Genomic DNA, 564,443 nt, shown 5'->3' with positions numbered 1-564,443 from the left:
TCTCCTATCCTTCCTTCCTTCCTTCCTTCCTTCCTCCCTCCCTCCCTCCCTCCCTCCCTTCCTTCCTTCCTTCCTGCCTTCCTTCCTCCCTCCCTCCCTCCCTTCCTTCCTTCCTTCCTTCCTCCCTCCCTCCCTACCTCCCTCCCTTCGTTCCTTCCTTCCTCCCTCCCTCCCTCCCTCCCTTCCTTCCACCCTCCCTCCCTCCCTCCTTCCCTTCCTTCCTTCCTTCCTTCCTTCCTTCCTTCCTTCCTTCCTTCCTTCTTTCCTTCCTTCCTTCCTGTCTCCCTTCATTCCATCTATGTGTCTGTCAATCTATCTATAGAACGTTTCTACATTTGATATCTCATTTTCTCTCTACAACAACTTCCCCAGTACAGCAAGGCAGGAACAATGCAATTATGCCCATATCACAAAGGAAGTTGGGGTCTCCAGGCCACTGCTTGGGAGAATCATTAACTGTTGTTTTAAATATACCCCCCAGCAAGACACTGGAATGACCAAAGATCTTGTATGAAATTTAGACCACTTTTGTGACTTGATTGGGGGTTCCTTGTCAAACCCATGTTGTTGTCCTTTGACTTGACGCTCTGGGCAGGGTGATGAGGATTCCCTTCTTTTCTGGATATGCTGGGAACTGATTGCCTGTTCCCATAGAAGTGTTCCCAGGACCTCCCGTGGTAAATTCCTGCAGGCCAGAGTTTGAATTTTAAATCAGATTTTTAAAAAATGTAAAACCTGGTTATAGCTTTCTGAAACATTAATGCTTTAATGTTTTCTAAAGTAAATTGTGAACACTCTAGGCAACATATTTTAGATCAGATCATCCCCAAACTGCTTTTATTTAAAAAAAAATCTGTCCTTGATGGGATGACAAACAAATAAATAGTTCAGAGAGGTTAAGGGTATTGCTCAAGGTCACAGCTAGTAAATAGCAAAGCAAAAATTCAAACAAAGCTCTTTTATTTCTTTTCTTTCATATTCTGGTGGGTCTTAGTGTTCTGAATGGCAAATTTACCCAGTGGAAATGTGTATTTGATTTATAGTTTGAATTTTCAATGCTATAGACTTATGGCACCTGCAAGTAAAGTGTGGAAATGACAGCACCGTTCTAGAGTAGGCAAATTTTGTATTCGGTTCTAGGGTGGGCAAATTTCGAATTCAGTGTTCCCCTACATATGTGATATTCCTGTTCTTTGGAAAATCATGTAAATAATTCTGTGCATATCATGATGACTTGACATGAATTTAAAAGGCAAAAATTGGCTTCATGATAAGCAGCATGAATATGAGCAGAGAATCCAGAATAAGGGAGGTGAAGGTTCCCCTATGGCTGTGGCTCATCCTCAGACCACATCTAGAAATGGCTGCCATTTGGGGTCACTAGTCATCAGAAGGACACACATTGCTCTGCATACTCCTGAGAGCTATCAGAGGAGAGGGTCTGAGACCCAAGACAGTGAGTGATGGCTGTAGAAAATGGGATTGTTTAACCTGGACAAAAAAAGGCAGGTGCCAGCAGGAGCATGGAGCTTGAGCTTCAACAGCTTGATGGCCATTACCTGAGGAACAGATTAAAAATCTTGGTGTGTGTGATTTTTGAGGGCAAGGATATAAATGTACATTTTTTGGATCAATGTAAGAAATATATGTCCAGCAACTAGAGTTGATTCACAGTAGATTAGGCTGTTTTGTGAGGAAACAATCTTCCTGATACTGGAAGTATCTAAGCAGAGCCTGGAAATCACCCAGCATGGAACTTTCAGACCTGCTGAAGAACGAGACTCAATAATCTCTCCAAGGCTTAAAATGGAACCATCCCTTCTCAAGCACGAAAGAAGATGGGGTCCCAGAGTTCTATAGCTTATGGCCAAGACTCTGCAGCTCCAACCTCCCAGTGTCATTCCTCCAGCCCTCTTGTAGCACCATCTGGGCGATCCTTTCCTGCCTGAAACTCTGGTTAAGTGTAGTTAACACGGGAAGCCTGGGATGCCTGGTCATTCCTCTTCTGGACTCTCATTCCTACTGGCCATATGTATCCTCTGATCTGATCAAAATTCTTTCCCTCTGCAGCCGCTGAAATCATCCACTCTGCCCTCTGAACTTACTGTTGTCCATCAGATAAATCTCCTATACCCTCAGTGCTTCCTCTGAACATTCCCTTTACTACTTTCCCTTAAACACACACACACACACACACACACACAGAGTTTCCTCTGCAGCTCTCCCCGTGGTAGCTGTTTTCTCTTCTAGCCTCGTGCTATTAATCCAAGAGGAGGAAAGCGTGACATTCCTTGTGTGGCTGCTTCCAGTCTATTGTCACCTCATCTCCTTACCCTCCCGGCTAAATAAGTCTGTGAAGCACGTGTTAGCAGACCCTCCCTCCATCAAGCCTCCTTGTTGTAGTCATCTTCAGATGTCCTTATTCGTTGATGACTTTAATGCTTTGTTCTCTGTTGTAATTGTTGGTAATTTCACTGTCCTCATAGATGATCTTTCTAATATGTCAGGCCTGCTGCTCCCTTTTTCCTTCTCCTCTTATGGTCTTAATTTCCACTCTGCTTCAGTCAGTCACTCCAGTGAGACTTAGTCTAGCTCTTTACTGTGACAATAGCCCCCTCTCCATAGTCTCACCCTAAACATTCCACTCTCTAACCACCTCTTCCTTTCATTTGAACCCATTTTCTCTGCTGTTCCACACCCAGCCATCATTCCACTGACAAAGGTCTCCAAATCTGTTGAGCCTACACTTCTCTCCTTCCCAAGCTTATATTCCACAATCTATCATCATCGCACCCTCCATGCCCTGGGCCCCTTCCCCCTCGTGTAACTCTCAGGAGAAAATGCCAGCTGTGTTTAGATTCTATGTTTTCCTGTGTTCTCTGTACTTCCCCTACAACAGCTGTTCATGATAGAGAAAAAGTTTAAAGTCATTCTGATTGGCTGCCTCCTTTAAAATTAATGATCGCTAATACTAGATAAACTCTTGGCTACCTGGCAATGCCACTTATTTTCTTTGTCTAGTCACCATCTCATATTCCTAGATGACTGTTTTATATGCTTTCGTTGCCCACAAACTTCTGACACCTTCTTCTCATCTTTGCTCTCAGATGATGACTTTAATTTCTGTTTTATTCAAGGGATGAGACAAAAACTTCCACACACTCACCACCCTAGCTAATAACCTCTTACATCTGTGCCCATCATCTCCATGTCCCCTCCCATTGCTTTGGATGGATTGACTTTGTTCCTTTTTTTTTTTTTTTTGAGAGGGAGTCTCGCTGTGTCGCCCAGGCTGGGGTGCAGTGGCCGTATCTCAGCTCACGGCAAGCTCCGCCTCCCCGGGTTCACGCCATTCTCCTGCCTCAGCCTCCCGAGTAGCTGGGACTACAGGCGCCCACCACCTCGCCCAGCTAGTTTTTTTTGTGTGTTTTTTAGTAGAGACGGGGTTTCACCGGGTTAGCCAGGATGGTCTCGATCTCCTGACCTCGTGATTCGCCCGCCTTGGCCTCCCAAAGTGCTGGGATTACAGGCTTGAGCCACCGCGCCTGGCCGACTTTGTTCTTAAACACAGCGACCCTTCTACATATGCCTTAGTTCTATTTCCATTTCAAATAAAAAAGGGCATTTTCCAGCTATTTCCACCTTCTCTCTTGCATTAAATATCTACCCTCCCTTTAGATGATTTACACCAGCACACGCTTTAGTATCTCCCAACTTCAAAACAATTACCACTTCTCTTGACTTCCCTATCCAGTTACTGCTCACTTTCTTTGCCCTCTTTTATAGTACATTACTCGAAGAGTCGTCTATATTAATTGTAGCTCAATCTCTTTTTAACGTGCTCCAGTCAGCCACTATTCCAATAAAATAATTCTTGAGATGGTCATTCATTCTGTCTCATTATTGCTATTCCAATGGTCAGTTCTCAATTCCCATTTCACTTAAAAAATCAGTAATGTTTGACACAGTGATCACTATTTTTCATGTCACTGGAAGACTATCTTCATTTGGCTTCTAAGAAACCATCTACCTATCATGTCACTTTAATCTCTCTCTGTCCCTCTCCCTCTTCCTCTCCCTCTTGTTGCTTCTTACTGTCCGCAACTCTAAACACTGAACAGAACTCAGTTCTTAGACCCCATTTCTGTCTTTATGACCTGTTTCTTGTGTGACTTCATCCATCTCACCGCCTGCAATGCCAAACGCATGCTGATGACTTCCACATTTATGCTTCCAGCCGAGACTGAACATCATGTGCTTTTTTTTTTTTAATCTTATTGTATGGCATCTTCATTTGGATGTAATAAAAGGCTTCTAAAATTTTAATACGCTTGAAGACAATCTTCTGATCTATTCCCATACACATGCACATATTCATGCTCTTCATACATTCTTGCCCATCTGTTTTGACCACCTCTTGTTCACCCCATTGGTGAAGGAGTGATCCTCTGCCCTAAATAGTACATGAGGGCTGAACACATGACACTCAGCACTGGGCAGATGAGACTGGCAGCAGTTTATTAGCTGCAAATACTGACAGCCTGGGGAAGGCGTACACCACAACACCCATGCAGGGCTCTACTGGGGTTGCATTTAGGAGCAGAGTGGAATGAGTAAGCAGAAGTTGTGGGAGGCAGGCTTGCAGTGATCAGAGCGATTGAAAGGTGAGATGCACCTGGGCACAGTGGTTCATGCCTGTAATCCCAGCACTCTGGGAGGCTGAAGTGGGTGGATCATTTGAAGTCAGGAGTTCAAGACCAGCCTGGCCAACATGGTGAAACCCAGCCTCTACTAAAAAAAAAAAAAAAATTAGCAGGGTGTGGTGGTGCATGCCTGTAGTCCCAGCTCTAGGAAAGCTGTGGCAGGAGAATTGCTTGAACTTGGGAGGCAAAGGTTGCAGTGAGCCGAGATTGTGCCATTGAACTCCAGCCTGGGCAACAGAGCAAGACTCCATCTCGCAAAAGAAAACAAACCCAAACAACAACAACAACAACAACAACAAAACAGTGAGATGCTCCCTGGCTCCAGTGGGAGGATATAATAGGCTGGCAGGGAGATGAAGCCCATTAGTTTGAGAACCCAGTGGAGTGCAGCTGGTTCAGCTGATGGAGAACTAGACAGTGAGGAGCCTTTCCCTGTTAGTGGGGGCATATCTGGCAGAAGAGTGGAACTAACAGGGAGACCTTTGCAGTCCTGTAGGGGCTCAGAGATGTCAAAGCAACACATGGAGCACTTAGGTCTTACAGTACCGTCCACGTTGAACAGCTGCATCCTCCTAGTTGCTTAGCCTAAAGTCATGACATCATTCCTGACCTCTCTTGTCCTCTGGAATTCCACATCTAATTCCTCAGCGAGTTAGCTTAATTCCCATGACAAATCTCTGAGTTAGGTTTTACTATTATTGTGTCTTGTTTTACTATTATTGTGGAGTTTTTTTTTAAACTAATAAAGTAAAAGAGTAAACAAAGGCACAGAAAGGTTGGGTGGCTTACCCCAAATCCCACAGCTAGTGAATGAAAGAGCCCAGTTCCAGAGTCTGCCTTTTTATCCACAAGGGTGACTGTAAGTGCTGTCACTAAAGACTTCCAACTTTTCTCTTTTTTGAGCACAGGGTGTAATTTTATTTCCCTAAATTCCTGGAAGTTAGCCAATGCCATTGGATTCTCTTTGGTCAAAGAAATGTGAGCTGAAGTAAGTGGTGCTATTTCCTGGGCTGAAGTTTTCAGCATGTTTTAGTTGCCTCCCATTTGCCCCAGTGTTGAGGAGGGATTCCCAGGCTAGGGTTATGGGGATGGCCACACACATGACATGCAAACTGGATAAAGGAGATAAACAACATTTATTAGTCACATACACTAACAGCTCAGTGGTGAGGACACTGCACGCTATGCAGAGACATAAAGTGGTTACCCAGAGAACAAGCAGGGGCTGTCAGAGGCAGGCTTTGTAGTAACAGGCAGGGGAAATGCCCCCTGGTCCACAAGGAGATGCAATTGGCTTGTTTGAATAATTCTGCAGACTGGCAGGGAACTGAAACCCACTATTCAGGATAGGCAGGAACTGTGCCTGGTCTGCACAATAAGGACGCTGGGAGACCTTATTCAGGAGAGCAGAGTGGGGTGGGAAAATTGGAATGAGGCCATTCAAGGTCCTCTTTATCTCACCAGATGCCAAAGCAGCACATAGCATTAAGCCTTGATTTTAGCCCTAACACCTTGCAGAGCCAGTGTGGGGCTGCTTGTGCCCTTTCTACTCTTGTGATAATCATGGAAGTGCACAGGGAGACAGTCTATGGCCCTCCCTCTGGCTGACTATGGTCTGCAGAGTAGCCTCACAGATCTAAACCAAACCAGACTCATGCTGTGAGAGGCAACTACACTTCTGGTGTCGTGACAAACCTTCTTCTAACATGGCCCCTAAATTCCTGCCCCCCCCCCCCAATTACACACCTTCTCTTAGTTATTTAATGAAACCATGGTCTAAGTGCTGCTATGAAGGCATTTTGCAGTTGCAATTAAGGTCCCTAATCAGTTTGAGTTAATAAAAAAGGAGATTATCTTGGATGAGCCTCACCTAATCAAGCGAGCTCTTAAATGTGACCAGACATTTCCCAAAGACAAAGATTCAAAGTGTGGAAGGGGAGGGGGTCACATGGCAAGCACCTCAGAGCAGCCTCTGCAAGCAGAGAGTGGTTCTGGCTGACCACTATCAGGAAAATGAGTGCCTTAGTCCTACAACCACAAGGCAATGAATTCTGAATTCTTTCAACAACCTGAAGGAGCTTCTAAACAGGCTTTTCCCTAGAGGAGCCTACAGATGAGAATACAGACCCAGTTGACAACTCAATTTCAGCCTTGTGAATTTCTGAGCAGAGGACCCAGATGAAATGTTCTGGACTCCTGAATGAGATGACAAATTTGCATCTTTTTAAGATGCTAACTTTGTAGTTACACAGGTTAATTTCCTATGAAGAGGTTTTGCCAGTTAATTACATCAGCAAAATCTCTTCATAGCAACATATAAACCATGGTTTTATTAAGTAACTGGGAGGAAGTGTGTAGTCAGGGACTCTAGGGGCCACCTTGGAAAGGGGCTTGTTGCAGCACCAGAAGTGTAGTTGTCTCTCACAGCATGAGTCTGGCTTGGTATGGGTCTGAATCTGCTCTGCAAGCCATGGTCAGCTGAGGCCAGTCCGTAAACCTTGCCTCCCTATGTCCTTCCATGATCACATTACACATTACACGGTGATATGGATTGGTTCTGTGTCCCCACCCGAATCTCATCTCAAATTGTAATCCCCATATGTTGAGGGAGGGATCTGTAATCCCCACACATTGAGGGAGGGAAGTGATTGCATCATGGGGTCGGCTTCCCCCATGCAGTTCTCATGATAGTGAATGAGTTCTCACGAGGTGTGATGGTTTTATAAGTGTTTGGAAGCTCTCCCTTCGCTCTTCTCTCTCCTGCTGCCTTGTGAAGAAGGTGACTGCTTCTCCTTCCACCATGATTGTAAGTTTCCTGAGGCCTCCTCAGCCATGCAGAACTGTGAGTCAAATAAACTTCCTTTCTTTATAAATTACCCAGTCTTGGACATTTCTTTATAGTAGTGTCAAAATGGACTAATACACAGAGAAAATGGTAAACTACTATAGTTGTGTTAGTTGTGCTAAGCAGTGTTACCACAGCATAACCTATGCATTTGACTGGTGAAAACATTGTAGACAATCACCTTCTCTGAAGCATTTAAAATGCTTGTAGTTATACAATAATCCAATTATTTATTTTTCCAACTAGATGGTATGCTCCACAACTTGAACGTATTCACCTTTTTATTCACCTTTGCATCCTCAATCTGTTTTATTCACCTTTGCATCCTCAGTGTTTATCAATGAAGTTGTCAAATGATGGACATTCAATAATGGACATATGAAAGGAGATGAAAAAATCATATCCAGCAGTGACCCAAGCAAAGATTAATCAATGCATCCTGGGTAAAGGAAGCATTCAGGGCGAAGATCACATAAGAGGTGTGAAGAGGAGAGAGAAGGTAGACAAGATGGAGAGAGGATTCTGGGCAGAGGTGACGACACATATGGAGGGGGCTGTCAGTTGCCTGTCCCATGCGAGCCTTTGACAGAAGTTGAGTAGGGCTACAGTATGTGGAGTTGGTGAAATGCAAAATTAGTTAAAGCCAGAGGCTTAGATTGTGAAAATCTGCCTGTGCTCACTGAAAACATCAACATTTTAAAAATGTCTCACCTCGTCTCTCAATGACACACTCAGAATTCCAATCCAAATAGTGAAAGCTGTCAGAAGGTAGCAAACAGTAGCAAGCAAGTGTGAAATTACAGAGCTCTTTTCCCAATAAAAATACATAACTAGAGCTTGACAAATATTTTAGGCCAAGATTTTAAAAAATGTCTCAAAGCTGAAATCCTGGTAAGGACTATTTTGGTCTGACAATTGTCTGTGATGTGACACTCAAATCACTTGGGCTGCCAGGACACAAATATCTATTCCTTTGCAGTATGGTTGCTATTTCTCATTATCTGTTCAAGACTCCAGTCTAAAACATTAAGCCTAGTCACATGTTTTAAGAATGCACCCCCCCAAGACTTGTGGATTAAAGAAAAATGATAATTTTATTCCTCTATCCCCTACCATGTGTCAGGGGATTGCATGCATTGTCTTATGGCATCCGATTGTGCTTTGGTTTAAATGAGTCCCTCAAAGTTCATGTGTTGGACATTTAATCCCCAATACAACAGCACTGAAAGGTGGGATGTTTAAAACATGATTAGGTCATGTGGGCTCAGCTCTCAGAAATGCATTAATGTTGTTATCTTGGGAGTGGGTTCCTGAGAAAAATAGGAGTTTGGCCTCTTCCCTCCTCTATCCTTCTCATTCTCAAACTCTATCCTCCCAAGACGATGGAAACATAAGGCCCTCTCAAGATGTCAATACTTTGATATTGGACTTCTCAGCCTCCAGAACTGTGAGAAACAAATGTCTTTTCTTTATAAATGTGGTATTCTGTTATAGCAACACAAAACAGATTGAGACATATTGGATCCTGTTTTGTAGTTTGGAAAATGAGGGAGTGGGGAAAAATCCAACTTTCCCAAGGTGGTAGAGGGGCACACATTACACCAAGGTTTTGACTTAGGACTGATAAATTGCCAAATCCCTTTTCTTTCCACTGTAGCAAACTATTCCAGAATTGTCTCTATTTAAATAATAATTTTTGATGTATGAATCATGTTTATTTTCTCACACAATTTTTTGAAATATTTTGGAATAGGCAGAGCATTTTAAAGATGAAGAAATGGATTCTTGGGGATGTTAAACTCTCTATTCTCAGGCTTCAATCCTTCCTTCCTTCCTTCCTTCCTTCCTTCCTTCCTTCCTTCCTTCCTTCCTTCCTTCCTTCCTTCCTTTTCTTTCCTTCCACCCTCCCTCCCTCCCTCCCTTCCTTCCTTCCTCCCTCCCTCCCTCCCTCCCTCCCTCCCTCCCTCCCTTCCTTCCTTCCCTCCCACAGTCACTGATCATCTAAAATGGATTAGTCAATGTGCTAGACAATAAGCATTTGGAAATAAAGAATACAGTCTCTCAACTCAAGGAGCTCGGAATCAGTGGCAACGACTGATTTAGAAAATCAGATAGTTACAGTACAAAGTGGCAAATGTTGTGATAGAAGAATGTGAAATATTTAGTGGGACCACAGAAGTGGGAATAAACAACTGAGTCATGATATCAGTGAAGGTTTCAGAGGGTAGCAAGTAAATTACAATGGATGAATGGAGCTCTCCAAGTGGCTAAAACACATGAGGGGCTGTCCCAAGAAGAAGGAAAGGCATGCTCAGCATCAAAGACTCTTCATTCATTCACTGGTAATTTATTGACTACTTAGTATGTGTCAGATGCTGTGTGAGGTCCCAGGGCCAGTGGTATCCTAGAGGGATGCTATCTCCTGACCCTCAGGGAGTTGAACGTACAGTCACAAAAAGGAACTGTATTAGTTCAGGTTCTCCAAGAAACAAATGCCAGTGTGAGATTAAGTGTGCAAATATTTAGTTAGGGGAAAGGCCTCTGTGAACAAAAATAGAGAGGAAGCAGGGAGAGGCTAGAGAGCTGCAGACGATTATATAAGTCCAATCTTGAGTGACAGCAAAAGAAGAGAAGGCTGGGCAAAAGCTTCCTAGACTGCCACGTAGTCTAAATAGGGCTTGGCAAAACTGCTGGGGGTGGTCCTTGAGCCAAAGTCAGCTGTCTGAGGAGTCCTGTGTCTCCCAGGAGCAAGCTGGCTTTAGCTTCGCTTCTGTGCCCGGTTACTGGCCAGTGAGTAGTTGTCTGTTGGAGGCATGGCCTTGTTGCAAACACAATGATGGATATCAAAGCACAGGAGCTGGAGCCCTAGGTCTTGCAGGGGTTCCCTGTAGTTGGAGGATAGCAAGGTGCAATTCTTATGGCCACCACAGGGACATTAACCAAGGAACCACACAGAAGCTTGTGAGAGTCCATCCACATTAAGCACTGGGTACAGACAGAAGGTTCTATGAAAGCCTATGATGAGACCCAACCAGTGAGAAGGACAGAAAGGGCTCTCCAGGACATGACTGAGTTTAGGTAAGAAGGATTAGGCAAAGGGATGGGAATAGAATGAAGGAGGAGAATTTCAGCCAGAGAGGACTGATGCACAATGGACCCATAGAAGGAAGGATCTCATTGGAGGAACTTAAAATATGCCTGGTGGGAGCAGAGACAGCAAGGGGTGAGTGGGAGCTGAGGTTGGCAATGTAGACACTGGCCAGCCCTGCAGAGCCCTGCATGCTGAGGAAATATTTTTAGTTTCTCTTGTAAAGCAGTGAGAAAGCATTGGGAGGTTATACATGTAATCAAACATGCATTTGACAAAGAGCAAGGAAGCCAGTAGTGGCTCAGTCTGAGTCCTGAAAAGAAATTGTGTTCTTTTCTGTCAAGCTATGGAAGGAGAAGTGGGAAGATTTAGAAGTATCTATCTGCCTTCACTGCTACGAGAAGTCTCCATGTGATCTACAAGTAGTCATAATTAACTATCTCCCCACAAAATACATTCATATGAACAATACTTAATGACACATCAGTGAAAAGCAAGTAGGCAGCTGTCCCCCAGTCATCTGACTCTCCTCCAACGGGCAGTTGCTCTAACCTGGTTCACGTGCGTGCCTCCTTCAGAGCTGCTACACACATGAACAGCAGCACAGGATGATTTACCCTGGCTCTGGCACCTTACATTTTTCACTGAATGTGTCCTAGTGATGCTGGAAGTCAACATGGTGAGGATCACTTCCACCTGCACCTTGGACACCAGCCCTCCGTAATAAACCCTGGGGTGCCTTGAGAGCCCAGATTTATGTCTGTGTGTGGAACACTGAGCCAGGCTCTCTTAAAGCTCTGCCTGGCCCATTTCCTGGCCTTTTCCCCTCTACTTAGATTCTGTAGTTTACTGGAGGTCCCGTGGGAAACACCATTTCTCCTCAAATCAGCAAAGGTTGCAACATCAGCTTCCTCTCTCCAACCTGTCTTTGGTGATCTCAACCTTTATAGAAAATTAAGTCTTTGTATTCTTCCCAGAAATGGCAGAAAGATTCCCTCTGTGGCTTAGGGTAGGTGGAGGAAGCTAGGATGCGAATGAGGTGAAATATGAAGCAATTTCTTTCCCTTCCTCATTTCTTCCCTCCCTCCTTTCTTTCCTCTTTCCCTCCCTTTTTTCCCTCTTCCCAGGATGTTTCTTGAATACTTCAGACTTGAGTCTAGACACTAAAGAAAAAAGACTATAGTTGACACCATAGCAGACCCCACAAATCATGCTTCTGTCCACATGGAGTTTATATTACAGTTGTGGAGAAAGACAAAAAAAAAAAGTTTTCAGGAAATAAGTCTCCTGAAGAAAAATTAACTAGAGTAAGTGAATAGCATACACCACCAAGGGCTATTGTTTCAGGAAGACTGGTCAAAGAGGCATCTGTACTTTATGTTCATTGCAACACTGTTCACAATAGCTGAGATATGAAAGCAACCTAGGTGTCCAACATCAAGCGAATGGATAAACTATGATTTTAAATCTATATAGTAGTATTTCATGTCAGTTTTTAATATTTCCAAGTCAGGGGCCTTGGGTTATTGAAGGTTTGATCAGAGAAGTAGGACAACAAGAAGTGATGGATACTAAATAATTTGCTATGGGGTAAGACCTTTATACCATTATGGGGGCTGGTGGAGAAGCCTATGCAGTGCTGTTGTCTCAGTGACTGTCACTATAGCTCATTCAGGGCAATAGATACAATTGTATCCCATTTGAGGGATACAAAATATCATTTTGGCAATAGATACATTTCATCTCATTTTTTTGGTCTCAGTTGAAGACGAAAGCTAGACTCAAGGCAGAAAAGGACAAACTGGAATCCATAAGGCCATTCCTTCCAAGCTCAATGATTTGATGACTATACAGGAGAACTTTGCCAAGGGGCTGTGCACATACCTGGCCCAAGACTCGGGGAAGCCTAAGGAAATGATCTAGTGGGAGCTTCGGGAGTCATGGCCTGGGTTCTGCCTCCAGAAGATTTTTGAGGATGTGAGCAAGCTGTCACAGAGCCTGGTGCCCTGCGGTAACCTTCAGAGGAAAACAATGGGTGCTGCTTCTCGTCCTGTTTCCAAACCCCATGGAGACTTATTGTTGCAAGCCCTAGATGAGAACCAGGCAGAGAAGGGAATTCTGAAAAATGTGGCTCCTGTTTGCCGAGTTGACACAGTACAAGTCTCCACAGACTTGCATTTATGTCTGAAGTAGCTTCTTCAGAACCAAAGCCAAAGGATGGAGGTCTCCAAAGAGCCATTCATAAAATTGGCTAATTAAGGGGGTTTGTCACAGGGGGAGACTATTTTGTTTCCTAGTAGGAAGCTCTTTATGCACTGGGCTTGATGACATGGCTGATGTTCTTGGAGCAGGCAATGAAGCTTTGGGGGATGTATTAGTCCATTCTTACACTGCTATAAAGAACTACCTGAGACTGGGTAATTTATGAACATAATTTTACTCATAAAGATTTTAAAACATTTCTTGTTAAATGGATTCTTACATATTATTTTGTTGTCATTGTAGGTAGGGATTTTGTGCATAATGTTTCCCAATTATTTGTTGCTTCTATCTTTAAAGATGATTTATTCTTGAATATTGATTTTATACATCAACTTCTAATTGAATTATCATTTGCAGGTTTTTTGTTTATTCTCTTAGAATTTCCAGTTTTATAACCAACTCATCTATACATAGTAATAAATATACTTCTCTTTCAAATATTATACCCCTAATTTATACCCAAAATTGGGATTGCTGGATCACATGGTAATTTGATTTTTAGTTTTCTGAGGAACCCCCATACTGTTTTCTATACTCATTAATAAGCTTGATTTAATCATTCCACATTGTAAACATATATCAAAACATTACATTGTATCCCATAAACATACACAACTCTTATTTGTCCATCAAAAATAAGATATTAAAAAATTAGAAAAAAAGACGATAGTTGACACATGCCTAAATCCATGAGTCTTCAAAGAAGAGAAGTAGGTGAAATAAATACTATGCTTTATACATATGTATATACATAGTTCTGCTATAATGTTATACATGTGTTAATAAAAATCACTGTACTATTCACAATCATAGAACAAAAATCAGAGTCACAACACTAAAAAACTTTATCAGTGACACATTAGAAAAGAAACTTAATCGAAACTGTAGCACCATTTTATATGTACAAAATGGTTAAGAAGTAATACTGTAATAAATATGCTTTACATGTTTATTGTACTTGTTTACTGTGTATGGGTTACTGAGATGTGTAGAAGGAAGATGATCTGATAGGAGATGAGTGCCCCAGTTGGATGCCCCTATCCACAGGCTTCAGCGACGTCAAGGACCAGGAAGGAGGTCATTGTCATACTTCCTCCAGGTGAGAAGTAGCACTGGCTCATGACAGGCTTGTGGCTGTGGAGGAGGTGAGGAGTGAGGGAATTGTGGATGCATTTGATGGTAGAACTAATACGATTTGTTGATAAGTTGGACACGGAGTGTGGCAGAAAGGGCAGAGTTGTAGCTAATGTCAATGACAGGGAGGAGTAAAAAATTTCAAGATCTTTGCACGTGTTTAATCTCTAGCACAGCTCCCCGTGTTCATAAAGGGAGATGGGTTTAGCGTATAAACTCATATAGAGTAGGTCACATGGCAAAGATGCTGAGCAAGCAGGTCCTGGCATCAGGTAGATCTGGTCTTTAAATATTCTGGATCTGGGTGACCTTGGGCAACTTATTTCATCTCCTCAAGACTCTCAATTTCTTCAGATATAAAATAGGTCACAATAGTCTCTACCTCACAGAACTTTGACAAGGATCAAATTCAATAATGCCATAAATAAACAAAACTATGCCCTGCACATGGGGGGATACACCAAAAAAACAAAACAAAACAAAACAAAACAAAAAAACACATTATAATGATTAAGAATGAGAGAATTCGCATTTTGTTTGAATTACACCTTGGGACAGAGTCTGACTATCAAAAAAGGGAGAGAGATCGATCTGGCAAATGCTCAGGATTGGACAAATGATCAGGTAAATGGGTTGACTCTGTCCCTGGATAAGGCAATTTGTTTCTCTGGCATTGGTTGAATCATCTGTAAGTGCGTTATGAATCGCTATCTCATGTGGGTTTGGGTGACCATCAAGTAAATACAACCCCATTTAAAGTGCCCAGCACCATGCTTGGCATATAGCACTTAGTTGATGTTAGCTGACTCTTAAATTAAATGAGTACATTAGGCACAAGTCAGGGACCTTTTATGTGGTTTGATGAGAGGAACATCTTGAAACAGGATTTTAAAATCTGCACAATGTAGCCTTTTCCAAATGACCGTATTTATAATTGCTAATAACTCTGCCCTGGCATCCCCTAGAGCCATAGTCCTGTCAGGTTGAAAAAATAATAATATTTAAAAAGATTGGTCACCAGACCTTAATATATTTATTTTGCAAAGTCTTCAGGCTGCCTAGCAACCATTGAAGTTTCTATTCTTTCAAATTATTTTCCAAATGTCACCCAGTCAGTAAAACCCACGTTCCATCCTGCTCGAGGAAAAAAGAGTGTTTAGTGGTTCGTGATGCTGATATTACCACTCCACTTCCCACCCTTCATTAGGGAAACAAAATCCTGCCACAGGGAGCACTATTGATTAGCAAGTCTCCCTCTGAATTAGTATATTTCATCTCTGCCGTGTGTCCCGTTCATGCGTTGATTATTTATTCTGCTTCCTAGGGTGATCTCTGAATGGCACTAGAGAAAGTATTAATAAGTACCTCACATGTAAAGGTAGAAGAAAAAAACCCTCCATCCTATCTGTACCTCCTTCAAGGCACCACATGGAACTGAGGCAGAGTGGGTATTCCCAGAGCACCTACTCAGCTCACACAAACTGAGCCCCGGAGAGAGGAGGGCCCTTGTCTGGGTAAACTTACAGATCCAGTGCTAGAATTGAGGTAAGGATTCATGCCCTTTGACTTCAAATTTCCTAGTGTTCCTGTGATCTGTTCTGCCTTTTGGAATATGTATAGCATTTTGAGGAGCTCAGTCTTGAAGATATTTGGGCATGAAAACTCGGTGTGCACGTAAGCTTCCGATATGACCAGAGTATAAGCTTGTCAGGGTCGGAAAGCAGTCTTATTCATCCATCTTTATGTAACTCTGATATTGGATGGAGCATCCCTGCAGCTTTCTAGGTAAAATTATCTTGGCATCCCAAATTCCACAGCCTGTGGAAGTCCAAAAATCTCCCCCAGCTTTAGACAAATTTATAAAAAGTGTTAACTTTCTCCTCCTCCTCTTTCCATTGGGCTCTACTTCCTTGTATTCAGTCTTGTTATTCTACTGTATTAATTCAAATATGACTCATTCCTTAATCTGTTTTCCCAGATAAACAAAAATACACAAATTTCAACTGCAAAATACACTTCATAAGAAGAATTGGTTCTACTGAAGATCTGGGGTGGGAAGATTGATGGTGATAGCAGGAAGAACTCAGGTTGCTTGACACATCATAAACAAAATCACAGTAAATATTTGAGTTTAAAAACGTTATCTTTGAGCATTATCCCTGCAGAAATTCCACTTTAGTCTGTGCTTCTCCTAGTACAAATACTTTTGGGTACCACTGAAAGCCAGATATTAGAAGCTGAATATATAGAAAAAAATAGGCAGGATCCCCCTGTTCAATAAATTTAAAATATATTTTAGGGGGCAGATCTTAAGCATCACATAAATAGCAACACAACTGTAAATAGTTCATAAGTGCTGGGGAGAATTCCGAGAGTGAGAAAGAGTGCACAAAATCTCTTAAGGTCTAGGCTCAGATGTAACACAAACTTCTACCACATTCTATCTTATTGTAAGTTCAGCCCATGCTCAAGGGGTGGGAAATAAATGACACCTCTGTACAAGAGGGGCTAGCTGAGGGTCTGATTGAAAAGGGCATGGCTTTGGGAATGAGTGGAGAACTGGGTGAAAATCCTAGAGTAGCTTCTTCAGAACTAAAACCAAAGGATGGAGGTCTCCAAAGAGCCACTCGTAAAACTGGCTAATTAAAGGGGGTTCTGTCACAGGGGGAGACTATTTTGTTTCCTAGTTGGAAGCTCCTTATGGCACTGCGCTTGCTGACATGGCTGAGGTTCTTGGAGCAAGCAGTGAAGCTTTGGGGAATGTATTAGTCCATTCTCACACTGCTATAAAGAACTACCTAAGACTGGGTAATTTATAAAGAAAAGAGGTTTAATTGACTCACAGTTCCAAGGCTTAACAGGATGCACCAATGTGAGGCCTCAGGAAACTTACAATCATGGCAGACAGTGAAGGGGAAGTAAGGACCTTCTTCACATGATGGCAGGAGAGAGAGAGAGAGGCGAGTGCCATCCACCTTTAAATAACAAGCTCTCATGAGAACTCACTCAATATCATGAGAACAGCAAGGAGGCAATCTGCCCCCATGATTCATTCTCCTTTCACCAGCCTTTTCCCCTTACATGTGGGGATTACAATTCGAGATGAGATTTGGGTTGGGACACAGCCAAACTGTATCATTTTTGCCACTGGCCCCTCCCAAATACCATGTCCTTTTCAAATGTCAAAACACCATTATGCCTTCCCAGGAGTACCCCAAAATCTTAACTCATTCCAGCATTAACTCAAAAGTCCAAGTCCAAAGTCTCATCTGAGACAGGGGGAGTCTCTTCCACCTATGAGCCTGTAAAATAAAAAAACAGTTCGTCACTTACAAGATACAATGGGATGACAGGCTTTGGGTAAATGTTCCCATTCCAGCTGGGAGAAATTGGCCAAAACAAATGAGCTACAGGCCCCATGCAAGTCTGAAACCCAGCAGGTCAATCATTAAATCTTAAAGCTCCAAAATAATCTCCCTCGACTCCATGTCTCACATCCGGGGAACACCGATGCAAGGGGTCAGCTCCCAAGTACTTGGGCAGGTCTGCCTCTGTGGCTCTGCAAGGGACAACCCACATGACTGCTTTCACAGGCTGGCATTGAGTGCCTGCAGCTTTTCAGGGCTCACGGTACAATCTGTTAGTGGATCTACCATTCTGGGCTCTGGAGGACAGTGGCTGTCTTCTCACAGCTCCACTAGGCAGTGCCCCAGTGGGAATTCTGCATGGGGTCTCCAACCCCACATTTTCCCTCTTCACTGGCCTACTAGAGATTCTCCATGAGGGCTCTGCCCTTCCAGCAGACTTCTGCCAGGACATTCAGGCATTTCCATACATTCTCTGAAATCTAGATGGAGGTTCCCAAACTTCAACTCTTGCCTTCCGTGCATCTGCAGGCCCAACCATGTGGAATCCAGAAAGGCTTGGGGCTTGCACTGTCTGAAGCCCAAGCTGTACCTTGGCCCCTTTTATCCATGGCTGGAGCTGGAGTGGCTGGGACACAGGGTGTCATATCTTGAGTACAGAGCAATGGGGCTGGGATCATGAAACCATTTTTTCCCTCCTAGGCCTCTGGGCCTATGATGGAGAGGTTGTGTGAAAATCTCTGAAATGCCCTGGAAACATTTTCCCCATCGTCTTGGCTATTAACATTCAGCTCCTCATGACCTATGCAAATTTCTGCAGCTGGCTTGAATTCCTACCCAGAAAATAGATTTATCTTTTCTACCGTATGGTCAGGCCACAGATTTTCCAAACTTTATGCTCTGCTTCCCTTTTAAATGTTAAGTTCCAATTTCATGCCATCTCTTTGTGAACACATGTGACTGTATGCTGTTAGAAGCAGCTAAGCCACAATATGAATGCTTTGCTGCTTAGAAATGTCTTTCTACTAGATACCCTAGATAATATCTCTCAAGTTCAAAGTTCCACAGATTTCTAGGGCAGGGACAAAATGCTGCCAGTCTCTTTGCTAAAACACAGCAAGAGTGACCTTTATTGCCATTCCCAATAAGATCTTCATCTCCATCGGAGACCACCTCAGCCTGGACTTCGCTGTCCATATCACTATCAGCATTTTGGTCACAATTATTCAACAAGTCTCTAGGAAGTTCCAAACTTTTCCACATCTTCTGGTCTTCTTTTGAGCCCTCCAAAGTGTTCCAACCTCTGCCCGTTAACCAGTTCCAAAACTGCTTGCACATTTCCAGGTATCTTTATAGCAGTACCCTACTGCCTGATACCAATTTTTTATATTGGTTCATTCTCACACTTCTATAAAGAACTACCTGAGAGTAGGTAATTTATGAAGAAAATAGGTTTTTAATTCACTCACAGTTCTGCAGACCTAACAGGGAGCATGGCAAGGAGCCCTCTGGAAACTTACAATCATGGCAGAAGGTGAAGGAAAACCAAGGACCTTCTTCTCATGGTGGCAGGAGACAGAGAGAGAGAGAGACAAAGGGAGAAGTGCTGCCCACTTTCAAACAACCAGATCTCATGAAAACTCACTCACCATCATGAGAACAGCAAGCGAGAAGTCCACCTCCATGATTCAATTCCCTTCCACCAGGTGCCTCCTCTGACATGTGGGGATTACAACTTGAGATGAGATTTGGGTGGGGACACAGAGCCAAACCATATCAGGTGAGGTTGGTCTGGTAGCAAGTTCAGGCAGAAAAATGAAAGAGGACCACTCTCCTCATGTTTCCATTCCCAAGAGTTATAGAAATGGACCCTACCAATTCATAGGCCCCAGAGTTTGGGTACATGATGGTGTGAGATTGGAGGTTTCAGGCTGGCTGAGGACTCCCACACATGGGGCTAAGAGGTGCTTGCAGCAGTGGAAAGGAGTGCACCATGAGTCAGCCTTTAGAGGGCGAACAGGAAAAAATAGGCTGTTCGTGAGGGAGACCCATGCACAGCGGGAACTGTGAAGCCAATGCTTGCCTTCCTCAAGCCCATCAGCAACAATCTCATCACAGGCAATCACTTATGGAGCTCCCTGCTCTTTGCTGTTTTCCCCGAGATGAATGGGAAGGAGGTGAGAGAATATCACATTCTTTAGCCTCCCCATTGTGTTTGTAGAGCCACTAATGAAGCACCACTTGGCTTGCACAGATAGTAGGGTGGCAGGGTGGGGTGTAGGGAACCTTGAGTAGTATATGAAGTAGAAGTATGAAAATGAACAGATGAGGTGTAATAACTTAAACATGATGGCTTCAGTAAAAAAAAATGACTGAAAATATCATTGAACCTTATTCGGATGCTAAGAACAAAAAACAATGACCTGAAACACTGCTCAAGGGAAAGGAAGATTTTTAACTGGAGAAAAAGTAAAGCTATTTCATGTCTGTTTCCAGCATATTTAGGCTCCTTCCTAAAACTGCAACTTAATGATTATAATATTGATTATCATCATAATGATATGTCAAGAGGCTTTCCTGGGTAACATCAATCTCTTATTTTCCTCTTTTGAAATTATCTCCAAGTTTATTCTCTTTAAATATCTACAAGTATAGACTACAGGGAATGAATGAGGACTTTTGAAATGGAGTTACATTTTTTTCTCTTACACTTCTGCTGTGAGTTTTAAGTTACCACAAAGTAGTAGCCTTAAAATGTCTTATTTTCTGACGGTTTATCATTAATCATAATATCCATGAATGTCTTTCTGGAAAGAAGAGGAGGAAAGATATTTTCCCATCAGCAGAAGAAACTAATGGAAAAGTAGATGAATATCAAGGGAAAGATTAGTTCTGCTGGAAACAAAACAAAAAATCATTTAAAAGACAGACATGAATAAAAGGCAATGCAGGCTCTTGTGGAAAATTTAATCCACTTCTCACAAAGGAATCAAACTACAGAAGAGTGAGGACTGAGGGCATTCTTAATGAATTCATCACTTTTTGTTCATTAAAAATTTAAAGTTGATAAATACTAGATAGTTAAAGTAGTAAGTGGAATTCATTACATATAATAAACGGATACTTGAATCCTTGATGCATATTGAATCTGGCTGGTGCTGATTTTCTATAAATACTAACATTTAGTGATTGTCCCTGAGCTATTCATTAAATTTCAAATACCAATGAATAATGAATAGAAAATCCATTTGTTCATTAACTTAGAAAATAAAAAATATCTCTCCCTCCCTCTTATGTCTTTGATTAATTTGGCTTGGAAACAAGTTAGCAGGTCCATAAATATGACTTCAGGGTAGTATCTGGCTCAGGAACCACTGTTTTGTGGATTTGAGAAGGGATGTGAGCCTGTCTGTACTTAATCAGTTAGAACCTGGCCTGGCAAAGGTGGGCTACCTACGGTTTCTTTCAAATGAGTTTTGCTACAGTGAAGAGTTGAGGATCATCGCATAACACAATTCAGTATGTGCCTCTCTGGCACTGCTTTAGTAAAGGATGGTCATTTTTCCAGAAGCAATTTACTTCTTTAGTGGTGGAAATCTCCATATGGATTGGCAGTAGGAGCATATTTCAGATGCATCCACAGATCCAGATCGAATATAGGGCACCTCTGCAGACTCCCTTTATATTTGTCGTTGCAAAGATGCCCTCATCACTTTGGTCTGGTTTAGTTTTATTAAAAACTCTTCCATTGATGTGTCTATGTATTGATCCATCCCTCCATCTATAAATCCATTCGATAAAACAAATACTTGTGGAGCACCTGCTGTGTGCAGACACTCTTCTGAGTACTGTAGCAGAGCCACAGACAAAATAGGCAAAGTCTTTGACCAAAGAAACTTACATTCTAGTGGGGACAAGTGATCAGAGAAATAAACCAGACAATTTCATGTGGTGACAGGTGCAAAGGGGACTGGGATAACAGGGGTAGACTGTTCAGACTTCAGGGCATTGTGTGGAATAGCCAGAGCTCAGAAGTGGGGAACATCAGGCTGGTCCCTTCCTCCCTCTCCAGCCAAGCTGAAAAGAGGTAGCAAAAGAGATGGGGAGAGAACAAGAGAGAGAGGGAGAGGGTAAAACAGGAGTCATGGAGAAAGGTTAAAGAAAGCAAGGAGATGGGATGAGGGGAGAGAACAGAGATGGAAAGCATTTAACACATTGTCCTTTTTAATTATTACAAACCAGAGAAAAGAAAATTGAATATCTGAAAGAGAAATCAGTTTCTAAAGACAAGGTAAGTAGGAGGGAACCAGATGGGAACATGGTTTTCAAAGGGAAGAGAAAGGGAGAGAAGGAGAAGGTGAAAGAGAAGCGGGGTAGTGAGGACTGCACAAGAGGTTGAAGGGGAGCAGAAAAGGGGAGGAGAAAGGACGGGGAAGAGAGGAGACAGAGGGAGAGAGAGAGGAGAGAGGGAAAAAGAGAGGGAGATGGAGAGAGGAAGAGAGGGGAGGAGAGAGAGAAGAGTGAGGGGGGAAATGAGAGAGAGAGAACATGAGCGCAGTGGAAAAGGAAGAGTCAAGTGAGAGATTTTAGAGAAGAAATGATAAGGGAAAATCCCAGTGAGGAGGATTATTTGGGTGGGAGATGAGAGAGTAAGAGAGGAGCAAATTAAAGAGTGATGGAAAGAGAGACAGTTTATAAAAGTTAAGGAAGAAAGAAACACATAGAGGTAGCAAAGGAGACATTGGGATTTAGACAATGAGGCAAAGTAAGGGAGAGTGGGATAAAGAGAAAATGGAAATAAAAACAAGAGGGCTAGAGACTTAGAGCAAAACCAGGGGCGTGGGCAGCAGCACGTGGCCATTGTTAGAACTTCCTGGGGAAGGCCCGGTGGCTCATGCCTGTAATCCCAACACTCTGGGAGGCTGAGGCGGAAGATCTTGAGGTCAGGAGATCAAGACTATCCTGGCCAACGTGGTGAAACCCCGTCTCTACTAAAAAAAAAAATAGAAAAATTAGCCAGGCATAGCAGCATGCACCTTTAATCCCGGCTACTCCTTGGGAGGCTGAGGCAGAAGAATTGCTTGAACCTAGGAGGCAGAGGCTGCAGTGAGCCGAGATCGCACCACTGCACTCCAGCCTGGGCAGCAGAGTGAGACTCTGTCTCAAAAAAAGGAAAAAAAAAGAAAAAGAACTGGGGAAGGTAGAGAGCATAGGACCATAACCAGGGCCATCCCTGCTGTGCACTGTCCCCACCAACACTGTGCCCCCTTTCCTGCTCCTGTCATGTCCTCTCCTTCTCCCTAGATTATTTCTGAATGCCCTATCTCAGCCTTTCCTTTGTCCCCAAGCATGATCCTCCTGCCTTCCTGGGGCTCAAGGTTAGGCTAATTCTCCATGCACCCCAGGCCTCATTGAGGCTGCATGGCTGCTGTGAGGTGGAATTAGGCACCAATTGCAAAGAAAACAATCAGAAACTTAGAGCAACAGCCCCACTGGAGGCTTCCCTATGACGAAGTGGTATGGCTTGGATGCTTGTCCCCTGTAAATCTCATGTTGAAATGATCCCCAGTGTTGGAGGTGGGGCTTAGGGGGAGGTGTTTAGGTCATAGGGACGGATCTCTCATGAACAGCTTGGTGCTGTCCTCACAGTAATAAGTGGGTTTCCACTCCATTAGTTCACTCAGAACTGGTAGTTGAAAAGAGCCTGCCACTTCCTCCTCTCTCGATTCCTCTCTCACCGTGTAATGGACTTGCTTCTGTTTCACCTTCTGCTATGAGTAAAAGCTTCCTGAGGCCTCATCAGAAGCTGAGCAGATGCTGGCCCATGTTTGTACAGCCTGCAGAAATGAGAGCCAAATAAACCTCTTTTCTTTGTAAATTACCAAGTCTCAGGTACTATTTTGTAGCAATGCAAAACAGACTCATACATGGAATTAACCTTTCCTCCAGCCACAGCGACTCATGGTCCATGCTAGAGTATCCTTTCTCCAGCCCCAAGGCTCACCAGCTGTTTCTTCATTTGTGTGGTTATTGTCTTTCTCCACCTGCTAGGATTTCATTTTGTCTGTTGTTTGTTCACTTCTGTATCCCTAGCACCAAGACCACCACCTGGGGCAGGTCAGATGCTTAGTAACTATACGTAGGCTAAACAACAGGAAATTCTTTCCACTTCAGGTTGGATAAGATATAGAGTGACTTTCAGCTGGAATATCCTACCAGGCAGAATTCTAAAATGACCCTCCTCTGACTCTTTACCTTGTATAGTCCCTTCCCCCAAGTGTGAACAGGACTGCAACCTGATTCTAACCAAGGGAACTTTGCAAAGCTGACGAGGTACCATGCCTGTGACTATGTTCCCTTACTTGGCAAGGGCCGAAAGGTTTCATAGACATAATGAAGGTCCGTAATCAGTTGGCTTTAAGCTAATCCAAATGATGGTTGTCCTGGGTGCTCATGACCTAATCGAGTTATCCCTTTAAAAGAATGTCTGGAACTCAGTGACTTGTTCTCCTGCTGACCTTGAAGAAGCAGGCTTCCATCACTTATACAGCTTCAAGGAAATAATTTTTTTCCAACACACTGAGAGAGTTTGGAAGTGAATCTTTCCAGATGAGAAGGTAGCCCAGTCCAATCTTGTGGAGTTCTGAACTTATGCCCATACTCCTGACCCAAGCAATAGGTCAGGAGACAATAGATGTTATTTTAAGCCTCTAAGTTTGTGGTGATTTGTTACGAAGCAACAGAAAAGTGATAACACCATTCTATTCCATGCTGTCCATTGTGAATGGGAAAAGGAGAAACCTATTTCCCATTGCAGGTCAGAAGGTGGGGAGCCATGATTCCTAGATTCTTCAACAGAGGTTATGTCAAGCTGATGGCAGGTGTATGTTATACCTAGGAATATACAGAGTCTTCAAAATGTGACTTTATTCACCCCAAAGATACACATTTGTGGCCAATAATCAGTTAGAGGTGGACTGAAAAACACAGATTGTTGTTGATAATAGCTGATAGATCTTGGTTATGACATTTCGTTTTCCTGACTTTCCGTTTCCTCATCTGTTTTAAACAGCAAGAAAAGGAAAAATAAATGTGTTATTTTCTATGGCTGCCATAACAAAACTACCTCAAATGTAGTGGCTTAAAACAACACACATTCGTTATCTTTTCTGAAATTTAGAAATTGTGCATGTCTCTTGCTGGGCTGAAATTGAGATGTGGGAAGGGATGTGTGCTTTCTGGAGGAAAATCAGTTTCTTTACTTTTAAAAATCATTCTCCGGCTTTTAAAAGCTGCTACACTCCTTGGCTCATGGCCTCTTCCAATATCTTCAAAGCCAGCATCAGCAGGTGGAGCCCTTTTCACATCTCATCATTCTGACCTTGCTGCCATGTTATTGTCTCTTTCTTCGACTCTCTTTTCCTTTTCTAAGAACAATCATGCTATTGTAGGGCCCACCTGGATAATCTCCCTGTTTTAAAGTTGGCTGATGAACAACCTTCATTCCATCTACAACCTTAACTTCCCTTTGCTCTGTAATCTAGCACATTCACAGCTTCCAGGGATTAGGATGTAGCCTTCTTTGGGAGTGGTATGATTCCACTTACCACATCTTACAGAATCGCTATAAGAATCAAATGAGCCGTTGAAAGTCAAATGCCTTGTATAGTGTCTGGCACACATTAAGGGCTTAATAAATTGTAGCAGGCATTGCTGTTTGTGGTTTCCATATCTGATCCTCTTATTGAACTTGGGAAGTAGGCTGCCTAGGTGTTATCACCCCCATTTTATAGAAGAATATACTGAAGCTCAGAGAGGTGATAAATCTTGCCCAAGGTTACCAGCCTGTCAGCAAGTGGAAAGGTAGGCTTTTTCAGATCTGCCACAATAAATCTTGCCTTAGAATTCTGGGGCAGGATGAAAGGAAAGTCCTGAATGACAAAGCAGTTTCTGGCTTTTAAGAAATGACTTCAAAGCCCCCAGTCATGCCTCTCGGCTGGGCTGTGCCAAAGCTCTAATGGAAGGCATTAGTCAAATTGGAAACAGGCTGTTCTCATTAACCACAGAGAAAACCCTATTTCACGCCCAGATGGAAAGCATCCCGCTGCTATCATCAAGCCCTGCTTCTCTTGCCTGCAGTCTCTCTGGGATTTATTCCCCCACCCTTACCTCTGGGCATTCACCGTAGACCCCACTGAGGATGTACAGCCGGAGTTTGGGAGGCACTCGGGGAATCACATGGTACTGAGTGTCCGATCCTCCGGGCACCATCCTGTGCTAACAGCAAGTTCTTGGAAGGGTTTGGAGTGTGGGCGACATGCTCACAGCGGGGCTGCAGGAACTGGGGTTTGCTGACAGCAGGATAAGTGGAGGCACCCTATTACAATAGACACTGGGAAAGAGAAGAGAAGACAGAATCGTGAAGTTTTTCACCAAATACTTGAGTGCCATCTTGGGAGCTGAGCACTGGGGATGTGGAGATATTGAGACTGTCTTGGCCCTGAAGGAACTCACAGTCCAGTGTCCATCCAGGGCAGACAGATCTCTGTACCTAAGAAAGCCTGTGGAGGCCAGCCATCAGCTTTCCTCCTACAGGTTATGGGGTGGAGAGTGCAAGGAAGGCAAGAAAGCATGCTGGGTTTATATCCAAACAACAGGTTTCAGTATCATTCTGTCATTTGAATCTCTAAACTCTGCATGCCTGAAATGGCAATGACAGCAAGTCCCTGCAACCCTAGGTAAATGTGATGGCTGAGGAGAGGCTGTGTTCCATCTTTCCAGAACCTGTCATGATCCAGGAGTCCAGGAACCTTTTCCACTGAATTCTGTTATATTCCTAGTCCCTGGAGAAGTACCTTGCATGTTTCTCAAATGATGGAATAAAATGAACCCTGTGCAAACAGTAACATGCTCATCAAATGCAAAGAATTTCCTAAATTTTAAAAGAAAAACTATGCACAAAGTTGCCTAGGTCGTTCACTCTATCATTACTGAAAGCAATAAAATGTGGAAAAAACTTAATAATGATGATCAAATAAAAGCAGGCATATACACTTGAGATGTTTTGTAGGCAATAGCAATTATGTTAAAAAATCTAGCCAAACATGGAGAAAACATTTATCTTAAAAAGTAAAGTGAATAAAATGTAGAATGTTAAATCTTATATAACATATTATCACCGCTGGGTAAAAAAAATTCTACAGCGTTTCTTGTCAAAATTTATAAAGAGGAAAGTAAAAAGCTAAAGGAAAACATATTAAAATGTTAACAGAGTATGTTTCTGGCTGGTAAGTGAGTAATTTTATTTTCTTCTTCCTGCTTTGATATAATTTCCAGATCTCATTAAATGAATATATATTCCTTTTGGAATGGAACAAATAATGAACCCATTAAAATCATTGCAATGTTTCTTATTATGGTGTGTACAGTGAATATTTTCTTTATGCTCAGCTAACTAGGTGTTCTTATGCTCTGACTCACTGAAGATTGTACCTCCTTTACCAAGAAAATAAATTATAGACTCAACCACTCAACCCATTAGAATTTAGCATTCAAATCACTAGCATTTATTTGTCATTGAACAATAATAGCAGTTCTACATATTATCTCATTTGAGTCACAGTTTCCTGCGGGGTTAACCTTCTTTCAGTATCATAACTACCTTATTTTTGAGTTTTTCTCGTGTCCTTTCTGTACCAGGCATTGTTTATAAGGGATTATTTTTATTCTGATAACAAATATGTAAGTAGAAAACAGAACGGATGCTCACAGAAGTGACAGAGTCAAAATCATGAAGCTAACTGTAAGGCGCTGATAGGGTTTGGCTGTGTCCCCACCCAAATCTCCACTTGAATTGTATCTCCCAGAATTCCCACGTGTTGTGGGAGGACCCAGGGGGAGGCAATTGAATCATGGGGGCTGTTCTTTCCTATGCTATTCTCGTGATAGTGAATAAGTCTCACGAGATCTGATGGGTTTATCAGATGCTTCCTCCTCATTGTCTCTTTCCACTGCCGCATAAGAAGTGCCTTTCACTCTCTGCCATGATTGTGAGACCTTCCCCAGCCATGTGGAACTGTAAGTCCAGTTAAACCTCTTTCTTTTGTAAATTACCCAGTCTCGGGTATATCTTTATCAGCAGTGTGAAAACAGACTAATACAGGTGCAGAACTAGGATTTGGACACAAACATTTTGTCTTCATTCATTCATTCATTCATTCATCCATGATTCATCCGTAAAGAATGAATTTTCCCCTATTTTAAAGGGCTGAATGTGTATCATGCTGAGAACTGTGTGAATTATATGAAATACCCAAGGAGATGGGCTTGGTGAAATGTTACCTTCCATCACCGTGAGCCTCTCTTGCTGCTTAGGCTGATGAGCAGCTGCCTTCCAGGAGTATTAGAGCAGGGCTCTGCCAAGTATCATAGGAACCCCTGGCTTTAGAGCCTTTCACTGTTGCAAGATAAGTTAGTAAATATCAAGGTCATACACTGGCATGACTGAGCCTAGCGAGGAGGTCTATCACTGGAGTCACAGTCTTAGGGATCTGGGTCCTTAGGGAATCCTGGAGCTCCTTAGACCTGAGAACTAGACTCAATAAGACATTCCCACACTCTGGAACTGGGCCCACTCCCGTGCCTACCTTGTGCTAGGTGCTGAACTAGCTCCTCATATTCACCTTCCTGTTAAATTTCAACAGCCCGATGAGACAGGCATCATCCCCATTTTACAGATGAGAAAGATCTGAGAGACGTGACGTGACCTGTGCAGGTTCATGGGATCTCTAAGGGTCAGATCTGGGATCCAATCCCAAATCTGCTGGCTACAAAGCTGATGCTCTTTTTCTCATTCCATGTGACCTCCACCAGGCAGTGCCCCAGGGAGCATTGATCACTGGGTGGCCGAGAGGTTGCTGAGTATCTCTCCAGGCAGCTTAGGACAGCCCTAGCTTTGATTTCCCTTGTTTGAATTTCCTGAGGTTTAACCCTAATACGTAATTTTAAGAGCTACTGTTCTTCTTGCCTATTTTTGTTGGTGTGGCTTTCATTGCTGCTATTGTTTGTTTGCTTCTTGAGGGGATAAAACTGCAGGCCTTACATGGGAAGCTTTTTGGTTTAATGTTGGTTCTTTGTTGTTTGGGCATCTGCTTGCATCTGTCAAGAACCAAATCAGTTATACAACGTATCGCCATAGACCTCTGCACTCTTAACAGTCATCATTACCATAACTCCAGATAAAGACCTTAGAAGGTTGTAGACACTGAAAATAGGAGAATGCTTTATGTAGGATTAAAATAAAAGCAGTAATAAACTATACAAATAAATGGAGAAAAGTCTCATTTGTTCTAATTCTGCTGCTGCTTTTGAGCATTCATACATAAAATCTCTCCAAAAAAGCTTTTTTCAAAGATTATTTTTAATGCCTCTGCTTTGCTGGTATCCCAAGCATGGAGTGTCATTAATATTGAGTGACTAAACACGAATGAATTGAAAACTTCACAATATAATTTTCAATTAATTATTGTTTTGTTTGTCCCAGAATGTAGATCAATGCGCACAGGCACGTAAGTATCACACACACAAACACACACACACACACACACACACACAAATGCACACACAAGCCAGGGGTTTCCTCCAAGGCCTTACTAAAACTCAGAGTGCACGGTTGACTTTTCACCCCACTGCACTAAGGATCCTCTAGAAGAAGGAAATCAGGATAGATGACATATTCCTTGTAATCGTAACAGTGTCTGTTGATTGAACATATGCTATGTACCAGTCCTGGTACCAGGAACTTCTCATTTTCCAGCTCATATAATCTCCATTACTTGCATTAAGGGATGTGGTTATTAAGCTTTCTTGTAGGTGAGAAAATTGCAGCTCAGAGAGGCCAAGGGAACTTCTCACTCATGGGCAATTTCTTACCCAGCAGAGGTCCTGAGTGGGGCCTTTGGGACACCAGGCCCACCCACTTTCCCTTTAAGTTCAGTGAACTCCTTCCAGCTTCCTGGGATCACAGCTTCCTCTCCTAGGCTCTCATGCTTCATGTCTTTGGTGATTTCTTCTACAACACTAACTAGGGGCATCCCCCAGTGGCTTCCATCCCTTTCTTCCACAGAATATGGGGTTGGCTAATACACTTTTTCTATAAAGAGTCAGACACAAATAGTTAAGGATCTGTGGGCCACACAGCCACTGTGACACTACCCAACTCTGTCGCTGTAGCAGAGATGGCCAAAGTCAATCCGTAAATGAATGGGTGTGGTTGTGCTCCAAGAAAGCTTTCTTCATAGAAACAGGCGACCAGCCCACCATAGTTGGCTGACTTCTCTCTAGAGGGGATCATGCAATGAAGCTCCAATTGAGATGAGAGTGGGAGTCAGTGTCAGCTTCCTGCCATTTTCCTTAGAGAGGGCTGCCTCTTCTCCTTCCCTTCCTCCATTCTGTGGCCTAGAATCCAAATGCCACCGCATTGCACTGTGTGGATCACACCACACTTTTGGTTAAGCGTGAGTTGCCAGGTGCCTGGGTCCCTGAAATCTTTGTGAATCCAAGCTGGACTGTAAGTCCTGAAATGTTTCCCTCATGACTGAATAAAATTGAGAGAAATAACTTTGCCTTTTACCAGCCACTGCCATTTTGGGTTTTCCTTCACCTAGAGCTGAACTGTATCCTAATTAATATTTGGGTGAAGCCAGGTTCACAAGTCCCCAACTTACAATGGTTCAAAAGATTTTTCCCTTTTACAGTGGTGCATAGTGTTACACATTCAGTGTGTTCCTCAACTTACAATGGGGTTATACCCAATAGATCCATCATTAATTGAAAATATCCTAAGTTGAAAATATGCTTCTATAAGTTGGGTAGCATCTGCATGGGTTTTGTAGAATCCACCCTCTTCAGATCTTTTAAATACCTAGAGTGATGTTTCAGCCATCTCTGCCCTTCAAGCACCCTCTTCATGATTTCCTAAACTTCAGCTTAGCAATTGCATTTGCACATTCTCCCAGTGCCTTATAATATCCTGCCTTCCTTTCACTCTTGAACAAATATTTATAGAACATTGTACGCTGAGCACAGCTCAAGGCGTCAGGGACATAACTACAAATGAGAGAGGCACGGTACAGATTCTCATGGAGCTGCCTCCCGGCAGTCCCAGGAGTGACTTGTTTCATTTTCCTACTGCTCTTGGTCTTGTCATTTATTTATTGATCTCATTTTTTTCTGTTCATTTTTTTCCTGTTCCCCCTTTGTAAAGCCTTTGCCCTCTGACCTTGGTATGGCTCTAACTCACTGTTGTATCAAAGGTTCATCTGTTTGTCCTTCTTGACCTCACTCTTTCCATACCTGTGATCTTCACAAAACATAAACCAATGTCACTCAGTTGCTTAAGACCTTTCAAACACTTTCCATCACACTAAGAATAAAATTCCAAAATCCTACCACATGGCCTATAAATGTCATGCAGTGTCACAGTAGCATAGTGTCTGGTATAAAATAGGTGCCCATTAAATACTACCAAATGTTGACAAGGTAATGATGAGCTTGAAAAGGATTACCCAGATCTAATATCTGAGACTCTACTTTTTTCCTTTCCTTTTTCTTTTCCCTTCCCTTGCCTTCCCTTCCCTTCCCTTCCTTCCTTCCCCACTCTCAGTTTGTGTTTGTCTGTGAAGGAGAACATAATTTGATGGAAAAGGATGTTCCTTTCCCCTTCTCCTTCCCCTTCCCCTTCTCCTTCTCCTTCCTTCCTTCCTTCCTTCCTTCCTTCCTTCCTTCCTTCCTTCCTTCCTTCCTTCCTTCCTTCCTTCCTTCCTTCCTTCCTTCCTTCCTCACTCTCAGTTTGTATTTGTGTATGGAGGAGAACATAATTTGATGGAAGAGGACGTCTCTAGGCTGAGCCACTCACTTCTCAGCTGGTGGTAGAGGTAGTAGCAAGATTTTGAACCATGGGGTCAGTGATATATATTCTACTCTTCATGTCTGAGTGCTCCCGGGCTGGTCATTACATTCATAAGTCTTGCTCTCCTCATCTCTTAAATGGGTATGGCAATGTCTACTTCACATTGTTAGTGGAGTAGTTAAGAAGATTTTGGATATGTGGCACTGAGCATAGTTTCTAGTAAGAGTAGGCCCCTAACGTACACCCTTCTGTGCCTCTTCTGGCTCCAGTTTCTGTTCTTTATCAGCCATTCAAGGCTGAGATGCAGCTACTTAAGCTCTCTCCAGGATGTAGCTACTGAACAAGCTCCTCTCCAGCTTACCAAATCAATGGACTAGGATGACTTGGAAAGACCTCCCCCTTCCCATGGAGTATAGCGTGATACCAGATCAGCCTAAGGGAGAATGGGGTATGGGAAGTAGCACTTCAAAGACAGGGCTGCAAAAACCCCAGGAATCAAAACATGTGGTTCACCTTTTTGAGTTCCTTGAGTCAGGAACTGTTAGTTACCCATCTTTGTACCCCTGTTACCTGGCACAGTGATGATGTTGAAGCCACTATTCCCAGGCAAGGTCACATAGGTTGAAGGCTACGCAAGTCAACAATTGCCACTCATTATTACAGACCGTGGGAAAGGTGCCCTCCCAGCTGTGCAAGCCACAACCTCTGTGGCTGTCTGCTGCATCCTAGAATCAGTGGTAGCTATTGTTGTTATTCCAAAGTGCTGACACTGCCTTGGGCATGGGAGATGGGGGAGTTGAACTAGGACTTGGGTTTTGCTGAGATGTTAATGCTGATGGCATGACTCACTGTGGCCCTGGCCAGTTCTGTCAACTGCTCCCAATTTATTCAGATCTTAGCTCAGGGGGCCTTTTCCTGGCATCATCCAATGGAAAATCTCTCTTAGATGTTAATGACTTTCAGCCATGATAACTGGAGTGCATGAGCCCATGTATTCATCTCCTATTGCTGCTGTAGCATGCTACCATGATCTTAGTGGCTTAACACAAATTTATTCTCTAACAGTTCTGGAAGTCATAAGTCCAAAATGGGTCAGAAGGTCAATGTTCCTTTTGGAGGCTGTTGGGAAATGTCTGTTTCTTGCCTTTTCCAGCTTCTAAAGGTCACTTGCATTTTTTGATTCATGATCCTGCATTAATCCATCCTCTGCTTCTATCCTAACATCTGCTCTGATTCTCACTGTCTGACCACCCCTAGTAAGGACCTTTGTGATTACATGGAGCTCAGATATTCAGGATAATCTCTCCATCTCAAGATAATTTCACTGAATCATGTTGGCAATGCCTCTTTAGTCATGCAAGGTCACATAAACAGGTTCTGAAAATTCGTATGTGGATATGTTTGAGGTGGGGCGTTGTACATAGCCCAACTGCCCCTCACCCTCTCACTCAAATCAGAGGGTTCCACTTTGTTTCCCATATCCAATTTCCAATTTAGATTTTGTTCAAATAAACAATTATGCAAGAGGAAAAGCAAGCTTGTTTGAAATGTCAGGTGTCCGGGAGACCCACAGCTCTGAGATTACAAATCTCTTTGATTCAGAGACTCACGATGCTGTCTTTGCCAGGCCTCTCCTCCAGAAAATAAGAGTCTAGTTCAGTGTGTTTGGGATGGGGCATGGGGCATAGGGCATGCTCATTACATTTGTAAGAACCCTCAAGGGGATCTTAGCACAAAAGGAGTTTAGAAGATAACTCTCCTTGTACGGAGCATCCAGATGGTTCCTCTCTGAACCCCACCCTCTTGCACACCACCTCCTGGAAGAGGAAGGGGAAGGGGCAGGGGCGTGGGGATGCATTTCCTAGAACCCACTGGATGCAGAGCACCTTGTCATACATACATAAACAATTTCATCCTCTTCTTACAATAATCTGAAGTGTTAGCATTGTCACCTCCATTTGAAAGAAAAGGGATAGGAGGTATGTGGATCTGCCCCCAGGCCACACCAAGTAAAGGGTGAAGCTGCAACGAGACCTGTGTCTGTGCAACTTAAATCACACTCTCTTTCATTCTGCAGAAAACAGCAAAAATTTCAAGGGAATCTATTCCTGGGCAAACAGACATTAAACTGAGGTTCATATGTCATGTACAATAAAGTCTCTGACTAGATAACCTACTAGAGAAAATCTATGGAATAAATCATTGGGAAAATGAATTTGACTGATACAGACAGCCCATTTGTATAATGTCTGCTGAAACATGCATTATTTTCCACTCGATTATTGTTGTCTCTTTAGCCAAAATTTTCTGAATAATTGTGTCAATTTTCTACTTTACTCATTGTGTTTAAACATAGCATGGCTTGCAGTTGCTCTCAAAAGAAAATTGGACCACAAACAACCAAGCAGAGATTGGACCCCTCATTATCCAGAAAAATGGATGGGTTGGTAAGTGATGTAATTTCAGCCAAACCTGAGACCTTCATTTCATTCAGAGAGTGAAGCAGCTTAATTGAAAATCACTATTTGCAAATGGACAAAGAGGGAGTAATAGGTAGGAGCCCGGTTGGAAATAATCGCAGGGAGCTGAGTTTCTTAACCAGGTATTTTAAATTTATTTGTAATTTCTTTAAAAATTAAGGGAACAAATGGCAGAATAATGTACCTTTAAAGTGAATGGTTAAAACTATCTGCATGGATTTCAGAAGAAGCACTGGCATAATAAAACTGTCAATTCAAGCTCATCCTAACCAGCAGTATGTATAGAAAACAATTTTTCAATACTTACACATAAGCGAAGAATGACTGCATGTCCTTGCAATGCCAGGCTGGAACATTGCCTAACAGGCATGCCCAAGAAAATGTCATTCTCTAGAGGATGTTTTTTCTGGCTTACTATTCACTATTGAGGGCCCAGACTCTGGAGATGCATGTTAATTTTTAGGTTTTTGCCCAGTAATGTAAGTGATTTCTTTCTGGTAAGGAAGATAACTACAAAGCTTAAGGTTTTATTGACCTATAGCCCATTAACAAAACATTAAGTTTTGTCTTTAACTTAACAAATTTGCTTCATATAACATAAGTTTGTTCCCATAAATACACACACACAGAGAAGGTAATATTGTTAGATGGTATTACTTCCTCTGTGTATGATATATATATGTGTGTGTGTGTGTGTGTGTGTGTGTGTGTATACATATATATATAATTGTTTTTGTTTATTGATTTCACATTTAAACCAGCTTTAATACCTTGCCAGTTTCCACATGAATGAGCTAAATGCATCTTTGACACGTTTGTTTTTATATGTGTATGAGATCCATATTTCATATTTTTGAAAATAATATTTTGACAGATGGGAAACCTGTAAATTTATAGGGCTAGGTAGGTGAATCCATGCAGGAAGTAGGGTAATACAATAAAGGGTGGATTGGCCTTGGGAGGATGATGATGCAGAGTGTGTTTCTAGTGTAAAAGTCAACCACTTATCAACTCCAGCGAATAGTTGCCAAGGTGAATTGTCATTCAAGTATTAACAAATCTGATTTTTTTTCCAGAGAATACAAAAATCGAAATGTTTTACATAAAATTTCTTTTGCAGTACAAAACAGCCTGTCAGTTGGCAGAGTTCTTCCTGTAATTCATGTATTTATAACCTGTCATCTAGTTCTGCTATGTCAGCTAAATGCTTTTCCTTGCCTCTTCTCTACGTTCATTCTCAGAGTTTCGTAAGTTGGCCCATTTACTTCTGTGTCCACCACCACTGACTTGGTCTGCCCCATTGCCCAGAGTGACTTCATTTGCTTCCTAATGGGTATAGCCAGGGCTAGTCTTGGCCTTGAACTTAATAGCCAAACTGTTGTCTTCAAAAAACAGATCTAATCCTGGTCTTCCTTCTGAACTCAGTATTAAAACGCACAAGGCCATCCTATTGCTTTTAGGATAATGTACAAAGCCCTTGACCTGGAAGGGCCAGCCTGTTTCCAGCATTATTTCTGGCCAAGCCCCTGGATGGCTGTGCTCTAGAGATGCACTCACCTTCATTGTGTTCCTCAAGCTTGCCAAGATCCAACCTACCAGGAAGCATTGGCTCTTATTCCTCCCATTGTCTGCAATTCCCTATCCTACCTGCCAGCCCTTGCTGACTTAGCTCCTGCTCATTTTTTAAAAATCTCAATTTAATAATCAATTCTTTTACTATGTCTATTTTACCTGCTAAATGTCGCTATAAATATATGAGATCCCCATACTTATGATTTAGCCTTGATTAACATTTTATTTAAAATCAGAAACTACAGTTTTCATTGGAAGTGTATGAGAAAATTTAAAAGGATGAAAATGCAAAGCACTTAGCCTTTATTCTTTGTTCAGGAAGATAAGAGAGAGAGTCATAGAATTTTAGTCTGTATCTTGTCATCTTAAAGTTTAATTTATGTCTCTTTTCTAACAGGACAAATAACTTTCTGTTATATTCAAAGATATATTTTTAAAAATATCTTCAGACCTATTTGTTTATAACTCTTAGATTATTAAAATGTATTTGTTGTTGTGAATTATTTTTGTTTATTTAATATGGCTATATTTGTCAAAAAAGGTGAAATTTATTATCCATCCTTGCAATAATTAACCTGCTTACCCTGAACTCACTGTACTTATCATAAATTACTAATCATATATGAATTGCTGACTCTATTTTATTTTTTGAGATGGAGTCTCGCTCTGTTGCCCAGGCTGGAGTGTGATGGCACGATCTCGACTCACTACAACCTCCGCCTCTCTGGTTAAAGCGATTCTCCTGCCTTGGCCTCCCAAATAGCTGGAACTAAGGCACGCACCACCATGCAGAGCTAATTTTTGTATTTCTCGTAGAGACAGGTTTCAGCATGTTAGCCAGGCTGTCCCAAACTCCTGACCTCAAGTGATCCGCCGGCCTCGGACTCCCAAAATGCTGGGATTACAGGTGTGAGCCACCATGCCCAGTCTTGAATTGCTAACTTTAAATTAACATATGAACATTATTTGAAAGCTTTCTTTCTAGCATAAGTACTAGCTAGTAAAAAGTAAAGAAAGGTCACTAACAGATTAGCAATAGAATCTTATTATTCTACAGTGAATGATTATCTCTGTCATAACCTTTATTGTGCTTAGACTTCCCTGTGGTAACATTACAACTGATAGGAGAAACTTATCCAAAACTCGAAAAGCAGGCCAAGAGCAAGAAGCAAATCCTTCAGTGTCAGAATGGGGCATTTTTTTATAAGTCCACTCAGTCATTATTTAATCATCTGGGGGAATTGACCTCTGCTTCATTTTGAAATTTGGTATTTAAGGTATCAAACTCTGTGTGGCATTTCATGTCAACTTGTCGACCTTTGCTAGTAATGATGCAAATGACACTTGTCCTGTAGAAAAGATGACTCCAAATGTCATGGTTTTATTACATTATAGAATGCTAACCCATTTTTTTTTTGCTAATGCAGACAATTTATTTTCAGCAGGACTTCCTGGGGGCCATTTTGCCTACTACATTAGAAAAATCTGCTTGATGAACATGGCCAGATAGAGATAAACAGAACCAAATTGCGATTAAGTCCTCTCCGGGCTTCACCATGGGGCTTCCTAGTTACAGGAGCCAACACATTTCTATTGATTTGTGTTGTTACTTTGAAAAATATGGTTTTAAGTATTTTAAGTTAGGTACATGCAATGATGACTTTTTACTTTCACAGTGCATAGCAAATATGGCAGGAAATCTTATTGTTTGGCTTTTTAAGCAAGAGAAGTCATCAGCTACTTCTCGGCAAACATGAGAAAAATAACCTTGAATCACATCTTCATCAGTCTGTAAAGATGCACTTGACTATTCTCTTTCTTGCAAGTGGAGTAAGTGTCTTCTGTTGCAGGAGACATAATATGCAAAGCTGATCACTACAGAAGGGGTGTAATGATCTGTGGAAGCAGTCGAGGTAAACTGGAGGCGATCAATAGGAATGCAGGGAAGGGCCATGAAACTTCTGAAGTCAAGTTAATCTTGAAGAAATGAATAAAGCAGTCTTGCTCCTTGATCTTAAGTCAAGGGCTCACTAAGGAGGGCTGTGATGGATCGATTGTATCTTAGCCCTGATTTGTATATACCTCCCTGTTGCCCTTCCATTTGTAGTGCCCTTCTACATTGAATCTGAACTTGGGGCCATGTTTTTGCTTTGGTCAAAAGAATAGTAGCAAATGTGACATTAGCAGAGATTGAAAAGCCCATGCATATTGGGGCTTGCTTCTTATTGCTCCTGGAATTCTACTGCCATGTCAACAAGCTCAGGGTAACTTGCAAGAGGACACAGGACAGAGGCCCTGTTGCTTCCATTCCCCCCATTCCCCTATAATCATAGTTAAAATTAATATCAGAGCCCCCAGAAACAGAGCTTTGTAGCTGATCTGCAGCTGCTCACAGATACATAAGTGAACCCAGCTGAGGCAAGCAAAAGAACCACTCAGTTGAATCCAACTTCCCAATGCATAGACTTATAGAGGCTTTAAAGCCCTGAGTTTGAGGATGTTTTGTTATGAAGTACAACCTAACTAATACAAGAGCTGCTTGTGGCATGTGGGTGGCTGAGGCTAGAATACCACCATGTCAGAGTCACCCTGCCACAATACTGTGCCTTGAGGAACAGAATTGTGAGCAGTAACCATGGAATCTGGAGCACTAAGATGGCCCAGACAGGGTTCTTGTTCAGAAAGTATACCACAACAACAATAGGCAATATTTGTCCACAGCATGGTACAGCCACGATCTTCATCTGCTACATTCCCTAACAGCATGCAGTAGTTATAGGCTGATCTGATCCAAGTTTCTTCTCCACCTGACAGTTAAATTCAGGTTTTTAAATCCTTTGAGACCAAGTAAATACATGGATATCTAGAACATTCAACTTTGGGTGAGGCAGGTTCTAATTGTACATGCAAGTATCTGAGCAATAACTGAAAAATAGAAGAGATATAACCATATTTGGAGCATGTAAAACTAGCACCAAGTACTGTTATTTTATTGCATACTCTGGAAATGGAATCTTGAGTGAGATAAAAGGGGGGAAAAAGCAAAGACTAGTGGAGGCTTTTAACTATAAATGAGAAACAGTGGGGGATGAGGAATAAGACATTCAACATCAGGTGTATATCTAGCGGAGGGAAGAAGGCTACTTTACAAATAGCTTGAATCTGTAGAAACACAGAAAGAGACATGTATTAAGAAGGTGGTGGGGGTGCAATGGAAAGAATAGAGGGATTTAGATTCAAATCCAAGTTCTGCCGTTGCCAATGTATTAATATGTATATAGAAGAAAATTAATTGATCTGAGTCTCCAGTTAGTCATTTGTAAAATAGATTTTATGTATCTCAGCAGTGGGAATGTGACAGATTTGGAGAAAACACATATGGACATGTCACCTGTGGGGCATGGGGCAGAGCAGCTGCTCAGGAGATTTTGCTTGGAGCTGCTGCTGCTGGAAGGCAACTGCATCGGGTATTTTTGCAGCAGAGAAGGCGATGGCGGTCCACAGGGTTAGAGAAACTTTGCCTATACATAAGAGAAAAGTGAATTTAGGTTCATGGTCAGAACCAGATAACAAAACCTCAGCGGTCAACATGTACTCAAGAGATTTTAAAGGTAGAAGCCAATGACACAGGGAAAAGTAAGCCTAAAGAAATCTTGAAGCTCAGAGATGTGTGGTGGATAAGTTCTAGAGTGGTCTCCGTAATACCTGCCTTCTGGCCCTCTTGAGTGTTGTGGGCAAGACCTGGGACTTGCTTCTAACCCAAAGAATATAGCAAAAGTGATGGGAGTATATGTGATTCATGCATATGATTACATTACAGTATGTTGAAATGCCTGCTCATCTTGCAAGGAGACTGGCTCTCCCTTGCGAACTTTGAAGAACAAGTTCCCATGTTGTGAGCTCCCTCAGCAGAGGACCATGTGGCAAAGACCTAAGAGATGGAACTCAAGTTTTTCCCCAGGGCAGCCTCAGATGAGCTGTAACTTGATTACCACCTTGTGAGACCCTGGAGCAGAGGGATCTGCTAAACCATACTGGAGTTCCTGTCCCTGCAGAAACTGTGTGATAAACGTATGTTGCTTTATTCCTTTAAAGTTTTGGTAATATTATTATGCAACAATAGGTTGAAAATAAATATTTTTTTGTGTCTAAAAGTGGGGTCCTTTCACAACAAATGCCTAAAAGTGGGAGTATTATTAAAATCAGGTAGTGAGTGGAAGATGGAAGAATTTTGCAGATCATGATACAGAAAGCCATGGACAGCCTATTTTTAATCATGAACAAAATGTAATTGAGAAGCACTTTGCCAGAAAAGGAATCAGGGTGCACAGGTGGTGGCCTTTCCTCTAGACAGTAAAAATTATCATTCTTGATCTAACACTTGCACATTTTTTTTCATAATTTTAACTTGCATTTTGGACTCAGGGGGTACATATACATTTTTGTTACTTGGGTATATTACATGATGCTGAGGTTTCCGGTGTAAATGACCCCATCACCCAGATAGTGAGCATAACACTTGCATTTTTGATAGAAAAGTTCTTCTTACTGAAATACATGTACATAGGTTTCATTATAATTTTAAAATGAAAAAATAGAAATGTACATAAAAATAACAGACACTAAGGCACTCACCACTCAAGTCTAACAAAGGTGAATATTTTATTGTATTTGCTTCAGTTATTTTTTAAAAGAAATAGTCATTACAGCTAAATTAGCAAAAGCCTTAGCTCTCATACCTTCACTTCATCTACTTCCCTAAATGCAACCACTATTCTGAAATAGTTGTGTACCATTCCCATCTACAGTTTGAACTTTTGCTACATAGATATTTAGCTATAAGCAATATCTTGTATTAGTTGGTGAGTTTGAAAGTTTTACAAAAGTGGCATTATATTTTATAAATATCTTGTAATTTCTTCTTTTCCAACCAATAGCAGATAACGTAGGTCAGTCGGTTTAGCTACTTTAAAAATAATTTATATATAAACCACAGTTTATGTCTCCATTCCTTGATTTTTTTCCCCACATTAACGTCGTTCAAATCAATTTCCTTGTGCTCTTTTGCAAGGCTGGTAGGAGTGTTAAAAAGCACAGCTGTAGTGGATAGCCTTTGTCAATACTCAGGAAAGTCACATAGTCCCAAACAACTGGCAGTCTACTTGTAGGTGTCTAAACATGTCCGCAACGAGTTTTAATTTCACAAGTGATTGTTGCTTGATAGCATGTGTTGACTCATTCCCCAGAGAGATAACAACCCCAAGATTGTCTTTCTTCCTTCATTTTCTCAGTCCCCCTTTCCTCAGATTCCACCCTCCTGTCCTCCCTGTCCTTTATCCAATCTTCAGGGCTTAGTGGAAAATAAAGCACAGACACATGTGAAAGCTCATAAGCTTCCAAGCACCGCATTCACGGTTTACAGTGGAGCCAACTGAGAGTCAGAGGCAAAACTTGCCCCAATCACAAAGGCTGCAATGCATGTAAATTTTACACATAGATTTCACATCCACAAGTGCCTAACGGGAAACCCAAACTTAGTCCATCATCACTTTTCTGACTTTCAAAGGCTGGCTACTAAAGGGCTGGCTCACAGGAAATGCTCAACAAATCCTATTGGTATGTCATGTCTATATGTTGGCCTGACACATTATCTTCTGTTTTGTAGATTTTTCAATATGTATACATACATATCTACATTTATACATATGTATGTATAGATATCTATTTATATACATATATATCTTTTTATGAGCATATTTTTAATCAGTTTTAGACATAATTCTTTGCAGTAGGAGCTTGGCCCTTGTGAATTTCAAATCTTGTTTAAGAAAAAAAGACTGTAGCATTTTGTTGAGGAGATAACCAACAGTAAATGCTTTTCTCTTACAGATAAAGTGTTTTTGGCTTTCCAATACTTCACCTGATCTCAAGGAATTTAGCACTTTAATGTCAGACTCTCGTGAAATTGTTTATTATGTCCTTGTGGTGTGAAACTGTTAAATTGTTAGGACGAAGTGCCATCTCGAGTCTGTTGCTTTGAGACGGGCTACACGCCACTCCTTTCCACCACATATCCACAGTCACACCTCCCAAATTCTTGTAGACACCTACACACAATTCAGCTTTACCTTCTGAATCACTGGCACCACCAAATTAGTGTGCAGTAAAATTACTTACTACACATGGAATGCACGAACACACTTTCACATTCCACATTTAAGAAAGGCATCACTAATACGTTTCTATTTTTCAATGAACTTTCTATTTCTTAAAGTTAAAACAATTAAGTAGAACCTGTAGTAGCCTATTGCTGGTTTTGCCGTTATTTATAAATTAAATAAAATCTGTGACCTATAAAAGCCATGATTTTATCCTTTTAAAAATAATATCATTTTATAGTTTGGGAAGTCGTCCATTGAGATGCCCCTGGATTCACCTGACAGAGCCAGGTAAGCTGTGTTACCAGCAATGGACCGCTTAAACCCAGGTGCACCTTTTCTTGGCTTACAGAGGTGAATTCTAAGCCTAGTGAAATTTTGCTGACCCTTTGTTTTGTGATATTATTTTCTACTAATTTTGTGTTTTGTTTTTGGTTCATTGACAGCTGATAAATTTGCTTCCTATTGGTGACAGCAGTGACTGGGAATTTGGTTTTATAATCTGACCATTAGGTGGTTTCCTTAAATGGATTAGTGAAGTATAGAGCTCTATTCTCTGTTGGGTGGGAAATGACAGATAATACAGTTTTTAGTCTCTTTGTTTGTGTGTCTGTTTATTTAGGCTCAAATTTAATTAAGAATTCTGTGCCCATTGGGAAGAACTGCTGTTTGATATTTGGATCTGTGAGCTGTGTTTCAGTGTCTCTTGTGTCTCTTCATCTATGGCTAAAATGGAAGCTGAAAACCCAGCTCTCTCTATACGCCTGTAATTCAAAAAGGACTTTACTTCTCGTTATGTGCCTGGGTGATACTTTCCTAGTACTAATCAATTAGATTGTGAATTTTCTTAAATTAAAAGTACTCTGTTCTGATTGGTTTATAGAGATGAAAATTTGCTCATATAAAATGAGTATTCTTAAAATTCCCAGAAAGCATGAACATTGAACTTCAAACACTTTAAATGTGCAAGATCTAAAAAAAAAAAATCTTGCTGGAGCTAACTCCAGTTAACTGAAATGTTTCAAAATACAAGGTAACAATACAATTCACCATGAATTGCCTTTGACATTATGAGCTCAGTTTGAGTCTCAAATATTTGTCCAGGCAAGGGTACCTCCTTGTGATTTCGCCATCATCTAGAACCCATCAATTACCTCAAGGAATACCAACAATTCCTTAAAGTAAATTAAGAAAATTTTATTTGTATATTAAGTAACAGTAGTATTGGTTGTTTTATTATTATCCAATATCTGAATAAGATGCCACCTTCAAAATGTAACTCAAATAGAAATATCTTACCATATATACATATGAGATGAAGACGCCAGTAGTCAACTAAAAACTTCTTGATGACAAGATTGCTTTTTTTTTTTTTTTTTGAGACAGAGTCTCGCCCTGTCACCCAGGCTAGGGTGCAATGGCGCGATCTTGGCTCACTGCAACCTCTGCCTCCTGGGTTCAAACGATTCTCTTGGCTCAGCCTCCTGAGTAGCTGGGACTACTTTCTTCTAAATTGTATCTTTTCTTTATTCATCAGGCAGTATAGGAAACACTCAGTATTTGCAAAATTAATGGAAGATGTCTCCTAGTATGGGAGCTGTTTAATTGGTATTAACAAAGCTCTGAATCAAACTGGTTTAAGTGAAAAGGAACCTCTACTGGGTCCTGTAATGGATAAGTCCAGGAGACAGAGCTGACTTCAGACATAGTCTGATTCAAGGTCTCAGTTATGTCATTGGGTCTCTCTCTTCATTCTCAGGTACAATTTCTCTGAGTGGCTGCACAATGCCCCCAGCCCTGAGAACAAGACAAGTCCCAAGAAAACCTCGGGGGCTAAATGGGGCTATTAAGGATGGAGGAGGGCTGGCTTTCCATAGCAAGGAATCCTGAGTAGGTTTAATTAAAAGCCTGTATAGAGCACACCTTATTTTTTTTCTCCAAGTTATGGTTAAATGCCTTTCTTCTGTTAAGAATTTGCTCCTTCCTCTGGTGCCTATAAAATTGTATCCTTTTTTTTTCTCGCTGCTTGGGGATTATGAGATCATCTTTCTTTCTCCATGAATAGAAGATGAGAATAGCGTCAGAAGTGGGCAGCTAGCTTTTGGTGAGTATTATTTTTGCTTAAATGCTCACTTCATTTAAATTAATTTTAAAACAACCTGGTGGGAATGCACTCGTATGCCCATTTTCCAGATGAGGAAACAGGGTCGGTGAAAGATCAGACAGCTTGAAGATAGCAAAGACAGCGTTTGAAACCTAGTATAGAAGGCGGCCTTTTGGGGTCCCACTCATCTTTACAGCTGCTGGTCATAGTGCCACATCCCAGGAACATAGGCACATTCCAGGAAGTCAACAAATATTGAATGAATGGGAGGAAGGGAGGACAAGGAATCAGGATAAAAGTTAATTTTACTTTTCCAGAGTCTTTGTGCTTGTTTCCTTCTGTGTAACGAAGTCAAGTAATCACACGGTGCTTGTGTCCATTTCTTGGAACCCGCTGTTCTTCCCAGGTGCTCTCTCATGGCTACTCCTCGTGGCCCCGTAGCAGACACCCAGATTCTAGGGCAACCGCATATCGATGGTGCAAACTAGCCATGATGCGTTCTGCTTTTGGATCTGTGTGGTGCACCCATACCCTCAGAGACAGAGCGGACTGCAGGTGGTATGGGGGCCAATGCAATGCCGTGCTTCGGGGAGCATTCTGTAGGGAGATAGAGTGTTGTGGTTTTTGTTTTTGTGTGTGTGTGTGTGTGTGTGTGTGTGTTTGTTTTTGTTTTTGTTTTGAGACGGAGTCTCGCTCTGTCACCCAGGCTGGAGTGCAGTGGTGTGATCTCGTCTCACTGCAAACTCCGCCTCCCGGGCTCATACCATTCTCCTGCCTCAGCCTCCCTAGTAGATGGAACTACAGGTGCCTGCCACCACGCCCGGCTAATTTTGTTTTTGTATTTTTAGTAGAGATGGAGTTTCACTGTGTTAGCCAGGATGGTCTCGATCTCCTGACCTCAAGATCTGCCCACCTCAGCCCCCCGAAGTGCTGGGATTACAGGCGTGAGCCACTGCGCCCAGCCAGGAGATAGAGTTTTGTGTCCTTCTGGTGTAGATTTACCAGATAAAATAGAGAACACCCAGTTAAATTTGAATTTCAGGTAACTTTTCAGTATATTTCTCATGCATGGTTTGGAGCATATTTCTATTAAAAACTATCCTTTACCTGAAATTCAAATGTGATTGGCCATCTTTATTTTTATTTTCTGTAATTGGAAATCTTGTTCTGCTGAGAAGAATGGATGGTGGGCTTCTTTGGGGTCCCTCGGAATCCTATCCCCAGAGATCATTTGACTCCTTCCATTCCTTTAACTGCCATCGCCTACAGGGAGCCAATTTCAGAGCCTTTCAGAGCCTTGTAGGAATTACTCCTGAGACAGCTGAGGCCTTTCCCTGAGCCCTAGATCAGGGCCCTCCACCTCTTATGTCACAAAGTGAAACAGCTGGCTAAGGCCTCCTGCCTCCATAGTCTCTATTGCAATCCTTCTCCCACAAGGACAGAGCTTGCACAAATCTCAGAGTATCTTGCACTCATTTCTGCTCAGACATCCTGAAGGGCTCAGGGTTCTCTACCAATAGAGGTGCAGGTTGTTCTAGGTCATCTAGAACCTGCTTGCAACCCACCTTCACGCAAACACATGTGTGCTAAGCAGCCCACCTGGACAGCGCAGAGATCTTGCTCCATGCTCTCCGCCTCTGTCTGGAAAACTGTCTACCCCACTGTCTTCAACCCAAGGCTGTTCCATCCTCCCAGTCCTTTTAAATACCACGTGCTCTATGGAGCTTTTTCAGTCCCTGTCGCTCTGAAGCTGCTCCCACCCAGAGCCGTGTGAGTATTCTTCGTAATTCACGTGAAAGGAAGCAATAGAGGTGCAGGTTGTCCACCTTGCTAGCCTGGAAAGACATGCACCTCCCATGGGCATCTGGAAATTTCCAACTTGCTCTCTGCCTCAGTGATATCCCAAGGGCTGCAAGGGACAGGGCCAACAGCATGAGATACATAAATGACAGAAAGTGGGCATTTTAATCCAGATGATTCTTTTATTGCTTCTATCACCTGTTTTGAGTACAGTGATTCATCTGGCTGTGACTCAGTTTTTTGTTTCATGTGCAAAATGGAGCTAATGATACCTATTACATACTATTGTGCTGAAAATTAAGTCAGACTATATGTTTAAAGTAATTGTTCATAGTAGATCCTTAAAACTCTTTTCCTTTACTCATTTCTGCCTTTTTCCCAAAGGGTTTAAAGCTAGACTGTATGAGGACAATCTGCGCACTGGTCTCATAAATTTTCTGCTTCATAGTAGTGGAGATATCCCCTTGAAGATTATAAACTCTGTAACAATCTCTCCTTGCACACAACAGGTGCTTAATAAATAAAAATGGCCTTGGACGGGATATTATACTTTTAGATAAATAGCAGACCTCTTTTTTTTTTTTTTAAAGAAGCATTGGAACAATCAGTCACATGGTTTCAAATCTGTTCCACACACTCCATGGGAGATGTGATGATGTGTCAATTAAATGGTTGATTATGCAGTGAATATATAATTTTCATATTCATAAAGTAATCATCTATTATTAAGATTTCTTCTCTATTTAAATGAAAAGAATCCTTTATGTAGGAAGTCAGTAAATTGCTTTTACATTAGAAGAGATGGTATGCATTTTCTTTTAGACATCAAAATCCTAATTGGAGCCTTCACTGATTCCAAAAATGCATTTATATGAAAGCTATTGTTTGTGGAATGGTTTGGGTTTCTGCAAAATGAAGTGGGTGAGCATGAAACCTGCTTGGAGAATGAAAAGTGCAGGTCACACACTTGGGGAGTAGAAGCTTTGAATGGGTTTCCCATCTGTAAGTCTTTTTTTCTCAAAAGAATCATTAAAGGCATTCTAGGCTGAGGCCATTGTCCCCATTCACAGATGTTTTAACTGAGGACAGAGGTTGAGCTATTCTTTGGCAGTCAGGATGCCAGTGAGTAGTATTCAGTATCAGTGGGATCCTGGGGAGGGAGGTGGGGATGGGGGTTCTCATCAGGACCTGCCCTCCCAGGACTTGGGGTGCATGGTCTCTCTGAGTTTCATTTCCCTCCTTGGTATAAATGAGAGGTTTGAACATGGCTAGTGAAGCTCAGGGGCCCGAACCTTGTCAAGGGCATGGCACCATTAGTTATCACTGGCACAGCAAACTCCTACTTCTGACACTCTCATCTAGCAACCTTTCCACTGGGATTAATGGTTTCCTAAAAGTCAGCCCAGAGTCTGCCTCAGAAATCATTTAGGACTTTCCCATCGTGCCTGTGCCACAGTTCCCACATCCTGCTGCTCCCGGTCTGCTCTTGGCAGCTGCTGTCCAACCTGTGGGGATGGAGCAGAAGGCCCCTGTTTATTTTGTGTAGGGCCCTCAGGTCTCAATGCAAAGCAGAGCCAGCTGCAGAGGAAGGGTCCCTCCACAGGCCCAGCACCTCCCCTGCATATCTGCAGATCTCCAACCTGCTCTCTGCTTCAGTGATATCCCAAAGGTTGCAAGGGACACAGCCAACATCGTGAGATACATCAGTTTTCTTAGGATGAATGAATGGATGGATGGATGGATGATTGTTAAAATAAATGAAAGTCTAGAATACAAAAGTTTGAGTCATTTGAATCAAGGTGATGTATAAAAACACATTTATTTTTGCCTGGTGATATAAGGAATGATTTCTTATAGGATATTTAGAAAATGTAGAAAAAACCATCATAGAGAGAATTAAAATCACCTGTACTCACTGTGCCCAGAGCTTATGTTGGCTTTGTATACTTCCAGGGTGCTATGGTTTCTTCAATTAGGTTTGTACAAAAATGAGATCCCACCATGAAGTATTTCATAAATCTATTTTTTCTACTTAATAGAACATTTCTCTTTATTCTTTTTTTTTTTTTTTTAAATTTATTTATTATTATTATACTGTAAGTTGTAGGGTACATGTGCATAACATGCAGGTTTGTTACATATGTATACTTGTGCCTTGTTGGTGTGCTGCACCCATCAACTCGTCATTTACATCAGGTATAACTCCCAATGCAATCCCTCCCCCCGCCCCCCTCCCCATGATAGGCCCCGGTGTGTGATGTTCCCCTTCCCGAGTCCAAGTGATCTCATTGTTCAGTTCCCACCTATGAGTGAGAACATGCGGTGTTTGGTTTTCTGTTCTTGTGATAGTTTGCTAAGAATGATGGATTCCAGCTGCATCCATGTCCCTACAAAGGACACAAACTCATCCTTTTTTATGGCTGCATAGTATTCCATGGTGTATATATGCCACATTTTCTTAATCCAATCTGTCACTGATGGACATTTGGGTTGATTCCAAGTCTTTGCTATTGTGAATAGTGCTGCAATAAACATACGTGTGCATGTGTCTTTATAGCAGCATAATTTATAATCCTTTGGGTATATACCCAGTAATGGGATGGCTGGGTCATATGGTACATCTAGTTCTAGATCCTTGAGGAATCGCCATACTGTTTTCCATAATGGTTGAACTAGTTTACAATCCCACCAACAGTGTAAAAGTGTTCCTATTTCTCCACATCCTCTCCAGCACCTGTTGTTTCCTGACTTTTGAATGATCGCCATTCTAACTGGTGTGAGATGGTATCTCATTGTGGTTTTGATTTGCATTTCTCTGATGGCCAGTGATGATGAGCATTTTTTCATGTGTTTGTTGGCTGTATGAATGTCTTCTTTTGAGAAATGTCTATTCATATCCTTTGCCCACTTTTTGATGGGGTTGTTTGTTTTTTTCTTGTAAATTTGTTGGAGTTCTTTGTAGGTTCTGGATATTAGCCCTTTGTCAGATGAGTAGATTGCAAAAATTTTCTCCCATTCTGTAGGTTGCCTGTTCACTCTGATGGTAGTTTCTTTTGCTGTGCAGAAGCTCTTTAGTTTAATGAGATCCCATTTGTCAATTTTGGCTTTTGCTGCCGTTGCTTTTGGTGTTTTAGACATGAAGTCTTTGCCCATGCCTATGTCCTGAATGGTACTACCTAGGTTTTCCTCTAGGATTTTTATGGTATTAGGTCTAACATTTAAGTCTCTAATCCATCTTGAATTAATTTTCGTATAAGGAGTAAGGAAAGGATCCAGTTTCAGCTTTCTACTTATGGCTAGCCAATTTTCCCAGCACCATTTATTAAATAGGGAATCCTTTCCCCATTTCTTGTTTCTCTCAGGTTTGTCAAAGATCAGATGGCTGTAGATGTGTGGTATTATTTCTGAGGACTCTGTTCTGTTCCATTGGTCTATATCTCTGTTTTGGTACCAGTACCATGCTGTTTTGGTTACTGTAGCCTTGTAGTATAGTTTGAAGTCAGGTAGCGTGATGCCTCCAGCTTTGTTCTTTTGACTTAGGATTGTCTTGGAGATGCGGGCTCTTTTTTGGTTCCATATGAACTTTAAAGCAGTTTTTTCCAATTCTGTGAAGAAACTCATTGGTAGCTTGATGGGGATGGCATTGAATCTATAAATTACCTTGGGCAGTATGGCCATTTTCATGATATTGATTCTTCCTATCCATGAGCATGGTATGTTCTTCCATTTGTTTGTGTCCTCTTTTATTTCACTGAGCAGTGGTTTGTAGTTCTCCTTGAAGAGGTCCTTTACATCCCTTGTAAGTTGGATTCCTAGGTATTTTATTCTCTTTGAAGCAATTGTGAATGGAAGTTCATTCATGATTTGGCTCTCTGTTTGTCTGTTACTAGTGTATAAGAATGCTTGTGATTTTTGCACATTAATTTTGTATCCTGAGACTTTGCTGAAGTTGCTTATCAGCTTAAGGAGATTTTGGGCTGAGACAATGGGGTTTTCTAAATATACAATCATGTCATCTGCAAAGAGGGACAATTTGACTTCTTCTTTTCCTAACTGAATACCCTTGATTTCTTTCTCTTGCCTGATTGCCCTAGCCAGAACTTCCAACACTATGTTGAATAGGAGTGGTGAGAGAGGGCATCCCTGTCTTGTGCCAGTTTTCAAAGGGAATTTTTCCAGTTTTTGCCCATTCAGTATGATATTGGCTGTGGGTTTGTCATAAATAGCTCTTATTATTTTGAGGTACGTTCCATCAATACCGAATTTATTGAGCGTTTTTAGCATGAAGGGCTGTTGAATTTTGTCAAAAGCCTTTTCTGCATCTATTGAAATAATCATGTGGTTCTTGTCTTTGGTTCTGTTTATATGCTGGATTATGTTTATTGATTTGCGAATGTTGAACCAGCCTTGCATCCCAGGGATGAAGCCCACTTGATCATGGTGGATAAGCTTTTTGATGTGTTGCTGAATCCGGTTTGCCAGTATTTTATTGAGGATTTTTGCATCGATGTTCATCAGGGATATTGGTCTAAAATTCTCTTTTTTTGTTGTATCTCTGCCAGGCTTTGGTATCAGGATGATGTTGGCCTCATAAAATGAGTTAGGGAGGATTCCCTCTTTTTCTATTGATTGGAATAGTTTCAGAAGGAATGGTACCAACTCCTCCTTGTACCTCTGGTAGAATTCAGCTGTGAATCCATCTGGTCCTGGACTTTTTTTGGTTGGTAGGCTATTAATTGTTGCCTCAATTTCAGAGCCTGCTATTGGTCTATTCAGGGATTCAACTTCTTCCTGGTTTAGTCTTGGAAGAGTGTAAGTGTCCAGGAAATTATCCATTTCTTCTAGATTTTCCAGTTTATTTGCGTAGAGGTGTTTATAGTATTCTCTGATGGTAGTTTGTATTTCTGTGGGGTCGGTGGTGATATCCCCTTTATCATTTTTAATTGCGTCAATTTGATTCTTCTCTCTTTTCTTCTTTGTTAGTCTTGCTAGTGGTCTGTCAATTTTGTTGATCTTTTCAAAAAACCAACTCCTGGATTCATTGATTTTTTGGAGGGTTTTTTGTGTCTCTATCTCCTTCAGTTCTGCTCTGATCTTAGTTATTTCTAGCCTTCTGCTAGCTTTCGAATGTGTTTGCTCTTGCTTCTCTAGTTCTTTTAATTGCGATGTTAGAGTGTCAATTTTAGATCTTTCCTGCTTTCTCTTGTGGGCATTTAGTGCTATAAATTTCCCTCTACACACTGCTTTAAATGTGTCCCAGAGATTCTGGTATGTTGTATCTTTGTTCTCATTGGTTTCAAAGAACATCTTTATTTCTGCCTTCATTTCGTTATGTACCCAGTAGTCATTCAGGAGCAGGTTGTTCAGTTTCCATGTAGTTGAGCGGTTTTGATTGAGTTTCTTAGTCCTGAGTTCTAGTTTGATTGCACTGTGGTCTGAGAGACAGTTTGTTATAATTTCTGTTCTTGTACATTTGCTGAGGAGTGCTTTACTTCCAATTACGTGGTCAATTTTGGAATAAGTACGATGTGGTGCTGAGAAGAATGTATATTCTGTTGATTTGGGGTGGAGAGTTCTATAGATGTCTATTAGGTCTGCTTGCTGCAGAGATGAGTTCAATTCCTGGATATCCTTGTTAACTTTCTGTCTTGTTGATCTGTCTAATGTTGACAGTGGAGTGTTGAAGTCTCCCATTATTATTGTATGGGAGTCTAAGTCTCTTTGTAAGTCTCTAAGGACTTGCTTTATGAATCTGGGTGCTCCTGTATTGGGTGCATATATATTTAGGATAGTTAGCTCTTCCTGTTGAATTGATCCCTTTACCATTATGTAATGGCCTTCTTTGTCTCTTTTGATCTTTGATGGTTTAAAGTCTGTTTTATCAGAGACTAGGATTGCAACCCCTGCTTTTTTTTGTTCTCCATTTGCTTGGTAAATCTTCCTCCATCCCTTTATTTTGAGCCTATGTATGTCTCTGCGTGTGAGATGGGTCTCCTGAATACAGCAGACTGATGAGTCTTGACTCTTTATCCAGTTTGCCAGTCTGTGTCTCTTAATTGGAGCATTTAGTCCATTTACATTTAAGGTTAAGATTGTTATGTGTGAACTTGATCCTGCCATTATGATATTAACTGGTTATTTTGCTCATTAGTTGATGCAGTTTCTTCCTAGCCTCGATGGTCTTTACATTTTGGCATGTTTTTGAGATGGCTGGTACCGGTTGTTCCTTTCCATGTTGAGTGCTTCCTTCAGGGTCTCTTGTAAGGCAGGCCTAGTGGTGACAAAATCTCTAAGCATTTGCTTATCTGTAAAGGATTTTATTTCTCCTTCACTTATGAAACTTAGTTTGGCTGGATATGAAATTCTGGGTTTAAAATTCTTTTCTTTAAGAATGTTGAATATTGGCCCCCACTCTCTTCTGGCTTGGAGAGTTTCTGCCGAGAGATCTGCTGTGAGTCTGATGGGCTTCCCTTTGTGGGTAACCCGACCTTTCTCTCTGGCTGCCCTTAAGATTTTTTCCTTCATTTCAACTTTGGTGAATCTGGCAATTATGTGTCTTGGAGTTGCTCTTCTCGAGGAGTATCTTTGTGGCGTTCTCTGTATTTCCTGGATTTGAATGTTGGCCTGCCCTACTAGGTTGGGGAAGTTCTCCTGGATGATATCCTGAAGAGTGTTTTCCAACTTGGTTCCATTTTCCCCCTCACTTTCAGGCACCCCAATCAGACGGAGATTTGGTCTTTTTACATAATCCCATACTTCTTGCAGGCTTTGTTCATTTCTTTTTCTTCTTTTTTCTTTTGGTTTCTCTTCTCGCTTCATTTCATTCATTTGATCCTCAATTGCTGATACTCTTTCTTCCAGTTGATCGAGTCGGTTACTGAAGCTTGTGCATTTGTCACGTATTTCTCGTGTCATGGTTTTCATCTCTTTCATTTCGTTTATGACCTTCTCTGCATTAATTAGTCTAGCCGTCAATTCTTCCACTTTTTTTTCAAGATTTTTAGTTTCTTTGCGCTGGGTACGTAATTCCTCCTTTAGCTCTGAGAAATTTGATGGACTGAAGCCTTCTTCTCTCATCTCGTCAAAGTCATTCTCCGTCCAGCTTTGATCCGTTGCTGGAGATGAGCTGCGCTCCTTTGCCGGGGGAGATGCGCTCTTGTTTTTTGAATTTCCAGCTTTTCTGCCCTGCTTTTTCCCCATCTTTGTGGTTTTATCTGCCTCTGATCTTTGATGATGGTGATGTACTGATGGGGTTTTGGTGTAGGTGTCCTTCCTGTTTGATAGTTTTCCTTCTAACAGTCAGGACCCTCAGCTGTAGGTCTGTTGGAGATTGCTTGAGGTCCACTCCAGACCCTGTTTGCCTGGGTATCAGCAGCAGAGGCTGCAGAAGATAGAATATTTCTGAACAGCAAGTGTACCTGTCTGATTCTTGCTTTGGAAGCTTCCTCTCAGGGGTGTACTCCACCCTGTGAGGTGTGGGGTGTCAGACTGCCCCTAGTGGGGGATGTCTCCCAGTTAGGCTACTCAGGGGTCAGGGACCCGCTTGAGCAGGGAGTCTGTCCCTTCTCAGATCTCAACCTCCGTGTTGGGAGATCCACTGCTCTCTTCAAAGCTGTCAGACAGAGTCGTTTGCGTCTGCAGAGGTGTCTGCTGCTTTGTTATTGTTTTCTGTGCCCTGCCCCCAGAGGTGGAGTCTACAGAGACAGGCAGGTTTCCTTGAGCTGCTGTGAGCTCCACCCAGTTCGAGCTTCCCAGCAGCTTTGTTTACCTACTTAAGCCTCAGCAATGGCGGGCGCCCCTCCCCCAGCCTCGCTGCTGCCTTGCCGGTAGATCACAGACTGCTGTGATAGCAATGAGGGAGGCTCCGTGGGTGTGGGACCCTCCCGGCCAGGTGTGGGATATGATCTCCTGGTGTGCCTGTTTGCTCAAAGCGCAGTATTGGGGTGGGAGTTACCCGATTCTCCAGGTGTTGTGTGTCTCAGTTCCCCTGGCTAGGAAAAGGGATTCCCTTCCCCCTTGCGCTTCTCAGGTGAGGCAATGCCTCGCCCTGCTTCAGCTCTCGCTGGTCGGGCTGCAGCAGCTGACCAGTACCGATCGTCCGGCACTCCCCAGTGAGATGAACCCAGTACCTCAGTTGAAAATGCCGAAATCACCGGTCTTCTGTGTCGCTGGCGCTGGGAGTTGAAGACTGGAGCTGCTCCTATTCGGCCATCTTGCTCCGCCCACCTCTCTTTATTCTTAAGTACATTTAAAGCATCACTTTAATTGTTGAGTCGTAGCTTATTATCTATTATTCAAACAATCTCCTCTAATACTGTATATTAAAATGTTCTTCCCTGTTTATGTTACTGCAAAGAACATAGAAATGGACATCCTTGTACTGCACAAAAGGGTTATCCATGAGTTCACTGCCCTGTGTTTCACTCTGATTGAGAATTTGCAGTTAGAATCAGGAACATGAGACCTAACCAAGAGTCTTTCAGAGCCTCTGGGTTATCAGAACCAGGGGGCTTCTTGAAAAAATGACTTAAAGGTTGTTTAGTGAATTTAATCTTTCCTGACTTACCTTGAGGTCAGACAATTTGTCTAGAAGACACAACTAATGGTAACTAATTTGTGTCTGTGTGGATGCATATACATGTGGGATGATAGGAGATGTCAATTCTGACAAGTAAGCATGTATTTGCCAAACAGCAAGGGGGCAGGCATCCAGGGTGCAGGGAGCAGGCGTAGAACATGGCCAGGTATGGATGGCTTGAGAAACTGTGCTTTGCCCTATGTATGTAGAGAACAGACTGCATGGCATAGTGACATAACCTGAGTCAGATGTTTAGCTGCTTTGATTGTCATGCTAAGGAGTGTGAATCATATCATGCCCCAGAGCAATCACCTTCTTAATAATAATTAGCATTTATAATGCAGTTGCAGCATACAGAGTGCTTCTGTAATTCTCACGATTCTCCCAACCGTGCTGTGTGGAAGAACTTGCCAAGAGTTACGCAAACAATAAATAACCCAAATCCCCCCTTCTGAAATCTCTTTGGTGGGCAGGAGCTGAGTGAGACGCCCTCTGGTGAGCTTCCCTGCAGCACGTGTGTCCATGTCCTGGTGCCATTTCTGTTGGCTGTGACAATCCTGTGGGTTCATGGTCAGTGCCCCCACCCAGACAATGGGCTCTTCTGTGTTCTCAGAGCCTCCCACCATGCAGGGGACATGGCACACCCTCTAATACAGGAATAAACAAGTGCATGGACATGGCATTTCCTCCTGCATTCTAAAACACACCCACGCACACACACTCACTGAAATCAGTCTGTCAAATTTCTCTCCATCCATCATGCCCAGCCTCCCTCCCTGCAGCAGCAGAGACGTGAGTTGCCTTCTGAGGTGCAGGCTCTGCTGTAGTGTGAAGGCAGAAGGGACTGGCAGGGGGTGCATGTGCGCTAGATACGGGGGCCACACATTGCATCACAGATGGTCAGAACTGAGAGACTTTAACACATTTTTTGCCATCCTCTTGTTTGTTGGCATGCCAAGTGTTACAAAGTCCCTGGTCCTGAAAGAAAACCACAATAATGGACAGGAGCTCCACCTCCTCATGCTGACCCCATTCTCTGAGAATTGAAAGGGAGGCGTGTTACTCTGTCTTGGCCATTTACCTATAGATAAGAAGCGCAGGCACTCCATGAAAAGGAAGTATGGTTGGCCTTAGGATAAAGGGAGTGGGAAAAGGCCCTGGAGAATAGCAGAGGAGATCAAATGCATCCAAGCATTGTACATTATAGATACACAGAAACAAAAGTGTTTTTGAGTCTTTTGGGGTTTTCTGTACATGGAGGTGGGGCACAGATTGGGTCAAACTCAAGTCTGATCTCTTTGTCCCCAAGGAGAGGGGCTCTAACCACCAAATTATATGATGCTTTCCACTGAGCACTGCTCCATACCACAGAGAGACAGGGTTGATACCTATATTACCATCCCTGGCTGCATTTTGGTCAGATACTAATGTCTGACCAAAATCACGTGCTGGAGTAGTAGAGCAGGAATTCCTTCACTCAGGGCTCATGGGTCTGACCAATTTTGTAACAACATGAATGGACCTAAAGACATGATACTAAGTGAAATAAGCCAGTCACAGAAAGACAAATACTACATGTTTATACTTATAGGAGGTGTTTAAAATAGTCAAACTCATGGAAGCAGAGAGTAGAATTGTATTTCCCAGAGGCTAGAGGAAGGGGGTAATGAGGAGTTGTTTTTCAAGGGGTATAGAGTTTCTGTTATACAAGACAAATAAGTTCTATAACCACATAGTGCCTATAGTTAACCACATGATATTGTACCCTTCAGAATATGTTAAAAGATAGACATCATGTTAAGGGTTCTTACCCCCTCCCCCGCCAAAAAAAGTAGAGCACAGAACACAAGGAAATCTTTGGAGGAGATTGATACGTTTAGTATTTTGGTTGTGTTGATGGTATCATGGGTGTATGCATATGTTTAACCTCATAAAGATGGATATATTACATGTGTGCAATTTTTTGTGTATCAAGTAGACCTTGTATGATGGTTAATTTTAGGTGTCACTTGACTGGATTAAGGAAAACCTAAATAACTGGTTACACATTATTTCTGGGTGTGTCTGTGAGGGTGTTTCTGGAAGAGATTGGTATTTGAATCAGTGGTTTTGAGTAAAGAAGATCCATCCTGATCAATGTGGAAAGGCACCATCCTGTTGCCTGAGGGCCTGGATATAACAAAAAGGCAGAGGAAAGGCAAATTTGTTCTCACACCCTCTCTAGAGCTGGAGCACCCATATTCTCCTGCCTTTAGCCTTCAGAACTCCATGTTTTTAGGCCTTTCAACTTGAACTAAGCCTTACTACCAGCTCCCCTGGCTCTCTGGCTTGCAGATGGCATTTCAGGGAACTTCTCAGCCTCCATAATTGCATGAGCCAATTCCCTAATAAATTCTCTCCTATCTATCTATGTATCTATGTATCTATGTATCTATCTCTGTACCTATCTGTCTATCTATTATCTATCTATCTGTCATCTCCTATTGGTTCTATTTCTCTGGAGAATGGTAATACATCTTGATACAGCCTCTTCAAAAACCAGCTCTATGAAAAAAAATGTTACAGGGGTTGTCATTTTGCAGAAGGAGCCTGAGGGCACAGCAGGCTGGTGGAACTGTGTGATGTTCCCTGCAGAATATGTGGAAAAGGTTTAAGGGGCTTCTGCTCTGGATGTTACACAAACAATAGGCATTGACACGAAGATTTCATCAAACTCTAGCGACAAGGCACTGCAGTAACCATGCTGTGTCAGTAACAGCTGATATGTTTTAGCATCTTTTCTCTGCCAGAATCAGTGACAAGTGCTTCTTATGGGCTTAATTATGAGCCCCCAAAATTCACATGTAGAGGTTCTAACCTCAGAATGTGGCTGTCTTTGGAGATAAGGTCCTGTTTTTTTAGATAGATTCTTGCTGTGTCACCCAGGCTGTAGTACAGTGATGCTATTTCCACTCACTGCAACCTCTGCCTCCCAGGTTCAAGCGATTCTCCTGCCTCAGCCTCCCAAGTAACAGGTTACAGGTGCGTGTTACCATGCCCAGCTAATTTTTGTATTTTTAGTAGCAGTAAAGTTTCACCACATTGTCAAGGCTGGTCTTGAGCTCCTGACCTCAAGTGATCCACTCGCCTCAGCCTCCAAAGAGCTGTGATTATAGGCATGTGGTGGTTAATACTGAATGTTGAATTGATTGGATTGAAGGATGCAAAGTATTGATCTTGGGTGTGTCTGTGAGGGTGTTGCTGAAGGAGATTAACATTTGAGTCAGACCCACCCTGGTGGGAACTGTCTGGAGTAGACAGACCCACCCATCTGGTAGGAACCATCTAATCAGCGTCCAGTGAATATAAAGCAGGCAGAAAAATGTGAAAAGGCGAGACTGTCCTAGCCTCCCAGCCGACATCTTTCTCCCATGCTGGATGCTTCCTGCCCCTGAACATCAGACTCCAAGTTCTTCAGTTTTGGAACTCAGACTGGATTTCCTTGCTCCTCCGCTTGCAGATGGTCTATTGTGGGACTTTGTGATCATGTAAGTTAACACTTAATAAACTCCCCTATAAATAATATGTATATTATATGTTATATATATATATTATATGTTTTATATATACATATGAGCTGTGCCCCGTAGAGAACCCTAATACAAGGCATAAGCCACTGGGCCCAGCCAAAATTAAAAGTAAGTTTTTTTGTTTGTTTGTTTGTTTTGTTTTGTTTTTGAGATGGAGTCTTGCTCTGTAGCCCAGGCTGGAGTGCAATGGCATAATCTTGGCCCACTGCAACCCCCTTCCAGCTTCAAGCAATTCTTCTGCCTCAGTCTTTCAAGTAGCTGGGGCTACAGGCACCACACTCAGCTAATTTTTTTATATTTTTAGTAGGGATGGGGTTTCACTATGTTGGCCAGGCTGGTCTCAAACTCTTGACCAACAGGATCCGCCTGCCTCAGCCTCCCAAAATGCTGGGATTACAGGTGTGAGTCACCACACCTGGCCTAGGAGATAAGGTCTGTAAAGAGGGAACTGAGTAAAATGAGGCCATTAGGGCAGGCCCTGCTATGGCTTGAACGTTTGTGTACCCTACAAAATTCATGTTGAAACTTAGTCTCCATTGTGGTGGTATTAAGAGGTAAGGCCTTTGGGGTAGTGATTAAGCCATGAGGGCCCAGCCTTATGAGTGGATTAGTGTCTGATTAAAGACCTGGAGGAAACTAGCTTAGGCCCTTTTGCCTGTCAGCTTTCTGCCATGTGAAGACGCAGCAAGATGCCATCTTGAATTAGTGAGCCCTCTCTAGCCCCTACACCTGCTGGAGTCTTGATCTTGGACTTCCCAGCCCCCAGAACTATGAGGAAATATGTTTCTATTCTTTATAAATTACTTGCCCTGTGGAATTTTGTTGTAGCAACACAAATGAACTAAGACAGGCTCTAAGCCAACATGGCTGGTGTTCTTACGAGAGGAGGGAATTTAAATACAGACATGCACACGCAGAGGAAAGACCAGGTGTGTGAGGATCCTCATCAGGAATCAACCTTGCTGACACCTTGATCTCAAACTTTCAGCCTCCAGACCCATAAGAAATTAAATTTCTGTTGTTGAAGCTGGTCAGTCTGTGGTATTTGGTTATGGCAGCCCTAGCAAACTAATACAATACTTTACCCATATTTACCCCAAATTGTCCTCATAAGAGGAGGAAGTTTGCTGGGATGTAAAACACAGAGTTTTAGATTCTGGCTTGGTGTGAGAACTTGGAAATTCTATTGACTTCTCTTATCTCAGTTTTCACATCAGTTTAAATAACAATAATAACTATGATTATTATAAATGATGATTATCAAATGCTTATGTTTAAGGAGCATTTGTCATCATAACCCTGCACAGTAGGAATATTGCTGTAAATATTTTAAAACAAGGAGACTGAGGCATAGAGAGGTTCAGATCCTACTCAAGAACATGTGGCTAGTAAATGACTTTACCCGGTGACTTACTGCAAGGGGCTGGGCTAGCTGGTCAGTAAGATGCCCTCCTGCTGTCAAGTTTCTGAGTTCCAAAGTTGATGGGTACCCAACCCTGCCTCTGCTCACACTATTAATTTTTTCCAGTTCTCCCAGTCTCGTGTCACTGTTTTTGTCTTGCAGATCTTTCCAGATTTATGCACAAAGTCTTCCATGTTTTCTGAGTGCCGATGCCTGCAGCCTCAGCTGGATTCTGAGAGCCCTTTACAGGCCTTCCCTTAAAGCCCTACTGAGAGTCTGATTCCTGTCTAAATCCCTGTTTATTTCTCTGTGTGTCTGATGTCCTCCTACTGAGGACCCCTCGGAGACAGGGACCAGAGGCCAGGCATGTGTACAGAGTCGCATTCAGAGGCAGTGCTCAGAAAATATTTGGTTGGATAAAGGAGAATGTAAATGGAAGGGTGCTCTTTTTACAAGGATTAACCCAGCTATGGAACTCTTGAAGTATCTTCCTCTGTGCAGAATGAATGTGAATTCTAGAACATGGAAGGCCCAGGTTGGCATTCGAGCTGCATTTTCTTGGCCAAATTATTTCCCCTCTGAGCTTCTCTCTCAGTATTCGTGTTATTGATAATAACAACAGCAGACACATATTGAGTGCTTGCTATGGGTCAGTTATTCTTCTCAATACCTTATGTGTAATAATTTATATAATCCTCACTGTGGCCTTATTATTATTAGTCTTTCTAGTTTATAAATGTTTGTGTTTTATAAATTATTTTATAAAATAAAAGTTCAGGGATATAAACCTTTTACAAACACTTACGTGTTTTAGAGTAGTTTTAAGTTTAAGGTAAAATTGAGCAGAAGGTCCAGAGACATCTCATATAGTCTCCCCCTCCCTCTTCCATCGCCTTCCCCCATTATCAATGTCCTGTACCAGAGTGTTATTGTTACAGTAGATTAGTGATATGGTTTGGCTTTGTGTCCCCACCCAAATCGCATCTTGAATTGTCATCCCCAGGTGTTGAGGGAGGAACCTGTGGGAGTTGATTGGATCATGGGGCCAGTTTCCCCCATACTGTTCTTGTGATAGTAAGTGCATTCTCATGAGATCTGATGGTTTTATAAGTGTTTGGCAAGCTCCTCCTTCACTTGCTTCTCTCTCCTGCCGTCATATAAGATGTTCCTGTTTTGCCTTCCACAATGATTATAAGTTTCCTGAGACCTTTCCAGCAGTGTGGAATGGTGAGCCAATTTAATCTCCTTTGTTTATAAATTACCCAGTCTTGGGTAGTATCCTTATAGCAGTGTGAGAATGGGCTAATACAATGAGCCTAAACTGACACATTGTTATCATAACATACATTACTGTTCACTCTTGGTGTTGGATATTCCATAAGTTTGGACACATGAATGATGATTTAACACCATTATAGTACCATACAGAGTACTTTCACTGCCCTAAGATTCCTCTGTGCTCTGCCTATTCATCCCTTCATTCTCCCTAACCTCCCCCAACATGCACTTTTAAGCTCCAGTTGACCAGTTGGAACTGGCAGGTTCAGAAATTACTTCTGGGTACTCAGACTCCAAATCTGTTCTCCTCACTTTGTTCTAGTCCAAAAAAGTTGATAATCATGATGCAAGTTTAGTGAGAGAAGTAAATGAAAAAATAAAGCACTCTGAAAGAGCTCAGTAGATGGGTGGCTTCTTTTCTTAGCGTGCAACACAGACCCACCCTGAGGTGAACATCTCCACGCTGAAAACCTCAGTCTCTCAGCGCCTTTGAACTGAATCTGCTAGACTAACGCCCCTACCTTATCCTTACTCCTTTATCAGTCACTGGAGAATTCTACCCTTTGCCTAAAGAGGAGGGGGCCTTTAGGGCCTTGGCATTCTCTCCTCTGATCTGCGCCTGACTTCTGCAGGACCCACTGGTCGTCCCTGAACTGCCTCTTGAAGTAAAGGTGAACCAGGACATAGGGAGGGAGCCCCACTGAGTGCCAAATTTTCTGGAAGCCCTGAGCCAAAGTTATAAAATTTACCAGGTTTAGCCAACATTCCTGTATGAAGATCTACCCTTTACTTTTGGTTCTGGAAGTACTACAGTGATTCTTGTGAAAATATCACAGGATAGCAAGCCAGAAGTCCAGTATTTACTGTGACATGTCTTGGAGCAAGGGGCACTACTTCTCTGCCAATGAGGATAACACAAACAAAATCAGAGATTATGGATACAAAAGCATGCAGTAAATATTCCCTTTTTAAAAAGGTCTACAATTGCAAGGGATGTTTGTACATCACCAAATCTCTTGATCTCTCTGTGCTTAAGTATTGTGGCTTGTAAAATGAGGATAATAATATCTAACTGATGGGGTAGAAGTAGGGATCAAGAAAGATGCTAAATGTGGAATGCCTCATTCGGTTCTCTCAATATTGGCAACTAATAAATGGATTGTAGATGACATCAAGGATCAAGAATAGGAGGCTTACTTTCCCTTGGGAGGAAATAGGGTAGAGGAGGGGAGACTCTCACATCATTTATATACAAATATGCATGGGACCTGGGTCTAAACCCACAGGACCTGGGTCTAATGGCCCTATCCTCAGAACCTTAGTGGAAGAAATGTGGTGTCATGTAGGGCAGGCTCACTTTGCAGATGGCTTAGGAAGGAAATACACACAAGGATCTATTGTGTTGCTGCTGGGTCCACCTAAGCCAGGAAAGAGGATGCTGCCTTAGCCGGCAGGTGTGTGTTTTCACCTCTCAGTGATGCTTCCTGGGAACTGGAAGGTTCCCTTCCCAGCCACATTTCAGTGCTCTAGCATCCTCTCATGGGGAATGTTTTCCTCACCTTCTGTTATCTGCTTGGCACTCATTCATCTAGCATCTTTTTAGATTCTGTGGAAATATCACCTTCTCTATAGAGCCTTGCAGGCAAAGCCACCTCCTCACAAATGTCTCCAGTGTTCCTGCTACAGTGGACTGTTCTTAGCTTCTCTACAATTCACACTGCTCTACACCCCTAGGTTTCCTCTGTCTGTAATCCCACTCTGCTTCCTGGAAATGTTGATGCTTCAAGTCCCAGTTCAAATGTCATCTCCTCTGGGAATCCTCCCTTGACCTCTCAGTGCAGAGTTCCAACCCAGGATCCCAGGCGAGCTTGTCTTGGCTGCCATTGCACATTTTCTGTAGCATGATGACTGCTTGTTAGCCCATGCGAGGAGTGCTCATACAGGAGCTTGAGTTGTTTTGAGTGATGAGATGTCCCTTGAGAGCTCCTCAGGACAGGGCCCCACCTAAACTGAACCCTGACTCTCCCTTGGGGATTCCTTTTCTTCTCTGCCACGTCAAGTGAATGGAGTGCTCTCTTCTGTCCCCATACTCCAGTTCTCCATGGAGTTCCAGGTCCCTGTCCCTGGCCTTCAGCAGAGGCTCTTGGAGACTATGGCATCTGCTCCTCCACCTTTCACCTGCCCTCGCTCTGGCATTTGCTGGCTCAGGGGCTTGCTCTTCACCCGAAGTCCTGCTGTTTCTCTGGGAGATTTTAATGTCTCAGGAAGGAGTTACTAAACTTCATGGCCTCTCTAGCATGTGGAATACTGGTTAAATATCATGACTTTGGGATCAGAAAGATGTGGACTTAAATCCCATCTCAGAAATGTCCTAGCTGAACCTGGCATACCAACTTTCTGAGCATCAGCTCTCCATCTGGAAATTAGAGATAATATTAAAGCCTACCTCATTACCCTGTTGTGAGGGTTAAATTACATGATATATGTAAATTTCTTAACACTCTTTGGGGCAGATGATAAGGGCAAAATCAACCACTCACTGCAGATGCTTCTCTACAGCCCTGGCTCCAGTCTATCTTGCCACAGAATCTCCTTTCATTTCCCCTCCCACGATGTCCCTGGGTATTTACCCTAACCTTAACCCAATCCCAAACTCAGAGCACTCCACCTTGACAATCATATACATTGAGATCTGTTCTTTCTGATCATAGTAGCTGCCTTTTTAAAAAAAATTAATTGAATTTAATTTTAAGTTCCGGTATTTTAGCGTCCTCTTTCTCTTCCACTCCACCTCTTTTTACTTTAACATCACAGACACCTCCGTCCCCCACTTCCCTCATCCTCCTCAAGCCTATCACGATTCAGCTCTTCAGTCAGCATCCGGTAACTACCCTAATTCATACACTGAGCTCTCTCCACTCCAGTCCTGCTGTAGCTCCCCTGGAATCCAAGCCACAGGCCAGTGACCTGCCCCTATCTGTCGTATCAAGCCATCAGCCTGTCTCTGATCACCTGTTCTCCTACACCAATCCAGGTTTCCCATTTTCCTCAATCTCTGATTCCAAATCTTCCTCTCTAGCAGGCAAGCCTTCCTCAGGACCTCCCTATTCTTTCTTCCCTCCCTCTCTTTTTCTGAACTCTCACTTTTTCTGGTTCCTTCAGTTTATAAATTTGCTTCAATCCTGGAACGTCCCTCTTCCATCTCTGGAGCTTCGCCTAATAACTTTATTCTCCCATTTAGAAACTAAATCCACAATTAAATCTCTTCCTATAAAGAAAATTTTAGACCCACCCCCCAATTATTTTACAGTTACATACTGGAGAAGTAGATATTATTAATATTGTATAAAATATTTCAAAAAAGTGAAAAAGAGAGTGTTGGTATAACTTTGATTCTACAGCCAAGCAAGATTAGTAGAGTCAAGGAAAATTGTATTTAAATCTCATTCATAAACATAATATAACATTTCTAAATAAAACATTGGCAGTCTAAATGGAAGAGTGTTTGCAAAAGGATGATGAATTATGACCAATTGAGGTTTATTCCAGGAATGCAAATTTATATCAGTATGATAAAACATATTAATGTAATCTACTCTATTCACAGAAGTGAAAAGAAAAATAACCTCCTTATCTTAATAGATGTAGAAAAGAATGACAAAATTTCAATAATCATTTGATATTAAAAAGTTTAGTAATATAAGAATAAAAGAAAACTTTCTTAAATAATTTATGAGTATCTACAGATAAAATAATGGAATGATATATACAACATTGAATTATTTAAAAGCATTCTCTTTAAAATGAAGATCAGTGGGAGACTGCTCACTGTCATCTCCTGCATTCTATGTTCAGCCAGGGACCTATGACAGGAAAGACAAATAATTTGTATAAAATATGAAAAGAAAGAATCACAACTACCATTATTCCCAGCTAACACAACTGTCTACATAAGAAACCAAATGAATCTATAGACAAATTATTGGAATTAGTAACAGATTATAGGAATATGGGTGTCATGGTCTGAATGCCTTTGTCTTCCCTAAATTCATAATGGAAACCTAATCCCCAAGGGTACTATTAAGAGAAGGGCCTTTGGGAGGTGATTAGGAAATAAATGAAATTAGTGCCCTTATAAAAGAGGCTTAAGGGAGCTTGTTTCCCCTTCCTCTACGTTAGGATGCAGCGAGAAGAGGTTCCTTTATAAAGAAAGCAGGCCCCTGGCCCCCACCAGACACCACATCTGCCAGCACCTTGATGTTGAACTTCCAAGCCTCCAGATATAAATTTCTGTTGTTTATAAGCTACCAATTTCTGTTGATTATAAGCTACCAATTTTATGATATTTTGTTATATCAGTCCAAATGGACTAAGAAGTAAATTTTTTTTTTAAAAAAAACAGTGTAAGTTCTTAAGATACCTTTCTCTGGCAGATTTAGGGGAGAAAGATGACAGGTGTGGGGGCCAGGTGGGAGGTGGCTGTGCAGGTGGTGAAGTGAGCTGTTTGGCGAAGGTTTTGGAAGTGCCCCTGAAGGGCGTTACTGTTGCACGTTGTGAGGCAGGAGAAGGGTGCTCCTATACTTTGGCCTGAGCACTGGGTTGGGCGTTGAGACATTTGCTGAATCACAGAAGCTGTGAGTGAGAGGGATGTTGGGAAGTGGTCTGGTCAGGGACCAATAGCTATGCTTTAGAACGGTTACTTTGGGACACCTGACGACTCCTAACAGGACCTCCAGGGAGTTGGTTATACATATCTAGATATCAGGGAGAAGACCTAGCTAACCATGTAAATTTCCATTTTTTGCATAGAGATGGTGCAGTGGTCTGGATTGGGGTCCCCCCTCAAATTCTTATGTTGAATCCTAGTCCTCAGTGTGAGGAAATTTGGAGGTGAGGTCCCTGGAAAGTGATTTGTTCATGAGGATGGAGGCCTCATGAATGGCATTTAGTGCCCTGGTGAAAGAGCCTCCAGAGAGCAGCCTTGCCTCCCTCCTCCACATGAGATTCCAGTGAGAAGATGGCTCTCACCAGACACCAGATCTGCTCAGTTCTTGATCTTGAATTTCTCAGACTCTGGAACTAAAAGACATACATTTCTGTTGTTTATAAGCCCACCTAGTTTATGATATTTTTGTATAGCAGCCTAAACAAACTGAGTAGACAGTAAAAGCCAATGCTATAGTCAGTTGCATTTCTATCTACTGATGGATAAAAAATACCTTTAAAATAGCCAGGCCGGGGCTGAATGAGGTGGCTTACTCCTGTAATCCCAGCACTTTGGGAGGCTGACGCTGGCGGATCACGAGGTCGGGATATCAAAGCCATCCCGGTCAACATTGTGAAACCCTGTCTCTGCTAAAAATACAAAAATTAGCTGGGCGTGGTGGCGTGTGTCCATAATCCCAGCTACTTGGGAGGCTGGGGCAGGAGAATTGCTTGAACCAGGCAGTGGGAGGTTGCAGTGAGTCGAGATGGCGCCACTGCACTCCAGCCTGGCGAAAGAGTGAGACTCTGTCTCAAAAAATAAAAAAATAAAAAAATAAATAGCCAGGCCGGGCGAGGTGACTCATACCTTTAATCTAAGTGCTTTGAGAGGTCCAGGCAGGCAGACTGCTTGAGTACAGTAGTTGGAGACCAGCCTGCGCAACATGGCTGAATCCCATCTCTACTAAAAACACAAAAAAATTTGCTGGGCATGGTGGCACATGCCCATAGTCCCAGCAACTTGGGAGGCTGAAGTGGGAGAATCATCTGATTTCAGGAAACGGAGGCTGCAGTGAGCTGTGATCACGTCACTGCTCTCCAGCCTATACAAAGCAAGACCCTGTCTCATAAAATAGCCACAAAAAAAATCGTACCTAGGTGTAAATGGAATAAAATGTTTTCAAGTGGTCTAAGCAGAAAATTATAAACTTTATTTGCATTAGAATATTGAAAAACATGTATACTTATTTTTGTAAATATGTTAGTAACCGCCAAATTGCTCTATGTAATTATCAGAAATCTCAAAAAAGAATCCTAAATGGTGTTGTTATGAAACTTAGCAAAGCCTATTTTAAAGTTTAAAGGGAAAACTCATTTTTATCCTATTCCTTCCAGAATCCTGCAGTGGTGTGTTGTCAGGAATCACTGACATACCTGAATAAATTCTTCTTCCTGAAGAAGAGCCAGATGAGTGGCAATACTGTAGGAAATAACAAGATTCATTGCAAAACTATAGTATTATGAACAGTAGCATATTGTTTATAAGAACGGGAAGCAAACTACACTAATGGAGCAAAATTGAGAGCCCAGAGCCAGACCCACTACACTAATGGAGCAAACCAGAGAGCCCAGAGCCAGACCTTGCATGTATGCAAACCTTATCTGTCATAGAGTTGGTGTGGCCGATTACTCGGGGGAGCATGGCCTGGACAATGAATGGTGCTGAGTCATTGGATAGAAAAAGTAAAAATCAAAGTCCTATAATTAAAAAATAATATAGGGGAGGATCTTAATGGCTTTCATGATAAGGAAGTGTTCTTAAAAAGCACAAAAAGCAAAGATAATGAAAAATATAAAGATCAACATATTAACACAAAGTTCTGTTCATCTGAAGACATCATGGAAATGTGGATAAAAAAAAAACCACACATCGTGAGAAGGTATTTGAACACATAATACCTAAGAGATACTATGACTACATAAAAAACTCCTGCAAATTCATAAGAAAAAGACGAATGAACCAGTAATAAACATCAGCAAAACAGTAAGCATTTCAGAGTACAGGAAACATGAATGGCCAGTAAGCACCACAGGAGACCTGAATATCACTTATAATCAGAAAAATGCAAAGAAAAACCATTTCTGCACAAAAGGCCATTTCCAATTCATTAGACTGGCAAAATCAGAGTCTGACCTTATCAGCTATTGGGAAGACATGTAGCCATGGGAACTTGTGCCCCCTGCTGATGCAAGTTTAAAATGATACAATCCTTTCAGAAAATAATGTGGGACTATCTGTACATTGGAACATGTATGTACTCTATAATTCAGCAATTGTCCTCTTAAATGCGTAGAGAAAACAGCCATAAGTATACCAAGAGGAGAATGCATTGTCATAGCACCCTTATTGGAAATGTGCATGCTCAGACACACACACACACACACACACAGTCTCTCTCACACACACACACAAACTCACACACATTCACACACACTCAAACACACACACACACTCACACACATTCACACACACACTCACACACACTCTCAACACACACACACTCACACTCACACACTCACACTCACATACACACCCTCCATACTCAGAAGAAACTGAATATAGCTGTGGAATCTCATAAATTCTAGTTTATTCTCGTAATAGAATATTATGCAGCAATAGCAATGAGTGAATTTAGAGTTACTGCATCAACCTGAATGGCACCCAAAAAACATGTTCAGAAAAAAAAGACAAGCCTCAGAAGAATACATATAACTTACTTCCTTTGACTAAAATAAACAATCATTTTATGTGATATATATGTATGGTAAAATATAAAACAGGAAACTTAACACAAAATTGAGAAATGTCACCTGAAGGGGGAGAGAGATGGGAATGGGATCAGGAAAGGGCACACAGGACACTGCATAGGTACTCTGCTCTCGTCCTGAGACTAGATTGGGTGTACCAAGTTTTAATATTGTTATAATGAAGATGTATGTGCCATCTCTGTTTTCTCTGTCTCTCTCTCTCTCTCATATATATAGAGTTACATATATATGTAACTAGTTTATTTGTTTGATCCATTTCATTTACAAATTTTAATTTTGAAATTAAATTTAAAATGTTTATTTAAGAATACCTTAAAACAATAGATGTGTTTAATTACATTCAGTTAGGGGGAGACAGCATTTATATTGAATAAGAGTCATATGTTTGTGCTGAGTTTTGTATTGAACTTGTACTTTTTTCATCTAAGACAACAAATGTTTGCATGGAATGGAATGCAGGTCTGATGACACATTAAATGCAAAATTAGAAGGGAACTTAGTGCTTCTCTTATGAATACTGTCCCTTACATGGATGAGAAACTGAGAGAATCCAAATGATTTTTCCAAGGTCACTGAGCTGATTACTAGCAGTTCTCAGTGCTAGAGCCAGGCTCAGGGTTTCCTGTCTACAGTATTCTCAGGGGGTTGTTTCCTGGTCACTGAGTCTTTTATAGGTGAGCCACAAGGTGCTAGTGGCCGAGGAAGCAACACGAGACTGTAGGAGCCTGAAAGGAATGGGCCGAAGATGTACTGGATGCCTAATAGGTGCCAGACCCCATCCTGAGCCCCAGCTTACACACTGTGGTGCCATTGAATCCCCCAGTGCACCTAGCAAGGGCAGTGCACCTACTCTTTTACACAGAGGGAGAAACAGTCTCAGAGCAAACACACATAGCAACTTTGTGCTGAAGATAAATTGCTCCCCCTTTATAATTCACCAAGAGCAGGCCTTGGAACAGGGCCTGAAGTTTCTGCAGACAGGAATGATATTGAAGACTTAAACACTTTGATCAAGAGAAGAGAGAATGCCCTGGGCAACGCCCAAGGCTGTGTCCTTTATAAAAGGAAGAATTTGTTCCCAAAGTACTGTAGCCATTTAATATAATAATTCACCAACTTAAAAGAATGAATATGTACAAATATATTCATCATTTCAACTCAATAAAGAAGACATATATATTTATAACTTTAATATATACATATCTTCTTTATTAACTTGAAAAATAATATCATTGTTTGACTATTTACTAAGGACATTTGCTTTTAATGTCATTAGGCTCACTATCAACTCAATAGACATCCTCACCCCCTTTTCTTCAAAGTTGCTGACGTTCTCAAAGACACAAATGATTTATTTGTTACCAACTGACCTTTTTTCTTCAGTAATGAATCAAGCTCTTAGCAGTAAAGAAATGGGCATGATTAAGTGTGATAAGTAAACACAACTTCATGTACCCCCAATTCTATCAGTCATTCATTACTCGAACCTTTATTGCGGCTTCCCAGGGAGAAAATCCTGGAATTAGACTGCTAGGGTCAAATTCCAGCTCTGCCACTTTCTAACTTGGAGAAGTGCTATTAGCCAGCTATGCCTATTTCCTTATCTGTGAAAACACTGGATAATAATAAAGTCTTGGTGTTGTTTTCAAGGTGATTGTCTAGTGGTTTGGGAATCTGTGATTCTCTACCTAGATTACTCGGAATTGGCAATTATATGCTACATAAGCAGATGAGCCCTGACATCTCAGTGACGTGAAACTGAAATGAGAGCTAACTTCTTGCCCCATCATAACCCGATGCGGGTCAGGCAATTGTCACTAGGAGCCTCAGAGGTAACTTCAGGGGCCCGACCTATCTCTATTTTGAAATTTGCTGTTTTATTTTGTTGTTGTTGTTGTATATTGTGTATTGTATATTTCTTTTTTTGTTTTCATTTGTAGAGATAGAAGAGAGGGTGTGTGTGTGTGTGTGTGTGTGTGTGTGTGTGTGTGTGTGATGCCCACTATTTCCTCACACAAAAATGTTTGCTCATTGACCACTGACTAGTGGGGAGTCATGCAGTTCCCATCTGGCTACAAGGGGGGCTGGCAAATGCAGGTGGTCGCTCAGCTGAATTAGAGTAGCTGCCGTTACTGAGAACATGCCAGAGGTTAGACCTTTTTCATATAATGATTAATTCTCATGTAAAGCAGCAGAGGAGGAAGCTGAAGTTCAAGGAGATTTTGTATCATGCACGAGGTCACACAGGTAGAGAGGCTAAAGTTGGGGTCCCATTGGGTCCCTTTGATTCTGTTGCCCATGTGCTTTCCAGCAACTCTGCTGATCTTCAGGTTGCAGGAGTAGGGGGCTGTGGACAAGATTTCCTATATTTTAGAATACACAGCCAGAATATGTTAAGCTATTCATTTATATTGAACTTTGTCTTAAAAAGGAAAATGGTTTAATTTCATGGATGTTTAACATAAACATCGACAGCAGCACCATAACTCCGTCGCATTTCGGTGGGCACCTGAAATGTGCCCACTCTTGAGGAATGCTTGCTTTGGAAAACCACATGTGAGGGGAACTTGGCAGTGGTTTACCCCCTTCAATGCAATGGGGATATGCAGTTGGTTGTGCCTAATTAAATTAAAGATGATAAAAATGCTATAATTAAGCTAATCCCTGCAAAGTGGACAAATGGTTTAAAAAGACCCCTGCAAACAAATTGAATGAAACACACACACACACACACACACACACACACACACACACAGAGAGAGATTTAAAAAGAATGCACAATGCACATGGGCCGGGTGTGGTAGCCCATGCCTGTAATCTCAGCACTTTCAGAGGCCGAGGCAGGTGGATCACGAGGTCAGGAGTTCAAGACCAGCCTGGCCAACATGGTGAAATGCCGCTTCTACTAAAAATACGGAAGTTAGCCAGGTGTGGTGGCAGGCGCCTGTAATCCCAGCTACTCGGGAAGCTGAAGCAAGAGAATTGCTTGAAACAGGGAGGCAGAGGTTGCAGTGAGCCAAGATCGTGCCATTGCACTCCAGCCTGGCCGGCATGAGCAAGACTCCGTCTCAAAATAATAATAATATTAATAAAAAGGCCAAAGAAATAAAAGTAAAGAATGAACATGTAATGGAAACATAAGTGAACAGAAAGAAAAAGTCAAGCAAACACATCTACCAGGAAAGCCTTTGCCAGCCCAAACTACAATTGAAAACAGTGTTGATTCAATTACATCTAACAAATATTGGCCCCTTTTCTGGTTGGGGGGAGGTCTTGCTATATCACCCAGGCTGAAGTACAATGGTTCAATCATAGCTCATTGCAGGCCTCAAGCTCCTGTGCTCAAGAGATCCTCTCTCCTAAGCCTTCCAAGTCGCTGGGACCATCGTACCTAGCTAATTTGTTTTTTTTTGGTTTTCTGTAGAAACTAGGGTCTTGCTATATTGCCCAGGTTGGTTTCAAACTCCTGGCTTCAAGTGATCCTTGCTTCTCAGCCTCTTAAATTGCTTAGATAACAGGTGTGACCCATGGCACCCAGCCAATACTGGCCTATTTGAAAATATCAGTACATTTATTTAAGTTGGTTTTATATTCATTATCTTTTACAGTAAATGCTAATGCCTTAAATCCATTTTTCCGATTAGTGGTTCTCAATATTTCTCCCCAGAGACATTGCCAATGACTAGATACCATTTTGGTCATCACAGTTGAGGGTGAGGGAAGGTGCTACTGCTGGGCGGAGGTCAGGGAGTTTCTGAACATCCTGCAATGCATGGGGAAGCCCCCTCTGGAAGAGAATCACTGGGTCTCAACTGTCAATAATGCTGAGGTTGGGAAACACTGTGTTAGATAATGATAGTAAGACACCTGTAAAACATAAATGTAAACCACACGGGAAATGGAAGCCAAGCTCGAACAGAGGATGTAGGTGGTGATGTTTAGTTGGAGTAAACAGGGACTGGCTGTTGAAATCCTCCACCTTTGTCAGAGTTTCCTCATAACAGGCTTGTTGACCCTAAGAAAGATGAAACGAGTTCCACACAATGTGTTTAGAATAGTATCTGGTTCCTGGTAAGAATACTGCTCCCTAAGGGTTTGGCTGTGGTCATCGTTACATGTGCCGCCAAATAAAGCACTGATGGAAAGAAGTGATAAACATGGGAATACCTCTGGGCTGAACTGCTGAAGAAGTATTTTCATTCAAGACCTGCCCCAAACATTAACAAAGTTGGCCTTCTCTTAATTCCCCTTCCCACCCCGTTGTGCCAATCAAGCAGGTTCTTAGGTGAACCAATCCCTCATTTCATCAGTTAATAAAATTAAACGCAATAACTGAATGGCTATCATAAGTATATTGATGTTTAAAACAAACTTTTGATCTTTGGTTGGCTGGCAAGACAAGTCAAATACATGATATATTAGGCCATTTCACATTGCTGATAAAGACATATGTGAGACTGGGTAATATATAAAGAAAAAGAGGTTTAATGGACTCACAGTTCCACATGGTGGCTGGGGAGGCCTCACAATCATGGTGGAAGGTGAAAGGCATGTCTTACATGGCAGCAGGCCAGAGAGAATGAGACCCAAGTGAAAGGGGTAACCCCTTATAAATACGTTAGATCTCGTGAGACTTATTCACTATCATGAGAACACTATGGGGGAAAACCGCCCCCATGATTCAGTTATCTCCTACTAGGTCTCTCCCACAACATGTGGGAATTACAGGAGCCACAATTCAAGATAAGATTTGGGGACACAGCCAAACCATATCACATGAGAAGAAAATCAACCTCAAATCTATTTAAATACTTTTATTTTTTTTTTTGAGACAGAATCTCACTCTTGTTGCGCAGGCTGCAGTGCAATGGTGCAATCTCGGCTCACTGCAACCTCCACCTCCTGGGTTCAAGTGATTCTCCTACCTCAGCCCCCTGAGTAGCTGGGATTATAGGCATGCACTGCCATGCCTAGCTATTTTTTTTTTTTTTTTTTTTTTGCATTTTTAGTTGAGACGGGGGTTTCACCATGTTGGTCAGGCTGTTCTTGAACTTCTGACCTCAGATGATCCACCCACCTCAGCCTTCCAAAGTGTTGGGATTACAGGCACGAACCACCACGCCCGGCCTCAGATAATATTTTTGACATGTACTAAGAACATCTGTATATTCCAAACACTGTGCTATAGTTTGAGTAAAGAAAGATAAAAAGACACAGGCCCCTTTTATAATAACTTAATTCAAAGACTTCTCAGTCTAGTGTGGGAAATCTATTTTTATATTAAATAATTATATTACAGGCTCTGTGTGTGAGGTTCAGAGGCAGCTCCATGGAAGAAGGGATTAACCCTAAGGTAGGTCTGAGAAGCTTTCAGGAAGGAAGTAATGTGGTGACAGACGTTTGAAGGATGAGTAAGAATTCATGGATGTTCTAGACAGCGTGGGACTTTCTGGGAAGTTCAAACACTTGGGTGTTGCTGAACCAAATAGAGCAGGAGTCAGACCTTAGCTGCCCCTGAAGGCCAGACTCTGGGGCATGGAACTTATTCTGGAAGTCCAGAATCACTCCTAAAGGATCTTAAGAGGAAGAGGATGGGATCAAAGTTGCATTTTTTTTTTTTTTTTTTTGAGATGGAGTCTCGCTCTGTCGCCCAGGCTGGATTGCAGTGGCCGGATCTCAGCTCACTGCAAGCTCCGCCTCCCGGATTCATGCCATTCTCCTGCCTCAGCCTCCCGAGTAGCTGGGACTACAGGTGCCCACCACCACGCCCAGCTAATTTTTTGTATTTTTAGTAGAGATGGGGTTTCACCGTGTTAGCCAGGATGGTCTTGATTTCCTTGCCCGGCTAGTTTTTTTTTTTTGTATTTTTTAGTAGAGACTGGGTTTCACCGTGTTAGCCAGGATGGCCTCGATCTCCTGACCTCGAGATCTGCCCATCTTGGCCTCCCAAAGCGCTGGGATTACAGGCTTGAGCCACCGCGCCCGGCCCAAAGTTGCATTTTTAAAAGGTCCACAGGATGTATACAGAAGAGTATTAAAGGGGACAAAACTAGAATTGGAGAGGTCAGATAAGAAATTATTTCAGATAAGAAGCAGGATGGTCCTGGGTCAATGTGTGGCTAGATAAGAAAGTATAACTAATAAACATGGTACCCAGACACCTGTTTCTTCAACTCATTTCAGTATTGAAAAAGATCATAAAAACAGCTCACACCTACATAGCCCTTTCTGGGTCTGAGGCAGGGTTCTACGTTTCAATCCATTTGCATCCATATGTGTTAATCCATTTAATCTTCACAACAAAGCTATGAGGTCCATTTTATTATTATCCTTGTTTTAGAGAAACGGGAACTGAGATGTAATTAGGTCATGCTGCATCTTTAAGGACAACAGGAAGACAGCAGCAAAGCCAAGCTTCCAGGCCTAGCAAATTGTTTCCTCTGTGTCCTTCTATTTGCGGGAAGTGAAGGTTCTCCCTCTTGGGGTCTGTTCTTCCGGAATTGTCCTCAATCTGCCGGGGTTTGCACACAGTCCAGTCCCCAGGGAGGCTGCTCAGACTTTCTCTCTGATATGTAGAGCTGTGGAGTCTGATTAGCATTTTAGGACAGTTGCTTCTTGCTACCACAGGATGTCACCATTGAAAACCTGCCTTCTGCAGGAAGAAATGCTGGCCTACTTGGCTGTGATCCCTTGCTCACCCTGAAGGGGCTCAAGCCCCTGTGGTCCCTATGAGGGAGGACAACCTCACACCACACCCTTGAATCCCACTCAGCCAAAGCATCTCAGGGGAGCTCCCCAGACTGTACCTCTCAGCACTCAATTCTTTCCACTGGGCTCACCTTCCACCTGCACCAGAACCAGGGCCTGGATTTGGCTTGTATCCGTCTCAGAACCAATGTCCATCTGTCCTGTTCATAACTGCTCATCCCAAAACATCATCCCAAACCACCGTTTCTCTTGACAGACACATCATCACTCATGACCCCTTTTTGAAGAAGGTTTTAAAAAATCTCTCAGGGAGCCCCTGCTATAGATGACTCTGAGAGCTATTTACATGGTGGAATTGGCAGAAGTTGGCAATTAATTCGGTTGAGGGAGATGAGAGGAGTCCAGAGAATGGGAGAGAGGGAGAGACTAGGAAGCCTAGGACGATGTTAGGTTTCTGGTTTCTGTGATTTGACGGGCAGTGGGACATTTTCTTGGTGGGAGATAAAAGTGGAGGGCTATTGCTGCTTTTGAGTCAGTTCCACCAAGGCCCAACCTGGGCAGTAGCAGAGGCTTTCCCTTCCAGACCTCCCCCAGCCCCCAGCTGTTCAGGGCCTTACCTTGCACAAGGCCCATTCATTAAGAGGGTAGTGGGTAAGGGGATCTCGGAGCCAACAGTGCATCACTCCAGCTGATTGATTAATGTCATGCTGGGCAGTCCATGAGCAGAGTTTGAAGAATACTTTGCAATCATAATTCATAATACTCTTTTACCACATGGGGAACAAGGATTGGGGGCATCTCTTGGGACATATCTCACTGGCACATGTTGCATGTTGCCTTTGAGGTTATTTCAAGACTCACTGAGATTCTAGTCACAGATTATATATACAGATTATGTATATGTGCATATATATATACATACACGTACATATGTGTGTGTATATATATATGCACATACACACTCATATATGTGTGCAATTTCTTTTTGGCTTAAACATCAAAATGTTTTATAAAAGTGTATGTTGAGATCAAGTGCAGTGGCTCCCACCTCTAATCCCAGCACTCTGCAAGTCTGAGGCAGGAGGATCATTTGAGCCCAGGAGTTTGAGACTAGCCTGGGCACCATAGCCAGACCCCATCTCTACAAAAAATAAAAACCTTACCCAGGCATGGTAGGCCTACCTACTTGGAGGGGCTGAGGTGGGACGATCACTTGTGCCCAGGAGTTAAAGCCTGCAGTGAGTTAAGATTGTGCCACTGCACTCTAGCCTGGCTAACAAAGTAAGACCCTGTTTCAAAAAACAAACAAACAAAAAATAGTGTATGTCAAAATTCTCACTCTCACTCTAACCCCATCAACCTAGTTCTTCCACCCATCTTCACCCTCATAGCTAATAGAAACTTCTCCAAGTTTCTTACATATCCTTCTAGCATATTTTCATGCCAATGCAAGCAATACAAATATGTGTATCTGTCTCCTTGTTTCACAACAGTTGTCTTATTTTAATATGATCTTATTTTATCTATTCTGCACTTTGCTTTTTCACTTAATATATCATGGAGCTGTTTCATCCAGACAATTGAAACACATCCAATACAAGCAAATCCTATGCTCCTGGCATATCTCTACTGCTGGGGACTGGAAAATGCAGAGGAAAATATTGAGTGCTTGCATTGACTTTCAAAAATAAGGTTGCATAAAAATGCAATGTCAATAGCAAAATAAATGCCATATGATTATGATCACATATAAGAGACAAATATTGTAAAAGAAAAGCATCCATTCTCTCTATAGAGAAATACATATTTATTTGCCATTCACCAAACCTTTACTGAGGGTATGCATTGCCCTGGGCTTGCTGGGTGCTGTGGGGAGGACAAGCAGGGTGGATAGCTCAGAGCCTCCATCTGCCCAGGCCCACTATGTCAACAGCCTCCTTAGGACACCCCTTTCTGCGGCCTTAATCCCCACCCTAGCCAGCACCACACACACTTCAACTAAGGTGACCTTCCCATCATTTCTACCCAGCCTTTCTCCTGCTTAAACTGCTTCACTGTCCTCCTCCCCACCACCTTCCCCATTCCCCTCCCATCGTAAGGGTCACATTGTCAAATTCCAACCCCTTCACTTGGATCGCAAGGCCTTTGGTGTGCAGTGCCTGTCCTGTAAACCTCACCACTCGCCTGCCTCACCTCTCCTTGCCTGCTGCTGCTAGGTTCCAGCTGTTCTGTCCTGACTCCAGGCCTCTGTACGCTGCCCCTCTGTCCTGGAAAGAGCAGTCTTCTCCACCCTTCACCGCCCCACTCATTTGTTCTTATGCCTTTTTTTCAGGTATCTTTCCCCAATTACCTGCCCCAGACCCCAACCTGACTGGGTTAGAGGCTCCTCCTGCTGACTGCAATTGCCTGGTTCCATTCCCTGCTTCCTCCTGGGGTATGAGTTAGTGCAGCCCAGTCTAGTGGGTGACATAGTCATCCCCTAATGCCTGGTTCCATTCCCTGCCTCCTCCTGGGGTATGAGTTAGTGCAGCCCAGTCTAGTGGGTGACATAGTCATCCCCTAATGCCTGGTTCCATTCCCTGCCTCCTCCTGGGGTATGAGTTAGTGCAGCCCAGTCTAGTGGGGGACATAGTCATCCTCTAATGCCTGGTTCCATTCCCTGCCTCCTCCTGGGTGGAGTTAGTGCAGCTGAGTCTAGTGGACGGGTCACTGGGCTTCCGAGTCCCAGTCTTGGCTCCTTCTCTAAGGCTGTTTTGTCATCTGCCACAGGCATGCCACAAGAACTTGCCAACACAGTGGTGGTGATAATCAGAGTTCCCAATGCCCCTTAAGAATGCTCAGTAGACAGGAGTTGGCTTAACTCTCCCTGATCTTCCTCTCCCTTCTCCGTGGACAGAATCTCACACGCCTGTGAACCCCCACGTTCAGCATGAAGTGAGGAGCCCATCGGATGACGGGCCAGCTGGCTGGTTGAAGGCCACTGCTGACTTCGCATTGGAGGTATGGGTTGCTCAGCGCTTTTACCCTTTCTCAGGCATCTACTTGTTGCCTAGGCTTCCCTTCGAAGTTCAACAGCCCCCTCCCGGCCAGTTCTCCGCCGCGCCCCGCCCCCGAGGGTCTGCAGGGACCCTTTTCCTGCCGGAGGCCTGGGGTCTTGGCTCGGGAGGGCAGCCCCGCCGCGGGGACTGAGCATGCTCGCGCCGATCGGGCTGGGAGGGCCGCACGCGGGGCCGCAGCCTGCGCCCTGGGCACCCGGGCGGCCGGGCGGGAGGGGTTTGGCCGCTGGGCAGCCCGCCCCGGGCTCCCATCAGGGCCTCGCGGCGAAGAGGGACCGAGGTGGGAGCGCGTGAGCCGCGCTGCCAGCCAGTCGCGCAGCGTCTACCCCCGCGGTGCGCAGCGGCTGCGGAGCGGAGCCAGCAGGAGCAGCAGGGCGGGCTCTCCCGGCCGCGAGGGCGCGCGGCGCGGCGCGGAGGTCTGGCCGCGTCCAGGCGGAGGAAGTAGAGGAGCCAGGGCGCCGGAGGTGAGCGCAGCCCAGAGGCGCCAGCCCAGCGGCGCGGGCGCAGCTGCTCGGTCCTTGCTCTCTTGCAGCGCTGGCGGCTGCGTTCCCCCGACCGCGCTGACAGCCTAGCGTCCTGGCGCCCGCTCGCTGGGGCTGCCCGGAGGCCGCGGCCGGGCAGCTGTTGCACCGAGAGGGGGCAGCTGCGGAGTTCCATAACCATAGCAACCGCATCAGCACCGGCGGCGGCGGGCGAGGGCAGCATCCGCTCGCTCCTCCTCCAGGCAGCCTCGCCGCGGGGACCCGACACCAGCTAGCAGGTGCCGCGGACTTCCCAGTCCGCCCGCCGCCGCAAGTGTTGGCGGCCAGAGACGGCGAAAGAGGAGAGAGAGGGACCCAGGAGCGCGGCCCCCGGGGGGGAGAGAGGGGAGCCCTGCAGTGGAGACAGGTAGGTGAGAGCGCTCTGGGGTCGGCAGCTGCAAAACTCTCTCGTCGGTGGCAGTGACGCTTCTGCAAGCGTGGTTGCCAGTTGGATGGCTTTCTGTCACGGAACAGCGATTCCGCCGCAAAATGTGGTTTATCTCCCTCGATTTTCCCCAGTCTCTCTGCCCTCCAGGTTTCCTGCACAGCTGGGCAGGTCTTGAGGGGATAAGAAGGGCCAGGGCTGTGAGAGAAGCGGAGAGGCTGGGTTAATGAGGGGGTCCCCCCAGGAGTTCCAGATGGAGGCTGAGGGGGCGCGTGCAGACCTTGGCCATTGGGGTCCTTGGAGCCAGGGAAGCCGGGGGCCAGGCTCAGGAGAAGACCGCACTGGGATGGAGGGGACAGTGGCAGCGATTCTCTGCGATCCAGGCGAATGCACAGACCCATTCTTCCTGTGGCTTGGCTGGGGACAGGGGTGTGCGGGGACACTGCAGCTCAGCTATGACATGGAAAGGGACCAGCTCTTGATCTGTAGAGCCACCTTCAAACCCAATCACTGGAAGGGATGTTTAGACGAGGCAAGTAGTAACTGTTATTATTTTGGGACACAAGAGTATCACGTTATTGTCGTTGACTATTAGGGATAGGAGGGGAATAGAAATTTTGAGCTAGCAGACAAGACGGTGCTCTCCCCTTCTCCCCGCCTCATTTCTAGCTCCCCACCCCACTTTGCCAGCAAAACAAGAACCACATCGCGCATAGTGACCTTCCTTGCTGCTTGGCCACTGGCAAACTACCTCACTTTCAGACAGCTGGAGACACCCGCTTCAGTTGTCCATTTGAACCAGGGGGCATTGTTTTCCATCAGGTCATGATGCTCTTGATGTTAAGTGATGTGTCAAAGCCGAGAGGCACCTGGGCTGTCCACACAGTGTGATGGACTGTTAACTACATCTGCAGGCTGGAGAGAGGGCCAGAGCTTGGGTAGTGATTCCCAACTCAGATCAGCTGGGACCAGGGCCCCGGAAGAAGGAAGATAGCATGTGAATAATTAGGGTCTGAAAGTTCGTGCATGTGGGTAAGTAGGTCTCTGAGTAATAACCAGGATAGGCCGCCATTGACTTTGAAAAGGCTCTTGCTTTATATCGTGGCCTCGGGGGACAGTCTAAGTCCCAGTTAAATGGCTATGTTCTTTAATTGGACTTTTAATTTATGGTGTCATTATGTTACCCAAGGGGATGTGATTTGGCCAATGTCTCATCTGGAGATTTATGTCATAATATGGATGATATTATCAGAGCTTAGGCAGATGGTTAGGTGTAGAGGAAAGTGGACCAGATTTGAGGGTCAGAAAACATGGATTTGAACTCAGATTTCCTCATGCACCTGCTGTGTGACCTTGAGTTGTTCCACCTCACTGAGGCTTCTTTCTCTCATCTGGAGAATGGGACTACTAACAAGTCTTGCAGTTTATCAGGCTCAATCACAATCCAGTGGGATGTGGAGAGGATGTTTGGGAAGGGCTTTTAAAAACCTAATGTCTTGTGCAAGTAAAAGGGATTATTGTTTTCTAAAGAAACTCTCTTCCTCAGATTGGCAAATCATTAAACATCCATCAGCTATGAAAAGAGAGTGGAAATATTAGTCAGTGACTCACAGTGGAAACACTGTAGTCTGGTCCAAGATTCACTCAGGGCAACATAAAGAGGGCTTCTCAGGGGAAAATGCTGCATGCCATCCTCCTTGCCTGCAAGTGCTGAAGGTCAAGTGCTTTGCCATCAAATGCAACACTCATCTAGTTTGAAACAGTGAGGTCTGCTCACCACAGGGGTGGATTAATTTTTTTTTACAGTGTAAACAGAGATTTACACAGAGTAGGGACGCATTTAACTGTTCACCTCGGGTTGTGGGTTTCTTGTGGGCAGGATTACTTTCATCCAACTCTGCTCTGTAATGTCAGGTGTTTACCAAATGTTTGCTCAATTTGACTGAAATAGACTGAATGCTTCCAGCTTGATTTTATTGCTGAAGGAATTATAATTTCTGGAAGGAACCAGGACTATCTTGTACTGTTCTCTGCTCTTTTATGCCCCTGACGTTGCTCATGGTGGTCTCCCTGCCTAGAATAACCATTTCTCACTTCTTTCTTCCCTCAACAACCCGATTCAAATGCCCCTTCCTATAGGAAGCCTTCCCAGATTCTCTCATGTGCTCCCACAACACTCTGGACCTGCTTTGTGATGGACTGTGCTGTGTCATCGCTTGCACACATACCTGTCCTTTCTGTTGATTTGATGCTTCCCGATGACTGGTGCTTCTCCCTATCTGACTTTGGTTGTGGCTGCAGCACCTGGTGCAGCCATGGCCATGATGGATGGTTGTTGAATGAGTGAACGAGCCTTACTTACAACATGACCACCTGTGCAGACGTAGGCTGCAGAAAGGCCGTTCCTGGCTGCTTTCGCCATCTCGGTCTGTGTGGCAAGCCTGAAGGATGCTCCATGGCTTGTTGTGTATTATTTAGGGTCAACCACTGAGGCAAAGTGAAGGAGAACAGAAGCACATATTTTGCTTTAAAATGCTCATTTTTTTTTCAAGTGGGCACTTTAGGATAACTGAAATCTGGTGTTGAATGGCCTTCATGTAACATTTGCTGAAAACATCTGATGGAATATTTTAAACTTGAAATATCTTTCTCTTGCTTAAATTTCTTTCCTTGATTTCAGCTCCAGTATAGTAAAAAAGCACAAGCATTGGGATTTCAGCTCCAGTATAGTAAAAAAGCACAAGCATTGGATTAAGATAGCCTAGATTTAATCTCAGTTCTCAGGGTACCTGGAACTAGGGCACTTGATTGTCTTGTGCCTCAGTTTCCTCATTCGTAAAGTGTGGATGTGAATACCCATCTCACAGGGATGTCGAGTGCTTGGAGCAAATTAATACTGTGCCATAAAAGTAGTTCATAAACTGTAAAATATTAATACCCTAAGTAAATTCATTCTTTTCCTTAATTTTTGTCCTAGAAAATGAGCAAAATCCTTGTCTAATTTCACAGCATCACATGGGCTTCAAATGCTAGCTCCTTCACTCATTAGCTCTGTGTGACCTTCAGTAAATCATTTTGCTCCCCCAGCCATCTGCCTTACCTGCGTAGCATTGCAATGATAGCCACCTTTCAAGATAGGTAGGGAAATGCACAGAAAGAAAAATGCCATGCCAGGAACTCAATACGTAATATGTGTAATTTGCAAATGATTGATGTAATTGTCAATAATAGAGGGTTCCAGAATTTTTTGAAATGCCCCAAATGAGTCTCCTCCCTCTATTTCACCTACATTTCTACAAGAGAGGAAGAACTAAGAAGATGGCCATGGTCCCAACCACCCAGAACCTCTTTTGGTTAGACATAAGAGACACCAAGAGGGAGCAGAATGACCTAAAGATTTAGATTCAGGGACCGAGTCCTCACTCCAGATCTGACACTAACTGTTTGCAGGACTATTGATCTGGTCACCTTACCTTTCTTGACTCAGTGTTTCCGTCTGTAGAAAACCTGGGTGATGTCAATGGCCTTCTCTAGCTTTATTTCAGTGCTCGTATATACTAATCCGTGTTTCCTCTTACCAAGTTTACATCTGTAGCCCTCAGACCATTTTGTGGTTGTTGTTATTGTTGGGACTCACAGCTTATCCAAAACTCTACCTTTCAATGCATATACCCATAGCCCTACCACCAAATTTTTCTTCTTTTTGCATTTTCCTTAGTTTAGAAAGTTAAGACTGGGTGTGGTGGCTCATGCTTGTAATCCCAGCACTTTGGAAGGCTGAGGCAGATGGATCACAAGGTCAGGAGTTCAAGACCAGCCTGTCCAATATGAGGAAACCCCATCTCTACTAAAAAATACAAAAATTAGCCAAGCGTGGTGGCACACATCTGTAATCCCAGCTACTTAGGAGGCTGAGGCAGGAGAATTGCTTGAACCCAGGAGGCAGAGGTTGCAGTGAGCCAAGATTGCACTACTGCACTACAACCTGGGCAACAGAGTGAGACTCCAACTCAAAAAAAAGGAAAGAAAGAAAAAGGAAAAGAAAGAAAGTTAAAGTGCCTAAGATGACCCAGGGACTTAGGGAGTTGTTCAATACTCCTTGTCCCAGTCCAATTCTTATCCTACTCTAGGCAGGAGGTTCTGCTGCTCAGTCCAGTCTGGAAGATCTCCTTAATTTCAAATGCAAGAAATTGTGTGTGTAAAGTCTGATCTTACCTGAGAGATCTGGCAGAGGTTCATGGATATCGCTAATATCTGCTGAGCTACCCAGACAATGGGTGCTCAAACATGTCAAATGTTTCTGCTCAAACATGAATCATTACTAGGTGGCTGCACACCCATCTCAGGAGTGACTCGTGAGGGAGATCTTAGGAAAGTGGCACTGTAAGCCTAGGATCTGTGGCCCTCCCTCCACCTCTGGTGTGGATGGAGTGGTGCTGTGATGTGCCTGGTACAGGACATTTGCATAAGTAGCCTGCCCTGTGTCACTCATCATGCCAGACTGAGAATCAACTGTGGACAACACAAGGTCCTTGCCTTTCAAGAGCTTAATATGTAGTTGGGGGATCAGTCATGGAAATGGGCAAGAACAAACCAGACAATGCAGGGGGTCTGCAGGAGCAAAGAGAAGGAGCCTACGGCGTATTTCCTAGGTGGTGGCCGTCAAGGATGCCTTCTCAGAGAAGAGACTGTCTAAGCTGAGTCTGAAGGAATCTCCACATGCAGACCTGAGGGAAGGGCAATCAGAAAGGGAGAGCAACATGCAGAGACTTGGAGACAAGAAGTAGCAAGGAAGAGAAAGGAACGGCAGGGCTGGAACAAGAGGCCAAGGGGTGAGGTGGTGTCCATTGAGGCTTGAGAGACAGTAGGGTTACATGTTTGAGAGTTTTGCAAGCCAGTCTTTTCCTCTAATGGAAGGCCATAGGAAGTCACAGGAAAGTCTAGACCTGGGCAGGATGCTCTCCCCAGCTGTGATAGAGGCCAGGTTAGCGAGATCCAACAAAGATTTTATGGCCTCTTAGGAGGCTCTGCAGAGGTGCTTGACTTCAGGTAATGAGAGGTGGGAGAAAGAGAAGGACAGAGAAGAAATAGTGTGAGAAGGAATAGTAGAGAGGAACAGAAGGAGGGTGTCAGAGAAATGAACAGATTGCATCCTATCTCACAAAAATATCAGTGAGACATTCTAGGGACCTTTGACCATTGATAGGTCAAGAGGAAGGAGGGGTCATGGTTGATACTCAGGCTTTCTATCCATCCTCCCACCATGAGAGAAGAAGGCAAGGATTAATAAACCAGGCTGTGAATTGACATCCTGCCTCTATTCTGCTTCCCAGTGTCTACTCTGCACAAGGCAGCCAGAGAGATCTTTATAAAACTGAAATCAGATTAAACTCTTTGCTCAAAGCCCTTTAGTGGTTTTCTAACTCAGAGTAAAATCTGAAGTATTTCCCATGACCTGCAACCTACATGACCTTCAGCCCCTGTTCCAACCCTGCTCACCACCTCGTGACCTGGTCTCCTCCACAGCCACTCACCTCTACCCACCCTGGCCTCCTGGCTGATCTTCAGCAGCACGTGCTACTCCTTCCTCCTGGGACATTCTTCTCCCTGGTAACCACCGGTGTCCCTACTTTATTCTGGCTGCAACTCAAATGTCACCTTAGCATATCATTAACCCACCCTTACCACCTACTTCTACAATGACAGTCCTTATTTTGATGTTTCTTTCTTTATAGTACTCATCAATATATTACATAGTTCACTGTTGAACTCCCACCGGTAGAACAAATCCTCTCATATAATATGCACTCAGTAAATGTTTGCTGAATGAATGAATGAATGAACATAGGATTGCCTTGGTGCCAGAGTAGATGCTGATCCCAGCATTGACTGGGAATTAGAAAATGAGGAAACGATTGAGGGAGAAACAATGACATGTTCCAAATTGTGGGTTAGAATTAAATGATGATTTCCTACATAGCTCCAATATTCCAGGTATAACTAGACAGTTGGATAGCAAGACTACCAAGATCAAATTTCTTTTGAAACATTTCTTGGGACACAGAAAACTATAGATTTATTGTTAGAGGAGTCTCCAGCTAGACACTGGAGGGTGTGGGCCTGGTTGAGTTCTGCTGTTCACTTTCTCTGTCACTTTAGACATATTCTTTCCACCCCATTCTTTAAAGTCTTGCCCTATATTTAATTGATGATATAGCGTTTGTTGTTGGGCTTTGTGATATAGGAAATATTTTTCTTTTCTTTCCTTTCTTTTTTTCTTTTTTTTTTTCTAGACAGAGTTTTGCTCTTGTTACCCAGGCTGGGAGAACAGTGGCACAATCTCAGCTCACTGCAATCTCCACCTCCCGGGTTGAAGCGATTCTCCTGCCTCAGCCTCCCAAGTAGCTGGGATTACAGGCATGTGCCACCACGCCCAGCTAATTTTGTATTTTTAGTAGAGACAGAGTTTTACCACGTTGGTCAGGCTGGTCTTGAACTCTTGACCTCAAGTGATCCACCTGCTGCGGCCCCCCAGATTGGTGGGATTACAGGCATGATCCACCATGCCTGGCCTATTTTTCTTTCTCTTCTAGAGTTTTGTCTCTAATTTCATTATATTTAGCAGACGTTGAAGTGACGTCATATTCTCTAAGTCTTCAGTTACTTAGAATAACAGTAACTTACAGTCTTTAGTCTTTAGTTATTGGAGGGAAGATGGGCAGGGAGATTGAAGAGGTGAGTGTCATCCCAGGTAGCTGGAGGGAGGTAGTGGTGGGATGAACTCTTTGCATATGGATAATCTAGAGGTAGAGCGGTGTAGGCGCCCTTTGTGAGAGTGTCTTCCTGGCGCAGCTCTTTCGGTAGGAAGTTCCCGTGGTGGAAGTTCTCTTGCTGGGATGGCAGATGAGGCCCTTATCCACCTGTCTGTCTGTCTGAGCATGGCTGACTCTGCTCTCCCAACCAGGCACACCCTCTTCCATGTCTTCAGGGCTGGGCTCACTTACCTGATGGGCCCTGCAGGTCCCTGTGTTCCTCTCCAACACTCAGTGCAACCCTGTGGCTTGACCTGTCTGTAGCTTTCTTGTCTAGATCTTGAGTCCCTCCTAGACTCTGTATTTTTGAGATTAAGAACTGGGTTTTATCTTTTATGAGGAGTCTGGTATCTGAAATAAAATCGTATCAAAAATTGAATACAGGTACTCTAGGGTTAACTCTGATATGAATTAACTGTGTTCTTTAAGCAGGAACTTAACCTCCCTGGAGTTCTTTTCCCAATTGTGAAGTGAAGGCAGTCAACACAAATTTTATTTCCTAAGTGCCTGTTATGCCCCATACTCTGTTATAGCAGCTTGAAGGGGGCCAAGATAAAGAAGATAATGTTTATGTCCTTAAGAAGTTTATAACTTTTAAAGAAGACAAACAAGTAGAGAAGCAGTTATAATGTACAGTGACAGATGTACAGTTATAATGTACATCTCTGTGATAGAGATAAGACCTGATAACAGAGAAGGACACCTAAACCCACCTGGGAATGCCATGGGGGGCTTCCTGGAGGAAGAGGTATCAAATATGAGACATGAATGGAAAGTAGGAGTTACATAGATAAACGTGGGACAAGGAGTTGGGGGAGCTGTTTCACATAGAAGAAAGCCAGTGTGGAGAGCGGGGGTTGAGAGAGTATTGCAGGCAGTGGGATGTGTGGGCTCAGAGAGAGTGTGGGTGAAGAACTTGAGACAGGGGTGGGAAGCTGAAAGGCTGGAGAGGTGAGTAGAGGCTGGGTGTGTGGGCCCTTGCACACTTTGTGAATGGATTTATTCTTTATCTGGAAGCTAATGGGAAGGGTGGGAAGATCTTAAACTGGGAGATGAGGGATACAAGCATGCATTTTGGACTTGTCCATTCTGGCTGCAACATAAAGAATGCATTGGAGAAAAGTAAGTTAGACAGGAGGCATGGAAACTAGGTGGGAGTCTATTGCAGGAAATTAGGGTACCTAGACGTAAGGATGGCCTAAACCTAGGTTAGGGTAGTAGGGACGGAGACAGGAGGGCCAACTTGAGATTTATTCAGTCAGTAGAATCTTGACATACAGTGTCCAAGAGTAAAGAATACCTCTGCTCCAGGCTGATGCTCCATTTTCTGACCTAGTCTGATGGATTGGCTTTGCTGCTGTTCACTGGCCTGGGGACACAGGGGAAAGAACAGGTTTTCAGGAGGAAATGGTGAGTTCTGTTTCGAATGTGTGGAGTTTCAGGTCTCCAATGACATCCATATACATTTTAGGCAGTATCAATCAAACTCAGAAAAGAGTTTGGCTGAATACACAGACTTAGGGAATCCTCAGTACATAGATGCTAATTGAGAGCCTGGGAGTAGCAGTGATCGGCTAGGAGAAGTATAGGGGTGGAGGAAGCAAAGGTGTTCTTTTAGACCGACAAGGTCTACACTACTGCTCGTTCAAAAAATCAAACACCGGGTGCGATGGCTTATGCCTGTAATCCCAGCACTTTGGGAGATCGAGGCGGACGGATCACGAGGTCAGGAGCTCGAGACCATCCTGGCCAACATGGTGAAACCCCATCTCTACGAAAAATACAAAAATTAGCTGGGTGGTGGTGTGTGCCTGTAGTCCCAGCTACTTAGGAAGCTGAGGCAGGAGAATCGCTTGAACCTGGGAGGCAAAGGTTGCAGTGAGCTGAGACTGCGCCACTGCACTCCAGCCTGGCGACATAGTGAGACTCTGTCTCACAAACAACAAACAAACAAAATCAAACAACAACACACACACAAAAACAAACAACAGCACACACTATCTGGCTTCCTCTTGCCTTAAGGATTTTTCCTTTTGTGTCTACCCTGTTGGTTGGGACAGATCATCCCTTGATGTTCCTGTGGCTCACTCCCTTTCCTCATCTAAGTTCCCTCTTTGTAGTGATCTCTCTGGACAACCCTAGTTAAATAACCCTGTGTAGTCTCTAGCCACAGAGCTTGCTTTCTTTTTTTCTCAAAAGAATTCATTATTATATCATTATCTGAAATAGTAGAGATGCGTCGGTTTATTTGTTTTCTGTTATCTCCTCTGCAAGATGTGACCTCCCATGGTGCAAGGACTTTGCTGTACTCATAGCTGCACAAAACCCTTAGAATAGTTCCTGACACCCATTGAGCATGCAATAAATATTTGTCAAAAAATAGAAGAATACATGCAGAAATAATCAATAATAAAAATAATACTTTTTACATTTAAAAACTAATAACTACAGCCCTATTTAAGCACCATTTACAGTTCCCTATTTAAGCACCATTTACAGGTCAGAAGGTAGCCTTCCAGTTCAGGGGCACCTTGCAGCCTGGTTGCTTGCTGCTGGGCACCTGCCCCCCTAGGATGACCTCCCCTGTCCATCTCCTCAGATGACACTGACAGGTCTTTTCTTCATCTCAGCTCACTGCAACCTCTGCCTCCCGGGTTCAAGCGATTCTCCTGCCTCGGCCTCCCCAGTAGCTGGTATTCCAGGTGCCCACCACCTTGCCTGGCTAATTTTTTGTATTTTTGGCAGATAAGGGGTTTCGCCATGTTGGCCAGGTTGGTCTTGAACTCCTGACCTCAGGTGATCCGCCCACCTTGGCCTTCCAAAGTACTGGGATTACAGGCATGAGCCACTGCGCCTGGCCGACAAGTGACAAGTGTGTTTTAAATTTCAGTTGAAACAGAAAAGAAGTACCACCCCTGCCCACCCCACCCCCGCCCCCCACCGCACACACACTTAGGGCTAGGATGAAAGTAGCCTGAGGAATGCAGTGGACAACTCCCACCCACCATGCTGCTGTGAGTGCACGGGTGGGTGCTGGGCCATTTACTGGGAAACAGCTCTGCTTGAGACATTAGGCATCAGATGTAAGTACAGCACCCCACTGTTCTGCTTAATCCAGAGATAAAAGCAATGTTTTCTTAGACAATTGTTCTTAACCTTAATTATGTCCAGGATCACTTTGAGCATCTGATAAAATTTATAGCCACTCTTCTCAGAAAAAAAAAAAAGTAATCCTATGGGAGTTGGGGGAAAGTATGGATCTCCTGAAGTCCTCCGTGACCAGCTAAGAATGCCTTTTCTACAAGTGGGATGGGGCTGCTTTGCAGCCTACAGACATCCCTGCATGAACATCACAAAGTGAACGTATTCTCTGGTGAAAACTAAACGGCAGGTCTTCTGAGTATTAGTGAGACAGGGTCATGCAAATGAAAATCACAACCTTTAGAGTGAGGCAGACTTTGGTTTGAATCCAAGTTCTGATTAGAGTAATCAACTTGTAACATTTTGAGGGGGACTGTTCCAGTTTGAAAACTGAAAGTCTTGCATCCCAGGAACCTTCTTGGTCCTGGACAACATGGATGAGTTGGTCACCCTAGTTCTGACATTTGTTAGCCCAGGGACCCCAGGCAGTTACTAGGTCTTCGTGGAGAGGTCCTGCACCTTAGGTCAGGTTCCTAAGATGCAGAAACTGAAATGGAGATTCTTGTGCAAGTGATTGGCTGAGCAGGTACCTTCAGTTGAAATTTCAGAGAAAGAGGGAAGCAGGATTAGACAAGGGAGAGGCCAGCCATGGATATCTAGTCTCAGCCTGATGGCACAGGATGCCCTGGGACACACATGGCCCACACAGTCTTCCTCCTTGTGGCCCGGGCCCAGGCTATTGTTACTGCTGTAGACTCAGCTCTGGCAGCATATCCTCCCAAGTATTTCTGGGAAAAGCAGCTCCTGTCAGCTGTGGGCAATTCTCAGAAGAACAAAGCAACTGCAGGCTACTAGCAGCCAAAAAAATCATCTGGGTGATGGAGCACCAGCTCAGTAGAGGGGACCAGGTGGGTCAGCAGTAGCATCCACTACATTAATGGGTATTTCAATTACAGCCCTCCATGTCTTCCTTTAAGACACACACATTCCCCAAGGCTTATTCTTTGGGACCCATAACATTCAGCCCTACCACCCTCTGATCCTTTGAAAATGCCTGTGCCCTGAGGGAATGAGTCATAAAATACTATAAAAATGTCTCCCGAAACTCTGCCGTGCTTGGAACCCGAGGAGCCCTGCTGTGGATTTTCATCCCGACTTAGCCACTCCTCCTGCTCGTCTCTTAAAAGCATCTGCTGACCAGCAAAAGTGCAATGGGATGCCAGCTACACCAGTACCTTCCAGCCTGGTGGGGTTGCATTAGCTGTTCACACATTACTCTCCACTCACTGATAATTTTGGTACCTGAAGCTTGGTTTTCTTTACCACCCACTTCTGCAATTACCTAGGAGGCTTTCCAAGTTTAAGTAGATGACCCCTAGACCATCCTGAATCCCACCTTCTACTCAGATAGGTTTTCCTCTACTTCCCTTAGCCGCACACTCACTCACATATCATACTTGTTCTTCATTCCAGATGATCTGTCGAACATAGCCTCGTCTCTTAGCTTGCTTTTTGAGTTTTCCTGCTATTGCTGTTCTTTGATTGCCTGGATTCCTCTGGCCCAGTGATCTCTCCTATTTCCCTCAATATTTTAGCCCTCTTTTTTATAACTCCCCTCCTTACCCACATGGGTTTCATGGTATGGAATTTCAGCAGTACTTTTCCCAATAATCTCATTGTAACCTCAATTTCGCCCCAGGAGACTGTAAGACTTCACTTATGTTGCTTTAACTGCATTGACCTTAGTTCCTTTATCTCTAAAACAATGATAATACACAACCTATGAGGAATTTTTAATAAAATTTACATAAAAATAAAATTAAACAGCTTCTATTGTAATACTTGGCACATAGTAGATTAATCAATGTTTATTCTGACTAAAGGCTGATCTGTGTATGTATTTAATATCAACCAAGAGGATGGCGGGATTGTCATTCCACTCTGAAAACTGAGGAACCTCGATGCGATGCCTTAGGGGTCTTTGAGGCCATCAACCCATGACAACACTGAGCAATAGCTTATGTTCAGAGGCGTGACAATGAGTCACAAAAGAAAATCAAAATTACAGTCTGTAAACTCTGCTGAAATAAGAGTATAAGTTCTAAAATAGGTTACATCAGAAATTACTAAAATTAAATATAAAAGTATTTGGTGTTTAAAGAACTTGATATTAGTTATCTGGAAAATTAATTTCTGGGGCACACATCATCTTAGCTGAGGTGTTATTGCAGGGGAAGAGAAGGCAACTGAATTGGTGCCTTTGGTGAAACTTCGTTGATTTTAATCCAGAATATAAAATGCACTGAAGAATAAATTGCCTTTTTAGTTTGTTTAAAGGAAATGTATAAAGATAAGATTATCCTTGGAATCTTGTGCCCCAAGTAGAATTCATCAAGCTTGGTATTTTAACAGATTGGCTTGTGTTGGCCTTTTGGGAGAATAAAATGAATATTAATATAATTGCTTCTGAATAGCAGAATGAGATTCTTCTAGGTTTCTTTTTTTTTCTTCCTTTCCCCACCTTCTTTTCAAAAGCATGCAGATGTTGGAGGCAAAGAATGATAATAAAACCATCTTTCAGCGATGGATTAACATTGAATTAGGAAGTGGTGTGCATGAGAGGAAAAGGAAGCTCTTTCTTTTCTTTTTTAAACAAATTATTAGCTTTAATTAAATGTGAAATAAAACAAAAGCATACAATAAAGAGCCCTTTGGTGTAAAGAGCTGATACTACAATAAGACCAACTTGAATATTCACAACTTTTCTATAATAATTGATTGCAAGATAATCACAGTAAAATTTCAGCATACTTTAAGTACATTTAATTGTATAAAAGTAAATATATAATTCTGAAATTATTAACAAAATACTACCTAAGTATACTTTGTAAAAGTAAACTTATATTTTATGTAGTCTGACCATTTTTCCTTGGGAAGCTCTTTCTAAGCCCCTACAATGAGCTGTGGACTGTAGAAAGTACGTTCCCAGGTGAAGCTCTTACGTCATCTTCATGCGGGGCCATCATTAGCCCTAAAAAATAAAAGCCAAGAGGGTAAAATACTTGTTCACAGTCACACAGTCAGCCAGAACCTGACCCCCAAATTCGTTTGATCTCAAAACTTATTCCTTCCTGGCCGCACTGTAGATGTCCCTTGTGCAGGGTATTCAAAATTCAGCTATAAATCATCAAAGTAAAACAAACTATTTCCCTCTCAGCCAATAAAGAAACCCAAATAAAACCTCAAAAAACCCTATTTACTCCAGATTGCTTGCTTTTAGCCACTCAGCTGTGTGAACTTGAGAAAGGACTAGAGCTCCCGTTTAACTTAGAGGAAGGGATTTATTTGAGGATCCCTCATATCAGGTCTGGTTCCAACATTTTTTGATTCTAGAACACGCATGAAGGGTTGCAGGCACATCTACTTAAAAAAACTCATAGAATTAGAATCCTGCTTAGGCTAAAAAAAAAAAAAGAAAAAAAGAAAAAGAAATCCAGAGAAATCTGTGTCCTCCCTACTTACTCAGATGAGCAGTCAAAATATTAGGTGTTCATCCTTTCACTTTATACTTTATTGACTTTCTTGAACCAAACTAGAAGAAAGGAGCATTTACTAAAATTGTAGATCTGCCCTTTCTTGTTTGTATGGCTTCATGCAGTGTCCCCCTAGATATTTTTATTCAAAATTCAGTGATTAATGGATGTGTCGAAACTCCTGGGATGCAAATGTAATGTATAGTGTATATCTAGACTGAAAATCAATATGCTGCTTTAAGAGGCATCTCATTCTAAGTTAAAACTGAGGCTGGATTGACACCCAGTGTAATCCAGTTGAGGCTTGTGTAGGGTCACTGCAGGAATGAGCAGTGTGCCCTGAGCTGGAAGTTTTCTTTGCAAGTATTTTTGGGGTCCTGATCATGGCTTCCAGGGGTGCAGAGGGTGAGGTACCCCCAAAGAAGGAGCTGGTGCATCTATTTATAATTTAAGCACAATATTATATTATTGCCTCTCCTGTCTCTCCTCCTCTCTCTGTTACACAGGCATGCATAAACACACGTACAAACCCCATCTTCATCTGGGCAGCCTCCTCATGGATTCAGATTCACCTCAGTTGCCATCGTTTCTGAAAAGGCATTTCCCACGCCTCTGATGGTTGAATTCATTGTCTTTCTCTCCCACAGCAGCTCGGCTAAGACCCCAGCTTGGAGGCGTGACAGCCTGTGGGTTGTGTGGTAATACGTCGCTCAAAGCCTCGCTCCTCTCCTGGTTGGCTGTGTTACCCAGGACAGATTGCTCAGCCTCTCTGTACTTCCATTTCTTCACGTGGAAAATTGGGATAAAAAATAAAATGGTGCCTCCTTCACATTTTTGTTAGAATGAAAGAACAAACTCAAGAAGAAATGTGGTTAGAAATGTGATCCATAGCAAGACTCAAGAAATGTTAACTTTTGCGCTTTGAGCACTGATTTAAGTCCATCTCTGTTTCTTATTTGGGACAGCGAGTTTTTTTTTTTTCCTTCAAATTTTACATTCATTGTTACTGAAATATAGTCTGTTCTATTCATTAAAGCAAAAGTCACTGAGGCACCTAAGTCTAGGTACTATGTTGGCACAGGTTTTATAGGAAAATGCAGTTTATGGAGTCATTAAATGAATGCTTGGGTAGATGGATGGATGGGTGCATGGGTGGGTGGATGGACGCTAAAATAGTTTAACAACTTTTTCTTCTAAAAATGTGGGTATCTCAGAGTACTACTCCATGATGAAAATATAAAATGAAGAGACCCAGTGTGAGTGGATAGGAACGCTGGCTCTGAAGCCAGAAAACTGGGTTTAATCCTAACTGTGCTACTGGCATTGGTCAGGTTTGTTAACTAATCTGAGCATAAATCCTTTCATCAAACAATGCAAGAACAATATGTCTACCTAATGGAGTATTTTGAGGATTAAATGAGTTAATATACGAAAAACATTTAAACAGTGACTGGCATGCTATATATAAACACTAGGAAGTGTAAGCTACTATTACAGGTAGGACCTGGGATTGACTACAAAACTTGTAGGGCCAGCTGCAAAATGAGGAGGTGGAGCCCATTGTTAAAAATTAGTATTAATATCAAGATGGTAACAGCAGAGCAATTAATCGAAGGGAGGGGTCTTCTAAGCATGGTATGGGATCCTCTGTGACTACGTAGGGCATGCACTCATAAAGTCAACCCTGGTAGGATGCTCATTTCCCTAAATTACAGAGTCTGACAAAGATTACAGGCATCTTCTGAGCAGGCTCTTGATGGCCCCTGTGGCCACGTACTTCAACGCACTCTTCCCTATCCTTCCTCATCCCATACAGATATCCTACGGACCTTGTTGTTCCCCACATCTTTGGAAACCAGCAAGGTGTCACTCCTGCACAGACTATACTCATCCCCACTCTGCTGAAGTGGCACTTCCTTTCCATTCTCCCTCTACAGTCTGGGAATCTCTTTTGCATCTTTCAGCTGAAGCTTGGGCATGATGTGGAATGGACTCCTCTGCCTTATGTGCTGACCATGTAGCCCATACTAATGTCCGTCTTTGAACTGAACAATTTCACACCCTTCTTCTCCAGACGGTGAACTCCTCCAGGGGAGGCCTTTGACTTATTTATCTTGTACTCCCATCTAATGCCTGACTATTCCAAACATTTCTTCTAAAGTTAGGTCTGGCCTTGGCACTGTTAGATGCACAGACTCATGGTAAAATCTTGGTTTCTGGAGCTGGTTTTATAGAACAATTCCCTGAAGTGGCTGGGAGAGACCAGTTGAACAGACACTAGGTTGGATGTAACAGAGGCAGGAGCAAGTGGAAGGTAAAAATGATAGAGTGGAGGAGTTGTCATTCAACCGAGAATAAAGCAATAAAGCATGAGCAAAGACTGGCTGTGTTACAGTCGCATAACCAGGACAGGCAGTGTGGAAGCCAGCCTTGAAGGACTAACTCCCAGGACTGTGCTAAACACGCCCAGTTCAATCACTGTCCACCTAAGGGAATGGTGCAGCCATCGGCGCTTTCCCAAGAGCCTGCTTTGTGGGCATTAGCTTAGACCCACTTTCTGCCCTGCTATGCTCAGCTGTGATATGCAAACTAATTGACCTGAAGGATGCAAGCAGAGTATTTGAATTCAAAAAATCCTGTTCCAATTTCAACTGTGCCAGTCACTAGCTCTGTTTTGGAAAACATTTAACTTCTTCGAATCTGTTTTCTTATCTGTAAAATGGAGATAACAAGACTTCTTTTGTCCTAGGTGGCCTGGATGATTGAATGATGTAACCACTGCATACACAGACTTAACAAAGTGCCTGATACCGTGAGACATAATTGAGAAAGAATATTTATTTTATCAGTAAATGAAATTTAATCAAGTCTATAGCATGTGCCAAGAATCATCCTGTGTGCTGGGGATGCTGTTGAGAGCAAGGCAGGCATGGTCTCTGTCTCCTCAAACTTAAATTCTTTTAGCAGGGCGAGTAGGGAGAAGTCAGAGGTAACAGACAGTAGTTCCTTTTCCTTTTCCCTTGTAAACAATGTGTTCAAACACATGTTCATTCAACAGACATGGGTTTTCTCCTGTAATCTTAACAACAGTTTTATCAGATGAAGGCATTCTTACTGGTCTCTTCACAAATGAAGATTCTGAAGCTCAGAGAGTTGAGTGTCCTGCCAAGAGTCACACAGATGATCAGTCTCAGAACCCAAATTCCAACTTAGAGGCATCTGATTCCAAAGCTGTTTCAGAAGGCTAACTTGTTAAATAGAGACGGACTCACAGTCCTGCAGAGCAATCAGTGCAAACTAGGACAAGTTGACTTGCTTCTCAAAATGATGAGAGATGCAGAAATCATCCTAGTGTTGTTTCATGTTGGCTTTCTTCCATTAGGAAATATTCTTCTCTTTCCTTTGAGTTTGTTTCTTCCACTGAACCTCTCTCATTTTTTTCCTATTTTCTCATATATTCCTTATTTCTCTATTAGTAGAGATACTTATTTACATTTTAAAAATCCTATTTGAGTGTGGACAGCTTGAATATTGAGCCTATTTCATAATCTATCTTTCTCCACAGTGCTTCCACACCATAGCTGCACAATAAGTGTTTATATAATTCTGCAATTAGGATTTTATTGTACAACCTGATGACAACAGCCTACAGAAACAGAACAATCCCATCATGTCAAGGTACTGATGTTTTGGAACCAGATAGTTCAAAATAACTGACGTTGAGGTTTCCCCTGAGTTACTAGCACAGGCTGAGAGCTGGTCTCCCAGCTAGCCTCTCCTAAGCTGAGCACTAGTTATAAATGACTGCTCACTTCTCTCCAGCCCTTGTCCCAGGGAGTCCCCATGGAATTCACATGAGGAAATTAAATTGTTCAGAATGGTGGAGCCAGAGCTCAACTCCCAGAGGCTCATGGACATCCAGATCCGATGAATGACCGTGTTGTTTAGCTGTGTTTGTTACTGACCCAGTCCTGCCAGCACAGTTGGCACCACTGAGAACCTCCCCGCAAAGTGGCTGCCCCAGGGCTTCACTGTGCTCAGAAACAGACTGTCTCAATGAGGCATCGAGCCTGCCTGATGGGGTAAGCCTTGGGGGATAAACATCAGGAGGTATTTTTGTGGGAAAATTAGGTGCACAGGGATATCATTTGATTTTGTGTCCTTTTGTATTTAGATGTTAGAGTTCGGTGTAATTTAGAAGCAAGAACAAAAGACGTACATATTGTTTCATTTATTTATCTAAAAAATATTAATAAGCACCTACTATAGTCCGAGTCCAGTGCTGAGGATATAAGGTATAATCATCATCATCATCCCTAAAACTAATATTTGTTGAATTCATTTTAGCAGGCATTATGTTAAACACTTTGCATGTACTACCTACTTAATCCATAGGGTGCCCAACTCCAGGGTTGTATGATATTATGATATAATAAGAAATCTACATTTTTATTTTAGTCCTCAGTTATGGACACAGAGCTCCTAAAACCTTTATAATTTCCTAAGTGATAAGAGCAATAAAGATGAAAATAGCAATTTTTGTGATTCATAACAAGCCTCTATCAACATTGCCTGAGTTGATATCAATGGCATGACTTTTGGAAAGCCCCTAAATGGGGGTGTGGGGGGGGGGCTAGTTGCCAAGGGGATCAACCATGTGGTTAGTGGGTTGGAACTGCCAGATCCCCGACCTCCCAACCTCCAGGATGGGGTGAGGAGAGGGACTGGAGACTGAATTTATTACCAATGTCAATGTTCTAATCAATCATATCTATGTAGTGAAACTGCCATAAAAACCCACATGGACAGGGTTCAGAGGGCTCCCAGGTTGGTGAACACCTGGAGGTGCTGAGAGGGTGGTTGCCCGGAGAGGGCATGGAAGTTCCACATCCCTTTCCACACCTCACCTTATGTATCTCTTTTTTTCAGTGCTTTTTGAGTTGCATCCTTTGTTATAAATGGCTACATGTAAGTAGATGTTTTCCTGAGTTTTGCCAGCTGTTCTAGGAAATCATTAAACTAGATGAGGAGGTTGTGGGAACCTGTGACATAGAGCTGGTCAGTCAGAGGCACAGATGACAACCGGACTTTCCATTGGCATCTGAAGTTAGGGGTCTGAGCCCTTCACCTGCCAGGGTCTGCACTGACCCCAGGCAGTTAGTGTCAGAATTGCTCAGTGTGCAAAACCAACACGTCTGCCAGCAGAAATGTTTTCTCTGTGAGCGTATTGAAAAATGGTTTGTTTTTCCCTCCTTATGAGAAATGTCTTTTCATGTCTTCCTCAACACTCACCCAAGGGCAGGGCCCTTATTATTTGTAGTATTATATCCCTAGGGTCATCTTATGTGGCTAACCTAGTGCCATCCCGAGTTTATCCACAGAGTTAGAGAAGATCAGGGTCACCGCTTTGGTAGGTAGAGCCAGTGTATTTAGAAGCACCCTCCCACACTAGATTGAATGCCTGATAAGGCAGGATTGCTGCTCTCTCTCTGGTTTCAAGTTCTGGTGGAGAAGGGAGATGATAAAACAAATAATTTGAAAGTCATTTATTAATTGCTGCGACAAAAGCAACCATAGGGTGCTCTCTGGAAGTTCAGGGGAATGAGGGACTTGGGATCAAGGAAGGCTTTAAAGAGGAGGTAATATGCACCCCCATGTTGATAGGCCAGTTGGACACTTTCACGGGAAGCTCGTGGGGAAAAAGGCATTCCAAGGACAGAGAAGAACCTTTGCAATTGCAAAGACAAGGGCCTATAGTAAGGGCCAGGGTTTTCGGGGGCACTTGTTAACACATATTTAGAATGATTAGGGCTCAGAGAGCGTGTGGTGACTAGTGGCAGGAGGTAGGACTGATAAGGTATACAGACCCTGAGATGCAGGGAGTGTCAGGGGGATGGGCTGAGATTTCATCTTGTTTTGGGGGAAGAAATTATATATAGTTTTCTTCCAGTTAACACGGGGTTCCGCTGGAATAACAGAAACCTCATGACGAGGCTTATCCAAATAGGGTTTTATTTTTCTCGTGCAACAACAGATCTGGCTCATGCTGCTACTTGTGGGAAGTCATCAAGAACCCAGGCTTCCCAGGATCTCTTCTCTGACATCTTTACTGTATGTCTGTCTTTTTCTGGTTCATGACCATGAGATCTCTGCTCTATAATCAGACATGATGTCTGAAGTCCATATTCCTGATATATAGGAAGCAGGAAGGGTGAAGAGCAAAAGCATATGTCAGCAAAGTTTATCTCTTTGAATCAGGACAAAGTGTCTTTCTCCTAATTCCATTCACTAGACTTTCACTAACATCTTCTTAGCCTGAACTGACCCTCGTGGCCACCACTGACCAAAAGGGCATCTGAGGAAGTGCCTGTCTGAGTATAGGTGTCAGTTAATATCACCATTCTGTTTAGCGAGAAAAGGAGGATAGATTTTGGCTAAGAAACTAGCAGTGCCTGCTAGTGTGAGTGACAGGATCAGCTTACATTTACAAAACTGGCATTGTCAGCCATCAAGGTTACCATGACCTTGTAGCCATGGCGATCAAGCAGCTCATAATGAGGCAACAGATAAACAAACAGTTGATGAAAACGTAGGGTAAGAGGGATTTGTGGTGATTTGGGAGCCAAAGGAAGGAGCACTTCACCCAGTGTGGGGCATGGTTTGGGAAGGTATCCCCAGAGAAAGTGACTCTGTGGCTGAGCTTGAAGGAAGATAATTGGTAGGTGACAAAGAAGAGGTAAGGACGTGCAAGAAAGCTCAGGGAAAAGAGATTACATGATCCTGGCTGGCAACTGTAAATAGTTCTATTGGAGAAGGGTAGAGAGGGAGTGGGTTCTTCTTAGTCTCAACTAGACACATAGGACAACCATTGGTGACACTTGACATCTGCCTACTCAGGAACCACAGGTGTTCCTCTTTAGCAAAAGCCTTTGCAGCAGCCACATGGCAGACAGCTCAGATGCAAGGAAGAATGATGTACATTGGATGGTTCAGGTTCCATAGGGCTTAAAAGTCTCATGCCTTTCAGGAACCATTTATCTCTCATAAGAACTCCGTAGGCATTGCTTGTTGCTTCTTGGCTTCTCTCTCATGCTAACTATAGAAGTCTCCATAATCAGGAAAACCCCAAATAAGGAATCTTCATCATGTATCTGTAGTTATCCCAGTCCAGCTCCAGTCCTCTTAACAACAGGGGTCATTTTACAAGAAGCACTACTGTTTTGTTTAAGTGATATATCTGTTTCCAGGAAAACAGCTTAAAAACTTTATCCAGTGGTCAGATTCTTAATGCACAAGGGGAAAAAATGCTAACTGTTTGCCCAGAGCTCTTTAATGTATAGGCTATGAAAAGCATGAAAGGGTTTTCTGAAAGTAGATTATGCTGATTATATTTTTTATTTAAAAATTATTCCTGAGTTATGCAGGAGATTGATTCAATAGGTTCATGATGGTTCATATGGCTAGATGAAAGGCTATTTTGTGTTTACTTCCTTTTTTGTTTTTAATAGACTTAATTTTTTAGAGTAGCTTTCAGTTCACAGTAAAATTGAGCAAAAGGTAGAGAGATACCCCACATCTCCCATCCCCATACATGCACAGCCACTCATCAGCACCCACTTCACCGTGGTTCACTTCTTATAATTGATGAACCTACATTGACAAATCATTATCACCCCAAATCCATAGTTTACATCAGGGTTCACTTTGATGTTGCATATTCTCTTGGCTTTGATAAATGTTTAATGATACGTTTCCACCATTGTAGTATCATGCAGAATAGTTTTACTGCTCTAAAAATCTTGCCCTCTGCCTTTTCATTTTTCAATCCCCCCAGACTCTTGGCAACCACTGATCATTTTACTGTCTTCATGGTTTTGCTTTTTCCAAAATATCATATAGTTAGAATCCTACAGTATGCATCCTTTTCCTATTGGCTTATTTCATTTAGTAATATTCATGTAAGTTTCTTCCATATCTTTCCACGGCTCCTTAGCTTATTTCTTTTTAGTGCTGAATAACATTTCATCATCTAGATGTACCATAGTTTATTTAGCCACTCTCCCACTGAAGGACATATTGGTTACTTCCAAGTTTTGACAGTTATGAATAAAGCTACTATAAACATTCATATGCAGATTTTTGGTGGACATAAATTCTCAACTAATTGGGTAAATGCAAAGGGCATGATTGCTGGATTGTAAGGTAAGAGTATGTTTAGTTTTGTAAGAAACAACCAAATTCTTTTTTCCAAAGTGACTGTACCATTTTGCATTTCCACCAGCAATAAAAACATGTCTGTTGTTCCACATCCTCACCAGCATTTTGTGTGGCCAGTGTTTTGTTTCCAAGGTAAGAGAATACCTATACCATCAATGAGGTAAGAATTGGTGAGGTCCTGAACTAAGGCAGTGGCAGTGGATATTGAGTGACTAAATTCTAGAAATATTGCCAATTTAGAATTGACAGATTGTGGTGATAGATTGACCTTGGGTGTTGAATCTTGGTTGACTCTGAGGTTTTGGGTTTGATGACAAGATGATAGATGGTAGTGATACTACCTGAAGACATAGGAGAATAGAGGACCAAAACTGAAGTTTTGAGAGCTGGCAATATGGTACCTCATTATGAGCTATCTATAGTCTGTGGCTTTGGGCGATGTCTGGGTTGGAAGTAGAAATTCAGGGTTTATGGATGTGAAGATTGTAGCTGAATTCATGAGATTTGATGTGACTCCCCAGTTAGAGCATTTCCTGTAGAACGATAAAAGAAAGGGCAGGAGACAGAATTGTGGGTGGTGTGAAAACCAACTTGCAAGGGGTCGGGAGAAAGAAGAGCCTACAGAAACCAACAGTGTCTTGCACAAAGTTTGTTGCCTCAGTTAATAGATGTTGACTTGAACTACCCAGGTATTTCTGTCTCCCTGTTACCCTTAGCAAATATAAGCTATGGCTTTCAAACTGTATATTTTTCACTAATCTAGAAGCAAAAAAGAGCAAATGTTACAAAACTTGGTAACAGCACAAGGTTTTGTCCAAAAGTGAGTGATACTGAGAATGCATGTCACACAAACAGGTCTGGAAAAGCATTCTGTAAGAGGCTGATAATGAACCAGGTAGTTAAGGGTTAGTAGTATGTGAATTACTTTATTCATTTACTGCTGGCAAATACTTCCTGGTGCTTACTCTGGGATGGTTGCTGTTCAGCACATTGGGAATAGAGAGGGAAGAGTCCAGACCAAACCTTCATTTCCCCAGAGTCTCAGCCCTAGTGGAAGGAGTCAAACAGTGCATAAATATTTACAAAATATAATAGAAAGTAAAATGCATAATGCAGTAAAGTACAACAAGGGAAGAGGAGGCAGAGAATTTCTGCTTTACATAGAGTCGTTGGTTGAGCAAAGACCCAAATAAAGTTAGGATTTGAACTGTGTGACTGTGTGTAGGAAAGGCATTCCATTCAAAGGAAAGCAGGCCAGGGGATTCTCAGGATGACAACTTCAATTCTTCACAGTAAAATCATACCTATGTCCCCAACAAGCTTGCATCTTTCATAGCTGGAATAACACAGAAATAACACTGGCATGAGGGAGGAAGTTATGATTGATCTCTACTATGTGCTGGCGTCTATACTGAACACTTGACCTTTTCTCACTTGTTCCTTACAACCATGTATCGTAAGTCATGCTGTTGCTCTCATTTTGCAGGAGAGAAACTGAGGCTCAGAGAGAACATAATTTGCCCTAGGTTCCACTGTTAATGGCTGGTAGAGCTGGAATGTTTGTGGGGGTCTTTCTGGCCTCAACGCCCTTACTTTTCGTTCATCCATCTATGGCATCCTCCACAAATGACTCAGGTGACACTCCCAACTGTGTATTCCACAGGACAAATTTAAACTCGCTGCACTGCAAGGAAGGAACTAGGGCTATATTTGTTTTCTGTTGACTGGCTGACTCCACAATGGTTTTGCAAACCTCAGATAGAATCACTGAATCTATTTAAAGTTCTGCCTGAGACACGTTGATATAGTCAAATAAAAGATGGAATGCTGATCTTTATGTAGTGTGCATAACAAACAAATGTATCCCAAGGCACTCACTGTAGTGCCAAGGTCCCCAGGGATGGCTTCTGTTTAGTTTTATGCACACTTACACAATGCTTGGACTGAATTAAAACAATAAAATTACAATTGAAAAGTCTCTCTCTCTCCTATGAGTGGATAAAAAATTAAGCACTAGTATCAATAAGTCACGAACAATTCTGTTCTTATTTGTTTTCACTGTTGTATCTGAAAGCTGTTGGTGACTGGGTTGATCTCCTGATTGTTTACTAGCGAATTACCAGTGCATTATTCTCATTGGCAATCGATAGCTGTCTTTAGCATCTGGAGAGGCTTTAGGAAATTACTTTTCAGGGTGATGATATTAGGCTGACTCTGGTTGGAGCAATGGCTTTTACTGCTTAGGGTATTGTTTCTATTTCAAAAACTACCATCTTTTAGAAGTTAGGAAGGAAGTGGCTGTATAAGTTTAGAATTCTCTGAGATATGTATTTCCATGTTATAGGAAGATGGGATCTGTGTGGGAAGGAGCAGGATGAGAGATTGGAGAAGCAGCAGAAACTTTATCCTCTTATCTAGGAGGGTTGTGTAAAGCATTCTACGGATGCTGGGCTTGATTGTGTAGGCACCATGAATTCTTGAAGGATTTTTAAGCAAGGGAACGCCATGAGAAGACTTCAGATTTTTGTGAATTATTCTGGGGCAACGAGGGTGTGGCTGTCTGTTGGTTCAGGCTAGACGTTAGGTCAGCATGTTTTATTCTTAGTGCTCACTTTGACATTCTCCTACTAGATCGTGCTATCTCTCATTATTAATGTAAGGCCTTAAGTGATCATGAGCAAAGCAGATCACATGATCACAATCTAATGTGGAACAAAAGGTGAAAATGGTTTGAGTTGAGAAGAAATGATTCATCTCAGTTTATTCTTATTTTTCCAGAATGTAATAATTCATATTAATGACTGTGCTTCTGGCTAGAATTCCTGAAATCCACGTGCTCTCTCATGGATTCGCAGGACTTCTACATGACCTCCAGATAAAATGTGCTCTATTTGTGATAAAACATGCATCCTTGGTCTTGAGGGCAGACATCAGGCGGTGTCAATCAATGCATCTGCATTAACAGACCAACCAGCAGAGACAAACCATGATACCTGCATCTGGTAGTGCTCAGTCTTGAGTCCTTCTAAACATGGGACTCCCCTCGCTGAGGCTGTCAGGCTGCCAGTGGAAATAACATGCACATTGTGGAATGGTGCCAATTGAAATCCATAGTCTCTAAAACTTAGCTCAGTTCTTAACATTGCTGGATAACCCTTTAACACCTCCTTCCTCTGCTCTTATTTCTCCTTCTGCTCTTTCTCTACTGGAATTTGAGTTGTTAAAAATCTTCCAAATTATACCCTCCTTGCATTGTCTACCTCCCACCACGTGTCCTCGGACCTAGCAGGAGACCCACTTCACCTTCTGCACTAGGAAAACAAAATGAAACCAGAACAGCGCGGGGACCATCCCTATGTAATCTCCCTGTACTCCTGCATACCACTTCATTTGTATGTAGCTGCTTCTGGAAAGAATGGGCCTCTTTCTAAGGCCAGATCCTCCCTACTTCCTCCTATTCTGGATCTCAGCCTCCTTCTCTTCTTCAAGGAACTTGTTCCCTGTGATATTCCTTCTTCCTTCAGAATGGTCAACCTCTTCCTCTTTTCCTGCCCTGGTTCATTATCTCATTAACATATACATATGATAGAAATTTCTCTGTCTTATCAAACCACATGGCCATCCCTACATTCCTCCCCAACACACACTGTTTCTCTTCCTGTCTCTGTCCTCTCACTCGGTCCTGCACACCCAGTCTTGACAAGGTTGTCTCAACTTGTTGTCCCCATTTTCTCATTTCTTCTTTTCCCACTGAACATGCCCTTGTGCAAATCACCAAACAGTCTTCTAATTGCCCATTTCACTGGAAACATTTCACTCTTTAGATCTTTGGAAGGATGCCTCTTTGCATGGTGACCAAGTTGACCATGTCTTCCTTCTGTGAATCACTTCTCTTCACTATTTTTTCCTTGATTTCGTTCTTTCCTCAATTTCCTTCTACCTGTCATATAATACTTGTTTTCCTTGTAGTGTACGTTATCTCTAATTCTTTGCTTACTTCTTAAATGCTAAGTTCCTCTCTGGTATATACTTTGATCCTTTGATGTTTTTATGGTAAATGCATATCCCAGGTGTTCTTATCTACTTCAGAGGTTTAAATTACCATAGGTTTCTGACTTTTAAGTTGTGCTTGATCCGCTTCTATAAATCCATGCATCCTGCTGGATTTCTCTAGGAGTGTGTTTCAAAGCACCTTAAACTCAACAAGTTCCAAACTTACTTCTACAATCTGTGCTTCTTTGAGGTTCTCGTCTCAGTGGGTAAATGGTACTTTTGTCCATCTGTTTCCCTAAGCTAGAAGCAAAAGTCATTGTTTCCATATATGCCTATGTCACCATCCCATCACCTGTCCATCTCTGTCCTTCTAATCTTCCTCCATCTTCGTCCTTCCCTCGATGACCCTGGTGAGGCCACCATCATCTCTCAGCTCTATTGCAGTCATATTCTCCCAATGATTTCTCCATGTATACCAGCCACACTCTGCCCCAAATCTGTGGTGCATTTGATATTCTCAGAATGGAGACGAGATCCTGCTCCTCTCACCTTTCCGTAGGAACCCTACAAGGCTTTGCAGTTTCATGAAGACTAACAGCATACATTTCAGCGTTGTCTGTGTGCACGATAACTTGTTTACCTCTCAGCTCCATACAGTGCTTTTCCAAAACAGTGGCTTCCAGAGCGAGAGGCATGTATTTCAGTGAATGCTTAAGAGAGTTCATTGGAGCACAGAGAGAAAATGCTAGAACTTTCCTTTATATTGGTTTTGTAATTATAAAATAAGTGAGAAATTGGGCTTTTAAATATTCATATTCTGCATGATTTCAGTACCCTTGCCTGTCTACTTGTCAGACATCACAGGTAGTGTGACCAGTGTCCTGAGGGAGGGGGACTCCTCACAAAGCAAGTTGGAGTGATGTCCTCACTTGTCCTTTCAAATCCAGCTTTATTGTGACAATACATTGTCTCTAGTACCCAACTGTGTAGATATGTGGATTATAGTATTTAGTTTTAATTAAACAGACTTCACAAAGTGAACAAGTGACTCTGAAAGATTCCCTCAAGGAAACGGCAGATTGAAGACAATGCTGATAATTACACAATGAATAGAAATCAAGTAAAAGCTTTTTTCCAGACATATCACAAGTTAAAAAACAAATTCGATCTAATTATATTTGATAATACATTATAAAAATATCCGCAAGACCATTTGAACCAGGGCTTTACACTGATTCATAGCCACAGTGAGCTCCTGCCTTTAAATATACTGAGACTTAAGATATTAGTTAATGTATAAATATAAAATGTACAGAGAATATAATATCTGTGTCTATGTATATGGGTGTGTATGGTTTTTATACCCCCCGGTCACATTGCCTTTCCTGGTACATTTGTTCCTGCTCTTGTTCCTGGGCTTGTGATGTGTGTTCTAAAATGTTTAGGAGACATTTCTCTAAAGCTTGGTGTTTTCTCCTGTCTTAGGGCTCCCGCCTGAGAGTCAATGCTTCTTTCCACTCATGTCTTTTATATTTCAGTTCAGGTATTATATCTTTCAAAGCAGTTTTCCTTAAGTCTTGCGTTTATTTCTATAATTATTTTGTTTCCTCATTCACTAGCCTGCATACTCCATGTTGAGGAGAATGTGCCTGCTTTTGCTAATCTCTGGAATCCAGCCCTTAGCCCACTGGCTAACCACATCCAAGGTGTTGAGTTAATAACGAATGACTGAATGGATCAGTGCATACATGTCAGCCGCTGTGCTAGTTGCACTGCATTTATTTTTATATTTTCCCAATTAATGCTGCTAGTTTCAGAATGTGCTGAGAGCTCTGTGTTGGGGACTGTAAATGTAAGCCTGTTAAAAAGCCAAAAATAAAATCTCCACCCCTTCTTCTCCCCAAAATATTAATCCTTAGTTAGGTAGCATTAGCATGACAATTCAGAGAGGTCGTATCTGCTTTCTAATCTTGTGTTTGTCCTACTATGCCACCTGCCTCAAGACATACAGTTACATAATTAATTGAGGAATCTCTAATATTTCTTGGCAGTGGTCTCTGTATTCATCTCTTGGTATCAGTATAAGCCCATTGTCCAGTTGTAACAGGTGAGCTTAATGCTTTCTTTTTCCCTGATTTTTTTCTTCCTACTTTGCTTCCCTAGTTCCTAAGATGTTACGTATATATCCTGCTCCTTTCTCAGGGTCCTCAATCAACATTGGCTTTATATTAAATTAGTTGTCACCCGAGACACCTAGGTCTGTTCAGAGATGTGCCTACTCACTAGTTGCCTTGTAAAAAATTATTTGTCTTCTGTTTCCTAGGTCTAATCAATCATTCTAGTTCCTTTATAACCTTTCATCATTGAGTTCCTTAATCCCAGGAACTTGATTACCTTTCATGTTTTCTTCTTCTTTTCCTGTAACTTTCTTTCTCTCTTTCTTTCTTTCCTTTCTGAAACTTTAAAAATTGAATATTTAAAAATTTTAAGCATTTTTTCCATTACTTTCAAAGGGAAAAACCACAATCCTTCCTTCCTTCCTTCCTTCCTTCCTTCCTTCCTTCCTTCCTTCCTTCCTTCCTTNTCCTTCCTTCCTTCCTTCCTTCCTTCCTTCCTTCCTTCCTTCCTTCCTTCCTTCCTTTCCTTCCTTCCTTCCTTCCTCACTCACACGCTCTCTCTCTCTCTCCCTCTCTTTCTTTTCTTTTCTTTTTTCTCTCTCTCTCTCTTTCTAGACAGAGTCTTGTTCTGTCACCCAGGTTGGAGTGCACTGGCTGTATCTTGGCTCACTGCAACCTCTGCCTCCTGGTTTAAGCAATTCTCCTGCCTCAGCCTTCCAAGTAGGTGGAATTACAGGCATGTGCCACCATGCCTGGCTAATTTTTGTATTTCTAGTAGAAACGGGATTTCACCTTATTGGCCAGGCTGGTCTCGAACTCTTGGCCTCAGGTGATCTGCCCGCCTTGGCCTCTCAATGTGCTGGGATTGCAGGCGTGAGCCACCGTGTCCGGCCTCCAATTTTTAATTAATATATTTATTAGATTGGTACAAAAGTAATTGTGGTTTTTCCCTTTGAAAGTAATGGAAAACATGCTTACAATTTTTAAATTTTCAGTTGTGATGTTTAAGAGGAGGCTCTCTGGTTAGAGCTGGCTGAATCAAAAGCAAGTTTTGACAGATACAAGAGAAAGGTGCCTGGTATTTAATGGGGAAATGTAAATATTGCATGTAAATTGCAACACCCTATTCAAAAAGAAAAAGGAAGAGTGGTGGGTGACAAATAAAGAAAGTTTATCACGTGGGCTCATAATGAAATTGATTGGCTTGTGATTGGGAGACACATGTTGAAAGTTTCATGTCAGTAAAATATGCAGGCTTTCTTCTGTCCATAGATAGTCATGAAGAGCTAACAGCTGACTCAGAAAACGCAATAAAATTATTCCTGTCATTTGATCTCCTGACACCCATGTAAATAAAACAGTGTTAGAGGAATGGAAATGTTCCATTACTAGGTAAGGAAAGCAAAAAGGGCTTTCAAATATGAATTGCCTTGGAGTTTTGACACATGTCAGGCTCTGTAAATTCCATAGGGATGTTGTTTCATAGAAATTTATGATGAAAGTTTCAATCATCCAGAAATGTTGAAGAAAGGCATGATGAATACCCATAGTTCCTAGTCCCAGGTTTAACAATTGTTAACATTTTGTAATATTTTCTTTATCAGCACATGAATGCGTATTTTGCATAAAATATGCATATGCATATTTTTCTAGATCATTTGAAAGTAAATTGCAGACTTTAAGACAGTATACTCTAAATACTTTGCCAGGCTTCTCCTAGGAATAAGACATTTTTCAGTGGAACTCCAATGACATCATTATACTGAAGTAAATAAATGATATTTCATAATACTATTTAATGTATACCCTACATTCATATTTTCCCAATTTTTCAAGAAATTTGCTTATAAATATTTTTGAAGTAGAATCCAATCTAAGTACATGAATTTCTTTTGATGTTATATCTTTATTCTCTTTAAATCTACAACAGTCCTCCAAATTTCCCTTCTCAACACCGCACCGATAACGTTGACTATTTCAGAGTGTGAGCCAGTTTGCTTATACAAATTTCCACATGTTGGAGTTGTCTGTTTTCTCAAAGTGTCATTTACCGTGGTTCTCTGTACCCTGTATTTCAGAAGCACTAGAAGTGAGGTCTGAGGCAATACTGTCCAATAGAACTTTCTGTGGTGATAAAACATATCCTATACGTTGTTTATTATGGTGGCCAGTTGCCACATACGGTTACGGAACACTTGAAATGTGGCTAGTAAAATAAAGGAAATGAATTTTTAACATTTCATTTAATTAATTTTAATGTAAGTAACCCCATGTGGCTAGTGACTACCATATTTGACAACACAGGCCTAGGGCCTTGAATAAGTCAAATAGTCCAGCAACTATGCCTCCGAGATGTTTGAAATTTGGTTTCCAATTTTAAAGGTTCTAGTTCTGTTCATTCTCTGGTGAACCCTACAGTTAGACTGAGTGGCAACTGGTATAAGATAGCATGCAGTGAATCACATACTATGTTCTCCAATTTCTTCTGCACATTTATAGCACAGGCCAGATGGGATCTTCCAATCATATTTCGGGAAGACAATGATTACCTAGAACTTAAAGTGACCGATGACTGATTTGGAGTGTGTTTTTTTGAGTGAGGGGATGAATTATGGGAAAACAACTAGATAGGATGTTTTATCACCATCTTTAGTTCTGGGGTCTGCTTGGGATCCCACCTTGTCACACCTCCTTAATCCATATTTCTACATGTTCATAGTCAGCATTTCACTAATGACACAACTGCCTGGTCCTGAATCATCAAAGTAAAGTTTCTATAAATTTGCTGCAGTATACCTATTCAGGAAAGGAAATAACAAACTTTTAACTGCTGAGGTTGACGTAAAACTTTTAGCTCATCTCCTGAACTAGACATGAAGTAAATTAAACAGAACATCCCAGCCCTCCATATAGTTAACCAAGAGCTTTAAAAATAGAGTAGTTTTTGATACATCACTCATTGCATTGGCATAGATTATTAATTTGTCCTTACTTCTCATCTTGTAAGACACAATGTCATTCTTATTTAAATTCAGTTGTTCAGTCATTAATTTCTCCAGCTAACATTAGTGAACACATTCTAGTGCGAGGCCCCCGCTCTTCCCCGAAAGCATCATCAGGGAACATGGTGCTGGCATCCTCCACTCTGAATCTCAGACTCTGGATGCAGCTGCCCACCTGGTCACATTGCCTTTCCTGGTGCATTTGTTCCTGCTCTTGTCTACTCACAGGCATCATCTCTTGGGTTTTCCAGTTTCGTCTCCAGGTTTGCTTTGCTCTCAGCCTGCCACTGACCTACTTCTCTCTCCTGACCGAGATTCTGACCCACTCTCTTTAACTGGGTCACAGTGCAGCTCTCTTGCTTACTTTGATCTGTTTTAGTTTCAGTGCCAGACAAGAGGAGTCAAGAGCAGGGTCCAGTCTGTCTTCTTGACTCAGAGGGCCTTTACCCTCCAATGCAGGCCCCTTCCAGGTCCTCTGCATATAAGCAAGACCTGGAGCTCTTGTTGGAAGAGGGAAGAACATACTGTCCAGGCTAAAGCCATAGATCAGATTTAAAAAATCAGGTGAGGCCAGGCACAGTGGCTGACACCTGTAATCCCAGCATATTGGGAGGCCGAGGCAGGCAGATCACCTGATTTCAGGAGTTTGAGACCAGCCTGGCCAATACAGTGAAACCCTGTCTCTACTAAAAACAAACAAACAAACAAACAAACAAAAAAACAATTATCTGAGTGTGATGGCACATGCCTGTAATCCCAGCTACCTGGGAGACTGAGGCAGGAGAATCGCTTGAACCTGGGAGGCGGAGGTTGCAGTGAGCCAAGATCGTACCACTGCATACTCCAGCCTGGGCAACGGAGAGAAACTCCATCTAAAAAAAAAAAAAAAATCGGGTGAAACTTGCACCAGGATGTACAGCGACAAGTCAGCGGCCAGGTGAACATGAGATGAGGGCTGAGCAGGAGGCTGGGTACAAGTCACACTCAGCTGAGAGGGCAGAGGCTTTTTGCTGTTTGCAGGGCTGGGCTCTGGGAGCTCTGCTGGCTGTATGCAGTTGCATTATGCAAAGAGTGGGTTGGGCAAAGGCACAAGCCTCAAATGATGACACCAAGAGAGGCTAAAGAATGGACATTGCATTTCTGGGGGATTAGAAAGCACACATGGGCACGAGAGAGGATTTTAGAGAGGAAGATCCATCAGTGAAAAAGACAAAGCATTTGGATTTGATCAGCCCTGAGTTTGCTTGTGGTACCACCCCTTACTTACCGTGTAATCTTAGGACAAAGTGACCTTGAAGCCTGAGATGCTCCATCTGTAAATTGGGGATATGATGGACTCCTTGCAGCGCCTGCGAGATCTGAGTGTAGGGCCAGGTGCAGAGTGGGCACTTCAAAAACATCTACTAGAAAAGGATCATGACGGGCAATTGGCAGATGATCTTTGGGTCTAAACACCTGATACGTGCAACGTCAATGAATGCCGCTCCCTTCCTTTCCCTCTACTTCAGAACTACCTCAATCAGGTCTCAGCATTGACTTGGATACTACAAGAGCCCGGCTCGGTTTGCGTATCCCTTTGTCTTCCCGTTTTTGACTTGACAGTTTGTCTCCTGAAACAGCAGCCTCCAATTTTCTTAATTGCAAAATTGCCCTCAAGCCTGTGATTCCAGCTTGTGGCTGTTTCTTCACTAATTGTTTTTTAAGTAATGAGTAAAGCTGTAGTTCTTCTCAACTTCCGAATGTATTCTTCTGCATTCGCAAAAGTCTTAAAATATGGCCGGGTACATTCAAAGTGCCAAGGTACAGAAAGACAGTGTCTGTGGTGCTGAGGGCCACACTCCAGGGCCAGCGTAGGGGACAGGGCAGCCGGGGCACTTACTGCGGCAGTACAGAATGATTGGATGCCTTTCCTGTGAGGATATGTGCTGACTTGTTTTTCTCTTCTGATGTTCTGGGCAGTGGGCCCACTGTCATCCAGCCGCAGGATCTCTGTTGGGATGATGGAAGAATATCCTGAAATCCTTCCATTCTGGTTTTTTCCATTTCGGAATTTCACTGTCGCTTTGGCAAACCTCCTGTCTTCCTCCCTCCTTTCTTAGAATATTCACTTTGTCCAGAATTCTGTGGCTAATGCTTCATGTGTTCAGAAGACACCCAAGAGGACCCTGTCTATGGATATCACTGAGGCCAGAGGGCTCAGCAATGCAAATTAAACCTCTGTTCTAAGGGGTGGGTATTGTTTTGCTCTCTTTGCATCCTGCGCCATGTGTTGGGGGAAGGTTTTTGAGAGGCCTGGAGGTCTGAAGTCCTGGATCTGAAAGGAGGCTATTTGGTAAGCCCCACCCTAGGAACAAAGCATACAGACCAAAGAGAGGTCCACTTGCGTCTCAGGAGGGAGTGAAGAATCTATCCTGAGCATCAGGTCCAAGCCAGGTATCCACTGGGCTGATATTTGCTCAGTGACATCTCAGCCATCTCCCCATTCACCGTGATAGGCTGCAACCTTCTTAAAGTCAAGGATGGTATGCCCCTTACTCCTGTCTTCACTTCCATTGTCTAGCAGTGCCTGACGCATGGCTCCGACAGCCAAATACTACCTGATGAAGGAATGAGTGAATACAGACATTGGCGTGCTCGGCCTCAGTCTCCTTTTCTGTGAAAATAAATGCAAGGTACTGATATCTCATGCATTGTAGACAAATCAAATGAGATCATACAAGTCAAAAATGCAGCATACTTTCTATTTTAAGCTCCTTATACATGTTGGTTATTTTAATAATGATCATTACTACCCATCGAAGGGTTTCTTGACTAATGGGCCTTTCTTTATATCTTAAAATCTCATTCTACTTGACCCTTCTCCTCAGGGTTGCTCAAGGGTCAAGTTCCAGCCTCCTCCTTCTGAAACTTCCTTCCCTTCTGCAGCGTCTTAGATCACATCTTACTACTGCTTCTCTCTACTAACTCCCTCCCTGAAAGAGGTGCCCATGCCAGCTACTTCCTCTTTCTCAATGCACTCCTCCTGAGTTGCCACTTGGTTACAGGACCTTTGGTATTTGTGGAGTGCTGTATGTTCACCCCAGAAATTATGCCATGGTGTCTTCAAAACACTCAGACAAGCCATTTACCCAGAGGAGCTGAAGCACAGGTGCCGCAGCCTGGAGGTCATGGAACTGGGATTCCAGGCTCTTCCTGCTTCACCATGGCTATGAAACTTCTTACAGTGGACTTTGCTCTATCTGGAGGCCCCAACACCCACGCCCTTTCTTGATATAATCCTCTCTCACCCTTCTTGAGTTCCTTGGTTCAGTGGTCTCTCCCTTTTCTAACTCCTGGCTGGCCCTGTCTTTCCTACTGTCACTGCTCTAAGCGTATGTGTTCTACTTTGAATTATAATCATTTGGTACTTGCACTTTTCATCCCCATTAGCTTTGGAAGAATCTGAAGATACTTACTATCTCTTTTCTATCTCTCTTTCTTTCAACCCGATTAGCAACAGCACCCGATGAAGCAAGGACTCCATATGTGCTTTTCACCAAAAACTTAGGAATAGAAACTTCCTTTTAGAACTGAGATCTTCAGTTTTATTTATTAACACAGATGTGCCGGTTGCCTGGGATCACAAACATTTTGAGTGCTATGATGTTCTTTTGGGAATAATTTATTATTACTTCTTGGTCTTTCAGTTATTATGAAAATGTAATGTAAATAGCCTGCTGTTAGTTAATTTTTGGATGAGAATACAGAGGAAATTGTAGATACTGACCACTCAGAAACATCAGAGAAGCCGTGGTTGAAAGTCAGCCAGGTTGGGCTGAGCAGTGACTTTCCCCAGATCTGGACCTAGCTTCAGATTTTCTCTGGACCTCCCTCCTCTCATTTCCACATCTTGACCTACCTTGTTTCTTTGCACCTCACACTGGTGCTCGCCAGATGGGTAATTCCCAGCATTTTCTTTTTTATATTAAAAGGCACCGACTCCCTTTTTTTTCAAATGATGTTGAACAGAAAACTCCTATATAGAAAATGGACACAGAGAAGAGCTACTCGGGTTAAATTATGAGTTGGGGTCCTGAGCCTGGCTCAGTTGTCCTGGCATTTACCCTACTCTCCTCTCCCCAGTGACTCCAGGAAGCATTCTAGGACCTGCACACCCTCTGGTGAGAGTTGGAAACCCACAGCTCTGGAGTTCTTTCTTGACTCTCTTTAAACATACGCACTCAGCAGTAAAACTGCCTCCCTTGGAGTTGACTTCATTCATAGCAGGACGTTGGAACCTTTATCGAACCCTTGTGAATCCTTGAAAGAACTTCGATGTGACTTGCTCTACCAAATAGGAAAGTATTCTGCACAGTTATGAAAACAAAAATAAATGCCAAGAGCAATGGAACAATGTGTTGTCCCCAGATGGCCTTGGTATATGACAAAGAAGAAATCAGTAGAAAGAAAACAAAGTATCCCACATATATATACATATAAACATATATGTGGAATACTTTTAACGTATATTATTACATGTTACATATATATGCAATACTTTGTTTTCTTTCTTTTTCTTCTCATTTCTACTTTGTTTCTGGAAGTATTTACATTGATGGATTTATCATCATTATCATCATCATTATTATCATCCTCTATCAAGCCAACCTTGGATAATTGATTCAGCTGGTCATAGAGTTGACTCAGGCTTCTGAGAGAAGGCTGACAGCTCATATGTGTCATTCGGGCAGGATGACAGCCACATGAATCATGCTGCTCTGGGTGGGCGGTTATTAGCAACCTTCTCCTACCCTCGTGGGTTGAACGATACAGAGAGAAGATCATCATTTTTGAGTATGTGCTGGTTTTAAAAAATCAAGGGGCAGTGGCAACGTGGCTATGTCTTGTAGAGGAAGGCAGGCCTGGGTTTAAATCCCAATAGTCATGGTTGACTGTGAGGTCCTAGGATGATTTATATAGACAACTGAAGTCTGAGCTTCATGTTTTATCAAAGAGAGTGATCCTACTCATTTCATAGTGTTCTCTTCAGGGTTAAATGCAATATGTATAAGGAACCTTGCACAGGTCCTAAATAACTAGCCCTATGGAATTACAGTATTGGCCTAACATTTCGTTTGCATACCTTGACATGGACTTGAAAACCAAGAGAAGTTAAATGTCAATCCTGAGGTCACATTTAAATATATTTGTGGTAATTTATTGTATGTGTTCTCTGCTTTCATCATGTCACTGGGCTTCTCAAATCCTCTGGGAAAGATTTTTTTGTAATCTCTTCATTACAGAAAGTCGTAACATCTTAGAACTGAAACAGACCTTTGCTGACATCTGGCTTTTTTCCCTTACTTTACAAATGAGAATTGGTGAGTTGTTTCCTTGATGACCAGGATGCGTCCCTAGCACCTGGTCCACTTTCTGGCTCAGGTGTGTGCTTGACACCCCTGCAGATCTCAGCTGCCTTGCAGTGTGAGCCAGGACTGCTGTCAGCTTTACATAAGAGGATACGTGGCGAATAGTAGCTTCAACTCCTGTTAACTAGCCTGGAGGTGACCTGTGACAGGATGTTAAAAAAAAAAAAAAAGAAACTTATAACAAAGGATTGACTCCCTGTTTTTTAAATGAGCATCTGATCCTTATCTCACCAGTTCCCTTTGCTGTGGATTGGAAGAGAAAATAGGAAAACCAAGCTCTCTGAATACAGGAACTTTGGCTGTACGATGCCAGGGCCCCCTCTGCAGGAGTCTGAGCCCTACCTCAGTCCAGATCCGAATCACGGTCTGTAAAGAGCTGAGGTTCAGGCTAGAGTTATTCTTTGCCATCCTTAGCTATTGCCTTGTTGTCACATTGTTGTAGTAGAATAACCACAGCTCCCAACATCACATCTGTGTTCAGGGCAGAAGAAAAGAGGAGTACAGCACCAGCCATTTTTCTTCCTCATTTGTTCTTTTTTAATAGAAAAAAAAATCCTTCCAGAAGCCTCCCAGAATATTTATTCTTTTATTTCTTAGTCAAAACAGGGTTACCTAGAGGACCATCCTAGAAGAAATGCTGGAGAATGAATAACTGTCTTCTTTTCCACAATCTTAATAGTCTGAAGCAGGCACAAATGTATACTCCAAGGCATGGGGACGCCTGAGAATGAAAAGCTCTTGGGTTAGACAGTCCCTGCCATGTTTGGGTGAAGCCCCTGTTGGTGTGAATTGGCTCTGGGACCTTTGCCATGTCCCTTTATCTCCACTTCCAGGGTGTGTGTGTTTCACCCTCCAGGCTGTTGTTTTGCATTTGGAGGAAGGCGTTAGCTTCTGGAGCTGTGGGTGTCTCAGGCACTGCAGTATAGCACTGGGTTGTTGAACTCGTAGGCTTTGAAGCCAGACAGTCTATGGAATCTTCCATTCCCAGCTCCACTGCTTACGAGCCATGTGCCTCTGAGCAAATTATGTCCCTTACCTGTGCCTCAGTGTTCTCATCTGCAAAACGTAGGTATTGTGTCTGCCTTCTAGTAATAAATGTGATAATGAATGGAATGGATAATGAATAGAAACTGCTTAGCATGATGTATCACCCAAAGTAAGGGCTTAAACTATTGGTACAACAACAACAAAAAAAACTGTAGTTAATCCTTACAGGATGCTTCCTACAGGCTGGCCTCATTCACAGTGCTTTGCATATATTAAATCAGTTCATCCGTATCGCAAATTGGGGAGGAAAGTTCTATGGTTCTATTCATTTTACAGCTGATGGAGCAGAGTACAAGGATGTATGAAGTAACTCCCTTAGGCCACCTGGGATTTAAACTGATGCTTTCTGGACCCAGGGTCCATGGCCAATCTCTATTTTAAAGTGACTCACAGACTTTCAAAGGGGGCTTGCTTCTTAGCTCTCCAGTTCCCTTTGCTGTAGATTGGAAGAGCAAACAGGAAAACTCTCTGAGTATAGAAGCTTTGGTTGCACAATGCCAGGGCCCCCTCTGCAGTAGTCTGAGCCCTACTTCAGTCCAGATCGGAGTCAGGGTCTGTAAAGAGCTGAGGTTCAGGGTGGAGTTATGCTTGAAGAGGATGAGACAGAGAAAAACTGGCCATTCACCATCATCATCCCACCAGTTTGAGTATTGAATCAATACAGCCTGTGTTTCTCATGATCGGCTGGTCCTTGAGACTGTTGATAAGGCATTAGAGAGCTTCATGGTTGTTGATAATCTGAGGAAAGCCCTCGCTAGTGACAGACTGTCACGGACATGGAGGATTTTTTGAAGTGCCTTTTCAATTTTATGAGTTCAGGATCCTGCAGCCCTGGAGATTTATAATTGTCCCTGCCACTGCTGTTTTGTGCCTTCTTCTAGTTTCTGCCTTGTTTATCTGGTTTTCTTCCCTCATAGTATTTTGGCAATTGTGAAAAGTGGTTCTGGAAAAATATCAACAAATCCTCTTACTGCCCGATAACTGACACTTTTGGAGACTACTGATGTTTATGGCAACATAGCCTGAGTCCTTTAATGTCCTTCTTTGATTGTTCTACCAGCTACGATTCCTGCAAATCCCTGTCATTCTTCATCACAAAATTATAGAGGAACTGTGATCATAAATTTCCCCAGTTCCTTTTGCTCTGAGCTGATTTGGGGATGGGGAGTGGGAGTGCTGCGTGGATTCAGACGCCCAGCCTCTGCTGTATTCCCTGGGCTTGCCTGTGTAGGGAATTTCACACACATGCACTGTGTGGCCACCAGTACATGCTGGCAATTTCGCAAGTCAGAAATCCCACACTTCACTTTGCCTCTGCTTAAATTAGCCATGTGCTGCTGGAAAATTATCATTTGCTACTCCCTCTGAATTCAGCGTAACTTCTACAACAGCAGAGAACTAAATGAGCTCCTAAATCAGGGGTCAGAGTACATTTTCTGTAAAAGGCTAGATAGATGGTACATATATTAGGTCTTCCAGGCCATATGGTCCCCGACTCAACTACTGAACTACTCAGTTCTGCTTTTATAGTGAGAAAGCAGCCACAGACAATACATAAATAAATGGCTGTGTTCCAATAAAGCTTTATTTACAGAAACAGACCGTGGGCCAGAGTGGTAGTAGATTTGGTACCAGGAAGGTAGCATGGAATTCTCTGGACACATGTACTAACTCTTTTGATCTAATGGCCATCCGTGTCAAATCCAGGAAATATTTTCAGATTCTTTCTACTCTGTTCCTTCCTTCCCAAAGCAACCTTGACCATCTTATTTCAGGCCTTAACCGTCTTAGCAAGTTTACCTGGATTATCCAAGTTTTCCACCTTGCCTCAGATCTCCATCTTCTGATGTGTCATTTTGATTCCTGACAGACTGAATTTATTTGTGAATTTTTTCACTTAATAAATATTGAATTCCTCATGTGACAGGTTGCCATTGTGTTAACTCTTAAGGCTTTAAAGGTAAACGGAAAAAAGACAAGGTTCCCACCTTCACAGAACTTATAATTTAGTATGGGAATATGTAAGTATGCTACTATGTGCTCATAAGAATATATGCTTTGTTTATTTATTTATTTGAGATGGAGTCTCGTTCTGTCACCTAGTCTGGAGGGTAGTGGCATGATCTCAGCTCACTGCAACCTCTTCCTCCCAAGTTCAAGTGGTTCTCGTGTCTCAGTCTCTCACGTAGCTAGATTACAGGCGTGTGCCACGTCCAGCTAATTTTTTTTTTTTTTTTTTTTTTTGAGATGCAGTCTAGCTCTGTTGCCTAGGCTGGAGTGTAGTGGCGCAATCTCAGTTCCCTGCAACCTTTGCCTCCCAGGGTCAAGTGATTCTCCTGCCTTAGCCTCTCAAGTAGCTGGGATTACAGGTGCCCATCAGGGTGCCTGTCTAATTTTTTGTGTGTGTTTTTAGTAGAGATGGGATTTTGCCATGTTGGCCAGGCTGGTTTTGAACTCCTGACCTCCTCCAATCAGCCTGCCTCAGCATCCAAAAGTGTTGGGATTACAGGCATGAGCCACTATGCCTGTGCAAGAATGTATACTTTATATATGAAATAGATGATTGTTGTAAATCCTATAAAGAATAAAGGATGATAAAAATCCTTGTAAAGTGAAACATGAATGTCAGTTTCCTGCTGCAAAGCCTTCAGTGGCTCCCCTGTACCTGGTGGAGAGTCACCAGCTCAGTGTAAACAAGGATCACCACTGGGACTTGGTGGTGCCATGCTCATCATCTACATTCTGTCTTGTGAAATTGGCTAAGTCTCAGGAAGGGCTTGGGATCTGAAATTTTAGCAACCATCTGGGGTGATACTGAGGCAGTTGTATGAGTATCACACCTTGAGAAACTCCAGCCTAGACACTGTGACAATATGGCCCTGCAATGGCTCACAGTACTTTCCATGGCCTACACCATCTCTAGCCATCTCTGCCACAGCTCTCATACCTGCTCAGTGTTGGAGATGCCTGTTGCCACGCCCCGTTTCCCACACCTCCACACCCTTCCCTCCCTCTGTGTGTCTGCACACACTTACATCCCATGCCCTCTTCCTTTTCTTCTGGCTCCCGCTCGTCTTCTTAGGTCTAGTGTGGAGAGTTGCTGGCCATCCCTTCTCTTTTCTAGAGGCATTTCACCTATTCTTTTATCACCTATGTTTTTAATTCCACATGTAAGGCTTTGTTGTTGTTGTTGTTGTTCCTTTTATTTTTCTTTCACATGTTCTTTGTTGTCCCAGTTTTGTTCTCCCCAAAGCTTCCCAGGATGATTTTCCTCGTCCTTCCCCTGTTTTATCTTTCCATGTCCACGGTGAGAGAAATGGGGTATGACTCCGGGAAGGGAGCGTGGTTTCTGTCTCCACCATCCGCTTTTCCCTTCGTCTTACTAAGTGCTGATGTATGTAGAGCATACCAGCGAGGCCTTTGCTTTCCCTTACAACACGAATGTCCTTTTCATCTTCTCTTTGATAGAGAAAAAAGTGCTTCTAAAGAGGATCAAGGGAATATGGTGGAAATCACCATTTGGTATATATTTTAGTAATGATGAGTCCTAGGAAAGCTTTAAAATGATCTTGTTTTTTTCCAGCTGGAGGCATAATCATTACGTAGGAATTGATAGAGCTGCCTATAGAAGAGTCAGATAAATCCACCACCCACCAGCCTCGTGACCTGGTGGGCAGGGATTTCCCACTTAGGCATTAGATAATGCCTTCTCCCTAGGCTGGCAGCATGGATTACATTGAAGGAGCAAAACACAGAAGCTAAGACCCTAACTTTGTAGTCTCCCGATGAAAACACTTCCTCTCCACTCCCTTCACCCTCCTTAGAAATGGACTTGTTTTGGCAAATTGCAAATCTGCAGTTCAAAGATACACATAATTCACACATACAAAGATACAAAGATCAAAGATACAAAGGATTAGGAAGATTACCTGACTTTGTAAATTGCAATGAGCTCTTAGTTCATTTTGATGACTTCAATGTCGGTGAAGCCAAAATACTTCGGCTATATACCCAATGATATTTGTGAGGATTTAAAGTATAAATCTGGGGATTTTCACAGTTTTGTTGTGTTTGGGTGATCGTGTCGTTCAAACCATAACATAAGGGAGACCTGTTGAATGCTTGTGGGCTGCCAGTGATATGTTGGTGACTTGTTCACTCAGTCTTTCAACACATGTACTGACCACCTACTATGTGCTGACATTACATTCAGTCCTCACGTACACTTCTGAGTAGATAATTTATTTTTCCCATTTATAGAGACAGAAATTGAGGCTCTGAAAAGTCATACACAAAGGCAGACAGCTTGTAGGTCTGGATCTGGCATATGGAGGGTGTAGATCTGATTTCAGAGCCTGTACACATAACTACCATTCCTGGCCTTCCAAACCAATCCAGTAGGACTCAGCCACTGCAATAGCTGTCTATAGCATGAATTATGTGTGAAGTCAGGTACTTAGAAACCGTACCAACATAGCGGTGATGGACCCCTTGCTGATTCCCGTCTCTTCCCATCCTATTATTCACCCATCCATCTATTCATCCATCTGCCCACATACCCACCTACCCATCCATTCACAAGGAGAATAATGCTAGACAAGAAAGAACAGGGCCAGAATGTAGAAGCAGTTGATCTCTCAGGCCTAGATATTTATTTCTTCCTCACTTGTCTCTTCTGTACAATGGGGGTTATTATGGTAATAATAAAAACCTACATCTTAGGTTTGTTTTAAGGATCAGATTAGGTAATACATGGAAAGTTCTCAGAACGATGTCTGGCACTTTATAATTATTAGGACATTGTTATCGTTTATTATTATGTCATCTATATTATGCTTCATTTTGCATTGTTGGCTAGAATCTTAAGAGATGCTGTCAGACCAAGTACTTGGAATGTGAAGAATATGAAACCCTGGTTCATCTGGACTTTAGTGACTTTGAAATCTATGACAATTGTGCAGCCCAAGGTCCCACTGCAGTTTACATTTCTCCTATCTGTGATGAAAGAGAATTTGCTGAGTAAACAGGCAGAGCTAGTGTAACTGCTTGGAGACATATTTAACCTCCAGAGTACTTTGAAAGGTCCTAAATGCCAGCAACACTATATTTGTTGGATTTGAAGCCATCTTACTTTTACATTAAAATAGATCCCCCAAGGACTTCCTCTTTCTGAAGGTCACAAAATTACACTCAGTTCCCACATTTACACTCTGATTGGCTTGAACACATCTTTCAACCAATTTCAGCTAAGTTCCCTAATTTATAATTCAGTGCTCATCTGTTATCTTACGATTTAAGTGAGAACATTGACTCAATATGTTTATTGAATGTCTACTACATGCCATGCCCTGGGCTGAGGGATAGTGACACGAAGGTGAGAAACTGTGGACAGAGTTCTTGTTCTCGTGGAGTCTGCAGCATTGTGGGCAACATAGGCTGTGCATGAGACAAGGAACAGATGCCTGGTGCACAGTAGGTCCGTAGTAGTTAATTGTTTCCATCCCTTCTGATTCTAAATTTAGTGGAGCTCTCTGTGTGTGAAGCCACAATAGCATGAAAGTGAGACTTCTCCAGATGGACGGAAACAAATCTATGTTTACAGAATCCTGCCCCGCTCGTCGACTTTTAAATTAAGACCTGAGTGATGGGGGAAGAAAGAGTGCAGAGTGAGGCTTTAGTACTAGCCCTGGTTCTGCAGTTATTTACTCCGCAGTATCAAGACAATATTAGAATATGTTTGGCCTCCGTTTCTTCCTCTGTTTAGTAGGCGGTTCAAATAGCTAAACTCCCAGGTTCTTTCCAGGAGAAGATGCTGGGATATGACAGTTATTTTGTAACCTCTGCCAGCGGCACTAAGACTCTAATATCCCTCAAAAGCCATCACTTAAGGGAGGCATCTAGGGCAGTCATTTTCCATTTGACGAATGAAGGAGAAAATGGGTCACTGAAACATGGCTGTGTTCCAGTCATCCACTTCACGTGTACCTGATCCCGTTTTTTGGCCTGGAGAATTGGCCTTTGAACAGAACCTTGGCCAAGTCCGTGGCTTAAACACTTAGGCTGCTTTTCAAAAGGCATTTTCAAAATTACTCTTTTTTTTTTTTTTAAATTTTAAAAGCAGTGGAATTAAAGGGAGTTTTTGTGCAATTACCTTCCTTTCTACCTGCCATATTCTCCTCTCCTGCATCCGGTCTGGACTAACTCAGTGACCCACCCCGGTTCTGGGAGTCAGTGCGTAAGTTGCAGGCATAGCTCGACTATCTATATTACCTTGGGGAAAACCACACACTCTCCCCAAGAGTCAGATTTTTCTTTAGTGAAATAAGGAGAGAGTAAGTTTGGCAAAAGCATAGCAAAGATCCTTTTACTTTATGAGGATTACGTAATTTAATCTGCCCTCACCTGATGGAGTCAGTAGTATTATTATCTTCACTATATAGGTACTGAAGCTGAGGTCCATCAAGTTTAAGGAACTTGGAAAATGTCACAAAAATAACATGTAGGGTGCTGAGATTTGAACCTGGGCATCCTGGCTCCAAGACCTGCTCTCTGGACAACTATCTTCTACTGTTTCTAAAAAGGGGTCTAAGAACAGCAATATGGGCCCTGCTGATTCTATGGAGTGACCTGGACTCTGGACCCTGACCTTTAACTGTATGTGGTACCCTGGCTTCTGCTTATTTTTTGGGCTGATCTACAGCATTCTGCTAGTTGAGCAAATCCCCAGCTGCAAGAGAAAGCTTCTTTTTGTTTGCGGAGGTGAGGGAGTCTGGGACCAGCAGGGAATGGGCATATACTTCTCTTACATCATGAAGATAGTCATTTTGCCTCTTTTTATTTTTTGTCACTTGGACCTAAGTGAGAGAAGGCAGGGGCAGGAATTTGTTAGAGTGCCTACAGTAAATATTCTTGTATAAATAATAGGTATTTTACCTATGGGATATATATTGATAACCTATCAGCACTCCTCCAAAATGAGCATCTGTTTGTAATGTGAACTTTTCACAAGTGGGATTTCTGAAAGTGGGCAAAAAAGCTGATGTCCCCATAGTAGGCAATGATGTTACAGAGATAATGACAGCAGGCCTGAGAGTGCCTTGGCTTTCGGTCTTGCATCTTTCCTGAAACTCATTTTTAACTTCTGAGTGCTGTCCAGGTGCTGAGATGCCCCTCCATGATCCCCAGTTTCTGATATTGTATTCTATTCATGAGCTACTAGTCTTCTCCCACCTTAACCCACATAACTCCTAGGACATTGTGGAGATGACAGAGCTGAACTTCCACAGGTAGCTCACAGGAGACGTAGCTTCCTCCTTCTTCTCTTGGATCATTTGCTCTGGCCAAACCAACTGTCATGCCATGAGGACACCTAGGCAGTCTCATGGACGGGTGCGCAGGAAAACTAAGGCACCTGCCACCAACCAGCACTACCTTGCCAGACAGAGGAATGAACATTCTGAGCATGGATTCTCCAGCCCCAGTCGAGCCTTGAGATGACAGTAGCCCTAACTGACATTTTGACTGCAACTTAATGAGAGACTCTAGACTAGAGGATCCAGCTAAGCCACTTCTGAATCCCGTGTCCACAGAAACTGTGAGTTCATAAGTGGTAATTGTTTATAATTGCCAAGTATCTAGGTAATTTGTTAACCAGTGTAGATAATTAATACAGTGTAGTGACATGGAAAAGACACAGAAGGATGTCTATGTAGAAGCTGGAGCAAGCGCCACTTCTCTGTGTCTTGGTGTGGACACTTTTGTTTTTCCTGGGCCTCTCAGTCCTACTCTTTATCTGTAGACTGTGGTCACCTCCACTTTGAAAAGCGGATTGGGGCCAGGCACGGTGGCTCACGCCTGTAATCCCAGCACTTTGGAAGGCTGAAGTGGGTGGGTCACCTGAGGTCAGGAGTTTGAGACCAGTCTGGCCAACATGGTGAAACCCTGTCTCTACTAAAACTACAAAAAGTAGCCGGGTATGGTGTCCCATCTCAGCTACTTGAGAGACTGAGGTGGGAGGATTGCTTGAGCCTTGGAGGTGGAGGTTGCAGTGAGCCGAGATCACACCACTGCATTCCAGCCTGAGTAACAGAGCAAGACTCCATCTCAAAAAAAAAAAAAAAAAAAAAAAAGAAAAGAAAAAAGAAGATTGGGTGGATGAAATAAGAAATTGTGGGGCATAGTATAATAAAATTAATATTGTTTTGTGACTTTTATGCCTACAAAGTGATATTTTTTTATTTTGTCTGCGTTTAAATGCAACTTATATCAATTACATAAATTATGGGCAAGGTGAAAAAGAATGAAGGAGAAAATATGGGCTGTGCCATCAGCCATCATTTTTCTAATATGTTAAATCTCACAGACTGTACCAAAATGTCTCGAAACATCTCTCATTCCTGTATTTACCCATTCATTTGTTCACCCATCCATCCATAAGTCCATCTTTTTACCAAATATTTGTGGACATTTATCTGTCAGGCACTGTTGGGGATGCTGGGGGTAGACTGCTGAATAGTACGGATTCCCTGGCTTTAGAGGAGCACACCTGTAGTGAAAGAAAAGAGGAGTCATTCAAAGATTAGTAAACATGCTCATAGCAAACTCTTTATTCCAGTTGACGAAAGAGTTAGTTGCCCTTGTACTGAACACCTCAAACCTCTATGTTCATTTGGTTCCCTGTGATTTTTCACCATTCAAGCTTGTTCATAGGAAATTCTGCTGTAGGGGTTGTCCCCTTACTCTGAATGTCCCCAGGTGACTCATAGGACATCTGTACTCAGCATGTATAGCTACTGTTGCTTCCTTTTCATCCTTCAAGACCTTCTCAGTTTTAGGATTTCTTCAAGTATCTTTTTGCTGTCCAAGTAATTGCAGTTTGTTAAAATCCAAGAACCATTTCAATAACTTCTACCCCAATAGCAACATGGCATATGCAACAAGAAGTGTGTCAGTCAAGGTTCTTGGTAGCAAACAAGAATGCAACTCGATCATCTTCAACAAAATGGGAATGATTTGAAAGAATATGAGGGAATTGCTGAATTAGTAACATGGTAGAAATTTAGTTCAGAACTGAGCAGAAGCTGCAGGGACCTCTGAGGCTAAGGGGCAGGGTTTATAATTAGTCAAGGCTATCCCGTTGGATGAGCAGGGCCTGTGTGCTAGTCTGTAGCCATTTTTTAAAAGCAGTAGAATGTGTTGGTCCAGACAGCAGACTCTGGGGCCAGACTGCCTGGATTTGGATCACAGCATGTCGTATATTAGTTTCGTGATAATTGTCAAATTACTTAAACTTTATAGGCCTCAGTTTTATTGTTTCTGCAGTTGAGATAATAATAGTACCAACTTTATCAGGTGAGGCGTAAATTAGATAATTCACATAGTTTAGCACAGTGTCTAGGACACAGACAGCACTCAACAAATGTTTGCATTATTGCATCATTCCTTCAGGATAGAAGATGACTGATTGACAGATCCTGAGTCAACTGCTAATGAGCCCTTGCTGAGTAAGGAAAGAGAAGGATCTTTGGCAGCCCAAAGACCATAAAACTCAACAATAAGAAAGTAACCAACCATATTACAAAGTGAGCCAAAAATTATAACAGACACTTCACCAAAGAAGATGTACAGATGACAAGTAACCTTATGAAAAGATGCTCCACATCATAGTTCATCAGATAAACGTAAATGAAAACAGCAATGAGATACCACCACACATCTATCAGAATGACCAAAATCCAGAACATCAACACCACTAAACGCTGGAAAGGATGGAAAAAAAAATAGGAACTCTCATTCATGGCTGGTGGGAATGCAAAATGATATAATCCCTGTGGAAGACAGTTTGACCATTCCTTACCAAACTAAGCATACTCTTACCAGGCAATCCAACAATTGTGCTCCTCAGTATTTACCCAAAGGAGTTGAGAACATATATCCACACAAAAACCTGCACATGTATGTTTATAGCAGTTTTATTCATAATTGCCAAAACTTGGAAGCAATCAAGATGTCCTTCAGTAGTTAAATAGATAAATAAACTGTGCAGCATCCAGACAACGACATATTCAGGGCTGAAAAGAAATGAGCTGTCAAGCCATGAAAAGACATGGAGGAAACTTAAATGCATATTGCTAAGTGAAAGATACTAGCCTGAAAAGGCATAATTTTTCCTTGACATTCTGGGCAAAGAAAAACTGTGGAGACAATAAAAATGTTAGTGGTTGTCAGCAGGTAGAGAGGGAGGAAGAGGCAGAGCACAGGATTTTTAGGGCAGTGAAACTACTCTGTATGATACCATAATGTTGGATGCCATCATTATCTATTTTTTCAAACCCATAGATTATATAATATGTATGTATATCTAGGGATTGAACCAATAGAAGGTATAACATCTAGAGTTCAATCAAGAATGAATCCTAATGTGAACTTGGAACTTTGGAGGATTATGATGTATCAATGCAGGTTCATCAGTTGTAACACATGCACCACTCTGGTGAGAAATATTGATAATGGGGGACGTTCTGATGTGTGAGGATGGGGGGTTTATGGGAAATCTCTGTACCTTCTTTTTAATTTTGCTATGAACCTAAAACTGTTTGAAAAACATGAAGTCTTAGAAAAAGAAATCTGAGCGGATTCCTCTGTAGCTTCAATAGGCTTCCGATGCACTCAGCAGGGTTTGAATCCTAAAGTTGGTCTTGGCCCTGAGTGGTGGGCCCCTAACTGCTCCCCAAGTTTCCACTTAGACGACCACCCCTTCATATTGGTTACTGCTGCTGCTTCACTACTGCCCCCGTCCCCACGTCCAACCACTCTCACCTCAGCCATTTGACAGCTCTGAGCTCCATCCTCTCTCAGAGCCCTTCCTCCTTCTGTGGGATCCTCTTTCTGAAACACTCGTTTCTCTCCCTCCTTGCTCCTTGGATCTCAGCTGTAATCCGGGCCGGCCTCAATCCCTTTATGGCACTTTGGAGCAGGTTAGTTTCCCCAGCACGAGCTCTCTTAGGAGCTTGTGCTTGTCTTTTATTCTACTTAATACAGTTGTAATGAATGAATTATTTATGTGAGAAGCATTTGAATGCCTTTCACACCCATTTGTAAGTTCTTTTTCATCATGTGTCCCTGGTGGTTCTCTGATAGCAGCTACTCAGATAATTTTGTATTGTGAGTAAACCTGGGCCTGATGTGGCCTCAGTTTATTTATAGTAAACATATTAGATAATTGTTTAAAAGAAATGACAATTGGACTGTATCAGCAATGCAATGGAAGAGATTGAAATATGTGTTTAGTCTCCTGAGAAAAGATCTCCCAAACGAAGTTTAGTGTGTAAAGAGGGGTTCCCATAAAATATAGAAGATCATCTTTTATATCCTGGTTTTCTCTCTCCCTCTGCTCTTCTTAGTAATCTCCATGGAAACAGCTACTATCTCCCAAGAACTTTTTTTTTCAGATTCCTAGCTTTTTTTTTTTTTTTCTTTCCCGTGTTAGGTTTTCCAGAGGAACAGAAGAAAGGTATAGGCTTGTGTGATTATAAAATATATTTCATAATATAATACGTTAGTTTCATGATATTATTATATGAGATCAGGGATTGGTTCATGTGATTATGGAGGCTGAGAAGTCCCAAGATCTTCAATTGGTGAGCCAGAAGCCCAGGAGAGCTGATGGTGCAGCTCCAGTCCAAGTGCTGGCTGGCTCAACATGCAGGAAGAGCCGATGTTTTAGTTTGAGTCCAAAGGCTGGAAATAAGTGATATTCCAGCTTTTACAGTAAGGAAAAGATCCTTGCTAACTAGGTCCACTCTTATGATCTAATTTGGTGAGCTGAACCAAGGTTTCAAGCAATCTAAGGAAAAAATGACAGACAGGAGGAGTCCACCCTTATACTTGGAAGGGGCAGTCTTTCTGTTCTATTGGGGCCTTCAACTGATTGATGTGACCCACTTACATTAGGGAGGGCAATCTGCTTTACTCAGTCCACCAGTGCAAATGTGCATCTCATCCAAAAGTCCCCTGCCCAACACACTGGGAATAAAGTTTGACCAAATATCTGGGCACCCCATAGCCCAGGCATGTTGACCTAGAAAATTAACCATCACACCCTCCCCAAACAATTCTGACACCCACCCCAAGTACTTTTTCTTTTTTTTATCTGACCTCTCTATCCCTTCTCTGCTCTCTGCCATATGACTTCTCTGCTTTCTTATTTTTTTCCTTAGAGTAGCTTGAGGCCTATTCAGCTTGCCAAATTAGATCATAGGATCTAGTAAACAAGGATCTTCTACTTCCTGTAAGAAGAGGGTGGTTTGGAGCCCTAAAGAGTACGGTCATGTATGATACAGAGGATGTTCTGTGATCACTGATATTCAAAACAACTTCCCCAGCACTCTGTCCTTTTACCCTTCTTTGTCTTCATATAACCTGAGTCTTTTTTTTTTTTTTTTTTTTTTTTTGAGACGGAGTCTCGCTCTGTCGCCCAGACTGGAGTGCAGTGGGCGGATCTCAGCTCACTGCAAGCTCCGCCTCCCGGGTTTACGCCATTCTCCTGCCTCAGCCTCCCGAGTAGCTGGGACTACAGGCGCCAGCCACCTCGCCCGGCTAGTTTTTTGTATTTTTTAGTAGAGAGGGGGTTTCACCGTGTTAGCCAGGATGGTCTCGATCTCCTGACCTCGTGATCCGCCCGTCTCGGCCTCCCAAAGTATAACCTGAGTCTTACCTGACATAAAGTACATTTCTTTGTTACTGTTATTGTTGTCTCCACAACAGGAGGGTTCAATACTTCCTGTCATGGGTTTGCTCTCTGATTCCCAGTGCTGGGAACAGCCCTTGTCCCTTAGTCAGTGCTTAGTAAATACTTGCTGAGTGAATTAATTTGATGAATGACAATTTGGAAAATAAAGATGTCTTGGATTAACTAATTAGCAGTTTTATTTGTGTGAGTTCAGCCTTTCAGGTTTGATGTAAGATTTTGAAAAATGTCTTTTTTTGTTTGCTTTTTGTTTCCTGCTTTTGTCCTTCATAGTGTAAGGTCTAGGTATTTAAGTGGACCCCATATAATACTGACTTTGTGAGTGCAGATCATATTTTCTGGCTCCTTTATGGAGAATGTCTTTGGAAGCCACAGGATCTGGTAAAAAGAAAGAAAAAGAGAAAAAGAAAAGAATATTTGAATGGATAGACCAGACTTCAATTTCTGTCTCAATAATCTATTATTTCTGGAACATTAATTTCCTATTTTATTTGGGGGCATTGATAAAATCTGCTTTACCCAGATGTGATGAGCAATGAGGCTTTTAGGGCCTGACATTAGGGTGGATCATGGACTGTTTCTCTCCTCTGCACACAACTCCACAAACATAGGACCTATTGGGGTCTTTACATTCCGTTTAATGCAAGCCTTAGGGTGAGTCCTGACTCATCAGTAGCAGCAGCCTCACTGGGGCTGTAATACCCTAACTTAATTAAAGACAAGCCATCCTCGCATAGAGGGATGAGGAGGTGCAGGCATGTTCTCCTGACAACCATCACGTAGTCCTTTCTGATTTGTCAGTGGCATTGCATTAAAATCGATCCGTTTCCCAAACTCCATTGCTGTCCTTGTCTTATCAAATTATAGACACAGCTAGAGCACATCAGTCCTTCCCCCGGGAGTGGGAACTCCTCAGCACGGCACGGCTTTCTGATACAATGTGATTTGCTTGGAATTCATTACTCAGGGGACTTGGCGAATTGAAGATCTATTACTTTTTACATTCTGCTTTCTGTGGAGTGACTGACATAACGTCCTGGCTACTCTCCAGAATGTTTTTGATTGTTTTTGTCCTCCTCTCTTTCTTTCTGTTTTTATTTGCTTGGTTTTATTTTGCTTTGCGTTTGGTGGTAGAGGTCAGGTTGAGACAACACAGTGCAAAAAATAGTAACTCTAGTTCTGTGAGGTCTAACCTAAGTCTTAGCTACATCCTGTCACTTGACATTTTGAAACCCATTGAAAGAGGATGATAAACAGCATTCATTTTAAAGGATGTTGTATGTGCCTGACACATAGTAATAGGTGCTCATTAAATATTTCATGTTGAACAAATAAAATAGTAAACACAGAAATACAGACGCACAACCAAACATATACATTGTGCCTATAAAAAGATATTCAGCTGCCAAGGCTTTTTAAAAATGTAATACCCATATTCTTCTTCATATTATTTTTTTTTATTTCCAAATTGAAGATGCTAGGCTAAGACAAGCTGTATTCTAGTTCTATTTCATACACCTTGGACAGATTATGTAATAGTTTAAGACCCTCCGTTTCCAACATTTGTAAAATTCAAGGGAGGAGATAATAAAATGGTCCTTTACATCCTTTGCCTACTGCAGAAGGACTTACAGAACTTGACATATAAAATATTCAACCAACTCCAATCCATATCACTCTGTGTGTATGTGATTTCCCAGCACTTTTCTATTTTTCCCCCTTATTTCCTCCTTCCTTCCAAATTTCTCTCTCTTTTGCTCCATGATTATTTTTTGCTCTTTCCTCGCAGAGCATATTCTCCATCATAAGTGACTGCACTCTCTGAGTCTTCAGACCACCCCCTTCTCACAGTGCTGAGGGTAAATATCCTTGCGTACTAGGTCCACCCCTATGATCTGATTTGCATCAAGGTCTCAAGCTAACCTAAGGAAAAAAAGTAAGAAAGCAGAGAATCTATATGTCAGAAAGCAGAGAATTGGAAGGGAAGTCACAAAAGGAGAAAACATACTTGTAGGCGATACTTGTAGGCATTGTTTCAGGTAGTGAGTGAAGTCTGCAAACAAACAGAAATTCTTTCTCTCATGGAATGTGTGTACTAATTGGAGAAAGCATTGTTTGAAAAAATAAGCAAATAGTGTTTCAGGCTGTGTTCAAGGCAATGTATTGAGTTCTTTACACAATAGTGATGCTGATGGATAAAGATTCCCAGTTTGATCTCAATCCAATGAAACACCCCCTTTCAAAGTCCTACTCCCTCCCAACTGATGTCCTAAAGCTCACAGAAAAGACTAGCTGGGTGTGTGAATTCACCTTTCCTCATAATTCTGCAACCTGTTTAAGAAAGTTTTAGTTCTGATTTTTAGCCTTATCTTGCCTGTGACTACATGAAATAAGAGATTCTTTTAGGGCTACCCCAGAAACAAACTTGTTCTCTCATTAGAGCTGAGTTGGTAGACAGTCTGAAGGCTAGATCTTATTTTCCTCTGTTATCTCTCCAGTGCTGTAAAAAGCATCCATCCCAGCATCCTTGTATTCATCATTAACATTGTAGCTACATGCAGCAGCCACTGGGTCATCCAAAGCACTTGCCAGAGTGAGCACTTCCTCCACTGAGGCTGGAGGGTCTACGATGGCTTCACTCACATGTGTGGGGTCTTGGTGCAGGTGCTAACTGTTCCTCTCTTTCTTTAAGGTCTGTTTTCAATATTCTAGTATCGGCTTTGTTAGGTAGTGGCAGAAACACTCCAAAATAGCAAGGTAGAAGGCTCAGGAACTCACACAGTTTCACTTCTGCATATTCAGTTACCACCCAGACCAAGGGGCCTGGAAATTGGCTCTACCTCTTGAGTTACATGTCCTGAAATATCATAGCCACTTTTTCAATCTATTAGATGAAGCCTACAGTATGAGTATATCTCAGAAATGTCATAGATTTTAAATTGATCTTGCCTTTCTAAAGATGGTTCCCATCTATACTCTGTGAGAGACACCTCTAAAATGTCTCATCTCAAAAGAGTATTGGGTAAGGTGTCCAGTAACGTAGGTTTGTGGTCTGGCTCTGGAACTGATTTATATTATCTTGTAATGATAGCAATGATGATGATTTTGGTGATGACAGTGATGATGATTTTGTTAAGATATGATTTAGACAATGCAGTTCATCAATAATTTCCTGTGTATTGTTACAGATATTTAACTAATTCTAATTTTACCTTTTTTGGACTTTATATATATTATCTGTTAAATATAAAGACCATATTTTACTTTTGTCCTAGATATTTGTCACTATCTTGCACCCATTTCTCCCTCCTAATAGTACCCAGACTTTCCTCTAGATGAATTGCCTCTTGAATGTGTGCTCTTGGTTGAAAGTAAACCCAGAAATACGCCCTCTTCTGGGGTGGCTTAAGGGTTCCTGAGACATTTGTTTGCAAGAGCATAGCCGAAAGCTGGGCTGATTATCTAAATATGGCCAGGAAGGCATCTCTCACCTGGAACTTTAAGTCTTAACTAAGATGAGTCAACACAGAAGAAAACATTATAGTTCCTGCAGCCCAGTGGTGGGAACCTGGTGAGCGTGTCAAGTTCTGACTGATGAGACTGTCAAGAACACCCTGATAGCTCTTAGTTCTTAGCCTGGTTCACCACACTATCTTCCCTATGATCCTCGCACCTGCACTCCAGCTCTCCAGTGGGTCCCTTCTTGCACAGGTAAGCCTGCATTATTGTTGGCATCTCAGGAACCATGACTGCTTCAGTTATCTATTGAATTACTTTAGAAGTGCCTGGAGTGATGGAAAGCACTTGGCCAAAGTTTACAAAGCACTGTAGCCAAGAACTGGTTCCAAATTTCAGGTCTGCCTTTTCTGCTCACGTTTTAGCGTTTGACAATCAAACTTTCTAAGCACCAATGTCTTTCGTTGTAACATGAGACACAATAATACATCCCAAGCAGGGGGGTTAAGATTAAATTAGAGAGCAGCTGTGAAGCACCTGGGAGAGCTTCTGGCACACAGTAACAGTGGAAAGTTCTGGCACTACAGTAGAAAGTTCTTTCCCTTTTTGTTAATGTTAATGCATCATCCCCATTCACAGAGACTGGAGTATCCCTTGACTACTCCAGTCAAAGGGAAACCCAGGTTGACATGTTCCCTCCCCCTAGGTCATGTCCTCCTCTGACGTTATGTGGTCAGCCTGTGAAGCTGTACCTTGGAGTTTGAAGATGAGTCTGGTGTTTGTAATCCACGAGAACCACTGAGGTCACATGGTGTAGTGGAATGAGCATAGGATTTGGGATCAGGCAGGTCTGAACTCATACCTAATAATGACATATGTGATTAGTTGCTTAATCTTGAACCTCATTTATTGTCCTATGTGCTATGATTCTCTCATACTGACCACACAGGGCCATTATGAAATGATAATTGGTAATTTACATGCAGGTTCTTTGTAACCTAGAAGAATATTATCTTTGTGCTGGAGCCTCCTCAAAGATTTTCGGGGATGTACTCACCAGATCCTTTGTCTTGTACAGCTCCTAGTGGATAAATGAAGGCCTTCAAATGGGCAGGAAATAATCCAATTTCCATAAAAGTTAATTGAGCTCTGTGTTTTCTAAAGGCTAATAGCCTGGTGAGAGATGTCCTGAGTCAAGCTAATGTGATGACCCACTTGTTTTTTCAGGTACCAATTATGGAACAGAAGCCACATCTGTCACTGATAACCTGTTTGTATAGTGACCTCTTCCACCCCACCCACAAGGTTGCCATGGCAATTTTAGGTCAAGAAGATCATCCCATTGAAAGGCAGGAGATGTTGAGGAGTAAAATGCAGTCCCCAGGAAACCTGGTTTTAGTCCTTGCTACATACTGTTAAATGGCTGGGCCAGAGTCTGGTTGGGACTGCTGTGCCAGGCATCATCCCCAGGTGACGTCTGATCATCCTGGCCTGTCTTTGGCAAGAATCCAGTTCAGTGGGTTTTGCCAGAATCATTTTCCTTCTAATGTTTTCTCTTAGTTGTTTTCCATCCCCTGATCCCTCTCCTGCTCCTTGGTTATATATTTCCCCTTACTTGTGCTGTATTCAAAACTGAACCCAGTTTTATATTGAGGCATCTCTTCTCCTGTTTCAATAATCCAGAATAGAGTCTGTTTTTACCGCTTTAACTACTGTCTAGCTCTGTTTTTTCTTTGACAGAGCTCAGAAGTGCAATTCAAATTTGATTTGTAGATGTAGCAGCAATCAAGATTTAGCTGGTATTTGAAGACACTTATATTATCACTCTTTTTACTACCTTTTATTATATATTTTGACTCTGCCCCACATTATTTTTGCTAAGGAAGCAGAGTTCCAGGAACTCTCAGGGAGTACTTGAGACATGGCTCTTCAATAGCCACCCGGCACCTTCTCCTAGATAAGAGGTGTGGAATTCTAGGAGCTCCTTCTTGCTTGAGAGCCCCTTGAGTAATAATTATTTTTTAAAAAGCTGTTATAATAAAATTTTGCATTTAAATTGCCTCTTATTCTTAGCATGTCAAAGTGCTTTACAAACATGAATTGCTAGAAACCTTTTAGGTTAATTAAAATGAGCAGGTTTCCGAGACAAAGAAGGTGACTGTTTTTGTACTTTCGGGTGTTTTTACAGGTGAGTGAATTGAAGCACAAATAACTTCTTTGACTAATCAAATAGAGATGTTCTGAGAACAGGTGATTTCAGCATTAGCACACCAACCATGCTGCCAAATTTCATTGCCCTTCAGAAATATAATGACAATAATGTAGTGATTCCTGAATTCTGGTATTCTAATATTTGTGCTATGATTTACTGAATGGCTGCAGTAAGCCATGCATTATGCCTGGCACTTGGTTTGTGGTAGTGTGTTGCATTCTCACAATGCCACTGTAAAGTAGGTCTTATCTTTGCTTTATGCTCCTGTAAGGTAGGATTTATCATCATTTTACAGCCCTGGACACTCAGTGCGAAAGCAGCTGAGCCACTTGTCATAGGTCCTGCAGCTAGGAAATGGCAGAGTGTATTAGTCTGTATTCACACTGCTATAAAGAACTGCCTGAGATGGGATAATTTATAAAGAAAATAAATTTAATTGACTCATAGTTCAGCATGGCTGGGGAGGCCTCAGGAAACTTACAATCATGACATAAGGGGAAGGAGAAGCAAGGCACCATCTTCACAAGGTGGCAGGAAGAAGTGCCAAGTGAAGGGGGAAGAACCCCTTAGAAAACCATCAGTTCCCATGAGAACTCACTCATTAGCACAAGAACAGCATGAGAGTAATTGCCCCCATGATTCAGTTACCTCCCACCAGGTCCCTTCCATGACACATGGGGATTAGGGGGATTCTAATTCAAGATGAGTTCTGGGTAGGGACACAAAGCCTAACTATATCACAGAGCTGGGGTTTTAACCCATGTTTGTTTGATTGCTGTGTCTATATTCTTCTTCTCTACCAATATCATTACCAAACGTTATTACTTAGTTCTTCTCTATTTCTAAACTCCTGAGGAATATAACATATTCCTGTCATTAAGAGAAGCTGCTAACTTGAAATGGGAGTTCAGTAATGGCAGTGAGAGGAGAGGAAGTAACACTGTTGGAGGAGGTCAGAGCACAGGGGGCCTTAAAAACAAGCCATGGCATTTGGACTTTATTCTCCTTATTTATGCCATCCTGTTTATCAATTTTGATCTGCAGCACTCCAAGGTCCAAGGGGCAAAGGCAAGGAAATCTCCAGCCTCTGAGAATATGAGAAGACACTATAGTAAATATGTCAACAAATTTTATTCTCACAACAGCTCTATGTGGCAAGTTCTCAACTTCATTGTACAGAACCAGAAATTAAGAATCAGACATATTAAAGGATTTTCTGAAGGTTGCTTGGCCCTTACAAAATGTCACCAGCTCATTTAACTTCAAGACCTCTTCCTGCTATGCTCACACTGTTTGGAAAGTCACATTCTAATCAGACTTGATGGCTAAATCAGTCGGAATCAAATATGCCCACCTATGTTGACATGCTGTGTAAAGATTTTCTGTTCAATGTGAACACATGGTTGCAAACTCATGCCTTAGAGTCTTTGATTGTGGGAGGAGGTCTGTGGAAACACAGACTAGCCTGTCATTGCATTTCACAGAACGCTGGACTCAGGGCCTGGTGTTCACTGGCAAAATAAGCAGACACTTTGATCCCTGCTGTCCAGCATGAATGAATACATTTCTACAAATACTTCTGTAGAGTAAGCCACCTTTCTATATCACATGATTGTCACTCTCTCATATCACTGTGACGCTGTGCATTGCATTAAAAAAAACTGCTCAGGGGTATTTTCCAGATAAATGGAAGAAGTGACCATATAAGTGTGATTTTTTTCAGCAATTTATGTCCATTGATCTTGCTGAGTTCTTCCCAGAGAACATCTTCTCTTGCAGATCCAGGTTCTCTCATTGTTTTAGCATTTGCTTAGCCCCTTTTTTGCCCTTCCCAATGCCCAGTTATCACATGTAAGATAAGCATTAAATTGCACATTCCCCGTATTTCACAGTGAATAAAAGTGAAGGATCTAGTCTCCACCTCTCCACCTCTTCTACGACACTGTTACTATGACATGAGACCCAGTGGAGCATGTAGGCTGTCACAGATAGTATAGTCTGAAGGTCAGGAAAGGCAGGATGGTAGAAAGCTGAAATAGCCCTGATCAAAAAGACAATGAGAACAAGGTGGTTTTGAAATATCTGCTAAATCCAGATCCCTAGTCTTGAATCATGATTGGAATTGCTTCAGTTCTATTGATAAATCAGATCTGAAATCTCCCCTACAATGTTTAAACAAAAGGGTGATAGGATAATAACTGCAATTTAGAAAGATAATTTTGAGAGCAGACCAGAGGGCAATTTGTGACCTTCAGATATGTGTGTTGATTCATTTGTATGTGTTTTTTAAAGCAATATTTATTGTAGACCTAAATTTTAGGGAATATTGGGGCCTGATGAGATAATATAATTGAAAGTACACAAACAGTTCTAAAACTATACATAAACTACTTATAGATATTGCTGTTGTATTTGATAAATAATATTAGTAATATTATTGCATTCTAATAAGTAATATAATTCAATACATTAGTGCTCTTATTGCATTTAAATACAGCAAGGATACTACATCATAAAGCAGTACCCCTGTGGACATGTCAACATTCAGAACTTCAGCTTTCACATCAGTAACTTGAGGATAACACTCCAAGCTTCACCACTGGGGGCATCAATGAGATGAGGTGCATTGAGACATCATCATGAAGCTTGGCATGTGGCTTCTTTTTTTTCCTTCTTTTTTTTTTTTTTTTTTTTGAGACAGAGTCTCACTCTGTCACCCAGGCTGGAGTACAATGGCGTTATCTCAGCTCAATGCAATCTCTGCCTCCCAGGTTCAAGTAATTCTCTGCCTCAGCCTCCCGAGGAGCTGGGATTACAGGTGCCTGCCACCACGCCTGGCTAATTTTTTGTATTTTTAGTAGAGACAGGGTTTCACCATCTTGGCCATGAACTCCTGACCTCGTGATCCACCCTTCTCGGCCTCTCAAAGTGCTGGGATTACAGGCGCGAGCCACCGCGCCTGGCTGGCATGTGGCTTCAGCCACACTTGCAAGATTGAAAATATTTACATTGTCTGATAGTGGAGCAGGTAATGTGCCAGAGGAAACTTGTGATAAGTAGCAGGAGGGTAGAAATGCTCAGGGCATTATATGATCATGTCCTGGACCTGAGAGGTGTCCAGTCTGACTGGTGTCACTGTTATTAGTGACACAATACTGGCATGTACACCCACCTACTTGAGCGGTGTACTTCATGTCAACCGTAAGAAGCTGGTGGGATTGGGATCCCCATTTCATAGTGAACGTATTCAGAGGTAAGTAGCTTTCCACTGTTAATGAAGTGTCCTAAGATGACAGTAAACAACAAATGACAAGGCCATCTTGGGAGGAACTTTGAAGGTCATCTCCAAAGAGAACTGTAACATGCAGTCAGTTGGCCTAATACCATATTTTTACACTGTAGCTAGGTAAGCTGGGGAAGGGTCATTGGAAGCATATACTTTGGTGTCTGACACTCTTTAATTGAAATCCTAGCTTCTGGTGCTTACTAGCTGTGTGATCCTAAGCCAATAAATTGCTTATATGAGCCTCAGGTTCCTCATCTATAAAATAATGGGAACACTTACACCTACCTTGACTTTGAAAAGTGGAGAGCAGTCATGGACAGAGCAAATGCTCAGTGTGTGTCACCTTGTCACCTTCTTCTTTTAGTCTTTCCTGATTATTCTCACTCCCAAAGAATATGAAGGCTCAGAATTGAATAAATCAAAGAGATTCAGAAACAACATTAGATTCTTATTTAGACAGCAATTGATTTTTTTCTTGGGTAAGAAAAATTATACATCTGCTTCTAAAATATGAAGAGTGGTGATTATGATTCATGCACACATGATTCATAGAGAAAACTGGAGCTAAAACACAGCTAAACTAATAATATTTTGTCCTTGTGACTAAAGCTTGTCTAAGCTTAGAATGTGTGCCCAGAGTTACAGCAAGAATCCCAAGGGCAATGTCAATGCTGCTTTTATTTAGTAATAGTGGCATAAGCAGAAACGCTTGTTTTTCCCAGAGTACGTCTCCCCAAGGTGGATGCATTTGTGTCTTCTGCAGCTGCTCCCTTCTCTTCATCCACTTAGTTTCTATGTGTGGTTGATTTCTAATAATGATGCTCAGAGCCAGACTTCACCCTCTCTGTCCTGCGCTATTGCCACAGCTTTTAACTAATGTCCCAACCTCCGATTTCTCTCCCTCGCCAGCAAACCCATTCTCTCTCTCTTCTTACTGGGTTGAGCTTCTTAAATCATTGGTCAGAGGTCAACTATGTGGCTGAGAAAACAAGTCATAAACTTGAATATCAAAGAGATTTGGATAGAATCCTAGATCTGTCATCTCACCATGTGACCCTCAGCCACTTGACCTTCCTGAGCATGAATTTCATCACCTATGAAATAGAGATTACTAAATAGAGATTTATTTAATAATCTTTTAAAATTATTTTATTTATTTATTTATTGAGACAGAGTCTTGCTCTGTCACCCAGGCTGGAGGGCAGTGGCATGATCTCTGCTCACTGCAACCTCTGCCTTCTGGGTTTAAGTGATCCTTCTGCCTCAGCCTCCTGAGTAGCTAGGACTACAGGCATGTACCATCACATCTGGCTAATTTTTGTTTTTTTAGTAGAGACGGGGTTTCACCATGTTGGTCAGGCTGGTCTTGAACTCCTGACCTCAAGTGATCTGCCCTTCTCGGCCTCCCAAAGTGCTGGGATTACAGGCATGAGCCACTGTACCCAGCCTTAATAATCTTTTTAAATGAAGATTAAAGGTATATATAAAATACCTTAACAGTTCCTGAAATATAACGAGTAATCAGTAAATCTTGTTTTCTTTTCAGTGACTCTTCATTGCTGGAAAAAGTCAGATCTAATTTTATTATGACTTTCTAGGCCCTCCACCTGTGTCCTCCACCCTTTGCTATCTGTATACAGTGGACTGTTCTCCTGCCTCTCGCCTCATTGTTCTGTCTGACTTTATATTTTTCCCATCAGTCCTCTGGGAACAGATTTTGGATGGACAGTGTTCCATTGTCATTCCTTCCTGTGTGCCTTTTGGTTGGGTAGCTGGACTGTTTTACAAATATTCAGGTTTTCTGGGGCCCTGTCACCCGCAACACATTGAATCAAGCTGAGCCACAGATCTATACTACTGTGTCTAATTTGATGTATATTCATCAAGAATGTACTGTATGTTCACTCTGTGTTAGGTGTTGTCATGGTACATGTGGATCAGAACCAGCCATGGTCATTGACCTTAAGGAATTCCTATGCTAATAGAAGATGAAAGAGCAAAATATCTACCAGTTAGATTTTGCTCTCTTATCTTCTGTTAGTGATGATTACATGAGAGGTACTTGATGCTACTGATGCTATCCCTATTTTAGGGATGTGGATAACCTGCTTAGGGCAAAATAACCTGTATAACTCTCTCCACTTATATCAAACAGAAGGAGAAAAGTACCAAGATGGGTAAGATGACACGTCTGGTTTGGAGGACATGGTCAAAGACTGCCCAGAAGACCATGATATTAGAGACTGTTGTTTGGGAACAGGTGCAGTTTCAGCGACAGCTTGGAGTAGTGGAGACTGTGCAAGCTTTGGATCCAAAGTGTAGGAATTTGAATACCAGTCTTGCGCCTTACCAGCAAGTCTCCCCCTATCTGGGAAGCTCTTTCATAGAACCTAAGGCCTGTTCCTTCTTATCATTCAGGGCTACATTCAGGCATCATATCCTGTGAGATTCCTTCTCTGAACACGTTTTATAAAGGAACATTTTTCCTTTATGCTGACTACGACCACTTTCCTATCAGACACTGTTTGGGTCCAGTAGCCTCTCCTCTTTTGTGCCAACTTTGTCTATACATGTATCCCTCCTCAACACAATTTAGGGGAGAAGGAGCTTACACCCATCCCCAGGGATCGTTCTGATGGGTATTAGCCAATTAGGCTGGTCTCCTTCCCTGCCCAGTGGCTTGTTTATGGGAGGACATATGACACACTTCTGGCCAATGAAGTCTGATGGGGCATTGTTCGGTGTCTTTGGGTGCCTCTAGGAATGATTTTATTTTCCTCCCAAGAGAGGCATTCTTAGGAGTGGCCTTGTCTCTGGAGGATGCTCTCTTCTTGTCTTGATTCTCTGTCTGGAATATCTGTAATCCATCTTACAAACCTAAAGGGACCCAGTCTTGCATGAAGCTGTGGCCTGAAGGCCACAGAATGGAAAGATGTGAGGATCCTGAGTCCCTCATGACAGCAATGATTCAGGATATGACATTGTCTTCCTTAAAATCTTCAGTTATGGGGGATAATACATTTCTCTATGGTGTAAAACAGAGATAGGAAAATGTTCTCTGTTAAAGGCTAGATAGGAAATATTTTAAGCTTTGCAGGCCATGCGATCTGTTGGAAGTACTTGAAGATGCAATTGTCGCATGAAAGCAACCATAAAGTATATGTAAATAAATGGGTGTAGTTGTGTTCCAATGAAACTTTATTTACAAAAGCAGGTGTCAGGCTAGGTCTATGGGCCAGTTTGTGGACCAGTGGTTTAAGTCATTTGAATCAGCATTATTTCGTTCTTTCAGGTGAAACCATGTCCACTAATGTATTCTCTCTTTCTTTACCCTGATTCATTTAATTAAGAGGCATATTATGATAAATTATTTACTTGTTTGGTAGTTCAGTCTCTCTGTCACTGGAGCACAAGTCCTAAGATGGCAGGGGCATGTTTTCTGTTGCCTGGCACATAAGAGAAGTTTCATTAGTGTGTAAGTGTGAGTGAGTTAGTGAATGTGGACAAGCTAATTAATCTCTTTCAGTTTCAGTTTTAGTTTGATTTTCCCCATTTTCAGTGGTTAATGATAATGTTAGCTGGAGGTGAACATAAATTCTGGTGTATATCTGTTGTCTCTATGTAAAAGGCAGATTTCACTCTTAAAAGTATCCTTAGATTAATAGCAACTGTGTATAGAGGCTTACTCTGTGTTGGCATGACATTAAGCTCATTTTATACATTATTTATTCCTTTGGGAAATTTTATGGTGTTATCCCCATTTTAGGGATGAGGAAACTGAGCCTCAGAGGTGAAATAACCTATCCATGGACACACAGCTGATGGCAGAGCTGAAATGTTTGACTCCAAAGTACAGTTTCTTAATTACTATCTTCTGGTAGATTTTATGCCCAAAGATGCCTTTAATAATATTTCCTGTCTTATCCCAATTGCTCTTTTACAAGTTGACTTTATCACAGCCCCACTGGGAGGCAGGGTCTTTCTTCCCCTGTCCTTGAACTCAGGCCAACTCTGTCACCTGGCTTAAAAAATAGAATGTGGAAGAAGTGATCCTGTTTTCCTTCCTCAAGTTTGAGCCTTACGAGATTCACAACTTCCACCATCACCTTGTGGAATGTATCCTCTTGGAGGCCAGCACCTGTCCAGCAGCAGAGAGAGGCTGTGTTCAGTGAAGCACATCCCAGCTTCAGATGAGAGCTCCCAGGCTGGATGTGGAGGTTCCCGTCTGAGTTCTGCTTAAATACCTGATCCATAGAATTGGGAGCAAACAAAATCGTTGTTACTTTAAGCCACTGAGTTTCAGGATGATTTTATGCAAGTATACTAAAAATACATTCTAAATGTCCTTGCAGTGTTCTTCTGAGCTTCGGAAGAAGCATATACCAAGCATCTTACTGGGTGTGGCACGTGACAGGTGATCAATAGTGACTATTGTTATCAGTACAGATGGAAGTGGGGAACAGCATGAGCACAGTGAGGTGTTTATGAAGCAGCAGCCGTTTCTTGCAGAGTAAACTTCCTGAAGGGTCGGGAGAAGATAGAACTGGGAAGGTGGTGAAGGAATGGAGTACCGTGTGAAAATTTTACATGAAATTTGCAGTCACTGTAGCCCTTCTTCTTTAGAAAGTGCTGCCTTGGCTGAAATTTCATATTTCTGGCATGCTATTAAAGAAACTGGGCATAGTAGAAAGAGTTTTGCATAAAACAAAACCAACAGAGATAGGGCCTAAAACCCATTTTCACCCTATCTTGCTGTATGACTGTATGACTTAGAATTTATCTTCTCAGGCCTCAGTCAGTTTCTTTCACCAGTTTGGTAGTTGGAGAGCATTTCTGAAAAGGGCCTTCTGGATGTTAAAAAAAAAAAAAAAAGAAAACATAGTTCTAATTTTTAAAGTACCTAAGAGCAAATCTCTGTTGCCAGGATAGCGCCTTTGATCTCTGCTCTGGACTGGCTGCCAACGTCTCTGCCTCTGCTGTTCTATTTGTAAGCTAGTGTTTTAACCCAGCTTAAGACAAAACACAGTCATCATACTGGATTTGCAAGTAGTCATTAACAGAAAGCTGTCCTTGCTACAAGCTTGTAAAATTGCTATAAAGGAACCAGAGCAGAGACTCTGAAAGCAAATTAGCATTTCAGAGAAGCAGTTGGAGTTAGTCAGCTTTCTCATTTCTTTTGTCATCAACAAATTGTTGTGTGCTTCCTTTACGTGCCAAAAAGGTGCAGTTAAAATAGAGTTCATCACATGGGACTTGGATTCAGACACGTCCCACATTTTTTCTCCAACAATGGTGGTAGCCACAAGGATAGCAGCAATAATAGTGATGATAATAAAAGCCAATTCAGAGGAGAGCTATTAACTACCTATAATATACCATGCAAGTTTTCTAGGACATGGGCTCAAGGTGTGACTAGGACATGGTCCTGTACTTGTGTTACTCATAGACTGCAGGAAAATAAATTACAACGAAGTGAGGGTAAGCGCAGAGGTACAAATAGTGCCAGGTTACTTAATTCTACCAAAGGAATAGGAAACATTCCCAGACCTCTCTAACTAGATCCAGTGTTCCACTATACTCTTTTAAAGATACCCATATTTTTTGTTCATAGCATTTACCACAATTGGAAATTGCATTTGAGAGTGATGCATTTGAGCCCTCCCCCTCTCCTACACTAAGAAAGGTAAGCTCTGAAGAACAGGGAGTATGACTTTTTATTCACCATTGAATCCCCAGTATGTTGGCCACTGCCTCCTACATAGTAGGCCCTCGGGGGCAGTTTGTGGAATGAAATAGAGGAGTAAATGATCTGATAAGACTCCCCAGAGAATGAGATACTCAAATTAAATTTCGAGGTATGAATAGAAGCCTGCATCCAAAACAGCAGAAACAAAAGTAAGTCTAAAAATAATGACAGTTTAAAAGGAAAGTGGGACCTCATTAGCCCTTTGTTATGGATTGGCAGGAATCCCTACTAAGACTCATGAACATGTGGATCTTTAAGGAGGTAGCTTTTGTGGTAGAGGGAGCCTGGCATAGAAGTATCAAGAAACAGTGGGTTCTAAGTTTGCTTCCTGCAACCATTAGCTGTGTGACCTTGAGTGCATTGCTTGACCTCTCTGTGCTACTGTGTGACCTTGAGTGCATTGCTTGACCTCTCTGTGCTACAGTTAGCACACCTGCAAATTGAGGAGAATACTCTTTGTCCTCTTAGCAACAGACAAAGTAACGCAGGTAGATTATTTGACAGCTGCAGATGACACTTTCCAGAATCATGACTCCAATTTTATGATTCCTCTCTTACACAAGATATGAGACAATGGCCTGGGCACTGAAATAAATCTCTGCCTCAGTACCCCACTGTAAATAAAGAAATCACAATTATGTTGCAAGCAGAGACAGCCTGATGTCTGGATCTATCATTCTGAAAGTTCATAATTTCAGTAGCCAATTACTAGCTAAGATAGTTTGGGCATTGGACTCTGCTAGCTGTGGTTTTGAATCCCAAGTCCTCTAGGCCCTAATTGTGTAGGATAGATCTATGTATTACTTAGTCAATGGGAGACTTTGTTTTCTTATTTAAAAAATGGGAGACAATGCCCAGTTCCCATAGTTCCTGTTAATTTATTTTATTTTTTTTTATGTTAAAAATATCAACAGACTATCAGTACTATTCCAGGGGATGATTGGATTATAAATTAACATAAAACATTTAGCCCAAAGCTTGACACCCAACTAATGGAAGCCTATTATGATCGTGGTGCTGTTATTGCTATTGAAGAAGTAGGCAGCAAAGTATCATGGGAGTTAAAAAGAGGGAGAGGACTTTGAAGAAATAGGTACCCTTTGCACAGGTTGGTGGATGAGAATTCTGAGACGATGGAACTGTCTGGCTTGAGACCAGGTGGAGAAATCCATGGGGCATGTTTGGGATGAGTAGGACGTTTGTTATGGCAAGAATAAAAGATGTGGCCAATGTGGTGGCTCAAGCCTGTAATCCTAGCACTTTGGGAGGCCGAGACGGGTGGATCACGAGGTCAGGAGATCGAGACCATCCTGGCTAACACTGTGAAACCCCCTCTCTACTAAAAAATACAAAACAAAATGAGCCGGGCGAGGTGGCGGGCGCCTGTAGTCGCAGCTACTCAGGAGGCTGAGGCAGGAGAATGGCGTGAACCCGGGAGGCGGAGCTTGCAGTGAGCCGAGATCGCACCACCGTGCTCCAGCCTGGGCGACAGAGCGAGACTCCATCTCAAAAAAAAAAAAAAAAAAAAAAAAAGAATAAAAGATGTGTCAATGAAGTAGAGGCAATGTAAATTAAAATATGGAAAATGATCAGGGAATGATGTTACATCGATTTCAACAACAATGTACAATTTATTGTACATTCTAGGGCTCGATTGGCATAGCTACGTTATGTAATGTGTTTAGATCTACTCTTAGTAACTGCTGCTACGTGGTTTTCTAAACAATGTAGTGGCCTAACCTTAATGTAATAGCATTTATAGGACACGTTTACTCACTCACTCACCCATTACAAGTATTTATTATGCTGGTAAGTTGTTGCAGTGTTAAGTTTTCAAATTTAATTCTCACTTTCACTTGGAGAAAGTGGATGTCATAATTCTCGTCTCATAGGTCAAGGTTCAGAAAACTTATATTTTTGAATGATAGTTTTTGTTTTGGGATAAAAAATAGGAAATTTTGGAGAAATCAATTTAAAAGCCATGTCTCAAAATTCAGTGCCATGTAAGAAACTTTTAAGTATTTTATTAAAATATACATTTGTAGAATGCATATTTATATTTGTAGAATGCATATATATGTGTGTGTGTGTGTGTGTATATATATAGATATATATAATCTTGATGAATTTCTCCCGACTCAAAGATTCAGTTTAACTAGCACCCACATCAAGAAACAGAATATCACCTACACCCCCAAAACTCCCTTTTGTTCCTGTCTACACATAATCACTCCCTCTTCCCCACTACCAAAGGTATTTACAATCCAGACTTATAATACCATAGGTTAGTTTTGACCAGTTTTGAACAGTTTATACAAACAGGATCAGACAATGTATATTTTTTGTGTTTGGCTTCTTTTGCTCAAACATTATTATGCAATTAATCCAAATTGCCATATAGAATAGTATTTTATTCTATTATATCATAATTCTTGTCTCATAAGTCAAAGTTCAGAAAACTTCATTTGTATCTTGGGAAGGTAGTTTGCATTTCAGGATGAAAAATAGGAATTTTTGGAGAAATCAAGTTAAAAGCCATATCTCAAAATTCAGTGCCATGTAAGACATTTTTAAATATTTTAAAAGGTAGATATCATAATTCTTGTCTCATAGGTCAAGGTATCTGTGTTTAGGTCTACTCTTTTTTTTTTTTTTTTTTTTTTTTTTTTTTTTGAGACGGAGTCTTGCTCTGTAGCCCAGGCTGGAGTGCAGTGGCCGGATCTCAGCTCACTGCAAGCTCCGCCTCCCAGGTTCACGCCATTCTCCGGCCTCAGCCTCCCGAGTAGCTGGGACTACAGGCGCTGCCACCTCGCCCGGCTATTTTTTGTATTTCTTAGTAGAGATGGGGTTTCACCGTGTTAGCCAGGATGGTCTCGATCTCCTGACCTCGTGATCCGCCCATCTCGGCCTCCCAAAGTGCTGGGATTACAGGCTTGAGCCACCGCGCCCGGCCAGGTCTACTCTTAATAGATTCTTAATAGAATAATAGTATCTTAATCCTGTCTTAATAGAATAGTATTTTATTCTCTTTGCCATGAAGTGTTTTAAAGTTTGACTATACCACAATTCAATTACCCCTTCTAATGAGATTTGTATAAATTATAGCATTAGATTATAAAAATGATAATAGCATTCTCATACATATCTTTTAATGTATATATAAAATACACATTATATATGTGTACATATATTATACACACACACATATATAATTGAATATATTACTAAGAATGACACAGTTGTGTAATAGGGTACATGTGTGCTTAGTTTTAGTAAATACTGCTAAATAGTTTTCCAGAGTAGCCATACCAATTTGCACTTACTCCAGCAATATACGAAAATTTCAGTCACTTCACATCCACATCCACACTTGGTAATCTCTGCTTTTTTATTTTAGCCATTCTGGTCAGTGTGAAGTGCCATATTGTGATGTTAATTTGCACTTACCAGATTACAAATGAAGTTTGATGTAGGCTTCCTTGGTACAATATTTTGATGTACAGCTTGAGGCTTAGATTTTTTTCTGGCTGTGCTTAGCACTATACACACACACACACATATAAAAACATATTTTTATATACATATATATATATATATATATATAGGCCCGGCTGGCCTTGAACTCCTGACTTCAGGTAATCTGCCCACCTCAGCCTCCCAAAATGCTGAGATTACAGGCATGAGCCACCACGATCAACCCCATAGTACATTTATATTCTCCAGTTCCTGTGAACTTTTTCTAGTGTAAACCGAGCCTCATTCTTTTATGTGACTTCAGCACCTAGGACAGTACCTGGCCAACAATTGTTTGACCAAAGTTCAGGAGAAAGCACAGTATCTACACTGAGTAAGAGTTGAAGCCAGGATGAAAAGCGAAGCCTGTCTGTGTTCATTCTACTGTGAAGAGGGTAAATGAGGCTTAGCATGCTCTTTCTTCTCCATTGCACTAGAATCATTCCAAATGGAATGTTCATTTAAGCCAATGAGTGGAGCTGCTCTGAACAATACGATTCCGGTATGGCCGCTATAGAGACCACACCTTCAAGAGCCAGAGGCACTTTCTCTCTGGACAGTTTTATGAATACATAAAGAGGTTCTGTCCCCACTCCCTTCGCAACTGCATCTTATTGGTGAGAAGCCTTACTCAGAATGATATTTACCTTTTCACCAACTACACATGATGTTTCCAAGCAAATGCTTGTGGCCTGAAAGGTATGCTCTTTGAGATCTGGTCCTGCTTCTCATTTGCTCTGTTTGAACTGGTCCTTCTTCTCATTTGCTCTGTTTGAACTTTGGTCAGATTGCTAGTGCCCTGAGTCTTTTCCATCTGTGATACTGAGCAATATTACCCACATCAAAGGCCGCTGTAAGGATCAAATGTATCCATGTATATACAATACTGAGGAGAGTTCATGGCAACAAGTGAACACCTACTCAATGCCAGTTTTTATTATTATTAGTTTAAAAATATGTAATGCTTGTATACATTATGGTAGCTCTTATTATGAATAGTGAAATTAAGTGAAAGATAAGGATGACCATGTGGTTGGCCCAGCATAGCTTTGGGATGAATTTGTGACAGACATATTTTGAAGTGAGAGACAATCAATGGAGTTGACTGGCTCATTGAGCCTTACAAAGGTTAAATGGTAGCAATGCATGGTAGCAATGAACTTTGAATAGCAACCTAAAGAATGAATAATACTCATAAAATTCAGTGTGATGGATGGTTCAAAAAATGTCACTGTTTGTAATTTTAGAAAGCAAAGACAAAATGGAATCCTGAAAGCTTTCCCTACTTTTCGTAATATTATTCCACCCATCAGTTTATTTATTGAGACAATGACTAAATATCCAATAAGTAGAGGCACTAAAATCTAGTGGAATGGATAAGAGTTTTGGGATAAGGCATATCTGAATTTGAATTCTAGTGTCATTGTTTCCTAATTGTGGATCCTTGAACAAACCCCATAACCTGACAGAGACATAATTTTCTAGTGTTAAAACAGGGAGAGCACTGGGAAATTGTAAATATTCATTGAGATAATGCATAGAAATTGCTTAGTCTGACATTTAGCACAAAGAAACTACTTCAAGGGTAAATTTTAAAGTAGATACCTATTTGTGCAGATCTTTGTGCTACAATCTAAGAAGGTATTGAAGATATACACATCTAGATGTCTTCCTCCCTAAGTAGAAAGCGAAGCCTTTTTTTCTCCTTTTATTTTAGGTTCAGAGGGTACAAGTACAGATTTGTTACACAGATAAGTTGCCCGTTGTCTGGGTTTGGCTTACAAATTATTTCATCACTCAGATAGTGAACATAGTACTCAAGAGGTAGATTTTCAGTCCTCACCCTCCTCCCACTCTCTACCCTCATGTAAGCCCTTGTGTCTGTTGTTTCCCTATTGGTATACGTGTGTGCTCAGTGTTTAACTCCTACTTGTAAGTAAGAACATGTAGTCTGTGGTTTTCTGTTCCTGTGTTAATTTGCTTAGGATAATGGCCTCCAGTTGCATCCGTGTTGGCTGCAAAGAACATGATTTCGTTCTCTTTTATGACTGCATTGTATTCAATGGTATATATTTACCACATTTTCTTTATCCAGTCCACTGTTAATGGATATGTATGTAAATTGCACGTCTTTTTGCTGTTATGAAAAGTGCTGCAGTGAACATGTGAGTGTATGTATCTTTATGGTAGAACAATTTATATTCAATTGGGTATACACCCAATAATAGGATTGCTGGGTTGAATGGTAGCTTTTTGTTTTTGTTTCTGTTTTTGTTTTGTTTTCAGAAATCTGTAACCCAAACTGCTTTCTACAGTGACTGAACTAACTTATATTACCATCAGGAGTGTATAAACTTTCCTTTTTCAGTTATTTTTTTGACTTTTTAATTGTAGCAATTCTGACTGGTATGAGATGATATTGTAGTTTTGATTTGAATTTCTCTAGTGATTAGTGATGTTGAGCATTTTTTTCATATGCTAGTTGAAATGTATGTATGTATGTCTTATTTTGAGAAGTGTCTGTTCATGTCCTTTGGCTTTTTAAAAATGGGGTTTTGTTTTTGCTTGTTGGTTAAAGTTTCTTTTCTTTTTTTTTTTTTGAGACGGAGTCTGGCTCTGTCGCCCAGGCTGGAGTGCAGTGGCCAGATTTCAGCTCACTGCAAGCTCCGCCTCCTGGGTTTACGCCATTCTCCTGCCTCAGCCTCCTGAGTAGCTGGGACTACAGGCGCCCGCCACCTCGCCCGGCTAGTTTTTTCTGTATTTTTTAGTAGAGACAGGGTTTCACCATGTTAGCCAGGGTGGTCTTGATCTCCTGACCTGGTGATCCGCTCGTCTTGGCCTCCCAAAGTGCTGGGATTGCAGGCTTGAGCCACCATGCCTGGCCGGTTAAAGTTTCTTATAGATTCTAGATATTAGACACTTCTTAGAAAGTAGTTTGCAAATATTCTCTCCAATTCTGTAGGTTTTCTGTTTAATCTATTAATAATTTCCTTTGCTGAGCAGAAGCTTTTTAGTTTAGTTAGGTCCCACTTGCCTATCTTAGTTTTTGTTATAATTGCTTTTGGAGTCTTTGTCAAAAAATCTTTGTGAAGGCCTATGTCCAGAGTGGTATTTCCTGGGTTTTCTTCTAGGGCTTTTATGATTTCAGGTTTTATGTTTAAGTCTTTAATCCACTTTGTGTTGATTTTTTTGTGCATGGTGAAAGGGGGAGTCCAGGTTTAATCTTCTGCTTATGGCTAGCCAGTTATCCCAGCACAATTTATTAAATAGGGAGTCCTTTTCCATTGCTTGTTATTGTTGACTTTGTCAAGCATCCAATGGTTGTAGTTATGTGGCTTTATTTCTGAGTTCTCTAACCTGTTCCATTGGTCTATGTGTCTGTTTTTGTATACATACCATGCTGTTTTGGTTTCTGTAGCCTTGTAGTATCATTTGCAATTGGGTAATGTAATGCCTCTAGCTTTTTTCTTTTTGTTTAGTATTGTTTTGGCTATTTAGGCTCTTTCAGTTTCATATGAATTTTGGAATAATTTTTCTAATTCTATGAAAATGATATTGGTAGTTTGGTAAAAAATAGCATTGAATCTATAAATTACTTTGGACAGTATGGACATTTTAACAATGTTTATTCTTCCTATCCAGAACATGGAATATTTTTCTATTTGTTTGTGCCATTTCTGGCTTTTTTCAGCAGTGTTTTGTAATTCTTGTTATAGAGTTCTTTGATATCTCTGGTTAGCCGTATTCCTAGGTATTTTATTATATTTGTGGATATTGTGAATGAGATTGCATTTTTGTTTGGTTCTCAGCTTGGACATTAATGATGTATAGAAATGCTGATTTTGTGCATTGACTTTGGTATCTTGAAACCATACTGAAATTATGTATCAGTTCTAAGAGCTTCTATATAGAAACTATGGGCTTTTCTAGGTACAAAACCATATCATCTGTGAAAACAGATAGTTTGACTTACCTTTTCCCTATTTGGATGTCTTTTCTTTCTTTCTCTTGCCTTATTGCTCTGGCTAGTACTTTGAGTACTATGTTGAACAGTTGCAGTGAGATCGGGCAGCCTTGTGTGGTTCCAGTGCTCAAGGGGAATGCTACCAGCTTTTGCCCATTCAGAATTAGGTTGACTTGTAGGTTTGTCATAGACATCTCTTGTTATTTTGAGATATGCTCCTTTAATTCCTAGTTTGTTTAGGGCTTTTAATATAAAGGGATGTTGAATTTCATTGAAAGCCTTTTTTTTGTGCCTATTGAGATGATCATGTGTTTTTTTGTTTTTAGTTCTGTTTATGTGATGAATCTCATTTATTGGTTTGTGTATTTTGAAACAACTTTGCATCCTAGGAAAAAAAGCCTACTGATCTTGATTGGTTAGCTTTTTGATGTGCCAGTGGATTTGATCTGGCAGGATTTTTACATCTATGTTCATCAAGGATAGTGGACTGTTTTCTTTTTTTATTGTGTCTCTGCCCAGTTTTGGTATTATTAATAGAATGATGCTGGCCTCATAGAATGAGTTAGAGAGGAGCCCTACTCCTTGATGTTTTGAAACAATTTCAGTAGTTTTGGTATCACCTATTCTGTCTATATCTGGTAGATTTTGGCTGTGAATCTCTCTGATCTAGGGCTTTTTATGATTGGAGTTTTTTTTTATTATTGATTCAATTTTGGAATGCATTATTAGTCTCTTGAGGTATTCAATTTCTCCCTGGTTCACTTTTGGGAAATTTTATGTTTCCAGGAATTTTATCAATTTCTTGTAGGTTTTCTAGTTTGCATGCATAGAGATGTTTATAATAGTCACTGAGTGTTGTGTTTTTTTTTTTTTTTTTCTGTATTCCTGTTGGGTCAGTGGTAGTGTCACGTTTGGCATTTCTAATTATGATTATGTGTATTTTCTCCCTTTTTTCTTTATTAGTCCAGTTAGAAGTCTATCAATATTACTTACTTTTTCAAAGAATCAGCTTTTGGTTGTTGATCTTTTGTATATATTTTTGTATCTTGATATCATTCACTGCATCTTTGGAGTTCATTTGCTCTTATTTTTCTGGTTCCTCTAGGTGTGATGTTAGGTTGTTAATCTGAGATCTTTCTATAATTTGTTGATGTAGGTGTTTAGCACTATTGATTTTCTAACACTGCTTTAGCTATATCTCAGAGATTCTAGTATGTTGTATCTTTGCTCTCATTAGTTTCAAAACATTGAAATTGAACAATTGAAAATATTGATTTCTGTCTTAATTTGATTCTTTACACAAAAGTTACTCAAGAGCAAATTGTTTGATTTCCATGTAATTGCATGGTTTTGAGATATCTTTATTTTAATAAAATAATATTTAAAAATATTATTATTTTTACCCCGTCTCTACTAAAAAATACAAAAAACTAGCCACCGGGCGAGGTGGCGGGTGCCTGTAGTCCCAGCTACTCAGGAGGCTGAGGCAGGAGAATGGCGTAAACCCAGGAGGCGGAGCTTGCAGTGAGCTGAGAGCCGGCCACTGCACTCCAGCCTGGGCAACAGAGCGAGACTCCATCTCAAAAAAAAAAAAAAAAAAAAAGAAAGAAAAAAAAATTATTATTTTTAATTGTGCTGTGGTCTGAGAACATGGATGTGGTTTTAATTTTAAAAATTTGTTGGGAACTGCCTTATGGCCAAATATGTGGTTGATCTTAGGGTATGTGCCATGTGTGGATAAGAATAATGTTTATTTTGTAATTGTTGAGTGGAGTGTTCTGTAGATGTCTGTTAGGTCACTTTGGTGAAGTGTCGAGTTTAGGTTCTGAATATCATTGTTAGTTTCTTGCCTTGATGGTCTGTCTAATACTATCAGTAGGGGGTTAAAGATTTCTATTATTATTGTGTGGCTATTTAAGTGTCTTTGTAGGTCTCAAAGAACTTGTTTTATGAGTCTGGTGCTCCAATGTTGGGTGTATATGTATTTAGTATAGCTAAGTCTTCTTGTTGAGTTGAACCCTTTATCATTATGTAACACCATTCTTTTTCATTTTTCATTGTTGTTGATTTACAGTCTGTTTTCTCTGAAATAAGAATAACAACCTCTGCCCCTTTTTGTTGTTTTTTGTTTGCTTGATAGCTCTTTCTCCATTTCTTTACTTTGAATCTGTGGGCGTCATTGCATGTGAAATGGGTCTCTTGAAGACAGCATACAGTTTGGTCTTCTTGCTTCTTTATCCAGCTTGCCACTCTGTGCCTTTTAAGTGGGACATTTAGCCTATTTATGTTCAAGGTTAATATTCATATGTGAGGATTTGATTCTGTTATCTTGTTGTTAGCTAGTTATTATGTAGACTTTATTGTATGGTTGTTATAGTGTCAGTGTGCTTTGTGCTTAAGTATTTTTTTTTTTTTTTTTTGTGGTTGGCGACAGTGTTTTTATTTCTATGTTTAGCACTCCCTTACAGATCTCTTGTAAGGCAGATCTGAAAAGAAAATCCTTTTCAGACCAGCAAACACTAACAAAATTTGTTACTAATTTGTTAACAAGTTCCCTTAATGTTCGCTCATCTGAAAAGGATTTTATTTATCCTTCATTTACAAAGCTTAGCTTTGCTAGATATAAAATTCTTGGTTGGAGTTTCTTTTCTTTAAAGGTGCTGAATATATGCTTTCAATCTCTTCTGTCTTGTAAGGTTTTTGCTGAGAGATACACTTGTAGTCTGATGGAGATCCCTTTCTACATTATCTACCTCTTCTTTCTGGCAGCCTTTACTTTTTTTACATGTTGACCTTGGAGAATCTGATGACTATGTGTCTACAACTAATTTTGAATGGTCATCTTGTGTAGTATCTCACTGCAGTTCTCTGAATTTTCTCAATTTGTATATTGACCTCTCTAGTGAGGTTGGGGAAATTTTTATGGACAATATCCTCAAATATGTTTTCAAAGTTGCTTGTCCCCTCTCTTTCTGAGATGCCAGTGAGTCATAGGTTTGGTCTCTTTACATAATCCCTCATTTTCCCAAGGTTTTGTTCATTTTAAAGAATTCTTTTCACTTTACTTTTGTCTGACTGAGTTGGTTTGAAGAACCAGTGTTCAAGCTCTGAGATTCTTTCGTCAGCTTTGTATATTCTGCTGTTAATACTTCTGATTACATTACGAAATTCTTATAGTGAGTTTTTCAGCTCTAGGAGATGACTTTTGTTCCTTCTTAAAATAGCCGTTTCATCTCTCAGCTCTTACATACATATTGTTGGATTTTTTAGGTTCCTTGGATTGGGCTTCAACTTTCTCCTGAATCTTGATGATAATCATTATCATCCAGATTCCGAATTTGATGTCTGTAATGTCAGCCATTTTAGCATGGTTAAGAACCATTGCTGGGAAGTTAGGGCACTCATTTGGAGGTAAGAAGATAGGCTTTTACTGTCGCCAGAGTTCTTACGCTTATTTTTTTCTCATGTGAATGGGTTGATGTTCCTTTAATGTTTAAAATTGCTGTCTTTTGGGTGGGATTCTTTGATGCTTTTGACTGTGGTATAGGTTGATTGGGCTTAGTTAATTGGCTTCATTTCTCATTGATTTCAGGGGTCCAAGGCTTAGCTCAGCACTCTTGGGCTGTGTGCACTAGCTGTGGTGGTCTGGGACCAGGCCTGCATTATTTTTTCTCTCTGGCTTCTTGAGCTTAAGCACCTGCTGTGTTGGAGAAGCCAAGGTGTCCCCAGTCCATTAGTAACAATACTGTCATGGGCAATGCTGGCAAGCGTGCTTCAGCGGGGCAGTGGTGGGGCAGTGGCTGGTCCCATGCACACATTCATGCCAGTGGCAGGGTTAGCACATGCATGCACACTGGGGAAGCAGCCAGGGGAGGTTGTGGGTGAGTGAGCACTGGCAAAGCAGCAAGGGAAGGGTGCAGGTGAGTGTACACCAACAAAGCAGCAGGGGGAGAGGGTTGCTGGTGGTGAGGGCCTGCCTACAGAAGCTCTCCAACTTTAGGCAGGTCTGCCAGTGAAAGAGCTATGGTAGAAGCTACTGGCAGGTGCCTTGGCTGGGCAGCTGAGGCTGTGTTGCATCTAGGTGCAGTCAGGCAGGGACTCTGGGATAAGCCAGCAGATGAAGACAGTCAGATCAGACTGGTCCCCTCCCATGGGCAAGATAGCCCTGCTCTGTTCAGGTCTGTAAGTCAATCAAGGCTAAAGCCAACTAGAGGAGTATGGTGAGCCTAGGAGGATGAGCACCAATGACTGTGCTCCACTACAGTTGTTCCCAAGCCATATCCTGTAGGCCACATGCAGGCTGGAGTTCTGTCTCTGCCATCTCTCTGGGCAGTTTCCTGCCAGCTTAAATGTCCATCAGGGTTGTGGAATCTCCTGAAGCTAGGATTCTGGAGGTCCATGGTGAATCTGGGGCACTCCGTGCCTCTTTCACACACCTCTTCCCCAGGAGCCACTCTGGAACAGGAATGAGTCCTGGTGCTTGTCAACTCCATGCAGGGCTTCCACCTTCCTCCCCTTTTAGCCTGGCATCTGCACCCTCCCTCCATTCACTCTCAGTGCCTTCTTTCTGAAGATCTGTTTGAAGTGTGCTAATCTTCTTGATGATTTGGTATCTTGGTGGGAGAAGCTCTTCCTGTCCACATCTATTCAGCCATCTTGCTCAGAAGTAGTCTTTGAGAATAGGAATCATGTTTATTTGGTTTCAGCTCGGTATCTCCAGTGCTTAGAAGAATATCTGACATACATTGGTGCATAACTAATTTTTGAATGAGTGAATGAGCAAGACATAAATCTGACCCTTCTGGAATTTGTACAGAGAAGGGGTAGAGATAGACTAAAAGGATGATAATACAAGATAAAAAATGAGACATTAAAATATGATTATGCATATTATCATGTTTTGCTCCTGCTGTATTAGACTGGATGAAATAAAACCAGTACCAAACATTATCCTAAGCATGCTACAGGTATTATGTATTATGTAAGTCACACGCCCTTAGGAGGTGACAACATTAATATCTCATTTTGCAAATTAAAGGTTCAGGGAGGTTAGGGAAATTGCTAAGGATCATGTAACTAGTAAGTGGCTGGTCTGTTTGACTTAAGCTCCTGTGCTTTAACCTCTCTATTGCTCTGCTTTACTATTCTCTTAGTTTTGTACTCTAAAAGTACAGAGAATTCAGATTTATTTTGTCCTGGGGTATCAAGGGAAAGTGTCATCTAAACTGTGCCTTACAAACTGAGCTCAATTTTGATACATGAGGGAGGATAAAGAAAGAGAGCCTTGCAGACTGGGCAAAAAATTGAGGACCAGGCATGATTGCTCCAAGGGAAAGGAGAGGAGGTTGTCTGAAAGGCTGCAGAGAACACTGAAGCTAGCAAAGGGCATTCAGGGAAGAACAGAGAGGGCTTTGACTGCTCTGCCAAAGAAGTAGAATTTTAGTTTCTAGACACCATGAAACCAATGGAGATATTTGATAAAGACATAACTATGTGAAACATATTTCAGGAGGTGGGCCTAGGGGGATGTGAAGGATTAGAGCAACTTGTTCCTATGTCACTGTCATTCATTCTCAGATGCTGGAGAGTATTAGGATTCCCCTTGGGGCCATATTGTCTTGATTAGCTCTTCACACTAATTAACTCCCTCTTGCCCTTCTGTCTTCCACCAATTAAATTATTGATGATCTCCTGCAAAGTCATCTTCAGCTTTTTTCCTTGGGAAGCTTCATGGGAAATGGAAAGAGTTGTAACATAAATTCAGGAGACCTGGGCTTCCCTCCTATCTCTGATGCTACTTTACTGTGTCTGGTAGTGTCCCTCCCATCCCTGGGTCTCAGGTTCCAAACTCTAAATTGAGAGAGCTGCCCTGGAAAGTTCCATACTGGGCAAAGATTCTGTGATTAAATCATTTGTCACTGTCACCACGAGAGCTAAACTGGGAGCTGTGAGAGTGTTGTGAGGTCAGGGTCAGTTCAACATTGTGGGAAGGGAGCTGTTAATAACAGGACACCTGCTCTGGGCCAGATGCTGTGTGAGTCCCTTCGCTCATGGTGACATAGCCCACCAACTTAGATTTGCAAAAATGGAGCTGTTTTTCTGTAGTTGAACCTCATTTTAATTCTAATCTCCAGGCCATACATAACAACAACAGCAAAATCAAGAATTTCTCCTCACTTTTCTGTGAGGTTGAAACCAAGTTCTTGGGCTTCCAGAGAGCTACAGTATTGGAGTTGAGAATTGAGCATGGGGATTGAGTATTTAGCTTCTGATCATTACCTTCCTCGCCAGCATTCTTTGAGTTTTACATCTTCCCATAGGATCCTCAGTCATTAACTTCTCACTGCTTATCCAGAGTTGCTACTTCTGGATCCCTGGACCCTTTAAGGTCCTTTGGTAGGAAACCATTTGGTGCTTGGAGAACCCAGGAACCTGCTGTGTGCCCAAATTCAAAGGAGGGATGAGGACACAGATCATCTCTGCACAGAGATTCCTCCAAGTCATTTCATGTTTTTTTCTTTAGAATTAGGACACTCAGCCAGGTGTGAAGGTGGGGTAAGAGCATGCATGGAGCCTCTTAGTGGGGGACTGATAAGTGCTACAGCCATCTTTACTTCCCCTTTGACTCTGTCTCAGATTCTCCTAGTCCAATCAAACTCTATCCAGTTTTTAGGTTGAGGAGTGGGGAAAAAATTAATCAGTTAATAATCTCTTGAAGCTACTATTCATGGCCAAATTCCTGGAGTTTTGAAGCTTCAAATTCTTTGATATTAAATTGAAATCTTGCTCATTAAATTCAAAAGTCTGTTTGAAAACTTAAAATGAAGGATAAACTATTCTCTTCTTATGTCTGCAGTTCTAATGCACCATCCCTTTTGTGGGGTGTTTCAGGAATGAAGAATTCCCAGTGGCCCTAGATTGAAGGTAGAACAGGAACAACAGTCTGTACTAGAAGAAAACATCTCTTCATGTTTCAGAGTTGTTCTCCATTCATTCCTGTGATTGCTGCTATCATCCTTTGTACAAGGCCATGTAGGCGCATATGGTTTCAGTTGCACAGATGAGAAAATTGAGGCTCAGTGGGTGAGCTGACTTGTCACAGGTCACATCCTAGAAAATAATGTATCAGACATTCTGTCTATTCATGATTTAGGTAGAAACTGAACCGTCTCAAGTGCTAATGAGCTTCTTATTTTTTTTGTGTGTGTGTGTATATATATATATATTTGTGTGTGAACAGGGGGACTTAAGCATATCGTATTTTTAAATTATCACAGACATTCTTTGGTCTCAAAAGTCATTGATCTGTAGACATTTCTAAGGTTGTAGAACTTTGGACACTTCATGCTCTCGCTCTTGAAAATGAAGTTGATGTTAGAAGTGGGATATTGGGAAGTGAAGTGTGTAGGCCTAGCCAAGGCAAGAGGGGAGGTGAAAAATGCTTGTCACCCACCCCCCAGGTTTATTCTGCATGTTTTACTGTGTCATCTCATGAGCTCTCAAATGCTAGAGGAGGAGGGCCAGATTGTCTGCCTTGCTGAACTGCACTGATAACAGCAAACTGGGTGCGGGCTGAATATGGAACTTGTTGAAAGAGTATGAGTTTTTATTCCAGTCACCCTAACTTTCAACACAGAATTGAGTAGCTTTCAGATTTATGTTGAAATTGTCAGCATGACATTCAAGGGAAAATTGATTTTAGTCATTCTTCTTGCTTTATTGGATTTATTCATTCATTCAATGAAGAGTAATTAAGCACTGAAGGTGTTAGATGAATATACTATGGTTGTTGTTCCAGCAAAGTTTATAATGTTTTTATGAAAAATGAATAATTTAAGGCAATAATTAAAGGTTCAGGGAGGTTCTAGGTTCTTCTGAGATCTCAGAGAAGGAACCCTTGGTCCAAAGGGAGGTTTTTAGAGAAGGTTTCCTAAGTTGCTGGATAAGACGACCTTTAAAGTGGTATCATTAAAAATACATAATAATTAACTAGAAGGTTGGATGCTATTTGTGGCAGGGGGAATAGAGGAGCAAAGACTTGGAAGTATGAAAGGGTGATGAGACAGGGGAACTCTACACTGGAAAGTACCAATAAGAAATGAAGAGCAAAGGAAGGAGTGGGTGGAAGGAGTCACAGGAGAGTGAGTTTGGAGGGAAAAACTTCAATGCGATTTGAAACTTGTTCACTGAACTGCTTTGTGTCTTCCATTTTGTTATCTTCTCTCATGAAGATAAGAGGCTATAAGAACAAAATAAAAATATAGGGAATTATAAAACTTTCAAACTAAAAGGAATACTGTCCGGGTCACTCAACCATACAGAGAAGGGGCTTGATAATGTCCATTGACTGAGCATCTCTGATGTATTAGACAATGTCTATCCTGGCTTAGATTGCCCAGAAATCACAGCCCAACAAAGGCTTCTGCACATACAGTTTTGGGAGGTGTGATTCCAGGGAGCAGGAGAGAGAGTCAGGAAGCAAATCAGGGAAGGAGAGATTGCTGATGCAGGTGTTGCCAGGTGGCTGTTTCTGCAGGTATTGTTGCATACTTTCACAGTTACCATACAACAGTTCCTGAAAAGCAGTAAGAAGTGTATCTCAGGATATCATTTCCAGGAAAAAGGAAAAGGGAAATCATTTATTATCCATTGTTCCATTGCCCCCAGGCCAAAGATTTTCACCATAGCAAGTTAACTTATCTGCAAAATAGATATGCATGGGTGCAAGGCAGGTGGGAGGAGACAGGTACAATATAAGACAGAAGCAAAGTGGGACCAGATTCCACCTGCATGAAGGTGACTGGAGCCCAAGCAACACTGGTCACCTCAAAGATGACTGGAATCAGAGCCAGGTGAGTCCCAGAGGACCTGAAGAAATGTGTTGGAAGAATCTGATGTGCACACTGTATTAGTCTTCTCTGCTGTGTAACAAATTACCCGCCAAGGTTAGCAGCTTGAAGCAAAAACGTTTATTTTGTCCCAATGTCTGTGATCAGGAATCTGGGTGTGACTTAGCTGGGTTATCTGCCTGAGTCTCTGACCAAGCTGCAATTAATGTGTTGCCCGGGGCTGTAGTCCTCTTAAGAAGGACGTACTTCCTTTTTCTTTTGTTTCTTAAAATAATTTCAGCTTTTATGTGAGATTCAGGGGGAATATTTGCAGATTTGTAGCATGGGTATATTGCATGATGCTGAGGGATACAAATGATCCCATCACCCAGATAGCATGCATAGTACCCCAGACCTGGTTGTTTAACCCTTGCTTTCCTCCCGGCTGCCCCTTCTAGTAGTCCCCAGTGTCTATTGCAATTTTTATGTCCATGTCTAACCAATGTTTAGCTCCCACTTATAAGTGAGAACATACGGTATTTGGTTTTTTGTTCCCGCGTTAATTTGCTTAGGAAAATAGCCTCCAGCTGCATCCAGGTGGCTGCAAAGGACATGATTTTGTTTGTTTATGGCTGCAGAGTATTTCATGATGTATATATACATTTTCTTTATTCAATCCACCACTGATGGGCTCCTAGGTTGAGTCTATGTCTTTGTTATTATGAATAGTACCGCTGTGAACACACAAGTACAGGTATCTTTTTGGTAAAATGATTTATTTTCTTTTGAATATTTACCCAGGAATGGGGTTGCTGGATAGAATGGTAGTTCTGTTTTATGTTCTTTGAGAAATCTCCAACCACTTTCCACAGTGGCTGAGCTAATTTACATTTCCACCAGCAGTGTATGAGTGAACCTTTTCTCCACAGCCTTGCGAATATCTGTTGCTTTTTGACTTTTTAATAATAGCCATTCTGACTGGTGTGAGATAGTCTCTCATTGTGGTTTTGGTTTATGTTTCTCTGATGATTAGTGACGTTGAGCATTTTGTCCTAAGTTAACTCAAATTGTTGTGGGCAGGACTCTGTTCCCACAGGCTGTTGTCTAGAAGCTTCCGTCAGTCTCTTGGCTTTATCGCCAGTTCCATAAGGCAGTTTACAACACGGCACTTGGCTTTCGTTTGAAAAGCAAGAGAGATCAAGCAAGGTAGAAGCCAGAACCCTTGTAATCTTCGAAGAGGATCATACAAGGGCATCGACACCAGGAACAGGGGTCACTGGGGCTATCTTAGAAACAGCGTGCTATGCAAACTGCATTGCATTTGGGAATCAGGGAAGTCCCACGGGCATGGTCGTTTTATGCCACCGAGGACTTCACCTCAGAGTCTTTTCAACCTCTCCTCCTCCTGGAGCCCTTCCTGAGAATATGTAAGCCCCACTTCGAAAACTATCTGCTTTCTGTAAGTCACCCTTTACAGTGGCAGCTCCGGGCACCACCCTGTCCTTGCTGCAGAACCTTTTCACTCTCACCAGCAGTATAAAATATTGACAGCGTCTTACTCAACTATGAAAGATACCACAACAACCCTTTAGAGTGTGGGCCCTAAAGCTGAACGTTAGAGTTCAAGTCAACTTGAACCTTGGTCAACTCTCAGGCTTCCATATCCTCTTCTTACATGAAATAGTAATATTTTCAGTCTCATAGTATTATTTTGAAAATTGGCTACAGGCATGCATCACTTTATTGTTTGTTTGTTTGTTTGTTTTTGAGATGGAGTCTTGCTCTGTCGCCCAGGCTGGAGTAGAGTGCAATGGCACGATCTTGGTTCACTGCAAGTTCCGCCTCTTGAGTTCATGCCATTCTCCTGCCTCAGCCTCCCGAGTAGCTGGGACTACAGGCGCCCGCCACCATGCCCGGCTAATTTTTGTATTTTTAGTGGAGATGCGGTTTCACCATATTAGCCAGGATGGTCTTGATCTCCTGACCTTGTGATCCGCCCGCCTCGGCCTCCCAAAGTGCTGGGATTACAGGCGTGAGCCACCACGCCCAGCCTGCTCTTTACTTTATTGTCCTTCCTAGGTGATGCAATTTTTACAAATTAAAGGTTTGTGGCAACCCTGCCTCCAGCAAGTCTATTGGCACTGTTTATTTTTTTCCAACAACACATGCTCACTTAGCGTCTCTGTGTCCCATTTTGCTAATTCTCACAATTGTCATACCTTTTCATTATTTTTATATCTGCTGCGGTGATCCATGATTAGTCTTCTTGGATGTTACTGTTGTAATTGTTTTGGCTGCCATGAAGCATGCCCATGTAAGACTGTGAACTTAATTGATAAATGTGTGTGTTCTGACTGCTCCACCCACCGGCCCTTCCCCCCATCTTTCTCCTCTCCTTGGTCCTCCCTAATCCCGGAGAAACAACAATACTGAAAATTGGCCAATTAATAACCCTACAGTGGCCTCTAAGTGGACAAGTGAAAAGAAATGTCGCGTGTTTCTCACTTTAAATTAAAAGCTAGAAATGATTAAGCTTTGTGAGGAAGGCGTGTCAAAGCTGAGATCAACTGAAAGCTAGACCTCTTGTGCCAAACAGTCAAGTTATAAATATAAAGGAAAATGTCTTGAAGAACATTTAAAATCACTTTTTGAGTTAACAGATGAAAAGCAAGCAAAATAGCCTAATCGCTGAAATGGAGAAAGTTTTTGTGGTTTGAATAGAAGATCAAACAAGCCACAACATTCCTAATACATTTTGGCTCTGTGCCCCTACCCAAATCTCATCTCAAACTGTAATCCCCACGTGTCAAGAGAGGGACCTGGTAAGAAGTAATTGGATCATGGGGGCACTTTCCCCCATGCTGTTCTCATGGTAGTAAGGGAGTCCTTATGAGATCTGGTGGTTTAAAAGTGGCAGTTCCCCTGTGTTCTTGTTCTCTCTCCTGCTCCCATGTAAGACGTGCTTTGCTTCCCCTTCACCTTCTTCCATGATTGTAAGTTTCTTAAGGCCCCCCCAGCCATATGAGACTGTGAGTCAATTAAAACTATATTGTTATAAATTACTTAGTCTCAGGTAGTATCTTTATAGCAGTGTGAGAACAGACTAATGCAATTCCCTTAAGTTGAAGCAAATTCCAAAGCAAGGCCCTAACTCTCTTCAATTCTATAAAGGCTGAGAGAGGTGAGGAAGCTGCAGAAAAAAATTTAGAAGCTAGCAGAGGTTGATTAATGAGGGTTTAAAGAAAGAAACCATCTCTATAACCTTAAATTGCAAGGTGAAGGAACAAGTGCTGATATAGAAGCTGCAGCAAGTTATCAGTTAGAAGTTAGAAGATCTAGCTGAAATCATTCATGAAGGTGGCTACCCTAAGAAACAGATTTCCAGTGTAGATAAAAACAGCCTTATAGAGGAAAAAGATGCTATAAAAACCTTTCATAACTAGAGAGGAGAAGTCAATGCCTGGCTTCAAAGCTTCCAAGGCTGACTTTCTTTTGTTAGGGGCTATTGCAGCTGGTGACTTTAAGTTGAAGCCAATTCTCATTTCCCATTCCAAAAATCCTAGGGTCCTTAAGAATTATGCTAAATCTACTCTGCCTGTGCTCTAGAAATGGAACAACAAAGCCTGGATTACAGCACATCTATTTATTGTATGGTTTATGGAATATTTAAGCCCAATGTTGAAGCCTACAGCTCAGAAAGTAAAAAAGATTCCTTTAAGAATATTACTACTCATTGAGAATGCACCTATTTACCCAAGCACTCTGATGGAGATTAATTTGTTTTCAAGCCTGCTAGCACATCAATGCTGAAACCCATGGATCAGGGGGTAATTTTGACTTTCAAGTTTTATTATTTAAAAAATACATTTAGCAAGGCTATAGCTGCAATAGATAGTGATTCCTCTGCTGGATTTGGGAAAAGTAAATCGAAAACCTTCTGGAAAGGTATCATCATTTTAGCTGCCATTAAGAGCATTGGTGATTCATGGGAGGAGGTAAAAATATCAACATTAACAGAAATTTGGAAGAAGTTGATAGCAACCCTCATGGATGACTTTAAGGAGGTTCAAGACTTCAGTGGAAGAAGTAACTGTAGATGTGAGAGAAGTAGAAAGATCACTACATTTAGAAGTGGAGCCTGAAGATGTGACTGAATTGCTACAATCTCACGATAAAACTTTAATGGATGAGAAGTTGCTTCTTATAGATGAGCAAAGAAAGTGGTGTCTTGAGATGGAATCTACTCCTAGTGAAGATGTTGTCATTGTTGAAATGGCAACAGAGGATTTAAAATATTCTATAATCTTAGTTGATAGGGCAGCTGTAGGATTTGGGAGGATTGACTCTAATCCTGAAAGAAGTTCTACTTTGGGTAAAATGTTATCAAGCATTCTATCACATGCTACAGAGAGATCTTTCATGAAAGGAAGGGTCCAACGATATGACAAACTTCATTGTTGTCTTGTTTTAAGAAATTGTCACAGTCACCCTAACCTTCAGCAACTATTACCCTGATTGGTCAGCAGCCATCAACATCAAGGCAAGACTCTCCATCTGCAAAAGATATGACTCACTGAAGGTTCAGATGATTATTATAATTTTTTTAGCAATAAAGTAGTTTTAAATAAGGTATGTGCATTTTTTTAAAGTAAACATAATGGCATTGCACACTTAATAGACTACATTATAGTATAAACATAACTTTTATATGCATTGAGAATCCAAAAAAATCCATGAATAGTTTTTTAAATTATGTATTTATTTTATTTAAATAGCAAATGTTTAGCAATATTTGCCTTATTGTAGCCGTGTGGCACTGAACCTGCAACATCACCAAGGTATACCCATAATTGAGTATATGAAAATCACTCAAAATGGTATAAGGGTACCTATAATTTTCTTTGTGTACCCCGTTCATAGGATTTCTCAACCTTAATACTACTGTTGTGTGAGGTACTGCCCTGTTCATGTTAGGATGTTTAGCCACACATCTGTCCTCTACACACTAAATGCTTGTGGCTCCCTCCAGTATTGAAAATTAAGAAATGTCTTCAGACATTGCCAGCAAAATTGTCCCTGACATCTAGTTGAGAACCTCTGCCTTGTACCAATGAACAGCTTAGAAAATTTGCTGCATGAAACATTGGATGAACTCTGAGGTGTGGGTCTTTAGGGGAGGGGAATGGGCAGAGAACCAGTCAGAAGAGGCACAGAATGTACTAAAGGGACCAAGCTTTCAGGGTTGCTCTGCCTAGAGCAAAAGGTCAAGGTCCAGCCCCGCTCTCCTTTGGTGTTGGGATGCCATGCCAACCTTCTCTAGCTCAGTTTTCTTATCTGCAGAGCAGAGATAAACATTTATGATTTTTTTCTAGATTGTTCTAAGGATTAGATCAATTCATCCCTGTGTAACAATGTGAGGAAACTTTATGTTTCATAGCAGCAGACTCCTTTTTGTATGAAGAGCTCTATGTTGTTGAGAATCAACAATTTGGTGACCTGCTTGAATGAACCCTCCCAATAGACTTGACTTGGATATCATGAATGATGTCCGGGTTGTTCTCCAAGGTTGGTGGTGGGTCTGTCTACCTGCAGGGCTGGTTCTCCCACGTAAAAGCATGGGAGTGGAAGGTGAGAGGGCTTTGTCTGGACATTTGAAGGGTTGAATGGGAAGAGGGAGTGAAGGGGTTTGCTCCTGGAAAGGAACTGGTAAGGAGTTGTCTCATGGGATCATCAGTATGTTTTGCTGTGGAGTGAGATAAATATTTTCTCATTTTAGTTCACGCTGCTATAACAAATACCATAGACAGGACAGCTTAAGCAGCAAACACTTACTTCTCACAGTTCTGAGGCTGGGGCGTCCACCATCAAGGTACAAGCTGATTTGCTGTTTGATAAGGGCCTGCTTCAGTTTGCAGATGGCCATCTTTTTGCTGTGTCCTCACATGGCAAAGAGAAAGATCATCTCTTTCATGTTTCTTCTTGTAAAGTCACTCATCTCTCTTGAGAGGTTCCACCTTCATGACGAAATGGCCTCCCCCAAAACTCCACCTCCAAAAACCATCCCATCGGGGGTTAGGACTTCACCATATGAATTGTTTGGAAAACCTGAACATTCAGTCAATACTACTCATTTCCTCACAAATTCTAATTTAACTTGCATTATTCACTTTTCCACTGGGATGAGAACCTTAGTAGCATAGTATAGTGACTGAGAACAGCAGTTCTGGAGTCAGAATGTCACAGTGAGTTCCAGTCCTGTCTCTTCCTACTTTTGGACCTTGGCCAAGTGATTACTCTCTTTGTATCTTGGTTTTATCATCTTCAATAGGGAGCACGTACTTCTCTGCGTAGAGGTGAGTTAATGTAGGGGAATCACTGAATACAAGGTCTGGCCCAAGAGTCTCTGGCTATGTTGTTTATAATGGTTATTTGAGGGTGCAGGCATAACAGAATTGTGGGTTTTGCCTGAGGTTAGCTGTGGTAAACAGAAGCCATCCAGTCCTTACATACCTGGGTCAAAAACATCAAGGGCTGAGCACAGAATCAGAAATGAACATTCTTCCCAGTTAACTTCTTGAATGTAGATTCTATTTCCCACGAAAAACTGAGAAATCCCTTGTCATTAAGTGCCCTGACTTCATAGGACTTTATACAATACCAGAAATACCCTTTGTGTTTCACACCCAAGGGAAGGAAGGATTGAGTCTGTTGAAAAGGCAGTGTTCCAGGTACTGCTGAGTCTGCGGATTTCTAAGACCCCAGTGAATTCAGAGGTGACCTGCAGCCATTCCGTCTCTTTGTTTTCTCTGCATAAGAGCCCTATTGCCCATGGAGCTTCAGCACCAACTCTCGCTCTCTGTCTCTGTCTCTTTCTGTCTCCACCTCCCACCCGCCACACACACACCAGGGACAGGCATACAGTAGACAGTGGTAACTCTGTAAGCGGACTGGTCCCTGAGCAGAATAAATACCTGTGGAGAGCAGAGCTTACCTAGGAAAACCATGCCTGAGTTCCCAGAATGCTGATACTTTCTGTGATGATCCACTTAAGCCAGATGGTTCTCAGAAATGATGGGGTGAGTTTGTATCATAGCTTTACCCTAAAATGTATAACCCAGGAGTGGTATTTCTTACCCATCAGTCACATTCATCACTGGCTTTTAAGAAAGGAAATGCAATTGGTTGTTATCTCTGTAGGAAAATATTGCATTAAACAGAAAGATTCTCATCCATTGCTTTTCCAGGTCCCATTGCTATGTCAGCTGAGGTTAAAAGGCCATTTTTCTTTCTTATTTGTTGAAGGCTAAAAAAATAGATATGAGATTGCTGCTGGGACCAGCATTTGGCTCACAGCCTGGGCTGGTAAAAGATGGGTTTCTTTCAAGCACGTGACTGTCACTGACTTGGAAAGAAAGGCGACATGAGTGCCCTGTGCCTCCTGTGTGCCTGCTCAGAGTTTCCACAATTACACCACCTTGGTCTTCATTGGTAAGACAGAAATTGCAGAGAAAGCAACCAAGTCTCAGAAAGTTTTAATGATTTTAAGGTCGCAATGATGGTAGATCAGCTTTTCTTCAAAGAGTATAACATAGACTATTAGTCCAGGTGATAACTTACAAAATAATAATTCCACAATTAAAGGAGCTAGGGAGACATTCTGCACTAGTCCTGCTTAGAGTATTATAGAGGGAGTCATTTTATCAAAGGCTCTGAGAAGCCTGCAATCTAGACATTTGACCTAATGTGTCCCAAACTTGGTTGAGCATGGAAACTTCTTTTGATATAATACCAGTTAATGTTTTATATAAAAACTTGCCTCAGTTTATAATTTTGTAAATAAATCCTCAATTAGAGGATTGCTAAGCCTCTCCTTTTGAATCCCAAACATTTTGGGCATTTCTAAGTTGTTTCTTAAGTGCATAGTCCTTTGCAATCTTATCAGAGATCTTAAAATGGTTGATGGTTCAGTTTCAGCAAAGTCATCAAACTGTAGGCAATAAATTGCGTATAGTCTTGCAGTGTTTTCAAACCTTATTTGGAGACATTATTTTTTATACATTTTGGTGTTTTGGAACACAGACCTATTGTAGTATGGATTTTGGAGTAGTTTAAAATTAGAGGGAGGGGACATTTCCCTATGTGTAGAGTGAGGCAGTGGGTAGCTCAAGGAGGAAACGGCCCTGGCAGCCTTGGAAGGTAGCACATTCCCTGTCTTGGATGGGTTTAAACAAAGGCTGAGCAACAATGTGCTAAGGGAATACAGGGGATTCCTCAGCTTTCATCAGGCAGCTCCTTCCACACTTGGGATTCTGCTAGGAGAGTAGGAGTCTGACCTACTTTTCACTGACTCATCTCTTCAGTCCTCCTCCTCTCATCTTCCCTTCCTCCCACATCCTTCTAATGGTGGTGGGTGGAGGGTGAGACTGGGATAAACTGGGAGAGATCCTGAGATCTTAGACTATGGGAATGACCAGACTTCAAGTCTGTCACCCAGTCTCTGGTCCCTTGGTTGATCCACGGCACTGCATCCTGCTCTCCACTTATTCCAGAAGGGCTCTTTGGTAGCAGGGCATTCTGGACAGGGGCTGCAGTAAGTGACTGAATCATCTGCCTTGCATCTGCTGGCCTGGGACACTCAATTTCTCCTGCCCCACTCCAAGCTGGAATATCTGAGGAGCGACTCTGGCTTCAGCATTAGCCAGGCTCCCTTGGCAGATTTCAGGCAGAGTCCCAGCCAAGCCTTGCTGTGGGGGCTTCCAGCACACTTAAAGCCCGAGCTCCAGAGAGATTCAGGGATCTCATTCACCCCAACATCCATTCCCCCATCTGAAATTTACTGAATCTTCATACAGTGCCAAACACTCTACAGGGGGCCTGGGGACTGGTTAGCGAGACAGTTTCAGAGGATGCTGATATATATTCATGGCTCCTCCTTCTGACCTTGCCAAGGGTATGCTCTTCCTACAAGGCCAGGTAAGCTCAAGGATGCCTTCTGCAATGATGGCTTTTTCTTGTATTTCCATATTATGTCCTCTGATGCTGGGGTTGGGTGGGTCTGACATGAATATTTTGATTGTGAATTCTGACGTGAATGTGATTCTTCACCAGAAAGCTTGTGTCAGTCATTTTCAAAGTGTCCATCAGCCTGGGGAGTTATTAGGTAGGGATTGCTGTTCATTCTCTTATTCAATATTAACTGGAGACCCAGTGGGCTCAGCATTGTTCTAGGAACTGGTGATATGGAAATAAAATCATTGTGTTCATTTTTCTAAATATTAGCTTTTTTTCCCAAGGGAACTCTTGCAGAGAACGTGCCCCCGCTCCCCCCCATCTATAAAATCTAAAGAAGGCTTTGTCTGTTGATACTCAGGGGTGGTAAAACCCCAAGACCCACCTATGTGGTTTTCCTGTGTTCCTTCAGTGAATCCTAAAAAATGCCTCTCTTCTGCCCTGGGGTTTAAGGGACACTATCTAAAAACCACTTATTTTGGTAGGAAATGGTTGTGGCGAGATTAGAGCTCACTCTCTATTCTAGATTGACTAGATTTGAATGCTGTTCTGCTGAATAGCTGGAATAATCTGTCTCAGCCCTGATCGCCTCATTTGTAAATGGAAAGCAACAATAAGTCACATCTTATAGGGTTGCTGTGGATATCATGACCATATAATATATTGTTCAAAGCCAGACACTTCTGAGAATTAATGCGGATGCTATTATTAATTCAGCTAGGACACTAGATATTAACCGAGACTGTCCCAGGGAAAAAAAAGGCATATGGATTAATTAGAATGATGCAATGCTATGAGAGCCCTAAATCAGGTGTCTTAAAAATATGTATTATTATTCTTACTCCTGTTATTGTTTGATTAATGAGAAGACAGGCTAATTTTGCATAAGCAAGATATTGTGGTAGAATGAGCTCTGTTCTAGAATCCTAATGGCATGGATTCAAGTCCTGATTACAGGGTTATATTCGTCTCCTGGTCAACCTTTGAGCAAGAGTTTGTCAAATAATTTTCTAGATTCTGTGTTAGGAGAAATAGAGGCTGGGCATGGGCAGGTAAGGGTGAGGAGTAAATATATATGAAGACCAAGTATCTCACTACCTTCTTGTTAAGGTCTGACCACTGACATCTCAATGACTATTTCAACATCTTTTCATCATAGGCTTAAAACCATTGCCTTGACATTGCCTTAAAATTAGTCAATGCCTCCCACTTTGGAGGAATGCACTTCAACCTTTCCATTCTCTGCTCCCTGTGCCACTTCCTCCCCCATGCAGCTTCTAATGTCTGCATTCTTTCCAAATCAAACTGTCATTCTACACCCAGGGGTTGGGTCTACAGGTTGATGAGCCAAACCCTTCTCTCTGGGGTCTATGAATGTGACTGATTTTGATTAAAGCCCAGGGCTTACTCTTCTGTGCACTGTGTGCATCTGTGCCTGGTTCCCTGAGGCCTGCAGGGGTGGGAAAGGAAGGTAATAAGGTTTTGACTTGTAAATTGAGCAGCTTTAATATGAAATCATCCATAGAATATCTGCTATTTTTAGCAGCATCCTTTTGGCTACAGGTACACTCTTATACCCTTGAAAATCCAGTCACTGCCTCCTCTTTTCTCTTGGTCTTTTTACCTGCACAGACTGAACGAGCCCCTCTGGGGCTCAGGCACCTTGCTGGGGAGTCCCACGCATGGTGCCATAACTCTTCTGGGCTCTGATGGGTGCTGGGTGGTGGTGCCATTTCCATTTTACAGAAGGCGTGAAGCAGCTTCCCCAAGGTCACATAGCCTTTGAGCAGAAGAGCCAAGATGCAGGACCATGGCCTCCCTCTGTGTCTATATTGTCTGGGACCAGAGGGAGTTTACATTCAGAAGGTCCAGGAGAGCTCCTGCTGCCCTGGCTGAGGGTGTGCAAAGGTGCTGGAAGCTGGGGTGCAATTTCTGACACTGTGAGAACAGATGTGGTGTCTAGAGAGGGAATCTCCACCTGGCTGGTCAGGCCACTCCTAGAGGGACATGAATCCTTCCTTCCAGGCACACCAGGGCTGCCCTAGGCAAGGAAGAGATGGTGACACCTTGTTCTCCAAGGCTGGAGGACCCAAACATGAGCCATCACCAAAGGAAAATGTTCTAGGGACAGAAACTCTGACTTCAAACTCCTGAAGTTCTGTCCATGGGAGAAAGAGGCTTAATCTGTGGAATCTGTGCCAGCATGTGGAGTCCAGGGAGTGGCAGGTAGCCTTGATGTCACAGCTAAGTTATAAGATGATATAGCTAATTAATAATATCGATAGCTAATTATTTTTAGAGTCAACAGCAATTATTTTCACTGAGCTGTGGGATATGTGCATAACATACTACAAGCACATATGATATTGGAGATGAAATTTAACTGAGAAGAAATGTACATAATAGGAAGTTAACTATTTAAAGTGTACAATGTATTGGCATTTAACACATTCACAATGTTGTATAACCGTCACCTCTATGTACTTTTAAAACATTTTTATCACTCTAAAAGGAAACCTCATACCTCTTAAGCAGTCAGTCTCCATTGACCTGGGCTTACCCATCCTGGACATTTCATACACATAAAGTCATGCAACATAGAACCTTCTGTGCTGACTTCTTTCACTTAGCATGATGTTTTCAAGGTTCATCTCTGTTGTGGGTGGTTTTGCAACCTGGAATCTGGCTCCAGATTTCTGTGAAACATTTCATCTGTCACAGGACCCAGCCTTCTGTAGGCTCACAGTTGCTTGTGATATCTGAATCTACTAAAGCAGCTCATTCGGTTCTTGGGCAGCTCAGGACTGGGACTCACTACCTGGTTAGGTGGTTAACTGCTTTACAGCCTGAGGGATGCACACCTGGCTCCCATCATGCTAGCTGTGGTATTAGACAAATTAGTCAAGGAACCCTGATTTTATACATTTCAGTTTGCTTCCTTGGACTCTCTAGTTCTGTGATGGAATGAGCCACATTCGTCTTATGGATACAATTAGAAGCATGTGTGTCCTTCGAGGCAGAAGCAGGTGCTATCTGGGGATAGGTCTGGGGGAAGGTAACCAGATGGGCTTCCTTATTTGCAAAGCCACAGGCTGCTCTGTGTGTGGGGAGACAGGGCTAGTGGAGTCAGTGGCCCTGCAGCCCTGAATGAGGTTTTCCTGAGTGAGGTAAAGTGGACAGGTTAAAAGACTTCAGGGAAGATCTGCATCCCAATTATTAGGCACTTCTCCATGTGCTGTTGGCCAGATGTCTTTCCTGCCAGGGGCTTCAATGTCCTTACGTTTAATCATTGTTGTTATACACATAGTTGCTGTAAAGTTTTGATCAATAACTGAACACATCCATAGATGAGTATTTATCAGGCATTCACTCACAGATGCTGGGAGGAAGGACAGAGTAAGCCTGCTCTGCCTTGTCCCCTTTTCACACCACTCTTGCCCCAAGTCATTGGAATTCAGCGGATCAGGTGGAGCCTGAACGTCATCAAGAAGGTATTGATGGAGTTTTATATGGGCTTTACAGCAAAGCTGGGAAGTGGCTGTCAGTGTTCTCACTGCATCCCTTTTCCTTCTTTTATGCACTCTGTATGCCTATGCAGCCTGCCACACTGGCCACTGCTTTGCTCCATGCAGACACGGTCAAGGGTGTGCACAGGGCTTACATTTCAGTGGGGAAGACTGCAGCTAGTGGGGCCCTCAGAGATTCTGTACCCCAAGCCCACAGAGTCAGTAAGGGGAAGCGCTGGTCTTCTGGTCCTGGTCTCACCCCAAAGCTCAAGCTCTTTCCAGGATGCAAAGATGTGCTTTCGTTGCACAGATGGGTAAACTGAGGCACATAAACAGGAAAATACTTGACATAAGTTCACCCCAGGGAAGCCTGGTGATGAAGGTTACAACCCTGATACCCAGAGTCCTATTTGTAAGATATCAGCTGAATAATTCTTCCATTTGTGGAACATGTGCTATAACACAAAAACTGTGCAAGGGATTTTGCAGATTATTTTAATCACCACAGACATATAAAGAAGGTAGCTATTATTCTCACTTTGCAGATAATTAAAACAGAGACCATGAAGTTAAACAATATGCCTAATGTCCAACCTTTGTTAAGTAGTGGAGATGTTGTCAAAACTAAGGTCTTTAGGAGTCTAGAGTCTTTCTGCTTTCTGCCCCCGCAAAGTATAGAGATCGGCAATCCTCTTTCACCTTTGCATGTCCAGGGCCAAGCATATTATTTGGCACATAATATGTGGTTGATAAATATTTTGCATGGGACACTTGTGCCCAAGGAGACCCACCGGGGACCTAGAAAGACTCAATTCATCCCATCTTTGCCCAGATGCAAATCTGTAATCTAATAGGGCTGTAGCTCAGAGAGGTTAGGAGATAGCGCCAAGGTCACCCAGGTGGTAAGTAGCCGACAGTGGATACCGACTCAGGTGTCTTAGCTTTTCCCTTTTCCCCAGAGCTCCTGTGGTTCTGTAGCTCTCTGGCTCAGAGTGGGGAACATCTGCAATGCAAACTAGGAGAAGACCTCGGTAACCAAGCAGGTGCGGCGTCTCCCAGCCAGGCTCCTTCTATTTTGGGGCTGGCAGTTCTGCTGGGAATTCCTCAGAGGACCCAGAGACTGTGGAGGGGCTACAGAGGAGAGATAATGACAGGGTTGTGCAGGCAAATTTATTATATAAGTGGAGACATTTAAATATAATTAATGTAACTGCAGTCTTATTAGATAAGTAGCACTTGGGATTCAGGGCTGGTTTCTCTCACAGGCATGGAGAAATGCAGAGGCATTAACTCACTGCATTGGCAGCGACCCACTGGCCAGCAGGGGCTGGGTTAAAAAGGGTGCAGTGGAAAAGGATGGAAACAAGGAGAAACATGGCAGTCAAGAGAAGGGACACAAGTGACCTAATCGTGCCCATTAAATGATTTGCCTCAAATGACTGTGTGTTCCCCTCCCTTTGGCCCCTGAATCTATCATCCTGTTTCCTGAAGTTGCTGCTTCCTTACACGTACCCAGCTGGCAATTAACTCGAGTGCTGCTGTTTGCATGGACAGCTCAGTTGCCTAGACCTAAGCTGGGATCTGTCTCCTTCCACCAGTAGCAGTGGGTCACAGGACATCATGGTCAGTCTGAACCTGTGTCTTCAGTAATGTAGGAACACAAACTCACACAGGCCTGCTGTGGGGTTGGGAGAACTCATGCAGAGGATTCAGAACCTGGGAGGGACTCCACACATCTATGACATTCACAGAAGTCAGATCACCAAGGTCACCTTCCTCAGTGAAATGAGACCACCACAGATAGAATAACTGGTCTAAAGTGCTCTTCGAGTTTGCACAAGAGCAGGCAGTAGAGTATATTGGCAAGGCCTGAATAATTAATTAATCTCACCATCCTGGGTGTAAATCTCAGCTCTAACTCTATTCTCTATTCCTGGCTAACTGACTTAGCCTCCCTGAACGTCTGTGCTCTCATCAGTCAAATGAGGAGAAGAGTGACTGCTCTCAGAATTAATGGGGGATGGAAGGAGATGATGTAGTACAGCACGTGACCCAGTGCCTGGCACATGGAAACTTGAATAAATACTGGCTCAGGAGCTGGTGGCCCATGGGACAAACACACCCTGCAGATGGATTTTGTGTGGACTCCAGAGGTTTTGAAACATTTCTGAATTCATTCTCAACATTGATAGGAGGGCATGTCCCCTAGGAAATTAGCGATCTGTCTTCTTCTGAGAAATAGATCAGGCACCCCCGACTTTGCTGAAGGACCACAGTCCTTGGGACTCAGGCATGCTGTCCTCTTAGTCAAGGCGCAGATTCCCCAGCCCATCACATGAACCAAAGTGTCCTGTTGGCTCAGGCATGCCAGCTGCTTGGTTCCCAATTGCCCCAACTCCCCACTTGATAAAAGAAGAAACCAAGGCCTGGGGTTGTGGCTGGCTCTTAGGCATATGGAGTGCTTGTGGAAGGCCTGGGTTCCAGATATGGGTGTTATAAATCCTTGATCAGAATGTTTGTTCTGTCTTACTGTTGGTCTATCCACCTATCCCTTCCACAGGCGTTATGTGGCACACACTGCCCAGGACATCAGCGTCTAGGAGAGACACATGCAGAGATCATGTGAAGAAGCAGAGGACAGTGGGGGTGCTAAGCTTGGGCTCAGTGAGGGCAGGAAAGTAAACTTCCTGAAGGCTCCAGCCTGGGACTACTGCAGTTATATTTCCATTCAGCATTAGTATTGACATCTCAATAACTGTTTCAGGCAAAAAGGGCTTTTCTGTTCATGCGTCTGCACTCCTCCTCCAGCCTGTAAGCTAAGCTGCAGGAAGTAAGTTCACTCTGCACAGAGAGGACCTAGCACCATTTATGGCACATGGAATACAGTTAAAAATCTGTTTTTTGGTTTTTTTGTTTTGTTTTGTTTTGTTTTGTTTTTTACTAAAACAGTGTCCTAGAGTGCACTCCCACCTTGGAGACTGACATAAATGCCAGCATGTTAATGTTTCTGAGAAGTCCTGTAGGAGCAAAGATTACCCCTTTAAATCTGGTGATTCCAGAATTTTTTGACTAAGTGACTCTGTTGGTAAGAAATACCTGATATAGTTTGGCTCTATGTCCCTAACCAAATCTCATCTTGAATTGTACACCCATAATTCCCACGTGTTGTGGGAGGGACCCATTGGGAGGTAATTGAATCACGGGGACAGGTCTTTCCCGTGCTGTTCTGGTGATAGTAAGTCTCATGAGATCTGATGGCTTTAGAAGGCAGAGTTTTTCTGCACAAGCTCTCTTTGCCTGCCACCATCCATGTAAGATGTGACTTGCTCCTCCTCGCCTTCCACCATGATTGTGAGGCTTCCCCAGCCACACAGAACTTTAAGTCCAATTAAACCTCTTTAATTGTAAATTGCCTAGTCTCTTGTATGTCTTTATCAACAGCGTGAAAACGGACTAATACAACACCTGTTAAGGAGTATTCTCAGAACACAGCCTGGGAGGTAGTTTCTAATTCCTCCCCATAGGCTGGAGTGGAAGTAGAGGGATAGAGAGGCTGGCAGGAGGAAGAGAAGCCCCTGAGTATTGGTCCCCAGTTCCTGCTAGGACCCTGCTGGACTAATGTAATTCCATGCCCCTGGTGCAGTTGAAAAAAGAATGAAAGAGTACCTAGATGCTCAGAAGACACTAAGCTACTTGTCTAAGGTCACAAAGCTCAAGGGTGGAGAAGATTTAAACTCAGGTCTAATTCTAAAACATTGTTCTTTTTTCATTTTGACTTAGAAAAATCCCGACAGAGTAGCTAGACTCTGTGACTTAAAGGAGAAGGTGAGGCGGTAGGGAGAGATGGACAGGTTGACTGCAGTATTCACAGTGATCCAAGCTCTAGAAGGGACTTTTGTGGGTCTTGGGGACCTGCAACAAATACAGGATTTACTCGGCTCCTGCTTCAAAATGTATTCCCCTCACTTTTCCCTTGCAACTGCTGGCTTCCTTCACACTTTAATGTGAATTACTCCAATTAGCTATTATCTTCACAGGAAGCAAAGTGCTACTTAGTCTTCCGACCTGGAGAGTTCCCTGAAGCAAGCCTAGAGATACATGCAAGTTGGGAGTAGAAGCTAGATTTGGGTGGGAGGGGCTCCTGGGCCTGGGGCCAGAAGATGCAAGAGCAGTTTGCAAAGGCAGTTTCAAAGATGGGAAAGGGAAATGTTTAGTCAAATGAGATGGTTACATTCCAGACCTTATCTGAATGTGTGACATTCAACATGCCAGGTGTTTCCATATGTTATTTGGCTCCATGCAATTAATAAACTAATATTGAGTCTTATGACTTACCCTGCCCTGTGCCGCCTCATGAGCTAGGTGCTAGGGCAGGTCAAAGAGGTGAGAGAGACCCATCCTCTTCTAGGCAGTGTTTACTTACCTGGAGACCAGATGGCCTGGTGATAAGCAGCCAGAGATCACTGCCAGGCTGCCTTGGTTCCAATTCTGCTTTGTTACTGATTTAACTGTGTGACCTTCAGGCAAGTTGCCTAACCTGTCTATGCCTCATAACATGTCTGTAAAATGGGGATGATGATAATAATACCTACTGTATGGAGTTGTTAGGAAGGTTAAATTAATTATATACAAACCTTAGAACAGGGCCTGATATGGAGGGAATGCTTAGTAAATGTTAGTCTATGTGATCATTACAGTACAAGAATAACTTAGAGAAGATTAGACTCAAACTTAGATGGTGCAGGGGTAGATGGCCCACCAGCTAGCCTGCTGCCTTCAGAGGGTAGCTGGCTTGAGAATTCATCTGGAGGGAGAAGTAGGCACTTGCGGATTGAAGAGCTTAGGTCAAGGCCACAAAAACCGTGCATTGCTAGGGAGGTGCACATTATGAAATGGCTTGACTGTTCTGGAAACCAGGAAGATCTGTGTGAGTGTGGCGAATGAGAGAAGTGGCTGGAGAAGCTGGGAGGTGAATGGAGTGGAAGGAGGGAGCTGGGACTGAGGGGAGATGGTGCTGGAGGCAGACAGGGGAGAGGCCAGTCCTGGGGGCTCTGTAGCCCTGGATCCTCATCTGTAAAATGGGAATAATGCCTCTCACCGGTAATAAGACAGCATAAGTGAGTGAGCAGCAGAGGGGCCTGCCACCCTGCATTTCACGAGTCTCTCTGATCTGGGACCAGAAACAAGGAGCTCAACCTTAATGAGAAGACAGGGATTCCAGGGGTGCAGAGAGGGAAGGAGTCAGGAAGGGAAGGAGTCGGGGAGGGTAGCCCCTGCACTTGTGAGCAGGGTGACTCTTGGGTTTGGGAGTGATCTGCTGCTGTCCCGGATACTCCCATTCTTCATCTTGGGAAGTAACTTCCTGAATGATTCATCCTCTTTGTACCTGGAAATTTTGCTTTCCCTGGGTAGCACCTGTTGCGTCATGGTACTGTAAACAGTTGTTTCCTATCTTCTCCAAAGCGCACATTTCTGAAGGGTAGAGCTTCTAAATTGCAAATTTGCTATCCCCAGAGCTCAGCTCTGCTTTAAACACTGCCATAGAGTGCTGTGGAAGGAGACAAAATAGAAAAGGCCCGTCTAGAGATGACCGCATCCCCACCTTCCTCTGCCTTCTGCTTTTGCTCTCTGTACATTAGAGTATCAGTGATTGATGGACATGCACTCATTTAGTGAATGGCTGAATTCCTCATTAGTGAACACAACAGTGTTGAATGAGGAATTATTTATTCATTCAATTTCCATAAATATTTATCTTGTACCTACTCTGCACTGGAGATAAAATGGTGACAGGACAACAAGATAAAGCATGGGACACTGTATTAGTCCCTTTTCATGCTGCTTATAAAGACATACCTGAGACTAGGTAATTTATAAAGAAAAAGAGGTGTGATGGACTCACAGTTCCACGTGGGTGGGGAGGCCTCATAATCGTGGCAGAAGGCAAAAGGCACATCTTACATGACGGCAGACAAGAGAGAATGAGAACCAAGCAAAAGGGGTTTCTCCTTATAAAACCGTCAGATCTCCTGGGACTTATTCACTACCATGAGAACAGTATGGAGGAAACTGCCCCCATGATTCAATTATCTCCCACTGGGTCCCTCCCACAACACATAGGAGTTATGGGAACTACATTTGGGTGGGGACATAGCCAGACGATATCAGACACCCGGTTAAATGTGAAGTTTAGACAAACAGAAATATTTAAGATTTTTGAGTACAAATGTGTCCCCAAATATTCCATTATTGGTCATGCTAAGTCTGGCAATCCCAAATGGTGAACAAGATAAACAAGCTTCTTTCTAGTGGGTGTTTGCATGCATTAAACATAAATACATAAGCACATATACATGTGCAAAGCAGATAAGTACGATAGGGCATCCTTATTCTGCCTGCTACTTCCTAGACCCTCTAACTACTTTAGGGCTGACTTGTTCAGGAAGGGAAGTTCCAGAAGAGGGTAGGAGAGGAGGACTTGATTTCGGTTCCTTTTGTGGTGGTAAAACACACATAACACAAACACAGTTGGATCCATTTTAAAGTGAACGATTCAGTAGCTTTCAGCATATCCACACTGTTGTCCAACTATCACCACTATGTAGTCTCAAAATATTTCATCATCTCAGAAGGATATCTTATTTTCATGAGCAGTCACTCCTCATTCCCCCCTTTTCCCCCAGCCCCTGTCTGCTCCCTGTATGGATTTGTTTTGGTTGGGGTATCTATTATGAATGAAATCATACAGTGTTTGTCCTTTCGTGTTTGGCATCTTTCACTTAGCATAATTTTGCAAGGCTCATCTGTGTTGCAGCAGGTATTAAAACTTCACACTTTTGATGGCTGAATAATATTCCACTGCACGAATATACCACATTTTGATTTATCCATTTATCAGTTGACGGCCATTTCCTTCATTTCTGTCCCTTGTCTATTGTGAATAATGCTGCTACAAACATTTATTTGTGTAAAAGTTTTTGTTTGAACAATGGTTTCACTTCTCTTGTGTATACATGCCCGGGGTGGAATTGCTGGCATGTGGTAGGTTTAACTGTGGTAATTCTAGGTTTAATTCATCGAGGTACTATCAAACTGATTTCCATATTGACTGTTGCATCATTCCATATTCCCACCAACAATGTACAAGGGCTCTGATTTTACATTCTTGTCAGCACTTGTTATTTTCCATTTAAATTATGGCCATCCTAGTGGCTATGAAGTGGTATCTCATTGTGTGTGTGTTATATGTGAATAGACTTTATTTTTTAGAGCAGTTTTAGGTTCACATCAAAATAGAATGGAAGATACAGAGATTTCCCATTTACCCCCTGACTCCACACATGTATGACCGTTCTATTAAGATATCTCAGAGGGGGTATATATATAACAAATAGACCTACATTGACACATCATTATCACCCAAAGTCCACAGTTCACACTGGGATGCACTAGTGTTGTTGAACACTAACATTATATGGATCTGAGCAGAAGTGTTGAAATATACTAACCATTGTAATACCTTACTGAGTACTTTCACTGCCCTGAAAATCCTCTGACCTCTGCCCGTTCACTGTTTCCTATTCCTTAAATCCTTGGCCACCACTCATCTTACTGTCTAGGTCGTTCCATCTTCTATAGCATCATACAGTTGAAATCATATGGTATGTAGCATTTTCAGATTGGCATTTTTTTCACTCAGTAATATGCATGTAAGGTGCCTCCATGCCTCGACATGGCTTGATAGCTTATTTATTCTTAGTGTTGAATAATACTCCATTGTCAGGATACACAGTGGTTTATTATTCATTCTCCCACTGAAGGATATTTGAGTTTCTTCTGAGTTTTGGTAGTTATGAATAAGCTGCTGTAAACATCTGTTTGCAGGTTTTTGTACAGACATGTTTTCAACTGCTTTGGGTAGATACTGAGGAGCACAATTACTGGATCTTATGGTAAGAGTATGTTTCGTTTTGTACAAAACTGTCAAAATGTCTTCCAAAGTGGCTGTACCCTTTCGCATTCCCACCAGCAGTGAATGAGTTTCTATTACTCCACATGTTTGCCAGCATTTGATATTGTTAGTCTCCTGGATTTTGGCCCTTCTAATAGACGTGTAGTGGGGTCTCATTGTTGTTTTCATTTGCATTTTCCTGGTGACGTGTGATGTGGAACATCTTTTCATATGCTTATTTGCCATCTGTGTGTCTTTTTGTGTTGAGGGGTTTGTTAAGGTCTCGGCCCATTTTTTAATCGGGATATCTCATTGTGGTTTTAATTTGCATTCCCCTCATGACTAATGATGTTGAGCCTCTTTTCATGTACTTGTTGGCCATTTGCATATCTTCTTAGGAGAACTTCAATTTTATTTAAAGGGTGATAGGAAGCCAGTGGGAGTTTGTAACCAGAGAATTGTATGATATGATTTTCATATTAATAGACCCTCTAGCTTCTGAGTAGAGGATGGAGGAGGCAGGGAGACCACTAGTGAAGGTATTTTAGGAATAGGGAGAGAGAGGACTGGGACTTGAGAGTAAGTGGTTCATGATTCTGTGATTATTCTCTCTGGCACTGGTACCTGGGTACACCATGCCACCCATGAACCTTAGTAATCCCCTCTGTGGAACTGGGTAGTAACAGCACTGTGTCTGTGATTAAGTGGGACTATGACTTTGGAGAACCTACTCTGGGTGTGGCACATAGCAGGAGCTCCAAGAAATAGGAGTCCCCTCCCTCAGCACTTTCAGGATAGGCTGGGTCTCAAAGTCCAATGGGAGAATGTGAGGTTCTGGACTCATTGCTTGTTAGGTCATCTTCCTTCTGCTGGTCTGGAGTGAATGAGCAAAAGGAGAAAAGAGAGGAAGGTTGGGTGGAGAGGTGGGTTTATCTGAACTACATTTGCTTCTTTCTCTGTATCTCTGCTGGGTGGACTCCCTGTCATCTCAAATCCACACAGCACTAGGAGGCGTGTGTAGTGCTGGAAGGAGGTAGCTGCAGGTGGCTGCAGGGAGGTGCTAATCTTATGAGACCTGAACCCAATTCAGGTGTTTTCTCTTTAGAGCCAGGACTTAAGAAGTCTGGCCTGCTCTCACCTCTTCTCTCCCTACTCAGTCAACTCGATAGTACTTGGCTGGTCTGTGCAACTATAATGTTAATTACCATCATTTAGTGAACTGCCATTTTTCCTTAATTTCCAAATATGAAATAACACTTTGTATATGAATACATATGTCAGGTTAAATGGTAGATAAGTTTCACAGATACTCAGCTTTTATAGGGCTTAGGTCTGGGGGCAGTCCCCATGTCCCTCTATTCCTTCAAGAGATGAAGAGATGGTAGGACCCCTGTATGATCTGGTGGCAGGCTTTCTGTATAGGCCCCATAGAGCACTCACTGTAGTGTGTGATCATTATCTCTTGTCATACTTCCCTGTCTTGAACTCCCATCTCGTTCATTCCTGTCTCCCTAATACCGAGTTTGGCTGTTGACACATGCTTGGCCTTTCATTAATATTAACATTTGCTCAATGATTGAATGAAGCAGTGATCTCATCATGACCAGGGAGATGGTTGTCTGAGCAGCCTTTGCTGAGATATTGATAAAGGAAGATAGTTTTAAAAAATTAAAAAGCATAAGTTCATGATTGATTCATGGCAAAAAATAGGTTGTGCATTGTCATTTGATAAAGTTTAATATCTAGGCCAGTATAAAGTGTCCTACTTCAAATTCATTCTATACCACAGTTGAAGGCAAATCCTAGAATCCCTAATGCTGTTGGGACTTCCTTCTTCCTCCATTCTTTTCTTCCAGCCCTCCAAGGCTTGAGCACAACTTGGGCCCGTGTCTTCCAAGAGCTTATCAGCTCCTTCTTTTCACTGGCTAGGGGCATCGTAACTCAGTTTTTTCTGAACCATCAATACTTTTATCACTTTATTACCTGGTGGCTTGAGGGAACTGAGGCTGTCTCCTCTCCTTCAGCATCAATTTTCTTCCACAAAAACATGGACATTTTCATGATGATATGTGAGGTTGTTGTTATTGTTTGGTTGTTTGTTTGTTGGTTTTTTTTTTTTTTTTTTGAGATGGAGTTTCGCTCTTGTTGCCTAGGCTGGAGTGCAATGGCATGATCTCAGCTAATTGCAACCTCCACCTCCCAGGTTCAAGTGATTCTCCTGCCTCAGCCTCCGGAGTAGCTGAGATTACAGGCATGCACCACCACACCCAGCTAATTTTTTATTTTTGGTAGAGTCGAGGTTTCACCATGTCAGGCTGGTGTCAAACTCCTGACCTCAGGTGATCCACCTGCCTCAGGCTCCCAAAGGGCTGGAATTACAGGCATGAGCAACATGCCTGGCTAGGTTGGGTTTCGAAGATAAAATGAATAAAAATGTTGAAGTACCCAGTATCATATTTGTTCTAAAAGTCTGGCCTGTTTCCTTCTGTGTGTCCTTTGTCCCTTTTGCTTTATTTTGTTATTGTTTTTGTTTCTTTGAACTCACTCTGTCACCTAGACTGGTGTGCACTGGTGCTGTCTCAGCTCACTACAACCTCTGCCTCCTGGGTTCAAGTGATTCTCCTGCCTCAACCTCCGGAGTAGCTGAAATTACAGGCACCCACCACCACGGCTGGCTAATTTTTGTATTTTTTTAGTAGACACAGGGTTTCACCATGTTGGCAAGGCTGGTCTAGAACTTCTGACCTCAAGCAATCCACCCGTCTCAGCCTCCCAAAGTGCTGGGATTACAGGCATGAGCCACCTCTCCAGGCCCCTTTTGCTTTAAATATGTCCTTTCTCAACGTTCAACTCCTAAATCCTGTAATTTCTTCAAGACTGGGCTCAATGTTTACCTTTAGTTCAATTGGCAAATATTTATGGGGTGCTGTGTCAGGGTTGAGCCCTGTGCTGTCCCCTGGGATTATAGCATGCCATGGACAAATGACGGGCGGCTTTCCTGGAGGTGATATTCTGAGAGAGGATTTGGAAATCAAGTAGATAATTCCATGGAGTGGTTGATACTCTAAATACCATAAAACAGTGATATGCTGGAGAACAACTGAGAAGAGAGAAGAGGCTACTTGAGGAAATGGCCTTGGAGCAGAGATCAGTGGGGAAAATTGAGGAGCAGCTCTGAGTAGTTGTCAGAAAGGCCCTTTGAGGCAAGTGGATAGTCCAGGCCAAAAACCTCAGGCATATCTGAGCTGGGGGAAATGGAGTGAGGAGCAGTAAGGAGGGTTGTTTGCTGGGGCATCTTAGGGGAAGGGGGTCATCTACAGCAGAGCTGGGAAGCAGGTTATATCAGACTGTGTTGGCCGATGTGAGGGCATGAAGCTCATTAACTGAGGGGATGAGAGGTCGCTGCAGGGTGACATGATTGGAGGTACTTCTAAGAAAGGTCTCCCATCCCCTCTGCTGCTGAGTGAAGAAGGGATTGTGGAGGGAGGGGAAGAAGACAAGCAGAGATGCAGTGTGGGGGCTTGTGTCCTCCAGGCGGTGAGACTTGGAGTCAGGTGGTGACCCATTGCTAGCCCCTAAACAGATTTCAGAACTAAAAACGTCAGGGCTTTCTAAAGCCTCTGGTTCCTTCCATGGCTCCATCTCTCCCTTCTCTAAACCACTCATCTATACACACACACATACTCACACACATGTACACACACACACACACACACTCTCTCTCTCTCTCTCTCAATTTACTTGGCAGAAAACCCAATGTCTCTGCTATGCTTGGGAGCAGGTAGTCTTGCCCCCATCACAGCCTGTGACCTATTGCAGTAGAGCCTCTGACAGTCTGGGTTCCTGAGTCACTGGAGTCTGGTCATTGCAACTCTTCCTCTCTGCACAAATCCCCAGGCTGTACTCTGGATGCCAGGCACATAATAGGCCCCTAATATATCTATTTAGAAAATGGGTAAATAAATAAATAATGGGTAAATAAATAAATAAATGGAACCTATAGGGGCCTAGGTTACCACTAGGCAACCACTAGCCTCCCAGACTAAAGGGGAGGAAGTGGTGTTAGGTGTATAACACCCTTGATGGGTTCAGTCACTTTGGATTGGCCCGGCCCATTGCAACAGTCAGATGTCAAGCTAATCCTGCATACAGCGAGTGGAATGGTATCAGTGCAGACAGCTATGCTATGCACTGGACATCCAGCTGTGTGGGAGCTGAGATCGTGTCCATGTGGCTCATTTCTGTGTCTACAGCTCCTAGAATAGTGCCTTAGGCATCCTGACCAGGCAGGGCACATTGGCTGTATAGACAATGAAGGTGGACATTCCAAAGCAGGGGAGAACAGGATGAACTTAGAGCATGGGAAGGCTTAACAGATGAGGGGAACCTCTGGGTAGCTAGGAAAAGATTCAGAGGGAGGAAGCAGGTGCCAGGACAATGAGCACCAAAGGGAATGGGAACCAAGACAGAGGATGGGTGTGGTCTCCTTCGTCAAACATAAGGAACCCAGTTTGATTGGAGCGGTGTTTATATAGCAATGGTCAGGGGAGGAGGAAGCAACAAACCAACAAATGTGTCTATTGCCTTTTAAGAATAAAAATTCAGAATGTCAAGAAGAATCATGCAGAGATTAAGTCACAGAGATTGCCTTCCTTAACATCAATTGCCTCTCACACACAAAAAAACGATGTTCTTTGATGACTTCTCATGTTGAGTTTTGAAGATTAAATGAAAGAAGCATTGAAGTATCCAGTATCATGGTGTTTAAGGTTTTGCCTCTGTGATTTCCTCTCCCCTTTATTCTAACACTCCCATTCTCCTTTTTATATAAATTATGAATAGAAATAACTGGGAAAACAGAAACAGAGCAGAATGCTTGGTACCCCACCAACCTCTGCATCAGCTATCATGCATCTATTTCCTCTGTGCCAGATGGCACTTAGGTCTCCTTAATCTCTAACCTTTCCCTGCTAGACATGTGTGTTTTTACAGATAAGGAAAACTGACCACATTAAGCTACTGACCTCCAGTTTGCACAGAAATACACATTGCATTTGGGATTTGAACCAAAGCATGTCTGGCTTTAAAGACTCTCAGTTGAAGGTCCAAGAAAATGTGAGGACACTGGGTACCTCTGGGCATCAGAGCTCCTGGGCCTGAACCTCAGGAATCATCTAAGGAGCTGGAGGAGATCGTCAACCTCATGACATGTAGATAAGTAGTTGACAGTGCAGAAAGGGACACTTTTGAGGTTGGGAATAATGGAGATACTCTACGGTCATTCAAATGAATGAACTTTGTTGAGCCTGGGATTTGATCTGGCCCCTTTTCCAGTGGATATGTCTAGGCCAGATCTATGCATACAATCACTCCCGTTTCCATCCTCTCCATCCATCTTCTGTCCTCTAGGTTTCCTCTCCATCATCCTGGGGTAACTTCTTGCCAGCAAGATTGTACCTGCAGGGCAGGTTTTGAAGGAAAGTTTCAATATGAAATTAACCCTGTTCATTCATTATAAGGGAGGGAGTCAGGTATTTCTAACTCTGCATGAAAGGGTTATTTTTTTCTAAATTGCAATTCATTGAGTGTCTATTGCCATCACAATAGGATGTTAAGAATAGTAGCAGCTACTCTGAGTGTTCTCTGGGTGCCAGATGCCACACCATGCACTTTGTGTATAAAATTCATTGGTTTTTCATAATTATCCTGTGCAGAGCCCCTATACACAGATGAGAAAACTGAGAAATAAAGGCACCACACAAAAGCAGGGATTAATAAAGAATAGGACTAGTGACCATGAAAGTTTTGTGCCAAACTTTGCCCTTTGCTGTGCACTGAGCTGCCTCTCCATATCCTGCTGTGGTTTACTCATCCCAAACCCTCCATATCCCTGTGAGACTATGAGCCGACCACTGAACCCTCAAGAGAGGCCTTCCCAGTTAGATCCACACCCCTGGAGGTAGCTGTAGCCCTGGAGAAAGAGGAGCCCCTCAGGAGGATTGATATTAAGCAGAGCACAGGGAAGACTGATTACCCTGGTTCCTCTGGCTCCCAAGAAATTTTAGAAACCATTGTTGAAGACCATCCTTAAGGTCCTCTGTATCTTGATATCTTGTCCCTACTTGGTTTTCCATTTTGGCTGGGAGGAGGGCAGGCCTTGGAGTGCGTGAGAAGGTTGGGAATGGAGGCTTGCACATCTTGTGGGTGGTCAGTGTGGGAACACCGTGACGCGGGCTGAGTCATGGCTGCACTTGTGAAGCTAATGACAGATGCTAAACAAAATTGGATCCCAAACCATCGTGACCAGGGCACAAACAGATAGCGTGTCTGAAATGCCAACCTTGACTCATGTGTGGGAGCCTCGCATCTCGCATTCACCTCCTCTCCTGTTTATGTTGTGGCATCAGGAAGGATAAATAGAGGGCTCGTCTGTGGTTGAGACACCACCCGCTACTGCATCCTTCCCCTGACGCTGGTTCCTCTGCGGGATGCTCTCAGGCAAGATGGATTGTACACACCTCCCTCCTTTCCTCAGTGGACATACGCAGAGGACAAAAGGAGCCCAAAGATGCATTCAAAATAAGATGGGTATAATTCCATCAGTCTTAACGTCCTAAGTAGGAGCGGATTCCAAGTGCCTAAAAAAACTTTGATCAGAAAGAAGAGTAATGAACTTATTCAGTCGTTCATATGTGCATTTTCTCTTATGTTTGTTTAGTCTTTCATTCCTTCTCCTGTTTGTCCCACAAATGTTATTCCATACCTGTTCTCTACCATGTTTCTTGCTAGACTCCATGGCTGTCCTTCATTTTATGGCACTCACAGCCTAACCTGAAAATAGAGATACTTGCAGAGCACCACCTATTCAGGGCTATTTTGACATGCACAAGGCAAGGTTGGGGGCTTGTGTTAGGGAGGGCGGTGGCATGGCTGTTCAGGGAGGGCTTTCTGGATAAGCTAGATTGGACATTTAAGGATGGGGAGCTTGTCAGGCAGAGAGGTGCAAGGTGGGCCCTCCGGTGGAGATAATAGGTTGAACAAAGGTATAAGAAAACCATGTTTAGAGGTAATGGAGCACTTCGATGAAAGTATTTTGAGAGGCTTTGTTTGGGGCGGTGGTGATATAGCGAGGGAAGAAAGGCCTAGAGTTTGAAGCACCTGTTTCATGCTAAGAATTTAGATTATGCTCAGGTTAAATATGCATCAGGGCTGCACATGAAAGAGGACTAGGTCTGTTTAGCAGAATCGTGCAGAGCTCATACTCTAAGGACCCGGATGCCACAGGTCATGGTTTTTCTCTCAGATGGTTGTGCAACAGCCCCCAAACAATACACATGTTCTGTGTGTGTGTGTGTGTGTCTGTGTTTTGTTGCTCCAATATGAGGGCCTGAGCTCTGTGATCTCTGAGCTTCCTGTAAGATCTAAAGTTCTGAGACCCTGATGTTAACCATTTCCCCATATCTGCATGGTAAGAGGAAGGAAGTGGATATAACTGAGATTCATCAGTGTCTCGGAACTTTAAATCTTATAGGAAGATCTAAAGTTAGATTTTGTTGTCACTTTTTTTTCAACCTCTTGGGGTTCTTTCTATGATCAGATGAAATCATGGATGTAAAAACTTTGACCACCAAGAATTTAAAGATCAATGGGCTACAAATCTGGAGACGGGGTCCTGAGGACATTTGTTCTGTGATTATGGGCAAAGCACTCCCTTTTCTGGGCCTCAAATGTCGTATCTGTGTAAGGAGTGGGTGGACAAGGTGGTGGTAGGGACCACTGGATCACTATGCTTTGATGCGTGAGGTACTAAAACCTATATAGTGGCTCACATCTGTAATCCCAGCACTTTGGGAGGCTGAGGCGGGCAGATCACCTGAGGCCAGGAGTTTGAGACCAGCCTGGCCAACATGGCAAAACCCCATCTCTACTAGAAATACAAAAACTAGCCAGGTGTGGTGGCAGGCACCTGTAATCCCAGCTGCTCGGAGGCTGAGGCAGGAGAATCGCTTAAACCCAGGAGGCGGAGGTTGCAGTGAGCCAAGACCGCACCACTACGTATCAACCTGGGTGGCAGAGCGAGACTGTCTCAAAAAAAGAAAGAAAGAAAGAAAAGAAAAGAAGAAAGAAACCTATATAGTGCTACTGACCTTAAAGGGTTCACTACAGAGACACCACTCACCACTGATACTAAGCCTGCTGATGCCATCATGTGATTCAACTTGAATTGGGTGTGGTCCACTGCCGTTCGGCAAACGAAATGCTCTTGAAATATTTATGGCCATTAATGAATGCAGAACCTTAAAATTAGATGGCGTGATATTCATAGACTCTCAAGACTGTCAGGAAGCATAGAGGACGTCTACTCAAGGCTCAATCCCAAAGCAGAAATCCTGTCTTTAACTCCTGGGGCAGACTTGGCATCTGCGACATTCTTCCAGGGACAAGGAATCACTGCCTTTCAGGGAAGGTGTATTCACTATCAAGTTATGTCTGTCATTGCATTGAAACCTCCCCCAACCTCAATGAATGTGAGGTGCTATTCTTACCTGCCTGAATTACGTTTCTCGAGGAGGAGAGATGCAACTTCTGTCTCCCTCAGGACCCAGAGAAAATGGGAACCTACATCTGAATCCAGCCTCATTGGCTGTGGGCTCAGTATCCAGTATGCTTCCCCCAAGCTTGGAGTCCTGGTATCTGGGCCCTGGACATTGCCTATGTCTTTGCCTAGCAACTCAGCTTCATCCAGGTTATCCTGTGGTTCATTCCAGGCTGGATTTCTTTGGATATTTAAGCTTATCTTTGTTAAACAAAATTTTTATTGCACAACATACATATATTTTATTGTTATTATTAGTCTAATATTAACATTATCCACTATATATTGAAAAGCCACAATGTTGCTGAAAAAAATAAACATTTATGTTGATCTTCCCAAAAGTAAATCACTACCAAGTAGATAGACATTACTGTAGTAGGATTACAGATGTGGAAAGTGAGAGCGCTAAAATTTGATTAGGGTAACCCGTAAAATGGTCAGAATGTGAACCAGATTTGGCAGCCCTGAAGCCCCTGCCCTTTCCATTATTTGACATTGCCTCTCTAAAAAAAGAACTTGGAGACAGTATGCTCCTTGTTGTGTGTGCTTATGTACACACACACACTTAGGAGTCTGTTTGTGTGCATGTGTTTCAGTAGGTGGAAAGAGAGATAAATTGCCACTCACTGTGGTCACATGTTTAACTCCTCAGTGAGTGTCACCAGAGCTTCCAGCATTGGCAGAAAGGGAGAAGGCTTCATGCCTGAGAGCTGCAAATAGTGATGGCATTGGCTGCTGCTCCCTTAATAGAGCTTCCTCATCTTTGGTACTTCAAGCCCTCTGCCTGAGTTTATGAGTCAGTTATCTTTGTATGAGATTGTGAAATCTTATGTGCCTGCTTGCCTGAATTTTAAAATGCTGCCTAAGATAAGGGGGACATAGAATCCCAAAGAAAACAGGAACTTGGCATTGTGTGGGTTGCTTCTATTTGCACTGTCTTTAGATGTGAAAAAAAAATAAGCAAACATACACAGCCAGTTTTGATTTCTATATTGAAGGAAAGAAAATACTTTTAAACATTCAGGGGGTGAATGCCTGCGGCTGCATTTTCTATGGTGGGTGAGGGTCAGAGATGTGATTTCTGGCCTCCCCTCTGCTCCTAATCAACAGGGGGGCCCTGAAGAACCTCAAAGTTGGCGAGGGTGTAGGTAACTCATTGGTGGAAGGGGGTTATCATTCCTCTCCTGCCATTGCCACAGAACTATTTTTAGGTTTGCTTCTTTATCATACTAGCTTATACTTATTAAGCATTTATCATATGCCAGACTCCAAAACAACTTGCATTTGGGGAAACTGAGGCACAGAGTGATTAAGTTCTTGCTCCAAGATTGCACAGCTGCTGAGAGATTGGCCTCTGTATTGCTTGGACTGGCCAGGTCCCAGAAGGCTGACCCGGTGGGTCTCAGCCACCACCAGTAGGTGCGCCTGCCTTCTTTGTGCATCTTTATTTCAGGGTATTTATCCTTGTGGACCACAGTTGTAGCTTGACTTCCTTTGCTCAGGTCCTATCTGTGTCTTCCAATGGCCCAGGTCGATGGCTCAGATTTCCCGTGTCCCTGGTGCTGTGAGAAGTTGGCCCCTATTCTGCATGTGAACGGTGAGGCTTAGAGATGTTGTGTGACTTGTCCAAGTTTCCACACAGAGGTGAGACCCAAGATTGTGAGTCAAATGTTGATGAGATCCTCTCACAGCAAGAAAGAGTGCTTAGGGGATCCTCCCTTCTTAATGAAGAAGCACCAGTTTTCCATCTCTAATAAGATTATTTGCCTGGAACACTGAGCAGATTTTCCCTGCAGTGATCAAGCCAGGCAACAAACTGAAGTTATTACCTTGTTAGAATGGCTGCGTGGAGTAAATCCCCTGGGGAGAAGGACATCACTGAATGCAGATACATGCTTTGGAGAGTAATTTCTGCTGCTTCTCTTGGACCCTACAGAGAAACAGCACATTCTGACAGGGTAATCTGGGTTTGAGTGTGGCTATCCCAAGAACTTGCTAGGTCATGTGCGCTTTGGTATCCTGCTATGATTTCTGCCAAAACTCATATTGAGGTTTCATTGTTATTAGTAGTGTTGAAATGTGGAGCCTTTAAGAGATAAATAGATTAATGGTGTTATAGAGGGAGTGGGTTAGTTATCTCCAGACTGGGTTTGTTATGAAAGGGAGTTTAGTCCAGTTTCCTCTCTCTGTCTTGAGTGTTCTCTTGTGCCTTCAGTCCTTCTACTGTGGACAGGGGAATACCAGATGCTGTGCTCTTGGACTTCCCAACCTCCAGAACCATGAGCCAAATAACTTTCTGTTCTTAATAAATTATTCAATCTGTGGTATTCTGTTATAGCAGCAGAAAACAGACTAAGATAGATCCTTCTCTATCCTCATAATATTCCTCTGTACATGAGAGATCTCTTCCCGAGCCTTTCCCATCTATATTGTAATTCTTTGATACACAGTCCTTTGAGAACATTAATGTTGTTTTCCCTTTTCATAAAGTAAATGCTGATGTATATTAAGATTGAATTATTATTTTCATTTAATCTTTCAAAGACCATATACTCTGAAGATTGAAGTTTTATAGAAAAATTGCATTGAAAGGAAAACATGTTTGTAAAATAATTTATTCCCAAACAAAATCTAATGAGGTATTGGAGCTATGATATTTCTTAAAAACAGTTTTAATATTTTATCCAACATTCTCAGAGGCAACTGAGACTGCTCTAGTACATTAAAAAAAATGTAAATAACTAATTAAACATTTTGATATATTGTGATGAAAAGTGCAAACATTTACTTGGGCCTCTACAAATGCCAGAACCTCTAAAGTTAAGACAGGGGCCTAGTTCTTTAGGTCTGGATATGAGGGACCTTTTGAATTTCTGCCAACTATGTTGAAGGTGGAAATAAAAATAGTGATTGCTAGTGATGATGAGTGATTGACAGTTTTGTAGGCAATGACTGAAGTTCTTTATGTATGTGATTATCTTTAATCCTCAGTGCCACCCTAATGCATTGATGTTCTCTCTGGTACTTATACAGAGATGGAATCTTTGAAAGATCACATGTTGTAGAACTAAAGGAAATAGATTAAAGCTCAGTTTTGGCATGGGAGAGAGGATAAAGCATTGTGTCCGGAGAAGTAAGAAGTTGATGGAGTGTACAATGCCTCTTGAATCTTGCCAAGGGCCAGAGAAACCACTGAAAGCTTTTGAGATATGCAGAACATGAGCTTCTTGGTGCTCAAGATAGGCCACTGCAGTGAGAGGTAGAGAATGCACAGAAGGTGATGAAGCTGGAGCAGAGAGAGGTGCATGGAAGAGGTGGGAATAATCAGGAAAGAGAATAGTGATCAGCATTCCTAGGGTGGTGGCTTTGGAGATGGAGATAATGATAGTGAGAACTGACAACTAATTGTCTTTGTGAGGAAGGGAGAAGAAGGACTGGGCCCTGGGCCAGGTGCAATGGTTCATGCCTGTAGTCCTAGCACTTTGGAGGCTGAGGTGGGCAGATCACGTGGGGTCAGCAGTTCGAGACCAGCCTGGCCAACACAGTGAAACCCTGTCTCTACTAAAAATACAAAAATTAGCCAGAAATCGCTTGAACCCAGGAGGCGGAAGTTGCAGTGAGCCGAGATCGTGCCACCTCACTCCAGCTTGGGCAACAGAGTGAGTCTCCATTTCAAAACAAAATAAAACAAACAAACAAAAAAAGAAGGACTGAAGGCTGAACCCAGTTGATGCCCGACAACCAGGTAAGTGACAACAGTCTGCCACAATTTTGAGGTCTCTCCAGATTCCTTGAATGCAAGAGGGAATGCCATCTCCATGTCCTGTTGCTGGGATAAAGACCTGCAGGTCACAATTTTGGAACAGAGAAGACAGACTTTCCCCCATCCCCACCATGTTGCTTAGTTTTGAATGTCTTTGAATACACCATTCTGGATAATAATGATGAAAAACTGGAGGGAAACCAACACACATGCAGAAAGAAAAGGCTCGGTGAAATATGATGACAGTAAAAAGAAAATTCAAAATGAAACACTCATACAATTAACTAGATGTATTCACATTTATTCTTGGTGGCTTCAACTTTATGTGTTATGGAAGGGCTAGGTCTGACATCTGTTGTCAACCTTCTGTGTTACGTGTTGGGGATAAAGATCTATTTGTTGTTTTACAGAGGAGGAGACTGAGGTTTATGAAGTTTTTTAACTTTAGGTAGATTGTAACGTTGATATCTGGATCCTGGCTGCTCTATCCCAAAACCTGACCTACACACACACATACACACACACACACACACACACACACACAGAGAGAGACAGAGAGAGAGACAGAGAGAGAGAGACAGACGGGCACACTATGGAGGCTCCATTGCAGGTGCCATGTAGACTCTGCATTTTACATAGTAGTTTATAAATCTAGACAATTTTTGTAGCTCTAAAAGAAAAAGAATTTGATTTTTGACAAAATAATCAGCTCATATTTCTTCTCAGAGGTGATTTCTTGTCCGCATTCAGCCACACAAATGGGACATAGATGCATTCTGCTCAGCTATGATTTACAAGCACAGGTTTTCTGCCGGAGCTGGCATTACAGGCAGATGCAGCAGTGGGATCAGATGTTAGCCTTTGTGTTCCTAGATCCTGTCTTGGAGTCTGATGAGGAGATCTGAGTGTAGGACTCAATAATCTGGGTTGTTGTTGTTGTTGTTGTTAATTTTCCCAGGTTCTTTTGTGGGAGGTTTTTGGAATGAATATTGGGGAGAGCTGGTTTACCCAGAGTGTGGTTGCTGATATGCTGTGGATGGAGATCTGAATCGTGTCCTGCCCTCCTCCTAAGCACGATGCATGTTGGCACCTCTCAGTGCACTCATCACTGTGTATCCTCAGTCGAACTCAGTCTGACAGAGGTGGAGAAAGGGCTTTCTTGGACAGCCCCTTTTTGGATACCTCTAATGACAAAGAACTTGCTTTATCTGCCATAACCAACATCACTGTTTCAACTCTTAAATGCTTTTGGTCTTATTTTCTGTTGCTTTGTTTTCCTTGCTGAATGCTGTTCCTCTTTCATACTCACACTCTGGCCCAGAGTCTGTTGTCTGATGTTACCATTTTATTCCTTAATTCCATAGTATTTGTGAACCTCTGCTGTTTACCAGATGCCAGGTTGGGCATGGAGTGCTCAGAAATTCATAAACAGACAATGACTCCTTTTTAGGGACTTATAGCCCAGTCATCTCCTTCTTAAGGAAGAAAAGTAACATGCTATGTTTCTCAAATATTTTTCTGTACTCTAACAATATCCTATTGACCATGAGAACATTTTTAATACTTTACAAAAGTTGGTTTAATTAGTTACCATTCTGTATCATCCTCTGAGGTAGGTGTTTCCCTCCAGGTACAGAGGCAGAAGCCTGGACTCAAAGAGATGAAGTGATGTCCTCGTCAACCTATTAAGTGGCAGAAATCTAATCTGAACTGAGGTTCTGTGACATCACCTTCTGGTTCTCTGGTCTACCCTCTGCCTCTTTTGTTCCTCATCAATCAAATACAAACATGGCCTGCTTAGGGTAATGAGATGTTAGAATCTTGTGGACAAAGGAGAATTTAATTGTTGTTTAAACTCAAGGCAGGGGCTTTCCCAGAAAAGTGGGACCTCATCATTTGTCTGCACACTCCCAGTGATGAGGGAGTTCATTGCTTCATAAAGTAGACTGGTCCATTGTTGGGCAGCTGGGATGGCTAGAAAGCTCCCAGAACAGGGCAGGTCAGTAAGGGGCACTTGATCAAGATTATTTTTTAGTGAATGAAAACCAAACAAAGCTGTAATTTCACTGCATTTTCTTTTACTCTGTCTCCTAGTTCTGTCTTCTGTAACAAAGCTAAACATAGCATGCGTGTATTGAAAGTTTATCACATGCCAGTCTCTATTTTGAGTGCCTTATGTATGTTAATAGTTTTAATTATTGCAATACTCCAGAAAGTAGGTATTATTATTGTCCTCACTTAACACACAAGGAAAAAGAGGCCCAGGAAGATAATAATGACTCCAAGGTCGCCCAGGGCCATTGAGACCCAGGAGTCTTGTTCTGGAGCCTGTATGTATATTGTTTTAGAGACAGGCTGTTCTCTCCGCTGTCCACAAGGAAGGCTAATCTGATGATGCCTGTGTTAATTTCTAGACATAGGCTTCAAGGGCCTTCCCATCCTGCCCCTCTCTCCATCCTCTTCTCTAGGCATGTTTGCCTAAATGTGGTGTACCAGGGGCAAGCTGTCTGCACATAGGTGTAAGCTGTGGGTGCTGCTGCCTGAGTGAGGACCAGGCAGTAACCAGGGGCCCAGGGAGATTACACAATGAAGGGCAGTACCAAGGGCAGGTGTGTCGACTTCAGATGAGCTGAGGTTGAGATGACCTGCTGAGGTTACTCTCTTCACTTTCTGAACAGAAGAGATATGCACTGATGGCACTGGACTGAGGCATGGCAAAGGCCTCCTCTTTCAGAAGCCAGCCTTCCCAGGGAGGCCATACCTGAGTGCCAAAGACCCAGCTCCCCCCTCTTCCTAAGCTGTCATCATTGGCATTGTGATTGTCACTGAATCACCCTTTCCCAGTCCCTGAGCATCATGAGGGCAAAGTCTGCTGGTAAGCTCCGTATGCTTTAGAGTGCCACAGTGCCTGTACACACAGCTTTCAGGAAGTGCAGGTTTGAAGGTGAGCTTTTCAGAGTCACACCAAATGCAGCAGAATGACTGAGTTCACTAGAGTGGTGGGTGGTGCTGGTTGTAGTAGGAAGTTAGTGTAGAAAAGATGTCTGTGGTGTGTGTTCAGATGGTGCCTGTGTGTTTTGGGTTGGGTATGTTGTTGTGTGTATGGTACATGTTCATGTTGGGGGTGAGTGCTGGGTTTTCTGATGTTTCATGGGAGGTTCTTGGAACAAATATTGAGGAAAACTGGTCTACCCGAGGTGTGGTTGCTGATGTGCTGTGGACGGAGATCTAAATCATGTCCTGTCCTCCTCATGAGCATGACGTATGCTGACACTTCTCACTGCACTCATCACGATGCATTCTCAGAACCTTGCCCCTGAGCTCAGTCCTACAGAGGCAGAGAACGGGCTTTTCTGGACAGTCTTTTCAGCACCCAGTGTGTGCTGGGTATGTGTCATGGGCATCTTGTGTGTGTGATGAAGATTTGTGTGTGTGTGTTGTATCAATGCATATTGTATGTATCTGTGTGTTTGTGTGTATGACTGTGATGTGTGTGTGGGGTATGTGTCATGTGTCTATTGTGTGCATATGTCATAAGTATGTTCCAACAATATGCCAAACAGTATATTAAACATTTCGAATGCTGTCTCCCTACTGATCATGAAGACACTTTTATAGGGTAGGTACTCTTACTCTTCACCTCTTAGTAATGAGGGACAGAGAAGTTAAGGAATGGGCCCAAGGTCATGCAGCTCACAAGAAAGCAAGTTAACTCAGGTCTAGTTAATGCCAAAACCCTTGTCTTTAGGCCAGTGGTTCTCAAATTAGTGTTTGCACCTAAATTCCCTGGAGAACTTGTGAAAACGCAGATCCCTGAACCTGGAGTTTCTGACTGAGCAGGTCTGGCATGGAACTCAATACTTGGTTTTCACAACAAAATGTTGCTGATGTCACTGGTCTGAGGACCACACCTGAAAACCACTGCTGTGATACCTTCCCATTAATCCTCAGATGAAAAGAGAAGGGGAGAAGGTTGCGACCAAGGCAAATGGCTCTAGATTACTGACCACAAAGTGGACCAAGGATGTTATCAGCAAAATCAACACAGTTTTAAAAGTATTTTACATGGGGTGGGGCACGGTGGCTCACGCCTGTAATCCCAGTACTTTGGGAGGCCGAGGCGGGCGGATCACGAGATCAGGAGATCGAGATCATCCTGGCTAATACAGTGAAACCCCGTCTCTACTAAAAATACAAAGAATTAGCCAGGTGTGGTGGCGGGCACCTGTAGTCCTAGTTACCTGGGAGGCTGAGGCAGAATGGAGTTAACCTGGGAGAAGGAGCTTGCAGTGAGCCAAGATCGAGCCACTGCACTCCAGCCGGGGTGACAGTGCGAGACTCCATCTCAAAAAACAAAAACAAAAACAAAACAAAACAAACAAAAAAAACAAAACTATTTTACATGGAACTCATCTTCCTCACTGCATTATGAGTGTTTGGTTATAATGCCTAACATGCTATTTTAAAGGAAAAGGCAGCTTCCCACCGAGAAACTGTGTCTGTGTTTACAAGTTCCAGAACCCTATTCCATTTGTCCTGAACAAGAGCATGGTGTGGTGCATCTTTCAAGGAGAAAAGAATGTTCCATGTGGTATTCTCCATGCATTAAATATTTTCTTCTAAATATTAGCTCTATCCCAAAACATGGTGCCAGCCATTCTGCCAGTAAGTGCAGGAGCTGGAAAACTCAGGCTCCTGGGTAGGCACTCTGCCTGCACAGCACCAGTGTCTGTGTGGCTCAGGGTCAATGCCACCCATACAGAGGGCTTTTGAGGATTGTGTGAAGTCATGCATGGAACCCCCATCAGTGTGTAGTATATGGTAGGCTGGCACTATTGGGGTTCATTGTTCCTGCTCTGCCTTTGTCTCTCTTTCTATATATTCTCCTCCCCAGGATCAGAGATCAGGAGAGGGACCGGGAATAATAGAAAACTGACAACTCCAAGAAAGGAGTCAGGTGATTTTACCAGCTCTGAGTTTTTGGAGGATTCAGGCTGAGTGGGGTGATGAGAAAATGAGGACAATGCAGCTGTTGACATTGAATGTGATTATGAAGGGAAGCACAGAGTGGCTTCCATTTGCTTGCCCCTCCATCTGACTTTGACTGGAAATGACTTGGGATTAAAATTGAACCTCGGGTTCTGACCTTGACTGGCTCTGGTGTGTTGGGCAGGGTCAGGGTGCACCTCTATGGCTCTTCATTAGGGAAATGGGTTTTTGGCACAGTTTGTGAGCCAGGCCTTTCCATGTTTGCCAGATTGAAATTCTGTCTTGCAGAATTTATAGAGGTTGGTTCTAAGGATTTTAATTTGGTATGCAGCCTTATGAATCCCTAGAAATGTTGCCTGGATGAAACATTTGCCCGAGCTGAGATGCAGTTAAGGCCCAGTTAATCCCTCCTGCTCTTATCTGTGGGATCTGGCCTAGCCTTACCCTGTTAACTGCAGTGAAGTTGCACTCTGAACCACAAGAATGGTCTGGTCCCTGAGGCATCTGGGGGCAGAAAGAGGGGCTTTGGAAGGAGATCCAAGTTGAATCACAAGTTGCCAGGTGACAGATCCATGTGTTCCCTTCCTTTCCCCTCTCCTCCTTCTCTCCCTTCCCAGAGGTCATACCAGGTCTTGAGATCCTGCTAAGTGCCAGGTATATTGCAAGTCGTTATCTCTTATTCTATCAGGAGTCTACTCAGTAGCTTGCATTATCCCTGTTAGGCATGGTAGTAAGCAGGCTTGGAGAATGCAAGGGTCTTACCAAAGGCCACACCACCAGCATATTACAGAGTTAGAAAGTGGCTCCAGGTCAGAGCTTCTCTGGTCCTTTTTTCTTGCATGCAAAATGGGGCAAGAATAATACAAAATTCTTGTTGGAAAAAATCAGGCAACTTACATGAAATACTTTATGCAACACCAAGAATATAGTAGGTGCTCGGTACAAGTAAACTTCTTTCCCTTTCATCACATTCCTGATATCTAGATGCTTTGATATTCTCAGAAAACCCAGCCTGCTTTTCAATGTACCTCTTGGCTTATTTCTCATCCCAGACTTGGACTGTTTTAATTTTTTTTTTTCCTCCCATCTTTTCCTTTCAACCGTCTTGTTACTGACCCCCAGTAACAACTAATTGGAAAATTAGCAACCTGTCAAGTTGGGTTAAACATCTACCTGGCAGCAGCACCCACATGCTCTATGTGCCATGCTTGATATTGCTCCAGCCACCTTTAGTCTTTAAAGACTGCATTTATAATATCAATTATAAAATCTTTTTAAATTATTATCATCAGTGGTAGCTACAACTTATTGAGTATTTACTACACAAATGACCGTGCAAAGTGCTCAATGTGGCATATTTATTTTCTCTTCCCACCATCTATCAAAGTTATGTGCTATTACCAGTCCTCACGTTACAGATGAGAACACTGAAGATAAGGGAAGTTCAGTGACTTGCTCAAGGTCACACAGCTGAAAAGCGGTAGAGCAGGGATTCTTGTGCCTTTGGCCATGAAGGATGTGCTCTTGGCCAGGATGTTGTTGTCTCCACGGTACTGACAGATAGGAAAGGGCAGGGGACCAGCTCAGCTTTGGAGTTAGGAGACCTGGGTCTGCCTCCTGGCCCTTCCAGGTAGAAGCTGTGACAGTAGGCAAGTCATTTTGTCTCTCCGTGTCTTCTTCCATAAAAGGAACCCTGAGTGGTGACGTTCAGTGGACACATGCTACTCCTGTTGGTCCTGTTGGTCAGATTGATTTCCTGTTGTAAAAGCCAGATTCTCTCTGAGTGGTTGATGTGATCTCAAGCTGTTAATTTCTCTCTTGTTTTTCAGGTAATGAGCCAAAAAGATCATGTCTGAAATACAAGGAACGGTTGAGTTTTCTGTAGAGCTACATAAATTTTATAATGTGGATCTCTTTCAGAGAGGGTAAGTATACTTTGCAATTTGTATTTGTGTGTGTGTGTGTGTGTGTGTGTGTGTGTGTGTTTCTTTCCATGGAAGAAAGTGGAGGTGGGGAAGTCAGATTGTAGGAAATTTGGTACTAATGAGGAAAAGATTTTCATTGTGTTTTCCTGCCAAGTCAAAAATCCAAACCTTTATTGCATCTGAAAATAAACCACATATTGACAGAGACTAGAAAGTGCTAATTCATCGCCTCCCTCCTGCACTCCGTTCTGCCTACTCTCTTCTCAGTGGCTCTTTCTATTAAATATGTCAGTTTTAAAGGGAAGTGAATTGATGGAAAATGAAGGTTGCCTGTGTAGCTGTGGTAAAAAGGAGTCAGTATGTTCAATACTGATGCAGACCGTTACTTCAAAACCACGTATTGTAACACTTGTGCCTAGATCTTTAAAAAACTGATAATGTTGGTATTTCCAAACATCAATTTATATAATTGAAATATAGTTGCTTTTATCTTTTTGAGGATGCAGTCTAAATTTGGCATTTCACATGATGGTGATATTAATAAATCCTCATGATAGACTTACCTCCAAGGCTCATTGTAAATAATCAAGATGTGAAATAGTTATATAAGAAACCAAACACAGACATGAACTACATGTCCTCATGATGGTTGCTACTACTTTTGACATGTTACTGACACACAAAAAACAAAGTTAATAGAAATTGAGTTTTTTTATGTGTCCAATTAACAGAGCAAATTAGTATAAAAAACAAGGGATATCTATCCTTTTGCTTTTTTCGCATAACAGACTCTTCTAAAACTTAATGGCTTAAAAACAACAACTTAGTTTAGTTCGTGAGTAAGTAGTTTGGACTGGGCTCAGTTGGGCGGTTCTACTGAGTTAGATGTGACTTGGATGATCTCACTGGGCTCACTCACAGGTCTGGGGCTCCCAGCTGGGCTGTTGTGCTTCTCCTTGTGGCCTCTCATCCTCCAGCAGGCTAGGTTCCTGGGCTATCAAAGGGGAAACACACAAAATCTCCTGTTGTTCAGTCTTGGAATGCATAAAGTTGTTTTCCTAATACATTCCACCAACCAAAGCAAGTCACAAGGCCAGTCCAGCTTCAAAATGAAGAAATAGATACCATCTCTAGATGGAAGACTAAGAATCCATGTACATTTAAATAATCTACCTCCAAGATTAGACTCCAGTTGTGAAAAGATAACCCTGAGTTTAATGCTTCAAGTGCCTCTTGTGTACTATAGCCCCTACTTACTTAAGGATGAAATTCAGTGAGGTTGAGTGGTTTTGGTGGGTGTCCTGAACCCCAGGCAGTGAGAAGAATGGGAAATGTTTCTGAGACCAGCTTTCTGTTCCAGAGAAGGAGGCATATGAGGAGGGGTTCTGGGCAGCATTCACAGAGGCTGAGCTTTAATGAGGCAAAGATCTGTGCATCTTTCTCGAAGTCCTGTTGCCATTGGTCCACATCTCATTTGATCAGAAGTCACATTGTATATTGATAGGAGCCCTGGGCTTGGGGCCAGTACTCCTGAGTCCAGGCTGTGCTACTGCTTCTTTTTGCTACTTTGGCAGCACTCTACTCTGCTTTTCAGGTTCACATTTACAAGAAAAGCAAGTGATTTTGATAATGTCAGGTTTCCATCATGGTATTAGACATTTTTCTTATTTGTCTTTTCCTGACTCTTCATAACAAACCATAGAACTGAGCGGTATCTTCATGTACCAGATAGATAACTTGGGATTAGGGAAGTAGAACAATACATAGCTGTAATATAGCAGAGTGAGGAGCTGAGGCTAAGCTTCTCTCATTCAAAATCATGTATTATTTTATATTATTACTTAAGGTGCAAAGTGGGCTTCATTCTCCCCAGGGTGCACAAGACAGCCATCAGGATGTGGAAAGACAGTATTAGAACGTCTATTTACAATTGCTTTGGTGAAAAAGAAAAAAAATTGAAATCAAGCTTCACTAATAATTAGAATCCAGATTGATGTGGACGACCTTGCTGTTTCTGTATGGCAGAATCCCATTCAGTAACTTAGGTCTCAAGAGCAAAGAGGGAAGTCTGTAGCACAGACTGACATTGAGTGTGCAGCTGGTCAGTTACATACAGCTCTAAATTGATCTCTAGTTTTAACTTCACTAACCCTCATATTGTTGGTTATGAAGAGTTAGGAAAAGACAAAGAGAAAAATGTCCAATACGATGACGAATCATGAATTGAAGATAATATTAATAATGGAAGCATACTAAATACCAGGAAATGCCAGAACCAACCACATTTATCCTACTTCTTACAAAAGCCTATTGATACACACAGTAAGAATTAAAGATGATAAGCTAATCTGTCTAACAATAAGTAGATAGTGATTTAGTTATATTTTAAAAACGATTTGATATATAGACTTGTAAGCATAAATACTTAAAACACACCTTATTCTAAATGGATATTGGGTCTTACACAAAATAATCACCATTAACAAAATATTTCAAAATAACACATCCAAAACAGGAATAGACCCCTGTTGAGTTGTAAAAAAGCTTGAAAAATGAGGATAAAAATAATCACCTATTCAGCAAGCCTACGATACCCTTTTTTCTAGATCTGTATGTTTTTGGGAAGCATCTCATTTATCCATGCTCACCACTGAAGTCTAATATTGAATTAGGCTAAACTAAAACCAGAACTTGGAATCACTGTAATGTTTTTTGGGAGAAAAAAAAATATTATGTGATCAGCCAGGTGTGGTGGTTCATGCCTGTAATCCCAGCACTTTGGGAGGCCAAGGCAGGTGGATCACTTGAGTTTGGGAGTTTGAGATCAGCCTGGCCAAAATGGTGAAAGTCCATCTTTACCAAAAATACAAAAATCACCTGGGAGTGGTGGTGGGCCTGTGTAATTTCAGCTACTTGGGAGGCTGAGGCAGGAGAATTGCTTGAACCAGGAAGTGGAGGTTGCAGTGGGCTGAGATTGTGCTACTGCACTCTAGCCTGGGTGACAGAGTGAGATTCCATCTAAAAAAAAAAAAACAACACAAAACCCAAAATGTTATGTGATCCATTAATATATAAAATATCTATTTGTAAAACATGGATTATTATATCCTTCTCTCATCTTTAAAAAACCTTTTTCTATATTTATAATGCATGTTACATATGAGTATAATTGTACATGTGTAGTATTTATAAGTAAATATACATATATTGGGGTTTTATACTCAAGAATGGTTTTGTAGATAGGCATACAAATCACTAATAGTTGGAGACCACCCGCCCAGAAGATTAGGAATATTCATATAAGCTTCTAGCTCTTAAGGCTAGCTTTTCATGGTTTCAAGGAAGGTGCGTATTTAGGCACACACTTCAAATGTGGATGAGGGCATAATCTTATGACTACATATGCTTGAGGGTCACTTGATTGCAGTTACTTCTATGGACAGGTCTGGGTGTGGTTTGGATGAAGCGAATTAGACCTCTCAGGTGGATGCATACTGTCTTGTAATGACGTCTAGGACCTCTAAGGTCTCATCAGCAACAAAACCTTGCACTTGGTAACCACCAGCCTCCTAAATCCTGCCTTCGGGCAGCTGTGGACTGGGCGTGATGCCAACCAGGATTCTGCATTTGCCAGGGGTGTTCCTGACAGGCATGATCCCTGATGCTCAGGTGCTAAGTATTTTTCTGCTCTGAATCCTGCAGGAGCTATGCTTAGAATGAAGTGTAATGACTTTATCCGGCAAGTGCTCCATGGAGAAGACATGGCTACAATCCAAGCCTGGTGGGCAAGGTGGGGCCCCAGGGTAGTTTCTGAGGAAAAGCAAATGGTCTTCTGATGTTAGTAAAGAGAAGAAATGTAGATTTTGGGGAAGCTGGTTCCTTTTTGGGGTGCAAGGATATGTGATTAAATGTGTGCTCTACAGTGTCTTTGGGATGGTAAAAATTAGAGTTGGGGATTGCATGAGAGGGAGAGTACCTTTCAGACTGAGCCTGACTGTGGTCTTCCAAGTTCCACCTCATTTATGTAGTTGATGAGAAATATCTCTTGTACCTCCATCCAAATGTTGCAGCTCATTGTTACACAGTCTGGCCAGAAAGAAACCTCCTCTCCAGGTTTTATAAGATGCTATGTTGGAAACATAAAGATAAAGAATATTGCCTGATAATTTGTCCTGATCAGGGAGTTCCTTGCTTCTAGCACATTTATATTCATGGGTGTTTGTTCCAGTCTGAGAATGCACACTGCCTTGTGATGATGTTTGCTTTGAGCAAACAGTCAACATGCCTTCATCCAAAGTCTATATGGACTGACACAAATTCTCAAAGGGAAAACTTCTCCTCAAACTAGTCATCAAGAATCATAGGATGTCACCCCCACATTCAGCAGTAAGACTTATGCTGACAAAAAGGCAGGGACAGGGAAGTACTGAGGATCTGGCTTTGGGATCAGACCTTAATTTGAAGCCATGCTCTGCCGTTTATGAGCTCTGAGGACTTGGAAACATCCCCTAACCCAACATTGTATGGCCTGTAAAATGGTGGTGACAAAGTCTGTCTCATGGGTGAATCTGAAAGTGTATGGCATTAATTAATATATGCAGAGAAGGTAGTAGGATACTTTGTATCTAGCCGATGCCAACTAAATCGTCACCACTACAAGTATAGCCTTGTCTCTAACCTGTCATTAACACTATTAATGGAGTTACTACCCAAAAAGGTTATCGTGACCACCTTGTTTCCCTGTTTAAAACCCTCCCAGTTTCTTTTTGCTCTCACTCATCAGACAATTCTTGGCCCTGTTCCACCTAGCATCTCTCTTGAAAATTCTGTGCTATACAAGTTCCGGCTCAATATAACCTCCTCTGCAAACCATCTCTGTATATGGACATTTAGTTATTGTGTTCAGCCAAGATTTTTGGAATCCCTAGATTTTCCATATTCCTAAGGCACATCTATACATGTTTTATTTGGTCATCTACTCATTCCCAAGGACACTAGTTTGCGTGTGCTATTGTTTTCGGCTCTAGAAACACTAAGATGAAGTGATAGAGCCCCTGCCATCGAGGTGTTTCCCAGCTAATGAGAGAGACTGACACATACATAGAAAATGACCATCAGTTCAAATATTTCAGTAAATCTTGAAGTTATTTTTACAGGGTATGTATATCCCAATTAGATAACAATAATAAGTAATCCTACCATGTGTCATACCATTTATACATTATCCAGTTTATCCTCAAAACGTCCCCAAGACTCTGTATAACTTCTGTAGCATGAAGAAACCAAGGCCCCCCAAGCTAAGTTTTTTGCCCAAGTACACACAGCTGACAAATAAGAAGGTCAGAATGTCTGACTTCAAGCAGCGTGCGCTATCCACCTTGCAACATCTTCTTCACATCTTAGAAGATAACCTGAGGTTGTGGAAGCAGCTGTAAGTCATTCAGACCAAAGTCTCATAGATTAAAAGGTCACTCAACCAATGGCCATCAGTGAAGACTATCACATGTGCACCGTAGTCCATGCACAATACTACTTGAGGAGATGATCAGATGAATGGTCCCTACCATCACCAAATTGGGTAATGGTATTTCGTTAAAAAAATAAAAAGTGATATGGGGGTGGGGGGTGGTGAGAGGGAGTTGGGATGGTTAATGGGTACAAAATAAGTTAGAAAGAATAAGTCCTACTATTTGATAGCACAACAGGGTGACTGTAGTCAATAATAATTGTACATTTAAAAATAACTAAAAGAGGGTAATTGGATTGTTTATAACACAAAGGATAAATACGCTTGAGGAGATGAATACTTTCTTCTCTATGAGGTGATTATTATGCATTGCATGCCTGTATTAAAACATCTTATGTGCCCCATAAATATCTATACCTACTATGTACCCACAGAAAACTAAAATTTAAAATCAGGAAAAAAAGAAAATGACCATCATATGCATGGTAGATGCTTGTCACTGAGACAGACTGGGGATACTATGAAGAGACAGAGAAGGAGGAATGCAGTCTCTAGGCAGAGTCAGAACAGATGCCTCGGAGTGAAATAACAGCAGAGCTGTCACTTTAAGGATCGATGTGGGTCAGCCCGACAGGGGACCTGTGATATCAGAACACCGAGCCCACCTGAAAGACCAAAGACGACAACTCATGGTTGAAGTGAAGAGTAAGAGTGGGGGAGTGGGCGGAGGTGAAGGATTTATGGATGTATATATTGCAGCATACTTTTTATTAAACTTGGAGATGTAGGGATGCGAGTGTCAACTGCCAGAGAGTTTTTAGACTGCAGAAGAGGAAACTGCAAAAAGGGAATGTTAGAGATGTAATGTGTTGCTTTGTCTTCTTCTCTGTTGATGTGAGCTGCTTCAGAGTAAAGATCTGATCTTATTTGACTTTGCATTGCCAGTGCCCAGCATAGGGCTTAGTGCATACAGGGAGAAAAATTCTAGCTTATATTGTATTGAACTTCCTGTTTCTTCTTTCAAAATTTATTCAATTACAGATGAGTCACATGGATCTTCATTAAATGATAGTAATAGAAGATGATTCCTAATTCCTAATGTTCTATTTAAATCAATGCTGCTCAAAGGGTGGCTCATGGGCCAGCAGCATCCCTGTCAACTGGGAGCACATTAAAAATGGAAATTCTTGGCTGGCGCATGGTGTAATCCCAGCTTTGGGAGGCCGAGGAGGGTGGATTGCCTGAGGTCAGGAGTTTAAGACCAGTCTGGCCAACATGGTGAAACCCCATCTTTACTAAAAATACAAAAAAATTAGCTGGACGTGGTGGTGTGCACCTGTAATCCCAGCTATTCGGGAGGCTGATGCAGGGGAATTGCTTGAACCAGGGAGGTGGAGGTGGAGGTTGCAGTGAACCGAGATCGTGCCACTGCACTCCTGCCTGGGCAACAGAGTGAGACTTCATCTCAAAAAAAAAAATAATAAAAAAAATAAAGAAAAGAAAATGGAAATTCTTGGCCCTGGTCTCAGACCTACTGAGTCAGAATCTCTGGTTGAGGGGCTTAGGAGACTGTGTTTTAATATGTTCCCTGGATGACTCTGATGAAAGAGTTCCTGTGAAAATCTCAACCTTCATTGTGTAGTAGAAGTTCCTGGAAAACTGAAATTTTTAATCCTCCAGACCAATTAAGTAAAAAGATCTTTGCAGTGGGACTGAGGTGTCAGCACTTGCTAAAGTTCCTGAGGTAATTTCAAGGTTGGAAATGACGGAATTATGGCTAAGTGAAGATTGCACAGGCCAAGTAATCTCAGCCTCTCTTTGCTAGCCTCTTTTTTATAAAGAAAATGAGACCCTGACTTCTACTTTCATAACCAGATTGCGAAGCCTTCTCTTCCCCAATAGGACACTGGATCTTAACTCCGTTTATGCATTCTTCTGCTGTGGAAATTCCGGAGACTTTGTGTTAGCTTTCCAGCATGGTGCTAATGGTGAGAAAATAGGAGGAATGGTCTTGTTTTCTTATGCAATTATTTTCTCCCAAGGAAATGCTTTCTAATGAACAATTAATTATGAAACTCATTACATGGATATTTGTTAATCATCAGTATATCCATAACTCATTTGTATCTATTTACGAGGGTATGAACCTGCATTTCTAGTATTGTTAGCTGAAATGGAGCTAACATTTGTCCTTGACAATGAATTCAAATTTAGTTTTAAATATTAATTCAGATAAAGCTCTAAATCAAACTGATTTTCTTTCCAAGTAAGATTTTTCATTGTTTGATATTTAGATTCATCCCCTGTCTTCCTTCCTCCCCTTCTTTACAATATCATTTAGGAGATTTTCTCCCCAGTGGCTTTAGATGATTTTACTGAAAAATTCTGTTCTCATCCACAGAATAGTCTCACAAAAAGGACCTACGATCAGTATTATCAGAGCTGGTGTAAAAGTGTGAAGGCTCAGAAATGTTAGGATTGAAATCTCCTTTGAACACACTCACCTGGCTCTTCTCTACCAAAGTGGAAATAGTTAAGTTGAAAGTCAAGTGCTTCCTGAAAGAAAATATCATCTTGTGTTTCTGCTTGATGTTTCCCATCACTGCCTAATGCCCAGTGACATCCAGCTCCTCTGTGAAATTAGCTAACTAGCTCTGATGTCCCTTAATAGACTCAGAAATACAATTATCTTTGCTTGCCAGAGATTAATTAATTGATTTGTCTGGTTCTGTCAGAAACAATCTTTTTTCCCCCACTTCTCTTATTAAAATATTTTGAGATCCTTTTCATTCATTCCCACACTTTTGAAAGTGAGTGGGAATTATAAATATTTGAGAGCCCCATTGAATGTTCAGCTTTGCTGGACTAAGAAGCAACCGTTAGAGAGTTGGGCAGTCAGCGTGCAGGTGAACCTACAAGTTTAGCGTTACGACGGCTTTGGCAATGATGCATTTGTGAAGGTAGAATGTCCACCATGATGAATGGTAGGTGGGTATGATTTGGACACACCACAGAAGCAATGGATTTAATACATCATTCCAGCCCCATGACTTTTCAGTTGTTCAAGCCAATCCATTCCTTTTATTTTTGTTAAAGCCAGTTTGATGTAGGATATTGATCACTTACAGTCCGTGTTTCATCTAGCACAAAGGGATAGGTAGCCTTGTTCATCTCTGAGTCTTTTTTTCTCTAAAATTCCATAATTATTATTTTAATCGCAATTTTATATTCCCCTTTCATACAATGACATTATTATCATTATTCCTATGACGAGTGAACAGACTTCAGTTACCCAAGTGCTTATGTAGATGAACATTCTGGATTATTTTTTGGACAAATCCGCATTCCTGTTAATGATTGCCCTGTCCTATTTTTTTTTCTCAATTTACCTTTTAATCTGTGACTTCATGAGCCTGCTGCTTTGAGCCTTTTATCCTCTTAACCCCTGGCTGAGGACAGGCTCAGCAGGTGTGTAAAGAAAAGCTCTTTCCAGGGGACCGGATATTGACCTGCTGAGATTTAAAATGCCTCTGGTGAGCTCAGAGCCACCCACAGGGCCCAAATACTTCCTGGTGGAATCAAAGGCAGAGCAGAATGCCACTGGGCAGTGTGGTCCTTTCTAGTTTTGTGCTGTAAAAGAACTCTGTACTCTAAAGGTACTTGACGATTCTCACTGAGGTCTCTTAAGTAGAGTAAAAGGTCATGTGGCCATGAAGGTAGGATGATGGAAAAATCACAGACATTTAAGAGACACATATCCTGGTTCTAATGTCATTTGTTCTATTATTAGCAGGCTACCCATGGGCAAGTTATTAAAATTCTTCCATCTCACTTTCTTCATTTATTTTGCAGAATCTATTAAATGTTCATGAGGTGATATTTGTAAAGCACCTAGTAAAATAGAGACCCAGGTTTTACAGTACTAGCCAAGAGGACCTAAGCCCTCTATGGACTACTCCATTGATTATAACTAAGACTCTGAAAAAAACATCCTCAGCTGGTTAGTGCTGGGGCTGGAACAGACTGTTGATCTGGTCAAGCTCTGAATACTTGTTCCTCTCTACATTTTGTGCAGGTACTTTATGCTTATTACAGCTAATTCCTCAGGAAGCGGTCTTCTTGTCACTTAAAAATTTAATTGATATGGTTTGGCTGTGTCCCCATCCAAATCTCATCTTGAATTGTAGCTCTCATAATCACCATGTGTTGTAGGAAGAACCTGGTGGGAGGTAATTGAATCATGGGGGCGGATTTTTCTTGGGCTGTTCTCGTGATGGTGAATAAGTTTCATGAGAATGATGATTTTATAAAAGGCAGTTCCCCTACACGTGCTCTCTTGCCTACTGCCAGGTAAGACGTACCTTTGCTCCTTTTTCACCTTCTGCCATGATTGTAAGTCCTCACCTGCCATGTGGAGCTGTGAATCCATTAAACCTTTTTTTTTTTTTTTTTTTTTTTTTAAAATAAATTACCCAGTCTTGGGTATTCCTTCATAGCAGTATGAAAATGGGTTTAAACACTAATGGATGCCATGTTTATTCCTATTGGCTTCAATAGGAGAAATCACATTTTCTCTTTTTTACTTTACATTTGAGATCTACAAAGTGAAAATGCCATATTTCTAAAGAAATAATAGCTTTAGGGACACTAGGAAAATATAGTCAATAAAATATACTAAACTCTAGAATGTTTCTTTCCTAGAAGTTTTTTGAGTAGATCTTGGGCCAGAGGAGGTATAAGAGAGTAGGATCCTTCACTGCTCTTGTTTTTTTTTTTCCCATGAATTGTCAAATGTTGCTCAAAAGCAGTTTTAAATGTATTCCTTCAGATATCCTCACTTTAAACTTTCAGTTGCACACACATATATATATGTATGTTTATAGTTCTGATTACATAAATATGTATACTGTGAAAATAAGTAAAAGTACAAAGAAAAATGTCATCATATTCCTTAGGCACAAACTATTTTATATTCACATGTATTTTCCTTTACAAAAATATATAAAAGGGTAAAAGTGTATAAGTTACTCTCTGTTTTTCTCTCTTGCCATGTTATAAACATTTTCAATAACCCTACATATTTTTACAACATAATAACTACAAGGAATTCCGTCATGTGATTCTATTATAATTTATTTAACCAATGCTGTATTTTTGCACATTTCACTTGTTTTATAGTTTTAGTTTTAATATTAAAATGCATTTAAGTGCATTTTAGAAATGGGGGGAAAAACATGTTGCTATGCAACACTAGCACAAATTTTAATAATTTCATTATTTAAAATTGTCATTTTTTTCTTTGTTAGGAATCTATGCTCTCTTGATAATATAAATAATATGCCCTAAAAAATGAATACATCTTGCTGCTTGTCTTGCTTTGTAGACCAGGTTAATGTTCATGAAGATTCATACTGTTTGATCAAACTCTTTCATCATTGAACAAGGTGAGGGAGGAAATGATCTTGACATAACTGTCCTCATATACTCCCAAATCTCTTCTACTCCACCCCTTCTAAAACCTCTGCAAAAGACATTTCACAAAGCTTAGAGGAATTAAACATAGATTAAGAAACTTCATGGTATTAGGTAATGGATCTGCACTTTATAAGTGAGAGGAGGTTTTGTAAACAGAAAACGTCTACAAATCTTCCATCCAGCTGATGTAAGGTTTTCCATGGCTCCACAGACCCCAGCCGTTGACACTCAAGTAGCTGAGTTACTGTTTAGAAACTTTTGGAAAAACGGAAGACACCATTGGGAGGCTGTTCTGATGTTCTTCCTCAAAGCAGGCAGATCTTCACTTCCACCATCATATTTTGTGTTCTCAGAACAAGTAAAATTTGGTGTTTTACTTGAAAACACATCACTTCACCATCATGGGGTGGAAGTGTCTTTTATGCCTCAACCCAATGGAGTTAACCAGAATTCTTTGGAGAAGAAAAAATTTAAAACTTTGTATTATGACAAATAACCTCATGTAATTCTCACAGTTCTACAAGGAATATTGTATTATCCCTAAATCATAGAGGAAGTAGAGGCTCACATAGGTGCAATATCTGCCCTGGTTTTGAACATTCTGCAAGTGGCCACATGAAAGAATTCATTCTTCGATGCTTAGATGCTAGCGTTCACATACTCTGTTTTCTCTTGCTTGCTCACTCTCTTTTTCTTTCTATCTCTCTCTCTTTCCCTTTCTGTCTCTCCCCTCCCCCTCATCCCCAACACACTGTTTTAGTCCTTTTGTGCTGCTGTAACAAAATGCCTGAAACTGGGTAATTTGCAAATGGCATACACTTATTTTCTCACAGTTCTGGAGACTGGGAAGTCCAAGTTCAAGACACCAGCATTTGATGCCTGGTGAGGGCTCTTGTGCTGTGTCCTTACATGATGGAAGGGGCAAATGCTGCCCTGTCACATGGTGGAAAGTAGAAGGGAGAAAAAGGTTAAGCTAGTTCCTTTCAGGCTTTTTATAAGTCACTAATCCACTCATGAGGACAAAGCCCTGATTACTTAATCACGTTCCAAAGGGCCTCACCTCTTAACATCGCTAGGAGGGCATTAGGTTTTAACATACAGTTTAGAGGGGACACATTCATACCATAGTGCCACAGTGCACATTTTGTTTTATTTGGCTCAGACAAGGGCATTCAAATGTTGTGATGTCTTTCTCCCCCTATTTCTTAAATGCTATGCACTGCTGCAAACAGTGAAATTATAGAGCAGTACTCTCAGGACGAAATTATACTCAGACTTCGCTTTCTTGCTGCTTGGCACCTGCCAGTGTCTCTTCCTTGAATAATGAGAAGATAATGTGGGTTTTGAGAACTGAATCCTTCCAGCCAATGACTGACAGATGTGAGAGATACTTTCTTAGCCAAATGTACTCACATTTCCTTAATAAAAGTTTATTCTCCAAATAGAGTCCTCAGAAGTGATCATGGCCCCCCTTTTCTCATTCCTTAAAAGCAAGTGAATGAGAAAAGAGCCCTCTTTGGCTCACTCCCTTCTTGCTGATGTTGTCCTCCTCAAAAGGGAATATGTGATGTTCCTCCCATGGCATTTTCATACAAATCCCCCCTTGAAAGATAAACCTCAGAGTCCTTTTCCTTCGTTTATTGATTTACAGTCTGTCATCAATTTGCTTATTTAGGAGACCTTGAGCTCTTGCTCTTGTTGGCTCTATCTGAAGAATTCTGGGCAGAGCAATGAGAAAGACACAATTGTGACCTCAAGTTGCTCCTGATATAGTGTAAGAGAGACAGGTGGAAGTCAAGAAAGTGATGTGAGAAATGGAAGCTAAACATGGACAAGGTGTTGATGGAGGACAGAGAACTCCCAAAACACCCACCCAGGAGGTATCAGGATGGGTTACTTGGAAGAGAGGGCATTCACAAGCCAAATAAAGGCTGGAAGGGGGTCTCAGGCATTGAGAAGGTGGTCTCAGGCATTGAGAAGGTATGCACAAAGGTACGGAAATAGAAAAGGGCATGCCATCTCCTGGGTAGTGCTAGGGTTTTCAAGAGTACTGCATACAAGTGTTTTGTTTTGTTTTGTTTTTGATAGAGTGGGAGGGATGGGGCTAGCCAGATTCCAAGGAGATTGATCATGAAGGGTGTGTGTGTCCCCTTCTGGAGCTGAGATTGCATCTGTTGATAAAGGAAGACTGCGAAACAATTTGAGTAAGGGAGTTGCTTGATTGTATATGTAATAGAAATGACATGTTAGAATCAAACAGGATGACAGCTGGGGTGGGGAGAAATTATTGAAAAGGTGAAGGTAGCTCTGAAGGAGAATCACTGAGGACTGCTGAGGTAACGGAATGAAAAGAATTGGTGCTTTTGTACTGTGTTGAGGGGAAGGGAAAAGTTGCAGTGATGGTAAGAGGTTCCCTTGGGTGAATTAGTCAATAAAGCTGAAGGAGAAGAGGATCAGCAGCAAGAGGAGTTGATGTGAGTTCATAGGTCTAAAGGCGATGGGGTATCTGAGTGCAGAGGCTAGGTGGGAATCTGGGCTGGGATTCATCAGCTCATAGCCATAATTGAGCTTGGCTGAAATCACTCAGTGACTATACAACACTAGCACAGACATGTGAGCTCAGACTGTGCCAGGAGGTTTTACTCTGTCAACTCACTTGATGCCATTGATAGACCTTTGAGATAGGTATTATTTCACAGATAAGTACACTGAGGCCCAAGGTCACTTGGCCACCTTATGACAGTCAGGGTTTGGATTCATAGCTGTTTGTCTCCAGAGCCAGTATTATGAAGTCTGAATTTTGTTTTGTTGGTAAGATCAGACTCTAAAGAGAAAATCCACAATTTAAGTATATTTGAAGGTGAAGAAACTTGCCAAAGAGTCTCAGCTAGAGCTGTTGGACAGGTGCAAGGAAAATCAGGACAAAGAATTCAAAGAGTCACAGAAATGTGAGAGCCAGAAGGCGGGAGCATCCCAAGGCTAACTGTTGCAGAGGAATCAAGGGTATGAGGACCAAAAAGCATCCTGATTTCGGCTCAGGGGTCAAGAATAGCTTTACCAAAATAATTTGTCTATATCATGAGAGCAGCAGCCAGAGAGCCTTGTGTACAAATGTGGATGAGAACTGATCCTGAGAGGAAAATCTCACCGTGCACTTGGGGGAGCTGACGTATAAACCAGGTTTTACTACTCAGTGTGGTGGGAGGCAGAGAAGGCTTCCTAGAGGAGGTAGAAAAGCGTGCCTAGGAGTTTGGACTTTCTCTCCTAGGAATGGTACAGAAGGTGCCAGTGTGGAATGTGTTAAGTAGGGGAGTGATGTGATCAGATATGGGTCAGAATCTCATTTGGCTGAAGTGTGAAGAGCGGATTGTAGCAGGGAGAGGCATTGCCTGCCTAGAACATAGTTGGCACTCACCTATTTTAATTCACATTTGTTGGATGAGGTGTCTTATGTTAGCTGGATGTTGATGAAGGAGACATGTTCTGAGCACTGTGACAGAGTTCCTACTGCACTCCAAATACTATTGATGAGTAGTTTCTGAGATGTTGGGGTTAGGTTTATATAAAACGTAAGTCTCACTCCTGATTTCTCTCTTCCTGTGAATTAGGGAGCTATAGAACCATAAGAAACAGGAATGGAATGGAACCAATGTACTTTATTTATAGCTGGGAACATTCCTAATGCCCTCCTTGTGGGGGGCATTGAGGAAAACAGATTGAACAATAAGTGTAAGACATAGGTATGGATGCCAAAATGGGATTTCTTTCTGTCTCTCTCCACCCTAACTGAGATAAATCTTTAGACTCAAGTGTTTAGAGACAGAGGGCCAGGGAGAGTGAAAGGAGAGAAGATGAACAGATGCCTGGCTCCCAGGAAGAGCCCATGGTCCATCAGCCAAGTTGTATTTACTGAATATAAGGAGAAAACAGCAGCTAGTCATAAGACTGTGCGTGGTTCTTGATATTTTTTGTTTATTTATAATGTTTACGATGTGATGTTTATTTTAGACAGTTGTACACATCTGTGGTGTACATCTGATGTTTTGATACATGCGTACAATGTATAATGATCAAATTGAAGTAATTGGGATACACATCACCTCAAACATTTATCATTCAGATTTGATATTTAAAGCAACATAACCCCCTACCTGTTATTAAAATGCATCCCAGTAAAAATCTTGGCCTTTAAACAATCAAATTAGCAAAGCTTCATTGCCTGGGTGAAACTGTTTCATGGGTTTAAACACTGTCTGGGTGCCAATGGTTTCCTAACGTCTGTAATCAGTCAGCCTTCATGTGGCCCCTTCTAGACCTAGAGTATTATGCACAGAACATTATGTCAACGTTTCCAAGGTTCCATACAGGATCAATTGGAAAAGTACTTAGTTAATAAAACATAATCTGGTCGTACGCGGTGGCTCACACCTGTAATCCCAGCACTTTGGGAGTCTGAGGCGGGCAGATTACCTGAGGTGAGGAGTTTAAGACCAGCCTGTTCAACATGGTGAAACCCTTTCTCTACTAAAAATACAAAAATTAGCTGGGCATGGTAGTGCATGCCTGTAGTCCCAGCTACTGGAGAGGCTGAGGCAGGAAAATGCTTGAACCTGGGAGGTGGAAGTTGCAATAAGCTGAGATTGCACCACTGCACTCCAGCCTGAGCAACAGAATGAGATTCCATTAAAAAAAAAAAAAAAAAAAAATCTGCCCTAAGCGTATAGGAATTGGTGATGTCTTGGTTTTCTAGGGTTGCTGTTACAGAGTACCCAAAACTGGGCATATGAAGCAACAGAAATGTGTTGTGTTAAAGTTCTTGGTTCTAGAAGTCTGAAATCAAGGTGTAAGCGACATTCTCTTTCTCAGGACTGCGAGGATCTGTTCCATGCCTTTATCCTGGCTTCTGGTGGTTTTTCTGTTAATCTCTGATGTGCCTTGGCTTTTCAGTGCATTACTACAGTTTCTGCCTCCACCTTCACATAGTGTTCTACCTATGTCTCTTCACAGGATCTTCCCTCTGCATGTCTGCCTCTATGTCCAAACTTCCCCTTTTATAAGGACTCCAGTTATATTGGATCAGGGACCACCCTAATGGTCTTGATTTAACTCTATTGAGCTTTCTTAGATTCTGTAAAGACCCTGTTTCCAAACAATGCCACATTCTGAGGTACTGGGAGTTGGGACTTGAGCATATCTCTTTGAAGGGTACACAATTCAGCCTGCACAGGTGGCATCTGCTAGTTTTGTGTAGAGGGAACACAATTTGGAAAAGCATAAAAAGGCTTGCCTTATATGTGAAGTAACAAAATTTTGGGTAAATTCTGTGTGGATTTTATCAGGACTGAAGGGGGTTTCCTGGAATGTAAGACTTTCAGGGCTAAGACCACAAAAGTCCCAGGCAAACTGCATTGAGTTGGTCACTCTAGGGTTACATGGTGAGTGATGACTTTGGGGAGGTAAGCAGGTTATGTGACAAAGACATTAGATATGAAGACCATGACCATTATCTGGTGGTGAGTAGGCACCGCAAGGTATACAAGGTGATAGGAATGACAAGTCTACAGGCATAAAATGTGGAAGTTCTGGGAATTAGCTTATATGTCACACAGCTCAGCTTCCTTAATGTATGAATAAGAAAACAGGGCATAGGAAAAGGAAACTTTGCCTTCAATAGATAAACAGCTGGGAGGTGGAAGAATCCTCTCAGAATCTCAGCTTTCTGATTCCTAATCAAGGCCTTTTCTCTTTCACAACCAAATATTCCAGTGTATTCAATGAAACATTAGTCCCTCAGATACAGCCTGCAGTATCTCTCTCAGGATTTTTACACAGCAATATTTCTCCACGTGTGTCACAGATGTGTGTGTGTGTGTGCATGTGTGTTGTAGAAAACCTGTTTACAGTTCCTGATTCTAGTGCCCCAATGAGCACCTCTTGGAGAATGGCTATTTTCCCCAAGCCACCTCCTTTTATGCATCAAAAGGATTGATTTGCAAAATTGTCCTAAGCTGGATTTGATTAGAGGGTTGGAATGGTTGATTGCCTTGTGCCCTTGTCTGTCAGCCTCCTTTTGAATAATGACATAGGAATGTTGACTTAGGTGAAGGAACAGGATGGCATATTTTGCTGTCTATTTACATGAAGCATTTCATGTAGCATATTCTAGTTTTCATCTTTGAAATATCAGGAGAATGAGGAAACTTCTCAGATGAAGACACAAATGAAATCCAAAGAGGTTTGCTTGGGGAGTGGGATTTGGGTCCTGGAATCTGGTATCAGAGCGACTGAGTTTAGTCTTTACCTCAGGACCTCTGAGCAATGTGGTCATGGCCAAAGTACTTCATCTTTCTCGTCTGAACATTGGGGATAGTGATAGAGTCCGCCTCACAGGTTTTTTGTGGACAAAAAATTGTGTGTGTATTGTTCTCAATAAATTTTAGCTATGTAGATATTCTTGATCATCATCATGAAGATGGTTATTCCATAATTTGTCTGAGGGAACACTATGGTAGGTGAATGGTAAATCCAGGATTGAAGCCTGAATCTGGCTCGCTGCAGAACTTATGGATTCTTGAACATGCTTTCCATTTCTGGCTCTGCTTTGCTCATCTTAGCCTGCAGAAAAGTGGGCCTGTGTGAACCACAAAACTACCTCTATTGAGAGTTTGTCTGTCCATCCATCCTCACACATATGTATTCATTCATTCATTCAGTCAGTCATTCATTAATCTATTTTATCTGTCATCATACATGTATCAAATATGTCATTTGTGGCCAGCCCTATGTCAAATGATGGGGAATTTAAGAAAGAAAAAATAAAAAAGAAAGAACCAGCCTTCCTTAATCCCTGCTATATCCTGCTGTATCCTAGGGATTGTGCTAGACATTTTATCTACATCATTTCATTTAATTATCCTGAAGAAGCAGATACTATCTGTTTCATTTTACACATGAGCAAACAGCCTTCAACAAAGAGTGAAGCAAAATAATGTACTCGAAGCCCTGCAGAGTACTCTGTGACAGGCCCAGGATCCTGTTCCAGGTCTGTCTCACTTCCAAGTCTACATTCTTTCTCCAAAGGCGTGGAGTTTCCCTTCCAAAACACACGTTCTGGGTCCCTGTTCCCAAACAGCTCCCAACCTTCCTGAACAGTCAAGAGACGTGAGGAGGCACAGACATACATCCTTTGCTTTTGTTGCTGCTACTTCACAAGGGGCATTAGCCCCGGTGAACTGAAGGGAGTTTCCTGGAATGTAAGACTTTCAGTGCTAAGACCACGAAAGTCCCAGGCAAACTACGAAGGGTTGGTCACCCTAGGGTTACATGGTGAATGATGACTTTGGGATAATCTCCTGCCTGCCCATCTTGGCTGGCCTCATCTAGTCTGGTGCAAGAAGGGGCCTGGGCATGGCCACAACTCTCTGCTCCAGACAGATCTCTGGGCTTCCCCATCCGTGTTTAAAGTCCAGGACACCGGGCACGTGTTGACAAACCTGGGTACTCTAAGCCCGGCCAATTATGCCCCAACCACGTCCTACAAGAATTAATTAAATAAATTGGAGAGGATTCAGAGCTGTGCAAGCACAATTTTGTGATCACAAATGGTCTCCCAGGAAGATCAGTTGGACTCACTCTTAGTTTCTCTTAAGTCCAGAACTAAGACTGAGAGTGAAAAGAAGGTAGATTTTAAGTGTTCACTACCAGAAACTGTTTTCTAATGGAATTGTCCTCAATGAACAGGGTTGTTGTGGGCAGTCATTAGTGTCCTTACCAGAAGAAGATGTGTTAATATAGTTGAGAGTCCAGGAAAGCTACCGCCAGGGAAGAAAGTGGCGAAGGATTGAGTCACAGGTCTTAAAGCATTGTTGTTTATAAAGTGTTGACTTTCTTTTGTCCTGTTGAACTGTATAAAGTAAACTGATGTGTAAAAGAGGAAAAAGGGCCAGGTGTGGTGGCTCATGCCTGTAATCTCAGCACTTTGGGAGGCCGAGGCGGGGGGATCACCTGAGGTTGGGAGTTTGAGACCAGCCTGACCAACATGGAGAAACCCTGTCTCTACTAAAAATACAAAAATTAGCTGGGTGTGGTAGTGCATGCCTGTAATCCCAGCTACTCAGGAGGCTGAGGCAGGAAAATCGCTTGAACCTGGGAGGTGGAGGTTGCTGTGAGCCGTGATGGAGCCATTGCACTCCAGCCTAGGCAACAAGAGTGAAATTCCGTCTCAAAAAAAAAAAAGGAGGAAAAAGAAGAGCTAGTCTGATTGTTGTTGCATGGGGGGCAACTTTGAGCCTTCTTCTCAGAATGTGAGGACCTCATTGTACATATTTGAACCACTGGGATAACAACAGTAAAAATAGTAATAGTAGAATTAGCCAACATTCACTGAACATTTACTGTGAGCTTAGTACTCTTCCAGACTTACATTTATTATCTCATTTAATTCTTAAAACAACCTCATGAAATCAGGACTATAATTCTACCTCTGTTTTATAGGTAAGGGAACCAAGAGACACAAACATGATGTGAGTTACTCGAGGTAACACTGCTGGTCTGAGACAGAGCTTGGCTGCCCGTTATTAGATCAGATTGGGTAACCTCTAAGGTCATATTGATCCCTACCAGTCTGATTGTCCTAGAACAGGTGTGATTGGCTCAGGCCCTGACTTTCTATCCCCTGGAGATCTGCAAGCAGAGTGGTGATGGTAGGTGACTGGCAACTCCAACTTGTATCATCTTAAGAATAAAAATTAAAAATCTCAAGGGCTTATGAGAGGGCTGTTAATTATAAAAGCAGCAGGCTGTCTCTGGGTGCAATCCTGACTGGGCACCGTTCCTTTTGGCTATTTCCTTCTTGTGATCTTTCTGAAGCTTGGGTTTCCATGCACTATGCTCATGCAGAGATGACCTGTGGGACTTTTAAGCCTCAATGTCATAGGTTATGATGCTGGGGTGAAGGATCCCAGACTTCTATAAGCATTGCCATCTCTTTTGTTCTCTCGCTTTGAGGCTGAGCCAATCACGGGCTCATGGATCATTGATACCACAGGAAGGGATGATTGTGTTATGAAGTGCAGAGCTCCATTTCTAGTCTTTCATTTAGAAAGCATCGAGACCCATGAACTAGGTGGATTAGGACATGATGCTACTGAGACATTCTGTCAAGTCCCATTCCCCAAGTGAGGAGCCAGGTCCTCCTGGGAAAGACACTGTCCTACTCAGACCTTGCATTCATTCATTCATTCATTCATTCTTCCTTTTGTTCATGTATTTATTCACTTACTAAACTGTAATTGATACCTATGTGCCAAGCGGGGTGCTAGATATTAGGGACCCAGAAGTGAAAACACAAAACCTTTTTCTCAGGCTTCTAAAGCCTCATGATAGAAACAGACACATATTATCATACAGTGTGATTATAATGGACATTGGTGAGGGCTTACTACCTGCCAGGCCTTCGGTTGAACATTTCACATGATAAGTTTTTTGTTTTCTTCAACATTTATTTTAAGTTCCAGGGTACATGTGCAGGATGTGAAGCTTTGTTACATAGGTAAATGTGTGCCACAGTGGTGTGCTGTGCAGATCAACCCATCACCTAGGTATTAAGCCCAGCATTCATTAGCTCTTCTTCCTGATATTCTCTCCCTCACCACTGCTGACCCCCTGACAGGCCCCAGTGTGTGTTGTTCCCCCTATGTGTCCATGTGTTCTCATTGCTCAGCTCCCACTTGTAAATGAGAACATGTGGTGTTTGATTTTCTATTTCTGTGTTAGTTTACTGAGGATAGCAGCTTCCAGTTCCATCCATGTCCCTGCAAAGGACATGATCTCCTTCCTTTTTATGGCTGCATAGTATTTCATGGTATATATGTAACACATTTTCTTTACCCAGTCTATCATTGATTGGCATTTGGGTTGATTCCACATCTTTGTTATTGTGAATAGTGCTGCATTTGAGAACTGCTATTGTGGACATACATGTGCATGTACCTTTATAATAGAATGATTTATATTTTGTATGCCCAGTAATGGGATTGCTGGGTCAAATGGTACTTCTGGTTGTAGATCTTTGAGGAATTACCACACTGTCTTCCACAATGGTTGAACTAATGTACATTCCCACCAACAGTGTAAAAGTGTTCCTTTTTATCCACAACCTTGCCACCACCTGTTGTTTTTGACTTTTTAATAATCACCATTCTGACTGGTGTGAAATGGTATCTCATTGTGGTTTTGATTTACGTTTCTCTAATGATCAATGATGTTGAGCTTGTTTTCATATGTCTGTTGATTACATGAATGTCTTCTTTTGAAAAGTGTCTGTTCATGTCCTTTGCCCAGTTTTTAATGGGGTTGTTTGTTTTTTTCTTGTAAATTTGTTTAAGTTCCTTGTAGACTCTGGATATTAGACCTTTGTCAGATTGATAGATTGCAAAACATTTAACTTAATCACAGAAACACAGGCACGTCCTATCCACATCTACCTTCTCAGATGAAGAAACTGAGGCAGTAGAGATCATCATGCAGGATGTTATAGGAGCCCTTCCAAGGCAGAGTCTGATTTTCCTTTGGTGAATTCAGGAATGGCTGAAAGTCAAGGTCAGAGGATGCTCTCCCCTCCTCTCAATTTTGGGATGTCCAATGTGGTAGCCACATGGCTGGGTGGTTTGGGGGCAGTGAGTGGCTTCAGATAGAGTTGGACAGGAGACTGAGTTAATATCACAGATTCCTCATATACCATGTCAAAGGGGCTCGAACAAATACATTAGGGGATACCACATTGGCAAAACAAGGGTTTCTACTGTGATTATGGTCGCTGACTTGCAGTCAGTCTACTGCCCACCCTGTCCGTTTAGAATTACCTGGAGTTACGTAGACTCTGTTACCTCCAAGCTTTGCCCCTGGCCCTGCTGTTGCTAGAAGCACTCTTTCCATCTGCAGTGTTCTCTCGCCAACTCCTGCTCATGCCTTTTGTCTCTGCTCAGATGTCACTTATTTCAGGAAACTTTCTGAAGGCTGAGCCTGTTTGAGGAGCCTCCCCCATGCTCTCCTTTGTCCTACCACTTATGCTAATCACCTCACTGTGACACAGCAGGGCCTTGCAGCCAGGTCTCATCCATCAATTCCTCTGTTTCCTGGGCTTACCACTCAGGCTGGCACAGACTGGGGCTCAGTCAAAGCTTGTTGAAAAGTTCCTGAGCTGGGCTGAACTATTCTGACCCTTGTCCTCCACTTATCCAACAATAAAACAGTATTTATTGTCTACTGCATTTGCTGACACAGTGCTGAATGCTGCTTTCATGGTTATGACCCAAATGAAATAAAGAACAGTCCCTGCTCTTACGAAGCATCAATCCAGTGGGAGAACAAGTATAAGACCCAAACGCCCTTTTCCAAGGGGATCATTTAGTTTGAAATACGTGCTATGATGTAAAGTGCAGGTGACCATAGAAAGTGTGGCAAGAGACTCCTAATTTAGAATGAGGGTTCGGAAAAGCGTCTTTGAGGAAGTACATTTAACAGGGGACCTGAAGGTTAATTAAGAGATAGCCAAGTGCAGGTGGGAGGAAAGAGGCCAAAGGAAGAGCAGTCCCTGCGACCTCGAGGCAGGGACAGATTATTTCAGAAAATGAAGTGAGGCCACCACGGCTGCTGGAAAGGTGAGCTGGTGCCAGGTTGTGCTGGGCTGTGATTCTCTGTTGGGCATCTTTCATTGCGCTGCATTGGCCACCTTGCCATTGAGAATTACAGGCAGCCCCGCAGGACTGAACCCCAGAGTCATTCTTGACATGATGTCTTCTCCCTTGACACTTCTTATCTTTTGTTAATCCTCAGGCAATGCTTTTGGCTCACATTCGTAAGATACCTCAAATCCTGTGGCTCTTCTCAGCATCTTCACTGCTGCCGTCCAGTGTAAGCCACTGTCCTCACTCGCCTGGATGTCTGTCACTGCCTTTCCCTAGCCTCCCTCTGCCTCCCTCCTCATCCCATTCTCATCAGCACAGCAGCCAGAAGTGCTGGAGGGGGTATAACTAAATGGCACAGGCCTTGAAGATCAGCCTTGGGTGAAAGGGTCAGCAGCAATGGCCTAGAAGGGCCATGAAGAGAAAGGAGCTCCCAAACCCACCTCCTGTCCAGTGGTGTTTCAGATAAGAGAAAACAACAAAACCAGTGCACTGTAAGGGGCTGCAGGGAGCCAGAGTCCTCAGGGAATGCAGGTTTTCTTTATCTCAGGCAGGGAGATGCAAAAATATTTGGAGGTATTTTCTGATTATGAGATGAGAGTTCCAGGGGACACAGTGGACACCTTTGGGAGGTGATGGAATGGTTGTGGACTTGGTCAAGGGCAAGGAAGATCATGGGGTGCTTGTGTGGTAGAAGGTACCTGGCCAGGGCAGGATCTTCCCGTTGGGCACTGGCTGGTGAAAGCAGAGTATGATAAGCCAAAGTTTGTCACATTCATTTTACTATGTTGGCTGTGGCTCAGTGGAGGAGGTGAAGACGGTTCCTGCAGCTTCCGTTCAGCTATCCATGGCTGTCAACAGAGACCAGAGGTGGGATGGAGTTAGCTCTGGAGACTTTCAGAGTCCTGAGGCCCTTTTAAGATCCACGTGTGGCCTGGAGGTCAAGCTCTGTGCCTAAGAAGCTGAGATCAGAGTGTCTTTGCCTGGGTTTGGCTGTTCTTGGCAGCTATAGTGTATAGCAGTGTCTGCATGTGTCTTCCTGCCTGCACGTCTCTAGAGCTGGGAAACCCAAGGTTTCATGAGAGCCAATTCCCCCATTGAACAGCTCTGTGGTCAGAAAGCCATGCAACAGTGGGACAGCCACCTTCTACCTTCCAGCCCTTAGTTCTGGATTTTCCTTTGAACTTCATCAGGACTTCAAATCTTTCAAGCTCTAAGTGCCTCAGTTTCTTCAACTATTCCTCATGGGACAAGTTTTTAAAGAATAAATAAATAAATAAATGCCTATTTTAAGAATCAGTGTACTTCTATTGCAGCATGCAATGTAAGGAAGAAAATGTCAGTGATATATCAATATATAGACCTCATTATATTCAGTTCTGAATTCACTATACCTAGCATACAGCTGTGGCCATTGGATTTGCGCATCCATGTTTGGGTGCACATGTGTCTAGGTATGCATAGCTGTTTACACATGTGTTTGCGGGCATACATGTTTGTGTGCTGACATGTCTATGGGTATGCATAGTTGTGTGCATATGTGTTTGTGGGCATGCCTGCGTGCTTAATTAAACAAATGAACAAGCAGGCATGTCTGAACTCTGTTGTACAGCACTGAAGGCCTTAGACATTGGAGGGCGCCTGTGGCATTTTTCTTCTTCATGTCCCTTCTCCCAAGTGAAACTTGAATTATCCACCTCATTACGCCATACGTGAAGTTTCTACTGAGTGTCAGTCTCCTGCTCAATGGTCAACTCAGGTATCCTCCTCTCTCCTAGGGGTCTACATGGATATGTTCTAAGAACAATTTGAGTGCCAAAGGCCCTTTAAAGTCACCTGGAGGGCTCTTGGTTGCAAGCACAGTTTAATTCTTGGTTGCAAGCACAGTTTAAAGCACTTTCCCTTTTCTCTGGTCTGAAAGGAGGCTGTGCCTTCTGACTTTGCAGCTGCCTTAGCTGATTTTGAGGCCAAAACAGCAATGAAACTTCCTGACTGCTGGGGAGACGAGGAGGTTCTGGGATGAGTCCTTAATTACTCTGTGTCATCAGAAGGGTCATCCTCCTCTCTGGTTCATTTTCTCTATCTGTCACTCATGCCTGGATTACTCCCTTGAGAGAGCTCTAGAACTGAATCATGGTTCTGTCTCGCTCTAGCTGAGGGGTTGGTTTAAGCTCTTTGAGCTCAGTCTGCCTGTATTTCGCTATATTACGAGAAGACCTATTTCATGGTGTTTTTGTGGGGATAAAATGGGTGAAGAGATGTGGAAATCTGGGCAGAGTGCTTGATGCCTCGTTGGTGTTTCTAGCAGTAATTAATGGCAGCCTTAAATGATTGGCAGAGTCCTTTTTGCATCTGCTGGCTTGAGAGCACCAAAATTTGGTCCACGTCTTAAGTGATTTTTATTCCCTGTATCTAAAACAGTATATAAGGCAGTGTGTAGTATAAACGTGTTAAAGGCTTATTAGCTAACTTCTGTGGAGATGAGGAGGTTGAATAAGCATTCCTTTCGTTTCATGGGGAGGTCAGTGTTCCCCCTGCTGAGAGGGTCCTTGTGTGCTGGGCTAAGACATTTGTCTTTATGCTTTTGGGAAAGAAAGGGGTGGTTGCAGGGGACAGGCATCTGATTACGTGTGAGGGCAATGGATTGGAGTTAGGAGAGGCTTAGGGTAGAGAGGTGCTTCCAGGGGATTCTTGCAGTGGCCCAAGTCTTCATTCATTCATTCGCTTTACCAAAAACCTTTCTAATTCTTTTCAATTTTGGTAAAATATGCATAATATAAAATAAATCATTTTAGCCATTTTAAATGTACAATTCTTTGTCCTTAAGTACATTCACATTGTGGTGGAACAATCACCATGATCCATCTCCAGAACTTTTAAAGCTTCCTCAGCTGAAACTCTGAACCCACTAAACACTAACTATTATAACTAACCCAGTTCCGGCCTTTCTCCATGCCCTGGCAACCACCATTCAACTTTCTGTCCCTACGAATTTGACCATGCGAGGAACCTCATAGGAGGGGATTAATACAGTATTTGTTTATTCTTTTGTGACTGGCTTATTTCCCTTGGCAATAATGTCCTCAAGGTTCATTTATGTTGTAGCTGTGCCAGAACTTCCTTCCATTTTAAGGCTAAATACTGTTCCATTGTATGGGCATGCCACAGATTGTCCAGTCACGTGGTGATGGACACTTGTATTGCTTTTACCTTTTGGCTATTGCAAACAATGCTGCAGTGAACATGAGTATGCAAAATCTGTGTGAGTCTCTTATTCTACTTCTTCTGGGTTTATACCCAGTACTAAACAATTCTTGAGTACTTTGTTTCAGTTCCTTTCCTAGGTGCTGGGAACAGGGAGTACTAGACAATGAGACAGTGTTCCTATACTAGGAAAGTGCTCCTATACTAGGAAAGTCTTGTGGGATGAACAAAAGCACATTCATGTAACACAGGGAGGTAGAGCTGGATCTGGAGTGCATGCAGGAGCTGAGAGTCCCAAGAGAAGGAAGGGCCATTTACCACTGCCAAGAAAGTGAACCTTGAACTAGCCCTTCAAGGATGAGTGGATGCATGAGGCACAGAGAGAGTTGAGGTACAGGGAGCCTCGGGGGCATGGGCTGACTCATCCAAGGATGTGGGAAGCATGCAGGAGGGAGGAGGGGATGGATGTGGGAGAGCTGGACCACGAGAAACCCTATGTTCCAGGCTGAGGAGTTGGGATGCTGGCCAGCAGGAGGGTTCTAAGAGCAGGTTGGCATCATAGCTAGTACTCAATGCCCAGGTGAGGAATGATGAGCAGGACATGGGTGCTGGCCCTCCTGGGTTAACTCCTAGCTGTGTGGCCAGGACCCATCATCCTCTCTCCCTCTATGTCAGCGTCCTGTTTGTGGATGGTAATATGGATGACAGCATGGGCATAAGGATGTGGGTAAGGTGGATACTAATGATATCCATGTGAATAGGGCAGTTGTGAGGATTTAGTGAGACACTTTAACTAAAATGCTTCACACAGGGCTGCAGCATAGATGAGTACTCCCTGACCATTTCCTGTTCTGTTTCTTTCTTTCTGTTTGTATCGTTCATATTGTTCTCGTGTGGGATTATTATTTTCGCAGGCTCTCTCTAGCAGTGGCAGTGGGGAGCGTGCATTATGATGGGGTTTTCAGAAATTCAGGGTGCAGAGATGTTCCGGATGTGAGTGCTGGACCTTGCTGTCATTATTCCAGATTTTCTGTGACCTGTGCTCCATAGACAGCTGAGTCGTGTACTTCAGGAAGGACTGCAGTCCTGCCAGATGATGACAAGGGAGTTCTTGCAGCTCCCAACCCATCCCGGGGATGATGAACCAGGCCTGGCGTCCAGGGATCATAAGTTAGATATGAGGAATTCAGATGGAGGGGCTGTGCCCACTGCAGGCTGAACCGGATGGGGGTGGGGACAAAGCACAGCCCCCACTCTTCCCCTCCCCCGTCAGTGCTTCCTCACCATCTGATGAACAGGAAACGATGGGACCCCTCTCTTTGGAGTTCAGCCCTGCAGAGGACACTCAGGTGGCCTAACAGAGGGGGCTGGGTTGGGGGTGTGAGCCGGGGAGGCTTTCCTGTAACATGAAGCAAGGAGGAATTGTGTTTAGATTGTTCTAGCGCTTTAACTCTGTTACGCTGCAGCTCTCAGCTGATGGAATGCTCTAGTTCTAATCACCATACGCACATATGCAAAAAAACTGGGACACACATGCAATCTGTGTCCCAGTTTTGTCAAAGGCCAGTGCCGTTTTCTAGCCTCCCCAATCCATTCTCCTTTTTTCTGATGTCACGAAAGCAGGGTAGAAATGGTAGGTGTCACTTTTCCTGACTCTGATACTTCCGTGGCATTCTGCCCAGCTTCAGGGTAGAAGAAAGGAGAAAGGGTGTGGGGTTGGGGCAGGAGGAGGCAGTTCAGGGAAAACAGTTTACATTGGAGATTATAAAAAAAATATCTAGTTAGTTAGTTTTTTAAACATGATGCAATTGACTTCTCAAATCTGAGTAAATGCCCCTTAACCAACAAACATTTGTATGATGATTTAGGGTTTTAAAATTATGTACGACATATTGCACAACTCTTTTAATTGACACGAAGAAAACAATAAGATGATGAGGGTGCTAGGCGAGAAGAATGAGGAATCATTTTAAGGATTGAGTGCAGCGGTTTCTTCCTCTCATCTCTGTGGGACTCTGAAAATCCCAAGTTCTCCGATGGGCATGGGATTCCCAAGACCAGACTCCTTTTCAGAATCCTGCCCTGTAGGTCATGTCTAGAGCTGGGCATGGCATTCCTGAGATCTGTATTACCCTTGAGACATTTGTGCTGTTGAACAAGAATCACACTATACTCATTTAAACAAATCAGAAAATGCAGAATAAGAAAAATTATATTACAATTATTACTAAAGTTTTAGAAAATGTAGACTTTTCTTATGCATGCATAAGGATTATAAATGCATTGATGTGAGCATTATAAACAAAAATAAGATTCTACTGGACACACTGAATCCTCTTCCTTTTTCTGATTGCTTATGAACAATTGAGTAGTTCTATTGTAAAGACACGTGTACGCGTATGTTCACTGCAGCACTATTCAAGATAGCAAAGAGATGGAATCAACCTAAATGCCCATCAATGATAGACTGGGTAAAGAAAATGTGGTACATATACACCATAGAATACTATACAGCCATGAAAATGAACAAGATCATGTCCTTTGCAGGGACATGGAGGGATCTGGGGGCCATTATTCATAGAAAACTAATGCAGGAATAGAAAGCCAAATACCACACGTTCTCACTTATAAGTAGGAGCTAGATGATGAGAATATATGGGCACATAGAGGGGAGCAACACACACTGGGGCCTATGGGAAGGTAGAGGTTGGGAATGGGGAGAAGATCAGGAAAAATAACTAACGGGTACTAGACTTAATACCATGGTAATGAAATAATCTGTGTGACACATCCCCATGAAACAAGTTTTCCTATGAAACAAACCTGCCCATGTACCCCTGAACTTAAAATAAGTTTTTTTAAAAAGAAAACAAACAAACAAAACAACTGAATAAGTGGATATTTGCTAAGGGAGTTTCTATATAGCCACTTGCTGTAGGCCAAAGTCTGAGTGACGTGTGAATGTAGAAGCATTGCCAAAGCAAGCAATTCTAGCCCCACCCTACTGTGGTGGGTCAATAAGAGAGAGATGGGGCCAGACATGGTAGCTCACGCCTGTAATCCCAGCACTTTGGAGGCTGAGGTGGGTAGGTCACCTGAGGTCAGGAGTTCGAGACCAGCCTGGCAAACATGGCAAAACCCTGTCTCTACTAAAAATACAAAAATTAGCTGGGCATGGTGGTGTGTGCATGTAATCCCAGCTACTTGGGAGGCTGAGGCACGAGAATCACTTGAACCCGGGAGGCAGAGGTTGCTGTGATCCGAGATCACGCCACTGCACTCCAGCCTGGGTAACAGAGCAAGACTCCATTCCTCTTCCCGCCTCAAAAAAAAAAAAAAAGAGACATAGAGGTCAGGATCAGGAGGTCAGTGGTTACATGATTCTGGCTACTAAAATGGGCTCAGAACTGGGTCATGAACTCATTCCTCAAATAAGTAGGTTGAGCAGTCTGCAGATATCAGTCAAGCAAAAGTTCTCATAGCAAGCAAGCTCACAGTCTGAATCAGGATCTTGGGTTAAGCAGATATGAATTGTTAATTAGTATCTTATAAATCCTTTCTCAATTCATGTCTTGAAGGACTGCTGGGTGTTAGGCACTGTGATGGGATTTTAGACAGAAAGAAGGAGCATGATATGACTCTTGCTGTCAAAGTGCTCAGGTCTAGCTAAGGAAAACCTGTCTGGAAAGCAAGCAATGGTGATGTAGTATTATGTTTAGAAAACAGTGGGGATCCCCCAGCCCTTAGACAACAGAAGATAGGCAAGCCCTATTCTGCTGGATGTCAGGGAAGGCTTCCCACCAGGTCAGGGAGGGAGCCTTTTAGGGGAGTGGCACGGGCAAAGGTGTGGAAATTTGGAAGAACATGATGCATTTGCACACCAGCAACACAGCATACCTGGTGCAAAGGCAGAGATGCCTGGGGAGTAGGAAGCAGGTAACCAAGATGCTATCAGAAGAGACAATGAAAGACCCAACCTCAGAGACAGAGTCTGTTAGAAGGCAGGTGCCACAGTGTTGAGCAAACAGGGTCCGAGGTTTAGTTGTCCCAGGGTAAGTGTTACTGGGCTCTGTAGAGATGATCTTTGTTCTGTGAATTGGTTTTGAGGCTAATCCCTACACAGCACAGAAGATCCCTGACTTTACCTCTTTACCTCTTCGCAAGTCACTAAGCCAAAATCTCCTTTGATTTAATAACATTCTAAATGTGATTTGTTTTCCCCAAATATTTTACGGTTGGTTGGAGGACTGTTAATCTAAAATACAAGTGTGTGTGTGTGTGTGTATGTGTGTGTTTGCTTTCCAAATCCCAGCTGTAGAGTCTTCCGTTAGGATTGTTAGGGGAGGACAGCACTCTGGTCAGCACTCTCCCAGCACAAAACACCCAACCCTGTTTTATGTGAGGTCATCTCACTTCCACCATCTCCCTGAAGAAGCACCACACAGATGTCTAGAAAGAGCTGCCAGCTGTTTTGTTTGGGTGTAACTCAACAACTTTCATTTCTTCCCTGGTGTGTCAGGACTCAAGTCAAAATGGTTTAGAGTTGCGTAGGCCCCTAAATCCTGCCCAGGTTTCCTGCAGTCCATGTTCACTCTTCTCCTTGCCCCCAAATGCACCACACGCCCCTGCTCTTCGCCAGGGTTTCTCCTCACCTGTCACAGTTGAGAGCCTCATCATCCACCCTTTTGCCTGAACAGAAGTGAGATGGAGGAGTAGTGAGGAAGAGTGTGATCTTTGTAACCAGGTCTGGATCCAAATCCCAGGTCTACTAAATCCACACATGACTTTGTTTTACCTTGAATTTCAAGTTCATCTTCTGAAAATTGGGATATGGCATCTTAACTGTATGACTGGGAGGGCTGAATGATATAATTTATGTGCAGTGTCCATTAAGGTAATTTTAGCATTATAGCAAATGCAAATATTTTTTTTCCTCCCAAAGAGAAAGCCCTCAATGATCTCCTAAGAGCAGCAGTGTCTTTCTAAAACTGGAAGCAGAGATCATCATGGGCCATAGAAATTGGCTCATGAAGAAGCAGGTGTCCACATAGCCCTACCTGGTCCTGATGTAATGCAAACATGCCCTTTCCTTGAAGACCAAAGGAACCACTCTTGGACTGAAGATGAAGTATCCTCTGGTCTCCAGGGTATGTGCTACCCTAAGCCTTGGACTCAGAGCCAGATGATCCAGGTGTAAACCCAAGCTTTGACACTGCTCCCATTAAGTGTCATTATTGAGAGAGCAATCTCCTAGTTGCACCTGTCCTATTAATTTTTATTTTGCAAATAAGCATGGAATTGTGACTTGCAACCTTACTTGACAATTGCAAACTTGTTCAGAGCACTTCAAACAGATCTTGGAACAAGATTTGGGCAGCTTGGAACAAGAATGTAGCACTGGGTTTCATAACATAAGTAGTTCAGTGTTTTCATTTGGGGAATGAAAGTCAGAGAGTCCTGGAGACATTAAGTGACTTGCCTAAGGTCACATGTGGGTTGGTGTTAGGGATGGTTCTGGGACCTTTTGACCACATCACCTGGGGGCTCTCCATTCCCAGAGGAGCAGCCCATCACACATGTGATGTGATGTGACACAACAGGGGAGGAGTCACATGCTGAGGCCCATCTAAGAGTTCTCACAGAATCCTTTTCCAAATCCTAGATAAATGTATTTGGATTATTTTAATGCAACTTTATTTAGCCTAGTATAAAAGCAGTAGAAACTAAACTAACCAAACAAGCAAAATGCAGGCTTTGAGGAGGCTACTGTTCACCCCAGAGAAAAGACTTTATTTAAATCCTCCACTAATTAGTCATCAGGTGAGGTGGCTAAGATTTGACTGTGTTGTGATTATCTTTGGAAGACCTTTCTGTAGTGCAGGGTTTTGTGGCTCAGAGTCTGACAGATCTTGGATTTAAATTCAGCCTCACCACTGTTTTGCTCTATGGCTTGGAGAAGTCAGTCAACTTCTCTGAACCTCTTTCCTCATCTGTAATCTGGGATAATGCCTATTTTTAGACCTGCTTTTAAAAAGGAATTAATCTGTTTTCCATCATCCTAAAAATAGAAGAGCCATTATATTCCTTGAATTCTTGTATCATAAAAGAAACTATTTGGGATTTACACATTATTGATAAAAATGCTGCAAAGACCTTTGATTAACACTTTGAATGCCTGAGTCAGATGATGAAATACACACCCAAATATATTTCTTTTCCAAATAATGTGTCTGTGATTGAAGTCATTCATTAGTCAATACTTCTTGTTTTTGGAACTTTGCATTAAGTTGGAAAATGTTTCCTAGCACCTACCGCATATGGCATGCCAGGGAAGCAGGACTAAAAATAATGCATTTTTGGGAGGCTGAGGCGGGTGGATCACCTGAGGTCAGGAGTTCGAGACCAGCCTGACCAACATGGAGAAACCCCATCTCTACTAAAAATACAAAATTAGCTGGGTGTGGTGGTGCATGCCTGTGATCCCAGCTACTTGGGAGGTTGAGGCAGGAGAACTGCTCGAACCCAGGAGGCGGAGGTTGCAGTGAGCCAAGATCACGCCACTGCACTCCAGCCTGGGCAACAAGAGTGAAACTCTGTCAAAAAAAAAAAAAAAAGCATTTATATGAGAGTGGCTGACAGCTTGTTCTGGAGATCACTGACTGCCTGAAATGTGGGAGCTTCCAAAATATAGTCCTGCTCAGAAAAAGTGTGGAGGGGAGGTAATGAGAGCACATGAATATAAGAGTGGATGGAGCTGCCCTGGATCCTGCTTGGCTAATTATCAGTATCACAGCCTTGGGAAAAGCCACTTAACCTCTATGAGTTAACTTCCTTCATTAATAATCTGAGAATGAGCATGCTTAGGGGGTTTGCTGAAGTCTAGAGATAAGGTGTCCTCCTGGACTGGGTGACAGCACAGAGCAGTGATTCCATGCTTGGTAGCCAGCAGTTGTACTATTTTTATTTGAAAGGGGCAGTGCCGTTGAGCAAGAAAAGCTTCTGCAAGGTTGTTATTGTGAGATGAGTGTTTTCTGTGGGCCTGCCATGTGCCTGTGGATTCAGAGGTGTCTGGACTTTTCTAGGCTCTGCTCTTGCAGAACTTGGGTGTTTGCTTTTCCCGGTACTCAAAGACAAAGAAAGCCCAGGGAAGTGGTGGCTTTCTGTCCACCAGAGACTGACATTGCCCTGAACCACATAAAGCAGCAGCCACACTTTGAACTCACGGCACTTTGATTACAGGTTAAGGGAGACATATAAGAAAAGGCAACTGATGGTAAAAATAAGCAACCGGTGCTTTGCTGCAAAAATAAGAGCAGCTGCCTGGGCATTATTGTTAGGAAAAGGTATGAGTGAGGATTGAGTTGGGGTGGGAAGAGGAGACTGGAGAGACTGGGCAGGAGCAAGCCCATCAGACAGCTTGCCACTAACCAGCTGGTTGAGAACATGCCCGGATGCAAGCCAGCGTTCTTAGGTTCTGTTCAACATAACTTTATCAAGCAGTCTCTGCATTCTTGTCTTAAACATTGGGACTCTCTCCCTTTCTTCCTTCTATTCAATTCATTAATATTTATATAGTGACATCTGTCAAACTTCCTGACCTAGATCTTCTTACATGGAACCCAGGGCTTTTTCTGGAGCGATAATCATGTTCAAATTAATATTAACAACTATGACCAAAGTTGCAGTAGCTTACCAGACATGGGGCTGAGTTCTCCCACCTACTGCCTCGTGAACCCTCACAACAAAGCTGTGAGGTGAGTTTACAGCTTCTCCATGTCTGTCTGACCCCAGAATCCTCACTCTACCTGCTCCTCACTTCAGCCAGTGAGGAGTTCTGCAAAGACAATTTGCCTCATGTATGATCTTTTGGTTAAAACACACTCCCCCATTGTAATTACAGAATACATCTCCTAGTCAAATGGAGCCAAGGGGATTTTTTGTTGTTGTTCTGTCTGAACAGTTTTGTAGAAATAAAGATTTGATGGATGAGGAAATGGAAATTCCTACACACATAATGAAATCCCTTGAAATCTCCAGAATGACTTCAGACACCTGGGAGTTTTCATATCAAAAAGCAATTAAGAGACACAGGGAGCCAAGGGAGGGAGTCACGATTCAGGGTTATGATGGTTTCTTCTCAAAAGAGACACATGCTGGTGGAAGGGGCTGGAAATTGGTCAGAGATCTTTTCTGTGACACAACAGTTGGTGCGTGTGTTTGTTCCTCTATCATCTCTCTCTCTCCGTCTCCATCTTTCCATCTGCCCACCCATCCATCTATATCTATTTATCTACCCAACATCTACTTACCTCTGTCCCTCACTGTCTGCTTTTCAATCGATCATCTATGTGGCTGTTTGTTTATGGAGTTTGCGGTGGCCTATTTTACCTGTCATTGTAGCCCATGCATAAACTGTTGCTTGTACTGTATTATTTTTGGGTGTTTTGTTTGTTTCCAAAGGAAACAGAGGAGAACATGACATCATCCAAAAGGATAAGTGAGGCATCATGCATTTTCTGAGTACGTACAGTATATACATGCACCTTTCATCAAATAGTCTCATAACTATTGAAGACTTTATCTGGGCTGTGCCAAACTTTCGTATGTCTCCCTCACTCAACCTTATGAATTGGATCTTTGTTCATCTGCATGTTACAAAGGAGGGAATAGTAGCTCACAGAGGTTAAGTAACTTTCCTAAGCTGGGAGGCGATGACTCAAACCTAGCTCTGTTTGATTTCACAGTTGATTGCCTTAACCACTACACTTATATCCTCTGGTGGAAGGTAGCTCGGGCCATCTATTTTTGTAGTAACACTTATTAGAATAAATGGTTGGGAAGGAAATATCTATTTGCACTTCCTCATTACCCATCCCATACTCTGGCCAAAGTCAACTCCTCAGGGTTCCTACAATGCTCTCTAGGACTTGCCCTCCTGCATTTCCCCAAGTTGTTCCTCCACCTTAGCCATTTATGCCTAATGTTCCATTATTGGAAAGCTAAGCATGTGGGAGTTATTTATATCCACTGCTCAAGGTCATCGCCAAGGTCTGATCACAAAATTTCAAAAAATTGCAACCTCAGGCATAAATAGGTTAAATGCCGTCCCATCTTCCCCAGCCTGATCAAGACCTACCTGTTCTTAGGGGTGAGCCAAAATGACACGTAAGCTCCATCAGCATTCAATTAGAGTTGTAAAATGGGTCAAACCTGAATAAGTCAGGTGAGCTCATGTATAGATATATGCAACATGCACAAAATTTCTTTACAGGGCATCACTGTCTACCAGCATCTCAATCATTCTGGGTTGTGGCCTACATTCTAAAACTGAAGAAGCATGCTGGGGTTCTCCGGGGAATACAGAAACACTGAATGCAGTTTTAGGCTTGTTCCCCAAGACAAGAATGATAATAAGGCCCTGATGAAAATTACTGACATCAAAGATATCAATTTTTGCTCCAACCAGTTTGCTGTTTTTATTGGCTTTGTACTCTTGGCTATTTCTTGCAATGTGAAGTCTCTCTCATATGTTCTACTACCTTGTAGGGACTTTGAGTTTTAAATTTACTTCTTCCTTAAATCAACTCCTGTCTTCTACTAAAGGCAATCTGTTCTCACTCTGAGTTAACCTCACTCTTTTTCTTACCCCCTTGGAAGTCCTGAGGGGTTTCCTGTGATTGTGATTATAATTTGTGAAATTGGTTTTGTTCTCTGTTAGACTGTAAGCTCCCCCAAGTCAGGGGGAGCTTCCATCCTTCCTTCTTGTGTTCTCAGCCACTGTTCTGGTGCCTTGTTCTCAGCAATGTTCAATTTTCAGATGAGCATAGCTGAGCAGCAAGAACTTGAATGATGTGGACACAAAGCTTGCAATGACTGTTTCCGTCATGGTTACTGACACGACTTGTGAATGTTTGCACTCCTCCTGCTATTATGGGTCATTCCTGTACCCTGGTGACATTTCAGTGGGTAGCCATTATGTATGACTTGATACATTTTGAGAATATTTTTGTCTTTGGAGTTTCATAGCCATGACCTTGCATCCCAGGTTTTCTTGTGAGCTACAGTCTATAAGCAAGATACTTTTTGTTCCAAACTTCAGGTTCCTCATAGGAATACTGGAAGAGGAATATTGGAAGGATCTGTTTTGAATATCGTCCAGGTAGAATGTGACAATGAATGTAAATCACCAAGAGTCTTTGCCTGGCACACGGTTGACTTGCAAGAGCTGGTGGCTTCTTTTGTTTTCACTCTGGTATTCTGCTTATTATTGATATTTACAGAGTACCTGAAAGAAACAATAAGGTAACAGGAACAATAAGGTAAACAGCCTACTTATAGAAAGTATTTTCTTATCACTTAATATTAATATATATCCTAGAATTAAATTGTGTTCAATTATATGGGTGTAATGAATTGGAGGATGGGCCAACATTAGCAGTCCTGAGGTCTAGCATAGACTTTGCTAATCTTTGAAAGACTTCTTCCCCATTTCTGTGTCTACATTCCATTAGCAACATATGAATGTCATAATTATAATAATAATTAAATTACGGCTTTTAGAAGGAGTTGGTGCTGACTGTGTCTCCTACACGGTCCCAGGTGTTGCGCGTGTGTGATCTCATTTGTTTCCCATAAAAAATGTTAACATGGGAAACCAAATGCTCAGAGAGGTAAAATGAACTGTTCAGGGTAACGCACCATTAGTAAACTGCAAATCCGGCATTTAAAGCCTGGTCTTTCTGAGCACCTGGATTCTAGCGTGTGTTTTCACTTCATGCCTTTGATCCTTCTGCATGAAACACTTGTGAGTTGTTTTGCTTTTCAACTCTGCTCCCAACTCCTGACTGCTTGGAACTGGTGGCGGGTTTCTGGTTTTGCCAATCAGAAAACTTCTCTCTGCAGAAACTCCTGTCACAGTGTGATACTGCACGACACATTTTCTGGTCTGAGGTTTTAAATTACTCGTGACATTTCAAGCTGTGCAAGTCGCTTGAAGGCCTGCCTCAACCAAGCTCATTTAATCAAGCCACACACATGCAAAGAAAATCAAATACTGCCTTGAATCCAGAGGGAAGAGGACTGACTCCTGTTGAGCATCCACTGTATGTCTGGCATCTTGTAATAATGGTTCATATTGGCTCTCTAGCAGGAACGTTCATTTTACCTGCAAGTGGTAACTCCCTGGATGACAGACCAGCAGCAGCAACTTCTCTGAGCACAACATTGACACATGGCCACTCATGCAAACTAGAACTCCATCTGGGTTGACTCATCAGATAGGAACAACAGGTCCATCAGCCCGTATGAATAAAAGCAGCAAAGGGAGATGCAGGGATGGGGAAGCACCTTTCAGTTTCCCAGCAGCTCAGCAATCTCGTATCCAACTAAGCTACTTGTGTTGCTGGTTTGAGTTCCTTAAGGGGCCTCCTTCTAGGAGTACAGACATTTGCTGATGAATGTATTTGGGGTAGATATGCAAAGATAACCATAGCAGTAATGATACCCACCATTCATTGAAGCTCAGTTTTGCTATACACATTGATTTTGATTTCTACGTCAACTCCAGAAGGTAACTGAAATCTTCATTTGCAAATGACAAAAGTGAAGCTCAGAGAGTTAGTAGCTTTAAGTTGACACAAAAAGCACCATTGTAGTGTTGCTAATGCTGTTCATTTGCTTTGTTTTATTTTAATATGAATGAGAAGAGGAGGCAGTGGGAGAAGTTATAGCCATTCTGTTCAGACTTCCAAGTTTGTGTACAAAAGGCGTACATTTTACAGAGGTCATTCTTCCCTGCAGCTTGTAAGAGCTTAATGAGCTAGCTTTATTCAGTGAGGATTCTCTGAGCAATATATGTATTATTTCCTGAAGGCTCAACAGTTTGAGTTCCACCCAGCAGTGATTTTCTTGAAATTTTTCCAGATCGCCCATTTATTTCCTCTGTTTGGGTTTCAGACTTCCTTTGGTTAACAGGATAGAGCGGTGGTGGTGATGGAAGGAGGTGGAGCAGTGGTGCTGATGTGTAAAAACTGGCACTTCAAAACAAAGATTTATGGTATTTGTCCATTTACATGCTATGAATACTCCCACCAAGGCCAATTTCAAGATACCAATGTGAAGTTAAAGGAGCTGAAGGCATGCACAATCAGCATGCAGCAACTATTTTCGGGCTTCTGCGGAGGCTCCATTTAAACACAATTTGATTGGACAAATGTTTGTTAAGTGCCTACAACTCAGTATTCTCATTAATAGCTTTGATATTTGTTATGTAACTTAAATTTTCTTATTTTTTTTTAATCTAAGGGAGTTAATGATTTCTAGGGAATCCTCTAGCCCTCAGAGGAGACACAGTGTCAAAAATAAGAAAGAGATAAGAATATGGGCTTTGAAATCAGACTGTGTTGTTTGAATCCCGACTCTGCTACTTATCCTGGGAAAGTTATCTAATTCATTTTTGCTTGAATTTTCTTTTATGTAAAATGATTGAACAGTACTTAACGCAAAGAGAATTTGTATGCATTAACTAAGTGATTACATGTAAGTTGCTTTTCAGCTTCCTGTAGATAAAACCAGGACTTTTAATTAGTTCTTCCCCTGGTCAGGATATGCTGTATTGTATAGTGGTTACGAGCACACACTCACAAATCAGATTTCTTGGGCTTGAGTCTCAGCTCTCCAATTTACAAGTTGCAGGAACTTGAAAAAATAGTTTACCTTCTCTCAATCCTACATCGTTTTTCTGAATGGATATTAATATTTGTTTCCACCATACACGGCTGCTTTTGATGATTACATGAGATGATCTAGGAGTGGTGAGCATAGTGGTTGGAACATTGTCAGGTATCAAAGTGATAATTGCTCATTATTCTTTCCATTCTGAATTTCTGTGGTTTTGGTAATTCAGGGAAATCACCGGTTTGATATTTTTAAACGTTTTCTGTGGCAAGAAGAAAGAATTTTGTTTGGACTTTTAAGATTCTGCAAAAATGGCAAATGGCTTTACCCTTTGTCATTACTACTTTTTAGAAGAAATTGAAGAATAAATGCTATCTAATACTATATAGATCTCCTACCTGACTTAGGAGTCATGTGACTGCAGGAATTTGAAAAACTTTACTTCCTTACCCGTATATGACAATGTACAATTCATAGAATTTTCATGAGAATTAAATGTGATCTCTGGTAGTGTGGATGCCACATAGTGCTAGACAAAAAGGATCGAAACATGACAGAAAATGCAATTAGTTTATAGTTGGCTGGGACACGGGGATTCGCAATTTCTGCTTTTGACCACTTACTACCCTCAAGTTTCCTGGACAGATATGAGCACAGAGAATTAAGAAAGAAGTGTTTTCCTGTCATCTGTGGCTTTAGCCCCAAACCCTGTTGCAGAATGCCAACGAGTTAGGTTCAGCCACATGAAGACAGCCCTTGTCTTCCATTAAATAACCTTGAATTACGGTATATAAAAAATATCTGCTTTATGTCTACACGAAAGTCCAACCTAAATTCTTAGATTTTAATGGCTCTTATGCAAGGCAAAGCAGAGTTTTCCATTTACAGGAAAAAAAAGCAGTGAGAGAAGTCAGGCTGTCTGTGTCAATTCTTCTGAATTTTCACCTACATAAAGTATGGCCCAGGAGAGTCCTGCAATCAGATCCCACAGTAAGAGGTGTATTTGGCTTCAAATAATCAAGCATATAACTTACGCTGGCTTAACTAGCACAAGATACCAAAAGAAACACAGAAGTAGACAGCACAACCATGTCACCAGGGACAGTAAGGACTTAGACTTCTCTTTCTGCTCTTCCATGCATAGCAAAAGGCTTTTTAATACTCATAGCTGGAGAAAGGCTGCCTTTACAACCACAATTATATTTTTGGATATATTAACAAATTAAGAGAATAGACAAACAGCCCAAGGGTCATGAAACAGGTTTCTCCTTTAAAAGCTTTCCTGTCTGCTTTACCTGCCAATGTGCACTTTTATTTCATTAGCCAAGTGGGGGTCCTGAGATTTCTCCTAGCTGCAAGGGAGTCAGCAAAGGGTGGATATTTTTAGGTAGGTATAGTAATTCCCCTGAGAAAACCTGGCTTTGCTTTGTAAGGAAAGAGGAGTTTATGGATAGTCAGCCAACAATTCACAGCCTGAGCCACATAGAACCTTCCGGGTCAGCAAGGAGAATGTGGGTAGAGAAATGCAGAGGATCATCACAGTAAACATTGGTGGAATCTGAATGAGTTATTATATTGTGACTATATCAAAGTATCCAGATGAGTTCTGCTGAAATATTAGAGTGGACTTTCCTTGGAAAAGTATTTCGATGATTGCCATTGAAGCCAATAAAATGCAACAGAATGGTTCGTAGTCCTACAGTGGTGAGTACATACTGTCAACCTGTTAGTGTGTACTGTATAGTAAAAATATATTAGTCATTTCATTGGTTTTTTGTTTCTTATCTTTTGGAACACCAAGGCCTCTTTTATTGGCAGGACTTTGCAGACCTTCCTGCCAGGGCAGAGTTTCACCTCCGCATCACAGTGTCTTCCACTGTCAGGTGGGGGCCAGCTATGTGAGGCTGGGATTCCAGATGATGCCAGGTGTCCTGCTGGCAAAGAGACTGGGAAGAGTAGTGTGACAGCTCATTAGGTGAGGTCTAGGCAAATGGCAGTTCTTTATAAAGATGGAGGTAGGGCAGGTTATGTTTATTACACCTGGCCATACGAGAAAATATTTCACCTCTCTAGTTATTTATAAATCCTCATGCAGTTTCCCCATAGCTGACTATCATTAGATTGTGGAGCATTAGCTTTTTTAAAGGAGAGAAATCCACTGACTGCATTATTGCTGATTCTGTCATGGTGTCCCACTGTTAGGACAAGACCGCGGACAGGATTGCCAGTATTTAATCAGGCTTTTCAGAACTCACTGGAAAAAACCCTACAGTATCAAGCAATCTGGAGTTAGCTTTGACTCTAAATTGACTCAGCCTTTTGGGGAACAACATAGTACAGGAGAGGGTCTCCTCCCCTAGCCAGACCAGAGGAAGCTTAGCTCATGTCCTGAATCCTCTGCCAGCTTGCCCTTAAGTAGGCACCACGCTTCTCAGGTGTGGCAGAGGAGCTGTTTTGAGTTTCCACTAACGCTGCTGATAGAAATGTGTACATGCTTTATGGGAAGTTGTGATCATGGCTACCATTTACAGAGTCCCTGCCGTATACAATGTTTTAACTGTCCTTTAAAAACAAAGTTCCCCTGCATGTTCATATTACAATGTATACTTTAAACATAAGGGAACTGAGCCTCTGCAAGTTTTGAATCCTTGGGAATTTGAATTCATGTCTGCCTGTCTCCAGTGGTTCCCTCCTGAGGCTCATGTAGACAAGACCGGTTGTGAGAGAGTCATGCTCACACTTTCCAGTGACCTTTGTTGGCAGTCACAGCATGTGCGATTCTCTTGTAATTCCTGAGGTGCAAGCAAGGACACTTCACTCCTCTTCACAGGGACCTCAACACCTGGGTGAACAGACAGACAGAGGGGAGTCATTCCATTATCATGTGACAAGTGTGATGCTGGGGGCCTAAGGTGCCTTCATAAAGCCATCTTCATCATCATCATTTTTATTATACCTATTATTAAAAAGCACTCATTTAGACTCAATACTTGCCAGGCATGATATGCACTTTGCATATTACAAATCATTTAATCCTCGTAATGGCACTATGAGGAACATTACTGTCATTACCATCCCCATTTATACATGAGGACCTTGAGCACAGGGACACTGTGAGAGTGATTTATTCAAGGTCACACAGTCAGAAACGGACAGATTTTCAGAGCTTACCCTCTTAATCAAAATGTTATATTGCTTCACAAGACTCAAAGATAATTTTCGCCCAGCCGTGTAGGCACACCCATATCATAGCCGACCATTTACATCTTGAGTGCACTGTTTGGTGTAATCATATACTGTATCCCGCAGGCATCCCTGAAACGTGACCCACCAAAAGCATCATGCCTTCTCCCAGCTTCATCCCAACTGTGATGCCGGAGGGTAGACTGGGATCATGGAGGTGGGAGGCTGTGTCTCACACATGTCTTAGGGAATAGCAATGAAGACATTGTACCTTTAATGGAATATGGGGTTGAGCATCATGCTGTGCTTGCCATGGATGCTCCCGTTCCTGCCTCACAATAAGTCTGCAAGGCTGGCACCAGCATGGCTTTCCTCGCCCAGGAGGAAAGAGAGGCTCAGGGAGGGAAAGTTACTAGCTTTAAGTTTTCCAACCTGGCTTTGGGAACCTAGATGTTCAGACTCCAGAGTATCAGTGTTTGATTTTTCATGATAATGATGTGTATTTTAGGTCACGTCAGATGCCCCTGAGTCAGAGCAGTTGTTTCGTGCTATACTGATCTGAAAAATGATTTCGACAAAATGTCACAGATTTCTGTATTCCCATTATAGAATATTACTCCTCATTTTACAAAAATTGCGTATGGATTCTTTATCACGCACAGAATTGTGTATTAGGATTGGATTGTAGAAAACCATTGTTTGGGGGAATCTTTGTTTTTAGAATTTTCACTTATTCATTCCTTCACCTGGCATTTATTGAATGCGAACCACGTCAGCCTCTGTTAGTTTCTGGGGATACAGAGATGAATGGGGCCTGGCTGGTCTCCTTCAGTGGCTGGTGGTAATGGATATTTCTCTAATCAGCTGAGAACAGATGTTCATTAGGTGCTTTTCTCTGTTTGGCACAGCTGTGAGACCTCTAAGGAATACAAAAGAAGTAAATAGTAGCATTCCTATTCTCAAGGTGCTTTTGAGAAAACAGAATGAAATACATGAAACGAGAGGTGTTACTAGAAAATTAGTAATCAGAGCGAGAATCCACTTAGGCTCCTGTAAAAACAGTGATGAGGAAATTGAGGTGAGCTCATAACGTTAAAGCACCTGGCTTTGCCTTCCCTAAAATAAGCTGGGTGCTAGCCAAATGGCCCTGCATTTTAATCCCTAAACTATTCATTGCCTACCTATGTGACTGTGGGCAAATCACCTAACTTCTCTGAGTCACAAAGTGTGTGTTGTTGACATGAGAATATTTATTCTCCTCTATTGATTTTGTCATGAGGAGGAAGTTTGAAAACCTGTATTCATTAGTTTACAATTACTGCTGTGACATAGTGCCATAACCTAAGTGGCTTAAAACAACATAACATTATTATCTTAGAATTCCGCAGGTTAGAATTCTGAAATGTGGGCTAAAGTCAGTATTCTTGCATGATTGTATTACTGCATGGAGGCTCTAGAGTCTGTTTCTTTATCTTTTCCAGTTTATAGAGGCTGCCTGCATCCCTTGGCTGGTGATCAGCGATGGCTGGTCAAGTCTTTCTCACATTGCACTACTCTGTCCCTCTCTCTCTGTCTCTTGCCTCCTTCTTTCTCTTATAAGAAAAAGACTCTTGTGTTGCATTGAGTATACCCATGAAGTTTAGAATAATATCCAGATTTCAAGGCCAGCTGATTAACAGCCTTAATTTCATCTGCAACCTTAATTCTCTTTTGCCCAACATATTTACAGGTTCTGAAAATTAGGAGGTATATGTCAGGGGTTGGGGCGTATTATTATGCTTACCACATTATCCAAAGGGCATAGTTTAGTGCCAGTCATACAGATGGAAATCAATAAAGGGTGACTATTTTTGTTACTGTTTCCCAGAAGGAGTCCAGTGCAAATCTAGGCTACTGAAACACATCAGCATACTGTCTGAAGTTTTCCACCTCCTAGCTTCTTTCCCCATTCTGAGGAAACTCATGGCCCATCTTCTTTTGCCATTTGATTATTCTGCAGCAATTTAAGTGAATTGCTCCCTTCTTTATGATAACTTCTTTGACCCCAGGTGGAAGGAGATGGCTCTAAGATGGTTAAAAGATACTTGGAGGCCGGGTGTAGTGGCTCACGTCTGTAATCCTAGCACTTTGGGAGGCCAAGACGGGGAAATCACCTGAGGTCAGGAGTTCAAGACGAGTCTGACCAACATGGTGAAACCCCGTCTCTACTAAAAATACAAAAATTAGCCTGGTGTGGAGACACATGATTGTTATCCCAGTCACTTGGGAGGCTGAAGCAGGAGAATTGCTTGAACCTGGGAGGTGGAGGTTGCAGTGAGCCAAGATTGCGCCACTGCACTCCAGCCTGAGTGACAGAGCAATACTCTGTCTCAAACAAAACAAAACCAAAAAACCCCCAAAAAAACCAAAAAAACCAAAAAACCAAAAAACTTGTAGGTTTACTTACTGAGTCTGTGAACTTGCACCAGTCTTTATCACTAAATGTAAATTTTCCCATCTTTAAGAGAGAAATCATGGTAAGTACATTAAAGACATCCTATGGGGATCAAACAGTATCATGCATGTCATACATGAGTATGTGGTTTATGGATTTATGACCTGATAGAAATTTCCCATGAGATAAAAGGGAATTACTAAAGCAGTTTTAGCATTCTGTTTAATCCGGACAGAGCCTGAATGGGTCAACCTAATTGAAACATAAACGTTCACCCTATTCCTATAAAGCATCTGAAGTTCAACATAATTAACTTATTGAAGTAAGATTCAGTAGCATCAAGTGCTTTTAAGAAACAATTCGAGAGCACTTTGGAATCATCTATAAAAGGGACTTAGCTGTACAACAAAATGTGCCTCCTATGAGGTGTATCAGGGAAAAGGAAACACCCATCTCTGGAATTGGAATCCTGGTTGCCCTTTGCTAGCTCTGTGGCTTTGGATAACTGGTTAGATCTTTCCAATGGCTCAATGCCTTCCTTGGTTTACCCTTGAGCTGCTGCTTGCTTTCACAAAGGATTCATGGGGGATCAACCAAGATTGCATACATGGAAGTTGCTAGTACAGGTCCTGCCACAGAAATGCTCAATAAATCTTGAGCATAGCTGTAACCACTGCAAGTGCAGTGGGATGGGAGAGGAATGCATAGCCCCTGGCAATGACTGACACATCGTATTAATATGTTCAGAGAAGGCGCCGTTACAATGTGACAGTTGGTGGCCGTGCTGATGGGATTTGTGTCCCTTTCCTTCTTCATGAAATTACTGAAATACATAGATCTTTTATTAAAGAAACACTAAAAGTAACATCTTGCATTTGTGTCAGTCAGGGTTTGCCAATTATTGGCCCTTGAGGATTGAGCCTGAAAATGTGTTTTATCTTGTTGACACAGTGCTTTATTGCTAACGTGGCCATGGCTACCGCTGCTAATTGTTTTTGCTGTTGCTGATGTTGCTGTTGTCATTGCCATTGATTTGTGAACCAATATTTAGCATTTTAAAGATGTTTTATTACAAAATTAAATTTCTGTCTTCCCCTGAAAAACTGAAAGATCTCCCAACATGCAGTCAACATTTCTGCAGGGTCGTAATAAGCCACTGCTAAGTAGCAGCTGCTCCTGTGGCCAAGGCGGCCACCGCTGCCCTCACACAGAGGCAAGTGTCATGATCATTTGTAAATGTGCTTCCACTGGGATTTTCTAATGGTAGTTGATTATTTTTGGACCCGTATATCCATCAAAAGCAGAAAATAAAAAGATAGATTAGGTGGAACCCAAGGTTTTCTTACAATTTCATTTTTGTAGTTTGCCTGGCCCCTGCAGGCATTTGTGTTTTCTCCAGTTGGTATGGAGCCTCATCCTTTCCAATAGATTCATCACTGTGATTTTCCTGTTGAACAGGACAGATGCCTTTTATGTTTTTCAGTTAAATGTTTTATTTTGAATTAGTTGTAGCATCACATGCAGTTTTAAGAAGTAGTACAGAGACATCTCATATAATGTTTATCTAGTTTCCTTAATGGTAGTATCTTGTAATGCTGTGGTGCAATTTCACAGTCAGGATATTGATATGGACAGTCAGGGTACAAATTATTTTCATCACCACATGGATCTCACATTTTATGTTGCTCCACACCCACTCGTCTCCCACTCCCATCCTCTCTCCAACCCCTGGAGCCACTAATCTGTATTCTATTTTTATAATTTTGCAACTTTAAACATGCCATATAAATGGAAATATACACCTTTTTCAAATTAGCTTCTTTTGCTGAGCATAACTGTCTGGAGCTCCATCCAGACTGTCTGTGGATGAATTGTTCATTCTTATTTATTGCAGAGTAGTTTCCACAGTTTATTCATTTACTAAAGGACATCTGGGTTGTTTCAGTTTTTAGTATTGTGGATAAAGCTTCTCTCAACATTTTGAACAAGTTCTTACATAAATAAGTTTTCATTTCTCTAAGAGAAATGCCTAGGAGGGCAGTTGTTGGGTTGTTTGACAGTTGTATGTTTAATTTTTAAAGAAGCTAGCTAACATTTTCCAGAGTGGCTGTTCCATTTTACATTTCTACCAGCAATGTGTGAGTGATCCAATTTGCCTGCATAATTGCCAGTATCTGGTGTTGTCAATGTTTTTTATTTTAGTCATTTTGATGAGTGCGTTGTAGCATCTAATTGCGGTTTTAATTAGTATTTTGTCTGATGATGTTGAATATCTTTTTTAAACATTTATTTTATCGTATATATTTGAAGTATACAACATGATGTTTTGATAAAAAATATGCAGTGAAATGATCATTATATGTGAGCAAAGTAGCACATCTACTGTCTTCCAAAGTGGCCTTCTTTTTTTATTTTAAACTTTTCCGTAGTAAGTACATCTAAAATCTGTTCTCTTAGCAAATTTTCAGTATATAATACAATATTATTAACTATAATCCTCTGGCTGTACATTAGATCTCTAAACTTATTTATACTATAGAACTGCAAGTTTATACTCTTTGACCTACGTTTCCCCAATTCATCTTTCCCCTCTCCATTCTTGGTAACTATCATCCTATTCTCTCTTTCTAGGTGTTTGACTTCCTTTTTTTAAAAAAGTTCTACTTGTAAGTGAGATCTTGTATATATATATTTTCTGTATCTGGCTTATTTCATTTAAGCATAATGTTCTTCAGTTTCATCCATGTTATTGAAAATGGCAGTAGCTTCTTTTTTTTGAGGCTGAATAACATTCTATTGTTTGTGTGTGTGTGTATGTGTGTGTGTACACTGATATGTATTCCACAGTTTATCCACTGATTCATTGCTGGGCGCTTAGGTTGTTTCTATATCTGGGCTATTGTGACTAATGCCACAATGAAGGTGGAGGTGCAGATCTCTCCACGAGGTGCTGACTTTGATGTCTTGTTGGTGTACACAAGCAGAGGGGTTTCTGGGTCATATGGAAGTTTTATTTTTAGTTTTTTGAGGAACCTCCATGTTATTTTTCATAGTGGCTGTACCAATTTACATTCCCACCAGAAAAGAATACAAGGGTTTTCTTTTCTCCACATTCTCACCAACACTGGTTATTTCTTGTCTTTTTCATGATAACCATCCTGAAATATATGAGGTGGTATGTTGTGGTTTTGATTTGTGTTTCCCTGATGATTAGTAACATTGAGTACTTTTTCACAAATGTGTTGGTAATTTCAATGTTTTCTTTGGAAAAATGTGTATTCAGGTCCTTTGTCCTTTAAATTGGATTATTATTATTATTATTACTGCTATTGAGTTGCATGATTTTCTTACACATTTTGAACACTAATCCCTTATCAGACATACTGTTTGCAAATATTTTCATTCTTTTGTAAGTGGCCATTTTACCTTGTTCATTTTTCTTGTTTCTCAAGATTGTATTATAGCTGTTTAACATCTTTTGTGGTTCCATACATATTTTAGAACTATTTTCTCTATTTGTATAAAAAATGCCCTTGGGATTTTTTTTTTTTTTTTTTTTTTTTGAGGTAAGGTCTCCACCTGACACCCAGGCTGGAGTACAGTGTTGTGATTTCAGCCCACCTCCTCTTCAACCTCCTGTGCTCAAGTGATTTTCCCTACCTCAACCCTTCCAGTAACTGAGACTACAGACTACAGGTATATGCCACCACACCCGGCTAATTTATTTATTTATTTTCTGTAGGGATGGGGTCTCCATATATTGCCTAGGCCGGGCTCAAGAAATCCTCCAGCCTTGGCCTCTGAAAGGGCTGGGATTAGAGGCATGAGCCACCACACCTGACCTGGCATTTTAATAGAGACTGCACTGATACTCTGTTTTGCTTCGGGTGTATGAACATTTGAACATCTTTTCATGAGCTTATTTGCCCTCTGTGTGTTCCCTTTGGTGAAATTTTTCTTGTGTTTGACAACTTTTTAATTGGTGTGTTTGTTTTTACTACTCAGTTCCAAGAGTCCTTTATATATCCTAGGCAATAGTCCTTTGTCAGATAGTCAATTCTCAATAGTTACAGTAGTATGTTCTGTAAAGTCACCATGAATACTGAATTAGCAAATGCTGAACCACTGTTCCTGGGGGAAATACAGGGTTAGGTTCCTGTGAGCCTCTGGTCACATTTCTGCCAGACTTACCAATACATAATCTTGTTTTATGTGTTTCTGTTTAAAGATACCTCACAGTTAATATGTACTGTTGATTCATTACCATTGATCTCAGTCAGCAGCACTAGAACTCATAGCTGAGTGAAGCTCATCTAATAACACACATCCTTTCTCCATGGGGCACATCACAGCATTCCTGCCCTTAGGAACACTAGACAGCCCTTTAGTACTATGCCTGGGGTCTATCTCAAACAGTGGAATCACCAACAAAAAGCACAGAGTAGAAAAATATGTGGGACTAAATAAATTGCAAAAGGGATCCTTGTTTGTAGTATTGCTTAACCTCAGTTGGGCACCTGAGTGTCAGAAGATTCAAACTTTTTACCACTGTGTTCGTGTCTGTGAATGACCACAAAGGTGCTGTGAGTGTTGCATTTGGGGCTAAAACATATTTTATCAAGTAAACAAATTCCCAAACACAGAATACACAGATACTGAGGGCCACTGCATGTGATTTGCAACTATTTTTTCCCACATTGTAGCTTGTATCTTAACAGGGTCTTTCACAGCACAAAACTGTTTAGTTTTAATGAATTAAAATTTATCTGCGGGGTTCAGTGGCTCACACCTGTAATCCCAGCACTTTGGGGGGCCGAGGTGGGAGGATCACTTGAGACCAGGAGTTTGATGCCAGCCTGGGTAATATAGCAAGACCTCATCTCTCAAAATAAACAAGCAAGCAAACAAACAAAATATATGTTTTTCTTTTATGATTCATGTTTTCTGTACCAAGTCTAAAAACTCTTTGCTTAATTCTATATTTAGAATATGTTTTAGGCCAGATGTGGTGGCTCACACCTGTAATTCCAGCACTTTGGAAGGCCAAGGCAGGTGGATTGCCTGAGGTCAGGAGTTCGAGACCGGCCTGGCCAACATGGTGAAACCCCGTCTCTACTAAAAATAAAAAAATTAGCTGGGCATGGTGGTGGGTACCTGTGATCCCAGCTACTTGGGAGGCTGAGGCAGGAGAATCACTTGAACTGGGGAGGTGGAGGTTGCAGTGAGTCGAGATCGCACCATTGCACTCCAGCCTGGGCAACAAAGTGAGACTCTGCCTCAAAGAAAGAAAAAAGGAATAATTTTAAAACTTTTCTCTGTTTCCTAATAGTTTTATAGTTTCATATTTTTCATTTACATCCACAATCTACGTTATTAATAGTTTCTTTATAAGATATGAAATTAAAGTTGAGGTTTGTGTGATTGGTTGTGGCTGTTATCTTGTCTATGGATAGCCAATTGCTTCAGGACAACTTATTTTAAAAGGTGATCTCTGCTCCATTGAATTGCTTTTGCACCTTTATGAAAAATCACATGGGCATACGTATGCCCTCATTACTGCGGGGTGCTGGGTGCAGGTCCAGGCTCCCCACATGGTCTCCACTTAAACTGAACAGGTGGGGTTCTCTTCACCATCTGTTAGGGATGGAAGCCTGGCTCCCTGCTGAAGTCCTTCTCTTGGCAGGTTGGGTGGGGATGCAGTGTTTTCATGCAGTCTGGGGATGGCGGGTGTCTAGACTTCCCACTTTGCCTTTGCTGGTGTGGGTGGAGGTGGGCCCACAATATTTTCTGTTTTTTGGCTGGAGTAGACAGCTGTTGCCTAAAAGTTTTCTGTCTTGCTAGGCTGTTCTCTTCCTGGTCCTTCGGCTGGAGGGAGAGGGCTTTCTTTGGATAATTTTCTTGTTCGTGGCTATTAGCTTTTCTGGCTTCTTGGCTTCTCCAGTATCCAGTCTGGATATATGAGGCAACAGAAAATGCAGAAGCCTCACCAGCATGTCTCTCCTTGGGTCCTGAGGTCCCCAACCTGTCTGCTTTCTTCTCCACCTTGAAGAATCTGCATTTGCTTGTTTTCTATATACTGTTAGAGTTTTTGTTGTGCTTAGTGCGAAAAATAGGGTAAAGTATGTCTCTCTACTTCACCTTTCTGGAAACAGAAGTCATGGCAGGTACTTTTTAAAAATATTCATTTTGGCTGGGCATGGTGGCTCACGCCTGTAATCCCAGCACTTTGGGAGGCTGAGGCAGGTGGATCATGAGGTTAGAAGTTCAAGACCAGCCTGACCAACATGGTGAAACCCATCTCTACTAAAAATACAAAAATTAGCCAGGCATGGTGGTGCGCGCCTGTAGTCCCAGCTACATGGGAGGCTGAGGCAGAAGAATTGCTTGAACCCAGGAGGTGGATGTTGTAGTAAGCTGAGATTGTACCACTGTATACCTGCCTGGGCTACACAGCAAGACGCCATCTCAATATATATATATATTCATTTTACAGATACAGAAACAAGTTCAGAGAAGTTATGTGATGTACTTAAAGTCATGCAGCTGGAAATGTGTCACTCATGCTGCAGCTATGAATTCAGTGCTAGTGCCCTTTTCTCTTCATTTTTGCTCATCATTTATACATTAAAAACAAGCAGGAGACTGCCAAGGAAACATTCTATGAGTGTATGTGCAGTGCAAGGACGTCAATAGCAGGGTACTTGCCTAGCCATGAGCTCAGTGAGCCACGGGAGACTGATGTGTTCATGGTCCATTTTCCTTATATTTCGCTTTGGTTTATTCACATTTCAGTTCACAATGGGTTTCAAATCAGTAAAAGAAGAGAACAGTGATGATGCCAGGAATGTTCTCAAGTGCTTACAAGCAAAAAGTCATTAATTGCAAAGCACAGAACTTCAAAAGATGCTTCTGTACTTGGGGTGAAAGAGGGCACATTAGAGAGTTAATGGATAGCAGGAGAAGCTGCACATTGTCCTGAAATGGTGGAATTTGAAAATGGGAGTGCTATGTTAAAATTAAGGAAGATGAAATACACAGGGAAAAGTGCATTTGGCAATACCCCCAAGAAGAATAACACAGCGGCTGTGTTACTAAAAGAAGTGGTTTTTGTGTTGCAACATGATAGAAACTCAGTTTATAGATGGATTATCCACCGTGCATAAATAACCTACTTTCCTATAACGATAACCTTTCTTGACTACGTAAAACCCACACCCCTTAATGAAACTGTGTCACATGACCCATCTCTTTCTTTTCTCTATTCCAATCACCTCCAACCTTGTTCAGTCTTGTGTGATCTCAAGTGAACTTAACTTCCTGTCTCCAACACTGCCCCGTTGCTTCCCTCTCCAGCTCTGCTGATAAAATGCGTTTCTTTTTGATGCCAGATGATTGTGCATGCTGCCTAGAAACTTCCCTGATTTCCCGTGGCTTTCAGGACTCATTCTAGGTATTTTTAGAAGTCAACGTTAAGAAGCCTGATCTTCAGCATCCTCTCCTCTTCTCTTTTCTTAGGTATTACCAGATCCGAGTGACCTTGAAGGTGTCCTCAAGGATCCCCCACAGACTGAGTGCCTCCATCGCTGGGCAGACAGGTGAGCAGAAGAATGGCAATGGGGCACTTGCCCCTAATGGCGAACCTCCCTTTGTCCCTGCTCGCCAGGGCACAGCCGAGCGCAAGGCGTGTAGACGCACTCAGCCAATCTGTGGTGAATGTTGGATGAGCAAATTTTGGAAATGGAAACCAACAGTTGGAGGTGTCCATATGTGTACATTGTGGCAAGGGGAACCTGGCTTAAGAGAAATATACTTTCCCAGGAACAGCCAGTATTTAGAGATAAACTGGCTGTGGGAGGTTGGTTAAAGTCAAGTCAGGGAGGACGTCGGTGGGAAATGACATCCAGCAAGTGGGTAAAGAGAAGCCTGTTAAAGGGAACCTGAGAATCAACTAGGTACAGAGGACAGAGTGAGTAGGCGGTGTTGCTGGCACTTTCCATACACAGTGAGGGGACAAAGAGCAGTGGTCCCAGCTTGAGGAGAAGGATTGCCAAGGACAACTCGGATCCTGATCTTGAGAAGGCTGGAGTACAAAGTTGGTAACCAGGGCTCTGAGCAGGTAGTTTATCACAGAGTATTGAGTCAGAAAAAGAGAACTTACTATGCCAGAAATAAAGACAGACATAATATTAACTAGTAGAACTATTAGGAGTTTGCATTAGTAAATTTGGGAGAACTGTATAGACTAGCTAGACCTTAAGAAGAAGGAGAGGCCAGGCACGGTGACTCATACCTGTAATCCCAGCACTTTGGGAGGCCAAGGTGGGCAGATCACCTGAGGTCAGGCGTTTGAGACCAGCCTGGTCAACAAGGTGAAACTCTGCCTATACTAAAAATACAAAAGAATTAGCCAGGCGTGGTGGTGGGTGCCTGTAATCCCAGCTACCCAGGAGACTGAGGCAGGAGAATCACTTAAACCTGGGAGGCGGAGGTCGCAGTGAGCCGGGATTGTGCCACTGCGTTCCAGCCTGGGTGACAAAGTGGGGCTCCAAAAAAAAAAAAAAAAAAAAAAAAAAAGAAAAGAAAAAGAAAAAGGAGAAATACTTAAAGGGTAGGGTAGAGGGTAGGGAACATTAAGACAGAGCTGTGCAAAATCTGTTTAACATTAATTATAAAGTACAAGTAGCCAAGAATGTTGTAGAAATCCAATCCAGTAAAGCTAAGAGTACTGGTCGTAGCTACACTTGATAAAATTCATTTGGAATTTGCAACATGTTATGGTGAGTGGAATCACATGCAATTGAATATCCACAAGTCAGGAATGTAGATGTGGTGGTCTGCTTAAATTTACCTTAGAAGACGTCTGGAGGGGGACCTGGTTCCTGAGGCCACATGATAAAACATGAGAAGAGACCTGTGGTTTCAGAGCAATAGGATAACTCAAGCCTGTGATCTACAGAAGGAAAGACACTGATGGCCACAGGCTTCCCCCTTGCCTCTGAGTAGAGTAAAACATTAAATAATAGTCAAGTTGCCATATTTCCAAGGTGTTCCTCCTATTTCTCTCCACTCCTCTCTCCTGGGAAGGAATCAGGCATCGGATAAGTAGGCTACCCATCCCCGTAGGTCCAGTGTAGATCCAGAGTGATTTAAGAATCCAGCAGTTCCCTCCTTTCCTATCATCCTGTGCTTCACCCCTTCCCCACCCCACCTTCCAACAGAAGAAGGTCCATGATGTCCATAGAGAGAGCAGGGGATTTGGACCCTGACCCTGCGTGAACCAGTGTCCGTATGTGTACATTGGATAATAACATATCCGTGACCCCAGATATGTTACTAGCAGTTTTAACTTTAGTTTCCTGAAATATGAGAATAAAATGCATTCTTCATAGATATTGTCTTAGAAATTATAATTAAAAAGGACACTTTATATTTCATAGAGGTTATGAACTAGCACAAGGTAAGTAACCAGTTAGTCCTACCTGTGGTCATATCATCAGGGATTTGAGGAACCCGATCTCAGGGTCAAGGTAAAAGCCTTGGAGAGAGACCTAAAAGTGAAGCAGAAATAACACTGCAGCCGACCTGATGAAAGCCATCCCCAGGCTCCCCGTCAAGGACTCTGCTTCTTCCTTGTGACTGTGGACGACCGGAGCTTGGGTCCTGTCACCGGATGAGCCATCTTTGGGAGCTGGCAGGCCCCAGCTGTGAGGACCAGAGGGCTGCAGGATGCTCAGTGGTTGGCAGAGCCTAGTGAGTAACGGGGGTTGAGAAGGGCTTGAGATAGTGCTGCACAGAGACAAAGAAAATAAAAATGAAAAAACTATTTTCTTTTCTAGTATAGTTTAACAGAAGAATAATTATGATGAAGTTGGTATGCCTTGAGCTTTACAGTAGCACACTGTTTAGAACAGAATACAAACACAGTGGTCAGCAATAATTTACAATGAGATTGTGCCCCAGGTGTGGGATGTGCAGAATTTGTATTTCTTCTTCAAGGTGAATTTTCCAATTATACTATTTTTGGTTAGAGACCGCTGCATTATGAAGCACTCCAAAACGTCTGACTTTTAACAATGGCTTATTCTTTTGTAATGTTTTGAGTTAGCCAGCCTAGGCTGGGGACATTTATGTACTACCTTCAGCTGAGATCTCGGCTGAGGATGGAGCAGCCAAGATGCCGTCACTCATCTGTGTCTGACCCCTTGGTTGGACTGGCTGCACCAGAAGAGGGACAGCTGGGCTTCTGTCTCCAGTTGGGTGGTCAGACTTCTTACATGAAAGCTGAGTTCCCCAGAGAGAAAATGAGGAAGATTCCAGGCCACTTAAGGGCTAGATGGAGACTGGCCCAGGGTCTCTTCCTCCACAGTTCATTGGTCAGGGCAGGTGACAAGGCCAGCCCCAGGGGAATGGAAATAGACTTTCGCCTTTCATTGGAAGCACCATCTGCATGTACAGTGATGGGAGGAAGCTCTGGCAGTCCTATATCTGGCCAACTATCCAAACATATTTTCCATTACCTATATGCATTTCTGAGGAGAAAAGAGAAAAATGTATCTTTAGGCAACAAAATATAACATACTGGAAGAGAACCAGGAGGAGTGAAAACATTTGGACTTTAATGATGTCTTTGATACTCAGTACTTAAACGATCTTGTTGGAATAAATGATTTCATTTGGCTTTTTAGTTCCATGTATCTCTAAATGGAAATAGAAACAGCTTGCCATATCCAAGGAGGCAGAATTTAGCAGTTATGAGGGCCACAAGCTTGGGCTTTCCAGGTATAATTTCTACTTCTCCCACTTCTAAGCTGCTTGACTTTAGAAAAGTTCTTTAACCAATGTGTTTTTCAGGTTCCTCATCTATAAAACAGGGATGGCAGTTGGTACTTATAGGTTTATGGTAAAGATTGAATGAATTATGCAAATTCATGCATGTAAAATGATTACATACATTACATGGTTTACATATAAATCATGTATGTAAAGTGATTAGACTGTTGCCTGGCACATGGTGAGCTCATAATAACTGTTACTTAGAATAAGTGTTGCTATTAGGTACAAGAGTCACTTTTTATTTAGCAGCCTTCTGACCTGTGCTGTTCATCCAGGGGAACGAGAGGCTGCCTTCCAGCTCTAGAGATGCTCAAAGTCACCTCAGGGAGACAGAAGTGATCAGATGATACAGTAGGGGTGGAGAGTGCGGTGACCATCGGACGGACTGTGGGGCCATGCAGGACTGCCTATGCGAGGAGCCAGTGGCTTGACTGAGAAAGGACCTCTCAGATTGGGCTTGAAGAACAAGCAGACGTTGGTTCCACAGACAAAAGTAGGGAAGGTTGATCCAGGCGCGGTAATACAATGACCTGTACAGAGCAAAGGTGTTCACAGGATGAGGAGAGATGTGACTGCTGATAAGAACAGCACCAACATGAGTAGAGAAACAAGCTGTGGTCAGGTTTGGAGCCCATTTGTGCCACACGGAAGAGACTGGTTTTGTTTCAGAGACACAGCCAGGTGAAATGAAAGCACCTTGTCCAGCCCAGTGCTGTTCAAACACGTGGTGCTCTCTCATAAATCGAGGGACAGGATTCTGCATTTTTATTCTCTTTTTAAATATGTCAGTTCTCTAATAGCCTCATTATATGGAAGCATGTTTCCATTATGTAGATGATTTAGGTCCAGATCTTCTTGATATGAAATAAATATTGCATTGACTTGTACAAGCTAGATGTTTATGATTAGATCCTGTGTGTTAAAATATAATAGTAATTCCCCATGTGCACAGCCTGCATGCCATTGCCTTTTCCTTTCAATTCTTTTTTAAGAGGTGATTTGGGGAAGATTTCTCTGGAAAACTGAAGGTTTGCTCTTTTCTGAGTTAGCTGCATATCTTATTCCATAGAACATGACAGGCATGGAGCTCACACCAGTTAGGAATAATCGTTTTATTGGACATGTGAGAAAGATCCTAGCATTTGAGAAGGGACAGGCACACGAATGGTGACAGCAACTGTAATACTGTCAGATGTGCTTGTGGACCTGGGGCCCCTTCTCTGTAGATGTGAGAACATTGGGGGTTTGGCCTTAGTGTTGGGTATGAATATGAAGGACGCAGGTCTTTATCATTACCAGAAATAGAAAAGTGCAAATTACAGGTGACTAATGATTCACTGACCAAGATACCCCTTGACTGTTCAAGAACAAAAAAGAAAAAAAAAATCATTGCAATATCTTCCTGTTGTTCTCCTTGACCTTCAGTGAAAATTAAGAAAATTCATTGAAAATTAGGAAGATTTCATGAAAAGTGTTTGATAAAAGAATCTACTTATTAGGGAGGGAGGGCCTGCAGCAGAAAAGACTTGAACTCAGATAGTCATGTTAACATCCCACTCACTCACTTCAGAACTATGTGTGCCAAGGGAAGCCTTTCAACCACTGAGCCTTCAATTTTTTATTTATTTATTTATTTATTTTTACCACAATGGGGATAGTCATACCTTTTGCCTAGGGTTTCAGAGAGGGTTTGAGAGCATGATGGCAAAGCCCCTAGCACAGTGCCTGATACAAAATGGGAAAAATAAAAAGCAGCTGTTATTATTAATATTATCAGTTAATAAAAAGTCTTACCATGCATTCAAGGGAAGCTTGCAGACGGAGTCAGCAGAAGTGTTCCTAAGGCAAAGGTGACAGGGTGATTGGATGTAAGTGAGACAGAGGGCCCTCACAGCATGGGTGTATTAGTCCCTTTTCATGCTACTGATAAAGACATACCCAAGACTGGGCAATTTACATAACAAAAAGGTTTAATTGGACTTACAGTTCTGCATGGGTGGGGAAGCCTCACAATCACCAGGGAAGGCAAGGAGGAACAAGTCACATCTTACATGGATGGCAGCAGGCAAAGAGAGACAGGGTTTGTATAGGAGAACTCCTCTTTTTAAAACTGTCAGATCTCGTGAGACTTATTCACTATCACGAGAACGAATACCATGATTCAATTACCTCCCACTGGGTCCCTCCCACAACATGTAGGAATTCAAGATGGGATTTGGGTGGGGACATAGCAAAACCACATCAGGTGCCAAGGTTAAACAGGAGGGATGTTGCTGAACATTCAGTGTGAAGGCAAGATGGGAAGATGGACATTGATGGACTTTAGAGAGTGGGATACAGGAATGGCTGGGACAACCAGCTCAGAACCAAGACTGTAACCAGCAGCATTTGCTAATCTCTGTGTTCACAATGGCCTTAAAGAATGATACAGCCTGTGGCCGGGTGTGGTGGCCCACACTTGTAATCCCAGCACTTTGGGAGGCCGAGGCAGGCAGATCACCTGAACTCAGGAGTTTAGGACCAGCCTGGCCAACATGGAAAAACCCCGTCTCTACTAAAAATACAAAAAATTAGCAAGGCGTGGTGACATGCACCTTTAGTCCCGGCTACTCAGGGGACTGAGACAGGAGAATTGCTTGAGCGTGGGAGGCGGAGGTTTCAGTGAGCAGAGATCGTGCCACTGCTCTCCAGCCTGGGTGACAGAGTGAGACTCTGTCTCAAAAAAAAAAAAAAAGGTGATAGACTGTAACGGGATTTTTGTATTATTGTTGCATTCCTGTGGACCCTTAGCGAGATGAGGTCTAAACATTCAAGGGAGAGCCGAGCCAGGTTGTACAGTCTCATCTGATAGTTTCTTTCTTTTTGAGACGGAGTCTTGCTCGGTCTCCCAGCCTGGAGTGTAGTGGTGCGATCTCAGCTCACCGCAACCTCCACCTTTCGGGTTCAAACAATTCTCCTGCCTCAGCCTCCCGAGTGGCTGGGATTACAGGTGTGCACCACCATGCCTGGCTAATTTTTGTATTTTTAGTAGAGATTGGGTTTTACCATGTTGGCCAGGCTGGTCTTGCACTCCTGACCTCAAGTGGTCGCCCACCTCAGCCACCCAAAGTGCTAGTATTACAGGCATGAGCCACTGCGCCTGGCCTCATCTAATAGTTTCTAAGAGGAGGCCTGCCAATAGGATGTGGCTTGCCAACAGCTAGTTATGCAAATAGAACAGAACATAGATTTTTCTTAGTAAAAGTGTGATGGGGATTTTCAGAAACTTCATTGTGTGTCTCAGTACTCAAATTGAATGCTACTTTCACTATTCTTTGAAGTAATCATAAGACATATACACACACGAACATACATGCATATGTATACATATATATGCATGTGTGTATATAATTAATTTCAAGTGGTCCGCCTATAAATATAAATGTCTATACATATAAATATATGCATATATATATGTATGTATGTATAATTGATTTGGTCTATCTTATTTCTAACATACTCACTTATTATACTTGTCAGTCAAGCCTATGACATTTGGATCAAAACTGATATTTATCTGAGTTCAACAGATTTTTCAGATGCCTCCTACAAGCCAGAATGTGTACTATGCCCTGAGAAATACAAAGATGAATGATAATGAATTGAATGTGAGAGTTCAGGTATTCCAGGAGGATAGAACAGACGTAAGACATTTTAAAATGTGATTATGCTTACTTCAAAGGCTTGCTTATGTTTTGCGGGTCTCAGATTTGTTTTTTTCTTTTGAGTTCAGGGTTACAAAGTAATTGGTATGTCCATGTCTGTGTGAACAGATGTTAAATATACTTAGCCTTGGCTCTTTTCTTCCACCAAAATGTTGCTGTTTCATAGATTCTGCAGTCTCTTTCTACCTAGAGATGTTATTTTTTTCCCTTAGGGGGCTGATCAGCTGAATCATACTTGGGAGAGGGGTCTGTTCAAGTCGAGTGAGGCTGCTAAATGATTAGGCACAAAACAGGCATCTGCTAGTCACTGCTCATCAAAGCAAGAGAAAAGATAGCACAGTAAATTGTGGAAATGTATAAAAATTGCCATGATTAGTTTTCGTAATGTTTTGAGAGGTAATTTCCATTTCCATTAAGTAGAAGCATTTAAGAGTTTTACCATGTAGAGGGCGGGGGACAGACATTTATTCTTCAAATGAATCAATCTAATTTCTTTTCAGGGTCCATTAAAGCACCTAACTATCAAATATGTCTGTTTTTCATGGAGAATTCTAAGCAGGTAAAACACTGCAGCTCCCAGGCTCTAAGTACCAGCCTGGGGCCACAGAAGAGCCTACCCGGGGCCAGCAGGGTGGGCGGCAGGGTGGGCTTCCTGATTAAACAAAGCACTTAAAGGGGGCTCTTCCATCTTTTCGGCTTCCAGGCAGGTCACACCAGTCAACTCAGAAACGCCAAGCCCAGGGGCCCTTTCCTTCCACTCCGAGCCAGGGGAGTGGGTGACCACCCCACTTCCTTTGGGCCAAGCCAGCATTGTTGCTCTATCCTTTGTCCTTGAGGTTGTGTCATGATACCTGCTGGCCATCTAGGGCCCTCCTTCAGGAGCTTCCATCAATCTCTGTGCAGTCATGTGCCTTGACTCATCTCAGCTCCTGCTTTTGTAGTTCCTTCAACTTCGAATGCCTACCCCTTTTTCTTTCTTTCCCGCCTCTCCTCCCAGTGGACTTACAGAAAGAATGCATGCAGCCTTCAACAACCAGGTGGTCTAAGGGCAGTCTCCTGCCCCCAGGAGACTTAATAGTTATGCGACTATTAATAGTTACGCAACTGAACGTCCTTTGCTCAAGCTATAGGCATGCAGCACGTAGCCACTTCCACACTCCACCTGCATTTCTGTGCTTCTTCTACCCTATTTTAGTGTGTTTCCAGTCCCCAGAACCTGTGGCTTCCCTGTGGAGGACCACTCCCAGACAACAGGAAGCATTTCGTCCAATAATTAAACTTTCCTGGGAGTTTGAATTCCATCATCCCCCATCCTCACCCCAACCCTTGCTATGAACAAATGGCTACTAACACAGGGTCATGGAAACCCAGCTCCCTTGTCTCAGGATGGAAAGTAAGGCTCACTCCCAAGTTGTCTGACAATCAGGCTGAAGCGCCCTTCTCAGGACCTCTGAAATGTGCCCAGGCCTGTCTTCCTCTCTTTCCCTACCCTGGTTCCCCACTCCCTGTCTGGGTCTCACTGAGGGCATACCCGTCATAAGTTATTTGACAACACATCGTTGTCTGCTGCTTTAGCATCTGTGTCCAGAAGCTGCTAGAAATTGTATAGCAGTTAGGAAGTAGGGTTTGAAGTTGGCCAAACCTGAGTCCACCCAGGTTCTTGTGACCCTGAACCAGTAGCTTCTGTGCCGCTCTTTAGCTCTCTATAAATGGGAATAGCAACGATAGGAATGACCCTGTAGAGAGGTTTGAAGGATCAGTGTAGGTAACATATGTGGGTACTTGGTAGATTTCCTGTCCCGTTGGGAGCACACATATACATAGATTCTCATGCGCAGGCACACGCACCAGGACACCACAACCTTGCACCACCCCCTGCCACATCTGGTGGGAATAATCTCTTAGTCCACCCCACATTTGTTGTGACTTTTTTTTTTAATTGGGATTAGCATGGCGGCTCCTTCTTTATTTTTTTTATTTTACTTTAAGTTCTGGGATACATGTGCAGAACGTGCAGGTTTGTTATATAGGCATACATGTGCCATGGTGGTTTGCCGCACCTACCAACTCATCGTCAGGTTTTAAGCCCTGCATGCATTAGGTATTTATCCTAATGCTCTCCCTCCCCTTGGCCACTGCCCCCAGAGAGGCCCCGGTGTGTGATGTTCCCCTCCCTCTGTCCATGTGTTCTCATTGTTCAACTCCCACTTATGAGTGAGAACATGCGGTGTTTGGTTTTCTGTTCCTGTGTCAGTTTCCTGAGAATAATGACTTCCAGCTTCATCCATGACCCTGCAAAGGACATGAACTCATTCTTTTTTATGGCTGCATAATATTCCATGGTGTATATGTGCCTCATTTTCTTTATCCAGTCTATCATTGATGGGCATTTGGGTTGGTTCCAAGTCTTTGCTATTCTAAATAGTGCTGCGATAAACATACATGTGCATGTGTCTTTATAGTAGAATGATTTATAATCCTTTGGGTATATACCCAGTAATGGGATTGCTGGGTCAAATGGTATTTCTGGTTCAAGATCCTTGAGGAATTGCCACACTGTCTTCCGCAATGGTTGAACTAATTTACATTCGTATCAACAGTGTAAAAGCGTTCCTATTTCTCCACATCCTCTCCAGCATCTGTTGTTTCCTAACTTTTTAATAATTGCCATTCTAACTGGTGTGTGTTGTGATTTCTGTTAAGATACTTACCCAGCATAAAATTCTACTTTTGAAAGTTTGCTGTGTATGAGGCGCTCTTGACAGTGAGCTTGGTGGCTGGCGCTATTCTCATGGGGCCCCAAGACCAGGGTGTGGAACAGAGAGATTGTCTGGCAATCACAACGTGAGTGATGTGGGCTTGGGAGGGTTGGCCCCGGGGGCTCAGGGCTCAGGGGGGCCTCCTTGACAAGGCTGCTCTCTTTTGTGAGGCACACCTGACTTCTGGTGTCCTGATTTCTGGTGCAGGTTATCAAGGCAAATCTTCATCTGCTCAGAAATGAGGAGGGTCCCCCTAGCAGGTCTTTATGACTTCGGCTCACTTGGAGTCAGCAGCCCTGCCCTGGATTCGTTCTCTAGTGGATAAGGCTCCAGGGTCCCCTGGTTAGCTTAGCTACCTTTTCCTTGCTCAGGCAGCGGCATTAACAGCTGCTGCCTGGGAAACTTCACCCAGTACAATGAGTTTTAAGCAAACAAACCTAGGGATGAGGGACAAGTGGAGGGCCGGAAAGCATGCATCCAGAGATGTAGCTCAAGGCTTCAGAGTGGCTTACCTTGTGGGTAGAAGAAAGGACAACCTCTGTCTCTACAGTACCACTTACACAGATTCCAGAATCAGAAGCCTGGGCCCGCACTCACACTGGATGACCTCGGACTCCTCACTCACCTCCCTGGAATTCATTTTTCTTCTCTGTAAAATGGGAAGAATAATAATGATGATAATAATAATAATAATAATTCCTTCATGTGGTTTTTGTGAGAATTAAAAATGTCGCACTGAAAAAGGAGTCCGATGTGATGAACCCTCATCAACCTTGGTTATTTTAGTTTTATAACAGAAAGTGGGGGAAGTTGCATGGACTAGAATGTTAGTCCTGACGGAGTTTTACTTGTTCAGAGTTTCTTGAGGGCCTCCTGTGTGCCAGGCACTGGTCCAGAGCTCTCTCTGAACCCTGAGATGCCCAGCTGCGATGTTGTCTTCCACAGCACGGAACTTTTCTTGTACTGAAGGTTTCAAGCGGGGGTCCATCATGATATGAGGCCATGCACAATGAAAAGGGCATTATAAAATTGTGTGCATCTGTTTGGAGTCATCCAGGTCTTTTTAACATGAGAAAGCTTTTCTTATCTTTTGATACTTAGGGATATAAGTTAATCTTTCATGAGGAAGGCGATGCTAAAATGCACACTCCAAGTTGCTGGAACCATGTTGCTTTCTTCAATGCTGGCCGGCTGGTGCCTAGCAGAGGGCCTGGGGCAGAGTAGGCATCTCATGCGTGTTTGTTGAATGAGTGGATAAAAAGCCACATCTGAAGACCGAGCTCAGAACAAAGAACAAAAGGAAGTGGAAAGCTGAATTTCATGCGATTAGAAAAAAAAGAAAATTGAGCTCTCGAAGGCTAGGCAAAATAGGCTGTTTTGGAAGAAAGAATATCAGTGGAAAACTATGCCGTTTGGAGTTCTCATAGTCATTAAACTGTTACTGAAAGAAAAAAATATCCTGATTATTTGGAGAAAATAAAGTAACCAAAAGAGGCAAGACAACTGCTTTCTGTTTTGGTCAGAAGGTCTCTGATAGACTAAGACTGAAGTATGATGCCTGACATTTGGGTTATCCCCATGGAAAATATTTAGGATCCGTGTGGGGAGAACTGTTCTGTACCCCCTCAAACCACAGCATGTGGGTCCACATCCCATAGCCCAGAGTTCCTCAATATGTGGCCCAAGGTCCTGACTCACAGAATCCCATGGGCATTTGCTAAGGTCAGTTTCTTGACCCTGACTCCCAGATCTCCTAAGTCAAGCTTTAAAAGTAAAATGAGGCTGGGCGCAGTGGCTTATGCCTTAATCCCAGCACTTTGGGAGGCTGAGGTGGGCAGATCACGAAGTCAAGAGATCGAGACCATCCTGGACAACATGGTGAAACCTCGCCTCTACTAAAAATGCAAAAAATTAGCTGGGCGTGTTGGTGCGTGCCTGTAGTCCCAGTTACTCGGGAGGCTGAGGCAGGAGAATCGCTTGAACCCAGGAGGTGGAGGTTACAGTGAGCTGAGATGGTGCCGCTGCACTCTAGCCTGGCAACAGAGCGAGACTCCATCTCTATAAAAAAATTTTTAAAAACGTGAAATAAAATGGCACGGGGAGAAAATATTGAAAAGGAAATTCACATGAGGCTGCACAAGATAAATTCTTTGCTCTCCCAGAACCTGGGAATTCTAAAATTGTAGCTAATAGGTTGATACTAATGATGGATAATTGCATGATTTAGTCTTTTCTCCTTGGTGACTTAACAGTTATAAGAAGAAATTCTGTAGTCTTAATGCATTAAATGTGAAAGCCACGTCTTTGAGGACCTTTGCAGCAGAGGGCTTTGATTTTTGACCTGCTCGCAGATGCATTTTCACTGGGTGCCAGTGGAAAGCACTGTAATCATGAAAAGAAATAGATTTTATTTCTGAGCTAGGGAGGCTGATTCCATTAGGCAAATGGAATAGTGGTTGCCATAAATGGCAGGAGGGCAGTCTCCAGGCTCTGCTGAATATATACCTTGGCTAGGCCACAGGCTCATTTTTAACCATGAGAATTAACTTTTGGAATTAAAAAAAAAAAAAAATTATTCCCAAGGAACACACAGTGGGAGGAACAGGTATATCAGGACCTCTGAAATGGGAAATGAGAAAGGGGTGTGTTCTCAGGATAACAGTCCCGCTTACAGACATTCTATACACCCCACACTGGATCCCTTGGAGCCATTTCAAAAAGGGTGCCTTTAATCCCAGCTACTCAGGAGGCTGAAGCACAAGAATCACTTCAACCCAGGTTGCAGAGGTTGCAGTGAGCCGAAATCCTGCCACCGCACTCCAGCCTGGGCGATAGAGCAAGATTCAGTCTCAAATAAATAAAGAAATAAATAAATAAATAAAATAAAATAAAAAATAAAAAACCACTCTCACTTTTGGTGACCCCACTTCCTAGCAATTATATTAAAATATACCAATTTTAATTATATTAAAGTTTTCCGCAAATGAATCAGAGAAGTAGGTATTATTTTTCTACAACATGTGTTTTCAAAATTAGTTACCTCCTAATAACTAACTCTTTATTCATAAGCCTTTGTGATTTTACTGCACACTCAAGAAATGTTACAAAGTAAGAAAATCTACCTACAAGGTCTCTGCAAATGCACTGACATTTTCATAAAGACTCATGGGACCAATGGACTATCATTTTGAGGAAATGCAGTTAAGCATTATTAATTTTGACTCTGCAGCTTAATTTTTGTATTTGGAGCATGTGTGTGTGTGCGTGTGTGTGTGTGTGTACATACATGTGTATCTCAACCATTCCCTAAGCCACTGGGCAGCTTGTACACTCCAGGTAGCCTGCCATTGGCAGCCAAGGCAAACACAAATAAAATGGTGAGGCCTAGTGAGCGGGTGTCAGTTCTGGTGGAGTTGGGTCTACTTCTGCTGGGCTCATTGTTGTTTCGGGGGGGTTCGTCTGCATAATAAAAACATGAAATTTTCTCTTTCCTCATTTAAGAATTATTTTTCATGATAGTGGGATGAATTGGGCCTTCTTTGATAGGCAACAGGATAGTCAAGGATTATTAGGAAGTAACTAATTTTGAAAACACGTGTTGTAGAAAATAAGACATATTTCCTCTGATTCATTTGTGGGAAATTTGGTATTTTAATATAATTGCTAGAAAGTGGGATCACCAAAGTTAGAGTGTTTTTTATTTAATTAATTAATTAATTAATTTGAGGCTGCATGTCGCTCTGTTGGCCAGGCTGGAGTGCAGTGGAGCAATCTCGGCTCACTGCAACCTCCGCATCCCAGGTTCAAGTGATTCTTGTGCCTCAGCCTCCTGAGTAGCTGGAATTACAATCACCGTTTTTGAAATGGCTCTAAGGGACCCAGTGTGGGGTGTATAGAATTTCTGTGAGCAGGACTGTTATCCTGAGAACACTCGCCTTTCTCATTTTGCATTTCAGAGATCCTGGTACACCTGTCCCTCCCACTGTGTGTTCCTTGGGAATAACTAAAAAAAAAAAAAAAAAAAATCCACAAGTTAATACTCATGGTTAAAAACGAGCCTGTGACTTAGCCAAGGTATAATAAGAGGTGGGATCAGGGTTCTAACTCAGACGGTCTGGCTTGTCACTACAATATTATTGTAGCCTGTAAACCATGGGAAAAAAATCCAAACTTCTTAGCAGGTCCTGGTTCGCTTGGGGTCATCTCATCGCGGAGTTCCTCTTCCACTCGTCTCTGTCCCTCTTGCCTGTGACTCTTATTCTTTCTTGAATTCACCAAGTTCGTTCCCAATTCAGAGCTTCTGAACTTGGGTATGTTTTTGTCTGGCACTTGGTGATTTCTCTCCCAACCTTTGTCTAGCTTGTTTCCTTAATTAATTCAGATCTTTGCTCAAATGTCACTTTCTGAGAGAGGAATTCTTGCCCAGTGTTTTCTTTGAATAGATTCTCTGTTTCACTTGTCGATACGCAAGTCCTCACTCTTTTTTTCTTTAAGGGACTTCAGTTAATTTATTACATATGGGCTTAGTCACTTTTTGTCTGCATCTCCTCTTGAATTTAATAATAATGTTACTTTCAGCAGATCACTACTGAGTGGTGTTACACGCCAGGAATTATTTGTAATATTTCATGTGTATGCTGTACTTAACTCATCACATCTTCCCTATGTGGTCAGTTATATGAACAGGTCCCTGTTTTGCAGAAGGGGAAATTTAGGCATAGAGACACCCATTGACTTGCCCAAGGCTCCCCAATTATTAACTCCTGGAGGCAAGATTCAAGTCCAGATGGTCCACATCCCAGATCTGGACAAGCGTTGTTTGTCCCGTTCTGCACCCATGGTGTTGGGAACAGGACCTGTGGCAAGCGTCTGCTGAAAGAGGGAATCAGCTTTGTTGATAAATGGCCCTGCCATGCAGCTGGCCCAGCAAGATGGACCTGAGCTTCATCCTGACCCCCTTATCCACCCTCACTTCTGCCTCTAATCACAATTTTAAGTCCTGTCCATCAGAGCTGTCGCTGCCTTCTTAGATGTTCAGCTTCCCCTTGTGCCCCTGGCACTGCCTGATTCCTTCCTTTGCTCAGCGTCTTCACCAGCCTCCTTCTCTGCATGCTCCCAGCTCTCATTGGACATTCACACTGATGCAGCAGTGACAAGATGAGACTTTTAGGGGTCTCTCAGTGTTCCATGGACTGGCCTCTAGGTTAACGGCACACGTTATTTCAGTTGCTTTTCTTAAATATGTTATATGTTTTAAAAAATACAATGAATGAAATGTTTGTCTTATTAATAAATATTTATACAGTGAAGACCGATTTTAGGAGTATAACTTCTAGTGTCTGGGTTCAAATCCTGGCTCGACCTCTAAAGTGGTGAGACTTTGGGCAAGCGCCCAGTGCCTCAGTTTCTACATATGAGCATGATAGCAGGAGCAGACCCTGTCTCGCGCGGTCATGTCGCAGATTTACTTAGGTCATGCAAGCCCTTGTCACGGAAGTAATATTCAAATGGCAGCTGCTCTGCCCCTCCTTCTCACCATCATCGACTCGTGCTATATTTCTTAACTGTTTTTGTATAGATTTCCTTTCTTTCCATATTTCAACTCTGTGGCATTGAGGGAGTGACTTAGCAGATGCATATGTCTGATCACATGACATGACGCAAGCAGACATCCCTCTCCGTAGCACCTACACGTGAGGGGCCCAGATGCCAGGCCTGGCTGGGTCACATCCTCTCAGCACAGAGTTGTGCAATGACATGAGAACAGATGGTATCCCAGGTCACGACCAATGGGGCTATGTGTAATTTCAGTGCTTACCCTGAGCTTGCCATACCTCTCATTTGGCTTTAACATTCATGAGGAAGAGAGTGTGAACATTTGCTAGATAAAGTAACGGGACTTTGAAACAATAATTGATCCCAAATTTTTATTTTAAAAAATCAATTTTCGAGTTTTTGAATAATAGCAAGATAAATAGTTACCATGGCGGGGCGGGGCGGGGGTTAAAAATGAATAGCAGAACCAAAGATTTTGAAAAGGGGTGGGATGAAATCAAATATATATCACACAAAATACGTATGTACACACAATGATGCTTGTAGATGTTACATATACTATATCTTATGCTGTCAGAAAAATAAAAAACTGCTTATCTAAGGCTCCATAGCTCTTGATTTCTAACTTGCATGTCACCTGGAATACTTCACAGTGTCATTGATTTTCTTCAGTAAACGCCACCCATTTGGACTATATAAACTAAATTATTTTCATAAAATTATGTTTACCTGTTTTACAGATTAGATTTCCATGTAAGATTGAGCTGAGGGGCTGGGAAAGAAGTAGCTCCGTTACCTAAAAATAATTCAACATAATAAAATGCATGAAGGGCCCAGCACCGGGGACTCGGCTGGTTCGTTGGAAGATCTGAACTGACGTTAATTCATGTGGAGTCACCAGAAGATACACAGAGGTTAAAGCCAGACATGAGGATAAGTTTGAAGGTGGAGATTCTGTGAAATGTGAAAGGAAGCCAGCTGGGGCCTTCTGAGGCCATGTGAACGTTCAGGGGTGGGCAGATAAAAACAAGTTGATGAGGATGCCTGAGGAGGAACAGCTAGAGAATTAAGAGAAAAAGACCAGAACCAGAGAGGATTTCAAAGAAGTCTCAGTCCACAGTGAAAAGAGCTATAGACAGGCATTTGATGTAGACTAAAAAGCATTCATTAGTAGCAAATACCTGAGCCTTATTTTCAAGGTCTCTGAAATAAAACTTTTCAAGTCATCCCGGACGCATGCCTTCACTCAGGCTGGACTGCTTTCTGTTTTTTTAAGGGAGGGGCTGCCTTTGCTTGTTCTGTGACGGACTTGCCAAATGTGCTTTTGCCCCTCAAATTTTTAATTTATTTCCTACCAGATCATCAAATTCTGCAGCTCAATTTTCCACTCCCACTTACACAAAGCCTTTCATATTCCAGGCAGGAATAATGTTGCTTTAAAAGATATAATATTTCCTTAATATTTCATCTGAACATTCCTTATGATGCTTTCTGCTTCCTAACCATGGGTTTGTGCAGACCATGGCTTGGCCATCTCCACTAATGTACATTGAGAAGACAGGATGCTTGCATGTATCTCCCTCTGTCTCCCCTCTGCTTTGCCTCCTCATGCCTTCATTTCCTTCAGAACTCTGCCGCAGGCTACTCCTCGCAGGAAGTGCCCCTTGGCCTGGCTGGCAGGCACCTCTGCTTTGTGGCAATCAGGACTTTAAGTGTGCGTGTATTTGTGTAAAAAATATTCAATTCCTCCCTTGGCCCCTGCAGATTCAAGCTCAGTGAAGGCAGGGACTATGTTTTTATTCCTCTCTCTTTCCAACACAGGATCCAGTATCCAAACCCTGGTATTCATCAAGGCTAGCACCCATATCCTGTAGATAAGGAGACGCTGACTCCCTACAAAGTTGTAGCACAAGAGTCAATGTCAAAGTCACCAAGAGAACCGGCATGATGGGTTCCCAGACCAGTGCCTTTCCTAGCAGGTTAAATGGCTCCTTTCTCCCTTTTGTACAGATGGAGGAATCTGTGCCTCAGTAGGAGTCTGTATGAGCTAGACGTCAGCCCTTCTTGTGCTTGTGCATTGAGGAGCCTGGGCAAGGGATTCTTAACTTAAAAAAAAAAAAAAAAAAAAAAAAAAAAAAAAAAAGAACCAGAAAGGATGTATTGGAATTTGAGTCAGGAATGTGTGAGGAGTTCTCTCTCATGATCCAGCTCTTCTATGTGGCCAGTTTACCTTCATTGAGAACAGACCCTGAAGATTATTGCCTTGAAGTATTTGACTGTGAACCAGAGGAAATAGACTTGTATGGGAAATACAGCAGAGTTTCAGGGCCAAATGAATTTAAAGATTAAATGGGAGACTTGCAGACGCAGAGTCATGAAGTGAATTGATTAAGGTCACTAGTCAGTAGCAAAGCTGGTATTCTGACTCAGGAATGTGAAATCTAAAGACATTTTCACCTGAAATGGTTTTTTTGTTTGTTTGTTTCATCACGAGAAAAGCCTTCTGTTTCTTTGCAGTTTAAATGGTCAGGAATTTAAGATGCCAGAGATAATTTGTCAATTAATATCTTTTTTATTTTATTGATTGTAAATATGTTGCTATTTCATTAATTATGTTAAAAGCTAAACCTTTTAAATTGCCTCAGAGTTTTCCATTTAATGCATGTGGTGTGATTTATTTAACCATTCTCCTTATATTGAATATGATTTCAATGTCATTTCTTATGAATGTTGATGTGGGCAGCTTTTTGGTTTGGTTTGTTTTTCTAGCTTTATTGAGGTATAATTGACAAATAAAAATTGCATATTTTTAAGGTCTACCACTTTTTAATTTTATTTTAAAAATATGTTTTATTTAAGTAGCTTTTGGGGTACAGGTGTTTTTTGATTATATGGATGAATTGTATAGTGGTGAAGTCTGAGATTTTAGCACACCCATCACCCAAGTATTGTACATGGTACCCAATGTGCAATTTTTTATCTTTCACCCCCTTCCACTCTCCTCTTTCTGAGTCTCCAAAGTCCTTTATACCATTCTGTACACCTTTCCATACCCACAGCCTAGCTCCCACTTATCAGAACATACAGTATTTGGTTTTCCATTCCTGAGTTACTTCACTTAAAATAATGGCCTCCAACTCCACCTAAGTTATTGCAAAATACATCATTTTATTCTTTTTATGGCTGAGTAGTATTCGATGGTGTGGATATAGCTTTTTTTCTTTACCTATTCATTGGTTGATGGACACTTAGGTTGGTTCCATATCTTTGCAGTTGTGAATTGTGCTGCAATAAACATACGCATGCAGGTGCATTTTTGAATATAATAACTTCTTTCTCTGTGGGTGGTTTCCCAGCACTGGGATTGCTGGGTCAAATGGTAGGCCTACTTTAAGTTCTTTAAGAAATCTCCATGCTGTTTTCCATAGAGTCGGTACTAATTTACATTCCCACCAGCAGTGTGTAAGCATTTCCTTTTCACCATATCTATGCCAACATCTACTGTTTTTTGACTTTTTAATAATATTCATTCTTGCAAGGGTAAGGTGGTATCTCATTGTAGTTTTAATTTGAGTTTCCCTGATGGTTAGTTATGTTGAGCATTTTTGCTTGTGTTCATTGGTCATTTGTGTATCTTCTTTTGAGAAATGTCTATTCATGTCATTTGCCCACTTTTTGATGGGATTTTTTTTTTCTTGCTAATTTGTTTGAGCTCCTTGTAGATTCTAGATATTAGAGCTTTGTCAGATGTAGAGTTTGCAAATATTTTCTCCCATTCTGTAAGTTGTCTGTTTACTTTGATAGTTATTTACTTTGTTGTATAGAAACTTTTTAGCTTAATTAGGACTCATCTATTTATCTTTGTTTTTGTAACATTTGTGTTTGGGTTCTTTGTCATAAAGTCTTTGCGTAGGCCAATGTCCAGAAGAGTTTTTCCTAGGTTATCTTCGAGAATTGTTCTGATTTCACGACTTAGATTTAAGTGTTTGACTCATCTCGAGTTGATTTTTGTGTAAGGTGAGAGATAAGGATTGATTCAGTTTCATTCTTCTACCTGTGGCTATCCAGTTTTCCCATCATCAATTATTAATTAGGATATCTTTTCCCAATTTATTTTTTGTAGGGTTTGCTGAAGATCAGTTAGTTGTAAGTTTGACAACTTTATTTCTGAGTCCTCTACTCTTTTCCACTAATCTATGTGTCTACTTTTATAGTAGTACCATCCTGATTTAGAACTATAGCCTTGTAGTATAATTTGAAGTCAGGTAATGTGATTCCTCTAGATTTGTTCTTTATGCTTAGGATAGCTTTGGCTATTCAGGTTCTTTTTTGGTTCCACATGAATTTTAGGATTGTTTATTCTAATTCTGTGAAAGATGATGTTGGTATTTTGATAGGAATTGCACTGAATCTGTAGATTGCTCTGGGCAGTTTCAAATGGTCATTTTCAAATATTGAAATGGTCATTTGCACGATATTGAGTTTTCCAATCCATGACATGAGATGTGTTTCCATTTGTTAAGGTCTGCAATGTGATGATTTGATATATGTATATATTGTAAAATAATTACCAGCCCTTTGACTGTTTGGACTCTTTAATGAATTTTATATGAACTCAATATGAATTTTAAAACAATTTTTCTAGTTCTGTGAAGAATATCAATGGTGGTTTTAATAGGAGTAGCATTCAATCTATAAATGGCTTGGGGCAGTGTGGCCATTTTAATGATATTGATTCTTCCTATCCATAAGCATGGAATGTTTTTCCCTTTGTGTGTGTTCTTTTTGCACAAGATTGCTTTGGCTATTTGAGGACTTTTGTGGTTTCATATGAATTTTAGGTTTTTTTTTCTATTTATGTGAAAAAATACTGGAAATTTGACAGGGCTTACATCAAATCTATAGATTACTTTAAATGGCATGGACATTTTAACAATATTAGTTCTTTTAATCCGTGAACGTGAGATATCTTTACATGAATCTGTGCCCTTTTCAGTTTCTTTCATTAGTGTCTTATATTTTCAGTGTATAGACCATTTACTGCCTTGATTAAATTTGTCTCTAAGTATTTTGTTGTTTTTGGAGCTACTGTACATGGGATTGCTTTATTGATTTCTTTCTGAGGGATTTTGTTGTTAGCATACAGAAACACAACTGATTTTTTAATGTTGATTTTTTAATCCTTCATCTTGACTAAATTTTTTTATTGATCCTAACAGTTTTTTGATGGAGTTTTTAGGCTTCTGTATATATGAGATCATGTCATCTGCCAACAAAAACAAACTTTACCTCTTCCTTTAAAATACGGAGGTCCTTTTACTCTTGTTCAATTTCTCGGGCTAAGCCTTTCAGTACTGTGTTCAACTGAAGTGGTAATAATGGGTACCCTTGTTTTGTTTCTGATCTTAGAGGAAAAGCTTTCAGCTTTTCACCATTGAGTATGATGTTAGCTGTAGGCTTGAAATATATGGTCTTTATTATTTATTTTATACCTAATTTGTTGAGAATTTTTATCGTGAAAGGATGTTGAATTTTATCATGCTTTTTTGCATCTGTTGAGATGATGATACGGTTTTTGTCTTTCATTCTGTTGATATGCTGTATTATATTTACAGATGTTCATGTGTTGAACATCCTTGCATCTGAGTAGATCCTATTTGATTATGGCATATGATCCTTTTAATGTGCTGTTGAAATAGGCTTGCTAGTATTTTGTTCCAAATATTTGCATCTATGTTCATCAGATATATTGGTCTGTATATTTTTTTATTGGATGACCTTATCTTGTTTTGGTATCTAGGTAATGCTGGCCTCAAAAAATGATTTTGGAAATGTTACCTCCTATTCTATTTTTTGGAAGAGTTTTAGAAGGATCGACATTCATTCTTCTATAAATGCTTGTATGATGGACATTTTATGCCTAAGTTCTGCCAGTGTCTTTGTCTCTTACCTTAGAAATATCTTCCATTAGTCAAATGCCTGGTCAATAAGTATGCTTATAGGTGACTTTGGAGGTTCCAGTCTTTCACTAAGATATGCTATTCAATCAGTCTAAATATAGCTGCTTTGATCCAGCCGGTTTTCAGTTAGCCTGTTTGTTCAGATTCAGGCTATTGTCAGGTAGCTCTGCATGTGGTGGTTTTGAAAAGTTTCAAAGAGCTAGTAGTAGATATTTGATACATTTTTCAGATCCCAAGAACATACAGCAGGGTATGGAGATGCAGAAAGTCCCCTTCCAGGTCCCTGAGCCTCCTAGTCACTCATCTATGGCAGGCAGCATGACATAATGAGAACTGGGCAGGAGTTAAAGGCAGGAGAGGCTCAATCTCCATGGCTGATTGTGTATGCTTGCTCCCTTGCCTGGAGTTTGGGCTTCATGAGAACAAGGGTTAGCAGGATCTCAAGCAAGTCAATCAAAATGTCTCAGCCACAGTCTCCTCATCTCATGCGAACAGCAGCTTCCTAATATCTTCCTCCCCCTTTTGTTTTCCCAACCCACCCCAACACCCTCGCAACCAAATTCCTGCACTAAGTCTCTCTCTGCTTGAAATACCTAGAGCAGTTTCTGCTCCCCTAACCCAACACTGCTACAATGAGAAAATAAGCCATCAGGAGTAAAAATCAAAATAAATAAGTTACAACAGAATCAAGTCGGATGTTTCAAAACCCAGTTTCTATTTCTCAAGTGGGGTCTTTCCTCATGAAATCAAGAGAACATAACAATAATTCAAACAAACAAAACACACACACACACACACACACACAAACCCCAACGTTTCAAGAAGAAAAATGGTAAAAGTTAAAGATAGACACATTGAGACCACTAAGTTCTTATTTTAAATAAACAAAATCTGGGCATTCACTGCTCTAAAGGGACTGAAAGGTGACATGGCCAAGACATGGATTCAACTTCTAGGTATCGTTTCACTTCTGATTGAAATCCAGCTCACCCTCCCAGCCTCCATGAATCCCCCTCTTCAGAATCACTGAGTCCTTGCTCCTCTAACAGATACCTCTGACCACACCTTCACTTCCTTAGCTCTGCCTTCCCTGCCAAGGGTGGGCAGGCTCAGAAGTTCAAGCATCCTTACCCAGCTTATAAGGGGGGACTCGGTGATGATTCATGATGTGGACCCCCAATGCAAAGCTCTGTTGAGCACTCACTGAGAGGCAGCCCTCTGTTTTTAAATGCTCATCTCAAGGCTCTGGACACTGTCTTCCTGACACAGTGTTTTTAGGCTCCACATTTGGCCTGGCATGATTTAACAACGACTCTTCCTGAGTGTGATGTTCTTGCCTTGATATAGCTGATGATCTGTCATGTCACAGGCAACTCTGATGGTGCCGCTGGGTGTGCTGCCCCTTGAGTATTGGATGCGCCATAATCACTGAATGAGATAAAAATGAAAACAAGCAACAACGACAACAACAAAAGTCCCTTTTCCTTGTACTCAGCAAAGGCAACCAACTCCCAGGATGATTGGGATGGACAGGAGCATGGGTGACAACATAATGTGCTGGTGGCTTTAGGGGGCTCAGCCTCCTAGATAAGATGTAACTGGGGCAAAAGAGAAATGCAACAGCAGATTCCAAAAGTAGGTCTATAAACAGAGGTCTTAATGGTGTGTTAGTAAACAGTGCTGAGGAGTTAGTTGGAGTACACTCAGGATGACTCTGAAAAAAATGCAAGTTTCCTCCTTGCCCTAAGTGGGTCTCCTGGGAAGACGCCACTGAGCTGGAGCCACTTCTGAGAAATGTCCAGGGCCATGGTTTTTGGGCTAAAGCAGATAGAAGTGGAGTGAGGGAGTGCCAGCCCCAGCAGAGCTCAGTAAATGAGTTTATTGATTGAGTAACTGAACAATTCATTTGTCACTGCATCAGTCTCTCAGTCAGTAAAGATTCTTCCTTCAACAACTCTGAGGGGCAAAGATAAGGCAGAAAATAAGAAGAATATTCTCCATTATTGAGAGATTGTGATACCTATTGGGTGGGCATACATGGCAATTGTAAACTCACACATCTTGATGGCAGAGGCTTGGACAACCTGTCTGCAAGAATCTCTCTCTTTTATTTTACAAAAAGGAAAATAGAGGTTTCCATCTACAGAGAAACTGGACCTGTAGCCAAGGAAATGAAGATAAAATGTCCAGAGGAAAACCAGGCTGACAGCGGGTAATGAGAGACTTGTCAGAGAGGTGTGGAGAAAGCAGAAAAGCAAATGCTTTGTGTTTTCAGATGAAACTGGCTGGGCAGAACCCTGTTTTAGGCAGACTTCCAGCCTGCATAGGCAAGTGTTGTAATCAGAAGGACATCTGTGTACACTGCAGACCTACTGGGTGCACTTAACATTTCCAGGCACTGCTCCGAAGCTCTGCAAGTTGGATAATCTTTAATACCTGCTCTAGAACATTTTTAGGAGATTTTATTAATGGGTGGTTTGTTTTTGAGGAATTTTATCTTTTTGCTTTCTCCTTAAAATAAAATAATCTTCTTAAAAGAAAAATACTTTGATCTGCTTGTTCTCTTTCTTCATCAGAAATTATTTTGATTATCAAAATGGACCTGGCTGACAAGGCTTCTCCAGCCCAGCACTGCCTGTCTCTTTGGCGTCACCCTGGCACGTGCCAGCCCAGTGGACTTCCTCTGTTTCCTCAGCATCTCCTGCTTTCTCTTACCTGCACACCTTGCCAGGAACTTTCTCCTTGGCTTGATCATTTCCTGTCTCTGCTCTTCCCTCTATCTCCCTCACCTTCCTTTCCTCCAGATCCCTCAGAATGTTTGATAAACCTAGAAGGGCTTCCCTAGCTCTGAAACCTTGCCCTGCACACTTCCCTCACAGCACCCCAGATATCCCCAAGGCCACATCTACTGTATGCCTCCTTTCTCTTTTTCTCAGGTAGATTTGCACCTTTGTATAATAGAAATTACTCCTCAATGTCCATTTCTTCAATGACAGATTATAAAACTTCCTAGTTGGGTAATTTGATGTACCTCTTGGTCACCACCGTCTTCTCTTGTCATGCTTGGTACAAATTGGGCACTCAGTAATAGTTTATTTCATGAATGAATGAACAAACCTTATTGGTTTCCCTCAGCATGCATGAGATCTTATAATGAGAGGTGGGGTAATAAAGGAATCAACACTGATTGGCTATTTCCTTAATGTTGTTTTTATACTAATTTTGCTACATAAGTGGTAACTATGTGGTAATTTCATTACTTCCTTCCTTTGGTTATCTAAGCTCTCTAGGACAAAATGCTCCTTGAGAATATTACAAATAAGGCTAAAGACCTAATGGATTATTTCCCAAATCCAAGACCTAAAGAAACCGTTGCTAACTTGTTGATATGTATTATCTACATTTCTTACTGTGCGTCACAGACTAATAGGCAACATGTAGGTTTTGGTTTTTGTACTTTAACACAATCTGTCCATATGTACTACTGGGAACAGTGGTGTCTTGCAGCCAACTTGTGCTACTCACAAGAGCTGACTGTGGACATCCCATCTCCTTTAGTGACTTCATTTCAGTAGCTTTAAATTGGCCATGGTAGGGCTGTGTGTGCCAGGAAATCAGCAAACACTGCAAATCAGGTCTGTCTGGGGGGAGCCAGTTGTTAAACATGTCCTAGCCTGCCACTGTCTGGGGACTTTTACAAATGAGGATGATTCTGTAACCATTTCTGTCCATGCTTCTTTGTGAAAACATGAAGAGTTTCTCTAAGGGAGATACCAAGCAGCCACTTTGCTGAAGTAGTCATAGGGTAGGCAGATTTTTTTTTTTTTTTAAAGACTTCCAAAATGTACTTCAAAGTGTCAGTTTCAACTTCCACTAGCAGTTTATAGAAATACTTATTTCCTCAAACCAGTCACAAAGGGTAAAAATGTAGTTTTCAGAGATCGGAAGTGTAAATGTTTTTAGTTTACAAAGGAGGTGGACCATCTTCTCATGTTTATTGGCTATTTTTGTTTTCCCTTTCATGAATCTCCCATCTACAACTTTTGCTTCTTTTTCTTTGAATGATTTACTCCTTCATTATATAATTTTATTTCCTGTCTACTGCCAACCACATCTTTGATAATAATTTTTGGGTGTATCATGTAGAAAATATCTTCCCGTAGTCTGTAGCTTGTCCTTTAAGTTTGTTTTAGGCTGTTTATGTCATACAGACATTTTAAACTTTGAAGTTTGGTGTATTGGAGCTTTTTCCTATAAGCTTGTTTAAAATGGGCTTTCCTACTCATGTAAATATTCTTCCCAACCTCTCAATGCTGTGGCTAATATTCTGTTTTGCAGATGGAAGAACTGAGGTTCAGGGAGGTAAACTGGTGGGCCTGGGATTTGTGTTCAGGTCTCACTGGCTCAGATATCATGGTGTGCTTGAGCCATGGCCCCAGGCTGTTGTCAGGATGGCACCTTGGGGGTCCGTCATGAGTGACTCTCCTCCCGAGGCTCCCACCTGACTTAGCATGCCTTGGATGTCCATTTCGCAATTGGACATGTTTCAAACACACAGAAATCTCCTGCTGGAGTCTTGGGCAGGCCTTAAAATGGCACCAGGACAACTCTTTTCCCCACGTGTCTCACCTCTAGTCCATGAGCAATGCTTCCTTTGCCTCGACAAATTCTAAATATCTAAGCATATCCTGATGCATTAGCGTTCCTCTTGTTGTCTGGGATTGCCTTAGCTTTCTGAGGAGTGAAATATGCCTGTGCCGCTGGTCCCCAAACATGGGAATCTATACCAAGCTTTCTGAGTAGGCCTTCTATACGTGGATACAAGGAGGTGACAATTCTTTGATCTCCTGCATTGGAGATGGTGTAAACACAGACTGCATAGCAGAAGCTCTCTCCAAACATCTGCATATGTCTTCTTTCCAAAATCCTTTCTTCCCCTTCTACCTGACACCATGTCCCTCCGTTAACCTGACCCGGGGCCCAAGAGCCGTGGTTTTCACCCACTCCCTTTTAAGCTCTGCTTCTGAATCTGCTCCCTCTCATTGGTTTGCAGAATCTGTTCTGGTATCTGTCCAGCCACGATTTATATAAATGCCTATTTTCATCGTTATATAACAGGTCCTTCCCTATCTACAAATTAAGTGTTCTATATTTTCTTCTATTTTTATTTATTTTTTAACATTTGTGGCACTAGAACGGAATGATTACTTGTTTTGTGGGTTTTATGTTTTTGTTTTTGTTTTTCTATAGTGTAAGTTCTATGAAGACAGGAACTCTGTTCTCTTCATTGCCATAACTCTAGTGCCTGGTGTATCTCAGTTACTCAATACTTAAGTTTTGAGTCAATGGACGGATAGGCGGATACAAAGATAAGCAGATGAATGAAGAATCTCACATCACTTCCACACTCCATTTTAGGAACTTTTTGCTTTCACCTAAATCCCATTTGAAAGCTTCACCTGAGCAAACATTCTGCAGTATTGATGGCTTTGGTTTAGAGCAATTCAGGTCAATATTGTTAAAGTTTAAGACACAATAAAAGTCATGACTCCTGGAAATTAATGCTTTTGTTTATCTCACTTAAAGTAAGTGTACTTCGCTCAGCTTTCTCAAATATGTGCCAATGGCTGACCTGTATTTTCATGGATTGGTAGTAATGGCACTAATAAATTTCTCTTGACTGTACAACCAAATACACTGGGCACTGTGCTAGATTTTTTGTTGATATTATTGTATACATCCTCATAACAATCTGTAGAGAAAGGTATCTCCGTCCCTACAGAAGGAACCTGGATCTCAGAGAGTTTAAAAATCAGTAGAGCCAAGGCCAAGCGTGGTGGCTCATGCCTGTAATCCCAGCACTTTGGGAGGCCGAGGCAGGCATATAACCTGAGGTTGAGAGTTTGAGACCACCCTGGCCAACATGGTGAAAACCTGTCTCTACTGAAAACACAAAAATTAGCCAGGCGTGGTGATGGGTGCCTGTAATTCCAGCCACTTAGGAGGCTGAGGCAGGAGAATCACTTGAACCCAGGAGGCAGAAGTTGTGGTGAGCCGAGATTGCACCACTGCACTCCTGTCTTGGTGAGAGAGTGAGACTCTGTCTCAAAAAAAAAAAAAAAAAAAAAAAAAAAAAAAAAAAAAAAATTAGTAGGGCTAATGTATGTTTTCCAGTTTGGTTTTTCATTTCATTTCATCGAGTGACACTTTGACTTCTCTGTATTTTTATTATTTTTTGTAATGGTCAGATGAGAAGGAAATGCTTTGAAAATGGTCGAGTTAATGCCCTCATACTTTCATTCAAAATTAATACTATTTTTTTAAAGTTCCACATTCAGCAAACATCTGTTGAGCAGCTGGGTGCTATACAGTGTATTAGATCTGTTTGAGCCAAACAAACCTCCCTTCACAGAGGCCTTAGTCTAATACGAAAGGCAGTTACTATGTAAATAATCACAGAAAGGTATTTCTACACCAACTAATGTCACACCGCTAAGAGGTATGTCTGACCATGTTAAGGAGATTAGGGAAGACTTTCCAGGGAGGAAGAGATGCCTGAACTGAGAGGTGAGGGGTGAGTTGAAGCCTCTGGGGTCCATAGGGAAGGGAAATGCCATTCTAAGCAGAGGGAACAGCATGGGCAAAGGTAGCTTGTGACAGGGAGGGGCTGGTAGGCCAGGGAGGCTGGAGAACAGTGAGCTGGAAGGGGTTGGATCCTGGAATGATATGGAGATGGAGTCGGGGGAGAAAGCAAAATTGGCTTTGAGAAATACATTAGGATTTTTTTTTTTTCTTTATCCTAAGTGGAGTGGAAAGATGCTGAAGGGTTTTGGGCTGGGAGCAGCTTGATCCATTTTGCATATTGAAAAGATTCTTAGACGAAACTGTGGAGAAAGTCTGCACAGGAGTTGGGTTGAGCAGAAGGAAAGCCACTGGGCAGAGTGGTCCAGGAGCGAGGCAAGGAGAGCACGGACAAGGTTGTGGTAGGTGATTGAGAGGGAGAGAATTGGAATTACTTGTTGAGGGATTACACATGGAAAGTGAGAGGAAAGGATTTATTAAAGGTGACCCTCAGATCTTCGCCTTATGCAAGAGGTTAGGTTATAGGGTCATTCACTAAACTATTTTTTAATTCTCTTTTTCTAGCAGTGATTAAAGTTTTTTTAAACAGATTTTATTTTTTAGAGCAGTTTATATTGACTGCAAAATTGAGGGGAAGGTCCAGAGATTTCCCATATACCACCCACACCCTATACACACACACACACACGCACAGCCTCACCCATTATCAATATCTCCCATTAGAGTGGAACATTTGTTACAATTGATAAACCTCCATTGACACATCATTATCACCCAAAGTCTCAAGTTTACATTAGGGTTCAGGGTTCATTCTCGGTATTGTACATTCTATGGGTTTGCACAAATATATAATGACACATGTCTACCATTAGAGGATCATACAGAGTAGTTTCACTGCCCTAAAATTCCTCTGAGCTTTGCCTGTTAATCCCTTCATCTGCCTTAACTCTGAAAAACCACTATTTTTTTTTTTTTTTTACTGTATCCATAGTTTTGTCTTTTTCAGAATGTCATATAGTTGGAATCATGAGTACTTAGCCCTTTAGATTGACTTATTTCAATTAGTAATAAGTATTTGGATTTTTTCTGTCTTTTTATAGCCCAATGACTCATTTCTTTTTGGCTCTGGATAATATTCCATTGTATGGATGTACCACAGTTTATTTATCCAGTTCCTGAAGGACGTCTTGGTTGCTTCCAGGTTTTGGCAATTATGAATAAAACTGCTATGAATTTTGGGAGGCTGAGGTGGGCACGTCACAAGGTCAAGAGAGTGAGACCATCCTGGCCAATGTGAAGAAACCCTGTCTTTACTAAAAATACAAAAATTAGCTGGGCGTGGTGGCATGCGCCTATAGTTCCAGCTACTCAGGAGGCTGAGGCAGGAGAATCACTTGAACCCGGGAGGTGGAGGTTGCAGTGAGCCGAGATCATACCACTGCACTCTAGCCTAGTGACAGAGTCAGACTCTGTCTCAAAAACAAATAAGCAAACAAAAAACAAACTGCTATGAACTTTTGTGTGTGGGTTTTTACATAGACATGTGTCTTCATCTCCTTTGGGTAAATGCCAAGGAGTGCAGCTGCTGGATCATATGGTAAGAGGATGCATAGTTTTGTAAGAAATCACCAAACGATCTCCCAAAGTGTCTGTGCCCTTTTCCATTCACACATGTCGTGAATGAGATTTCTTGTTATTCCACACCTTTGCCAGCATTTGGTGTTATCAGAGTTTTGAATTTTAGCCACCTAATAGGTGTGTAACAGTATCTCAGTGTTTTAAATGTGCATTTCCCTGATGACACATAATGTGGAACAACCTTTCATATGCTTATTTGCCATTCCTGCATCTTCTTTAGTGTGGTGTCTGTTAAGATCTTTGACTCATTTTTTAATTGGGTTGTTTATTTTCCATTGTTAAGTTTTCAGATCTTTAAAATATACTGTAGATAACATTCCATTATCAAATATGCCTTTTGTAAACATTTTCTTCCAGCCTATGGCTTGTCTTTCCATGTTCTTGGCAATGGTTTTTTTTCTGAGCAGAAAATTTTAATTGTAATGAAATCTGTCAGTTCTTTTTTTTTTTTTCAGAAACTGTGCCTTAGGTGTCATATCTAAAAACTCATTACCAGATCCAAGGAACTCTACATATTTCTCCTGTATTACCTTCTGGGATGATAGATTACTTTTGAACATGTTAAATGTATGCTATCTTTGAAAATCTAAGCATAAAATTTGAAGTAGCCAATTTAACTTTTAGATCTTGAACTTAGAGGAAAAATCTGTTTTAGAGACATAATTTTCATTAAGTGGCTATGCCCTGTATGCCATTTTATGTGTAGGACTTGGAAAATGCACAAAATAGGCAGATTTTCTGCTCTCATGTTGCTTACATTATGGTTGGAAAAGAAGATCATCAGCTGGGCACAATGGTGCATGCCTGTAGTTCCAGCTACTCAGGAGGCTGAGGTGGGAGGATCCTTTGAGCCCAGGAGGTTGAGCCTGCAGTGAGCCATTAATGTGCCACTGCACTCCAGCCTGAGCAACAGAGTGAGACCCTGTCTCTAAAATAATTTTAAAATTCTTTTAAAAAGAAGAGAATCACTATAACACAAATAGTAATATGTACCATGAAATAAAATAAACTACCCTAAGGGGAATAGAAAGTGACATTGGAGTGGGGAAAGGCATGACAATTTACAGGGAGGTGGCCCTGATAAGGAGACAGAGAAAGGCTATCAGAGAGTCAAGAGGAAAAATAGTGAAGCTTCATTTCACAGTGGCCAAGGGAGGGTATTTCAATGGGGGAGGAGTTGACCAACATTGCAGAATGCTGCTGAGAATCCAAGTATAATGTGGACTAAAAATTTCCTTGAGCTTTTAGAAACATGTAGGACACTATTTACCTCGATAGGATTTTTTTTTTTTTTTGGCTGATGCTAAAGGGACAGAAACCAGATTTGGGATAGTGAAGAGTGAGTAGAGCCATGGAGAAGTGGAAACAGCCAGTAGAGACATCCTTTAGGTAAGTTGGTTGCTACCCAACCAAGGTATCTAGGAAGAGCTGTGAGATTTGACTTCTGTGTATATTTTATTTCTAATGAGAGAATGGTGAATACATTTCAACATCATTGGGAAGAATCTGGTTTAGGAGGAAATGTTGGATATGTAAAATAGGAAAAATAGTTGAAACACTCTAGTTGCAAGCAGACATGGAGGATCTCCAGGGACTATAGGAATTTAATCAGCTTGAGCAATCTGCCTATTTTACAGCCTCCTACCTGTTTTTTTCCCCCCTAAAATCCTGTGTGGAATGTAATGACCTAGTTGGGTGGAAGCAGCTCCCGACAGCCCTCGAGTGACCTTTCCTGGTTACCATGCTAAAGCTTCCACCCTGGGAGGAGCTGTAGCCTCGTTACCATAACATGCAACCTCTGTGCCTCTGTGCTGGCATGATGAATCACTGCGTCTGCACCTCTGAGCCCCCACCTCTGCATGCGGTGATGCACCCTCTCCCCTTTCTACCACCCCATAAAACCCTCCTGTCACTTTCCCTTGATGAGATACTGCTTGGAGAATACTCCTAGTGCTCTCCTCCCTTGTGACAAGTGATGTAACTCCTATTGATCAAAACCTGCACTCTTGAGGAGATTCGTCTGTTACTTGCCAGGCAAAAGAACCCCATTCTTTTTTGGGTAACACAGTCATTAAAAGTTTGCTTTTTCCAAGCCCTGTGCCAAGTCCTGTGGCCGCTGGGATGAACCACAGCACTACTGAACTCTAAGGAACTCATACAGACCTGCAAATAAACAGCTGCACAATAACAAGAGATCCTGAGGAAGGCAGAGGAATGAATGTTTGGTCAAGGGCTCCCTGGGCTCAGCCCCCAGCAGCATACAAAGGGCCAGCTGATTGTGGCCCTGGAGCCTAAACAGCAAACTTGGTGGTTGCCTCTGCACCATAATGTTGATGGGAAGGTAAATGAGCCCAGGAGAACAGGCCATCTGGTAGTTGAATCTAAAGCTGCAGAAAGTGCTTCTGAGGATGTAGGCCTAGGTGTTCATTCATACTAAAGCCAACGGGCTTAAGCCTTGGCTGACACCCAATCAGGTGATACTACAACTTTCAGATAGTGGATATAGAATGTTCTTGCACATAAGGAGTCAAGAGAGCCTCGGAAATAGTTTTGTGGTGCCCTGGTAAGCATCAGGGCAGTTGGGGGTAGCAGGGAGGGCCGTGGGTGTGGTGGGTAGATTCAGGATTCCACTGCTGGTCCTTGGTTGGATTCTCCATCTCTCTGAGGCCCTAGTTCCTATTTGTGAAATGGGTTTATAAAACTATATAAGTTTCTTTTAGCTCCCAGTCCCCATATTGGTTGCATGAGTTTTCAGATATAGGAGTGAGTACTCAGCCTTCTTTTGGGGGTAAGCAAGTTACCCAGACTAACACTTAAGTGCTCATTTGACAACTTTTTGAGCATCTGATCCAGGTCTGATCCAGGTCACAGGGAAGAGACTCAAGTGATTTCCTAATGTCTATGCCCTTAAGTAGCTTACAGAACAATAGCGGATGAGAGGGAGTAGGTGGGTGGCAATAACGTGACTCTAAGATGGGTAAAATTGGAGGTGGACTCTGTGAGACACAGGAAAGGTATAAAGCTAGATGAATAAACATGGGGAAGATATGTGTTTTTAATAATAATGATGGGCATCTTTGTCTTATCTAATCTTTCATGATTACTTTATATATGAAGGTAATTATTCTCGAAAGAATAAATGATTTGCAAGTGCATGGAAAGCCTGAACTTAAATAAAGATCAGTCTGAGTCAGAGCCTGTGCTGCTTATAAATACACTAAATTCTGCCTTCTAGCTGGGAAGATCTTCATAGAAGAAGTAGCATTTAAGAGGTCACTGAGAAACAGGCAGACTTTTGAGGTGAGGATGATGCTATCAATTCATTAAAAAAGACTAATTATGTGCCTCTTATGTTAAGTGCCTTACTAGAATCCTAGAACTCATTGGTGAGTTGTGTACTCTTCAGTCTTGGAGAAGCCTACAGTCTGGTTACAGAAAGACACACAGAACTGCTGCTCCGAAGAACAAGTATTCTACAAGAGCTGGTGCAAAATGCTGCGGAAACAGACAAGGGAGTAATTACTCTGCCTGTGGCACTGAGGGAAGAACTTCTGAGGAAAGGAAAAATACACAGAGTCTTTGTGAATGAGAAGAAAAAAGTCGAAAAAAGAATGTCAGAGGAAACAGAACATTCAAAAAATATTTACGGATTGGTCATTTGGACAAGCAGTGTGATAGGACTTCTGAGAATTGTCAATAATTAACCAGGTCTAATCAGAAAGAAGCTTAGATTTGGCGTGGTGGAAGTCACCATGAGCCAGTACCCACCCTCCTTCTCCCCAAAAGTCAAGGAAGTAATTAAAACACTGAACAATATTGCTCATGTAGAGTGAGTCATAGGCATTGATTTGTATTATCTCATTTGATACTCATGACAACCCTATGATTAGATATTATAGCTCCATTTTAGAGAAAATGAAGTTGTTTTTTGTAAGAAAAAATCATGTTCTCTAGACTGGTCAACATGGCAAAACCCCATCTCTACTAAAAATTCAAAAATTTGGTTGGGTGTGGTGGCGGGCACCTATAGTCCCAGCTGCTTGAGAGGCTGAGGTAGGATAATCGCTTGAACTGGGAGATGGAATTTGCAGTGAGCCAAGATGGTGAAACTGCACTCCAGCCTGGGTGACAGTGAGACTCTGTCTCAAAAAAAAAAAAAAAAAAAAAAAAATCATGTTCTTGTAATAGGAAACATTATGAGCCTCTCAGTTCTCCCGCAGTACCACAGTCGTCTAAAGCAGCACTGTCACATCCCTCAAGTCATTTTGCCCCATCTGTTTCATTGAGCAAACACATATTGCTTTTGAGGATGTAGGCCTAGGTATTCATTGATACGAGAGCCAACTGGCTAAACCTTGGCTGACACCCATGCAGATGACACTGTGACTTTCAGATGGTGGGTATAGAATTTTCTCAGACACGAGGGGTCAAAAGAGCCTTCTGAAAGTTGCAGTATCACCTGGCTGGGTATCAGCCAAGGCTTAGCCAGTTGGCTATAGTGTCAGTGAACACCTAGATCTACATTCTCAGCAGCAACTTTTGCAGCTTAGATTCAACTACCAGATGACCTGTTCTCTTACGCTTATTTATTTTCACATCAACACCTTGGTGCAGAGGCAACCATGAACGTTTGTTTAGACACCAGGGGCACTATCGGCCAGCCCTCTGTACATTGCTGGGGGCTGAGTGCAAGGGGCATATACCTGCTGAGGGGTCAAAGGGCAAGATTCAACAGGTGACACTAATGAGGAAATCATAACATTTATTCAAGAGAAGAGAATAATATTGGGGATTCTTCAAAAGCAAGGAGCATCTTGTGTTTACTGATCCAGCAAGGTCCCTGGAATTCTCAGTATTTCTGATCAATGGAGTACGTGTATTGGAGGGATGCATGGAAGAGACGGACAGCATATTTTGCCTGCCGAATGTTGTTGAGCAGTAAATGGGTGTGATCCAGAGGTGAGAATATTCACACTAATCTGAACAGGCGGAGAAAGCTTGCTGAAAGGGTGACAGTATGAAATGGGCTGGATCTTGCATCATTTCTCAAGGCCCTACTCCCTGAAGTGTCAGCACCAATAAGTGTGTGGTTACCATATACTCTGACTATGCCTGAGACTGGCCCAGTTTTTGACTGGAGTTAAGGGGCTTACATGCAGAAGTACAGATCAAGAAATATTCCAGAACTTGGTTGAAAAGTGTGGTTAAAACCCTTCTGTTCTGCATTTGTTGTGTGGAGTTGAAAGTTAATTACTTGACCCAGCCAGGGCCAAGTCTGAGTCAAGGTGACCCATCAGAAACCAGGTCACCCATTGGGCTGGGACTCTGAGGTATGCAGGCAACTGGAAGAGTGCATGGGTATCAAGGACTAAGGAGGTTTGAGCTGGAGAGAGGGGAGCTCTCCCTGAAAGAATTTCCAAGTCCATGCACAGACAGACTGTGTATCTGCAGTATTGGCACAATGTATAAGCAGCAGAGAGAGAAGTTGAATGACAGAAGAAAAAATGTCAGCTGCAAGAGCCTCTGCTGTCCTGGAGGACAAGAACTCAGGTCACTCTGAGCTGCCACTGGAGTCTAGAAGGAGAATGAATGAGGTGAAAAGCTGTGAAACTGAGAAGACAAAACTCGAGCTGCAGAGACAGGTCTCAGCAGGACTGACCTGTGCATGACACGGGGATACCTTGCTCATTTTAACCAGGAGCAATATTCAGCCAGTGCATCTGGTATGAACAGTTATTATAACAGGCACTTCCCTAAGCTTTTCAAGTCCTCCTTCCTGGACTACAATGGCCAGTTACTCTGGCCTCCATTGCAGACCCTCACCTTCTCTATCATCCATAGCTAAAGGATTTACACCAGGGCAGCCGATGACCTGCAGGCCCTGCTCATCGCCCTGCCTAGCAGGCATTCTGACTGGGTGCTATCTGGGTCACCAGTTTTGAATATCCTGCCCTACTCCAGACTGCAAGTGCAACCCTGGTGTGTGGGTGTGTGCCGTAATAGACAGAAGGGAGGGGACCAAGAGAGGAAAGAGGAGACAGTCCAGGTGAGAATGTGCTGTGACGGGGACAACTCATTCAATGTTTGGGTTGATGGGGGCCTCAGACCTTGGAGGGAGTTGGAGGGACTGAGGCTGTGATCTCTTTCTGGACTGGCTGGGCTTAGCTTAGCCCCTGGAGTGGGCAGGCCCTGCTGGAGGGATCTGCCATCTCTGTGGAAGACAAAGGCAGAGCAACCACCTGTCCTCCCCTAATCAGCAGTGACTCTGGGGCTCCCTGCTATTTTTTGTAGTCACAACTCCCCGCTATATTCTGTGACCTCCAACTAAGGCCAAAGTCACCGTGGATTAGCAAACAGCTCTGTGCTCCTTGGCACATCCTGGAGACCATGATTGGGTGGGGACACTACAGCTCTGACAAATATTTGATTAGCTGCAATTGCAGCTATACTTAGTTCTCCTTGGGAAGCATATGGGGAGGCAGATGGTTCAGGAAAGCCTGAATCACATCAACAAGGCTCTTTGCCTCCGATTTGTTGAGTCTCCTGAATGACTTATTAACAGGATGGGTTTCAGGATTTGACGGTGGGGCCTTGGCTGTACCCTTCTCAGAAAGCCCCATGTTATGCATTCTGGGCATCCTTTGTGCCAGCCTTTCGCAAGGGAACCTGGATCGATGTGGACTCTGGGTCATCATGAGGACATAGCGGGAAATAGAGACAGCCTCAGTGAGCTAGCTGCTCCATCCGAGATTCAGTTCACCTCCACAAATGTTACTACACACCACTGCCAAGTTGTCTGTGATCAGGCCACTTGGAGCTTCGGTCAGTCATGCATTCTATAAATATTTGCTGGGCCTGGAGACAGCACAAAGAATCAGCTCTGTGTTCGGTCCTCACTATGGCTGCAGCTCCTACACTTATCATTTAGGGCCAATTAACCACAGTAAAGACTTTAGGTTTCAATCTAAGTGCAAGGAGGGGATAAAGGCACCTGGTTTATATTTTGTTTATTTATTTTTTTTAGAGACCAACTCTCACTCTATCACCTAGGCCAGAGCGCGGTGGCAAGATCATGGCTCACTGCAGCCTCGAATTCCTGGGCTCAAGAGATCTTCCACTTTCAGCTTTCTGAATAGTTAGGATTACAGGCACACACCACCATGCCCAGCTAATTTTATATATTCAGAAAAAAAATTTGTAGAGACAGGGTCTCACTGTGTTATCCAGGCTGGTCTTGAACTCCCGGCCTCAAGTGATCCTCCCACCTTGGCCTCCTGAAGTGCTGGGATTGTAAGAATGAGCTATCGTGTCTGGCCAACATCTAGTTTATATTTTATATTAGTAGACAAATAGGTGGTAAGAGTAGAAGCAAAAAGTAAGGTTTTCAGTATGCAATATTGAGAGAAAATTTTTTAAAAGAGGTAGAAAGGATGTGATTTGTCAGAACCATGTTTTGGGTGTGAATCCACAGGATGTGCTGATGATTGGATAGAGGAGGTGAGTGGAAAAGAGGAATTAAATGACCAGGAAGTATTTCATTAGTATGGGTAAGACAGGAGGAGGAACATATTTGGGAAATATAATCAAAGGTTTTGTATTGGACACACGAGGGTTCTGATCTTTATTTGACATCAAAGAAATCACGTCAAGTGGTGAAGGATCAGGCCCACTTGGGAAAGAGATGGGGCTGGCATTGTACATTGGAGAGTGCTTAGCTTGTAGGTGGCATAGAAAGCCTTGGAAATGATGCTAGGGAAGGAGCACAGCTAATAATGGAGAAAATAATTGGGACCATGACCTGGGGTTCTACAACACAGAGAGGTGGCAGGTGCAGGAGGAGCCTAGGAATCCAGAAGGGCAGGAGCAAATGAGAGAGAAGCTGAAGATCTACAAGAGCTGGAAGAGCAGGTGAGATGGGCGTGAGGCATTATCTGGCTCCCCAGTGTAGTCGGATTGTTATTGTCATTTTTGTCTGTAAAAAAACTAAGGCCGGTGGAGTCGAAGTCTCACCCAGCATCTCCCTGCTTACTAGCTGGGAGATGCTCCATGCTCTATGCTCCATTCAGGCAGTACCCACTGCCCTGGGCCAAGCCTGCTTTCTTCATAGTGTCAAAAGGTAATTAAAGATTCCCTTTGGTTGGAGGTGGTGGCTCACACCTGCAATCCCAACACTTTGGGAGGCCGAGGCGGGTGGATCATGAGGTCAGGAGTTTGAGACCAGCCTGACCAACATGTTGAAGCACCGTCTCGACTAAAACTACAAAAATTAGCCGGGCATGGTGGCATGTACCTATAATCCCAGCTACTCAGGAGGCTGAGGCAGGAGAATCACTTGAACCCTGGAGGCAGAGACTGTAGTGAGCCAAGATCACGCCACTGCACTCCAGCCTGGGCTACAGAGCGAGACTCCATCTGAAAACAAACAAACAAACAAACAGATTATTTTCCACTCCTCACTTCCACTGAGACTTATACTAATAGCTGGTAAAGTTCTATGCTGGAGTATTTGTAAAAGCCATGTCAGCTCCACACTCCTATTGATCCAGCAGCATGTTTATTCCCTCCATTTGTCTGAGTCCCTATTATATGTTCCATCTTGTACCAGGTACTTTCATAGGTCATCTCGTAAAACCCTCACAACCCTGAAACAGTACTGCTCTTCCATCCCCAGTTCACAGATGAGGAAACTGAGGCTTACACTGGGCAAGTTCTTTGTTCATAGGTATACTGTGTATGAATGGCAGAGCTGAGAGTAAATCCATGTCTTTTGATTCACATCTATGTGCTTACACAAGCATGAGGTACAAGGCCATACCCTGGACTCTGTTATTGAAATCCAGACTGAAATACCTGAGACCACTCAGCAGTTATGACCAATCCAAGGAAATCCAATGGGTTTCTGTAGTGAGCAACTAGAGTGTACTGGAGGCAACACACTGGCCTTTTACTTTTGAGATTATAGAGCAATACATGTTATTAGATAATAAAGTGTTATCAAGTGCTGGCTTAGTGGGCTTATTCTAATAGTAAGTCATGATGGTTTGTAATTAAGTAATTAAGCCCAGTCAGTGTTGATGAGAGAATGCTTCCTGTTGAATTGCAGCAGCAGCCTTTCTCATTTTCAGTAGGTTAAATGGTGCTTTTTAATGGGCTCTTTAGTTTAGTTGCCCTCCTACAAACAGGACTTTCTGCCAGAGCATGGTGTCGGCTTTGTAAGTTGGGTTTTCTTGTAGAGTAGGCTAGGAGTCAGAAATTCTGGATATTAGAACTATCACAAACTAGAACTATAACAAACATTGGGTAACTTCCAAAAGTCATATCCCTCCATTTTTGCATTTATTAATAAATTGATTGATGGATTGATCTGCTAAATATTTGAGTGTTAGTGATATGTAAAGCCTTTGTTCTGTCATTCTCAGATTTTTTAAACAATTAGACAGAAATTGATGGATGGTGCATTTGAAGTGAGGAGAGAAAAAAAGTTGGGAAATACTGTACTAAATATTGAATAATATTCCTTGTCATTGTTTTATCTTTACCAGTGACAGAATTATGTCTAACATATTGCCTGTGTGGTTGTTGAGTTAAATAATGAATGAATGAATAAACAAATTAAGAAGTGAAATAAAAAAAAAAACCATTTGGAGTCACCATTGTACCATCTACTATATTTGACATTGAGGATGTTACAATCTCTATGATCATGAGTTTCCTCATGAATAAAATGAAAACTCATATACCCAAGGCTATACTCAGTGATGGAAGGAACATAAAGTATCCAGAATTTAGACCAGTAAATCTCAGGCTAGCTTTAATTGAGCAATTTGCAATTAACAAAACCATTTTGTATTTATTATATATTATAGAAAAGTGACTTTTCCAATCATATAATTTACAAATAACATCTTTGATCAAACTCAGTTTGTTTTACATAATTTGCCACCTCAATCAGAATTTTAAATTAGCCCTTATAAGGCGTTCCGACTAATGCAACGTGTGTGGAAAGATGAAACATTCATTTACACAAGGAGATGTCTGTGGAGTCAGACAACAATGGGAATATTCATTCCCTATTCCACAGACACACGTGTAAAACATAGATGTCCCAAAAGGAACCCTGTGAGTGTTCAATGCTGAATCACAATGTTTTGTCCAAGACCTAGTGCATAGCAGGTGATTAGTAAATATTCAATGAATGAATTAACACGTTTTATAGCAAAAACATACAAACATAATAATCCAAAATTATAGGTGAGGCATAAACTTATGTCCATGTGCATGAAAGCAAAATATTCAATACTCCATGTGCCGCAGGGTACTTTAAGTAGAAAACAAGAAAAATGTTTTATGTTCTTTGAGATAGAAATAAAAATGACAACCAAAATACAGCTCTTTATTGATGTGTCACCAATTTGATATGCTTCAAAAATTGAAGGTACGAGCAGAATTGCATCTCTTCAGATATTTCAGGTAAGTGCTTGTATATCTCAATGCCCTGTTAGCAGAAATGCCACTTCCTTTTCCCATGTCACATCATCCAAGAAGCCATGGGCTGACTCAATGAAGTGTGGTCCTTTTCTGAATGCTAGTTTAGGATAGAAATGAATCTCATCAGTCCCTTGCTGCTGGGGCATCTCATTGGCACACAGGGTATCTATTGAAGCATAGGTATTTAGATTTCGGAGGAAGCTTGAGGGTCTTCATTGGTGAATGCTTTGCTGCTCCAGTTATCTGCACAGGCCACTAGGGTCTTCACCCTGAGCTCCCAGGTTATAACTCATTAGAGACTGCTATGATTTAAACGTTTGTCCCCTCCAAAATGTGTGTTGAAACTTTAGTTGCCATTGTAACAGTTTTGAGGTGAGAACCGTTAAGAGGTGTTTGGGCCATGAAGGCTTTACCCTACTGGGTGGGATTACTACCTTTATAAAAGGGCAAGTTCAGCTCACTTTTGTCTCTTGGCCTTTCTGCCTTTTGCAATGGGATGATGCAGAAATAAGGCCTTTGCCAGATGCAAGCACCTTGATATTGGACTTCCCAGCCTCCAGAACTGTGAGCCAATCAAATTTTGTGCACTGTGAATTATGTAGTCTGTGCTATTGTCTTATTGAAACACACAGTGAACTAAAATATTGCTTTTGACAACACAATCTTTGTTTCAGGTTAGGGGGGTCCTCATCTTTCCGGCTCACGATGTAGCCAAACCAACCTTCTACCCATGAAGCCCTGAGCATTTCTGAACATCTGGAGTCATCATCCTGGGCCCTAGCTTTTCTTAAGATAGCCTCATTTCTGGGAACAGGTTGTGCTTGTGTGATTGACACTAGTATCACCTTGGTTGAGAAGCATCTGTCCCAGTCCAACAGTATCCCTGATTTTCAACCTCAAGAAAAGTCATCAAGACCATGGTTACCTGTCTCCCAGGAGTTCCTGGTTTCTTATCCATACTTGTCTACTTGCCCTCCAGTGATGGGCTCTCCAGGAAAGTAGCAACCTTGGGGGAGTCTCAAGAGGTCATGTATTGGACCTCCCTACCCTGGCATTGAAGGCTTGATGACCCTATGAGCTAGACAGCACATACTCGACTACAGGAAATTATTCTGGTCTTTCTCTGGAACAACAATGCATATCTTTTTCAAAGTGGCTTTCTCTTCTGCCTATTCCTTACAATCGTTGGAGAAAAAAAATAAAGTTTGGCTTCAGGGTGATTTTCTGTTCTTCCTGTTCCTAGAAAGGAAAATTCACCCTACCTAAAGAGTCTTAATCGTTGTCATCTTTAGTCTTTGAGAAAATCTGTTTGGATTTTGATAATTTTTCAGTTAAAAACATCCTTCTCTACTCACCATTTTACCTAAGCCTCACATTCATTATGGAAATTAAGTAAGGCAAGATCCTATCGTGGAGCTCAGATTCCATAGTCCTGCCCAAGGCCACACAGCCGGAAAGTGGGGACAAGTCTAGAACTTATATTTCCCTTACTAAAGGAGCATTTTCTAAACCATATGAAAGCTAACATTGTGACTTTGAGGAACCCATAGTCTAATGGGGCTTTTCCACTTCTGTTGGCTCTAATATGTTGGAAGATTCTCTATGAGTATATCCTGAGTTTAAAGGAATTTAACTGAGTATATCCTGAGTTTAAAGCTGGCTTCAGGCCTGGGGTATTGAAGGGGTTGTTTTCTGGGGTTTGGGCACAGAAATGATTCTTTGGGAATCTCCTACATGCAGGCAGAGCCATGGCTATGTTCTTGGAATGAGATTGAGGTTTAGTCCACAAGTAAATGGTCCCTACAGGTGCTGTTGGTTTGAGCATTGGGCATAGAGTCCCTGTCCGAAGAATAATGCCTGTATTTTATACTCCACACTGACACATCCCTCTAGGACTGCTGGGAGCTCTCAGCTGAGGGAATGTCATCATTTAAAGTTTAAACATTTAGAGGTGTATAGATATATAAAATATTAATATCATTCATTTTGTTGGGGGAGAAGAAGAAACTACAGCACCTAAAAGTCTTTTTTTTTCTCTTGCCCTCTGGCCTGAAATTCTGTGTTAAGATGTTTGGAATATATTCTTTGTGCAGCTGAGACCTGAAGAGCTCCTCTTACCTCCTCTACTGTATTCTCTTTTCTCTGCTCCCCTCCTGTTTTTCCTTCACACTCCCTTTCCTTCTTCCACCCATTTTCTTTTCATCTCTTTTTTTCCCCTTAAAGTCTCAACTCTTTTTATGCATGGTACCAAGGCTGACACACACAAAAGAAGAAGGCAGATATGTAGGAAGACTCTAGTCTACACCTTCTCATTGGCCCACTTGAATAGAAATCTTGTTGCCTAAAAATACATAAAAAATACTCTAGAATGAAAAGTGGCTATTTAACCCATAGCTAGGAAAGGCTGCCTTCCCAAAGTATGAGTTAGTCTTTAAGGGTAGAGGGAGTATGTACTTTGGTTGTCTCTGGGTGCTGATTTCACCAGGAAGGAGGAGAGAGGATAGTGGGCCGGGTATCCAGATGTGGATTGTTGGTGAAGAAGGGAGAATCCCAATGGGAATGAAGCAGGGAGTGTTGTCCCAGTGATCTCCATCCCAGGGAAGTTATCTTGTGATTGGTGAGCCTTCCCTTGTTAAAAAGACACCTGTGCTATGTGATGCCCTATTTAATAGTGGTGAGGAGTTGACCCAGATAGTCTCCTAAGGTATGAAAACTGCCTTATCCCAGGCTTAATGGGGCACCTCGGGATTTGGTGATTTTCAGTAAATACCCGTTAAGCCCTGTGGTCTGTTTGCCAATCTGCTCAAATTCAGAGGCTCTTAATCTCCCATAAAAAATGTGGCCAATGACAATTTATTCAACAGAAAGTACTCAGAACTTTCTCTGCAAACACAATTAAAAAGTCATCATACTGTATATTGTATGCCCAGCGCGTGCCTGGTCTTAGGAGCTTGATCTATTTTATCCTCTGTGTCCACAGTGATCCCATAAGGTCAGCGTGGCTGTGTCCATTTCTCACATGGAAAGCTGCTGTTCCAAGAGGTGATGTCACTTGCCCAAGACAGCAAGTGATTGAACTGTTTTGCTGGCTGTCCCTCCTGGTAGCAGACAGCTCAGGGCTGCTCTGACCTTCAGGGTATTTACCCCATCCATCCGCTGCCACGTTGTCATTCTGGCTTATAGATCAGCGGGGCCTTGACAGTGATATAGAAAGAGCTAGTGTAGCAAATAAAAACAGAGAGGCATCTGCACACATGAATCATTTTTATTTAATAGGCCCATCAATTTGAATACAGCAGGTCTAAATAGAACTGCATTAGGTCAGTAATTTTATTGCCTTCATGACAAAGTGCAACTTAGAGCAGGCACATCTGAGCAGCCTTGGAAATAACCTGGCATTTTACATGTTTTGTATTCCTTGCTCTGAAGCTACAAGGTAGGTACTGGCTTAGATGTGACTGTGCATTGGGAGGTGACTGTGATCCTGTGTCCCTGTTTCCAAAAAACTGTTTGACCCATCCAGAGACAGTGTACAAGATACTTAGGATTTTTCTTTGCTAGTTGGGCTGTTTTTTATTTTTTTCTTGGCTCCCATTTCAGTCAAACTATTTAATTCTTTCAGTACTGTTTTATAGAGTCCCCACCCTTTGCTAGGAAATAGATGCATTTTATTCATTCACTGGAGACTTCATTTTCTCTCTTATTAAAGAGGTAGATGTGAGGATGAATCTACACAATGCTTCATTATATAGCAATTCTCCAGCAAAGTCTGCTAACAAAATGCCATAAACTGGGTGCTTATTGACCACAGAAATGTATTTTTCACAGTTCTAGAGGCTGAAAGTTTGAGATCAGGAAGCCAGCATGGTCAGGTTCTGGTGAGGGCCCTTTTCCAGGTTTGCAGATTGATGACGTCTCTCATTGTATCCTTCCATGGTGGGAAAGGTGAGGGGAACAGATCTCTGGCCTCTTTTTATAAGGACATTAATCCCATATGTGAGAGCTGTACCCTTATGATGTGATTACCTCCCAAAGGCTGCACCTCCAAATGTAATCACATTGGTGATTAGATTTGAACATTTGCATCTTGGGGAGACATAAACATTCACAACAAGTACATATTTAGGCACCTGCCTCTGCTTTGAGCCTTTGTCTCTTCATCTGGTGTAAAATTTACCTTATGGGTTTGTTATGATAATTAAGGAAAGTAACCACAATTGAAACGCACTTTAGAACTTGTAAAATGCCATATAGTTGTTCCCTGTTATAAATAGGTAATCAATAGGTCATTGTTGCCTTATACAAATATTAGTATTATTTACTTTAGAATATGTATATAAACATATGTTTGTGTGTATATGTGTGTGTGTGTGTGTGTGTGTGTATATATATATATATATATACACACACACACACACACGTATATCCAAGTGGATAGTTTTTGTGTTAAGTAATTTGGAGGAGTTCATCCATTTGTTTTCCCACAATAACCCCAATAACCCTGGACAGTGTTATTTATTTTAGAATATATATATATATATATATTTTAACATGTATCTCCAACTATGTAGTTTGTGTTTTAAGTAATTTGGAGGAGTTCATCCATTTGTTTCCCCACAATAACCCTGGACAGTATTATTTATTTTAGAATATATATTCTATATATTTTTTTACATGTATCTCCAACTATGTAGTTTGTGTGTTAAGTAATTTGGAAGAGTTCACCCATTTGTTCCCCCAAATAACCCTGGACAGTGGATGCATTGGCTAGATTTGTCTTCTTGAAATATAACTCAACTTAGAAGTACTGTTTAGGGATATGGTATATCTAGAATGCATTGGAGGATACAGAGCTAAACCAATTCCTTTAACACTTGATATATAGTAGGATTAGCACATTTTCCTAAAACTCAAGACAGAGTGTTCTCGTGGCATGCATGATGTGCAGGCAGCACCTTTGAGAAGGGAGAGATTCTATGGGCACTAGGAAGTCCTTGTAGAAGGAAGGGTGTTTTCCGTCTTTCAGTCCCTGTTCTTCTCCTCATTGTTTCTGGGAGAGGAGGTTTATGGAATGCTCCACAGAGGAGGGCACAGGTGAACAGGTGAGAAGTTGAGCAGGCACTGCATAGCAGCCCAGGAGCACTGCCCACGGCATGAGTGACTTAGCCAAGATCTTATTGCTTGTTAGGAATGGAACAAGGTTTTTCTGAGATACCAGCCCAACTCAATGAACAGAAATATTCATATGGTGAGGTCTCATTAGCTGTGATTTTAAGCTTTGGAAATTGGAAGGCCGTTTGGGGCCATTAGTCTCCTTGAGCAGGAAAAACACCTCACAGGGCTGCAGGTAAAGGACAGTATTGGAGTTCATGGGTTCCAACTGATTCTTGTTTTGCAGAGAGCAGCAGCCTGCATTCAGCCTGTGTCCATGACAGCACCGTGCACAGCCGGGTCTTTCAGATCTTATACCGGAATGAAGAGGTGCCCATAAATGATGCTGTGGTCTTCCGAGTTCATTTGCTCTTAGGTGGTGAAAGGGTAAGTCATGAATCTACCACCAGCCACAAGTGGCTGTTCCCTCTCATGGCTGTTCTCTCTCATTGCTAGGTAAATGGTGAAAGAAGAAGGTATGGATTTACTCTGAAATCTGACAGAGATTAGTGCTTTTAGTGCACTCATGCACTTATTTATGTATTTGCTGTTTTACTCATTTTTTAAATTCATATATTTGCTTGTTCCATGTAGTCTCAAGTGCAGACAGTCTCCATTGACTCATTTACTGGGCCTCTTCTTCCGTCCTCATTTGCTCATTTGTGCATCTGTTCAGGCCCTCTGTCAATGCGTCAATCAGCAGGTGGTTTTGAGTAACTGTTTTTTTGCAGGGCTCAATGTGGGACCCTTGGATAAGGGACAGAACCGGAGAAGGCAGCAGGAACTCTACCTTGAAAGGGTTGATAATTTAGCAGGAAAACAGATATATAAGCAAACACCTTGGTAGGTGATGTGAGCAATGATCTCTGTGGAGATGACAAAGCTGGTGTTCATCAAGGCTTGCACAAGAGCTGGCTTCAGATGCACATGCTGAATTCACCAGAGAAAGAAAGAGGAAGGGCATCGAATGAAGGGGAAACAGCATCACTGCAAGCCCAGAGGCTTTGGGGAGCTTGCTTTATTAGTTGGGAACTTGATTGAAAATTTCCTGTTCATCAGATTAACACATTTCAAAGGAATATCTGAAGCTCAAACTTTTGATCTGCCTCCCCTAGCCTCACTGAAGTGTACCTGTTGCCACATTTGAGCTTTTTCCTGCTAGAATATATTGATAATTATTTGAAAGAGTATTCCTGTTTTAGGAAGGTCTAATTAGAGCCCCCACTACTTGCATTCCTCATGTAGTGTGCATAACAGCTCCTATTGGGCATCTGTTATCTTTCTCCTCTCAGGCTTCTTGGCTTTTTGTCCACATCTTTTGTTATCTAGGTAGTGACCAGGTTCCTCTCTGTGGCTAAAATTGAAAAGCGTCACTCATTCTTTATTCATTAACCCATCTATCCTTTCAAAAATTTATTGAGCACTCACTAAGCACCTACTATGTGCTGAAGGTAAAATAGTGAACATGAAATATCCCTGGCATTTTGGACTTATATTCTAATATTAGATCAATATATCACAATGTAATTAAATAAACCAATCATGCATATTCTATTACTGAGCCTTCTCACTGCTACATACTCAGCTCCCTAGTCTCTGAGACACACTCATGAGGGAGATAAGAGTATAGGAGTTTGCACCCTCACTGGAGGCCCCGTGAAGCTACAACTGTACCCAAAGTGGAAGATACCTCATGATGGTCCTGCTGTGCAAGTCTGGCTGTTGCCTCATGACAGATACTCAGATATTGAGAATGTCAAGAACTCAGCACAACTTTCAACACAACCTTCACCCAAGGTGATTATTCCCTGGAGGACAAGTGACAGACAGGAGAGTCTCCCAGAGAAGCCAGTGCAGAATTGTGGAGACCCAACTGTGGAGGAAGATTCAGGCATGCCATGAGCTCAGGGAGATGTCGGTTCTGGAGGAGAGCACAGTAAGGACAAAGAGCCTGAGGTGGGAATGACGTTGGGGTGTTTCAGGAAAAGCACTAAGGCTGAGGTGACTTGCACAGACAGAGAGGGCAAAGGAGCAGGAGACGAAGATGGAGCAGGGAGGCCCAGCATTGTGGGCCATGATAGGGAAATTAGGGCTTATTCTTGGGCAATAGAAATCCACCGATTTTGTTAGAATGGTGCAATGGCACAATTTTTATTTTAGAATTTTGTCATCCCTCTCCCAGTCTGCAAGCTCCACAGGACTGGATCTCTCTTTGTATCCTGAGTGCCCCAGTAGCCATAGGACTACACTTGTGGATACCTGACATGGAGTGGATGACTTAGTTGTTGAATGAATGAATTTAACTTATAATCTCTTCTTTTTAGGCCCTTTGCACACTATTCTTTCCAAACAGAGATAAGCATCCACCATGCGCCCTGTTTGATGGCCCTTGGCTCCCTGTATCGTGCCTAGACCACAGTTGCCTGCTTCAATACCTCAAGGCACACCTCACTCACTGCAGCCTTCAGTTAACCTGACCCTGTCTCCCTTATGCCATCACAGTGACTGCAATACTTGATCTGTAATCAAAATTTAAAAGAACAAATGAAGCTCCTATTAGCCATGCTGGCTAGCTTTTGACTACTTGACCATTTCCTCTCTCTGCTCTCCCACCTGCTATGTGCCCCCAGAGACTGGCTGCAAGAACTGCTCAGTCATGTCTTTACCTTTTAGTTTCCGTTGAGTTCAGCCTATGAGAGCTTCTGCAGGTGACTACGAGGAGAATGGGCCCAGAGTGTTCATTCCCCAGGCTCCTTCCCTGCAGGGTCCTGAAGGGTTGGCTGTGTCCAGTGGTGTGCTGGAGTCTGCTTATATCAGCTTTTGATAGCCACGCGTACACACTTCTTTCCAACTCCTTATTTAGCGACTTCACATTCATAGCTCGAAGTCAATTGTGATGAAAACATTTACACAGGAGAAACTGCCAATGCTACAAATCAGTGTTTTTTAATTTTTCTTCAGAGAGCCAGTTGTTAAACCTTTACCAGCATACCACTTGCTCTGTCCTTCTTCCAAAGGCCCCAGCTCCAGGCAGGGAGACACACTCCGTGTAGCTTTCTCTCCAGTTCTGATAGCCACTGTCTCTGCTTGAATCTTCATGCCTAGGGTGATAAGGAGGTCCTGAGGTTACTAGTCTTGAGGAACTGAGCCATTGTTAGTTGCTTTTTTTTTTTTTTTTTTGAGACAGAGTCTCGCACTGTCGCTCAGGTGGAGTGCAGTGGCGTGATCTCGGCTCACTGCAACCTCTGCCTCCAGGGTTCAAGTGATTCTCCTGTCTCAGCCTCCTGAGTAGCTGGGATTACAGCTTCCAGGGTTCAAGTGATTCTCCTGTCTCAGCCTCCTGAGTAGCTGGGATTACAGTTGCCCACCACCACGCCTGGCTATTTTTTTTTTTTTTTGTAGTTTTAGTAGAGACAGGGTTTCACTGTGTTGGCCAGGCTGGTCTTAAACTCCTGACCTTGTGATCCACCCGCCTCAGCCTCCCAAAGTGCTGGGATTACAGGGGTGAGCCACTGCACCCAGCTGTTAGTTGCTTTTTCTAAATCTTCCACACACTTTGTATATCATCCCTTTAATAAACTGTACCTAGAGTCCTCATTTTGAGTATAGCCTCTAATTCCTTCCTGGACTCAAGCTGATACCTTTAGTTTAGGAAACAAGACCATTAGGTTGCCTAGAGTGGTCATGAACTCCCAGTTAAACAGACTGCAAGCTCAAGGTCCACTTCCCCAAACTCCAATAAGAAATCAGTGCTCCATTTTTTCCCATGGGCCTTTGCCCTTTGGGACATTGATCTCAAAGAGCTACCCTGGCAGAATGCTTATGACAAACCAATGATGGAGGCTGGGTTTGGGTATTATTCAGGTATCCTGGCCGTTGCTCCATTTAATTCCGTCAGAGAATTGTTCTTGTCCCTGACAATTTAAAGCCTTCAAGTTTGACCTTCCCAACCCTCAACCTTAACTCATGTGAGGTTGTAGCCAACCTTAGTTCTCAAGTTGAATGGGGAGTCTGTTTCATATTACATGTTGTTTTCTTCTTCCTATCAAATTTCTTATCTCTGTAAGCTAATAATTTGTTATTGTGTTGGGGGTAATCCATATGGCAGCAAACAATGTCACAGCTAATTGCTATATACAAATCAGGGATAATAAAAGTTAATTGGATATGTCTGTAAACACTGTATATTTGGAATGGATGCATTTCCAGTTAGTATCAGTCTGCTTATGACAACCAAAACACTGCTTATAGCCAGTCGGCCAGAAATTATGTTCATGGATACACATAGACATGATTGTGAACCACAGACATTTATGAAATGCCTATTCGTCAAACACGTGATTCCACCCGCTATCAGAAATTCAGACATGAGGAAGATTCAGTTATGCATTGAGGTCACAGATAAGTGCAAGAGATGACCATGGACAGAACTAATCACAAGTTAAGGTGTAGGAAGAGATGTTATAATAACAGTTGCAAAGAGTGAGTCTGGAGGTAGTGTGTATATTTTATTTATATACTCTGTGTAATCCCACAGAAGATTTGGGAAGGCTTACAAAATGCATAGAATAGTAAAAAGAAAAGCTAGCAATGGAATGAGGCAGAGTGGAGGAGAAACACATACAGGAAAATAAAGGCTGGGGTAAATGTAGGGGACCAAAATGCGCAAACACCCTCTGGATATTTGCTAATGGTGATCCATACATTTAGTTCTAAGCTCCTAGCAGGCAGAGCAAAAAAGCAGATACAATTATTAACAGCAAAATGCTTGCCACTCTGAGGAAGAAGGGGAAAAGATTATATATTAAACACATTTTATGAGCAAGATTGCATTTTCATAGGCTTAAAAAGGAAAAGCATTTTCCAAAGTGTAATTCCTTGCTGCACCGGCATCACAGTCCCCTGGCAGTACTCATACAAAATGCAGATTCATGAGCCCATGCCAGACCTAGTGATTCAGACAGAGGTGGGGTTTTTTTTTCTTTTTCTTTTTTTTTTTTTTTTTTTGTTTGCTGGAAGCAGAGAGGGGCCTGAGTTGATTCAGAGTTTGGATAAGTAGAAAAATGGACAAGATTTCCACAGTAACCAGTTAAGAGCTCCTGAGACAGAAGACGGCAAGGCCCATAAAAAGCAGTAAAGCAGAAGGCAGATTTGGGGGAGAAAGCATTGTTGCTAATGGGCTGGAAACTGGCAGGGACACAAAGCTAGAAAGGAAGGTTGAGGACACAGCATGGAGAGCCATAGAGACTCTGCCGAAGGTCATGTTTCTCTTTTTTTAAAGGTAGGAGTCTCCTTCGGGACAGAAGGAGGAGACCTGGCATTTAGAAAGGTCAGTCTGGCAATAATATAGAAAATGGGGCCCAGGAGACCAAGGGCGTACAGGCAGTTGCTGCTGTAGTGCATGGTGTCTTGGTGAGCATCATGGCAGAGGTCGTAACTGTGTGAATGGAAACTGTGTGAGTTGAAAGGGTGAGCTGCATGGCCGCCAAGTGCAGCCCTTAGGACTGGGTTCAGGTTGAGCATAGGAGATGGCAGGCATCATGTAGAAAGGAATGATAAATGGAAGTTGACTCTAAGATTTGGGCATGAAATAGGCTTGGAGTTACTGATAGTCCAGGGTAGTTGGGAGAAGAAAAGCTTCTACTGGGGAGTGAAAGGAGTTGAGGATGAGTTATAAGAACAATCACAAGGATCTTAGCCCTAACAGCGGAGGCAGCGCTCCTTTCACGGGGACACTAGCTGCAGACCCCTGATTCGGCGATGGATGAATAAACATACACTGACACACAGATATTCTGCTTTGCCAGTCCAGCTGAGGGTCTGAGCTGCTTAAAGGCTCCAAGCTGAGTTCTGTAAACAGTTGCGACTGGGCCCATATGGGTTAGTGAGGCTCTTATTTATTCAGTAAGACTAATTAACAAAAGTTGTGAGTAAACACCACTAGAGGGTAAAGATTAAAGGCCAGGTTCTCAGGCCTAAAGTAAACACCATTTGCGGGTAATAAACTTCTGCTGACCACCAAGTAGGAGGCAGTAAAGTGTGCCTGGTAGGACAAAGGTTAGTCTTAAGCCCATATAAGTAAACAGGATAGGAAGATTAACTTCCCACATTCTTCTGTACTTGTACCCTAATCTTTCTGGCTCCTGCAAAGAGACCCTGGCTGCCTTCCGCCAAGCAATCTGAAGCTGTGCAAACTCTCAGGCCTTCCAAGAGAGTTTTTGACTATTACTATAACTATCTTTAATATTTTTCCCCCCAGCCTGATTGAACCCCAACAAACAGCATCTTATACCTACAAGGTATGTGCTGTATGGCAGGCGCTGTGCTGATTTCTTTGTCTGGAATATTTCATTGAATTATTGCAACAACATGAGAGGTGTTTTACTACTCCTGTTTTACAGATGAGGATACAGTGACTTAGAGAAGGCATTTATCTAAAGTCGTACCACCTGGAAGTTGTAGAGCCAGGGTTTGAACCTGGGCCCTCTGATCATAAAGTCTGTGTTTGTGACCAGCATGCAGGACCACTATGTGAAGTTGGTAGAAGAATGGGTCCTTCATGTGGCCGGGCCCCCTATGGTTGAAAATGACAGCAATAATAATAGCTAACCTTTGTTGAGAATTGTCAGTTCAATTGTAAACAAAGCCCTTTGTGTACATTTTTAAATTTTAATTCACACAATAACAATGCTTTGTGAGTAAATGTAATTATTTTACTCTCATTTTACAGATGAGAAAACAACAGAGAGGTTGACTGGCGCCAGGTCTCATAGATATGAAATAATAGAACTAAGAGTTGTACACATGTATCTTGATTTCAGAAGCTGCTCTCTTAGCTATCAGGCTGCAACAAATCCCAAGATAGTAGTTAAGAATGGAGGAGAAAACAAGAGAGTCACCATTATGAGTTGAAACCAAGCAGTGAGAGAACGTCCAACCTAGAACACACACATGACCATGGGAGAAAGCTGAAGAAATGGAGCCCTTGACAGCATCTGGGATGTGGGACTCTCACTAACTGAGTTTGAGAAAATGCCTTTAGCACAGGGAGCCTCAGTTTCCTCATGGGTAAATGCAGGACAGTCTTTCCCAACTCATAGTTTTATCCATGTTAAATAAAATAGTATACGTATAATGATAGTTTATTGCCTGCCAAATAATAACTCTTCTGTAAATATTAGCTTCTTATATTATTTCTACTAGTTTGCAGAACTACTTCCTGTTCGTGAGAAAATGACCCTTGAATGGAGATGATGACTCTAATTGAGATAATGCAGAATAAAGGAAAATCATATGTTTGTATGGTGTGTGTGTGTGTGTGTGTGTGTCTTTTTGAAGGAGGGGGGGGTGGGTAGGAAGTCAACAGCCAACCATGGAATAAATGTTTAGAAAAGGCAGTGACTTCATTCTGGAATATCTTGCAAATAAGATTCATTGAAGCATTGTAAAGTTATAGCCCAGCTCAATTTAGCCACAGCTTATCCAGGCCAGTGATTTCTCTCCCAGTTCCTAAGGAAACTGCAGCAAGTTTAAAACTGGAGTTTACATTGAATTTTCATTACCCAGGCAAATGCGTGCTCAGAAGGTAGTTGGGAAGCTTACGTTGCCAGTCTCCCTCCCTTCCTGGTGACAAGAGGCTGCAATGCGTTCCTTGTGTGTTTGAAGCTAGGTTCATGATTATGCAAAACAAAGCTAGGAAAGGAAGTTATTTATAGCACTTGGATTCAGCAAAATGTTAACTTTTAAATGCTTTTTTTTAAATAACAAATTTTAAACCCTGGAGACCTAAAGATAAATTCCATCTGTATATCTCTCCATGAATTATGCTTAACCAGGAAGACATTTCCAAAGAGATCTTTGGGTAAGAGATTTCCATCTCAGGAAGATGAGGAGATTCTTGCAAAGAAATGAAAACCAAAAAAGGTGGGGATTGGGGAAAAAGCTTTATTTATTCCTCAAAGATGCATTGATACTTTCTATGTAGCAGACACTATTTCTGGAGCAAGGGATCAAGAATGAATTAAAACTAGTCTCTCTCTTAATCATACAAGGATTACTGGGAACACTACACAAGAAAATAGCCAGGGGCTTTTAGATGCAGGTCAGACGGGTGTCAGTGAATACTGTGAATGGTGGTAGAAGGGACAGCAATTACCTGATCTGAAACAGATCAGGTGATTGAACCCTGAAACAGAGTTTCTAAATGAGTTTCTAAATGCCAGCCCAGCACTCCCAAGTCCAGGGTTTTGTTTTGCTTTGTTTTTTGTTTTTTTTTGCAGAAGCTAAAAACCCATAATACAAATATGAAATTGCCCGAATTGTAAATGTTTGCAATTTGTTGAAAACATTTTCAAAAATACTATGGGGACTAAACAAGACACATCAGCAGACAATACTTGGCTCACAAGCTTCCAGGTGATAACACCGCCTCCAAAATTGTAATAGGCACCGTTAAATACCAAGATAAAAAAGACATGGCATTTTGTGGTTACAGACAAAAAGGGCTGCATCCTGCCTGTGAATGAGGAGGAGGAGGCCAAGTCCTATCACAGGTGTGTAGAACTGACCCTGGGCTGACCTCTGAGTAGAGGTGGTGGCGAGATCTGGTATTTAGCAAGTAACACCCCCTTGAGTTGGGAGTGATGTTAAAAAAGGAGAACTAGGGGTACCATCTTCCAGGTATATAGGAGAAACTGGCAGGAAGAATAAAGATTCCTGTGTTTAAAAAGTATGTTTTCTTTTTTTATTTTTTCTTAAAGCAAAGGATAAATGCGGCCATGGGTAGGGCATAAAATGCCAGTGTCTTAAAGTGAAAATGGTTAAATACAATGGATTTCAAGACAAAAATGAAAAAGCTGCTTTCTTATGAAGCTGAGCCACCTGAAGAAGTGACTGCTTTCCCAAACATGAGCTTCCTCCTCTGGACCCATGGGCCATGATGCCTGCCCTGAGAGGATGCCTGAGGGTTAGAGATGACCTTGTTCTGACTTAATCCCATTGCTAGCCAAGTGGAATTTCACTGCGAGTTCACTGCTCCATCCTTCCCAAAGGAGGTGCTACAGAACACTTGACTCTTGCCCCAAATGGGATTCTAGATCAAATCCAAATGAGACTCTCGAAAGTCCTGCAATAAAGAAACTTGTTTAGCATTTTTTTTTTTTTTTTTGCAAATTGACTTTCCCCAAACTGAGTATGTAAATCCCTTCTTTCTTTCTTTTTGTGTAATACTCCCAGATATCCTGTTCACCCAGAACTCCATGAAACATACATGGAAATTCTGCTTTCAGCATAAATGGCATTGATTTTTGGACAAGATGGTGTTTCTCTACTTTGGGAAGTAGACAAGCTAAGTATTTCATTTGGACAATATTTGACTCCTGAAATCCCTTGGACTTTGTTTCTTTTGCAGATGGAAGATGCGCTGAGTGAAGTAGATTTTCAACTCAAGGTGGATCTGCACTTTACCGACAGTGAACAGCAGTGAGTGTCATGGAAATGGAAAGTATTGAATTGTAGAAGCACGATGCTCTCCTCCCCGCTTCCCTACTCCTGGGATAGTCTCATAGGCCATGAATCTCAGAACGTCTCTCAGATAAGCATCTCCTGATAAGCTGCAATGTCCCTTACTCAGGGGTGTGGGCTAAGAAAGTTTGTGTGGTCATTTCAAACCACATACATTTTAGGCAGGCAGCTCAAATGCATACACAGAAATCTCATAACTTGTTGGCTTTATTAACTGGCACTTTCTCATGTCTGACACCTTCACACATCTTACAATGTGATAATAATTGGGGGTTTTAGATTAACGACCCTATGAAGCTACAAATGGCAAATCCCCTTCTGAATCAAAGGAGATTCTCTCAGGATTCAACGTCTTTGTGTGACATATCTGCTGTTATGTTTCAACTCTGAAACTGGAAACTCCATTTATCTGTAACCCGCTCATTAAATAAGCAGGAGGCAACTTTCTTCTTTCTCATAACTGCTTTCTTTCGGCTTGTTCTGTGGCCTCTTCTTCCTACCCTGGGCTGAGCTGTCAGGCCACTAAGCTGGGATATTTCCACTAATGAGTAAGTCATCCTTTTTTAGGTATGAAAAGTCCAGTGAAGTATCATATCAGAACTCTAAACCTCATCCATTGTATAACTTCTTTCTGTTGCCTCCTTTCTCTACCTCACCTCCAGATCCAGGCTTTCCTAGCGTAGAAAACTCCCAGTGTAGGAACAGGGCATGGTGGGGGACTTCATATCCCCCATTTCTTCCCCACTGCAGTTTGCAGGCTTTGCAGGGTCAGGCACAGTAAGGAGGGAAACAGTGGAGAAAAGGGCAGGGGTTCATTTGTGAGTAGGATTGTCATATGGTAAACCCTGAATTGGCCTTAGGATGTTCTTGTGAATTCCTTAGAGATAGACTCCTTAGGTACCCCTGACCAGAAGACTCTCACCCAGCCCCATCCCTGCAGTTATCTGATGTAGTGATGCCTCACAAGAGGCTGGGTGACTCATTCCTTGCAAGAAGCTCTTCGGGGGTGGATACTTTTCCAAAGCACACTCATCTGGCCCATGGGAAATGGACACAGACACTTTAACCCCCATTCCACATAACCTCCTCTGCCAAGCCTGCTCACTTTTGTTTAGACCAATCCAGCCACCCTCAGCTTCTCTCCTGATGGCCTTTGCAGAATGAGTTGAGCACTAGGAACTGCATTCCCACTGTTCTAGGGGATACAGGGCAATCTCCCTTGAAGACCTCCTCTCTTGGCTTAGGCAAAGGGAGGAAAACTCCTTTTTTCTCCGTTCTGTTAGCAGAATCTCAGCACACGCTGACCACTATCTGCAAATTAAAGTCAATTTTCACTTCTGGTCTCTGTAACCTCTCCAACAAATGTTTCCCCTTTTCCTTTGGAGAATGGGGAATTGGGAAGCTGATGAGTCAATGCTGGCAGAACTGTTTCCCTCATCCCTTCAAAGTTCAGATTTGGCCAGGGGCAGTGGCTCATGCCTGTTATCCCAGCACTTTGGGAGGCTGAGGTGGAAAGATTGCATGAGCCCAGGACTTCAAGTTTACGGTGTGTCATGATTGTGCCACTGCACTCCAGCCTGGGTGACAGAGCAAGACCCTGTCTCAAAAACAAAACAAAACAAAACAAAAAACAATAAAAAAAGGTCAGATTTCTTCACAGAACTTCTTCCCCTTCTCAAGGACTGTCCTATCTCTGAAATCTGTCTAATCCGTTATGGGACTATTCATAACATGAGGAGTTGAGTCCAAGGGGATTTGAACCAAAGATGGATGTCTACTGAAGTGTTAGGAACTTGATCGTGTATGAGAATTGAGAAGGGGCATCCACTGATGTGTAGCCAGTCTTGCCTGGTCCCTGGGCTGGCAGGAGTATCTGTCCATGGTCGTGCCACAGTCTGGGTTCAACTTCACAGATGCCTCATTTTTGTCTCTATCTGGACCCCAGCCCTCTGGCCACCTGCCTTTCTCATCACATCTGCTTTCTCCTTAGCAGGATAGTGTAGAGACTTGAGGAATCCTACCTGCTTCACCCCATCGCCAGGACTTGTTCTAGCACCATACTGAACTCAGATGCCCTAAAAGAGGCTGGCCTTCTTCCCGAGCTATAAACTCAGAAGTAAAGCCCTGACGTTATGGTGCTCCTATTTTCCTCTAACCATCTGGGGTTTCTGTCATTAACACCTCCAGTAACCCACCCCACCCTATCACTCTGTTCCACTTCCTTCCCAGACATTCATTCATAGCTTTATGGTAGACATTTCCAATTCATCACAGAACCTTGCGGCTAACTCCAAGCTCAGCCTAGAAATCAGCCTCCCACCTGCCCTCCATGTGATAAGCCATAGTGTACACAGTAAATGAGACTTTCTGTTCAGCAAAACAGTAGTTAATGGAGAGCCTGTATACCGGTGACTGGTTTAATCAAAGTGTATAAAACTCAACAACCTAGACTCTGCACTCATTAACTATAAAACATTGGGGAAGTCTCACACTTTCATAAATCTCAGTAGCTTCAGTTATAAAATAGATATCATTATAGAATACATACCTCATAGGTCTGTTTGATGATTAAGAGAGACAATATATGTAGCAGGCCAAGTACGCAATCTGATGGATAAATGTCTTCTTGCTTTTTATGGCTTCTTAGCTGGAAGTGAGGCCAGGCTTCAATGTGTTGCTTCCTCTCCCAAGCACTTAATAATAATAATAATAAGGGTTTTCATGAACTATAAGATTAGCTAAGATGAACAGGAAGTCAGAGGCTGGGGAAGATTGAAAATGCCACATTTTTAAATTTTCATAAATTGAGTTTAAGGATGACAAGGCATCCGTGGCATATCCTGGGGTGGACATTAGGCTCTGAAACATGACCAAGTCATCTGGCTTCTTTAGCAGCATATAGGCCTGGGTGGGAACAAAATGGAGAAGCAGAGCCTCTCATATTGGGACAGAAGAGCTCCTGAAATTTGTCTTTTCTGGTGGCTTTCAATGCAGGTGGGAGGATTCTGACCCCTGGAGACATGTGGCCTTGCCCAGAGACATGTTTGGTTATCACAGCTGAGGAGGATGCTTGAGGGGAGATGTGAGCACAGTAAGGGCGGGGCTTCACTTCTGACTTTATAGATCTGAAAGAAGGCCAACCTCTTCTAGGGCCTTAGAACAAGTCCCAGGAATGGTGTGAAGCAGACAGGATTGTCACACTTAGATATTGCCATCTAGTGAGTGAAGGCCAGATATGCTGCTGCACGTCGTACAGTGCACAAGTTAGCAGCGCCCCCTCCCACCACAAGAAAGCATGACTCGGTCCCCAAAGCAATGTTATGAGGTGAGGAAACTGTGCTTTATTCTAATCTCATATTTGTACTTGTTCCTCTGCAAAGACCCATCAGAACCTGTTTGCACAGGGATGGGGACCTCACTCCTTCACATCATGGCCCATTCTGCCCTGAATAGTTCTGCTGATTGGGAAATTCTTCTTTATTTCAAGGAACGATTCATCCCTGTGCATCTGCCCTCAGTAGACTTCAGTTTTATTTCTTGTGACCACCCAGACAAATCCGAGGTCTGGATGGCAGTTCAGAAAAGAAATCTTCTTGGCCAGGCACGGTGGTTCTCACCTGTAATCCCAGCACTTTGGTAGGCCAAGGCAAGAGGATTACTTTTGGTCAGGAATTCAAGACCAGCCTGGCCAACATGGTGAAACCCCATCTCTACTAAAAAATACAAAAATTAGCTGGGTGTGGGCTCAGGCTTGTAATCCCAGCTACTTGGGAGGTTGAGGTGGGAGGTTTTCTTGAACCCGGGAGGCGGAGGTTGCAGTGAGCCGAGATTACACCACAGTACTCCAGCCTGGCAGCCTGGGTGACAGAGTGAGACTCCATCTCAAAAAAATAAAAAAGAAACCTTATTTATGTCATTTCCAGGTTAAATACCAGGGCTATTTCTGTGTGTGTTTTTTGTTTGTTTAATTTGTTTGCTTTATTTCCCTTATAAGAACTCAGACACTGTCCTATCAGTGCAATCAAGTTTACCACCATCATTTCAGAGCTTAGAGACCTCCCTGCACCACCACCAGGACCTAAGTTTTATCTCCATTTTGGATATATCTCTTTAAGAGCACAGGAGAGTTACCACCTCTTCATTCTTAATTCTTTACTCTTACTAATGTGGCTTAAATTCTTGTGAACATTTTTGCCATCTTTGCTACACTGATATGTATTTAACCTCCTGTTGTTCAAGCCCTAGGGATATATCTGTGATTCATAGGAACCTGGGTCTGACTGGATTCAAAGCAATATTGAGCAGTAACTCAGAAATAACTGTGAATCAGGAAGACCTGGTCCAAGATTACATTTTTGTCTTGTGGCTTTAATTAACTCTTGTTGACTTTACTTCCTTTTCTACAAACAGAATAATGCCAATAAATACCTCCTATAATTGCCATGCAGATTAAAGGGAAAAGTACCATGTTCAGTTCATAATAAGCTCTCAATACATTGTAGCCAGAATTAAAAATAATGTAAATGTTAACACCTTGCTGAGATTCATGGGGTAGACCCTTCATCCTCTCCCCAACAGGTTTCTTTCTGGTACCAGGGGACCATTATTCATATTCAATCTATGGAGTCATCCTGAGCTCCCATAATTTAGCTGGCTCTTTCACTGGCCTTTGTTTGCACACAAGCAACAAGGGTTTCAAGGAAGCAAAGCCCGTGGTGTTGGGTCTTCAGAGGCTGCTCCCTCCATCTGGCCCTTTCTGTGCTTCATTTCCTTATCTATGGATGGAGGACAATCATTTCCTCTCTGCTCTCCTCATGAAAGATGCTCCTCCCAGGTTTCCCTTGTGTTCTGCTTCAGAGAAATTTGCACAGCCCAAATGACTGGTTCTCAGGATTTGAGATTAGTGCTGGGTCTTCCTGGGGCGAACATGGCCCCAGGTTTTATATAGGTAACAACCAATCTTCTTTTAATCATCAAAGATGCTGTGACAGTTGGTTTAATCTCTTAGACTCAGATACGTGTCAATTACAAAATACTGGAGCAGACATTGGGGAACCCTTGATGAAACTAGTCAGATTATTTAAGCACTGTGCTTTGGGTGTCATTCATTCTTTTGTTCATTCAGTCAGTCAATTGTTCATTTTAATTTGTGTTTATATTCTCAATACCTGCCAGATACTAGGCTAGGTATTGGGATTATAAAGATGCATTAATCATAGTCCCTTAAGTGGTAGGAATCTGTTCGAAAACATAGGCTCACACAGTCAGTGCAGCATTATGAGGAGAGCGCTGGACATCTGGACATCTATGGGGGAAATAAAAATGAAGTGGAAAAAGTAGGAGGCTTCAGTGTTGAAGAGTCTTGAAAAGCTAGTGTGTGCTTCCTATCCATCACTGACACATGAGCTTGATGTCCCTGAGAGTGCAGCATGTCACCAGATCTGTTGTGTAGCAGCTGTGTGATATCCAGTAATACCTCTGAACCCTGGTTTTCTCATCTGCCAGTGATGGGAAAAATGATCTCTACCAGGCAGAGCACTTGCAGGACTGAATAAGACGATGTATGCATGGTGCTTGGCCAATGGAGAGGCTTAATACAGATATGCTAGGATGACAGCAGGGGCAACCCACCATTTCTCACATGAGCTCACATGCTTGCCTTCTAGGTTGAGGGATGTGGCCGGGGCACCGATGGTCAGCAGCCGCACGCTTGGCCTGCACTTCCACCCCCGGAATGGTCTGCACCACCAGGTCCCGGTCATGTTCGACTATTTCCACCTGTCTGTGATCTCAGTGACCGTCCATGCTGCCCTGGTGGCTCTGCAGCAGCCCTTGATCAGGTATGAAGTTTGGAGGCAGCCCTGATATGTGGGACCTACCTTGCATTGCAGGTGTGGTGGAGGGGCAGGGAGTTTTCCAGGAGAGATCAGCACACGCAAGGGAGTTTCTCTAAGGCTGCAGGTTTAAGCTTTGGTTCTCACTGAGGAGCATGGGAGAGAGTAAGGAGGAGGTTCCCAAGGGGAGACTGGTGTGGAACCCGGAAATCGAAAACCTGCAAACTATGGCTTACACCAGGAAGACTTGGAGTCTGGCTTCACATTTTTCTAACTGCACCTTCTTTGAGAAGTCATTTAATGTTCCTGAGCCATATAATCCTCTACAACAGGGACACTAATGTGTATCCCATCTACATAAGATTTTAGTGAATCTCAAATGAAGATAATGCCAGACACATGATAGGGGCTTAGTTTTCTTTTTCTTCCCCAAGTAGTTATTTGTTCAAATGTAGAAGGTCTATTTATTTATTTATTTATTTATTTATTTATTTATTTATTCGAGATGGAGTCTTGCTCTTGTTGCCCAGGCTGGAGTGCAATGGCACAACCTCGGCTTGCTGTAACCTCCGGTTCCTGGGCTTAAGTGATTCTTCTGCCTCAGCCTCCCGAGTAGCTGGGATTACAGGCACCCGCCACCAAGCCCAGCTAATTTTTGTATTTTTAGTAGACATGGGATTTCACCATGTTGGCCAGGCTGGTCTCAAACTCCTGACCTCAGGTTATCCACCCTCCTCAGCCTCTCAAAGTGCTGGGATTCCAGGCATGAGCCACCATGCCTAGCCCATGCATATGGTTTGATTCTTCCCTTCAGTGAATTTTCCCAGAACATGTTCAAGATCATGTGAAGCACTGAGGTTCTATGAATGTCCCAAGTGGAGGGACAGAACTGACAACATGTAGCATATTGTACCATGCTTGCCTGTCTTCATACCTACTCCAAGCATGGCCAGATAGGTGCATGAAATAATTTCAAAACATTACATATGCACATGGGCAAAAGTTGCATGTGTGCAGTGTTTATGCATAGAATGTTGTAGCATGGCATTTCCAAAAGGAATCTTTCCTAATTTCCCTTTTCTGAATGGCTTCTCAGTGCTGAGAGTTTAAGTGCAGGTACAGGAGACTAGAATTTTCACTACGTTTGCTGTTCCTGTCCTGAAGCCCCTGTTCTCTGCTGGGGTCAGAGAGTAGGAAATTAGTTACCCAATCTGACCCATGCCATGTGACCAGGAGCTGGTGCCCCTGGAGGTGTGATCCAGTGACCACATCCATCTGCTGGGTTCCTTTCCTGGCTCCATTATTCTTTTACTCAATGGGTATTTACTGGGGGCCTGCTGTGCTCTAGGAAAAGTGTAAGAGAATATGCAGTACATTCTACTATGGAATATAAAAATACTTTGGAATAGATCTTTCCCTCAGTGAGTTCACAGTCCAATGAAGTGGGCCCATTTGCATTTGTGAAGTTATGCTGTTGTGGTAGAGATTGGTAGAAAATGTTACAATATTCACAGTTACAGAAACAAAGGAGAGCAGACCTGACCTTGGGAAGTGACAGGAGATATAGAATCCAGAAAGCAGCAGAGAGTATTATCATCCTGTGAAGAATATTCCCAAAGGATATTCCCTAGCTCCTAACGCACTCCAAGGCTGGCAAATCACGTCCTCAATGCAGAGTTAAGGGCATGATCTGTCTGCCCTCCATGAAGTGAGGCTAGCGAGGTCAGGTCCTGCGATTAGCAGGCTGTCACTGCTGAAGATGAGGCAAGAGAAGGTGACAGACAGCCTGCGGTAGGAAAGGCAGAGCTTCCTGCAGCAGATTCTGGGGCCCTGGGATCAAATTGTTCTTTCATCGGCTGGAGTCAAGGCCATCTTATCATCTAGCCCTACCACTTACTTTTTGGGGAATTCTTGGATAAGTCACCTAACTTTTCTAGCATCTGTTTCAACATATAAGTCAATGAATGAGTCAAAGTAATTTCCATTTATTTTATTTTATTTTTATTGTTTTGTTTTGTTTTGTTTTTTGAGACAGGGTCTCATTCTGTCTGTCACCCAAGCTAGAGCACAGTAATGCAAATTCAGCTCACTGCAACCTCTGCCAACTGGGCTCAAGTGATCCTCCTGCCTCAGCCCCCCAAGTAGCTGGGACTACAGGCAGGAGCCACCATGCCCAGCTAAATTTTTTTAATTTTTTGTAGAGACAGGGTTTCACCAAGTTGGTCATACTGGTCTCAAACTCCTGAGGTCACGCAATCCACCTGCCTCAGCCTCCCAAAGTGCTAGGATTATAGGTGTAAGCCACTGCACCAAGCCAAAAATTTTTTAAAAATGAGATGTGATACTAACCCAACAGGGATGATGAGAAGGTGCAATGGGATGAGGTGTATAGTGCTGCACGTGGCGAAAACATGCTTCCTTCAAGGTGGGTGGCAAAAGCTTTGGCCACTTATAGAGAGGCCATGTCTGGAAACTCTGAGATAAATCAAGTCTGACATCATTAAAGTCTCAGAGTCCGGCAGAAACACACGTAGACCAAACTCTAATTCTGAGCAATACCTGTTAAGTGAGTGGAGTGGGAACCCAGTGTAGGGTAGGAATTAAAGGGATGGTTTTTAGGGTTAGACAGACCCATGTTGCAAATCTGAGCCCTCTGCTTGTTAACTCTGTTAGTTTGAGCATGTGAGTTTCAGTTTCAGTACATACCAGAACGCTTTTAGAAGGATTAAATGAGACAGCACATGTAAAACCCTTGGCCATTAATTCAGTTGATTGTTATTTAGCACCTCTCGTATTCCAAGCCCTCACCTAGGCCTCATGTCTAGTACATAATAAGCATTTAATAAATGGTATGTAATCGTTAGCATGGGAAAGAAGCAACTCTACCTCAGGGACATGAGAGAAATCTTTCTAGAAGAAACGGTCTTTGTGCTACACCTAGAGGACAAGAGACTGTGACAGTGAAAAGCGAATTTGGGATGGTAAATTGGAGTTACAGTTTAATACAGTAATTAATGACACATTAAAGAATAGAGAATTTGTTTATTGTATAAAAAGGAGGCACTGAATGTTTTCAGCAGGAGAGTTACCCGGTAAGATCTATGTTTTGTAAAGACTCCAGCAGCTTTGAGTTGGTTAGACTGGAAGTTACATCAGATTAGAGGCCAGTTTGTTAATGCAAAGTGTTTATGCCAACTGAAAGGGCAGAGAGCAGGTGTATTAGTCTGTTCTCACTCTGCTATGAAGAAATAATTGGCACTGGGTAATGTATAAAGGAAAGAGGTTTAACTGACCCACAGTTCCACAGTGCTGGGGAGGCCTCAGGAAACATACAATCATGGTGGAAGTGGAAGAAAACACATCCTTCTTCACATGGCAGCATCAAGGAGAAGTGCTGGGCAAAAGGGGAAAAGCCCTTTATAAAACCATCAGATCTGGTGAGCATTCACTCACTATCACAAGAAGAGCATGGAGGTAACTGCCCTCATGATTCAGTTACCTCCCACCAGATCCCTCCCACCACATGTGGGGATTATGGGAACTATAATTCAAGATGAACTCTGGGTAGAGACATAGCCAAACCATATCATTTCACCCTGATCCTATCCAAATCTCATGTCCTTACATTTAAAAACACAATCGTGCCTTTCCAACAGTCCCCCAAAGTCTTAATTCATTTCAGCATTAACCCAAAAGTCCAAGTCCAAAGTCTCAACTGAGACAAGGCAAGTCCCTTCTGCCTATGAGCCTGCAAAATCAGAAGCAAGTTAGTTATTTCCTAGATACATTGAGGGTACAGGCATTGGGTAAATATATCTATTCCAAATTGGCCAAAACAAAGGGGTTACAGGTCCCATGCAAGTCCAAAATCTAATAAGGCAGTAATTAAATCTCAAAGCTCTGAAATAATCCCCTTTGACTCCATCTCTCACATCCAGGTCATGCTGATGCAAGAGGTGAGCTCCCATGGCCTTGGGTAGCAATGCCCCTTGATTTTGCAGGGTACAGTCTCCTCTGCTGGTTGCTTTCATGGGCTGATGTTGAGTGTGGCTTTTCCAGGCACATGGGGCAAGCTATCGGTGGATCTACTATACTGGAGTCTGGAGGATGGTGGCCCTCTTGTCATAGCTCCATTAGGCCATGTCCCAGTGGGGACTCGTGTGGGGGTTCTGACCCTGTATTTCCCTTCTGCCCTGCCCTAGCAGAGATTCTCCATGAGGGATCTGCTCCTGCAGCAAACTTCTGCCTGGACATCCAGGAGTTTCCATATAGCCTCTGAAATCTAGGCGGAGATTCCTAAACCTCAATTCTTGACTTCTGTGCACCTGCAGGCTCAACATCAAGTGGAGGCTGCCAAGGCTTGAGGCTTGCACCCTCTGAAGCCATGGGCTGAGCTATACCTTGGCCCCTTTTAGTCACAACTGGAGCAGCTGGGACACAGGGCACCAAGTCCCTAGGCTGCGCACAGCAAGGGGGCCCTGGTCCCAGGTCCTCAAAACCATTTTTTCTTCCTGGGCCTCTGGGCCTGTCATGGGAGGGGTTTCCGAGAAGGTCTCTGGAATGCCCTAGAGACATTTTCCCCATTTCCTTGGTGATTAACATTGGGTCCCTCATTACTTATGCAAATTTCTGCAGCAGGCTTGAGTCTCTTTCTAGAAAATGGGTTTTTCTTTTCTATTGCATCATCAGGCTGCAAATTTTCCAAACTTTTATGCTCTGTTCCCTCTTGAAAGCTTTACCACTTAGAAATTTCTTCCGCCAGATACCCTAAATCATCTCTCTCAAGTTCAAAATTCCACAGATCTCTAGGGAAGGGAGAACATGTTGCCAGTCTCTTTATTAAAGCATAGCAAGAATCACCTTTGTTCCAGTTCCCAAGAAGTTCCTAATCTCCATCTGAGACACCTCACCCTGGACTTCATTGCCCTTATCACTATCAGCAATTTGGTTAAGGCCATTCAACATGTCTCTAGGAAGTTCCAAACTTTACCACATCTTCCTGTCTTCTGAGCCCTCCAAGCCTCTAGGAAATTCCAAACTTTCCCACATTTTCCTGTCTTCTTCTGAGCCCTTCAAATTGTTCCAACTTCTGCCTGTTACTCAGTTCTAAAGTCACTGCCACATTTTGTGGTACCAGTTTACTATATTATTCCATTCCTATACTGCTATAAAGAAATACCCAAGGCTGGGTAATTAATAAAGAAAAGAGGTTTAATTGACTCACAGTTCTGCTGGGCTGAGGTAGCCTCAGGAAGCTTACAATCATGGTGGAAGGGGAAGCAAACATGTCCTTCTTCACATGACAGCAGCAAGGAGAAGTGCTGAGCAAATAGGGGAAAGCCCCTTATAAAACCATCAGATCTCATGAGAACGAACTCACTGCAGGAGAACAGCATGGAGGTAACCACCCCCATGATTCAATTACCTCTCACTGGCTCCCTCGCACAACATGTGGGTATTACAAAAACTACAATTCAAGATGAGATTTGGGTGAGGACACAGTGAAACCATATCAGCAGGCTTCACTCCCATTTTATAATGGGGGCCCTGATACTATCCTAATGAGAATTTGGGAATCAGAAATCTTAGTAAAATGTTTAACCTTCCGACCGAAAGAGTCTTGCAAGTTTGTCTGCAGAAACCTTGGTGGAGTGAAACACAGATATAAATTCACAGTAAGGGCTAGATTTCCTCAGGGATGGGGGTAAAAATAGAACTGTCTTCTGTCTTCTGTCTTCTGGATTTTGCAGGAAGAACTTCTATCAGTTGGATCACAGCAACTGGAAACAAAGGGAACCCTTTAAGCTTGTGGGAAATGCCTGTCAAATAGGGCAAGCACTAACTTTTCCAGAAAAGTGGTTAAATCCAATTATCATGAAACAGGTGTGAAATTAACATTTAATCTCCAAAACCCCTTAGCCTTCACTAAAACAAGCTGAAGCAAAGAATCCATTTTTAACTCCCAAATGGATATGATTGGATTTCACTTGAGGGATTCAGATCCACCAGAAAAGCTAGTTAAGTAAATAACAAGTTATTTTAGTTGTTAATCTGCAGTCTGTCCAGTGAATGTGCCAGGAATATCCACATACACACTTTCTACTTTTCTTGTGGATGTTCCTTTTATCCATCTTCCAGGTAAATTATAGAGTTTCTTCAACTTGCAATTCAAAAGAAATCAGAACAGTGATTCTATTTTATTATATGTGTGGTATTAACAACAGATAGCTCCTAGCATTGATGGAAGCCTTGCTGCTTGCCAGACACTGTACTGGAAGCTGCCCCTAGCTTATCCCGTGGGACCCCCACAACCACCAAATGGCTAGGGTGCTGGTATCAAACCTTCTGACAGGAAGAAGCAGAGTAGGGAGATTAAAAACTTGCCTTAGGTCACACAGCCTTTAGGGAGTTGAACCCTGAGAGGCTGGCTTTATTGCCCCCTCGCTGATTGGCCATACTCTGAGGATCATCTCTAGACAAATTCTTTTTATTATTATTATTATTATACTTTAAGTTCTAGGGTACATGTGCATAACGTGCAGGTTTGTTACATATGTATACTTGTGCCATGTTGGTGTGCTGCATCCATCAACTCGTCAGCACCCATCAACTCATCATTTACATCAGGTATAACTCCCAATGCAATCCCTCCCCGCTCCCCACTCCACATGATAGGCCCCAGTGTGTGATGTTCCCCTTCCCAAGTCCAAGTGATCTCATTGTTCAGTTCCCACCTATGAGTGAGAACATGCGGTGTTTGGTTTTCTGTTCTTGCGATAGTTTGCTGAGAATGATGGTTTCCAGCTGCATCCATGTCCGTACAAGGACACAAACTCATCCTTTTTTATGGCTGCATAGTATTCCATGGTGTATATGTGCCACATTTTCTTAATCCAGTCTGTTACTGATGGACATTTGGGTTGATTCCAAGTCTTTGCTATTGTGAATAGTGCCGCAATGAACATACGTGTGCATGTGTCTTTATAGCAGCATGATTTATAATCCTTTGGGTATATACCCAGTAATGGGATGGCTGGGTCATATGGTACTTCTAGTTCTAGATCCTTGAGGAATTGCCATACTGTTTTCCATAATGGTTGAACTAGTTTACAATCCCACCAACAGTGTAAAAGTGTTCCTATTTCTCCACATCCTCTCCAGCACCTGTTGTTTCCTGACTTTTTAATGATTGCCATTCTAACTGGTGTGAGATGGTATCTCATTGTGGTTTCGATTTGCATTTCTCTGATGGCCAGTGATGTCGAGCATTTTTTCATGTATCTGTTGGCTGTATGCATGTCTTCTTTTGAGAAATGTCTGTTCATATCCTTTGCCCACTTTTTGATGGAGTTGTTTGTTTTTTTCTTGTAAATTTGTTTGAGTTCTTTGTAGGTTCTGGATGTTAGCCCTGTGTCAGATGAGTAGATTGCAAAAATTTTCTTGCATTCTGTAGGTTGCCTGTTCACTCTGATGGTAGTTTCTTTTGCTGTGCAGAAGCTCTTTAGTTTAATTAGATCCCATTTGTCAATTTTGGCTTTTGTTGCCATTTTTAGACATGAAGTCCTTGCCCATGCCTATGTCCTGAATGGTATTCTTTTTACCTCGTTTGCCTCGGAAATTGCTCTCCTGCACACACTGGCCTGAATTTTCCTGCATTGTATTACATCTGTTGGTTTCCTTTGCTCTCTAGACAAATGTCTTAAGGTGAAGGCTGTGCCTTAATCATCTTATCATCCTAGCACCTAACCCACTGCCTGGCGTATGGTATGGGCCTAATACATATTTGAATAAATGAATTAAACAGGAATATAATTCTAAATTTATTTTCCTGTCAATATTTTAAGCAGGAACCTGGATCTCTTGGATTAAGCCCTTCCACAAATGTTTCTTAAGCACCCATAGTAAAGATGGTGAAGATGTCACCTGGGGCTATTTATTGTCAAGACTCTCTTTGCCATCAGAGACTTTAAATTTTACTGAGGAACTAAAACATGCCTAGAATATAGTATCCACAATATGACAAAACATCCATTGGAAAAGAAATTGAATAGAAGAGATCTAAAAAAGAATACGAGAATGAGTAAACATTACTGGTATATCAATTGATGAAAACCAAACAGGTAAAGATAGAGGAAGATGATCATAAACTCAAATATGATAAATTTGAATAATCACACATCTTTTCCTAATCTCCTTTGATCCTGACATTGATCATTGCCATCACATGTCCATTAATCTTTGGATTGCAGAGCTGGGCAGGAACTGCGCATTTGTGAGCTGAGTAGGTTATGGTCTTCCCAATTAGCATTGACACAGCGAGTGCTTTCTGGCTTATGACAGTCTTTGACATCGTATTAGACTCTTGTGTGGATCATGGAGGAAGATGGTTTATGCTTTTCCACAGAAGAAAAGAGGTCCAGGGAGTGGGACGAGGGGGTGGAAGGAGCAGTGACAGGACTCGGACCTTGTCCGGTCAGAGTTGCCCCTGAAACTTCCGGAGCCCATGCCACCTTCCCCTCTAGTGATATAAGCTTGGAGCTCTGCTTCAGTGTTTCTTACAGGTATGTTGTTGGTATTCAGGGTGGGCATTTACATGCACACGTTGTAGGATGTGTATCATCTTTGACTTTCAAGCTTACATGCCAGTTATACCCTCTTTATTATCAAGACATCCACAAATGTCACATGCAAACACCTCCTGGGGGTGAACTACTCCTAAATGACTTATCCCAAAGGCTTCACAGGAACACCCCTCAAAGGGGCTGAGTTAATGGCACCATCACTTTCTTTACCTCCTTTTTCACCCTTTCAATTATCTTTCATTTAGTTTTACTCGTCCAGGAAGAGGCTCCTGGCTTGGTAAAGGTGGCCCAGACACCGGACAAGAACAGTCTATCATTTCTCTGGAAAACTTGGTCTTTGGAGCTGGATACTGCAAGCCGACTTCCTCAGAGGTAAGGCCTGCGTGGGGCAGTTGCTTCAAAACTTTCAAACTTTACTTTGCAGAGTGTATGTTCTATGAGATTCATGCTTCTTTGAAACATCCCCTTCAGAGATTTTTGCTAATTTAACCCTTCCTTTCACCATCTTCCCACCTCTTCTTTTTATCACTACAAGCTCTATCAGAAATATTTCTAAGGCCAAGCCCTGGGATAGATACAAGGAATATGGTCTTCATATGATACTTCTTATATGTGGTCTCTTGGAAGAATACGGTTCTTTGTAGGTCAGGAGGCTGTGCTGTGAGGGGGCCACTCAGACTGTGTGATAACATTGAAAGCCATGCCTGCTTTCAAAACCTGGCTCCCACTTTCATTTGTGCACTCTCTGAACATCAGTTTTCCCACCTGTAGAGTGGGCTCCCCAATAGCTAATAATCTCATGAAGTGTTATATGTACCCAAATGTTGTAATGAATGTAAAGTTCCTAGCCCGGTATCCAATACTCACTAGCTGCTGACTATACATAGCCTGTCCTTCTCCTTGTTCTTTTATCCCAAGAAACATCCCTTACTCTTCTGTGATGTGCAGGGCTTTAACTACACAGGGTATGATTCTGCTCATTTCTCCTGAGCCAGTGTGTGCTGTGTTTTTATTAGTGGTCTACTCATAAATAACCAGCCTGTATTGTTCAGGATTCTCCAGAGAAACAGGACCAATACAGCCAATAGGATACACACATACACACACACACACACACACATACACACACACACACACACACAGATTTATCATAAGTAATTGATTCACATGATTTTGGAGGCTGAGAAGCCCCCAGATCTTCAGTCAGCAAGTTGGAGACCCAAGAGTGCAGATGGTATCATTCCAGTCCAAGGCTAAAGGCCTCAGAACCAGGAAAGCTAGTGTTATAAGGCCCATTCCAAGTCCAAGTCCAAAGACAGGAGAAAACTGATGTCCCAGATCAAAGACAATAAATAAGAGACAGTTTTCTCTCACCCAGTCTTTTTGTCCTATTCAGGCCCTCAGTGGATTGGGTGAGGCCCATTCATGTTAGAGAGGGTTATCTGCTTTATTCAATTGACCGGTTCATCCAGACATACCCTCACAGGCTTACCCAGAATAAGGTTTGACCAAACATCTGGGTGCCTTGTGGCCCAAGTAAATTGATACATAAAAGTAACCATCACACTAATAGTAACCATCACTACTAATTTCTGAGTAGCCCACATTATGTGTTAAACTGTCCATGCCCAGTCAGCCCCACAAAAGAGGTGCTCTATCCTCATATACAGTCAGGCTCTGTGCACAAACTGTTCAGAATATTAGGTAATGCATTCAGCTGGCTCTCCCGTGATGTCATCTTTGCTAGCTCTGAGACCCACCCAGGAGGTCTGGTGGCAAAAACTGCCCAAGTCGTGTCTTCATCTGGTCCAAGCTGCTGTGTCACGCAATTTTATGGTCCTGAGAAGCAAAGAAAAGAGTTGTCAAGAGCCTGCCGAGAGGACCTGAAGCCAGAAAGGGGCTCTATGTGATGGAAGGAGCAGATTTTAGAGCCAAATAAGACCAGTTCCAGGGTAGACTCCAATGACTTGTAGATGCAGAACTTCAGTCAACCACTGAGCTTCTCAGAACCTGACATCCTTAGCACTGATGTAGGGCCCAGAAGATAGGAACTGAATGAGTAAGAAAGCGAGTGGAAAGCAGTGAGCCCTGTAGCATGTCGTTGGACTATCCCTGCTGCGGGTCTTTTGCACCAGGACCATCACTGAGGCAGAGCTCCCCATGGTCAGCTGAAGCCTTTGCAGTGACTAAATCACAGTTCAGCTTCTCCCTGTGTCCAGCCTTCCTTCCTTCAGCCCCCATGTGGGCTGGCACCTAGAGTTTCAGTAGACCCCGTGTGGAGACTGAAGAGCCTCAGAACCAGGGCTGGCCCTCAGAACCTCAGTAATCTACTGCCTGAAAATCTTCCACTCAAACTCTGTTTTCCAGGGAATGTGGCCTGGGGCGTTAGGGGATGTCATTGGTCACAGATCAATTCAGAACACTTTCAACACTCATCTCGCAAGCCAAGGGCCTTTGCTGAGGCTGCCACAGGAGCTTATGAAGATGATTACAAGAAGGTTTCTGTCCTGAAGGACTCTGATGTGCAACTCCCCGCACACCCTCCAAGACCTTGTTAGATGCCACCGCTAATGTGAAAGTACTCTCTGATTTTTTAAAAAGAAATACTTCCTCTTCAATTCTCTAGGCATTTCTGTCCCTCCTCCACTGGGCTCTGAGTGGCTGGGAATAGAAACCTCATTCAGCTCCCCATCCCTAGGGCCAACACCATGCCCGCCATACTCAGTGCTCAATAAAAGTATGGGGAATGAATGATACAAATATGTGAATCATGTTCATGTAGGAAGCTGAGCAGCAAGACACAGGCCACACGGACCATCTGTTGCTTCACACGGCAGGAGCCAGCAACAGGCTGCAGGAGGCAGCTGTGGAACGAGGGGCATCTCCGCTGACGTGTGCGTGCCCAGCTCAGAACATTAGACCTGGTGTGGGGTGGGATGGAATGGGACACATGATAGACCATTTCAGTCCACCAGGCTCTATTACAGATGACACATCTGAGCATGGCCCAGCCAAATTTCTATCTCTGAGACTGTCACGATGTGGTAGAAAGCAGACTCTGGTTACAAATGCCCGCTATGGTAAATGCTGTGTGACTTGGGGGAACTCAATCACTCTTGTGGAAACTTAGTTTTCTTAACTGTGAAATGGGATCACATCTACCTTCTAGGGAGGATTTCAGAAGTTAATGTGTGTAAAAACACCACAGAAATAGACTTAGGCCCATGATACAGTATAGCATTTCTTTTTATTTCTCTTCTTGGCTATTTTTGGGGATGTGTGTCAAAGCAGACATCCCTGTCTTTTACCAGAGTCAGATAAAATGGTTTATTTGTGAGTGCTTAGCTTTGAACTTGCTCACGGAGTTGAGCTCAATGGGTTATTTTCAGGACTTGATTCTTTTCCTGTGCATTTTCTATTTGATTCGCATCCAATTATGCAGATTCAGTGCTGTGCACCCACCCTGTGCCTTCCCACCAGGGAAGTGCTGCCAAGCAAAGAATAAAATCCACTCCTTCCACCTCCCCTGGGAGCTATGTATCCAAATCCCTGAGAAGCCCAGCGCATTAACAAATAACACTGGAATCCGCACAGATTGCAGCATCAGCTGGAAGGATTAGAGAACAGGTGCTCCCTTCAAAATAAACCTTTCCTTGCAGAGACATTTGCAAAACTGGAGTTTCATAGCAAAACGAGCTGATTGGCATAAAAAATCACAGGGAGGTGAGGGTTGCTGCGACAGGCCATGTCTTTTTCTCGTTAGCCCCGGCCCCTCTCCCCTCGTGGCCTCTGTTCTTTCCTGCAGCACCTTTGACATCTAGACATTCCACATTTAGAGTTGGTGGAACAAGTACTTATATTCCCTCTGCATCTGAAACCAGCAGCTTCACGCTAGGGGAATTATTTACCCTCTTTGACTCATGGCTTATCTGTCAAAGGAGATACTAATGCCTGGCTCACAGGGTGCTGAGAAGATTAAATGAAATAAGCTTCTAAAGGCCTTACGCATAGAGCCTGACACAAACATGCCCAATAAAAACCTCCTGCTGATATTATTTTTTCTGTTATTTATCCACATAATTAAATCAAATGTTACTCCACGAGCTCCAATGCAGCCTTGTGGTGAGACATTGAGTGAAGGGTCTGCCATGTGGTTTTCCTCAGTGCCAACCTGCTGTGTGACATTGAGCCAGGCACCTACCCTTTCTGGGTCTCAGTTTCTCAAGGTATAGAGAGACAATTGGATATGGTCATCCCGGAGGCCTCCTTTAGCCCTTTGTGTGCTGTTTTTAACTGTGATATCCCTGACACTGCCTGGTCCAGTTCGGGGCAGTTGGCACATGCGTGATGTGTTACTTTCTCCCAAGTAACAGAACCAATAAGTTGTACGTGTGTGTGTGAATGTGTTTGCACGTGTATATTTTAAGATTTTAAGAAATTGGGTCACGCACTTGTGGAGGCTGGCACGTCTAAAGTCTACAGCGTAGGCTGGCAGGCTGGAGACCCAGGGAAGAGTTGCCATCCAAGTCTGAATGCCGTCTGCTGGCAGAATTTCTTTTTCTTTGGGGAAAGTCAGTCTTTTTCTACTGAAAGGTCTTCAACTGACTGAACAGGGCCCACCAATACGACGGAGGGTTATCTGCTGTACTCAAAGTCTAATGATTTAAATATTAATTTCCTCTAAAAGATACCTTCACAGAAACATCTGTAATGTTGAACCAAATACCTGGGTTTTGTGACCTGACCAGGTTGAGACATAAATAGCCATCACAGCTGATGAATACTCAGGCTCTGACAGACTGTCATTAAAGATCAAGGATTCAGGCTGGGTGTAGTGGCTCACGCCTGTAGTCCCAGCACTTTGGGAGGCCGAGGCAGGCAGATCACCTAAGGCCAGGAGTTCAAGACTAGCCTGGCCAACATGGAGAAACCCTGTCTCTACTAAAAATACAAAAATTAGCTGGGTGTGTTGGTGGGCACCTGTAATCCCAGCTATTCAGGAGGCTGAGGCAGGAGAATCACTTGAACCCTGGAGGCGGAGGTTGCAGTGAGCCGAGATCGTACCACTGAACTCCAGCCTGGGTGACAGAGTGAAACTCTGTCTCCAAAAAAAAATCAAGGATCCAGTTACTCAGAGTGAGGTGCAACCTGTTTTTCCCCAATAAAGTCTGCACACTCCTTTTCTTTTCGCTGACATAAGGAGGGCTGTTCCTTCATCCAGGGGAGGAATGGCAGCCTAGTGGGGAGACATGGACTTTAGGAAGATTTCTTTGTCTTCAGACCTCCATTTCCTTGGGCAGGAGCTTTAGTACACACGCTCATTTATTCATCAGCCATTTATTTCGCGCCTACTGTGTGCTAGGATCTGTGAGCTGCAGGGGCTAAGACAATGTATAAAAACTCAGTGCCAACCCTTAATGGATCCTGTGAGTCATTCACCATGTTGTACATGAAACAATTGTTGTACATGAAATAATTGAAAATTACACATTTCACAACAGTGTGAAAAGTGTGTTACTGATCATTTCAAATCATATTTTTGAGCATCTACTTTACATCAAATATGCTGGTAAGCCACTTATGTGCACGGACTCCTTCAATTCACAGAATGGCCCTTTCATATTTTCTTTTACAAATGAAAACATTGAAACTGGGAGAGGTTAAGTATGTCACTGCAGCCACACAGCTGAGCAGGGACCAAGCTGGAGTTTTAAATCAGTGAGCCTGATGCCATCTCCTCATCCCCATCATTAACCATGATGTGAATGTTTAACCAAAGAAGGTTGTGATACCTTTTGTCCTTCTTTGGAAGGACATGATAATATTCTAGTGTGTATGTGGGGTTGTGTGTGTGTGTGTGTGTGTGTTCTTTATCCATTTATTCATTGATGAGCATTTAAGTTGTTTGTGTATTTTGGCTTTTGTGAATAATGTGCCAGTGAACATGGGAGTGCCTATTTCTCTTGGAAATCCTGATTTCGAATATTTTGGATGTATATCCAGAAGTGGGACTCTAGACTCTAAGCTCCACCAGAGCAGGGTGTGTTTCTAATTTATTTACCTATGTGTGCCTGGCACATGACAGATGCCCACGAAGCCTTTGTTGAGTAAATGAGTGTTGGATGCCTTGGAATCTGAGAACATCTGAACGCAGAAGAAAAAAAGCACTTAGGGTGTCAGGCATTTGACTTTCCCAACAGGCCTGTTTCCAGCCTGCACGTTGAGCCTCCCGGTGCCTTGGCTCACCCGTGGAGATCATAAGTTCGGCCCTGTGGTGGGGAGGGTGTTCTGCTAGAGTACCTTTCTCTGAGATGAATGTGCTGGCCAACAAAGTGAAATCCGCCTTCCTTTGTTTTACTTTGAAGATGGTTTCCCAGACAGAGGAATGCATGTCATTGAGAAAACGTACAAGGTTGCCACTCTGAAGCTGTCTTTAAGTCGAATTGCAGAGAATTGTAGAACGATATCTTCCTCAAAGTGAGTAATGCTCACACTGGACAAGAGGATGTGCTTAGCTTTATAAGGCTCCTTCCATGCCGAGCCTTGTGCCGTGACAACCCCTTCTCCTCTGATGGGAGGTGTGTGTCTGGCAGGGCAGGGTGGGGAGGGGGAGCTGAGGCACAGAGCTGCCTCTCAGGCAGAAATCTTATTTCTCCTACATAGGCTCTTCTTTTTATTCTCTTATACCCATTTCTATTGGATTCTTTGCACTTTGCCCTTGCTTTGAATATGCCCTTGCTTGTTATTGTGAACACCCTCATATTCTTTTCATGAGGACGTAGAGTCACATATGTAAGACACAGATATGCATAATTCTCATTAAACATGTCATTATGTTGTCTCTGGACAGTGACATCTCTTTGAGCAGAGATGCTGCCATTGGTTTATTCACTAATCAAACATTAATCAAGCATTAACGCTGTCTCAGGCACTGTGTAAGGGGTTCGTGATGCAGCAATGGAAATGGCAGTCTTCATCCGAGCCTGGTGTAGCATATTCATTTCTAGAGCCCTCAGTGCCCATTAGTTTCCTACACATTGTGGGTGCTCAGTTAGTGCTGAATCAGTGAGGTGAGGAGACAGAGACTTATATCTTCTTATATCTACAATGAGTGGCCACAGTAGATGTAGCCATGTCTATAGTACTAGCTAGGGTCTACAGTACTTTTTAAGGACCAAAGGAATGTTTTAATTTCTTTTAAAATCAGAAAATAATAAGGAATGTGGTCCAGTCTGAATTATATTCACCTTTATACAAACAGGTGCAAAAATATAATTTTAAGTACTTGTTTTATGGATGAAGGAGGCCTATGAAGGCAAAGGTGCCTGGGGCCCACAAAAGTCATAATTCAGTTCTGAGAGCAATTATTATTATCCCTCATTATCGTCTCTTGATTATAGACATAGAAAAATTGAGCCCAGTGAGCCTAGAGGACTTCCCCAAGGCTTGAAGATGTGAACCTAGAACTCAGTCCTCTCTGGCCCCAGGCTTTGCTAACACTCATTGTGGCAGCATGTCTTCCTGCACACGGAGTGTGCCACAAGGACATTTGTACACCGATGAAGTAGCTGAATGCAAGAGGTGCCACTGTTTGACATTTGTGAATAATATGCTTTAAGGTTAATTACCTAGAGAAGGACCAAAGTTACCAGAAAAAAAAAATGTCTTTCAGGTTCATCCCTGTGGTTACATGTGGCAGGATTTCATTCTTTATTAAGACAGAATAATATTCCAGTGTGTATGTGTATACAGATATGTTTTTCTTCATCCATTCATTCATTCATAGACATGTAAGTTGTTTCCATATCTTAGCCATTGTGAATGACGCTGCAATGAACAAATGAGTGCAGATTTCTCTTGGAGATTCTGATTTCAAATGTTTTGGATATATATTCAGAAATTGGATTTCTGGATCACATAATAATTATATTTTTAGCATTTTGAGAAGCCACCATATTGTTTTTCATAGTGGCTGCACTATTCTACATTTCTATCAATGTTGTACAACGATTCAAGTTTCTCCATGCTCTTGTCAACACTTATCTTTCTTTTACAAGATAACTGTTGACAAGTTTAATTCATTTGAGTCTTTTAATGCAAAAGTCAACAGTATTGCTTACTTATACACCATCCTTTTTATTACTGAAAATTGCTTTGTTCCGTCTCATCAGCCTTCTGATGCCTTGCTCCTCACCAGTATTGGTGGGCATGATGAGAGATGTCACGTGGTGACAATGAGGTGTGAAGTGATATCTCATTTTGTTTTTTATTTGCATTTTCTTAATAATTAGTGACACTGACTATCATTTCATATGCCCATTTGCCACTTGTATGTCTTCTTTGGATAAATGACTATTCAAGTCCTTTGCCAATTTTAAAAATCAAGTTTATTTATTTACTTATTTATTTGTTGTTGTTATTGTTGTTGTTGAATTATAGGAGTTCCTTATGTTTTTTGGATATTAACCCCTTATTGGATATATGGTTTACAAATATTTTTCTTCTATTCCGCAGGTTGCATTTTCACTCTGTTGATTGTTTCCTTTGCAGTGCAGATACTTTTTAGTTCCGTGTAGTCCTGGTCATCTATTTTTGCCTTCCTTGCTGTTCATTTGGTGTCGTATCCAAGAAATCATTGCCAAGATTAATGTCATGAGGCATTCCCGTTATGTTTTCTTCTAGGAGTTTTACAGTTTGGGTTCTGATGTTTAAGTGTTTAATCCATTTGAGTTGATTTTTGTATATGGTGTAAGATATTGGTCCAATGTCATTCTTCTATGTGTGGCTATCCAGTTTTCCCATCATCATTTGTTACGAAGGCTGTCATTTCCCCATTGTGTGCTCTTAACACCTTATCCAAGATCAGTTGACTGTATATGAGTTGGTTCATTTCTTAGTTTTCTATTATTATGTTAAAACCACTTTATTGAGGTATGAGTGACATAAAACCTGTACATATTTAGCATCTACAATTTGGTGAGTTTGGATGGGCTTGCAGTTTGATTCAGTTGTTCTATATATCTGCTTTTATGCCTTTACCATATGTTTTAATTACTATAGCTCTACAATATATTTTGAAATCAGGAAGTGTGTTGCCTGCAGCTTTGTACTTCTTTCTCAAGTTTGCTTTGGCTATTTGAGATCATTTGTAGTTCCATATGAATTTTAGGACTATGCTCAGTGACATCAACTAGTCACAGAACAACAAATACTACAGGATTCCATTCATATGAGGTATCTAATATAGTCAAGCTCATAGAAAAAGATAGTATAATAGTGGTTGACAGTGGTGAGGGGGAAAGTGGGAGGTTGCTGTTCAATGGGTATAAAATTTTAGTTATGTGAGATAGATAAATTCTAGATATCTGCTATACAATATTGTGCCTATATTAAAAATACTGTGTTGAACACTTACGATTTTGTTTAGAGGATAGATTTCAAATTAAAAGTTTTTACTAGAATTTTAAAAAATGAAATAGGCCGGGCGCGGTGGCTCAAGCCTGTAATCCCAGCACTTTGGGAGGCCGAGACGGGCAGATCACGAGGTCAGGAGATCGAGACCATCCTGGCTAACACGGTGAAACCCCGTCTCTACTAAAAAATACAAAAAAAGCCGGGCAAAGTGGCGGGCGCCTGTGGTCCCAGCTACTCGGGAGGCTGAGGCAGGAGAATGGCGTGAACCCGGGAGGCGGAGCTTGCAGTGAGCTGAGATCCGGCCACCGCACTCCAGCCTGGGCGACAGAGCCAGACTCAGTCTCAAACAAAAAAAAAAAAAAAAAAAAAAAAAAAAATGAAATAAAAAATAATTTACCAAGAAAACATAAAAACACAAGTTAAAGAAAAAAACTTTTATAGTTAAAAAAGGTATTTCATAACTTCTACTATTTTAAGAATTAAGATGTCAAGCACTTTTGCATTTTCCCCCATTAAAATTATAAAATTTTAAAATTTATCTTTTAAATGATTGCTTGATTTAATAAAATCCTGCAAGATAACTACAAGTTGCTATACCGTACACACACTAAGGGGTGCTTTGAGTAAATGGTGCATTACATCAATCTGCATATGAACCCAGCATATTTCCACAGGTCATTTTCATGAATCATATAAATCAGTAAAAATGGGCCTTTAATGCAATGGTCTACAGTATTGCTAAGTTATACATCACCCTTTTCTATTACTGAAAATTGCCTTGTTCCACATTGTCTGCCTTCTGAATCCTTGCTCCACACCAGTATTTCTGGGCATGATGGAGATGTCACATGGTGACAATGAAGCACTGGAATTCCTTTCCAGGCAGTCCATGACTCCCCCACTGTGTCCTTGGAGCCCAGCATGGCTCACGGTGCATGACAGACATGAAGTAGATACATACTGAGTGAGTACAAGGTGACAGAGAAGCAGGGCATAGAGCAAGAATAGTGGCCTTGGAGTAAGGAAACCTGGTAGGGCTAAGCTTGGGTTTTCCCATGGATTAACTGTGAGAGCTTGAGTGAGCCATTTAACCATTCGGATCCTGTTTCTTCTTCTTTTCTTGATGGGAGGATGAAATCTTCTTAACCTATAAGATTTGTGTGGGACTCAGGAAGGGTAAAGTATTTCTCCTTTGGGAAATCCCTTTCTCCCCACCCTGTTTTTTCTCCTTTCCCCATTCTCCCACCCCGGGATGCTGTGATGGTGCCACTACAAACCCATGGACCTTGTAACATAAGTATGTCAGGTAAATGTAGTGAGCATTTATTTATGTTTGGCTCTCTGCTGTATATTTTTAATATACCTCCTCACACCTGCCTGAATATACTCACATTATATAGTTGAAGAAACTAGAGCTCTAATAACTTAAGCAAATTGGCCAGGATCAGACAGTTGATTCCTGGCAGGGCTGGATGTGACTCCAGATCTGACTGTGTCCAATACTTGTTTTTTGTCCACTTGGAGTCACTTTTCACCTGCTCACCTCCTTTCATCTTCGTGGTAAGTTGGAAGCCATATCTGTCACATTCTGTACCTAGCACAGAGTCATCAGAAATAGGTGTCTCCTTAATAAAAAGTTATTTAGTATTTGCTCTTTTTTGCAGTTAGTGTAGCTGAGTCTAAGCCATTTATTGTGCACTCATGTGTTGTGGACAATGGTTATGTTAAACCTCTCAGGGCTAAGGATGAGTGCGATGGTGGTGAACAAGTCTGCCTGGTCCCTACTCTCATGGAGTTTACAAATTAGCCATTTTAAAAAATCTTGAGGCCAGCAGCGGTGGCTCACGCCTGTAATCCCAGCACTTTGGGAGGCTGAGGTGGGCAAATCACTTGAGTTCCGGAGTTTGAGACCAGCCCGACCAACATGACAAAACCCTGTCTCTACTAAAAATATTACAGTTAGCTGGGTGTGGTGGCGGGCACCTGTAGTCCCAGCAGCACTGGGAGGCTGAGGCAGGAGAATTGCTTGAACCCGGTAGGCGGAGGTTGCAGTGAGCTGAGATTGCACCACTACACTCCAGCCTGGGTGACAGAGCGAGACTCCGTCTCAAAATAAATAAAAACATATATAAATATAAAATAAAATAAAAATAAACAATAAAATAATAAAATAAATTAGAAATTATCGAAAAAGTAACTTCATGTAACCTGTATATGAAAAGCCAAGCAACAAAGCAGATTTTAAAACTTTGAATGTGTTTACTAGAAGAGACCAGAAACAAATAGATTGACAGCCTAATCAGTCTTTTGAAGAAAATTATATTGTCAAAGAAACTACCAACTTGGACTCCAAGAATGTTTGACTCTTTAAGACTGTTATCAACCCTTTGGCCTCTGGTGCTATAGGGCAAGAGGTAGGCATTAAAAAGCATATAGTCCCCAAAGTGTCATGTTCCCACTGTCTACCTCAGAACAGTCCAAGAAGAATAAGAATAATGGTGAACAGCCTCTTAGAAGGAGACTCAGTGGGCACAGCTTACATGAGTCCAGGGGCACGGACCAAGGAATTCCAATCAGTAGCAGAATTTGTGCCTAACCATGAGTCCGTTCCCAGCTCCAGCTAGAGGGCTTTCAATTTGCCTGCCCAGCAGCATTTGAGAACTATTGTAGACCCATGGCTGCTACAAGTGAGGCTTTTCTCCATTCCTCCTAATGGGAGTAATTTTGTCAGTTATCCTCTTATTTTTCTAGTATTGTACATTCTGAAGGGTAGTGAATTTATATGTCCAGGTCTTAGGTTGTTGGACATAAAAGAGTCGCATCCAGACCTAATGCCAACACCGGCACCCATCACTCAGGGATTCTGCGTTTCAGTATGAAGCTGGGACTTCATGAGCCTAGGGCTGTTTCCCTGGAATGTGGTTACTCTAGGTGTGGAAAGAAGAGTGAAATAGATTGTGGCTGATCAGAATGACCATGGTGGCAGAGATTGGCTGTATTCTCATTTGATCTTTACATGCACAATTGAAGACCCATTTTTGAGCCTTTCTTGTAGTTGGTTTGGGGCCATGTGTTTGGACTCTAGGCAGTGGATGCATATCTCATCCCTGAAAAATATTTTATGTGCTACTCTCCACCCCTTTCTGTGGTGCCTTTGTAAGGTGTTATGGTTTGGCTCTGTATCTGCATCCAAATCTCACTTTGAATTGTAATAATCCCAAAGTGTCAAGGACAGGTCCAGTTGGAGATAATTGACCCATGGGTGGGGTGGGGAGGAGGGGGTGGGGCGGCAGGAGGACAGGTCCAGGTGGAGATAATTGACCCACAGGGGCAGCTTCCTCCATGCTGTTCTTGTGATAGTGAGTGAGTGCTCGCGAGAGCTGATGGTTTTATAGGGGTCTTCCCCATTCTCTCAGCACTCATTCTCTCTCCTGTCGCCCTGTGGAGAGGTGCCTTTTGCCATGATTGTAAGTTTCTTGAGGCTTCCCCAGCCATGTGAAACTGGGAGTCAATTAAACCTCTTTCCTTTCTCAATTACTCAGTCTCGGGCAGTTCTTTATAGCAGCGTGAGAGCAGACTAATACAGAAGGTGTATGTTAAAATGGCAGCATCACAAAATGGAAAGGCTGAAACACTGACTCCCTGTTTCTTGTAAAACTGCCCACAAAGGCTGCCTTTTCCACAGTGATAACTCAGCTTTTGTGTTGTTACCCACTGAGAGTTTAGGGTTGTTTGTTACTTCAGCACTGTTTTACCTACTCTGACTATAACTATGGGTCTCTGGGGAAAGGCGCACTAGATGGAAGGACCATATTTATTGAAGGCTGGGAGTCTGATGTGCAAGACATCATTAACATCTGTGTTATGGTCTTGAGATTGTGTATGCTTTGTGAGCTTTAGTTGGAGATGGGTCAGATCATAGAAGGTGTCCAGTGCCAGGTCCAGACACCCTTGGAGATGATTCCTTCAGACTCAGTTTCTAGTGGACCCCATGAAAAAGGTGCCAAAGAGGAGGACATAGCAGGGGCAATGCATGGAAGGAAGATGTAATGGTGTGAACCCCATGAAACTCCTTAAATGACTTCCCCTAGTAATGAGGACAGCCAGAAACTGACCAACCAGCATTATGCTGACAGCATTGCCGATTTCCGTGTGAGTGTGGTGTGCACATGCACACACGTGTGAGTGTTCATATAGGGAAACACGGGCACTTTGCAGGAGGGATAAAGCAGTCAACATAAAAGCAGCTGTGCTCTGTTTGGAACCCAATCAGCAGACTAACAGGACACTTTACACCTATTTACTGGATACCCCTGCTGCTCTGTCCTCAGTCTGAAATTGTAGCTGGCCCAGAAAGAACAGATGCTGCAGCTGGATGGCTGAAGAGAATCCTGGGAACCAGGGGGACATCAGGGCCTTGTGCTGTAATGCAGCCAGCACTTGCAAGCCTTGCTGTCCTCTTCCTGTCTTCCTCCTTTTCCTAAGTCCCATGCTGGCCTCATGGTACTGCTTGAGAGGCTTAAGAGGAAGAAAAGTCAATTCTGAAGAGCAGCCAGAAGCTGTGGGGGTATATGACATATGCTCCCAGTAAGCCGGCTCAGGGAAGTCTGTCATTCAGCTCAGCCTGTGAAACCTACCTTGTCAAACACAGATCCGCTCCCCGCCAACATATGTCCCTCAACTCCATAGCCTCAAATATCTCCGTGTATTCTTTAACATAAAAATAAACATCAGAAGTCCAACAAATGTGCACTTCTTAGCAGCTCATTAGTGATAAACAACCTTGAATATGGTACTGGGGAATAGGCAGAAAGCACCTGCTCCTGCAGCTGGGGGTGAGGCCATAGTTATTAACCAGGAGTGCACATCAAAATCTTCTGGAGAGTATTTTTTAAATTATGTATACCTCAGCTCTACACCTAAAGATTCCGATTCAGCCCAGCTAGAGTGAAGTTTGGATAGCAGTATAAAAAATCTTACCACATAATTCTGATGTCCACCCCCAAATGAGGTCTCTTGGAATGGTCCAAAAGATATAGACTTGAGAGTCAAACACATAGGTCCAAGTTTAGTCCTAGTCGCTCTAGTCCTTGATTTCATCATTTAACTTCTTTGAGCCAGAGACAATGCACACATAAAGTACCCAAGATAGGGTCAGAATGCAGTCACGTGCATGGCTCAGAAACGGATGCTTTTCTGTGTGTATGAAGAAGGCAGTAGAAGCTATAAGGTACAACCTTCTGTATATTCTATTAGGTTGCCTTGATAGCAGGATTAAAGATGTACTACAGAGACATATGACAATAGGCAGTTTTTTTTTCATTGCAGTTCATCTTGCAATTATGCAAGATGAATAAGTTCTAGAAATCTGTTGTACAACATAATGCCTAGCGCTAACAATACTGTATTGTATACTTAAAAATTTGTTGAGAGAGCAGATCTCATATTAAGTGGTCTTACCAAAAAGCAACCACCACCGCTACCACCACCACAGAAAGAAAAAAAAAGGAGACAAAATTAAAACACACCAGAAAGCACAAGGAAACTTCTAGATGTGATGGATGTGACTGTTTCCTTGATTGGGGTGATGGTGTCATGAACATGCGCATATGCCCAGACTCACCAAACTGTACACTTTAAGTTTGTACAGTTTTTGTATGTCAGTTATACCCCTAATAAAGCTATCAATAATAAATTTAAGAAAACAACAGGACTCTCATAGCATGCCAAAGGTAGGAGCAGTTGTATGCCTAGAGTTTTGCTAATTGGAGTGAGAAATTCTGGATCCAAGGCAGGTCCCAGCAGGGCTGGATAGGATCCTATTCATGAATGTCCCTACTAATGTGCCATTGTCAGCTGCCTGGGCTGCCCTTGATTTGAGGATTCACTTTGTATTTAATTATTTCCCTCCCCTACTCTCAAATAGCTGACTCTGCTCTTATTTCCCAGAAAACACTTTTGAAGAGGATTATTGGTTTGACTAGGGCAAAGATGAGCACCTATATTTGAGCAGAGGTTTTAGCAACAGCCATGTCAAAGGTCACTGGACATCCTAGGGATTGGCTGCCCTTAGGTCACATGTCTGCCCTGATCTGATCAGTTGTGAACTTGGGAGCTGGGGCCACATGGAAGAGAGCATATCTTTCCTGCTGAAGGCAGGACAGTTTGTCATGGAGCATGCTCTGGAGAGGCCAGACTCTGTAAAGAAAGCTCTGAGTTAGGGCCAGGTGTGGTGGCTCACACCTGCAATCCCAGCACTTTGGGAAGCTGAGGCGGGCAGATCACTTGAGGTCAGGAGTTTGAGATCAGCCTGGCCAACACGGTGAAACTCCATCCCTACTAAAAATATAAAAATTAGCTGGGCATGGTGGTGGGCGCCTGTAATCCCAGCTACTTGGGAGGCTGAGGCAGGAGAATTACTTGAACCCAGGAGGTGGCAGTTGCAGTGAGCTGAGATTGTACTACTGCACTCCAGCCTGGGTGACAGAGTGAGACTCCATCTCAAAAACAAAACAAACACACAGAAAAAGCCCTGAGTTACCCAGGTTCTGTGCAACCACAGGGCCTTTGCACATGCTGCACCCACTTCCTGGACAACCCCTACTCTTTGGCCTTATTCATCCTTCAGATCAGTTTAAAGGTGAATTCCTTGGGAGAACTTTTCCTGACTCCTAGGTTTGTCAGGTTCCTTTGTCACACATTGTAACAGAATTCTGTTCCTTTCCTTTTGTGCATTTGTCTTAGTTTGTAACAGTGACTTTATGCTCTATGAGGGCAGGTGTCATAGATGTTCTTGTTCATCACAGTGTCTCCATGACCTACCATAGTGTTCAACATAAACTAATGCTCGGTATTTGTTTGCAGAATCAATGAAAAAAAAAAATGACATGTGTGCGCGCGCACACACACACACGCACACACACAGTGGGTTCCCAGAAAGTTGTATTTTTTTTAGAACTTCAAGGTACTTTATCTGCTAATTTTTCTTGATGACTTGTTATATAGGATAATAATAATGATAAGTTATCCACCTCTAAAACGTGGCTCAAATACTATTTCCTTGCAAAATCTCATGAATTCCAGGTTCCGCTAGGCCCCTGTGGAATGAGCATACACCTTTAATATAACTGGAACTTCTTCCTCCCTCCTCTGTGCATAGTATACAGATCTCCTTTACCGGAACCATGCACCACCACCCTGCCAGTTGCTATGAGGGTTGGTGTTGAAAGCTCAGAGCTTCACCTGTCCCTGCTCACAACTCATGACTGCCTGGCACCTGGGTGTGGAAGACTGCCCACCCCTTGTCTCAAGTTTAACCCAATTACTAATGGAAAATACGTCCTTGCTTAGCATCTGCCCTGACCTATCTTGGTCCCTCAATCATTTTCTTCCGAGAGCAGTGCCTTATTAAACTATGTGCACCTGAATCTATGTCTCTGACTCTAAGACCATTTGACCTCCAGTAGTGTAGGTGTCTATTCTCTGCCCAACCCCTGCACAACACACATACACATATAGCACCTGAGAATTGAAAAATGTTTTTCTTGCGGGCGCCTGTAGTCCCAGCTACTCGGGAGGCTGAGGCAGGAGAATGGCGTGAACCCGGGAGGCGGAGCTTGCAGTGAACTGAGATAGGGCCACGGCACTCCAGCCTGGGCGATAGAGCGAGACTCCGTCTCAAAAAAAAAAAAAAAAAAAAAAAAAAAAAAATTTTTTTTGTTTTTCTTTTCTTTTACTTTTTTCTTTTATTTTGGCTTAAACAGCAAACATTTATTTCTCACGGTTTTCTAGGCTGAAAAGCCCAAGATCAAGGCGCCCACAAACCCAGTGTCCAGTGAGGGCTCTCTTCCTGCCTTGCAGATGGCTAGCTTCTTGTTGTACATGGCAGAGAGCAGAGAGAGATCCATATATTTTCCTCTTTTTTTGTTGTTCCATCTAATTTTCTTTCTATTTATTTTTTAATTGACAAATAATAATTGCATATATTTGTGAGATACAGTGTGATTCTTTTGATCTGTGTATACTTTGTACAGATTAAATCAAACTAATTAACATATCTGATCTGTCACTCACCAACTTATCCTTTACTTTGTGGTAAGAATGTTTAAAATCTATGTTGTAGCAATTTTGAAATATACATTATCATTAACTGTGGTCACCATGCAGTGCAATAGATCACTAAAACTTATTCCTTCAGTCTAACTGAAACTTTGTACCCTTGAACCAATTTGTCCTTTTTTTCCATCCCTGCCTTTCCTGTTCTCCCCACCTCTGCCCAGCCAGTGTCTAATAACTACCTTTCTATTTTCTGTTTCTACAAGTTTGACTTTTTTTAGATTCCACATATAACTGGGATCATGCAGGATTTATATATTCTGTGTCTGGCCTATTTAATAATGTCCTTCAGGGCATTAACCTCATCATGAGGGTCCCATCCTCATGACCTAATCCAACTCTAATGACCTTCCAAAGGCCTTACCTCTGAATAAGACTTCAACATATTAGCTTTGGGGAGACACAAACATCAAGTCCATAACATATGCCAACCAGATAATAGTTATATTTTAACTGCTTAGGTGTAGCTACATTGTAGTACTGTTCTTCCATGCCAATTCTTACTCAATGATGTGGGACCTTTAGCCACATGTATCTTTAAAATTGTTTTGGTCTTGATTCTGTCTAGCCCCTCTTGCATTGCCTGTGTGTGTGTGTGCATGTGTGCATGCATGAATCCTACTCTGTATTTGATGCTGGATGACTTCCTGCATTGCTCCATCTCAGCTGGACACCTACGCCTTCCTGAATATGTTAACTACAGAGCGCTGTCAATTCTTTGGTCTGCAATTATCAATGTTCTTCAACTGTGGTATTTCCCTAGCTTTAGCATTTTTATTTTTATTTTTTTCAACTTTTACTTTAGGTTCGGAGGGCACACGTGCAGCTTTGTTACATGGGTACATTGCATGCTACTGAGGTTTGAGGTACAGTTGATCTTGTCACCCAAGCACTGAGCATAGTATGCAACAGTTAATTTTTCAACCCTTGCCCCCCACCCCACACCTCTAGTAGTCACCAGTTTCTATTCTTGCCATCTTTATATCCATGTGTACCTAATGTTTAGCTCCCACTTAAAAGTGAGAACATGTGACGTTTCTCTGTTCCTGTGTTAATTTGCTTAGCATAATGGCCTCCAGCTATATCCATGTTGCTGCAAAGAAAATAATTTCATTATTTTTTATGGCTGCATAGTATTCTATGTTATATTTGGACCACATGTTCTTTAATCCATCATTGGTAGCATTAGGTTGATTCCATGTCTTTGCTGTTGTGAATAGTACTACGATGAACATGTGAGTTTAGCATATTTCTACAATGCTAGTGCACAATGCTCTGAGTAAGATATGTGTCTGTGATTGTTTAATACTCAATGAACTTAGAGTCTTGGTCACCTCTACCCTTCAACCCATGCCAAAGGATCCTTAAAAACACATTATCTTTCTCAGTTTCCCACTTGTTTGTAGGCTGCTTCCTATGCCTGGGATTCCCTTCAGGATCCTCTTTACCTTATGAATTCTTATTGCTCCTATAATACTCTGCACAAGCATTCTTTCCTCCGAAGTCCTAACCTACTTCCCACCCTCTTGCCTGACTCCTGGGTGGTTTAGGAGGTCCTTCTCTGGGACCCAAATATCTTTTTGCTCACTCCTATCATTTCAACTGTTACATCTCATTGTCACTGCTTATTTTCTTGCCAGTCTCTGTAGTCAAGAGCTCCTGGACTACAGGTGTTGGAGGAAGCAGTTTATTCTTCACTGTGCATTTCCAGACTAGCAGGCTTCTCATAAATGGGCGCTAGTGGAATAGTCATTGCCACATGGATTTTGTTGTTCTCTCCTGTTTAACCCCTTGATAACCATTAGAGGGAGAGATCACCCTTGACATTTCAGAACAAAAAAACGGAGATTCAGAAATAGAAACTGTCTGTTCCTGTGTGACACAAGTAGAGAAGCTACAGAAGACCAGTGTGGCAGATAACCCCTAACACCTGTCTACCTAATCTTGGAATCTGAACATGAAGAGGACCCAGTTCGCGGTTGGAGGAGGCTCATGTCCCCGACAGTAGCCTCCTACACAGCCAAGCCTTGTCCGTTCCATTGTCTCAGACCTACCTGCAGCTGCAGAAGGCAATGTGTCTTTCTCCTAAAGATAGGATAAAGACTCTCTGAGCTGTCTGTACTCACAGTTGTCCTACTTGAGAAAATATAATCCATAATTTAAGAATAATTATTCATTGAACAGTTAAAAGATTTCTCATGGGTTGCTTTTCAGAATCTTTTTTAAAAATTCATTTTGTTTTTCTGACTCTTAGGAATATCCTGGACTCAGAATTAAAAACAAAAAACAAACAAACAAAAAAACCAAAAACAGAAAACCTACAAACAAACAAACAAGCAAACAAACAAAAAAACCAACAACCCACCACATCTAAATGTTATTATTCTACTTACTACCTTTTTTCTTTGAGCAAGTTAACGAACCTCTTCAGCCTGGTCAGTAAAATAATGGTTATATTTGTCCCCTTCTTCTTTAATATATTCGGTAACTTTGGGCCACCCTGCTATATTCAATGGGCTGTTTGAATCATTGGTAAAACTGCAGTGAATAAGACAGATGATATCCTGGCTTTGTGGACAGACAGGGCTTTGGTGGGGAAGTTTTTCTTTGGGGAGGGGGCACATATAGAATAAATAGATAATTGCACCAATTAGTTATGAGTTGCAATTGTGATAAGAGTTAAGAAGCAGTGGGCAGGCGATTGCTATTCGACCCCCTTTCTGTCATCCTGTTTTATCCCTTTTATCTGCCACTGCCTGCTCCTCCTCCTGTATCCACCTTTTCTCTCCAGGCATCTCTCTCCTTACTCACATGGTTTCTCTGTTTATCCCCTTACCTCTCGGTTGTCCTTCTGTTTCTGCATCTTTGTCAGCTCCCCTTCTGTCTCTCTCTCCATCTCCTCTTTTCTGCCTTCCACATCTCTGCTTCCCACTCTGTACATCATCTTCTTTCTCTTTGCAACTGTCCTTGCTGAGAGCTCTATCATTGCTGCTGTTTCTGAACTAGTTTCTATTGATTGATTTTTCTCTTTATATATATTTCATTTTCCAGCTTATTTGTATGCCTAGTAGTTTTGTATTCAATGATAGGCATTGTGGTTTTATATTTTTCAGTGCTGGGTATGTGTGGGTGTGTGCGCATGTGCATGCCTGTGCACACTCATATATACTTATGCATTCTTTAGCCTTGTAATTGGATGTGGTTAAGTTACTTGGAATCTGATCTTTCCAAAGTTTGCTTTTTGAGATTTGTTTGGTGGGATCAGAGCAGCTTTTACTCTAGGGCTAATTTTACCCAATCACTGAGGTAATGCCCTTCTGAGTTTTCTCCTCAATATTCCATGAATTATGAGGTTTTTCATTCTGACACATCAGTTAATTCTCAGTCCTGCGTGAGCTCTGGGAATTGTTTCCTTGGCTCTCCTATTCAGCACTCTGTCCTGTGAACTCTAGCCTGCCTAAACTCCCTGTAACTTGCATTCTATCTTCTCAAATCTGAGAGTAATATGGTTTGAATCTGTGTCCCCACCAAATCACATGTTGAATTATAATCCCCAGTGTTGGAGGTAGGGCCTGCTGAGAGGTAATTGGATCATGAGGGCAGAGTTCTCATGAATGGTTTGGCACCATCCCCCTTGGTGCTATATAGTGAGTGAGTTCTCAGGAGATCTGATTGTTTGAAAGTGTGTGACACTTCCCTGATCTCTCTCTTACTCCTACTCCTGCCATCTAAGAGGTGTCTGCTTCTCCTCCTTCTTCCATGATTGTACGTTTCCTGAGGCTTCCCCAGAAACAGAAGCCAGTATGCTTCCTGGACAGCCTGCAGAACCATGAGCCAATTAAACCTCTTTTCTTTCTAAATTACCCGGTCTCAGGCATTTCTTTCTAGCACTGCAAGAAAAGACTAATACAAAGAGTCAGCTAGAATTTGCCTGGGTTTCACCTTTCTGCATCATGGCCCGGAAACTCCCTTCAGGAAGTATATTAGAACAAACAATAGTAGGTCTCACTTCATTTTTACTCTATGCAGCCTGATACCCAAAGCCTGAAAAACATGCTCACCTATCTTATCTAGATTTTACTTATTTCAGATGAGTGAGTACATTTGTTTCTCCTTGTTGGCTGAGGCAGTGGTCCCTTGCTTCTTACTCTCCTTTTTATATGGGATTTTGAACATTTATATAGGTGCAGTTAGTAGTTGTTCTAGTTCCTGTTTTCTTATAAACCATGAGATGAAATGTACACTGGCAATACGAACAAAGGACTCGAAATAGCTGGGGTGAGTTCTTGTGTTTTAGAAGTGGTAGCTGTTTTCAATTTCATCATCACCACCACTAGCATCATCACCATCCCCCTCACCCTCTTCCTCATCAATACTTAGACCAAGCACTTACAATGCGTTAGATATGCTTCTAGGCTCTGTGCATTTATTTACTCATTTCAATGAAGTGACCACCTATAAGGCAGGTCATTAATCATCTCATTTTTAAGATGAAGAAACGGAAGCCCAGAAAGGGCAAGGAACCAGCTGGTAAACAGTTGTGCGGGGCACACACCTGAGCAGTGTGGCTTCAGAGGCTCCAGGCTCAACAATGATGCTTTTTGCCTCACACTAGCAGTTGGTGCAGCAAGAGCTTCCTAAGGTACCCCAGAGGAGAAGGTGGTACTTCAGCTGCTGATTATAGTGACATTTGAGTTCCACCTGCCTAGTGCTCGGAAAGAAACAGCAGACCTATCCTAGACTCCTGGCTAGAAAGGTGACCCAACCAAGGGGGTACTTGTTGTAATATTGTCACCTTTGGGTAACCCAAGCATTTCGAATTATATACCTGCTTTAGTGTCCACCATGTACACCTTGGGCTCTGGACCCAGATTGCTTATGTTCTACTCTCTGCTTTGTTACATTCTACACATGAGCACACGTGCATGTGTGTGTGTGTGTGCACGCACGCACGCATGTGTCTATGTGATTTTAGGCAAATCACCTTATTTGTATATGAGTTAAAGTCATTTGTAAAATAGAAATAATACTAACAAGAACAATCAGTGTGTTTGGGGTGAGAAGCAAATGAGTTAATATTTTAAATCCGTGAGATCATCCAGGGCAGGAGGTCAGCCTATTAGCTGTTTTCCATGAATAGTTAATATGAACTGCTTATCACAAGCACATATGCATCTGTTTCTGTTTCTACCAGAACATGAGTTCCTAGAAGGAAAGAGCTGACTAGGAAAAACACATTTGTAGTATTCTGAGGGAGAACCTGATCCGTGCTAATGCAACAGGAAATGGGGGAGGGAGGCAGAGTTATTTAAGAGAGAGAATGAACAGGTCTGGGTGAGAAGGAAAGAACATTCAAGGATGACCCTGGTTTTCTGTTTTAACTAGTGGAGGAATAGGACGGCCTGGTCTATTTGTTATTTTAGACCACGCTTCTTTGTTATTTTCTCAATCCCCATCTCAAATCTTTACCCAGATTGTGTGAACCTCACTGTGTGATTGCTGAGTGGCCTTCCTGAATTCACTAGGGTTGTGGGCATGCATTGGTGCCTGGTGGACTTCCGTGAAATGACTAAAGGCAGTAAATCAACCCCTTCGATGAAAGCTGCCAGGGACAGGTTCCAGGTTTAACAGTGTTAGAAATTACAGGAGATCTGGGAATTGCGATCCTTTCCTCTAAAATATCAACCTGTTCTCCCCATCAGTGTCATTTTCTTTTCTCCCTGAAAAATAAGCAAAACCAAAGGGTATTCGAAACTCCACACTTCCTATCTCCCATGTTATGCATAATTGAATATATTTTACAGTTTCTATCATCTTGAAAAATCACCTTTCAAATATTGAAATAATAAAAGATCCATCTAGGAACAGTAGTACAGATATTACCTTCTGTTCCCATGGAGACCAAATTACTAGTGTTCAGCTGTGTGGTTATTAATGGCAGTTACAGATACAGCTCACACTGGGTTAGCCAGGTAAATAGGCACATGATATTTATCATCACCTGCAAATGCGTTCAACTCATTTCAACTTATTTTTATTGTTGGAATTTTAGAAATGGTTTTATTTTCTATTTTGGTTCAATTTCATTTTCTTGAGGAGTATTTTACTGGTGCCTGGTAAGCAGTTTCTTGGCTGCATTGCCTTGTCTGATGGGACAACATTCTATTCATAAATCTCTGTGTGTGTGTGTGTGTGTGTGTGTGTGTGTGTGTGTGTGTGTATAAGTTTGGAAGGAGCAGAGCATTGAACAGGATCTCTAGAGTGACCTGTAGCAAACCTTAGAAGGCAAGAAATCCAGTGCCCAGGTAAAAAGACAGGAGGAAGGATATTTATTGAGCAACTATGTGCTGTATATTCAGTTTTTGCAAACATCATCTTTTTAACTTTTCTAACACCCATGAACATTTCTAAGTATGAGTCTCACTTTGTAGAGGAGCAAACAGGGGATCTGAGACACCAGGCATCTTTTCTAAGGGAAATTATTAGAGCTCACATTGTAACCCACGTCTATAATTCTGAACTGTTCACTATTTTGTATATGGGTATTGCACGAAATTAATATGTGATTGTGAGCAGGACATATTGCTATCCCCATGTGACTTCTATGGTTGTCCTTATGGTTAATGTATGTAGAGTGATTGACATATGGTAAATATTGAATAAATGGTAGCTCTCATCTTTTTCCTTCTCCTGCTTTTATTTTTCTCATTATTTTTAGTATAGCTTTAATTAGAAGTAATAGAAGTAGAATTATTTCTATTTTTGCTTATATGCACATTTTTTAGTTAATTCAAGAACGGCATCTACATGGATTCCGTTTTTATTTTCCCCTGAAGTCTCATTGCTCACACATTTGGAAGTAATCTTAGTTATCATGTTTTCATAAATACTAAATTTTCACCCATTAAAGTCTACCAATTATACTTAGTGTGAAGAGGTGGGAGTTAAATATGACTTCCATTAATAGTTTCATTGTTTGGAAGAGAGAGGTAATTTTTGATACAGAAATAAGAATTCCTTACATTTAGGAGATAGCCTAAAAGAATCCCTCCAGTTTCTTGTCTTTATCCCATGGCTGTTTCATAGCAATATTCAGCTTTTTCTCTTCCTACTTTGTCTCCACTGCTACAAAAGCTACATGAAGGAAAGGACCAGGTAGTTCATGAACACTGATACATCCTCAGCACCTCACACGTAGGAGGAAACTCACCGAATGCTGTTGTATAAAGAAATATATCGGCTGGACATGGTGGCTCACACCTGTAATCCCAGCACTTTAGGAAGCCGAGGCGAGCAGATCACAAGATCAGGAGATCAAGACCATCCTGACTAACATGGTGAAACCCTGTCTATACTAAAAATATAAAAAAATTAGCCGGGCATGCTGGTTTGCGCCTGTAGTCCCAGCTACTCGGGAGACTGAGGCAGGAGAATGGCGTGAACCTTGGAGGCAGAGGTTGCAGTGAGCTGAGATCATGCTACTGCACTCCAGCCTGGGCCACAGATGGAGACTCTGTCTCAAAAAAAAAAAAAAAAAAGAAAAAAAGAAAGATATCAAAGAGAGAACAAATGAATAGCTTCACATGGAAGGCAAGAGGCAAGAGATATTTTTTTCCTATCTTACAGAGAACAATATTGGAATTCCAAATCACTTCTCCCCATCTTAAGCTAAGAGCTTTTTCAGTTACACCATTTTGTTGTCTAGATATGACTATCCAGAAGTATACTGATAATTCCAGCCATGAAGCACATTATTTCATGTAGTTACTATTTATATAAATAAAGATTCTGTACAAAATTTCCAGACTCTTGACCTAAGTGGGCATGTTTGTGAGGTATCAGATAATGGTGATGATGCTGTTGATGATGGTGGTGATGATGCTGGTCATTCTGGTGACGGACAACACATAGATTATCTCACTTATCCCTCACAGCTTTGAGGTGACTATTATTATACTATCACGTGCATCAGGAAACCAAGACAACAAGGGTTTGTGTTATTTGACCAAAGTTACACAACCATACAGTGAAGAAGCTGGTAGACTCCATACCCCAAAGCCCTGGAAAGCTCTGCAGCCTACATGTTATGTGTCCTCATGCCTCAGTGTCCCCCTTTATAAGATGGTTAGGATTGTAGCTCTCTTCCAAGAACATGGGTTAGGCTATATGAATATGCTTATTGCAAAGGCTACCAAGCCAAAGATTCCTGTGGATTAATCAGAGTTTAGAGAGCAGATTTTCGCTCTCCAATGGGCAGCCCATCACTAGCTGTTTAATGGGGCTTAGAAACAGTAATGCTTTCCAACCGCCATCTTGTTCATAAACACATCAGATGACTTTAGGTATTTATTGCCCAAATGAGTGAGAAAGAGAGTTCATCAGATAATTGACTTTTTGAAGCTTTCCCTTGGCCATTCTTTAGGATTCAGAATGAATGTTCCTGGCTCAGACAGGCGTTACCCAACACCCCTTACCTGCATCCTTTTCCTTTCTCCGTTAGTGCAATGTCAATCTCACTGCAGACAGTTATCTGTCTTCGCTATAGGCTGAAGGCCCGGTGAAGGCAGACATGTCTGCCTTCATGCTATAACCTTCAGCATCTGTGTAAGCACCTGGAACTCAATAAATATCATGAGTGTGAATGCTATTAAAAGATAGTCTGAAGAAAGCTTATCTCAGAATTGATCAGATGTGTCCTCTTTTATCTAGCCAACCCCCAATAGTTCTAAGTCTTACTGGTAGTATCTTCACAAAAATTGTTATTGTAGTTATTTAGATTTTAATTGGCAACCAGCAACTCACTGCCACCATTTCACTGCAGATCTTCTATTCCTGGAGTAGACATGACAAGGAAACCCTATTGGAACCATGTCTTCAGATTGTTCCATGTGCAGACAGGCTCCTTGTCTGTAGGTGTAGTAGCATGTACACTGTACTCTTTACTGTAAACATAGTCTGTTCTGGTATTTGTTATTGGAAATGAATATCGCTTTTCACTGACTTTTGCCATCCCCTCTGACTCATTAATTGCTTTCTCTGAGTAATACAGAGAATCTGTTTTATGCTGATCTCATTCTCATTCCCAAGAGAATGTCCAAAGAAACTGATGCTTGCTCATGGCTGCCAGAATGTCTGCTGGGGGCTTCTCTAATCTTCTCTAATCTTCGCTTTGCATCACTTATAGGATCTGAGCCATTCATGTGTGGGAAGAGGGTGCTGAGAATGGAGTGCCCATGCAATCTTCCCAAGGTGCCTTAGTTGTACTTTCTGACAATTGTTATTGATGTATCAATTAATGCAACATGATTTTGGGGTTCTATAATGTTCTGTCTGTCCCAAAGCACTTCACCCTCTTGTTTCATTTAATATTTCTAATAACACCTTTGCAACCTGTTAACTTCTATCATAGAATGGAAGCCTGAGGCTCAGAGACTGAAAGTGACTTGCCTAGGATTGTCCATCTAGGAAATATTAGATGCTAGATTCAAGACTCCAAGTCTAATGTTCTCTTTGCTACATAATAGTTATTTCCATGGATCATGGTGGTGGGTTTCTAGATATAAGGGAAGTGACTCTATGGCCAACATTCAGATCAGAGTCCATACTTTCAATTAATTAATAGAATATTATTAGTTAAAATATTATTTTGAGCATTTACTATTTTCTGTCTCCCATATTAAGTTCTTGCACACATTATCTAATTTGCTCTTCACTAGCACCCTACCAGGAATCTATTAGTTTTCCCTCATTTTGTAGATAAGGTAACTTAGGCATAGAGAGATAAGTAACTGGCCCAAGATTAGGTAGATTGTGAACGGTGGTTCTAGGGTTTGAGCCCAGACTGTTAGACTCTAGATATTAGATCATGTGATATTTAATCATGTCCATCTTCATAGGATCTAAAACTTTTTGAAAAATCTCTGTTGTTTATTTGAGTCACTGGAAACCTCAGAATTATCCCCGATCCCCTCTTCTCTCTTACATCTACATTAGTGACTGATTTCTACAAACTGTGTCTTTGCGTTTTTTGCCTCTTCCCCTTCTTCCACTGCCTGCAAATATGTCCTAATTGTTTCTTATCTAGAGAGAGCACAGACTTCCAACTTTCTTAATTTTTTCTGATCCTCTTCCCTCTGCTCCATCTTCACCTAAGGCTAATTTGAGGTGCTGAATCTTAAAATTATCATCATGACAAACAAGAGAGACCTTCATACTGCTTTATGACTCTGAGTCTAAGCTCAGCTTCAACTCTGTACTTTCTGCTAGAATCATATCAGTTTTATTTTTCCCTTCCACAATAGGTTTTTCCTTATCTAGGTGCCTGGAATTTTCACCTATGTGTCTATGTGGCTAACTATATATTTTAAACAATAGGATTAACTTTTACATGGTGTTTTTCTTAACTGACCCCAGAATGATGCAGGCATCTTTCTTTGTGCTGCAATAGCATTTATGTGTAAATTTATCATAGCACTTATCAGACTCCTAAAATCATTAGTCTGTGCGCTGCCTCACATGCTAAACTACAAGGATCTTTAACCTAAAGTCATATACAAATAATATTTTCATTTCCTAGTAGAGTTCTGCTTGGTACCTAGTCCAGAAACAATGCCCAATAAGTGATTCTTGAATAAATGCATACATGCACCATGTTAAGCATGCTGTGTGCACGTATTATACTCAATTTTAAAATATGGCTATTCATAATAACACGAATCATAATTATTCTTGATAGAATTGTTTATTACCTTTGTATAGAAATAGTAATAGCATTTGCGTCAGGGAAATGGCAGAGCAGTTCCCAAGAGGAGATGGACTGTCATTTCCTGGGATCTCTGTTGAGAAAAAACCAGGGGCAATCACCTGGCTGTCTGCACAATGGATTTGGTAAGGTGAAGGCATAGAATATAGATGCAGTTGTGTTGGGATGGGAGACTGGTGTCAGGGACAGAACAGGCTGGATTTGGAGAAATTAGGTGAACGTGAAACCACAGGACGATGATCAGGCTTTGGTCCCTGGGTTAGAAAGGCTCCCACAACAAAGCCATCCCGAACACCATCAAAAGTTATGTTGAGTCCAGTTGGGTTGGGAGCAGACTTCCAGTCACAAGTCTTCAAAGCTATAGAAGCTCTCCTGTCCATCAAGCTCTCCTGTTCATTGTGGGTGCCTCCTTGATAGTGTCCTCTACGTGGGTTCCAGCCTACTAGAGCTTGCTGCTTCCTCCCTACTCCTGAGTTTGTTGGACTTTCCCTCCTTTGTACAACCTCCCAGTCCATTTTCATTTATTTTTACTTCTTGCATCATTCTAGTGCTTAAATTCATCCTTCTCTTTCTTAAATCTATAAACAGCAATTTGCAAGGGAGATAAACTTTCTCCACATCTGATCCTTAACAAGCTAAGATTCTATCTCCAAAAGCTATTTCTGCCAGATCTGAGAGCCAAGTCTTAAAGCAGTCAAAGACATCAAGTTAAAAAAATAAAAAAAGAAATTACATAAAATTGAAAACAACACACAGAATTTAGCCATCCTCTCCCATTCCTCCATCTGTTTGTCTCCTGTAACTCCGGACTGTGGTCTAATTATGAGGGAAAATGAGATGACAAGCTGTTGGCATTATAATGATATTAATAGAAAGAATTAACACTACTAATGACAATAAGACTTATTACTTAATTCACATGGCTACTATTTATGTAGTGATCATGCAGTATGCTTAATACGTATCAGACATTTAATTTATTTTATAACTTTTCAACAATCATATCCAGGAGGTGGTATCTCATTCCAATATCGTTTTTGTAGTTCTATTCAGCGTTTTCACATGAAGGCGGGAACTCTCAGGAGTCACTTCTTAGCCACGATCTCAGAGTTTACAATTTACAAAGCCAGTATCTGAATCTAGGGTGACCCTGATGGTGGAGCTCATGCTCATTTCACTTAACAGACAATGTCTCACGTTGTAAAAAAATATCACACGTAGTGATTCTTTAGTAATTTTTAAGAAACATGTGCACACATTAAATTGGAGACTGGTATTTTTTTTTTAAACTGGACCTTCAAGCCACACTATAAAAATAAAGACATTCATCAAAAAGGTGTTTATGGTCTTATAATGATCTGACAACTAAATTGCTTGTTCAGTTTGAGTTGTGTAATGTTGTTCCCAATTAGATTAAATATTAAGAATCCAATTTGCCAACTGCTAACAAAACTGCTGAACATTGCACACAGTCAGGGGAATTGCTTTTAATGAAGAACAAATGGAAGTAAAGTGCTAGAAAATGAAAGTGCCATCTATAAATGTTTTAATAGATAGATTTAGCATTTTCAAATGTGGATTGTTAAGTATTCTCCACACTGGAATGATGTGTGGACTTCAGTTGCCTTAATTAAAGAACTACTGTTTGCAGAGTCATTGTGAGCAAATCCAGTTGTGAAATGGCCTATGCATATCATCTGTCTATAATCCTGAAAAGCAAAAGGCAGAGGGGCGGCTGTGTTTGTGAGACTCCAGGGAAATGGGGCTTTAGTTTCCTCTTGTTTCCTTTCTGTGCCTCAGTCTCTTCAGAGCAGGGAAAAGCAGGGCACGATTTGTATAGTGCAGTTGCCAGTGTGATGGCCAGCAACATCACTCTACCGGCTGAGTCCTCTAAAGCATCCCTCTTTCTACTTTAGAGTTCTTCCTGAGGGCTATCACTCCCCCTACACCTGCAGTGAGGGCTGCACACCTTTCTTCTGTGTACTCATAGCACAAATACCTGTTTTGTGCCAGATGTCCATCCTTTGTCAGGCTCTCCCGTAAGCACTTGCTTACACTATCTGCCCTAGTTGCTCCTCACCACGTTGCTAATAGGTAATTGCTATTATTATTGCTATTTTATTGTATTTATTTCTTTGAGACAGTCTCTCTCTGTCACCCAGGGTGGAGTGCAGTGGCTGCATCTCAGCTCACTGCAACCTCCACCTCCCAGGTTCAGGCGATTCCCCTTCCTCAGCCTCCTGAGTAGCTGAGATTACAGGTGTGCACCACCACGCCTGGCTAATTTTTGTATTTTTAGTAGAGATGAGGTTTTACCATCTTGGCTAGGCTGGTCTTGAACTCCTGACCTCAGGTGATCTACCTGTCTCTGCCTCCCAAAGTGCTGGGATTACAGGTGTGAGCCACCATGCCTGGACTTATAATTGCTATTTTATAGTGGAGGCAATAAATGATTACAGATGTGCTGCATATATATCCATGGTATATGCCATATAGAAGGTGTTCACAGCATTCAGCAGCATACTAGCAAATAACAAACAGTCAATAAGTGCAGAGCAGCATTAAATAGAAGTCAAGTGCCCTAGTCTCAATTTTAAAATGTTGCAATGCAGTATAAATACTGTCACTACAGCATGGCCATATGTTTAACAACTTGATCTTAAACCCTATGCAAATGCAGCTACCAAAACCATGCAATGATATTTGAATGTAACATGGTTGTTGACATGATCCAAATTTTACTTAAAACATGCTCAGATTATTTGTGGGCTATTAATTTTGATTAATGATTTTGTAGGAAACTGTTGATTCTTGACACTGTCTGAGAGATCCACCCCTCTCTCTCTGCATCTGTAGAATGGGACTAATAGTAATACATACCCTATAGAGTTGATCTTAAAGTCCCAGGTAAGCTATAATTTATTATGCAAATACTATTATTTTGGTTTCTATGATTGCTACAGTTATTTGAATAAAAGCCAGACCTATTTTGAGCTGCTTTCCTATAGAATTAAATATTCTGATATGATGGGGTTCCCTAAGTGGCCTCCCATGTGGCTTAGTGATCCCTCAGGAAGCCTGATATGTTTTCTGCAGGAGCCAAGACAGAGCTAACATTAACACTGAGCATCTTTTATAGAATGGCAAAAAATGGTGGTGATTAGGAGCATGGCTCTGGGATCAGGTACACCTCATTCAAATCACAGCCATGCCTCATACTGATGGTCCAATTTTGAGACAGAAAAGTCACTTCTGCTCCCCCACCCCACACTAAATATGATTCTGAATGAATGCCCTGTGAGGCTCAGGTAAGGAAGTTCATGAGGGGCTAAATGGGTGTGTGTATGCTTGGTATCAGAACATAGAATATGTTTCCCATGCTGGTCTGTTCTGATCTACTTTCCGGATTCCCTACAGACTGCACCATGTGTAGAAAGCCTATTGATATGGTTTGGCTCTGTGTCTGCACCCAAAGTCGAATTATAATTCCCAATGTTAGCGGAAGGGACCTGGCGGGAAGTGATTGGATCATAGCGATGGATTTCTTCCATGCTATTCTCGTGATAGTGAATTCTCACAAGATTTGATGGTTTAGAAGTGTGTGGCGCTTGCCTCCCTTACTCTGTCTCTTCTGCCACTATGTGAAGAAGGTGCTTGCTTCCCTTTCACCTTCCACCATGATTGTAAGTTTCCTGAGGCCTCCCAGTCATGCTTCCTGTTAAGCCTGCCAAACTTTGAGTCAATTAAACCTCTCTTCTTAATAAATTACCCAGTCTCAGGGAGTTTGTTATAGCAATGCAAGAATGAACTAATACACCCATCAAGCATAGTAGGGGGAGAGACAAAGACCAAATTCATAAAAGAGATCTTAGAACTCACAATAAGAGAGTCATAGCTGCTGACTCTGTGCCTGCCCCGGTGTCAGCTGAAGGAATTTAATGCCTTGTATAATTAAAATTAGAAAAGCATGAAAGTTGAAATCTCTAAGGCACCATAGTGAACCGCTGCAACTTTCAAATTAGAAACAGACACAATGGTCACAACGTCCAGAGGCACCGAGACTGATAGCTTACTTATTCTGCAGACATGTCTGATTTGATGATCTTGGACTAGCCTCTCAGAGATGGGAGTAATCATTGCTTAACCCTTTACACTCTACGTAATTAATCCTATTTATCTGATGGCTGTTTCTTCTTACTCTTGCTGTTTTCATTATCTCTTTTCTCATTGTCTTGCCCTCAGTTGAGAAGCCACCTTTCTATTTGGGGACTTTAATTCTGGTGAATTCAGAATAGTCCCATGTGGGATAAAGAGCTTGGCTTTTGAGTCAGGCTGTGCTGTTTTGGAATGCCAAATTTGTATCTTAGCAATTGTGGGACTGGGGGCCATTGACTTAACTTCTCTTGGCCCATTCCGCTTATATAAAATTTATACCATGATTCCAACTTTCCTAAGGGTTTGAGGGACCAGAAACCAGAGCCAGTGAGAAGCCAGAGTCACAGAGAAAGGCCTCCCTGTATCTCCCTGAAGGGCACAAAATCACATGGTTTGGACATAGCTAATATGACGCTAATTTCCTAGGAATTGATTCTTGATCAACATGCTATGCCCAACTCTCCATGACCTGACCTGATTCAGTCTGTCCATTGAGCTTCATCTCCTGCTTCTCCCCTGGACTCTGGCAGCCCACATCTGATTCTATCTGCCTGCACTTTGTTATTTTACTTACTCTATGCCCATGTTTATGATGGCTTCTGTGCTTCTCACACCCTCCTCTTATCCCTTATGTATCTACCTATGCCTTCAAGATCCAACTACAGCAGCATCTCTCCAGGAAGCCTTTTTCTAGCCCTACCTGTTAAATGGCTCTGTGTGCCCCATCACACACTCTCTACATCCTATGGTTTCCTTTGGTATCATATTTACCACATTGTGCTGCAATGATGTATTTGTGACCCTGATTTCTTCAATTTGGGTATATTCTCCTCCAGGTGAGGACAGTATTCATTAACCTCTGGAGCTCAAGTGTTCACCACAGTGATGGGCACACAGGAAGCACCAAAAAAAAACCCAGCAGTTAGGATCATGAGGATAAATGGTACTGACCCCATTGATTGCTGAGGAATATTCAGAAACCCAACCACAATACTTCTAATATGAAAATATAGTTCTCTAAAGTCAAACAGATTAATAACACCAATTTATGTATTCATGCAACATGCATCATAAGTATTAAGGTGATTTATAAGATGGTTATGAATTATTCATAGTCAATATATCAACTTATCTAACTAATAATGAGTTATTTTTTAAAAGTTCTGAATAGGTCAGAATCTCTTGGCAATATAAGAATTGACTAATTGACTAGTTTACTAAATAAAGTATCACTTAAGTACACCAGTGAAAGGAATAATATGGAATTCCTACCAATAATAATCATAATCAGAAGACTAATGTTTGTCATGCTTTATGATGGCAAAGAACTGTTTCCCCTTTGTCCTCACTCTTGCCTTCTGAGGGCAGCAAAGTCTCTGTCCAAAGGGAGTAGCAAAGCCTGGACTTGACCCTGGGTCTTTCCTCTAATTCTAAATCTGCTGATATTTTTGTGGGACTCTGTTTCTTTGCCTCACAAAATATATTTTTAAAAATCACCTTGCCATCATTTTGAAACAAACTGGATCAGAAAGAATAGTTTTTTAAAATGCTGTATAAAACAAGACTTAGAGAGGAAAGAAAACAATATTTAGGAATCAGAAATGAAAACCATGAGCCAAAAAGATTGTGGAGTTCTGATTTTCAGCCACATAGTTTGTACCTGCCTTTTGGATCACAATGGAATAGCTAAGACTTCCAGAGGTATTCATTTAGTCTAATGATTTTCAAACTTTTTCTTTTTTTATTTTTAGAATCCAGCATATAAAAGTGCTATAAACAAAACAGATTTGTTGAAATGGGAACACCACCCACTGACCTATTCGAACCGTCTACCCAACACTGACTAACTCTCCTGTGTGCCACCCCCCAACCCCAATTCCTGAGCACCCTGGGTGCCAGGAGGCTTCTGAGGCCATCTGTCCACAGTGGAGTGGTGATAACCTCAGTGGCCTCATCATCCAAGGAGATCCAATCTGAAGTTGGGTGTGAAGCAGCACTGAAAAACAATACCTTCTTTTCCCCAAGTGAGTGCTGAACCAATTGGATAGGACAAATTGCAGATTTTTGTTTATGTCTTTGGGCAAAAAGATACATGAGTAGTGAGCCCTGGATTTAACTACTTACCCACCCTGTTATGGCAGTACTATCAGCTACCAGCCTCCATTGCAGAATGCCTCCTTCACCAGGCTACTCCAGGGTGAGAGTGATGGAGATTGACACCTTTGAGGGAGAACAAAGCAGACCTGTTTCTTATTCAAAACTCAACATTTGCCCAATAAATGGGCAGAGAAATCCCAGGATTATTATGCTAATGGCTGTCCCTCCATGTTGAAAAGACATTAAGAGTGGAAAATTCGCCTTCTCACCCACAGTATGTGCCTGCATGTAATGCCCATCCACTGGCTCTAGCTCCACTCTGTGGTATCTTATGCAATGAGCGAGATCTCCCTCAGGAGCCTTCAGAAAGCTGAAGGCATCTCTCAAGCTTCACAGAGACCCTCATCTTCTCTAAGTATTGTTTCAGGCAGGATGCGGTGACTCATGCTTGTAATCCCAGCATTTTGGGAGGCCGAGGCAGGCAGATAATTTGAGGTTGGGAGTTCGAGACCAGCCTGACCAACATGATGAAACTCCATCTCTACTAAAAAACACAAAAATTAGTCTGGCATGGTGACGGGAGCCTGTAATCCCAGCTACTTGGGAGGCTGAGGCACTTGAACCTAGGAGGCAGAGGTTGCAGTGAGCCAAAATTGCACCACTGAACTCCAGCCTGGACAACAAAGCGAGACAAGTCTCAAAAAGAAAGGAAAAAAGAAAAGAAACCAAACAAACAAACAAAAAGAACACACACACACACACACACACACCCATACCCACACCATACACACAAAGTATTGTTTCAGTCAACCACACAGAGTTATTGCCAACTATGTTAAAGTAGCTGAGAATAGAAGATGATCAATATTTTCTCCCTGATTTCCATGAGGGACACAGTAGTACAACAGATTTCTAGAGGGAGAAGAACACAAAACTGAGTTTATTTCTCATGTGGACAGAGCCATATAGATGTCTCTGTGATCACTCAACAGTCACTTTTAGGATCCTTTGATGCTGGAGCCATGCGTAGGTGGAGATGATGCTGGAGTCGTGTGTAGGTGGAGGGGATGATAGGGTTCTGGGTAGGTGGAGGGGATGCTGGAGTTGTGTGTAGGTGGAGGGGATGATAGAGTTGTGTGTAGGTGGAGGGGATGATAGGGTTCTGGGTAGGAGGAGGGGATACTGGAGTTGTGGGTAGGTGGAGGGGATGCTGGAGTTGTGTGTAGGTGGAGGGGATGCTGGAGTCGTGTGTAGGTGGAGGGGATGGTAGAGTTGTGGGTAGGTGGAGGGGATGCTGGAGTTGTGTGTAGGTGGAGAGGATGATAGAGTTGTGTGTAGGTGGAGGGGATGATAGAGTTGTGTGTAGGTGGAGGGGATGATAGGGTTCTGGGTAGGTGGAGGGGATACTGGAGTTGTGTGTAGGTGGAGGGGATGCTGGAGTTGTGTGTAGGTGGAGGGGATGCTGGAGTCGTGTGTAGGTGGAGGGGATGGTAGAGTTGTGGGTAGGTGGAGGGGATGCTGGAGTTGTGTGTAGGTGGAGGGGATGATAGAGTTGTGTGTAGGTGGAGGGGATGATAGAGTTGTGTGTAGGTGGAGGGGATGATAGAGCCCTGGATAGGTGGAGGAGATGGTAGAGCTGTGCATAGGTGGAGGGGATGATAGAGCTGTGTATAGGTGGAGGGCATGATAGAGCTGTGGGTAGTGAAGGGGATGCTGGAGCCTTGCATAGGTGGAGGTGATACTGAACTGTGTGTTGGTGGAGGTGCTGCTGGAGTCCTGGGTATGTGGAGGGGAGGCTGAACTATGCATAGATGGCGGGGATGCTGGAGCTGTGTGTAGGTGAAGGGGATGCTGGAGTCTTGCATAGGTGGAGAGGGGATGCTGAGCTGTGTGTAGGTGGAGGTGCTGCTGGAGCTGTGTGAAGTGGGAGGGCAGCAAGACCATATATGCATAATGGAGCAGTTACCTGGGTCAGAACATGACCTTGACCCAGGTTTCTCAATTGCCTTCCCACTCCTACGCCCACCCCTCGGTTCTAGTCCAGCAGCTCCTGCTCCCTTTTTCTCAGACTCGGATACACTCCCTGGAATGTCAATGAGGAGACAACATGGGTACCTTTGACTCCAGTGGTATTAATAGAAAAAGCCATTCTTGAATTTCATATTTTAAATTTTTGATGAGAAATACTTGCCGTTCAACTCAAAGCTGGTCGCCACAATGCAGAGTACAGGGACACATAATTTAGGTATTGCTGACTAAAAGCTCAGCAATTTGTGGCTGACAGAGAAGGTATTAAAGAGCCATAAAGGTAAGCGATTTTCCCAGATCGCAGCTAGTTAGCAGCAAAGCTGCAGCTGGCGGAAGAGGCTTTGCTTCTCTTTGTAATTGATGAAGCTGGTTTCCTTTTTAAACCTGGGCCCTGACCTGAGTTAGAAGTTCAACTCGACTGTTTCCTAGATGTGTGAACACAGGCAAACTATCTAAACGGCCTGAAGCTCAGTTCAGAGAGGAAGTTCAGCATCGAGATGAAAAAGTAGGGGGTCTTCCAGCAGCACATCATGTCTGGATTCTTGAGCTGCCGCTTTCTTGCCATGAGACCTGCAAACATTGTTTACCCTTTTAAGGTTCACTTTTCCACTCTCCAAAAGGGGTGTAAGTACTCAGGCTTATTGCATAGGATTGGCAAGAGAATTAAATGCTTAATACACATAAAGCACTTAATTCCTGACATTTAAGAGTCAGATAGTAAAGTGTTAGCTGTTTTTTATGATGATACTGTTTTGTTATCAGTGAAAATGGGATAATAATGTAAAACTCACTGAATCACCAGGAAGAGGAATCCAGGAACTAAGAATAGTACCAGACACACAGCAGACACAGAATGAACACTAGACTGTTAATAGCATTATAGATTTTGAGGTCTGATAAACCTTAAATTTCTTTTTTTCAATAAACCTCTGGAATGTTAGAAGCCAATTCCATTTATGAGTTCCTCCATAATTGTAACACAAACAATGTATTGATATTTCTCGGTTAAAAATATGTCTTGCTTTTATGGGTCTGTTTGAATCCTGTTGAAAAGCTATCAGTATTTATCCCAGGCTGACTTAAAATCAGGTTACATACATATTCCATATAAAGTATAAACAAGTACATTTCTATAGGACATACATTTCTATAGCATCATTATTATTGTAATCTAGGAAATCCTAATCCAAATCCCAGAATTGTGTGAATGTTCCACGATTCTAAAGTAGGAGGCGGTGAGGGTAAGCTGGACCCTGAGGCCAGGACTGTATACATCAGGTCTACACTGTCATGCCATTGGGGTTCCCTGTAGAGGATGCTATGACTCACTCATTCGTTCATTCTTTCTCTGTGTATTCAGTGAAATCTAGGTGCCAATTGTTTCAGTTTCAAAGACAACCTGAAAAATAAAACTAAAAAGTAAAAAGTCTTTTTACTCCCAAAGTGTTCAGGGAGTATTGGAATGAGAGATACAGGAAGAATTGGTCTATTGAAGTATGCACGAGGAGGGGATGATTGGAGAATGTCACAGAGGAGGTGACATTTGACCTGCGTCTTGGTGATGAGTAGGGTTAATTCAGAAAGAAATTTCCAACAGCAAGAGCACAGGCCCTGTAGAGAAGTGCCACTAAAGTCCCGGAGGAAAACAAGAGATAGCAGGTGAGCCTGGGAATGTGATGCATTAAGGCAGCAGACTCCAAACCTGGGACACAGACTGGTACTGGCCTGTGGCCTGTTAGGAACCGGGCTGCATAGTAGGAGGTGAGTGACAGGTGAACCAGTGAAGCTTCTTCTGTATTTACAGCTGCTCCCCATCATTCACATTACCACCTGAGCTCTACATACTATCAGGTCAGTGGTGCCATTAGATTCCCAAGCATGAACCCTATTGTGAACTGTACATGGGAGGGATCTAGGTTGCCCACTTCTTACGATAATCTAATACCTGATGATCTGTCCCTGTCTCCCATCACCGCCAGATGGGACCATCTAGTTCCAGGAAGCTTAGGGCTATCAGTGACTTTATATTATGGTGAACTGTATAATTATTTAATTGTATATTACAATGTAATAATAGAAATAAAGTGCACAGTAAATGTGATGCTCTTGAATCATCCCAAAACCATCCCCCACAACTTCAGTCCATGGAAAAAATCGTCTTCCATGAAACCAGTCCTTGGTGCCAAAAAGGAGGGGGACTACTGCTTTAAGGTGTAAAGTCCTTGAATGGCAAATAAAAGAATTCGAACTTTATCTTACAAACAGTGGATAATGATATGACCTGCTTGCACAGACAGGCGCTGCGGTGGAAGGTAAGATCAGAACAGCAAGACACATTAGATGGATGTGTTTAATAATTCAAGTAAGCAATAGGGACAGCTCAACCTGGGGCAGATGTAAGAGAATTTTAGAGGTAGAACCATCAAGACATTCTGACAGATGCTCAAAGTGAGAACAAAGTCTGGAATCTGGAAGAACTTGTTGTGTTCTTGGGTGTTGGGAAAAGTGGGGTCCGTTAAGGAAGACCAGAGGGAAAAGAAGGATCTGGTGAGCTCCACGTACGATGGCTTTGTGAGAGCTTGGCAAGCCATCCAATCGGAAGTGTAGACAATACAGATCTAGAGTTCAGTGCAGGAATTAGACGTAGAGATGTAGATTTGAGAGACATTTGCATAAAGGAAAGAGTGGATAACCAGTTTAGCTATGTCTGATTTGTATATACTCTGTTAGGAAATAAATGAAGTAGAAAGTAAAACATCTTAGCTAACGGTTATCAAGTACTAAACTGTATGTAAACCAAGCACTCCATAAGCATTTTAACTAACTTTATCCTGACTTTCCTCGTTAGGAAACTGGCACTTCCTATGTTAAAGGTCTAGCTCAGGCAGCTTGCTAGTGAGGGTGCCACTGTGAGCGAGGTGCAGGCCTGTTTGACTCCAGATTCTGCCTTCAAAACCAAATTGTGTCCCTGTGGAGCTCCCCACTAAGTTAAAATTCATTCTTAGGCTTCTAAGTGGATCACTGTTGAATCTTAAGCTGCACCATCCATAGACATGTTCACCAAGGCTGTCAATGAGCGTGTCCTAAGTAAGCAAAAGTTCCTCTTAATGTGCACTGACTTTATACTGGAGCATTACGTAAGTCTGCATTTTGCTGGAATAATCTCATTTAATCCTTAACAGCAACCCTCTGATGCTGATTTCAGGACTGTGCCCTCTTTTCAGGTGATGAACCTGCTGTGTGGGGAGGGGAAGAAACCTCCCCAAGGTGACATTGGTAGTAAGTGGGAAAGCAAAAACGAAGACTAATTGGGCATGGCTCATGCCTGGAATCCCACTACTTCTGAGAGGCGCAGGAGAGAGGATCACTTAAACCCAGAAGTTCAAAACCAGCCTGGGCAACATCGTGAGACCTCATCTCTACAAAAAAGTTAAAACATTAGCCAAGTGTGATGGCACATGCCTGTAGTCCCAGCTACTCAGGAGATGGAGGTGGAAGGATCACTTGCTCCCAGGAGGTCGAGGCTGCAGTGAGCCAGGATTGCGCCACTGCACTCCAACCTGGGTAGCAAAGCAAGGCCTTATCTCAAGCAAAACAAAAGAAACAGACTGTTTGCCCTGTATCTCATGCTGCAGACTCCATATTAAACCATACAAATATTTTCCCATTTACAGTGGACTTACTTCGGTCTCAGAAGGGGAGAGGTGTTTTTTTTGTTTGTTTGTTTGTTTGTTTTTTGTTTTTTGTTTTTTGTTTTGAGACAGAGTTTCATTCTTGTTGCCCAGGCTGGAGTGCAATGGCATGATCTTGGCTCACCTCAACCTCCACTTCTCAGTTTCAAGTGATTCTCCTGCCTCAGCCTCCTGAGTAGCTGGGATTACAGGCATGCACCACCACTCCTGGCTAATTTTGCATTTTCAGTAGAGACGGGGTTTCTCCATGTTGGTAAGGCTGGTCTCGAACTCCCGGCCTCCTGTGATCCGCCTGCCTCAGCCTCCCAAAGTGCTGGGATTACAGGTGTGAGTCACTGTGCTCAGCTGAAAGGTGCCTATTTTTTGTCTTGCTTCTGTTGTGGGACAGGCCCAGGCCAGGGACCTTCTATTTGCGAGTTCATTCACAATGTAATGATCTGCCTGCCTGCTTGATTCTTGTTTTATTATTTAGGGTTTTCATTTCAGATTGCTGGAAAGACTGTTGCTAAAATGTTACTGCTTTGTGCTAGGGAAATGGCGCAAGGTTTTTCAATGCTCTTCGTGCAATTCTAATGGAGGCACACCGGCCCGTCCGCTCTGACACTGACTCTGCAGGTCTGTAGGACTGACGAATGGGGTTTTCTGCAGTATATCGCACACTTTCAATAAGTCGTGCTGCTGAGCAATTTATGAAGAATGGAAGGTTTATTTTTGTTTTGTTTTGTTTATAATACTCTCTAGCCACAAATATTTTTTTTTCAGGGTTTCTCTTTGGATTAGCATTTTGACTTATTATTATTTCAATAATCATACTGAATCAGCCTCGTGAAGATTCCCCAAAGTTTTCTTTAAGTGTCTCTTGAAAAATCTCTATGACATTGGTGTCTAGTTTTAAAAGTCAAACTTGATAAGAGACTTCATAGATTCCTTGCCTTCTTTAATATGTCCTGAAGCTTTGCAGAATGAGACCAGGGTGATGGGACAGTGGAGCTGTGGCAGGTAGCGGGACCTGAAGATGGGATTCTCAGGACTGCTTAAAGCCAACTAGGGATTCGTGACTACTGTATTTGGTGCCTTTGTTAATCCGCTTTCTGCTTTCATTTCTGCTTAGTCACAGCTGTCAGAGACACTGCAGGACTTGAATGCCTCAGTCAAAGCAAGCGGAGCTTTGTCCAGCATGTGTTCTCTGCCAGGCCTGGTTTCAGAGGCAGGTGTGGCATGCCGAGAAAGGACAACCTCGCTTCAGCCCTGAATCCTGAGAAGCATTTCTTCTGCTGGCAAGCAGAGTGACCTTGCACATGTCACTCAGTTCTTTGAGCCATAGTCTTTTGATCTATGAAATGGAAATAAGAGTTTCTATTATTATTGTTTGATCTGATCAGAACGAATTCCAATGTTTGGTGATAAAAGCAAGCAACAGAGAAATGTCCAGAGCATTCTCCAACTTATAAGTGTGTCTGTGCATGTTTTCAAGACATACACACATGTAGTATGTATACATATACAAGAGCATAGATGGGCAGTATTCCAGAATAATCCACAAGAAAAAAAATTATTAGACTATGGGGAATGGGACACTTCATGTTGTGTTTACTTTGATGATATTGGTAGGGTTTTGTTTCACCATATTTATATTCTACTTTGAAAATCAAAATGAGAGTGTCTGCCTTTCATGGTGCTTGCTGAAGATCAAAGGAGATAAAGTACAATAGGACTATCTAGATGCTTCATAAGCAGTGACTTCTTTCCTGCTCCACAGATCTGGCTGGTCTGATGTGCTCCATGCTGCATACAAGCTCTCCTCGACTTTCTACAGCCATACTGGCTTCTCCGTGTTAAACCTTAATATAATAGGAAAGTTGAGAAATGTGAATACATGGGTTACCCTGAACGCAGACAGGGCAGTTGGTTGAGTTTTCTGGTTCTAAAATGGACAAGTCTTCTGATTCCAAAACTTGCTGAATGTCTTAAGTTCAAATCAGAAAGAATTTAACAAGCTTTTAATGCAAGACCAGGTTTCAGAGCTGAGAAATGCGAGCCATGGAGGGTAAAGTTCTGCAGAGGGTCTCTCTCCTGTACTCTGTGGTGTGATGTCCAGCCCTACCTTCAGACCTGAGCCATTCGCTCTTCACACTGCTGGGAATGTTGGTGGCCAACAGCAATTGGCTAAGTATGGAGACTGCCCTATCTGGAGAGAGCTGCTCCTCCAAGGTCACACTTCCCTGCTAGGGTGATATGGTTTGACTCTGTGTCCCAACCCACATCTGATCTCGAACTGTAATTCCCATGTGTCAGGGGAAGAACCTGTAATCCCCACATGTTGAGCGAGGAGGTGAGTGGATCATTGGGGCAGTTTTCCCGCTGCTGTTCTCATGATAGTGAGTAAGTTCTCATGAGATCTTATGGTTTCATAAGTGTTTGGAAGTTCCTCCTTTGCATTTCTCTCTCCTCATGACTTGTAAGATGTGCCTGCTTCCTCTTCCTTCATGACTGTAAGTTTCCTGAGGCCTCCCCAGCCATGAGGAACTGTGAGTCAATTAAACGCCTTTCCTTTATAAATTACCCAGTCTCAGGTATTTCTTTATAGCACTGTGAAAGCGAACTAATACATAGGGTAACCCACACCAAGTACTGATCAGTGAACGGGTACAAAGACCTGGTCCTTGCCCCAAGGCCGGGTAACTCTGCAGGCCCAGCATTCCCCACGGCATCAGCTGAGGTCTCTGTTGCACCCGCAGGACAACGCAGTGCAGTTCCTCCACCCGTCCTGCTTTACAGCTGCACAGATGTTGCTCCTGAGAGCACAACCCAGTGACCCTCTCCTGGTTTCTCATAGTCTCTCACCTAAGACAGTATCAGAGGTAGATGGCGGCAGGCCTGAGACTTCTATCCGTTTCCTAATTTGTAGCACCTTGCATCAAACATGACAATCATTGTGGTATGGTGGTTAGAGAGGGTATAATAGTGCCCGTCATTATCTTCCTATACAATACCCTTGGGAGTGCAGATGATGTGTAGATGTGTGTGGACTCCAGGAGACTTGCTCAGCCCACATTAGATCAACTCAGCCCTCTTGGATAGCAGCTAGGAGAAAGGAGACCAAGCAAGACAGGAGGCTCTCCGGTCGTTGACTATGCAGACTCACTCACAAAAGCCAAGGTGAAATGCCACCAATTCCTCACCTGGCGTTTCTTCCAGCAGGCGGGCAAGGCAGCCTGGGAACATGAAGAGCCACTGCCTTCTCCCATCACGGCCATGTGAGCAGTAGATGGGCACCAGCACACTACTCAAGACTCCCACCTACGTGCCCAGGCCTTTTCCCACACGATTCCTTTCTCTGCTCTAAGAACAAATCTCTCTTGAAATTCACCTCAGGACATCCTTCTCTGTTGAGTTGGCAAGAAAGAACCATCCTGTTCATTCCTTTTTGTCATGCCTAGGTCTCCAAGTGCACTGTAGACTTAGGTGTCTTTTCCTCATTGGACAAACTACTTTGTAATTCTACCAGTTTAATCCATTCTATTTCTACAAACAAAATATAGTGTTACAGTGTTGTGACACTGCATGCTCACATGCAGAGCTGTTTACAGGTGTGTGCAGAGCTGTTTACAGGTGTGCTTTCGGCATTGGTTACTTAACCTCACAACTTCATTCTACATTACAATGACACTTTCTTTTCCTCCTTTTCAGCATGACCTACTGCTCACTCACCTGCTGCAAAGGACTTTCTAAATTTCTTCTCTCTCTCTGAAAAGGAGCCCACAGCCACCTGTCCCATGGCCTCTATAGTGTACCCTGCAGTGGTGGGGAAAGGAGGTTTGTGTATTAGTCCGTTCTCAGGCTGCTAATAAAGACATACCCAAGGCTGGGTCATTTATAAAGGAAAGAGGTTTAATGGACTCACAGTTCCACATGGCTGGGGAGGCTTCACAATTACGGCAGAAGGTGAAGGAGGAGCAAAGTCATGTCTTACATGACGACAGGCAAGAGAGCATTTTCAGGGGAACTGCCCTTTATAAAACCATCAGATCTCATGAGACTTATTCACTGTCATAAGAACAGCATGGGAAAAACCCGCCCCCATGACTCAATTACCTCCCACTGGGTCCCTCCCATGACACGTGGAGATTATTACAATTCAAGATGAGACTTGAGTGGGGACACAGAGCCAAACCATATCAGCTTGTAAGTGGGGCCACTCAGTTGTCTCAAACCTGTGAGGCCAGTGTCCTCATCACCTTCATGATCATTTATTATTATTGCGATTATTGTTGCTATTTTATTATTTCAATCTGAATATAAGACAAAGGTGTGGCGGATTTCAGTGTTTTCTTACGTGGAGGGATAAAGAAGCGATTCCAGCTCAGGACTCTCTTTTTCTTGGAATCTTCAACCATGTTCCAGTTTTACTCAGGATGGGGTCTGCTTCCTTCCCTGAACCTCCAAACATTTTGTGAATGTGGGTGCGGGCAGATGGAGCATCAGGGCCCTGTGCTACCTGGGCCAGGTGCAACATGCCTCAACCTCTGTTTCTGTTTCACTCCGTAGGGAAGCTTCTACATCACCTCCGAGAACTGCATGCAGCACGCACACAAGTGGCACCGAGACCTGTGCCTGTTGCTCCTCCACGCTTACCGGGGACTCCGTCTCCACTTCCTGGTGATCATGCGGGACATCCCAGAGCTGCCACACACGGAGCTGGGTAAGGACCCAGGACAGGGGCAAGCCCATCCCAGCAGCTCATGTGCCTCCTCCAGACAAGGGATGGGGAAAAGCTGGCATGCTTTTGTAAATGTCACAGGAATAACACTGGTCCAGGTAGGTTTGGGCTGTGATTTTCATTATTCTAGCAGGAGAGGATCTGGGAAATGCAAATACAGTAAGAGAAGACACATGCTCTTTAAGGCACATTCATGCACTCACGCATTCATCTGCTAGACATCTATTACCTATTACACACCTGCCACCCCACTGCTTAATTTTAGGTTGCTTTCTAGAGGAAAATGCTAGTTTATAGCCTTTTCTTAATTAAGCTGTAATTATGGAATTGTAACTTACAAGAGTGTAAAACAATCCTCATAAAGAACTATATATATATACACATACACACACACATGCATCTATATATGCTTGATCTGGATGATTATAGAAACTTCTTAGTATCCATGACATTTGGTTATCTTGGGATCAACTGACTTTTGCACATGGATTTTCCAAAGATGAGACATCATGGAAATCAGTGAGCTTGAATCTCTGTTGATTGACAGACGGTGGTCCTGAAACTCAGAGAGGTAAAAGGGTTGCTCAGCATCACACAGTGATGTGTGGCAGATCCATGACAGGAACTCAGGGATCCTGTGCTGATCCCTTGGGGCAGGGTCCTCTGTATCATGTCACACTCAGTAACAACAGGTGATATGTCCTGGTTCTGCTCAAAGTTCTCCAATAAGGCCTCATTGCCTCTAGAACAGAGGCCAAGTCCTCAGCCTACTTTTGTTCTTTTGTTTTTTTGCTTTTTGAGACGGGGTCTCGCTCTGTCGCCCAGGCTGGAGTGCAGTGGCCAGATCTCAGCTCACTGCAAGCTCCGCCTCCCGGGTTTATGCCATTCTCCTGCCTCAGCCTCCGAAGTAGCTGGGACTGCAGGCGCCCACCACCTCGCCGGGCTAGTTTTTTGTATTTGTTTTTTAGTAGAGATGGGGTTTCACCGTGTTAGCCAGGATGGTCTCGATCTCCTGACCTCGTGATCCGCCCGTCTCGGCCTCCCAAAGTGCTGGGATTACAGGCTTGACTCAGCCTGCTTTTCAACGATAACACCCATTTCAACATCAGAACCCTGCTGGGTACCTTGACTTCCCTATCTTTACCCCAGACCTCAACTGCTGAGATAACTGTGGTTTTGGCTGGGTCGATGGCCTTGTTCATTGTTTGTTGCTGCACTGAAATCATCACGTAAAAAAGATGTATTTGCATATTTTGCTTCCCAGCTAGACTGAGGTCTTTGAGAGCTGATTCCCCTCAGATCCCTGCTGCACTTTCTCCGGTATGTAGAGTAAAGGAGTAGGTACAAGGTGACAGTTGTTGAACTGAATCCGGAGCCTTCTTACCATAAGCTTTATCAGCTCTCACATCTTAGACAAATCCTGTACTCAGGCACTACTCTTTGAATCATGCAATCATCGAATTTTTTTCAAGTTCAAATCTTACGCATGCAGGAAAGACATGTACAGAATCACAGGGACTTTATATAGCTCAAATGAAAAAATGGAGATTTTTCAGTAGCTGTTGGATTCCTGATATAACTTTTAATATTATATTTCATTCAAAGGAGCTGAATTTATTTGTTCGTTCACACCCTCATCATATTTTACTGGACGTGTACTCTGTGTCAGATTCTGTGCTAGACACTGAGAATACATAGCCATGAATAGTGTATCAGAAGTTCATTTTGCCTTGTGGAGTTCAGGGACCTGAGTTCAGTGGTGAAGTAGAGAGGTAGCTACTAATTAGGTCATCAGCAAGACCGTAAGTTGCTAAGAGATGGTTTCCACTCACCTAGGCAAGCATGCTTTAATTAAAATCCATGCCAGAGCCGTGTACACATGACTGACCACAGCATCATGGAACCAGAGGAGAGTTCAAACCCGGTCACAACTGTGACCATGAAAACAAATGGCCAGAGGCCACCTGGTTTCTGTTAATAAGATGGCCACGTTCTTCAGTATCAGAGCTGGTAGGGTTGAGCAGGAGGTTCTCAGGGCTTCTGATATTTTATCTTTAAGATAGAGATTCAAATCCATGTTCCATATATGATGCACAGATGTCTCTCTCTCTCTCTCTCTCTCTCTCTCTCTCTCTCTCTCTCTGTGTGTGTGTGTGTGTGTGTGTCTGTGTGTACCTGCAAAAATAGAAATAAACGTGGAATCTCTCCGGGCCACACAAGTGTTGTATGAATTTGGGACATGCTGCTTCTCATAACTGTGTGCATGGGGTGATATTGGCTTTTATCTAGTACTCAGTTCATGGCTCCAATCAGGTTTATTCTCCTGATAAGCACAATTCCATTAGGCAGTTAGAATAGACAGAAGGTCCTCAGCAATGTGTTGGTCTCTGTGACTTTAATGCCAATGTGAAACTTTTGCTTTTTCATTTAATAGCAACTGCTGCGTTTCACTATGTGTTCATTGAATCATACAGTTTATTTTTTCTTTCTAGAGGCCCTTGCTGTTGAAGAAACACTTTCTCAGCTGTGCTCAGAGCTGCAGGTAATTGGAGAGCTGGCGCTGGGGTCTGAATGAATGGCAGTAGTTTTGCAAGACAAATGCAGTTGCTCGCTTGTTATATAAAACAGAAGTGAAAAGACACCACTTGTGACTTCACTCTAGATACCAAGCTGGAGAAATATTCTTACATTCTGTTACCCTACATCACTGTGTTCTATAAGTATGTGCCTTGTTAGATATTTTGGAAAAACTAAACATGTTCACAGATTTTTGTTTCCCTGAAGCTTAGACTACACATATGTATTTGTCCATTACCCATCCATTGAACAAACATTTGTTGACTAGTAACTCAGTGCTTCTCACTGTGGATGACAGAATCTTGTACCTGTGCACAGATGGCCTCAGACATGGCAGGGATGCTAGATGACATGAAAACAGTGATGACAATGAAAACAGTCATGTGCATTTGCCAAAAAAAACCTCATCAAGCGTGCATTAAGAGTAAAGGCTGAATAAATATTTGACAAATGCATGCTGCTGCTATTTACTGTCTCTGGAACACTTTTACATCCCCCTTGTGTTGGGTATCTGGGTGAGTACTCTTATTTCTATATGAAGAACAGGCAAATTAAGGTTGGAAAGAAGTCTATACCAGGGTGACTAACACAGCTAATTAGTACTAGAAGTAGGACTCAAACTCTCATCCCCAAACCGACATCTCTGTCTGTTAAACCAGTGTTTTTCAACCCTGGCTGTACATTAGACTCATCCTTGGAACTTTAACGATGCATCTTTGCCTGAGCCTGGATGCCCAAACTGGCTGAAACAGAAGATCTGGGATTGGAGTTCGATACTGTGTTTTTATTCAAAGCTCCCCAGATGAATATTATGTGCAGCCAGGGTTGAGAACCCCTGCTTTAGAGCATGTTAGAAAGTTTGTAAAATCCATTCTCACAGTGGATGCAGAGGAGATCCCTGGAGAGGGCAGAATGCGGAGGCAGAGACCGAAGAGGGTGTTGGGAGCTTAGAGCTGGAGGGTCTTCGGGGAGGGGCCATTGGACGGCAGCCTGGGAGAAGGGGTGGGGCTTGGCTTGTAGCAATAACAGGGAAACACATGCCAAGCACTGATTATCCTAAATGCAGCATCAGCAGACTGTAGGAAGGCAACACAGGAGTCCATTTGGAGAGTGTGTAAGAGCCACTGAGATGAGTCAAAGACCTAATGTCCACACTTGGGGGCTCATATGCTCCGACTCTGATGCAGTATTGATGATGTGTGTCTGAGTGGGCAGCTGGGTAGACAGGAGGCCCTGGGCTCCAGATGGCTACAGCTCTCATCCTTCCCCGAGTGAGCCTCAATGCACCCACTGCGTTAGGCAGGGACCAGAAGCTTCAAAGCCATGCTGGCCTGGGTTTAAATCCAGGCTCTGAGCTTCTCCTTGGAGCAGCTGTGGGACCTGAGACAATGGGCTCACCCTCTGGGGCCTGGGATTCCTCATCTATATAGTAGGTTTGTTCCGAGAGGACCACTAGAGAGCTCAAGCAAGGACCCTCCTAAGGGGTCTGCTCTTCTCTGGTGAGATGGCCTCTCCTTCCAGGGCTGGCTCGGGCTGCCTCAGGCTAAATCCCCTGAGGGCCTGGCCAGAGCCACGTACCTGTGGAGGTGCAACTCAGCATCCCAAGGGGATGCTTTACTCTGTAAATTATCAGAAATTTAGTTTTAGCAATTGAAACAACAAGGAACACGGGAACACAGCTTGAAACAACAAGGAACACAGCTCTCCAATTCAGCTTTTCCATTTCCCATCATGAGATCAGGCTGAAGAGCTGATTCGTGACTATTTGACTATTTGTCAATACGCCCACTCTCTTTCCTTCTGGGTGTGGCCTGCAGGTTCTCTGTGTTGGTCTCTGTGCCTGTTATGTTCAGGTTTCCAGGAGCTTCTCTTCCCTAGTCCGGGATCACCATAGCACCAGCATCACCGACTTATATTTAATCAGCAGGGATTCTCAGCCTGGCACAGTTCTAAGTGCTTGTCAATAAAATCCCCTTTAATCTTTCTATAGCCCCTGAGATTTCACCATTACCAAAGCACTTGTCCAAAGTCACCTGGTAAGTGGTGGGAGAAATCGGTGCTCACACGCAGCAGACCTTCTGCCTCCGGAGTCCCAGCTAGGTCACCGGACAGGGCTTGCTGCTGCACTGCAGTTGTGAGAGCAGGCAGGGACCACTGCCTGTTTTCTGCTTATATGTCACATGATGGCGCATGGTGGCTAGTGGGTGGTAGTGGTGGGGAATCCTGTATTGCAAAGATCATGCACATCAGAGCCAGGGGGACATGGCTTTGAATTCTCTACCTACTCACTGTGTGACTTTAGGCAAGTTGCTTAATATTCATGAACCTTGATGTTCTTATCCGTAATATGGGGATAAAAATCAATCTGTTTTCACTGATGCAACCACCCAATGGGTTCACTCTACCCACTGCCTAGACAGAGCTCCGTTATCAAGACAGGGGAATAGCAATAGAGAAAGAGTAATTCACACAGAGCCAGCTATACAGAAGACCTGAGTTTTATTATTACTCAAATCAGTCTCCCCAGGCATTTGGGGATCTGAGTTTTTAAGAATAATTTGCTGAGTAGGGGCCAGTGAGTCAGGAGTGCTGACTGGTTGGGTTGGGGATAAGTCCAACTGTCCTCTTGCACTGAGTCAGTTCCTGGGTGGGGACCACAAGACCAGATGAGCAAGTTTATCAGTCTGGGTGATGCCAACTGATCCATCAAGTGCAGGGTCTGCAAAATATCTTAGGTTTTACAATAGTGATATTATTCCATAGAAGCAATTTGAGGAGGGTCAGAATCTTGTAGCCTCCAGCTGCATGACTCCTAAACCATAATTTCTAGGATTTTGGCTTGTTTGTTAGTCTTACAAAAGCAGTCTAGTTCACCAGGCAAGAAGGGGGTTTGTTTTGGGAAAGGGCTGCTATCTTTGTTTCAAACTATAAACCAAGTTCCTCCCAAAGTTCGTTTGGCCTATGCCCAGGAATGAACAAGGACAGCTTAGAGGTTAGAATCAAGAAGGAAGTGGTTATTTCAGGTCTATTTCACCATCTCAGTTACAATTTTGCAATGGTGGTTTCATTGATGTTTTTTTCTCTTAGCCAATAAGCCTGGCACACTGGCTGGTTGCCTGGCTACATTGTGTGAATTTTCTCATGCAATTGATAAAATAATTCTATAAGATAAGCCATCACATTCTTTTCAGTGGACAAAGAAACAGGGCTGACTCACACACTGACCAGAGTCACAGTGCTGGCAGAACAGGGTTAGGCTGCTGGTCCCTGCGACGCTGAGCCCTTCCCAGTGTGATGCAAGCCCAGGAGGCAGCATCGGTGCAGGGAATAGAGATGGTGTCCACGAGGTCTGGCCCTGTGCAGTAAATGCAGAAAATGGAAACCATCAGGTCTAGTGCAAGTATTTATCAAATGATGGGAGCTTTGGCTTGTCATTTTTTGTGGTCATAAAGTAGAGTTTGGTGATACTCATGCCTTTGGCAGGGAATATGGTTAAATATCCAGGTTCCTTTTGTCTTCATGGCAAAAAGGATCAATGTTTTCCTGGGAACGACTGCTATTCGTCTTTTGGCCCATGAGAGTTTTCAATTTCACAAACATTTCCCCAACCCCCAGTGCTTCTCAGATCCAGTGCTCTTCAGGTCTCAGCCATGGGGACTCAGTGGTGACCCATTGCTCATGCAGCACATAGCCTAGGGAGGTGATCTTTTCACTCTGGAACTTATACTGCTTAGAAGGGCTCCTGGCATCTAGAAGCTCTGAATAAATGCTAGAATGAGTGGATGAACGATAGCAAAGGTGAGGAAGTGACTGACCCTGGAGCCACTAATGTCATACCCCTGAGGCTATTGGCCCATCTGCAAAAGGAGCTTGGACTCAGTATGTTCATTTACTGATCCAATGGACCTGTGTGTGCCATTGTCCTGTGTCATGCATCACCTCAAAAGTAGTGGGTAAAGGCTTCTGCCCAGACTGCAGGGCACAGTCCTGAATCAGCCAGCTGGCTGTCCAGCGTTGGGCAGGCCATAGGAGAATGAAGTGGGGTCACAGGTACACAGTGCTCAGAACAGAGCTTGGGGCAAAATGCCACCACCAGTGTCACTGCTGTCCTTGTCATTGTTCATCCTATTCCATGGGCCTGGTGTTGACGAAAAGAGTCAAACTCCATGAAATATTTGAGGAGATTTATTCTGAGCCAAATATGAGTGACCATGGCTCATGACACAGCCCCAGAAGATCCTGAGAACATGTGCCCAGGGTGGTCAGGCTATAGCTTGGTTTTATGCATTTTAGGGAGACTTAAGACATCAGTCAATACATGTAAGATCTGCATTGGTTTTGTCCAAAAAGGTGGGGCAACTGAAGGCTGGGGGCGGCGAGGCTTCCAGATCATAGGTAGATTCAAAGATTTTCTGCTTGGCAATTGGTTGAAAGAGGTTATCTAAAGACCTGGAATCAATACAAGGGAGTCTGGGTTAAGATAAGGGTTTGATGAGACCAAGTTCTTATTATGCAGATGAAGGCCTTTGGATAGCAGGCTTCAGAGAGAATAGATGGTAAATGTTTCTTATCAGACTTAAAAAGGTGCCAGACGGTGGGAATTAAACAATGAGATCACTTGGACACAGCAAGGGGAACATCACACACGGGGCCTATTGTGGGGAGGAGTGAGAGTGGGGGATAGCGTTAGGAGACATACCTAATGTAAATGGCGAGTTAATGGGTGCAGCACAGCAACATGGCGCATGTATACATATGTAACAAACCTGCACGTTGTGCACATGTACCCTAGAACTTAAAGTATAATAATAATTTTTAAAAAAGGTGCCAGACTCTTAGTTATTTCTCTCCCACATCAGAAAAACAACAACAACAACAACGTAAAGGGAAGAAGATTCTCTAACAATGTAGATTTTCTCTTAGAGAGGCCGCTTTCAGGGTCATTCCAAAATATGTTAAATAACTATATTTTAGAGTAAAATACTTCAGTTGCTTTCAGGGCCTGCTGTCTGTTGTGTCGGTATTTTCTTGCTACATGTAGTCTGTTTTGTCAGTCTTAAGTCCTCTGTTTTAACATTATAATTTGCTGGTCAGCTGTGCCAGAATTCCAAAGGGAGAAAGGTATAATGAGGCATGCCCAGCCAACCATTCCTATCACAGCCTGACTAGTGCTTCAGGTTTGCATTTGAATGCCCCTGACCAAGAGGTGGGGTCCATTCAGTTAGTTTGGGGGCTCAGAATTTTATTTTTGATTTATAGTGGTGAGGGTTGTGGATGTGGCCATCGCAGTTGTAATTGGCTGGAGCTGGCATTGCAGGTGCTAAGAGAATTTACCAAGACAGTCATAGGTAAAGAAAGGCAGATTTATTGAAGTACGAAAGTACGAAGATAAGTTGCAAGGGTATCACAGGCAGCAGAGCAGACAAGGGGCTGTCTGCAAAGAGTCAGAGACTGGAGGGAAGTTTTAAAGGGTCATGCTGGAAGGGCTCCTTGCAGATAAGGTTGTGCTACTGGGGCCATGTGCCGAACAAAGTATTTGGGAAAAGGATGTTGTGCCAGCAGGTTGTCCGTGATCAGCCATGTCTCAAAAAAATTGTTCTCCCGCATCTGGGACCCCTTCCTTGTTGTTGCTTACTTATCTTACCTTATGAGGACTCCACAATGGATACAGATACCGTATTGAAGCAGGACATTTTCCCTGACCCCTTTGTAGGCAGGAACTGGAGGTAGGCACTGGAGTTAGCTGGCTGCTTCGGCACCAGCAGGGGCAAACTCCACTCACTCAAACCCATTGAGCTGAACCCCTCACAGGAGGTGAGCAGGTACAGGAGCCAGGGCAAGTGCTTTGGGATGCTCACAGGGGCAAAAGTCCATGTGGGCCTCACAGCAGCATCTAGAGGGGAGTACCCATGACCCCCAAAGTCCCAGAAGGAGTGTTACAGTCAGCGCTCTTTTAGCTTTGCCATGTGCAGATGGCTTAAGTGTGTTAACAGCTCAGTTAACACTTTTTTTTTTTTTTTGAGATGGAGTCTTGCTCTGTCGCCCAGGCTGGAGAGCAGTGGTACGATCTCAGCTCACTGCAAGCTCCACCTCCGGGGTTCACGCCATTCTCTTGCCTCAGCCTCCCGAGTAGCTGGGACTACAGGTGCCCACCACCACGCCCGGCTAATGTTTGTTAGTACAGATGGGGTTTTACCGTGTTAGCCAGGATGGTCTTGATTTCCTGACCTTGTGATCCACCTGCCTCAGCCTCCCAAAGTGCTGGGATTACAGAAGCGAGCCGCCCTGCCCGGCCCAGCTCAGTTAACACTTTTTCGCTTTTTCGCATGAGGTGGCTGCTTTCTGCCAATGAGGGCAGACAGTCAGTGTGACAGCCCTTTGCATCCACACCTGTGGTACGCAAGCTCTTGTTTGGCATCCGGGAAAACTCAGGTTGAAGTGATTGAAGGATGGTGAATGAATTGAAGGGTGGTGAATGTGGAGGCTTGTATTGCTGATGAAAGTGGCTCTCAGTGGGAAGGGGAGCTGGAAAGGGTGTGGAGCGGGAAGATAATCTTCCCTCAGAGTTTGGCCATCCCCAGCCAGATGCCTCTGTGAAACAACGCTGTCAAGCCATCCTTCTGAAGTCAAGCTGCTTCTCTCCAATGTGCAACCGTAGTCTCTGGGGAGGCACCCAGCTGCTTCTCCTCTTCTCCTCTGTTGGCATAGCCTGTGGTTTTTATGGGCACAGGATGGGGGGGCTGGCCATGGATGTTTTGAAAAGGCAACATTTGAGCAGGAAAATAGAAATGCATGTTCTTACTTTGGGCCACAGTTCCAGGCCTGAGGGTGGGGCCCTTGCCAGGACCTTTCCTCTTCTGTCCAGAATTTTCCTGTCTTCTGTCCCTATCAATATGTGGTAGAAGGATCCCAGGTTGATGTGTCACTAATTCTACCCAGGACAAGGCTGACTCCAGTGGACCTGAGAGAGGAGACTAAGTTGGAGCCAAGTCTGGAGAGAATACGGAGCCTCTTTTCTGTTTGCACAAAGGCAGTAGATGGAACCTGGAAGCAGCAAGGCATGAGGTGCAAGGCTGTGCTTGTGAACAGTGGGCAGGGCTGCAGGAAGGCAGAGGGCATGGGGTGACTGAGGTTCTGGGGAGAGATCCCAGGCTAATAGTGAACAGGCCTGTGTGCCCCAGGCACCATGGAGCTGAAACACATTCCCAAGTCACAGAGAGCTATGAGGAAGGAGTCTGACAAGTTGTGTAGAGAAAGGGACTACTAGGATTTGTCTGTATCCACAGACACTTTGACACCAAATGCATGGAGGTTTTCCTCACACCAACAACCTTGCCAGCTCTCTGACATAAGCTGGATGTCTAGTGATCCAATTCAAACCCAATCCTGTCTACCTGGGTTCAGCATCAGATCCCACAGGTTAGGGGTGCAGCCCCACAAAACAGGCCTCACTTGAGGTGCAAGTTGTGAGTCCTGGGCCTGCAGTACTTCTGACCAATCAGCTTTACATCAGGGGTTCCCATGATGCCCTCCTCTAGGTTAATAACTTGTTGAATGACTCAGAGAACTCAGGAAGCACTTTTCTTACTGTACTTGTTCTATGATAAAGAATATTGCAAAGAGTGCAGAGGCACAGCCAGATGAAGAGTTTCATGGAGCGAGGTTTGCAAGGAACCCAAGTGCAGGGACCTCTCACCTGTAGAGTTCCTCCTAGCAGGTGAAGGCGTCCTCTCCTGTACACCATCCTCCTGGCATGTGAAGGCATCCTCACCTGTACACCATCCTCCTGGCAGGTGAAGGCGTCCTCACCTGTACACCATCCTCCTGGCATGTGAAGGCGTCCTCACCTGTACACCATCCTCCTGGAAGGTGAAGGCGTCCTCACCTGTACACCATCCTCCTAGCAGGTGAAGGCATCCTCTCCTGTACACCATCCTCCTAGCAGGTGAAGGCGTCCTCACCTGTACACCATCCTCCTAGCAGGTGAAGATGTTCACTAACCTAGAACCTCTCTAAGACCCATCCCTTAAAGGTTTTCATGGAGGTTCCCTGACATTAGACACTATTGATTAAATCATTGGCCATTGTTGACTAGCTCAGTCCCCAGCCCTTCTCCTTTCTCCAGAGGTCAGGGGCAGGGCTCAAACTCCCAACTCTCCAATCATGGATTGGTCTTGCTGGCAAACAGTCTCTACCCTAAAGCTATCTAAAGGTCTGTCAAGAGTCACCTCATGAGTACAGGCTCAATTAGCATATGTTCGAAAGGAATTTATGAATAACAAAAGATGTTCCTGTGGCTTCAGAAATGTCAAGGGTTTTATTAATAGAAGCTCTGTGACAGAAACTGTGGAGAGAGATATATATGTATGTGTATTTATGTGGGCTGTAGGCTCTTGGCCCCCTAAAGACCCAGTTTCCCAGTGAGTTACAGAAACTTACACAACACCTTAAGGTTACAGAAAGATGGAGGCTTAGATTCTGGCAAAGCAGGTTATGGGAGGGAGAGAAGAGGCTTGGCCAGCCAAGGTGGCCTTGTTGTGTAGATGAAGTCTCCCTCACAGAGAATAGGTGGTACGTGTTCCTTTTCAGACTTTTAAAGGTGTGGAACTCTCCATCCCTCCTGGATCTTGGGAAAGGCATGGAAAAGGGAGGGGACCTGGCTTCATTAATGGAGATTCTCTGCAGATATGAATTTTCCCCACTTAAGGCAGTTTTGTTAGGTCACTTCTGCCTGGTGGCCAAGCAGCAGCTTTTTCAAAATATGTCAAAGAAATATGTTTGGGGATAAGAAATTTTAATTTCCTTCTATCACAATACCATACAAGGAAAGGCCGTGAATCTTGAGGCAGGAAATGGTGATTAAGGTTAATTGCAGTCACTACAACAATGACAATACCAACATACCTGGCCTAGGGAATGCTGGCTCCCTACCTGTGGTTCACCAGGCTCTATCCTTGCTGCAGCCCTGGGAGTACAAGGAGGGAGGTACTCAAGTATCCCCAATCATTTTACTTTAAGTGGACACAGAGGAATGTGGCTTCCTTAAAGTCCACGAATCACTAAGGGATGGGCCCAGGGCCTGAATGCAAGGCCACCTGCATTCCATTGCAATGCTATCTTGTCTGTTTCCCACAGTGGTTCTGGTGGGAGATTCAGGGCTTAGGATGCAGGCTGCCAATGACTTGATCAAGTATATTTTATGAAAGGTCAACTAGTTGCCTTCCTTTTCTAGGGCAGTGCCCCAAGCTGCAGGGCTACCAGCTCTTGGTTTTGAGTGACTATGTTGCCACAGGCTTTATTTTATACAAAGCAACTAAATTAGCCAACCACTGCAGGGATGTGGCTGCATGAAGAGGGTGGAAAGGGTGAATGGGTGTGTGTTTCTGCCTACTCCTTGGTTTGCTAAAGATCTGGCCCGGCTGTGGGAGTGGAAGAAACAGCACCCGCTTCCCAAAAATCCCTGCAGAGCAAGCTGAGTCAGCAGCACTGTTTAGAGGTAGAACATCGCCACCTCCTGGTCTCCCCATTCCTGTCAGTGGTGGGGCTGGGAAGGCTGGAAAGTGTTTTGGGTGATTTAAAGCAATTTGAAGACACAGAGTTCTGCAGTAGTGGAGTGATATGGATGACTCTTTATGCGATTCTTATAAACGTTTACTTAGCATCTACTGTGTGCTGACTACTCGATTATTCACTGGGTATACAAAGGTGGAAGACACCAGGCAGGACTCGCTTGCAGCTCAATGAGAGATAGTGTTCACAGATAAGGTGGACACTGCTGATGTGGTCAGTACTGGAACCAGGGAGCGAGAGGTGAGGGGCTGCGGGAGCAAGGAGGACCGGGCACCTTATCTTGCCTGGGGAGGCAGGGATGGAGCCTGGGACGTTGCCCTGAAAGAGTGGGAGGGTGTCAGACACCAGTCAGGGAAGGACCCTCAGGGCAGAGGGAACAGCCATGCAAAGCCCAGGGTAAGGGCCCACCAGCCTGAAGCAGCATGGTCACTTGGGGCTCACCTAGGTGGAGCTCAGGTGAGGATGCAGGGCAGGCTGGAGAGGATGCAGGCTGGAGAAGGGAGTTGGAGCAGTTACTGAGGACCCCTGCTGTGAAGCCTGATTAGGAAGTGGGGTGTGCTCCCCGCAGAGGACCTGCAGGTTCTAATGAAACTCAGACATGTGCTTTGGTACAAACAAGTTTAACACATGCTGAGTATCAACTGGAGAGCAGTGTTGCTGTTGTGGTTTAATTTTTTATAACACAGTAATGTAGGGTTTTCTATAACACAAGAGAATTCCCTGGTTGCCCCCCAGTAAACTTCTGGGAGATCCCAAATTGTCATGTACTCTTTCCCAGAGCTGTACCCTCCTAGCAGGAACTGTTAATGATAAGTACAGTTACAAAGCATCAGTGAGCAGGCTGTGGGCAGCCTGTTTTTTTGGTTTTGGTGAGTGGCGGAGATTGTGTATTTGGGGTTTGTTTCTTTCATTTGTTTGTTTGCTTTGACCAGTCCTCTTGTCAGAGGGTTTTTGAATGCATTGTTTCATTTAACATCTTTTTGAAGTCAGGGATTCTAGAGGACACTCAGGTCCCGTGAGGCCCAGTGACTTCTCAAGGTTCTGCTGTGAAGGAGCTGACCTCAAATTCAAGGGCGTAAAGAGCATAAGAGGCCCTCTGGCACACCATCTACCTTCCAACAATGAGTGAAAGAAAGCTGTTCCTTGAAACTGAGCACCTAGTCTGCACTGGTCCCATTGATTAGTATGTTACACGTGTGCTCAGTAGGTCCTCATTTGATGCTGTGATGTAGGTTTTATTAGGCCTGATTCCTAGTGGGGACACTAAAGCTTTGGGGACTGGCCGTCCGCTGTGGTCACCGTTACCTCTCCCTGTCCTGCAGGTCAGGGAATTCCTGGTGCTGTGGCTTCACAGCACTAACTCTAGAGGGCGACTCTGAGCTTATTGAGAGCCTGCCCAGGGCAGCCGGGAACACTAAGCTCAGCTGGAGGCAGCTGGTTTGAGAAAAAACAATTTCTCTCTCCGATTTTAGGACTTCTCACACTTTAATGTGCATGTGAATTACCTGGGGATCTTGTTAAAATGTGCTTTCTGATTCTTTTGAGCTGAGGTGGGGCAAGAGATTCTGCAATTCCAACTAGTTCCCTGGAGATGATGGTGCAGCTGGGATATGGTGTACCATGGTTTGAATGGTACAAACCATGTGTCTGAACTCTAAAACTTCAGTGAGTGTCTGAACTCTAAAACTTCACTGGGGGTCGCCCTTTAGGTGGACATCCAGCAGGCACATAGCCGTCTCCTGGTCCTCCTCTGCCATAGCATGAAGCTGGGCACAGGGTTCAACTCTTCTCTGCCCGGCCTTTTCTGCAGCAGTACACGCAGTGCATCTCTCTGGAGGTTCCAGGGGCCTTGGCAGCAATACCCAGCCTGGCTTCCTGTGGCCCGTCCCATGGAATGGGAAAGCCTCTGGCCCCAGTGAGACCTCACCACATGTCAGGATCACCCTTCACAGGAACTTCTTCTGTAACCACAAGGCACCGTATGGTGGAGACCTTGTCTGACCCATCTTTTGCTTCGCACAGCCTCCCATACAGAGTGTGCTGCAGGAAGCATGGCAACCAACGTAGGGACAACACTTGCTGTCCTGGTTAAAAGCTCCTGGTCGTTCCTGTTCACCTGCAGGGTGAAGGCCTGATTGCTTAGGATGGAAGTCAAAGCCATGGGCATGTGATACTCCTCTCATCTGTCCCTGAGGTGCCCCAGCCCTCCTGCACACCTCGTATTTCAGACCTTCAGGGGGCAAAACTAGGGTTCTTACCCCAGTGTCTTTCTGCCAGCTATGGCCTCTGCCTGGACTATCCCATCTCACCTTGTTTTTATTCCTGACACAATCCCCATCGGCCTGCAAAGCCCAAAGCAAAGGCTGCCTTCTCGGGAGACCATCTGAGATCCTGGGATCTGAGAGCTCCTGGTGAGCTCCTGTGTTTCATGGTGCCGTGCTCCATCCCAGCCATGGCTCAGTTTAGTTTAATGATTTGTGTTACTCTGTTCCTGCTCCACGAAGCCATGAACTCCTGCATAGAAGGGACTGAGTTCTATTTATATTTGAGGCCTGTTACGAAAATATACTAAGTGTGATAAATATTTGCTGAAGCAAAAATGCAAAAGGAGTCTCCAAATAGCACCAGGTAGAGAACAGATCCCGAAGCAATTATCAAACTGAACTCAACAAGATGTTGGATTTCATTTTTCATCGATAAAAAGTCTCCCGGAACAACCTGAATTTTCTTTCATCCACATCACCCTTGGTCCAAAGTCATGTAAGTGGAGGCACAGGCAGAACTATTGCTATGTTGTTGTTATGAGAATCCTTGAACATCTGAAGGAAAAATAAATTCCCAATGAAGGGGGTGTGAAGTGAATCCCATGCCAGAAGTCTCCAGGTATATCCTGTGAGTTTAAGGAGTTTCATGCATGCGAAGTTTGCAGGAGATTCCTCCTGTCGTCTGCAAATATATATCGAAGTGAGTTGAGCAGACATGTGAGCATGCTGTTGTAATACAGGCAGTGGGACAGGAGCCAGCATGCAGGTCTACACAGCATGTAGAGGGGTTAATGAGAGGCTGCATTGCATGACAACTAAACAGAGCTTTGGAGCCAGACTTCCTGGGTCCAGACATTGCCTCCCACTTACTATCTGTAGTCTTGGGCATGTCGCTCAACCTTCGAGTGCCTTAGTTACTCCATCGATAAATTAAGAGTGATAATATTAGATTTATGGGTAGGATTACTATAAGGATTAAGTGATTAAGTAGATTAAAATTTCTGTAAAGCTCTTGGTGCACAGTGCCTTGTAACTTGCAATTGTCAGTGTCGCCATTGTTATTCTTAGACCCCCCGTCTTGTATATGTAGGAGAGGGCGCCTGGATGGATAGCACTGGACTGAGATCTAAAACAGGAGTGGACACCACAGGTGTGTGTATGCCTGAGTGTCGATGCACACAAGGTGTTGGGGAGGGATTCTGGATAAAGATGAGGACATGTACGAAGGCAGGGGTGGTGACCAAGAAGGGGTTTGCAACCCTGGCTGCCCATTACAATCACCTGTGAAAAATTGACAAAGGTTTAATGTTTGGGCCACACCCTCAGAGAATCTGAGACGGACCCAGATATTTGTGGACTTATAGCCTCCTAGTGATTCTGATGGGTAACCATAACTGAGGACCAACGAGAGAGCACAGTTTGTTCCTGGAATGTGAAGCAGGCTTCTCTTGACTTATTGTCTCTTCACCTTGAAGATGCAATGTAAGTATCACCTCCTCCAGGAAGCCTTCCATGAACCTTCTACAGTACTCAGTATATATCTCTTGCACAGTACTTTACAGGTATATTATAATTATCTAATTAAATAACTATAACACGATCATACGCTTGTCCCTGGACTGTATGCATTTATGTTGGGCTCCCCAGAGCTTGGCATGCCCCTGGGACAGAACTGGCACTCAGTTGGCAGAGCAAGGGAGTGAGGAGGTGAACAAAGGTGCTTGGTTAGTGCCCAGGTGACGAGGGTGAACGTGTGGCAGACGTGGATGGCACGGCCTTTTTTCAGGGAGTTTCAGCTACGACAGTCTCTGGGCTGCAGCTGCCTCCTTGTTAGTGTAAAGGGCATCCTCGGTCTCTGGAACAAACCCTTCCAAGCCTGCCATCTGTGACTGCACAGGCTCGGGCATCTGTGGAGAAGAAAAGTCCTCTTGTGGCTTAATTAGAAGCTTCTTTAACCTTATCTAAAGCCATTTCTATAATCAACTTGAGGAAACATAATCCTCCCAAAGACACATTTAATGAATAGCTTTTCTTTTTTCTCTTTTCCACTCTGGTGGCAGAGCTCAGGTTTCACGCTGTGTTTGCCGGTGCCACTGTGGTGGTGGTGTGGTGGTGGTGCTGTGAGTGAGGGCACAAGGAGCCTGGGAGAGGCAGTCTGAGTTCCGGAGGCCTGGGACACCTCCCACGGACACCGAGCCACCTATTCATTTTGTAAAGAGTCACTGACCCCCATTCTCTGTCAGCTGTTGTGCTAGGGGCTGGGAATACTCAGAAGGCTAAAGCTCAAAATGCAGGCAAATGGCAAACAGGGACGTAGGAAGTGAAGCCAGCAACTTGTGGGTGGAGGTGCTATGAGAGGTGCCTGTGCGGGTCAAGTCGACGTCAAGAAGGATCTTAGACTTACACGCAGAGCATTGGAGAAGGTTCAGAAGAGTCGTCAGAAGCAATATGGACTGTGTGTGGACTCTCTGAATTTAAAATAAATGTTGACATTATTTAGGGAAAAAAAAAAAAAAACAAAGAGTCACAAAATTGGTTTCTGAAATAGTTACCTGGTAGAGGACAGACAAGGCCAAAGTGATGAAGAGAAGAAGAAAGGAACTGGAAGGTGACGGGGGAAGGTGGGCAGGGAGACCAGCAGCCTGAACAAGGGCCTGGGGTTGGAGAGGGCCAGGTGTGTGTGCAGCCCACTGCCAGCAGGTTAGTGTGGCTGGGAACGGGAGTGCATTGGGCTAGGACGGGAGGTGGGCAGAGGTGAGGTGGGGGGCATTTTCAGGGGCAGTCGTGCCGCATGCTGATACAGAAGGTTGGGTCTTATTATGAGAGGCACTGGTTCAATAATCTGTACAGAAGTCACTTACAGTTCATCCAAAAGCCTCACTGTCTAGCTAGGAGGTTTTGTAATGACTGACCCTGCCCGCCATATTCACCATTCAACTTTTACTTTTCTTTTCTTCTTTATTTTTTTGAGACCGAGTCACTCTGTCGTCAGGCTGGAGTGCAGTGGCACGATCTCGGCTCACACAACCTCCGCGTCCCAGGTTCAAGCAATTCTCCTGCCTCAGTCTCCAGATTAGCTGTGACTATAGGTGCCTGCCACCACCCCTGGCTAACTTTTTTGTATTTTTAGTAGAGACAGGGTTTCACCATGTCGGCCAGGATGGTCTCGATCTCTTGGCCTCATGATCTGTCCGCCTCAGCCTCCCAAAGTGCTGGGATTACAGGTGTGAGCCACCGTGCCTGACCCTAATTTTTACTTAACACTTTTGACCATGATGTATGGGAATGGGCCAAGAGTGGCCATTCCCTGTTTGACCGCTGCCTGCCCCAGAGCCAGTGCTGGAAATAAAGCTTCCATCAGAAGAAAATGCAGGCCATTCCCTCATTTTGGGGTTTCGTAGCTTGTGTCATCATCACAGACTTATCTTACCTTTTGGAAGAAGTAGCTCAGAGATGATGCTGTGGCTGAATGATGTTCCATATCTGGAAGCAAGTCATCCACGATAAAGCAGAAATATGCAACATTTAGAGAAGCTTACTGTGTGCCAAACTCCTCCTTCCCTCTTTTTCATACTCTTGGATGCCTCACTTTACCCAATCGATCTCCATCTAGCACCAGTCTTCAGTCTAACAACAGCTGAAGAAACTTCCAGCATTTCAAACTAGGCATTAGACTTAGATCTCCTCATATGTTGTTACATCCAAAAGCAGTAATTTGCTTTACATACTCACTTTACAGATGGGGAAACTGAGGCACAGGGCACCGAAGGGAAAGAAATGGGATTGGATGTGGCTGTGGCTGTGTGTCCCTGGTCTATTGTGCATGGTAGAGAGCTCCGTGGCACTTTTAATTGTTAACTCACGTTCCTGTTTCCACCACTGAACAAGGCTCCCTACAGACAGAGACCCTCTCTTGTTCATCTCTGAGTTCTCTCTTATTCCAAACATGTGCCTGGGATTAAAGGCTTGAATAAGTGATGAAGCTTAGAGGTCAGTGACAGGCCTTGGCAACTGGCTCCCTGCCATCCTCAGAGGTGTGACCTCTCTTCTCACCTCTCCAGAATTCAAGTTACTCCCCCAAAACGTGGTTCTCCTGGTTCTAAACTGCAGCTATCTAAAGAGTTTCTGTCCAAAGGGTCTTCTCCCAAAGCCTCTAGGCCCTTTCTAGTCTAACTCCTCTAAGTTTTAGTTAATGTAACCAGGAATCCCCCATAAGATATGTGGAGTGAAGCCAGGTGTGATGGCTCATGCCTGTAATCCCAACACTCTGAGGCAGGTGGATCACTTGAGCCCAGGAGTTCAAGACCAGCCTGGGCAGCATAGCGAGACCCCGTCTCTACAAAAAGTTGTCTGGGTGCAGTGGCATGCACCTGTAGTCCCAGCCAGAGGCTGAGATGGAAGGATTGCCAGAGCCCAGGAGTTCAAGGCTGCAGTGAGCCATGATCACACCACTGCACTCCAGCCTGGGTGACAGAGCGAGACCCTGCCACTAAAAGAAAAACAAAAACAAATGTGGAATAATGTGAGGAGGATGGTGGAGAAAAGCTATGGAGCATTGACCGTGCATGAATCGCCGCAGTCCTCAGCTGCTGTGAGCTTATAGAGATGCTCTCTTCTCTCAGGAGGTGTTTTTAACACTTACTATGTGAAGGTGACGTGGTGATGTGGCTTCATAGTCATAAATCCCTTCCATTGAATCCCTGCTCTGTGTGAGGGTGGGCATTCTTTTACTGACTCTCATTTCACTTTCTGTAATTGGATGGCCACAGTAACTCTACCAAAGGGTAGCTGGTATCCTCTGGATTAGATGGGGAGCACCATCAAATGCCGAGTGTTCAACGTTCCACATAGGAGATAGTGACAATTGGAAGTTATAACTGCTGTGAAGTACTGCATCCAAAATTTGATGGAATACAGAGTAGAGTTCAGTATATGGATCTGGGGTACCTTGAGGAGTTTGGGGAGATGAGTAAAAGCTTTCCAGCTGATGGCAATTGTGAAGATGTCATAAAGCAAGTGTTGTTGGCTCTGGGCATTGAAAAGTAGGGTGAATTGAGCTTTGTGGCGATGGGATTAGAAGATTTGATAGAAAAGTTGAAAGGGGATATCCAGGATAAACGAAGAGAGGCAGAAAATATTAAAGTTGCAAGATGTTTATAGAAATCTAAGAGTAAGCTGTACTCAGAACATACATGAAATCAAAATGAAATGGAAAAGATATACTGGGACTAGGTAGTGGGCAATCTTGCCTGCCAGACTAAGGGCTTTGGATGTTTTTCTGTAGACCAGAACTACCTCAATAATTTATTGTTGCCATTGCTGTTTTAGCTTCCAGGTCAAAAGTGATAACATGATCCTGTAGTACTATGAGGTGTAATATAATACTACAGAGGTACAGAGAAAGGACAGTGATTTATTGAAAACAGAAAAGTCAGTAAAGACTTCAGAAGAAGACTGCTCCTGACTTCATGGAGTCAGGAGCCTTGACTACCACCTGTTTTGCCTCTCCAGATGTTGAACAATCCAGAGAAGATCGCTGAGCAGATAAGCAAGGATCTGGCCTGGCTCACGTCCCACATGATGGCTCTGTGGACCCAGTTCCTGGACACAGTCACGCTGCACTCCCAAGTGACCACTTATCTCACCCAAGAACACCACACCCTGAGGGTGAGTGGCCGACTGCTGTGCATTCTCTGATCACACGCATTTGATTTCTTTGGAGGAACCTTTATGAGAATTAGATCAGGCATTGGGATTGGCCTCCAGATCTTCGTTCGTGCTTTCCTGTCTCTACCATGATCATGCAGGGTGGTCTTGTGAACATGCTCAGCCTCTCAGGCCTTTGCTGTGTCATTCATAGAATACTTGCCTTGGCAATCTCAGAGGATGTCAGAGCCTATCGCAAGAAATATTAGAAGTATTTTGGAAACAGTGCTTTTTTTTTTTTCTTTTTTCTTTTCCTTTGAGATGGAGTCTCACTCTGTCACGTAGACTGGATCACGCAGTAGGGTGATCTTGGCTCACTACAACCTCCACCTCCCTGGTTCAAGCAATTCCCCTGCCTCAGCCTCCCGAGTAGCTGGGATTACAGGTTCACGCCACTATGCCCGGCTAAGTTTTTTGTATTTTTAGTAGAGAGGGGGTTTCACCATGTTGGCTAGACTGGTCTCGAACTCCTGACCTCAGGCAATCTGCCCACCTCGGCCTCCTGAAGTGCTGGGATTACAGGCACGAGCCACTGCACCCAGTTCAAAAAGTGCTTTTTAATGTAAGACATTGCTCTCTGTGTATTTCTCTGCCACCAGCTTAGGTGCATATGGGTAGGTGTTGATGAATAACTAAATATGTTGGTATTTAGACCAACATCTCGTTAGAACAAGGTGACAAAACACATGAAGATCAGAGTCCACAAAATGTTCAGAGAACATACATGACTGGGTTTGGGAAATCTGTTTCATCTGCATTTATTTACGGACCCTGTTACCAGAGGTCTTACATTCTAGTAGAACAAATAAGACCTCAAGTTAAAATTAATAGCAAAAACAATGCAAGGACAGATTCAGAGACTGCATTCACCTGTGTTCATAGACCAAGTGTGGGCTAAGAGCTAGGAAGGAGAGAGATCAGTTTGGAGGAATGTGAAGACTGTTGTTTCAGGACCTTCAGGTCATGGGCATGGCTCTCCTCCTATGAGGAAATGCCATTCATCTATTTGAGCCTCAATTTAAAAAAAAAAGAAATTGCTGGTAATACCTACCTAAAGAATTGAACTGTTCACGTTGTTTTATTCTGCAGGTCCGAAGGTTTTCTGAGGCCTTCTTTTACATGGAGCACCAAAAGCTTGCAGTCCTGACGTTTCAGGAGAATCTGTAAGTATCCATTGCATGCCCGCTTTACCCCTAAAAGCAGCCACCCAAGACATGCAGTTCAAAGTTACTCTTCACTTCCTCACTGGATGTGAAGGAGAGAAATCTGCCCACCTCTGCACTTTCTGTCTGCATTTCCTCTGCAGGCAAAAGAGTCAGACAGATTGCAGAGTGGGGAGCTGGCAGGTGGCAGAGAAGGTCACCAGCCAAAATTTTCTTTCATTGAGTGTCATGGTTTTGTAGACAGAATCAAGGCACCCTAGGTCCTCGAAGACATCTGTGCTGAGTCCTCTGCAAAATGAATTAGAAGCAGGTGGTATGGCCACAAACTATGTCAGAAAAAAACACGGAATTCGCCTGAGACTCTGTGGTAGCTATGAAATGCATTTAGCATAAGAATTAAGTCTGAACTACGTAATTAGGAGGGCTGTTGAATTTCTAAGTTTGCCTTCTTCTAGAAAAAAACTGAAAAGTACTCAAGGAAGTGAGGGGGTTGATGGAGGATGAGGTCACTGTCTCATAGATTCCCGGGTGAGTGGGAGCAGAGACTCCTCTAATAGGTTTTGTCCTCCGGTCCACGATCCAAGGGTTTCTTTTTGCTTCCAAATGACATGTTCACGTCAAAAATTCAATGTGGAGGGAGAGATGTTTGAGATGTCATAGCAAAAATAGAAGGAGAAACAGGTGAGACCCATCCATCACTCAAGACGGACGTGGAGACTTTTTCACCTTTCTCATTTGAATCCTATTTTCCTCCCCACAATTCATTCTGTTTGGAAAGTACAGTGACATTCACGGCTTGTCTCATGGATTCTGCAAGTAAGGGGGTGGCACCAAGGAAAGCACAGCTGCGTGTTGAAATGACAAGTCTAGGAATTTCTGCGGTCGTTCACTCACTCATTAATTCTTGTATCCCAGTGGCCAGCTAGAACTGGGAGAATATATTTTCTAGAATTAAAATCAGAGAAGAGCTAATCTGACAAATATAAACAGAACTGTGAGGGTCACTGAGAAAAGTATTGCATATCAAGATCCCTGCAGGAAATCTTCTTTCCAGAGTTACTGCAACAATAGGGAAGCCTTAGATTATGGAGCCATGGTTGCATTCTCAAGGAGTGTGAGCACAGACACAGGAGACGGACTCAGAGACAACTGCTCCCCCAGAAATGCTTTAGAACACTGACCACCGGTACAAACTGCAGATGACCCAGCACTCAGATTACATGGGTTCAAGACCCAGTTTCTGCATTTAGTAGCAATTGGTCCTTGAGAAAGTTATGTTTCTGTCCTTCTTGTTTTTTTCTCACCCCCATCCAGTCTCAGCTTCCTTATCCACACAGTAGGTAAGATAGCAATTGTGAGGACGTAACAGGCATGTCCATGCATATGGAACACATGGAGCTAGCCACATACTCTCCTCAGAGAGGGTTAGACGGTGACTGATGAAGTAGACAAATGTGTATTGTCCATGTAGAAGTGGAAATACAGCAATAATATAGTAAAGGTGCTGTATACATGGGTCAGTCATCCTATTCAGGAAACAGGCAAGACATAAATTATGTAATTTCAAGTTCTGACAAGTGGAAGAAAAAAAGCAAGATAAGAACATAGAAAATGAAGAGAAATGGGGTATGCCTAGCAATCTCATAAATGTTTAACCACCAGCTTTCAGAAGAGCAAAAATAGACAAAGGACGAACTGCCTTTTGTAGTGTTTGCTGATTTCTCCTGTGCAAATGTTTTCACAAGGGTCACTTTCAAGCTACCAATGTGCTATCACTGAATATGGAATTGGGAAGAGATGTGCACAGTCAGCTCTTGCAAACCAGCGTCAATGGGCCCCAGTGCAACACTGAGTAGAAGAGAAAGTCTGTTTTAGCCAACACGATAAGAAAAGGTCTTTTTGAAGATGTGACATTTGAACAGTGTCTGGGGTTACAGCAAGCCATGCCATGACATACGAGAATATTGTTTAGGCAGACAGAATAGTTGTCGTAAAGTTTCTGATATGGGAACACAACGTGTTTAAAGATCAGCAAGAAGGCAAGTGTAGCCAGAATACAGTGAGAAAGTAGGAGAGGGGAGGGAGGGAGGACCAGAGGGCAGTACGAACCAGTCCATGTGGGGCCTTGTCGGCCAGGAAAAGACTGGATCGTGTACTATGAACATTATGGTTAATGCTTTTGTTTTTCCTTTACCAGCAAATGAGTATGGGCCTTGGCATTTCAAATCTTATATACATGGTTTGAAATCTTGATTCTGTAACTTATAATGCTTGTGACATCAAACTAGGTACTGAATCTCTTATATCTAATTTTTTTAGATGTAAAGGGAAGAGTCCGTCATTCAATTACTAATGTATTTAGTGTTGACTGTGTTAGTTAGCTCTTCACTATTTTGAGCGCTGGGTATTCAACAGCGAATAAAACAGACAAATCCAATATCTCATTGAGCTTATGTTTTGGTGATGGAAAGCCTACAAGTACATAGATATGATATGCTAAGTGGTAGTAAGTGCTATGGGGAAACATGCATCGCTGTGAGAGGAACAGAGAGTCCTAGTTCATGAATTGTCACAGAAGGTCTGCTGGAGAAGGTGATGGTTGAGTGAAGATCTGAATCAGGTGAGAGATGGAGCTCTCCAAATCCCCAGGAGATTGTAATGCCTATCCTCTGAGTGACGTTAGAGATTACAGAATGTTGTAAGCATTCAGGGAATAGTAGACATTAACAGAAAACATAAATCATAGACTAAGATATGCGGGATACTACTCAGGAGAAAGTAAACTTTTTGCCAGGTCATCAAGAATAAGAGGGAGAATTTTATTTCAGACTGAGAAAATTGCTAGAGAAAATGTACGAAGTGCGGTGAAGAGACGTGAGGCTTACCGTGAGATAGTGAAGAGGGGCTATGCAGGGCTGGCACCTGTGCGTGAATGTGGTTCTGCACACCTGCAGGTCAGAGCTGGAGAGAGGTAGTTGCCCCAGGGAGGTCATGCCGCTTACACAAGGCAGCAGTGGACTCCCAAATTAGGATGGACATGGGGCAATGTAGATGGCACAGGTGAAACTCAGCTGTCAAGACCCATCTTGTTCAAGCTCAGATTAAATTGTGTTTCTCAAACGATGGGTCACAATCATTTAGTGGACAGTGAAATCAACTTAGTGTGTTTGGAACAGTGCTTCTTAAATGAAACAGGATAGGATAGGAGGGAGTAGGAAAGGACAGGGCAAGGCAAGGCGGAATAGATGGTATGAGGAAGGAGTGTTTGCTGAAACTGTTCCTTCAGTGTGTGTGCTTCTGGGAGTATGTGATAGCACGGGGTTGCCATGGAAATGAAGACCATCGTTTGCCATGGGTCATAATAAAAAGTGTTAACAAATCATCTAGAATTGACTGGCAGCAAGGGTGTGTTTTATTGTCCCTCTTCTCTGTTTTACTAATGTCTAGCTCGTGCTTTTCACACAGCAAGGAGGTGTTGGGTGAAAGTTTGCTGAGGAATGAATGTGGAAGTGGTGATGGAACCTATATTGATGTATTCATTTTCATAACAATCGTAATGAGATATCACTCTTTCTTTTACATAATTGTAAGTTTTAACTTTTGAAAAGGAATTCATTCTTAGAGATGCTATGTCCATAGGGTTGACCACAATAGGCATTTTACTTGGTGCGAACAAATAGACATTTATTCATGGTGCTTAGTCTATTGAAACTACTCTGATCAGAAATGAGTGCTTTACATACTTTGGCTCATTTAATATTCACATGAACTCTATGAGGTAGGTACTATTATTCTCCCCACTTTAAAGAAGAAGAAACTGGGGAAACCTGGGCTCAGAGAAGTTAAGTAACTTACCTTAGACCACACAGCCAGCAAGTGACACAAACAAGATGTATTGGAGCCCAGTGACCAAACTCGTAACCTCCTTGCTTTGGCTTCTCTGTGCACTGTTGAGCCATCATCCTAAAGAACAAATGAGGAGGAATAAAGTGAAATGCAGATTTGCGAATTTCTAAAACAGAAGTGTCCTTATGCGTTCGCTCTGTATTCCTGGAGTCAGGATTCCTGTCTGACAGCATAAGCCCGGACTCAGGTAAACCTGATGTTGAAACAAACAAAAAAAGATGAACCAGGTCCTGTATGTTTCAGGAGACTCTTTCCCTACATGCCATACAGAATAGCCCAACTAAAATCAAGGATTCTACCTGAATGCTCAGAATGGGAGTGTCTCTGCAAACAACTGGCTTCCAAGCAAACCCTGCTCCCTCAGAGTGTCATTTAGGTAGATAAGGAGGTGACCATGTGCTGAACAGGGGCCATGAATGGAGCATGCTCGCTCAGACACAGGTGTGCAAGGCTGACCTATGCAGGGTGCATTCCAGGCTAGTCTCTCTCCACTTATGTGGCTTCTGCCGTGGGTGGGGTGGGGGAGGAGTAGGTAGGGAGTGGAATTGGAGGTGAAAGTTTGAAAAGGCAAAGGCAGAGTTCAGATTCCTGTTTGGATCCTCTTGATGATAAGGAATGAGGATTTCTTATTTAATTAATGCTACTCTTAGTTGCTAATGTATTTATTTACTCAACTCCCTTTCTCCTTCCCTTCCTCCCTCCCTCTGCATAATTATTCATCATCCTTTATATCCAGGAACTGATCTGGGGACTTTCCATACAGTGAATTAAAAAGCAACCAAGGTAGACAAGGTCTCTGCCCTCACTGGACAGAGAAGACAATAAATAAATTTGCAAATAAGCAAGAAAATTTAAGATGGGGCTAAAGAACCTGGTAATAGAAAGTTCCTGATTTGACCGAATAGGACCAGTGGCTCTCTAAAGTAGGGTGTTAAAGGAGAACAGTTCAGAGAAGGTGACATTTACACTAAGGTCTGAGGGTGGGAAGGAGTCCAGGAGGACAGTGCCTTCCAGGCGGAGGTAACAGCCAGTGCAAAGGCCCTGAGGCCAGACACAGCCTGAATGCTGCACCAAAGATCTAGGAGAACGTCAGTGGGGCTGGAGGGCAGTGTGTGAAGAGGAAGGTGGAGGAGTTACAGTGATGGCAGGGGTGGGGGTCATTCAGAGCCTTGGAGAGTCAGAAATTAAGATTCATTCCCAGTTTTGCTAATAATAAACTCAACTCCAACTCCAACTCCACATTCTCCCTGCAGTTTGCTTAACTCAGAGAGAAAGTAGTTTTTCCCTTTAATTATTGTTCAAATAAAAATGTGCTCAGGACCTTCCTGCTGCAGCCCCAGCCGTCAGAACCACGCTTGCAGAGCTCCCTCGTTCCCTGCATACGCCGTGTTGATTCATTTTATTGATTTAATAAGTATAGTCAAAATGCTGTTTGCTGCATGGGAGGCATTGTCTAAGGCACTTGGGATATACATCAGTGAGCAAAACAGCATGTATTGGAAGACAGGTGCTAAACAATAAGCATTATGAATCAATCAGTTACGCAGCATAATAGAAGTGATAGGCATTGTAAAAACACAGAGCAGGGAGTGGACATCACAACTGCCTTTGGTTGGGCTGAGTGGGGTGGATTGCGGTGTTTCCTAACTGTGATCTTTGCCGTGGAGGAGAGAGCATCCCTGCCTGGAACACTTCTCCCCCAACTTGCTTCAGTCCATTCGCACCTGGTAATTTCTGTTACCAGGATCTGTTTTCATCAGTGTTCTCCAGAGAGACAGAACCCATAGGATATACATGGAGAGAGAGAGATGACAAGAAATATATTAGGGCAATTGGCTCACTTTATTGCGGAGACTAGGAAGTCCCGCGATGGACCTTCTACAAGCTGGAGGACCAAGGCAGCTGGAGGACCAAGGCAACTGCGAGCGTGGCTCAAGCCAGGTTGAAATTCCTCAGAACCAAGGAAGCTGGTGGTGGCCAAAGGCCTGGGAGCGCCTGGGGTGCAGAGAGTGCTGTTGAGAGTCCCGGAGTCCAAGAGCTGGAGAACCTGGAGTTCTGACATCTAAGGGCAGGGGAAGAGCATTCCAGACCCAAGGGAGAGTGAGAGACGAATTTGCCTTTCCTCTGCTTTTTGTTCCATCCAGGACCCAGCTAATTGGATGGTGCCATCCACATTCAGGGTAGATCTTCCCCACTCAGTCCCACAATTTGCATGCCAGTCTCCTCTGGAGACACCCTCACAGACATTCCCGGGACAGCCCAGTCATTCTAATCCACGCTAAACCACCTAGGTTTCCCTTTCAGCAGAATCACTGAGAATAATCCATGCAATGTTTGACAATGTATTGTGCTTTACCAGCTATATGGGGATCATATAATCCAATCAAGGTGACATCCAAAATCAACCAACATGAATCCACCCCTTGTCAACTTGGCACCCATTCGCATTTCTTAAAACATATTTAATCTTCAAAAAAAGATAGTGGGCCGGGTGCAGTGGCTCATGCCTGTAATCCCAGTTCTTTGGGAGGCCGAGGCAGGTGGATCACTTGAGGTCGGGGTTCGAGACCAGCCTGACCGACATGGAAAAACTAAAAATGCAAAATTAACCAGGCATGGTAGTTCCTGCCTGTAATCTCAGCTACTTGGGAACCTAAGGCAGGAGAATCTCTTGAACCCGGGAGGTGGAGGTGGCAGTAAGCCAGGATTGTGCCATTGCACTCCAGCCTGGGCAACAAGAGCAAAACTCTGTCTCATTAAAAAAAAAAAAAAAGATAGTAACAGTGTCATAGTTACATCTGGCATGACACAACTATTCTGCAACTTCCTCCAGACGGCCACATTGCACTGGCTGTGCATCAAGTTTAAGGATGGCAGGGAAGCTTCTCCTGTGAGGCCTGCTTAGCAAAACCTTGCTGTTGCCTATGGTTGGGCTTGAGAGGTCATGCCCAGGATTTTGGCCTAGAACCAGACTCCTCAGATTCCTGCAATCGGAGATAGGCACTGATTCCTGTGTACCCTTTAGCATTTTCAGTCAGCTTTTTAACACTTGCTAGGCCTTGCTTTAGGTACTTGGTCACATTCTCGAAAGCACTATGCTCAAGAAGCTGCGTTTCCCTAGATCACAGCCTGCATAACATAACTTAGACCTGACTCTCCCACACCTGTCCTGCTATATTTTAATTATTTGCTTAATCACTTGTTTTTTTCATGACTGTTAGCTTGTTCGACCTAAAATCAAGCTGCAATCCTCTAGGTATACTTCCTAGCCCATGCACACCATCCTAAGTCCACTGGTATTCAACATATTTTCTAATAAAACCAAAACTGGGCCAGAAATTCCAGATTCAGAGGGTGGTAAAAAGTGCAGAATTGACTGTGATAAAATTCCATTTAAACACTCAAATAAGAATATTTAAAGAGTTAAATATGCCAAGAAGAATATGTAAAGAGTTACATATTCAGAGAAGAACATTTAAAGAGTTAAATATTCTGAGAATTCAGAGTTATGAAGTTGTAGCAGCCTTCAGGGCTTTGAGGAAGAGAAAATAACCCTTCCTCTCTATTGTGGTGGGTTAACATCCAATTAAAAATGGAAGGAAACAAAATATACATATTTAATATGTATAGTAAATAGATATGTATATGAAATCATACTTAATATGTAAATTCAATATGTATATTGTATGAACTATACATACATAAATATTATATATGTCTATACATTTATCTTCATTGCACCTGTTCCTGAGAATGCTGAGTTTGAGAAGTTGCTTTGAGTCTGTGCAGTTTCACAGCTATGAAGCTCTTCTACAGGCAGCTGGTCTACAAGCCTGGGGAGTAAGAAGGGAGCTTCCAGAGGCCGAGCTGCTCCACAGGAGTGATAGACAAACACACAGAAACTAGCTCTGCAAGCTCAAGTCTGCCCAAAACTCATAGACTCTGTAAGGCTCTTTCTTCCCTTGGGGGAAGAGTGATGGAGTTGGCATGGAAAATAATGATGAAATGTTCATGCTTTTTTCCTTTATAGAGTAAAATACACTCTCCCCCTTCTGTAGAAACTTGATGAGAAGGGAATGCACACTTTCTACCCCCCCAGCCTTTGAATTAGGAATGGTGATTATTCCAAACTCTGGAATTGAATTCCTGTTGGTGGAAGGATATACATGTCAGAAAGAAAGAATATGGAACATATTTTTTTTCATCTTACAGGGGAAACCAAAATATATGGCTCTTGATCTAGGGAAATGTATGCCTTCATCCAGGATGCCACTGTCCATGTAATAATCAATAAAAATGGTATTTTAGATAGGTTTTAATTCAAATATGCCAAAATATGACCAGATCCTAAGTCGTCTAAGAAGTGAGAAAAGAGCAAAAGATACATAGATTTATATTTTTTTCAAAATGCTAATTTAAAATTTCTAAATTTCTAGTCATTTAAAAACTCAGTTTGCTTTCCACTAATGTGGTATTTATTATATTTCACTAAAATGGTCTATGATAAATACCCCTGTGTTTCTGCTAATCCTATAATCCATGGCCTCTAACTTCAACACCTCAGTCAGTTCCAAAACAAAGCAGACTGTGGCTCTGGGGGCTGAGTAGGTGGGTGGAAGAAAAGGATGATGGGCGGACAATTGCCAGAGTCGGCTGAGAACCGAGTATTTTCCTGGGATGAGGAAGAGGGGGTAACAGTTTGGAAACCTTTCACTCTTCCCTGGGTGCTTACCCTGCCTTGTGCTCCCCAGGATACAGACGCACAGCCAGCTATCCCTGGACATCCGGAACTCAGAGTACCTCACCAGCATGCCTCCGCTGCCTGCAGAGTGCCTGGACATCGACGGCGATTGGAACACCCTGCCGGTGATCTTCGAGGACAGATACGTGGACTGCCCTGCGACAGGTTTGTCTGTTTTGTTTTGGAAAGACTCAGGAATAAGGCTTTCCAGTGAGATTCCGACAGTGGCCCAGTTTGTTTATGTCCCAGCGAAAGTGACACCAAATTAATGAACGATTGTGTCAGTTCGTAGAGAGGAAACAAGCTAATGGTTTGAAATGACTTTGTTTCTGTGAAATGGACAAACCGATCTAACAAAATAACAATGAAACGCTTCTTCCCTGACTCCTTCTGGAGGGGAATTATATGTAGTGCGTTTTCACCTGCAAAATAGGAACCACAGCCTGCCCATCCCCACACCAGAGTGACATGAAAGTCAGATGAAGATTCTTATCTCAAATGTGCCATTCAAATAAATACGATTTCCAGGTGAACTTTAAAGACATTGGGCCAAAGACTGGGCTCAGTGGCTTGTGCCTATTTGTAATCCCAGCACTTTGGGAGGCTGAGGTGGGCAGATCAGCTGAGGTCAGGAGTTCAAACAGCCTGGCCAAAATGGCAAAACCCCATCTCTACTAAAAATACAAAAATTAGCTAGGTGTGGTGGCAGACGCCTGTAATCCCAGCTACTTGGGAGGCTGAGGCAGGAGAATTGCTTGAACCCAAGAGGCAGAGGTTGCAGTGAGCCGAGATCACACCACTACATTCCAGCCTGGGTGACAGAGCAAGACTCCGTTCCCCAAAAATAAAAAAATAAAAAAATAAAATAAAGGCATTGGCCATTTGGGCCACTGTCTGCACATTATCACCTTGTCTGCCTGGGTGTTTTTTCGCCAGGTATTTTGATTTCCCCGCATAGTCTACAGCTGTGCCCATTAGGTGAACTGGTGTGTATACATCATCCTGGTCAGAGTGAGTGTAGGTATGTGTGAGTGCACCCTGAGATGGGATGGTGTCTTGTCCAGGGCTGAGTCCTGCAATGGGATGCTATCTTGTCCAAGCTGATTTGTTTTCCTGAGCCACCAGGAAAGGGTAAAGTATGGAAGCACTCAGCGAGCTACCATATTTCTGACTGATCGTGAACTACAGGTTGGCAGGAGGTGCTCCTTACAATTTCACTTTGCAGACATTTATTCTTTGATCGAACCCACCACCACTGCAACTCCTGTCACTCATCGAGTTACCAAATACTGGGCAAATGATTATTTGTTTTTATTAATTGTTCTTAAATGTATGTATAGCTCAGATTTACTTCAGGGTTTAATATTAGAAGTGTTTTAGGTCTTTAAGTTTAATGATGGTTTTGGGATCAGAAATATGCCATAGGAACTTAACTCTTGTTTATATCAATTAGCCTACGGTAAAACTGCTTCAGTTACACATCCCTTTAATTGTGTTATAGGTCAGTGTTTCTAGCAACCTACTGATGATGTTAAATGAGGACTTACTGTATATGGTTTAATAGATGAATGATTCATTTCAGGGAGAAAAGATCACCTGTTTGTGTGTATTGTTTCTGTATATGTATCCGGAGTGCAATCTGTTTTGCTGCTGTCACACAGAGTTTGTTAATGGACTTAGAGGTCAAGAGGGAAGTGCCCTGGGCAAGAGGTCAAGGTTCGTTTCTTGTCCTGACCCACATGGCCCCGCTCCTGGAAACCCAAAAGCTAAATCGTCCTGTGCTCCCTTTGAGGATCAGAAAAACATCAGGCTCTATGCTGGAGGTTGTAGATACTTTCCCTCTTTAATCCCATAAACAAACTCACAAGCTCAATGCCACAGAGAGAATCTGAGGCACTAAGTATAATAATTGATTAAAGATCACAAGGCTTATTAAAGCCAATGTTCAAAGCCAACTCGCTCCGATTCCAAAGTCCGTGCTCTGCCTCGCTGTCTGTGCAAGGAGTTTTAAATCATCGTGTTTAAGTGCCCATCATTTAAAGGATGCTTTAAAATGGCTAAATTTCAAAGATTCTGCTACCTGAGACTTGTAGGATATTTTAAAAATCCAAGAGACTTCCAAGGGCAGGGCAACCTTGCAAACATACGGTTATTTGGTTCTCAGTTATACCCTGACATCTAGTGTCAGCACAGTGTATGGCAGTTATAAAGTGTACACGCCAGAGAGCCTCCAAACCAACTAGTCAAAACAAGTTTAAAACATGACACTGAGACGGTTTCTTCTGTGGGGGGTGTGTGTGTGTGCATGTATGTATGTGTGTTTGCATATATATGTATGTGTATGTATGCATATGTAGGTATGCATGTATACTAATATGTAAGTGCAACTTCATCAGAGTTATATGATTTAACTACAGAGAATCTGAACTGTTGGAGAAGAAATTTAAATTAATCGCCCACTATCAGAACCTCTAGTATTATCATTATTAGGTTTTGTTGCAGATTGTCTTCCAGTCTTTTTTCTGCACATATTAACATACATTCTTGTGAATATGAATCTCAGTCCCTCAACTCACAGGTGCAGTTATATCACATACCTCTATTTTTTAAATAAATGCATTCCCTTGGCTGGTCACGGTGACTCACACCTGTAATCCCAGCGCTTTGGGAGGCCGAGGCGGGTGGATCACCTGAGGTCGGGAGTTCGAGACCAGGCTGACTAACACGAAGAAACTCCATCTCTACTAAAAATACAAAATTAGCTGGGTGTGGTGGCACATGCCTGTAATCCCAGCTACTCGGGAGGCTGAGGCAGGAGAATTGCTTGAACCTGGGAGGCAGAGGTTGTGGTGAGCCAAGATCGCGCCATTGCACTCCAGCCTGGGCAATAAGAGTGAAACTCCGCCTCAAAAAAAAAAAAAAAAATCAATTAAGTAAATAAATAAATTCATTCCCTCTCTGTGCCTCCATCCTGCAACATCAGCTGGAAAATCAACCGCAGTCTTTCTGGGGCTTCTCTGCCCACTCCTTTCTCACTACCTCTCACGTCAGTGCCCTGGAGTCAAACAGCAACAAGACATGGTTGGGGGAAGTCTTTCTAGGATTGTCCAAACCTGCAAGTTGCTCTAACCCATTGGTTATCCATATTTATGTTGTGAATCCCAAAAACCTGAGATAGGTCTCAGTTAATTTAGAAAGTTTATTTTGACAAGGTTGAGGACACAGGCCCATAACACAGCCTCAGGAGGTCCTGATGACATGTAACCAAGGTGGTCAGAGCACAGCTTGGTTTTATGCATTTTAGGGAGACATGGGACATCAATCAAGATATGTAAGATGAACACTGGTTCGGTCTTGAAAGGCGGGACAATTCGAAGCTGGGAGGGGGCTTTCAGGTCATAGGTAGATAAGAGACAGATGGTTGCATTCGTCAGAGTTTCTGATTAGCCTTTCTAAAGGAGGTAATCAGATATGCATTTATCTCAGTGAGCAAAGGGATAGCTTTGAATAGAATGGGAGGCAGGTTTGCCTTAAGCAGTTCCTAGTTTGGCTTTTCTCTTTAGCTTAGTGATTTTGGGGGCCTCAAGATATTTTCCTTGCAAAATGTCATATTTTAGGATCAGCCTCTCCTTGCAGCTTCTGTGTTGAGCTTGAGGCTGGGACTCCTGCACAGTGCAGGTGCACTCATCTTCCTGGAAGAACAAAGGCAGTCACTCTCAGAGGCGGATCTCTCTCCTCCAGTCTTCTCGCCACGGACCTCTGACCTGAGCCTTCTGTATCCCCCATACTACTTTTACAGAAATAACTGTACCCCTACTCCAAACTGAAAGCTTCTCTTGAACTCCTTGGTCTCTCACAAAGTATTCTGATGATTCTTTAACCTCAGATCAAAAGCATGAGTGATAAAGAACTATTTTCTCTTCCCTCAAGAACCCAGTGACCTTAATATTTATACCCTGCCGTGACGTTATCAGATACAATTATATTCCATTCGTCCAGTGTAAGGGAAAAAGGGAAATAAAAGATTTCCATTTCTATGTGAAAATAATAGCATTTGCTGGGCACGGCAGCTCACACCTGTAGTCCAAACTTCTCGAGAGACTGAGGAGGGAGGTTTGCTTAAGCCCAGGAGTTAGAGGCTACAGTGAGCTATGACTGTGCCTCCTGTCACTGCACTCCAGCCTGGGTGACAGGTAAGACCCTATCTCTAAAAAGAAAAAACAACTAAGGAAAGCCATAATAGCATGTCTTCATGGTCTGTGACAGTACCAGGGTGTATTAGTATGTTCTCACACTGCTGATAAAGACATACCCGAGACTGGGTAACTTACAAAGAAACAGAGGTTTAATGGACTCACAGTTCCATGTGGCTAGGGAGGCATCACATGGTGGAAGGTGAAAGGCACGTCTTACGTGGCAGCAGGCAAAGAGAGAATGAGAGCCAAGTGAAAGGGTTTTCCCCTCATGAAACCATCAGATCTTGTGAGATATATTCACTAGCACGAGAACAGATGGGGGAAGCTGCCCCCATGATTCAATTATGTCCCACCAGGTCCCTCCCACAACATCGGGGAATTACGGGAGCTACAATTCAACGTAAGATTTGGGTAGGGACACAGCCAAACCATATCACATGGCCTAAACATATGCCATGTGCCAGACACTCTGCAAAATCTGTCTTTGTCTCTGCTCCCCCAACACCCACACCATGCCTCTCTATTCTAAGACAATTGGGAGGTTCGCCTAAAACCTGAAGAGTTGGCCAGATTGTCAGATTGTCTGGTTTTGAGTCTTTCCCCCTAACGATTATTAACTGTGTGAAATTAGGCAAAAGGGGTTAGAGTTTCTCCTCCCCAGGATTGCTGTGACTAGTGGATTGATCAGTCCATAACACACTTAAAAGAGCAACTGGCATAAAGGCATTCTGAATGCATGTTAACTAACACTATTCATTAGTATTTGACTCTAAATCCATTCTCTTTCAATTAGATCCTTTGCTACTTTCATTTTTCTATAATTACAATAGTGAAACTAATTATTTCCTATTTTGGCAACTGACTTACTTCATGCACTTTCTGTTTCCTGTCTTGGCTGTCCGTGTTGAATTTGGTAAATGTTTTTTTTTTTTTTTAATTCCAAGAATCTATGACCTGTGGTATAAAGACCAGATGACTCATTTATACAAGGCATTCAAGTTCATCTATGGCATGGGTTCTCTCTCTCTGTCTGACTCCATACCCCCAACACCTCACTCTTGTACCATCCACATGGGAATGAACCAAACCTGGAGCAGAGTGTGCCCAGCCTTCTGGGCCTTTGCCCGTGCTGTTCCCTGTGCTTAGTGTGGCTCACTCCCTCCTTTTCTGAAGAAGTTCATTTCATATTCCCCAGCAGTCCCATTCTTTTTTTATTTTTTAAAGACTTTTTAAAAGAGCATTTCAGGTTCCCAGTAAAGGAAAATAAAGAGGAAGATACAGAGATTTCCTACGTACCTCCTGCGCCCTCACATGCACAGCCTTCTTCATTATCAACATCTCCCACCTGAGAGGTGCCTTTGTTACAGCAGATGAAACTCTATTGACACGTCATATCACCCAAAGTTCCTAGTTTGCACGAGGGTTCCTTCTTCATGTTGCACATTCTATGGGTTTGGACAGACGTATAATGAGTGATGTGCATCCATTCTTATAGCACAATACACAGTAGTTCCATTGCTCAAAAAAATCCTCAGTGCTTAGCCTATTTATCTTGCCTTCTCCCCAGTGCCTGGCAACCACTAGTCTTTTTACTATCTTCATTGTTTTGCCATAGTGCACATTATTTTGGCAGAAGAGATAGCTGTATCTGTGTATATTTCCCAACATTTTGCAAATTCCTTAAAGGCAGAGCTTGGTTCACTGTTATAACTAGTACTCACTTTCCCTCCTCCTAAGCCACTGCCTAGGAGAGGGACTTTTCACATAGAATATGTCAAAGTACTGTTTGTGGGACTAAATGATATTGAAGCAACATTTTTTCAAGCCAATGCAAACAATAATGAGCATATTATTATTTGTTTTGTTGGATTTCTGTTCTATTCTCAATTCATCACCTATGTACTAGCCATGATGCTAGCCTTGGGGCTATAGAAATTCACAAAACACCAACTCTTCTCTCTAGACTTGACAACAGATGCACAAACAGATCATAGTATGGCAATAGGATATATCACACTGCATCACTGCATGTATCTAGAAAGGAGGCTCAGAATTTGTTAGAGAATGTCTAACTTGTGGTAGGTTGTGGGCAGGATATCATAGAGAGAGGGGAATTTGTTCACAGTTGCTCAAGATGCAAAGAATGTGCCCTGGTAAGGAAGAGATCCATTATTTCCTTGCTGCAATCATAAACTTCATTCCAAGGCATCATGTCTTAATGCTGCCTGCAGTCTGTAAGTAGTGTCTCAGTGGTTTACTTCATGATCACATTCAATAGTGATTGCATTGATTTAACTTCTACTAAGACCATGTGGAGGATTTAAACTTTTTAAAGAAAATAAAAATCCAGTCCTTTTTTTGTTTGCTGTATATGTAAATTGAATAACATGTCACACGACTATTTCATGAGAGCCATGATACAGACAGACATGAGAGGTTATTGTTTTTGTACAGTTACGAATTCTTAGAAGGGAGGGAGGCAGAGAGTAAGGGGGAGAGAAGAAAGGAAAGAAGAGACAAAAGCTTGAGAGAGAGAATGACTTACCTAAATAAAAATAGGAAAAGATCATCTTTGGCTCCCCACTATCTGATTATGAAGATCACAATGATTCCGGGAGCTTTCCTGTGGTCTGAATGCCTCAAAGGAGAGTTTCTCTTAACAAAATTGAAGCTTGGCAGTATTTTTCTGAGAAAGTAGAAATCTGTCTTCCCCAGGTGTAACATCATCTTGTATCATAACTCTACTTTGACTTATGACTATAGAGCATGAAGTTTACTTTGAATCTTCCCATTGTAGAGTTGAGGACAGTGACCTCTAATAGGATAAGAGCTTATTTGAGTTCCATAATTGTCCAAGGTCTTGTCGCTGGGTAAATGGCAATGTCAGAATTGAAAAGCAGGCTTTTCTGGCTCTAAAGCTGTCTTTTACTCTGTAAATATTGTGCATAAGATGGAGAAATGCTTTAATATTTACAAGTGGGGATTATTACACATACTTTGATAAGTTAAAAGTAAAAGGATGACAGGTTTTGACAGCTTTTTGTTTGTGCAGTACCATTCTGACACTACCCAGAGGTCAAACTTCACCATCTAAGGGCAGAATCCTCGATGAACTTTACCTTTAAATACCAGACACCAGGCTGGTCACGGTGGCTCACGCCTGTAATCCCAGCACTTTGGGAGGCCGAGACGGGTGGATTGCCTGAGCTCAGGAGTTTGAGGCCAGCCTGGGCAACATGGTGAAACCCCATCTCCACTAAAATAAAAAAATAAAAAAATAAAATTAGCCAGGCATAGTGACATGTGCTTGTAATCCCAGCTACTTGGGAGGCTGAGACAGGAGAATCACTTGAACCTGGGAGTGAAGATTGCAGTGAGCTGAAATGGAGACACTGCACTCCAGCCTGGGCCACAGAGCGAGACTCCATCTCAAAAGAAAAAGTAAATAAATAAATAAATAAATAAATAAAACCAGACATCAGCTCAGGGGTTCCCAGGCCACCCATATTCTGAACAACTGGCTGCAAATTGTGGGTTTCCATAACCCCTCAGGTTCAATAATTTGTTAGAATGACTCCCAGAACTCAGGAAAGCATCGTACATATAATTGCATTTTTATTATAAAAGATACAACATCCGGTTAAAAAGGAGATCCATAGGATGAGGTCTGAGGGCCCTCAGACATAAACATTCTGTGCCCTCAGGACTTACCACCCTCCAGGCACACCGGTCTGTGTCATCACCAGAGACACTCACCTAAGCCTCAGAATTCAGAGTTTTTATCGGGGGTTCGTTGTGACCAAAATCAATCTCCAGGTCACTCTTTCCCAGAAATCAGGCTGATATTACTTGACTGAATGTCTTAACTGTCTAGTCACATTATTGGTCTTTCCAGCATGGCCAACCTCTATCCTGATCTAACTTATTAGCATAAAGTGTTTAGGGATTCACCATGAGTCCCTGGTTAGCAAACATTGTCAAGACCCTGTAAATAACAAAGAGACTATTATCATTTGAGAAATTCTAAGAATCTAGAGACTATCTCTTAGGAATTAGGAATGAAAAAATGTCAAATTCTTTTTTTTTTTTAATTATACTTTAAGTTCTAGGGTACATGTGCACAACGTGCAGGTTTGTTACATATGTATACATGTGCCATGTTAGTGTGCTGCACCCATTAACTTGTCGTTTATGTTAGACGTATCTCCTAATGCTATCCCTCCCCCCTCCCCCCACCCTACAACAGGCCCTGGTGTGTGATGTTCCCCACCCTGTGTCCAAGTGTTCTCATTGTTCATTTCACACCTATGAGTGAGAACATGTGGTGTTTGGTTTTCTGTCCTTGTGATAGTTTGCTCAGAATGATAGTTTCCAGCTTCATCCATGTCCCTACAAAGGACATGAACTCATCCTCTTTTATGGCTGCATAGTATTCCATGGTGTATATGTGCCACATTTTCTTAATCCAGTCTATCACTGATGGACATTTGGGTTGGTTCCAAGTCTTTGCTATTGTGAATAGTGCCGCAATAAACATACATGGGCATGTGTCTTTATAGCAGCATGATTTATAATCCTTTGGGTATATACCCAGTAATGGGATGGCTGGGTCAAATGGTATTTCTAGTTCTAGATCCTTGAGGAATCGCCACACTGTCTTCCACAAGGGTTGAACTAGTTTACAGTCCCACGAACAGTGTAAAAGTGTTCCTATTTCTCCACATCCTCTCCAGCACCTGTTGTTTCCTGACTTTTTAATGATCGCTGTTCTAACTGGTGTGAGATGTATCTCATTGTGGTTTTGATTTGCATTTCTCTGATGGCCAGGGATGATGAGCATTTTTTCGTGTGTCTGTTGGCTACATAAATGTCTTCTTTAAAAAGTGTCTGTTCATATCCTTTGCCCACTTTTTGATGGAGTTGTTTGATTTTTTCTTGCAAATTTGTTTAAGTTCTTTGTAGATTCTGGATATTAGCCCTTTGTCAGATGGGTAGATTGCAAAAACTTTCTCCCATTCTGTAGGTTGCCTGTTCACTCTGATGATAGTTTCTTTTGCTTGCAGAAGCTCTTTAGTTTAGTTAGATCCCATTTGTCTATTTTGGCTTTTGTTTCCATTGCTTTTGGTGTTTTAGTCATGAAGTCCTTGCCCATGCCTATGTCCTGAATGGTATTGCCTAGGTTTTCTTCCAGGGTTTTTATGGTTTTTGGTATAACATTTAAGTGTTTAATCCATCTTGAACTAATTTTTGTATAAGGTGTAAGGAAAGGATCGAGTTTCAGCTTTCTACACATGGCTAGCCAATTTTCCCAGCACCATTTATTAAATAGGGAATCCTTTCCCCATTTATTGGTTCTGTTTATATGATGGATTACATTTATTGATTTGCGAATGTTGAACCAGCCTTGCATCCCAGGGATGATGCCAACTTGATCATGGTGGATAAACTTTTTGATGTGCTGCTGGATTTGGTTTGCCAGTATTTTATTGAGGATGTTTGCATCGATGTTCATCAGGGATATTGGTCTAAAATTCTCTTTTTTTGTTGTGTCTCTGCCAGGCTGTGGTATCAGGATGATGCTGGCCTCATGAAATGAGTTAGGAAGGATTCCCTGTTTTTCTATTGATTGGAATAGTTTCAGAAGGAATGGTACCAGTTCCTCTTTGTACCTTTGGCGGAATTTGGCTGTGAATCCGTCTGGTCCTGGACTTTTTTTGGTTGGTAGGCTATTAATCATTGCCTCAATTTCAGAACCTGTTACTGGTCTATTCAGGGATTCAAGTTCTTCCTGGTTTAGTCTTGGGAGGGTGTATGTGTCCAAGAATTTATTCATTTCTTCTAGATTTTCTAGTTTATTTGTATAGAGGTGTTTATAGTATTCTCTGATGGTAGTTTGTATTTCTGTGGGATCGGTGGCGATATCCCATTTATCATTTTTTATTGCATCTATTTGATTCTTCTCTCTTTTCTTCTTTATTAGTCTTGCTAGTGGTCTATCAATTTTGTTGATCTTTTCAAAAAACCAATTCCTGGATTCATTGATTTTTTGAAGGGTTTTTTGTGTCTCTGTCTTCTTCAGTTCTGCTCTGATCTTGGTTATTTCTTGGCTTCTGCTAGCTTTTGAATATGTTTGCTCTTGCTTCTCTAGTTCTTTTAATTGTGATGTTAGAGTGTCAATTTTAGATCTTCCCAGCTTTCTCTTGTGGGCATTTAGTGCTATAAATTTCCCTCTACATACTGCTTTAAATGTGTCCCAGAGATTCTGATATGTTGTGTCTTTGTTCTCATTGGTTTCAAAGAACATCTTTATTTCTGCCTTCATTTCGTTATGTACCCAGTAGTCATTCAGGAGCAGGTTGTTCAGTTTCCATGTAGTTGGGTGGTTTTCAGTGAGTTTCTTAATCCTGAGTTCTAATTTGATTGCACTATGGTCTGAGAGACAGTTTGTGGTAATTTCTGGTCTTTTATATTTACTAGGAGTGCTTTACTTCCAACTATGTGGTCAATTTTGGAATAAGTGTGATGTGGTGCTGAGAAGAATGTATATTCTGTTGCTTTTGGGTGGAGAGTTCTGTAGATGTCTATTAGTTCTGCTTGGTGCAGAACTGAGTTCAATTCCTGGATATCCTTGTTAACTTTGTGTCTCATTGATCTGTCTAATGTTGACAGTGGGGTGTTAAAATCTCCCATTACTATTGTGTGGGAGTCTATTTGTCTTTGTAAGTCTCTAAGGACTTGCTGTATGAATCTGGGTGCTCCTATATTGGGTGCATATATATTTAGGATAGTTAGCTCTTCTTGTTGAATTGATCCCTTTACCGTTATGTAATGGCCTTCTTTGTCTCTTTTGATCTTTGTTGGTTTAAAGTCTGTTTTATCAGAGACTAGGATTGCAACCCCTGCTTTTTTTTTGTTTTCCATTTGCTTGGTAGATCTTCCTCCATCCCTTTATTTTGAGCCTATGTGTCTTCTCTGCACATGAGATGGGTCTCCTGAATGCAGCACACTGATGGGTCTTGACTCGTTATCCAATTTGCCAGTCTGTGTCTTTTAATTGGAGCATTTAGCCCGTTTACAGTTAAGGTTACTATTGTTATGTGTGAATTCGATCCTGTCATTATGATGTTAGCTGGTTATCTTGCTCATTAGTTGATGCAGTTTCTTCCTAGCATGGATGGTCTTCACAATTTGGCATGTTTTTGCAGTGGCTAGTACCAGTTGTTCCTTTCCATGTTTAGTGCTTCCTTCAGGAGCTCTTGCAAGGCAGGCCTGGTGGTGACAGAATGTCTCAGCATTTGCTTGTCTGTAAAGGATTTTATTTCTTGTTCACTTATGAAGCTTAGTTTGGCTGGATATGAAATTCTGGGTTGAAAATACTTTTCTTTAAGAATGCTGAATATTGGCCCCCACTCTCTTCTGGCTTATAGAGTTTCTGCCGAGAGATCCACTGTTAGTCTGATGGGCTTCCCTTTGTGGGTAACCTGACCTCCATCCTGGCTGCCCTTAACATTTTTTCCTTCATTTCAACTTTGGTGAATCTGACAATTTTGTGTCTTGGAGTTGCTCTTCTCGAGGAGTATCTTTGTGGAGTTCTCCATATTTCCTGAATTTGAATATTGGCCTGCTTTACTAGGTTGAGGAAGTTCTCCTGGATAGTATCCTGAAGAGTGTTTTCCAACTTGGTTCAATTCTCCCTGTCGCTTTCAGGTACACCAATCAGATGTAGATTTGGTCTTTTCACATAGTCCCATATTTCTTGGAGGCTTTGTTCATTTCTTTTTACTCTTTTTTCTCTAAACTTCTCTTCTCACTTCATTTCATTCATTTGATCTTCAGTCACTGATACCCTTTCTTCCACTTGATCGAATCGGCTACTGAAGCTTGTGCATGCATCATATAGTTCTCATGCCATGGTTTTCAGCTCCATCACGTCATTTAAGGTCTTCTCTCTGCTGTTTATTCTAGTTAGCCATTCATCTAATCTTTTTTCAAGGTTTTTAGCTTCTTTGCGATGGGTTCGAACATCCTCCTTTAGCTTGGAGAAGTTTGTTATTACCGATCATCTGAAACGTACTTCCATCAACTCTTCAAAGTCATTCTCCGTCCAACTTTGTTCCATTGCTGGCAAGGAGCTGCATTCCTTTGGAGGAGAAGAGGTGCTCTGATTTTTAGAATTTTCAGCTCTTCTGCTCTGGTTTCTCCCTATCTTTGTGGTTTTATCTACCTTTGGTCTTTGATGATTGTGACGTATAGATGGGGTTTTGGTGTGAATATCCTTTCTGTTTGTTAGTTTTCCTTCTAACAGTCAGGACCCTCAGCTGCAGGTCTGTTGGAGTTTGTTGGAGGTCCACTCCAGACCCTGTTTGCCTGGGTATCACCAGCGCAGGCTGCAGAACAGCATATATTGCAGAACAGCAAATGTTGCTGACTGATCCTTCCTCTGGAAGCTTCGTCTCAGAGGGGCACCTGGCTGTATGAGGTGTCAGTCAGCCCCTACTGGGAGGTGCCTCCCACTTATGCTACTCAGGGGTCAGGGACCCACTTGAGAAGGCAGTCTGTCCATTCTCAGATCTCAAACTCCATGCTGGGAGAACCACTACTCTCTTCAAAGCTGTCAGACAGGGATGTTTAGGTCTGCAGAAGTTTCTGCTGCCTTTTGTTCAGCTATGCCCTGCCCCCAGAAGGTGAGTCTACAGAGGCAGCCAGGCCTCCTTGAGCTGCATTGGGCTCCACCCAGTTCAAGCTTCCTGGTTGCTTTGTTTATCTACTCAAGCCTCAGCAATGGTAGACGCCCCTCCTCCAGCCTCGCTGCTACCTTGAAGTTTGATCTCAAACTGCTGTGCAAGCAGTGAGCGAGGCTCCATGGGTGTAGGACCCTCCGAACCAGGCACAGGATATAATCTCTGGTGTGCTGTTTGCTAAGATGATTAGAAAGGCACAGTATTAGGGTGGAAGTGTCCTGATTTTCCAGGTACCATCTGTCTTGGCTTCCCTTGGCTAGGAAAGGGAATTCCCTGACCCCTTGTGCTTCCCAGGTGAGGTGATGCCCCACCCTGCTTCAGCTCACACTCCGTTGGCTGCACCCACTGTCCAACAAGTGCCAGTGAGATGAACTCAGTACTTCAGTTGGAAATGCAGAAATCACCCATCTTCTGCATCACTCATGCTGGGAGCTGTAGATTGGAACTGTTCTATTCAGCCATCTTGGAACCAAGTCCTCAAAGCCAAATTTTTTATTATACAGTTAGACACTTGGATAACATGTAAACATAGATTCTTATGCTATAATATAATTTTCTTTCTTTTTTTTCCCATAGGGCATAACTTGAGTGTTTATCCTAATTTTGATGTTCCAGTGACAAGTCCTACAATAATGAATCTAAAAGAGAAAGAAGATAACTGTATAGTAAATGGCAATTTATCTTTTAGGGAAGACCTTGTCTTGTCTACCATAAAACCATCCCAAATGGATTCTGATGAAGAAGTTATAAAGTGTCCAGAGCTGGCTGAGAATGTGGCCACACAAAAGCATATGGATGTGTGCTCTGAATCTCAGGTGTATATAACAATTGGTGAATTTCAAAACAAAACAGGTGTGCCTGAGGATGAATGTTGGACTGGCCAAACATCTGATGCTGGGACACACCCAATGGCAGATGTGGATACTTCTAGAAGGAGTCCAGGCCCAGAGGATGGACAGGCCCCAGTGCTGACCTACATTGATGTAAAATCTAGCAATAAGAACCCCTCCAGAGCTGAACCCCTGGTGGCCTTCAATGCTCAGCATGAGAATAGGAGCTCTAGAGATAAATATGGATTAGACAGGACTGGGCCAAGCAAAGTGGTAGTAGGTGGAAGTCACCAAAATGCCATCTCTTCAGACAAAACAACTCTCCATGAATTAAGTACTCTAGGAAAGGGAATAGATCAAGAGGGGAAGATGGTGCTGCTAAGCTTGAAACTCACCCCCTCTGAGCCCTGTGATACACTAAATTCTACTGTGAGGGAGCCCTTAGATATTAGGTCTTCCCTAAAGGACTCTCACACAGAAGAGCAGGAGGAACTCTCAGTGCTATCCGGGGTCATCAAGAGATCTTCATCCATCATATCGGATTCAGGCATTGAGAGTGAGCCAAGCTCCGTTGCCTGGTCGGAGGCCCGAAGCAGGGCTCTGGAGTTGCCCAGTGATCGGGAAGTCTTGCACCCATTTGTTCGAAGACATGCCCTCCACCGGAACTCCCTAGAGGGTGGGCACACAGAAAGTAACACGAGTTTGCCAAGTGGCATCCAGGCTTCTCTCACCTCCATTAGCTCTTTACCTTTTGAGGAGGATGAGCGGGAGGTGGCACTCACTAAGTTAACCAAGTCTGTATCTGCTCCCCATATCAGTAGCCCAGAGGAGGCTGCTGAAGATGCAGACACCAAGCAGCAAGGTGGAAGTTTTGCTGAACCTTCAGATATGCACAGCAAGAGCCAAGGTTCCCCAGGACCTCGCTCTCAACTTTCTGGTGACTCTGGAACACAGGATGCTGGAGAGGACCATCCCCTGGTAGAGATAGTTTTAGATGCTGACAACCAGCAGGGCCCTGGATACATAGACATTCCCAAAGGGAAAGGGAAGCAGTTTGATGATCAAGGACACTGCCTTCCTGATGGCAGGACTGAGAACACTCCAGGTGTTGAAACCAAAGGTCTTAATTTAAAAATACCACGTGTCATAGCACTTGAAAACCCCAGGACCAGATCTCTTCCTAGAGCACTTGTGGAAACCCCAAAGGGCATACCTAAAGACTTGAATGTGGGTCAGCCAGCTCTTTCCAACAGTGGCATCTCAGAGGTTGAGGGTCTCTCTCAACATCAGGTGCCTGAATTGAGCTATACATCAGCTGCTGATGCCATCAACATGAACTCAACAGGCCAGCAAAGCCAAAGCGGTTCACCTTGCACTATGGATGACACAGCATTTAATAGAGGAGTGAATGCCTTCCCGGAGGCTAAACATAAAGCAGGCACTGTGTGCCCCACTGTGACCCATTCCATTCATTCCCAGGTTTTGAAAAACCAAGAGCTGAAGGCAGGCACTTCCATCATGGGGTCCCATCTGACCTCTGCAGAGACCTTCACTCTGGACAGTCTGAAGGCTGTGGAAGTTGTGAACTTATCTGTGTCTTGCACTGCCACCTGTCTCCCTTTCTCATCTGTGCCCAAGGAGACCCCTGCCAGGGCTGGATTCTCTTCCAAACAGACCCTGTTTCCCATCACCCATCAGCCTTTGGGATCCTTTGGAGTTGTTTCTACCCATTCCAGCACGTTGGATGAGGAAGTCAGTGAAAGGATGTTTAGGTAAGCTGGCTGATGGGCTTACCTTTCCCACAACAGTCTTTTAAATTTTTCCACATATTTCTCCATTTCATGCATACTATTTCAAAATTTAGATATCTGTGATTTTCTGATTTAAATAAGGTAATATATCATATTATAGATAACATATCATATATTTAATTCATATTATATGAATTAAAAATGCAGAATGCTGTAAGGAAGTAAAAATGGTCAATAAGTCTACCTCCAAATGTAACCACGGTGTATATTCTTCTGCATTTTTTCTATGTGAATCTATATCTATTTATGCTTTTTATACAAAAATGAGACCATTCTGTATAAATGGCAATTGTAAATGTTTAATTTAATAATATATTAGAAATATCTATGTTTGCATCATCATTTTAATAATTACACAACATTCTGTTGCATGAATATACCATGATTTGTTAACCAAATTCTTTACAAATGAACCTTTAAATTTTAACGATTGATTGATTGATTGATTGATTGAGACAGAGTCTCGCTCTGTCACCAGGCTGGAGTGCAGTGGCTCAATCTTGGCTCACTACAACCTCCACCTCCTGGGTTCAAGTAATTCTCCTGCCTCAGCCTCCCAAGTAGCTGGGACTACAGGCACCCACCACCACGCCCAGCTAATTTTTGTACTTTTCGTAGAGATGGGGTTTTACCATGTTGGTCAGGATGGTCTCGACCTCTTGACCTCTTGATCTGCCCGCCTGGGCCTCTCAAAGAGCTGGGATTACAGGCATGAGCCACCGCACCCCGCCAATTTTGTTCAGTTTTTATTATGAATATTATAACTCTCTTATGAATATCATTGTACCTCTACCTTTTCATATTTTGAAAGGGGAGTACCTTAAGAGCCTTTGAGGAATACAATTCTTCATCAGATTTGACTCCCAAACACCCTTTAACATTGTGGGGCTTTTAAGTTTACCTTTGTAATGCCAGAATTCATTTCTTCATCCTTGTATTGGGCTTGTATTCACAATGTTCTCCCATCTGTAAACTGTATATCTGATTATGTATATAATAGAATCACTTTATCAAAACATCCCATCTTCTTTATCCTTCTGCAAAATGCTAAAGAGTTACATATTAATGGTGTCTCCAAAAGAAATTGCCACAGGCAGGTAAACATTGGTTTTTTTGTTTTATAAAGAATATTAAATACCTATCATATGGTACTTGTCATTAATTCAGTGAGTACACAGCAGACATAGCAGATGCTGTCCAGTACCTGCCTGGCCAGGGGTTCCCTTGCTTTTATTGTATCTGCAGTCTAACGGAGAGACAGACACATGAGAAAAGTAGATGAGGGCAGTGACTGGGTAAATATGATGTTTCATGTGTGCATGGTGAAGCCAGAAGGAAAAGCACCTAATTTGGCTTGGGGAAATGAGTGTGAATAGGGATAGTGGCCAGGCAAAGCTTCCTAAAGAAGATGGCATCTACTCTGAGAAGAAAGTATAAGAGACGATGATGATGATGATGATGATGAGGCTAATAACAGATAATAACAAGAAATAGTAAGTGTCAAATTTGAGATTCTGACCTTGGCAGTCTGACTCCAGGGTCCAGTCCCTTAACCATCATCTTGCCAGGTAACCAAAGAGCATCATAGCCAAGTGAGACAGGCATTTCAGGCACACAGGCCCTCGTGCACCAAGGCATCTAAGTAAAGCCAAGACATGTAGTTCATGCAGAAAATGATAAGAAATGTGTTATTTATGGAGGCTGGGAGTGGTGAGGAGTGATGCTGGAGAAGCAGGGGAAGGCCAAGCCATGGTGGGCCTGGGTGTCAATCAAGTCAAGAAACTTTCACTTTTTAAAGATTGCATGGGGCCTTGGAGCTGGGTAGAATCTTTGATATCCTGTCATTCTGTCTCCTGTTCAATGCAGGAATCACATAAGCATCTGCAGAACCAAAACCCATAGAGGCTTTGGTTTTCATAGAGTGCTTTCCTGCCTCCTTGTTCAGAACAAAGCTTCACTCACTAGTATGTCCCCTGGGGGCTCAAGTCAGCGATTGCCACTCAGCAGGCACTTTGCCTGTGGGTGCTCAGCCCTCCTACATACCAGCCCAGCTCATTTCCTGTTCAACATGAAACACACAGCTTGGCTTGTGATTAATTAGTGTATTCTCCAGTTTTTATCAGGCCAAAGAAAAATTTAAAAAAGAACTGAAGATTGAAGGATTTCTGTACAGTGACTTAACTGTACTAGCTTCTGATATACCATATTTCCCACCAGAGGAAGAGGAAGAAAATTTGGAAGATGGAATTCACCTGGTTGTCTGTGTCCATGGCCTGGATGGTGAGTTCTAAAACAAGTTTTCTTCCCAAATTCTGTCATATATACAACTTATAATATTTATGCATTAATTTAGATGAGACATTCATTCAACAGAATGTTCTATTAGCAACTATGGAATGATAGTAATTACGATGAATCTAAGGAAGTGATATGGCCTTGCTCTTAAAGAAAATATCTCTCTGTCCCAAAAAATCTGTTAACTAAATAAAATACATGAATGAATGAATAAATGTAGTGAAGGAGTGAATGGGATAAATCAATACATACATAAATGGAATAAATGATTCATAGAATAAGTGTACAAAGTAAAAGAATGAATGGAGTGAATGAATTAATGGAATTAATATATTATGGGAATGAATATGTTAATGAAATGCATGAACACAGTAATTTGAACCCATGAATTCATGGAATTCATGAGTCAATACAATGGTCTGAATAAAGGAAGAAATGGAGAGGAATGAATACATGTATTCATTTTGAGGAGCTCAGGTTAGTGGCCCAAACATTTTGCTACCTACTTTTATTTGCCTCCCACTTATAGAAAACTTTTTCTATACCAGGGACTTTGCTAGGTTCTGGGATCTGCAGGAACAAAACAAACTTTCTCACTCATCAACTCAATGTCATGCATGACCAGTCTGTACCTCTCGTGTATATGACACTAGAGTAAAATGAGATAAGACTTTCAATATATTTGTTAAAATAAGACATCTGATCAGGCTATAGGCAATTTTTCCCATCATGCATGTGAAAGATGAGGAATGTTATAAAGATAGAGAGGCTTCACCCATTTTGTACTGTCAGAAAATGGAGCCGTGGATCACATTATCAACTGGGCAGCAAGTCATGAAAACCACAACCGATACCAAGCACAGGGTGCTTTGGAAGATGAGTTCTCTACTTCAAGGTGCATCTGCCTAAACTCTGCAGAATTTTCAGGATCCACTTGTTCAAATTCAATTTCCAAGGGCTTATGTGTATTAACAGAGAGCTGAGCACATTGATAACAGTTATGAATATTGACACAACTCTTCATGTTGTACAAAAAACTCAAGATTTGTATTCTTATAAATGTTCTCAGTTTATTAAGAACACCATATTAAATCATATTTTCTGAGACAGTTGTAAGTTGCAGAAAGTTCTCTTTCCCTCAGTAGCTGAAGGAGAGGGGGCCATTTCCACCCCTTGCTTAACACTTTATGCTGAATATAAACACTTGCAGCTTTTGTTTTCCTAAGGCAGGCCCTGGCATATCATTAGGGAGCTTCAAACAATAGCAACAGTGGAACCAAAGAGCCTAATTTTACTGACAAAAATGAAAGAGGGAATGAACAATAATTAACATCATAACACAAAATGCAGAGATTTCCTTAAAAAAATGACCATTTTATGACTGTGACCCTGCAAGTTTGGGCATGTACTCTGACAGGCCATCAACATGGGTGGTGTTTGGGCATATCTGAGTCATCCTTAAGCATCAGGGACAACCCCGAACACCTGGACTTCCCCCAATTCCACGTGGCACGTTCACCCTCCTTTGAATCATTGGGTAGTTTCATAAAGAATGATATTTTCACTCACAGTTTACAGACTATTTTGGAAATATGACCTGTGGGGCATATTTACATGGTAAAGTAAGTGATTTATATATCTAAATAACCAGCTTCTAGCTTTCAACTCTACAGGGAACTTATTTATTTATTTATTTATTTATATTTTTTTGAGGTGGAGTCTTGCTCTGTCCCCCAGGCTGTAGTGCAGTGGCACGATCTCGGCTCCCTGAAAGCTCTGCCTCCCGGGTTCACGCTACTTTCCTGCCTCAGCCTCCCAAGTAGCTGGGACTACAGGCTCCCGTCACCACACCCAGCTATTTTTTTGTATTTTTAGTAGAGACGAGATTTCACCATGTTAACCAGGATGGTTTTGATCTGACCTGGTGATCCACCTGCCTTGGCCTCCCAAAGTGTGAGCCACCACTGCTGGCCTTTATAGGGAACTTTCAAGAAATAGGACAAACATTTATTAAGACATAATTGAACCCGTACGACCAACATTAAATTTATGCGTCACTATACTTGCATATAAACCTTATTCTGTTGTATTAAATCCATTTTTTTCACATGACTTTTATTTTGGGAATGCATTTCCTGTATTCTTCGTGCCTTGATAGCCTTGCATTCTTAACCTTTCATCCCTCTGCCCCGATGCTCACTGCTGTGCCTCCATAGAGCTTGCTTTGCTGTGACTTTTGTTCCCAAGAGACAGTACTAGTCTATTTAGATCACTGTGCCATGATTGGCCAATTGGAAGGTAGGGGGAGGCTTGCAGATTACCTGTAAATGGCAGTACTAGATAGTCTTCTATTAAGCAAGTAACTGAAGATGGGGCTGGTAGGGGTCCCACTGTGCTCCATCAGCCATGCGAAAGAACCACTTGCAAAATGGGATTTGTTGTGGAAGAAGGGGAGGCGGTGTACCTCCCACCATTCCTGCATGCAGAGTGTTCACAAGTCACATGCTCACAGATCAGGGATAACTCTATCGAGGTGGGACTGCTAGAAAGGACCAGACTCTGAGTGTGGGGGCCCGAGGGGTGGCAGGAGAGCTGGGATTGTAGCTGTTTTAGTTGTTTATATTAACTACTTAACCAAAACTGAGAAAACCTAGTAGAAATGGGGGAAGAGGGAGAGAGAAAGAAATTCCTCGTGTGTCAATATTTTATATAACTAACTACGGGACTGGGGTCGGGGTTATCTGTCATTTTTAGGGAACAGTGCAGACCTTCGACTGGTAAAGACTTTCATAGAACTGGGGCTCCCTGGAGGAAAACTGGACTTCCTGATGTCTGAAAAGAATCAGGTATGATGATAAAAACATCAGAACTGGAAGAACCCTGGATGCATGCTTATATGAGCCTCCTCAACACACCATGATAATTTATGGACACACACAGATAGGAGGAGACCATGAAAAGAAATGCTGGCCAGGCATTTGGATGAGTTGGAAAGAAAAGATGTGCTGTTTTATTTTGGGAGGGAGAGGAAAGGGTAAGAAATGAGAACATGTGAATCAGTTCACTGGAGCCTTTGCCTTCACAGGGCATTAGGGCGGGTGGCAAGTGAGAGCATAAGTTATTTGGGTAATGACTCACTTCCCAACTGTTGGCACTCAGTTCTGCTGCCTTTACTTGGGCACCTGCTCTATGCAAAGTTGTGCACCATGCAGTACACAGAGGTATAGATGTTGAGGAAGAGAGAAGAAAATGATTTTTTGGAGCATCTGCGTACTCTGTACCTGTTTCCTCATTTAACTTCATGGCAGTTCTATCACACGTTGATATCACCATCTCCTCACAGGAGAGGGGACGGAGCTTCTGGGAGTTAGGCAGGGTCCATGTCAGGCTGTCCTGGAGAGGAGGATACTATATGTGATCTCCAGGAAGATAATTCCTGTGTGCACCCAACTTTAATACATGAACAAATCTGACCCAGTGCTAAGAGAGAATGGCCAGGCGCAGTGGCTCGCACCTATAATCCCAGCACTTTGGGAAGCCGAGGCAGGCAGATCGCTTGAGCCTAGGAGTTCAGAAACAGCCTGGGCAACAAAGTGAGACCCTTTCTCTACAAAAAATACAAAAATTAGCTTGGTGTGATGGTGGGCGCCTATATTCCCAGCTACTTAGGAGGCTGAGGTGGGAGGATCACGTGAGCCCAAGGAGGTCGAGGTTGCAGTGAACTGTGATCACACCACTGCACTCCAGCATGGGTGAAAGAGCAAGGCGCTGTTTCAAAAAAAAAAAAAGAAAAGAAAAATCAAAAAAGAAAAGTAAAGAAAAGAGGATAACCAGGCCAGTCAGAGGAGGGAGCAGGGAAATGAGTGAGCAGCACTTGCTCACTTTGTGTTTGTGATTTGTGCTAGTGAGGTTTTCTTTTCAGGGAAGATAAGAATTGTTAGCAAGAGAGAGCCAGTCAGGAAATAATCCGTCCGGGTGTACACATCCAGCAACTCTCTGATGCAGCTTCATGGCTGCTGGGTTCAACCTGGAAACCTCAGATCTTTAGAGCTGGACCTTTACACAATTCACTTAATTGCAGGAGTTGGCCATTCAGTACTGATTATGCACACATTGTTACTTTTTGAAAGTTGTCTTGGCCGAGCACAGTGTAATCCCAGCACTTTGGGAGGCCAAGGTGGGCGGATCACGAGGTCAGGAGATCAAGACCATCCTGGCTGACATGGTGAAACCCCATCTCTACAAAAACACAAAAACTTAGGCAGGCACCTGTAGTCCCAGCTACTCGACAGGAGAATGGAGTGAACCCAGGAGGCGGAGGTTGCAGTGAGTCGAGATCGCACCACTGCACTCCAGCCTTTGCGACAGATCGAGACTCCGTCTCAAAAAAAAAAAAAAAAAGAAAGTTGTCTCATCAGCAGGTCCACTTTCAGTATGTATTAATATACTTTTAAACACCTTGGTTGGGGAGTTCCTGGTATTACTTTTAAACCTACTGTGATTTCCAAAGCATAGCTCATCATGGTCAACTCAGGCATCATAATTATAGCCATTTGTTTAAATAATGTATATGTTGAATTAATATTTTATAGATGAGGAAATAGGCTCTGAAAAGTTAGAGAAAAAAAAGCAGCATCTCTCTTAGGTTACCTAATTTTTTTTTTTTTTTTTTTTTTTTTTTGAGACGGAGTCTCACTCTGTCGCCAAGGCTGGAGTGCAGTGGTGCAACTTCAGCTCACTGCAGCCTCCACCTCCTGCGTTCAAGCATTTCTCCTGCCTCAGCCTCCTGAACTACAGGCATGCGCCACCACACCCAACTAATTTTTTGTAGTTTTAGTAGAGATGGGGCTTCACCATGTAAGACAGGATGGTCTTCATCTCCTGACCTCGTAATCCACCTGCCTCGACCTCCCAAAGTGCTGTGATTACAGGCATGAGCCACCGCACCTGTCCTATTTTATCTAATTTTTAACATGGCACTAAGGAGGTAGCGACGCTATCCCCCTTTAATAAATAAGGAGACTGAGGTTTAGGTGGGAAGCAACAGGTCCAAGGCGCAGATCCCATAAGCAGAAGAGCTTATGGTTCTTTCTTATTCCAGGAAGTCTAGAGACTTAGCAGTATGCTTTATTCTCTTGCACCTCAAAGCTCATTGGATGGCAGGTGACAGAAACTCATAAAGGTCTTCTCTTCACCACTCCTATCCCCCAACACGCACTCCTTTCTTCACTGGATGGACATTTGTGAGACATTCTGCTCACTTTTCCTAGCTCTTGGCAGCCCATGATGTTATAGGACAGCTCCACATATGAGGGACTTTTCAAACGTTTTTGGATATTGGCCCCAAATCTATTTCCCTTTGACTCTAAATCATGTTTCTAAAAGTTAGCCCTTGAGGTTATATAAACCAATCTAATATATCTTCCTTGTTGCTGCCCTTCAAACATTCAAGGACCTGTGTGGCGTTCCTCCTCTTCCTTTCATCTCCTGGATCCTTCCACTATCCATCCTAAGACGTGGGTGACTTTACGATCCTTCCCAAAGCTGACTGCATACTCTAAAGGCTATGCCACAGAAAGGGGAGGGCCTTTGGAGTCAGGCCTGTCTTGGTGTGAACCCTGGGTCATGTGAGGTGAACAGGCGGCCTCCCCTCCCAGAGCCTATTTCCTCCTCTGTGAAGCGGGGGCGGCAATCCCAGCTGCATGCTGACACTCCAGGCACATGGTGCGGCAGTCGGCACCACAAGCTTGCTACTTCACTGTCAGCCGCCCTCCCAGCTGAGTGTTCCTGAGCATCTCCACGTTTCTTCCTTAGAGCCCCAGCCTGTGGGTCTTTCGTCCTGAGGTCATATCTCATCCTGTAGCCCTAACATCAGAGGTAGGCACACCCCCGTAGACACCACGGTGTTTAGTGGAAGAAGACAGGCTGTGCACAGAGCCCAGCCCCCACCACAACCATACCCAACACCTGTTCCTCTCTCTTCTTCCAGATGGACACATTTGCAGATTTTGATACCATGACGGATCGGTTGTTGGATGAAATCATTCAACACATTCAGTTGTACAACCTCTCCATATCCCGAATTAGGTAAAAGGAAACCACAGGTAGTGAATGCTGGGGGAAGAGGGGGGACATTTTTGAGTGTTTGCTGTATAAAAGAAATATTATGATGCCTTCTGTATACCACTGAGCTAAGCTAACTTGTGACTTTTAATAAATTATTTTTAAAGCAGAAGTAAGTACCAGGTCTGTTGTACACATTCATATCTGCCATAGTTTATGTCAGGGAGAATAAAAATTTTTGTAGTTCTGTAGAAAGAGTATTGGACTTAAAACAAAAATTCCTAGGTTTGAATTCTTGTTCTAACACTCACAAGTTGAAATCTTGTTTCTTACCATGTACCAGATATAGAACCTTTTGCAAGGTTTCTAAATCTCTAAACCTCTGTTTTCTTATCTATTAAGGGGAACTAGTACTGAGATGATGTGTGAAAAAGGCCAGGCGTGGTGGCTCATGCCTGTAATCCCAGCATTTTGGGAGGCCGAGGTGGGCAGATCACGAGGTCAGGAGATAGAGACCATCCTGGCTAACATGGTGTAACCTCGTCTCTACTAAAAACACAAAAAAATTAGCCAGGCTTGGTGGTGGGTGCCTGTAGTCCCAGCTACTTGGGAGACTGAGGCAGGAGAATGGTGTGAACCCGGGAGGCAGAGCTTGCGGTGAGCCGAAATTGCACCACTGCACTCCAGCCTTGGTGACAGAGTGAGACTGCATCTCAAAAAAAAAAAAAAAAAAAAGAAAAGAAAAAGCAGAATGAGTTGCCCACCCCAAAGAGAGGGTTCCAATCAGCACTGCTTTTATTCTTACACTGTACCAACTGTTTCAGTGATGACAGTGCTAGTAAGCAGCTTGCATTTTTCATGCATTCGAATATGTAGATGTAGTGCTAATCCCTTGATATGCATTATCGCATTTAGTCTTCAGATATAAAATATTACTTATTTATTCCACAAATGAAGCCTATAGAGGTTAGATTAAAAAAAAAAAAAGAATAAAAGAAAAGCTACGTAAGGCAGCTTCATAGGCTGACACTGACTTCTTTTCTTGGCTGGTTGTATGCTCATCATGAGTAGAGGTGGGGAGGTACAGCCTCTCATATAATAGACTCTCAATAAATAAGTATTTAACTTGAGAGTAATGATGCATTGAACACGTGGGCCTGTGAGTAGGAGTATGGCTGGAGCAGAGCCTGCAGGAGGGGGTCTAACAGCATGGGCTGTGAGCAGGTGGTTCAATATATACACAGCAGGTGAAGGAGAGGATGAATGGCCTGCCAAGCAGGATAAGGACTTGGGACCTGATCCTATGAATGACCAGGAGATTTCAATGTTCAGAGGTGCATTTCAGGAAGGACCTTCCTTTCCCCCAGGTGGAATAAAAGCAGGCTGCTCTAACAGCATGAAGCTGGCTGAAATGCCCACACTTCTCCCCTGACTGGGCACAAAGCTCCCGTTCACAAAGACCCCATCTCAGGCTTCTCATGGTCAGGGTTTGGAAACCTGATGAGGATGAGTTGGCAGTCCCCGTGCTCTTTTCCAGTGCCCCTACATTCAGTGGGAGGTGGAGGACACTGGCCCCTGATGCTTCCAGCACTGCGCTCTTGGGCACCAGTGTTCACCGTCACACTCATGGGTACCCTTTCCGTCTCTCGACAGCTTCATTGGCCATTCTCTTGGCAACATCATCATCCGATCGGTCCTCACACGGCCCCGGTTCCGGTATTACCTCAACAAACTCCACACGTTCCTGTCACTCTCTGGGCCTCACCTGGGAACCCTGTACAACAACAGCACCCTGGTTAGTACAGGTAAGACTCTTCTAGGACTCGTCATTCCTCAGAATTAATCTGGGGCCTCTGGGACCTGAAACTGGGGACGGGGTTCCTCCAGATGAAACCCTGTGACTGTGGAGTCTTTTCCAAGCATGGCGTGGAGGGAGGAGTCCTGGCCTTAGAGGTGCGGCCCTTGTGTCTGGGGGCTGAGTGAGGTGACACTAGATGTTTTCCAGGATCCTTTCTGCCTTCAAATTTCTGTGAAAAAAAGGCAGTGTCCCTGGAGTCGTGGTTGGAAAAGATTGACAAGGCACGGCATTGTGATGAAGAGAACAGGGACTCTGAATCAGGCCACCTGCATGACAAACCTGTGGTTAAGTCCTGACCAGGACACTCGAGGAAGACTCTGGCCTAGACATTTAATCTCTGTGCTCCTCAGTCTCCCTGTCTGTAAAATGGTGGTTATGTGTGTGTGTATCTGTGTTTGTGTATATGTGTGTATACATATATGTATGTGTACAAGCATGTATACCATATATGTATGTATACACATATGTGTTATGTAGGTACATATGTGCATGTGTGTATCATAGAATTGTTGACGAATTTCTGTGTTGAATTACACAGGGGAAGGAAATGAGGTTAACTCACATCTATGGGAGGTCAAATGTATCAGCAAGAGCCAGACAAAGAAGGACCTCGAATGACTCGCAAAGATGTTAGACTTAACCTGTAGACCTTGTAGATACTACCCACGAGATTTTAGCTGAGGAGGTGACATGGTTTGGCGTATGGAAGCCCAAGGAGGGCACTGAGTTTTACATGTAATAACAAATCATTTATTAAATCATGTTCTTAACAAATATCTCAGTAGTCCCTGATTGTTCAAACCCATTATGTGGCATTAGGGTCACCCCTGAGAAGCTTCCTTGTCCCTGTAATCCTCTAGGCCTCTGCCACTGTCCCCTGTCCTCTCCCAACACTCACATTATTTCCTCATGACCTGGTCAGTTTAGTTAGTTTGCTTTTAAGTTATTTTAGGGCATACATGTGAACATGAGTTATCCGACACATTGGCACATAACAAATGGAAGTCCTTTCCTCTGCATTCTTTTCCTCCCAAACCAAGGAAGCCATTATTTGAACAGAAACAAATTTATTAAACTATATTTCCTGTCCCCCGCCCACAGTTATAATCTTGCAACATTATATTTTTTAAAAAGAGAGACTTTACTAATAATTTCTCCAATCTAGCATATCCAGAGTAATTTTATATATTTCGTTCTATTTATCTTTGCACACACACATTGACATAGCAGTCAGTGTAATATATGTACATACCATAGCTTGCTTATTTCCTTGTACTTCTATCAGATTAATTTGCTTGTTGTGGTTACATAATCCTTACACTCATCAATGTTAGTGTTTGCTTAAGCATAGCTAAACAGATGAGTTTTGTTTTGTTTTGCTTTTTGAGAGGGAGTCTTGCTCTTATCCCCCAGGCTGGAGTGCAATGGCACAATCTTGACTCACTGCAACCTCTGCCTCCCAGGTTCAAGTGATTCTTCTGCCTCAGCCTCCGGAGTAGCTGGGATTACAGGTGCCTGCCGCCACACCTGGCTAATTTTTTAATAGAGATGGGGTTTCACCATTTTGGCCAGCCTGGTCTCGAACTCCTGGCCTCAGGTGATCCACCCACCTTGGCCTCCCAAAGTGCTGAGATTACAGGCATAAGCCACCATGTCCGGCCAACAGATGACTTGTCAAGTGAGACATTTATTCTAGCTTTACAGTATCCTAAATGTATCTGTAAGGATCATTTTTATATTCTTTTCGCATTGAAAATTATTACCCTAGGCTTCTTTTTCAGAAGGAGATTGACTGGATCGAAGAGTGTGGGTAGTTCGTTACTCCCAAGCCTGTTGTCCTCTCATTTTTCCAGGATGATTTAAGTCCTTGCCACCAGTACATGAGAGGACAAATTTACCTCTAACTTCCCAATTATTTGCTAATATGCCTACTTCTCTCTTATTTTCAAGTTAACTAAAATTCGCAGTTTAACATTCATCTCACCAAAATTCCATCCCAATTATTTTTTGTTTTGTTTTATGTTTTTGATTTTTGTTTTGTTTTTGTCTTCCTAGGCTTATGGCTCATGCAGAAACTGAAGAAATCCGGGTCTCTACTGCAGCTGACCTTCAGGGATAATGCTGATTTGCGCAAATGTTTCCTCTACCAACTAAGCCAAAAAACAGGTCAGTGGTTTCCCCCACCGCTGCAGTTATGAGTTTGAGCTTGGAATTCAACTCCTGAGACACAAATGAGATATAATGCTACACTGATTCACTCACAGAAGGGCCTAGTCAGGAGGCCCAGCGCTCAAAGCCTCTTCGGCTCATTGGGAGGCCAACAGCTACCAGGAACTCAGCTCCTCTTGCCCATTGCCCATATGGCATGTGAGAGATTGAGCCAAGGTGCGTGTAAGATCATTTCAATAACCAGAAGCTGTAGATTCCGCTTTGTGCCAGTTTTTCAATGTTCTCATTGCGTAGGCCCAAGATGTGTGTGCCAGCTTCACCCAGGTGCAGGCCCATCTACACAAAAGGCAGATGCAACATTTTCCACTGGTGTTGACGGTGCAGTGGGAGATGGGGGCATTGTCAGGCAGGCCGGCTATTGTACCTGCACCCTCTCTCTGTCACATGGAACTGCATAGAGGTGTTGAAGACTCTGCCTGCTACATGGGAATGACCACAGCGGACAGCAGTAATGGTGGTCATTGCCGAGTGGTCCCCATGTCCAGTCGGGGAGTGGAGCAGCTGACTGATTGCCCTGCTCAGTCCCACCACGCAAGCTGGCCTGGTCCAGGGTCTGTTCTTGGTCACAGTCTTCCACCATCCTGTAAACACTGACTCTGCTGATCCCTCTGTGCCTGTGAGTCTGGTGTAGCCACAGGCTGATCTGTGAGCCCGGCTGAGTTCCTCTCCTACTTCGTGCCTCTGTGTGTTGAGTTGAGCTCTTAGAGCTATCTTCTGTGGAGGAGGAGGAGGGAGGCAGGACTTGACGGAAGAAGGTGGGACTGCAGCATGATCACCGTAGAGTCCATCAGGGGTGTAGGAAGTGGCCCTGGAGAGCGATCCTGAAGGAAGGGGAGGGGCTGGCCATTACACCTTTGTCCTCCTTGCCCGTGTATTGGCCAGCTATTGAAGTAGGCTGCCCCCAGTGTGTGATGTCTGATGAGGGGAACCACTTCAGTAAGGGACACATGGCTAAGAGCTGACAGCCACCCACCCAGCAGGATGTGGGGAATGAAAAGGATGGCCTCAGTCCAGACGGAGTGTCCGGGTGGTCTGCAGTGCTCTGGAGGTTCACGATGGGCTTTGAGGCCTGGAGGGATACACTGTGATATTGAATTTGAAGGGTTCTTCTGTCTACATTGTGGGGACAGATTGCAGGAAGGCAAGACTGGCTGCAGAGAGGTGAGTTCTGAGGCTGTTTTCCTAAAGCATGGGACGTGGTGAAGGCTGGAATTAGAGGAGGTGCTGGGGTTGAGGAGGAAGAAAAGGATACTCAGACTGACATCCTTATGAACTCCTTAATATTTCTATCCCCAAAAGGCTTTTACGATCTCATCCTTGTTGCTTATTTCTCTGTGTCCAGAGTAGCTTTCTGTGTGTCTCCTTAGCTTTCATGGCTGATGAGAACAGGCTTCATCTCCCCTCACAAATGCAAAGCCCCTGTGTAGTGACTTCTTTTTTCAGCCTCCCACAGGCCCCCACGATACCTCTGTGCCATCTGCTGTGCCTTGTTAAACCTCAGGACAGAATGTCCTTGTGCAGTGATACAACTAGTGTGTGGTGTGTCATCATTTTTTCTCTTTCTGGGACAAGTCTAGAAATTTGTGCAAATTTCCAGAGGGTGTTGAAGTTGAAACTAGCTGGGTAAAAAGTACTCATCTGGCTAATTGTTACAGGGCTGCAGTATTTTAAAAATGTCGTGCTGGTTGCTTCTCCCCAAGACCGTTATGTGCCATTTCATTCAGCCAGGATCGAAATGTGTAAAACTGCCCTCAAAGACAGACACACAGGTAAGCTACGTTTAGTTTTTGCTCAGGGACTTTCTGATTTGAAAAGCAAAAGTAAATTTGTGAAATTGACTATGCCTATTGGGAACACCTGGGCTGTAGGTTTAGTGCTGCATTTATCTTAGCTTAGTGATAGGATAAACTTAGCTCATCTTGATGTTACTGTGCCAGATCCTTCCTTTGTGTAATAAACAGTTGCCTGTTTATTAGATTATGAAACTTTTGTTCAGTCTTATTGTGTGCCAGTCACTGAAATTGATGGCTAGGATGTATAATTCAATGAGACAGGCCCTGCCCTCAAGGGGCACATTGTCTAGTTGGAGCCTCGACAAGTAATAGCAATGATAGTAAAATGTGATGTCAAAAAATAAAATAATGCCTAAGACCTTAAGGCAACCCAGAAGTGGAACAGGGTGTAGGACAGAGTCAGACGAGGGTCCCTGGAGGTGACAGTGAGTTAGGTTTTAAAGGATAGGTAGGAATTTTCCAGACAATCAAGATGGATGTAGGCTGGCATTCCTGGTTTCCTTTGGTTAATTTGTTTAATTCTTGTTTTGGTTTTTTTTTAAACATGTTTGTAGCTTTTAATTTTGAAATAATTTTATACTCAAAAAGTGTTGCAACAACAGTGCAAAAAAATTCCTGTATACATTTCACTCCGATGCCCAATATTAGCATCTTACATAAACATTGTACAATTATCAAAATCACAAAATTAATACTGATACAATATTATTATCTAATTTACAGACCTTACCCAAATTATGTCAGTGTCCACTAATGTCCCCTTTCTCTTCTAGAATCCAATCTAGTTTGTTTATTTCTATGTCAAGTATATTGATTATTTTTTAAGTAAATAGTATTTTTGTTATATTTTAAGGTACTATAAAAAAATAGTGTACCAAAGGTCCAAAGATTTGGTGCTAATATATAATTGGGTCTATTCCAAATTTTCATTGGTATCTAGAAAATCCAACAGGAATTTTGATGAAAAAATATTTAAAAATTACTTTTAATACATAAAATAGCATTGTGTTTTATACCATCTGGTACATGTAATGAAAAGTAACACAGGGAATATTCTAAAATGATTCTTTGTCTGATTAAAACGTTATAGAATATTTGAAAAAGTCAAACTCATTACATAATTCATGATCCTTTCTAACTCCACCTCTATTACTACCTACTTTCCATGTTCTTCTTCTAGTCTCTTCATGTGTGTTCATGATAAAAGTTATAATTTTGTGTCATGATTTGATTTAGACTAATATATTTATTTGTCCATGTTAATAAAATATCATAAATGCAAACACATTTTAATAATTATAGACTATATTTATGCATATACCATAATTTAATCAATAACTTGTTAATTACTACACATATAGCTTGCTTCTGGAAGGCTTCCTTTTTAGTTATCATGTGATGAAAGACTTTGCATGTGTAAATTTTTAATACATCTACGGTATTTCATTGAAATAGATTTCTAGTAGTGGTATTATTGGAGGAAAATGTTAACGAAGTTGCTACTCTTAACGTTTTTTGCCAAATTCTCTTCTAAAATATTGATACCAGCAACACCTGTACTGTTAGAGTATATGGGTGCCTGCCTATCTCACTCTACTGTCTCTCAGATTAAATATTAATTTAAAGATATTTGCTTATATTTTTTCAGCCTTAATTTTTAAATATTGATGCTTTTTTATGTATATTTTAATCAATTTTTAAATATTTTCTAATTACCCATGGGTCATCATTATATGCTAAGACTTGTGACAATAAACAAAGAGTTAATGAACTGGTTTTGAGTTCAGACTTGACTAAATTAAACAGCTGTTGTCAAGAGACAGCCAAACTGTTTCTTTGTGCAGGGATTTGTTAATTTTCCTTACCTAATTTCTTATCTCCCTGACATAGAGAAGTATTTTTGTTGACATTTCAACCTTGGTAAAGGCTTAAGAACAGAGTTCAACAACTGTGGTCCACAAGCCAAATTCAACCCCCCTCTCATTTTGTAAATAAAGTTTTATTGAAACATAGCCACGCCCATCATTTACATATTGTATATGACTGCTTTCATGCTAGAATTCAGAATTATGTTGCGTAGTTACACTGGAATGTCCTGGAAAGCCCTAAATATTTACAGAGAAAGCCTGACAACTCCTGCTCTAGCATAGCAAATTGTAATTGTTATGTGCTGGGCACAGTTCATGCACTTTGCTTATCTTATTTAATATTCCCAATGGCCTTTAAGGAAAAGGGAGTGTGTCTTCAAAGGATATTAATATATGACTTAAATTGATTAATGATCCTGTTAGTCATCTTAAGAAAAAATCACCCTCTCTTTTGTTAAATTTATATTTTCTGTTACATTTTTACATGGGCATTAAAGAAATGTGGCTTAACTGGTGAATTAAACAGATTGGAAGACTTGATATGAAGTTTAGTTCATATGTGATTATCATTTTTTTTTCTGGAAGAAGTACCAGTATTTTTATTTTTCAAAAATTCTGAAATAAAATACCTCTCAACCTGTCTGACTTCACGTAACCTTCCAATTTATCCTCTACATTGTCATGTAGATAATTTGCTCCTATCCCAAAAGTCCATCAATTTAAAAATAGTGCTGTATTTGAGAAAAAATATGAGTCTGCTCTACATGTTAAAAAATATACCAGTGATGGCTTCCAGGACTTATGAAACCAATCAAGGTCTCAGCAGAAAATGATCTGGTTGAGTAATCACTACATTTTGAGTGACTTTTTTCTTTAAATAAATGACCTTCTGACCTTTATTGCATATACAATTTAAACAAATTATGGTATTTGTGCAATAATAATATGCTTCTATTTCCATTTATTGGCAATATTCATTTTTCTTGTTATTACATAATATTCACATACATCATTTAAAAAATATTATTACATAATGTTCATAAACATCATTTTAAAGGAGCGCAGAATTGTTTAGCCCACAAAGCATGGTTTACTTAACTATTCCTTTGATGCTGGATTTTGGCTGACTTGCATTTTCCCTCGGAAAGACTATTTCATGCATAAAATTTCTGTGGCGTAACCTCACATCATATTATTGCCTATTGTAATGACCACTACTCTGAAACATTAATGGGCTCTTGGGAACGGCCATACCATTTGTTTTAACCCCAAATTCTTTTTAGCTAAATTGACATGGCTACAACCAAATCCCTAATTATTTCAATTTCATGTTTCAATTCCCTTTACCTCAAAGCTCCTACCAAGACCCTAAGAAGAGGGGGAAAAGAAACACCCCCAAATACATACCCCCGGCATAATGGGGAGTCCAGTTGTCCATCCCAGTCTCGGAAAGCAGACCTCTGAGTACTCTCCCCTGCTGATAACTGGAGGGAAAAGGAAAACGGTGTGAGTCCCTTCACGTGACATGGGGGAGTGTCCAGAGTGAGGCTGTGGACTGTTAAACTCAGAATAAGCTCTCTTTCATCTTCCAAAGTGACTGCTCTGCTGGCTTTGTAAAACAGACCCGGTTGTTTGGAATGGGTACCCAGAGGCTTATCTGACTTCCAACTTCCAATTACTGTCTCCAAGTTGGTCAAAAGTAAAATATCCCAGCTGTCAGGATCATTGCAGAAGGTGTCTGTCAATGATATAAAAGTTGTCATCAACAGTTTTTCAGAAAAGAAGAACACAGGGCTAAGAGGGATGAATCGTAGATCCAGGTGTGAGAATCTATCTAGTATTCAGCAATTCAATTGCACTGCATGGCTCCAAGACCCCTATGGCCTGATGCAAAATTGCAACTGTGTCACTTTCAGGTGGAAAGAGTCAATTCAGACTAACAATTGTAAAAACAAAACAAATCAACATAAAGAAAACTGCATTCTCCTTCTTTGGAATCAAAGGAGTCAGGTGAAATGCCACGTGGCTTGCATTATGCATGACAGCAGAAAATGTCTGCTTCTAACTCTCTATTGAGCTGTTTTTCCAACCCCAACGTCCCCTGAAATAGAACTTGAAACTCTGAGGGTCCTTTCTGCTGTATGCCTCCTTCTCTGCTCCCCTGCTGGGAGGCACAGCTATTATTGAGAAACACGAACACCGTTATCATAGCTTCTGGTGCATGGGTTCGCAAAGACGCTGTTCGGAATCCTCTTCTGACTTCTGGCTATTGTAATCTGACTAGACAAAGAGAACTTTGATTTTATTTCATATTTATTTCACTAACATTAGGAGGAGGTTGGAAACTGCTATATAACAGGTCTGCCCGGAAATAGAATTTCAACACACATCCGGTGATGTTCTCTAGATTCCACTGCTAACTTCTGCACTAGCTTTATATCCTTCTTCCCTACTTTACAGGGCCAGTTTATGCAGAAATGATCAACAACCTCCTGGGCCCTCTGGTTGAAGCCAAGGACTGCACTTTAATCCGACACAACGTGTTCCACGCCCTGCCCAACACTGCCAACACCCTGATCGGCCGAGCCGCTCACATCGCTGTGCTGGATTCGGAACTTTTCCTGGAGAAGTTTTTCTTGGTGGCAGGACTCAACTACTTCAAGTAGTGGCTTTGAGGGAGCGGGTCTTTGGTAATGCTTAAGATTGGTGGAGAGCTTTAGCTGAGACCTGCTTTTACAGACCTCACCATTTCAGAATGAAACTCCAAGGGAACAGCGCTGGGGGATGGAGGCTGGGGTGGAACCTGATATGAGAGGTGCTTTTGTTTTGGAGATTTGAGAAAGCTGAGCAAATAGACTACATGACAACAAACTTTGCTTGAATTTGTGTAGTTACCTGGAGTGTCATTCAAGATGTTTTCTAGGAAAAATATGAAAGAATAAACAGAAGACTTGGGAGTCAGTGAGCTCCCCTTGCTAGCCACGAATGGCTCACTGAGCGATTACTCCAATTTAACTAGACTTACCCAATATGTTACTAGCTTATAGCTTTATCATTTCTGACTAAGTGCACACAAGCATTTCAGAACTCAGGTTAATCTCTGTGCAGAAGTGGAACATATTTGTGTAAATAGAATCCTCAATAGATTCAAATGTGCCACTTGTTCAAGATGCCCATATTCATTTTCTCTCTTCATGTTTTCTAAACAAGGGAGCAAGGAATGCGTTACAAATCCCAGTTTTATTTCATAACAGCAGTGAGCAGGGTGACTTAAGGTAACGAGGGATAAAGGTGACACTATTGGTAAATAAAAGTTTGTTACAAAGAAGCACGACTCTAGGAATATACTGAATTATGAACAGTTGCTCCACCTACTTCCCCAGACTTCTTCTATGCAGAGCCCTGATCCACTAATTATTGTAGTGATTGCTTACATCTTTGTCTATAGTAGGGAACATTGGGTGAGACTAACCTAGCAGAAGGGGGCACTGAGATGAATGCACACACGTGTGAAGCTCCTGCTGATACACTTCCAAAGACATGCTATGTTAGCATTTGATGCAATTGCAAAAAATTAAAACCATTAACGTGGCCAGCTGCTTCTCTCCATGAAAGGAGAAACACATCTAAATGGAGGAGTGCTGGATTAAAACCTCAGGGGAGCTCTAAGAAGGGTGCTGGTTATCTTTCAATAGAAATGTCTTCTTGCCTTAGGAAAATAAAGGGCTAGGAAAGGTCACTGCGTTGATAAAAACCAGTAGACGACAGGGACAAAAGTGAGATCAGATAGGAGGAGACCAACCAGACTGAAGACTCAGCATTAACTGTTATGGGTAAGTGACTCAAAGAGGAGTTTGGAAAATCACCAGGATGCTTAATGGTCAGGTCTCAAAGACTGAGTATGTTGTATGGGCTAAAGGAAATCTAAAGGATCATTTCGTTGTATGGAAGAGATGAATGAACCTGGACAGTAGGGATAAATAAGACAGGAGCCTCATCTTTGGGAGATCAAAACTCCTGCTTCTGCAAAAATCCCTTCTGAAGTGTGGAAACACATCTAGGACTAGGGTTTTCAGCACCTGGACCGTGACTGTAGGTCACTGATGCCATGGTAACAAAACCAAGTAAATCTAAGCTCATCTGAGAATTTTGGATCCTCTTATATTAACAACGTGACTTTGAAAAGTAAAAGCAGACCATGAGAATGAGTCCAGATGGGTAACTTTGCAGGAGTATAGACATGTTGGATTCTGTTTAAGAAAGAGAGAGTTGTTGAGGGAGAGTTGAATGTCTTGCAAAGGCAGAGTTCCACACAATGGATTTAGGGTTTCTCAGTGGGTCCTTTCTAAATGCTTATTATATCCTGGTCATAATGCGTATGGGTTCACTGAGTCCTCTGGTCTCTTTCCACTGGGAAGTTTTGTCTGAGCTCCCGAGTCAGAGCTGGGCATAGACTCTGGTTCCTCATGAGGAGTGCTGTATTTGCTCTGTAACCTGGGAGACATTTGTTCCCTAGTCATACAGCACATGATGTTGTGTTTCCTGACCTAGGCAAGTGCCCATGCTCGGTACAGAACCATAAATTGGTAGCAGCTTCTCCTTTCTGGCCAAATGATGGGCCCTGTCCCTCTGATGAGTGCATTTCATGTTGTGTTTCCAATTTTCATCAGCAATGTTCGTCATTCCCTGGTCCTTTGAAAGACTGTGTAGCCCGTGGTTATGGAGCTGGGATGAATCTGATGATCATCATCTTCTCCAATAACCAGATGCCATTTTTAACTTCAATATGCTGTCTGGACATAGTGAGAACTAATGGCAATAAACGTCCAGCTGCATGGTGCACCTCTTTTTTATGGGGGTGCTCTGCTGTCTTTGTAAACCCTCTCTGGCCTCTGAACATCTATTATAATTGTGTAGAAAGTACATCTCTATATTGTAAATAAGAGTGTCAAGTGTTGCGTGTCATGCCTCATTTGAAAAGGCTTTTTTATGTCTCTTTCTATTGAAATATAGATATCTAATATATAAATATATATACATAAAATATATATAAATATATATTATGTAAAACAGGGACATTCTATTATTGATTGTAAAAATTATAAACAAAATGCCTGCCAAGATAATGGTCTAGTATGTCTTCATTCTCTGCGTAATTTTTGTTTTTGTTTTTATGATTTGTTGTTTCCCAAAATGAGTTAGAAATAAAAATCACCAATATTGAGATTAATTGGAATTTGTTGTTTATGAGCCAAATAAATCCAGGGAAGCAGATATGAACCCAAAGTCGTCTTGGAGCAAAACAAATACCCCAATGGCATTTTGAAAGCAGAGGGAGTGCTATGAACCTGAGAGAAGGTGAAGAGAGAAAAGTCCCCTCTTGGCTTCTGCAGTTTACAGGTGTTTACTGAGCAGCTTCCATCCGTCTGTGCCAGATGGAGCACAGAGGTAAAATGCACAGTCCATGCTGATGAGGAACTCGAGGGAGATCCGGTCTTATCATTACAATGGGATATAACAAAAGCGCTAAGGAAGGCCGGGGCTGGTGCTCCTTGGTCTTAGGTATCCACTCCTTACTGCCTGGGGAAGGCCAGGAAGGAAGCGTTGAGAGTGAGACTTGAAAGGTGAGACGATTTACCTTGCACAGCCCGTCACCCCAGTGTGCACTCTTCCATTATATCATTCATTCATTCATCTGGCAAGTTTGTCTTGAGGACCTACTCTGTGCCAGGGATGCATTGGTAAAATTCAGTAGCTCACCGTCTAGCAAGGAACACAGCTGATCAAATGGGAAATCAAAGTGGGTGGCCCCATAGAAGGGGTATGATTCTGTGTGTGCTGGAGCAGGGGCATCCACTTACAGCAGGGATGTGGGGTAGAGGTGGTCAGGAAAGGCCTTTGGGAGGGTCTGGTGTCTAAGCTGAGACCCGAAGGCTGAGTAGGAGCCGGCTCTGCAAAGGTGGGTTGTGTGGATCCCTCCAAGAGGGACAGAATGAGCAAAGGGCTTCAAGTGAGAGCAGAGGGCTGGGAACCTTTGGCCACTGCAAAGGTAGATGGAGAATATGTTTGAGCACAAAAGTAGCAAAATGGAGGTGTGAGAAATCAGCCGCCATGCAGGATTTTCTTCTTCTATCAGGAGGAAATTTCCATTGTTAACACTAGCAGGAAAATTCCCACTTGGCAATGAGAGCCCCTGGGAGACCAAGGCCTGCCCCTGCCATCATGTGTCGCTCCATGCTTCACCCTCTGCGAGAGATCTGATCCCTCCTGTCTTGGGAGAAGTCCAGCCACATCCTCCACCTTCATTCATTTCTGAAATTTTCCTTTGAGAAGCATAGTAGACATGTCTGCTGGGCTTCCCATGGAGAAAAACTGTAACAAATGGCATCATATAAACAGGCTAAGAAGAGGGAACAGTCATTTGGTTAATTTTTTTTTTAAAGCATGGAAGCAATCAAATTAAATTCTTATATTGGTATTTAAGGTGACCACACAAGCTGCTCTTGGATCATAAACATTTTATAGAGTAAAGAAAGTTATTCAATTCTCATCTTACAGTTAAGCAGTCTGCAGCCCCCACAGGATTGGGGTAACTTAGTTGAAACTGTAGTCCTTCCTTCGGCCACAAAGTTTCCTAATAGCCTGGCACAAGCCAGGTGTTGGTCGTAAAGCTAAAATAAAATAATCGTCCCATCCTGATGGAGGATATACATGCAAGGGGAAAGTAGACAGAGAACAGAAAGTTGTAGGCCCAGTGAGTGTGGCCCAGGCCATGTCCAGAAGGAGTTTTGGGAGAAACCAATAGGGAGGTCACCCATGTAGTACATGAATGGCAAAGAACACACTATAAATAATAGCACACAACCCAGGTGTTTCCGTAAAGAAGAAAAATAGCCTTTAAAAGTGATAGGAGGTGAACAAGTGTTCAGATGGCTCTCACTGTGTAAGATGATGGCATCTCTCTCTACACACATGCCTACTGATTTGAAAGCTTGCATTCAGGTATTTGCAAGCTCCTGAATGTAATTGCCACTTTTTTGGGGGGTTGGGGGCCGTGACATTAGCTTTGGTTTCACAGCATATATTTCTGAGCATTAGAAATAACCAGGCCTACTAGGGACAGTGGTGGGGGTCCTATAAAAAACGGAAGTGTGATCATGGCAAAGGACACATAGAACAATGATTACGCTTTCTGTTAATTTTCTTGCAAGGCACCCATCCCAATATAGCATTATATGCTAGCATCTGGATCATTTGTTTTTTCAATTGTTCACTCACTTATTTGTTACATGTTTTATTGAACATCTGTTTTGTGTTGGGTACCATGCTAGGAAATCATATCATCCTAAACACTAGAAGGATCTGGGGTAATGATAAAACTTAGTGTTTTACAGTGTTTTTTTTGGACAGAGTCTTGCTCTGTCACCAGGCTGGAGTGCAGTGGCGCGATCTTGGCTCACTGCAACCTCCACCTCCTGGGTTCAAATTATTCTCCTGCCTCAGCCTCCTGAGTAGCTGGGACTACAGGCACACACCACCATGCCGGGCTAATTTTTCTATTTTTAGTAGAGATGGGGTTTCACCTTGTTGCCCAGGCTGATTGCAAACTCCTGAGCTCAGGCAATCCACCCGCCTCAGTCTTCCAAAATGGTGGGATTACAGGAGTGAGCCACTGCACCCGCCGTGTTTTACTTTTAACGTGTTTTACTTTTAACTGGCGTCTGAAATATTGAGTATCAGAATTGGAAGAGGAAAAATGGACTGCTTCATTTTGACTCTATCTGATGTCTATATCCTGAACTGTGTACTTCCAGCTTCACTTGACCAGACAGGTCGTATATGACAAAGCACAGTCATTATGTTGACATTATATACCATATTGTGTACACACACACACACACACACACAGGCACATGTAATTTCTAAATGAAGAGAAATCATGGCAATTTTTCAAAACCTTTAAGGTGGCTTTCTCAGGATTTCTATGCTTCTTCCTCCCTTTCCTCCTTTATTTATCAGTTTTACTTTTTTCTATACTTGTTTCTAGTTTGATTTTCCATGGCACCTGGGCAATTATGCATGATGTTAACTCTCAGTAGAAAACACTATGGACAATTCGGAAAAGTGGAACTCTCCCCAGCGCTTTTTATGTTGAATGGAAATCATATGGTATGCAATATAGCGAGTTTTCAGTGCACAAACCCTGTAATAATCAATTTTAACTTTTGGGAAAAGGATCCCAGTGACTTCTGTTACACAAGAGAAAGACCAGAATATATAGAATTGAGCTTTTAGATCAAATGTAAATGTGTGGGTGTTGCTGAATAGTGTTTTGTGAATCATTAAACCAGGTTATTTCTCTACATTTGATCATAAAGACTGTGTGTATTTTTGTTTCATAGATGTAGTTTTGATTACAGGACTTTAAAAAAAGTCCTCAAACCTCAGACTTCGTGTCATCACAGAATCAGAAACTTTTACAAGTAAAACAAACAAACCTGGATTCTTGTCCATGTAACTTTTAACAAATGTAGAAGAAAAAAATGGAAATAATCTACAGTATTCAAATTCGTTGGCTAGATTTTTGCATATATAGTTTCATTTAATCCCACACAACATATAAATGATGCTGGGAGAAGTCAAGTAACTTGCCTCCAATTACACAGTTTAGCAGTGGTAGAGTCAAGATTTGAACTTCTAGTCTTCATTTTATCTTTTATTCTATGATTTTTCCAACCCAGAGAGTTACTTAATTGTAAAAGTCACATGTCTTGTTAAAATCAAAGCCAGAGTTCAAGTCCACGTCTCCTAAACCGTAACCTTCTGAGCCTTCTATTAGAATAAATTCTTGTATGAGACATCTACATAACCAATAAACAGCAAGAAACACTCAGTGACAAATGTGGTTTTATAAAGCATTGTCAATAGTGTAATTGGATGAACTGTTGCATTCTTTGCTGATCATCTATGTTTCACAAGATTCTCTTTTCTCCTAGTAACCTGGAGTTCCTTTTCCAAAACCACACACCTTTCTTTCCACAGCTGTACCCGGCCATGTTCTTCCTTCCATACCTTATCTCCTTCTGCAATTCTCACGTTGCAGTGGCCGATCATATCCTTCCAGGATTCATTCCCTTTACCATAGGGTTTGAGTCTACAATAAATGGTTCCTAGATTGCAGATTCCTGCTTCTGGATGAATCTGAGCTCAGTGCCTTTTGCCATCAGAGCTAGGTTTTCTCACGTTCCCATAAGCCCATTCTTTTCTCATTTCTCATCACATTTTTATCTGTGTTCCTCCTATAGATCTCTCACATGTGAATATTTTTTCCTCAAGGGAAGAAACCATGTTTAATTCTTCCAGTACAGCTGATCCTGCACACACTGCCTGGCACAGAGTGGGTGTTCAATATATCTTTGCTGAAAGGGTCAGTCCTTTGAAAGCTCATGTTTTCTTTCCAGCCCCTCATGTCATCCACAGCAACTGATGCTAATGCAGAGTTTGACGTTGGCTCATGTTTACTCTCTAAGCGTCTGAATTTGCAAGGGAAGAGGAGTTTCTTAAGACGTCACAGTGGAATTTTGTGTAGTGGGAAGCATCATTCTATCTTTAGGCATTAGTTTCCTTGGAAAGGCTTGGAAATACCTAATTGAAAGGTAGTTTGGGGGTGCAAACAAGGTAGGAAAAGTAGAGATCTGGAACAATGCCTTTTACAGAGTGATCACTGAAAAGCTTGGGGAGTGGCTTGGGAATGTTTTGTAGCAAAAGGTTGATTATAGGGAGATATCTTTGAAATAAACAAATTAAGAGATTTCTTACATGGCTTTAAAGTGATTCATACATGATGGCTTAAGGAAGATTACTTGGTTTGAAATTTTAGCCTTAAGCTTCCATCAGAACATTCCACTGTGACTCTACAAGCTTCCAGACTGGACGTTTTCAGGTCCATTCAGTGCATTATTGAATGATCTATGTCATAAAACTATTTTTCTGTTTAGGGTATATTGTACACCACTGTTGAGAGTTGAGGGAAGGCTGCAACTTGACACAGAGCCGAGAACAGTATTACATCTCATTTAAGGTGTTTGAAAGATTTAATTCTGCAAATGTCACTCAGAATCCTTTGTATTGCATCAAACTGCAAAGACATATTGAAATGTCCTTTAGCCCAAGGTTAAACTTATTGCATAATGTAAAATACCCTGTTTATTTTTCTTGCCCTAAGAAAGAAAATTGAATAATAATCAAGATGCATCTGGTAACCTATTCCTATATCTTTGCACGTATATATATACACACACATATATATTTCCTTTTAAATAGTGCACTTCACTTGATCCCAAAATACTCTCTTCTCTACATACAACTTAACATAAAAGTCTGTGATTTGATTTTCATTTACAATTTTCCCATAACTCATATGAAATACATTTATTTTTTAAAAACGTTTAGTCTCTGCTTAGCTCTATGCTAAGCACTGGTGGTTACAGATATTAATTAGATGTGACTTTGCTGTTCAAGAATTTATAATCTAGTTGGGGGAGAGGATGGCCGCATTCATAGTGCAGGATAGATTGATGTGGCAATAAAGCAAGTGGGAAACATTGAGACTAATATTATCCTGATATCGGTAAAAGGAAATCACATCCCTGGTATTGGGGTTTTGGCTTCTCATCTGGGCCTGGAAGCAGAAATCCAGTCCAGATGCGATGCTGCCATGACATCAGCCACACCATTCAGGTAAGATTTCAATGCTTCATTGGGTCACCATCCCTAGATCAGTGCCAAGATAGGGAATGTATAAAAAGAGAAAGTGATGGGGCAGATTACAAACCAGTTGGTCAAGAAGCACCTCCTCCTGTCTGTAATACAGTCTGGATACTCAGTAACCAACCTTTACATTATTCCAAATTAATAGACAAACTCAGATTATTGGATAAATAAAAGGCACACCAATAGTGTCCATAAGCATGCCCATGCTTAGACTTGGCCAAGGGGACCTGCCTGTGGCTTATGTTTATTGATTACACAGGGCAGGGCTCTGTAATTTCTGTTCTTCTATGATTTTATTTTTATTTTCAAAAGTGACCTCCTACATTGTAGAAGGCAAAGAGAGGCAGGGTCTTTTGTCATGGTCTCTTTATCTGAGAAAGAAACTGAACGTACAGCTTGATGCCACTGTGAACCCTAATGTGTATTTATTCTGGTGACAACATCTGTATACAATAATTACAATCTCCTGCACTCTTACAAATTGTCTGTAAAACAGCCACCATAGTAATTACAAAGTCATTAGTGCCAATACAATTCTACTATTTTTCTACATTTGTTTTTTGGTTGGCATTTTGTGTAAATTGTGATGTGTATTAATGACAACAATAATAAAAGAAAATCCTTTGACTTTCTTTTGCCAAGACTTCTTGTTTATGGAATGCACAGTAGCCACTCTTTAGGAATGCAGTCAGGGCTGAAGGAGTTATTTTGACATTTCGTCAGAGGATACATGTCACATGGCTGTTATTTTTGGGAGGCACCCTTTAGAAAGGACCTAGGGTGTCCTGGAGTGGCTGACAGAATAGGAGAGAAATCCTGACCGGACTCTTGGAGAACTGGGTCAGGGAATACGATGTGTCATTTAAGTAAACTAAAGACCTGGTCTTCATCTCTGTGTTCAGTGCACCCCGATTACTCGGAGTCTCTAACAATCAACGCTGCTCATCCAAAGTGCAGCTGGAAGAATAGGCTCTGTTCTCTAGATAGCGGCTTTGCTGAATGTGTCTAGTTGACTGGAAGAAGCACGCAATGGGAGTGGTCTAATACATTGTTTCCTGCTGTCCTGAAAGGCCAGTCATGATGAGCATCTGTCCACTGCCTGTTTCCGATAGAAACCACCCATGATTATAACCCCTGCTAGGAAAGGAGGCCATGGCTGTTCTGTCAGTCCCTGTGGCATGGTGTCTACATCACTTGACCCTATCCCCACTGACTGTAGCTCATAGGACCAGGGATGGATAACTGAGCCAAGCCCAGAGCTTCCTTAGACCAGTCAATGACCTGTGACAGGCAGAACAGGAATAGAGAAAATTGGCCAAACTCTTAAGGATATCTCCAGAAGCTAAACTGCAGAATGCAGTGAGCATCAAGTTTGTGTAGTAGGAGGAACAAAAGGTAATCAATGTGAACATGTGTCTGAGCCACTGTCAAGTGAAAGCAGGGAGCTAGTGAGAGGTGGCTCTGACTGCAGAGGGGGCAACCAGACTGGCCCCTGCAGCTTCCTTATATCCCTAACCTCCGTCTCTGTGAGATCATGAGAAACCATAGTCCTGTGTCTTCTCAGTGGCACCAAAGATTTTGTATCTGAGTGATATGTAGGGCTCTCGAACAAGGAGAGTTCAAAATCATGTGAATTAGAGTAAAAGGTATTAGCTCAAACTATCTGTTTAAACACATATACTTACCCATTTTAATTTTTTTATAAAAAGCCTTTTACATACGTGTTTCAGTTGAGTTTGTGAAATAGAGAAGGCAAATATTGCTTCCCCAAATTTAGACAGAGACAATCTGAGATTCAGGGAAGCTTAGGAAACTAACCCCTATTTCCAAGACAATTACTGACAAAGGACTTAAAGGTGGCTCTAACCTTATCCAAATATTTTGAGAGTCTATGGAAACTGAAATTGATGTATAAAGTGTTGGGTAAAGACACATTGTGCTGTTATCACAGGTGACAAATGATGCATGTGCCAATTCTCCTCTTAGGTCCTTACCAAGCTCTGTGAGCCAAGCCCATCTGATGCGTGAGGTGCACAGTCTAAGTATTTGACCAAGATTGTGTTACCAGTAAATGGACGATACCAGCATTCTCTCTCCAGCCTTGTCTCTAGGTCTAGTAGTGTTTTTCCATTCAAATGTTCATGGAGACTCAGTTGAAGTTACTTTTGTAGTGGCTGCTGCCTATGAACAGCATCCCCAGGGAAGGACAATAGGTCTGGATGGGGAAGTAGGAGGGCCCGAAGCACCGAGTGCATGGAGGGCAGATGTGGGGGACACTTTGAACCAGTTTCACAATTTGCCTCAGGCCTTCTATTTTAGAAATCCTTAATCACCGTGTAAACGTGACATGCAAGGATGTGTGCAGGGGCAAAGAGGTGCAAGACAGCAGGCCAGGCACTTTCTTAATCCTACAAGCCAGTGTCGTGATCCACGTCTTACAGCTGAGGGGATTGTGCTCCAGCAACTGGAGTTCACATCGGAGCTTTGGGTTGGTCTCTGAGGCTCTTCATCTTCCCCACATCAATGCCAGCAAGACCTGGATTCAACTGACCCTTTGTAACTTCTCCCACCTAATCTGCTTCACTCCCCGGTGCCCCTTCTACTTGCTCTTCATCTTCTCCTGTCCAGGCATGCAGTTTGTTTGCTGGTCTTTGAGCACGTGAGCATGCTACTGCCTCAAGGCATTTGCAGGGCAGTTCCCTCTCCTGGATGCTCCTCCTGCAGGAGCTGCAAGGTGCACTCCTTCTCTGTATTCTGAGCTTCATTTCACAGTCCTTCTCAGCCAGGATTTTCCTGAACCTCTGACAAAACATCTCACTGCTCCCCATCTCTGCCCCAGAAGCTTCAGAGCCTTCTTCCCGCTTCATCTTTTCTCCTTGGCATTTACCACCGTCCACCTTACTACCTGTCTTATTCATCTTATTGGTTGTTGGTCTTTCCTCTCTAGGGTGCCAGCCCCGTGAAGGCAGGCGATTGTTTTGTTTTTGTGGCCTGCTTTCCACTTCTGAATTCCAGTGCTCTGGCACTTAGTAGGCCCCTATGAAAAATCTGATGATGAATGAATGAATGAAAACGTATCTGACTCACAGTAAGCGAACGTTGGCTAACACATCCCTAAGCCCAAGTTCCTTTTTGCTGGAGCACACCCCCACCTCCTTACACGAAGCGTCCGTCTTGAACTGGTTCTGTCTAACTAAGCACAGGGATCCTCTCCAGTGCTCTCTGATTATCCACCTCTTCCACCCAAGGGAAACACACTATTGCAGCCTGTGGCTGGAAATGTAGCCTACAGGCAGATGCCTCCCTGGGTTTTATGCCTGGGGCAGAGACAGGAATTCACAGGGCCTGCAGAGGGCGCCCAGAGCCCAGCAAATAGCAGAATGCTCACAGAAGCTTTCTAACGCTCTCTGCTTGGCATTTGAGCTAGGAAAAGAGAAAAGAGTGTATTAGTCTGTTCTTACACTGCTAATAAAGACATACCGGGACTGGGTAATTTATAAAGGAAAGAGGGTTAACTGACTCACAGTTCCACGTGGCTGGGGAGGCCTCACAATCATGGTGGAAGGCAGGTGAGGAGCAAAGGCATGGATGGCAGGCCAGAGAGCTTTGTGCAGGGAAACTCCCATTTAGAAAACTGACAGATCTCATGAGACTTACTCACTACCATGAGAGCAGCATGGGTGAAACCTCCCCCTTGATTCAATTACTTCCCACAACATGTGGGAATTATGGGAGCTACTATTCAAGATGAGATTTTGGTGGGGACACAGCCAAATTGTACCATTTGGGATTTGTTCTTTGGATTCAAGAGAGGAGCGTGGAAGTTAAGAAGTTAGAACCAGCGACGTGCAGCATGATGTCTTAGAATTTTTAGCTAGGATTAGCATGATGAATGAATTTATTCCAGTTCAATCCTCAAACTGTTTACTGAGGGATATTGTGTGCCAGCCGTTGGTCTAGGAATGGGACTCCGTGTAGGAATAGCACGCCCCTCTTACCTGATTCTGACTTTTTATTCAGTTATCAGCTAGAAAGTTGCCTTCTTAGAAAGAGATGCCCAGGTTCTCCTCTGAAGGATGGTATTCAACAGTTACATTTAAAGATAACTCTGTTGCTGTCAGTAGGGGCAATGATGTAATCCACAGGAGGTCTGTGGGAACCATTTATTCTTTCAATAAACGAATATTTATTGAGAACCTATAATGTCCCAGGCTGTGTTATAAGCACTTGAGATGATCGGTTGCCCAAACAGACAAGATTCTTTCTTTGATGAAGCTTACATTTCTAGTGAGGGAGTTCTACATTGACAACAAACAATAAATGAAGAAAGGTGATTGATTTTTGTTATTACTATGTACTCCAGGAAGTTTTCCCAGCTGACCAGAATTGGAATTCTTTTTTCCTCTCTCTTCTCTGTAATATTCTCTATCTGTGTCACAGTCCACACCATGCTGGTCCTAATAATATTATTGATCAACCCCTCTAAATCAACCTTTCTTCACTTTTCTCATCTATAAAACAGTAGCAATAACTATGTCTACCCTGTGTATCTTACACGGTTTCAGGGAAACCCAGATCCACATTTCTTAGCCAATCACCTCAGTCCTCTTTGTCCTTTACTTTTCTCTTGGAGGCCTCTGCTAATTTGTCCCCATGGGATTCCCAGAGGGGTGTTAAGTTTGCCTGATCCAGTTGCTCCAGGATCATGGACAGAGTCAGAGAATGAAAAAAGACAGAAATTTTCATAGAAATAAGCAAGTAAGGCAAATTTATCCCCCGAATCTATCCCTTTTAGGTCTGCAATGCCCTCCGCCCATTAAACATATTGTATAAAATACTATTTCATTCAAACCTCACAGACAACTCTGTCAGCCTCACAAAACAGTTGCCAGCTCGGCATTAACACTGAAGATGAGTGAGCAACAGTTTTATGCTTGTGTAAACAAAGACACATTGTAACCCCTTCCCCTGTCTCCACCCCCACTTGAGGGAACTGGAGTCTCCATCTGCAGAGCTGGAAAACTACTGTGCCTTAGGAGGACGCCCTCCAGACTCCCCTGAACATCATTCCCTACTCAGACAAGTCTCCAAAGTCCTTACATGTGTGAAACATTGTTGACATTCTTGCCTCTTGAGCTATTCTGCAAATATGAATGCTTCTTTCTTACTTTCCCATTATTCCTGTAGAGAAACTGGGACCTGAAGGTAATGCAAGGTGATATAATATGCAAAGAGCTCTAGGGATACAGAGGCAACAAGCAATGATGCTTAGGAGAGGTGGGGTGGGGTGAGTTATAATGAGGGGCAGATTTGGCTGGATTGTGTACAAAGATCCAGAGTTTTCCAGATACAGGATAGAGGCAGGAGGAGCAGGCAGAGCAAACAGCCTGTGCAAAGGCATAGGCACAGGTGTGCAGGAATGTGGGGATTGACGAGGGCTGCCTTATGCTGAGGGAGGAGGGAGGCTTTGGGGTGGGTCCTGGCTGCAGGTGAAATTAAAAGAGCATCATAGACACACTTTTCTGAACTGGAATAGGACGAGTGAATGGATATTATAGGTCGCAAATCCACATGTAACAGAGCGTATGCAATAAAATGCTTAATATGCAATAAAACTCTAACGTGCACAGCAAATTGATGCAAAAAGCTTAGGACATGATGGATGGCATCAGTCTGACCATTGCTGGGTCAATGCTGATGGCCATATGGGAGCAGGCTGAATGCCAGCCACTAGAGCAGGGGACTGTCAGGGCACATGGCATAATTCTAAGAACAACTATGACCTAGTGTTGAGTGTTTTTATTGTGTGTACATTTTTAAGTGATATTAGTTATAAAAACTGATATTATTACATGCTAAGAACTCTGCCTAGCACTATGCATGTGACATAGCTTTCTGGCAATGGTTAAAAGCTGACTTAGCACCATAAACCCATCTCTTACCAGTCAAAGGCAGTTGAATATCATAGTCCCCGATGGGATGCCTGGTGCGTGCAATTGCTGGCCCAGTGCCTATCAACTAATCAGCCCAGACATGGCTAGATAATCAACAACACTAAGAGATTTGTGCTTTGCTAAAGTGAATCAAAGGTAGCATGCAGGGACTTTAGTTTTAAAGAATATATTCTACTTCTCCCCCACTGACCCTGATCCCCTAGAGCTTTGATTCCTCACTGGATGGGGCCTCCTGTTGCTAGTAAAATTTATATCAATACTATTCTTGTTTCACTCTCTTAGTCTATTTCTTTAAGCACAGGCATCATGCCATATAGTCCTCAAAACCCCATGAAATATATATGAATATTATTTCCATTTTACTGATGCAGAAACAGAAACTTGGAGAGTAATTTGCCAACAACACACAACTGACAGGGAGACCAGGACACCAGCATTTAATTTCAGGGAGTCTGGGCCCAAAGTCTTTGTTCTTGGAGAAATACCACACTGCTAGCATCAATTCCCCTCTGTTATCTTTTTATTGTTCCTCTTTATTTACTTTTATGTTAAATGAATTAGCTTATTCCAAAGAGAATATTAAAGGCATAGTCATTTGACAGACGGGGTGTAGAGAAATAGTAGGGTCATGGAGGGAAATGACCTGCTACTCACTATTTCTAAAGGTAAAAATAATTAACTAAAGGTTCCTGAAGATCTGGTCCATCCAGCAACACTAATGCCAATTTCTTCTTTCCTTAGAATACAGAGACATTGATGTTTTCAGAGCTGGTAGTTCCCTTTAAAATCATCAGTTCAATCACTTTATTTTACCAATGAGAAAACTGAGGCTCAGAAAGGTCACCTCAGTTGCTCCAGGACACACAATTCAGTGACCTAACGTACAGGAGACCAAGAGATTTGCCCCCAGTCCCATGCTGGTAGCACCGCTCCCTGCATCCCTTTGTTTATATGTGTGGTATTTATTGACACTTCCGGGAGGTTGCACTCTTGCTTCTTCATCAGGAGGCTGGGGATTGCTTTTGTCCCAAATCTCCTTTCCTCTACCCATCTCATTAAAACAAAACAAAACAAAACAAAACAAAAAATGATATAACCCCCTCCCCCCCGCCCAAAACAAAACAAAACAAAACTTATGTCTGGCTCAGGAACAGAATGACTTTTCCTCAGATTTTAATCAGTAGGCTCTCTAAGTCCTTTTAAAGTGACACCAGTTTGTTAGACTAATTCTCATTAAATCCTGGGCTTGTAGGTTGAGAGTTAATATTTGCTTTTTGGCTTCATATCATCTTCATTTCCCCCAATAATATATTTTCCAATAAGTGAAATGCAAAAGGCTTTTGGCCATGTTTTCTTTCCCATTCCCTTTTCAACCTTGACCTCACTTCTGCCCACATCACAGGGCCCATGGTGGCCTCTCTGCCTGCGTGGACGATGGTAATTAAAGATGAGTCAGAGTGACTGGAAATGGATCTTGGGCTCAGAACATCAAGGGAAAATAAAATCTGTCCTTGCATTTATAAAAAAAGCTCATTTCACAGATTTATTGTTTAAAGATATAAATGAAAAAATCACCTCCTATTAAAAAAAATCTTTAATGGCTCCCCATTGCTTTTAGGGAAAATCACTTAAATTTCTTCTGAGATCTGACCACAATCATGATCCAGCCTGGTGTCAGCTCTGTTTCTTTTGTTTACCATTAAATCTCCAGAACCCAACACAGTGTCTGGATCATGAGTTTTATGTGTTGTTATTATTCATTCATTCACTGTCTACTATGAACCTACTTCGTGCTAGGCGTTGAGGATGGAGAGGGGGCTAAACAACCTTGGAGACTCCCTCAGTCAAGTGTGCACATCACATCCCAAGAGTGGAGACTTCTGGAATGATGAGTAAGGAGCCCAGTGGACTTTATTCCCAGCATAACCACAACTTATTTGGTGGTGAGAATCATTTTAAAAAATAATCAAAATTTCAAACAAACATTCGCACCAAATTAAGTAGGCAAGAAAGACTTTATTCAAGGCCATTACAATAGAGGAGTGAGGCCAGGACTCAGTCAGAGCTGAACTTTGCTGAAACAAAAGGCAGGAAGGACTTCAAGTGCTGGAGTGCGAAGGAGATCGCGGGCCGTCTGTATTTGTCAATTGATTTTACTCAAGAAAAGTAAACATTTTCACTTTATGACAGGAGGGAGTCCAACAACTTGGAGCAATGTACTCACCAAAGTCAGGCTCCCACCTTCTAGCAGAGGCTGGGAGAAAGAGACAGTACTTCTGTGACGATTACGTTGCAAAGAGATGGTTCCCAGGGTCTGGAGATAGACAGTTCTGGGTTGTGAAACTGATAAAAGGCTTGGTAAGAGATTTATATCACAGGGGGTGGGTCAGAGAAATAATGCACAATTACACGTTTTCTAAAGTAAATGTTCCAAGAAAAGAGAGTCCAAGTGTCCTAGAGGCAGGAAGAAGCCTGTCTAAAGTTTAGTCAAGGGGAGGAAAATGTGAGGACTGTCTTGGAAGTTGTCCTAAGGGCATACTAAAGTGGAGAAACAGTCATTCAGGAAAATGTACTCTCAGTGAGGACGGGGGAAGCCTGTGACATTTGAGCCCGACACTGCTTCACTGCTCCCGTCAAGCTCCATGTTACTTACAGAAGTTCTATCTTGGCGCATACAGCCAAGGAGATGGGCTGCTTCTCTCCCAGTTTCAGTCTGGGCTATGGTTTCACTGTGGAAGGGGCAGGCTGCCTTGTGATGTAGACAGTCCATTTCCAACACCCATGTAACTTTGGAAAAGACTCTAAGCTCCGGGGCAGAATAAGGAGCACCCACCACCATGATTGTAGCCTTGGGAGGTCCTGAGAGCCTTGTTAGGCCATGCCTGACATCTGACCCATGGAAATTGTTAGATAATAAATGTGTGTTGTTTTAAGCCCCTAAAAATGTGATAATTTTGTGGTGCTGTCTGACCTACTACATCACTCCTTCTTTTACGTCCATGTGACAGATCAGGCATCTGCAACTCAAAAAAGGAGCTCACCAAAAGTCATATAGTTAACAAGAAGGGCCAGAATGGGGGTGGGTGTGGGAAGAGTGTTCCTTTTCTTCCAATCTGAGGATTTCCTGGTTTTCCAAGCAGTCTCACATCTGCGTGACTTTCTACTGATTCTTGCAAAAACTTGGTGTGGTGGCAAAGTAAGGGCTGCTATTGTGAGTATCAAAGGGTTGACAGTTGAGAGAAGTGAGACTCCTAGAGGCTTGGGGACTCATCTAAGGCAGCATCTCTAGCTCTAATATGGTTACCTCCACCATCTTCCTCATCGCAATTCTTTTGTTGGGATTAGGAATGTGGGGTTTGGTTGAGCATGAAAAAGCAGTCTTGGAAATCTATACAATTCTGACTTCTGAAGGCAACTGACACCACCACTGGGGATAATGATTGCTCAAACCAATTTTGGATAGGAAGATGATAGGTTTCTACATACGGAAAATTCAAAAAATAACTTCTTCTTAATCTCCTGCATAAATTTCATCAACATCTCCTTTGTCACTGAGAAGAGTCTAAAGAAGAAAAAGAAAAAACTCACAACGTTATGTGTATTTAATTTAGATTTTATGAGCTTCTGATTTGCCCTGCTTTAAGTCAGAAGAGCTAGGAGGAGCTCTGCTGTTCTTGCCAGCACATTTGGTAAAATGAATTTTAAAAGACATAACAGGTCTTGTACCTAATTGAATGAGTGCATTTGAAGAGATTGAGCTGATGAGCCTATGCAAGAAGACAGACCTGGGGCGAATCCTAACTCTCTCTCTGAGTGGTAGAGTGAGCAAGTGGCTTAACCATTACTGAGCCCTGTTAGAAAATGAGGGAAATAATAACTACCACATAGTTGGGTGGAGGTTTATGTGAGACGTTATTTGGTAAATATTTGTTTAGTTGAACTATATGTATTTAGCACAACTTAATACAAAACATATTTCTTATCAATATTAATTATGCTTTTTATATGTTCTTCTGCCCAGAATACTTTATCTGTTTATAAAATCAGAATTTTTTATTCTTTCTTCCTCGAAATTGCTCCTACTCCAGTGTTCACTGTTCCAGTCAATGAATCAATGCAGATCTAGATGCTCAAGCCCAAAGCCCAGAAGACCTTTCCTACCTCTCTCTGCTCACTGGTCCACAGTCATTGCTTTATTAAGTCCTCTGACACCTCAATCACAACAAATCCCAAATTCAGCAACTCCTCACCATTTTCATGGGTCTATCCTAGTTCAAACCACCATCATTGTTGGTTTGACTCAATGCAAGAGTCTCTCAATGATTCTCTCCACCTTCCTGCTTGACCTATTCACTCATTTTCCCGAAGCAGTCATATATATCAACTCCCTCTTTAAAACTCCCAATGAGGCGAGGTGCAGTGGCTCACGCCTGTAATCTCAGCACTTTGGGAGGCTGAGGTGGGCGGATCACGAGGTCAGGACATCAAGACCATCCTGGTTAACACAGTGAAACTCCATCTCTACTAAAAATACAAAAAATTAGCCGGGCATTGTGGCGCATGCCTATCATCCCAGCTACTCAGGAGGCTGAGGCAGGAGAATAGTTTGAACCTGGGAGGCAGAGGTTGTAGTGAGCCGAGATTGTGCCATTGCACTCCAGCCTGGCGACAGAGCGAGACTCCGTCTCAAAAAAACAAAAACAAAAACAAAAACACAAAAACAAACAAAAAAAACCCCAACCCCCAATGACTTTATATTTTAGTTGGAATAAAGTCCCTTATCCTGGCTTTTTGGATCATATTTGGCCTGGTCCTTGTGCACTACTGTGACCTCTTCTGACCCTTCCTGGCTTTCCTCTCCGCTACACAGAACACACCCACACCATTCCCACCCCAGAGCCTTTGCCTGGAACACGAGAATGATTTTAGGGCAGGCTCCTCTGACCACCCACCCTAAAGTTATTCTCTGTGCCCCTGGGATTATTCTCTGTCTAGCACTAATAATCACACGAATGTTGTGGTTTATTTTTTAATCACTGTCCTTCTCTTCCAACTAGAATGTAAATTTTATCAAAGCCAGCATCTTATCTGTTTTGTTCATCTCTATCCAAGGCATTTAAAAAGGTACACAGCATTGCATAGACATAGAATAAATACATATTTATAGAATAACTTGTCTGCCCTCAAAAGTGGAGCCAGACTATTTTTTTTTCTTCTTTTTTTTTTTTTTTTTGAGATGGAGTCTCACTCTCTTACCAGGTTGGAGTGCAGTAGTGCGATGATCTTGGCTCACTGCAAGCTTTGCCTCCCAGGTTCAAGCGATTCTCCTGCCTCAGTCTCCTGAGTAGCTGGGACTACAGGTGTATGCCACCATGCCTAGCTAATTTTTGTATTTTTAGTAGAGACGGGGTTTCATCATGTTGGCCAGGATGGTCTTGATCTCTTGACCTCGTGATCTGCCTGCCTCGGCCTCCCAAAGTGCTGGGATTACAGGCGTGAGCCACTGAGCCCGGCCTGGAGCCAGACTTTAACATTGCTACAACACACTCTAAGATGCTCCAAGGTGTGCCTGAGCCACCTCTTTATGTTCTCATTTAATGTGGTGTCTGAACAAGGTTAATCTCTGAGATTTGTATTAAAAATATATGTGTCTCTGCAATTATACTTTTCTCCACTAGAGGAAAGCCTATGGCTTTTAAAAATTTGTCCTTTAAAGGGCTTTGCACAATGCCCCAAACAGTGCAGGCCAGCTATTTGAGCTGGATAAGATATAATGCACAAGGGTCTCTAAACATCCATGAAATAAATTGTTTTATATCATTTGGCCCCTTGCCTACAGAAGTCGGAAATTAAAACAAAGCTATTCAAAGCAAAAAACAAATAAAAAAACCTTAATGTTCTCTATTGAATAATGTTTCTTCTTGAAAAATGCGATCACAGCAATAAAATGTTCAAGCCAAATAAGCACATTATTTGTGTACACATTTTGCATTAATAGCAAATCAGTCACTCCAAGCCCCTATTGAATACACGTTAACAAATATTTAAAGACTGTCAGTTTGAATAGCACCAAATAATTGCCCTCTTTAGTGCATCTCCTTTTCTGCACCCAGCTGACTCCTCCTTTCCGTCTCTAGGTGGGGCCACGAGGCCCTGACCTCCCATTGCCCTCCTGGAAAGACCAAGTCTATTGCTACTTTCCAGGACTAACCCTATCCTGCAGCCAGAGCTATGTAACCAGCTGGCCTACCTTTAATACAGTGGTTCCCAAACTTGCTGGAAGATAAGAATCACTGGGTGAGATTATTAAAAACACATGCTCCTGGCCTTTGTAAACATCCAACATAAGATCATAGCTTTATCTCCTTCACCAAGCAACTGAGTTCAATGAAAACCATCCTTTCTTCTAACCAAGTAATTCTCAAACCTGACTGTACGTTAAAATCATCATGAGGGAGCTGGTAAAAACCTGATGGCTCCTCCTCAGCCCAAATCAATTCGATCAGAATGTCCCATGTACCGTATGTTTTCAAATGTCCACCCACCTGTGCAGCAGGGTTGGCAATCACCGTGTCTGACCCTGATGTGATACTTCAAGCCTGATAGCTGTTTTCAATCATTCATTAATTCACTTATTCATACTTTCATTTATTCACTCATTCATAACTTCATATGCAGATACTATTAAAAATGTATCTGTGAGACCTCAGACTTGTGACTTACCCCCTCTAAGTTTCAGTTGCCTCATGTAGACTTTGGGGACAAAGACACTCACCTACATTGCTAAATTGTTGTGAGAGTTTGTTGAGATAAAATATGAAAAGCAGTTTGTGAATAATAAGTGCTCAATAAATGATGGTTATGAAATTATTCATTTATTCTACAAAACATATGTGGAGCACCCTCTAGGTGCCAGGCTCTCTGTTCAGCTCTGTGCTTATTGCAAACCTAAAATTCTCAAACAATACGTTCCATGGTCGTCAGCATCCTCAAATTTGTAAATATCAAGACAGATGACCACATCTCCCAGAAAACGTCATACACTACAACTGAGAAGAGTGACCCATTCCAACCATCCGATGATACTCTTAACTAGGAGAAGCACTCTCAGAAAAATATGGATGGTTTCAGATTCTGCCTGGAAAAGTACCTTTCTCTCTTCTGTTTCATGGACATGTCTTTGTCACCTCCTGACTTCCTTGCAGATATCTTCCCTTAGAGAATGAAGAGTGGGCGATGGCCCCACATCACCAGTTGGCCACATTCTGGAATTTTTCTTCGGCAATTTCTCTTAAGATTGTTCTGTGTCTGAAATGTTTACTTGAATAGTTTCACAATCAGTATTTGTGGATTTAGTCAACAAGGGAACTTAGCCTCTGTCAAATCTGTTTCTCCCTGTAGTTAACAGTTTTCTCTCCTAACTCTCTTGAGCTCTTCTTTTTTTTTGAGTTTCACTAGTACTAAATTTTGTCGTTCTTACCCCAGCCATAAATAAACAGGCTGGAGGCAATCGGGCGGGGCAACACTTCTCACTCTGCTTCCGTGTTCTGTTCCCCTAAGTTCTGAGGGATGAGCGTGTGGACTACTCCCACCAGGCTCGCAGGAGGAGCATGGATTTACCAGCGGTCTGTGCCGACAGACACTGGGCTAATTCACTGCCCTCATTTGTCTGTTCCTTTACTCAGCTCCTTCTACCTTGACTTCCAGACAATCTGGCCCTACACGGATTTTGACTTCTATTTTTGTCAAGTGTGGAGAGGCAGGTGACTGGCCACTTGGCCCTTCTCCACTGGACCTCTGAGTGTCTGCCTCAATGCTGAAAACACCAATTCCCCCCCAGGTGTCTCTTGGGAAATGCTGTCTATGAAAAGTGAAGAACTCATGCTGGCTGCTTCTACTTAGACCTGATGTCTTTCTTAACACACGTTCTCTATTTCTCTTACTTTTTACAAATCTCTACATTGTGGTACGCCTATTCTCAAGAACTCCAAACTCTGCCCACAATAGTCAGCAGTTGATTGGCCCTGCGGGGGTTCCTGTGTACTCCCTGGGCATCCTGCAGACACATGGAGAGGGGGATGCTACCTGGTGGGGCTGTGTTCACTATTAGCTACAGTGACTCTCCCACCTTCCAGGCACCGTGTTTGTTCCAAGGCAAGAATTTAGTTCTCCCCTGATTCATTCATTCATTCATTCACCCATTTAAAAAAAATCTTTACCGAGAATCTCTTCAGTGACACGTACTGTGACAGGTACAGGAGATAGTAAATCAGGCAGGAGCACTGCCTTAAAGGAACTTGGAGTCATATAGAGAAGATAAATATGGGATAAGATAAATTGCAGTGCAGTGCGATGAAAACAAAGTAGAATGATGTCAAAGGTGAAAAGTGGTGCAGTAGGAGAGGTAGGACAGGCTGTCTGGGGCAAGGAGGAACATCTCAAAGAGGTGATGCTCCAGTGTTGAATGCTTTATTAGGTCTCAACACGGAGAAAATAAAACATTCCAGGAAAAGAAGTTGTCTTTGCAAGCACTGCCCTTAGTGTTCATTCACTCACTCATTCAACAGTTATTTATTGAACAGCAGGAATGAACAAAACAGAAAAGAATAATTTCCTGTTCTCATGGAATATACATACTCATAACGTTTCAGATGTTATAACTAGATTGAAATGATTGAAGAACAACATATGAGAAGGCAAAGGTATTAGATGGAGCTGACACCTCGAGAGAGGGATCACAGAAGGGTTTGAGTGACAGCTTTGGCATTTTGGTGCCATTTTGTATAACAGGATTCTTCAACCTTGGTACTACGGAGAGACTTAACTGGATAATTCTTCCTTTCTTCCTTGTGGGAGCTGTCCTGTGCACTGTAGAGTATTTAGCAGCATTTCTGGCTTCTACCCACTAGATGTCAGTAGCAACCTCTCCCCAATTTGTGACAACCAAAAACATCTCCAGACATTACCAGATGTAACCTGGGGGACAAAATTGCTCTCATAGAGAAACACTGCTGTAGAGTAGACCAATGAGAAATTTTAACAAGTGAAGAAACAACAGTATGTTGATCCTCCTTGTTCTGGGCCTCAGAACAGAGAACATCATTCCTCATTGCCTTTCGGATGGAGTTTCATGGGTGAAGCAGAATTTGTAAGAAACAAATGAAAAGCAGAAACACTTTGCAGGTGCATTTATGGGCCTTTAGAGGCCTATCCTTCATCAGGATGCTTTCTAAGGAGTTGAAAAATTACAGCAATCTCTTATAACTGTGGCTTTATCTTCACGAAACGACAAAATATAGCCTCAGTCTTAAGGGCTAAAACGTAGATGTATAATGTAGTACAAAATTATCCATGACTTTCAAGTTCTTTTAATGATATGATTCGTGATGGTTAGGACTTTAGCCTTGGGGTTTCATTCCTCTCTGATGTCAGTGAATGCCAATCAGCTTAATTGTTCCATTTAGCATCCTATTACTTTCCACTGGGAGCCCACATAGTGCTTATCTCCTTAATTAACTGGGAAGATGAATCTAGTTTGAAAATAGGGTAACTCAGGTACACCCAAGTCTTCCATTACCACCAAAACTTTAGCAATACCAGCTTAGAACTCCTTCCTGAGAAAGACAGCTATGTGGCCGACTTCCCACTCGACCTTATACCTTGGAGGGCTCCAAAGCATGTTCAATTCAGCACATGCCAAGCTCTCTTCCTGATCTTCCATCTTTCTGATTTACCTCCTCTAGCTCTCCCAGTCTCAGTAAATGATACCATTATCCATCCAGATTCTGAAGCTGAAGAGCCTCAGAATCACTCTTGACAACCCCCTTTTCATTTTCCATGTCCCCTCTCTCACAAGGACTGCTATTACCTCCTTAACATCCCTCGAATCAATGACCACATCTCCTCACATCCTTTGGCTGCCCACTGTGTTCTCAGTACCTAGCCTGGTGTTTGGCATGAGGTAAGTCTTAGCAAATATTCAATGAATCAGTGAATGAAAGACCAGACTCATCTCTCTCTGCAAACGGCACCACACATTGGTTATGTCTTTAAGTTGAAAAGAGATAGAAAAACAGGTGAATGGGATTCAGGATCTCCAATTTTCAATCAACACTCAATCAGCCACCAGTGTTTCTGAAGATGTATATGCCAAGTGGATGTGCCTGATTGTTCCAGCCTTGGCTACTTTCCCACATGCTTTTAAGAACCATCTAATCATGTTGCACTGGCTGGTGTGGGTGTGTACCAGGTGGACTCCACTGTAGCTCTGGCCTATGATCTGGATGAAAATCACAATTTTTCACAGGCCTTAGCTGTGCCCCAGGACTCCCATATCATCCAGTCATGAGGAAAAACAAGTGAGATAATCTAATCAAATAGATAAGAGGTTGTCATGCCATGATTATGCCAAATGTCATGCCCAGTGTTAGGTTCCAGGCCATGCCGAGTTCCGAAGAGAGTGGGTGGATGGGTGGCAGATAGCTAAAAGAACACTCAGGTTGTGTGTCGGTGGGGGGCTGTATGCAGTGTAGGCAGGTGAAAGATGGTTTTATTTAGCTGCTCTCTCATCAGCAGCTCTCTCACACAGTCTGTTTCTGTCTTAGCTGTCTGCTCCCTTCTCAGCAGCCGGCTCTGCAGCTCCTGCAGCTCCCATACACAGCTGCATGGCCAGCTCTCCCTACAGGGTCAGCAGTTTAACTCTTTCTCTCTCCAAGTATGAACCACTGTGCCTGAGCCATGTCACGCCATGCCATATATACTGCGTCAACAGGGCAGTTATACCTTTTTCAAACAATAGTGGCTCTGAGCCACATATGAGATTATACAAACAGGTTATATACCAAGTGGAGATATGTGCCTGCACTCCAAACTCACTGAGTGATTTACTTTAGCCTATCCTTTAGGCTATTCTTTACTTTACTTTAGCCTATTCTTGACCAAAGCACATCCACGTACCTTACAGAGTTTGAGTAGTAATCTGAATCCCAAAAGGTTAGGACCATAGAAATAGCATTTGAGGATGAAGTGCATGTTCCCTTGACTCCCAGAGATGCAAGAACCATTGAGAAAGGGGCAGGGCTGACCCTGCACACCCCCACCCATGCCCTTTGGTAGGACATGTACTGGGTGGGGGTAAAAAGTTTTGGATGATCATAGAAGTTTATCAGGGCAGGGTGAGGGAAGGACAGGTGTGCCCAGTAATAATCCATGACTTCCCTTAGGCATGTTATCATGCTCTGCCTATGGCTAGGATCACCCAGATCCGCAAACTGACTATTCCCTGATAAAGCCCAAGATTTTATCTGTCTCCTACCCCAACACAACAAAAGCCCCATTTGCAAGTTACTTTGCTCCCAGTAACATCACTGAGGAATCACATCCTTGTTCCTTGATAAGATGTGGCTGTGCCCCCACCCAAATCTCATCTTGAATTGTAATCTCCATAATCCCCGCACATCATGGGAGACACCTGGTGGAAGGTAATTGAATAATGGGAGGATTTCCCACGTTGTTCTCGTGATAGTGAGTGAGTTTTCATGAGATCTGATGGTTTTATAAGCGTCTGGCATTTCCCCTGCTGGCACTCGTCCTTTCTCTTGCCTCCCTGTGGAGAGAGGTGTCTTCCACCATGATTGTAAGTTACCTGAGGCCTCCCCAGCAATGTGGAACTGTGAGTCCATTAAACCTCTTTCTTTTATAAATTACCTAGTCTTGGGTATTTCTTCATAGCAGTGTGAGAATGGACTAACACATTCCTTATTGAAGTTTCTACTTCTGGAGCTTTGGTTTGTATGGTGTGTAGTGGTGAGAACAGTTTAAATATGTCCTTTGGTTATTGGAGTTTACACCAACATCTCTTCTTCTGACCCCTTTAACTCCTAGACCTAGGATAAGCTGCAAAGAGAGAAAACTGAGTGTTGGTAATATACAATTAAATCAAACAGAATCCAATTCCAAAAAGCCAACACTTCTGAGCACAGCCTCTGTGCAGGAGGAGCACTGAGACAGTCACTGAAGTTGGCATCAAGATGAGCAGATGATATGATGTTGTGCCCCCTTCTCTGGGAACTCAATGCTCATTACTGAGAACCATGCACAGGGAACCACCCTGGTAATGGGGAGGCCACAAGAGGTTTCTGGCTAAGTCACAGATGACAGTTTAGGACAGGATTTCTCAACCTTAGCACTACTGGCGTTTTGGACTGGATTGTTTTTTGCTGTGGGAGTCTGTCCTGCACATTACAGGATGTCTAGCAGTGTTACTGACCTCTACCCACAAGATGACCTGTCCCAATTGTAACAACCAGAAATGTCTTTAAATATGCTAAATGTCTTAATCCATCTTGGATTGAGAACCACTGGGCTCAGATGAGGTTAATTCTAACTGAGGTAAAGAAGATGGATTTGGACTTGACTTAGAAAGCAGTGATTTATTTCGACAGGCACATCATGAAGAGAAGAGCACCTCTGGGAGGGGACATTTGTTGAGCAAAGGCCTGGAGGACAGGGACTGGAGAGCTGTTTGTGCTGAGAAAGTGCCTGGTGTGATTTTAAGGGATGGTGCTTTGGTTGAGGAATCCTTGGGTCCAAACGCGAAGAGGTAGAAACACAACGTTCATGACTCTGGATTTCATTCAATACCACAACTGGACAGATACAATTTTTATTTTCCAATTTTCCCAGAAAAGTAATACAAGTTATGCAGAGGTTAACCTATCCCAAGGTCAGGTCCTATCCCAAGGCAATGTAGGCAATTGTGGGCTTCTCCTGCATCTCCTCTGTCCGGGAATAAAATGATTGCCTTTGAGGGGAGCATCTGAGGTTTTGGATCACCTGGTTGTCTACTCAGGTTACTGAAAAGTGAGGGGACCCCAAAAAAGCTAAATGATATATGATGTGACAAAATGGCAAAGGTCTCCTATGTTTTTCATGCATACATAATTTGGAGAAAAGAACATTTTCCCAATGTCCTGTGGTGCCATCTCGGCTCACTGCAACCTCTGCCTCCTGGGTTCAAGCGATTCTCCTGCCTCAGCTTCCTGAGTATCTGGGACTACAGGCACATGCCACCACGCTTGGCTAATTTTTTTTTTTTTTTTTTTTGTAGTTCTAGTAGAGACGAGGTTTCACTGTATTAGCCAGGGTGGTCTCTATCTTCTGACCTGGTGATCCGCCCACCTCGGCCTCCCAAAGTGTTGGGATTACAGGCGTGAGTCACTGCGCCGGACTGGGAAAAAGGACTTTGATGGAATGGGAAAGAGTCCCAAAACCCTCACTGGCATCCCCCAGCTGCTGTGGAACAGACACTTGGAGGTAGAAAAAAGTTGGGAGGGAAAAGGCAGACTCCTTTTCACAAAGCTTATTTTACCGAATGTCTCCATAGGCTGTACATGCTGCTGACTGTCTAATGAGGCACAGATTGAAAATGGCTAAAGACTCTTGTAGTGAAACCAGGGTGATGATGCCCAGAGGCACTCTGAGGAAATTCCTCTAATTGCAATTTTAGTTATCATCAACATGGTCCCATACTTCAGGGATAACTGCCAGAGAGCTGTTCTTACTTTCTCTCTCCAATCTCCAGGTCTTTTAGAAAAACAGGAAACCTGGAGCCATCACCAACTTTAAGACCAAGGATAGGCCTGCTTTTCTTTGGAAGTTTAGCATCACACCATTTTACAGAGACAATAATGTGTGGCAGGCTTTGGATAAAATGATTCCCGCATGCACTTTGCTAATATTACTAATATAATAATCACTATTAACATTGATTGCTTACTACATGCCAGATATTGTCATAAATAGTTAATATGCATTAATAATCCTATTTAACATTTGGGGGTGTATTTAGTGTCAGACACTATGATACATACTATATACCTTAAATTAACTAAATTTTTAAAATAATTCTGTGGGATGAATATTATTGTCAGACTCTATGTACAGGTAAAATACAGGCTTGGAGATGTTAAATGACTTGCTCAAAGTCACAGCTATCTTGAGAAAAAGTAAAAATTCAATTTTTGTTTAAACCTTGTGCTGTTAATCCCTGAAAGCTGCTTGAGAGTGACCAAGTGCTTTGAAGCAGCAGTGTCTGACACTTAACAAATGCACAAGCCATAGGCTCAATGAAGTTTTACGATTTTTTTTTTTTTGTAAAAAACTTTTTACAACTTTGACACAAATACACTAAACCTAAATCGAAAAATAGAACAGAAACTCCTGTCTCTTCCCATCACTATAAACTCCTGAGTCAATTACGGTCCCAATGCCTGTTACCATTGATTATTTTTGCCTGATTTTACACTTCCCCTTATTACTCCTTCTTTGTTTGGATTCCTTCTCTCAACATCATTTTTGTAAAATTCATCCCTATTGTGTATTGTGGAAAACCAATCATTCTTACCACATTCCACTGCATGAATATATGCCCATTTTACTTATCTATCTTTAGACTTACATTCTGGTTGTTTCCACATTTGAGTGTTAGGAGTAGTGTTGCTATGAACACTTTTGTACATGACTTTTGGTGCCCTTATGTGTACATTTCTGTAGGTATATACTAGGCATGAAATGATTGCGTAAAGGGTATGTGTATTTTCACCTTTGTAGACACTGCCAACAGTTTTTCGAAGTGGTTGTACCGATTTGCACCACTTGTATTAGCATATGAAGGTTCGAGTTACGCCATTACTTTACAACAGTTGACATTGTCAGTCTTTTAAAATTGTAGATATTCTAGCAATTGGGTAATGATATCTCATTATGGTTTAAATTTGAATTTCTCTGATCACTAAACAAATTGAATATATTTTCCTGTATTCATGGATCGCTTTAATATTCTCTTTTTTATTTTGCATCTTTTAAAATTGTGTTTACATATTTCTCATTGATTTGAGGAATCAATGAGATTCCTCATAAGATTCTTACATGTCATCTTTGTAGATTTTATACTTGTTCTAGGATTTGTATTATCCTAATGACGTTTTTTGATAAAGTTCAATTTATCAAACATATTTTATTGTTGTAGCTTATTGTGTTCTATTTGAAAAAACTTTATCCTGTTCCAATGCTGTGAAGGTATTCTACTGTTTTCTTCTGAACTTATGCATTTCACTTTCACAGTAAACTTTTAAGTTTATCCTAAATTAATTTATTTCAGTCCTAAGGTAGAATAAAAATTCTTTTTTCCACTTAATATCTTCTGACAGCATTATTTAATTAAAAATTCATTTTCCCCCTTTGTTCTCAGTGTATCTTTTACATGAATCAAATTATCATAAATGTGGATGTCTGTTTTTGAACTCTGTTTTGTTCTATAGTTTATACTTGCACAAATAACACAATATTATAATCACTGACTTTATAATGTCTTACTCTCTGCTAATAAGTCATCCAACCTTGTTTCTGTTTATGTGTAGCTCTTACTGTTCCTTTGCATGCTTGTACATATTTTAGAATTAGCTTATTCATTTTCATTGAAAACAAAACCAAAAATATCAGGAGATGATTAGGATTGCCCTAAATCCGTTGTCCAAATTAGGTAAAATTGGCATATTTATAATAGTGATTCTTCTAGTCCCTTAACAGAATATATTTCCTCCTTTATTTGTTTTATTTAATTCTTCTCCTTTGTGTTTTGTAGCATTGTGAAAGATGTCTTGTATGCCATTTATTGGATTTATTACTATTTGACATTTTAGTGCTATTTTAAATGGCATTTTAAAATGCATTATTGATATAATTTTGATGGACTATAGAAATACAATTGAGTTTTTTATATTAATCTGCCTTCGGCAACTTGTTAAATTCATTAATTAATTTTAAAGGGTAGCTGTCAACATCCTTGTTTTTATTTTTGTAATTACATAATCTGCAAATAGCAACACTTTGTTTCTTCCTTTTCAATTCATAGATTTCCCATTTTAATACTTTTTTTTGCATGGGATACACAATATTTTGTAGATAATATTTATAAAGAAAAGTTGTTTTTATTGACTATAAATTTGTTTCTGTTCAAATGGTGTTGACATTTATAAAATGATTTTTCTCCATCTACTGTGATAATATAGTTTGTATTTATTGTGTTAATATTATAAATTATATTAATTTTCAATTGCTAAGAGTTTCCTGAAATAAGCTTAACAAGATTGAAAAATAGTATATCCTCATTTTACTATGTGTCAATTAGATATCAATTTTACATTAATAACTCATTGAAGATTTTTGGATTCATGTTTATAAGAGGAATTGGCTAAGACTTTTTGTTTTGTTTTGTTTTGTTTTGTTATTTTCCTTTCAAGCTTCCATATCAAAGTTTTGCTGGGGCCTCATAATGCAAGTTGAGAATTTTTCTTTTTTTCTCATTATCTGGGAAAAGAAAAGAAAACATTGCATCACATTAATGTTGTGGTTTTTTTTTTCTACAAATACTTCTAAGAGAGCAAGGGTCAAGCCATTTATTCCTGAAGATCTTTTCCTGTGCATTTTTCAAGTATTTAATGTATATGATTATTCAGATTTTTGTTTCAGTTTCAGAAAAGATGTGTTTTTATAGCAATTCAGCTATTTTATCAGAATTTTAAAATGTTTGACTTATATATGTTAATGTTATTCATATTTTGTGTATTTTAATTTCCATAGGATCTGGAATGCTGTGTCCTTTTATCATCCTTTGTATTCTCTTAAATGTTCTCTGTTTCTTACTTTGAAGGTATAACTTTGTTCGTGAAGTTTCTTATTATAGTGCTCATCTATAAAGATGTTACCTCTTTTATTCCTGATATTTGCAACTTGTGTATTCTTTATTTTATTCTTATTTACTCTGGCTAATGATTTAGCATTTTATCGAGCTTTTCAAAGAACTACCTTTTTTCCCATTGTTTTTCAATGTTTCTTTTTGCAATTTTATTGATTTCTGCCCTTCATTATTTTATTTCTCTACTTAATTATTCTTTCAGTTTTTTAGAGTAGAAGCCTAGATCACTGATTTGAGAATGATCTTCTTTTCTAATATAAAAATTTAATGCTGTAAATGTCTGTTTAAACATTGCTTTAGCTGCATCCTACATGTTTTACTGTCATATTTTAATTGCAACTTTAAACATTTTTTAACTGTCCTTCTCACTTTTTATTTGATCCCTGAATTATTTATAAGTGTGTTGTTAAGTTTTCAAATTTTTCCGTTTTTTAGAAATTTTAAATTTTCATGGGTACTGATTTGATTTGGCTCTGTATCCCCACCAAAATCTTATCTGGAATTGTAATCTTCACAAGTCTCCAGAAGGGCCTGGTGGAAGGTGATCTAAACTGGGGGTGTGCTTGTCATTTGTCCCTTGCTGTTGTTGTGATAGTGAGTGAGTTCTCATGAGATCTGGTTGTTTGAAACTGTGTGGCACTTCTCCTTCACCTCACCTCTCCCACCGACTCCTGTCTCTCCCCTGCTCCACCATGGCAAGACCTGCTTTCTTCCCTTTTCCTTCGTCATGATTGTAAGTTTCCTGAGGCCTCTTAATCATGCTTTCTGTTAAGCCTAAAGACCTGTGAGTCAATTAAACCTCTTTTTTTTTTCTTTGTAAATTACCCAGTCTCAGGTAGTTCTTTAAGACAGTATGAAAATGGACTACTATAGCAAATTGGTACCATGAGAGTGGGGCACTGCTATAAAGATACCCAAAAATATGGAAGTGATTTTGGAACTGAGTAACAGGTAGAGATTGGAACAGTTTGGAGGGCTCAGAAGATAGAAAGATGTGGGAAAGTTTGAAACTTCCTAGAGACTTGTAACATGGTTTTGACTAAAATGCTGATAGTGATATGGACACTGAAGTCCAGGCTGAGGTGGTCTCAGATGGCGATGAGGAACTTACTGGGAACTGGAACGAAGATCACTCTTGCTATGCTTTAGCAAAGAGACTGGTGGCATTGTGTCCCTGATCTAGGGAATCTGTGGAACTTTGAACTTGAGAGAGATAATTTAGGGTATCTGGCAGAAATTTGTAAGCAGCAAAGCATTCAAGAAATTTTGCTGAAATTGCACAGTCCTCTGCATTCACAAAATGATTACTTGAAACTGGAACTTTTGTTTAAAAGGGAAGCAGCGCATAAAAGTTTGGAAAATTTGCAGCCTGACCATGTGGTAGAAAAGAAAAGCCCATTTTCTGGGGAGAAATTCAAACCAGTTGCAAAAATTTGCATAAGTAATGAGGAGTTGAATGTTCATATCCAAGACAATGGGGAAAATGACTCTAGGACATGTCACAGACCTTCCTGGCAGCACCTCCCATCAGAGGCCCAGAGGCCTAGGAGGGAAAAATGGTTCTGGGGGCCAGGTCCAAAGTCCAGCTGCTCTGTGCAGCCTCAGGACATGATGCCCTGCAGCCCAGCCACTTCAGCTGTGGCTAAAGGGGCCAGGATGCAGCCCAGGCCATGGCTTCCTAGGATGGAAGCCCCAAGCTTTGGCAGTCTTCCACATGGTGTTGAGTCTGTGGGTATATAGATGTTAAGAGTTGAGGTTTGAGAACCTCTGCCTAGATTTCAGAGGATGTATAGAAACATCTGGATGTCCAGGCAGATGTCTGCTGCAGGGGTGACACCCTCATGGAGAACCTCTGCTAAGGCAGTATGAAAGGCAAATGTGGGGTTGGAGCCCCCAACAGTGTCCCCACTGTGGCATTGCGTAGTGGAACTGTGAGAAGAGGGCTACTGTCCTCAAGAACCCAGAATGGTAGATCCACCAACAGCTTGCACTGTGCACCTGGAAAAGCTGCAAGCACTCAATGCCAGCCGTGAAAGCAGCTGCAGGGGCTATACCCTGCAGAGCTAAAGGGGTGGAGCTGCCCAAGGCCTTGGGAGCCCATCCCGTGAATCAGTGTGTCCTGAATGTGAAACATGTAGTTAGAGGAGGTTATTTTGGAGCTTTAAAATTTAATGATTGCCATGCTGGGTTTCAGCCTTGCATGGGGCTTGTAGCCCCTTTGTTCTGGCCAATTTCTCTGCATCAGATTTGTTTTATTTAAAGTTTGCAATGTATATCTTATCCCATGCTTTACTTGTAACCTATACACAACATTATGTTTAAGGTATTATTTTTTGTTTTTGTTTGTGTTTATGTATGTTTGAGATGATATGTAGTTTGGCTTTGTTGCTATCTAAACTGAAAGTATCTGCCTTTTAATTGATATATTTAGAGCATTTACATTTAATATAATTATGGGTATATTTGATTTTAAATATACCATCTTGCTAGTTGTTGTTTTGTATTTGCTTCATCTGCTTTTTGTTCTTTGTTTTTCATTTTTCTGTTTTTTAATTAATCAGATATATTTATAACTTTATTTTATCTCCATTATTGGCACATTCTATCTACCTACCTACCTACCTATCTATCTATCTATCTACCTACGTACCTGCCTACCTACCTACCTATCTTTGATTTTTAACGGTTATCCTACAGTTTTAAAATACTTTTTTAATTCATTATGGCCTATTTTTAAAAGATCCAGGAATCTGACTACTGTGTATATATCTAAAATAAAGTAAACCATTATTTAGAAAGATATCTGAATTCTTATGTTTGTTTTCTACAGCACTATTCACAGTAGCCAAAATATGGTTTCGGACTAAGCACCATCAACAGATGAATGGATAAAGAAAATATGGTACATATGCAGAATGGAATATTATTAAGCCATAAAGTAAATGAAATCCTGTCATTTGCAGTAATATGGATGGAACTGTAGGTCATTATGTTAAGTGAAATAAACCAGACACAGAAAGACAAATATTACATGTTCTGACTACCTGGGGGAGCTAAAAATGTAGATCTCAAAAAGAGAATAGATTGGTGGTTACCAGAAGCTCAAAAGGGTGGGAATGGGGAGTGGGGGAGTGAAGAGAAGTTAACTAATGGATATAAAAATGAAGTTAGATAAGAGAAAAAAGACTTAGTGTTCAATAGATTGGTAGAGTGATCACAGTTAACAATAATCTGTTTTATATTTCAAAATAGTTAGGAGCAAATAATCTGAATGTTTCCAGCATAAAGAAAAGAAAAATGCTTAAGGTGATGGATATCTCAATTACTCCAATTTGATCACATTATGTGAATATATCAAAATATCACATGTGCCTAGAAAATATATACATCTGTTATATATCAATAAAAATAATATAAAATTTCATGTAAAATGTTGAAAGCTTATAGTCTTATAAGAATATAATTTCAATCACCTCTGTCTTTTGTTCTATTTTTGCAATACATTTCTCTTTACATATGTTCTAAAGCTATAATCCATGTGTACTATTTTTGCTTTCAATAATTATCCTTTAGAATCTTTTTAAAGGAGAGATGCTTTTATATTTATCTTCTTTCCAGGTCATTAGTTTCTTTATGTAAATCTAATTTTAGTCTTGTATCAAATTGTTTGTGCTTGAATATCTTTTTAAAAGATTCTTTGTAACAGAATTCTGCTAGTTTTAAGTTTTGTGAGATTTCGTTGATTTGTTTGAATTTTTCTTTATTTTTGAAAGGTATTTTTACTGGAGTTCGAATTTTGAACTGAGAGTTTTATTCTAAATGATAACTATCTATTTTCCCAAATATTTACCCATTTTCCATTCTTTTTGTCTTTTTTCTACATTTTTGTGTTTCCTTTTGGGTCATTTTACTTTTGATTAAATCATATCTTCTGGAATTCATTTAGTGTAAGTCTGATGGAAATTAAATTAATACTTTGTATGGAAAGTCTTTATTTTATCTCCTCCTTTGAGAATATTTTTATTGGATATATTATTTCAGTTTTTGTTTGTTTTCTTCCAGCATTTTGAAGACATGTTCTCTTGTCTTTTGGCTTTCATCATTTCTGATGATAAGTTCTATATCATTGATATTGTAGAGTCTTCAAAGTTATTGAATCAGTTCTTGTATTTTGTTTTTATTTTTTAAACTGAATGCTTACAAGATTACCGCCATGATTTACATTTACAAGACTACTACTTAAATAACCCCATTGTGATTTACTTGCTTTATTTATTTGCCTTGGGGCTTATAGTAATTCTAGAATTTCTGGCTTGAGTAATTTGTCAGTTTGGGACAACTCTTAGCCAATATCCCTTCAAATATTTATTCTCCCTTATATTATCATTCTTCCCTCTGGGTATTTATTTTACATGCACTGGATCTTTCTATTATGTTTTATGTATCTCTTGTGTTTTTATGTTTCTGTGCTTTCTGTCTCCTTTGCTCTCCATTTTTGAGATATTCCTAACTGACCATCTTCCAGCTCATGAACATTCTTCGCAGCCATGCCCAACAAATTGTTTGACCCATCAGTTAAGCTGTACATTTTACTTATGAATTTTTCATTGTTAAGATTTTTATTTGATTTTTTGTACAGATTTCAAATTTCTAAAGGTTTTCATCAACATTATAATAAATTAAAGTCCATGCTTGAGATCTCCAATATCGAAGTTACATATGTGTCCATTCTATTTTCTTTTTGTTTTTAGCATGAGTCCTGTTGAGTGTGTCTAAAATAATTGCTGAACATTGTGGAGGTTCTGCTTACTGGTATCTTTCTCTTGAGAGCATTTATCTTTGTGTACAGCAGTGGATCAGATCTCCTCAGTCCACCCAAGGACTGAACAGATTTGAAACTGCTTAGTAGTCTTTGTAAGGTTTGCTCTTCCTCTGTTTTACCACTCCTAGAATTCAGTCCTCCAGAGTGCTAATTTAGAGTGAGGGATATTTCTTAGGGATCTTTCTTAGCGGGTCTTGAGTTGCAATTATTGTTTTTCCTCCATAGCGACATTTATAAAAAACTCGGTTCTCTTTTTCAGCTGCTTTCTGAGTGACTTCTTAGTCTCTTAGGCTGTTCAATTGGTTGGCAAATGCTTCAAGGGAAAAACTGGCAAATGATGTTCAGTTTAATTTTCTGCTTCACTGTCTGAGTTTTGCTTTTTAAGTGCTGGTTCTTGTAACCTTAAACCCTGGTATTTTTCTTCCCAGCCCAGTGAGATTACCTAAGGTCTGGCGGGTTCTCAGGCTTTTACGATCTATCCCTCTACCTAACTTCTTAGTTTTCTGCCTAAAGACAAGAATCACTAAATTTCTCAGCCAAAAAGCAACATGCAAATGTTGGGCTCAACTCAATGAGCTTCTGTATTCTCCTTTCCTCGATATTTGGCTCTTCACATTTTCGTTGTTGAGCAGCTCCTTAAAGTCTTCGAAAGATATGTTCTGTTGTTGTATTTTATCGTTTTTATACTTTTTTTGATGGAGACATGGTTTTGCTGTAACTTTCTCTAGCACAGATGGAAGTTAGGCATAGTTTATTAACCCATGGTGCTTGATATAATATGCAACATATAGTAGATAACTAATTTTATACATATGTATGTATTCAATTAATTTCCTCACTGTTTAGTAAGGGATGTACATCTAAACAAATACAATAAGACACAGCATGCTAACACTGTATGATAAGCATGTCCAAAATAGAGTTATGCCAAAGGGAGTAATGAACCACTCTACCAGAGGTTGTTGTTGGGTCCGAAATTCATAACAAAGGGAAAGGTATTGTGTCTGGATCTTAAAAGAAAAATGACGGTGCTCCAGTCAGACCAACGTGTGAAAGAAACGTCCCAGAAGACAGAGAAGTATGTGTAAAACTCCAAAGGTTTAATATGCCACTGTGCTTTAAGGAAGCTCTAATTTGGTCTGATTTTATCTTCTGTGGTGGGTTAATCAACAGCGAATTACTTGAACAATTTTTATTAGGGGAGTCATTGGTTCAAATGAATATGTCTAGAAAAATACTAGAAAGAAATACCTCAGAATTTGGCAGTAGTTATTGATAAGATAGAGTGTATGGGAGATTTATTTATGCACAGTTATGGGCTGCATAACAACGGTTTGATTAAAGATGGAGCACAAATATGATGGTGGTCCCATAAAATTATATTGGAGCTGAAAAATTCCTATCTCCTAGTGACTTCCTCGCCATCATAATGTTGTACCACACATGTCACACACATGTTTGTGATGATGCTGGTGAAAGTAAGCCTACTGTGTTGCCAGTCCTATGAAAGTATCATGCATACAATTATGTATGGTATATAATACTTGATCATGATAATAAGCAACTATATTGCTGGTTTATGTTTTTACTATACTGTATCATTTTTTAATCTATATTTTAGAGTGTACTCCTTCTAGTTACATATTAAAAAGTAAACTGTAAAACAGCCTCAGGCAGGTCCCTCAGGAGGTATTACAGAAGAAGGCGTTGTTACCTAAGAGATGACAGCTTCATGCATGTTATTGCCCCTGAACACCTTCCAGTGGGACAAGGTGTGAAGGCGGAAGACAGTGATGTGGATGATCCTGAGCCTGGGTGGGCCTCAGCTAGTGTGTGTTTGTGGCTTAGTTTTTAACAAAAGCATTTAAAAAGTTTCAAAAAATGATTTTGACAATAAATATGCTTGTAGAATAAGTATACAAAGAAAGAAGATGTAGCTTTACAGCTGCACAATGTATTTGTGTTTTCAGTGAAGTAGTATTACAAGAGCTAAAAAGTTAAAAAAAAAAAAAAGTTGATAAAGTAAAAGTTACAGTAACCTAAGGTTAATTTATTGTCGAAGAGAAATCTTTATAAATGTAATGTAGCCTAAGTGTACAGCATTGATAAAGTCTACAGGAATGTACAGTAATGGTCCAGGCCTTCATGTTCACTTGGCATTTACTCCCTGACTCACCCAGACCAGCTTCCAATCCAGTAAGCCCCATTCATACTAAGTGCTTCATATGAGTGTACCATTTTTTATCTATTATATTTTTTACTGTACGTTTTCTATGTTTAAATAGACAAATGCTTATCATTGTGTTATCATTGCCTATAATATTCTGTACAGTAATATGCTATACATATTTGTAGCCTACATATTATATAACCTAGGTGTGTAGTCGGCTACAACATCCAGATTTGTGTAAATATACTCCGTGATGTTCTCACAATTACAATATTGGCTAATAGCACATTTCTCAGAATGTATCCCTATTGTTAAGTGATGCATGACTGTTTTTGTGAATGTGCTAACATTTCTACAATGAATATATATAGCTCTTATAGTCAGGTAACTAGGGATATAGACATATGGAGTTCATTCAGTGGATAATTACTAGGGGATAGTTTCCACTGAATTAATTGAATGGAATTCCCAAATGTAAACTCTTATTTTAGGTCTAGAGTTCAGTTCATCACTGTGTTTTTTAACTTTTCAGAGAAAGAATATACTCTCAAATGCAGAAGTCTTTGTTTCACTGTGGCTTTTATTAATGGGCCACTCAGGCTTTCTTTACATAATTTTTTTGCCTTGACTCAACTCCTTTTAGGGTTGGCCATTTATAAAGACTACAGAAAAGAATTTCTCAGGGGGGAACTGCTGAATGGACTGAAAATTACTAGTGAGTCTCTTGGCTATGATTTGTTCAATACATTTCATCTTTATCATAATAAACACCTACACAGCATATTGTTTTCTTAGCAAATGCATTGTTCTAAAGGAAATGGAGAAGTCATTTCAGAAATACTTCATAGCCATAATGGGGGCAAATGTTTACGACTGGACCATAGAATGCTGTGTTGAAGGCAGTGCTTCTCAACCTTGCTGCTTTATCATGGCTTTTCTAACAAGACTTTTTAGACACTGTTTTTCTTACTATCCCCCCATAAAATTTCAGTCCCCCAGATATATCACGATGTATCTGTTTAGTGCAGTATGATTATTTGTGCTTTATACACAGAAGAACAGTTTTCTCCCCCTTCACCTATAACCAGTTTCCATTCCATTAAGAATGATATTGATACTGAGAATAAATGATGGAAGGTTTACAGAATGGCACACCCAATGGAGAGGAAATATCATAATGGGCCAATGAGATTTTAAGGCATGAAGAGGAGATGAATAAGATCAAAAGAATAATGCTGTCCCTATGTGTTATCAGATAAAATAAGCTGAGGAAAATAAATAAAACCTTTATTTCTGTTTTTCTTCTTCTTCTTCTTCTTCCTCCTCTTCCTCTTCTTCTTCTTCCTCTTCTTCTTCTTCCTCTTCTTCTTCCTCTTCTTCTTCCTCTTCTTCTTCCTCTTCTTCTTCTTCCTCTTCTTCTTCTTCCTCTTCTTCTTCCTCTTCCTCCTCTTCCTCCTCTTCCTCCTCCTCTTCCTCCTCTTCTTCCTCCTCTTCTTCCTCCTCTTCTTCTTCCTCTTCTTCTTCCTCTTCTTCTTCTTCCTCTTCTTCTTCCTCTTCTTCTTCTTCTTCCTCTTCTTCTTCCTCTTCCTCTTCTTCTTCCTCTTCTTATTCTTCTTCCTCTTCTTCTTCCTCTTCTTCTTCCTCCTTCGTCTCTCTCTGTCGCCTGGGCTGGAGTGCAGTGGCACAATCATGGCTCACTGCAACCTCCATTTCCCAGCTTCAAACGATCCTTCTGCCTCAGCCTATCACGTAGCTGGGATTATAGGTACCTGCCACCATGCCTGGCTAATTTCTGTATTTTTAGCAGAGATGGGGTTTCACCATATTGGTCAGGCTAGTCTCAAACTCCTGAGCTCAGGTGATCCACCCACCTCGACTTCCCAAAGTGCTGGGATTACAGGCGTGAGCCACCGAACCTGGACAATAAAACCTTTCTTTAGAAATCAAAATTTAACACAACTTGTATTAGTTAAGGCAAAGAAGTCCAGCAAACAAACAAAATCCAATGTTTTAATTGTTTATCATAATCTTATTCCTCATGTCACAGTCCTAGACAAAGGTTTCTCTTGGCACAAATGGCCCTCCTCCATTAGTCATTGAGGAATCTAGGATAATAGCGTGTTTTCTATCTTCAATGCTTGACTTCTATGGCTTGGCTATATAGCCAGGAAGGTGACAGAGCATGGGGGAGGATGTAAATTTTTTTTTTTTTTTTGAGACGGAGTCTTGCTCTGTTGCCCAGGCCGGAGTGCAGTGGTTCAATCTCAGGTCACTGCAACCTCTGCCTCCTGGGTTCAAGAGATTCTCCTGCCTTAGCCTCCCGAGTAGCTGGGATTACAGGTGCCTGCCGCCACGCCTGGCTAATTTTTCAATAGAGTCGGGGTTTCACCATTTTGGCCAGCCTGGTCTCGAACTCCTGACCTCAGGTGATCCACCCACCTTGGCCTCCCAAAGTGCTGGAATTACAGGCATGAGACACTGCCCCCAGCCTAGAATATTTTTATGTAGTAGGAAGGCTGGGAAGTAGTACACACCACCTCTGCCAAAACCTCAGCAGCTAGAAGTCAGAGTCACGGTGATGCCTAACTATAAGAGTAAATGGTTTTCAGTGAAGAGCCAGAATTATCTCAAGGAAATATTGCTTAGGTGGGCTTTAACTACTGCTGATGTATTATCCCACTTTCTCTTCCAACAGCCCTACAAAAAATGTTATCATGCAAATGGGGACTAAGTTTCAGAACTCAGATGAGCCAAATGGTTACTTGTCTTGAGAGATAAATATGCACTTGGAACTGAAGACAAATAAAAATTTTCAGAATCCCGGAAGCCCCGGGGAAGGAGTGTGAAGAATAAAACCAGGCAGGCCTTGCTTGAGAGTACATTTCTTGAAACAGGGCTATAATTCTTTCTGCCTGGTATCATTAAAAAGAAGGTGACAACTTGGCCTAAGAAAATTCACAAAATCCATTTTGAAAGAAAATTATGAGTGGAAAATGCCCAAAGAGTAGAACAGTGGGGAAGCTTCTCAATCTGCTTACTCCAAAGAAGGTATTAAAGGAATTGTAAACACTTACCTAATAAGTTAATTTTTAATTGTAAAATAGACCATCTTCAATTTTTTGAAGAGCCCTTGTGTGGAAGAATGTGATCTCATAGAAACAGTGGCCAAAAGAAAGTTCTCCTATTGCTTTTTATTTCCCTTTGTTTGAAAAAAGGTAAACAGCATAGAAACTTCCAAGAGGCTACCGAGTTCTCTTTGAATTTTTTCTCTGCAACTGCACCTGGAACTGCTCCCTGCTGCATGTTACTGCCTCTGTTTATAAGAGCAACAGTGGCTCTCCTGAAAATTGGACCAAATTCCAACAAGTCAGCAACCTGCAAGAAGACAACGTACAGTGCTTCTCAGTCATATTTTCAGGCCCCAGAAGTCCTATTTTTTTTTCTATGATATTCATAACATCATAGCTCTTTCTACTTTTTGTTTTTTGTTTTTTTGTTTTTTTTTTTTTGAGATAGAGTCTCACTCTTGTCATGCAGGCTGGAGTGCAATGGCGTGGTCTTGGCTTACTGCAATCTCTGTCTCCTGGGTTCAAGCCATTCTTCTGCCTCAGCCTCCAGAGTAGCTGGGATTACAGGTGCCCACCACCACACCCAACTAATTTTTGGTTTTTTAGTAGACAGGATTTCATCACGTTGGCCAGGCTGGTCTCGAACTCCTGAGCTCAGGTGATCCGCCCACCTCGGCCTCCCAAAGTGCTGGTATTACAGGCGTGAGCCACGGTGCTTGGCCCCTACTTTTATCCTGATTTTTATACAAGCGTTTTCTAGGACATATGGAAAGTTACTTGTGATGGAAAGTTACTTGTGTAGTTTTATTTCTACTAAGACCCTGCACTTACCTGATGACAATAACTACATCTTCTCTTTGACCTGAAAACTTGCCTGGCATCAACCTCATGAATCACTTTTCACAAAACTTCCAGGAAATTTTCACTTACTGGCCATATTGGTAACCCTTATCCATGTCCACAGATAGCAGAGTTGAGGTTTGCATGCATATATAAGTAACTCAAAGGCCTATTTTTTTCTTTCCATGTATACCATCCTATCTCTTTAAGTTTTGCCATTATATAAATTATTTTATTTTTTCATGGAGTCAATAAAATCTGATTTTGATCATTGATTTAAGCATAAACTCCAGTCAGTGTTCTCAGTTGCAGCTAACAGAACCCTTTAGATGATTAAGCAGAAAGAAATTGTATTAAACACAAGGATACCTCTAATCACTGGCAGGGCTGCACATCAGGCTCTAGTCTGAGCTTCCTGGAATGACTTCCAAAGCCACACTGCAGAATGAACTCTCCAGGGAGTTTCTGCTTTTACAAGGTCAGGAAACTGTGAATTAAAAAGCCCAACCCTATTAGCAAGATTCAGAATTATGCTGCTTTGGTTACAATCCTTGCAGGTCAAATGAGTGCCTTTTATATCCTACCACTCTCCCCATGGGTAAATTCCAAACAAAACTTCCCTTAGGTGTTAATGTCTCTGATTGGTGGATTCTAAATTTGAACCACGCACCTCTGGGAAATGTAGTTTTTAGCTTTCTTTCCTTCGTAAACCAGGTGAGCCATGGGATGGGCATTAAGTGGGCCAATTCACTGAACTTCTGTATTCAGATGAATAAATCTACTTTTGACAAATCTCTTGGCCCCTCTTCACCTTTGTCTTTTTGTGTAAAGATAGATGTTATATCGGTACTGCCTGCCTCTCAGGGATGTTTGTCAGAATGGCATGCTGACTGTGAATGCCCTTTAAAAACAGACACAAGTATCTTCAAGATGTCGTAATTAATATAGACATTAGAGAATGTGTGAGCAAAACTTAGAGGTCATTTTCTCCCTAAATGGACAACTGTATGTGGCCTTAAGAGTGTTAATAGGAAGGAGGCAGCCTAACATTTATCTAGTACGTGCCATGTGCCAGGAACATTTACAGATGACTTTATAGTGTCCCCCATATTCATGAATCATAATGATGCTGGAGCTTAGAAGCAAACTCTTTCCTCACGAAGATGATTTGGTTTTGTTGAATGCCATAACAGGATGGGATGATCACAAGACAGACATCATTCCTCTTCAAAAGAATGGAGTATTCTATTTATTAAAAGTATCTGGAATTCTATTGTATGTGAGTCTGTGCAGGGAAACAATGAGTCTCAAAGTGAAGAAAAACTTGGATTCCTGGTTCCTACAGCACTTTTGTTCAGATGCTCTGTTATTTTGCTACATAAAAAGGGAGCTTGAATTTCATCTGAAGTATAAAAACCAAGGAGAGAAATCCTGCTTGGGGCCATCAAGTATTATAGCATTGTGGTCATGAATGATTAAATAGATAGGGGAAGTATAATTCTCAATAAACACCAAATGAATTGTTTAGATGAAACTCAAAGTTTGCCAGTTGAATTTTTTAAAAGGCACATAATTCTTTATTTGGTTTTATTTCCTCTCCATCCCAAAAGAATATTGAACGATGGAACTTGGGCAGTACAAATGCCTTGAATTCTTAGTCCTCAGTGTTATTTTGTTTTGTTTTAATTGGCTCTTTTAAAGGAACTGTGTGGTCAAGAGGCAAGCACACAGCAAACAGAGAGAGGGAGAAGGGGGCAGTCTGCACCGGCCTGGGTTTTGATCTCCCATCCATTACTTTATTAGACTGTGATTTCTGGCAATTTTACTGAACTTTTGGATACACAGTTTCCTCATCTTTAAAATATGGATAATTGTTGCAATTTCAGGAGCTTAGTGACTGTTGAATTAAACATAAATGTAGAGTATTTATCGTGACAATAATGTTAATAAGTGGTTGTCCTCCTACACTCACTTTTTCCCCTAAATCCAGAGTCACTAAAATCCAAGAGTTCCTTAAATGCAGAATATCATCTCTAAAAAATAAGGCTGACAGTAATACAGTTAGTATCATATATATTTGTGATTAATGGGACAGAAATTACCCCATTCATTGCCAGGGTGGGTGAAGGGCAATATCAGTTGAGGTGCCCAGTCATGACCAGAGGAGTAGGCATACTCTCTGGATGTGATGGCATTGGTTATTGGTTCCAGAGAAGGCGTGGTTAGCAAGAAAATCCTGCACAAATAACCCATTACCTACTGGATAATAGGAATGTAGAATTCTTTTGATGGGATATCCATGAAGGGTAAGATTGTTCCCTTAAGGCAGAAAAAATCTGTAGCATTTCCTTGTAAGCTACATTCCTTGTAAGTTTCCTTCCATGTTAGAAAAGCAAGAATCCAGGGGCCAGAAAAAGGGTAAGCAAGAGAAGGAAATGAATGAGTTCTAGAAGGAGATGTTTATTAGACAGATTACCAATAACCCAGACAGAGACTTGCACAAAAAACAAATGGAGACTGTAAAGACCCTAACTGGGGTTGAGGAAGAGTCTGTGCTATAGAGAGTTCACTTATTAAAACTGGAGTACAAATTCAGGACAGGGTAGCCAAAGGGCCCTGAGACTTGGCCCTACAGAAACTAATGAGTGACATCCTGGTGTAAGTTGGGTGGAATGAACAGGGTTTGGGTTACAAGCTGGCTACTTGGCCTGACGAAAGGAGCTTCTGTTACTTCAATAAAAATCTAAAAAGTCTACTCCAACCTCTTTTCATAGAACATATAGTGTATTCCTCATTGGCCTTAAAACTTATATTTGAATTCAAGATATCTAGTTCAGAGTTTTGATCCCTCTGTTTCTTAAGCTAGTCATTCAACTTGTGAAACACTGCTTCATCCTAACTACTGGGTTGTAAGCATCCAATGTGGTAGTAGGTATGAAGAAATAGAGCTGTGGTTATTTTTTGTCCTAATCTTGTGCTACCTCATACGTTAGCAACATGTGTCTATGGAACCCTTAAAATATGTTGAAATTGAGGTATTCTGTAAGTGTAAAATGCACGCTGAATTTCAGAGACATAGTGTGAAAAATGTAGGATACTCTTCTACCAATATTTTTTATCACATGTTGAAAATAACATTTTAGACATATTACATTAAACATAACCCACCATAATGTCTGTGGAAAATAAAAGGAAAAGTTAAATAGAATATATTGTTGAATTAATTTTACTTGTTCATTTTAACTTTTAAAAATGTGTCTATCAGGTAATTTAAAATTACATATGTGGCTGACCTTATGTTTCCTTTGGAGAGTGCTGCTCTACACAGTCCTTCTTCTTCTTCAGGCAACAGTTCTGATTTTTATTTGTGGAGTGTCTCCAGTCCTAATGGTAGAATATATGAGTAAGCACAACACATTACACTGGCGATTGCTTCAGGAGTGAACCTTGATTCAGTCTCATCCACCAGACAGCATGTGATGACAATGGCAATATAGTCTAACCTGTACAAGTTCTACTTGACAATGCAGAGTCTACCATGCTAGGGACTCTGAGACAGAGCCTGAGAATGAAGCCAATCAGAGGAAGCAGATCCAAAAGCTGGCTCAGATAAACACTCAAAGGGTCTCTGCAGCCAGATTCATCACGTGAGTTTTCCAGTTCCATGAGCCAACACACCTTGTTGCTTATGTCACATCAGACTTCTTTTTTTCTACTTCCAATACGAAGAATTCTAATTATTTCCAAGGACCTTTCACTGGTGAAGAAGGTCCTGCATATGCACTGCCTGCCTGTGCTGATCACTTCTTCTGGAAAAGATGAAGCTTAGGAATCTGTAGTGACTTGTCCAAAATCAAAAAGTAAAAAAAGCTCAGGTTGTAAAGTAGCAGAGGAGCCTCCTTACTCCCAGACAATGCAAATCCCACTGCCACTCTAGCGTAAGAGTGAGAATAAGTGATGTACAATAGTCCAATTTTGGATGTTCAAACACTGGATCTGGCTCAAATTCCCTTAATCTCTCCTGCCCTGTCTAGCCTTGTAGCATGTACACCAACCCTGATTCTAAGCCAGTTTTTCCTTGTCAGGCATCAAGGGTCAGGGTACATTAAACACTTTGGGCTATCAGCCAGGGGGTCTTGAAATATTCGTATTGCCTTAAACTCCAAATCAATTGTATGTTGAATAAGCCCTGAGTACCTGCTTAACCATGGTGTGCATCTTTCTCTTGAACCTTGAATCCTAGGCTAAGGGTGGAGGCTTTCCTTACCTTAGTCACTGGTATCACCACTTTGCACTGACTCTAGGAGGGGTGAGTAGGGCATGGGAAGAGGGGATGTTTTACTAAGTAAGCCCTCCACATGGAATTATAAGCTGGAACACAGGCTTCCCCCCTAACAAGAAGGACCATAGAGAAAGATGCAACCAAGCCATACACGAGTAGATTTTCTTTTTGCATAACCCACACATCTACTAGTCTAGCTGGTGCCTCAACACCAAGATCACAATAATCTCAGCTTGTGGTGGCTTTTCTAAATAACCCTCTAGAACAATTAATTTCTTCAACACTTTTCTGTACCTCTGAATTATCTCAATCTCTGAATGAGGATATAGTGGAGACGCCCAAAAAAGTCCAGACCTGACATTTGTGTGAGCCCACTTAGCACGTTAGACATGGGGAAACATGCGTGTGTTGGTAAGAAGCTCACCATCTCATCAATAGGAGGGAAAAGCCAGTTGAATGACTAGATGCTGCTGGTACATTTCTGAAAAATAAGAGCATGTGAAATATGAAAGTAGTTCTAAGATTTTCTACTTTCTAAATTATAATTAAAAATCCTGCATAATGACCATCTTGGAGCCTGCTGAACCTGAGGTGGGAGCTCTGAATGCTGGAGAACATCTGTTTCCAAACACCAGCCTGCCTTTTCCTTCTCAACAGGTGTCTGAGAAAAGCCTGGAATGTGCTGCACTCAGACCCATACGGGGAGAGCGGAGGAGGGGGCAGCCTTTGCACTTGCTCTCGTAGAACTTCTCCAGGATCTCACTGTGGCTATTACTTTTTCACACTTGGGGTGTATGTATGTGCAGCACAGAATGCTGTTGACCCTTTTCAAGATTAACGTGAATAAGTCCCTTGTTAGATAGATGAGCTTTGTTTCTTTATTATTTATACATTATTATACATTTTAGGTGTTGCATAGTAAAATTTTAATGGGTAAATAGAGAGAAAAGTAAATAATGTATTCTGAACTTTAAAAAAATTCTTAGATGCTATCAGAGGAAAAAACAAAAGTTGTTTATTGTGAATAGCATAGATTGAATTCATTGATGTTCACTCCAAACTCCCTGTAAGTATTCTTGTCTCACAGGGGTCAGAAACCTAAGTATTTGCTAGGTTTTCTCAACTGTACTTGCTACTAGGTTTCTAGATGTGATTTAGAGCATTCCAGTTAGGCATTTCTTTGAATTCAGAACTAGGATAAGGTGAAAGGCGTCTATTTATTTGATGCTGATTGTGGCCTGATTGTGGAACTGGTGGTTTGCAGGTGGTTTCCCTGATTGCCAGGCAATGTTCTGATACTAAAGCCTCCTCATCCCCAAGGAGCAGCAGCACCTGGCGAGCTAGTTCTGCACTGAGCTCTGGGGCCCCTTCCTGGAAGCTCACTTTAGTAGTCTGTTTCTTCAGCCATCCCAACAATTCGGTGATCTGCTTAGTACTCTAATAACTAGCAGGAGACAATTCCATTCTCTGAAAATTAACCTTAACTGAAATATTATTCAATGAATCTGCTTAAAAATAGGAAAAAATGAATTTAAAACAGAATGTAGTATTCCCAGTAGGAGAAGACTGACATTATCGGCATCACAGCTTCTGTCCAGACATCATCATCTTCTCAGTGCTGCTGAAACCCTCCCTTCGCTTGGGGTGTGTGCAGTCACAACACCCTGTTGACTCCTACTAAAATTTGTACAAATGAAGTCCTCAAACTTTCTAAAAAGTGTATTCTGTCCCTGCTGTTCTTCCTCTAAGAGATTCTTGGGCTTCTCTACATCTCTTGGAGCAAATGTTTCTTCATTTCCTTTAAATTAGGCCAGGCAGAAAGTGGAAAAAGGGCCGTCTGGACTGTTTAACAGATCAAGGAAATAAAGTTTATGTTTCATCTTTAGAAGGGCAAGGGAAAAGGCAAGGTGAGTATTATAAAGTCACGAGGAAGGCAGAGCGTGGTGGCTCATGCCTGTAATCCCAGCACTCTGGGAGGTTGAGGTGGGCAGATCACCTGAGATCAGGAGTTCGAGACCAGCCTGGTCAACATGACAAAACCTGTCTTTACTAAAAATACAAAAAAATTAGCTGGCGTGGTGGTGTGGGCTTGCAATTCCAACTATTTGGGAGGCTGAGGCAGGAGAATTCCTTGAACCTGGGAAGCGGAGGTTGCAGTGAGCTGAGATGGCACCACTGCACTTCAGCCTGGGTGACAGAGTGAGACTCTGTAAATAAAGTCATGGGTGTGATGGGAGGCTCTCCATATGACTGTGGGGCCTGTGGATGAGGCTCCATATGGTTCCCAAGCGGCATGGTGAAACCTTCTCGAGGGAGAGGCTGTCAACCAGCCTTTCTTATAAGCAGTTCATTGTGCTCAAATGCTTAGAAAGAAAACAGCTTTTAAAAGCAGACACCATGTTAAAAATCACATGGGTATTCTGTGGGCAAGAAACCACAACACAAAGAATGTTTGACTCCTTTCTTTAAAGACTCATGAGAGAGGCAACGAGTCTGGATTCAAGTTCTACATTCTTTGTTCTATTTTTAAAAATATATATATGCAGATCAACATCCCAGACATAGATAGAGACTTACTGCAAATCATATTGGTCATCATTCTGATAGCCCCTAGCACACAGTTCTCTAATTCTGTATCTATGCAGCTCTCTCTCCCACTGAAGGGCTTCTTCAGGCAGGGACTATCTATGTCACAGTGGCAAAAACATGCATCTCAAAACTGGGCCAAAGCAAATTAACATCCAAGCTTAGCCAGTTTTTAATGCTACTTTGTCCACAGTTTTAAATTCCCACCATGGCTGCTTCGTTAATAAAAAATGGGTAAAATAATGCCTCATAACTCAAGCCAGAATGAGATAACATGTGCAAGGTGCTTAACAGAATGTCTGATTCTTGGAGAGCAATCAAAACCACCAGCTAATATGTGCTATATTTATTTCCAGGACTGAGTCCTAGAGCATCCAGTAAATAATAATAAATAACAAATGCCAGTCGAATTTGAGTGCATAAATGAAGGAACTTTGAGTCTGAACTGAGTTCAGTTCAGTGGCTCACCCCGTAGTCATTAAGGGCCTTGGACAAAGCTCTCTCACTGTACCACTGGAGTCCTTATTTATTAAGTCATAATAACAGCTTATTTCCCACAGAGATACTATGATAGCAAATATGAACATGTAGTTGAAAGTTATTTGTAAATCTCTATAAGTGAAGGCTATAAATATCGGTTAAGGATTACTCTTTATCTCTGCCAGTGTTCTTACTTGCTGGTTCTCAAATCTGGAAACATCCCTACAAGACCATCAGTTTTGTCCTCAGTGTATTTTCTGTGCAAATGGAAACCTGAAAAAGAGCTGCTGCTTCTAAAGGCTGAAAAGAACTCTGCTAAGTTGTGTGTCAGCAAAAGTGACTCCTTGAGCCTGCTGGTGGAGACGCTGGGGCAAACGGAGTGTGTGTGTGAGACACTCCCATCCTATGAGGGAGTGGCTGTCAGAATCATGGCACAGTCCCTGGGACTTTCTTTCTTAGTGACACAGCTCAGGGGCTGGCTGATGAAGGCTCCTTAGCTTAGAGCCATGGTGCAAGTTCCAGCACGTAACTCAGCATCTGTTGGGATGCTTCTGCTGGAAGCGCAATGCTCACCATAAAGATGGGCTGTCCTCCAGCAATGCATTTGAAACTCTGCATGGATATTCTAATAGAAATAATGTAGAAAAGCAAGTTGGCTCCTAAGTTAGTCCACAGATACCATTTTAGTTCGTAATATAGCTGAATTCTGTTCAGTCATAATCTAGACCTGAGTTCTAGAACACATATGAAAAAGGAGAAGCAAGGAGAAAATGTGCGAAAGCAGTTCTTACGTATTTTCTGTATATAAATTCAGCTTGAACGAATTTAAAATTTGGCAATATTTGCATTTGGGAATTAACTACCCAAGAGACAAATGTCAACCTAGAACAGTTGAATGTATGGGGAAAAAAAACAAGGGTTTTGGAACTAAGCATCAGTAGGTTTGAATCCAGTTCTGTTATTATTACCTAGGTGACCTGAAACAAGATTTTTAACTTCTCTAAGCCAGAATTTCCTCATTCATAAAATAGAAATAATATTATTTGCCTCATTTTATTTTCATGGGGACATTGAGATGATATTGATAAAGCTCCCAGCACCCAGTGGGTAAACAGCACATGACCTTTCTCTGTACCTTTTCTTTCTCTCCTCTGGCAAGATCAAGAAGTGGCACAGGCGGCCATGTCGGAATGTTCCAAAACTATGCTGTATTCTTCTTTATCTTTCTGCAAACCCTAAGTATGGTCCTGTGCTTGGTTCTAATGAGATCTTCATCCATAGCTGTGAGGTGTGGTCCTGTACTTGGTTCTAATGAGCTCTCTGACCATAACCGTGACTATAGACATCCTTCCCCTTCCCTGTTGGCAACTTTTGCCCAGCCTTCAATTTTGCCTGCCTTGTTCATGGACCAGCTCCAACATTGGATCACTGACGTCTGTAAACCCAGCCAGGTTTCAGCGTTGCCTTCACCCCCTGCTTGTTAGATGGGAAGTGAAACTAACTCATGGGTCAGTATGGATTCTGTTTTGTATAAAATCCATCTTTACTTGATTAAAAAGCAAACAGAAGCTGGGTGAGGTGGCACCCGCCTATAATTCCAGCACTTTGGGAGGCTGAGGTGAGTGGATCACCTGAGATCAGGAGTTCAAGACCAGTGCCTGGCCAACATGGAGAAAACCCGTTTCTACAACTACTACTAATAAAAAATTAGCCAGGTGTGGTGGTGCGCGCCTGTAGTCCCAGCTACTTGAGAGGCTGAGGCAGGAGAATCACTTGAATCTGGGAGGCAGAGGTTGCAGGAGTGAGCCGAGATCACCTCACCTCACTCCAGCCTGGGCGATAGAGGGAGATTTCATCACAAAAAAAAAAAAAAAAAAAAAAAAAAGTAAACCCAAAACACTATTACATACGATAATAATTACCAAAATAGAAAAAATAGCAATTCTAATGTCATGTCAATTTTGTGCCCTTGACTTTCCAGGCTCTTTCCATTTAATTGAAACGAACCCCTCTCATCCAAGCTTCCCCAGAGAAACAGGGATTTTCCTATCACAAAGATCAGAATACGTGGGAATTGGTGACTTGGCCTGGGTCGTATGACTGATTAATATATAAAATCTTCCATTTGACTGGAGGTTTGTTGTGCATCAAAATCTGTGTGTTTTCCATTAAAGACATCTTTCTGCTTTCCTCATTCAGCAAACTCTTTCCTCCTGTGCTCCAGTGCCCAGAAAGACTGCTGTACCCCTGGCAGATGAGACAGAAGACACTTTGCTTACTTCCTACACTGCCTTGCCATCAAAAAATTCCATTTTTTCTGCTTGAGAAACAGGAAAAGCTGTCTGATTATATATGATCTCCCCTGAACTTCCTGAGAGGTATGTGTATGAAAATTATTATTATTTGTATTAGTCAGCGTTCTCTAGAGGGACAGAACTAATAAGATAGATTTATATATAAAGTGGAGTTTATTAAGGAATATTAACTCACACAATCACAAGGTCCCACTATAGGCCCTCTGCAAGCTGAGGAGCAAGGAGAGCCAATCCGAGTCCCAAAGCTGAACAACTTGCAGTCCGATGTTCAAGGGCAGGAAGCCTCCAGCACAGGAGAAAGATGTAAGCTCAGAGGTTAAGCCAATCTAATCTCTCCACGTTCTTCTGCCTGCTTTTATTCTGGCCTCACTGGTATCTGATAAGATGGTGCCCACCCAGATTAAGGGTGGGTCTGCCTTTGCCAGTCCACCGACTCAATGTTAATCTCTTTTGGCAACACCCTCCCAGACACACCCAGGAACAGTACTTTGCATCCTTCAATCCAATCAAGTTGACACTCAATATTCACCATCACACTATTCCTAAAAATAGACTAGTCATCCAAATCAACCTCTAAATTAGGAAGCATAACTTCTGTCTTCAAGTTTCTTAAAAGATATCCTATGGAAAATGGATGGAATTATTTTACATATCCTCATGGGATAGAGTTAGTATCAATGTGTGAACTTATACACACACTTCCTAAGTTTCTCAACACAATAATGATGCAATTGTGTATTGGAACTCTGTGGTAAGGAATCATGCTATGGTGGCATCAGGGTGGCTATTGCAGGAAGGAGAGGTTGTATAAGTCAGTTGTTTGCATACTGGGGACTCTGCAATCCTCTTTATTCTTCATTAGAGGTAAGAGAGATGACCCAGGGAATTGGAAATAAAAATTTCCTAGGTGAGAAAGTTGAAAGAACAGTTGAGATTCTTCACTTGATTGGTTCAAACAAACCATGTAAGTGTGCATTTGCCATTAACAGGTGTGAATTGTCAGACTCAGTCCAGACAGACAGCCTTGCCATACTGGCCTATCAAACTCACTGCCACACTTTCTTAGTCCACTTTTACATTGGCTTCTCTACCACACCCCAGCATTCGCCTCCCATTATCAACTGACAAGCTCCTCTCACGTCCATAGAGAATTGGGAGCTCTCAGGTGGAACTGCCTGATATCTCAGCACGTGATGCCAGGACTCCAGGGGGCTGATATATAGGCCACTTCTTTCCTTCCCAAACATAAACCCAACTGAGACAGATATGAACACAGGAAAACAGACACAAAGGTCAGCTTTATTAGTAATAAGCTATTTGGAGAATGGGCTTCTATATTTGTGACCAAAGGGGTATCACTTATACCCTCTGTCACCACACCCACCTCCGCGCCATTCCTCCACCATGGGTAGAGTCTAGAGGTCTAGAGTCTAGAGGTAGGGTGTCCCCCTAGCGCCGGGAAAGCATGGATTTAGAGAACAGACACACTTGAATGACTCATTCTTTCACCTTCTTTGTGGATAACTAAGGAGCTGGGAAAGAAGGCAGGAACATCCTCCCTGTGGCAGCCTCTCCACACAGAAACAAGGCCAAGAGATTCTCCTCTGACACCTGTTCCCACATCTTGGTTCTCACAAGTTTAGGCCACCAGCTTTGTCAGGTTTAACCAGATGATCTGCTAGATTACCTGTGCTCCACAATTTTATTTTTACCCACAGGATGAGAAGAACACCTTTCAACTGCCTTCTGAATTTATATGCAGGAATTCAAGATAGAATATTCTAACATTTGGTTAAACCCCTAAAGGGATAATTCTTTTTTTTTTTTTTTTTTTTGAGACGGAGTCTCGCTCTGTCACCCAGGCTGGACTGCAGTGGCCGGATCTCAGCTCACTGCAAGCTCCGCCTCCCGGGTTCACGCCATTCTCCGGCCTCAGCCTCCCGAGTAGCTGGGACTACAGGCGCCCACCACCTCGCCTGGCTAGTTTTTTGTATTTCTTAATAGAGACGGGGTTTCACCGTGTTAGCCAGGATGGTCTCGATCTCCTGACCTCGTGATCCGCCCGTCTCGGCCTCCCAAAGTGCTGGGATTACAGGCTTCAGCCACCGCGCCCGGCCAGGATAATTCTTAAAATAAGTGATCTTCTATGAAGACTTTTCCCTTTGTTTACTAAATGTTTCTTACAAAGTGATAAATGCATGCCATTTCTATAGCACAAAAGTAGGACGTCAAACGGGAGCTTCATGGACCAGCTACCAAGTGCAGTGGTAGAAATAGAACAGAGAAGTTGAGATTTTAAAAGCTTGAAAGGGGAAAAGAAGACAGTGTGTGAACTGTTCAATGCTGTGAGGAATGCAATGTGTTCACTCGCTTTTAGTCTTCGTGCTCACACTCATGTTTGATCTCTTTAATGCAGTCTCACAAAGACATTTGCAGTTACACGTTAGAAATTAGCATCATTCTCTTTTGAGAAAGGAGAGAATGTGAGAGACTTTTCATGCTCTTTATAACATTTTTTTCAATACTTTCTCTGGGTGGTCCAAAAACCATGTTTGAAATGTGTGAGCAAGTAGTATTCTTGGCATGGCTGATATGAGATTTGCATTTCCTCCAAAGGCACCTTTTTATACCAGGACCTAGACTTTTCCAACCTCTCCTTTCTCAGAAACTGAACAAAGCAAGATTCTTTAAGGCCAGGATTCTGATGAGGAGCACTATTCGGTCCAGGATGATATTGAATTCTCTTACAGCCCCTATAATACATTTCTACATTTTTTAAAGATTTATTTTTTATTTCAATAGGTTTTTAGGGAGCAGGTGGTGTTTGGCTACATGAATAAGTTCTTTAGTGGCGATTTCTGAGATGAAACAGCCTTCCATCCAGTCATTCAAAAGGCAAGATCTGGGGGGTAGAAAATTATTCATCTCAGGCTTAAAAATCATTTGAGACCCAACCCAGCCTATGATCCCTTCAGGCTCCAAGAGCTTTCTTGGCTATACCTTTACCAGGAAATTGGAAGCGTTATCTGTTTTGATTATTCTCTGTCATTGTAAGGAGGGGCGGGGCAGAGCAGTTTATCCAAGAACACACAAAGCCAGATTGTTTAATCAAATTAAAAGAGAATAGGCACACTAGAGCTTGAGTCTCAACGAAAGCAACAGCAATGGTTTCTTATACTCCCAAAACATTTTGAAGCGTACAAAATGGATTCGTATAGGTTTTTTTCTTTTTTTAAATCTATTGTTCTATTTTTATTTTATAATGTCAGCTTTTATTTTAGATTTAGGGAGCACATGCACAGGTTTGCTACATGGGTATATTTCGTGATGCAGAGGTTTGAGATACAAATGATCCCATTACCCAAGTGGTGAGTGTAGTACCCAATAATTAATTTTTCAACCCTTGCCTCCCTCATTCCTTCCCCTCTCTAGTAGTCCCCACAGTGTATTGTTGCCATCTTTATGTCCATGAGTACTCAATGCTTAGCTCCCACTTAAAAGTGAGAACGTGCCTTACTTGGTTTTCTGTTCCTTCATTAATTCACTTAGGATAATGGCCTCCAGCTGCACCCATGTTGCTGCAAAAAACATGATTTTATTCTTTTTTATGGGTATATGGTACTGCATGGTGTATATGTACTACATTTTCTTTATCCAATCCAGCATTCATAGGCACCTAGGTTCATTCTATGGCTTTGCTGTTGTTAATAGTGGTGTGATGATCACACAAGTGCATGTGTCTTTTTGATAGAATGATTCATTTTAGTTTGGATATATACCCAGTAATGAGATGGCTAGGTCTAATGGTAGTCCTCTTTTCAATTTTTTGAGAAATCTCCAAACTGCTTTCCACAGTGGCTGAACTATTTACATTCCTACCAACAGGATAAGCATCCCCATTTTTCTGCAGCCTCACCAGCATCTGTTGTTTACTGACTTGTCAGTAATAGCCATTCTGAGTGGTGTGAGATGGCTTCATATTGGGGTTTGGATTTGCATTTATCTGATGACTAGTGATGTTGAACCTTTTTTCATGTGTGTGTTGTCTGCTTATATGTCTTCTATTGAGAAGTGTCTGTCCACGTCTTTTGCTAATTTTTGAATGGGGTAGTTTTTTGCATGTTCAATTGTTTACATTCCTTATAGAATGTGGATATGAGATTTTTTTGTCAGATTTATAGTTTGCAAATATTTTCTGCCATTCTGTAGGTTGTTGATTCTGTGGATAGTTTCATTTGCTGTGCAGAAGCTCTTTAGTTTAATTAGGTTCAATTTCATATACATTTTCTGATAGGAGTTTCAGAACAGGTTGGGTTAGGAAATTTCCATTTTTTTTCATTAAAATTTCTTATCAATGTGGACTCTTATGTAGTTTTAAGAAATAATACAAAGACAACCTATCTACCCTTTATTCGGCTTCCCCCAATGGTAACATCTTGTAAAACTATAGTGGCCATATCATAGCCATGATTCAGCTTTCCCCAATGGTAACATCTTGCAAAACAAAAGTACACCGTCATAGCCTTGACGTTGATACAGTCCATTAATCTTATTCAGATATCACCTATTTTACTTGTACTATTTATTTGTAGGTCTATGTGTGTGCATGTGTGCATGTAATACCATAGAACTGTGCCACCTGTGTAGGAGCATGTATTCACCACCGCAGTAAAAATACAGAACTGCTCAGTCATCACAAGAATTCTTCATCTTCCCTTGATGACCACACATGTCTACCTCTACCCACCTGTTCACTCATCCCTAAACCCCAGCAACCACTAATATTTTCATTGATGTAAACAATTACATAAACGAAATCATTCAGTTTGGAATATATTGATTTTTTTTAACTAAACATAAATTCCTGAAGTTTCATCCAAGGTTTTGCATGTATCAATAGTTTTTTTGTTTGTTTTGAGAACTAGAATTTCAAGGTATGTATGTACCATGGTTTGTTTAATCATTCACCTGCTGAAGGACACTTGGGCTGTTTCTTGGTTTTGGTTATTGATAATAAAGCAGCTATGAGCAGTCACTTCCTGGTTTCTGTGTGAACATATGCTTTCATTTTCCATAAGAAGACAGTTGATTGGATATAATGGAAATTGCATTTTGTTTTATAGGAAACTGCCAAGCTGTATTCCAGCCATGTTGCATTTTCACCAGCAAGGTATGAGTGATTCAGTCTCTCAGCATCCTTGCCAGCATTTGGTATTTTTACTTAAAAAAATAATTTTAGCCATTCTGGGTATGAACCCGGGAGGTGGAGCTTGCAGTGAGCCGAAATCATGCCACTGCACTCCAGCCTGGGCGACGGAGTAAGACTCCACCTCAAAATAATAATAATAATAATAATAATAATAATAATAATAATAATTTTAGCCATTCTGATAGGGCTGTAGTGATAGCTCATCATGATTTTAATTTGTATTTTCCTGATAGCTAATGGTGTTGAAATTCTTTACATGTACTTAGTTGCCATCTCTCTCTTCATCCTCTCAGTAAAATGCCTGTTAATGTCCTTTGCTCATTTTCTAATTGGAATGTTTGTTTATTCATTTTACTGTTTTTTTTTTTTTTTTAAGTTTTGAGATCTATTTTCTACATTGTAGATACTAGTCTTTTGTTGGAAAAGTGGTTTGCAAGTAATTACCCCCAGTTTTCAGGGTTTTCTTAACCCTCATTTTGATGAGGTATAATTTATCAATCTTTCCTTTTGCAGATCAAGCTTATAGTATCAAGTCTAAGAACTGTTTGCCTAGCCTAAGAACCTAAAGATTTTCTTCTATGATTTATTATATATTTATGATATAATATTTATTATGGTTTATATAACGTAATATTTACAATATTTCTGTTTTACTTTGGAGAACGTGTTTGGTTTTTAGTGCTTGTGTGAGGTGAGAGGTTTAGGTCAGGGTTCACTTTCTTGCCTGGATTGAATGGATGATCAATTGCCCCAGATCTATTTGTTTAACATTTCTTATTGACTTGTTTTTGCACCCTTGCAAAAAAAAAAAAAAAAACAAAACCTGTTGAGTTTATTCATTTGGGTCTATTTCTGGGTTCTCTATTCTGTTCCATTAGGCTATCCATCCATGCCTCTACCAACACTGCACTGTCCCAATTACTGCATGTAAGTAGTAAACCTTAATAGCAGATAAGTGATTACTCCTACATTCTTTCTCAGACTGTTTTAGCTATTTTAGGGCTCACTCCTTTCCACACAAGTTTTATATTAAGCTTTTTAGGTATGTAATCAAATCTTGCTGAGATTTTTGATAAGAATTGCATTAAATCTATACATCAATTTATAAACAATCTTTACTAGTTTAACACTTCCACTTCATAAGTTTCTATTTACTCTCCTAATCTATATATGATATATATAGCTCTCTATTTACTTAGATCTTTTTAAAAATGTCTTTTATCAACAATTTGTAATTTTCAACATACATAGTTTTTGGTTAAGTTTATACCTAAATATTTCATTTTATTTGGAGAAATTGTAAATGTTATTGTGTCTTTCAACATAGAAATATCAGTTTCTATGTTTGTATTATTCATATATAGATATGAAATTGATTTTTATGCATTGATCTGGAATCCTGCAACCTTGTTGAACCCATCTGCAAATAGGAACAGTTTTTTTTATTTCTGCCTTTTCAATCTGCCTTTTCTTATTTATTTCTCTTTTCTTATTTTGTTGACTGGAATTCTAGTAATATATTGAATAAAAGTTATATGTTTATTCATTTTGCTGTTTTAAAGTTTTGAGATCTTTTTTCTACATTGTAGATACTAGTCATTTGGTGAAAAAGTGGCTTGCAAATATTTATCCCAATTTTCATTTTTTTACCCTCACTTTGATGAGGTATAATTTATCAATTTTTCTTTTCATGGGTGAAGCTTATAGTGAGTCATAGAACTGTTTGCGTCCCTCCCTCTCCACCATCTTCTGTCCTTTAATGTCCTCTTCCTATGTAACTGACTCCTCCTGTGCCCCGTGTCAATCTCCCGTACTTTTACTTTACCATCACCGTCCACATTCCCTTCAAAACTTCTCCCATCTTCCTCCTGTTTCCCTTGTTCTCCCACCCTTCCTTGCTTCCCCGTTATAGTTTTTAAAAATTTACCTTTTAAAATAGCTAGAAGAGAATCACTTGAATGTTCCTAGCATAAAGAAAAGATAAATATTGAAGTTGATGGATATCCCAATTACCCAGATTTGATCTTTACACATTATATGAAGGTATCAAAATATCACATGTATCCTGAAAGTGCGTACATCTATTATGAAGCAATGAAAATAATGATAAAGAAACTTTAAAGTATTTTGCTTATTTATTATAAATAAAAACTGTATCCGTTTAAGGCATACAAACTGATGTTTTGTTATAGGTATACACAGTAAAACAATTACTACAGGCAAGTTATTTAACATATTCATCTCCTCTCAAAGCTACTAAGTTTGTGCGTATTTGTGTGTGTTGAGAGCTCCTGAAATCTACACTTTCAGGGCATTTCCAATATACGATATAGCACAGTCCTGTGCTGTATCATGTTTTGGTCAATGATGGGCTGTGTGTATGACTCTGGTCCCACAAGATTGTCATGGAGCTAAAAATTCCCATCACCTAGTGATATCACAGTCTTCTTAACGTTGTAGCATGACACATTACCCGTATGTTTGTGATGATGCTGGTATAACCAAACCTGGTGCAGCAGGTTTGTTTTATAAAAGTATAAAAGTATTATAAAAGTATAGCCCATACAAGTGTGTACAGCACATAATACTTGATAATGACAATAAACAACTATGTTGCTGGTTTATGTGTTTACTATATTATATTATTGCCATTATTTTAGAGCATACTCCTTCTACTTCTTAAAAAGAAAAAGGTAACTGTAAAACAGCCACAGACAGGTCCTTCAGGAAGTATCCAGAGGAGGACATTGTTATCCAACATTGTTTTCAACATACATAGTTTTTGGTTAAGTTTATACCTAAATATTTCATTTTATTTGGAGAAATTGTAAATGTTATTGTGTCTTTCAACATAGAAATATCAGTTTCTATGTTTGTATTATTCATATATAGATATGAAATTGATTCTTATGCATTGATCTGGAATCCTGCAACCAAAGCTCCATGCATGCTATTGCCCCTGAGGACCTTTCAATGGGACAAGATGTGAAGGCAGAGAGCAGGGATATGGATGGTCCTGAGACTGTGGGCCTAGGTTAGTGTGTGTTTTTGTCTTAGTTTTTAACAAAAGAATTTAAAAAGTGGAAAAAAAAAAAACACTTGAAGAAATAAAAATGAAAAAAAGCATACAGAATAAGGAAATCAACAAAATATTTTTGTACAACTGTACAATGTTTGCGTTTTCAGCTAAATGCTATTACAAAAGAGTAAAAAAATAATTAAAACAAATTTATAAAGAAAAAAGTTATAGTAAACTAAGGTTAATTTAATGTGAAAAATGAAAACTATTTGTTAATAAATTGAGTGTAGCCTAAGTGTGCCATGTTTCTGAAGTCTGCGGTGGTGCACAGTGATGTCCTAGGCCTACACAATCACTCACCACTCACTCAGTGACTCACCCAGAGCAACTTCCAGTCCTGCAAGCTCCATTCATGGTTAACACCCTGAACAGATACATCATGTTTTAATCTTTTCTACCATATTTTTACTGTATGTTTTTTATGCTTAGATATGTTTACATACATAAATGCATACGATTTTGTTACAATTGCCTACAGTATTCATTCAGTATAGTGACATGCTGTATAGGTTTGTAGCTTAGATATACAGTAGGTTATACCATCTAGGTTTGTGTACATTCGCTCTGTTTGCACAATGACAGAATTGCCTATGGATGCATTTCTCAGAACACATGCCTGTCATTATGTAACACGTGACTACTATTAACTATAGTCATCACGCTCTACAACTGTATCTCTAGAATTTTCCATTACATGTAACTGCAACTTTGTACCCTTCAATCAACATCTCTTCATTTCTCCCACCTGCCCACCCCTGGTAACCACCGTTCTACTCATAAGATATCACCTCACACCTGTTACAGTGGCTATTATTAAAAAAGTGAAAAATGACGCATGTTAGCCAGGAAGTGGAGAAAAGGGAAGCCTTATATATTGTTGGTGGGAATGTAAATTGGTACATTCATTATAGAAAATACTATGGAGATTTTCCCCAAAAAGTTAGAAATGGAACTACCATGGGATCCAGCAATGCCTCTTCTGGATATATAACCAAAGGAAATAAAATCAGTGCCTCAAAGAGGTATCTGTGCTTTCATGCTCGCTGAAGCATTATGCACAATCTTAGTGTCTGAGGTAGGTGAAAGGATAAAGAAAAATGTGAGGTACACACACACCTAATGGAATATCATTTAGCCTTAAAAAGCTCTACTTTTGAGACAACTAAAATCCAAACATCTTCTTCTCCTTTTCTTTGTTTCTTCCTCCTTCCTCCTTCTGCTCCCTTTCCTTTCCCTTCTGCTTCTCCAGTTCTTCAGCGCTCCAGCCTCTGATGCTGTCAAAGGCTTACTCTGACTATGCCCACAGTCTGAGAGAGGACAGAACGGTCAGCATGGACTTGTTTCCAGATGACTTATCTCAGTGAAAATAGCCTGGTAATCTAAAGTATTTCTTAAGAAAGGAGGCTGCCAGGTGCGGTGGCTCATGCCTGTAATCTCAGCACTTTCGGAGGCTGAGGTGGGCGGATCAAGACCATCCTGGCCCACATGGTGAAACCCCGTCTCTACTAAAAATACAAAAATTAGCCGGCCGTGGTGGCACGCACCTGTAGTCCCAGCTACTCAGGAGGCTGAGGCAGGAGAATTGCTTGAACCCGGGAGGCAGAGGTTGCAGTGAGCCGAGATTGCGCCACTACACTCCAGCCTGGCGACAGAGCAAGACTCCATCTCAAAAAAAAAAAAAAAAAAAAAAGTGTATATCAAGGAAAAGAACATGACAGGCATAGGTTAAAGCAGATACAAAAGTCCGTGGGGGTAGATGAGTAGTTGGCATACATGAGCGAGAGAAAGGAAGAATAGCTGGGCGGGGATGAGGGGTAGGTGGAAATAAAGTGGGAGAGGTAGCCAAGAGCCATGTGATATTATTCCTTGAAGCCCATGGTAAGCATTTGTAATTTTATTCCAAATACAAAAAGAAACCAGTGGAAGATTTTGATCAGAGAAGAAAGGTTGCAGTCTGACTTACACTTTTAAAAGATCCACTCTAAGTCGCATAATAGAGAACCTCTAGAATTGGATCAAGACTAGAAGCAAGGGGACTATTTAGAAGTTATTATAATAATGCGGGTTGGAAATCACGGTGATTTGGACCAGTGCAGTTGGGGTGGGCAGAGATTGGGGATTTATTTAGAATGTATGAAAAGGCAGATTCTGAAGATTGTTTCTGTTTATATTTCACAAAAAGGTGGATCAAGGGTAAAACAAAGATTTTGGCCTCCATACCTGGAAAATGTTGCCAGTTAGGAAGAAGTCAACAAGAGGATCAAGAATCAGAGTAAAAAGAATCAAAAAGCATGTTTGCACACGTTAAGCTCGAGCTGTTTATTAAATATTCCATAAGGATACCAAGTTAGAAATAGATTCAAATGTAGGGAAGATATCATATATATGAATTTATATGTAGTTTATTCAAAGCTCTAAGAAATTGTGCAGCCAAATTACTTCTTTAACATTATTTAGCCCATAGTTTCCCAAAGCAATTTGACCTGGAGGCTTGTATTTCTAATGATGTGTGTATATGTATTGCAGAACTAGTGCCTCACAGAATATATTTTGAGATATGTTGGCAGATAAATCATAGAATGAAGACCTAATAATTGTGTGTCTTGAAAATTTACTGTTGAATAATATTTTTTTTTAAAAAAAGGAAAAGAAACTGTCCCAGTGAATGCATAGAGTCCTGTAGAATCAATGCTTATGCAATGCTTCTCCTCACTGTATTCATGTTACAATTAGTGAAAAGTCATTGTCGGAGAAAAAATAAGCTTAAATAGAATAGAGGCTGGATACCATTGAGTGTTTCTCTGCCACCTTATAAATATGTCAAAACTCTGAAGGGCTGAAGCAATTTATTCTGAAAGTGGGAGTGGAGTAGCGAGGGAGCACTTGGAAGGCTGTTTTCAGTCTCTCCTGCTGACGGGTAGGTTCATAAAGCATACGGGCATTGAGTTCAGCTGGATGTTTCAAATTATGAGCAGAAAGGCATCAGCGTCTAATGTGCATTTAGTGAGTTTGAAAACACTGTTTTTAATGCAACAGACTAGAATGTCATGACACCAAAAAGAGTGGATTAATATGAGAATAAAAGATATTAAATCACTCCCAGCAAGGAAGGTTAAATATTGTTACCTATACAGTCATGCATCACTTAACAACAAGACTATGCTCAGCAAAATGTGTCCTAAAGTGATGTTGCTGTGAGAACATTATAGTGTCAGTATACTTACACAAACCGAGATAGTATAACCTACTACATAACTAGGCTATATGATGCAGCCTATAGTCATCTACCATGTCTGGATCTGGCAGGACTTGAAATTGCTCTGGGTGTGAAGCAAGTGAATGCAAAGGCCTAGGACATGCTTGGACACTACTGTAGACTCTGGAAACACTGTACACTTAAGCCACACTAAATTTATAGTTTTGTTTCTTCCTTCAATAGTACGTTAACCTTAGTTTATTGTAACTTCTTTATAAACTTATTCTCATGAAATCCAGGGTGGCTGCAGCAACAGAGGGAAGGAGAGTAAGGAGAGCCTAGAGTCGCTGGCCCTGCTTATATGGAAAAGAGCACAGAGCGTTCTCCACTCAGAGGGTCAGTGGCTGCAGAGGGGGCTGGGTTATAGAGGGGGAAGGCATGGAGGTTGAAGGACAGGCTGGGAGGAGAGATAATAGTGGCTTGGAGTAGATGATGATGCCACAGATAGGGAGAATATGGACAACTTCTTGCCACCTTCACTCAGTTATCCTAGTCCCAGCCCCCATTATCTCTCCCCAGGGTGGCTGAGTTTGCCTCTTAACTGGTCTCATTCCTCTGCTGTCCCTTACCCACACAGGACCTACTGGAATATTTCCCTTGAAAAGTTTTACTAGCATAAAGCATGCATGCAGAGAAGTGTGCATACAACAAGCACACGGCTTGATGAACTTTTGAACAACTTGAACACCCCCAGGAACCAGCTCCAGATGAAGAATCAGACCCCGTCCCACCATCCTCAGGCTTCCTCCTATTCCCTGCCTGACACAGCCCCTCTCAACATCAACCATTGCCTGACCTCTCACAGCACAGAAGAGTTTTGCCCCCTTTTCTACTTTGCATAAATGGAATGCAGTGTGAGATCTTCAGTATCTGGTTTCCCCCCACTTCACGGTATTTGTGACATTCCTGCATATTGACCTATGTGAAATCCTTTAGAAAACACTCATCCTGCCATGTCACTCCCCTGCCCCAAACCCTCCCCTGGCTTTCTATGACATTCAGATTAAAACTTACCTTTCCGCACAGGCGCCCACATGTTTTGGCTGCCACTCCACTCTGGTCTCACTCTTCTGCTTCTTGTACCCCCCTTTCCTTGATGCTGTGCGTGTGACGTGCCAAAATAGTCCCTACACCAAAAAGTTGTGATCTGAGATTGGCGGTACAATGCCCAGTTCAAAAATGTGGCTTGTCCTAGGGGCGGGTGAGGTGGCTCATGCCTGTAATCCCAGCACTTTGGGAGGCCGAGGTGGGTGGATCACCTGAGGTCAGGAGTTAGAAACCAGCCTGGCCAACATGGTGAAACCCTGTCTCTACTAAAAAAAATACAAAAATTATCCAGCGTGGTGGCACGCACCTATAGTTGCAGCTACTGGGGAGGCTGAGGCAGGAGAATCACTTGAACCCAGGAGACAGAGGCTGCAGTGAGCTGAGATCATGCCACTGCTCTCCAGCCTGGATGACAGGGTGAGACTCCATCTCAAAAACAAATAAACAAACAAGCAAACAACCTGTGACTTGTCTTAGGTCACAGAACTCAGTAAATGTAGAGCCAGTCTTCCACCCCTCTCTCCAGTGTCCAGCATTCTTTCCCTCCCTGTGCAGTTTGAGATTCACCCTTCTGCAAAACATGCCACCCACTCCCCTTTGCTTGTCTCTCCATGAGATCTGGAGGCACAACCACCCTTTTCCCCACAGTTCCCCTTTCTCTCAATCACCCTTTCTCCCACAGCTATACTTAGCCCATATCACTCCCTTCCCTGGAAAGCCCACCTGTGCAGACACCTACTGCCCCGTTCATTCAAAGGCTGCTGCTTTAAAAATCCTGTTCATTGGACAAGGTTCTGTTGAGTGAAAGTTGTTTCCTTCATAGGAATCAGAGAATTTGTAGTTATGGAATTTGGATTTTAGCCTGTCTGTGGCACTTTTAATCTTTAATTTGAAATGCAAACTATTATTCAGCTAGTAGTAACCAGCATTCGTAACTGAGAATGAATTTGGGAGCAAGACCAGCTAGATTCGAAGGTTGGCTTTCCCTATATGCTCACAATATTTTTATGAGGATTATGAGAGTGAATACACACAAAGCATCTAGAAGGCCAACCCAGAGCAGTGCTCAGTGCATACTGCCTGTTATCATGATCTGCCACCTCCTCCACGAGGCCTTTTCCTGCCATGCCCTCAGCCTTGACTAGAAGCACTTTCCTGGAAGCTTGCCGGGCAGATACACTAGGATTTCCTTCAATTTCCGTTAGTTTTGGATGTGTACATTTCTCCAACGAGGCATTTTCTTCTTACAGTCAGAAAGGAAGTTTGTGGTTTTTGTATGCTCTGTGCTGAGAGATAGTATTTAATATGTTGAACTTTCTAGTATGGAAAAAAAATTAGAAAGGAAGTCCGAAGATATCCATGAGATGGAGCTGTGAGTCCACAGTCATGAGGAACAGGATTTTTTTTTTTTTTTTCTTTTCAGGAAAGAAAGTGAAGCCCCCAGTAAGCCAGCCCTGGAAAATGTTGCAGGTGAGACAGAAAGTTTGGAGCTGGCTAAGACCTCGTGCAAGCCTCCATCCAGCCCATCTCCTTGGAGTTGGGGCAACTGATCATTGCAGTTTACACAGATTATACACAAACCATTTTTCATATGACAAGCTTTTTTTTTTCTAATCAAGATTTCATTTCAGATATTAGGGAAAAATTCATAAAGAGCTGGGGAAAGGTGAGAAACATTTAAAAAAATTGAACACCGATTGTATGACATTCCATGCATTTATCTAATTTTATTTGATGATTTAATGAATGAATAAATCCTGATAACTGACCACTTTGCAAAGCATGCACTATTATCCCTGTATTATAATGAGCAAATTCAGGGTCCAAGAGGCCAAGTTCCTGGCCAAAGCCCACCTATGACTCTCTTAATTTTCCATGTCTAGATTGCAAAGTTGTTTCTTCCAAATTTCAAGCCTTTGGTCTTTATAACTTCCATATAATATCAACTGAATTTCAGTACCCTAGTTTTCCAAGATATTATGGTGTGATTGTGTATGGGTTTGCTACTCATGCATGGTTATAGTAGTCCCCTGCCTACAAAAGGACCCTGTTCTTATGGGGAGTGGACAATGGGATAACACAGCATGGATTGCCCAACCATGAATGTGTCTAAAATGTTTGTAAGCCGACATCACATACAGTGTTTATTACATAGACTATTGTGTTGAAATTACTAGCTTATGTTCTAAATATTTTCCAGGCTATAAAAGTGGGTCTGCCTCCTTAACGGATTTGACAGTTTTACTGTGGGTTGATACGATACAGACAGCAGTGGTCAAGGGCTCAGGGGACTGTGTTGTGATATTTTTCCCCCAGTTTGCTAGATGACCCCAAGCAAATCTCCTAACTTCTCAAAGTTTCGATTTGTTGACTTCTAAGATAAGTTAAACTAGTGCGAACGACTTTATTTTTTTAAATACTTTTCTTATTTTTCTAAAAAACACAACTTTTGAAGACATCACCCCAAAAAGATCAGCCCGAGAGTTTTACATTCCATTTATTGCAGGTCAACTGTAGTGTTCACATAGCTCTCATTCATTGAAGCATTTCTCTACAGCTACTGGCACTAAACTAGGTGGTAGACACAGAGAGGTAGGGGACTCCCTGTTCCACAATATGAGACTTAATCAGATCCCCCCCACACCGCCCACACCCCCCCCCCAGTCAGCCTTTTGTCTGGAGATGAGCATCTTGACACATTACAGTCGTTCTTGGCCCAAGCTTGGTGATCAGGGGTTGAACAGAGGGCTCATCACTGGCCTAACAACCCAGGAGCTACACACTCAATCAGGCTACCCTATCCTCCCTGCACCGACAAGAGCTCCGTTGGCTCTTTTCATTACTCTCTTGTTTTCTATTTGCTGCCGTAACAAATTACCACAAACTTAATAGTTTAAAAAGAAACAAGCATATTACCTAATAGTTCTTTAGGTATCTCCCATTCTGATATAAATCTCACTGGGCTAAAATCCCGGTGTCAGCAGGACTATATGCCTTTCTGGAGGCTTTCGGAGAAAATACATTGCTTTGCTTTTCCAGCTTCTGGAAGCCACCCGCATTCCCGGGTTCATGACCCTTTCTCCATCTTCAAAGTCAGCAGCCTTGTATTTCTCTGACCATTATGCTTAGTTACAGCTTCCTCTGACCACATCCAGGAAAGGGTCTTGGTTTTTAAAGATTCATGTGACTGGATTATGCTGACCTGAAGAATCCAGGATATTCTCTCCATCTCAAGTTTCTTAACTTTAATGACATGTACAAAACGCTTTTTGACTTGTAATATTATCCACAGCTTCTAAGGATTAGGACATAGAAAGCTTTCGGGGTAATAATTCTACCTTTCATATCATCTCAGTAGGAATTGTTGGGTCATAAAAAATTCATGGTCAATTATTTCTTTTTGCTTATTTAAAAAACAAAGAGACACATTTCTCCTGAAACGATATAGAAATATGTGTATCAAACCAATGAACTGACTAAAGAATTAGAGTGATATTCATTTTTCCTTAATTCAGATATGCAGCTATTTTATGAGAAAGGGCACTATGAATTTACTCTGCTCTGCTTAAGAATAGTGATCTTGATCTAATAATATGCTTTCTTCCCATAAAAAGGAGAAAAGAAAAATCATGTGGCAGGAGCCAGGGGCTTTGGGCACATTTGAAGAAAAGTTACCAAAAAGGTTAGATATGTTCTCAGGTAGCTTCTGATTTTCAAACAGTATCTCTCTGTTCCTAGGTCCTCAGGCAAACTGTAAATAGGTAGTGATAGTGAAGGTCCTAGTTAAATATGAGGTTCTAACTGGTGAGATTTGGACTGTCCTTAGGACGTACAGCCTGTCACACATTTTTCTGGTAGATATTTAAGTAGGATGTTTGAGTTCTCTATTAAAGAGAGCAAGGGTGAGAAAGAGTAAGAGTGAGAGAGAACAAAAAACTTATATACCCTTCCTACCTTAATTCAACAAATAGTTATTGAGTATCTGCACGAAGCAGACAATGTGTTAGGAGCTAGAAATAGAGAAAATAACACACATGGTTTCTATTCTTAGGAACTTGCAGTCTAGCATAGAAGAAAGAGAATTGAAGGAGTAATAATACACTGCAAAAAAGAAACTCAGTTAGGTTTTTGATAAGGGGAGTGCAGAGAATCATGAGACTCATCTTTATCAGAAAATCCTGGGTGGAAGGTGACAAACTTTGTTTTTTCTTCCCTGAGTAGGTAGCACGGTGCAGCAGGACAGGCACTGGAGGACATGGTGGGGTGAGTTCTGCCTCAGATTGCCCCACTCATCGGCTCCATAGGTTAATCATACTCAGTAACTTTAGTCTGGGCCGTGAGTTGTGACTCACACCTGTAATCCCAGCACTTTGGGAGGCCGAGGTGGGCAGATCACCTGAGGTCAGGAGTTCGAGACCAGCCTGGCCAATGTGGTGAAACCCTGCCTCTACTAAAAATACAAAAATTAGCTGGACGTGGTGTCGCATGCCTGTCGTCCCAGCTACTCTGGAGCCTGAGATAGGAGAATCACTTGAACCTGGGAGGCGGAGGTCACAGTGAACCTAGATCACACCACTGTACTCCAGCCTGGGTGACAGAGCAAGACTCTTCCTTGAAAAGAAAAGAAAAATAAAAACAACAAACTTTAGTTTGAACTGACTTTACTGTCATCATGTCTCCCTTCTGGAGCTGTTTGTGAGATGGTTAGAAAGGTGACTTTGATGTCTCCTTCTAGTCCTAAATGCGGGGGTTCTTAGGCTCTGAGATGTGGCAGAGTGGCTTGGCGAGTGTATCTCTCCCTGGTGGCACAGACATCCTTTCAGCCAGAGATAGCAAGCCCCAGCTCAGCGTCTACCTGCTGGAAGAGATGAAGTCAGTGCCCGTGGAAAACACAATTCATTTTCTATTCTATACCTCATGGAATCATACCATAATTCATTCTGAGTTTTATGGCTAAAGAAAAAAACAAAAATAGAGAGTACCTATGTTTCCTTCTTCTTACTCACCACCCTTAACCTGTAAATGGAGCTTCTTATGCCATGGTCCAAACTTAAGTTTTCAGGAAAATGGATATCAGAAAAATAGCCTTGGAGAAATGAAGGACTCCTAAGAGAATCATTGAAAATATATTAAGTCTAGAAAAAATATGAGTATTTCAATGAAAACCTAGAAAAGGAATGCAAAGCAAAACATAAGGATTCAACAACATTCAACAAAAAAATGTATGGAGAATATGTAACAGGAATTGTTCCAAAAAAAATGGGGTTCTAGAAGTGGATGAGGTGTGGACTGCCCCTCATTAGAGAAGTAAGCAGACATATTAAAAAGGCAGCCCTGCAAACACTGTAATATGTGCAATAATAAGGGAATGTGAAAATGCCATTTGAATCAAAGAAGTCAGTGATTGCTTTGCTGAAGTGGTGAGGAGAGGTTTTGCTGATATTTAAAATGAGTTTTGAAGTACAAGCAGGAGAATTTTACGTGGAATAAGAGAGGTCAATCTGAGCACACAGACCAGAACATGGTGAAAAGCAGGCATGTTGGATTCTGGACAATGGTGAGGTCTGTTCCCCTGCATTGCTGACTTGGGTGCTGACTTTTGATACTGCGTGAGATACTTGGGAGTACAAATAAGTGCAGGATATTCTCCTCAAAAGGCTTGAAATCTAGCTGGAGAGACAGAACTTGAGAGATGAGCCCATTTAACTACTGATATAGAAAGGAGAGTGAGGGATTTTAAAGGCAGAAGGGCCGAAGTAACCAGAGATACATTTTCTCATTCCTTTACTCACACAACAAACATTTTGTGTGGTACTATTAGTTTGCTATCCCTGTTCTAGGACCTAGGGATACACAAGCAAATGGGAGAGACAAAGTCCCTGCTCTGAGGCAGCTTACATTTAATGTGGGAAAGAAAGACATTAAATAAGCTAAAATAAATAAAAAGGAAAATGATATAAAATAATGAATGGTGTGCAGAGAATTACAATAAAGTGATGAGATAGGAAGTGATTGGCGGCAGTTTTGAATAAGTGATCAGGGAGGCTTCATGGAGAAGTTAACTTTCCAGCTTAGTTCTGGTTATAGAGTAGGAGCTGGGTGCACAGGCAGATTGGGGAAGAAGCATTCCTGGAAGGGGGCATGGCTAGCGCCAATACAATGACACGTGCTGAGAAAGAATTTTAGTGCCCCAGCTTTCACAATAAAGGCAGTGCAGTGGAGGCAGAGCAGAGGGCGAGTGGTTTGGGATGAGGTCTAAGGTATATACTAGAGGGAGGCATCTCAGTTTGGGCTGTGTGGTTCTGACTACAGTAGAAGGTCCCTGAAGGGTTTTCAGCAGAGGGATTGTATAAAAGCATTTCTTTGTTAAAATTGTTCTGGCTACTGCATAGAGATTGGATTGTCAACAAGGAGAGGTGGAAACAAGGACATCAGTGAAGAGGCTGTCATGGCAGTCAGGAAAAGAGAGTGATGACTTGTACTAGACTGTGCAAGTGACAACAAACAAAAATCAATAGATATGGGATGAGCTTGGACAAGGAATGATGTGCGATGGCTTGTGGGTAGAAATGATTTGAAGAAGATGAACAAAAGCAAAGAATCAAGAATAACCCTGGAGCAGTTATCCAGAGAGGTAGGGTAGATGGAATAATTTACCCATACGGGGAAGACTGCAGATGGAGCATGTCTTCCAGAAGAAAACATGAGTTTCATTTTATCTATATTTTTTTCTGAGAGGTATATTGAACATTGATTAGGACTTTTATGTAAAAGTTGGTAATTCTAGACGGAGTTTAGAAATGTAGATCTAAAACTGATTGTGTCTATCAGTTAGAAATTATCACGGACTGATAGTAACAGAGATGAAAATAACAATCATTTAAACAAAAGAGAAGTTTACAATTATCTCACATTAATGCGCAAAGGTAGGAAGTCTTGAGCTGACTTAGTGGTTCAGTATTACCAAGGACTAAAGCTCACTTTATCTTTCTTCTCTATAAATCATATTAAGTGGTTTAGTCACTGAAGCTGGCTTCGTGATCAGAGATGGTTTCTGGAACTCTAGCCCTCTTACCTGTGTTTCAGGTAGGAGTTATGCCCAGGAAGAAGTGTAAGAAATGAAAAAAGGCTTCCCTGGAGACTCAATCCAACAACTTCTACTTTTTATTTCTTTTATTTCCTATAGGTTGTGCCTATCTGCAAGGGATGCTCTGAAACAGAAAAATCTGGATATATTGCCATCCTTAATAAAATCAGGATTCTGATATAAATAAAAGAGGGCTTGGCTACTGAGTAGATAATCAGCAGTTTCTACCACACTGACTCTTATAAACAGATAACCCCTAAAACCAAGGGAGTGAATGAAGTAATCTCAAAAGAGTTAGTAATAAGAGGGCTGGGGGACTGGACTGAACTCTGTGCCCACTGCCTTGTAGAAGCTGAAAGGAGGAGGCTACTCTACCAGTGGAGACTAGGAACCTTCAGCAAATGAAGTAAAGGAAAAAAGCAAGAGCGTCTTAAAATGTTTTAAATAGGAAGAGATTGTCAGTCTTTCAAATGCTGCTTAATGGTCAGGTAACATAACAATAGAGGGATGGTCATCACTGGTAATTGTTGACCAGACCGTCATTCTTCAAGTGTAGATGCAGAGAAACAGAATTGAAGGATAGTAAATGTGAGAGTGAGCAGATTGTTTGGAGAGAAGGGCTTGCACATGAGAGGAAGGGAATTTGAGGGTTGAAAATGTTAAGATGGGGACAGATCATGAGGGGTCTTGGGCAGGATGCTGAGACCAAACTTTTCCCAGAAGTCATCATCTCTTGTAAAGACTGGTACCGTTGTGCTGGAGCTCGTGTTTAAACTCATGGGCTGTAGTGAAGCCAGCGAGGGTGGAAGGAGCATCATTTACCTTGATGAGACTGCATGGACAGTATCCTCATGGACCTCTGTGGCTGTTTAGATACAGCTGCCACCAAAAGGAAGGAGTCAAAGATTACTATAAAGTTTCAAATCTAAATGATGGGAGGCTGGGCGAAGTGGCTTGTGCCTGTAATCCCAGAACTTTGGGAGGCCAAGGCGGATGTATCACCTGAGGTCAGGAGTTTGAGACTAGCTTGGCCAACATGACGGAACCCTGTCTCTACTAAAACAAAACAAAACTTACAAAGATTAGCCAGGTGTCATGGTGGGCACCTGTAATCCCAGCTACTCGGGAGGTTGAGCCAGGAGAATTGCTTGAACCTGGGAGGTAGAGGCTGCAGTGAGCTGAGATCGTGCCACTGCCATTGCACTCCAGCCTGGGCAACAGAGCGGGACTCCATCTCAAAAAAACAAAACAAACAAACAAACAAAACTCTAAATGATGGGGAAGAGGCCCTTTTATGAATAGAAACAGGTGATTCATTTAGGAAAAAGCTTGGTGGAGAAAGCAAATAAAGCCAACTTCGAAACATTAAATTTGAAATATTAAAACACAAAATACTACTTAATTTGTAAGGTATGAAAATGAGGTATGAAATTAAGATAATAAAATGGGATGGGTTCAAGGAGAGAACAAGGTGGAGTGCTTTTTGTAATAGTTTACGTGAAATTAATTCAGCTATTCATAGCTAATTCTTCATTAATAAATGTTTACTGGATATCTACCACATCCCAGGCATTAGGAAAAGTGATGAAGATACAAGTTGAATACAATATAGTCTCTAGCCTCCAGGAGCTTATCATCTAGACTTGAGGAAATAAACATATAATGTAACGAATGCATTGACAGTTGACACCATGAGAGGGAAACATGTATTCAAGGGAAGCCATGGGGATTCGGAGGAATTCCACCTCAGCTTTACTGTAGTCTTTCTCTGCTAGAAAAACTTATACATGGATAAGGAAATAGCCCTGTCACAGTATGGGAAATAGAAGCTGTTAATACATCTAGGACCTACTTTATTGATCATTCATGGGTTTTAAATATAAGGAAAAGAAATGAAGCATTTTCTAAGCACCTATATGCATCCAACAATTTCTTGTACATGATTTCATGTAGCATTTGCAGCAATGGTGTCATCTCATTTTCCCATATATAGAAACTGGGTCTCCAGGATAACAAATCTCATTCTCCAGGTCACACAGCAAGTAAGTGTTAGAGCTGAGGTCCCAATCCAGGTCTGTCTTATCTGACAATTGGTGTTCTTTCATTTGTCTCATGTTACTGGTAGAACAAACTTTCTCACTCTCTGCACTATTGACATTTGACACTGTAGAATTATTTGTTACACATCCTTGGCTTCTACCCATGTCCTACTAGATGCCAGTAGCACCCTCTCCAATGGAAACATCTCCACGTATTCCCAAACATCCCTAGAGGGGCAAAATGGCTTCTGGATAAGAACTGAGGACCAATGTTCTAGAGAAGACTCCAATTTATCTCTTTCTCTCTGCAGAAACACACCACACACAAACACACACACGAATTCTCTACGGAACAAAATATTTCAATCTGATAGTTCCCCAGGCATTCCTTATCTTTTCTTCTAAACTTTCTTCTCTTGTATAATAGATTCTGTACAACAACACTATTATGCATCTCTCACCCAAAACAGAGACTTGGGAATCATCCTGGACTCATCCTTCTACTTTTCTCTCTGCAATAGATCAACCTTTTGCTTCTGAAACATCTCTTGGACTCACCCTCTTCTCTCAAGTTCTATCACCACCACCCCAATCCAGGCCTTCTTCTGATACAGGAAAGAGAGAATATATACCGCACACCCAGCACACATCTCACCCTGTAGTCACCGAAGCTCCTGATAACCCTTAGAGCATTCATTTCCTTTCAAGTCAAAAGACCTCCATAGGCTGCCTTATTATTTTCCTTAGTTCCTCCACTGCATTCCATCCCTCTTTATTTTTCTGTTTCAATACTTCCTAAGCACAGTCCGAGGGACATATGCCCATCTGTGACAGAGTTCTTATTGTTCCACAGTGAGATGGGAAAAACAAGGACAAAAGCAGATAATGTCCTCTTGAAAATTATTTTCTCCTCTACTAATAGTGTGTAATTTTCATCTTTTCCTTTTTTGTGCGTTTTGGAAGGGATGAACAATTATATGTCCTTCAAATAAATCCTTTTATTTATTGATGATACTTTGCTGTTCTTTAAATGTCCTAACATGATAAATGAGAAAATGAAGAAATAAAAACAATCATGTTACTACTGCTTGAAAATTTGTCCACCCATGAAACTGCATGTTTAGTGATGACCATTTCTTAACTCTTTGTTAGGTTCCCTTAGAAGCATGCCCTAAGATACAGGTTTGCATGTCAGTGGTGTACTTGGAAGGTGAGGCATGAAGTACTTTTGTAAGAGTGGCAGAGTGAGGAAAGTGCAGGAAGGCAGCCCATGATGCATAATGGGACCAGTGACCACCACAGGAGGTGGGGCCTAATCCCATAGGCAAACCCTCGAAACTAGTGGGGGCCTACACTGCAATCCCTGTCAGTGATTGGAACGGGCTTCTTCGTCTTCTGTAACTGATTTCATGTAGCCATCCCCAGTGAGTCCTCCCAACTGGCCCCACCCAAGTTCTGATTTAATTGCTCATCCTTGTCCCTCCCAATGTTAAAGCTCTTTGAGGACAGAGACATCTTCTTCTTCATTTTCTTTATCAATGTCGATCCCAGCATCTTGTACATGGAAAATCATCACTGAATGTTAACTGAGTGAATTCCTGTGTATAGTGACATAGGAGGAAAAGGGAAGAACTAGTTAGTTTTTAATGCTTGTTTAACAGGAAACATGACAGCGTATTTGTTATTCTTAGTGAGAAGTCTTGAGGGTGAGTTCTGGGCAACTTGTCCCAGACAAATGAATCAGTTAGAGTTGATTTGAGTCAGTGTATGTCACTTTAACTCTGAGTAAAAGGTACTAAGATGCCTTTCTAACATCCTGTTTCTGCAAAACAGCCTGGAGTTAGTGTGTGTTAGTACCCATCATGAATCAAGCTGAGTCTGAGATTTGGAAAGGAAATAGAGTCTAGAACTTCACTTTCCAGTGCAGTAGCCTCCAGATGCATGTGGCTCTTTATGTTTACACTTAAATTAACTAAAATAAATAAAATAAAAATTTCAGTTCTGAAGTCTCATCAGTTGCATTTTAAGAACTCAGTAGCCACAAAGAGTTAGTGGTTACTGTGTTGGTCAGTGCAGATATAGAACATTTCCATCACCACAGGAAGTTCTATTGGACAAAGCTGGTGTAGAGGACTGGGCATAAGGGGTGTGTGTGTGCATGTGTGCATGTGTGTGCGCACACACATGTGCCTCTTTAGCTTCCAAAGAAGTGGGAATCAGAACAGAAGAGAAAAAAGGAGAATGTTCTATTAATTCCAGCTGCTTTGTTTATCCTTCAGCCATCGGGTTCCTGAGGAAGCCTTTCCTGACCCTACACTCGGGTCAGGAATGACCCTTATTATAATTTCTATAAGACAAAGCTCCTCTTCTAAGATGGTATTTCTCCTACAGCTGTGTGTGTGTGTGTGTGTGTGTGCAGCTGTAATAATGTAACTATTGTCTATCTCTTCCAGTTAGTTGTACACTCAATGAGGTCATGGGTTGGGTCTGATTTTTCTTAATATTTTGCATTGCTTTGCCTAGAGTGTAAACTGAATATTTGCTAAATAACCTAATAGTATGTTGAGCGTTTACGATCACAAAACATTGTGGTAGACAATTTATTAAAGTTATTTTTTTTCTATTTTCACTCTAATGTTTTAAGTGATAATAGTAAGTTCATTTTAGAGGTGAAGAAACCAGAATTCAAAGAGGTTCTATGACTTGCCCTCCCTAATCAATAGATGACAGAGATCAATATTAGGAGAACATTGGCTGGTGAGGCATATATGATCTAAACAACAAGCAGTCACTGATAGAATTAAAGCTGAAGAGAAAATCTGGGGCATCTAAGAAGATGACTTTAGAAAGCCTGCTGTGTCCTAAAATGGAAAAGAGAAGCAATGAACGCAATGCCACTGAAGGTGTAAGGCCATGCCTTAAGCATGATGGCAAGAGAAGTCTAGAAAGGACTCTGTGAGCCGAGTGCCTCTTCTGCCTGGGAAGCGTAGGACAGGGGCCCTCTTGAAGGTGATTTCTGTGTGGTTGTAAAGATGAGCAGGTGATTGGCAGATAATTAGGGGCAGGCGTCCTATCCAATGAATCAGCACAGGGAAATGCAGAGCAGTGTGAGGGACCTACTGCATTACAGGAATGACCTGGAGCTGCATGTGACTTGTATGTAGGCAAGAAAATGGAAATGAGACTAAGGAGGTAGACGATCCCTGGTTATGGGGAGGGTGGGATCTATGAGTCATGACACTGGCCATCTTGTTGACAATGGGAAGACCCTGAACTGTTGTCACATACTGAGATTTGAGCATGGAGGGAGGGACTAGAATGCGCGAGCAGTGAGGACAGTCTAGAGTAAATATCAGCCAACAGTGAGATAATGTAGGGCAAAGGATGGGGGTGTGGATTTGGGGGCATAGATAATAGCTTAAGTCTTGTACATGCTGAGGAAGATATGGCCATAATCCGTATGCAAGGAGATGTGCTGATCTCCAATAATCTCCAAGCCTTAATGGAATAAGGTTTGCAGTGACAACATCCTTGCAACCTGGTTGACCCAGAGCTCAGCAATGGGTGATTGCTCTCCTGTGTTTCACATCCCTTCACTTGCACTGAATGAGTAAAGCTCTTCAGTTGCTTATCCCATTGGGAATAAAATTCACTTTTCTCAAACCGAAGCTTGAGTCCCTGGAAATATGCCCCCAAGTTCACTATGTAAACTCTGTGCTTTTAATTCTAAAATCTCACATGGAGAGAGGCTGTCCTTCAATTTAATTTGATTCAATCAATATGTACCAAAGGTCAGTAGGTTAATGCATTTAATATAGTAGGTTCCACAGACAAGAAGACTGAAAATGAAAGGTTGGGTTTTCTGGACTTCAATAGTGTGTAATCTAATTGGAGCCAAAAAATAGAAAGAGTGCAAAGAAGATACTTTTTATTGGAATGCACTGTCTGTATGTGAAACATATTTAAAAGAGTGTCATGTTTTTAGTTGATAGAATTAAAATGTTCTAGCAAATTTCTATAAGCAAATAAGATTTGATTATAGATTTTCATGATAAAATGACAGACAGGTAGAATTGGAGGAGGACCATTCTTTCTGAATTGAGTCAATGGCTTTTAGGAAGATGGGAATTAAGAGATGCTGGTGCTGAGTCCTTCTGGGGACAGTCATCTTCTCTACCAGTTCATCCTATGCTTCCTCTGGGGACCCTTCCAGATGCTGACAGATTTCTTGGGTTGCTCCAATGCAGGCTGCATAACCTTGGGATGTTGTCACTGAGATCTGGGCATGAGGGCATGAGCAGAGCACTAAAGAATGAATGTCCCTCCCCCAAAGACATGAAGTTGAATTAAGTATCCCTTGTTTTAGACATTCAAGGCTTTCAAGTTGAAGCCAACTGATTTCCATGTCTAAGGTCCCATAAGAATTTGTTGATTGGTTCATGTTTTCACTGGGAAGGGAAAGAACTCTGACAATTCCTTCTGAAGCACAATAAGCCCTCACTTAACATCAGCAATAGGTTCTCGGAAACTGTGATGTTAACTGAAACAACATGTAACAAAACCAATTGTAGCATATGCTAATTAATATAAATAAGAGTTAAGTTTTTACAGTATATTTCTGACCACAAAAACATCAATCATTAAACTTCTAAATAAAGACTCAAAACACTGAAATAAATGTAAGCTAATATACATTTTAAAAAATAATAAGCCTAAGTAAGATAATTATTTATCCCATTATTCATTTCAGGGTCACAGGTGGCCGGAGCCTGTCCCAGCAGCTCAGGATGAAAGGCATGAACCAGCCCAGGACAGGAGGCCATCCCATTGCAAGGTACACTCACATACACAGCCACACTCACTCAGACTGGGACAGTGTAGCACACCAGTGAAACTAAGGTGCACAGCTGTGGGGTGTGGGAGGAAACAAAAGTACCTGGAAAAACCCATATAGACTTGGGAAGAACATGCAAGCCCCACCTAGATGGGGAATCTATTTTTTTCTCATCGATGTCATAATGAAGTGATGTTGAACAAAACAGTGTTATTAAAAGACCTGTTCTATGTACATTCTCATCTAGAACACCCAAAGTCCAGGTGTAAAGGCAGTGCCCCGATGAGACAGGTATTCTCCAGATAAGGGGTTACCAGTGTTTGAATTAGGAGTGAACAAACCTGAGATTTCAGGGACATTTATAAGAAAGGTCCCATGTCCCAAAAAGACAAATTGCCTCTCCACCACGATGAAAGACAACCTTCCACAACAAGTGGATCGTGGGGGCAATTTTATTATTATTTCTGTCGTAAGTCATTCCCTGATGGAGCATAGTAGTGAGGTGGGAGGAATTTTGTCCACCCACTTCCAGAAAAAGAAGAGAGAAATGTCAGGGCAGCAAACACAGCTTCCCAGCAGAGGTTAGAATGTCTCAACATCTAAGGTCAGAATAACTTGTTTCTGATAATGAACCATGACAATTAGAGACCATCTTCCCTTGAGGTAGTTCTATGAATTGTCCAGAAGAGCAGGAAGCGGGGCGATGACAATGTTAAGTATAGATTCCTTCTTTGAATTGAAAAAACACCCACTGATGCTTTGAACGTATCGGAGGAGGAGAACTACAGAGAAAAACAGTGTCTTCTGACAATCAGTGGGATTGAGACTTGAATCTTTTAAAATAAATAAAGAAAGGAAATACTATGTGGTTTTGCACCAGAAGCTGGTGAAGATGCCCAAACTTTTTACACCTACAATTTTGCTTGACTCAAACCATGTTAAAGGTGTGACAGCCACCACTGATACTTACCTTTTTAAAATTTTTATTTTTAAGCTCCAGGGTACATATGCAGGGTGTGCAGGTTTGTTGCATAGGTAAATGTGTGCCGTGGTGGTTTGCTGCACCTCTCAACCCATCACCTAAGTATTAAGGCCAGAATGCATTACCTATTTTTCCTAATGCTCTCTCACTGCCCTCCACCCCCTGATAGGCCCCAGTGTGTGTTGTTCCCCTCTCTGTGACCACGTGCTCTCGTTGTTCAGCTCCCACTTATGAGTGAGAACATGCGGTGTTTGGTTTTCTGTTCCTACATTAGTTTGCCAAAGATAATGGCTTCCAGCTCCATCCATGTCCTTGCAAAGGACATGATCTCATTCCTCTTTATGGCTGCATAGTACTCCATGGTATATATGTACCACGTTTTGTTTATCTAGTCTATCACTGATGGGCATTTGGGTTGATCCCATGTCTTTGCTATTGTGAACAGTGCTACAAGAACATACACGTGCATGTATCTTTGTAATAGAATGATTTATATTCCTTTGGGTATATACCCATTAATGGGATTGCTGGGTCAAATGGTATTTCTGGTTCTAGGTCTTTGAGGAATTGTCACATTGTCTTCCACAATGGTTGAACTAATTTACACTCCCACTAACAGTGTAAAAGCTTTCCCATTTCTCCAGAACCTCACCAGCATCTGTTGTTTCTTGACTTTTTAATAATCACCATTCTGACTGGTGTGAGATGATATCTCACTGTGGTTTTGATTTGCATTTCTCTAATGATTCTAAGCACAAAATGGAGGCATGCCTCTTCTAGAGTCATCATAACATGATGATTGCACGTGGTCAGATAGGTGCCTTCCTGCTAATATGGAGGGCCACTGTCAGGGATGGAGTCAGACTGTGTTACTCCCCTTACTTTCAGATTCTATTTTCATTCCTAGTTTTGTTTTTGTTGAATTGGTTGGTTTAGAGCCTCATGGACTCTATCTGGCATTATCTTCGAAGCAAAGATTACCTAAAGGAATTACAAGGTGTTTAGGAACAGCACCTGTAAGATGAAACCCTCTTCATCTTACAGACATTGTCTTAATGTAATGAGAGTCACTTGTCCTTGAAAATTTCAGATGAACCATTCATTTAGATCAGATGTTGGTGATCAGTAGAATGCTAAACTAGGAAGGATATGTCCACCACCACTTTATGTTTGGGAAAGAAAACCCTCAAGCTTCAGGTCTAGAAATGTAGATTTTTGTTTCCTTAGAGTGATCAGTTAACAACCGGAAACTGAATTTTGCATGATACTATGTGAAATAATTTATAATTTAGAAAATATGTTACTTTGTTTTAGTTGTAATTGATCCAGGCATTTGAAAATATTTTCAAACATTTTAATGAAAAAGGTGTTTTTATTGCCAACACATTAATATATCTGATATTTGAAAATGCATTTATTTGGATTCACATAGTCAAACAGGTTTAATTTCAATAAAGGGCATTCATGTGGTAATTTTTGAAGTCTCAGTTTCTACTTCTCAATTTGTCTGACTTATTCCAAATAATGTTAAGGTATTCTTTTTAATCAAGCACACGTTGAATTAAAAAAATATTTTCTTGAAGGCAGGTAATGATACGAAATGCACACACATAAAGCCATCAGAGAACAATTGTGTTAACTGTTTCCCAGGCACCCTGTTTATAAGGAAGGATTTCCACCTGAGAGTCGTGGAGATGGACAAACATACCACACCCAGCACTGGACAGAGAAGCTCACAGCAGTTTGTTAGTCACACCTACCCATGGCCCCAGGGAGGAGGACCATGTGGAAGTTACAATTGAAAATTCAGTGAATAAGCAGGGGTTGTGAGAGACACATCTTGCAGTATCAAGAGAGTGGGGTGGTCCTTTTTCCTATGGGAGGATGTGATTGGCTTGTTTGAATCATTCTACAGGCTGGCAGGGAACAGAAACCAACTACTTGGTTATAAACAGAAAGTGTGCCTAGTCCCTTTGAATGAGAAGGTTATTTGGTCAAGGAATCTTATTCATGGGAACAAAGGGAGGAGAAAAACTTGTGATAAGGTCATCTCATGAGATGTCAAGGCAACATGTCATATTGAGTCTTGATTTTAGGTCTTAAACCCCAACAATAGAGATTTTCCACACCTATGCCTTCTCTACACTTGACATTTTTCTACCATGATAAATGACAGCTACTTTTTCAAAATATTCAAAGCCTATTTCTTTGTATCTATTCCTGACCAAAATTCCATTCCTTGCAGGCACTTTTATGTTAGGAATTTTTATTAAGTAATTTTAAGAATCAATTCCTTATCTCTTAAAAAAATCAGAAAACCTAAACCTATGTATAATCTTGTGCCTGGTTCTGTGTATATGATGGTTAAAAGACTTGTGGGCTGGCAACCCAGGTACCTCCTTAGAAAGCTCTCAAATTCCACAAGACAGTGTCATTATAATTGTTGCTATTTAACAATATTTATTATTTCTAACCTTATCATAAAAGGGATATATTATATTAATTTATCAGGTGATAAAACGGAATTCTAAAGAGGTTAATTAACTTGTCCAATGCTACAGTGCTGGTAAGAGTTGTATCTTAGGACATTTCACATTATAATTCTAACTATTAGGATATGCTGTATTGTTTACATCTTTGTCTCCTTCACTTATAGGATGTTTTCTGATGAAAGATAATATATCATATTCATCTTTATATTCATTGTGGTAGCTTCATGGTTGGAGCAAAATAAACATCTGATGAAATAAAATTCTATTTCACTGTAAAAAAGAATGAAAATGCGAGCCTTTTATGGAGGCATAAAGAAAGAATGACTCACTGCATTATGGAATGGTGAAGCTAAGGCAATCTCTTTGGACTGGTTAGATGTCTTACCTAAACCCTATTTCTGATATACGTATGTTGGAGGTTTGATGATGTTCATTCAATGATTTCATCTCCATTCTTCCATCTCATGAGTCTTAACAGTTGTGGACACCAGGAGTTAGATCAAAATAGAAAGAAAGTAACGTATTTATGAATGGTAAGTTTGCGTTCAAGTTTATAACAAGACTTCCTATGGCCCTTAGTGAGCCTAGACTTTGGAACACGTCTGTGGAGAGACTTGGGTCCATAGTCAGAGACTGTCACCTGCTTCACAACTTGGCCACCAGCAGACTAGGCATCAGAGGGCATAAGCCAGGGCTGCCCTGTCTTTCTAATGTCATGAAGCTTGCAATGGTGCAGGGAAGCTGCAAGGGCTTGATGAGAATTACCTCATGAAATCCTCACAGCAGCCGTCTAGGAAAGGGACCATTCTTTTCTTCAGTTTAAATGCCGGATGGCCACATATGGATTTGGTGGCTAAACCAAGGAAGACTTGAGCCCTTGCCTTACTGCAACACCCCCCATAAGGAGCCTGATGAGAACTCTATTGATATTCATTGTCTGTCTTCTGAGATGGGATGAAGAATGAAGCATTAGCTGATAATGCACCTCTCCAGACTATAAAACCCAAGGACAAGACATCATCCTCTCTCACCTTGCCTTATCTCTACTTCCCAAAGCCACAGCATATGAAGATGCCCAAAGCTGGGTTGCTGAAGGCTCGTCCCCTAGAAAACATCTGCCAGGTATGCCTCCCCATCTGATTTTTTTTTTTTTTTTGAGATGGAGTCTGGCTCTGTCACCCAGACTGGAGTGCAGTGGTGCAATCTCAGCTCACTGCAACCTCTGCCTCCTGGGTTCAAGTGATTCTCCTGCCTCAGCCTCTCAAGTAGCTGGGATTACAGGTGCCCGCCACCACGCCCGGCTAATTTTTTTTGTATTTTTAGTAAAGACGGGGTTTCACTGTGTCAGCCAGGATGGTCTCGATCTCCTGACCTTGTGATCTGCCCGCCTCAGCCTCCCAAAGTGCTGGGGTTACAGGCGTGAGCCACCACGCCCAGCCCTGAAAATTTAATTGGGACAAATTTCAGAACTTTCAGAAAGACTATTGAAGAGGTTTCAAATGCCTCACAGAAGAGCCTGTAATAGCCTTCCCATACGGCAGGGAAATGAGCAACAGGGTGGTCTTCCCACATACGATAAATTTGGAGCCCCCCACCTTCCCCCAACACTTTGTATTTCAACATAAATGACAGACTTCAGCTTCAAAATTAGACTTTAAAAAACACAACCTGCTCTAGAGATTATGAGGTCCAGATTTTCTCACTAGCAGAAACTTTCCATTCTAAGTTTTCACTGCTTGTGCTATTTCATGTTTGAGGTCATAGTTTATTTCATTATTGAAAGGTACATAATGCCCACTGTAACAGTCTGTTCGCATGGATATGTCAAGAAAGGGAAGTGACAAATGCAATTTCCTTTTTAGACCAGAGAGCAGAGGGGTAAATATCAATGAGCTGGAGTTATGAAATATCTTTCTTCCTTTGAAACTTAAGCAAAAGGCAAATTCATCTCTACCTACCCCAGAAAAAAAATATGAGAGTGACTTTAAACTCTCCTCAAATTAACACTGTCATCTTTCCTGGTGGCTAGACTATACTTCTACTTTTATTAGAATGAGATGAACATTTCAGAACTTCCAGGGACAAAAACTGGTCACCGTTTTTCATCTGGAAAATGCAGTGCCCTTCAGTGGGTAGGATCCTCTCCTCTCCTACCTTGCCAACATCCTTCCTAGCTGACAGCTTCCTGCTAAAGCTTAGATTCTCCAGTCATGTAAACACCCTTGGATTTCAGAGACACTACTTTCTCAGAGACTGCTGATTGAATGAGAGAACATTATACCTGCAATTTTATGTCAAACTTCCCATGGGTCAGAGCTGGTGCCTGTTTCAACAGGCAAAGGGTGGTTCTGATTCTTTTTCATTGCTTTCTTGGGTTAGGAATTGTGGCCCATGCTGATACCCACTTAGATCTCCTCTGCACCTTGTTTGCAATTTGTCTCTAAAGTATCTCTAACCTATCTGTGAGACATATATCTCAAAAAAGGTAAACAGACAGAATTTAATTATTGAAGGCAAAAAATGTGCACAGTTGTTAAAGGGAGGTGACTGATAGCTTTATCAGGGCATTTACTAATAGAAATAATACACGCTCTACTTTTACAAAAGGGACACGAGGCCTATGGCCACCTTACATAAGCACACTGGTCTAGGCATTAAATCTCATCTATTCGGGTGAAAAAGAAAAAACATCATATGTTGGTTACACTCAGTTGCATTTGGGAATTTTCTAAGGGTGCTCATAATAAGAGGGAATTATTTTTAAAACAAATATTCCCACATAATGACTTAAACAGTTTACCTCTCATCAGAGATGGAAATATTATTTACAAATTTCAGTAGACTTTTTCAGTGACTGTCCTTATTTGTTTCACGCTGGACTGGGGGCCAGTGCAAGATCAAGGGAGACTCAGTTCCTCCACTGAATGTAAAGCCTCTGTCAGTTGTTATCATCATCTATCAGTTTCTACTTTGAAATGTGCTCAGGAACCTCTGAGGACACCTATATATTAAAAAGCTATTTTTACAAAGTCCTCAGTTCCCATTCCCATTTTAAACACAAAATTGAAATTGACTTGTATAGCCAGGAGGCAGGTAGAGACAGAAAACAAAAATGTGGTGGTGGTGGTAGACTTACAAAGGAAACCAGCATGTTGCTGGGGAATGTGAAATTGTCCACTACATGTAGCTGGCTGGCTGCCAGTTTGAGCATTCCGTTCTCGATGCGTATTTTTCCACTGCAGAACGTTAAGCTTTGTGAATTGGTGGGTTTCGGAGGGCAGCTAGAAGGAGAGCTAGATGAGTCACATGGGTCCCTGCAATCCAGGCACAGTTTCCGGACACTACAGACCAGAGACTAAATAGAGAAGTCTTCATTTTCTAAGGGATTTATAAATAAGATCCTTGATTGCTGGGACTGACTTCTCTTTCCTTGGTGATGTGGTTAGGCTTTGTGTACATACCCAAATCTCATCTTGAATTGTAGTCCCCATAATCCCCACGTGTCAAGGGAGAGACCAGGTGGAGGAAACTGAATCATGGGGGCAGCTTCCCCCATGCTGTTCTCACAACAGTGAGTTCTCACAGGATCTGATGGCTTTCTAAGGAGCTCTTTCCCCTTTGTTCAGTACTTCTCTTCCTGCTACCTTGCAAAGAAGATGCCTTACTTCCCCTTCCCCTTCCATCATAATTGTAAGTTTCCTGAGGCCTCCCCATCCAGGCTAAACTGTGAGTCAATTAAACCTCTTTCCTTGATAAATTACCCAGTCTTGGTCAGTTCTTTATAGCAGTATGAAAACAGACTAATACACTTGGGATCTGTATTTTAAATTCTAAAGATAGGATTGAGGAAGAAGTCGTAACTAATCCTGTTGTCTTCTTTGCTGATTCTTGGAGGGAAGGGTTGGTGTTTATATATATAGCCATTATATCCTTGGTGACAAGCATGATGACTTCTCAATAAATATTTGTTAAATAGGTATCATGCTTTCCACTTTATTGATGAGGAAACTGAGACTCAGAAAGATTGAGCCTCTTGACCAAAATCGTAAAATCAGTAATTGAGAGAGTCAGAGTAGAAACCTTTTGATACCTGAGTCCAAAGCCTGTGCCCTTTATACTACATCACACCATTGCAATCCTGATAAATTAATCTGGTCTTTTTTGACATGAATCAAATAGTTTAAAATGTGTCTATATGAGTGAGGATAATGCATATGTGACCATTTAAACATAATCATACATGTAAAGCAAGCATGGCTTTCAGCAAGGTGGATATCTCGTTATTACCCTGCCAAGAGCAAGGATGCATTTTCTCCAGCAGTGAGAGCGGCTCCTTCAAAGAGTTTACATGGACTGCCCACTGGGTTTTTCTTCCAAGAGGCACTAGAGAGTACTTTTAACTCTCAGTAGTGTGACATTTTTATTTTGTAAATGTGACATGGCATTATGCCTGTTAGAAAAGATAAGGAAGAAAATATACAAATGGCTTTGCTTCCCCTAGGAGCCTGTTTCAGCCACGGGGATTTGCAAATAGGGGGCTTAGAGACAAGTTTCTCTCTCAACTTGGGTGACTTTTTGAGAAAGTCACTTAATCACTCTTGCCTAGGGGTTTGAATTTCCAATGATGGACTTACTGCAAATGGTGGCTAACACTGCAGGTTTGTTGGCAATTTTACATCTGTATATAATGTGTTTGTAGAAGAGTTGTGTGGTTACATTTAGAATTGAAGCTAATTGCATTGCTAGCCCCTCAATAGAGCAATGTATATGACACTGGCAATATTGAACTGCCTCAAAAGAAATAAACTTATATACTAGGTAGGAAGAAAATTCATGTTTTATTTTTACTACTGAATTCAGATTTTTTGTATATGCACTAATATCTATTGTCTATTGTGTGTATGTATATGTATACATACACAGTCATTTGTCCCATAACAATGTTTAAATTAATGACACACCACATATAAGATGGTGGTCACCTAAGATTATGACACGGTATTTCTACTGTACCTTTTCTATGTTTAGAAGTGTTGGCCGGGTGTGGTGGCTCACGCCTGTAATCCCAGCACTCTGGGAGGCCGAGGTGGGCAGATCATGAGGTCAGGAGATTGAGACCATCCTGGTTAACATGGTGAAACCCCGTGTTTACTAAAAAATACAAAAAAAAATAGCTGGGCGTGGTGGTGGGCGCCTGTAGTTCCAGATACTCAGGAGGCTGAGACAGGAGAATGGTGTCAACCTGGGAGGTGGAGCTTGCAGTGAGGTGAGATGGCACCACTGCACTCCAGCTTGGGCAACAGAGCGAGATTCCGTCTCAAAAAAAAAAGAAAAAAAGAAGTGTTCAGATACACAAAACATGCCATTGTATTACAATTGCCTACAATATTCAGCATATTAACGTTCTGTACAGGTTTGTTGTCTAGAAGCAATAGTCTATACCCTACATTCCAGGTTTGTAGTAGTCTACACCATCTAGGTTTGTGGAAGTATACTCTATGATGTTCACACAATAACTGTGTTTGGCCATTCTTGCATTGTTGTAAATAAATACCTGAGACTGGATAATTTATAAAGAGAAGAGGTGTAATTGACTCATGGTTCTGCAGGCTGTACTAGCATAGCACCAATATGTACTTGGCTTCTGGTGAGGGACTCAGGAACCTTACAATCGTGGTGGAAGGGGAAAGGGAAGCAGGTGCATCACATGGTGTGAGCAAGAGTGAGAGAAACGGGGAGGTGCCACACACTTTTAAACAATCAGATCTCACAAGAATTCACTTATTATGGTGAGGGCAGCACCAAGCCATGAGGGATTTACCCACATGACCCACACACCTCCCACCAGGCCCCATCTCCAACACTGAGGATTATATCTCAACATGAGATTTGGGTGGGACAAATATCCAAACCATATCAGTGACAAAAATCACCTAAGGACACATCTGTCAGAATGTATCCCTGTTATTAAATGATGCATTACTGTATATATACATACTAAATTGATAAACATTGTTGTGATGAAAAGTGGCTACTGTACATGAAAGTGGCTACTAAAGTGCAAATATGTCAGTCACCTTCCTCAAAGGTGGCCCCTAGGTTTCCCATGTGTGAAGTCTGCGAGGAGCCTCACTGCTGGTTTCAAATTATTTGGCATTTTACAGAGTACTCTAGCAATACTGATATACTTATTTGATTGGCAGCCACACTCTGATACATCTTCCTACACCCTAGTTGGCTGTTGTAGAACTGGTCTATACCTTCTGTCTATTGCCATAGTAATGCTGTATAACAAGCAACTTTAGAACCTCAGGGGCATACAACAATGGACATTGTTTTCTCTGTTTTCTGGGATCAGCTGAGTTTGGTCAGGAGGCTCTGTTGATTTGGACTGGCTTTACTTAGATGCTCAGTGTTGGCTGGCTGTCCACAGAGCTAGGCTGCCCTTTGCTGAGGCAACTGGCCTGACTCTGCTTCTCATATTACTCATCCTTCATCAGGCTACCCCCAGCATATTCTCCTGCAATGAGAGTGATCCTAAAATGGTCAATCCCTGTAGTTTAAGCAACTTTGACTTGGCTATAACCACATCCACTAATATCCTATTGGCCAAAGCTAGTTACTTGCTCTAGTTCACAGGTCAGGAATTTTACCCTGCAAAGGTTCCCCCAGTTCAAATAGTTGAAAGAATTCACCAGAATCCACAGAGCACACTCATGTGAGTCTTTTATTTAAAGGCAAAGGATTTGGTGTAGCTAGAGAAAGAGAGTTCAGGCAAGCATCTAAAGTCAGAGAGACAACCCAAATACATCCAATAGGTCATGGGTGGTACCCCTATTCTGCAAGCCCCTAAATTATACCAGTGCTGCTGGTCCAAAGAGTTTTGAGCTGCAGAGTAACTAACATCACTGCAATAGAAATGTCAGTTTCAGACCGGGCACGGTGGCTCACACCTGTAATCCCAGCAATTTGGGAGGCTGAGGCAGGCAGATCGTGAGGTCAGGAGATCAAGACCATCCTGGCTAACACGGTGAAACCCTGTCTCTACTAAAAATACAAAAAATTAGCCAGGCGTGGTGGCGGGTGCCTGTAGTCCCAGCTACTCAGGAGGCTGAAGCAGGAGAATCGCTTGAACCCAGAAGGTGGAGGTTGCGGTGAGCCAAGATCCCACCATTGCACCCCAGCCTGGGTGACAGAGCAAGACTCTGTCTCAATAAATAAATAAATTAAATAAATAAATAAATAAATAAAATGTCAGTTTCAAAGGTACCTGAGCTATATGATGGAAATCCAAATCAGGGACATGGGAAAGTGGGAAAAATCAATACTGTCTGACAGTGATTCCTCAATATTTGGGAACTTAGTCTCCTTCAAGAAATTTATGAAATCTCTGCAAACTTCTCTCCTCTATCAAAATGTGTGCATTCACACAAACACATAATTTTGAATACAATCAAAAAATTTCTGATGCCTTAATACCAATGCATAGACTCCCAGTGGAATTCATGTGTCCTAGATTAAGAACTGCTGACAGGAAGTATAGTTTTGATAACTGCAATATGGAGGCATCATCAACTTGGGCAGGAATTCTGGAAGTTAATTTTTGGCAGTTTTTAAGCTGCAGTCAAGACACGTGTCTTTCCTCCTTTTTCTTCAAATGCTGCAAGCCACACCATAAGACCTTGATAAAATTACTTATAACATCAAAGCATGGGCTTTATTTGCTTTTTCTCACCCAAGCATGAGAATCCCTCTTACTCATGCACACATTTACCCTGCTGTTCTCTCCGTCCACATCTCTTACAGGACACAGGATGGGTTTTCTTTTCACATTCCTTCTTATTTCTAAGGGGGAAATATGTATTTCTTTCTCACCTCACAGTGTGAGCTCCAAATTTGTTGTGTGATTGGCCCAACCCTTGAGCATTTGTGTTTAGTGACACAACACCCATTGTACTAGCCTTGCACCCCTTCTGCCTTGCTTGCTCACATCTTAATAAAACCACTCAATTCTCTTTTGTTCATCCCACACACTGTCCCACAGTGAACTCCATCCTTGGTGTTCTGCAACGGTCCACAGAAATAGAATAAAAGTGTTGATATCTGGCTAAAACACAAAAGATTACTATTGTTCTTTGTCATGACCAACAAGACAGTGACAGCTTTCAGGAAAGAAGTGTAAGTTTCAGGAATTAGTTAGACTGCTTACAAAATGGACTTTGCCTTTATAATGTTGGGATAAAGCCACTGGCTTGATTTGTCTTATATTTCCTAAATTATCCTTGGTAACAACACTCTATCCTAATGTTCTCTTGTTTGGCTAGCCTGATACAGTTATCAGCCTTTTATCTACTGAGGCAGTCAGCACCCCACTCTGTTTATGATCATTTTCCTAGAACTTCCTAGTTTAACTTCTCTTCTTCAACACCTTTTTAGTTCCTAATTTTTGGCTTTTTGTCCCAGTCAAGAACCTGCTCCTGCTTTGAGAGTATTTCTCTTCACATGCATTCTATCTCCCCTGCTTGAACGCTGGTTTTCTTGTTGAGGAACTGGACAAAATTTATTTCAACACAGATGAGCACAATATACCCAGGCCATGCTGAATTTTGTTACCCTTTCAAATACTAGAGGCATTTGACCCAAATAGATATAGGTAGTATATGAATTTGATCACCTGTTTACCATGTGCATTTGAACTTAACCTCTTTGGGCTCAGTGCCCAATAAGTGAAATGTCACTTATTAGCTCTGACTTGGAGCACGTTGTTTAACTTCTATGAGTCTCAGTCGCTCCAAGTATAAAATAGGGGTTCTGACAGTACCAATTGTCCCAATTTTGTAGATTTAGTGAGAGGATTGAATGAATTAATACACGGAAAACACGTAGCATGCTGCCTTGGATGATAAATGCTCAATATATGTGCTACAATTATTAAGGAGAGACATGATGTTTATGCTTAATGTGCCTCACAGCCAACCAGAGATCAGGTAACAGTGAATAAACAATCCTTTAAGAAATGGCTCAGATGTAAAGAAGGGGAAATAAATACAAACTACTCCAAGGTCCTAGAAAATGTAGCCTATTGAGGGTAACTTTGTCTCTGCTTAGCTTTCCAATTTAGCACACGAGGCTCTGGGATGTAGAGGCTCCCTTCCCAGGGCTCATTCACATTTCATATCATCTTAATATCCCACCAGCAGGAAGACATTTATTCTTAAGTCTACAGATTTCCAGGATCTAGGTCTCACAAGGGAGGCCAAGCCTCTCTCTTGCTTTCCAGAATTGATTTGCAGTATTTGATAATAGATTGTATTTGGGGAGTGCAGGGAAGGGGGTGACTTCAAGAGCATCTGTAAGACTCTGCTTTGAGCTACTTGGACAACTGGTGGTTCCATTTAGTGGGATGAGAACAGTGGAGGAGGGGATTCAGGGAGGGGAGCCAGGACCCAGGCATGGGGAGGAACTGTACATGAACGGCAGTAGAAAAACATCTTCCATCTCAAAAAGAGAAACTAATAGAACAGGTGAAATTCAAGTCAGTTTGAACAGCAGAAATTCAAGCTCAACAATTTGAATTGCTGGATTCTTGGCACACATTGAGGGTAGTACCATATAAGACATACTATTGATCTCATGAACCTAAAGGTGATATAATATGCCACAGTTAGGAGTATGTGCATGGGTATTAAGTGGGGTGAAAGAAAATGATTAAAAAGTTTGAGAATCGGAAATGTTTGTTCTAATTTGTGAGTTCAGAGGCAAGTTTAGAGTGTGATCATGGGAGCAGCTGGCCTAAGCAGAGTGGAGTCAATGGAAATCAAGAACTGAAAAGGCAGAGCTTCATCTGAGTGCAGAAACTACCTGATATAATGGTGACAGTCACTGTCAGAAAGTCCATACTGGGTACCTACCTCCCGTGGATTAGACGGAAAGTCCCCAGCTGCTATGCTCTCCTCATGTGTAGGGTATACTATAACATCTTCAGTCAGCAGTTTTGTATGGTGAAAGTCTTCCAGGTATAGCTGGCTCCTGCCTCATCCCTATTCCTAGTAGAAATATTCTCCTTGTCTTTTTGCTGAGAAGGCTGCCTGGCTCTGCAGTCCTGTTTGATGTGTCAATAAAGAATGCTCCTTGTAGTCCGTCTTCTGACCTCTTTGCTTCAGGTTGCTCCTCTTAAATTGGTCCTTTCAAAAGAAGGTGGAGACATTAGTCCAGATTAGTTGCTTTTGTGGTTCTTGGGTTCCAGAAATCAGAGAGGAGTTGGTAACCTGAGTGCTGCAAGGACCCTGTGGGGGATTGCAAGTTGTAAGTGGCAATGGTGGCTCTAAAGGAGGGTTTCATCCTCCACAGTGAGAGGAACACAGTGGCAGTGGCAGTGGCATTGGGGGCGGCAAGAGAAGAGATGAAGACTCTGATCCTGGCCTTGCTGCTCTTTGTATAGGAGACCTTGGGTTGAAAACAAAATCATTACATATCTCTAAACGTCAGTTTCATCAGTGTAAGGCACATTGCTTCTAAGGACCTTTTGACTTTAAAGTTCCTCCTTTTGAGACATGCACTGTAGTGAAAAGAACATCAGGTATAGAATCTGCCTTCAAAAATCTGGGTTCCCATTTCATCATCACACAAATTAGAACTCACAAATTAGAACAAACATTTCCTATTCTCATTAATAACTGAGATTTTCTGCAAGTTCCTGAAGAACTCTGCACATCTTCTCATCTGTACAGTGGAGCTAATATGTATTTCATAGTTATTCTGACAATTGAATAGGTTAAAGTGGGGATCAAGTCACTTTTGAGAGCCACAGACAGTACTTGATTATAGTTCGCTGACTTTCTGTGTCCTGCTCATGGTTCCATGTGAGGGACGAAGCAGTGTGATCAACACTTCATTTCATGGGTCTCCTTGTTTATGCATGGCCTTATCACATGTGGACCTAGAGAAGGAGGTTATTAACAAGATGTAAATTAATGTAAGCACTATATAGCTGCAATCCCTCTATCTCAAAATATTTCCACCAATTTCTTGCATAGATGATTGAAATCCCCTCATCAGAGGCAGTTGCCTGAGGTCTGCAAGAATTATCTTAAAATACCCTGAAGTAGGGCAGACCTTCATTGACCACTGAACTAGACCTTCATTCACCACTGTCAGGGGGATTTTGTAAAAGCAGCAGAAATCGCAAACCGAATGAGTCCATGTCTCAGGGGCAGACCTAGATGCTGGGTGGAAACAGCCCTTGGCAGAGGAGTTGCCATTAGGTTCTCAACTCTACAGCTGAGGAGTTGGGGCGTAGGCTATTCTGCATTCTGTAAACCTTGCAGTTGGATTAAAGACCTGAAAAGAAGCTAATTTGGACATGGTATGCCACAGTGCACTCTGGGTCTCTTCAGGAAAACTGGGCAGGTCCACAATAGGAGATGGTGTCTCTTAGAAGGAGGTAGCCTGAAGGAGGGTGGGGACATGACCCAGTTAAGCTGTAAACAACATCAGAGTGGCTCAGCATCACTCATGACATGAAGTTTACTCTATTAGGCAAGAGAGAAAGTCAGACTGCTGTCATGGAATAAAGCAAAAGGGCTTTGAAACAGAAGAGGAAGGAAGGAGAAAAACACACAGGCAGTCTGGGAACAGTGAGTTGGTTTTCTTTCCTCGAATGTGCTGATTTTCTGGAAATTAATCAGAGGCCAGCCTCTGCAGTCTGCACTGATACATGTTGAGAAAGTCAGTAGAAAAAAATAATTTTGGATGAGGGTGGATCCTCTGAGAACCTTGGAGGTTTATTCACACAGCACCACACATAGTAGAACTACTGTGTGCAGTGTCTCTCAGGGTTTTTCCCCTGGCCCTGCCGTTCAGTTAATCCAGGATTTCACCTGCATCACCTCACCAGTATTTCTCAACAGTAATGTGATCAAACAGAAAGAAGGGATGAAACGGAGGAGAGAAAGGACCCTCATCCCCTCACCTGACAGTGAGCTCTCTGCCTGTGGCCTTAGTCCTAAGTGTTCTTCATTCTTGCTGGGCAAGAAGAAGGTTATGTTTGAGTTGGATTAAACTTGATGCTGTGGATATCTAAGGAGTGGTATATCTGCTTAGGAGACAGAAAGGTGAAAAATTCTAAATATCAGTGCCATGGCTCAAAGCCCTGAGCCCATTCCATGGCATCAGACGTGGGAAACATCATTGTTTAAGAACATTTTATTATTTTTGCTTTTTGAGATGGAGTCTTGCTTAGTTGCCCAGGCTGGAGTACTCACTGAAACCTTCACCTCCTGGGTTCAAGCTATCCTCCCTTCTCAGCCTCCCAAGTAGCTGGAATTATAAGAGTGCACCACCAGGCCTAGACAGTTTTTGTATTTTTAGTAGAGATGGGGTTTTGCCATGTCAGCCAGGTTAGTCTCGAACTCCTGGCCTCAAGTGATCCCCTAGCCTTGGCCTCCCAAAGTGCTGGAATTACAGCCATGAGCCACCATGCCCAGTCTCTAAGAACTTTCCCTAAACAAATTAATTGCAATCATCCCTCAGTATCCATGGGGATTGGATCCAAGACCCCCACAGATACCAAGATCCATAGATGCTCAAGTCATGGATATAAAACGGAATAATATTTGCATATAAACCAAGTACATCTTCTGCTACACTTTAACGCATCTCTAGATTGCTCTTAATAACTGACATAATGTAAATGCTATTTAAATAGTACTTATATTGTATTGTTTAGGGAATAATAACAATAAAAAAATCTGTACATGTTCAGTACAGATGTAATCATCCATTTTTTTTCCAAATATTTTTGATCTGTGGCTGGCTGGTCGAAATCATAACAAGGAACCCACAGACACGGAAGACCAGCTGTATAGCCCAAATGATCCTGAATTACATAGAACTCTCATATGGTTTGGCTCTGTGTCCACACCCAAATCTCACCTTGAATTGTACTCCCATAATTCCCATGTGTTGTGGGAGGGACCTGGTGGGAGATAACAGAATCATGGGGGTGGTTTCCCCCATACTGTTCTTGTGATAGTGAATAAGTCTCACAAGATCTGATGGTTTTATCAGGGGTTTCTGCTTTTACATCTTCCTCATTCTCTTTTTGTCTGCTGTCATCCAGGTAAGACAGGACTTGCTCCTACTTGCCTTCTTCCATGATTGTGAGGCTTTGCCAGACACATGGAACCATAAGTCCAATTAAACTTCTTTCTTTTGTAAATTGCCCAGGCTCAGGTATGTCTTTATCAGCAGCACGAAAATGGACTACTAATATATTAGTCAGTTTTCCTGCTGCTGATAAAGACACACTTGTGACTGGGAAGAAAAAGAAGTTTAATTGGACTTACAGTTCTATATGGTTGGGGAGGCCTCAGAATCATGGTGGAGGTAGAAGGCACTTCTTAACATGGTGGTGACAAGAGAAAATGAGGAGGAAGCAAAAGCTTAAACCCCTGATAAATCCATCAGATCTTGTAAGACTTATTCACTATCACAAGAATAGCACAGGGAAAGATTGGCTCCCATTATTTAATTATCTCCCCTTGGGTTCCTCCCACAATACATGGGGATACTGGGAGATATAATTCAAGTTGAGATTTGAATGGGGACACAGCCAAACCTAATCATTCTGCCTCTGGCTCCTCCAAATCTCATGTCCTCACATATCTAAACAAATTATGCCTTCCCAACAGTCCCCCAAAACCTTAACTCATTTCAGCATTAACCCAAAAGTCCATAGTCCAAAGTCTTATCTGAGACAAGGCAAGTCCCTTCCAACTATTAGCCGGTAAAATCAAAAGCAAGCTAGTTACTTCCTAGACACAATGGGGGTACAGGTATTGGGTAAGTACAGCTATTCCCAATGGGAGAAATTAGCCAAAACAAAGGGATTACAGGGCCCATACAAGTCTGAAATCCAGCATGGCAGTCAAATTTTAAAGCTTCAAAATGATCTCCTTTGACTCCATGTCTGGCATCCAGGTCATGCTAATGCAAAAGGTCAGTTCCCATGGCCTTGGGCAGCTCTACCTCTGTGGCTTTGCAGGGTTCAACCTCCCTCCTGGCTGCTTTCATGGGCTGGCATTAAGTGTCTGTGGATTTTCCAGGCTCATGGTGCAAGCTATTAGTGGATCTACCACTCTGGGGTCTGGAGGTTGGTGGCCCTCTTCTCACAGCTCCACTAGACAGTGCAAGGACTCTGTGTGGGGGCTCCAACCCCACATTCCCCTTCAGCACTGCCCTAGCAGAGGTTCTCAATGAGGGCCCTACCCCTGCAGCAAACTTTTGCCTGGGCATCTAGGCATTTCCATACATCTTCTGAAATCTAGGCAGACGTTCCCAAATCTCAGTTCTTGACTTCTGTGCATCCACAGGCTCAACATCTGATGGAAACTGTCAAAACCTGGGGATTCTACCCTCTGAAGCCACAGCCCAAGGTATATGTTGGCCCCTTTCAGCCAAGTCTGGAGTGGCTGGGACACATGGCACCAAGTCCCTAGGCTGCACACAGCATGGGGACCCTGGGCTCGGCCCACAAAACCACTTTTTCCTCCTGAACCTCCAGGCCTATGATGGGAGGGAATGCCATAAAGGTCTCTGACATGGCCTGGATACATTTTCCCTGGTGTCTTGGGGATTAACATTAGACTCCTTGTTACTTAAGCATAATTCTTCAGCTGGCTTGAATTTCTCAGCAGAAAATGAGTTTTTCTTTTCTACTGCATTGTCAAGCTGCAAATTTTCTGAACCTTTACACTTTTTTTTTCACTTTTAAAGTAAAATGCTTTTTAACAGCACCTGTCACATTTTGAATGCTTTCCTGCTTAGAAATTTCTTCCACCAGATACCCTAAATCATATCCCTCAAGTTCAAATTTCCATAAATCTCGAGGGCAGTGGCAAAGTTCCACCAGTCTCTTTGCTAAAATATAACAAGAGTCACCTTTGCTCTAGTTTCCAACAAGTTCCTCATCTCCATCTGAGACTACCTCAGCCTGGACTTTACTGTTCATATCACTATCAGCATTTTTGTCAAAGCCATTCAACAAGTCTCTAGGATGTTCCAACCTTTCCCACATTTTCCTGTCTTCTTCTGATCCCTCCAAACTGTTCCAAACTCTGCCTGTTACCCAGTTCCAAAATCGCTTCCACATTTTCAGGTATCTTTTCAGCAATACCCCACTCTACTGGTAGCAATTTACTGTATTAGTCCATTTTCATGCTGCTGATAAAGACATAACCAAGACTGGGAAGAAAAAGAGGTTTAATTGAACTTACAGTTCCACATGACTAGAGATGCCTCAGAATCATGGCAGGAGGCAAAAGGCACTTCTTACATGGTGGTGGCAAGAAAAAATGAGGAAGCAAAAGTAGAAACCTCTAATAAACCCATGAGATCTTGTGAGACTTATTCACTATCACGAGAGCAGTATGAGAAAGACTAGCCCCCATAATTTAATTAACTCCCCCTGGATCCATCCCATAACACTTGAGAATTCTGGGAGATACAGTTCAGGTTGAGATTTGAATGGGGGAAACAGTCAAACCATATCATACAACCTCCTATCTGCAGCTGAAAAAGGACACATAACCTGAAGAAACAACATTACAAACAAAGAGTTTACACTACAGTTATTTAATTATTTCAATTTCCTCCTAAGAATCAGAAAATCCAGCTCCAAACTCTTTCTCCCCTCTTGGTCATGATCACTTGGAAAAGATACTTAACTTTTTCCTTCTTCCCCTACCAATCTATTATTCCTAGGAAACAGGAATAATACTTAGCTCAGACGGATATTATAGTCAATAAGTAAATCTATTTGAACAATTGGTAACACCATTTGGTTTGGGTTTTTTTGTTGTTGTTCTTTCTCTTTCTGGTAAATAATTGTAATGATGATTCTATAGATAATTATTGCCTAGACTACTAATTAAGCTTGTGGTGGTCAAGAGTTACTCACTATTCATTCAAAAACACTGAGAGAAAAAAAATTTTCATACAAATCACCCGAGTCTATAGCTCCTGAGGGCCAATTACATAGGGAAGTATGAGGAAAAGAATACAGGCTTGGGATCAATTGTTGAGCCAGAAAATCAACAGGCTCTGGCACCAGGGCTAAGATATTTGGAGCATTATCTCCAGAAATCCATCCACACGCTAATACACAGATTCACACTGGCTCAGCTGCCTTAAACAGTGAATAGAAACAATTACAAAACCAAATTATAGGGTGGATGAACATAGAGAGATGATGAAGAAAGAGAGAGAAAAAAGAAAAGCTAAACAAAACCCCCCACAAAACCCCAAATTCCCATTTAAAACTAGCTTGCAAATAAGATTACAAAACACACAAAATCCAATATTAAAGCAGGTGACATAGTCAGTAATTCGATCACAAATATATTTTAGTCAGATAAAATATGTTTGAGGTATTCAAAAATATAGATTATAACTTCCATTTAGAAAAGGACACAAAATCAGGCAAAAATTAAATATAAAAGCAAGGATAGGAAAACATAATTCAAGGGGGAAAAGCCAGCAAAATAAAATATACAATAGAGAGGAAAGCAGTAGACTTCCAAAACACAGTTGGAGAGAAAAGTGGTGAACTGACAGATGTCACTGATGAAGTCATTCAAAGCCTAGCAGAGAGACAATCAGATGGAAATTTAAAATATCACTTAAATGATATGGAAAGATAGTTTCAGAGGCTGAAATGGGTATCAAATACTGTCAGCAGAGAATAGAAGAGAAGCAAGAATTGAAGAGATCATGGCTAAATCATTTCCAGAATTTAACATAGAAGGGGAGTTGTACATAAGAAATGGTGGCCACAGAAATTGACAAATTATCAGAAAAACAAATCCAGTTATGCATTAGGTATACAGACATAAAATATACACATATGCATAAAATATACACACTATGACCAAATAAGGTATATTCCAGCAATGCAATAATAGTTTAACATTATAAAAATGCACTGACATAATTCACTATATCACATTTTAAATTATATATTCATTTTAACAGATGCAGAAAAATAATTTGAGAAAATAAAATTCTCATCTATGGTTTAAATAATAAATGTTCAAAAGTTAGAAGAATTTTATTTGCACTCAGAAACACCAAAGTTCCCTATTACCATTTCTACTCAATACCATTGAGAAGCCCAAGCCAATGAAATAAGAAAAGTAAACTTATCAAAAAATGGAAAAGAAATAGATTAAAAACTCTTTTACTTAAGGATGACATAACCTAGAAACAATTACAATTAGTAACAACATTCAATAAGATTTCTAGATATAAAATTTATATATCAAATATTCAATAGTCCAGTAAAACCCAAATAGAAAACATAAAAAATGAAAATTTAAAAGAAAAACAAGAAAGAACAAAAGAACAGACAGCAAACTTCTACTTGTGATAGCAACAAGAATTATAATGTACACAGAAATCAACCTACCAAAATATATTAAAAATGTCTATGAAAAATGTTGCAAAGTTATTTGAAGGGCATTAAGTACTGGGATAGAGAAGGCAATTAAGTTGTCGTATTAACTGCCACTATTTTAATGCCAAGAATAGAGATGACAAAACTACAATTTTCAGGAGGATCCCTAACAAAAATTTGCCACCCTGCTCAAACTGCAATGACTTGATTCTATTGAGAAACACTGATCTAAATAAATGCAAAAATAACTCACATCCATTAATGCAAATAATAAAGAAGACTCAATATCCTAAAGATGCAAATTTTCTCCAGGTTAATCTTATCTCAATTCAAAGAAGGGGAAAAGTTTTTATGCCATGTTTTGTCATAGAAGTGATTTACTAAGACTTCTTATTTCATTATTATTTCCTTATTTCTTATTTAACAGCTTGTATTAGTCCCTTCTTACATTACTGTAAGGACATACCTGAGACTGGCTAATTTATAATGAAAAGAAATTTAATTAACTTATAGTTATGCATGGCTGGGAAGGCCTCATGAAACTTACGGTTGTGGCAGAAATGGAAGCAAACACTTGTTTCTTCACATGGCAGCAGGAGAGAGAAGTGCCAAGGAAAGGGGAAAAGCCCCTTATAAAACCAGGAGATCTTGTGAGAAGACACACACGATCATGAAAAGAGGAGCATGGGGGTAACCACCCCCATAATTCAATTACTTTCTACCAGATCCCTCGCTGGACAAGTAGGGATTATGGGGACTATAATTTAACATGAGATTTGGGTGGGGACACAGCCAAACCATATCATTTCACCCCTTTCACCTCCCAAATCTCATGTACTCACCTTTCAAAACACAATGGCTTTCCAACAGTCCCCCAAAGTCTTAATTCATTCCAGCATTAATCCAAAAGTCCAAGTCCAAAGTCTCATCTGAGACAAGGCAACTCTCTTCCACCTATGAGCCTGTAAAATCAAAAGAAATTTAGTTACTTCCAAGACACCATGAAGTACAGGCATTGGGTAAATTCAGCCATTCCAAATGGGAGAAATTGGTCAAAACAAAGGGGTTACAGTGCCCATGCAAGTCTGAAATCTAATAGGGCAGTCATTAAATTTTAAAGTTCCAAAATGTTCTCCTTTGACTCCATGTCTCACATCCAGGTCATGCTCATGTAAGAGATAGGCTCCCAAGGCATTGGGCAGCTGTGCCTCTGTGGCTTTTCAGGGCACAGTCCCCCTCCTAGCTGCTTTCCTGGGCTGGCATTAAGTGCCTATGGCTTCTTCAGGTGCACAGTGCAAGCTGTCAGTGGATCTCCCATTTTGGGGTCTGAGGATAGTGGCCCTCCTCTCACAGGTTCATTAAGTAGTGCCCCAGTGGGAACTCTGTGTGTGGGCTCTGACCCCACATTTCCCTGCCACACTGCCCTAGCAGAGGCTCTCCATGAAGGCTTTATCCCTGCAGCAAACTTCTGCCTGAACACCCAGACATTTCTATACATCCTCTGAAATCTAGGCAGAGATTCTCAAATCTCAATTCTTGACTTTTGTGTGACCACAGGCTGAACACCACATGGAAGCTGCCAAGGCTTGGAGCTTGAACCCTCTGAAGCCACAGACTGAGCTGTACCTTGGCCCCTTTTATCCATGGCTGGAGTGACTGGGATGCAGGACACCAAGTCCCTAGGGTGCACACAGCAGGGGGCCCCTGGGCCTGCCCAGGAAACCATTTTTCCCTCCTAGGCCTCTGGGCCTGTGGTGGGAGGGACTGCTCAGAAGGTCTCTGACATGCCCTGGAGACATTTTCCCCATTGTCTTGGTGATTAACATTAGGCTCTTTGTTACTTATGCAAATTTCTGCAGTAGGCTTCAATTTCTCCCCAGAAAATTGGTTTTTCTTTTCTATCACATTGCCAGGCTACAAACTTTTCAAACTTTTATGCTCTGCTTCCTCTTGAACACTTTGCCACTGAGAATTTATTCTGCCAGATATCCTAAATCATCTCTGTCAAGTTCAAAGTTCCACAGATCTGTAGGGCAGGAGCAAAATGCCACTAGTCTCTGCATAGCAAGAGTGACCTTTGCTTCAGTTCCCAAGAAGTTCCTCATCTCCATCTGAGACCACCTTAACCTAGACTTTATTATTCATGTCAATATCAGCACTTTGGTCAAAGCCATTCAATAAGTCCCTAGAAAGTTCCAAACTTTTCCACATTTTCCTGTTGTCTTCTGAGCCCTCCAAACTGTTCCAACTTCTGCTTGTTACCCAGTTGCAAAGTTACTTCCACATGTTTGGGTATCCTTACAGCAGTGCCCCACTCCATTGGTACCAATTTACTGTATTAGTACATTCTCATGCTGCTATAAGGACATACCTGAGACTGGTTAACTTCTAAAGAAAAGAGGTTTAATTAATTCATAATTCCACATGGCTGGGAAGGCCTTGGGAAACTTACAGTCATTGTGGGAGGGGAAGAAAACATGCCCTTCTTTACATGACAGCAGAGCAGCAAAGAGAATTGCCAAGCAAAGGGGGAAAAGCCCCTATTAAAACCATCAAATCTCGTGAGAACTCACTCACTATCATAAGAAAAGCAGCATAGGTGTAACTGCCTCCATGATTCAATTACCTTCCACCAAGTCCCTCCCAAGACATCTGGGGATTATGGGAACTACAATTCAAGATGAGATTTGGGTGGGGACACAGCCAAATCATATCACAACTTTATCATAAAAAGGGATTTTCTTTTGTAATTCAATGCTAAAATACCAAAGAATAGAGAAAGGTGGATATTTGTTCGAGATGTCTAAGTTGGTATCTGAATGCAGTCAACCTTGCAGACATATATAATAATAATAATGCAAATGGTTTAAGGCTATCAGTTAGGTTTTGATAGTTGCATAGTCAGATTGCTTTCCTGTCCATTGATTACTTGTATGACTAGTTATTCTCACATAGGAAACTTTAGTTTGTTTTAATTTAATTACAAAAAACTCTGTACATATTTGCTATTTAAACACTAATGTAATAAGAAAACTGGGTACCTTATTTTTTCAAGCACATAGGAAAACATTTAAAAAATCACACTAGAAAGTTTTCATTTGTTTCATACAATTTAAATAGGAGGAAAAGACAGCCAATTTATTTTAACAGATTATTATATTCTAATGGTCTAGCGCAGTTTTGTATGCATTTGGGCACAAAGAACACTGAATCTTGCAGATTTTAGTATAAAATAATTGCTTTCAAAAAACTTAATAAATGGTAAGAAGTCACTGGAAATAAAATATTTGGGTAAAAAGATGATTATTTGCAAGGCGTTATGCCCTTTTTGCTGCCTTTCCCTGTTTTCATCTATGCTGGCCTCATTTCTGTGCCCTCTCCAGCTGAGAAAATGAAGGGGTTGGATTTTACAGACAAATGAGGTACAGAGAACAAGAGTAGAGAAATTGATTGAAGATGTAATGTGCCCAAAACTCCATATACATTGTATTATTTTACTTTCTTAACTGCTTCAGGTAGGCATTATTATTCCTTTTAGTGGTTGAGGAAATTCTATCCACCAGCATCTAGTTAATGAAAGACTTAGCCACAATTTGAAACCATTCCTAATATTGATATTCAAATCCACACCCATTTATTCCACTTAGGCATATTAGAAGATCCATTGGTTCCTGAATGTGAAGATGTGGTTAGTTCCACTAGCCTGTCTCTTCTTGAATTACCTGAATTTGCAGATTTCAATTACCAGAGACTGCAAAATAAGATTGTATTTCCTTTTCTGTTTGAGTTTCAATTGCTTGAAGGCAGCAGTGCAGTTCTTTTATCAATATTTGCAAGTGTTCCTGAGCCCTCATAGTGCTTGTATATTCCAAACAGCCATCCTGACTGCTCCTCATTGCCTTGGTCAGTAGTTTGGCATGAAGTCATAGATCTTGGATCCAGCTGGGACAATCCGCTGCTTACAGAGCTTGCTCTATAACTCCGCTCAGGTTGTGCCTGTTCTCTGCGGCACACATCAGCATGGGAACAGGTACTTAACTTCTTTTTCCGATTTTATTTAAGAACAGGACACAAACTCACAATCTGAGTACTTACTTTGATATAACAGAAATGGATATTAACCCAAAGCAGATAGTGAACTAAACATAGCTGTTCTCAAGTCCACAAGCCCAATCTGCTTCATGGACATCTTTGCCATGATTGCTGCTGTTTCACTTTTGCCAAAGTCAGTCTCCCGATCTGGCCCCTGCTCCAAAGCAGAGGAAGCAGCTCACATCCGCAAAGTGGAAATCCTCTTAAGTATGCTTCTGTCCTCTAGAAGTTGATCCAAATATTCCTAAAGTCTGGAAAGATTAATCAGGCCCCCACTCACCTACTGCTGTATCTAAAGGCCAACTGCACTCCATTTTCTTCCAGATATGCATTTTTCTCCAAATAATTGAGAGTGACAATGCAGCTCTCTTCAGAGTATTCCATATTCAGCCCTTAGAAGCCTGGGCACTGGCCCTAGACCCTTAATAAGAAAGCTGTATCCCATTGTAGTGATCTGTCCACTGGTATCATGATGAGGGTTTAGGTTATTGAATATAGAATGAGATCACATTTAGTTCAGAAACGATCTATTTTTTTTCTTTTTTTTTTCTTTTTTGACAATACAGCTTCATTTTGTTTTTCACAGCCACTTTTCCATGTTGAGTAAAGATCAGGTCCACTTTTCTCTCTTGCTGTCTGCAGGGTTCCCACTGTCAATCACTTGCAAACAACTACTTAAACAAGAAAAAGAAAAAAATAAGAGAGTAAAACCAAAGTACAATCTAAATGTAGACTAAAGAAAGTGTCATTTTAATTAAAATATCCCATGAATATGCACCTCTGTTAAAGGCTGCCAAATCAACATCTTTACTATTGAAGACAGTAGTTTAGTTCCAGGATTCCAGAGCAACTTAATCCTGTTTCCTACTAAAGAGGTCCCTTGCTCTTTGGTCAGCTTAGCTGGTTTTCTTAATCAAAAGGAAAAGCTGAATTTAGAGGGGAAGCATGAACTGTCACTCTTATCAAGAAAATTGCTCTATGAACAATTTTAGAGAATTTTTTTTTTCCTTTTTGAGACAAAGTCTCACTCTGTCACCCAAATGGGAGTGTAGTGATGCGATCACAGCTCACTGTAACCTCGACCTCCCAGGCTCAAGCAATCCTCCCACCTCAGCCTCCTGAGTATCTGGGACTAAAGGCATGTACCACATTGCCCGGCTAAGTGTTTGTATTTTTTGTAGAGATGCGGTTTTGCCATGTTGCCTAGGCTGGTCTCGAACTCCTGGACTCAAGCCATCCTCCTGCCTCGACCTCCCCAAAGTGCTGGGATTAAAGGCATAAGCAACCGCGCCTGACCAACAATTTTTAAGTTAATTCATTCTACAAATATGAATTGAATCCATGCCTATTGTGTACTCTGGATTACTCCAATAATGTGTGACAGATAGTGAAAGTAAAAGCCAAGAGCCCCTATGCCTAGGAGCTTACATTCTAATAAGAAAAAAAGAATTAAAATAGAAGAGGACACTATATCCAACAATTTCACTCTTCCAACATGTTCATGAAGAACTCAAAGCAGGTGCTCAAATACTTGTACATGAATATTCATGGAATGCTGTTAATAATATCCAAAAGTGTAGACATACCAAATGCCCATGGGATGAATGGGTAAATAAAACATGTTATAGCCATATAATTAAATATCATCCAGACATAAGAAGAATGCAATATTGATACATTCTACAGCACAAATGAATCTTGAAACATTATGCTCAGTGAAAGCAGAACACACGCAAAACTTCATCTGTTTTAGGATTAAATTTTTATGAAATATTGAGAATAGATCAATTTATAAAGGCAGAAAGCAGAGTTCTGGTTGCCAGGGGCTGGTGCAGTGGAGAATGGGGAGTGACTGCTTAATTGGTAATGCAGTGGAAATATTTTGGCACTTGATAGAGATGGTGATTATATAACATTATGAATTTACTAAATACCGCTGAATTTTGTACCACAACGTGGTTAATGTTATGTTATGTGAATTGTACCTCAATTATTAGAAAAAATACACAAATGTGCTGTGATTGCTACCAAACAAATGACCACTTGTTTGGTAGCAATCGTGTGGGTTTTTCTCCTAATGCTTGAGGTTAAGGAAGGCCTGTCTGAAGGGGTAGCATTTCAGCTGAGGTGGGAATGATTAGAAGAATCAAATCATTTGAAGATTTCGGGAAAGACCTTTCTAAACATGGAATTGTCAGTGCAGAGTCATTAGGGAGGAAAGGGAGACGTCCAGTGTGGCTAAGGCCAGAAAAGCAAAAGGGAGGGTAGTGAGTGATGAGGCTAAGAGGAGAACCATTGGGTGCTTTCTGGGCCCAAAGTTTGGCTTTTATTCTAAATAAATAGAAATTTAAGCCAAAAATGTGTGTATATTTGATACCAACTGTTAGGTGCATTTTAGAGTTGTTACAATATGAAATAACGCGTTTACTGGAAAATTGAATACAATATGTTTTAAAAAGAATATTCTGTACTTTGTGGAGAAAAGAATAGGGGAGAATGTGCAAAAATAAAAGCAAGAAGAGTTAATATACACTCCTGGGCTGACCCCATAATCACAGCAGTGTTGGTCTAGAATGTGGCTAATGGAGGAGGGTGGACCACAACCCTCCCCATGGGAGGAACTGTCCCTGTCCGTCTGCATTCACTGTGGTCTGCAAACGGACTGGTGGACTGACGGGGTAATAGCACAGCTGTCAATTTTACTATGATTTCGATCGAGCAGAATAAACACAACAATAAACCTGTCAGAATAGACTCAGAACAACTATATGATGATCTTGAAATGAGGTAGGGCAGGAGTGAGCCTGCAGATAAAACCACAAATGCTGTCAATAATCTAACATACAGAGGGTTACCATTTAAGACCGTTATCATTTCTTTTTTATGTCCCACATCTTTGCCTTTCACTTTTATTTTATTTTATTTTATTTTATTTTTTTTTGAGACGGAGTCTTGCTCTGTCCACCAGGCTGGAGTGCAGTGGCGCTATCTTGGCTCACTGCAAGCACCGCCTCCCGGGTTCACACCATTCTCCCGCCTCAGCCTCCCGAGTAGCTGGGACTACAGGCGCCCGCCACCACGCCCAGCTAATTTTTTGTATTTTTAGTAGAGACGGGGTTTCACCATGTTAGCCAGGATGGTCTCGATCTCCTGACCTCGTGATCTGCCCGTCTCGGCCTCCCAAAGTGCTGGGATTACAGGCTTGAGCCACCGCGCCCGGCCTGCCTTTCACTTTTAACTTCACTTAAGCCACAGGGCCCCTTCTACTACCACCACCTATCCTGCACATATTTCCTCATACTATTTCTAGATTTTCTTTCAAATCATTAATGAAAGGTTAACTTTAAGGCTATATGTCAGCTTTGGATTTACAAGGTAGTCATTTCAACTGCTCTTTGTTATTTAAAATTAACAACTCAGTCTTGACTATGAGAATTTTAGTCAATTTCATGGACATGGGAATGAACAAAAAATTATGCGACAAGAGCACAGGAAAGAAGTCTATACTCCATCCAAGTGAATAGAACTCATCTCTGCTATCTGCTACTTGGCAAAAATACCAGTGAAGCGCCATGAAGAACACAATTAATATCTTAGGTTGTAATGAACATAATTTTTTCATGTACATACTCAAAGAGTAACATTTTCTGCACTTTGCTGATATGACTTATCTTTTAAAGGTAGTTTATGGCTCCAGACCTGTGCTCAGATATCTTATTGTAATTAAGAAACCCACCTCCTCCTTATTCTACTTTGAAAATAAAATCAAGTAATGAAATGTGAAATATAATGCATATGACATAGAAATGGACATTTTAAAAGGTGACTGTGCCATATAAAATAGTGCTCCAGAAGATAATTTATAGTCATTGAACACCTATTACTTGGAAAATAATTTGTGTGTGGCATATTATTAATTTTGACAACAAAATTCTAAAATAGTTCTCACAATGCCAGTTTTGCAATTGTGGAAACTGGGGTTCAGGAGCCCTAACTGATTTTCCAAGTCTCACTGAGAGTAAATAAGAACAGAGGAATTGAGATTTTGGTCTGTGCAAATCCCAAGTCTTAGAGTTTCTTCTAAGGTACCTTTTCTCTCTCTCTTTTTGATGCATATTGCTATAGACTGAATTGTGTCCCCCAAATTCCATATGCTGAAGCCCTAACCACCAATGTGACTATATTTAGAAATAGGGACTTTTTAAAGAGGTAATTAAAGTTGGATGAAGTCATAAGGGTGAGATTCCAGTTCAATAGGATTGGTGTCCTTACAAGAAGAGGAAGAATACTAGAACTCTAACCGCATACACACAGAAGAAAGGCTTTGTGAGGACACAACAAATACGTGGCTGTCTCTCACACAGGAGGACAGCCCTCACCCTAACCCAATCTGCTGGACCTTGATCTTGGACTTCTAGCCTCTAGGACAGTGAGGAATAAATGTCTGTTGTTTAAGCCGTACAGTTGGTTTTATTTTGTTATGGCAGTACTAACAGTCTCGTACCTGTATACAACTCTGTTTTCCGCCCCAGATGTCAAAAACCAAGGGTTGCTCAAAAGTTCCATGAAATACTCCTTCAGATATCAGAAAATACTTGATTACTATTCATTAAATTAGTTAATGTATTATTATTTAAGCTACAGAAATATAATTTTAGCAGTCTTTTTAAAATTTTGTGTCCAGAGCAGGAATTAAGAATGATTTTTCTAAATAACTCTACAGCACATTATACTTTTACTTTTGTCTTCTGATTTTCACCATTGCCTTGAAAAGTAGCTAAAATTTATCTCCACTTTGCAAGTTTGGTAAGTGAGGTTTGGAGAGCTTCAGTTACAAGCTGGCAGCTCCTGACTCCAATTCCTGATATTGTTACACCCCCACGGCTTCCTGCATATACCTTCTCAGGGGAGCTGGGATACCACTCAATGTTTCTCGTGTAGGTCCACAATAATGATGAGAAAAGGGAGATTAATTTCCAAAATGGTTTGATGACTTCCTGCCATGACAGCTGTTAAATCTGTTGTTCAGCTATGGGTGTCCGATGATGGCACCACTAATCTTTATTTCTAGCATTCCCTTTCCTGCTCTTGTTCTCTAAAAATGAGTGTTCTGAAGCTCATAAGAATTCTCAGGTAATATTAAATTCTTAGGTGAACTTCTCAGACTTTTTTGTAGTTTCTCCAATTTAAATCCAATACTGAGTAGATATAGCTCTATTAAGGATAACTTCACTCTATTTTAGTAAAGGAATAATAAACAAACATAGAGAATATCCTGTATATACAACCTTGCATAATGGTCTATGATGCTTAGTTATTAATACATGAGTAGACATATTTATAAGTATGTATAAGCTACTAGTATATTGTATGTTAAATAATAATTACCGTCAGAGTATTCAGAGTTTATTCCTGAATCTGCTATGAAGTAACTTGATTTACGTAAATGTATTGAATCATCTCGATATTCTCTGTGTCTTATATAGTCCCTGACATACAGTTCACAATTAATAATGTCTGTTGCGGATTTTGTTTTTAATCTATAAAATGGGAATGGTAAGAGCTGCAAAGTTTTTAAAGAGTGAAATAAGACAATACATGAGATATATAAACTAATCCTAGTCTAAGGCATATATTTATAATTGCTTTTCTTAAAATAGATGATGTGATTAAAATATAAAACATTAAAAAGAAAGAAGTAAAAATCTCATTAAAAACAAAAAGCAAGATTTTCCCTACCTAGTATTGGAATATGGGGCACCAGGGCTCAAAGTTATTACTACATAATGAACAAGATTTATTGTAAAGGAAACCTCAATTAACATTAGATTATTGGATGACTGGTTTGTAGGCACTAAAATTAGGTATGCTATTATAAAGGATTCACATATAGAATACCTGATTCCTTTAATAAAAAAAAAAAAAAAGGCTTTGTAGAGCCTTTGCGAATAGTAGTAAATGTTTTTGTGTGGATTGTTGGGAGAGCAGGTTGATGAGATTGGTTGCAGTCAGGCAGAGGGAGGCCTTAAGTGCCATCTTCAGGACCTTGGACTAATGCTGTATTTAAAGGGGGAATTAATGGAAGATTTTAAGCAGAGGCCTGATTGCCTGGGTTTTTGTTTGTTTGTTTGTTTGTTTGTTTTGACAGAGGCTTGCTCTATCCCCCAGGCTGGAGTACAGTGGCAAGATGTCTGCTCACTGCAACCTCCACCTCCTGGGTTCAAGGAATTCTCATGCCTCAGCCTCCCGAATAGCTGGGATTACAGGTGCCCACCACCATGCCTGGCTAATTGTTGTATTTTTGGTAGAGATAGGTTTTCACCACGTTGGCCAGGCTGGTCTCGAGCTCCTGACCTCAGTTGATCCACCAACCTTGGCCTCCAGAAGTGCTGGGATTACAGGCATAAGCCACTGCTCCTGTTTTGCTATCCGAAGGAGAGGGGACAGCTTCTCTTTTGCCATGTCAAATTGCATTTCAAAAAATGAAGATAATGTAAGAAATGGAGAATAGAATTTATGGTGTTATGCTGGAGACCTGCAGCAGATTGAAAACACTCATGGTCTGAGGCAGGAAGAGTGGACTCCAGAGAATAGGGCACTGAAAAAAGACTGAGTAGATACCAACGATAGTGCCCCTACTCTCTTCAGGAAGGTGGATTCCTAAGAAGAAATGCTGATACAGTATGAGTTTCCTCAATGAAACATGTATTAGTCAGTTCTCATACTACTATAAAAAACTGCTCAAGACTGGATAGTTTATAAAGGAAAGGAGTTTAACTGACTCACAATTCCATAGGGCTGGAGAGGCCTCAGGAAACTTATAATTATGGCAGAAGGGGAAGCACACACATTCTTCTTCACATGGCAGCAGGAAGGAGAAGTGCTGAGCAAAGTGGAAAATTACCTTTATAAAACCATCAGATCTCATGAGAACTCACTCACTATCACAAGAATAGCATGAGGGTAACTGCCCCCATGATTCAATTATCTCTCACTGGGTCCCTTCCACGATACATGGGGATTATGGGAACTACAATTGAAGATGAGATTTGGGTGAGGACAGAGCTGCTCCATATCATTCCACCTCAGGCACCTCCCAAATCTCATGTCCTCACATTTCAAAGCAAAATTATGCCCTTCCAACACTCCCCCAAAGTCTTAACTCATTCTCGCATTAACTCAAGAGCTCAAGTCCAAAGTCTCATCTGAGACCAGGCAAGTTCCTTCCACCTATGAGCCTACAAAAACAAAAGCCAGTTAGTTACTTCCTAGATTCAATGGGAGTACAGACACTGAGTAAATACACCCATTCCAAATGGGAGAAATTGGCCAAAACAAAGCAGTTATAAGCCCCAGGCAAGTTCAAAGTCCAATAGGGCAGTCATTAAACATTAAAGTTCCAAAATGATCTCCTTTGACTCCATGTCTCACATCCAAATCACACTAATTCAAGTAGTGGGGTCCCACAGCCTTTGTCAGCTATGTCTCTGTGGCTTTACAGGATACAACCACATTCCCAGCTGCTTTCATGGGCTGGTGTTGAGTGTCTTTTCAGGTGCATGGTGCAAGCTGTTGGTGGATGTTCCATTCTGGGGGCTGGAGAATGCTGGCACTCTTCTCACAGCTCCACTAAGCAGTGCTCCATTGGGGACTCTGTGTGGGGGCTTCAAATCCGCACTTCCCAACTTCACTGCCCTAGCAGAGATTCTCCCTGAGGCCTCTGCCCCTGCAGCAAACTTCTGCCTGGACATCCAGGCATTTCTACCCATCCTCTGAAATCTAGGCAGAGGCTCCTAAACCTCAATTCTTGACTTCTGTGCACCTGCAGGCCCAGTACCACATGTAAGCCACCAAGGGTTGGGGCTTGCACACTTTGAAGCAATGAACTGAGCTGTATATTGGCCCCTTTTAGCCACAACTGGGATGCAGGGCATCAAGTCCTGAGAATACACACAGCAGCAAGGCCCTGGGCCTGGCCCATGAAACCATTTTTTCCTCCTAGGACTCAGGTCTGTGATGGAAGGGGCTTCCACAAAGGTCTCTGACATGCCCAGGAGACATTTTCCCTTTTGTATTTGTGTTTAACATTGGGCTCCTTGTTACTTATGCAAATTTCTACAGCGAGCTTGAATTTTTCTCCGGAAAATAGGAGTGTCTTTTCTCTAGCATCGTCAGGTTGCAAAATTACCAAACTTTTATGCTGTGCTTTCTCTTGAAATTTATGCCACCTAGAAATGTCTTCTACCAAATACCCTAAATCATCTCTCTCAGGTTCAAAGTTCTACAGATGTTTGCCCCTGGCAGGAGTAAAACACTGTCAGTCTCTTTGCTAAAGCATAACAAGAGTGATCTTTGCTCCAGTTCTCCAAAGGTTCCTCATGTCTTCTGAGACCACTTCAACTGGGACGTCATTGTCCATATCACCTTCAGCATTTTGGTCAAAGCCAGTCTCTGGGAAGTTTCAAACTTTCCCACATTTTTCTGTCTTCTTCTGAGTCTTCCTAACTGTTTCCGTCTCTGCCTGTTATCCAGTTCCAAAGTTGCTTCCACATTTTTGGGTATCTTTGCAGCAGCACCCCGCTCTCTGCAGTACCAATGTACTGTATTAGTCCATTTTCATGCTGCTCTAAAGAACTGCCTGAAACTGGATAATTTGTAAAGCAAAAAGGTTCAACTGGCTCACAGTTCCACAGGGCTGGGGAACCCTAAGTAAAATTACAATCAGGGCAGAAGGGGAAGGAAACATGTCCTTCTTCACATGGTGGCACTAAGGAGAAGTGCCGAGCAAAGGGGGAGAAGTCCCTTATATAATCATCAGATCTTGTGAGAACCCACTATCAGGAGAACAACACGGGGGGTAATCGCCCCCATTGTTCAGTTATATTCCACTGGGTCCCTCCCATGACACATGGGGATTATGGGAACTACAATTCATTTTGAGATTTGAATGGGGACACAGCCAAGCCATGTCAGAACTGTTACTTCAGGTCTCCTGAAGACATTAGAAATATTTAAGTCATCTTTGGATCAGCAATTTCAGGGGTTACTTAAAATTAAATAAGAGATGACTACAGAATTATGAATATAGGACAGTGAACCTTCTTCCAACATGGAGAATAACATTACTTATTATCCTATCTGCAAATAATTTCCGAAGCACCCTGGGATGTTACATGTTAGTCATCTGGAAACATTTTCTTTCAAGGTTACTTGCCAAATTCATCTGTCTTGCAGGATGCCAGGTGGTCCTGGCAGTGGGCTTTGTGTGCCCAGCAGTACAGAGCTATGTTGGTTGGCAGGGTTAATGTGAAGTGACCATGCTGAGGGGAACCACTGGGATGCATCCAGATGGAGAGCAGCACAGCTCCACCTCTGCTCCTGGGATTGATACATTGTTAAGCTGCAAATGGACCAGGTGCTCCCTGATCACTGAGAAAATCCCCCTCAATCATGGAAGTACACCACCAACAAAGAAACTCTTTCCTCCTGTCCACATGAGCTCCAGTGCCCATATGTGGGCATTAGGCGAGTATTCTTCACAAATAATTGACTGGATTAAAAGAATATTTCAGGACATGGCAAAATATTCATATACAGTGTGGAAAAAAGGTAGCATTTATATCTGTTAATAAAGCATTTTGAAGTTCATTGCTTTGAAAATAAATGAACACTATAAAAGGCATTACAGAATTGTTCAGTCTTCTAAACAGAAGAAAGTATTGCCTGTGTACCACGAGTTGGGATGTTTCTGAGAGTTTAGGGCTGTATTTTATTCATTTTTTGTGTCTCAGAATAATTAAGATTTCATTAATAGGCAATTTTTGTTGCTGTTGTTCTGTTTTGTTTTTCTGGTCAATTCGTTCTTCTGCTCTTCAGAACAACTGTTTTAAACCTTCTTAGCTTACTTTGAATTTCTGAAATCCATCTACCTTTTCTCTACACTTTGAGAAAATAATCTTGTTTCCAATTGTGGAGGGAAAACATCTGTTAAGTATACCACTAAGTCTAGGCTCCTCCTCCTTATTTCTGCTCTAAAAGTATTCTTCATTGAACAGCTTTATTGAGGTATAATTGGAATATGATAAGCTACACATATCTAAAGTGTAGAATTTGATACACTTTGGTATATGAATACAACTGTAAAGCCACAACTAAAATGAAGAAAGTTAATATATCCACCGCTTACAAAAGTTTATACATGCTCCTCTCTAATTCTTATCTCCAATTTCTCCTCTCAGCTTCTTTCAACATAAAATTGATCTGCTTTATGTCACTACATATGTTTGATTTTCCTAAATTTTATATAAATGAAATAATACAAAATCAGCTCTTTTTTTGGTAGGTGGGGGGAGGTGTGTAGGAGGTACAACTTCTGATTTGGTTTAGCTGTATCTCCACCCATGTCTCGTCTTGAATTCCCTGTGTTATGGGAGGCACCCGATGGGAGGTAATTGAATCATGGGGGCAGGTCTTTCTCATGCTGTTCTCGTGGTAGCAAATAAGTCTCACAAGATTATTATAAGGGGAAATTTCCTGCCCAATCTCTCTTTTTTGCCTGCCACCATTACATCATGTAAGATGTTACTTGCTTCTCCTTGCCTTCCACCATGATTGTGAGGCCTCCCCAGCCATGTGGAACTGTAAGTCATTAAACCTCTTACTTTTGTAAATTGCCCAGTCTCAGGTATGTCTTTATCAGCAGCGTGAACACGGACTAATGCATCTTCTTTAACTAAGCATGAGTATTTTGAATGTCATACCTTTTGTAGGGTGTACCAATAACCCATTTCTTTTTATTGATGAATAGCATTCGATTATATGTATATGTTAGTTTGTTTAACCATTCAGCTGGTGAAGGAAATTTGAGTTGTTTTCCATTTTGACTAACACAAACAAAGCTACTATGAACATTCATACATAAGTCTTTATAGGTAAGTATACTTTAATTTCTTTTGGGTGACCTCTAGGATTTGAATGGTTGAATTATATAGTCGGTATATGTTTAAGTTTAAAACAAACAAGATTGCCAAATTTTTTTTAAGTGACTGTATCATATTAAATGTCTATTAGAAGTGTATGAAAGTTCCAGTTTCTCCTCTCTAACACTTGAATGATTGTTCTTTTCAATTTTAGCTATTCTGATAGGTAAAAGTATTTGTCTGTTCTCACACTGCTGTAAAGAAATACCTGAGACTGGGTAATTTATGGAGAAAAGAGGTTTAATTGACTCACAGTTCCACAGGCTGTACAGAGGGCACGGCTGGGGAGGCCTCAGGAAACTTACAATCATAGCAGAAGCTGAAGGGAAAAGCGTCACAATCTTCACATGGTGGAGAAGCAGAGAGAAAGTGGAAGGGGAAATACATGCTTTTAAACAACAAGGTCTCCCGAGAACTCACCCACTATCATGAGAACACCAAAAGGGAAATCCACCCCCATGATCCAATCACCAGGTCCCATGAGATTTGGGTGGGGACCAAGAGCCAAACCATATCAGGTGGGAAGTTACATCTCATGTTAGCTTAAGTTTGCATTTCTCTGAGGTAGTTATTCAAATCTTTCACCCCTTGTGTGTGTGGGGAGAGGGTGCTTATTATTGAGTTTGAGTCCTTTATATATTCCAGATTAAAGTATTACATTAGACTTATGATTTACAAATATTTTCTGTCTCTGGCTTGTTTCTTTTTTCATTCTCTTAGCAGTAAATTTCATAGAAATTTTTAAAAACATAAAGTCCAACTTTTTAAATAAACTTTGTTTTTGGTATCATATCCCAGAAATATTTGACTAATTCAAGGTCAAAAAGATTGTCTCCTGTGTTATTATAGAAGTTTTATAGTGTTGCTTTGCAATTTTGTCACAATCCATTTTAAGTTAGTTTTTGTGTATGATTTGAGATACATATTTACTTTCTTGAATATGGATATCAATTTTTTCTCACACTATATGTTGAAAAGACTGCCCTTTGTCTACTAAATGGCCTGTAATTTTTCTTGAAATTTAGTTTTGCATAGATATCTGGGTCTTTTCCTGAATTATTTTTTTTTTCTGCTCCAATGTTCTATGTCAATCTTTATACTAATATCACACTTCCTTGATTAACAAAGCTTTATAGTAAGTCTTGATATGCTAACTCTTAAACATTGTTCTTCTTTTCAAAGTTGCTTTCAATATTCTATATCTTTTAACTTTCCAAATAAATTTTTAAAAATATATTTTGATAGAGATTACATTTAATCTATAGATCAATTTGGAAATAATAGATATCTTAATAACATGGAACCTTCAAATTCATGTACACAGTATGACTTTTCATTTACTTAGGTCTCCTGTGATTTTTCCTCAGCAATGCTTTATTCCTGTCAGTGTAGAAGTTTTTCACATCTTTATCCGTTTTATCCCCAAGCATTTCATATTTTTAATGCAATCGTGCATCTTATGGTATCCATTTTCAATTGTTTATGGGTAGCATATAGAAGTACAATTAATCTCCCTGTGTTGTTATTGTATCTTGCAAACATAATAGATCTATTTATTAGGTCAAATAGCTTTATTGTACATCCCACCAGATTTGATAGGCATCATCACGTCCTCTATAAGATAAAGGAGTTTTATATTTTTCTTTTCTATTTGGATGCCTTCTATTTCTTTTTATTTCCTTATTGTAATACTAGAACATCTAATACAATGTTGAATAGAAGTGGTGAGAATGAACAACCTTTGTTGTATTCCCAATTTTAGAAGGAAAACATTCAATCTTTCACCATTAAGTATGATGTTAGCTGCAGGTTTTATTAGCAATCTTTATCATAAGGAAATTTTCTTCTACTAAGTGTTCTTATAAAAGGGTGGTGGATTTTGTCAAATGTGTTTACGCTATCTTTTGAGATGATTATTTATTTTCCCTCTCTAATTTGCTAATTACACTGTTTGTTTTTCAAATGTTAAACCAATCTGCATTTCTTGGGTAAACCCTATTTGGTCATGGTATTTCATCAGTCTCACATATATTGGACATGATTTGCTGACACTGTGGTTAGAACTTTTATATCTATGTTAATGAGATGTATTGGTCTATGAATTTCTTTTCTTTTAATGTCTGTCTATTTAGAATAAGAGTAATAATAGCTTCACAAAATTAGTTGAGAAATGTTCCTGTTTCTTTAAATTTCTGGAAGAGTTTATGTAGAATTGGTATTATGTCTTTCTGTTTTTCTAACTTTTATTTTTAGGTCAGCGGTATGGGTGCAGGATGTGTAGGTTTGTTACATACGTAAACGTGTCATGGGAGGTTATTGTATAGATTATTAAATCACCCAGTTCTTAAGGTTAGTATCCATTAGTTATTTTTTCTGGTCCTCTTCCTCCTCCATCCCTACACCCTCTGGTAGGCCCCAGTGTATGTTGTTCCCCTCTATGTTTCCATGTGTTCTCTTCATTTATCTCCCACTAATAACTGTGAACATGCAGTATTTGGTTTTCTGTTTCTGTATTAGTTTGTTAACGATAACGGCCTCCAGCTCTATCAATGTCTCTGCAAAAGACAGGATCTTGTTTTTCTTATGGTTGCATAGTATTCTATGGTGTATATGTATCACATTTTCCTTATCCAGTCTGTCACTGATGGGCATTTGGGTTAATTGCATGTCTTTGCTATCGTAAACAGTGTGGCAATGAACTTATGTGTGCATGTGTCTTTATAATAGAATTATTTATATTCCTTTAGGGATGTGGGATTGTTGGGTTGAATAGTATTTCTGTTATCAGGTCTTTGAGGAATCGACACACAATCTTCCACAATGATTAAACTAATTTGCACTCCCACTAACAGTATATAAACATGCCTTTTCCTCCACAACTTCACCTGTATCTGTTATTTTTTGACTTTTTAATAATAGCCATTCTGACTGGTGTGAGATGGTATCTCATTGTGGTTTTGATTTGCATTTCTCTAATGATCAGCTAGCATTCTTATACACCAACAACAGTCAAGCCACGAGCTAAATTATGATGAATGAACTCCCTATTATAATTGCCACAAAACGTGTAAAATACCTAGAAATACAACTAGCAAGGGAAGTGAAAGGTCTCTACAAGGAGAACTACAAACCACTGCTCAAAGAAATTAGAGATGCCACAAACAAATGGAAAGACATTCCATGCTCATGGATGGGAAGAATCAATATTGTTAAAATGGTCATACTTCTCAAAGCAATTTAAAGATTCAATGCTATTCCCATTAAACTACCATTGACATTTTTTCACAGAACTAGGAATAAACTATTTTAAAATTCATATGGAAACAAAAAAAGAATCTGCATATCCAAGGTAATCCTAAGCAAAATGAACAAAGCTGGAAGCATCAAGCTACCCAGCTTCAAATTATACTACACGGCTACAGTAACCCAAACAGCATGGTACTGGTACAAGAGCAGAGACATAGACCAATGGGACAGAAGAGAGAACAAGAAATAAGCCCACACACCTACAACCATCTGATTTTCAACAAAGCTGACAAAAACAAGCAATGGGGAAAGGATTCCCTATTTAATACATGTTGCTGGGATAACTGGCTAGCCATATGCAGAATATTAAAACTGGACCCCTTCCTTACACCATGTACAAAAATTAACTCAAGACGAATTAAAGTCTTAAATGTAAAACTAAAGCTATAAAAACCCTTGAAGGCAACCTAGACAATACCATTCAGGACATAGGCATGGGCAAATATTTCATGACAAAGATGCCAAAAGCAATTGCAGAAAAGCAAATATTGACAAGAGGGATATAATTAAACTAAAGGGCTTCTGCACAGCAAAAGAAACTATTAGTAGAGTAAACAGACAACCCAGAGAATGGGAGAAAATTTTTGCAAACTATGCATCTGGCAAAAGTCTAATATCCATCATCTGCATGGAATTTAAATGAATTTACAAGAAGAAAATAATCCCATTAAAAAGTTGGCAAAGGACATGAATAGATACTTCTCAAAAGAAGACATACATGCAGCCAACAAGAATCTGACAAAAAACTGGGTATTATTTCTTTTGTAATTGTTTGGTAGATGTGAAACCAAATGAAGCCAATGGGGTCTAGAAGGTTCTTTGTGAGAAGGATTGTAACTACAAATTTAATTTCATTAATAGATACAGAACTCTTTTATTTTTGGTTTCTGTTTCTTTTGCAGAAGGGTTGATTGTTCCTGTAGTTCACGGGTGTGCTCATTTTATCTAAATTGTTAAATTTATTGGCTTATGTTTTCAACAATATTTCATTATTATTCTTTTAATATTTGTAGAATCTGTAGTTATATCTCCTTTTATTCCTGATGTTGATGTCTTTTTTCTTATCAATCAAAATGACTATGTTGATATTTTTAAAAAATCAGCATTTGGTTTCAAAAATTAAAAAATATATTTTCTGTTTTCCATTTTGTTAATCTTTACTCTTACCTTTAGTACTTCTTTTCTTCTACTAAAATTTGGGAAGCTTGTTTCCTCCTCCCCTTCATTTTTGAGAGAGAAGTTGTGGTTACTGATTTGATATAATTCATTTTTTTCTAATATAGGTGTTTTGGTACCATAAATCATCCCCTTGTAAAAATGGTGCTTTAGCAGTGCAACACACATTTTATTATATACTGTTTTAATTTCACTTATAAAAAATACTTCCTAATTTTCATTTTGATTTTTTTCTTTGAGTTATTATTTAGATATGTATCATAAATTAAAAAATATTTAGGGATTTTCCAGAGATCTCTGTTATTGATTTCTAATTTTACTATATTGGATTCAACAAATATACTTCCTATTTTTTTTTAAGTTCATTGAGGATTATTATTATTATTAATATTTTTTGAGACAGAGTCTTTCTCTGTCACCAGGCTGGAGTGCAGTGGTGCAATCTGGGCTCACTGCAACCTCTGCCTCCCAGGTTCAAGTAGTTCTCCTGCCTCAGCCTCCTGAGTAGCTGGCACTACATGTGCACGCCACTTCATCCAGCTAATGCTTGTATTTTTAGTAGAGACAGGGTTTCACCATATTGGTCAGACTGGTCTCGAACTCCTTACCTTGTGATCTGCCCTTCTTGGCCTCCCAAAGTGCTGGGATTGCAGGCATGAGCCACCTCGCCTGGCCCGAGGATTATTTTATGTTCTCAGATATGCTCTATTTTGAATAATGTTCCGTGTTTACTTGAAAGGAATTCTTTTTCCTTTTCTTTTCTTTATGTTTTTAATTTTTTTAAATTTTTTTTGCTGTTTTGGAGTATAGTTTCTCCACAAATGTCAAATATATCAAATCTTTTATTTTGTATAATTCCATACACTTTCTATGTATTTGCTCTACCAATTTTTGAGAGGAGAGTAATAAAATCTCTTTGTATAATTCTGAATTTTTCTATTTCTCCTTGCAGTGTCATCTGTTTTTACTTCATGTATTTTGACGCTGTCTTATTAGTTACATAAATGTTTAAGACTTGTGTGTTCTCTTGATACACTGATTCCTTTATTATTATAAAATGATTTTCTTTGTGGTCATTTTCTTTGGAAGTAAAGCTCATTGTTTTTAACACAGATATTGTAGTTCTCTCTATATTAATGTTATCAATGAATGTCTTTTCAATCATTTTCTTGTAACTTATTTGTGTCTTTATATTTAAAAAGAACATATACTTATGCCTTACTTTTAAAATTCAGTCTGACAATCTCTATTTTATTGAGACATTTAGACTTTTAAACTTATTGTTATTATTAAAATTGTTCAGTTTAAATCTATAATTTTGCTACTTGTTTTCTATTTGTCTGAATTGATCTTTTTATTTATTTGGTTTTTGCTACCTTTTGGGAAACAATGGAATTTTTTTAATGATTTCAATTTGTCTGATTGTTGGAATACTAGCTATCATTCTTTTTTTGTTATTCAAGTGCTTGCTTTACAATACATGTCTTTAACTTATTATAGTCTGTATTTAGGTGATGTACCACTTTGTGCAAAGTAAAATACTCTTTAAATATTTTATTTTTATTTATCTCCTACTAATCCTTTGGCTATTGTTGCTATTTTTGTTATACATTTCAACTTTACATATGTAGTAAAATCCATACTATATTGATATTATTTGCTTAAGCAGTAAAGTCTCTCTTAAAGGTATTGCACAGTAGGAACAGATTGTACATATTTAGCTACATAGTTACTATTTTCAATGCTCTTCATTCCTTTCTGAAATGCCAAATTTCTATCTGCTATGATTTTCCTTCCACCTGAAATACTTCCAATAGGGAAAGTCTGGTGGTTTGGAGTTCTTTAATTTTTTGTATGTATTATTTGTACGCTTTTGACAAAAAACTAATTTTAATGAGAATGTAATTCTAGGTGGACCTTTTCAGACAAGCAAATGAGAAGGGAATTTGTTACCACAAGAACTGCCTTATAAGAGGTCCTTAAGAGAGTGCAAAATATGGAAATGAAACCATAACTGGCAACTATAAAAGCACACTTAAGTACATAGACCATTGACACTATAATGCAGTGGTACCCAACGTTTTTGGCACCAGGGACTGATTCCATGGAAGATAATTTTTCTATGGATTGGGGTTGGGAGTGGTTTTCAGGATGATTCAAGCTCATTATATTTATTGTGAGCTTTATTTCTATTATTATTACATACTCACTATAATGTAAGGTTAGTGGGCGCTGAGCTTGTTATCCTGCAACTAGAGAGTCCCATCTGGGAGTGATGGGAGACAGTGACAGATCATCAGGCATTAGGTTATCATAAGGAGTGTGGAGCCTAGATCCCTTGCACGTGCATTTCACAATAGGGTTCATTCTCATTAAATATAAGAATTGAATGCCACACCGGAGCTAACAGGAGGCAGACCTCAGCTTTGCTCACTCGCCCACTGCTCACCTCCTGCTGTGTGGCCTGACTCCCAAAAGGCCATGGACTAGTACTGGTCTGTGGCCCAGGGGTTGTAGACCCCTGCTGTAAAACAACTACAAAATCGAGTCTGCATGATAACCAGCTAGCATCATGATGACAGGACAAAATCCACACATATCAATATTAACTTTGAATGTAAATGGGCTAACTGCCGTACAAAGTAGCAAGTTGAGTAAAGAAACAAGACTCTACAGTATGCTATCTTCAAGAGAGTCATTTTACATCCAATGACATCCATGAATTTGAAGTAAATGGATGGAGAAAAATCTACCAAGTAAACAGAAAACAAAAAAAAAGCAGGGGTTGCCATTCTAATTTCAGCCAAAAGAGACTTTAAATCAACAATTATCAAAAAAGACAAAGAAGGGCATTACATAATGGGAAAGAATTCAATATAACAAGAAGACTTAACTATCCTAAATATGTATTCATTCAACACAGGAGCATCTAGATTCATTAAAAAATTATTAGAAGCTTATTAAGAGAATTAAATAACCACACAATAATATGGAGACTTAAATCCACCACTGAGAGTATTAGATCATCAAGGCAGAAAACTCACAAAAATTTTTTGGGACCTGAACTTAATACTTGAGCAAACGTACCTAACAGATAGCTACAGAACTCTTTACCCCAAAACAACAGTATATTCTTCTCTCTGCACATGGCACATATTCTAAAACTGACCACACAATAGGCCATAAAACGATTCTCAGCAAATTAAAAAAAAAAATCATACCAACCACATTCTGGGACCACAGCACAGTAAAAACAGAAATGAATACAAAGAAAATCACTCAAAAACGCACAATTACATGGAAATTAAACAATCTGCTCCTAAATGACTTTTGGATAAACCATAAAATTAAGGCAGAAATGAAGCAATTATTTGAAACTAATGAAAACGAAGATACACGATTTCAAAATTTCTGGGATACAGCTAAAGCAATATTAAGAGGGAAGTTCATACCATTAAATGTCCACATTAAAAAGTTAGAAATATCTCATATTAACAATCTGTTATTGCATCTAGAGGAACTAGAAAAACAAGAGAAAATGAACCCCCAAACCAGAAGAAGACAAGAAATTACCAAGATCAGAGATGAACTAGATGAAACTGATACACCAAAAGCCATACAAAAGATCAATGAAACCAGAAGTTGGCTCTTTGAAAGAGGAAATAAGACTGATAAAGGAAACGAGAGAGAAGATACAAATAAGCACCATCAGAAATGAAAAAGGAGACATTACTACCAGCCTCACAAAAATACAAAAATCCCTCAGAGACTATTATGAACAACTCTATGCATACATACTAGAAAACCTATAAGAAATGGATATATTTCTGGAAACACATAACCTCTCAAGATTGAATCAGGAAGAGATGGAAACACTTAACAGACCTATAACAGGTTCTGAAATTGAATCAGTAATAAAAGCCTACCAACCAGGAAAAGCCCTGGACCAGATAGATTCACAGTCAAATTCTGCAGGACATATAAAGGAGAGCTGATACCGTTTCTACTGAAACTATTTCAAACAATTGAGCAGAGGTACTTCTCCTTAATTCATTCTATGAGGCCAGCATCATTCTGATGCCAAAACTTGGCAGAGACACAACTACAAATGAAACTTAAGGCTAACTTTCTTGATGAACATAGATGCAAAAATCCTCAAAAAAATACAAGCAGACTGAATACAGCATGTATTAGTCTTACACTGCTAGTAAAGACATACTGAAGAATGGGTAATCTATAAAGGAAAGAGGCTTAATGGATTCACAGTTCCACATGACCAGAGAGGCCTCATAATCATGGCAGAAGGCAAAGAAGAAGTAAAGGCACATTTTACATGGTGGCAGGCAAAAGGAGCTTGTGCAGGGGAACTCCCGCTTGTATAACCACCAGATCTCATGAGACTTATTCACTACAATGAGAACCGTATGGGAGAAATTGCCACCATGATTCAGTTATCTTCACCTGGCCCCACCCTTGCTGTGTGGGGATTATTACAATTCAAGGTGAGATTTGGGTGGGGGCACAGCAAAACCATATCACAGCAGCACATCAAAAACTAATCTACCAGGACCAAGTTGGCTTTAACCCTGGGATGCAAGGTTTTTTCAACATATGCAAATCAATAAATGTGACTCATTACAAAACTAAAAATGAAAACCATATGATCATTTCAATAGATGAAGAAGGGACTTTGCATAAAATTCAATATCCCTTCATGTTAAAAACAGTAAAAATATTAGATGTTGGAGGAACATACCTCAAAATAATAAGAGTCATCTATAACAAACCCACAGGCAATATCGTACTGAATGGGCAAAAACGGGAAGCATTCCCATTGAGAAGCAGAACAAGACAAGGATGCGCTTTCTCACCACTACTATTCAACATATTACTGGGTGTCTGAGTCAGAATAATCAAGCAAGAGAAAGAAACAAAAAAGCATTCAAATAGGAAGAGAGGAAATCGAACTCTCTCTCTTTGCAGACAATATGATTATGTACCTGGAAAACCCCATATCTGTCCAAAAGCCCCTAGATCTGATAAACAACCTCAACAAAGTTTAAGAATACAAAATCAATGTGCAAATATCAGTAGCATTTCTATACACCAACAAATCCCAACCTGAGAGCCAAATCAAGAACACAATCCCATTCACAATAATCCCCCCCCACACACACACACAAACTTAGAAGTACAGCTAACCAAGGAGATGAAAGATCCCTAAAATGAGAATTACAAAACACTTCTGAATGAAATCAGAGATGACACAAACAAATGGAAAAACATTTCATGCTCATAAATAATAATAATACTATTAAAATGGCCATATTGCCCTGAGCAATGTACAAATTAAATGCTATTCTTATCAAACTATCAATGATATTTTTCCCTGAATTAGAGAAAAAATTCTAAAATTCATATGGAAGCAAACAAGAGCCCCAATAGCAAAAGTGATCCTAAGCAAAAAGAGCGAAGCTGAGGGTATCACGTTATTCAACTTCAAACTGCACTAGAAGGCTACAATAACCCAAACAGCATGGTACTAGTACATAAGCAGACACATGGATTAATGGTCCAAAATAGACAACCTGGAAATAAAGCTGCACACATACAGTCATCTGATCTTCAACAGTGTCAACAAAAATAATCAGTGAAGAAAAGACTCCCTATTCAATAAATGATGCTGCAACAGCTAGCTAGTTATATGCAGAAGAATAACTTGTCCTCTACATGTCACCATATACAAAAATTAACTCCAGATGGATTACACATTTAAATGTAAGACCTCAAAGTATGGGAATTATAAAAGAAAATCTAGAAAACATCATTCTGGTAATCACCTTTGGGAAAGAATTTATGACTAAGTAAAAGCATAGGTAATTGCAACCAAAACAAAAATTGATAAGAGGGAGCTAATTAAACTAAAGAGAGCTCCTGCACAGCAAAAGAAACTAACAACAGAGTAAATAGACAATTCACAGAATGGGAGAAGATATTTACAAACTATGCATCCAACAAAATTCTAATATCCAAAATCTATAAGGAGCTTAAACAGCTTAATAAGCAAAAAACAAACAAAGCCATTAAAAAGTGGGCAAAGGACATGAAAAGACACTTTTCAAAAGAAGACATACACGTGGCCAACAAGTATATGACAAAATATACTTGTTTATCACTAATCATCAGAGTGATGTGTCATCACTAATCATCAGAGAAGTGCAAATTAAAACCATATTGAGATACCAACTTACACCAGTCAAAATAGTTATTAATGACAGTTAAAAAGAAAGTAACAGATGCTAGTGAGGCTGTAGAGAAAAGGGAATGCTTATATACTGCTGGCGGGAATGTAAATTAGTTCAACCATTATGGAAAGGAGTGTGACAATTTCTCAAAATACTTAAAGAGGAGCTACCATTTGACCTGGCAATCCCATTACTGGGTATATACTCAAAGGAATATAAATCAATTGTACTCCAGTCTGGGCGGCAGAGTAAGACTCTGTCTCAAAAACAACAACAAAAATACTTACCATGCCAAATGTTTTAATCACACAAAAGAATTTGAAAAAGTTCAAATATAATTTTAGATAAAATTCCTGAAAATAAAAAAATGTGGGAAAATTTGATATGAACTATGAAATCAGCAGAGGAATTATATCATATACAATGTGATATAAATTAAAATGTGGTTACTAATTGTCAGAAACAAATTAATGATTATATACTCTTTGAAAAATCAGACAAATAATCCTAAATATTAAATTGCTAATAAAAAATAGAGAGTAACATAACATAGGATTACAATAATCAATACAAACTAAAATGTTCAAAAGCTAAAAATAGACATTTTGATTACAAAGTATAAATGAACTATAAATACATTTATAAAAATACCAAACTGCCCACTACCCTTAGGTTGTGGTAAAAAGATTATTCCTAAAAGTGCCATGAAGACGAAATGAAAACCAATCATCAAAAACTTTGACATTTTCAGAAGCAAATGAAACCGCTCATTCAATAAAAAATGATATAACATTTAGAATTAGTTAAAACAAATGTTTGGGAAATTAATAAATTTGGCTAATTGGGCTACATTCCTCTTCTAGTATTTCTCATTTCAGTAAATGATAATAACCAGGAGTCCTGGTAGGTAAGTCATTTTTCTGCATCCATTAAATGGAATCCATCACCAAGTCCTATATGCGTTACCTTCTAAACATCTCTCTTCAATCATCCATTTCTGCTACCCTGTCAACACCCCAGTATGAATTTGCACATTTGCTTGTCTCCTGGTATACTTTAATAGACTTCCCTGCTGCCTTCAATGCATTTTCCACTTTGCAGTCAGAGATTTGGCGGTGAGGAGGTCGGGGGAGGCATTTACAAAAAGTAATAAGATAAAAACCCTAAATCAGATCGGATCTGATTATTTCATCTCCTTTAATAAAGATTGTATGGGTTCTCAGTGCTATTAAGTTAAGAAGAGAAGCACCATAAACCTTTAGAGCCTGCACGGCCAGGACCCAGTCGACTCCTTTCAGGGGATTAACCTGAAATCCTTAGCTTGAAATATTATTTTTTTCTTCCTATGTAGCTGACTCCTGCACTTCTTCAAATCTCATTTGAAGAATTGCAGGAAACCTTACCGTTTTATCAAAAAAGTTGAATGATAATAGATCGCACGTTAAGCTTCTTTTTTCCCCTCTTTTATAGAAATGTTTCTGATAATGACTTTACTTCTAATGTTTGTTTTCATCACATTCCCCAGGTTCTGCTGTGTAAGGCTCTCGATGGCCATTCATTTATAATAATTTATTATTTGATTGAATTTTTTCTCCAAAACAAGTTTTATGAGGAAATTTGAAAATTCACATGGATAACTATATGCCGTTAATTTCTGACTTTACTGCTTTGTGGTCATGGACATGTCTATCTTAATTACCTCGTAAATGGCTTTTCTCAGGTTACTTTGCTGTAGGTAAAATATAGCTGAGAAGAGACTTTTCTCCATTTGCTAGTAGGAAGGATGAGGAGTCTGCAGAGTGAGGGCTTTATTTGTACAATAGATATACCTGTAAGTGTATTTTTAAATTAGTCATTAACACAAGAAAATGTGTTTTATTGTATTAGGTCTATTCATTTGTATAACTATTATAGTAAGTTGAATATTTCAAAATGTTTTGATAGTTAAATATATTTCCACTTTTGTAAGCTCTCCATTCATGTCCTTGTCCATTTGTCCCCTGGGGACTTGGTACTTCTTTTTTTTTTTTTTTTTAAGACAGGGTCTCACTCTGCTGCCTAGCAGTCTGGATGAAGTGCAGCAGTGTGATGACAGCTCAGGCTTTGAACTCCCGGGCTCAAGCAATCCTCCCTGCTCAGCCTCCCAAATAGCTGGTACTATGGGCTCATGACACCATCCTCTACTTATACTTATTTTCATTTTTGTAGAGACAGGATCTTGGTATGTTGGCCAGGCTGGTCTCAAACTCCTGACCTCAAGTGATGCTCTCACCTAAACCTCCCAATTACAGGTCAGAGCCACTGCACCTGGCCACTACTTTGCTTCTTAACACGTGAGGTCTATGGAGAATAAAGGACATCATCCTGTGGGAAACTATTTACTGATAATACCAGGACATCTTTGCCTTTGTAATTTAGGTTACTTACTTTTTGTAAAAAAAATAAATTGTAACTTTTATATATTCAAATAGTCTATTTTCATCTTGAGATTGTCTTCCCGTTTCTAAAATTTAAAATGCCAACCCTGTCTCCAGAGAGGTAATAGATTTTCAATTCTATTTTCTTTGTTTTTCTGAGTTACTGTTTAGAATTCTACCTCTGATTGTCGAGGGATTATTTTGTATATGTGGGGAGGTGAGAAGGTGGGGTAATTATACTTCGCCTAATACCTGATTATTATTTAAAATATCTTCCCTGGAATTTGCTGTCTCTTGCTTTATCATATTAAATTCTTCTCTAAGGAAGAGTCTTCACCTATTGTATTTTATAGTTGTGTTTCTTATTTCAAAAGGATCACCTTCTTCATTGCAGATTCATTTTTTAAAGACCTTAGAACTCATCAGAAAACGCCTAACTTTAATCAATTTCCTGGGGAACCCTTTACAGTTAACTGCTTATAAAATGTGCTTTTATAAAATGCCTAATCCTACTACAGTTGTTACACTAAACATTTTATCACCAATGCATGGTTTTTCCCTCAATAAGTACAGTGATATAACAATCAATGTAGAACCAGACTTGCCCTGTAGTTTTGAATCTCAGGCCTCTTAAGTATTATTTAGTGACTTCGGCAAATTACTGTAACTTCTCTTTGCTTCAATTCCCTTCATCTATAAATTGGGTATCATAATAGTGGCTATTTCACAGGATTGTGCTAAGGATTAAATGAATAATAAAGGAACATTTCTCTGAGAAATCAACATTTAAACCCAAACCTAACTATCAAATTTTAAAATCAAACCAAATATCACAGTGTAATGCCTAAGGTTCTTAACCTAGACAAGTCAAAGAATTGGAGTGGCGGCTGGCTGCAGTGAGTGACAGAGACTCGGACCCAGAGAGAGTGAGCAGGAGGTTTTATTGAGCAGAGCAAGAGTACAAAACTTCCACAGCATAGAAGGGGTCCCGAACAGGTTGCCAGAGTTAGATTATACGATTGCCTTTTAAACTCTTTAAGGTGGGAAGTACGTGCGGCAGGAAGATGTTACCAGAATGAGAAACAGAGGCAGTACATTATTTTGTGACATGTCTTAGATTTTGAGGAAAACCGGAATTGCACTTAGGTTTTATCTACTTTATGACCTTGCAGGGGTATGGCAAAGGAGACAGGATCTTATAGGACTTTACAAAGTATGTTTACGAGGAATTGGAATTGGGAGTATAGATAAGGTCCACTGGTCACAGAAAAATGGGCAGTTAACATTCCTTTTACTTTAGTTTCGGGGGAGGGGGAAGGGAGAAAGGGAGGGAAGACACAGGCAGACTGGCTAAATATTGGCTGTTTATAGCTTTCTAGGGGAAGAAAACATATGCACAAATCCTGGTGTTAGGAATATTTTAAGCATATATCTTCAATATTATTCATCCAGGACTGAAGTAAGTCCTGATGCAGGATATGAGTGAGTTTCACAGCTTTCTGAGCCCCTACTTGACCCCGGAAGCCTAGCTGGCACCTCCTCTCAGTCCCCTCTCTAAACAGGGCACCCCAACTGCTGTTGAGAACTGGGCAGCAGTCATTCTGGCTACTTCCTGCTGGTGAGGGGTGAAGAAGGGGCCCTGCAGTTGTGATGTCCTCCAGAGGGAGCTGTCGAGGGACCAGCAGGTTGATCCAGGAGTCCTCAGTAGAAGCGGTGACTTGAGCTTATTTGAGGTTCCATTTGTAAGACCATTTGTAGCTTGATGGCCTCAATCCTGGAGGAAACAAATTTGACAAGGAGGTTAAAAATGCAAGGCCTAAAGGTGAGTAGTAGTAGGATGGCTGTCACAGGGCCTAGAAAGGGGAGGAGCCAAGTATCCATTGGTTAAACATATTCCAGGGTCCTGAGTGTTTAAGCTCCTTTTTCCTCTTTTAAATGTCTAACAACATCCTGTAATTCTTTGTGAGCTTCAGGCCTTAAGGGATATTGCCTTTGATAAGGAAATGTGGTGGGGTCTTTTAGCCTGATTTGAACTGGATGAGCATTGTTTGTCTTTCCAAATTGTCCTTCTACAGTCCAGACTTCAGAGTTGATTCCTTCCTCAGGTAGGGGACAACAAATGGGTAATTTGTTCCCTATATTCATGTAGATAACAGCCCCAGCTTTGGCTATTATGTCCCTTCCTAATAAGAAAGTGGGACTTTTGGGCATAACAAGAAAGGCATGTGAAAAGAGCAAAGTTCTCCTAATTGCAGCTAAGGAGGTAAGAGAAATACCTGGTTACAGGCTGTCCTAAGATTTCTCGGATAGAAACGGACTTTGAGGAGAGTCGTCTGGCGCAGGAGATTAAAACTGAGAAGGCCGCGCTGGTGTCCAGGAGGAAGTCCACTTCCTGGGCCTCAATGATCAAGCTGACTTGGGGCTCTGTGAGGGTGATGGCATGAGCTGGTGCTTGCCTCGGGCACCCTCAGTCCTGTTGCTGAATCATCTGGTTGGGTGCTTCTGGCCTAGAGGGCCTTCATCCTCTGGGGCAGTGTGCCTTCCAGTGATTGCCTTGGCATATTGGACACGGGCGAGGGGGTGGTTTGTTTTTTGTTGGACAATCTTTCTTAAAGTGTCCTTGCAAACCACACTGATAACAAGCCCTACTAGGTAATTGGCCTGCTCCTCTTTTGGTTCCCTCTGAGCCACCAAGGTCTGCCTGTCTGAGGACCATGACGAAGGCTGCAGCCTTTCTCTTACTTGCTTTGCCCTTTCAGCCTATTCCTCTTGGTCCTTGTTAGAGAACACCGAGGTTGCCAGGTTTAATAATGCCTCCAAATTTTGTTCTGAGCCTAAGGCATACTTTTGGAGTTTTCTCCTGTCAGCCACTGATTGGGTGATAAATTTATCTTTTAAAGTAAGTTGGCCTTCTACAGAATTTGGAGTTAGGGAGGTCTGCTTTTTTAGGGCCTCCCTTAGCCTTTCTAGAAAAGCGGAGGGGATTTCCTCTTTCCTCTGCACAATTGTGGATAGCACTGAGTAGTTCATAGGCTTTTTCCTAATCTTCCCAATCCTTTTAAAATGCAAGTTAGCAAATGCCTGCGGCTCTAATCTCCGCGATCTGAGTCAGTATCCTAATGAGGGTCTACAGCGCGAGCTGCCTGTTGCCTTGTGGGGAAGTTTTCCCTCTCCTCCCGGTCCATTCGATTGTGTACCTGGCTAAGGTACTACAGATCCCTAAATTGCCAGGTTGCTGCTAAAGCTGCTTCCTTTTTAGTAGGACTTAAAGTTTGATCAAAATGTAACATGATATCCCTCCATGTCAGATCAAAGGACTGCCCTAATCTTTGCAGGACATCTATATAGTTATCAGGATCATCTGAGAATTTCCCTAAATCTGCCTTTATTTGTTTTAAATCTGAGAGTGAGAAAGAGACATGTACATGGGTGGGCCTAAATTCCCCTCCTACTGCTTGTAAGGGACATAGTTTGGGTGCTTGGCTCGCAGAGTTTCTGTTCTCTTTCTGGTGTGCCTTTAACACTTTGGCAGGGCCAGATGGAGGAGAGTCAGTAGGGGAGGAGCGTGGGGCTGAAGGAGGAGGTCCTGAGCATGGAGGCAACTGTCATTTGGGCAAAGCTTGCAGGCTTGGCACAGGCAGTATTGTATGAAGAGCAAAGAATGCCTGTACATAAGGGACTTCACTCCATTTACCTTCCTGTTTACAGAAAAGATCAGCTTTCTGAGCACTTACTTGACCCAGGAAGCCTCGCTGGCACCTCTTCTCAATAGCTATAGGTAATCTGACGAAATCAGATTGATTAAATACAAGTGAGCCAAAAGCAGATGGTCCAAGACAGCAATTTAGTCAAAATAAAAAATTATCCTCCATTCTCAAGCACTGTTTACAAGTATTTGATTCTATTGCAGCCTAGAATAGGTTTGAAACCTTTAATGGATGTTTACATGTCTGCCAATGATTTAGATTCCCACTCCTACTTCTGCCCACACTTCCAGGGTTAAATCCACTATATTTTCTTTTAGTTTAATTTTGCAAATTTTGCTACTCTAGTTCAGATTATTATCACTGTCTTCCAGAAACCACATACTCATGTTAGCCCTTCCCCTACCCTTCCATAACCCTTCTCCCACACAGTGGCCATCGTTTTCTTCAGAAGATACAAATTTGGGCACCTAAAGCTTTGAGGGGGTGAAGGAGGGATCTATGTTTTCCTGGAGTTCCTCATTTATAGTACTTGAAAATCCCCAGTCCAGGCAACCCTCAATGTCCCGAGGAATCAACAGGGCACAGCCCTTTCATATAGCTTATATTGGAAGTACCAAAAAGCTAGAATTCTTGCACAGCCATTTTAACTTAGACACCACGCAAGTTAAGAAAAGCTGTACTGACAAAAGCTCATAACAAAAGGAATTAAATGCTTGGTGGAGGCAGAGAAAATGCACAAAATCAAGCCAATTTTAGTGCTAGATCTTAATGTAGGAGTAGGATTTTTAAGAATAGGAATAGAAATATTTTTCCAGCTAGAGAGAACAGTGAGTACAAGAGTATAAGATAGGAACGGGCTGTCACAACAGTGAGTACAACAGTGTAAGACAGGAATGGGCTCAGGGTGTTCCAGAATGTTGAGAGCTTATAGTGGATCCTCTATGTCAGGAGTCCCCAACCTTTTTGGCACCAGGGACTGGTTTTGTGGAAGGCAATTTTTCCAGGGACTGGGGGTGGGGGGTGGTTTTGGGATGATTCAAATGCATTACATTTATTGTGGGGTTTATTTTGATTATTACTACATTGTAATGTATAATGAAATGATTATGCAACTCACCATAATGTAGAATCAGTGAGAGGCCTGAGCTGCTTTTCCTGCAACTAGATGGTCCCATCTGAGGGTGACGGGAGACAGTGACAGATCATTAGGTATTAGATTCTCATAAGGAGTGGAGTGGGCACCTGGATCCCTCGCATGTGCAGTTCACAATAGAGTTCGTACTCCTGTGAGAATCTGATGTTGCCACTGATCTGACAGGAGGAGGAGCTTAGGCAGTAATGCAAGTGATAGGGAGTGGCTGTAAACACAGATGAAGCTTTGCTCACTCACCCGCCGCTCACTTCCTGCTGTGTGGCCCGGTTCCTAACAGGCCACAGACCAGTACCAGTCTGTGGCCTGGGGTTTTGGGACCCCCGCTCTAAATCTCAAGAAGTCAGCAAAAGCTTTGATGCATGACTTTAGAATTAATAATAATTTTTAATGCTCATTCCGCACCAGAGACTGTTTTTAAGCAATCTGCATAAATTAACCCAATTAATCCTCGTAGCAATTCTATGGGATAGATGCCATTATTATATCTATTTCTTCATAAAGAAACTCATGTACAAAGTAATTAGATCATCTACCTTGTCTGGAGTTTAACAACGCCTACACCACTATTCCCAAATCAGGGAAAGTAAGAGGAAACAGGGTTGGAACCTTCAGATTTTGGCTCGAGTGCTCACCTACCTTTAATTTAGACTTTGTCCTTTTTGCTTTCTGATGTCCAGTTTCCTCTTACTTTACCTGATTTGGGAATAGTGGTTTGGGCAGAGAGAAAATGAGGAGATGAAGAGTGGTATTATAGCAGCCTCTGTAAAATCGCAGTGAAGGAGAATGTGATTTTTTTAAGCATAAATTCCAAAGCAAGTCATTCAGGAAGCAGAAGGGGTGCAATTTGGCAGAAGCTAATTTCTACCAGACAGTTCACTTATCTTTTCCATCTCCTCTCTAAGTCCTGCTGGTGCTCCTTGGAAAATCATTCATGCAAAGGTAAGTTATATTTAGTCTGTGATAGTCTGGGCATTTCCTGTCTGACATCTCAGATTTCTGTAATGTCCAGTGTTACTTTCATCCTTTGAGACAGATCAGATTAGAAAATGTTAACTCTAAGGAAATAATAATTTCCAAACTGCTGCTTTTGCTGATTTATGGAAAGTAGTCAAACAGAGCAAGCAGGACTAATACTGGGCTCTGCAAGGGCTGCAAGGAGGAATGTGAGGGTCTATCCCAACAGGCACATCTTCTCTGCTTGCTCTGCAAATTGAGAGCTAGTGATTCATCCATGTCTAGGTCGGCAGTTTCTAAGGCATTACAATTTCTTGTATTCTACTTCTTCTGCAGTTATCCTTGATTCCTGAACTTGCATAGGAATTTTAATATATCCCTCCAAAATCTCATTGATATTTTCTACTTTTAACCATATATTTCTGTGCCTATGTCTTGTTATCTGCGAGTTTTCATGCTCTTTGATGGCCGGGCCTCAGCTGACATACAGGATTGGCAAGCTACCCCCTACAACAGCAAATGTGTTTTTCTGGCCCATGAGCTAAGAATGATATTTACGTTTTTAATGGTTTAAAAAAATCAAAAGAAGAGTCATATTTTATGACATTTAAACATTATATCAAGTTCAGTTTTCATTGTCAAGAAATAGAGTTTTATTAAAACCCAGCCACATTTCTTCATTTGCACGCTGTCCAGAGCTGCTTTCCGGCAGCGGAAGTGGAGCTGAGTAGCTGTGACTGAGACCACGTGCCTCACATGCCTAAAACATGGATTAGCTGATGCTTTACAGAAAAAAAAAATATGCCAACCCTTGGTTGAAAGGCCAGTTATGATTCTGCCTTTCAAGGTACCCAAATCATATGGTTCACAAAGGTTTAATGCTCAGTAAATTTTGGTTGAAACTTTCTTTCTTGTTTCCACAGATGATTCTTCCCTACTCTCAACATCCACCATGGCTTTCCTTTACTTCTTAAAGAATAGTGCCTGTCTCATGATCTCTACCATAATTCTCTTGGTGTATTTCATATCCAGGTGGGTGACCCCTCTGGTTTCCTGTTCTCTCAGCCACTTACTGGCCTCTTACAAAGACCTAGTGCTCTACCTCACCCAGTCAACCAGTCACATCATTGAGTTCAACAGACTGGAAGTCTTCAGGAAAAAAAGAAAAAAGAAAAAAGAAAAAGCACACTGTCCATCCTACTGCTTTTGCTTTCCATTCCTGGCAACATAATACTGGCAGGAAGCAGCCCTTCCTTCCCATAGCAGTATGTGACTACAAAAGTTAAACTCATAGAAACAGAGAAGAAAGTGGTGATTACCAAGGGCTGCTGTTGGGGCTGGTGATTGTGGAGATGTTGGTCAAAGGATACAAAATTTCTGTAACACAGGAGGAATAAGTTCAGGAGATCTATTGTAAATGTGGTAATTATAACTAACAAAAATGTATCCTTGAATTTGGCTAAGAAATTAGATTTTAAATATTCTCACCACACACACAAAATAAGTATATGAAGTAATGAATATGTTCATTAGATTGACACTATTCCACAATGGATACATATATCAAAACACCATGTTGTCCACAATAAATATATACAATTTTATTTATCCATGAAAAATTGCAATTTTTTCCATCACATGCTGGTCCAGCTACCAGCTTTATCATGTCTCCTCAGAGACACCAGCACCAGATGGTCTGTCACTTTTTTGGATGTCTGGGGCCCCTTTTCTGAGTTTAGATACACACACCAACTCAGCAATGCCCCCTTCTGGAATGCCTGTTTCAGCTCCTTTTCTCCAAACTTCTCAATTTATAAATTTCAATCACTTTACTTTGCTTCTCCAAGCCCTTGGTGATAGCAGCTTCCTCTGACCTCTGATATCTTATTATTTTTTGTTTTCAGTTCTTAAACACCTAGTTAATGATGATATGCATCAAATTTTCTCTGTTTAAATATCTGGTGGACTTTCTATCTTATCACTTGATCCTGAATGATATAAGCATTGGCCAAGATGATCAGTTCCTCTGCCTGGAAGTCTTTGCAAGCTGGCTGTGCTGGGTATCACAGGTCTGCTCTGTTATCCATTTTGTCTTATTCTTCTTCCTTTTTTTTTCTTTTTTTTCTTTTTTTTGCTGGATATTTCTTTCCTCCCAACCACTAACCCTCAGTCCCTCAGTATGGCTCAGGACTCACATCTCAGTTTACTTCTTTCTTCCATCCATACTCACTCCTTTGATGATTTCATAGGATGTCATGACTTTAAATACTAACTAGAATCTGATAAATTTAAAATTACTATATCCAGGAAGAACCTCACACCTGAATTCCAGACTTGCGTCTTCAGCTGCCTAG

The 564,443-nt window shown here is 41.8% G+C and overlaps 2 protein-coding genes across 4 annotated transcripts in view; both read left to right on the top strand.

The window, feature by feature from the left end:
• Positions 1-77,384: 77,384 nt before the first annotated feature.
• FAM135B (family with sequence similarity 135 member B) lies at positions 77,385-431,663 on the top strand. 3 transcript variants are annotated; one of them, XM_025394244.1, is made up of 23 exons: positions 183,391-183,416; positions 183,997-184,000; positions 191,835-191,849; positions 199,117-199,212; positions 199,712-199,789; positions 250,850-250,929; positions 296,253-296,392; positions 305,415-305,485; positions 311,194-311,367; positions 320,189-320,315; positions 364,755-364,908; positions 367,419-367,468; positions 384,849-385,004; positions 386,133-386,206; positions 394,864-395,018; positions 408,367-410,392; positions 412,545-412,711; positions 415,481-415,572; positions 418,716-418,813; positions 420,443-420,594; positions 422,703-422,813; positions 424,532-424,645; positions 428,998-431,663. In XM_025394244.1, exons 8-23 carry the CDS (start codon positions 305,415-305,417, stop codon positions 429,201-429,203), a joined length of 3,927 nt encoding a protein of 1,308 aa, XP_025250029.1. In that variant the 5' UTR covers positions 183,391-183,416; positions 183,997-184,000; positions 191,835-191,849; positions 199,117-199,212; positions 199,712-199,789; positions 250,850-250,929; positions 296,253-296,392; the 3' UTR covers positions 429,204-431,663. The 3 variants fall into 3 exon arrangements, with proteins under 3 accessions (XP_025250028.1, XP_025250027.1, XP_025250029.1); XM_025394243.1 differs by lacking the exons at positions 183,391-183,416; positions 183,997-184,000; positions 191,835-191,849; positions 199,712-199,789 and adding an exon at positions 77,385-77,488; XM_025394242.1 differs by lacking the exons at positions 183,391-183,416; positions 183,997-184,000; positions 191,835-191,849; positions 199,712-199,789 and adding an exon at positions 147,177-147,298.
• Positions 431,664-470,154: 38,491 nt separating this feature from the next.
• The window catches only part of LOC112630210, a 259,725-nt gene continuing 165,436 nt past the window's right edge, over positions 470,155-564,443 (top strand). The window contains 2 exon segments of the mRNA XM_025394342.1: positions 470,155-470,278; positions 470,281-470,402. Coding sequence (XP_025250127.1) covers positions 470,155-470,278; positions 470,281-470,402 — 246 coding nt within the window.

Source organism: Theropithecus gelada, chromosome 8, assembly GCF_003255815.1.
Source record: "Theropithecus gelada isolate Dixy chromosome 8, Tgel_1.0, whole genome shotgun sequence".
Taxonomy (NCBI): Eukaryota; Metazoa; Chordata; class Mammalia; order Primates; family Cercopithecidae; genus Theropithecus; species Theropithecus gelada.
This window is presented reverse-complemented; position numbering and strand designations above follow the sequence as displayed.

Bases quoted from the DNA above. Each gene is read 5' to 3' on its own strand.
- FAM135B (XM_025394243.1), top strand. From the start codon at position 199,136: ATGTCTGAAATACAAGGAACGGTTGAGTTTTCTGTAGAGCTACATAAA. The intron at 320,316-364,754 runs GTAAGGCCTGCG...TTCACTCCGTAG, and splicing joins GCAAGCCGACTTCCTCAGAG to GGAAGCTTCTACATCACCTC. The intron at 412,712-415,480 runs GTGAGTTCTAAA...TGTCATTTTTAG, and splicing joins CTGTGTCCATGGCCTGGATG to GGAACAGTGCAGACCTTCGA.